Genomic DNA, 576,716 nt, shown 5'->3' with positions numbered 1-576,716 from the left:
GCGACACTCCACCCCTTCCTCCTAGGCACAGTCCCCAGAACGGAGAAGGGGAGCTCGCCCAAAAGAGGGGGATCAGGCTCCCAGGGTGGAACTAGCGTCGCCGCCCGTCCCTGAGCGGAGGCGGGTGGGACCTGTCAGAGCAGCTGAACCACCAGTGGGGGGACGCAGCCCGTCGGGCGGAGGATTGAGGGACTTCTCTGTCAAGTTCGACGGAGACCCTACAAAACTCTCGTTCTTCCTGACGAATGCCAAGGCATACATGGAAGAGTGGGGGTCGCTTTTTCGATCGGAAAAAGCGAAAATCATCACCATTGCCACCAAGCTGAAGGGGCGGGCAGTGGACTGGTATGTACAGATGTGCCAGTCGGAAGCCCCTGAACTGGAGAAATTCGACAAATTCCTCTGGGCTCTACAGCATCATTTTGAGGATCCCCTAGCGAAGGAGCGGGCGAAGCGTGCCTTGAAAGAACTCAAGCAGGGATCAAGAACTGTGGCTGACTACGCGCTGAAATTTAAAGCGCTAGCAGGGAAGGTGGAGGATTGGTCGCAGGCAACTGTCATAGAGCTGTTCAAAGATGGTTTAAACACCGAAGTGCTGCGCTGGTCTCGCTGGGGCGAGATGACCCTGACAGTTTGTATGGGTGGATCTAGCTCGCTGGAAAGGCTGAGCATGCCCACGAGGTGTTTGTGCAGAGATGAGCAACGAAGTCGGGGTGAGATGGCAAGCCCACCCGCCCCTCGGGCTCCTTTGGTCGATCCGGACAACGTTCCTGGGAAGAGGAGAAGGAGCGGCATTACGCGAAGGGGCAGTGCCTGCACTGTGGCAAGAAGGGGCACCATGCGGCGGCGTGCCCAAGGGCAAAGGGTGAAGATCGGCAGGGGAAATCGACTGCGAAGTTCCCTTCTCTACCAAGGAAAATGAAAGCAGCTGTGGCCGACAGTGAGCTGGAAAGCGTGCCATTCTACGGGGACGAGGGTGAACCAGAATTGCTACAGCCGGCGGGAAACGCCAGCCACCTGCTCTAAAGGGCACCGCAGGGCAGGTGGTTGAAGAGGGGCACGAGCCGGTGTCGGTGAGTGGCAGCTATCGCATTCTCACTGTGAAAGTAAAATTGGATTCCCGTTCGAAGACGATAGAAGTGTGGGCGATGATTGATTCTGGGTGCTCACGGTGCTTAATGCATCCCGACGTGGTAGCTGCCTTGGAGTTACCCACCTTTCCATTGCAATGACCTATTGCTTTCACCCAATTGGACGGGTCCATGGCCGGGGGCAAACCGGTCACGCATTTTACCGGTTTGGTAGCCTTGCAGATGGGTAGCCACCGGGAAGGGTTGTCATTTGTAGTGGCTCTGGTGGGGGGTCCTTTGGTGGTTTTGGGTGTCCCATGGTTGGTCCAGCAGAATCCGCAGATAAATTGGGTCTATCGAACTGTAACCTTTAGGGACGGATTTTACCAAGCACCAGAGGGAACTGAAGCCCCAGAGGAGGTGGTGGGGGTAGCGGCAGCTGTGACTCTGCAGTACCCAACCCCTCCTCTTGAAGGTCTACCGGAGGAGTACCAGGTCTTTGCTGATGTATTTGGGGAGAAAGACGCGGATCAACTGCCTCCACATCGGAAAACTGATTGTGCCATTGAGCTGGTGCCTAACACCCAATTGCCTAAGCCCAAAATTTACTCAATGACTCAGAAGGAACTAGCTTTGTTAAGGGAGTTTGTGGACAAAAACTTGGCAAGAGGGTTCATTGAACCAGCTAGCTCGCCAGTGGGGGCACCGGTCCTTTTCCGCCCGAAGAAAGATGGGACATTAAGACTCTGTACTGATTTCCGTGGGCTCAATGCAGTCTCAATATCAAATAAATATCCCCTGCCTTTGATAAAAGATATGTTATCACATCTGGCAAAGGGGAAAATCTTCTCAAAACTGGATTTAAGGGAAGCCTATTACCGTGTGAGGATCCGGGAGGGGGATGAATGGAAAACGGCATTCAATTGCCCGTTGGGAGCTTTTCAATATAAGGTTTTACCTTTTGGTTTGGCTGGGGCCCCTGGGGTGTTTATGCAATTGATCAATGAAGTACTACATGAACATCTGTTTAAAGGGGTATTGGTCTACTTAGATGATGTATTGATTTATACTGAAATTCTGGAAGAACATGTACATTTGGTTAAGCAGGTGCTTCGCAAACTAAGGAAAGCTGAGTTGTATGCCAAACTGTCAAAATGTGCCTTCCATCAAACACAAATTGATTATCTGGGGTACCGGATCTCAGATAAAGGCATCGAAATGGATCCTGCTAAAATCCAAACTATCTTAGAATGGGAAAGACCCCGCACCCGGAGGCAACTTCAAAGTTTCCTCGGGTTCAGCAACTACTACAGGTTATTCATAAAGGGGTTCGCTGAAATAACCTTGCCCCTGACTGATTTACTTCGGACAAAGGGGGTGGGAGAAACCCACCGGGTAAAAAACCCAGGCGCGCTGCTTAGATGGACTCCGGCTTGTCAGGCAGCGTTCGACAAGCTGAAGGAGTCTTTTACACAGGAACCTATTTTACAACATCCTGACCCCTCCAAGCCTTTTGTTGTTCAGGTGGATGCCTCTGATTATTCTATTGGAGCCCTGTTGTTGCAAGCCGATGGGGCAGGGTGCTTAAAACCATGTGCCTACCTGTCCTGCAAATTCTCTGAGACAGAGAGACGTTGGCATGTGTGGGAAAAGGAGGCTTTTGCAGTTAAAGCGGCTTTGGACTCTTGGCGGCATTTGTTGGAAGGGGCTAATCACCCATTTGAGGTGTGGACTGACCATAAGAACTTGGAAGCCCTTAGTACCCCTCGCAAGCTGAGCCCTAAACAAGTCCGCTGGGCTCAGTTCTTTAACCACTTCAACTTCAAACTGAAGTTTATCCCAGGGAAAAAGAACTTTTTAGCAGACGCGCTGTCCCGGCAACCCCAGGACTCCAGCGCAGCGCCAGAGGTGGTCAGCACGCTGTGGACACAGCCACAACTAGGCATGCCTGCTGTGACCCGCAGCCAAGCCAGTGCGCAGCAGCCAGCTGGCTGTGATTCCGCGCCGCAAGGCACCTTGTCCATTTCCTCTCAATTGCAACAAAAGTTTCTAAAGGAGCAGAAAACTGATACTTGGTTGCTAGCCAATAGAGACAATGTTACTTTTGATCGGGGATTCGCTTGGAAATCCAACCGTCTCTACGTCCCTGACAGCTTGCGAAAGGAGATTTTACTCGCACGACGATAAGCTTGCTGGGCATTTTGGTTTTGTAAAAACATTGCACCTCGTCTGCAGGCAGTTTTGGTGGCCCACATTGCGCAAAGATGTGAAGGATTATGTGGCGTCTTGTTCTGTGTGTGCTATGTCTAAACGTAAGGTGGGAAAGCCTCAAGGCTTGTTGCAACCAGTGGCCAGTCCGGCTTGCCCCTGGGAGGAGGTGTCTATGGATTTTATAGTGGAGTTGCCTCCTAGCCAACGAAAAACTGTGATTTGGGTCGTAAAGGACTATTTCTCCAAGCAAGCGCATTTTATCCCATGTGTCTCCATTCCTTCAGCACGACAATTGGCCCGCCTATTCCTTGTACACGTGTACAGGTTGCACGGATGTCCATCCAGCTTGATTTCGGACAGGGGCACACAGTTCACCTCTCAATTTTGGCGGGCATTCTTAAAGCTTTTGGGTACTAAACAGGCGTTGTCCACGGCGTGGCATCCTGAGACTGATGGGGCCACAGAGGCGTTAAATTCAACACTGGAGCAATATCTGCATGCTTTCGTGAATTATCAACAGGACGACTGGGTTGACCTCCTTCCCTTTGCTGAGGTTGCCTACAACAACGCTGTTCATCAAAGCACCGGGCAAACCCCTTTTCGCACCGTACATGGCAGGGATTTTGTCCCTATCCCTGACTTGCCACAGCCATCCATCCTGCCTGCCTCGCCGTCTGAATGGGCAACACAGCTGGCGGACTCTTGGCTGGTCATCCAGCAAGCACTAGCGGATGCCCAGTCTGCTTACAAACAGCACGCTGATAGAAAGCGTGCCCCTCACCCTGCGTTTCAAGTGGGTGACATGGTATATCTATCTACTAAGTTCATCAAGTCCTCTCAACCTTCAAAAAAATTAGCTCCTAAGTTTGTGGGTCCATTTCCTATTGTCACACAAATCAACCCTGTGACTTTTAAACTTGATTTGCCGCATAACTTGAAACGCTTACACCCTGTCTTTCATTGCAGTTTGCTCAAACCCCTTACTCGCTCTGAACGCTGGCATGACCAAACTCCGCCGCCTCCTCCCATCATGATTGACGGGCAACAACACTTTGAAGTAAAAGAAATTCTTGACTCTCGCCGGCTTCGCAACACGCTGCAGTACCTAGTTCGCTGGAAACACTTCCCCCACCCTGAGTGGGTGGCCACTCACGATGTAGCTTCCCCTGTACTTGTTGCTCGATTCCATAATGCTTACCCCTCCAAACCGGGTCCTTAGGTTTTTGGGGGGGCGGTATGTCATGTTCACCGTTTCAATGTGCTTGGTACATTGTAACGTTTCGCATGTCATTAGCCTGATTCGTGTTTGATCTTAGAAGGGAGGAAGATTCCTCTTCAGGGAGTTCTTATCTGTTGGCTGCTGGGTTGGAATGTATTTGGGTTATCTCATGTATTCAAGGTTGCTTTCCCAGGATGTGTAGAAAATGGTTACCAGCACCTGGGAGGGGGGTGGTTGCTATGGCTGGTAGGGGGGAGGGATTACGTTTGGAGCTGAGGGTTTTTAGTTTGTATTTGGCGCACTTTTAGTCATTCTCAGCTTTCTCTGTAACTGTCATAATTTCCCTAATAAATCAGATTTCATTTAAGTAACCTCTTGTGAGTCTGAGTGTTTGGGATAGGCAACCATTACACTTTTGCTATTTATCCCCCCCACTTTTTTTAAGTCCTTAAACTTGTATTTAAAACTTCTTTCTCCAAGGATTGAAGAAAACTCACCTGATGTTTTCAGACTTGTTGATCCAAAGGTTCCTAATAGCTAAAAAGTGGTTAACAAGCAAATTTGATCAGAAAAGGAAGTATGTGAACCCAGTGTCCTTTTGAAGGCACCAACCATGGTTTGAACAAGATGGCTATTCCCTCATCTCCCAGAGCTCTAAACCTGCTGGAGACCACTGTCTTGCAGTCTCCTTGTGAGGAGCAACTGTCTGGAACACTTGTGGGCAATCTCAGGTCCTCTCCTTGTCCAGAGAGGAATTACAAAGAGGCAATCTACTCACCATGAAGACCTTTAAGGATAAAAATGGATCTAGATGCACCTTCAGGCAATGAACATGAACTTTTAGGGGGGTTACAACCCCTTCCAGAACATATTGACCATCAGTTACTTGTGAAGATAAATTATTCACTAACCAACCCCCACCACTACTACCAAAGTGTTGACATATTAACCCAAGTTTTTCTATCTTAGGAACACACTTAATATCATGTTAAGTAGCCAACTTGGAGATATTTCTTTATCACGTGAAGGATAAAGCCATGGAAATTCAGTAAGTGACTCTGGACCAATCCCTTGCTCTCAGCCCAACCTACCTCACAGGGATGTTGCTGTGAGGAAAAATAGGAGGAAGAAGTGCAATGGAAGCCACCTTGAGCTCCTGAAGGAAAGGTAGGATATAACTGGAACAAACAAACAAATTGTAACCCCGAATCTCTTTAAAGTCAGGAGACTATGTCAGAATCAGGTACATTTACCACATTTTGTAGAGAGGATGATCCTGATTGCAAGATCACACTCAAGATGACTTTCCTGTGAAGGCAGCCATGCAAAGCAAGGACCAGCTGATCCCTGTGATGATAAGAGGCCGAGGTTACATCTCAATTTTCCATAAAACCAACTTACAATCTTTTTTTAGAAAAAGATTGCATTATTTAACATTTTCATTAAGATGATAAACATCTGAGTGCTCACATGATCAAGACAAGAAACAGCAGTGGAAGGAACAAGGTATGTTTTAAACACTGCTTTATGCTTTGGCATTTGCATTGGTAAGCCAGGGAAAGGCCACATTTACTCCATACATTGGTATGTTCAACCATGTATACACCGCTTTGTCTATCCATGCTGAGAACACTGAATGCAGTTTATCTCACATCATTTGAAAAGAGCTTTGGCCAGAGTGAAACAAGATCCAGAGAAACGATCAGTCATTATTAACGTTCCAGGCAAAGAAGGGCTGGTAAGGTGCAGATCTGATGACCACTTATTCAGAGATAAAATGGCCTCATGTAACATTTAACTAATAAGAGGTAGCTCTGTTTTTAGTTTCTTTCCCATTCCAGTTTTGCTTAAGAGTGTGGCTCAGTAAAATAAAGTAACAATTTGCTTGCAAAGGACATTGCATGTATGTCCTTTTATCCCATCTTGCACATTACATGGACAAAGTTTCTAGTATTTACTACAAGATCTTCAAAGGCTTGGCTACAGATTTTATCATCTGCTTCCCATTAACATCAGAAGGGGGAAATCACATGTTAAGCCCTTCAACCATTTTCAATAATGTCATTCCCTTTCTATTATTCTGAACAGGAAAAAAACTAAATAACTTTTGTAACTATGTTTCAAGCATTATTTGTAATTCCATTTCAAGCATAATAGCTTTCTCATAACATGTATTAAATATTTGTTTACAACGTTTCATTTTGTTTTTTAAATGCAGACATTCAGGAGATTAACGTTATGTTTGTGTGTGTGTGTGTACATATATATATACATATACACATACATATTCAGAAACAAAAACCACCTAAAAAGCCCTCTTAGGCTGAGCTAAATAATAAATCAGCTAAAGTACTATATCTCTTTACAGGTAGTCCTTGTTTAGCAACCACAATTGGGACCAGCAACTCGGTCATTAAGCAAAGTGCTCACTAAGTGAAATCGTGACTGTGCTTGACTGTGACATCTTACTTCAGCTTTCCTTTGCTTTACAGACCTGTGAAGGTCATAAATGCAAGGATTGGTCATAAATTTACTTTTTCATCACCTCTGTAACTGTGAACGGTTGCTAAACGAGGCAGCCGCTAAACGAGGACTACCTGTATAGGGCCTTGATACTTTAGCATTAAAGAATTTCCTCCCTCTTTCCATAAAGCAGATATAAAGAACCATGTGACACATGGTAGAGAAGGCAGCCTTACATGGATCCTTAAAGCAAGGATCTGTAAGCTGACTTTGGTACATTTGTGTAAAAGGTGTCTTCTGCAATTAGGAATGTATATGAATACTATTCTCTAATGACACTCACGGACAACTTACATTGATAGTTTACCCAAAACAGGAAGGGAAATGAATTTGTCCCAAATGTATCACTTCCCACTGCAAGGGAAAGCTCACTGAACTTCATGATCCTTCATATTCCCGCACAAGCAATTAATTCCTACATGTGGAATACTTTGTATCAGTAACAATGGCTCTGCTCTAGATATGACCTGGGTGGAAGGCACTTTTGTAGGAAGAAGCTTGCAGTCTTGCATGTCTTTGTGTGCCTCCACATACAGCTTTTGCACCGTTCTGTATTTGTGGGATCCCACGCTGTTGTCTCCACTGGGCAGCTGAGCCAACTGATTTCCAAGAGCCTGACAAGAGAAAACAATGCCAGTGTGAAAGGACCTACAATTTGGTAAGTGCAGTTACACAATCCATAAACGGTTTACTACCCTTATGGAAAGGTGACCAACATTTACAGCATTGATCTCTGCCAGGAGGGGCATGAAGGGGTAACAATTTGCATCATTTGCATGAGGATATTGTGATGTACATGGAGTCTTCATAGCTCCTAACAGATGTACGTGGTTTTATATTTGAGATGCTGGAGTGGTTGTTCATACATTGCTGTCCAAATGCACAATTTATTCTCCACCTATAACTGGCCACAACTATCTGAATAACCTAGGATCATTTAATTATGATTTCATTATCTAATAGGCAGTTGCAATCATTAGAACAATGTCAAAATGGTTCAGAGATTCTGAAAAAGATATTCCTCATTTGCCCAAATAGGCAAAAGGATGCCAGTAGAGTTAATCAAGGCCATTTAACACTGCAGTGTATTTATTTAACTGATAAAAAGGGAATCTGGGGCAGTCTGCCTTATGGGGCCTTTCCCCCCAAAATGGTAACATTTGGCTCACTCCTGTGGCATACAGCATACTACTCAACCTGTTCTCCTGAAACTATTTCTCCTTTAATATACTGCTTTTCCTGAGACCTCTTTTATAACTTTTGGTGGTGGTGGTTGAGGCTATGTTCCCTAGTGATTTATAGACATCACTGTGGCAGTCTGTCATAATTGCAGACAGACTTTATATTGGCACTGTGGTAGCTGGATTATGCTATAAATTGTCATTGTGGATAGCACTGCTGAATGTGGTTTCTGTGTGCAGTTGCATGTTATGTATTCCAGTCTAGCAGGAGTATAACTCATAGAATTCACTTTGCAACATTTTTCCTGCCTTCACCTTTGATCTGGGATAAGAAGGCATTTGCAGACCAAAGTTTCCAGATGCCCTCCATTTCTTCTCCGTTGACAATGCGAGTTCTTTGTCAACCATTTTCCTCCTGTCTAAGGTGCAGTGTACCCCTATATTGCTGTAAGTGCTGAATAACTGCAACATCCTTTTTTTAAAACCAGTACTCTGAAATTAAAGTGAGGGAGGACATGTCCTCTTACTGTGGCATCCTATCTTGAAATACAACTTTAAACAAGTAAGAAATCAGCTTGGTTCAAATCAAGAGCAGGAATGTAGAAAAGCAAAGCTCTGTTTCCATGAACCAGAGATTAAAGGACCCAGAGGAAAAAGTATTTCTGTGGTCGGTTTACAGGCTGATGGAGAAATTATGTCTGCTTATCTTGCAAGAGAAAAACTTGGCTGATTTGCCAAATGGACATTAGCATTCATGGAAATAAAAATATATACCCACCGTTAGGTAATAAAAGAGGTAGAACTGGAGCCTACCTTGTTTCAGGATGAAACATTTTATTCATGGAATAATTCCCAAATGCTACAATGTCTCTTAGAAGATATTAGAATAATGGTCCATATTTTTTTGTTGGGAAATATCACAAGAGGTCTCCTGCCAATGCCTTTTCCATTCATTTGTTCTATGAGAAATGCATGATGTAATTAATGGACTTGATTGCAGTCAGTAGGATGTGGTCTTTGAGCTTGATTTTGCAACCATGAAGTTAAAACATTCAAGTCCATTGTTTGGTGGCGGTGGTTGTTTTAAACTGCCACTTCAGAAGGCCCATACTGGTCTGTAATTACTGCTGATTCATTTTGGTCTGGTCTAGCTGCCACGACTCATCCTTGAGATTTGCCAGTGAATGCAACCAGACCTTTGATCCTTGTAATGGAGAAAATTGGAGAGCTTGCAATTAACTTTGCATCTTAAAAGGCTGGATATGTCTGCAATCGATTCTGATTTGTCTGTGACCAGATTCATCAGTATAACAAGGAAAGAAAGGGGTCACCATTTAGAAGAGGAGTCAGTTCAAATTTAGTTGGAAGTATAATTTAGTTATACTCCCTAGTTTGTCATTCTTTCTCTTAGATAGGAGCATTATTACAAATTATGAAGGGGGGTGATTTAAAACTTCTTTGGAAGACTTCTTCTTCCAACGGTTCTCCACTAAAAGATATTTATGATAAGCTAACCCCAGGCAGGATGGAGTTCTTGGCACTTTCTCTCCAGCTCTAGGGAATAGTCTATAGTTCTAGCCAAGATTTTTTCCTTCAGTCTGGTTTAGGAAAATAGGAACAAACTTTGGGTCTTCCTGCCCAAAAGCCAGCAATACGGAACTTAATGAACCTTGTCCAAGTCCTGAAGCAGAAGGGGGAGATGTGCAACCAGACAATATTGCATGTCGGAAAAGTTTCAATGACTTCTTTTTTATTGCATTAGCTTTGAAAGATTATTTGAACAGAAATCACATCACAATAAAGATACACAAAGCAAAGTAGAAGATAAATAACTATTAATTAAAAAATATGTCTAAACATTATGGAAGACTTTCGGTAACACATTTTTCCCATTCCTTCTATTTGTTTCCCAAATCACTAACCACTTCCTAAATATTTGTGCTGTACTTTCAAAGTTAAACATTGGCAGTTATTGCTAATAGCTATTTAACTCATTTCATCTATTGCTTTTAATTGGGCTCTTAACTCTTTTCCTAAAAACCATATTGCAAATGCCTGAATTTGCCTCACTGTGTAATGTGGGAGCTGTGTAATAAGGGAGTCATTCCTGCTTGAATTTTGCTGGGCTTCCGTTATGAATATACGCTCTCAGTTTTGCCATTGCTGCATATTCTGCAGTTTTGGTCTCCCAAACTCAATCATCAACAAAGGTTCACTTTTCCAATGTTATGCCAGATTTGTTTTTGCATACAGTATATCTTAGTAAATTTGAAATCCCCTTCTTAAACCAATGAAGCCAAATCTGTTGACGTAAAAAAAGGAGTGTATTAGGAAAAGGGAAATAAAGGAAAACATGGGAAGACAATAAACACGCAACAAGAATCTGAAATAAGACAAATGCAGTCACCTAGCTAAACTGGTTACTTACTACCTCCTTGAATCAGTTCTTGAGTTTCATTGCAGAGAGGTTGGAAGGAGATAATGTGAACCTTGTATTTGGAGATACAGCCATTGCGATGCTGTTTCTTCTCCATTTCTTCTGAGCCTTATCCTCAGGATAAATTTTATAAAATCTGGATTATAACTGGAAATCAGCATTTTGGGGAAAACTGTCTTGGTTTTGCCAGTCAAGCAAAATGCTCCATATCTGATGTCCTGCATCTGTCCAGCAAATCAGAAAATTTTCTAGGTATTATCTAAGTATTATCTGGGTTCAAGCAAGAGCCAGATGACCATTTGTTGTGAATGCTTAAATCTGGAATTAACCTAAATGTGCTCATTTGGCCAAGTAATATTTGAAATACCGACAGATTTTAAATTAAAGTGTTGTTAGGTCCAAAGAACATTGCAGTCCCATAAAGGGTCATCATAATATGGGGATTACAATTACACTTTTGTAATTTTGTAATTTGGGTAGTTTAATGAATTTGGATGACCTCTTTTGTGTGAAGTGGGTTGACTGACTTGCAGAAAAGTGGAGTGACCTTACTTCACTTACTGTGCATTCAAGATATTCAGGCTGGATAAAAGTGCCTTATGAGGCTGCTTTGAGAGAGAGTCTGGAAAGCTCAGCTAGTACAAAGTGCAACAATCCAAGCACTGATTCATAAAATATCTGTATTATGTCAGCTTGCAGTGGTTGCCAGTGCATTTCCAAACCTAATTTAAATTACTTGCAAGCAGATTTGAAAGTCCGTCCTCAAGATGAGCAGGAGAGCCTTCTTCATCTGTTCATGTTTTGAGAGCAGTTAGTTTGACAAGCACAATGCGGAGAACTTTTTTTCAGCACTGAGTTTGTCTCTGACACCTGTGGTCTGCATTTCATTACAGAATTTCTGGAAGCCCTAAAGAACACCCATTTATTCTGCTGGATTGTGGATGGCTTGGCTACAGCTGTTAATGGGATTTTGGCATTTCTTGGTTTGATTTGCTTTTATATCTGACTTTTAATCATTATTTTTATTTATTATCCTACATTTTACCTAGTGCATTAGCTTGATTTAGCGTACTAGATAAAATAAAGGCAACCTAAACATGTTCTAAACACATAAAGACAGAATAATTCTATGGTACACAATTTAGAAACTATGAACTGTTTCTGTTAAAATATCTCAAGTTAACTGTATAATTTTATTTAGTAAGGTAAGAATTTCCTTTGATAAAGACTACATCTATGAAATTAAGCCCATGTTTTACAAATCTGAAATTCAAAACTTCTATTTTATCTGCCTATCACTGGTCAGAGAAGAGTCAAACACAAAAAACAAAGTTCTTTAAAATACAGGCCAATCGCTGGTTATGAAGTGACAGTAAAGTAAGCATAAAAGAGTCTTTATGAACTAGTAACAGGTAAGTCAGATCAGGAGGAAAGAAAAAAAAAGAAGCCTTAATGGTCAGGTGGTATTTGGTATTTCAATAACACTGTTGAGCTGATGTATAAGTGAAAGCAATTCAGAAAGCCAGAAGGCCTATGCATTTGCATTGCCATTGAAATTCACTGTATGCCTTGTCATTTGCTTTGACATTCTTCTTTAAGTGATAGTCTGTCAGCAAGCTGCCAGAGAATCCCTTCAAGTGGAATTTCTATTCTCCCCCAGCTGGCTGTAGTGCAGCCAAGCTGCTGAAATCCAAAAGAAATGGACAGTTATAGTCAATTTTAAGTATGGAGTTCCTATTCTGAGCCAGATGTACCATGTAATCCCATGAAGATGTATCTGCAAATAATGTAACGTTGGCAAGGGAGTGGGTTAATGAATGGTATCAAAAATGAAACCACACAACTTCCTTATAAATATCCAAAGAGAAGGGAACTGAATGAAGCACTTTGCTTTGGGTGTATAGTTAGGCACAATCATCTGCTTCCTCTTGGAATATCAGAAACTAATTAAACATTGCAATGAATTCAAGGAGCTGAAAAGCCAGATTCAATCTATGTGCACCAATGAATGAAAAGAAATCTACTGCACAGATTACCTGCAGTGATAATCACATTCCTCAGGAACTTGACTCAGCAGCTCTTAATAAACCTAAATATAATCTATACAAATTAAGATCTCACTCCCATGACTCATACATGGGAAGCAATTCTTTGTTCCCAAGAGAAGTTTCTATAAAATCTAATGGTTATTTGTTAATTTATATGCCACAATTCTATCCAGCTAGGATCCCCAAGGCATCTCATATAAAAATACTGTCAGCCAGTAAATGTACTGTTGACACATTTCTTGACATGAGAAGGGCAGCTAATCAAGCTGTGACAGCAAAGCAGAAAGCCACTGTTGTGCTAGCCATGAATCATCATGCAAGGGCTACTAAGAAAAATTAATAACACAGAATCTTCTAAGTTATCTACAGATGTTTTTATTCCATGTTTCCTTTGAGCTACATAAAAATTCATGAGATTATTCCATTTTATCTTTAAAGCAATCATCTGTTGCCAGTTATAAAGAGACTGTGATTTGTTCAGAGCTGATAGTCACACCCATGGGACTTCAACACAGGACCCAGAGCCAACATCTGTGGCCTGCCCTATATTATGTTTCAATGCTACCATTATAGATGGTCGAAGGATAGCGTTGCTCAACAACAATAAAGTAATGTAAAAGGCCAATAGAAAAAGCTTTTTAGCACTGATCATTCTTGATTGGTCGCCTGCTTCCCTTTAGAGTACTAGGAATAAAACAGCAGTCAGAATTTAAGAGGGCAGTGAAACCTAGATCTTTCTGGTGACAGCCTAAAACTTTGACTTTTATCCCACACGCTCTTAGGAATTCTGGAAGATTGCTCCTCTGGTGTTCCCTCTTCAAATAGTGTTTTATTTTATTATTCCTCTTAGTTATAGGATAATAGTTATCTCCTGGCAGTGTTTTATCCAGGGATGTCCACAGGGTATGGGAAAAAAAACCACCCCAAGATGGCAGCCATAACAGTATGAAGCTCCACTTGTTTTTAATGTGTGTTGAATGTCAATCACATCATAATGGCCACCATCTTGATTTTTTTTACCATACCCTTGTGAAAACTCCTGGTTTTATCTAAGTTCCAGCTCATTTTTTAAAACAACTGACTGATTGAAAGGAAGATTCTTTACCTGTTGCCTGTTTTGCTTTATGGGATTTTCTATTTTTAGTCCTTTTTAATCTGTTTTTGGTTTGGTTTTGTATTTATTTTTAGTTGGGTTTTGTATCTTGTAGGGTTTTTTCTTTTTACTTTTCTGTATATTAATACAATAAATACATATTTGAAAAGAAAAGGACTTCTTTTTACCTGTTAAAAAATCTGGAGTTTTATTTTCCAGTGGTTATCAAATGAAAAATTATATTAAGTGAGTATGGATATTTGAAATAGTTGAGGGACCACCAGAAAATCCAGCTTTATAGACTAAGCTGAAAGCTAAAAAAAACATCTCAGAGGCAGTCAATAGCAAAGTAATTCTGCATTGTTGCTACACATTGAGCCCATCCCAAGGGGTAGTCTCTATCTATCTATCTATCTAATCTATCTATCTATCTATCTATCTGGATTCCCTCCATCTCCCCCTCCAGTTTAAAATGGGTTATTCCTAACTTACTTATGTTTGATGAAAACATTATCATTTGTCTTGCACCTTCCTGCATATTTCAGGGTTACAATCCGTTTATTCTTAAGATACTGAAAATATGTTTTTTCTTATAATGCTGTAGAATAGACACCTCTGGTGCTTTCTTTTTAAGATCAGAATCACATGGGACAAGTAGAGATGTTTAGTAACACACTTGTTTCAGCCAGTCAGTACTGTGCATCCTTGCTTGGATCCCTCAGATCCAAGTGTGAACCTGAAGAGAATACATTATGCCTGTTCACTACATTAACCTATTTTCTCGGTTTGGATAATGCATTGAACCAATTGGGTTGGGTTCACACAACACACAAAGCCACAAAAACCAAATGAAGTTTAACACTAACCAAGCTTAGCACATTGTGCAAAAGCTGCCACTACATCTCTAACCTGGTTAAGCATGTTTTGTGAGCACAGCCACTGAATGAATTTCCACAGCAAGCTCATCATTCAAATTTTGCATGACCTTCAAAGATTTTACTCCTTTTGGGGGCAAGAATTTTACCCATTTTAAGCCACTAGAAATAATTGATCCAGTCAATAGTAAGTCTTCATACTATGATATCAGAACTGTATCATGAAAAACTGTATAATCATCTTATTAGCATAAAAATAATAATAAATCTGACATCCAGTTATTTAGGCATAACAGTTATATGAGAACATAAAATACAAAACAGCTGTAACTAAAGCATGATGTATGTTTTTGAGTAAGGAAAAAGCTTGCCAATAAGAATATATTTTTACCAAATGAAAGATGACCTGAGATTCACTCTGCAGTTACAACCCAATTACTTATAAAATAGGAGGAGGGAAGAGTTATAAAGAGGGAAGCAGTGATCAAATGGCATTTAAATGCCTTAACGCTGGAAAGTTGATCTTTGGATAATTATTGAAACCTGAGCCAGAAGTACTTTTCCTCCAAATGAGAAGATTCTCTTGGGATTTTGCATCTACCATTTCTCTGTCCACTAATTTGCTTGCATTAGCAAAGCACGTTTTTAAGCCCACAAAAGTATAGCAAAAATAGAAAGTTTCAGCAAAGGAGGGAGGAATTATAATGCTGAAAAGTAACTCCAGATGTAGCAGATATTTTGCGTATAAGTTCTGAACATTCATGAAAAAGAATGCCAGAAAGGTCTTCTTTATAGTGGAAGAAATTAGGATCACAACTCTTAACGTTCCTCCTAATTTTTAAAAAATAATGGTTCTGCCAAAAATGCACTACTGACTTTCTAAGGAAAAGTGGTAACAGCAGACTTGTGATGGTTGCCTCATTCCCAAAGAAACACAGACTCACTAGTTAGGGCTAAGGATTTCTGGTTTATTGGGAATAGAATACATACACGAAAAAAGACAGGAATGAGCACATGGCATGCGAGGTATCCAGTAAATACCCGCAGTGCGGACCTGATCCTTCCCCACCCCCTATTGTCCCAAAGTCCTGATCCGGAGTCTTGATGGGCAATCAGGGTGCGATTCCGGAGTCTCGATGGGCGATCGGGGGGATTAGCGCTGATTGCCTCTGTCCTCTTCCTGTGTCCGGAGCAGGTGTGTCCCCTGTGGTAATGCAGAGTTGTCAGGGAGATAGGGTGATGGCTTTTCAGGTCAGGACAAAGGTATGGCTCCTTTGTCCTTTATTTGTATTTGTCTTTAAATGTTTGTGAGATTATCACTGATTCCTTCCTCCTTCCTCCCCTTCCCTGGGAAGGCATGTTCCCCGTTGTGATGTATGTATACATCGCAATGGGGGACATGACATACTGCCTCCCCAAAAAAACTTCAAGGCACCGGTTTGGAAGGATACACTGCATGGAAGTGTTTGACAAGCCGTTGCGCTGAGACATCCTGGGCATGCACCCACTCAGGGTGGGGGAAATGTCTCCAGCGGACCAGGTACTGAAGGGTGCCCTGTAGCCTTCGGGAATCTAGAACCTCCTTTATTTCAAAGTGCTGTTGCCCATCGATCATGATGGGAGGAGGCGGGGGGGTTTCGTTGTGCCACTTTGAGGAGGTAACTGGTTTCAGTAAGGCACAATGGAACACCGGGTGTATGCGTTTCAAGTTGTGTGGCAATTCCAACTTAAAAGTTACCGGGTTGATTATTTCCACTATTGGAAAAGGGCCAATGAACTTGGGGGCTAACTTCTTTGAGGGCTGTGGCGACTTAATGAACTTAGTGGAGAGGTAGACCTTATCTCCCACTTTGAAGTCTGGCTGCGCAGCCCTGTGGTTGTCTGCATAACGCTTGTAGGTTGCTTGGGCTTCAGAGAGAGCCAGCTGAATGATTGGTCAAACGTTGGCTAGCTGAGCCGCCCAGTCATCTGGGGAACAAGGCGGGGCAGTTGGCTGTGGCAACTCCGGGATCGGAACGAAGTCTCGACCATAGACTACCTGGAAGGGGGTGTAGCCCATGCTCTGGTGCACTGCATTGTTATATGCCACCTCAGCAAAGGGGAGTAAGTCTACCCAATCATCTTGCTGGTAGCTTATGAAGGAGTGCAAAAATTGCTCCAGGGTGGAGTTAAGGATCTCCGTAGAGCCGTCCGTGTGGGGGTGCCAAGCAGTGGACAATGCCTGCTTGGTGCCAATCAACTTCAAAAATGCTTTCCAGAATTGTGAGGTAAATTGTGTACCCCTATCTGTGACCAAGCGGGAGGGGGTACCATGTAATTTGTAGATGTGATTTAAAAAGAGGTGTGCCAGCTGTTGAGCGGAGGGAATGGAGGCGCATGGGATAAAATGTGCCTGTTTCGAAAAGTAGTCTTTAACCACCCAGATGACCGTTTTCCACTGGCTGGGTGGCAAGTCAATTATGAAATCCATCGAGATTTCCTCCCAAGTACGGGAGGGACTTGCCACCGGCTGCAATAGTCCCTGGGGCTTCCCCACTTTTCACTTGGCCATGGCACATGTAGGGCAAGCAGCAACATAATCTTTTACATCCCTCCTAAGTGTAGGCCACCAGAATTGTCGCCTTACTAGATGTAACGTTTTCACAAAGCCAAAGTGCCCTGCCATTTTGTCATCATGAGAACATCTCAGAACCTCTGCTTGCAATTGCTCCGGCATGTACAGGCTATTTTGTTTCCAGGCCAAATCGTTATCAAAAGAAACATTGTTTTTATTGTTTTGCAACCATGTATCCGTTTTTAAGGCTTGTACAAACTGCTGTTGCAATTGCGATGAAATTGACCTGCGTCTCCCTCCCCTTGCAGGCGGTTGTGCCGGAGTCCGCTGCGTTCCATTTTGGCTGCGCGTGACAGCTTGGCAACCCAGCTGTGTGTCAGTCCACACAGTACCTATAATGTCAGATGCCTGACTGGCATCCTGGGGCCGCCTAGAGAGAGCGTCAGCTAAGAAGTTCTTTCTTCCTGGTATGAACTTCAGCTTAAAATTAAAGCAGCTGAAAAACTGAGCCCAGCAAACCTGCTTGGGGCTGAGGTGTTTCGGGGTACTGAGCGCTTCCAGGTTTTTGTGGTCCGTCCAGACCTCAAAGGGGCAAGTGGCCCCTTCCAGGAGGTGTCACCATGCCTCTAAGGCAGCTTTGACGGCAAAAGCCTCTTTCTCCCATACATGCCATCTCCGTTCTGTTTTGGAGAACTTGCGGGAGAGGTACACGCAAGGCTTCAGCTGATCATTTAAATCCCTCTGAAGCAAGAGCGCCCCAATTGAGAAATCGGAAGCATCCACTTGTACTACAAAGGGCTTGGTGGGGTCGGGGTGTTGTAGCACCGGTTCGGCTGTAAACAGGCTTTTGAGGTGATCAAAAGCCCTTTGGCATTCAGGTGTCCAGTTAAGTAGCGCTCCTGGGTTTCGTGCTTTGCGCGTGTCTCCCAAACCCTTGGTGCGGAGTAAATTAGTTAGGGGCAAAACGATTTCCACTAGTCCCTTGATGAACCCCCTGTAAAAATTAGTAAATCCCAAAAAACTTTGTAGTTGCCTCCTGGTGTGCGGGCGCTCCCATGCTAGGATGGCCTGGACTTTCCCAGGGTCCATTTCAATGCCCCTCTCAGAGATTCTATAGCCCAGATAATCTATCTGAGATTTATGAAACTCGCACTTAGAAAGCTTGGCGAATAGCTCGGCTTTGTGGAGTTTCTTGAGCACCTGTTTAACCAAGCGTTCGTGCTCCTCTTCAGTCTCAGAATATATCAATACATCATCTAAATACACAAGGACCCCCTTGAACAAGTGTTCATGCAAGACCTCGTTAATCAATTGCATAAATACCCCCGGTGCCCCTGCCAAACCGAATGGTAACACTTTGTATTGGAATGATCCCAGTGGGCAATTGAAGGCCGTCTTCCACTCATCCCCCTCCCGTATGCATATGCGAAAATAGGCTTCTCACAAGTCCAGTTTAGAGAATATTTTCCCCTTTGCCAGATGTGCTAATATGTCTTTGATTAGGGGCAAAGGATATTTGTTGGATATGGAAGCCGCATTCAATCCGCGGTAGTCCGTACAGAGTCTTAATGTCCCATCCTTTTTTTCTCTGAACAACACTGGGGCTCCAACTGGTGAGTTTGCGGGCTCAATGAAGCCTCGTGCTAAATTCTTGTCCACAAACTCCCGCAATGCTGCCAGATCTTTCTGGGTCATTGCGTAAATTTTGGGCTTTGGCAAGGGTGTGTTGGGGACCAGTTCTATCGCACAGTCAGTCTTTCTGTGGGGTGGGAGTTTGTCTGCTTCTTTCTCCCTGAACACATCTGCAAACTCCGCGTACCTGTCTGGCAAGCCTTCCAGGGCCGCTGCAGCCAGGTGTGTGGTTGTAGACGCCGCCCTCCCCACCGCAGCACGGGGAATTCGGTCCCCTGTGGGTGCTTGGTAGAAGCCGTCTGTAAACGTGATCGTCCTGGTTTCCCAATTTATGTAGGGGTTCCTTCGTACCAGCCACGGAATGCCCAAGATGATTAACGGTTGGCTCACCGGTGCTACAACAAATTTCAGTCCCTCCCGGTGACTGCCTAACTGCAGCACCACTTCTTTGGTGAATTGGGTGACTGGGCCCCCTCCCGCTGCCGAACCGTCCAATTGTGTGAACACTATGTGGTGCTGAAGTGGACAGCAGCAGAGATTTAAAGCGGCAACCACGTCCGGGTGCATTAGGCACCTAGAACAGCCCGAGTCTATTAGGGCCCAGACTTCAATCGACTTCTCAATGGACTTTAGCTTAACTTTTACATACAGGGTGGGACAGTTGGCACTCACCCAGATGTCGCTGCGCCCATTCTCCTCCTCCACCTGCCCTCTGGCACTTCTTAGGGCAGGTGGCTGGCGTTTCCCGCCGGTTCTACTTGGTCGTTCTCCTCCTCGTCACTGGAGTAAGGTAGTTCTTTTGCTCCGATCTCTCCCCTGGCCGCTGGCATCTTTTTGGGCACTGCGGGTGGTTTGCCCAACGTTTTTCCTGGTCTGTCAGCTACCTTTGTTTTCGGGCACGCCGCTGCTTTGTGGTCCTCTTTCCCGCATCAAAGGCATTGTCCCCTGGCGAACCGTCTCTCCCTCTCCTCTCTCCAGGGTTGGGTTGTTGTCCTCACCAGTTCTGCAGCGGTTCGGGGTCCCTTTACCGTTGCCTCTTGTTGCGCCGCCCTCTTGGCTTGTAGGAAGGTGTCCTGGGCATTTTCTGCCTTACCAGCCAGCAGTATCCACTCATGTAGAGTGTTTGGGTCATCCCTGGATAATGCCCATCTCAGAACGTTCAAGTTCAGGCCCTCTTTGAAATGTTCAATTAGGGTAGACTGCGACCGGTCCACCACCTTTCCAGCCAGTGCTTTAAAGTCCATGGCATAATCTGCAACGGATTGTTGCCCTTGGCTGATTCCCCTTAGGGATCTCTTTGCTCTCTCCTTTTCCAAGGGGTCTCTGAAGTGCAGATCTAGTGCCCAGAGGAACTCATCGAAGTTATCGAGCTCTGGGGCATCTGCCTGGCATAGCTGCACATACCAGTCAGCCGCCCTTCTTTTAAGTTTGTTTGCAATGGCATTAATTTTGCCCTTTTCTGAGCGGAAATATGGCCCAAATTCTTCCATGTAGTTCCTTGTGTTTGTCAGGAAGAAGGATGATGTTGCTGGGTCCCCGTCGAATTTGACCCCGAAGTCTTTCACCCCTGCTCCCGGTGGGCTCCAAACCACATCTGGTCATCTGGGCATACCTCGGGCTGCTGGGGTTCTCCAGTCTCGGTGTGGGGATTCCTCAAGCCAGACCCCAGGCGGCATTGCCTCCGTTTTGTGCCGACTCCAGCCTCTTCCCAGCGGTCGCGTCCCCAGGGTGGGAGGGGGGGAAGATGACCTCCTGGCGGATTCCGCGAGGTGAATTCTGCCCGGCGCTGCCTCAGCCTCCTGCCATCTCCTTCCTCGCCCCGGCTGTCGCGTCTCAGGGATGGGAGGGGGGGTGATGAACTTCTGGTGCCTGGTTCCAGCTCACCCCTTCCTCGGGATTCCTACGCCACTGACCATCTCAGGAACAGCTGTTCAATCAACTCCAGCCTCGCCTCCATTATCCTCAGCCTCTCAGCTGTCTGGGGGCTTTCCTCAGATTGTCCGATCTGGTGCCTTCCCTCAGCTCCTGCGATCAACGATGACAGCAAGTCCCGCAGCTTCCTAGACGCCCCGAGCGTCCCTGGCAGGGATCTCGGTGTTTTGTCCATGGTGACCCACTCACCCTGCAACTCTCTGGTGGCTTCAAGTGTCCTGCTTCTTCCGGCCTCCTCCTCCTCCGAGCTTGATCCCGAACCCTCCTGGACTTCGTACCGTCTGGGAATAGGGTTCTCGCCGATCGCCCGTGCCATGGAGTTGGGAGTCCCGTCACCGGTCCTCTGGTAGCCACCTCTTCGTGGGTTGAGTCTTTCCATCGCCAGCTTTGATCCCTCACAGATGAAATCTGGAATGGTGCTAGCGGAATTTTTTTTTTTTTCGATTCCCGTCTTTATGTGATGGTTGCCTCATTCCCAAAGAAACACAGGCTCACTAGTTAGGGCTAAGGATTTCTGGTTTATTGGGAATAGAATGCATACACGAAAAAAGATGGGAATGAGCACATGGCGTGTGAGGTATCCAGTAAATACCCGCAGTGCGGACCTGATCCTTCCCCACCCCCTATTGTCCCAAAGTCCTGATCTGGAGTCTTGATGGGTGATCAGGGTGCGATTCCGGAGTCTCGATGGGCGATCGGGGGGATTAGCGCTGATTGCCTCTGTCCTCTTCCTGTGTCCGGAGCAGGTGTGTCCCCCGTGGTAATGCAGAGATGTCAGGGAGATAGGGTGATGGCTTTTCAGGTCAGGACAAAGGTATGGCTCCTTTGTCCTTTATTTGTATTTGTCTTTAAGTATTTGTGAGATTATCACTGATTCCTTCCTCCTTCCTCCCCTTCCCTGGGAAGGCATGTTCCCCATTGTGATGTATGTATACATCGCAACGGGGGACATGACAAGACTTCTCTAACCTATCCTGGAATCCTTCAGATGGTTTAGAAATTCTGGCTGGGACCTCTGGGAGATGTGATCCTGTCCTATCTAGAGAGTGTTAGGTAGATGAAAGCCTATATTATCCTTTCTACTTTTAGAAATAATTCAGCATTTGTAGTATTGCCCTTCTAGCTACATTAAAGCCACTTGGAGACTAAGCATCAACATGATGGCTACATGATGTAAGTAGCTGGGCATGAAGATTAGCCTTCATATTTTTACCACTCATAACAGCTTGCTAGATGGATAATTTGGCAGCAAACTATGCTTCTTCACTGCATGCATGCCATACATCATTTTAAGCTCCAGTATCTTTTATAATTATACTCTGCTTTCCACAGGTTGTTTCATACATCAGTTGAACCTGGAAGACTTTTTTTCAATTATGATTTATTTTATTTTCTCAGTAACTAGTTTTCCCCCAGGATCTTTTTGTTAAATAAGTCTATGGGTTTACTGCTTTTCTAGTCACCTGAGATATAAGTGTTTCCAGCTCCCAGATAACCCATGGGCAACTTCCCCTATGCTAAGCAAAGATCTTAACTATTTTGCTATTTCAGCAGTACTGGTAAAGATTGGTATAGAATTACTCAGAGTTAAATAGGGTGCAGAGAAGATTTTTTAAAAATCTTGTTGTGCATGCATTTATGTGTATTTTAATGATTTGTATATATGATTTCAATTTAATAGTATATATGTCCAGGAAGACCAAAGAAGAGAAAGGTGGGGATGCAAAGGAGCTGGTGAATTGTTCAATGGGAAGATGTGGTAGTCTGCAATTCAGACTGAATATCTTGTACACAATTGTCAAAGTGCCTCAGTATGGAAAGGGTTTTCTTAAACCAGCTCAGAGTCAAGCCAGCATGAGCACAGGACAGGATCAGCTTAAATGGAAAGTGCGGATATGCTTTAAGAATAGGAAGTAATATTAAAATGCCTGTCAAAATTCTTTTAGTCTTTTACTGTTAACCCACAGTTATATAGAAGGAAATTACTTTTTAGAATTATGAAGACAGTAAGGATCTTGGTCTCTTACAGTTAAGTTATATAGTCAGCTTGTGAACTTGAAGGAAGGATCCCTTAAATATGAGTGAAATATTCAACGTCATGAATTTGATCAGCATTGTACATCTTGAGAAACAGTGACTATATTTTCAGCTGCATTTTCTGACTTAATAGTTCAAAAATACGTCATTTTTGTTTGCAACAACACCCTCTTAGCTCATTCCCAGTTGTTTATCTTCACATTCACAACAGGAATCAAGGTTCAGTTGACTTAAAATTATACTTTGCCATGTTCTTTCTTTGACTAAATCAATACAATCCTGGAAGGAGGAGTTTACCAAAGTGATATGTAAAATTAAGCAAAATTAAAAAGTATAATGGGAAACATTAAAGATTCTTTGAAGGACATGACATTGCTTGAGGCAGGAAAGGGATTTTTTAAAAACTGAAGATGTAATAGCTGCTGTTGGGTAGCAAATTTTAGCCAGGTACATATTAAATTAAGAGTTTGATGGCAGTTTTAAGTGCAAGCATTGCACCCACAGAAAATGTATATGAGAGGAGTGTACCACTGATGTGTCTTCATCACAGTATCATCAACTGATGCATTTTGACAGCTAATCATAGCTCCATCTGATCATTCCTCTGAATCTTCTTTTGGTTTGGAGTCTGAACCATATCCAGGACACTACAAACCACTTCCCATCAATTTTAGGGAAAATTACCAGACCATCTCTGGAACAGCTGGATTGGTGCATTCCAGAAGACAAATGAAACATTTTGTCTCTAGAACAGTGAATTGTTCACATAACTACTATTTTGCATACAAGCCCTTCAAGAATAAAAGCTGGAGATCAAGGGCTCATCCACACAGCAGCAACAATATGTTTTCCTCCTCTTCTTGGGACGGGAGGAGCGTCTGGCAATATAAAAGCTGCTGTCCTCACAGCCTACCTTATACCATGCCTCAGTAACTAAGCTGGTACTGGTCTTGCTGTCCTCACACAATTCAACACACAATAGGGTCTGTGAGGGTAGTAGCCACATATTGGGAGTCTTGGAGAGGAAGCCATCCCCATTCACTCATTTCACTGCACCTCCATTCCATCCCCAACCTAGCTGATGTATGCTGCAGATAGGATGTCTCTTCCCTTCCCTTCCTCTTCTTTTGCCCATTATCGGAGAATGGAGGAACATGTCTGAGGAATTCTTCCTCCTCCTACAAACCTAATTTTTACTGTATTTTCACCTTTTTAAATGCACCTCCAATCAAGGCAAGGGTCTTGCACATTCTGAACCTGAGTTGCAAGCAATTCAGTTCCAAGATAGAAGATCAAGTCTGAGATATGAGCATGTTTTCCTTCAAATCCAGCCACATTCTAACGGAAGAGGCTCTGCAAGACCACTGTGCCAAGGCTAAGGATGGAATTGCTTTTCCAGTTTAAGTAAATCTGAAGAAGTGATGCCTATAAGTGCATGCATACACACAACTTTTTAAGTCCACTGTTCTTCTCCTTCCCATTTACATTTTTATTTAATACATTATAGGGCAAATAATACTTCAGCAAAGGATTGTTACCTTGTTGTGGTGCTGGAGCTTGAGCACCTCAATGATGCCATGAGCTAAACCGTGAAGGGCCACCCAAGACAGGAAGGTCATGACAGAGAGGTCAGACTAAATGCGATCCCTGGGGAAGGTAATGGCAACCCACCCCAGTATTCTTGCCGTGAAAACTAAATGGATCAGTACAACCAGAGATATGTTGGTATACCATCGGAAGATGAGGCCCCCAGGTCGGAAGATGGTCAAAATGCTACTGGGGAGGAACAGAGGATGAGCTCAACTAGCCCCAGACATGATGACACAGCTAGCTCAAAGCCGAAAGGACGGCTAGCGGCCGATGGTGCTGGTGGTGAAAGGCAAATCCCATGTTCTAAGGATCAACGCACCGTTGGAACCTGGAATGTAAGATCTATGAGCCAGGGCAAATTGGATGTGGTTATTGGGGAGATGTCAAGATTAAAGATAGACATTTTGGGCATCAGTGAACTGAAATGGACTGGAATGGGCCACTTCACATCAAATGACCACCAGATCTACTACTGTGGACAAGAGGACCACAGAAGAAATGGAGTAGCCTTCATAATTAATAGTAAAGTGGCTAAAGCAGTGCTTGGATACAATCCAAAAAACGGTAGAATGATCTCAATTCGAATTCAGGGCAAGCCATCTAACATCACAGTGACTCAAATATACACCCCAACCACAGATGCTGAAGAAGCTGAAGTAGAGCAGTTCTATGAGGATCTGCAGCACCTACTGGACAACACGCCTAAAAGAGATGTTATTTTCATCACAGGAGACTGGAATGCTAAGGTGGGCAGTCAAATGACACCTGGAATTACAGGTAAGCATGGCTTGGGAGAACAAAACAAAGCAGGACACAAGCTGATAGAATTTTGCCAAGACAAATCACTCTGCATAACAAACACTCTCTTCCAAAAACCTAAGAGACGGCTTTATACATGGACTTCGCCAGATGGACAACACCGAAATCAGATTGACTACATCCTTTGCAGCCAAAGGTGGCGGACATCTATACAGTCGGTAAAAACAAGACCTGGAGCTGACTGTAGTTCAGATCACGAACTTCTTATTGCACAATTTAGGATCAGACTCAAGAGATTAGGGAAGACCCACAGATCAGCTAGATATGAGCTCACTAATATTCCTAAGGAATCTGCAGTGGAGGTGAAGAATCGATTTAAGGGACTGGACTTAGTAGATAGGGTCCCGGAAGAACTATGGACAGAAGTTCACAACATTGTTCAGGAGGCGGCAACAAAACACATCCCAAAGAAAGAGAAAACCAAGAAGGCAAAATGGCTGTCTGCTGAGACACTAGAAGTAGCCCAAGAAAGAAGGAAAGCAAAAGGCAACAGTGATAGGGGAAGATATGCCCAATTAAATGCAAAATTCCAGAGGTTAGCCAGAAGAGATAAGGAATTATTTTTAAACAAGCAATGTGTGGAAGTGGAAGAAGACAATAGAATAGGAAGGACAAGAGACCTCTTCCAGAAAATTAGAAACATTGGAGGTAAATTCCAGGCAAAAATGGGTATGATCAAAAACAAAGATGGCAAGAACCTAACAGAAGAAGAAGAGATCAAGAAAAGGTGGCAAGAATATACAGAAGACCTGTATAGGAAGGATAACAATATCGGGGATGGCTTTGACGGTGTGGTCAGTGAGCTAGAGCCAGACATCCTGAAGAGTGAGGTTGAATGGGCCTTAAGAAGCATTGCTAATAACAAGGCAGCAGGAGACGACGGCACCCCAGCTGAACTGTTCAAAATCTTGCCAGATGATGTTGTCAAGGTAATGCATGCTATATGCCAGCAAATCTGGAAAACACAAGAATGGCCATCAGATTGGAAAAAATCAACTTATATCCCCATACCAAAAAAAGGGAAACACTAAGGAATGTTCAAACTATCGAACAGTGGCACTCATTTCACGTGCCAGTAAGGTAATGCTTAAGATCCTGCAAGGTAGACTTCAGCAATTCATGGAGAGAGAATTGCCAGATGTACAAGCTGGGTTTAGAAAAGGCAGAGGAACTCGGGACCAAATTGCCAATATCTGCTGGATAATGGAAAAAGCCAGGGAGTTTCAGAAAAACATCTATTTCTGTTTTATTGACTATTCTAAAGCCTTTGACTGTGTGGACCATAACAAATTGTGGCAAGTTCTTAGTGGTATGAGGATACCAAGTCATCTTGTCTGCCTCCTGAGGAATCTGTATAATGACCAAGTAGCAACAGTAAGAACAGACCACGGAACAACGGACTGGTTTAAGATTGGGAAAGGAGTACCGCAGGGCTGTATACTCTCACCCTACCTATTCAACTTGTATGCAGAACACATCATGCGACATGCTGGGCTTGAGGAATCCAAGGCTGGAGTTAAAATCACTGGAAGAAACATTAACAATCTCAGATATGCAGATGATACCACTTTGATGGCTGAAAGCGAAGAGGAACTGAGGAGCCTTATGATGAAGGTGAAAGAAGAAAGTGCAAAAGCTGGCTTGCAGCTAAACCTCAAAAAAACCAAGATTATGGCAACCAGCTTGATTGATAACTGGCAAATAGAGGGAGAAAATGTAGAAGCAGTGAAAGACTTTGTATTTCTAGGTGCGAAGATTACTGCAGATGCTGACTGCAGGCAGGAAATCAGAAGACGCTTAATCCTTGGGAGAAGAGCAATGACAAATCTCGATAAAATAGTTAAGAGCAGAGACATCACACTGACAACAAAGGTCCGCATAGTTAAAGCAATGGTGTTCCCCGTAGTAACATATGGCTGCGAGAGCTGGACCATAAGGAAGGCTGAGAGAAGGAAGATCGATGCTTTTGAACTGTGGTTTTGGAGGAAAATTCTGAGAGTGCCTTGGACTGCAAGAAGATCAAACCAGTCCATACTCCAGGAAATCAAGCCAGACTGCTCACTTGAGGGAATGATATTAAAGGCAAAACTGAAATACTCTGGCCACATAATGAGAAGACGGGACAGCCTGGAGAAGATGATGATGCCAGGGAAAGTGGAAGGCAAAAGGAAGAGGGGCCGACCAAGGGCAAGGTGGATGGATGATATTCTAGAGGTGACGGACTCGTCCCTGGGGGTGTTGATGACCGACAGGAAGCTCTGGTGTGGGCTGGTCCATGAAGTCATGAAGAGTCGGAAGCGACTAAATGAATAAACAACAACAACAGGGCAAATAATAATATGGTGCAGATCCAGCAGCTAATATTGGTTGTCCGCTGTAGCACATAGAGAGATGCGCACTGCAGCTGCTTCTCCCCACTTTCCACTGGGAAAGTCCTTTCCTCTTCCATTCTGCACTCCTGGGGCATTAACGCGTGGCTCCTCCTCTAGTCTCCTCTCAAAGTGGACCTTTACTTTTGCAGTGGAGAAGGAAGGAGATGATGAACCAATGTCTAAAAAGGGATGGGCAGTGCAGCAGGAGGCATGGTGGCTTTGGCCCAGGCCACTGACGCATCCCTTTCTCTCTTTGCTTTTGTCCAGTTGTGTCAGTCTCCGAGGTAGGCAGGGTCAAGAAATAGAAGCAGCAGGGATTTCAGGAACATTATTTATAGTTCTAGGCAGAATAACAGAACCTTGAAAGCCTGCCAGAATTTCTCACCCCATCTTATACCAAACAAAATCAAGGTGAGGTTCTTTTGAGTTTCTTCTTCACACTTTCCATTTTCTCAGTACTGAATTACCTTCTCTCCTCTCTTAATGGTTCATCGCTCTCTTCCCTTCTTTTACAGGTTGACAAAAAGCAGCAGGGTATCCCCTCCTTTTCCTCTCAGCAGCTTTTTGAAAAGGGGAGATGGCTTGCCTGAGACACCTGACTCTGAGGAGCAATGATAATGAACTTTTGCTATGCCCTCCCTGCTAACTAGTAAATCAGGGAAGCAAAAGGCTTAATGAATAACTTAAAATACACACTTGCATGCTCAACATTTCCATTGCCTTAAGGAACAAAAGGAAGAGTTTGGAGAAATGTCACAGCAAATCTTTTTCAGTATCACCCTGCAACTGCTGAATGCAGCCAGCCAACCTTAGCAACTCTTCTACTTTGCTTCTACTCTCATTATGCAACTCTCTAGGTGAACTGGTTAATCTAGCAAAGGAAAGACGGAAGATGCTAAGGATTCCTGCCTTCCCCATGGCCGTGTCGCCCTCAGTCAGAACAAGAATGAAGGACAAATGTGGGACTCAGCCAGCACATAGGAAGGTGGTCTCATCACACATCTGCCCAGACAATTCAAGCATGGTAGATCTCCAACATCTGCAAGCTCCTCCTCTGTACATCTTCAGTTGTCTGCATGGACTTCAGCCCTCCTCCTTGGTGGGCCTGCAATGAGATGGAGGCTTCAGTATGAGGACATATCTTTGGCAAACAGTAAATGGAGTGTCTTTGTGCTGCAACAAGAAGGCTGTGTGGAACAGTCTGAAATGAGGCTAAAAAAGTAAGCCTCCCTCTTGCAAAACTCAACCACAGAAGCTTGTCATTGTAAAACATATATCCCATTGACAGACTGCAATAACCAGTCCACACCTACTGCTTCCTCTCTGGCTAATGGGAAAGACTTAAAGTACTCTCTGATGCAAGGCCTCATGAAACACTCAGGAATTTTTGGAGAAAGTTGGTGGGGCCTCTGTGTTCCACAAACTGTCCTTTTTTCATTTTAACCAGATTAGTCTGGTTGTTTTGCCAGAACTACCAACCAGAAAATTTAACTAAGTTAATGGATCAAGGTATTATGGAAAGATGGCCAATATATCCTACTCCTGGGACAGCCTTAAGTGATACCACAGTTGACCCAGCCTGAGATGAGAAGGAACTTAACAAGAGAAGGAAGGGGTGGACAGAGACATACCAGTAACTAAAAATGATTTTTTTCAAATACAGTGTAGATTTTCTATGGGCTTTTCTGCACTGCTTCCTACCATGCAAAACCAGGTTTGAAATGAAGCTGGCTTTAAAATGTCCTTTCTGGATTTCAACCCTTTCCTCCACTTTAATCACAGTGATAGCCTGATGTTCTCCCCAGACCACCTTTAGATTGGTGGATTCCCCTGCTCTTTTTCCCTCCTGGACCAGGAAAAGAAAAGACCACAGTTCTTATGAGGACATAAGATATTCATTTTTCCTGTCATTTGGACTAGAAGGGGGAAATTGCAGAAGTCTTGTCAAATTCCTCTAGTTAAAAAGAAAAAAAAATCCATGGTTTCACTGTTCCACTAATGAACCTGTGGAAAAAAAATGATTGTGGAGGGCAGTGACCAGGGAAAAGGGAGCTTTCCTACCATGCTGCAAACTAGCCAACTGGAAGGGAAGCATTTGTCCACCATGAAATGAAGTGCAGTGTGTGAACCAGACAGCACCATTTAAGCTGACACAAGGCAGAAAACTACTTTTGATCCAAAAAAGGGCGTAGTTTGCCTTCCTGATGGGCTGCATGAGGGCAGAGGATGAAGATGTATGTTCCTGCCCTCAAAAAATGAGTCAGTGGGCTGCACTTGTGCTTAGCCAAGCTAATCATTTGGATCAGAAAATGTCAAGATGTTTCCTGAGTATACCAATAAACTAATTATCGCCCTTGCTCTCAGTTCAGCAAAACCTGTGTACCCCTGTTATATATCATCCTCTAATAATATTTTTTTACATCAGGTAAATCCCCCAAAGTATGCATTATCTAAATGCCACAAATAGTTACAAAACAATCATTCCAATCAATTTTCTCAAGTATTTGCCTATCAGAGATGAAGCTACCATGTTTCCTAATGTGGCTCTGGTTTTGGATGGCTTTCAACAGTACAATTAGATTTGGATCTTACACAAAAATGTTCCATTACAATCAATGGGGCCAATATGTACATAATGCATTGATATGAGGACATAAGATATTCATTTTGCAGATATGGAGAGCTGATGGGTGATTTTTCAGTACTTCACTATGACTTGACCTGAATAGCAAGAATTCACATTAGATTATTTTGTGCTGCTAACAGTGAAAGAAATGTGATTGAAGCCACCTAACCTATCATTTGTTACAGGAATAACCATCCAACCAGCACCCATTTACCTGCTTCAATTTGCCTCTTGTTTACCAAACTTCCATCTTACCAAACTGGGCCATGCAGCGTCTATACTTAAACAGCCTAAGCCAGATTTGTCATAGGTGAAGTATGTTCTCATTTATTAATTTATGGAATGTATATGGCCACTCAGCTCAACACACATGTGACTCCAGGTGATGTACATCAACATAAAACAAACATTCAAGTATAATTATACTGCCACCACAATAATTAACAGATGATCAGGAACTCTTGATCTGTATTACATCTTTCAAGGGAGTAGCAAAGACTGTAATTATTTGTTCTGGGTATGAGGATTTCAGTGAAGGAAATATCCTCCAAAACGGACACTATCAAATCACAGGCCATACCTACTTAGGACACTTAGTCACATTTTGTTTTAATACTGATTTATTTTCAGCAGAAATTAAATTTCCTCATAATGCATTCCAGAAAGCCATCTGCAGCTTTCCTGGAAGAAAGGGAGAGCATGGAACACAGTTAATCCTTTTTCAAGATGGAGTATTTGTGCTTTCTTAATATCATGTAAGGCTTCAATAGAACAAAACTATTTGGAAACAAAAACCCATCTTTCATTGTCCAAGCCTAAGGTGTTTCAGCTGTCCTCACATAAGAAAATCTGGTTTTAGAGAAACAACACAAGAAGTTTCAGTTCTTTGATCCAACAGCAAAGCCATACTACATTTAAAAAAACAAGGGGTTGTCCCTGGTTGCTAAAGAGAAGCACATTTGAGACACAGATTCTCAAACAGAACCCCTTGAGGAATGGGTCTGTCTGCATCACTCTGAATGTGAATAGTTCATACTCATCAGGCCACTACCAAAGCACTAAACTTCAGCCATACATTTTGTCCACCAAATACTTAGGAAATCCGTAACTGTGCTCGCATTCCTGTTCAGTTTTAAGTATTATACTGGCCTCAGGGATGAGTTAGAATGTTGTGTGTTCCTTTGAAAACAAAATTGTAAGGCATGAATTCTACTTTACATTTGTGTGTGCATGTATGTGCACACCCACACACATACAAGACCTGGGCAGTCATGGTGTTCTCAGACTAGACTACCTGGCATAGGTTCAAGGTCCCACAACCCAAAGAGCCCACCAATTCATAGCAAGGATTTGTTTTCCTCTCTCCCCCCAAGACCTCTGAAGAAACCATCAGCTGTTTTAGGAGGCAAAGAAAAAGCTCTTGCCACTGATTGGCAAGAAAAGTAGAGAAGAATTGGGTGCGGTGGGAAAGAATGCCCAAGAGGGAGAATGGGGAGGGAGGAGACTTCAGCTGTCTTGCACCAGCCTTCCACAATTAAGGCAGCCCTGCTGAGTGTCAGTGAAGATGAATCAGGTGGCCTTCACTAGGGAACAACCCAGTTTTGCTACAAAACACAGAGACAGAGGTGCATTTCTCAAAGGTATCACTAGGAAGGAGACCCAGAAGCTGCTCCTACTCCTGGCAACACCACACACAGAGAGTCCAAGTTGTAGTGATCTGTGAAAATGTCCTTGAGAGACAGGAGGAGGAGGAGGAGGGTTAGGGACAGCAGACTGGGCAACAGCCAGATACAAGGCAGCTTAGCCCACAGAAGCAATGGGAGTGTGGCAAACATCTCAGAAGGAACCCTCCCTAGTTTCTTGTGCCATAAAGGTGACTGGGGAGAGATGTACTTTCAGACTTGCAAGATTCTGTTACACAACTGTACAATAAAGGTAGTGTTAGTACTCATAGTTGGTGCTTCTTGTCTGGACTTCTCAAAGGGCTGGCAAAGATTACCTCCTTTCTGTTATCCTTCCCTGGGCAGACAAATTTGTTTTTATTCAGGCAGGAGTTTTAGGTAAATGCAGGTTGATAGCTGGGCTGGGCGTTGTCTGTTTTATGAATGTGTTTTTCATCATGCCTTAATTATGTTTTTAATTGTATCTTTAATCTGCTTGGTTTTTCATTTTCCCTTTATTACCTCTAGCATCCTTAAGCCCCATTCCTTGGTCAAAAGCTAGAATATCAATAAAATAAATCCCATCCAGGCTACAGTACAGCAAGCAGCTGTCTGAGCAGTTGGTTGAATCTGAAGAAACAACCAGGAGCATCAACCAGGAAGCAAAAGAAACCAATATAGTGGTCACAAACTTGTGACTGAGGCCCCATGCCTTTTGAAAAGCGGGGAGTGGTTTCTATTAAAAACATAAGAAGGCAGCTATGATCAAAGTCTCACCTGTTTTTAAAGCAGTGGAGCTTCAATTTAAAAAAAGTCAAGATGGCAGCTGCACCTACACAGTTGAAGCCCCACAGTTAGTGATAAGACATTTATTGCACAGTTGCAGTCACCATCTTGACTTTTTTGACCCCCTGCTGACTACCCTGGGAACTATCTATCTTCACCTAGCCCTATAAAAGCAAGGTTTTCATTATTCTAGCCCTATAAAAGCATACTTTGCACCATTTGTCTTGCTCTAAGAATATCCTCCCGAAACATCTCCATTGGCTGGGCTCATATATCTTGCTAAACCCTTGTTTAATTATGATTTGTTGAATCAACCACATATAGCTGGGTTCATATATCATGCTAAACCAGTGTTTCTCAAACTTGGCAACTTTAAGATGTGTGGGCTTCAACTCCCAGAATTCCCCAGTGAGCTGCGCTAAATCATAAGCCTTTTAAAAGCAGCCTATCATGGTTTTCAAAGCCACAGCAGCTAGGCTCATATAACATGCTAAACCAAAATCCAACAATCATATTATGACTTAGTATAGTATGTCAACCTAATCATTACCTGTTTTTCATCCAAAATTGTTGGTTTTTTATTTCTCTTGTTGTGAATCTTCTCTTTATAAAAGTTCCACAAAGAGAATTGTGGGTAGGCTGCCAGGAAGGGTGAATCTTTGCTGAATCTCCTCCTTGGGGATCTCCCTTCAGTTCCACTTCTAAGAAAAAAAAATTAAAAGCATTTTAGATTTCCTTATTTAATGTTCAGATACACCAAACTTCAAAAACAATTTTGTGGAAGACAGGCCTGAGAACAATTGCAGGGAGTTTGGCAACTCTACAGTTGTACCCCTGAGGAAGGCTTTGGTGCGAAATTCCTAGAAGCATTCTTGAAAATAAATATGGTGCTGGAACCTAGCATTTTGCTTGGCAGCATAACAGCTTTCCAAATACTGTTTTTAATTAAATATATTTTACAAAAACCAGGAGAGAAGAGAGCCTGTTGAGAGCTCAGGCGTCTGCAGGCAAGGTGATTCACATCAGGAACCCAAGGCTTACTGGGTTTGATCCAGTTGTGTCTGTCCAGAAACAGGATGGACATTGTTGGCAGATCAAATTCTTCCCATGGGTATAAACAGGAGAGAAACTCCATACTATGCAGAAAAAAAAAAGACTACTTGCATGATATTGGCTTTAGTTCAGAGTCATGTCAGGAAATGAGGCCACACAAGCTACATTACTGTACCATTGGGGGAAGCCACTGAACACTTTGATATGATAATTGATTATTGTCCATTGATTAAAGCTGGCAAAAGAGCAGACACTACCCAGATGACTTTTGAATTACAAAGCACAGACTTCAAAGCATGCTTAAGGATTTGGGTTCACACAACAAACTTAAGTTTTACTATTTACAATGTGAAACAGACCACTGTAATGAATTAGGCAGGGAGAATGAGTAACAAGAACAACAGCAATTGGCACAACTCAGAAATCAGGAACTCATCAGTCACATAAAGCTGGCTTTAGTCTAATCCAAGGGCTCTGATCATGTTCAAATGAAACACGGGACTGATTGACTGTGTCTGGCAGCAGTTCTTATCAAGACCTGATTGTAGCAAATATATCAGCAATTGCCCAAGACAAGAGGGACCAGATACGCATTTTTCAGACAGAGAGTGCTTTGAGTATGATAGTTTTGTGTTTGGGGGGACAGTCAAACTAAATTGGAGTTTCCCCCTACTTTGTAAAACTGCCTTTCATCACCTCATGTCCTCCAAAGAGCTAAGAATTCTGGGACTTACTGATTAATATCATCGGAGGTTCACTATCTTTAGTGATATGCCTGGTAGAGAAATGATGCATTCCTACTTGAATCTGTGCTTCATCCAGTCCTGCTGTGCTCTTTGGAGCACTTCAGAAAGCTTTAACCTTATTTGCTCCTGAATTGCATGGTAATTGTGACCACATCAGAAATCAGCACAGAATAAGGGAAGGGATGAAGCAAGTCACCCTGATTGTGTGGCAGAATGCACAAAGAACTTAGTTAGAAATTATCTCCAAATACATTTCCATGCACTAGATGGACATTTGAAATCATCTGGTTTTTTATTCTTCCAAAATCTTTAGTACCAAGTTCTTTGCTCCTTCCCCCATTATTTTTATATTTTTATTACACAAGCATTGGTTCAGCTCAGTGGTACATTTGTGCTCTTTGCACAAATAGTCCCAGCTTCAATCCCTGGCCCCACCAAGTTGGGATGAAAAAGGTTCCTGTCCAAAAATAAGGAGAGCTGCTGCTAGCCCATGAAAATATTGGTGAGTTAAATGGAACAATGGGGTCTTGGTTTTCTAGATCCCTGACCATCATTATCATTTATAGACCACTGGGTTTCACTTGTTTCCATTTGACTGGTAGTGGGAGATTCAAAATATATAAATTGGGGGGTGGGGGTGGGAAGAGTGTGTGTGTGCATGTGTGTGGAAAAACATCAGGAAGAAAAAAATGGGGAGGAAGAGTGTGTACATGTGTGTGTGTCGGGGGGGAAGAGTTGCCCTCACAATGTTATTTTCAGTTGCAACTCCATGGTAAATGGAGTCTGAACCAAAGAGATTGATGGATAAGATACAGAAATGAATAGTTAGATAGGTGCTGCTAGGGCTCTCAGGCAGGCAACATCAAGGAACACCCATCTGGAATGAAGTGTCCCTGGTTCTCCTGGGGCTGCCAGCTTTACTCCTGAGATGGATCATCTCCATATTCAAAAATCCAAGGCCATGTGCTCAGGCTGCAATTAGTCATAAGAAAATATAGCACAGGAAGGAGTGCCAAGATGAACATATGGCTTGGAACATGTAGGCTGAAAGACAGAGACACTAAAGATGCTGCCCAGCAGGCATGTGTGTGAATGTGTGTTGGTGGAATCTGCAGTGACTTGGAAAAGAGGCAAATAGGATTCATCACCATAAGTGGTTTTTTATAGTCCCACAATCAACAATAGTCAAACATGAAAATGGACTCCCAGGCTATGGCTTAGAGGACAATTTCATCTCATTCAATTTAGTTTCATGTTGGTTTTCACATTCATCTTATCTGGGGAGCCCTTAACTTAGAGACTGGCTATCTTTTCTTCTTCTGAGGGCCACATTTCTGTAGGGGTAATCTGTTGGGGTCCACATAGTGAGGAGTGCTGAAGCAAATGATAGGTAGGACCTAAACCAAAAGTGGGTGGGGACACATATTATCTTGGTGGCAACCACCCTTCTTTTTCTCACTCCATTTCTTTGACAATCTTCGCTCTCTCTCCTAACAGCTGGCTGTGTAAGGAAGGGTGAGGGAGCTTTTACCAGAGATCTGAATCAATCTTTTGCAGAGGCTTTCTGAAATTAGTCTGAAGTCCAAAGATTGCTCACCTCTGTCCTAAGTGATAAGCATTTCAGCTGGTGATGCATCACTCTTAAAGTAGTTGCTGACCTCAGCTGAGGTTCAAGGTGCTGTCCCATCACCAATGATAAAGAATGATTCAACCCTGTAGATGCCAGATTCTCTAGGTGGAAATGCTGAGTAGAAAGGTGTCACCTAACAGTTTATCAGGCAACAAATGGTGTTGGACCAGCTCTGAGCCAGAAAAAAATCATCTTGTAAAAGGGTGCCTATCTGACGGCATTTTGTTCTTCAAACCTAAAGCCATCCCTCTTCCCCCGGGTTACCATAAAAAGTGAAGGAATGAAGGGCATTCCACGACCAGCCAGGCAACAGCTACAAAGAGCCACAAGAAAGATGTTAAGGATTATACTTGATATTTGGTCTGAATAGTGAAAAACTCATGGAGAATGCAGAATCACGATTGGAAACAAGATTGTGTTTGAATTAAAATAAAATCTATAAGGGCAATAAAGATAATTTAATTTGTAGGCATCAAACAAGGCAACTAAGAACCTAAGTAATGAGTGTTATCATTTGCAGGTGATGGATCCCAAAACAATTTTTAACACTCAAAGTAATTCAATGCCCATCAAATTAAAATAGCTTTGCCTCCATTATCAGTTAGAGAACAAAAACAATCAGGAGTTACATCAGGACATAAATAAAAACACAATGGACAATTATGTGCTAACTGTACATACTAGTTGTACATACGAAGGATTTTTTGCAAGTTTGCACAAATAGTATTCTTTTAAAAAGTGCTAATGTCATAAGGAACCTCTGTATAGGTACATGTAAAAACAGCTGCATGTTTTTTCTCCTGGTGCTTCAGTCTCAAAGATAGCAAAAATATTCCAATCATGAATGTAACTAACTACATTTAGGATGAAGCCCAAAGAGGGAGTTAATTAATGTAACAGGATCTGAAAGGACAAAAGAAATTGATGTCCTGCTATAATTTATATTAATTGATCTTCTCTAATTAGTACTTATAAAACGATCTCTTACGGCACTCTATAGTACATATTTTCTGGCTTCAGTATCATTTGATTTCAGTATGTGTATTGCCTGACACATTATATGTTTTGCAAGAAAATGATGTTAAATGCCTTCTTTTTTTTCTTCTTTTCAAAAGTAACATTTGCCATGAGTTAAATTAGCAAGAATATCTCAGCTTTGGGGAAAGATTTAATTCTTTATCCCACAATTAAACATTTTTAGGAGAGTAAAGCTTTATACAGATATTACATATGTTGCCTGAAATGCGTGGGTAGTCTACCTCGTATCTTTTTTAATAGCTGTTTTGGCATGGATGTGTGCAGAGATGTTTTGCCTCTAGTTTCCTTACAGAAAAAAAAGAAAAAGAAAGAAAAAAACAGGATCAGCTGATAGGCAGTGATCAAAGGGCAAGCCGATTGGCTCCTGCCTTGAAACGGCGGGAAGAAAAGAACATAAAAGCACAGCCAGAGGAGGAATGGCTTGTTGGGGACAACCATTCACTAGAGTCTCCAGCCCAGCCTTGCCTCTCGCAAATGAAGGAATTCAAAGATTCCCAGCCCGAGAAAACCAGAGAAGTTCCTGCCTGCCGATCCAGGCCGTCACCCAGCCCTGCCCTATTTTGCCATCCCAATGTCCCATTTTTGACCCCATCCCGTTTTGCCATCCCAATGTCCTGTTTTTGTCTCAAGGAAATATGGTCAGCCTACCTTTGAACCTAACCGTGGCACAAACATACCCTAGTAATATCAGTTAAGGTGTTGCCTTTCTCTCATCTCCAGAACATAATGAAACAAACTTAAGTCATCTTAACTGCACTAGTGTTACAATAGATTTTATTTTCTTTTATTTTGACACCATCCAAGGACAGGGTCTAGTTGGTAAAATCAGTTAGACTGTCATCATTATGTTGCAAAGAAGTCAAGCGATTGCAGTGACTTGAAAGAGCGGTAACATAAGGACCAACAATGGGGACTGCAAATTCCATGCTGGTTTAGTTTTCTGCCAGCTCAAGGATGGGTTGAGAGCACTTCATCTCAGCAGTGGGAAAGGCCCTTAGACAAGGAACAAAAAGCAGATTCCTGTGCAGATGGATTTCTATTGTTTATAAACAATAAATGCCTACCTCCAGAACTGGCTTTCTCAGGTGACAAATACTTTATGCATACAGAAGAATGGTTTTATTTGTTCAAATCCACAGCAGGTACACAGGATCAGAGGTGACTGAAACAAGTGTATGCCTCTTCAGCAAATACTTTATCATGATATCCTAATAGATAAAGGAGATAAGCCCAATAACGTGCATGAATGCAGAGGTGAATACACCAATGGCACAGAAAATATATACTGATGCACAGGTTAATCAGTGCAATGTGTTTTCAGTATTGCTATGGAATATATATATATATATGCGTATCTACTTGCATCTAAACAGAAAGAATGCACAGAGCAGCTACACTCTTTTGTGTGTTTTCCAATAAACAGCAAACTGTACTAGACTGATCTTTCTCTCCCTATCCTCCAACCACAAGTAGATCAGATGGGAGGCAGGGAAAATGGGTAGGGGTACCCATCTACTTAAAACAAAATAAAGAGTAAATTACAGTTTCTTGTTTATATTTATGAAACATTCCAACAAATCCTATTCTGAGTACACGTGGAGCAACTGAACACACCAACCTTCCTCAACCAGGATGTCCTCACAATGTGCCGGCATTAAAGTCCCCAGAATTTCTTGCCAGCACAGGTGGGGATGATGGGAACTGGGGTCAGTACATCTGGAGGGCTTCCAGGACGGGAAAGGGTGCTTTAACCAGTTAACCCTCCACACTCGAAAACACCAAAAATGGTAGCACGGAAAGATCTGCCCGCAATCAAGAAGAACAACCCAAAGCAAAATCTTTATTCACAAAGCTTTCAGTTTATAAAAATGCTCAGAATCCTGCCCGTGATGTTGCTTTAATAATAGGCAAAAAATTCTGCTCAGGCACAAGTGTTTCTTTCATGTGGGCAGGTACTCCCAAGGCTTCTGAATATGTGAATATTCATATTTTATTTTAGCTTTTTTCATGCTTTGAATGAGGACAAGAATGATAAAAGACCTTTAGTAGTTTGGGATTCTCTGAACTGATGAAATGAAGTTTGGGTAGTCACAGGACCAGAGTCCAGAGCCATATAAATGGAACACCTATGCAATTTCATGTGGAGAGCAGAAAATGAAAAAAGATTACAGTTTGAGAGCAGGATGTAGAACAGCAAGAGGTAAATCTCTTAATATCCTGACTATATAATTAAACCTGGTAATATCATGTATTTTATTAGGATTATATTAGTAAGCACCAAACTGCTGCATGGATTTGCAAGCAGACACAGAGAGATTTCTGGCTCTGTATTGCTGAAATGAGATAAGAACAGGCAACTCAGCTCTGAATGCCTTTGGGATATTTTGTAGATACTCAGCAAAATCTGGAACGCTCCTCCATCATTTAGGAGGAGCAGGCAAACAGAACCACCTTTCCCATTCCGCCATCTCTCCCACTCCCAGACACCATCTATTTAGCAGAGGGATGAGCAAGAAGCTTTTGGTGGCCAGAAAGTGAACATAAAAATTTAGGTGAAATAAGGATACAAAGTGCAAAGACCATGGCTCACACATGGACATCATCAGCATTTTCTGCTGTTGTTGTTTTCCTGGGTTTTGTGTGAGAATTGGTGGGTGTGTGGGTGTGCTTATAAATGGTATTAACCCTATTTCAGGTCTTACATTACCATGTGCATTTATTTTCATCTCAAAATGGTGCAAAACAGTGTTGTGAATTTTTAGAAATTATGAACCCTGGAAACCACAAACAAGGGAAGAAGGTCACATACTGAACTGGGCAGGGGAGGGAAGGTTAAAAAGTCAAGATAGGAACAGTGACGACCCCCTTTCTATATATATTGCATGTGACACACACAGAAAGGGCCTAGGCTTTGATCTTGCAGTTATCATCCTGACTTTTCTTATACAATCCCCCTGCAGACACCCAATCTATGTTTCTTTACTTACATGACCAGATGTCTTGGGCTTTGCTAAGACAGGTCTGGTGTTCTGGGAGACATTTAAGGAGCTGGGCACCCATCCCCAAAACCCTGAAAAAGGTCCTGGTTTCTAGAAGCCCAGCCCAGCCCAGCCCAGCCCAGCCCAGCCCAGCCCAGCCCAGCCAGCCTCAACAGGACGCCTGAGTGTTACAAAAACAGCAGCAGGAAACAACTTCTGTGTTCAGTGTTCTCTACTGCACCCAGGCAAGTACCTGGAAGCAGAGCAGACAGCATCCAGGAACAGTAGTCATCAAAATGGCACCAGCTTATCAGGACCTAGTAGTCCTTACATTCTTCAAGTCTGAGGATATCTTCGGGTGCAATGGGAGATGGGGGTGGAAGAGAAGATCTACTCTTATCTCCATTCCCACTCTCTTTTTGTGTCTTCACTTGCTGCTCACTGCACCCGGAGATAGGATACAAACATAAGCAGCCGAGAAGAATGAAGGCAAGCTGCAGAGACTGTTCTGGGCACAAACAATTCTAAAATATCCATCTTTACCACATGCTCTATTTTTTATTGCTTCTTTTACTGATTATCTTTGAAACTTATAATTAATAACTTAAAAATTAAATAAAATCTAAATGCTTCAGTCAAAAAAATACATGGAACCGGGTATATTGATACAATTTACTTAGTTGTTTTTTTAATGACTGTTTTATTTGCACTCTGTGACAAGTGTCTACAGTGCTGTTCATCGAAGAGAGAAGCACAGATGCCTCCTAAATGCAAATGGCTGAAGATGGAAGCAGCAATGGAGTAAGAATATTTGTGAAGGTGAACTCCTGACGAGAGTGAATTAAGAAGGGCAGTAGCTGTAGGTCTGTTTATCTGTAGAAATACATAACCGCAGCTTTTTGTCAATGGATGGGACTTCTCCTTTGGTTAGAACCCCTCTAAGATGAAAAGTTCTATTGTATTCATAGGAGGAATAGAGTTCTGACTACTATTGTACTGGCACCTTTTGCATGGGTCATCTGAGAAGTGGCATGGGCAACACTGACTACATATCTGTGCCAGCTGATCTACCTGTAGTCGTATGTTACTTTATATACTGTTGGTGAAGGTAAAGAGTTTGGGTGAAATGTCTACCATATTGCACGGAGAAATATGTACGGCCATTGGTAAGTACAAGAAAATGTGGTTGGATTTTATACTGGCAGCACAAATATTAACTTCGGTGGTAAATTAAAAAATGGGGGGAAGTCCTTTTTAAAGACTGAAAGAAGCAATCTCTGAAAACTCTTTAAGTGGAGTGGGACGTGCAGACCACATTGCCCATAGTGCAGTGCAAACTGCTGCTGACAGGTTTTCCTTTGACATTAAGTCATTTGTTATCATTTTTCTACCATCAGAATCACACATTTGAAAGAAGTTTGTTTCGTTGTTGTTGTTGAGTTGGAATATCAGCAGCTTCTAATTCAAGCAAAACCTGTTGGCTTTCTCTAAAGCCTGCCATGGATAGGGTGCTGAAGCTGTTTCAGGCTCTTCAAACTTATTTTTCACAATAATTGGCCCCAACAGCAACTCCTGTGTTCTTTCATGACTCTTTTGGTAAAATCTGGCTCTGGTTTCTAGACAATTGGTTCTCTCTTTTCAATAGCTTGATAAAGCTGTGGGGGGGAAAAACTCCAGGGTGATAGACGTTGTTCTGAAAAAATGGCTGAAACAAGAGAAGGAAGAAGAGGTGTAGGTCAAGGGTTTTGTTAAAGGGGAAGGAATACCACAAGAAACTCAGTTCCAGAAATGTGCCTTTTCTTTCTGGGACAGAAAGGCATTACTTACCTAGAAGAACAGGGGACGCATTCAGTGATTTGCATACATTCTCTGCTGCACAAGATTCATATTTGGAAAGAGGTGGTAAACTCTCTACTGGTTGTAAATGCAAAATCAATGATACAGACTTATTTGAGGAACTCACGTATGTACAGAAATATTGTGGAAAAAAACCAAAAGGAAAAATGCTAGAAGATAAAAACCTTCACCCCTTTGGGGACTACGGACATTACTTTAAAAACATTTTAGTTACAATTTGCTAGGTCTCTGTCTGGCACGATTGCCTCTTTTACAGATTTTCAAAACAATACCTGGATATGGAACTGACAATTCTGAAATTATTGCTCATCTTGAAGGTCAACTTGTGTTCACAGCCGTGCTGGGCTCTACAATATGTTCCTGAAAATGAAACTATTCTTCCCCCAAAAATTCACTATACAGATTCTACTGAAAGGCAATTGTCAGGGTTTTCGTGATATTGTAGAGAGTTACTACAGTCCTATGGAAATCTAAAATTTGATCATGTCAGGGATTTGTTTTGTTTTGTACATTTTGCCCAGGTCTCTTGGGAAACTGTGTTACAGACATACATTAATAGTGATGTAAATGTATACAAATCAAGGTGTCCTGGTTTTTATTCTTGTAAATCTGGTAACCTATCCTTTACATCATGAATCCTATTATGGGGTAGTAAAACATCACAAGCACACGTATCACTAAAGGCATTTGGGTTTCCTTTGTCAAAAGGCTTTATATTCTGATCTTGGCAGAATATGACAAATATGACAAATTGTGTTTGCTTGGATTTCTGTTTGAACATAGTAGAAGAATTAGGTTTTACAAATAAAATCCTGTTTTGGATAAGCACACAATTTCTGACTTGAGCATCTAAGCAGTTTGGAAAATAACATATTGTTTTAGATAAGAAAAGAGCTTACCTTCTGTTCTGAAGCAAGCCTTAGGAATAAAAGACTGTTCTGGATAAGCAGTGTCCTTCACTTCTCTAAGCAGTTTCTGAAAATAAAAATATAGGATTTCATTGGGTTCAGTAACGGTCAAGCCCTCCCAAAGGTTCTTCTGCTCATGAACCACCCAACTCCAGACCATAATGCACCTTTTGTGGCTTGGTGATCAGCAGTTCTTGGAATGTTTTATGGCAACTCTTCATCTGTTTTCCTCTTTATGGCTTTGCAGTAAGAGTATTTGTACAGGAGTTCTCACGTGCATGCAGGATTTCCTGAATCAGGCTTTTCCCATAGGATTACTCTCCCAAGTTGTGACAGTCCTAGGTAATCTCAGACACTTGGCAGAGATGCTTGTGTGTTGTGCAAACCCAGATAAAGAAAATATAGATAGGACAGCTCTGTACGCCACTGTTTTCGCCCATCTTTCCCAGGCAGTTGCTCTTCAGATGTGTTGAGTTCAGTTCCCTTGACTGCAGGAGCAGCAGGTCATCCTACTTTAGAAATACAGGAATTAAAGTCCAATACATCTGGAGGGTATCAGATGAGAGAAAGCTGCTGATGCTGTATGAGAAAAATTGCAGATAGTCTTACAAGTAAATCAGGAAAAAAATCAAACACAACAATAGGACCTTTTGCACCAATTAAACTTCATGCATTCACTGAAAATTTTCATAATCATTCCATGACATAGATTCAGCTGTTACTTGGGGATTTATACTATGCCAAATGAGAGCAGAGTGTATATATCTACCCAAAACAAGGAACTTGTACCCATGTCTTACATCTGCCTAACAGTAGCAATTATTGTTCAACATGAACATAGCACTTCATTCGCACAGGAGTTAACAGTCAACTTGTTTACTTTTAGAATAAACTTGTTGTTATAAATATCTATTCTGGAGATTAACTGAGGACGTCAGATAATGAGAACTGACGATAGCTCTCCCACACATTCAAGACACACATCACTGTATCACATGGGTCATCTAATGTATCCAGCTATTCATAAAAATTAAATGAATATTTCTTTCACTACCATAGCTAACAGGAGCATTTCCACAAGCAATGAGCAGAACATTCATCACCATGCCATGCTTAACCTTTAGGATTTTTCCCCTGAAGTATTTATTCTGAATTGAGGGGGTTGTCTTACATTTGCTGATAAAAATAGAAGAAACTGTTGTAGCCAAAGGAACAGGCAAAAGGTACAGATGACTACAGACATCATTGCTGATGCTTTAAAGGCTACCCTGATGATTAGTTCTTGCTTAGGGAGGCCTGGTTGCCTAATGGATTTCAACTGTAAAGCCTGAACAAAGTTTCTCTGTCTTTTCTTTCCATCTCTATTCAGTTACTTCTTCTCATCCCATCTCCATCCTGGCTTTTCCCCCTTTTCTTGCTTGCTGTTTCTGCTGGAAGGAGGGAGGGAAATGTGGGTGAGTGGAGGTAGGTGTACTTGGTTGTGTTTTACTGTATGCAAGTGTGTGTGTGTGTGTGTGTGTGTGAGAAAGAGAGAGAGAATAGTTGATATACACAGATGGAGGATTAATTAATTTTATAAATAGGATACCTTATTTGACAGGTAATTAATTTCAACTGATGGAAATTCATTCAATTATTATTATTTATTCTAGCCCTGCCTCTTTCTGGACTGTGGCTTCCAGCATGTATAGTATGTATATATCTATATCTATATCTATATCTATATCTATATCTATATCTATATCTATATCTATATCTATATCTATATCTATATCTATATCTATATCTTATTGATTATATGCCATCAGGTTGTTTAAGACTCCCAGCGACCACAAACATAAAGTAGATTTTTTCTGAGATGATCTATTCCTAACCTGTTCTTTCAAGTCTCTCAACGGTGCCCTCATTGCCACTGTAACTGAGTCCATCCACCTTGCTGCTGGTCGTCCTCTTTTCTTCTCTTTTCTTCCACCTGTCCCAGTATTAGAGCCTTTTCCAACGAGCTGGGTCTTCGCATAATGTGTCTGAAGTAGGACAATTTGAGCTGGTAACTTGTGACTCAGGTGAGAACTCTGGGATGATTTGTTCAATGATCCATCAGTTTGTTTTCTTAGCTGTCCACAAAATTGTCAGGAGTCTCCTCAACACCAAAGTTCAAAAGCATCAATACTCTTCCTATCCTGCTTCTTTAAAGTCCAACTTTCACTTCTGTAGAGTGTCACAGAGAATACCGTAGCTTGCACGATTCTGCTCTTTTTAAGTATAGACACATCACAGCATCTGAATATCTTTTCCAAGGTCTTCATGGCTGCTCTACCAAGGCTGCTCTACTGCAGTGTATTTCTTGACTGCTTGTTTCTTTACTGTTGATGGTTTATCAACTTGTTTTTCTTTCCTTGTTTTTTTCCATGCCTGTTTCCATCTTCAGTGCTTTTACAGAAGTTGTTGTAATGTAACATCCTTATCTCTTCTAACAGCTCTCTAAAAGCTTTTGTTAAGTTCCTTTTTGAGATTTTTGTCTTTCTTGGTTTTGGCTTGTCTTCTCCTCTCTTCTTGGCAGTTTCTACAGTTTCTGACATCCAGTTCGCTTTCTTCATTTTTGGCAATCTCTTTTCACATTCATCCTTAACAACTTCTTTAAGTTCATTCCATAATTCCTCTGCTTCTCTATCAATAAGGTTCAGGACTTCAAAGCAATTCCTGATTAATTCATTTTTAAAAATAAATTAAAACTGTGGGGGAGACCTGTTAGTTCCAAAGAACAAATGATCTACTACATTAAGCTCAAACTTGATTTTCTTTTACTATATGGGCCTTATGGTGAACAAATTTTCAATCTTGAAGATCTGCCTTCTTATGAGGAACAGATTAGGAAGGGATGACTTGAGAAGAAGCTTCAGGTTCTCCACCACTTAGGCCAGAGTAACTCAGGTAACATCTCCCCCTATATGTACCTGCTTAAGCTCTTCACTAATCCTCAGAGGCCCATTGCTATTTCTCCCCACCAAGTAAAGTTAAAAGATAACTACAATAGAGAAGAAGGTTTTCTCACTTCAGTCGTTCCACTTGTAGAATGCTTTCCTTAATGATGCACCCAGAATGATGTCTTGTTTGTGCAGCGTCAAAACTTTCCTTTCCTCCTAGGCATTTTTACAGTTGGTTGGAGGTATATGATTTTAACGTTAGGGATTCACACTTTATTCAGATAGATTCTTTTATATGTTGTTTTTTTCATGCAGAAGCCTTCTGTGTGCCAGTGTTAAATCACTTCCTAGAACTTTTTCACCATGAGGAGGCACCAACCCATTCAGGTTTCTCCATTAACCCTTCTTGGCTGGATGGGAAAGGGCAGATTCCATCTTTCTGTGCCTTATTTTGTCTCTCTATAGAGAGAGGGCAGAACATTTGTAAGGGCTATGCCTGCACTTGCCTCTGTTTTCAGCTGTAACAGCATCTTGCAAAAATGGCTCACTGCAGCTAAGCATGCAAATAAATTCAAATATGGAAAGCCAGGGTCTGTTTACAACCATTACTTTTCCTTAAGAGGCAGTAGGTCCCTTTCCTGAGCACTTACAAATACTTACTGGAACAAGTAAGTACTTATAAGAAGTATAAATAGGTTGGCCAGGCCTCATCTATTTGAAGAGCTATCCAGAGGACAATCTTCTCTTTGACTGCATGCTATGTTTGAAAGTCCAATTTTTAAAAGTCATAAGAAGAAAAGGCAGCGTCTTGAAGCTGCCCAGCAAAAGTGAGCCCCAGCAGGAATTTTATTTCTGTTTAGATTATGGTGGTTATTTTCATATTTGCATGTATACATATAAATTAGGGTATGCAACCTTCAGATTATGATGTTTATATTTTTATCCCACCTTTTATATATATATAACTCAAGGCAGTGAACATACCTAATATTTCTGCCTCCTATTTTTCCCCACAACAATAACCCTGTGAGGTGGGTTTGCCTAAAGTGGAACTAGAACTCACAGTCTCCTGGTTTCTAGCCTGGTGCCTTAACCAATACACCAAACTGGCTCTTTTTGTTTTGTTTTGTTTGATACGCATTTGTTTTGTTTTTAGTGATGCCTAACTGGCTACTCTAATGTCAGGCTTCTCCAGCCAGGACTCAGCAGTAAATCAAGGCTCTCCTGACACTTCCTATAGCTTAGTTCACCTTCTGGGTTAGACTTGCCAGAAGTCCCACAGGCATGATTCAGCTACCTATGAATCTTTATTGCAGACAAGAATGGAGCCATAGATAACAGTGGACTGGCCACACCCAGTAATGATAGATGTATCTTATACCCACATGGACTTAAACTTGTTTCTATTTGCTCCTCTTCCCATGAATTAATGAACTTGTGTCATGTGTTTGGTGACCTTGAAGCCAAGCATGTGTTATATAACTGACATCTCTGGCCAGAAAACTGCTGGCTCCAACTTCAACCCCCTATCTAAGATACAGAGAGAAAATAGAGCTGCTGAAAAGGAGAGAGAAAGAGTCATGAGCATATGTAAATATAAATGTCACAGGGGGGAGAAGTCTTCATTTCCTTAGAGAGAATATGAAATTGTCTAAATGTTAGAGCTGTGCTAATCATTCACAGCACTCACACAAACCAACTAAAGCCCTCCAAAACATCTTAAGTAAACCAAAAGACCCAGTAGCCCAAGAAGAAAAAACAGGAGTCATATCCAACATACAGTGTAAGGACCGCAACAGCCACTGTGTAGGACAGACAGGCAGAAGACTAGCAGAGCGCATCCATGAACACCAACTAGCAGTCAGAAGACACGATGAAAACTCCTTAATCTCACAACACATGGCCAGACTCAACCATAGTTTCAACTGGGAAACTGTGAGCATCCTAGACCTAGCTAAAGCCAAAAAATGCTAGGGATTCCTGGAAGCTTGGCATTCAGACAAATCAGCCATCAATAGACACATAGAGGTAAACCACATTTACACACCATTTGAAAGGGACGATAAAAAAGTTAAGAAGGAAACAAAAAGACCAGAATACATCCTCTCTAGCAATCAACACCCAGATAAGCAGGGGTTAACACCAGACAAACAAAGCAGAAAACAATACCCTAATCAAGGAACTACCAAGGAGAAAACCTCACCCCCACCAACATTGGCAGAGCAAGCTACTGTATATTAACAGGGAGCAAAACCCACACTCACTGGCACTGATGATGTTACCTAGTCTGGTAATGAAATATCTGCAAGCAAACAACCAAGCTCAGAGAGCACCAAGGACTCCACAGTTCAACCCTAAGCTACATATATTCTTTCTATTGGAATGAGCCTTTATGTTTAACTTATGTGAAAGCTGCAGTAAGTCCTCCAATATCAAATATAGTTTTTCAATATAATAATTATATAATATCACTGAATGCTCAGTTCATTCCCCTGGCCATCCAGAAGTCCATTTCAGGAGATCCATCTTGTCTCTGCCAGAAATGTGGAGGTACTTTCTTTCCCTGCAACTGATTATCATTAAGGAGAGATAATGTGAGGAAAAATAAATGAGAATTTCTTCTGGCAAGTTATCTGTAATAAACAGGAAGATTGCAACTTAAGATAGTTGCCAACAGCATTGGATTAGCAAGGTATCTGCCTTCCACTGTTCAATACTGCAAGAATGCCATCACCACCTCATGCCAAACTTTTAATGCCAAGTGTTTGAGTTGACAATTATTGATAGTCTTGACAAGAGTTTTGATGCTTTAGTATCACAGCAAGTTATCTTCCCTTTTGGATCTGTAAGTTTTCAGCACACATTTCCAGATAGATAGTGAGCTGTTTAACAATTACACTCCAATGCCAGAAAGTAGTTCTCTCTGGTAATGCTTTCCTCTGGCTCACAAAGGACTCATGCCAAGCTGTATCTGACAGGCCTGGAACCCACAACCAGCAGCGCTGGGGTGATAATCCATGATGAATCTCATGTCCCACTGCTCCCATGGCTTTTAGGAATAAGAGGAATAGGAATTACAGAAATTAGCAGATGAAAAACTTTTACTGAGAGAAAGTGAGGAATTCTGGATTAAGGCCTTGCAAAACCCTAGAGCAACCTTTGCAACCTGACACAAGAATATAAAGCAGGAAAAAGTTAGGAAAAATAAGCATATGGCCCCAGAGTGTACAGTATTTTTTTTTCTGTGAACAATGGTCATCCCAGTTCAGGGAGTCCACATTCCAGCTGACATGGAGTGTTTAAAATCTCCTGTTTCCTGTGCTTTTGTTGTTAGCAAAAAAACATTTGCTGTCTCTGTCTTATTCTTAGCATTTCTTACAATATATTGAAGGTGTCATATTGTTGATAATAATATTAGGAATATGTTCTCAGCAAAGTAGGAAAAGCCTTAATATGCTGCACTTATATGTTTAGTATCATTTCAACTGTAGTCCATAAGAGGTCTTTTTCCAGTTTAGTGAACATGGGATAGTACCCGTTTCAGTTGAAGAAGACAGTGGTTCAATCCTTCCTATTCAAGTTTTCTGAGGATATGAAGCCTAGCCTTGCCTGAGTCTCCAGTAAAAATCAACATGACGTTGTCGTATTCATACACTACTTTAAAACACTAGTCTTCCTTAAGATCAGAGCCTTAAGACTATATGTAGGGAATGTCTATCGCCTGTGCAACATATGGTTGTAAAAGCTGGTAAGAGCCACTCATTTGTGGGAAAAACTAATATATTTTTAAAAAGCATGTTAACACACCGTAACAACATTGCCATGAACCTTGCTTAACTAAAGAATTTCCCCAATCTATATTCATGCAGTGCCGGGTAGAGTGATTGCTGAAATAAGTTAGTTACCATACTGGAGCTCAGCACCTTGACTGCCTGTGACAGGAAGTTAATTAGACAAACCTGAGCAGCCTCTTCCAGTACTCAGTTCAAATTATATGAAAGACAGAAAATGATCTGTAATGGTTATTGCTCTTGGAATTGGTCAAATGCAGAATAAATGAAGAAAGGAGCAAAGTTTGTTTTCACAAAAGAGACCTCAATTTAATTCAAGGCAAGGAACAAGTATAGCTGAACTTATTCTAATTCAACTAGCAAGTGGCACAAGAGCAAAAATTCATGCAATTCACATTCAATCTATACTATACCACAGAATGTTGAGAGTTTCAATTCTCAGAGGGCAGTGAAATAATATATCCTGGCTCTGCTCTCATAACGAGTGCCCTAACTGAGATGCTGCGGTGCAGGGTAGCTGTCATGAGTAAGGATGGCGAGCAGGGGGCTCCCACCCAGATTGTCAAGCGCATGCGTAGCACTGAGGAACTGTTCAGCCATTCAAAGAGACACAGATCGGGACCGCCTTAACCTTTGGGGTTTATATGGCTGGGTTTTCCCACGCCTTCTCAGTTTGTTAGGATTCTTGTTAAGTACTACTAATAAATATTAGAGACCAAGTCCTCGTCTCAGTGTGTTTCCTGGTGATCAGGACAGTAGCTAGAGCCTGGGCATCTACAAAGTGTAAGTGCCAAACGATCAATGGACAAGAACTGGGAACCTGCAGCTTTCTAAACAGCGGTATCTAAAAGGGGTGTCTGGGTGTGCGTGCGCCTTCAAGTCAGTTTTTGATTCCTGGTGACTGCCTGGACTAGTCCCTGCATTTTTCTTGGCAAGGTTTTTTAGATGTAGTTTGCCATTGCCTCCTTACTAGGGCTGAAAGAGTGTGACTGGCCCAAGATCACCCAGTTGGCTTTGTGCCAAAGGTGGGACTAGAACTCACAGTCTCCCGGTTTCTAGCCTAGAGCCTTAACCACTACACCAAACTGGTTCTCATCTACAAGGGGTGGAGTGCCAAAAATGTCAAACTGGCAGTCATGAATGCACAATCCAAGCCCTACTCCTTTTTTTGCATTTGTCACATAGAACGCATGTGAAAAGTGGGCAGGACTTGGACTGTGTGGTTACAGTGTTTTTGACACCCCTCCCCCTTGCAGATGTCCCTGCGTCAGATGCTGTTGAACAACTTTTAGTGGTTTGCATTTGCAGTCATACTTACTGGTACTGAAGGGGGTTGATGTTCAGCTACAGCTAGGGAGCCAGAGGTTCTTCCTGCTCCCCACAATCTAAGCTAAAGCATTTAAAGTTCTTTCAGGTGATCAGGCAATTTATATGAGCAATAGAGGCAATGGAGCTCTATGAACATACATGTCTATTTGTATAGGTACCTTTTACCATCCATTGATTGACTGATTGATTTTTACTTATTTATCCAATTTCTCTGCCATTGATGGTGAATGAGTGATATGGTCACATATGACTTACCTCTACAATCCCACTGGTCCACGTGCAATATAATTCTGAGGGAAGATCTGAAGATTTCTTTGGTGTGATCTACCCTAGATTTTTTTTTTCCCAGACAAGACCTCATTCAAAAGAACAGATCTATTGTGCAGTCCTCAATATAATAATGAGATGGATAACCAGTGGTCACCACACCCTGACACTATGTTGCCAAAAATTGACAGCAAAGTGACCTAATTTTGATAGCACTTTTTTCCCATGTTTCTTAAATTAAATGTTAACAAAAGTAATGTTTAACTGAAGTGAACCTGAAGTTGCTGTTTTTCTGCGCATTTTTTTTACTTCTGGCATTTTGGGGGGAAGGATTTCATCATGGAAACAGAAAGTGGGAGGACTCAGGGAGGTAAATTGCTCTGATTAAAATTAAAATTCTTTAATTAAAATTAATCCTTAAAATTCTTGCCCCCAAGCTTCTGCCCCCCCCAGTTGAAATCAGCCCTCAATTAGCAAGCATTTGATTGGTCAAAGTAAGAAGTAGGATGGAAGTTACAGTCCTATACAGTATATACTGCCTTGTTTAAGCCATTGGGGATTATTTCTGAATAACAATGTATAGGATAACACCGTTAAGAATCATTTTGTGAATTCCTATGCCATGCATCAAATTTCAATTATTATTTGAAGCACGATTAGCAAAAGATTAACATGTCATTCAACATACCTTACAGTCATCTGCCAAATATGAAACTTGTCTTATGCATGCAGCTTAAAGCACCAGTTCAAGAGGTCTCATGGAGGACAAGGCAATGAAAAAGAAAAGCCTGCCATGAGGCTCTCTTCAACTTTCAGTTGTTCCTTGTAGCCAGGGCAAGTAACTATGAGAACTTCCTTGTAGCCAGGGCAAGTAACTATGAGAAAATATTTGAAGTGCATTATAATACGCCCTTCCAATCGTACATTGCCCCAACATGATAGACAGAGAGGCTGTGCCTGACTTAAAATAGCCAGGCCAGCTAGACATAAGAAGCAAAAAAAAAACTATTAGTGTTTTTGCAGCAGAGAATGCATATCAGTCCCTATGAACAGAAGCACTGCTCCTGACTAAACCTAAAAATGATTGATAATTATGCTGTATGTCTGAAAATCTGGATTTACCAGGCATGAGAAAAAACATCTGAGGATCTCCTCTGCACTCCTCTGACCTAAAAATTAATGTAAGCTGAACATACGTGTAGGAAGTATAAACCAACCTCCACACATATATGCATCAAAGTTCTTTGAAAAAGGAAGGCAACGTGTTAGCAGGGTATTATCAGAAGGAGAGAAAATCAGTATGAATTGAACATACATGGAAATTATTTATTTCAATTTCTTTTCTTGATTATATCTGGCTGGCTTCCAGTTTCAAATATTATCACTAGGATTCAAAGGGTGATAACACTGCTTGGTTCAGCCACATTTTGAGAAGGGAGAGGGCATATGTAAGGATGCAAACAGAAGCTCAGAGAAGAGGCAGTGGACAAAATACTGCTGCCTTTTTCTGCTTCTGAAAATAGTGGGGTGGAAAGGAAACTTTTTCTTAGTTCAGTAGCCAAGAAAAGAAGCTGTTGAGATGCAAGAAGAAATTCATGGAAAGTGGCTTATGTTGCTGAATGACAGTAACCTGTGCTTTACAAGAACAGTCTGCTCATTAAAATGACATCCAAATGCTTAATTTTGTTATGCACAATGTTTTTAAAAAACAAACCTGACAGTGTTCTGTTCAAATTCCCCAGAACTAAGGATGTTGGAAGCTAAACCTAAAATTTTAAAAGGTATGACCCATGATCAAAAATAATATATAGTATTATCCAAAAGGTCCAAATGTTTCATTTGATTGATTGATTGATTGATTGATTGTTTGTTAAATTTATATCCCACCTTTCACACAGGAATTCAAGGTGGCACATTGTCTTTCCTCCTGTTTTTTTCCCCAGAGGAGCCCTGCTCATAAGGCAGTGTGGTTGATCTGGGGCAAGGCAGGATGTCTTTGCTTTTCCTAAGCCCTCCCTCCTCCTCATCTGGATCTGAGTTTAAAAAAGATATGGGTGCATGGAAAAGGATGAGAGGATATAATCTGTGACATGTCACCTATATTGCTGTTGACTATGGGGGATGACTGTTATGGAACCAGCCTGAACTTTTCTAGTTTTGTTGAGTTTAAGCCAGAATGGGATGGCTGTAAACCATCAAAGTTGTTTTTTCTTAGTGAACTTACATGTTCATTTTAAGAGAATGTATCATTTTTGTGCTATTAACAATCCCACCTTTGCTTATTTAAAACCTCTTTCTTGGAAGCCAGTCTATATGAATTACCTGATAAATAGGATTAAGTTGTAGTAGTCATACTTTCCTGCCAAGAAGCACATCTCAAACACATAAAAAATTCAGATTAGAGGAGGCCCTTTCTATTTTTTGTCACAAAAATTAACTTCTTAGTCTTCTACAAAAAAAGAGAGGTTCTTTCTTTGGTAGTTTGGAGTACCATTCTAGATATAAAAGATGTGCTAGGCACCAATTTTTGTATACATCCTCCTCAGGATTATTTTATTTTTATTTTTATTTATTTTTTATCCCACCTTTATTATTTTTACAAATAATTCAAGGCGGGGAACATACCTAATACTCCTTCCTCCTCTAATTTTCCCCACAACAACAACCCTGTGAGGTGAGTTGGGCTGAGAGAGAGTGACTGGCCCAAGGTCACCCAGCTGGCTTTCATGCCTAAGGCGGGACTAGAACTCACAGTCTCCTGGTTTCTAGCCTGGAGCCTTAACCACTAGACCAAAGTGGCTATTTCTAAAAGAAATAAATATATTTATCAACAAGAAATGCAGGCTGTCAGATCCCCCCCGATCAAAGGATTCACAGAACCCCTTATCGGAGCATCTGCCACCATTTCCTTCTCAATGGGTGTAGACTCTGTGTTGCCAGATGGGAGGGGGTGTGAGGTTGGAGTGTGAAGTGGATTGTTATGGCTATGGGAGACATCAAGGACAATGGCTTGAGATACACCAGAAACACCACCTGGATTGGAGGGGGGGTGAAATACTTTCGTGGGAAAGGGAACCAGTTAAGGGAATGTAGTTTTAAATCTAGGTTTAAGTGGGAACTCTCCATTCGCAGCTTGACCTCTGTACCATTCATTTCGCTTCATTAAAACAGTTAAAGGAACACAGCCTTCCGACTGTTATTGTGTGAATGCTCGAATGAACAGGTGCTGACATTAAGCTGCGAATCTCTGTGTTCGAAAACTTCCTGAGAAACTAACTCAGCTGAGAGTTAACGAAGCATGCCAAAACACGGGAAATCCCAAGTGAAGCAGCCATTGCCTCTGCCGTAATTGGAGAGGACAGTGCTGTACGCAAAGGTGGAAGAGGAAAAAATTGTGTCGGAAGAGAGCTCAGGGAGTGGGGAGAGTGAGTGTGAGACGGAACCCCCACTCAATACTACGGAGTTGGAGAGCGCGCTCCTCTCACTCAATTTCATGCAAGAGGCTCAGACTCCAAGTGTGATAATAGAAGAACCAGTGATGGGACCTTCGCAGTCAGATGCCAAGGAAGAGGAAGGAAGAGCCCCTCCACCTCTAGAGGCACAAGTAAGGGTGCTGAGCCCGGGATCCCACGGAATGCAGTCAGACCACAATGGGACACCACAGGAAATGCGGGGATTAGAGGCGAGGATGTCTGCTGTGGAAGTGGTGCTGCAACAGGTGTCAAAAACCCTTGAGACCATGGTGTATCCTCCAGCAGAGATTTTGACCCAGGTCTCCAGTGGGGCATCGCCCGACTCGCAAGGAAGTGCTGCACTCTAACCCCGACCCAAGACTTCGAATCCCCTGTGAGGTGCCGACAGAGCGGAGACCACCAGGAGAGCCAAGGCAAGTGGAGGAGAGCGGCAACCAGCGAGACGCCTGCGGTGACCCCCAAAGAGATACAAGTTAAGTTCAATGGCGATCCCCGACAGCTGGTGTTCTTTTTAACCAACGTGTCCATCTACATGAAGGAATATGGGTCCTGATTCCCCACCGAATACAAAAAGGTGAGCCAGGTGGGGGCAAGGCTCCATGGAACCGCGGCGGAATGGTATGTGCAGCTGCACGATGCCATGGCCCCGGAGCTGAACAACCTGCAAGATTTCATGAGGGCACTGAGGGAGTGGTTCAAAGACCCACTTGATAAAATGAAGGCGAAGGCGGCCATCCAGCAACTTAGGCAAGGGGGGGAAAGCGTGGCAGAGTATGCCATGGAATTCAAAGCCCTGGCCGGAAAAGTTATGGACTGGTCAGAGACCACCAAGATTGACTACTTCAAAGGGGGCTTGCAACCGGAGGTCTTAAGATGGGCACTCTGCCGCAGAGATCCCCCTACTTTGAAGGAGTGGATCTGTCTGGCGGGGGAGGTCGAGAATACCCAATACCAATTCCGCAGACAGCTACGAGCACAAACGATGAGGAGAAATACCGGAGCACCTGGGCAGTTCCCCTTTGCCCAGCGAAAGCTATTCCGCGACAAACAGGATCCAAAAGACAGCACCTGAAAGAAAGGTGGCTGTTTCCAGTGTGTCAAAGACACACACCGAGCAGCGGAGTGACCCCGCAGAGAGCCCGACGCACCCAAGGGAGGAACCAAGCCGGCCAAAACCCCACCGACTAAACGCAAGGGAACCGCTGCGACAGCTGGCGCACCGAGACCCAGATGTGAAATTGCTGATGGAGTCAAGCGAGGACTCCGAACAGGAGGAGCAGAAGCCAGCGGGAAATGAATTTCACCTGTTCTAAATCGTGCCTGCAAGCAGGTGGAAATCTCTGGACGCAACATGCCTACTTCTGAAAAGAAGACCCTCTGGTGAGTGATGATTGCCCTACCTTGTTGGTCAGAGTAGAACTAAAAAACTTAAGGACCTGACACAAAGCCAATTTGACAGCGATGTTAGACTCGGGGTGTACAAAATGCTTAATACACCCCGCTTTAATCAACGCACTAAGCCTCAAAACTAAGAGACTTAAGCAACCAATTGTTTTTACCCAAATGGACAGTTCCATTGCCCACGGGGGTCCCATTGAGTTCTGAACTGAGACTGTAGCCGTGAGGTTGGGAGGGCATAAAGAAACCTTGCAGTTCATTGTTGCCCCTATCGCCAACTACTCTATTATCCTGGGACTACCCTGCTAAAAAGTCGAAAGCCACAAATAGACTGGGAGTCTGGCACCTTATTGTTTAAAGATGGTGCCAGCAACCTGTCGGCTGTACCACAAGACGAACGCAATGTGGCTGGGATACTCCTCAAATTCCAATGGGAAAACTTAATGCACAATTAGACATTCCAACTGATTATTCCTGCTGACACAGGCAACCATGTTCGCCAATTTAAAAAAATCAAAATAGCAAGAAGTCACAATCCAGAGAGCCAGCTTGTGAAAAAACTTGGAAGCTTCTGTGGTAAATTATATAGGAGAGATTAGAAAATAAAAACTGTTTATAATGAATGTTTTTGATTGTAAACAAAGGATGCAACTTAATTCAGAATTAATAGACAATGACAACCATCACATTAACAGCCATTGATTCTGCAATACTCTGTAAAATTTACTGCTTTCCCCCATTTTGACCTTAAAAACATTTTCAGAATGCAAAGCTACCTCACACACAAAGTCCACTTGTTCACATACTGTATATTGTGTCATTTGCAAAATATTCTTCTCAAGCATGGCTGTAGAAGAAGGCTGATTTTTGAAACTATTAGCAAATGCACTGAGAAGCCTAATCAGCCTTCTTTTATCCATGGCACCAGATCAGCACTGCAGATAGTGGCCATTTAAGTTTGTAGAGCAGCAAAATCAGTAACAATAGTTTGACAGAAATATATGATGTACCTGTTGAAAGAGTAGAAAAGACTTCAGCACTTTTTAACTTGCTTTATTTAGGAAAATTTTTTGTCAGGTAGGTTTAAAACTTGGCACAAGACCCAGGAGATCATGGATGCCAAGCTTCAAATTATTAGCTAAGTTTATATTGTCTTATTAGAAAGCACCCTTGTTAGAAAAGTACAGAAATTTGTTTGTTTTTGGCTTGTGTTGAAAAGTACTTTGCTGTGTTAATCTGTGTGGTTAAAGGAACGATTTAAATAAAGCTGGGAAGACAGTTAAATAGCTTTGTAGTTGATAAAGCAAACAGTGATATGGCATATGGCCATTACTGCCCCCTCTTGCTCTGCTGCCAAATATTCACGTGTTAAAGATTCCCAGGAATGCAAAGAGAGAGCAATGCAACATTAAGACTCTACACGCTGAATTTCTGGAGATTTTTCTATTTTGCAAGAATCATTTCCATATGGGGCAGTTCCAGTTTTGAATAAGTGTTGATTTTTAGCTGAACTATCTCATATTATTTCATGTACATGTGAATGTCTGGATTCAGATGTCAGTTCATCTCTTCTGGCCTGGGGGAACAGTGAGTGGGATGGATGGTTGCCATAGCCTTTCAGAAGACAGAATATTATCCAAAGCCATTCTATGGTTTCTGAATGTGGCATAGTGTTCACAGTGCATCTTAAAGCAGCAAACCAAAGGTGTGCAAGTGGAGATATAGGCTTTCTTAAACACTTCTGAAATACCAACTGAGCCTAGCCCCAACCTGGTGCCTTTCAGATGTTTTGGACACTATGCCCATCAACCCTGCCAGCATGGCCAATGGCTAAAACACCTGGAGAGCATCAAGCTGTGGAAAGCTGCTCTACACCCTATACAGCACACTGAAAAGATATAATTGCTAATCATCGTTTGCTACAACATCTGTACATGAATACCAACCAAAAGCTCTAACATCACCTAGATAAGAAATGTAATCAAGAATACAGATAGAATTTTTAAAAAACAGCAACAGAAACCCTTTCATATAGATTTCCATATGAATTAGGATATGATTTATGATACATACTGTTCATTCTCTGACCCAGACATAAGGTTCATACTTCATACTAAGCAAGCTTCCTTAGCCATGCTATGTTCAATAAGCCACAATTGGCTGCTCATGCACACAGCTTAGCACAAGGTATGAACTCAGTTAGAGGCTGCACAATCGACTTATAAAAACAATAGAAAGATACTGATCAAGTTTCAAAGAGACTTCAGGGAAGACATTCAATTACAAGACTTCTTAGTCTTCTCCTTTCTCTCCATCTATTTTATCTATTCTGCCTGGTATTCATAAGCCAGAACTAAGTATGAATGGTTTCTTGGAGGCAGAGATGATCTCATTCATAAACTATACAAGCAATACAGAATGACCTACTAGAAGAAATACAGATCTGATTCTCATTGACTACAGATCAAAGTTTCTACTATCACAGTCTTAAAATGAAAAATGTAACTTTATCAGGATTATTACCTATTCATAGAAAACCAATTTATCCATATGCACTGATGCCAAGTTTCCAACTTATCTCATGGGTCAACTCTAAATGACTGCCATTTTGGATCCTTTCAGCTGGGTGCAGTAGGCTAGGTAAAGTATGCTAATTAAAGCAAGTTAAGTTAGTTGCATTTAAGTTTAAACAAACCAGAAACTTTGGATAAAAGGCTGCAATTAATGTGTGCATCTTAAAAACGACAGTATGCACACCTCTAAGGTTTCTTGCTCATCCTGTTCTCTGAACATGGCTTGTATGTGACAGGGTTTGAGAAAGGGATGGAGTGGAAAAGTGAAGAGATTTGACAGAAAAAATTAGTAAGCCTGCCTTTGTGGAAACCCTCTCCCAATTGAATTCACATGGTGTGTATGACGTCACATATATCACTCCTGCTTTATCAATATGAAAGATATAGCAATATTTCCCAGCCTAGCAGCCACCAGTGTTTACAATTTTAATTTCCCTCATCTACAACCAATAATACATCTTGAATAGGATTATATTGGAGAATTGGAGATGGAAGAAGGAAACAGAGAAACATTTTGCCTCTTTATTTAATCAATAAATACATACTGAATTGTCACTTCCTGAATAACATAATGCGGTATTGGGCACTAAGCACGTTTATCTCTGTTAATGTACTTTCCATTATTGCCTATGTATGCAAAAATCTGAATGTACATGTGAGGAAACACTTAAACAATTATTCTATCATATGACCCAGAGGAGGGGAAAAAGCCAATTAAATGAATGCAATCTACTCTCAATAGATCTAACAATGGTTCCTTGGAGACCATGTTTAGAACATTGGTCACAGGCAATATGAACACAGATCTGTTCAGGACAGCAAGGTCAGTTGTCTTTATCAGGAACCTTTTCCAAGAAATCAATGAGAAAACAAGGCAAATTATGAAAACTTCTATATTTTACATTCCAGTTAAGTCTGCCTGCTTCCCCTACTCCCTTTTTAGGTACCGTGTTTCTTTCTGACACTTGTCTCACTATACTTGTAGCTGGAACCTATTGACCTATTGTTGTTTGACTTTTGTGCCTTTTGAACCCAGAGCATAGGTCAGATTGTGGTTAACAAGGGGGTCTTAACCACAGTCTGTAATTACAGCTTATGGTAGGTTAGCTTATCTTAACCATAGACCAGCATGTTCAAATAAAAACTACCATATGGATAAGCAATCATTGTTCTGCACAATGTCATCTGCTACTATTGCCTTGTTTTTCACTCCCAGCTGGGGGTTTAGAATTATACTTTAAAAATAACATACCAAGGAAAAGGTTAGCTTCCTGCATCCCACATATGTTCATTGTGAGGCTGACCTTGATTGCTGCTGTTGAACACACACACGAATTACCAGAAAGAAGGCGGAGGGGTCAGTGTTACCTGGGTTATGTTACTGAGAGACTGGTTTAAGAGTGGTGAATACAAAACTGTCATTCAAATGGTATCACATTCTACTTTTGGGCAAGCAACTCACAGATGTGCCCTGTTTCATATTTGGGGTCATGACCTCTGACTCACATATGAAAAAGTTTAAAACTATCAGTTCTCTGTACTAGCAGAGCAACCAACAAATATTCTCAGAAATGGTTGAACACCCACTTCAAACATAGACTGAGGGAGATACTTATTGCAAAACCATTCATGTAGCAGAATGACTTAGAGCTTAACGTTCTCCTTAAACGTCTAAGAAATCTTTTCTTCTGTAGAAGCTCCAGAAGAAAAATTAATGCCACGTTCTGAATTGATAGTTCAAACAGATAGTGCTACCTGTTCCTTTAGATAGCAAAATAGAGCTAAGAGTGCTTGGGTTACAAAAAATGTGATGGGATCTCTATTTCTATTGCTATCTGTATTTCTGTTTCTTTTTATCATGCCAAATCCTCCTCATTCCTCAGTTAGAAGCCATGCGTTTTTGACATCTAGTTCTATTCCACAAGTTAAAAGATGATAAAATCAAATTGGTCATATGATACCAGATCCCTTTCAATGCGCTATTCAAAGCTACTACAGAAGTACAGCTGAAACCCATAAAATTCTATTGGGCCCAAATAGTCATATGGAAGCTTGTTTTCTTCTGGGATCATCAGCTACAGAGCCTTTGCTGAGCTTCCAAGTTTTTTTTTTAACCATTTTTTAAAATTGTTCTAAGAAAAGCAATGAAAACTAAGACACAAGAAGAGCATTCACACACACACACAGAGAGAGAGAGAGAGAGAGAGAGAGAGAAAGAGAGAGAGAGAAGGGAATACCAACATGTAACAAGGCTACAGGATCTGAAGAACTTACTGTTCCCTTTGAAAATGTCAGCTTTTAATAATGTGGAGAAATATTTTTCTTAAGTCCATCCTAGAATTACAGAGATGTTCTGTGCTAAAACTGAAGTGAATTGCCATCACTGAGCCAAACCAAAAGTAAAAAAAAAAAGTCTTACAATTTATATCTCTTTGTATATAAAGACATCTAATTTGGTTTGAATTAGTATATTTCAAGAGGATACCCTGAAATGTGAGCAAGTGGTTTCAATATTGGGGGATCATTACTTACTAGAATTGTTAGAATCAAATCAAGTATAACCATTTTTTTTAACAACTATGGAGAATCTGGGTGACCCTCAAGATGGGTCTGATTCACAGCATACCTTATCACCTACCATATTGGCTAATGTCGCTGAAACTTACCTACAGCACCATTTGGAAAGCCATAGATCTTCCCTCCTCTGTCCCATAAACTAAAAAAATTAGCTTACAAAGAAGGCCAACATGTCATATAACTGGGATATGTTTCCTTTATGGATCAGATCAAGGAGTTATCCAATATTCTTTTTCTAACAATACCCAGATAGCCTTCAAAATTTAGGGCCTGGAACCAGACGTGTTCCCATGTTATTACCCCTAGAGTTAATTAGTTGGTTATTCCTGCAATTTATTCTTGTCACATGTCATGAAAAGAAGTGGTATTGGCTAGTGGCATTATAACATCCTGCGCAAGGAAGTCCATATCAGGTGGGAGAGAATAAAAAGAGTCATTATGGCACCTTCAATCATGCAGTTGCAGATACCATTTGGATCTTTTTGACACCCCTCCTGCAAATGCCCCTGATTCTGTGGCAGTAAATGCATTCATAAACAGAAAGTCCTAAGCACACAGGATAAATATTTCATTAAGTACAGGCTTCCCTCACTTTATGTAAGTTCACTCTTTGCTAATTTGCTATTATGCAATCAATCATTTTTGTTGAAGAATTTACTTTATGTGAAAAAAAAATATTCTTATGGGATTTGTACCATCATTGTCAATTTTTGCCACTGTGCCAAGACTTCTTCCTGCAGTAGTTTCCCACACAAACCCCTTTCTGCCCTTACTCACACATTTACTATTATGCCATATGTTTGTCCAAGTTGTACATCCTGTCTCTTACTTATTTCCATACCTGCAATCGCTATCAGTGTTACTGTGGGCTCAAGACAGCCATCAACAGTCCAAAATGAAAAGAAAAAGGATCTCTCTAACACTAGAAACAAATTGGACATGTTATGTTGGATCAATCTTAAGGCCCAATCAACCTCACCTTCAGGATGTGTCACTCTAACTCACTGACCACACCGTCAAAGCTATCCCCATTATTGTTATCCTTCCTATACAGATTTTCTGTATATTCTTGCTACCTTTTCTTGATCTCTTCTTCTTCTGTTAGGTCCTTGCCATCTTTGTTTTTGATCATACCCATTTCTGCCTGGAATTTACCGCTGATGTTTCTAATTTTCTGGAAGAGGTCTCTTGTCCTTCCTATTCTATTGTCTTCTTCCACTTCCACATATTGCTTGTTTAAAAATAATTCCTTATCTCTTCTGGCTAACCTCTGGAATTTTGCATTTAATTGGACATATCTCACCCATCACTGTTGCCTTTTGCTTTCCTTCTTTCTTGGGCTACTTCTAGTGTCTCAGCAGACAGCCATTTTGCCTTCTTGGTTTTCCTTTTTCTTTGGGATTATTGTGTTCCCACCTCCTGAACAATGTTGTGAACTTCTGTCCATAGTTCTTCCGGGACCCTATCTACTAAGTCCAGTCCCTGAAAGTGAAGAGTAACTGAGGAGCCTTATGATGAAGGTGAAAGAAGAAAGTGCAAAAGCTGGGTTGCAGCTAAATCTCAAAAAAACCAAGATTATGGCAACCAGCTTGGATGATAACTGGTAAATAGAGGGAGAAAACGAAGAGGCAGTGACAGACTTTGTATTTCTAGGTGCAAAGATTACTGCAGACGCTGACTGCAGCCAGGAAATCTGAAGATGTTTAATTCTTGGGAGGAGAGCAATGACAGGTCTCAGTAAAATAGTTAAGAGCAGAGACATCACACTGACAACAAAGGTCCGCATAGTTAAAGCAATGGTGTTCCCTGTAGTAACATACGGCTGCGAGAGCTGGACCATAAGGAAGGATGAGTGAAGGAAGATAGATGCTTTTGAACTGTGGTGTTGGAGGAAAATTCTGAGAGTGCCTTGGACTGAAAGAAGATCCAACCAGTCCATACTCCAGGAAATAAAGCCAGACTGCTCACTTGAGGGAATGATATTAAAGGCAGAACTGAAGTATTTTGGCCACATAATGAGAACACAGGACACCCTGGAGAAGATGCTGATGCTAGGGAGAGTGGAAGGCAAAAGGAAGAGGGGCCGACCAAGGGCAAGATGGATGGATGATATTCTAGGGGTGACGGACTCGACCTTGGGGGAGCTGTGGTTGGTGACAGGAATATCTTTAGCACTACTTGAATGAAGGAGATTGATTTATTATATGCAGCATAGGGTAGGTATCACACATCTGGAATGCAAGCTTCTGGACCACCACTGGGTGGCAGCAAAGAGATAGAGAAAACACTCTTTACTGGCATCTAATGGTCACCTGAATTTCAGCAGCCTAGATATGGCATCTGTAGATAAGGACATATCTACATATATCAATGAGCTCAGTGATATTTAATATGTAAACTGCCTTCACTAAAATGTATTATGTTTGACCTTTTGTGACAAGCTCTGCCTACAGATTTTGATTAGTGAGAATAGTTTCTCATATGCATGTCACCAAAGGATGAACAAAAATCTCTCAGCCAGCACCCTTATTTTTTCCTGCAAGGGCTGCAAAACCATCCCCAGACATACATACACCCACACACATACTCACACAGAGACCTTTGCTCTTTGCTCCGCAGTGATCTATTGCTTAATGCTAAGACAGCCAGTAGTAATAAAGCTCTGTTTGTAACCACTATAGATTACCTTTGTCACACCAGATACAGGGTATTTTAGAAGGTATTGGACATCATAAGAACAATCACATTTGCACATTATAAGCTACTTACGGTAATTTACAATGTTATAGAAGCAAAGTGAATAATTTCTCAGAGTTAGAATGTTGCAAATGTGAATGGATTGCCTGAGATTTAAATACAGAAGCTCTAGGTCTAGGCATATTATTGCCAGAAGATTGATAACTCTTTCTTCTAAGATAACTTTAGTATAGAGCTCAGAGCTCAGAGCCCAAAGCCATGTGTGTGTGCACGCGTGCACATGTATATATACAGCAGGTTCTAGTCCTTCCTTAGGCATAGAAGCTGGCTGGTGTTCTTGGGCCAGTCACTCTCCCAGCCATAGATTGGGAAGTTGAAAAACACCTGTCTGCTAATCTGCACTGGACTTGCATGGTAGTGCGCACACACATACACACAAGCCACCATTATGCATCTATAATGGTGGCGTGTGTGTGTGTGTGCACACACATGCTACCATGCAAGTCCAGTGCAGATTAGCAGACAGATATCAGCTTTCCCAACTCAAAACTTACAGAATTCTGAGCTACAATGCAAGCCTCACACACAGAACAGTACCAATCGAACCAAATATTTTTAGCTCAGGGTTGAACTGTGGAGTCCTTGGTGCTCTCTGAGCCTTGTTGTTTTCTTGCAGATGTTTCACTGCCAGACTAGGCAACATCTTCAGTGCAAAAAGGGAGTGGGCCTTGCCCTCAGTTTATATACCATGGTTTGCCCTGCTTGTGCTGGTGGAGGTGTTGTTCTCTCCTTGGGAGTTCCTTGATTGGGCTGTTGTTTGCTGCTTGGTTGATTGACTGAGTTAATAGTTCCTTGATTAAGGCATAATGTACTGTTTGATTGTTTCTGAGATGTTTCTGATGTATGGCAGTGTTATCCTTTTCATAGCTTCTGTTGGTTGTGTTGTAGTGGGTTGAGTGTTGAGGCACTTTCTGATAAAGTTGCGTGGGTATCTGTTTTGCTGGAAAATGCTGTATAGATGATCTGTTTCCTTTTTCTGGTGTTCTGGATTGCTGCAGTGCATTTGTGCTCATCTGAATAATGTTCTTACACAGCTCCTCTTGTGGGAGTTTGGGTTGTTGTTTGGTAATGGAGCACTTGGTTAGTGTGGGTAGCTTTCCGGTAGACTTGTTTCTAGCTTGCCATCATTTCCTCTACTGATGATGATGTCCAAGAAGGGTAGTGTGTTGTAGTTTTTTTCTTCCCTTGTGAATTTTATTCCACTGAAGTTGTTGATGGTTTCATGTGTTTCCTCCAGTTGTTCCTTTTTTATTATGATGAAGGTGTCATCTACATACCAGATCCATACTTTGGTTGTATACGTGGGAGTGCTATCCTTTCTATATGCTGCATTACAATCTGTGCTATGAGTCCTGAGATTGGTGATCCCATGGGTGTTCCTTTGATCTGTTGGTATATTTCTCCATCAAACTGAAAGTAGGTCATGAGGCAGAGGTCGATGAGATCCATGATTCTGGGTATTGCTATCTTGGTGTATTTGACTAGGTCGGGTGTGTTGCGTAGAACTGCTGCCATGGATTCTTTCGCTAGTGCTGGGTCTATGGATGTAAAGATTGCTGTGACATCAAATGACACCATAATTTCATCTTCTTCTATTTTTAGGTCTTTGATTTTCTGGAGTCAATCAACCAAGCAGCAAACAACAGCCCAATCAGGGAACTCCCAAGGAGAAAAGAACACCTCCACAGTATATGAACGGTATATAAACATGGTATGTAACATGGTATATAAACAGAGAGCAAGGCCTACCCCCTTTCTCACTGAAGATGTTGCCTAGTCTGGTAATGAAACATCTGCAAGAAAACAACAAGGCTCAGAGCACCAAGGACTCCACACAGTACAGTATTTATCTTATTGATACGTAACATTGTCTCTGTCCATAAATCTAATCATTTTATTCATTCATTCATTCATTCATTCAATTTCTATAGCTGCCCATCTCAACAAGTGACTCTGGGCAGCTTACAACAATAAAAAAACTATAAAACAATGCCAAGTAAGCAATGTAAGATGTTAATATAGCCAAGAAATGGAACTATTACTGTGCTCGGGGCCCCAGTCCCAGGCACATAACCAGGTCTTCATGGCCTTACGAAAGGCCAACAGGGTCAGGGACATCCTGATTGCTGAAGGGAGAATATTCCAGAGGGCAGGCACTACGGCTGAAAAGGCACGCCTTCTCGTCCTGCCAACAAATGTTCTTTGGCTGACGGGATCCATAGCATGCCCAATCTACCAGATCAAATTGGATGGGTAGAAACAACTGGGAGAAGACAGTCCTTTAGGTAACCCAGTCCCAAGCCATGAAAGGCTTTAAAGGTGACAACCAGCACCTTGAATTGCACCCGGAAGCACACTGGCAACCAATGCAGCTCCCGTAGCAGCGGTGTTACATGTGTCAAATATCCGACTCCATTTGCTACCCGTGCAGCTGCATTCTGCACCAGCTGAAGCTTCTGAATGCTCTTCAAAGGCAGCCCCATGTAGAGCGCATTGCAGTAATCCAGACAGGAGGTCATGAGGGCATGAATGACAGTGAGTAGTGCCTCCTGGTCCAGGAATGGGCGCAGCTGGCACACAATCCGAAGGTTTGCAAGATCTATCTATAAAAGGTGGCCAGGGGTGGAGATATAAAGCTGGGTATATCAGCATATTGATGATACCTCACCCCAAACTATCAGATCACCTCCCCCAATGGCCTCACATAGATGTTAAATAGGAGAGGGGAGAGAATTGAGCCCTGAGGCACCCCACAAAGTAGGGGATGTGGGGCGGACCTTTCCTCCCATCAACACCAACTGGAACTGACCCTGGAGGAAGGAGGAGAACCAGCACAACACTGCACCACCCACCCCCATCTCCTGAAGCCGGTCCAGAAGGATACCATGATCAATGGTATCGAAGGCCGCTGAGAGGTCAAGAAGAGCAAGGATAGTCACACTGCCCGCATCCCACTCCTGCCGGAAGTCATCTAAGACTGCAATCAATGCCATCTCAGTCCCGTAACCTGGCCTGAAACCTGACTGAAAGGGGTCCAGATAATCCGCTTCATCCAGGGTCCTCTGCAGCTGCCATGCGACCACTCTCTCTACAACCTTCCCTAAAAGGGGGAGGTTGGAGACTGGATGAAAACTATCCAGGCTGGTTGGGTCAAGCGATGGCCTCTTGAGGAGAGGGCACACCACCACCTCCTTAAAAGCCAGTGGGACCACCCCCTCCCTCAAAGAGGAATTAACCACCACCCAGATCCAATCACATGCCTCCTCCCAAGCAGCCTTGACCAACCAGGAGGGGCACGGATCTAATACAGAAGTAACCAAACTAGCAGTTGCAAGGGCCCTGTCCACTTCCTCAGGTGCAACCGGATCAAACTTCCCCCAGATAACCATGCCAGACTTGGCCCCTGTAGCCTCCACTGGCCCTGCCTTAAGGCTGGAGTCCAACAAGGAGCGAATGCGAGTGACTTTATCTGCCAGATGCACAGCATATTCCTCACAGTGACCCTGTAAGTGAGACTCGGTATTACTCCCTCCAAGGAGGGACCGAGTCACCCAAAACAGGGCCACCAAGCAGCAATCCGCGGATGCAATAATAGCAGAGAAATAACCACGTCTCGCCACCCTTACCACCACGAGGTAGGCTCTAATAGCGGCTCTAGCTCATGTTCAATCATCTTCACTCCCCATCTTCCGCCAGCGGCACTTCAGGCGTCTCCTAGCCCTCCTAAGCTTCCTCAGCTCCTCCGTGAACCACGGAGAGCCACGGGAGCCATGGGCACAGAGAGGCCGCTCAGGCACGATCTGATCCAAGGCCATGGCTGCCCTTTCATTCCATGCAGCCACCAAGGCCTCAGTTGGACCGTGCTACACACTTCCTGGAACAGCCCCAAGCTCCCTCTGAAACCCTACTGAGTCCATCAGTCGCCTGGGGCGGGGTGATCTAATAGGCCCAGCCTCCCTGCAGACATTGTCTCTGTCCGTAAATCTAATCATATTAGCTTTGCAACTCATAGGAAAGCAATTGTCCTAGATGGCAAATTCTTGAAGTCACATTACTCATGAAATCTGATTAAAGTCACTCCAGAGAGAACTCCATATGGTACAAACATTTGAAAAATTTCATCCATAAAGCAGCACAGTTAACAGAGGTCTGTATTTCCATTTTGTTGAATCTTTTCCTAGAGTTCTCATTTCAGCTGTTTCTTAGATATTTTTACAGGCCTAACTAAAGAATGAGTTGCTGGTACAATTGCTTTAAACAATTACTCCCTTTATTCAGTTTACTATACTCCGTGATCTTCAAACTATTTCCATAGTTGACTTCTTAGTGATCAGGTAACCACTTAGTTGTGTCATATGAAAACAGAAATTTAGGACTGCCAAGTGGCAGCCAGGGTAACTCAGCTCTTTATCTTTAAAACTGCCACAAAACTGGAAGTCAGCTGTGGCCTTTCTTAACCATTCTGTTGTCTTTGGATTAGTACAGTGATTGTGTGAGAAAGACAGTGGTGCAGATCAGCCCTTCTTATTGATGTTTGTAATATGGACTATTTTCATGTAAGAAAATGCCTAGATATTGAATTTATTTCATAGGAACCCCCATGTTAAAGCATAAAACCTCTTAAAAATAGATGGTTCTAACTTCATTAAAGGAAGCTGTAATAAGAGAAGTCCTGAGAAAAACCATCACAGGACCCAGAAGATATGAATAATTTTTTTATCAGTGACCAATATCCATTGGTCATGATATGTAAGTGAGTCATGACATGGTGCTCAAATTAGTCAATCTTAGATCCCCTTGGATGAAATGGATTTTCCAGGTGAATTGCCATTGAGATTTAGGTCTACTTTTGGCACTAAAACTGCCTTGATCACCCTGTTTGATGACCTTTGCCAAGAAAGAGACAGTGGGAATGTGATTCTGTTGATTTGATGAACTGTTTTAGCCTGTTGAGAGACAATGTGGTATGATATTTAGGTACTGAATTTGAATTGAGGAGATCCAGGTTCAAGTCCACCTTCAGCTATAGAAACTCACTGGGGTATTCTAGGCCAGTCAAAGGATTGTCATGATCCTTAAAAGCTTTTGTATGTCAATTTTCTGATGAGAAGCTGACCTTTCTAGTGCTAAGATGCTTGCCCAGTGGCTTTAAGAGGGCAAAACATTTTAAAGAATTATGTTTGATAGTCAGCTACCAGAATATACCTTCCAGTCATGTTTCTCAGAACATTTCAGGAGACACAACCTCATGAGCAAGAAAAATCAGGAGGCAAGAACTATAATAGATGTGTGGAAGTAACGTTGCCACCAATTTCTCCTGAGAGCAAGTGTGGCTCTCAAGCAATGGATATCTTCCTCTGTGCTTTGTTTAGCATGTCACCTGAACCAGGTACTCTGACTTGTCTTTTTGGAATATGTCAGGGAAGAAAGGCCAAGCCAGATGATATGCTAAACAAACTACGGAGGAAACTCTCCTTAGGCTGTTAGCTGTACCCACTTACCAGAGGAGCCAGTGGGAAGAAGACAAACAACACTACTTCTATGTTAGAAAGCTAAAATTCCAGTGAATGCTGGTTTCCTATAAAGTGCCAAACATAATGAATTATGTGCATATACAAGATGCTGGAACACAGTCTTACCTATTTAAAAATTTGTTTTAAATAGGCAAGACTTTTTTTTTTAAAAAACTCAATTTTTTATGAAACCTTAACCTATTCAACTTGTTGGGTAGGGGAAGATAACATGCACCAGGGACATTTGTACCAGCATCTTGGTGCCCATGGGCATTACATTGCTTACCTCTGGCTTACAACTTTAACTTTGTTGTAAGTTTGTTGAAGGATTTAATATTTTTATCACTATCAGAAATGATAGGATTATATAGACTCTTTATTTCACCTACCTTAGATAGTATTCTATGTTAATAAATTAAGTTTCATGAAGCAAAAGTAATGTTGATTAATTATGCCTCACAAAGTTGAGTTTTCACTCTGTTGCAGCTAAAACAATAAATACAAGTCTATCCAAAATACCCAAATTGTTTCTATTCATTCCTCAACAGAAGATCGTAATATTTTCCATGCATCTTGGCTTCTTCAAATGATTCTGAAAACCTGTTTTATAACAACAAAAAATGCACTATACTTAAATTAAAGCACAAAGTTAGAGCCCTGATGGATTCCACGTGCTAAAACCCCTTTCATCTACTTATACACTGGATCACATTTAGTTCAAGGTGCTGATTCTGATCTATAAACCCTTTCAGAGCATGGGTCCAGCATATCAAAGAGATTGCTACCTCCTTCTCTAATTCCCACAGTGATTTCTCAGACAAACTGAGGAGGCTCTTTTATAAATACCATCTGTGTGTCAACTGAAACAATCAAACATGTGTAGAGAGACATTCTTGATGACGGCTTTGCGTTTATAGAGAGAAATTCCACAAATAATCTCTCAAAATCTGTTGGGAGTATCTTCCAGAAATATATATTTTCTCCATTTTTTAAAGTAAAACAAATGAACTGGCAATTATCTAGAAAAAAGTAATAGAGGTCTTACTAATTTCATCTTTCCAACAAAGCTTTAGGACAACCCACTACTATGTATCTAATAAGACCAATTTGCATATCTGGAGGCTTTCTATCACTCCTTTTAAGGCTATACCTTTTAAAGAAATCAACCACATTTTCTCCTTCACCTTCCTACAGCTTTCCTTGTATGCAACTCTTTTGCTCAGTGAACTGTTCTTGAATAAAACCTGAAAATTTGCAACTATTTTGTAAACATCAGCTTATATAATATATGCATTGCCTCTATACATTTTGATTTTGCCTGGACAGGTTAATTAACATGTATTATATTTTATCATTAAAAAACAAGTGACTTTTGCTACTATTTTATAGATCACTAATCCATCTGGAGTTTTTGCAGATGCACAAAAAATTAGAGTAAAAACAGTACACGCCTCCATGTCAATTTATTTTAACCCCAAGAACTTGGAAATGGAAAATCAGGTGCTATTTTACCTTATTAAACTCACTTCTACACTATTACTTTTTCCTGAAATTTTCTTTTTCTATTTTCTTATGGGTTCCTTCCTTCCTTCCTTCCTTCCCTCCTTCCTTCCTTCCCTCCTCTTTCTTTCTTTCTTTCTTTCTTTCTTTCTTTCTTTTTCTTTCTTCTTTTTCTTTTGATTACTTGGTTACAAAGCCCCTTTTACATCTTTGTAAAATCTCCCAAGTGCTTGGGAAGAGGAGGTCAAGACCTTCTGTTTTACTTTTTTTCTATCATTAAAATAAAATAAAATGGCAGCATCAGCTTCTCCAGATTGGGCCAAAACTATTGAGACTACAGAAGGACAGTGCCTTTAATTAAAACATTCCTCTTTTCAGGCTCGGTTTATTGCTTCCCATTTATTTTACTTGAGAGATTATAATATAACTGATCTAAATGTCCCAATATTTTACCATCTCTTCTAGGAAGGCTTTAATTCCAGTTTTTCTTTTCATGATTTTAACTAGCAAAATAGCCAGTGTTCACCAGGAGAACAATAAGATAGATTGAGACTACCAGCAGAAAGCTAGAAGTTAACTTTCATAGAAAACTGTGCTTGATAAATTTGATGAGTAAACATTAAAGGGGAACTTGGTTATGGGAAAGAACACTGCAGATAACACAGCACAATGTTCTATGAAATCCCTTTCTTAATAATGATTCCAACTAATTGTAGAAAAGCAATAATGTTCCCAAGTGTGGAAACAACCTAATTAAAGCTATATTCTATTTTTATTTTTTTTTAAAAGTAAACTAGTTTACAATGGAAAAAATATGAATATGTTTATCTGACCTCCACCACTGCTCCACATGATCAGTTTCGCCCACTCTGTTCTATACACACAATATACCTTTGGCCCAGTTTCTCTATTGTCTGTCCTAAAATTGACATATCTTTAGGAATAGCATGTGTATTTTCAAAGACATTAAGCCCTATGATCACCAGAGTTCTTACCTTAATCCTCTTTCCTCTTGACCTCTCTCTGTATTGACTGCAGGCAGGCAGGCAGGCAGGCAGGAAGGAAGGAAGGAAGGAAGGAAGACTAAGACTGATGCAAGAACATATGAGATCTTTTTAAATGTTTAGCTGCCAAATTAGAGATACTTGCGAATTCAAACAAAAAAGTCAGCATTAAAAAGAACTCTAATCTGTTACTAATGACAGATCTTTGGTGATATCCTTGATATAAAAAGAGAAAGAGAGATTAAAAGATTCTGAAATTCTGCTAAGAGCTCTGCTTAGTTTTCTATGCTGCATATTTGTATGCACACTTACAAGCATGTAACTCCCATTAAATTCAGAGAGACTAAAATTATTGTACTTACCTCATTCCTTTTCCATGAACCGGTAATGAAACATGGATTCTTCCCTAAAGAAAACCTCATTTTAAAGATATTCATTTTGTGTAAAAGAAATTTCCTTTCTGATTCCTCTCAAAGAACTCTTGTCAATGCTGAAGGTCAATTTGGTTTTAAAAAAAAGTTGAGAAAAATCAAGCATGTACTTCAGAAAGAGCATTTAAAAAATCCCCCTCTGATTAAAGATTTTTTAGTTCATATTCAACAGCAAATGGATCCTTCCCCTCAAGCCATTCCCATCAGAAATAAAGGCCAGTTGTGCTTAGTGGATGGCACCACCAAATCTTTGAAATGATGGCTGTCACCCTTCACTTCATATATTTGGGACTAAAGGTACATTTCTTTCTTTTTTTTTTCCATGATGATTCTCAGAAATTACATTGTTAGATACCACATTGGTTATTTTGTAAAATATCTCAGAATGACAGTAATGAGAGCTAGGAGACAGCAAGGAAATTGCTTCTCCTCCGGTCTGCAAGGAGAAGATTACTCGTCTCAGTAAATTTTCCAAGATTTGTCCTGTCTCACTATCAGGGATTCTGATCCAGAGGCCCCGCCTCTTCCCTTATGATGATTATTCTACAGTTTAATAGTTCTGGCTGGCAGGACATTGTCTCTTTTTTTCCTCCTGAGATTCAGTTTTCCAATGCTTGTGTTTTCTATTGTGTTGGCTGCCGAAGTAAATGTTGCCTTGCACATATGGTGCCCAAATTAACACATCTAGGCAATAAAAATAAAATTGCTATGTCTAGAGAATGAAGAGAAGCTGGGTAAAATAGCTGTCATCATTTGCATGCTTAGATTTGTGACTCTGGCATGTTTTACAGCCATCCTGTGACAAGCTGATTTTTCTGGCCTGCCTTATCTGTGTTTTGCCATGATACCCTTTCCGAGTCATGTTGTTTTATACTTCTTGTCTACCAAGACAACAGTGAGAAAGACACAGAATCCAATGTATTCAGCCAAAGGCATTGCATATAGCTAGGCTGACAGAAAGAGAGCTGTCCTCTGACATTTGGGCATCCGAGGAAGGACATCCAAATGGGACTTCCTTCCTTTTGTCTTTCCACACCCCTAGTTCACATGAGGCACATTTTACCAGAAAGCATCATGTGTAAATCCTGTCACTCCCATGAACAGTGCTTCAGCTTTTTCAATACACTTATTAATTTGAATTACTTGCCAGTCATTTTGGGTGCACTTCCTTCCAAGACAGTGTAAAATACACATTTTGACACACTATAAGGAAACCACCAGATGGGGATCCAAGTCAGCAGCCGGATAGAACATATAAAAACCATCAACAAAAATCAGACCATTGAGATGTATCTATAGTACTTAAAGTCTTAATGAGTAGAATTCCCCCTTCTCACAGTAGCCATTGTAGAAGAAGAGCTGTTAGTCTATGGTAGCCAAACATCAGGAGTCTGATTGCACTTTGTCAGACTAAGACATTTTATTTAAAAGCATAAAATTTCATGAGCCTGAAAAGTGCTACAGACTCTCTCTGAATTTTGCCTCTTACAGTGCTGCCCTTTCTGCAGAATTAATCAAAGCAAGATTATTTAAATGTAATGAGTGATTATTACAATGCCTTGCATGGGGAAAAGGCAGTACAGAGAAACGTGAAAATAAACTGCATTTTTAGCCTACCCAATAAAGAACAAGTGGCAACATTCCCCCCCCCCCATTGTAGATCTCCTATCTTCTACACAATGTTCAATGGAGGCTGCTCAGAATTCAGTGCCATGAGTTGGCATGAGATTTCCACTTGTTTTGTCATGTTCAATGAATACACATGCTTTTACTATTAAGAGAAATACTAGAATAGACTATATCCCAAATAGGCAGTCCCATTTATTCGTTTTTCTCATAATAATTGTATTTCTGTTTAAATTATAGCCATTATTTCTAAACTTGCATCTAAATAACATACGTACATATGATGTCCTCTTTTTCGGTGATGCTACATAGCTTGCAAAATATGTTTCTTTCTCTCTTCTTTTTCTATAAATTATTCTTCCTTGGATTAGGTCTGTTGGCTTGCATTCTGGAGTTTGGGCCCTTGCACCTAAGTCCTTCCCATGTGGTTCCTTAACACAAGGTAACAGGATCCCCTCTCCCTAAACAAGCAGTTTGAAAGTTTCTCTGGATCTGTCAAGTTTCCCTCCCTCTCCCCTATGACTGCCGTCTTGTTGGTTGGGCTCAATTAGATCTGTCAAAGGATGGTGTCTAAATATTTTAAGTGTGTGTGTCTGTGTTCAAATAATATGTAAAAAAAAAAGTTTTATCACATACAAGTCAGCAGTGAAATCCTCACCCTGGGCTGAAAGGATGAAAAGTGTCCTGCAGGGTTTTATACATGAAAACCAGTGTGGCTCCTTGCCCAAAAGACAGCTGAGAGATAATATTAGAAATATTCTTAATATATTAGAATACTCAGAACAACACAATGAAAAATAAGCCATGTTGATTTTTCTTGACATGGAGAAAACGTTTGACAATTTGAACTGGACTTTTCTCTTTAAAATTTTGGAAAATATGGAATTTGGAGAACATTTTATTAAATGAGTAAAATCAATATATACTATACAAATGGCACAAATTATAGCTAATGGTGATTTGACTAACCCCTGTGAAATACAAAAAGGGACAAGACAAGAGTGTCCACTTTCACCACTGCTGTTCATTTTAGTTTTCAATGTTCTTAACAAAGACATAAGACAAGATGAAAGAATAGCTAGGGTGAAGGTGAAAAAATGTGTATAAATGAAAGGCATTTATGGATGACTTGATCTTACCTGTGGAAAATCCTTTGGAAGGAATAGATATATTAATGGAAAAGCTAAAAGAATATGGTGCATTAGCTAGATTTAAAGTTGACAAGAAGAAAACAGAGAAAAAAAATATAAAGATGGAAGATCAAAAAGAGCTAATGGTAAAATCTGGTTTTCAGATACAGAAAAAAGTAAAATATCTGGGCATTACCATGACTAATATGAATTGTATGTTATTTCAAAATAATTATGTCAAGATATGGAATGAAATTAAGAGAGACTTGTTAATATGGGAAAAGTTACAATTATCATTGTTTGGAAGAATTTACGTGGTGAAAATAAATTTATGATCTTTTTATTTTAAACAATACCTGTTTTGAAATATGATGCACTTTTTAAGCAATGGCAAAAGATATATCCAGATTTATATGGCAGGGTAAGAAACCAAGGGTTAAATATAAAATTCTTCAAGATGCAAAAGAAAGAGGAAGATTAAGATTGCCTGATTTTAAATTATATTTTGCAGCCTGCTGCTTGGTTTGAATGAAAGAGTAGGTGTTGCTAAGAAATAAAGGAATGTTAGAAGAACATAACCTGAGGTTTGGTTGGCATGGGTTTTTATGGTACAACAAAGTTAAAATTAATGTAGACTTAAAATCATTATGTGAGAAGTGCCATATTAAGCATATGGAATAAATACCAACCTACACTGTGCCTGAAAATACCTTTGTGGGTCTCAGCACAGGAAGCATTTTATAGAAAAGAAACAGAAGGCAAAGGGAAATGGTTAACATATCAAGATTTGTTAGTACAGGAAGATGGACAACTTAAGATGAAGTCAAGAGAACAATTGACTGCAGAGGATTTAGCTTACAGTGGTTTCATATCCACAATGAAGAGAAAGATTTAACATAGACAAAAGGTAACTGGAACTGAACAAGGTAAGATGGAATTTGAAACTGAATGATGTACAAATGCTGAACATGTAATTGCAAAAATGTATAAACTTTTGCCAAAATTTGAAACGGAAAAACAACAGGTTAAGGATTGTATGATAAAATGGGCCATGAATTTTGGCTATAATATACAGATGGACAAATGGGAGAGAATATAGCTAAATGGGATGAAATTCACATTGTGTTATAATTTAAGAGAGAAATTTTTATAAAATGATGTACTGTTGTATATGACTCCAGAGAAATTATCAAAGATGTATAAAGGTATTTCAAATCAATGTTGAAAATGTGAAAAACAAGAAAGGACATTTTACCATGCATGGTAGACTTGTGAAAAAGCTAAAAAAATTCTGGATACAAATACATTCAATGGTACAAAGAATTTTAAAGATTAATATTGAGAAAAAGCCAGAAATTTTTTTATTGGGACTTATAGATAGCCAATTGGAAAAGACTCATGGAAGCCTGATTTTATAAATTAAATAAGGAGCTGAAGGGATTTTTGTAGTGTTAAAGGGAGAGGACGGATAATGAGTTTGTTTATAATTGTTGAAAAGAAGGTGGAAAATTGCTTCCATTTTCTGATTGTTTCTTTAATTAGATTTTCTTTCTTTCTTTGCTTTGTTCTTCACACTATTTTTCTTTTTTCTCTTTTTCTTGTTTCTTAGTTTCTTATTTCTCTTTTCTTTATATTCTTTCTTTACATTTATCTTTCATGTATGTAAACACTTTTGAATAAAAAAATATAAATATAAACATATATATGTGTATGTGTGTGTGTGTGTGTGTATATATATATATATATATATATATCTTCACACTGGGAAAGCAAACAGTTCGTTACATTATGCTTATTTATTATTATTAGAGTTGTTGTTATTATTATTAGATTTTTATCCTCTGTGTGTGTTTGTGTGTATGTGTGTGTGTGTGTGAACTCAAGGTGGTAAACATACCTATTACTTCTGCTTTCTATTTTCCCCACAAACAACAACCCTGTGAGGTGGGTTGGGCTGAGAGAGAGTGACTGGCCCAGAATCGCCCAGCTTTCATGCCTAAGGGAGGCGTAGAACTCACTGTAATCAATTGAGTGAATGGGTAATCACTTACCAACCGTTTTTTACTACCAGACTTATTGGAAGATCTGGATGAGGGATTCACCTAAACACCTTATTCAGATCGGCAGTGGTAATTCTGGAATTCTCATGCACAGGTTGCTTTTATTTTCAAATCTTTTATGGCACAACTCCACTCATTGGGAGGGTAAACGAAAACTTGGGAACACTTAATAGGGGAAGGGCAGGGAAAGACGCCAGGTAAGTTCATCTTGTCATTCTCTCCCCAGGTAAGTGGAGTAAAAAATAAACATGAAGAGTGAATCTAAATGGGATTTTAGTCCTCTTTGGAACACAGGACAAAGCTCATTTTCATGGCATTGTAAACATAGTAAGCTGCATGCCATATGCTTTTCATTTAGTCCCTCTTTCACTCACAGGCCAAGTTTACCACATTTATAGCACAAACATTTTTAAAAATTGAAATTAAACATTGGGGTGAGCTTAGTTAAAGTATATGACTTAATCATACGTGGGATTTTTCAGTTGTCAAGCATAACAATGAAGATCATGATTGTCCAGTTGCCAACATATACAAGAAAAACTTGAAGCTGAAGCAGGATTTGTTAACACAATCATTCCTTGCCTTAATCCTAAGCATATCAGACCTACATTAATGATTGCTGCAAGCTGAAACTCATGTTTGATGTCATACAACAACAGCAAATCAGATTCTGGAACCTATAATTACCTCAATTAATAATGATGTGAAGCAGAGATGTTTTCTCTTTCGGAATACCTGTGTCAGAACATGAAAGCTTTTGTAACCAGATTTTTTAAGACCTTGAAGACTGTTCCGCTAAGCAAAAGAATGTATAATATAAAGCTGGGGGCGTGGGAAGTGGGGAATAAACTATGGCACCAGGTTTGCATGCACTCTCAAGCCCTGTTTTACCAGCCCCTAACCCTTCTTGACCTCCATTGCTACAATGGATGGCACAGCTTTGTACTTTTTTTAATGCAGGAAATAAACAAACATTGAACTATATGCCCTAATGCAGATTTAATATAATTTTGAAAACAAAAAACTTCCTCCACAAAATCCTAGCAAACAGAAACAAAAATCCCATAGGGGATGTGGCTACCTTTTTGCTTAATTATGTTATCCACTGTCACCCATGATTTACCAAAATGTATTAAGGGTGGCCTCTGGCAAAAATTTGTCACCTTCATGCTAAGCTGCAATGATGGAAATGCTTAGCACATTGAATCAAAAGCTTTTCTATCAGGTGAAATACACAGCCTTGATCTCTTATCAGTAATACAGCAGTACAAGGGTGAAGTGCAATGGAAAAGCTCAAATTACATCGAGGCTCTTGCATCAGTGTTTGTGCAAGTATGCCAATTGGAAGGACTACCTGGTCATTGACTAGCAGAACAATAGGCCTTGCAAAATCTAGAGATAGCAAACAGATGAGAAAATGAGGAGCTTCTCTTTTTGCCTGCCTAGGTACGTATGGTGGAGTAACTACTGTGGAGTTACTTCACAGTAACTAGCAAGGTGATCACAGTAGCAGGACTGCAACTAGGGTCGATGTCACCCGGGGCAAACATGGATTCCATGCTCATTTTGGCGCCCCCCCCAGCACAGTGCCCGGGGCACATGCCCCTGCTTGTCCCCCCAGTTGCAGCCCTGCACAGTAGTCCATACACTGGAAATTACCCACAGAGGTTGTGGGCTCTCCATCAGATATATTGAAGCAGAAGCTAGGCAGCTTTAATTTAAATTCCTGCACTAAACAAGAGGTTGAACTTGGTGGCCTGCATGACCACTTCCAGCTTTATGATTCTATGAATAATACACAAATTAAGTATAACTTGGGTCAACTCCAGTATCCGCAGTATTATTCCTTAATAACAGCGTTCCCTCCAAATGTACTTTGTAGAATAATTTAGAAACAGATTATTTCCAGGATCAACTGACAGCAAATTTCCAGGACTTTGTTGTCAGAAGACAATGCTGGCTAGACAAGACATTTATACTTAGACTACTCCCCATGAAGATTGTTATTGTTCAGAAAATGTAACTATCAGAACTACATGCAGGTCATGGAATGGCCCATTAGAAAAGAACTCAGAAGCCTCAAATCCAAGCCTAGGATGATTAATTTTTTCTCTTCTCTTTGAAGAAAGGCCTCATGCAACCTTCATTACAGATCATGAAAAACACAAATAGTAAAGAACCTTCTTCCAACAGATAAATTATATAGTTTTTATCATATTATATTATAGTCCATAGCTATACTATATGGCCTTTGATTCCTTCTCCCAAGGCATTAAAGCTATTTAGTTACTATATTTATACAAAGTTCTCCACTATTATTACTTCAACTATATAAATAATAGGAATTCAGTAGCCTGAGCTTGTGCTGCCTAAGCTCTCCTGCTGAAAATACTATAGACAGGCTACAAAACCAGGCTGACAATTTGCTGAGAAATCACGCTAAGAAACCAAATTATCTTAAAGTTATGTTATTGCTATCTGGAGTTGGGCTGGGCAAATCCATCAAAAGAAATGTTTCAGAACATCCAGGAGTGCCTAAAACCCACCTTTCTTGAATAGTTAAAGCAGCCGTGTCTTTTCCCAGGTTCATACAGCTATTTTGGAAGGTGCTCCCAGCTGTGCCTGCATACAGTTCCATGCACAACTCTTTTACTCCACTTCCATACCTTATTTATAGTGTGGAACTGTGTCGGGAATATAGAGCGAAGAACCATGCTGAGATCAAAGGTTTAGCTCTAGTGTTTATTGTTCTACTCTACAATACAAAATCCTGCTAAACTGAAAAGGCATTAGCAAACCCTACCAGAAAAGCCCAGAAAGCTAAGGCAGTTCTTTTCTGGACCTCTTGATTGGGAGGCAAAGAGATTCAGTACTGTGTGTGCGCTTTTCCCCTGGAGAGGGCCCCCCTCTTCTTCACCAGCAATCTCCATAACGAACTGATTGTGAAAATTGTCAAATTATTTTGAAACCCAGCCAAATTCCAGCCCACATTAGAGCTCACACAACCTATTCCAGATGGGAACCGAGCAGATACCTAATTACCTTAGCCTCCCCTGCCCAGCAAAGAGCCTTTCTCAGAGCCAGGCTTGATGTTTTATCCTTGTCAGTTCTTAATGGGAGAACCCATTGAGAAAGACCTCGAGTGGATGAGAACTTGTCCACATAGCACAAATGCTATTAAGGCCAACTCACATGTGCATTTACACTGCCCTTATTACCAGTGTAATTGAAAAACTTTCATTCTTCCTTCCTGACATGCGTTAGAGGTCATAATAAAAGTTTTCTTCTTGATTTTCCCCTCTCAGATAACGAACTGTTTATTACATGCAGTGTTGCTAGATTTTGCCTGATAGCAATTAAAATTTGCAAACAGATAATTAAGGGTATTGGGCATGGATAAACTTACTGAGAATCCCTCTTTTGTTTTTACTTTTTTTTAAACTGTTTTACATCTTTTTTGTGGCCTTCAGAGGCACCCCCCCGCTTTAGCCCATTGCCTTAGTATTAATACTGAATTTTTATAGACAGATCTTGTTTTAATATTATAGCAATGTGTTAGCAATCCTAGCTTTTAGTTATCTTTTATACCTTCTACATTTTTGTGATAATAATGAAATGGGTCTAATTTTTTCCTGATGTACTTTATGTTGGTCTATGACCAAAATAAAGATTGCATTGGTTGGTTGGTTTTGAAATCATACAGTTTTATGTTCATAGCAAATTCTGATCCATAGTTGGGGAAGATGCAGTTTTTCAGGGTTGGCTTAAGCTAGATCCTTAATATCCTTTTAATGCAGTTTTTAGTGAATTATTTATTAAGCTAATACTTTCACTGGTGATCACAGGCAACTTCCAAAGAAATCTGTGGGGCTTTTGAGTGCAAATCAATAGCAGCATTTAAAGGTACTGTCATTCTTTGATGCATTACATGTAAACCAATTAAAAACTAATTCAGACATAACTTAGATGCTACCTTTAAAGTTTACATGAAATGGATTAAAAAAAAAAGAACCTTGCACTATACTCAGATTTTAGATGCAATGGTATTGCATACTGGCTCTAGAATTTGGCTAGGCAAATATTAGGCAAATATTATTTTACCAAATTTTACTAATTCTGCTAAATTCTAGTAACATAACAACAATAGTTTTCAGTACTTTCCATGTTCTGCAAGGAAAATATTTTATTTAATTTGATAACAAAACTATAAAAATGAACCGTGGATTATACCCAGAGCAAATTTAATATCTAAGGAACTGTGCATTAACAAATAACATAACACAAAGCCAGAACTATTCAGCAACTTTGGAAGTCATGTAATTGATCCATAAATTGAACATTTTGCTAAGAAACAAAATACAGCTGAAAACTAGGAATTGCAACAAATCAGCAAAATCCAAAGTGAGCACAAATGTATGTTCTCTGTCACTCAGCCACCCATGCCACTTTCAGGTCCTGACTGGACTTACAACTTTTTTTTTTTAAATCTCCCAACTCACCTAGGGCAAGCCAGCAGCCTCGGGGGCAGGATTGATCTCTGCTTTTGCACCGCTCCATCCTTCAAGAGAGGTAAGTTTTGGTGTCTCTATCCTTGTGCTCCTCTCTCCCCTCATCCTATCCCAGTGTTCCCAGACTTAATGTGGAGCAAGCTCTGACTATATTCTCAAAGATGAAGTCAAGCTTAAAAAAAATTGTTTGTCACAAACAAATGTGTGGTATTTGGAAAGCCATTGTATAGCAAGTCACACAGATCTTCAATGTTCTCATTTTACACCAAAGCAAAAAATGTGACCAGTTTGCTTTTGATGAAATATTAAAACAAATGTTAAGAATTCAGTACCACTGTGCTAGAAATGTTGCTATGATAAATGATAGTAAAAAAATAAACAAAGATATATTACTGCATATGGGACTTGCAGATAGTCCCTACTGAATTGTTGCTTTTCCTGACAGGGCAATAGATATATATGTGAAGAATCAGTGCTGTTCTTCTATGCATGCTGTTATCAGAGAAGTGGAAGTGCCAAATCATTTTACTGCACAGGTTGATTCAAAGAGAACGAGCTCTTTAAAACAAATTACAAAGGAAATTGCAGTCATCTTCAACAGTTTTTTTAAAAGATGTTATACAGAATGGCAAATATTTCTGGAATGACAATCCATGTATTTAGAAAAGGAGAAGGATGTAAGATAGTTTCAAGAATTTGATTACTTCTTATTTGTTCTTAATTATTATCAGAAGAGAAGAAGCAGGACATAAATCAAATGAATGAGAATAGGTTCTCTGAAAAGTGCACAGATAATAATAAATCAAAGCACTCCATTTTGGTCAATGAGCAGATCAGAATAAGAACATTTTTTGTAAAATGAATTTTCTCATCTTTTACTGATCTTTTACATCTAACAAAGGAGCCATCGGCATCTGAGTGCTATCACATGATTGATGAACTATTATTGAAATTTTGTTCCTACTCTGTAATATTCCCTGTGCTTCCTACCATTGATTTAGTGTTGTGAATGCACTTTCCTTGCCAGCTGATGGGCTCAGACATTCACAGATGATCAGACATCTCCAGTAGACATCCACAAGGAAGATATGTTCTCTGTCAATAAGGCACAGGGAAAATCCACACAGTTTCCTTGCCTTGGCACAAGGATGGACCACTAACCGTTTACTGAGCACATACCCCTGTAACTCCACCTGTATCTCAGTTTCCTCCCACCGATAAGACTTGTGTGAAGCCTTGAAATTGAGCTGGCTTGGCAGGGTATAGCTTTCTCAGTGGCTGCTGCTTCCAGGAAACCCCTGGCTCTTTCCATCCTCTCCTCACATGATGTTCTTAGGGTAGTTTACAATTCCCACCCTGATCCCTGCCACTAAATCCTTTATCTAACTCCAGCTCTTCTGCAGCACTTATGATCTGGCTGTATCTCAGTGGCACAAATCCAGACAACTGCAAGACAGCAGCCAAGAGATGCAAAACCTCTTAACTCTTGGTTTTCAGCTAGTGGTTGTTAGGTGAAACAATTGATCAATCAAGCCATAGTTTAAAGTGTTTTTAAAAGGTTCATTGGGTCATTGGTACAATGGGAAAGAAAAAAGTTGAAGTACATGGAATGACCAGTGTTGTATATGCCAATTGGAGGTTTTTCATGTGCTGGATAATGTTGGGCAGCGCTGAGACTTCTGCCAAAGGGAGCCAATTGCAGACCTTAGAATGCTGAGCATTGCCACTGTATAGATAGTCGGGCACCATAGCCCTGTCCTGGATGTATGGTAAAGGACTGCTGCAGGGGCAGGAAGATTTAGGGCAGCATGGTTTCCTGCTATCTCCAGGATGGGGGGATGGGGGGAACACAGGATGAGGGGAACACGGCAAAAGAGCTGTGTGGATGTGACCATGTTTTGCTCCTTTTAAATAGCGTCTGAGAAAAGGACTGGAGACCATCTCTTCAGCAGCTTCACAATTAATTTATTGGAAGACCCATGGAGTAGTCCAGACAGGAAGTATGCCCAGATGAACTAATTCTACTTTATTGTAAGGTCACATTAACAGAATCTGTTAAGTCTGAAAGTACATTTCTCCCCACTTGCCTTTACAGCCCAAGAAACTAGGGAGGGTCCCTTCTGAGACGTTTGCCACACCCACATTCCTTTTGTGGGGTAAGCTGCCTCTTATCCGACCGTGCCCTGGCTGTGGCTCTTCCCCCTGTCTCCCAAGGGCATTCCCACAATCTATTACAGGGAAGTCCAGAAGTAATTGGGATAAAGGAAATACCAGTTTTAACTGATTTGGAAGTAGCTGCTTTATCAAAGTAGCCCTGCATTTTTCCCATTACATATTTGCACTCTAATATCTAAATTAAACAAGAGTTGTTACATTTTATCTTTTTTTTAAAAAATAATTTTTATTTGACTTGTCTCTGTTGAGATTGGTCTATCTCTCAATAGAGGGAGAAGGATTGAAACCTCTAGTCACATGCCTCTGTGCTAAGCAATATGCTAAGCAATGTAGCCAGGAGGTTGCACTACAGAAATTGCTTCATTTCATTTATTTTACTTTTTAATCATCAAAAAGTCAGCACAATTCATGAGAGCCCTGTCTCTCACACATACTGAGGTAAGGGGGAACATACTGGGGTAAGGAGATCCCATGAAGACAGATGGTGTCAGCTGGAACTACCAAGCTGCTGCTCCAAAGCAGGAGGTGGTGCCAGAGTGCCAGAGTGTGTAGACTCAGAGGGCTTCTGGAAGAGGAGGTTTAAAACTTCCAACCTTTCATCCTCTGGGCTCAGCAATTCTGCTACAGTTAGATATCAAAAATCAATTAGAAATGCATAAAAGGCTAACTACAATGTCACACAGGTGTCTTTATGCCTAACACAAGCAAAAATAAACATTTCAACCTAATTCAACACTATTTAAAAAGGCACAATAGAATACCAAAAAAGAAAGGATTCTTAGCACTTATCAGTCCTAGGAATGGTGATTATGAATTGTTTTGTATAGTATCTGTTTTTGGAATCTATCCAGTGTCCAATAATTCTCATTAAGTTGATAACATAATGTTACATTGGAGTATCAAAAATAAAGGAAAGGGACAATAAAATTAAAAAACAACAAGTCAATTAGCTCCTTCATATTTGCAATCTGTAACATCCAACATATAATATAATATAATACAATCTCTCCACTCCACATCCCCCACTCAGCCTTCCATTGCCCTAGGCACAAATGGTTAGTTTACAAGAATGATATCAATTTTAATAGGACATTGTCTTGCTTCCTTGTAAATTAGAGTCACAGAGAAAGTCAACACAGCAAAGTGGGAATAAAACAGAGAAGGAGGAATTTGTATCATTTGTTATTTGAGGTCATTGATCTTAAAAGCTTGCCTTGTGAAAGAAAAAAAAATAATACCAGTCTTCCTGCAAAAATCTAAGTGCTGTACTAGAACATGGATGTTCAATTCATGTATCTCCCTGGTTCAAGGGCTTTGTTTTGTTTTGCTATACAAAAACTCTTAACTGAGAACAGATGGGAACTCCATTTTCTCTGTGAAATAATAATAATAATAGTAGAACACCATCAGCATTGACAAATCACCATCAGTCAATTGAAAAAGGCAGCTTTACTTGGAACAGCTTACATCCTGCGATGATATCTTTAATATTATTAAACAACAACATCTGCCTATTCCAGATCCTTAGGAAGGACTCAATAGGTGGACAAAAATGCCAAATCCAATCTAAACATCTGGCTGACTGTGTGACCAACCATAATAGAAGCTATTGCTAGGATTTCACAGCTCCTTCCAAAGACATTTACATTTCAGACATACATACATATACATTCTGTTGGGAGGAAAACCTAATTCATGCAGTGTTTGGTCTAGTTACATTGGATGAGGAAGACCTTCTTGAAGAAACAGTGTGAGCTGGTACTGGGTTGGTGCTCAACAGGCACTTCTGATACATTATTTGATTTATTGCTTGAACTGCATTACTGATTGAATTATTTGCTTTACTGAGATGGAGCTGTCTTTGGTATTCTATGGATAGAAATATTATTTATATGTTACTTTGCAATGCTTTGATTGCAAACTTGTTTTGGTCTCACATTTATTTTTGGAAATGAGGCATACAACTATTAGATCACATCAAAGGAGATTATAAAGCTGGTGCCATGGGAAGAGAATCAAAGGAAAGCAAAATACATAATGAAACCAGTTCTGTGGCCCATCCCACTTGCCAAGTGCATTTCTTTAGTTTTCCTAGATGGCTTCATTAAAAATAGCCTGTTATCATGTGTGGGATTTTTGTTGTCCTCTATGAGTGTCTTTGCAGTTTCATCCATCTCCCTACACTCAGAAGGCATGGAATAGGGGTTGAAAATCTTGGTTAAACCTAGATTTTAAAGAACTGTTAAAACAGCAATTATATAGTTTAAATAATATTTACAGCAATAAAAACAGACTTTAAAAGAGAGCAGTTAACTAAGAGCAACTAGGATATGCAAACAACATGGAAAAACCCATCCATCAGGCCCAGTTGAGACAATTTTCCTGCTTAAACCCTGATTCAGCAATAAAACAATTGCAGCTCATCCGGGCCAATTGGTAGCATAACTTCTAGCTCTCATACTTGCAACTCAGCTTTTTTTGTCGCTGGTTCCTTTCCTATCCTGGCTTCAACTGATTTCCCATTCTTTTTTTTAAGTCTCACCTGCTTTGCTTACATCCACTATAATATCTCCTGTTCAGTCCCAGCTTCTTAGAAAATCAGAATACTGTGGATTGTTAAGTTTACGGCTCAAACAACTAGTTCACTGATTCTCCCAGCAAGAGGACTATCAAAAAAAAAAAAAGGACACCCTTTACTACTATAGACAAAAAAGAATGACATTCATTCTTTTATTCACAGAAATAGTGGCTGAGTTTATACACTGCCCTAAGCTGCAATGTGATTTGTTGGAATAGTACAATGTCAGTGAATAACAATGCTTTGTTTTAGGACAGTAAACCAGTCAATGATCATAGTTTGTTTATGGTGTTGCATATGAGCTGGAACATGCAGTTGTGATCTCTTATTTATTTATTCTTGATCCAGTTTTGTATCTTACCCAAGCCACTAACTAGTCCAAAAAATATAAAGTAACTTGCCACGAACTGGCCAAACAAGCATGATTATTTTGCTCTTGGATTTTATGGATTATCCAGTAAAATACATTTACTGTAATGGATGAAGCCAACAGCAACATATATAACATCAGTCAGTGAAATGTATAGCTGGAACAGCATCTTGTGCTGGCAAGTGGAAGAAAACTCTTATTAGTACTTTTGCATCCTGAAATTTCTCTTGCCTAAGAAAAATATGAAAAGACCTAATTATATCAATTGGCTAACTTCAAATGACATTTTCCATGAGTTTTTATGTTGCAATATTTCTTACCATTTTTTTAGGGCTGATGTGGTTAATAAAAGTAGATAACTCCTCAGCATACAGCAGTCATTGTTCCTAGTGCAGTTCCCACCAGATAAATTCTGGCTTAGCTTTTGGGTAGGTAAAATGAAGATACAACATCACTGAATCATACAAGCAGCCTTAATAACCAGGAGAGCAAAGGTGGTTTATGAGATCAACCATGCCTAACAATGCCCAAATATAAGATTCTTACTGTTCCTGCAGTAGAAGAGCAACTTCTGGGCTTATCAAGCATTATGAGAAAAGGGAGGGGAGGCAGCAACAACTGACAGTCTTCTTTTTTAACTATAATTGTTTCATTATAACTGTTAAACATCTTCCCTATGACAAATTAAATTGCTGCATGAAACTGTGCCAATCAGCATAAGTAAATTACATTTTCAATTATTAAGTGTTGAGAGTCATGCCACACAAAGACTGCTTCTCAGGAGATTATACTTCCCCTTTGCTCCTTGTGACAGCAAAGGGGCTATTTTGTCCAGTTCTACTGGAAAACCACTGATCTCAGTGGCCACAAGGAGTTTTCCATTCATACCTATCGCAATCAAGTCTAATCCAAAAGTTCCAAAAAGTGGTGTGATTTTACATTCATCTGCTGGATTACCAAGGATTTAGATGCTTAATGAAAGACATTTTATGCACAGCATAACACTGCCACCAGTACATTACACGCAGAAGGTCTTGGAAGTTTGGCAAGATAATGCAAGAAGAAGTGCTCCTTCAGATATTTGAGCACCTAGTCATTCAGGTTTTAAAGGAACCAGCATTATGAACTAACTCAGAAGTGAACTGCCATCAAACCTGGCTAGTTAAAATTCTGGCAGCCATAATTTGTATCAGTTAAAATTTCTGTTATGTTATGTTCCTATGCATTATGCATTATTATAATCCAGAGTATCCCAGAACAGCTCTACAGATAACATATTATAGTAATCCACAGTATTCCCCAGGGTTCAGGAGAGGATGGAAAATGAGTGTGAAAGGATTCCATGTCACACAGCCTTTGTCCAGTAAGCATGGAAAATATCAGCTTCAGGTTGGGACTATGGTGGGTGGCCTTGCTCAAATACAATCCTGGAAAGTGCATTCCCAGTCCAGGGTCTTGAGGACAGTGGCTTACCCTGTAATCTAGACTGTAGCAAGCCAAGAGTTGTGATCTATTCATAAAGCCAAGGCAGAAAGCCAAGACTTCTAGTATTTGTACAAGGCCTATCCAATTCCATTTCCTACTGCCTGCCAGTTAGAAGAGCTGGTGTCTCTAAAGCAGTTTTTCACAATTTAGCAATTTTAAGATGTCTCGTTTTCAACTCCAGAATTCTGGGAGTTGAAGTCTACACATCTTAAAATTGCCAAGGTTGATAAACACTGCTCTAAAGTAACTTCTTAATAGTTGCTTGATGCAAACACTTAGGTTCTCCATTCTGTAAAACCTACAGTGTTTGATATCAAATTTGTACAAGATACTGATGACTACTCACCTACTCTTAGCTAGCTGGAAATTGGAACTAAATTGATTATTAATAAGGATGCTACATAATAACGTAACACTTTGCAAAAAATGACAAAATAATAAAGGAACAATATCAGTAGAGAGGGGGAGGCAGACACAAGTATATATGGTTCCTTTCATTATCTTCATAGGAAGTATCTTAATACGGGTTTACTCAGTAGTTAGACCATTTTTAATAAAGTCCCATTTCTACTAGTCTTTTAATTAGTACTTCCTCCTTGCACCCTCTTTTTGGCTTTCTTTTTTACCTGTGATCCTTTAATTGGTTTGCTTCACTCCTGCTTCACTTTTACTGACTCACTCCTTTAATTAGATTGTTTTTCTGTTCCTTATTCAAGTCATTATTTGTCTTTATTTACCTGCTTTCTTTTTACAACCATAGGTTGTGGACACACACACTCTCTCTTTCACATACACATGGACTGTTTAGCTACTAGTAAGAAATGCATTATTAAAATGTCTCTAATTAATTAAAGCTCAGTTCAAAAATGCCATGGCCAGGAATGAAAGGAAACAGCTAACTAAAAAGAAAAATAAACCCCCAAACTCAGTAGCTTCAACTATTTTTATTGTGCTTTCTGATTGCATTTTAAATTGTTTATCTATTTTATTTTCTTATTTCTAAAATTTGTCATCATTATGATCCTAAAATGGGATAAAAACCATACAACTATAAATTTGCAGCCAGAAAATTAGGACATTAGCCACCTTGAGATAGCATAGGAAAAAAGTGATACATTTCATTATAAGCAAACACTGAAAACAGCGAAAGGATAGGAGTTTGGCATCGTCTGTATGTGGTTTGTCAAACAAAAAATACCCATTCCTGATAAAAGTGTTAGCATCAGGAATGGATATTATTTATTTGAACTTTACTTGATGCCCACAGACTGCCCTCCTATCCCCGGCCCATCTCCCTTTATGCGTTGTTCATATAATCCCTTAAATATTATATGGAAGCCTGGCACTAGACTTCTGGGTGGTATTAATAAGTTGCCAAATGTGAATGCTAAAGGATGATGGAAATTCCATCTGCAGATCCTTTCCTCGTCATCCCACTAATGCAGTGACAGCAACTACTGTCCATGCTAAATGTTGCTTTGCTTCAGAGAGCAATTGAAGATGTGTCCCTTTGAAATACCTTCAGTGCATGCCATGATGGATTTTTAAACCCTTGTCAAGCAGTTTAATGAAACCTTGCAATCCCACAAGTTCTTCAAATGGCTGGTTCCATTGTGGAAGTGATGTTATGATTAAGATAGGAAAATCCCTCTTGGTTTTCCTTCCTGTAATTTAGGCCTTCTTTCCCTGTCATCAGATCAAAAACCGAATGATCTCTCACTCCCTGTCTCCCTCTCTCTCTCTTTTTCTTCTTTTACATATAAGAATGGCCAATATTTTCTGTTTGTAATTCTTTTTTCTAAAGCTTAGTAATTCTGATTCTTCAAATTATTTCCTGGACTTCTTTCTATAACTCTTACATTCTCCAAGGCTTGCTTCTTTGCATCCTTTCCAATACACATTAATTGCTTTTGAAATGTGGTGTCCTAGTAATGTAATCTTATTGACAGAGTAATTATTACTTTCCAACAACTTTCTGGGTTGTTTTTTTTAGCTATACTGGTTTTATTCCACTAATAAAGCTTAAAATACTCTTTTGCCTACAGAATGTTGTGCCATCCTATGGATCTGGTTCTATGGCAACCAGATCTGAGCTGCCAAAATCTAGATGACCACACGATGTCTCTTCCTGAGCAGTCAGGTGATGGCAGCAAAGAGCCACAGAGCTTTTTACTGCCATCCAGTGGTTGTCTAGATTGCTGTAGGCCACATCTGGTAGCCCTATCTAGTTCACACATCAACATATAGCCTTTGTTTCCCAGTCACTTGATTGTTCAGGCAGCAAGTTCATATCATGATGAAATTGTCAGGTCATCAAGAAATTAAGGACATGGGTCAAACTCCAGCAGAGAAAAAGCAAGCACAATGGGGTACTGAATCCTGATTTTGCCTGCTCCTTCTCACTCTATCCAAACAACTTTTAGCTGATTTCGTACAATTCTGTATGAATCTGAAGAGCAGCTAGAAAGTAGGAGGCTCTAGGCAAGGGGGAAATGATGTTCAATAATCCACCCCATTGCTTTACCAGTAGAAATCCCACTATCATCCACTATTTAGCACATTTAAAACATGGATTTACTGCCAGCACTTGTAGCTCTGCCCTTGGCAGAGTGGTTAGAAAAACAATGTTTCTAAGGTGAGGTTCTGTCTCTGGTGTTGACCCATTCAGAATTTCAGGCTATCACTAAATGAAAAATACTTGCAGGAGGGAATCAGTAGTAAGGAACCTGGACTTTCCAACCAAGGACTCTGGGAACAAGATCTTGCCACACAACCATCTACTGTATGCCACAGCAGGACAACTCTCAGGCTCAGGGAATTTACAGCCCACTCTCTGCTGTGCCATGGTAGGATCACCATTATAATAGAGGAATTACATGGGTTTGTCAGTCTTGTCAACCCAAATGATCTGAAGAATCAGTAGGATTCTTACTGGCTGGTCCTGTACTAGCTTATCAATTCTGGAACTGACTCCAGCCCATCTTAGCTTAAATCATCTGCCTCTCAACTTTTGGACAGTCTGCAAAATATAATTAACTATTTATTGCTGACTTTGTTGGTTCTTGATGATTATGGTAATCCCCGAATTCCCAGCAATACTACTGTTTATTCCTCATTCAAATGAGTTTTGCATGTTCCTTTCACAAAAGTATGAAATGATTTGCCATGTATAGCTTCCAAGGTCAAATCATCATGGGTGAGATCCGTGAAAAGAAATCTGACTCTGGCAGAAGCTACATTACAGCTTGTTTTTCAGACCTACCTCACTATTTCCTCTGATGCTCGTAACTGATTAGTAGTAGGATTTTTCAACAAGTTTGGAATGTGTGGGATTTTTTTTGAGACGTTATTGTGATTCATTTAAAAATAGTCATGGACTAGTCATACCCTCCCTAAAGACGAGTTCCCATATTTTCTGCGATGATAAAGCATTTCATCAGTTTACGAGGGAAAGAAGAAGAGAAAATCCACCCACAGAATTGCAACATCACAGCATCACTGCTGTGTGGAACAGCAAACAGCCCACATTGTCCCTGTCCGTGATGTGTTGCACACAGCAGCACTAAAAGCCACTGAAGTGTCAATTGATGATTTCATCCTGTTTCAAGCCTCCTACTAATAAGTGATTCATCTTTCTAGTGCTGACATCTCAAAGGGCTTGAAGGAAGGGAGGAAAAAAAGTCAGAAACTCTGAATCTTAAATTCAAAACTTTAAATTCAAAATAACCTTTTACAATCTGGTGCTGTGGAAATGGACTAGGCCCCCAGGAGTTCTTGTCCCAAAACATCTGGAGGGCATCAGGTTGGGGAAAGCTACCCTATTATCTTATTTATAAAACAAAGTACATACAGAATCAGATTTTTTTAAAGGGAAATAATATTCAAATGCACATTTCTGAAGTGCTATCTGTTTTTGAAAAGCAGATCTCTAAAGGAAATATATAATGTAGATGTATATTTGTATACACAGAACATGCAGGCCAAATGTTTATAATCTAATATTACTAGCTGAAAACATTGCAATCTAAAATAAAAGCCACAGGGCCTACTTATATATCCAATTGTGTTTGCTGCAACCACATCTATTTCCATCCATACATTCAGAGAAGCCCACACAGAGAGAGGCAAACCTGGAAAGGCGATCAAGCTATGTACATTCTTGGAGCACACTGTTTATATTGGCTCCTTTTAAGTTGGGTTTAGGCCTGAGCCTTAGACAGAATCAGGCATAGTCACCTTGACAACTGACCTGAGACGAAGGGAGTGTAGCTCAGCAGCTTTCAATACCATCAGCACATTGACCTGGACCATCTCTGTTTAGGTGAGGGGCTGGGCATTGTAGTACAGTGGATCTACTTCTACTTGCAGGGAAGGTCTCCAAAGCAGTAGCACTGAGTGACAATGCCAGTATGCCTTGACAACTATGCTGTTGATTGCCTCAAGGCACCAATTTGTCCCCAGGGCTATTTAACATCTATGTGAAACTGTTGTGGGCAGCCATCAGGGATTTTGGAGGGTTGTCAACAATATCAATTGCCAACATTTGTTGTTTTTTGGTTTTTTTAATCCCATCTTTATTATTTTTATAAATAACCCAAGGTGGCGAACATACCTAGCACTCCTTCCTCCTCCTATTTTCCCCACCTTGTGAGGTGAGTTGGGCTGAGAGACAGTGACTGGCCCAAGGTCACCCAGCCGGCTTTCACACCCAAGGCCGGACCAAAACTCACAATCTCTTGGTTTCTAGCCTGGTGCCTTAACCATTAGACCAAAAAAAAAAGAAAAAAAGAAGTGACACTCAGCTCTACTTCTCCATAACATCTGAATCAGGAGAACTGTGCGTGTTCTGAACTAGTATTGGAACCAGTGAAACTCTGGATGAGTGCCAGTAAACTGAGACCTTATTTATTATTTATTTGTTAGATGTATATCCCATATTGCATACAGGAACTTAAGACAATATACTTAGTTCTCCCTTTGGTTCTGCCCTACAACTAGTATTTCAGGTAAGTTGAGTAGAGAGAATAGCTGGCCTAAAGTCAGCCAGAGAGCTTCTGTGGGTATGGGTGGACTAGAACTTGAATCTCTCCACTGCTAGTCCAACCTTGTGGGTGATTATTCTCAGTCTGGGGAGTTGGGGACCTACTTCTTCTAAATAGAGTTGTACTCCTTCAGAAAGAACAGCTATATAGTTTAGGATGCTCCTAGATGGTTATCATCACTGAGGACCAGATGGCTTCCAGCTTTGGCTTGGACTGTTATACAAACCACACATTTGATATACAAATGAAATACATCATTTCATTGTATTGGGTGTGTTTTTAATATATATATTGCCCAGAGTCATTATAAATTGGGTGGCTTTATAAATTTGATTCCTCAATCAATCATTAGGTTTGCTCTGCTATGTGCACTGAGAGCTGCTGAAGGCCATTTACAGCCACACAAGAAGATCTCTATAGCAGTGCCTACGCTCTGAAATGTTCTCCACAACAAATTTTGGGAGGCACCTAGTTACCTGTTGAAAACATACCTCTTCACACATGTCTTCAGGATATGAATGCCAGGGGAGGGGGGGTGGAATTGTTTTATGTTACTGCTAATGCCATTTTATGATGTATTATATTTCTGTTTTTATTACTAACTATATCAAGATGCCTTGGTAGATGAAGTTGCATGTAAATCTGTCTAATGATGATGATGATTGCATTGCAATATATTTAAAAATCATGTTATGTGCTTTGGGTCAAGAAACAAGCTACATTTACTAATGGAGGAAATCCATTTAAATTCAGAGGCTTAAGTAGTCTATGGACCAAAACCTGTCTCAGAAGATAATCATTTGCAGTATTTTCCCCAATCTGATTCTTCTAGATGAATTAGGTTGCAGTTCCAGAATATTCTGGAATCTACCAGGGGAGGAGAATGATTTGTATATCCTGTCTTGTTGGATTCTCTATGCATGTACCTTAAGACTACTGCATTGTCCATTATATTTTTCTTCACCTTGGCTGGGTTCACGGATTGTACTAAGCCACGATTTTCTTATTGAATAAACCCCAATTGGTTGGATTCACACCATATGCTCAGTCATAAATCATGGTTTGCAATTACCAATGATTGAATTAATAACATATGTGAAGTAAAACCAATCAAATCACATTATGATCTAATGCAACATGTAAACTTGGATAGAGGTTTTAAATGTTTCTGTCATGAAGCTAACATTATAGCATTCTGGCTTCTAAGTTTCATTCTGAGAAGTAGGATTTCAATTGAACTAAAAGCAAGAGAAAATGCAGAATTATAGTTGTCAGCTAACTTGTACATTAATTGGATTGTTACACTTTAGTATAGAATTTCCCAATTCACTGACCTTCAGGGGATTATGCTTGCTGTGGATGATGAGAACTGTAGCCCAAAACATCTGGAGGGCATCTAGTTGGAAAATGCTGTTTTAGAGTTTATAAAAATCAATCAGCTATAAAATTCAACCCTTGATATCTAGGAAAATATAACACAAGTAAGATAAATAACTGGACAATGAAGTCATGCTCTTTGTCTCCTTTTTTAGAGAGAGAGAGAGATTAGGTTAAAGTGATAAATGTATTTGAGATTTGGTCTTATCTGCTGAAGCAATTGCTTGACCTTACAATTACTGAAATAAAACTACGGTTGCCATGTTCTTTTGGATGTATTTTGGCTAAGCCAAAAAACAAGTCAATGAAATGATGAGTGAAACTGATTATACTGTACATATATTATTGTGTTATTCAGAGTAGCATTAAAATATTAGATGTTTTAAAATTAGACTAAAGATTTGCTGTACAAAAATTTAATATTCTTGACTAGAATACTGCACTGCCACAGGGATCAAAACAGCATAGATGCACCCAGACCCTAAACTTGTTTTTCAGAAACTTGTTTCAAAGATTTACCTAGAGTTTTCTCCACTGTAAATGCCATTACAGGTCTTTAGGCTGCAAACCTATGAAACTGTTCCTGGAAATATTGTCAAGCAAAGTATCTTATCATACTCAAGGAAGGGCTACACTATCAAACTGCAAATACGTTTTTGAGCATTGTGAGTTGAAAATTTCTACCTGTGGATATAAAATACAATGAATGTTTAATGTTTTATTGTTAATGCTGAAATACAAAAAAATCCCTACATTAACAAGAGATAAAAGATAAATAGTGATTATACAGTGAAGAAAGAAAACCTAGATATATTACAGTGATTAAAATAAACTAAATCCTGAAACGTATCATGAAATCTAGACCACCTAGCAACATATTGAATCACCTTCTCATTTTCGGATTACATAGACTTTTCAAAAATAGATAGCAAATTCTTCTCCTTTTGGTATGTCCCAGACTTGATAGAACCACAGCTCTTCAATAGACAACAAATTCCTTGCTTTAGGAATACAGTTCAACATTACACTGAGATTCTTAACTGTAATATTTCTTCTCAAAATTGTACTGACATATGTAATAAATTAAAACCAAAACAAGATCAAATCATATATGTAAAAGAACCTTGCAATTTCTTAAAATACCAACATAAAAAAAATCTAATGTCTATGTCTTTTTGAAAAAAATTTTCAGGGATCCAATAAACACAAAACAACATTTTCTGATGAATTAATTTCATTTTTAAATCATAGGAAGCATATTTCACATTCTTAAACACCTGGACTCATTGATTCTCCAAAATTGGATATTCCAATTCTTCCTTTCACAATTCAAATATATAATTAATGCTAACATTCATTTTACTTTTCAATTCCTTAATTATTGGTTTCGGATCAAGTGTTGCATCTCTTAAGGAACCTAAAATTGTAGGTATTGTGGATGCTGCTAGAGTATCCAGACCATTTTATTTAATTAGTATGTTTCAATTGTATATATTGCCAAGCTAATATTGTAGGTAAATAATACTCAACATACAATTTCTCAAAATCTTTAAAACAACTATTAGAAATCAACTGATTTAAAGTGTTGATCTCTTGTTTAGTCCAAGTAGTCTAGTAAACTGTCCTCTCTAATATTTTCAAATGTGGGTTATTCCACAATGTCAATTTCTCAAATGATTCAGGATCAAAATATAACTGCTTCTCTATTAATAATCAAATGTTTCTGGCAGCTTTCAAGGCTGGAAACAGAGATCCCAGTTTAGTATACTGTATCTGGATCCTAAACTTGTTAAAATGTCAAAGGTGTTACATATTTCCTGTCCAAATGGCTTTGACCTATCAGAAACATTTTCACAATTAACTTATCTAACTCTTTAAAATATTTAATAGAACATTCAACATTCCAATAACATCAACCCTAACATTCCAAGAGAAGAGAATGTATGCAGCTGAGGGTTGAGGTAATGGGTTCTTGGTGCTCTCTGAGCTTGGTTGTTTTCTTGCAGATGTTTCATTATCAGGCTAGATAACATCATCAGTATGAAGGAGAGTGGGGTTTGCTGGCTGTTTACATATAGTAGCTTCTCCTGCCAGTCTTGGTGGGAATATGGCTTCCTTCGTGATGGATACTGTTTACTCCCTGATTGTTTATCTGGTTTCTTTCCTGCTTATCTGGGTGTTGGCTGCTGAGCTGGATGTGTTATAGGTTGTTTCCTTCCTAGGCTTTTAACTGTGTCTTTTTAACAGTATGTAAGTGGGGTTTACCTCTATGTGTCTATGGATGGCTGATTTGTCTAAATGCCAAGCTTCTAAGAATTCCCTAGCATTTTTGGATTTGGCTTAATCTGAAAATGTTACATTTCCCAGTTGAAACTGTGGTTGAGTCTGTCCACGTTGCAAGATTAAGGAGTTCTATTCTGACATCTTTTAAAACTCGAAAATCTTGTCAGGGTAGATTGCAATGTGCCAGGAAGTCAGTGGATTCAGCCCTGTGGAATGACATACTAGCCGGCTTGTTCAGCACCTTTTGCTATTTTGAATGAAAAAAAAAATCAGACTAGATGGTTTGCCAAATTTCAAGACTGCATAGATTGCCTTTCCAGCAGCAAGTTCACATCCTGTCCCTCCTCTTAACTTTCCTCATTAGAATAAATTTGCTAACTCACTTTTTGAGGCCTACTACAATTAGTCTCTTTAATTGGCTTAAGAGAATGCTTCATGAGTGTATCAGGCTTTTTACTTAAATTGTTTGTTTTATTGAAATCTTTATATGGATGGCTAATCACAAGAGAGATGTGTTTTTCTAAGTCTGCTTATTAGGACAAGAGGCGTTTAGAATACTGATCAGATCATTCTTGAAACAGAGTGCTAGCACCAGTTTATTTCAGCCTATAAAGTTAGGATCAAGGTGTATTTTGCACAACACTGAGAACTTTAACCCTGCCATAGTATTGTAGCAATCTGGTAGCTAAGTCAGAAAGATTGCAATTAAGTCACCAGTAAAAACAAAGAAAACCCAAGAGGAATATGGCAAGGTCTCCTCTTTATATGGGACAATCAGATATTTAAAATGCAGTGAAAGAATTTCATATCTTTAAAAATCCTGGAAAAAATAAAGAAAGGCACTGGCTTGGTGCTTGTAAGGACCATAGCAGGTAAGCCTCTCACAGAAGAGACCAGGATGCCACAAATGAGAAGGCCCTGTTCATGTCATTTGTGAGAGAGCCTCTGAGATACTTTAGTCTAGAGCATTGTTTCTTCAAATGTGGTCAGAGGACCCCTGGGGGTCCCCCAAGACCCCCTCAGGGGTCCATAAAATCAAAATTATTTGCCTGATGTTGAATATATTTGCAAAATTTTAAAACAATGTCACTCTCCTCATTATTTTTTCATTTGCTAAAATATATAGGGTTTTTTCATGAAAAATATTTTATGTTAATATCTAATGGGTTTAATATTCTTATTTTTACATGGTTCAATAAATAAATATTCTACAAATGTCATTTTAATTTTTGATACAATAAATATTGATAAATATAACCCATACAAACAAAACCTCTTTTAGGGTCCTCCATGTGCTAACCAGGCCAGATGTAATGCACTTCTGAGTCCAGACAGGATTGGTCCAAGGCTTCAATCTGGCTGAACTGCATTTGGGACTAATTGTTGCTGCATGTATAACTTGCCGGTATACTAGTGGATGACCATGCCCCTTTCAACCATGATATCCACATCATCACCCTGTAAAAAGTGAAATGGATAACATAATAGACTAGATGGTTGCTATGAGTCTGTATCAATTGGGTTGTGAACCCATCTGAAAGTGCTGCATTAATTCTTGACCTAGCTAAGTGGCAGCACCAAGCTGACCTTGGCTCATCTCAAAGAGGTAAGCACGGTCAGAACTGGCTAGTAGTTGGCGAGAAGACCAACAAGAAATACCAGGACTAAAAGCTAAACCTGGAAGTAAAAAAAGAAAAACTGAACTTCTGGAAGAAGGTAAACCATCACACTGTTGAAAAGAAGGCTGTAAGGATGTGTCCATTCAGTCAGTAGGAATTGAGCTCACATCGGGGGGGGCCTTTCCTTAGACAACATGGACAACTCTTAAAATCCTTAAGTAATCCAACCTCAACCATTAACTAGTCAAGGCCTTTAATGCCTTAAGGAATGCCTGTTTTTCTATGACTTAACCATGTGATAAGATCTTCCTTTGAAATTCTACTTGGTGCCTGCCCTCTGTCTGAAGTCTAGTGATACAGGGCAAGACCATCTTTGTTGTACAACTAAAGTTGAGGAATTCCTTCCCTACAAAAAGTTCACTTGGCATTTTCTTTGCTGGTTTTTAGACTCCAAACCAAGCAGATCTTCTCCCAAAGGCTTTTCAGTTACCTTGATTAGCTTCCTATTTCTGCCACTGTGATAGACTTTGCAGCTAATTAATATACAAAAGGATACTTTTAAAAAATTGGATATATGTTGTTATATATATTTAATGTATGTCTTTTAAATTATGAGTTGTAAAAATCAATATAGTTTCTTTTCTGTCCCTCAAGCATAAGTTATCTTTCATGGCAAATATATGGAAAGAACATGTATAATCCTTGAAGCTCAGTTCTCTGAAGAACTGAACATACCCAAATATCTTTGATTTTCATGACATGAGATACATAAAGGAGGGCTGTTACTTCTCTTGGCTACATTCATTTACTTCAAAGCTTTAATACTTTGCTTTTCAACATTTTATTTTTTTCAGGGATAGAGATATGAATTACTGTTCTAAGCAGCTGTCACCACTGGCTATGATGGCTGGAGCTGCTGGATTACAGTTCAACATCTGTAGGGCCAACAGTTTCCCCACTCTTGATTTATTTCTTTAAAATAAATTACTTGCATATTTAACAGGCTATATCTATTTTAATAGTATGACATAACTCTTCCAAAATGTTCTTGTATTAAGTTCCACTGATTTCAGCCAGAGAGATTTAAGCAATTCTTTTACTTTATAGATGGGAGGGAAAGAAGTGGGACATGAGATTTAACTGAACATGCCCTATAAAGATTAACTGGTGCACAAAGACAGAATTCACCACTGTTGAAAAAAGGAAGAGACTGTAACTATTTCCTCACTAAATTCTGTTACATGTATTAAAATCCCTTTGCTTTCAAGAACCCTGCTATTGGTTTATTTTTAATCAGAGACTATTATGCAACATGTTAAATCTGGCAGTATAACAGAGAAAAATGCTTAGAAAACTTCTATGTAAGTAATGTCACTATAATTTGCCCTTTCCCACCAGTCTCGCTAGTGCTATATACAAGCTAAAAGTAATCTGGTGCAGCGGGTTTCCTACAGTATTAGAGAAAGGACAGGGGGAGGGGAATGACCTTAAAATACCTTGGAGACACGTTAAGCAAGTTTTCTACAAACCAGGCTCACTGTCCTGAGGTGACACTAGCTGGAAAGCAGAGCAGGACTCCTTAGTATTTTCTGTCCAGCAAGAAGTATTTTCTGTCCAGCTTATAATTTACCTGAATTATTTTTCTATAGATGCGATTATTATTATTTTAAAAAACTATTTATCCATGCTTTTCAAAGGAAAAAGCTGAATCTAAAAGGCGCTCCTTTGCTCCCTTCTCTTAGAAACAGCTTTCTCGAAGCATTTTCCTTCAGCTGCATCTGTTCTGCCCGAGTTATAGCGTGATCCCAGGAGCCCTTACTTGAGAGTAAATGCCCTTGAAGGTGGGGGCAGGGCTTATTTCCGGTCAATAATAGATATGTTCAGATTGCAAATCCCGCCCCCCCCCATCGCTCCGTCTCAACTGGAAACGCATCCACCACTGATGGAATCTCCTCTCGCATAGGCACCCGTACCATTTTTGCCCTTGGTTTCTTTCCAATCAACGATAATAGAAAGGTGTCCCTAACCCACCATCCATACCAATGCTGGCTCCCCCCGCCCCTTCCACAGCCACAGGTATTTCCAACCCCCTCTCCTGCAAATGTCTGTTTTAAAGAGAAGCTCCGCTCTGCTTCCGATCCCCTCGCCCCTTTTACGCCAGAGGACTCTATTTTCTTGAATCGCACATAAATGGCATTAGGAAACGGAGAGAGGGAAAACCCGCCACGACCTCTCTTCTCCTCCTCCCCCCGCACGCCTCCCCACTGAAGCTATGAGCCAACGCACGAAAGATCACCGCGGAACGAACGCGCTGACGAGGCTGGCGCAAAAAGCCGCCTCCGCTTAAGCCCAGGATGGCACCCCAAGGGGCGGGGCAGGTGGAAGAAAGGTGCCTCGAGGACAATCCCGGCGTCCAATCGGAGCGTCGCTAATGCAGCTGCGCGCCTTGTGCAGCCTGGGATCTGTAGTTTCATTGTAAGCCATTTTGTCTAAGGCTGGCTGCAACTTTCCCAGAGAGCAAGGACGATTCTAAGCACCGCACGAAGCTGCTTCTTTTTCTTCTTCCTGCTGCATGCGAGGTTGAGTCGTAGGGAGTTCGCTCGCTCGCTCGCTCGCTCGCCTTTGCGCTCAGAGATAGCGGGAGATGTAGCCGGACGAAGCTGCGTTTGCTTGCCAGGCAAGGGGGGAGGGCAAGGGAGGACAATTAAAGAGCTTTGCAGACACAGAAAGGAGAAGAGCTGGCGACAGAGCGTGTCGTGGACGCAGGGATTGTCCTCAAATTCTTTCGCCAGGATTCCTCGCTGGGCAGCGGGAGCTGCACTTGGTGCCTCCGGCTGGAGCACCCACCAGGAGTGCGTGTACCGGGGCGAAAGGAGACTAAGGCTGCCCTGGGTTCCTTAGGCTGCAGTGCACCGGGATCCTTTGGGTTGCAGCTGCGGAGATGCACCGAGAGTGATCTTTTTTGCGGCTGGTACCACGTTAAGAATTGAGGCTAAGCCCTAAGTCCTTCTTTACCCCCTTTCCTCCCCCCTCCGGTCTGTCTGCCTGCCTGCCTGTCTATCTTCATAACATAATATTTTTTAAAGAATTGGGCCACTTAAAGTTGCTGCTGGAAAGCCGCCCTCATTACTTGTCTGTGTGTCTGTCTCTGTATATGTGTGTGTGGGAACTGAAGAAGAGGCGACTCATACAATCAATGTGTGCAGCCTTCGCCGCTGCTCGAGTTGTCTGCTGCAGCACTTGAAACGTGACTTCCAACATTACAAAAAAAAAATCCCCTTTTAATCCTTTCCCCCACCTTTTTCAAGATGTAAACTACATCTCGGACACTACAGGCCTACAGATCGCTTTGGTGGCTTGAGAAAGAGAAAAGGGGGACAACAAGGGTGTCTTTTTGTGTATAGGGTGTAAAATTTCCATTATGAATGTTTCTCTAAAGTGATTTTTTTGGTGGTTTGCTTTGGATTTGGCTTTTTTCTTCTGTTTGACCTCGCAACCCAACATATTTTGGATTTATTGCACGGAGAATTGCATTGTGTGCGAAGAAAATCGGATTACAAGAAACCACTATAAACAAGAAACAAACAAACAAAAAAAGGATTCCCCCCTCGAAATTGGTTGCGGCTTTTAATTCATGAAGCATTTGCCCCCATTTGCAATCAGAATCCGGATATCAGAATGAGCAAAGAAAGACCCAAGAGGAATATAATTCAAAAGAAATATGTAAGTGGTTGTACCGTACTATTTGTCTCTTTGGTTTCTGGAAATGTCCGTGAATGTCAAGTTAACGATGGCTTTAAAGAATGCCTGGAAATGTTGGCTATTCCGTTCGTTGGGAATGAGGTGAATTTCAAAAGCCCTCTTATTTGAAAAAGCTGGTTTAGAAACCAGATTCGTGTTGTGATACCTCAAGTGAATAAATGTATTGATCTCAAATTACACAGTCATAATCGAGTTTTAAGAGATGAAAGACGCGAGGCTGGGGGTTGCAATTCGTAATGCAACTAAACTGTTTTTTCAAGCAGATTAATATTTCTCTTTGCATGCAAAGAATCACGTAATATGTTTAGGGGTTTGAGAAGGCACCATGCTTATTCAACGATAGTGTAAACTTGAAATTTAATGTCTAGCTACGGCGAGTTTAATGTTAATCTATCAACTCTAGCCTGTATGATCGTTTGCTTTACTGGGTTTGCAGCAGAAGCCAAACCAGTTGGGCATGTTACGAGAAATGTACTTGCAAGGCCTGGTAGCATTGGAGGTACTGGTAGCAAAAAATGGCTCTGCATTTGACTGATTTTTATGCCCATAGAGAAGTACCTTTAATAGTAAGAACGGTGCATTAAAAATTTGAAAATGTATATTCTTACAACTGTATAGAAATTATTATGTTGAGTTTTTCTTTGGCTCCAACTACGCTTTGATCGGGATGGCGAATTAACGTCAAGTTTGTAGCAACAGAGTAGATTAGCCTAATATACTGTAGACCTGACGATTTTTTTAAAAAAAGACTCGAAATATTGAATAAAAATAGGTTGTTAAGAAAAAACTGTTGTAACTGACACAAAGTTGTATTCTCTTGTGAGGCCTCTGTGTTTTAGGAATGGGGATGGATCATTTTCCAAACCCTTCCTCTTTGTTTTCAATAAATATTTCATAAAGTCATAATGGGCTATTTTAGCAGTCTTGAAACGTATTTGGGAGAAAGAGGCCAGCTAATAAAAGGCAACTTCAAGCATTTCTCCAACAAATTTCTGAATTAAAAATACAACCGCATTGCAGAGGAATTGAGACTCCAAAGTACGCTACTTGAAAGTATTTTGTCAAGAGAAGTGTTTATGTAGCAAATCGACTGAACATGCTGGCTGCGCATGTTTCCCGTGTACTGAAACAAAGCAGAAAGGGAGTGGGGAATCTGGAGCGTTAAAATATATACACACACAGACGCCAAAAACCTGTCTTAAGCTATTCTACGTCTGCACGAATGAACAATGCAACTCTGCTCACGCAGTTTACTGAAAAAATGAGGAGGGGTGTCACTCCTCTTGCGTGACTCCGAATGGAGAAGCTCTACTGGAGGAGAAAAACGACATCTTCGGTGTTCATACAAGTTCGTCAAGTTGAAAAAAAATGCGAGGGGGGGCAGGTTGCGAGGAGGGATAAGAATAGGTGGACTGTTCTGCCATTGCAGTGACTGGCGATCGCAAGTATGGCTGCTACTTTGGACCCTCCTGCCGGTTGCAACTACGTGTGGTGGTTTAGTGCATCCTTTACACAGCGCCAGCAACAGGTTAAAGCGGAATGTCAATGCGAGTTCCTTGGTTCCAGGCCATTTAGTCGGGGCCAAGTTTTTGTTGATCTTCTGACGTCACAAAGGGAAGGGCCTGGCTGGACGCTGTGGAATCTTAGTCTCCTCAAGTTCCAGATCCCCCTCCCACTCTTCTGTGACGTCAAAATTCTAGGCGGGTCGTATAGACTGGGTACGTGTATGAGAAAAAGGGCTTGTGAAGGGGCTAGCTGTTTGAAAGAGGAAGCGGCTCTACAGCATGGTACTAGCTAGGCGAACAGGTGTAGCAAGTATTTGCATAGCTCTGGTGCTTCCTTCCACCTTTTGGCGCCCTCACCTTCCCACGAGGTAATACTGGAGCCCTTCTGGCTGTCTGACCTGCTTAGGTTAAACTGCTTCCTCTCTGCAGACACCTTCATTATGAAAGTAACTTTTTCCTGAAGGGAAGAAAGATGATTGCTTTTCTGTATGCCCCAGTTGTTTTGCAAAAACATAGTAGACACATTTCTCGTGTCCATGCATATAAAGTGTGTTCTGGTTCTTAAAAATTAGCTTAACTCTTTTTCCCTGGTGACCTATAGTTGTGTCTGTGTGATACACTTGCTCATAGTTAATTTAACTGGTTTTTTTCCCCCAACCCAGTCATTTTAGCTTGTGTAGCACATTGGAACATTTGGGATGGGTTTGCATAGTTCACTAAGCTAAAATATGCTTGGGGACAGATCATCCTGCTTCTATAAGGACCATGTGGTTGCTAAGAGTTGGCACAGATCTGATGCCACATGATAAATATATGGGATCGTTATGTCACATAAATGAAGCCACAAAGAACAGAATTTTGTAACAAATTTTAATTGTAGTTAAATGCATCCTCTGAAATTTAATGACGGTATATTAGGAGCCCAGGTATGGCCACACCTGTTAATTATGTTCTCTTTTCTTGCATGACATTGGCCTCAATTTAAGCCATCCTGCTCAGTAATCTGTTTTGTTCTGATTCCATCTTTTCACAAATACTTAATATTTTGTTCAAAATTACAAAGCCGCAGTTGCCCTGAAGATTGCTGTTGTAAGTCAAAAGAGAAAATGTGTTTGTTAGAGTAGTTGGAGGAAGCTTTTGTTCATCAAAAAGGGGTGGCTGAGGGATTGGATGTCAGAACATTATGATGTACTCAGAGAATATTTTGTCCACATATGATTGAACTTACATGTAAACTAGCTTGCATCCCTGCCTATGAAATGTCATAATATTCTTGTGTAACCAGTTTGCAAATTGGGCATATGCAGTCATCTGGTTACTCTCTCAGTGGAAGAATTTAGTGATGGGGAAAAATAATGTATGTAGGCATTGTATGCATTGTTTTTGTTGCTGGCTGGCTTGGAGTCTGTATGGTGAAGTTTATATCAAGTGTAGGTTTGAAATTGGAAATATGATATATTGGGGACTAATAATGTTGTGAGATGATGCTCGAATATACCTAAGTTGTTTTATCAAATGAAAACCCATGTTTCCTGCTGATGCAGAAATTGGAAAGCACAGCTATATAGAGAGTGCCACAACTCATCCAGAGCCTTTGAAAAAGTGTTGTGTAATTCCTGTTTTTAATGTTAGCATGCATTTTAAATGAAATTGTAGTTATTACTACAAGCACAAATAGTGGTCAAGTCCTAAATAGCTGGGAATTATATTGATCTATGGAGGTTGCATGGAGTTTTTTATGATGTTTTATATATCTTAATAAGCAGTGCAGTAACCTGCACTTAGGTTTTGTAATAGGGCAGGACAACAGTGAAATAATAGTACTTGGAAAAAGATCTCTTCATTCAAATGCGATCTTTGGATATCATACAATAGTAAATATTCTCCCCGACTGAAACTTCCTATAGAGGAATAGCTATATGATTAAAGTATAAAATTCAAGTACCAGAAGGCCTGCACTGGGCATTAACATTTATATAAGCATTACCTTTTTCCCCTCCTAATTAAGAAGAGTATCCTGTGGCACCAGAGTTGTTTCGGAATATATTTTGATGGATCTAGGCTATGTTCTTCAGTCATTTAATCTGTGGCTGAATAGAATGGCTTGGCATCTGAGCTATTTGCTTAAGTGTGGTCAAGCTTGTTTTATATATTGTGGGATAGAATCTGGGGAGGTTGGGAGACTGTATGAATTCTGTAAGCATGTTCAGTTTATCACAATTCACATTTATATAGTTGTAATATTTTTTTTCCCCTTAAGAGTTCTTGGAATCTGTATCTGGGGCTAAAATTCAGCAGCTCATACTCTGAAAGAACTGAACCTCTGGAATGTAACTGTTTAATTGATCCACAGGTTTCAGGGAATTCCAGTAGCATTCCTGATACAAATCAAAGGCTGGATGCACACATTTCATAAGGATCATATGATATATCTGCTTTGGCATGAGAGTGATGTGGACCTGGTTATAAACCATGATTTACAACCTATTATATGCAAACGTAAACCACTATGGCTTTTTCTGTAAATCATAGTTAAAACAAACCATGACTTAGTTCAAGGTATGAACACAGTGATGGTTATGATTGCAGAGCCCTAAATAGCTTGGGTTTTGCATATGTTCTTATACTATTGTATATCCAACTGTAATTTTAAAGATTTCTGGAGCATGTTTTCTTCTCTACAATGTACTTGCATAATGTGTGAATATTAAAAACAACTTGACCGCTACTTCAGTTCGTTAGGAAATATCTTCTCCCAGACTTAGTTGATTTAACTAGGGGAGCCTGAATTCAAATTCTAAATTGTTTAAGTGGTCTTGCAACAATCACACACTCTCCACTTAACTTAATTCTCTTTCATAATATGGGTATGAGGATAAAATGGGATTAAACTCTGAATTTCTCAAAGGATATAAGCCTAACAAACATCAATAATTTCAGGTACATGACATAAACACATATCTCTATGGTGGATTGAATGACAAGCTTAAATATTAGCCACATTTGATATGTTGAACAATTATATGAGAAACAGTTAATCAATATTTAACTGAAGCCTAAGGGGAAGTCTCTAATAAAGGGAAGATTAGTAACAGTCACTAATTTTTTTCCTAATGAAATTGTCCAGGGCTCGTGAGCCTGCAGTGGTAAAACATGGACCGCATGTGATCAAAACCTTTGCTTTGCATCACTCCATGATAATTTCCAGCTAAGTTTTCAGTGCACAGTGAATATACTGTATATTCAATGAAATATCCAAAATTTGGTGAGTTTTTATATTCTCCGAAAAGTTTTGAAAATCTTCAAAAAGAATTTCTGCATCACTAATGCCACAGTTCTGCATATCATCTACTTAGAAGTATAACCTACCATGCTCAGTGGGTCATAGCTTTAGATGAATTTGAAATATGGATCTCTTTTTTACAACTCACTAGGGTTATATAGAATTCAGAGATTTAAGAATACAGTGCTCTTAAGAACTCCAAAACATGTTTCTGCCTCTGGACCATGCTGAACCTTCTTTTGATGATGCTGTTCCAGGGGCAGTTGGGCAGTTTCTGGAAGTACATTTCATGAAGCAGAACTGGGAGGATTCCCAGATCACTGAGTTTTTGACATCTTTACATTTAACTTCTCTGGAAATGTGAAGGACAATGTTACATAAACATTGACCATTCAATTTAACATTGGTATCAGCTTCCTATTCTACTGAAGTGAACCATTAGTGTGGAAGATGGGTAAATTGCCATCAGAGAACAATAAATTCAGGGGTGTGAAAATTCTAGCATCCTGACCATTTATAATCTAACCCAGTCCCCAGATACTATCACAATTATGTGGATGGCCATTGAATTATGGATTGCAAGGATCAGAAAAGGTTCACAAGTTCATTCAGTCCTCTAAATAATCACATGCTTTTTACATCTGTATTAGGCATAAGAAATGGCTTGTGGCATTGGTTGTTGGGGGAAAAAAACCTGGTGAGGAATGGGTAGGGATTTATGTCAGGGTCTGCCAGTTAGTCCTGGCAGTGGCTGCAGGTCACTCTGTCTGTTGGGAAGCTTGAAGGGCCAATTGCATTGAGGCTGGTGCTGCATGCCTGTTTGGGATTTCTCATCTTCCCAAGGGAGCATGGCCCTCCATTTATATCACATCATGGTGAAGTTGTGACCTTGCTCGGGAAAGTAATTGCAGCTTCTGAAATTGTGGCTCTTTCTTATGCACCTCTGAGGTAAGCTTAGTTGCATGGATGCTGTGTTGGGCATAAGAAATACTTTTCATGTAAGACGACTTAATTCTCAAGTGCCCCTTTTCTCTGCCCAGGGATAAGAAACAAGTTACTTACCTTTGCAGTTCTGGTAGAGAATGTGAGAAGGAAGTGAGAAATGCTGGGGTGTCTTTTTCCCTAACCAGCTCTATAATACAGTGTTGTTCCTGCAGAGAAACTAGTGTACAGTCCCACAGAAGAGATTTTAGAAATGGGAAATCTTAATTTGATTTCATGTTTTCCTTGTGAAACTCTGGGAACACTCACAGTTCCTGGCCTTCAGTTATCCGAAGATATCTATAATGCAAGGGCAGGAAGCCTTTCAGAATTGCCACATACAGTCAGGTCCATAAATTGTGACAGTAACACCAGGAGTGGGACAAACAAAGAAAGCTATTAGATTTACCAAGAACCTGAGTAAATTATGTTTAGACTTGTTCAGAATTTTATATACCTAAAACTGAATTTTTTGTATATTTTATCTCACCAGTTTAGCTATTTCCTTTATTTTTTAGATTCATAGACTGCTTTCTGTAGAGGAGATCCAGGTGGCACATTTAGCATTTCTTGCTGCTTTTCTCACAATATTAACCTGTGGTAGGCTAGGGTGACTGAAATCACATCGGAAGTTTAATTCCTGTAGATAACTTCATCATTGCTTCCTTGTTCATTGGGTTGCATAATGGAGAAGGAAAGCATGCTTGTCTTCAAGCAAAAGCAAGCAAAATGCCCCTATACCTCCTGGCATGGTGTAGAGAGTAAGAAAGATGACCTTGATGGAGATATGCAGAAGTTGTTGTCTAGGCAAAAGGGGCTGAAGTCCAGATCAGTCAGATAACATCTGGAAGTGGCTCATGCAGACACCTCCCTAATTTGCTGAGCTATAAGAGGGAGGAGGAGGTACAGCACAATCAGTCTTGCAAAATTCTGTTGTTATAGCCAATTTGGGTTTTCTGGGTCTGGTCTACCTAGAGAGGTTAACTAATGGAAATGAGGGGTGGAGCTTCAATCTTCATTGACTTTCATGTCCTTTCATGTTCAGGCAAATGCCTAAAGGGAATTTCTAAGGGTGCTAGATGGGAAAAAGCTATTAACAAATATTAGTGTAGGCCACACTATATACTCCTGTGGCATGGCAATTTGATAAGGTGCTTTTCTTTGCAGATGCTAACAATCACAAAATCATTAATTTTGCATGGAGAGTTGAAACTGCAAGCATGCCAAACTAATGGATTTATGAAATGGCTCGCTACCTTGGAATTCTCAAAGTTCAAGAAATGTCTCCAGGTTGACAGGTGAAGATGCTAAGTTCCAATGTACTGGTTTTCAGTTGTGTTTCACAAGTTTACTGGGTTAAGCGACAAAAAGTAATGGCAGAACTGCTGTCTTTGAAAAATAGCTTGTTTGTCAGAACCAATTTTCCTTTTTTTATTCAAAGTTCCAGGCAATGTGTGTTCAGATGTTTAATTCTTAATGGTGGTGAACTTTAGTAGGCTTCAGTTGTGAGTCTTCTCAGCTCTGACATCCAGTTTATGATGTGCCTTCTCCAAGAAGATCCATGTGGTGGCCACCTTATACAGTGTCTTCTGGGTATTAGAGGAAGATATTCCTTCCAAGAAAGATATTCCTTTCTTCCATTTTAGATCCTATAGTTTAGATTTCTGAGATTTAAATGTCCCTGGAGTTGATGTTTTTATACATTTCTATTATCATTTTCCTCTGCTTATTATTGTTACTTGATATTTTGTGTGTCTTGTATGTAACCATCCTAGATATTTCTATGAAAGACAGATTGCAGGACTGGATAGGCCATGGTCTGACCCTGAAGGTTGACTATAAATATAACAATGAGAATTTCAATAAAGGTTGCAGGCAATCTAACACAATGTAGGCTTTAAAAATATTTAAGGATGTGCAGCTCATACTTAAGCATGTTTATTTGGAAGTAAATCCTACTGTTTCCAGTGAAATTTACCTCTAAACTTCTGATTATAAATCAACTTAGCTTACAAGCTTCTAATTTACAAAGAGGGAGTGCTTCCCCATTCTGTTTTTTAAAGTAATCAGAAGTTCAAACAGGAACTTAATTTTCTGTCTGTAGCTTGAGAATGGTAGGAGTTTGCAGGCAGTTCCTGCTCATGTTATATTGAATAGAAATCTACTGCATTCTATTTAACTGTAGATTTTGTGAGTACTTTAAATGCAATTAAGTGCATGTATCTTGCCTAGGAACTGTTGTTTTGTAGGGCTATACATTTGTGGAAGAGTTGGACAATTTGGAACCTAAATCTATTGAGACATCAGTCAAAATAAAGATGTTTGTATATTTGGTTCTGTGTTACATCATGTATTAAGTTTGCTGTGGAAGTATGGGCTTTGTGCTAAGAAGAATAGCAAACATAACTCTTCAACCTCAGGGCATGTGCCAAGACAATTAACTTTGTTGAACTATGGTTGATGAAAAAAAAATAGGACTGCTCATATTTGTATCAGGAAATTTGAGCCAAGTTTTGCTAGAAAGATGAAGATGATCCATTCTGATTGCTTTGAAGATGGCTTTACAGATCCATAACTTGTTAAGTGCATTTTTGTTTATCTAATACTAACAACAAATGATACGAATTCTTAGAAGGGAGCATAAATTTTGTGTTAGTGACTAGAGTTGTCTGAAGATTATTTTTCTCTTTGGAAGCCTAATGATTTGTTATAAATAGGGTTTGTTGAATGAACTACAGTTTGGGTTCACACATTGTACTAAACTATAAGCCATGCTTTACAAACCATAGTGGTATGACGCTAAGCCAAAATCAGACAAGCACATTATAGTTTACTGTGACTTATGGATCCAACTTCCCTTGACATTAAGTCCAGTCGTGTCCGACTCTAGGGGGCGGTGCTCATCTCCGTTTCAAAGCCGAAGAGCCGGCGTTTGTCCGTAGACACTTCTGTGGTCATGTGGCCGGCATGACTGAACGGAACGCCGTTATCTGCCCGCCAAAGCGGTACCTATTAATCTACTCACATTTGCATGTTTTCGAACTGCTAGGTTGGCAGGAGATGAATCCAACTACTAAGTCAAAAATGTTCATGGATCTAACTATCTTTTGTGACCCAAAGGTTGTGTTCTCACAACACATAAGGCTAAAAAACTCAACTTAATTAGCACACATGTAGCAACATTTTATCTTTTGTCATGCATGGCTCCTTAATGTTTGTAGCTTACTGTGCCATCCAATTCCACAATGGATATATTGGATATCAGGAAGGCAGAATTGGTCCCCAAGATTTATCATAGCTTACAGTTCTTGATTTGTGGAAAACTAGAATGATGATTTAACCATGGAGCTTGGTTAAAGAGTCATATATAATGTAATGCAATACAGTAGTCACTTACCTGAGCTTGTTTTTCCAAATATTTTAGTCCTGGGAATCATGCAAACACAGCCAAAATGTGAGCCATGTTCTTATCTAATGATTTACAGGGTAGCCGTAAGATTACAACTGTAAGTCACTGTGTGTTGTGCATGGGGCTTCCAGATTGGTGCTGCAGAAATTCATATGATCATTAGATGGGATCAAAGCGGTTGAGAAGACTCAACTCATTCCTGCCATCTAGTGGCCATCTGTAGTTTTACAGTCCAGACCTGGTAGCCCTAGTCTTGAAATAAGCCTCATTGAAATTAGTAGAATTTACTTACAGATGACATTAGAAGGGATTATTGTTTCAGCTGATCATACTAAATTTTGGGCTTGTTCCTTTTATGCCTGCTAGTGAGTTTCAGCGTGTATGAATTTATCTGCTGTTAGACACAACCTTTTTGGCCATGACGTTTTATCATTAGTGGTGGGCAAAAAAGAAACAAGAGCCAAATTTTGCTGCAGGTTTTGGTATGCTCTCATATCAAATGAGAGGCCAAAATGCTGATTAAATTCTAGCACAAATGAGTGATTGCGTGAACATCTCGATAGCTTGCTTTTCCTTTTGTATGAGTAGGGAGCTAACTAGGCAGGGCTATCTTAATAGGATATCTGCATGGGTGGTTATGCTAGCTAAACATTCTAGGATGGTAAACCAAGCTTAAACCAGGATTTATTTTGGTCTTAATGGAACCTGTTTTATTTAATCATAATAACCCATAGCCTTTAGTTCATCATGTTACTCAGAGAGGAATGAACGGCAGAAATAGGCTAAATGCACCTGAGTTTAGTGCAATGTATGATCCCAGCCAACATTAGTAGACTCAGTAATTCAGGATCTGAGTTATAAATGAACTGAAGTCTTTGCTTGTGAATGTACGCTTAAGTCCGGTAAACAGTTGAGAGACTGTAGAAAAATGCTGCAAAACAAATGGATTTTTTGAAAGACAAAGTGACTGTGTAAACCTTACTTTTATCGTTGTAGCATTTCTCTAGAAGGCTGATATATGCATGTTCCGGGACTTTTAAGGCCTTTGATGACACTAAGTGCTATTCTGGAAATTCAAGGAATCCTCCAGTGTGGCTTTTGATAAAAAAGGAAAAGTGGAACCCATATTGTAGATACAGAAGCACTTAGATTCATACCTAGATTCTTTAAAAGTATACATTGAAATAAATAACTATATAAAATGAAATAAATTTTAAAAATTACTTTTTATTTACATTTATTTCATAAATCAAAACAAACTTCTCCAATTATATTTCTCTACTAAAAAGGAATGCAAATGTATTTTTTAGTGTTGTCAAATGCTGATATTTAATTAAACTCTTCAACTGAAAACTCTTTCTGTAATTTTCATTTTAATGTAATAAGTTGCTAAGATTGGAGTGTTTGTATTACTCTAAGGAAGATAAAAGTGTTATGGCAAGGCACAGCAGGTTGGTCATTTATTATCAATGAACTGAACAGAGAAGAGGCAGAAACATTTTATTTTCAGCTGCTTCAGAATTTTTTTTAAAAAAGGATCTTTGTCTCATTTGTCACTATTTCAGCTTAAACATTTTCTATGTGCATAATATAGCAAGTGACTCACTCATGTACATGCCTGCCTGGGTGTTTACTTACCTATTATGTAATTAGCTGTACTTCTTATATTTTAATATTTTATACTTCCCTTCCCCATTTTTACATTTACAGAGGTGCAATGGAGATATTCATATCTTCCCCCTTCCACTTATACATGCAATAGTGGGTTATTAATAATCACATTAAGCCATATTGTAGTTTATTTTTAGCTTTTGATGTAATTTGTGAACACATCTTCTGGCTGCTTTTGTGCGTTGTAATAAACCTGAAATCTCCAGTATGGCATCTAGATGTGCTAATTTGCTTGCAGATTCCCTCCTGGAAGTCTGCTATATACCACTGGACTTTCTACATTCTTTTTAAAATCTTTTAATTAAAAAAAATTGGGAAGGTAGCACAGTACAAAGCAAAGTGTAGTCTCCAGCATAATTTTTATTTCCAAGGCTATCTGTAGATCCCCAATGGTCCTAAATGTTCCTAGAAAATAAAAATGGAGGACAGCTGCTTTGTTTGGAAGTCTGTCCATTTGACAAAGAAAAAGACAGGGGAATGGGAAGGGCTAGAGAAGGTCATAGATAACCAGTTACAAAGCACAAGTTTTCCAAAATGTTTCTGTTGCCATGACAGCAACTTTGTGAGAGCACCCACAACGTGTGCTCACAGCTCAAACAGGTTGAATGCCCCTTCAATAAGCTGTAGTTTAACCATGAGTTATTGAATAAACCACCATTGGTTGTGTTCGTGCATAACACTAAACCATAAACTATGGCTTTAAACCATAGTAGTTTCTTTCATGTATCATACTAAGGCCTAAACAGATATGCCATTTTATGATTCAAAATCTTGTATCAACCAGGCTGGGAGATCAGAGATATACATAGTTTTGGGTGTCCAATTGGATGAGAAGGAAGGAGCTAACTACGGTATCAATATGCCTGAGAGCTTCCAAAAATACTAAGAAGGTTATTGTTCACACTGGTCTGCATCACTCCTGACTATGTCAGTATGGATTCCTCCAGATGTTTTCACTTACAGACCATTAGCTATGCCAGCTGGAGGTATTTGGATTTATATGTCAAAACTTATAGATGGATATAGGAAAGACTAAATGAAAATGTTAGTGTGCTCTTCTAAAGCATCTTTATATCCTTGTGTGGGAGGATGGCCAGCTGTCTGGATAGAACATTCTACTTCATCCAACATCAGACCCCTTCTGTAAAGGTCTACTTTTCTTGAATTAATTTCTGTTCTGTTGGAATTCATGTGGATTAAGGATGACAGGGATGAACAAGAAAATATTTCATACAAGTATAGGTTTCTTTTAAGTCTTTACAAAAATCCATGGAAAACTAGAGGTAGTCTGGTGTAAAGCAGTAATGGAAATATACATTGTTTGGAATACTCAACTTGGTTGATACTGTTATGAGTGATTCATATCCCATTATCCTATGAGAGAGCCTTGTCCAGCCTGCTGCCTTTCAGTTGTGCTGAAATACATTTTCCATCAGCTCCAGCCAACCATAGACAATATTGGCTGTTTTGCAGTCTAGCACATCTGGAGGGCATTGAATTGGAGAAGCCTGCTTTCGGAATACCATTGTTTATTTCTGAGATAAAACACTAGTTGAACACCTAAGACAGCTAGATATTCCTAGATCAAAAATTAATAGGACAGAACTATTTATATTTTTCTTTTAAAAGTATGTTCTGTTGTGTATCCTGACCACAATCACTAGTTTATTTGGTTACTTTAAAGTAGATCCAAATTACAAAGCTTTCTTAGATGTGGGGTTAAACTTCCTTCCATCTGCCATAGGCTTCCCCTGGCTGCATCTTTTTCTTTTTCTCCTTGCCCCTCACTCCACCCCAGTCTCAAAAAAGAAAAACCTTGTTGAGCAATGACTTGCCTTTGGGGACCTATCTGCCAGCCGTATTAATAAAACAAAGCTTTTATGTGTATGCACATGCTTACCCAAACTTCTCCTTCAGGTTAGGAGGCCTTGCAGGATGCTTGTGGGCACCAGTAACCTATAGTATTTGCCCTGTGCATGCCCAGCTCCCTCCCTCACCTGCTTTTATTTCTATTATTCAATTTTTTAAATAAAAAAAAATAAACAGGAAGTTGCATGCTGCACAGCAAATACTGCCCTAAAGCATAATCTGCATTTCTAGGAGTGCCTCTTGGTGCCACAGAGATCCCCGAGGCATTTTGGGGAAATAAAAATAGTAGGTGGCTGCTGTCCAAAACTTTGTTTTGAATTGTGATTGCCTGCCCAGAGTAAAAGACAATAGAAGCTGAGACAATAAAGAGCATCCTGAGAAGTTAGAGGAGGTGGTGGATCAACCAGTTTCCTTTCTAATGGTTGCAATTGCCTGCTCTCAACATAACAGTGGCATCCATTTGTGAGAATACCAATACCATGCTTTTAGAATTCCAAATATGCCCATCAGCCTGAACATAAACACACATATTTGCAGATCCAGTGGCTGGTTTCCACATTTAACATGTTTCTCCCCACATGCATGGAAGACAGAGTCATAATGGGTTTTTGTTGCATTGGTAGGGCTACAAAGCTAGCCCCCATCTTAGGAAATAATTTAGTGCATTCTTCAGCAACGTTTGTTAGAAAATAGGACCCATTGAACAAAGTGAGAGTTACTTTTAGATATGTATGGACAGGATTGCACTCTCAGGGCATTTTCCTTGCTTGAGAAAAATTCCTAGTTAGAGACCATATTGATTTATATCGAGTGTGAATTTAGTGTACATAGTAACTGTGAAAAATACTAAGACCATCTGAACTTATGAAGCAATTAGAAACTATTACATGTTGAATCCCTATTTTCTTACCAGTTCTAGCAAATATCTTTAATATGAGCCAAGTGGAGAGAAAATAAGAGGCAAACATTTCTCTTATCATATGGAACTGATATGACCAAATAAATAAACTGCTATACAGCCAATGTCTACCTGTAAGTATTGCTTCTAGTTTAATACCCCAACAAGTGCTATATATTAGGGGTATGTGAAGGTATTTATCAATGTTCCTTCTGGTTCTTGGCCCCCAATGTTGTCATCTAGATTATTAGTTTGGAAGAAAGAATGGGATCAGAAGGCATAGACTCAGTGCCAGACTAACAATAGAAGTATCAGCCTAAAACAGAAGGTCTGCTTTGCTACATATATAGGGCTCAATTGAACTCTGACCTGAGATTTTATAGGAACCAGTCTATTCAGATTTTATAAGTCTGATCTGGAACACTTAGTTTCATGATGGAGCAACTTATTTTGGCTGATTCTTTAGATGCTTTCAAACTTACAGTGTATTACTCATGATATACATTTTGCTAGTGTACAAATGCTTTCTTAATGGCCATTCAGTACTAAAATTGATTATAGTGATGCTTAATCTTCTAGCAGTACTTCCAGACAGTCCAAGTAAGATTTATTAACGTGAACATTGAAGCACCAGTTCAGTCCTGGAAGACTTAAAGGCCCTCTATGTATTAAATACACATGTGCGTAACAAAAAACGGACAGCTGCTTCCTCTGAGGAAAAGCAGTTACGACAGGGGATGTTTGGCAGTTGAGATGTGGCCTGTGGGAGGAAGGATGAGGTGTTTATCCCTTTCCTTCCAGATGTGTTGGGGTTTTCTTACAGGTGTTGGTATGTACTATGGGGTTCTACCTTTAAACAGTTAATTGCAGCTCCTTTCCAATGAAGTTTGTTAATGCCCTTAGAAATCCATGACAATCAACATATTTTCCTCTATCTCTGCATAATAGTGTGTGGATTTCTTGAGGATCTCTGTACAAGAGCACAGAGAAGATAATGCTTCTAATATTGATGGCTTGGATGGAAACTCTGATTATTGTGACCCTTAAAAAAATATAAACTAATATACTTTGTCAAGATTGCTTTTAAAGTAACTGTCAGCTCTTTCCATGTGTGCCAAGAGCAAAAATCCTCTTCCTGTGTAGAGAGTGTCCATCCTGCTAAACTCTTCAGCTTGGTTTTTATTTTTGTCAGAAACAGAAATCAGTCTAGTATATGAGTGACCTGTTAGAAGGAGTTGTTCTTTGGGTTAGATCCCCCCCCTCAATAATATTAAACATATATTATTTTCAAGTATTTCCTCATGAAATGTGAGTTCAAAAACATTGGATAAAAAAACCTTACTGTAGAGTGTGTGTATATTATAAATATTGTTTATCAGTTGATGAATTTACTGAGATAACTTGATTTGCCTTTCATTCCATTTCCAAATCTCCACATGTGAAATTTGCAACCAGCCCAGGCATGTGTGTGTGTGTATTCACATGCTTATAGGAGCTAATTTTCTAGGGTGGTGTGTGCTCTCTCTCTCTCTCTCTCTCTGTGTCATGTGGAATATTTTGCAATAATGCCTAGGTTAACAATGATAGTCTTGCTATATTGTGAAGAAAAAAGACGGCTTCTGTTCCAACCCAGCTGGGTTTCAGGCTTAATTCATTGCTTTATGGTGGGATCACCGCAGCTGCTATAGGGCCTTTACAAATGGAAAAAAGCTGTCAGTGTTTGTTTTATCCAACGTACAAGCAGTGAGGCCAAGCTGAGGAATCCATTCCAACATGCAGTGTACATGCTGCAGGCATCGTTGTTTTATAGTGTTATTGTTATAGTATGAATTTGGAGTAGGAATAAGAGCACTTGAGTAGCTTCCAACCTGTGAGGAGTTTAGGATTCCCACTTGCCATGAACTATTTTTTTTAATGGCTGTCAGCAGGTATACAATTACCTCAGAAGCTACTTAAAATAGTGGTTACATGGCATTTGCAGTGAGATAACTTCCTTTAGTCTTTAGCTGTTTATTGCTTGATTTTTATCAGCTTTTTTTCTCCTGAAACTCACTAAAAATATCTGTCAGTGCTACAGGTCTAAGAGGATTAAATTTTTGTGGTTTCTTCTTTTGTCCCCAAATAATCTCAGAAATTGTTGTTTCTGAGTATCGTAAATCTGTAAATTGTAATAGAATTATTCCTTCAGGAACATTATGGTTATCTAAAAAACCTGTGATAATGAACTTGGGTTTGAAACCAGTTTGAATTGTTAGTATAGCTCGGCCGTTCCCAGTTAGATATTCTCCACATGTTTTATGATTGTAATGCTAGAATTTCCAGCCAACATAGACAAGGGCTACTGTGGATCCTAAATGACTACTATAATTGATAAAGTAGAAGAAAAAGTGGAAAGAATGTGCCCCTAGAACATTTGATAAATCAACCCTGTGCCTAATTAGATGGAATTCAGCTTTTGTTTCCCAAACGAACAGCCCCCATGTAATCCCATTTACACAAAGATGTTGGGTGAAAACCAGACTGGCTCTTTATAATTCTATCCAGGTTTGTTAGGATGGTTGGTTTAGCTCATAGATTTGCTGGCTAGACCCAGGATATCATAGATGTATTGTCCTTGATAGACAAAGCAAAGGCCTTCCCAAAGAGGCTACTTTCACTTACCGCAAGTGCTTGGAGAAAAGGTTTTCTTTGAAACATCTAAGCAGGAGGTGCACATGATTTTTCTCCAGCTGTCCTCTGCGAGATGACTGCAGCTCAGACCCAGATGTGAGCTGTTCCTTGGTGTGTTTACATCCATGATTTATCCATTTTTATTTCATTGCCTGAAATTCCTTCCTTTATAATTGAAAAGTGTTAAAGATATAGTATGCCAATGCATGTCTATAAAATGTGACATAGTATGTAGTTGTAAAGTGGAAAATAAGCCTCCAGATGCTGTAAATTATTACCCCAGGGTGCAATTCAAAGATGGTAAAATAATCTAAATATAACCTAACCTATAGTTAGGTTGCTTAAATCAGTGGTTTACCCAACTTTCCATGATGTTGCCTTCCTTAAACTTGTCACTTAAAAATCTACTGAAATATGTGAGCTTAAATGATGATAGTTGTGCCTTCCATCTCAGCTTTTATGTCTGTTCAGGTCTCAATAAATTTAGTAGTACTTGTATGCCAAGGTAATTAAAATTTTAATCTGGGGTGGAAGTTACCTCATTTGGGTTGGAATTAGGAATGCATTTGTATCTTCAGTGTTACATCAGAGTAGCATAATTCTCTATGAATCTGCTAGGGTGACAAGAACAGAGTGGGGCATATTATTGTGATTTCAGACTAATAAGAAATTGTGCTTTTTTTCTCAGATTGCCTTTGGGAGAATTAAAAAGGCTGGGATTAGATACAAGGCTCTCTTTTGTGTTAGTGTTGAAGGGCAGTATAAATCAAAATGGAGGATTCTGTGTTCCTAACTTTTAAAAAATAGGAAACAGCATGTAGAGCCTTTGGCTGCTCTAATCATAATAATGGGTTTTTAAAGTAAGAGAGGCAAATGCATATGGAACCACTGGACAGGCTTGTTCTATACTATAATGCAGATTGAGGGAGTTAATAAATAGTAAGTCATAATGATGAATAGATCATTCCCCAAGTATCTGCTGCCTGAGATGGCAGTTTGCTTACTTCTATGGTTGTGGTCCTTTGACTGTTTTTCCATGTTTCTGTGCACAAATGTGTATTTTGTTTGCTGTTTGTAATATTAATACTCTGAAAGCAGATGTAATGTACACTGCTCAGTCAGATTTTAGAGGGAATTTTTAATCAGGAAACTGGGTTCAACCCAAAAAAGTCATGCTTTTCACCTAGCTGTGACCTAGATGCCAACTTAGATAGGATTTCTGCCCCGCCTGTGGGAATTGAGCAATTCATTTTGGAGTTAGCTTCGGGGCACCTTCTTTTGGATAAGTGGGTGGGGACACATGCAGTTGATTGTGGTTTCCTCTCAGGAGTAATATGTTGTTCCTTAGCCTAGGGCAAGAGTGGCCTCCAGAGGTATGGCTATAGTAGATTGATCCAAGGGCAACCTCAGGCCATTTAGAGGTATAGTAGGACTATTATCAAAGCAATGTTGGCCTTAAATATATAGTTTAATATATTTCAAGATATATTAACTATATGCTTACCCATATCCCTCTCCTTTCCCTCATTATTTTGTTCCCGATTTAAGAACTAAAAATAGCTGTTTGGATAAACACTTCCCAAATATTCAGTGTTTTCAAATGTAACATTTTTTAAAAATCCAAATATGTTTTCGCTTGTCTGCAAAGACGGCACACAGAAATAAGGTTAAATGTTGCAAATACGTGAAACGAACAATCTTTTCTTTTTTGTTTGGTTAGCGTATTGCTGCTAACTTAATCGAAAGGCAGGATTTCATATTTGAAGTATAACAGGCAGATGGGAACTATTTGAAAGTTCCATTTAAATCAGTGGCCTTTGGGGCAGGTCCTCAGAACAGTAGTATAATTAAGGCATAGATTTTATATGTCTGCACAGCCAGGCAGGACATCTGGTAACATTTGTGTATTAAAATTAGTAGACTAGAAGAATATTTGTTCTAGAGCAGCTGGTAGTTGTAATTAAAAATGCTGACCAGTTTGGGGAAGGGGGGCAAGTTTAGCATCTGTTTTCTGAAATCCTTAATAGCAGGAATATTAAGGTGCTGCTGAAACCACACATGGAATGGATTAAGGGCAAGAACTGTGTTCTGTCTCACAGTCAAATGAGCTGAAGATTGGCTTGGTTCGCACATTGCAGGAAGTCATAACACAAATCTGGTCTTGGCTTAGTGCACAGTATGAACCCAACCAGTACTTATTCAACAGCAAATTCAGCCTGGCCAGCCCCATCCTTTGGCCTATGAAGGTAGTCCTTATTTAGTGACAACAATTGGTACCAGCAGCTCTAAGTGAAGTGGTCGCTAAGTGGGAAATCACATGACTATGCTTTCCTTTTCCTCACTCTCCTGCCCTTTGGAATGCTTACCCCAGCCCGGTATATTCCCCATTGTGTGCCTCTCTTGTAATCCCTTCCTCACCAGTCTCTCTGCTGTTGGGGGGCAGAGAAAAAATGAGTCAGGCACAGGAGGGATTGCTTTTTTTTTCCTTTTATCCCCCCTTGCCTGTTCAAGCAATCTCTTTGCTCTGTGAGAGGGGAAAAAGAAAAAAAACCAAGTGATTTCTGTAGGCAATTTCTCCTATGCCAGACCTCTTTTATTCCTCCCCCCCAGAGTAGAGAGATTAGAGATTACAAAAGATTAAAAAGGCACATAGTGGGAAATACACTGAGCTGTTTGCGTAGTGCACCTGGGGTTGCTGGCACCACCACATTACTTTTGATGTGTATTCCCCATTGTGTGCCTGCTTATTCTCTTGTAATCCCTTTCTCTCTAATCTCTCCACTCTGCAAGGAGGGAAAAAAGAAAAACAACAGCTCAGGCACAGAACAACACATACTACTGCAATGGTGAACACATGACTGAGGGACACTGCAAAGGTTGCAATTATGGGCATTGGTTTTTTTTCCCCCCAGCACCATTGTAACTTCAAATGGTTACTGAACGACGTAGTTGGTAAGCAAGGTCTACCTGTACTATTTCAGGCTTGGCTTGGGCTCTCATTTCTTTTTCCCTTTTGCATAATTTCTGTAGATGGGCAGGGAGTATCTTTTAATTGGTCTTTAATTTTATAGAATTGTAAAAAAGTCTAGGCATGTTAAATAATGATAAATCAGGGTTAGCCCAAACTTTTCTGTGGTCTCAGGTAAGAAAATTCCACTGGCAATCCCTCTTTCCAGTTAATTCACACTTAGCACAATCCACTTTTTTGTGCAGCCAGATGAAATGAATGAGTCTTGTCAGGAGAGCCTCCTGATGGGCTTGTTTGTTTATTGCCAGTGATGTCTTTAGGAGCATCCTGGGTTGACTGCTTGAGAAATTGCCTCCTGGGCCTTTTTTGTTTTTTTGTTTTTTTTTAATTTGTTGTTTTGCACAAGATGAGGCTTTAGTCACACAAGGAGGAGAAAGAAACCACTTAACACCTGGGTTAAACACACCCTGTTTTATGCATACATACATCAAGGTGTGTCAGCAGATACTAGGTGTGTGTTGTTTTGTGGGTAGATGAGGTGAAAGGTAAGCAGGAGGGTGGCAGGCAAAGCTGCTTTTATTCAAAACCCAGATACTAAAGCTGTGTAACCGTGGAGTTAAAAGAGCAGAACACTGGGAATAAGGGTAATTGTGGCACTTATATCTTGGGGAGGATACTGATGTACTGATACTGATATACCACTGAGATTTCCAGTGGTATATGGTTCGTGTCCTATACTGTGCCAAAAAAGAAGCCTTTTCACGCCTGCTTCCAAAAAACCAAAATGAGAAAAACTAATTTACTCAGCTTGTTAATGCTGGTATCCATCTGGTGATAGTATTTGAGTTGAGTTTCTCTCCGCTTATGGACTGAATCTTACGCTTTTAAGCACTGGAGGAAGAACTGGTTTTTGTTTTGTGTGGCATTAAAGATTTCCAACAAAGTTAGTTCCAATTTGGGATGAACCACACAAAACTTTCCATCAGGGAAAAAAATCTACCTTTTCTTCTTTTAAAGGAACAATTGAAGGATTTACTGGAAAACTAATTTTAGATTTTTACGATTTCTGTTCAATTTTTAATGGGACATCTTTCCATCCTTATTTCTGATTTATTTTTGCTACTCTGTATTAATAAGGTGATTCCTTTGGTTTTCCCAGATAGGTTAGGCTTTTCTTTGCACCCTTATTTAAATGTTTAATTGAAAAAAAGATTTCTTAAGTAGATTTGTCACAATTGCTCCAAATATCTTGAAGGACATGAAGAGCAAGGCAGCACATGTTCAGGCTCTGAGATGCAAGCTTCTGTTCATTAATGGAGTGCAGGACATTGCTAAAAATTGTCTTATGTCCATTCAGACCTTTGGTCCATCCACCTTGACATTGTTGACCAATTGATTTCAGACTGGGTCTTTCCAGGCCTTACCATAAAAATGCCAGGGATTTAATCCTAGACCTTTTGCACTCAAGCATATGCTGTACTATTAAGTCTGTAGACTTTTTTTTTTAAGATGTCTTCTTTTCTCCACTATCTTTTGATTCTTTCATCGTGATAGCAAAAGACCTGGATCAGGCTCTGCTGTTTTGATTTGTAACAAAAAGGAAGCATGATGTGGGAAAACTGAGTATTTAAGTCAAAGAGCATGCTGGAGGGCAATGAATATCAGAGAGAGCCCCTAAATCTGGAACCATAGACTGCTCTCAATGGAAAGCTATTGTCAGCTATGATATTTGATCATATTTATGAAGTCCTGCAGCTGGAAGATGTTTCTAATTTAATTCAGTTACACAATAGTAAACCAGTCTCAGCAATCAGGTAGAACTACTGTAAAAATAAGACTGGCCTATGGAACAACAGAGCATACTATAGCAGACAAAAGAGTGGACTAGATATCATAATTATATGTGGATAAAGAGAAAGGTTTGCTACAGACAATGAGCTCACCTTGAGAATAACTTTCACTTTTTATCTCAATTTGCTGCATGTTTTGTTCTCTGTGCTTTCCTGAAGTTGTCTTCAATTGTTTCTTTAACAATTGTTAGACAAAGGCAACTGAGTTTTTTTAGTTGCAGACACCTACTTTTTTGTGAAGCATGATTTCCCCTTTCATAGTGTTTTCTTAATGCTGAAACATTTTTAATAGAACCACAGAACTGAGATGGGAAGAGAGATCTTTAGAACTTCAGAGCAAAATATAATTGAGAGCCAAGGAGTTCCATTAAGGCTGCTACTTCTCTTTGTATGCTTGGAACATCCTTTCCAAATACATAGTTTCGCTAGGTGCTGAAGTTGAAAATGTAAGCAATTGTGTGCCTGCATTAAATCTTTTATTTGGGTATTTCACTTGCATTAATTTCAGTGAAAAAGGCCACTAACACACTTAATGAACTAAGTATGCTAATCTCTTCTGTTGGTAACTAGCAAGATAGCATGCTGTGATGAAAGGATTCCTGTCTTGGGTTTTGCCATTGTTTACTTGTGGCAAATGATAGAAAATGAACTGATGGTTGTAAAGCTTGCAAGAGTTGAATGTAGCACAAACAACCTTAGTTAAATTGTGGGTTTTTGTATTTCAGAAAATTCTTGGAAAAAACACACTGAAACCAAATAAAGTAGAATTCAGTCATATACATGTGTTAGAGCAGGGAATTTCTACTTTGAAGTAATACAAACCCTTTCCCCATTCTATTTTTGCTGTTGAAATTGAATTTCTGTTTATAGAATTAAGTTCTACTTTTATCTTAATATTATACTTAGGTAAAAGTGAGGTGAGATTGGTGGTCAGTGTGTTTAAGATTAAAAGTTCTCCAAATAACTATAAACTCTCTAAATTGTACTGATTAGCTTTGTGAAGGGGGAAAAAAACATACACAGCTCTACAAATACTCCACACACTCCCTTCCCCCAAAATAGTAGTTTGGAGCATATTGAGTGACCAAGCTGTGCAGTTCAAGGAAGTAAGATTTTTGTTTTGTTTTGTAGAGTTCTCCTTCATAAATGAATTAAATGCATTGGAGAATAAATATAGGTATCTAATACAACAGCTGTTTTTTTAAAATTGGTTTCTTGCATTGATAAGCTTAAACCCCAGTGTTGTCCCTATACTTATTAGAGCAGGCATGTGGCATGGGTATTGAGGAAGCCTTTACACATGCAAGGAAATGTGTGATGTCTTTTCCAAGAGCCTGAAACTTGAGTGCATTGAGTTCAGGTTCAAATAGAGACCAATATCCATATCGTTGTATACACAGAGCCTTTCTGAGTAGAATTGTGTGTGCTCAGTAGAGATTTGTAGCCTGACCCAAAGTGACATCCCAAGGGAGTGCTTGGGGTGGGAAATGGGTCCTTGAGTTCAACTAGATTTATGATGCATGAGGCTCATGTTGGCCCTCAAAATCCCATACAGTACATGAACTGTGACTTACAAAACGTATAGGGTTAAAGGAGAATAGTATAGTCCTGTGCTGTATCCTTGTTTTCTCTTGTTTGCGCCTCAATGATCATATTTTTGGAGATTTGCTAAACAGTGTGTAAATTCAGACACTGCTTGAGTGAATGGTAAAATGAGGTTCTGCTTGTGTTCATAAATAACACTATAACTGCAAGATGTTTGTCTTACTCTGTGCCTCCTTCCTCCATAGGGGTGGCTGGGAGAAGAATTTGAAATGTTCACTTCCTTTATTGATGTTTCCAAAGGGGAAAGATTTGCTGCAGCTCTCACAAGAGACTTATGTAGCATCTTAAGGACAACCAAACTGGACTCAGATGTTTTTGTAGATTGTCATGCATCTAAAGAAGATGACTATGACCCATAAAAGCTTATATGGTAATAAATTTGGTAGTTTTCACAGTGCTAGAAGACATTTGATGCAGATTTCTTAGACTAACCATGGCGTGTTGTGGATAAAGGGAAATTAGTCTCAGATATGGTAAATAGAAACTTCAAATTACATTTTTTGAAATCAGCTTGTTTTCACAAACCACATTTAAGATGATTCCAGTTTAGAGCATAGGTGTAGTTTATATAGCTTTAATCTAAACAGAAGCTTTCAATTTCCATGTGGCTGCACTAGAATACTGGGGCTGTGTGGGGAGGCTGCTAAAGCTGGAGAGTTGCTGCAATTAGTCTTTGTTCTGTGGTTTAGTGGTAAATGCTTAGTGAGATATTTTTTAAAAGTTGTCCATCATTTAAGATGTCAAGAAAATTGTTTTTATTGATTCTGAGAAATTACAAAATCATGTATAATAATTTTGACAAATGAACAGCTTTTCTTTGTTAGAAACTCTAAAGTGTAAGGAAATACCCTTTAGGGTAAGTTCTGTGGCCTTATGCGTATCAAGAATATTTTCCCTGTTAGAAGAAAGTTATCTAAGTAGAAAATCTAAAGAGTCTGAATGTTCTGTTAGGAACAAAAAGGCCTTTGAGCATGCCTGTGAGTTGCTAGGATCAAGAAGAATATACCTTAGCCATCTTTCCTATGTTCTTCATTTTGCTAAAGTTCCCCAAAGTGTTACATGCTGAAATAGAGTATTTTTATTTGGAGTAATCTTACAGATGCTTGTGCTTAATCCTGGCAAGATTGCCTATTATACTAATGCTAATTCTCCTCAGTGTTTCATCAGCTGCAAGTGAACAAGTCTTCTCTTGCTTACCATACAAGTAGTTCCGTTTGTAGTTAGTTTAGCTAGCTCTAGATTAAGAAAATGGAAGGGCCAAATTTAATGGTATAAGTGTAACATGTGTTGTTTATGTTCCACTTTAAGCACCAAAGCAATTCCACATGTCACTGTTTCCACTCTATCCTTCTAAAACAGTTTTGAAGCCAACTGCCATTCTCTCCATCCATACTACTATCCTTTGAATGCAGGGAGCACCAGAATCCAGTCAGTGCTCTCCCTTCAGCTGAGTAATAGGAGAATGCAGAACACATTCAATCCATACTCAGTCCAACGTTACTGCCAGCCTTAGGGGGAAGGGGGAATCTCACCCACCATTCCATGCAAAAAAGAACTATTTCCTCTAGGTTCCAAAATGTGTTATGTGCATTTGTTTGGCTGTTTGCAAACAAACACATAAATAACCTGAGTAGTTTCTGTAAAGTAGTAAATTGAAGTCACCTAGTCTAGGCCTCTTTTTCATTTAAAGCTTCTTGGTAGCACGTTGGCAAATTTGCAACCAGGCAGTTTTCCCAGTAGCTGTAACCATGATGGCACATTGCTCTGATGGCTGAACTGAAATAGACACTTGAAACAGCCCCTAAGGACAGGCATCACGAACAGGACCTCAGAGGTTGCCCGCAGGTTGGGGAGAAATGTACTGGAGCAACAGAAATCCCTTCCTTCCCCCTCTTCTGTGCCAATGAGAAATAACAATTTTATCTTCCCCTGCCATCTAAAGGCAGTAGCTTTAAAGGGGGGAAAAGGCAACAGATTGGTGCCTGGCAGCTGGCTGTTCCCCTGCCAAAGGAAGAGGGAAACATGCAGTTTTGTCTCTCTCATCCCAGCTCCCTTTGCCTGGGCTGCTATGCAGGTAGGAAGAATTGTAAGGATCTCTAAATAGTCAAGATTGGTTCTGGCTGTGTTGTAAAGTGGAATCAGCCTGGTGGTGGGTGTTGGTCTAGTCCATGCAAAAAAAAATCTGAATAATTGCTTGTAAAGGAGTACCCTGAAGCTGTCAAGCCACCTTTCCTTTTTAAGGACCTTCAGCAGAATGCTGTGTTACTGAAACCTTAGAATTGAAAGCTGAACTGCCACAAGCATTCCTGACAGGTGAGAAACAGACTGCCCACAAGCTCTGCAGAGCTTTATTGTTATGAAAGCAAAGGCTGTTGTTTTAAATTTTGGGTACCCTGCAGCTGAGCTAGGAATTAATTGGCTCAGCTGATGAATATTAAGCAATAGAAACACACAGCTCAGTATCTGTTTTGGGAGCGATACAAAGGCTCTAGGTGCAAGCACCTTCAGTGAAGATTACACACTTCATGTTTAAGGAGCTACCTTCTTGTTAGAAGCCTTTAAAAAGAGTGAAAGTCAGAAAAATCTGTTCATGTGGATGTTCTTAAAATGCAGCTCAGGACTAATTGAAATAAAGATGAAGTACAATCTCATTTGCTCCAACTGGGGTTAAGAGTATATGTGAATTAGGAAACAGATACTGACCGGATCCTGTTTTAAAGCAAGTGCCCTATTTTGCTTAGATTATATGTGCTATTTTAACTTTTATTCACATGATGTCAGCTGCAGTATTTTTCTTGCTTGTTTTGGGGGGTTGCAATCTGTGATAAATGAGCTTCCCCTGTTCATATCTTCTTCTCTTGGCTTTTTAGAAAGAGGTTCCCCAGCTCTTTTTCTCCTCAGTTTGTAATTCAAAGGCTTACTAAATCCTCCACACCAGGTAGCTTTCTAGGCCAGGTGTGCCATCAGAGCAAGTAAGCCAGAGTCAGGCAAGTGTGCCATGAGTTTCCTGCCTAACATGCTATACTTTGACATTTAGAGAAATCAGCTAACAGCCCTAAAATTGGTAGGGTAGGCAGAGAAGATACAGGCTGAAAGAGTTGTTGCAATAATGAATAGGTCACAGAAGATTGTATCTGATGTTATTAAATGTCAGCTGCTCTAATGAGTCATGTTGTTTGAGTTGGGCAGCCATATCAATGTTCTAAATAAATGATTCACCTTTAGAAGGTATCCCTATATTTTGTCTACCTTTCTTATTGGCTATAACCATAGGTTAACTATGTAATTCTTCTTGATAAAAGATAGAGACTATACTTATTAGTAGCTTTATCCTGCTCAGTAAGATGCAAAGTGTGCTCACAGACACTGCTAACATTGTCTAAGCGTGTAATTTCCTCTGTCTCCTTCTAGTTTCTAGATGGTTGTATAACTTGTAGTTTCCTTCTGATATGATAACATACTAAATGTAGCAATAATTCTTTTCTATTTGTTTTTTCCCATTACCTCATATGATCACTTTATGTGGTTTTGTGTGGAACTAAATTTTTGTTTGATAGTGTTGAAGTGCAGTCATTTTCAGATACTTATAGTTCCAGTTGAACATTATGCCAAAAGGTAAAATACAGGTATCATTCCCAATCGTGGATTGTTCTTTTAATGTCTTGAAGTCGTTTCCTAAGAAGCTAGTTGTTTGCTACTATTAATTGTATGCCATCTGCAAACATAGAGAGGAGAGCTGTGTTAGTCTATGGTAGCAAAACATCAGGAGGACTGGTTGGAAAAGGTGCTACCAGACTCTTGATTCTTTTGCTTAGCAGTGCAGCTTGTGGATATGTTACTCTCTGAAGTATGGGGAATGGCTGTGCGAGTCCCATCATAGAAGCATTAAAGATCCATCCCTGGAAAAATAAGTGAAAGGGCAAAGATAGAGTAGATGGCACAATGTTCATTTTGGTTTACTAGATCAAATTTCTAGAGAAGTAGCCATGTTTGTTTTTGCAAACAAACAGAAGTCTGGTGCCATCTTAAATACTAACCCATTTTATTTTAACAAATCACAAAAGCTTGTCTGGTAGAATAAAATAGATTAGACCATAGTCCTTAAGGTGCTACAATACTCCTTAATTTCCAGATAAAGGTTGTGATACCTGAACCAAGTAAGAAATTTCTCTTATTTTGTTTATCTAGAGTTAAGACTTCACCAGTCTTTCCTTCTGCTATATTAACTGTCATTTGGTGTTTAACCGATACATAGCAGGAAATATTGAATTACTACTTTTAATGTGCTTTGGTTCTAGAAATAAATGACATAATGCAGTCAAGCTCTATATTTCAATCTCTGAGAGGGGAAAGTCTATTGTGCTACATATTTAAATTTAATTTTGTATTTAATTTCATATCACTCCTGCAATTATGAATTAGCATGAGGCAATGGCACATCATCTTTCTGATATCAATTTAATATTGTTAAGGGGAGAAAACAGAATAAGGTCATTTTTGTTAATGTATAAAACATGGCATTGAACCATTCTGGGTCCAAATAATGTGGAATGTTGATGGCTCCAAAGGGAAGGGGGGATCTGATTTTAAGAATACTATAGTCTGATTTAGGATAAAGCATATTTGATTTATTTTGTGATCCCATGGGTATATCCATACTTTTTTTGGCAGTAGTACAAAAGTGGCTTGTGATTGCCCTCTTTTGGTACATTTTTCAACTTCCCAATCTAGCATACAGCCATGGCATTTCCTGAGAGTGTCCCATCCAAATACTAACCAGCACTGATCCCGCTTAGCTTCTGAGCCTAGAAAAGTTCAGCTAGGTGCTGCCACCTGCTGAGGCAGAAGAGTATTATGCAGTTATTAAATAAATTCGTTTGACATAGTTCTCCTGTATATCCAACATTTTATATGAAATGAAATACGTTGAAGGTAACGTTGCTATATTGTTGCTGTTGAGGTTCATTTGTTTCCTAACATTAGGGCTTCTCAAGTAAATGAGTGTTGATTCAGTAAATTTTAAAAGCCATTGTGACTTAAGCCAATGCAAAATTGTCTGTTTTAATATCCATTTTATTGAAAACATTAAATTGTAACATGCTTGTACATGATTTTCAAGTTATTGATGTTAATGCAGGCCTCTGATTTATGTTTAATCTGGGCACCTAGGGAAGCACATATGAAACTTTTTGTACGTGAACTTATTGAGAGTAGTTAATTATTCATAGCCTGCTGAATCTTGATTTTGAATTGATGAAATACAGAACTCAGTGCATCTGTGTGTGTTCATGTATATTCAAATAAGCTTGTTGCTGCATAATCACTAGATGATTTTTTATACATTATAAGTGTGTGTTGCGGAAATAAATGACAGTTCACTTAACAGAGTGAGAATGATTTATCTTGGCAGCAAATTTTTTGAAAGCCAGCTTTTTGCACTTCTATGGTGTGTAACCTCCCTTTGTAAAAACATACTTTCCAGTTCTCAGGATTGGTTAAAGTTCTTTGTTCTGCCATCAGGAGTAAGGCCAGCTCAGAAGTTTTGGAGAGTTTTAAGTGAGAAGATTGATTTATACCCCTTGCAAGTGTGACTAATTCTCACTTCATTTTTTAATTCACCTTACCTTGCTTAGCACCTTTTGGCCTTATGCATTTTCTTTATCATGTACATGGCATAACAGAGGCTGACAGCTTGTTCGGTGCTGTAGAAATTGTAGGAATGGTGCCAAGAGGCAGTAGTCAACATAGCTGAAATCAGGAGCTATTGGTGTACAGAAACTTTAATATTATGGATGTGTATAATGAACATAATTGCTCACTGCATTCATTGACTTGCAGAGGAGCAAACTGGTTGCTGAATAAGGTAGTTATTATAAATATTCCTAGTCTGGTTCTTTAACTTTAGATACACAGAATTTAATTAATATGGATATGTAGGTTTTTGGAAATTAGAGGGGAGAACCAAAAAAAGGCTTTTGGATTCTGTTTATTTTCCAAAAAGCGCTGATAATTAGCATGGGATATCTTTCCATTGGCACATGAGAGTGAACAAAATGGAAATTCCATCTGACGAGTATGTGTGAACATAAGCTATAATGCTTATTATGAAATTAGCGTTAATAACATATCTCAAAGATTTGTAGTAAGAGTAAAATAGGAGCAAGAGGAAGAAAACCATATATTCTGCCTTGAACTCCTTAGAGAAAAGGCTGCTGGACCATAAACCTGATAGCCAGCTAGCTAGATTATCCTATAACTGATTCTGCCTGGGGCAAAAAATCGTGGTCTCTTTGTGACCTCTTAAATATTCCGCCCAATGCGTGGCCATTTCATTTTGTGCTAAGGAGTAATAGAACAATGTGCTGCTGTTCCTGCTAGTATTTTAGCTGTAACAAAAAGAAGATAAAAATCAATGACTTTGGTATAAACTGCCAGAATTAGTTTTATTATTATTGTATCAGTTTTGCTAATGGAAGATGTTCTCTAAATTTGTTTGCATGTAAATTTAAGTGGGCCAAGCAGGGGAAATTTTTTTTCAAACTTCTCTTTTATTTTAATAATTCTCAATTCAAAGAGTCCAGGAGTACCTAGTTTGCTGAAAATCTCAAGGTGCCTCTGGGGATTGTTAGTGAGGTTAGCATCCATTTAGCAGAAGATGGTTGGGATGGACTGAGGAATATGAGGCTTGAACTAATGTACGTGTATGTAGATTTAAACAGTAAGACATCACTACCCCAAGTTACATTATTTACCCCAAAGGAAGATGACCCTGAAGTTGATGATTCCTGCACCTCCCCCAAATAAAGAAAGCTTAGATAGAAAAAAGATTGCATAAAAATCCCGTGCTGTGCCCAGCTTTCCCACCTTACCAAGCCAAGAAAAATCTTGGAGATTTCTTCTTCTCGATGCGCATGCATCAGACTTGTTGCGTGCGTTTCTGTATGAGTGTATTCCAGCCAGAAACCATGCTCCCAAAAAGGCCAGGGCCATGACAAAAAAAGTAATCTCATTGGATTTAGAACCAATTAACATTATTTGCCTGTAAAATAAGATGTCCCAGTTATAGAGTTAATTTATTCACCCTTTGCAAATACCAGCCCTATCACTCCCACACAGAAATACACATGCAGACACAAGTTTATACAAGTGCACAGACATAAGCACAAACATTTCCTCTGTCCTTCTAGGAGAAATAGCAAAAAAGGGAAAAGGAATGGGTTAGAGCAGCATTCAGGGGATAAACCAAGTCGGCAGGAAAGGAAAAAGGAAAGGAAAATGTTAAAATTCAGGAGACCAACAATGGATTGTCTTAGATTTGCTAAAGTTTCAGTAATGGAAGCAGATGCATTTTTCCTGTCCTAATATTCCTATTGTACTGGGGCCATCTTAAATTCAGAGTGATCTTCCTTTAGAATAAATATGTATTACTCCAACCTTTGTCTTAAGAATCAGCAAGCACCGTTGGTGCAGTTATAAAACTGTCAGTATTTCTCCAGACACACAAAATACGTTTGAACTGTAAGACTTTATAAATACCGAGTCAGTCAGCCTTTCCCTCTTGCGGTTTGCAAGCCATCATCAAGAATTGCTCAATCTCTTTAGAGCCTAGAAATGTTTGTACAGCCTTGTGGCTTAGGTATACCCATCTCACAGAAGCTTTTAAATTAGAGTTGTGCCACTATTATTTTTTTGGCTATCATCTCTATTAACTGTTCAGTAGCTTACATGGAAACCTGATTAGGTGACCCTTTATTCCTATATGTCATGCATGTGATAAAGCAGATATCCAAGGGACAAGGAAGATGTGGTGGCAAACTGTGTTAGATACAAACTTCAGTGAATTCCATTTAAGTAGCAAGTACTTTTCCCCATCTAATGATGTCTTATTTTTGTTTTTTGTTGAGAACCACACCCTTCTTCCTTGCATATCCTTTTTTCTTTTTTAGAAGCATTAGGCAAGCATTAACAAGATATTTATATATACTATGTTCTTCAAAAGCCTATCACCAAGAGCAGACATCCCTCCCTTCCCCAGCCATGCCACAGGATGTTTGGGAAGAATGCGTCTTTCTTGATCAGACAGTGGCTTGGACTCTGGAATTCTACAAATGCATGTCTGTTTAGGTCTTTTTATAAACAGCTTTAGGAGATGATGGTTTGATTGCACCAGGGGCCAATATTTGCTGGGTTTGGTTTGTAATTACCTGCCAGTCTTCCTTTTCTGTCTGGGTTGCTTGCCCCCCTCCCCCTTTTTTGGAATTCTAAATGTGTGAGCAGACAAATAAGGGATAGTTTTGTCTACTCAGACTTGTAACCTCCTGAAGATGGATTTTCTATTAAAAATAAGGCCTTTGTATTTCATAATTTCAAATCATGACAAACGCAGGACTTCCCTGTTAAATCTAAAGTTTTACTGGTACAGAGAAATAACTTAAATTATTACATCTTTCCGTTGAACAAATTTGGTTTCCTTCTGTTCCTTCTGTTTGTTAGTTCCATTAAATTGAATGTTGTGGGTTTTTTTAATCTGTAGATAATTTTTTTCCATACTTGACCAGTGGAAGACCGAGATTCAAATTATTTCATCCTCACTAACTTGTATTGTGTGTGTGTGTGCGCGCTTTTGAGTCAGTTTTGATTCCTGGCGACTGCCTGACTGGTCCCTTCAGTTTTCTTGGCAAGGTTTTTCTGAAGTGGTTTGCCATTGCCTCCTTCCTAGGGCTGAGAGAGTGTGACTGGCCCAAGGTCACCAGGTGGCCTTGTGCCTCAGGCGGGACTAGAATTCAGTCTCCCGGTTTCTAGCCTGGTGCCTTAACCACTACTAGCTCTACTAACTTGTATTGGCGGGGTAGTTTTAGTCATTCTCTCTATTCATTTAGTAATGTTTTTAGGATTGTCGATATATGTGGATATAGAACTGAGAAAGTTGTGCTGAGTTTATTGTGTATGAGATATCTCCAAAGTAAATTCATAATGTATGAGTGAGTATAATTTTGTTAGGCAGAATGGCTATTTAAATCCTGTATTACATGCTTTGTAACCTTTTGTCAGTGACATACAAACAACTGTATTTATACAAATATACAGGAGCAAAGGGACGCGGTGGCGCTGCGGGTTAAACCGCTGAGCTGTCGATCGGAAGGTCGGCGGTTCGAAACCGCGCGGCGGGGTGAGCTCCCGTTGCTCGTCCCAGCTTCTGCACACCAAGCAGTTCGAAAACATGCAAATGTGAGTAGATTAATTGGTACCGCTTCGGCGGGAAGGTAACGGCGTTCCGTGAGTCATGCTGGCCACATGACCCGGAAGTGTCCTATGGACAACGCTGGCTCCAAGGCTTTGAAACGGAGATGAGCACCGCCCCCTAGAGTCGGACACGACTGGACTTTACGTCAAGGGAAACCTTTACCTTTTTACAGGAGCATTTTTTCTGCTTGGTGTTTGACCCTTGTGGTTAAACTTTGCTAATGAAAAGCTTGTCCTTAAAAATGCTTTGAAATTTTATGGTGTAAAGTAATTTAGCTTGTTACACATGGAACCTTCTTTCTCTCCCTCCTCCTGCTGCCCCTCTTCCTCAGAAGCAAAGGTTTACTATTTCTTTCAAACTTGGTAGTTAAATGAAGGTGGTGCTTTCAAAAGGAAATAGCTACATAAAGGTTGTGTATGGTGGTGGGTTAGAATCTGCCAAAGGTGGCCCAGCTGTACTGCTATTTTTGGCTAATGCAGTGCATTCATTTGCAGCCTGCATTTTATTTAAAGGGTAAAGGTATGTTTAATGATCATTAAAGGTCCCTTTTAAAAGTCTGTTTTAGGCTTAAGTAATAGGAATGGTGGTGGGGAAAAAATGACAGGTAGCCAACTAATCATTACTTTTGTCTTTTTATCTGAAATGCATGTGGCACCCTTGGCTTTGTTCTTTTGAGGCTTTAATGCAGGCCTTGAAAAAGTTGGGTGTGTTATTACTGTCCACCTACTTCATTAGTTTTGGCTTCTGTGCCCTATGATAGATAGTTCTGGCAGAGGTATTCAGCTGAACTATGGGTGAGCAAAAATACCTTCTGAAGAATTTATACATGTAAAGATTTGCTAGAGGCCCATTCAGAATAGCTAGGTACTATTCTTAAGAGTATCTTGTATTTATGTGAGTTTAGTGTATGCTATATCAAGTCTTAATTCGAGTGAGTCACAATTGTCTCCTTTTAGCTTTGGGCCATTCCAAAGTCTTTGTAAGCAGTGGGTGCAAAGACTTCCACTAATCACTTGTGGAGGTCATGTCCTTCCAGCATTGTCTCCATGTCATGACTAGCCTACTGCTGAGGCATCCTGAAGTTGGCTTTAAGTATTCAGATTTTTCCCTACACCCCAATACAGAACTTCACAAGCAGACAATCCGGGGTGCACGGAAGAGGACCCTTGGGCTAACATGGTCAGCATCTCTGATTTACTTGGTTCCAGTTGGCCTGGCCTTCCTCTCTAATCAATGGTAGATATGCCTTCATGGTCATTTTGTCTGTGGCTGTAGGAGAGTGGACTCTGCTTGTGCAACTTATTTTTTTCTTTATGTTCAACATAGACATATTGATCTCATGGAAGACTAAATGTAGATCTTTCAGGAGCTCATTGTTCCCATGGCTAAATAAAAATAAACCTTAAAAAGTTTGGCCCCTTAAGAAGCTCTAGAGGACTTGTATGGCAGCCCCCGCCTCCCATTGAGCATGTGTGTTTCATTTCATTTCATTGGGGCATTTCTCAAAGAGAAGCCCAGTGCAGTGGCTTGGACGTGTGAGGTGAATATTGATCTCTTCTAGAGTTCCAAGAGATGACATTCCCATTCTTTTGGGGGAAAAAAAATAAAATATTTTCAGCTCCTGGAAGAAGAAAAGAGGCAGCTGTTCCAGCAGGAGCCATTCCAGAGCCCTGGTCAGTGATGAGGGAATCTGCATTTTTTCAGTCCTGCTGCAAAAGAAGAGATGTGTGAAGATGCAGGCCACCTGCTCCCCAAGTGCACTCTTGGTCCATTCCCTGAGTGTCAGCTTTCTTGCCCTGTTAAGTAGGCAGTACAGGTAGTCCTTGACTTAAGACCACAATTGGGACTGGAATTTCTGTTGCTAAGCAATGTGATTGCAAAGCGTGACATCACATGACTGTATCACTTAGTGACAGCAGTCCTGGTTGCCGTTGTAACCCCAGGAATGCACAGGCATTAGGTGGGAAGAGGTGGCAGTCCCAGTCAAGGAGCACAGGGGTGCACGGGTGCTGCGGGGATGGGGGTGGGGGATGCCACAGCGTGGGCGGGCACCATGGAGTATGAGATCCCTGGGCTCCTTGGGAGCTACTTGCAACCTTCCCTGCTGGCTGCACTGTTGATTTTGTTTGTGGGAAGCTGGCAGGCAAGGTCGCTTACGTGACTGTGGGATGCTGCGACTGTCGTTAAGTGTGATCTGGTTGCCAAGTGCCTGAATTGCGATCATATGTCTGCGGGGGTGCTGTGATGGCTGGAACTTGAGGACCAGTCATAAGTACTGCTCATACCACTGCCATTGTAACTTTGAATGGTCGCTGAATGAGTGATCATAACTCAAGGACTACCTGAAAATAAAAACTTCGCTGCATTACATAAGGATGGCAAGACTGCCCAGCCTGGTTGCTGAGGTGCAGTTAAGGGGTAGTGCTTTTTATACTGATATCTTTTCCTCCAACTCAAGGATGCAAGGAAAGCAGATTAAGATGGCAATAAGGAGGAACCCTTTATATTGGACTCACAGGCTGCACGTTTTGTGCGTTGGTAGAGTATTTTGGCTATTGGAGATGTTGAGCAAAAAACAAGACTGGAGATTTTCACCTATGTATCCCTGGTGATTCTTTGAGAAGTTTGTAATGCTGGAAAAGTGGAAAAAGGAGAAGAAAAGGACGTCCAGCAATAAGGTGGATGGACTTGATTATAGTGGCAGTGAGTATACCACTGGAAGACCTGAAGGGCTAGGTTGGGGGCAGATTGTCATGAGCATGCTAGCTGGGGAATTGTGGGACTTGCCATCCACACATCTTAAAGTTGCCAAGTTTGAAAAATACTGACCTAGACAGTGCTAGAGTGAGAACAAACAATACTACCCTCACTGAGCTTTGGCTTTAAACATTGTTTAATGTTCTGATATTTTGAAGCCATCTCTGAGGGCTGGCATTGCTTCTGACATTATGCTAGTATTTTGTGGGATAAGAAGAAAAGGAAAATCATCTAGAAGCATGACTGTTGCTAGGGTCATGAGTAGATGATGGCAGTCAACAAAATATGTGTACAGCAGCCAAAAACATTCCCTGGGTATTCTGAGTACTCTCAAAGAAAATAGAACTAAACATTTTCTAAAGTTTAAAATGCTTTATTAGGTCTCAAATCTACAACTAACAAAGAAAATTGGGAAGGTTCCTATGGATTCCTTGGGACTCTTCATATATTCAGTTAAGGTGATGTGCTTCATTTTTGGCTTAGTTTGATGCATAAATGGGGGCCACTGAAGCAACATTGGCTTGTTTTACAGCAATGAACAGTTTGTTTATTTATTACAACAAAGGTGAATGTGATGTGTGAGCATGCACTCACGGTTTGTTCATGGTGTCTTGGCTTATTTCTGGTTTGATTTTATGCCTTTTTGAAGCTTCTAGCCAATCCAGAAAGAAGTTAATTGCAGCTAAAATTAAGGGAGAACATAACCAGAATTGAATAAAGAAGCTACAATTATTTTGTTTTCTAAAACATGGCTTTGGCTTCTTCAACAAGTTATCGCTTAGTGAAATAGTACAGCCACCGACATATACAGCACCATTCAATTAAATTCACACTGAAAGAAGGTCATGTTCTGGTAGGTGGAAGGAACATTTTACCATTTGTCCTGCATACCCAGATTTTTCATATGGTCCATCAACAGATCACAGTGGCTTAGCCTGCTATATAAAGACAGCTACTTATAAAGATCAATAATGGCAGAATTAATCTCTAAAAGGTGGTTTGACAGCTGTTTGCTATTACCCCATATTACAATTGTAATCGAAATTATTCAACCCCCCATTGCAAATCAGGTTGTCAAAATGTATAAACTTTCAGCTGTTTGCAATGAACAAATCAAACAGAAGCAATTGAAATAGCTCAACACAATGAATGCTTCAAGTGGGGTCCCCAAAGTCAACTGAAAATGCAATTTATAATGACTTCTCCAGTCTCAAAATTATTCAATCCCCTGAATAGAATCCATCACAACAGCACACATACAGTATGCAAAACAGGTGTTGTCTCAGGCACACCTGATGCAACTAATCAAGGGCTTCATTAGTTGTACCAGGTGTGCTTGAGCTGGAACACATGAAGTACCGGAACTGGCTAGGGGTTTGTTGAGTGTCACGTTTGACTGCATGTTAGAAATACAGTATGGCTAAGTCAAAACGATGGTCCAAAACGGTAAGAGAAGGGATCATTGCCCTTCACAAACAAGGAACAGGATACAAAAAGATAGCGAAGGCACTGAATGTTCGTAGAGACATCATTGGAAACATAGTTCGCAAGTTCAAAGTTAAAGGAACAGCGGTTACATTACCTGGACAGGGCAGAAAAAGCTCTCAATGGCTGCAACCAGATTTCTGAGAAGGCAGGTTGAGAGAAACCCTTGAGTGACTGCAAAAGATCTGCAGCAACACTTGGTGGCAACAGGCACTGAGGTTTCAGTGAGCACAGTAAGGTGCGTACTAAACACAGAAGGTTCCCATGCCAAGATGTACACCACTACTGACCCAAAAGCACAAGAAAAGTTGGCTCCAATATGCTCAAAATCATATAAATAAGCCACAGAAGTTTTAGGATTCTGTTCTGTGAAGCGATGAAACAAAACTGGAACTTTTTGGCCCGATGGATCAGCGGGATGTCTGGAGGAAGAAGAATGATGCATACGCTGAAAAGAACACTCTGCCTACAGTTAAGCATGGTGGTGGCTCAGTGATGCTCTGGGGCTGCTTTGCATCCTCTGGCACTGGAAACCAGCGTGTGGATGGCAAGATGGATTCATTGAAGTATCAGGAAATCCTAGGAGAAAATGTCATGCCGACTGTAAGGAAGCTGAAGCTTGGGCGTCATTGGACCTTCCAACAGGACAACGATCCCAAACATACCTCAAATTCCACTAAGGCTTGGATGCAGAAGAAGTGCTGGAAGATTCTACAGTGGCGATCATAGTCACCTGACTTGAACCCCATAGAAAATCTCTGGTGGGATTTGAACAAGGCGGTTGCAGCACGCAAACCCAAGAATATTACTGAACTGGAGGCCATTGCTCGTGAGGAATGGGCTAAGATTCCTCAGGAATGCTGCCAGAAGCTGGTGTCTGGCTATGCATCTCATTTACAGCAGGTCATAACAGCAAAAGGGTGCTCTACTACGTACTGAAGATGCTTGCCATGAAGGGGTTGAATAATTTTGAGACTGGAGAAGTCATTATAAGTTGCATTTTCAGTTGACTTTGGGGACCCCACTTGAAGCATTCATTGTGTTGAGCTATTTCAATTGCTTTTGTTTGATTTGTTCATTGCAAACAGCTGAAAGTCTGTACATTTTGAGAATCAACCTGATTTGCAATGGGGGTTGAATAATTTCAATTACGTCTGTGTGTGTTTAGTGGAAGTTCATTCATTTTAGAAATCTCTCCACATTGCACAACATTCCTCCTTCCGGTGTCCTCCAGATTAGACTGCAAGATCGCTTCTCCTGTATCGCTAATATAACACAGTACAACTTTATGTGGGGTTGGCAAATATCTATATGAAATAAGCAACGACATGCCTCAGCACTTTTTTTTCATTGTGGAGGGATTCCTCAGCAGATGAGTCAGCGTGGAAAGGGTTCCCTGGAGACAGCATATTTTGAAACCACAGGATTAGAACATTAGTGTAGGCTGCTAAATGAGTTGGGGAAATGTCAGCATTTTAAAACTGGTAGCAGATACAGTTGACCATTTTACTCTTACTGTATTTTGTGACCTCAGTAGTCAGATTACAGATTTGAGGACTTTTGCATCAGATGCTTAGTAAACATTCTTTTGCTGTATAATATGAGGATACACAGCTGAAACCATAAAAAGTAATGCTGCTAAAAGTGGCTTCTTTAGGAAAACAAGGGTTTTTTAAATAAAAAAATAAAAGTCATTAACAGTCTGAGCAAAGCTGTTCTGTCTAACAAACAAGGCTATTCATAGAACCCTAATCCTCTTTAATTAAGTAATATACTTTCAATAATGCCCTCATAAGGGCTCCTTGTCTCTGTGGAACCAAATGCCTCTGGTCTCTGCGGGAACAATATGAAAAGCAAGAATAATTCAGTTTTGGAACAGGACTAATGGGTGTAAAGCTTGATCACCTTACTAGAATATGGAACACAAATTGGCTTACAGTGTTTAGTTTAATATATTACGGCTAAAGGATTAAAATTATATTTAGGAAAACAGTTGTTTTTATGTAGTATGTTTGAACAGCAGTCACACAATACGACATCTGGTTATCAGTTTGGTAGCATTCTGCACATCATAATTCTGGGATTTTATTTGGGGAGGCTTTAAAAAGTGAACAGTGTATTCGGAAGAACTATTTGCATGATCCATCTGCAATTTATACTGTTGACCTCTGCCATATGGTATCTGAAACAAGGCCTAATGGATTCCCTGGAAAAGTTTCTAAGCTTGCCATTATTTTAAAGACTGTTTTCAGATGCTAGCGAGAGTTAACCAGTTACTTATCCCTGACACAGTAGTAGCTTTAAAATACCTGAAATACATAGGTATTATCAGCAAAGAGAAACAAGATGATTTTCCTCAGGGCTGGAATTGGCAGTGTTTTGCTTCAGCCAGTGAATTCCTATACAGTTTATTATTCTAGGATTTATGTTATCAACTCAGAGAGCTTGGCTATTAAGACATTGGATGCTTTTGCTCCGTTTTCAACTGGCTATTTGAATCAAGGCAAATTGCGGTTGATCTTTAAATATGCTGTTTTCAATTTTTTTCCTAAAATAAAGTTGTTAAATTGTCCCATTTCAGGGAGAACAGGGAATTATAGTTAGTTGAAAACAGAGACTTTATTGCTGAATATACTTTGTTGTTTTATATACATATAGTCCTTGTTTAGCCACTGCCTTGTTTAGCGTCCGTTTGCAGTTACGACGGTGACGAAAAAGTAACTTATGACCAAGCCTTTCATTTATGACCTCCTCAGGTCTGTAAAGCAGAAGGAAAGCTGAAATAAGATCATAAGCACAGTTTCAGTTTCACTTAGTGACCATTTCACTTTTGGGACTGAGTTGTCGGTCCCAGTTGTGGTCACTAAATGAGGACTACTTATTGTCAGTGAGCTTTCTCAACCTGCATTCCAGTTTGCTGCCCCAAACAAAATCATTCTTTAGTATTTTGATTAAAATGGCTATATATGCTGGATCACTAATCAAGGATATATTTCATGTATCTTATAATGAGTATACAGCAATTCTTAAAAACATATGTAATAAATTTCTTTAAGGTATCATAAAATGTGTTCCAAACAGCTGCTACTCTCTAGAATTAACTATTGATGTTATGTTAACATAGTATTTTATTTGAACGATCACCATTAGAATTCCATAATCAACTTCATTATGGTTAGCTGCAGTCAGTTGTAGGTTAGCAGTGATGAAATACAGTAAAGATGTCTCCCTCAAGTCATGCTCAAGTTATGGTAACTTTGTGAACACGTCCATACAGTTTTCTTGGCAACAGTACAGCAGAGCTTGTTCTTGTCTCCTTCTGAAATCTCATTTTAAATTCTCTGCCTGGTCAGCAGCCCTGGAATTGCCTTGTGGCCTCCCATCCAAATAGTAATCAGCCCAGCCTTGCTTAATCTTCATGCTCAAACAAGGTCAGCAAGTGGTGCCTCCAGCTGAAACAAAACACACACATTCAAATCCAGTACCTCTTGGGAAATTAGGTTAGTTAACCCTTTGAAAACAGTGTCTGGGATCTCTCCCAAGGCTCAGATGTGTCTGTGCCTTGAAGTTAGGATTTTAATCTGTGCTTGCAATTTTGCATAGGGAAACCCTATCTTAGTGTAGTAAATGATATCTTTGCTTTATTTATTTTTATTTATTCATTCGATTTCTATAGCCACCCATCTCAGCATGTCTGTTATGTCTGGACTTCTTAGTAACTGCTAATCTATACAATTTTGAAATAAGGCTTCAGAAGAGCTTTCCAGACTTCATTGCTGGCATTGTTAGATGAACTAAGGGTTATATTAAAATGCAGATAAAAATAATAACAAAAAAATGGCTGCAAAAAAATCAGTGATAGTTTCACTGAGTGTCAAAGCACAGAGGGTTCCCCTCTAATATGCATAGCTAGGAATGTGATTTTTTTTTTCAGTTATAAAATATAGTAGGATAAGGTGTTGCTGGAACTTATGTTGAGCCAGGATTCCTCCCTGAAATCTCTTTTCATGTTGAATAATAAGTGTTGCTGTGCATAGTGCTATTGTCCTTTGATTATCACCACTCTGGATTATGGACTACATCAGGCATGTCTAATTTATAGCATTCTCAGCCCCTGGTATGGCTCTTATTTACAGTGAATTGTTATATTTTATCAGCTTTCTATACCCAAAAGGGATTATTTGGAGTGGTTGTAAAATATCTCTCTCCACATCACCCCAGTAAAATATTGCACATTTATCTTTCTTTGGTCTTTGTTTTCCACATTTTTCATCTACTTTTCATAACTATTTATTTGTTAGTAATAAGTGCCATCTTTCTTTCTCTCTCTCTCTCTCTCTCTCTGCTCTTTCCCCCTTCTTGTTTTATTTGTCCTACTCTCACCTGATTTTTTAATTTCATCGCTTTTTTCTATTTCTTTATTGTTACTAGTTGTGAGAGAATCAGTTTAGTTCAGTGGTTAAGGCATCAGGCTAGAAACCAGGAGACCGTGAGTTCTAGTCCCGCCTTGGGTACAAAGCCAGCTGGGTGACCTTGGGCCAGTCACTCTCTCAGCCCTAGGAAGGAGGCAATGGCAAACCACTTCTGAAAAACTTTGCCAAGAAAACTGAAGGGACTTGTCCAGGCAGACTCCAAGAATCAGACACGATAGAACGGATTTAAAAAAATCAGTTGTGAACTTTGTTTTGAGCGGCCCAGTCTTAAAATTTACTCTCCATCCCCGCCCTCCCAAATTCTGCCCTCAATGTCCTCTCTGGCCCTCAGAACTCAAAGGTTTTTTATATCTGAAAAAAAAATCACATTCCTAGCTATGCATATTAGAGGGGAACCCTCTGTGCTTTGACACTCAGTGAAACTATCATTGATTTTTTTGCAGCCATTTTTTGTTCTCATTATTTTTATCTGCATTTTAATATAACCCTTAGTTCATCTGACAATGCCAGCAATGAAGTCTGGAAATAAGGCTCTTTTGAAGCCTTATTTCAAAATTGCATAGATTAGCAGTTACTAAGAAGTCCAGACATAATAGACTTGCTGAGATGAGTCTATTGCTGTAAATGGCTCAAGATTTTCTCTTGCTCTGAAATTAAACAGAAAGGACAAAAAGACTTTTGGAATCGTCCTGTTGGTAAGCATGGTTAAACTCTTAGTGCCTTAACATTTAATTCTCTAGTGTCTAACAAATACAGGTTTACAAATTAGGAAGGTGGCTACTACAAGGTAAGGAAATGCACAGCAAAGAACAGGTCTCAATTTTCCTTGCTTTTCTAACTTTCCTTCCTAAAACCTTGAATTACCAGATAAGAGCTGATAGTGCTAGCATGAGGCTGAAAGACCTGGGAATTTTGATGGGTGCTTTTAGAGGCTTTTTCTAGATTCTCGCACCTGATTACTGAGCTATCTCAGTAATCGCGATCTCAGTTTCTCAGTGGGACTGCCTTCTCTCGCCTCTCATGCAGACCGTAGTTAACTACAACTTCCCGTCCCCGGAGTCTGCTTTTTGGGTTGGCCATGGATATTAACCTTATTTTTCTAGCTTGTTGTCTTCTAGCTCTGTTGCAGCTAAACTCCCTGAATTCCCATCTAGCATGCCTCACTACCTGTGTTATTCCCTGGGAGTTCTCACCCAACACTTTTAGAGACATCAGGTTGAAGAAGGCTGGCCTGCTTTCTTGTGGTCTGCAGTGTAAATTTACATTTAGCCTTTGTAGTCAAAGTTGTTACAACTTTCCTGCAGCAGGAGTTTTGTGTTTAAAATACAATGGCAATTGATATGCCGCTCAACTTAATGTGAAACAAGAACTTTCCTTGAAGAGCTGTGATGACTAAGATATAAAACACGTGTTTTGTTAGAGTTGCAATTACAGTGCAGCTGAGGAGCTTCTAATGGTATCAGATTTGTGTAGTTTTTTCCTTATCTGTGATGATTGGATTCTTGCATGATTTTTGGGCTGTTTCCAATTAATACTTAAATTGGTAGACCTAGACTATGCAAACAGTTTTTCCATTTCTTTTTGCATTTTTGTCTAAAATCTCAGTGCTCTTGATGTTAATATAAATCACCCAGTTTGTCTTACAAATTGCTAGCATTTCCATTTATAAATGGTGATTGAGAATGTGATCTTTTTTTTAAAAAAAAAAAAGCCTGAGCTTTCGTAACATTTTAAATGATCTTCGTAGCAGTTATATGTATGAAGACCTTACATTTCAATTACCATATTTTTCTTCCGTTTTGATTCTAAAATAATTTGATAAATCCATAAACCAATGTTATTGGGTATTAAAGCAAAAGAACAAAGAAAATTAATGAATATAATTATAGCTTTTTAAAAAAGATTTGTGTATTTGAAAGTTTTTCATAAAAACCCATAGTTATTTCATGTGTTTTTCCATTATTGTTGAATGTGGCAAATTCATTTTCTTGTTCTTATTTCCTCTCTTCCTTTGCCTTCTACCTATTTGGTAGTAATAATGCCAGACTTTCAAGTTTTGCAGAAATATATAAATAAACTGAAGGAAAGTGAGGTCTGGAATTCCTTTTAACAATAATACTGTGTTCATAAGATAGTTTTGGTCTCTGCTCATAGAACAAGACATTGGGGAAGGAGAGAAAAGGATAGTGTGGTTTATCACAGTGACTTGAACTCCCTGGATTGCCTAAATAATCATCTCACTTTTGATTAGTTGACTTGTTGATTGCAGAGATCTGGATTCAGTGTGTCTTTGTTTTTATTTTTGAGAGAGATCCTGGTTGTACTTGGAGTTGAGAGCAATAAAATAAATATAAAGATGATGCAGGCATTCTCTCTGAAAGGTTAGAAAAGTATTTGCCAACAGGAGAATAATGACATATTTTAAAACATAGATAGTTCATATTGACCTCATTTCATTTCTCATTTAAGTGAAATTTATGAACCAATTATGGGATGGTACTTGAAAGGCCTTGAGCCTCCTGTGGCGCAGAGTGGTAGGTGGCAGCATTGCAACCGAAACTCTCCCCACGACCTGGGTTCAATCCCAGTGGAAGCTGGATTCTCGGGTAGCCAGCTCAGGTTGACTCAGCCTTCCATCCTTCCGAGGTCGGTAAAATGAGTACCCAGCTTGCTGGGAACGTGATGACTGCGGAAGGCAATGGCAAACCACCCTGCTATAGTCTGCCAAGAAAAGGTTGTGAAAGCGGCATCCCCCCCAAAGAGTCAGACATGACTTGGTGCTTGCACAGGGGACCTTTTACCTTTCACCTTCACTTGAAAGGCTAATCAACTGCATGTTCCTCTCAGCAACATCCCCCCTCTGCTTTTAACCGTGGAGGGTTTTCCATATAGTTCCCTTATTCAAAGGTCACATCAGATCATATAACCACATGGGAGTCTACAGTGCCTCCTGTAATTAACAACACAAGGTCCACATTCTCAGCCTGAAGACTTTTTAAAGTAAAAGTTAATATTGCCAAAACCTATTGAGAATGTTTTACAAGTACATAGGCTTAACAAGCAAAATAGTGGTAATGTATAAAGCTAGTATTCATATAATGTAGAGATACCCAAATTTTCAAGATCCATGAACTCAGTTTAGGGGCTTTAGCTAGTGCTTGATTGCAGTTAGAATGGAATTTTCAAGGTGGGGAAAAGAGGAGAAATGATAAAACTGGATTAAAGCTTACAAACATAGATAACATTTGAAGACTGCCTTTCTTTCCCCCCACCAAATTTCCCCTCCATGAACTGGGAAACACAGAGTTTTAATTGCAAAGAGCAAGAGAGAGAGAGAGAGAGGTGTTTTGCACTGCTGGCATGGCAGGTATGTCTATTGGTACCCAAATAAGATAATTGTAATCATCTCCAGTCACTACATCGAGGCTATTACTTTCAAAATGAGCTTTCATATGGAGAGGAAAACATCACCTCTTAAATGAATGTAACCCTAGACTGCTGATACGCAATTGTTCAGGAACAGAAAGATTTGCTAAAGGTAGGTGTTTGAGTGTGAGAGAGATACTAGTATACTTTTGAATACATGCCAGGTTATAGAGACTTTAATCATTGCATGAAAAAAATCTTCAGTACCATGCATTATGGACTCATAAGGATAGAATTAAGGCTGCTATAGAAGAGTTTAATGTACTTTGCAGCTTCTTCAAAACAAAGGCATCGATATCAAAGATAGATGTCATTATTTTTAATGAAATTATTTTTTCCCAACAATGCTGTATTCAACAATACAGTGAAATTTGAAAATAAAACTTCTGGTTGAGGTGTATCAAGAACAAACAGAGGCTAATTTGATGTAGTTAAAATCTTTTAAAACGGTGAAGTGGCTTTTCAAAATGTTCAGTGCACTCCCTCCACAAAGCCCCTTCCAGAATGTTGCTACTGAATTTGTAAATGTCCCTGGTATGTCCTGGCTGTCTTGGTGAATCTCACTAACATGGGTGGGTGTTGACATTTTGTGGCAGTGTTTGACTCTAGCCTTTTCCTTTGTCTGCGGTTGACTCCACTTCTTGGTAATGGAATGGAAAGAACACACACAACTGTTTTTTCCCCTCAAGGATTCAGTGCATTTGAAAGCCTGAATGGCTTCTCTGCTGTTCACTTCCCACATTATTGGGGAATACACTAGCAGGAGGATCTAATCCTGGGGATGCTGTTGCCTCCCCTCTTGTCACTGTTAAAGAGGAATATGAATGAATGAACACACACCCCTCCATCTACCTCTTTTCATGCTCTTCTCATCAGTGGTTGTGTGTTTTCCTTCCCTCCTTGAGTGGGGAGGAAAGAATGTTGGTATGAAAAGCACTGCCCTCATAGCCTGCCTTGGCAATAGGTCAGTTGGCATTGCTGTTTGCAACTATTAATGTAGGGTGGTTTCAGGGCAGCAGTTGTTAGAATGCCTCTTGTCCCTTGCCCTCCCACCCAGTGTCATGTACTAGCAGGAAAAAGGAACTGCTAATCACTCCCCTGATGTTTTCTGGTTTTTATTCCTTTGATTTTGACAGCTTAAAGTCAGTATGCTTCTGGACATAGTATGTGGAGCACTCTACCTGGTGACCATTGGCAGTTGGTGATAAGCCAGCCCTAAGGAAAAGGAAAGATGGGGGTTGTGAAGAAGGCAGTCATTGAGGAATTGGCTTGCCTGAGTTTACAGAAGGTGTGGTAAGCAATTGCAGCCTCTGTGAAGACCAGATCAGGGTATCCATAAAGCCAAGGGAAAGAGTGATCCTGGCTAGTTAGGACAAATGAAGAAAGGTGGCCAGCAAGCTAGTCAATTTCCACCCCAAATAACTTTCTATTAAGCGGGAGCCACCTAGTCAGTCTCAACCCCCAGAACTCTTGGCTCATCTGTTGCTTTGGGTCTTTTCAGATCTTTACAAAGAGGAGGAAAAAAGAAGGAACATCCAAGAGAATGTGGGATATCCACCATAATCAGAGAGCCCAAGTCATTTTAATTGTTTGGGCAGACTTCAAGGGAACAATATTTGCCATAAATGTTCTGTGAAATCTTTTTCTCCCTCAATGAGAATTTCAATCTTGTAATTGAAATTTGAGTCTTCCATGAGATTGATACTCTCATGACACTCACAAAAAGGAGAAATGGGCTGTACCACTGAGGTGTCAAGTCCCTGTAAAATCCACAGCAAAATTGGCCATGGAGGTTCAGCTCCCAATGACCTCCAAAGATGGCTCTTCTGTATAACAACAATACATAGGAGGTATTATCTGATGAAGGTGAAAGGCCCCCTGTGCAAGCACCAAGTCATGTTTGACCCTTTGGGGGGACCCCGCTTTCACAAGGTTTTCTTGGTAGACTATAGTGGGGTGGTTTGCCATTGCCTTCCCCAGTCGTCACCTTCCCCAGCAAGCTGGATCCTCATTTTACCAACCTCGGAAGGATGGAAGGATGAGTCGACCTGAGCTGGCTACCCAAGAATCCAGCTTCTGCTGGGGTTGAACTGGAAAACACTGGTTTCATGCTAGACCACCTTAGCTTGCCTGTAGGCTGCCTCAGCAGCAGGCTGACACTAAAATGGAAGCTTTATTTTGAGGGCAGGTCCTTTACAGATGGTTGGGGGGCTTCATTACAATTCAGTTGAATATGAGTGGCAAGGGCATGAAAGCATTAGGCCTGAACCAGCATTTTCTGAATATTAATAATAGTTTTAGGGAGAATAATTTGTGTACGTGCGTGAATGCACGCATGCATCTTCACTCCACTTGTTTAGTCTGCCATAGCAAAATCAGTGTGGCCTTAAGATAGCATAGCCCTGTTTTAAGTTTAAGACTAGTTAAGCCAGACTATAAAGAGTTCAAACTAGTAAAGGAAACAGGTAAGTGGAGTAGTGACTGTCAGATTATATTTTCTTTGAAGTGAAAACAATGTAGACGAGCATTTTCATGACCTGTAACAGGAATCAAAGAGCTCCTGTTAGCTACTGTATGAGATGACAGGTAGGTCATCTAATGGCACTTACTTTTAGTTTTGGAAGAGAATTATCTGAAAGCCAAGGCTGTGATTGTCAGCACCTTGCGGCCTGAATTTATGTGGGAATTTGGAGCAATTAATATTGCACTGTTATTCTAAAGCAGCATTATAGCGTTGCCAGCTGAATAGAATCAAGCTATGTGGAGCAAGGGCCTGGAGGAGCTCAGCCCTAGTTGCAGTTCTTAGTAACAGCCACGGCCCAGAGACATTTCTCACAGATGGGGGTAAGGACCTATTCTCCTTCCTTGTCAGTTTTTTCTTTGTTATTGTGGGCCTTCACATCTTTAGGAGTATGGTTAGTAATAGAATTGGTTTGTCATCTGCAGTATTTCCTAGAGAATAACAGCCATGCTCCTGTGTTAGGTGCTGTGGTAGCCTGTCATTTGAATAATTATAAAGCAGTCTGTCTGATACTGCTGTTAGATATTGTTTGAAAATTTCAATTGGTTCAAAAAGCAGTCTGCTTCTTAGTGGTAGTGAGCCAATATAAATTCTGGGCTTAGATTTGTACAGGCTATTTGTTTCTGTGCAAAGTTCAATACACTGGTTTCAGTTTGAAACCCCCAAACAACCTTTGTTTAACTTACCTTGGCTTCTATGCAAAAAATATCCTTTGGATCCAGTCCCAAGCTCCCTCTGCAGCAGAATATAGGACAGTGACAAAATGATATTTTTGTATAGAGCTTTTCGTATAAAGTCCCCTTGGCAAAAAGATTTGCCACATCAGCTCAGTTTAACTTTCAAAAGCTCAGTACAAGCATTCTTGGTTGGGTAGCAATCTTAGCAGGGGTTAAGACCTGTTACAGCTGTTTTATGTTCTTCAGCACAGGATCAATCAAGATAAGATGGTCTCTGTCTGCAGGTTTATTATTTATAATGGGGATAACACAGAGATTGGATGCCCTGTTGCAGTTTGGTGGTAATGGCACTGGAATTGTTAGCATATTACATAATTTTAAGTCTTAACAGGTTAAGTTAAATTTAATTTTTTAAATATATAATTAAATTATATTTTTCCACTTATACTCATCTGTTCTTTTACTATTGCCATGCCATTTTCTGGAATACGGTTAACTGCGTTTTTGTTGTTGTTTATTCATTTAGTAGCTTCCGACTCTTGGTGACTTCATGGGCCAGCCCACGCCAGAGCTTCCTGTCGGTCGTCAATACCCCCAGCTCCCCCAGGGACGAGTCTGTCACCTCTAGAATATCATCCATCCATCTTGCCCTTGGTCGGCCCCTCTTCCTTTTGCCTTCCACTTTCCCTGGCATCATCATCTTCTCCAGGCTGTCCCGTCTTCTCATTATGTGGCCAGAGTATTTCAGTTTTGCCTTTAATATCATTCCCTCAAGTGAGCAGTCTGGCTTGATTTCCTGGAGTATGGACTGGTTTGATCTTCTTGCAGTCCAAGGCACTCTCAGAATTTTCCTCCAACACCACAGTTCCAAAGCATCTATCTTCCTTCTCTCAGCCTTCCTTATGGTCCAGCTCTCACAGCCACATGTTACTACGGGGAACACCATTGCTTTAACTATGCAGACCTTTGTTGTCAGTGTGATGTCTCTGCTCTTAACTATTTTATCGAGATTTGTCATTGCTCTTCTCCCAAGGATTAAGCGTCTTCTGATTTCCTGACTGCAGTCAGCATCCTCAGTAATCTTTGCACCTAGGAATACAAAGTCTTTCACTGCTTCTACATTTTCTCCCTCTATTTGCCAGTTATCAATCAAGCTGGTTGCCATAATCTTGGTTTTTTTGAGGTTTAGCTGCAAGCCAGCTTTTACACTTTCTTCTTTCACCTTCATCACAAGGCTTCTCAGTTCCTCTTCGCTTTCAGCCATCAAAGTGGTATCATCTGCATATCTGAGATTGTTAATGTTTGTTCCAGCGATTTTAACTCCAGCCTTGGATTCCTCAAGCCCAGCATGTTGCATGATGTGTTCTGCGTACAAGTTTGAATAGGTAGGGTGAGAGTATACAGCCCTGCCGTACTCTTTTCCCAATCTTAAACCAGTCCGTTGTTCCGTGGTCTGTTCTTACTGTTGCTACTTGGTCGTTATACAGATTCTTCAGGAGGCAGACAAGATGACTTGGTATCCCCATACCACTAAGAACTTGCCACAATTTGTTATGGTCCACACAGTCAAAGGCTTTAGAATAGTCAATAAAACAGAAATAGATGTTTTTCTGAAACTCCCTGGCTTTTTCCATTATCCAGAGGATATTGGCAATTTGGTCCCGAGTTCCTCTGCCTTTTCTAAACCCAGCTTGTACATCTGACAATTCTCGCTCCATGAATTGCTGAAGTCTACCTTGCAGGATCTTGAGCATTACCTTACTGGCATGTGAAATGAGTGCCACTGTTCGATAGTTTGAACATTCTTTAGTGTTCCCCTTTTTTGGTGTGGAGATATAAGTTGATTTTTTCTAATCTGATGGCCATTCTTGTGTTTTCCAAATTTGCTGGCATATAGCATGCATTACCTTGACAGCATCATCTTGCAAGATTTTGAACAGTTCAGCTGGGGTGCCGTCATCTCCTGCTGCCTTGTTATTAGCAATGCTTCTTAAGGCCCATTCAACCTCACTCTTCAGGATGTCTGGCTCTAGCTCACTGACCACACCATCAAAGCTATCCCCGATATTGTTATCCTTCCTATACAGGTCTTCTGTATATTCTTGCCACCTTTTCTTGATCTCTTCTTCTTCTGTTAGGTCCTTGCCATCTTTGTTTTTGATCATACCCATTTTTGCCTGGAATTTACCCCTGATGTTTCTAATTTTCTGGAAGAGGTCTCTTGTCCTTCCTATTCTATTGTCTTCTTCCACTTCCGCACATTGCTTGTTTAAAAATAATTCCTTATCTCTTCTGGCTAACCTCTGGAATTTTGCATTTAATTGGGCATATCTCCCCCTATTGCTGTTGCCTTTTGCTTTCCTTCTTTCTTGGGCTACTTCTAGTGTCTCAGCAGACAGCCATTTTGCCTTCTTGGTTTTCTCTTTCTTTGGGATGTGTTTTGTTGCCGCCTCCTGAACAGTGTTGCGAACTTCTGTCCATAGTTCTTCCGGGACCCTATCTACTAAGTCCAGTCCCTTAAATCTATTCTTCAGTTCCACTGCATATTCCTTAGGAATATTAGTGAGCTCATATCTAGCTGATCTGTGGGTCTTCCCTAATCTCTCTAGTCTGATCCTAAATTGTGCAAGAAGAAGTTCGTGATCTGAACTACAGTCAGCTCCAGGTCTTGTTTTTACCGACTGTATAGATGTCCGCCACCTTTGGCTGCAAAGGATGTAGTCAGTCTGATTTCGGTGTTGTCCATCTGGTGAAGTCCATGTATAAAGCCGTCTCTTAGGTTGTTGGGAGAGAGTGTTTGTTATACAGAGTGTGTTGTCTTGGCAAAATTCTATCAGCCTATGTCCTGCTTCGTTTTGTTCTCCCAGGCCATGCTTACCTGTAATTCCAGGTGTCATTTGACTGCCCACCTTAGCATTCCAGTCTCCTGTGATGAAAATAACATCTCTTTTAGGCGTGTTGTCCAGTAGGTGCTGCAGATCCTCATAGAACTGCTCTACTTCAGCTTCTTCAGCATCTGTGGTTGGGGCGTATATTTGGATCACTGTGATGTTAGATGGTTTCCCCTGAATTCGAATTGAGATCATTCTATCATTTTTTGGATTGTATCCAAGCACTGCTTTAGCCACTTTGCTCTTAATTATGAAGGCTACTCCATTTCTTCTGTGGTCCTCTTGTCCACAGTAGTAGATCTGGTGGTCATTTGATGTGAAGTGGCCCATTCCAGTCCATTTCAGTTCACTGATGCCCAAAATGTCTGGCTTTAACCCTGACATCTCACCAATAACCACATCCAATTTGCCCTGGCTCATAGATCTTACATTCCAGGTTCCAATGGTGTGTTGATCCTTCGGATTTGCCGTTCACCACCAGCACCGTCGGCCGCTAGCCATCCTTTCGGCTTTGAACTAGCTGCGTCATCACGTCTGGGGCTAGTTGAACTCATCCTCTGTTCCTCCCCAGTAGCATTTTGACCATCTTCCGACCTGGGGGCCTCATCTTCCGATGGTATACCGACATATCTCTGGTTGTACTGATCCACTGAGTTTTCACGGCAAGAATACTGGGGTGGATTGCCATTACCTTCCCCAGGGATCGCATTTAGTCTGAGCTCTCTGTCATGAGCTTCCCGTCTTGGGTGGCCCTTCATGGTTTAGCTCATGGCATCATTGAGGTGCTCAAGCTCCAGCACCACGACAAGGTAACGATCCTTTGCTGAAGGGTTAAGTGTGTACCTCTTTTTTAAAAAGTTGGCTAATCCTGATCCAAAAGAATAAACAATATATCAAGCGGGAACAGGAAAACAAAATCAGTTGAAGAAGCTGGTTCTGCAGCACAATCATAATGTGAACCCATTCCTCCACTTTCTCTATATTAACATGCATGTTTTCTAAGAACTGGCATGATTACCTTATGTTTCAAACCTTCCAAGTGTTTTTATTGTCTCTGCCAGGGTATGTTTTTGGTAAAATGCTTGGTTTATATGTGTAATTTTCAAGAATCTGGTGTATTACTATGTTGTATGTTAGTTAACCTGAGAAGTCATGTTTGACAAAACACATAAGGAGTAATGCTGTCTATCCCATTCTGCAAAAACTGGTTCTAGGTTATTGCCTTTTCCTTTGACGTAGGTCTTGTCGTAAATGTCAAAAGCCACTGTTGACTAAGAATAAATCGATTTCATGTGGACTCTGATTTTCTTGTTTGTTTGTAGCAACAGTTATTCAGGGAGGCCTGAAGGAAATCAGATTTTAGGTTTGCATACGTTGTTATATAAGATAAAAATCAAGGAGTCTGCTTGGAAGTAGAATGTAGTTAAGAGACAGGCATATAGCTTTTCAATCAGTGTTTCCAAGGTTTTGTCAAAAGTGAGGGTATGTTGAACAGTTGCTGTAAGCAATGGTAGATGGAATGTGATTTTTTCAATAAGTTTTGGATTAATAAGCCTGTAGATAGAGTAATCACAAAGTACCATTATCAGATAAAGTTAATTTAATTAGTGTGGATGAATATAGAATTGGATAGTGGTTATTCATATTGTTGATTCAAAGTGTGTAAATTTAATGTAGAATTCCCTTAGAGTTCTATTTGAGATGTATGTGTTTCTGTTGTTTGCAGGATCGCTAGACAAAATCCACTGACCTCTGAAATACACTTGCAATTTTATATATGTATGTATGTATGTATGTATGTATGTATGTTTATATACAGTATGTATATATGCATGTAAAAATAGCCAAAATTTCATGAGATAGCCTTATCCAATAAAATTTCTGTGATCTCATGAGATGTTGGTGATTACATTAAAAATAAGATTTGTTACTGGAATTTAATTTTTAATTTTTGTTATGTATGGCATCACAGGAAATTGCATAGTGGTGCCCATTGCTTGAAAAGATTGCTAAGTAGAGGGGGGGGGGAGTAAGTTCTGGATAATTAAATATTTGTATATAAAGAGCAGCTCTTTCTAAATTCTTCCTCATAAATTAGATACTGTATTTTAGAGCTTTATAGAGGGAATTGGTTCCAGTAGGAACACTTTTAAGATCAAGCAGGGATTGATTAAGGGCATCAGAGACAGATAGCAGTGAAGAAAACTTATTAAAATTCGTTTGAATTGATAGGCTGCATTAGGACATCTTTTGGGGTGAACTTGGAAATTTAAATAGGCCATTTCTGTCAGCACTAGATAAACATGATGCCTCCCTTTAAAATATGATTAAATATTACATTTTTTTTTTCTTGGAATGTTTTTTCCTAACCATCTGAGTATAAGATTTGTTTTGAAATAAAGTTTACAGTGTTCCTGCACTCCAGATGAAAACCACTTGAACTAAGTACTGCTTAAAGATTCAGATTGTAGGCAACTATGTCTAAACGACCATTTTTCCATTGTCCTCACACCCCCCCCCCCCAATATGTTCTCTTCCTTTGAATCAGTGTTCAGCCTGTATTAACTGCAGTCTTTTTCAAGGAACCTGGTGCTCAGAAAGCAATGTTTGGGGAAAATGTGTGTAATTGTGATTGGGTGTGTTGCCAGTAAAACACAGAAAACATCCTTTCTAGTTTCTCATTCTGTATCTTCCTTTTTGTCAAAAAATAACCCAGCACGTAGCAGATGTGAAATTTTCCTTGATCTTTTGTCTTTCTGTAATAGATAAGACTCTGAACTCCAAACTGACATTTTGCTGATAATGTGTGTCTAATGTTGAACAAGTTTCAAATACAGAAAAGGAGAATTTCTTTAGAATGTTCATAGTATATTTCATAATCTAGCAAATGTTTTGTAATATTAATTTAAATATTTTGATCCAAGTAGGACTACAAAATAGAATACAAAAAAGAATTAAAAAACCATTCTAGGATAGTGGAGTCCTTGGTGCTCTCTGAGCCTTGTTGTTTTCTTGCAGACGTTTCATTGCCAGACTGGGCAACATCTTCAGTGCAAAGGGGGAGTGGGCCTTGCTCTCAGTTTATATACTGTGGCTTGCCCTGCTTGTGTTGGTGGGGGTGTAGTTCTCTCCTTGGGAGTTCCTTGATTGGGCTGTTGTTTGCTGCTTGGTCGATTGCCTGAGTTAATAGTTCCTTGATTAACACCAGATGAACCATCAAACAGCACAATACACCCTAATCAAGGAACTATTAACTCAGGCAATCGACCAAGCAGCAAACAACAGCCCAATCAAGGAACTCCCAAGGAGAGAACTACACCCCCACCAACACAAGCAGGGCAAGCCACAGTATATAAACTGAGAGCAAGGCCCACTCCCCCTTTGCACTGAAGATGTTGCCCAGTCTGGCAATGAAACGTCTGCAAGAAAACAACAAGGCTCAGAGAGCACCAAGGACTCCACAGTTCAACCCTGAGCTACAAATATTTGCTTCGCTTGGCATTCTAGGATAGTCAAGAACACTGAATTCTCCTTGTCCTTTTTCTTTGCTTCAGTTGAGGTGAACTACAGAGTTCAGAGGTGAGCAGGAATTTTGATATTTTCAGTTGAATGTAATACTCTACAATATGGAATTCCTGTAACATTAACAAGTATCCTTCCCAATTAGTTCTTTTTCTTCTCAATTTTTAATATTTAGATATCCAATACATTTGAATTATTTGTTAGGTAGACTGAGATAACAAAACTATGGCTGCAGTTCAGAATACTCATTTAGCTGGGAGTACATCTCATTGTACTGGTTGTGTTTAGTTATGGGTGGACTTTTATAGGAATAGGATATGTGTGACTGAACCTGCACACATACTTTCCAGATAGGTATGTTCCAGTTAATTAGATTTTTCATTTATATTGTTTATGTTTTTTCCTGTATATATTTTGAAGAGGGCTAAAAATGAAGACAATTATTGCATTTCCACTATGCACCTGTTTGCCTGTTATTTGTAAAACAAGTTCTTTTGCATTGTTCATACAATTACTATTTTCCTGTAAGTTCTTTTTTTAAAAGCCAGTTAATTTGCTTAGCAAACAGTTGTACCCTGTTAACCTAGCCACTGAGAAATACATGTTGTATTAACCATGAAATTAATAGATCACTGGGGGATGGGGTTGAAATGTACAGTTTTGGCAAACATTCTAGCCAGTTTGGGGTCTTTTGTTACTCGCATAGCCTGTGTTTCCTGTCATTTATCTTCCCTGTGTTCTTTGCTAAGGATTAACATCTAAATTAGTTTTTTTCAAACAGCAACTTTAAGGTGTGAACTTCAATTCCAGCATGCTGGCTGAGGAATTCTGAACATTGAACTCCACATATCTTAAAATTGCCAAATTTGAAAAACACTGATTTAAATAAAAGGCTGGTTTTCCTGGGTGGGTGAAAACCAGACTATTTTGATGGTGTTTGTTTTGTTCGTCAAAATACCGTTCTTATTATTGTCCTTTTGAGTGCCTATCATAAAAGAAATTTTTTTGCCTTCCACATGTTTTCAAATATAATTTCCTATAATCTCCAGCCAGCATGGCCAGTTTTATCTAAGAATCAAAGCAACCTTGGCTTCTTTTAGGATATACTTTGGTTAGCGTAGATCTGTGTCTGTATTTGAATTAACAGTTTTTAAAAACAAGTCCATTTTGTCTAATGCATAGGAGTTAAAGCTAACCTAAAAGCATCCTCATATTTGTGACACCTAATCAGTTTCTTAACATCCTCTGCCTTCTGTGCCTGTTTATGAAATTTGTTTAGCAACCAATTTTTGTCTCTTAGATTTTTGTCTTTATATATCAGTGATATATAGAAGTGTGTAAACTATTTTAAATTCCAAACTCTATTTTAAGTTTGAAACAGCTGTTAGGACTTTACTGGAAATGAGAGTTGTGCATTATTTGGACCTGAAGTGGGCAAAGCTGCTTTGGACCTAGCTTAGGCACCCGTGCTGTGTGTTTTGGCAGCTCTGCAAAAGAGTTGTGCTTTTTCCATGATCTGTGCAGTAATTGGGCTATCTCAGGAAAACAGGTGTTTCAGTTAGAGACAGCCACTAGTTCCTATCTCAGCTTGTTGCAATAAGAACTATACATTTGAGAACCGATGCTTGAAATTGTGTTTTTCCTTTTCCTCCCAACCCCTTTTTCTTTGTGTGTTATATCTTTTTAACTGTAAGTCTGAGGATAAAACTTACTCTTAAAATAAGACCTCTTTCACTTCCTCCTCACCAAAAAGCAGAGTAGAAATTATTTTAGTAAAATAAAAAGGAAGCTTCCAGGATTTACAATTTCCAGAAAAAGAATATGATAGACACTCACATGTTTTTGTACCCAGAAAAACTTTGATACTTTAAAAGTTTAAATTATGGTGATCTACCCTACCTCACATACCTGAAACTTGAGCAACTCTTATGGTTTGTAGAACAAAAAGTACGTCTCATTTTGTATCAATGGATTCCTTCTCTCTAACAACAAAAGTAGTAACAATAATAAAGTCCTAATAATAGGAGACTGTTTTTCTTCTAAGAGGGAACTCATTCAGTCCCAGGGCTAAGGAAGCAAATTTGGTGTATTCTTGTTTTGCAAACATTAATAGCCATTTGATAAGGTCAGTGCAAAGTAAAGTCGTTATTTGTTCTGTTTGTGTTTTAAAGCTTCAGTATGAGTCAAATGTCAAAAGGTCAAATGTAACAAACAGAAGTATTCCCTGATGAGATGAGAGAATGGTGTAACGGTTCTTATGCCCTTTTGGAAATGTCGTCTTCAGGTTTTCCTAATCCCTTACTTGTCCAAAGTACTCCCTTTCCATAGTTTCTTATGGATCTTAAGGGATGTGGTAGCATTTCCATATGCTTCCTATCCAACTCTGCTAAAGTTTTAAGGCCAGTTTCCCCAGTCTATTGCCCTCTAGTAAAGTGATACTGAAGTCCCATCACTCTATGAAGCATGGACCATGTTGGCAGGAGATAATGGGGGCAAATTTGGAGAGTTGCAGCTTGGTGAAGACCCCCATGGGGTGGCTTTTTCTCTAAAGGAGGGCCTTAATGTTTCATATATACTTTTTTTACCAATTATATTGTGGTATCTGAACAGAGATAATGGCTAAGTAAGCTTGCTTTCAGCATAGGTTGTGATTTGGTAGTAACATTTGGTTTCTTGAAACAAAGTTCTTGATACTTTATCTGCTCTTTTTTAATTTCTAAATTTTTAATTTCTAAAATCTTGCAAGTCTGTATTTCTAATTGGATTTTCTTGTAATAGGCACGAGTTCCTTGCACTACACATCCGTTATATTGGCCAATCTTTTTTCTGTTTTTTCACAAAGAAAATTGCATGGGTTTATTCTTCGACATTTTTTTTTTCTATTGCTTTTTGTGTAAGTGATTGCATACTCTGTAAAGAATAACATCCTTCTCTTAAAAAGAAAACTGTCAAAATTAAATTGAAGAATGTCATTTTTAGACCACAGCTTTACTGCAAAACCATTTAGCATCAATGACCAGTATCAGCTGGCCTCAGTGTGTGGTCTGGGAAGATATGGTAGCTTTTGTTTAACTTAAGCTGCATGCAGTATGCAGAATACCCTTTTAAAAATGCCCCGTTGAAAGAGGATTGGAAGCAAACTTGACAGACTGTTTATTATACAGTTTGTACTGCACCCAAATGGCTTCATTTTTCTTTCTCTCTGGTTGTGACTTGTCATTTCTATTTGGCAAATCCTAATAATGACAAGAGGGAAAGCAGCTATTTTTTGTTCTGTATCTCATCAATGGTAGCATAAATTAGGTGTCAGATCTTTATATTGGCACAACAAATCAATTTTTTGGATAATTGGGTGTTGCTGTATTTTTGTCTATCTTCAAACACATAGGAAACATACATTATACCCAGTTTCAGTGTGAAATATTAGACATATCAGTAGAATTTTCTTTTTAGATGGAGAGGAAAGAAAGAAGCTTCTTAATAAAAACCGTAATGGCATTATTTATTTAAAATATTTTTATTACACTTTTTTGGTCCAGAAGATAGTAAAATCAGGTGCGTAAGTTTGGGTGTGTGATTATCTCATGGATAAACATCTGCATTAGTTTTGTTGTATTTATCACTATGTGAACATGTACTCCAGGCCTGCACAACTCTGGAGGGGAAAGGGCCAGATTAATACCTTCAAAATAATTGAGGCAGCAGGCTGGAAACCAGGAGACCGTGGGTTCTAGTCCTGCCTTAGGCGCAAAGCCAGCTGGGTGACCTTGGGCCAGTCACTCTCTCTCAGCCCTAGGAAGGAGGCAGTGGCAAACCACTTCCGAAAAACCATGCCAAGAAAACTGCAGGGACTTGTCCGGGCAGTCACCAGGAGTCAGTGCTGACTTGAAGGTACAACCACAACAACAACGGAACAGCTGGTGCACCAATCAGCTGTTTGGCAGCTAATGGTGCTGCAATGGAGCTGGCAGCGTCCCTGAGGCCTGGAGGTGTTGGAGGTTCTCAGCAGCGTCTTTCAGGGTGGAGGTGGTTGTGGTGGATCCTTCCTAGTGGCAGCAACAACATTTAGTGGCAGTGGATTGGTTATTTTTGAAAAAACCTTGGTGGACCACACAAGGCTGCTTGGTGGGCTTTTTATTGTGCAGGCCTGATGTACTCTTTTTTGAACAATGCAGAGCAAAAGGCAATTCCCCTTTCTCTACCTGACACTCACAAGTTTTGTAATAGCTCAGATATTGGCAACCCTTTCAAGTGAAGGGATCCACAAGAAATAAATGGTTGAAATTTTGTGAGAAGGTCGTATCTCTTGAGGCAGTGGCCATTTGACCCTCCAAGAATGGTGAAATTGCATAGGAGATCATTAGCATCTCACAAGATCTTGTGATATTGTAGGGTTTGGGCTTCTTTGTGACATGTTTCATTTTAAAAGAAGGATTTAATCTGAAAATGTCATCTAATTATACCACGGATACCTTAGTACCTCTAAATCCACTTTCCCAAACCATGTAGTAGGCAGGCATTAACAGCACATTCATTAAAAAAAGTCCTAATTATTATAATCTGGAATTTTCTTACCAGCTTGCAAAGGAATCTTACCTTTACAGATTGATGAAGAAGGTTATAGTAGGTGTGAAAAGTAGTAGTAATGAGATCTTGCTTCCGTGTCTAGTGACACAGTGGGTAGATAAAAAATAAAGTAAGAACATCTGCCCAATTCAGGTTCACAAGGAGGACCTGAAAAGGGACCTATGAATAAGTATTATTGAATGTGATCACAGTCCTTGACAAGATTGAAAACACAGTCCTTGACAAGATTGGTGCAATCATACCTTCCCTGTTGACATAGGAAAGGATGAGGTGGAACATACAGTCTTGCTACCCTCCACAGTTCCAACTTTACATGCCTAAATGAAGTCTAACACATGTCTATTCATTTGCTGTATCTTATTTTTAGCTGTGTCAATTGTACCAATAGCCCCCCTCCACCCTTTTTTTTTTTTGCTTTTTTTTACAGCATTTTAGCTGCATTAGCCTTAAAGAAATCTTGGTCAATTTAATGAGAGGAGTTTGATAATTAGTTGATTCTTAAGTAGAGGGAGGGAGCATTTTCTTTATTGTTCAAATGACGCCTGCCTGCCTGCAACTCAAGAAATGCTTAGAATGACATTCCCTGCTTTATAATGGGGAATGCAAAATGCATCTTTAAAAATGATTTAAAAATTTATAATAAAATGTTTATTCCATTTGCCCTGAACAGCATACCCAATTATTTTTCTTCACAGAAATTAGAATGAAAGGATTGGACAAGAACTTGGAGATCATATAGTCCAATCCTCTCCCCAGCATAGGAATCATCTACTCATCATGGACAGATGGATTTCCAGTCTTATTTAAAGACCTGTGAAGAAGAATCTACAATCTCTTGAGACAGCTTCTTCCATTGTTGAACAACTTTCCCCCCCCTGATCTCCAACCACATCTACTTCCTGTAGTGTATTGTCCTGTCTTTTGAAACAACTCCAAATAATTCTGCCCCATCTTTTACATAACAATGCTTTAGACCATTATCATGTCTCCTTGCAGTCTTATCTTTTCTAGACTAAACATACTCAGTACCTCCATCCCTCCCTTGTAAGTTTTTTCTTTCCAGCCTCTTATCATCTTGACTGTCCCTTCCAGACATACTTCAGTTGTCAGGGTCCTTCCTAAAATGCTGTGCCTATTACACAATACACTGTTCTAGGTGTGGTCTGACCAATGTGTAATAGGGAAGAGTAATGACTTTTCTTGATCATGACACTGTACTTCTGTTGATGCAGTCTGAGTTTGCATTTGCTTTTTTTTTTTGCAGCTGCATCATACTGTTGGCTCAACTGGTGATCCACTAAGATCTCTATATTTTTTCCCCATGTATGACTGTCTCCACCATCCAACATTAATGCTTTTGTTTTGTTTTTTCTTACCCAAGTATAGGATGTGCATTGTTCTTGCTGAAATTTATCTTGCTGGTTTCAGTCCAATGATCCAGGTAGTCAAGATCTCTTGAATCTTGATCTTATGCTCTAAGCTGTTTGCAACCCCCCACCATTTTTATGTCATTTGGAAATCTGAAATAATAATTTCTAACCTCTCGTTCAAGTAACTTAGAAGAATCAGTAATGGGATATAATTTACATTTCAGAGGCCAGATGTGTAAAGATTAAATAGAGAAAATATTTATGCATTTTAACAGCTTTCTGATGAAGTTACTTTTTATATTTTGTAACTATAATATAACATGGGCAGTGTCACTTGGTGGCAACCAAGATAGATAATTTCATAGTTTATTCCGCAAATAAACATCATAGAATGGCATCAGATGATGAAGAACTTTAAAGATAGTTAGAACTAATGAGGAATGAATGTGATGTAAAAGATTTATCAGAGTACCTAGAAATGAAAACAGGTCTCTTCTGAATACTACAGAGCTGCAAATAAATAAATAAGAATTGTGCCAGACACCTGTGGAACAATGGAGGGGTCAAAATTAAGGCAGATGCAAGGTGAAACAAAAATAATTATGCAAGAAAGGATTGGGTCCTTCCTCTCTTGCCTTTGAGGGAATCCAAAATATATACTGTAAATGAAGTCATTGCTTTTCTTTAGCTTATGATAGGACCCACTTTACTATTCAGATTTTGCAACACATCTGTACAGATATTGTATATCTGAGAAGGTACAAATTTGTTGATTTGCTTGGCCTGAATTTGCAGTAATCCAGAGATTAGTTTTCTTTGTAAGTACTTAAAGTACAGTACAAATATAAAGTATCCAGTGACCAGCAAAAACCAAGTCCTTTTGATTTCATTGAGAAAGAATTAAGTATACTTTACTATCTCATTGATATCCTGAGATTTATGAGTATTTAATTTGTGTCTAAATCAAGTTCATGATGTAATTTGTTTTGAATGTTACCTGATCCTTCTGTTGCTCATTTGAAATGGTCAGAAATGCAGCTTATGTAAAGAAACTACAATTAAGGTCCTGATTGGGGAAGGTTGAAAAAAACTAGTGGTATTTCCTGGGCAGCAATATGTCTAGATTTTATTTACATCCCAATAGCTGCTAACCAACCTAGTGATTGCAAATTTAGCTGTGTTCAATGTGAACATTCAAGGAAAGCATTTCTGATTAGTGTCTTTGTAGTGCAGAATATAAATATTTTATTCATTAGAATTATATCCCATCTTTTGTAAAGGAACTCAAGGTGATGTACATAACGTTTCTTCCTTCTATTTTTCTCCACAACAATAATCCATATACTTTCAGTTATTAACATGACAGATCTTTTGTACAGAGAAACTGATGAAAAATATGAGCATAGGAAATAGGCAACTATAGCAATTTGGCTCTTCCAATGGTCAGAGGTATAATTTACAATGACTAAGTAAAACAATAATTGTGTTGTGAAGGAGAATCCACTAAAATAAATATACATAGTTAACACCCTAAAATAATAGAGCTGTGCAATATTTTGAGTTTGATTTGGAAGAGACACTACAGAATGTGCAGAGTCATGAATGGAGCCCTGACTGTCACTTATTAAGGCAGCTTGGTCTGTTTCCAGAATTGTCTGACTGCAGCAGAAGCCTTCCAATAACCGCTGTGTATGATCCTAGGAGAAAATTAAGGCTGCTTTAAAAAGTGAAATGCCATTTTAAACCTGAACCATTAATAGGACAGTTTCCCTGTGCACAGTTCTTGATCAATATATGTCTTTTAAATACAATGGATTCTCTCCTTTCACAAAATTAGAAGAAACTTGCATGTATATATGTAATACTTTATAAAGAAGATAACAGATTCTCTTTCTGCTTACGCTCTCCAATAGATGACAAAATGCTACACATTTCCTGAATGCATATTGTTATCAGCCAATGTTAACTAAATGAAGCTTTTAAAATCTGTTATGTGGTAATAGAGAAAAGCCATTTAGCATGCATAAATAGATTTAAGATAGGCAGGAAATGGAATTTGTAATAGATTTGTGATTCAAGCTGCACATGCACATTAAAATATTTTTCTGTTGTATTAAAGCATTAGAGAAAATAAAATACGAAGTCTTGGTTTATAACATAAGCACAAATGAATTAGAACTGAAATTTGACCAAGTTTTTCTGAATTGAGTTTTGTTTTTGTTTTTTTGCTCTGGATTATCTTATATTATTGACAGCATATTGTGGCTAATATAAAGCATATGTTTGGAATAACTTGTGTGTGTGATTTATTGTTGTTGTTGCTACAATATTCTCAGCGTTAGCGCAAGAACATAGAGAAATCCGTTTGGAACCCCTGTCTTTCCTCCAAGTTATTGTATGTACTGAACCACTATTAATATCTCAAAATAGTGGCGTAATGTCATGCTCTGTGATGCTGTGCTAGCACAGCAGTTGGTATGCCTTGTCCTATTCACTTATTTACTGGCACAGCAGGTGTGAAGATCAAGCTTTTAGTATATTGTATTTGAATTGGCTTTTCCTATATGCAGTCCTGCTGCTTGGATAACATCTCGAAGTGTTAAATGTCAGAAGAGGAAATGAAATCATTGGTATTCATGTAAATGTATATATATGTTTATGCATGAGTGATGGAAATCGTAACATCAGAGAGATCTGTGTACACTTGAAAGTTTGCATATCAAACAGAGTGTACACTTAGGTCAATAAAAGTAAGATTGCTTAAATGTTAAAACCTTTATTCTGTAAGATTCATAGGATAGGTAAGATTTTGAGTCTATTTCTATATGTTTCTGCTTAGGATATTGACAAAATCATTTAAAAGTAAATGTGGAGTTTACCACATTTGTTTGTCATAAACTTCCTGACTTAGAGTACACATACTTGATTATTTTAACAATGTCAAAATGTTTTGTATTATTACAAATACTGCTTTGTAAATGGTTCCTAGAACAATGTTAAGATTTATACAAATGGCACAGTGTGCTGTCTATTTTGTACTTTTCATTTCCTTCCAGCTTCCCTCCATAGCTTCCAATCTCTTCCCTCCATCTCTTTTTTTCCATCTCTCTCTTGGTGTTCATGTGTATAGCTATCATTTAAAGATTAATGCAACTGATGGGATGGACTCTAGTCCACAACATTTAAAACCAGATTAAAGTTGCTTTACTGCAGATCTCTTTTGAAAATGCAACAAAACCAGAATGTTTCATTCTTGAAGATGAAATTTGCTGTGAGTGCACTTTCTTCCACTAAATGCAATATAATAACAATTGCATTTGTGATATAATGAAAGTAACTAAAATCCTTTCAGTACAGAAGTGCTTTGGTAGGTGCTTCTGACACACACACAAAAAAACCCTAAAATGTCAGTCATACTTGTATATAAAACAGATGTGTGGAACATCTTCTATGCTGTATCAGACACTTGTGTTCTGAATCTTCTCTTTAAGTGACTGAAAGTGAGAATATCTGAACTGAGACATATCCTGCTGTACTGCTGGGAAATGGGGATTGGTAATAGAAACCACAGCTTCATGAATTTGTAGTAGTAGTAATTTTAAAACAAAGCTTCTTTTCAACTGTATGCTTTTTGGAGAAAGGCTTATAGCAAAGAAGGCGGAAACCCTTAATCTTTAGCTTGCTTTTAAATCCCCTTTAGCAGCAAATCTGACTCATGGTGATTATAAACCCATAAACTTGTAGTAGCTTCATTAGAGCAATACCTTTTAAAAGGAGAGAGGAGGAGGAAGCTGGGTCTGCTGGGATTCCTAAATTGCTCAGGATGTTGTAAACACAACTGCCTTTGTTTGATCTTGTGCTCGGTTATGGAGTGAGATATGCAGCAGTTTGACCAGAGGATGTTAGAAGACAAGTCTCCTCCTCCTTTGCCTAGTCCCCTTGTTTCCATCTGCCAGCAGCCTCCTGTTGCCATATTCTGGCTTGCAGCTGGCCTCATTAAGAGGGTGTAAGGAAGCATCCTAGACAGGGCTTTCTTTTTAACTTTTATTGACTAAATGGAAAATTTGCACAAGAGGTTGTCTTACAAAAATCTTTCTTGATACATGTCAATATTTGACAACCAACCTTTAATCTTAAAGGTACTGGAAGCATTTGCATAATGAAACAGAAGTATCTAAATAAAAAGCAGGAGTTTTAATTCTACCTAGCAGTTGGTATCTATTTATATACTACTAAAACTCTCGTGTCTGTCTGATTGTTTGTAACCTTCAGTTGGGTGAAATGGTGCATCATAGGGCAACAATTTTTGAACCAAGGTATCTCAAATGGGCTAACTTAAAGAATGTGTCCAAAATCTGGGACCGATTACTCCTGCGGAATTGAAATTTGGCAAAGTTGTGTCTGCTTCAACGCTGTCATGCTGTGCCACCGCTGCGGTCAGCTGCAGTCATGTGATCATCATTTTCAACGCTGACTGCCAGCTTCCCACAAGGAAACTCAATGGAGAAGCCAGCAGGGAAGGTTGTGCTTCGTTCCGTGGCCTTCCTGTGCTTGCACACATGCACATACCCCACAGCACTCTCCATTCTGGGCCTCTTTGTGCTCGCACGCACCCTGCATCCTCTTTCTCTGGCTTTCCTGCACTTGCATACACGCATATACCCTGTGCCCCCTTTCCTTGGCCTTCCTGCACTCCCCCCCCCATGCAGACGCAAGCACCGGTGCCCTTCTTCCTGGGCCCACCTGTGCTCCCACACACCCACCAGCACCCTTCGTTTTTGGGCCTCTCTGTGCTTGCATGCACACTGTGCTCTTTCCCCAGCCTTCCTGTGTTCCCATACAAGCATGCACCCACCAGTGTTCTCCTTCCTGGGCCTCCCTGCACTTGCACGCATGCAACACCCACCAGCACCCTCTTTGCTAGCCTTCCTGTGCTTGCAAGCACCCTGCACACTCTTTATCCAGATGCACCATAGCACCTGTCTCTGCCAATTTGTGTGCAGCCTCCCCCACCCCCCTGTGGCACCCCTGTGCTCCTTACCTTGGACTTCCTCCGCTCCCCCCCCCGTAGCACCCCCACAGCGGAGGTATCCGCACATAACACCAAGCCGAAGTGAAGGGCAAAATACAAGTACGATTTACAACACAAGTGTGTGTATCAGAGAGAAAGCATTTAAGGGCATATACTACATATTTATAACGATTAAGAAAACAGAAATATTGAAACTGGAAAATTAATGTTTTAGCCTTCATGTTTTTCAGTTGCTCTACTGTAAACAACTGTTTTTTCAGTCAGCTGAAAAAGGCAGAAATCAAAGCATTTTTATTTAAAAAGGGGTGTGTGGGTTAAGCCTTTCCAGGAATTCTGTAAAAATTAGCATGAATGGTAAAAATGTTTTAAATAAGATAAATATTCAACAGTGGATTTCACTGAATTTGATGGAATTTATGGAAAAGTGGTTACAGGTTTATTAGATCATACAGACAGTGTTTGTAGGAACAGTTTGTATGAATCTCTAGCAGTTTATTTCTGCTATTCAGGATTTAAACTTAAAGTATAATGAACATAGTTAGAATAAAGCAGGATTTTTTTTTAAGTTTCAGTTCTACAGTAGCATTTAATTAGAAACATTAGACAAATTACTACCTTTAGCTTTCTGGGGTTTTTTAACGTACACATTTAATTTTAATGCCAGTGAATAAAACAAGTAACATTTTAATCAGATTGACATCTGTCAGTCTGTGTGTGGGTCCACACTTGCGATGTCAGTCTGTTCCTCTCACTTCAGTATTATATTTAAAGTTTTGCTGGATCAAATATTCCGGACTGTGAGGCCTTGATGAATTCAGATCATATACCTATACCACTTTGTACCTCTGTATGTACAGTAGAAGAGAAAATCAGATGTGTAGAAAAGGCAAGATGTGAAAGATTTTGTCTGTAATCCAAGAAAGCAGGAGAAGGGATAGTTATAATCAAAGCTGCAATACTATATCAAGTTTAAAATTGAATTGTCATTTAGTTTACAAAGGTCAAATCCATTTTTCCATTAAAAAAAATCTGAAGTACAAAAAAATTCTTATAATTTAAGAATACTCTTTATGCTTTTTAGATGAAGGATTTTACTTTTTAGATGAAGGATTTTCTTCAGTCAGAAATTAGTTGTGGCTAATAATATGACTTTCTATATTATTTTAAATACATGAGTAATTAAAAGCATTAGGGAGTCTAATTTTCATGATAACTCTCTTTAGGTTAGGAATATCTCTGAAATGTGATGTCATTTACAAGGCTCCCTGCCAGTTTCCCACAAGGAAAGTCAGTGGGGAAGCTGGCAGGAAGTCAGAAGTCGCTCCCACTGCTTTTTTGCCTGCGCGTGGTCATTCTGTTTCTCTGTTTAGGTAAGGAAATATCTCTGAAACAATGACCCAATGGCTTATGGGTTGTCTAGTTCTCCTTGTAAGTATATGAATGCTGACAATTTTTTTTAGATGAAGGATTTTCTTCAGTCAGAAATGAGTTGTGGCTAATAATATGACTTTCTATATGATTTTAAATACTTATATGTGACACTAGTAGTGTTCTTATGCATCAAGTCTTATGCATCAGCTGAAAGTTACCAATAAACATGTGATTGGAGAGTTAAACATGCTCTCAAGAACTCAGGAACACTTTCCAATTCTGCAAAACTTCCAATGCAACTTGTTCCTTCCTGTCTACTAGCCTTCCTCACTCATACAAAATGGGCCACAACCAATTTCTACCTAGGTATTAATATACTGATACAGATTTTCTTCCTTTACTGTAGTTCAGGAATGCTCAAACACAGAATTCCACTGCTTTTCATTCATTTCCCTTAGCCATGGTTTGATAATGTATTTGAACTAACATTAATTTAGGCTAATGTTAATTGGAGTATATAGTTAATCTAGAGTTTGATACTGGTTTTAAATCATAGGTAAGATAATACATTCTGATTGGTGTACCTTGCTATGCCTGTGATTGCTTGATTATATACCTTCAATACAGCATTGACTGTTAGTCACCACATAGGCAGACCTTCTGCAGGATAATCTGTCTGTGTTCTGGCTCTTGAGATCTTCCAACAATGCACTCATCATTGCTGTCTATCCACCTTGCTGCTGGTCATCCTCTTCTTCTCTTTCCTTCCACCTTTTTCAGCATTATAGGCTTCTCAAGAGATCTAGGTCTTTGCATAATGTGTCCAAACTAAATGAGCCTGGTCATTTGTACCTCCAGCAAGAACCCTGGATTGATTTGTTTTATGATGCATTTTTTTTTTCTTGACTATCTGTGGTATTCTCAGGAGACTTCTCCAACACCAGTGCTCTTTCTGTCCTCCTTTAAAGACCAACTTTCACTTTCATAGAGCATCACGGGAAAAACAGTTGCCCGCAGAATTCTAATCTTTCAAAATATGGACCCATCACAGCATCTGAATAACTTTTCCAAGACCTTCATTGCTACCCTATCAAATGCTAGGCTGCAATGTATTCCTTGTTTTTTTCTGAAAGGTGGAAGCTACTTTCAAAGCAATTCCTGATGATCTCCCTGAAAATGGTGGGTAGATGCACAAGATCGTATTAAGGGAATTGGTTTGGCTTTATTCTTCCACTTTAGCTTGGAATTTGCACTCAAGCTGTTTGTTTTCTGTTCCACAATCAGCCTCTGCCCATGTCTTTGCTATTATAATTCTTATATCTCTTTGTACCAATAATATAATCAATTTAATATCTGTACTCTAGCTGGTGATATCCATGTGTATAGTCTTGATTGTGGTTGCTTGAAGATTGTGTTAGCAATAAATCATTGGATTAGCAGAAACTGATAAATTGTTCTCCTGCTTCATTTCAGTTTTCTAGGCCATACAGTCTAGCTTCATTTTCGTTCTTGATATTTCAAACTTTGGCATTCCAGTCTCCAACCACAAGCAGCCTGTCTTGCTTACATGTTCTGTTAGTTTAAAATTGAACTTGTTCATAAACCTCATCAACCACCTCTTCTGCATCAGTGGTACCAAATTCTACCTTTGCTATGTCCTTCCTGTCTATGAAATCAGCACCCCTCCTTCTTTGTTTTTTGTGTTCTGAGTAGTAAACAGTATGATCATCTGAAAGTGTCCAATTCCAGTCCATTTCAATTCACTGATGCCTAAGATCAGTTCATTTCATCTTTCACTTTGTTGAGCTTTCCCATGTTCATGTTTTTATACTTCATGTTCCCCCTGTAATTCTATCTTTGCAGATTCAGATTTTCTTTTCCTGCAGGGCAACATTAGCACTTAGATGTTTTGAAGGCTTAAATCTAGCTGTGCCATAAACTCTGTTAATACTCTGAAATATCCTCAGCACTCAGTAGCATGTTGACTGCCATCTGACCTGAGAGGTCCATTCTCTGACACTGTATTGTTGATCACTTTATATTATTTATCCATATTGTTTTCTTGGTAAAATACAGGAGTGGTTTACCATTGCCTTCTCCTGTACAGTATGCAATTATGCCGTTTCCATTGTCATTGTCATTAAAATAATAAGTCAACTTCAGAATCTTTGTATGCAGTATCACTGCTGCCTGATATAGTTGCCTGGTTTTTTTGGTGGGCAGCTGTGATGACCTTTTCATCTTGGATGACCTGGCTGAAAGTATATACTCTTGGCATATGCTCCCGGTGTTCTTTGCTCGTCTTTCTGAAGAACACCCCCAATCCCTGCCATGTTGAAGCAGCATAGCAGGAGCTTTAGGGATACTATGCATGTATAGACTTTAATTATGAATAAGGCAGGAATACTATTAGTGTGTGCACAAAATCAAAAATACTGTTTTGAACTTGGAATAACATATCTCTGCAGGGAATATTTGTTGGAAGATTTTCAAAAGGACTGCCTTCCAAGGCCAAAAAAATCAGCATTTTACCATAGTGAACAGTGGGAACACAAAATTATCTACTTTTCTTTCACTGGAAGATAAAATTTTAAAATAAAAATATAGCAACAGTAGGTAGAGTGATAGTCCTTGCTGAGAGATACCTACCAGCCAGTAAGCAGAAAAATTGGCTAATGGAAAGGTTTCTTTTAAAAACAAGACTTAAAAACTGTGTTTTGGTTATTCCATTGGGTTACTTTTTAAATCCTGAACAAAGGGTGGCAGAATATTCAGAATAATGTGGAAGAAAACTTCATTGTGTTGCAAATAAGGGACAAAATTCTGGATCGTGGGGTGTTCAGCACTCAAAATATTCAAATATTCCAAATGGCCACATTTTGCACACCTCTAGAGGAATATTCCAAAAGGGATGGGGGAAACAATTGATTCCCCTTAATCACATACTTCAGTAAAGGAATAATAATTGGTTCTTTTAATCATGAGACCTGTCATATTTGATTTAAACCAATTTTCAGTAAAATGTCTCCAGACTTATACCTGATTTATGCGTTCTCTAGTGTACATGGAGAGTGAACCTGGTCCTGGCTTCTATGTCTCCAACGTGCATCGGATCTTCTCAGAATAATCTCGCTACTTAGATGGGTACAAGAGATCCCAACTTAAATTCTCAGAACATAATGAATTGATTTTGCAATGGCAGCCAAATTAACCCATTTGTCAAAATAACGTTTTATTATACACTTATAAATAATAAAAAGCATATGTTAAAATGCATTTTGGGCTCTTGTTACATTAAACATTTTCTACAGGAGGACATTTGATGTTAACTGAAATAGAATATATGAAGAGGATTAAGTAAAATGAGATAAAATGCTTCTTAATCATTAATTAAAATGCATAATGGATTTTTAAAATGGTAGCTTAAAGCTCCTAATTTTTTCTTTTGTGACTTTGATCAGAGTTCAGTTGTGAGCTTTTGGATTAAGTTAATTTTTAGAAGGATGTGTTGATGATTGTTACTGGTAGTGTAGATCCTTTTGGCAATTTGCTCTGTAAGTGCGGTCATTTCCATTTTTTCTGTTAGAAATCCTAAAAGCTAATGTCTTGGCTGTAAATTTCAGGAATTAAAATAAAATGTCTTCTAGAAAAAGTATGTATGTGTAGCTATAAATTCTTTAGTCAGTGGAATTAATACTGTAGTTTTAAACAGTAGCATGATGCTCAAAGCTTGGGATATTAGGATAAAAGATAATCGTATCTATATGAAAAAGTAAAATATTGAAAATTTATCTCTTCACATTTAGTCTTTTGGTCAATTGTATTAGAAAGCAGTTAGATATTATTGATTCAGATGTTACATGTTTTGCATATGAAAGGGAACAATAAATTATACTAATTTAAAATATTAAATGGATGTTTATTGCTCCAGGACTGCTTAGTAAAGAAGGAACACATTTTCTTGTCTTATTGGAAGGAAAATTACCCAGGCCATGTGAACATTTGTAGGAATGCTCCAAAGCACTAGTTAGACAGGATAGGCCTGGAGTGGAATGGTATCAGAGCAGTAAAGCTTGTCCTGTCCAAGCACATTTATTTGTACATCTGGAGTGCACCTCCATGTAGTTCAAGCTGTACTTTCTGCAGCATCATAGATATGCTTACAAACCTATGGAAACCATAACATGCTTAAGTATTACTGACATGCAAAGAAATGTTCATACGACAGGGATTGTGATTGCAGCTAACTATCCAGCACCTCCCAGTTTTGCATATTTTATATGTAGGTCATTATCTATACAGAGGTTATTTTAATACTGCATGTACACACAGCTACTGTACATCCTCAAAAGAAATTTAGTATAAACAACTTGACTGCTGCGATAAATGAAGATGTAACAGGCAGAATCTGTAATTGCACAGCCAGCTTGAGCATTAATGAAGAAGCTTTACATTATTTGAAGATACTGTCATAAAGTGTGATTTCCTGGTGACCTGAATCTTGCCTAAGTAACTTCATGTAGAACTAGCATTTCTAAAAAAAGAACATAGACGTGAGGTGAAAGCTTCATGAAGAAACTTATTTGTGCTGGATTGTGTAAGCTGCGTTGTGCTGGAACCTTGGCAAAGGAGGGATGAGACTCAGCCAACCCTCTACTAAGTGGCAGTCTATCCAAATACTCACTTTGGTTAACTGAGCATCTGTATTATTTTGCCTGATAGGGTAGGGTATTTTATCACACTTTGGTATCTGATCAAAAATCTTGCAGAATGTTCAAAGAAAATGTCTTTTTTTTTTAAATTTCCACCTCCTCCTCGTATCTGTTCCAGTTTCTGATTTACAGTATGTGCCCGTTGCTTGCAGGGCAGTTACTGCTGGGAGAAAGGAAAGTCTGCTCAGGGTGTCTCAGCTGGCAGTTACCACTGCTGTGGCTCACTTCAGAGTGAAGGAGTGTTTTGAGGCCTGGTATGTTATACATAGGGTCGCCATGAGTTGTAAATGACTCGATGGCAACTAACAACAACAACAAACCTCAGTAGCTATGGCTTTTCACTTAAGCTGTGCTTGACAGCATATTGTATCAAAATGGAATGTGCAGTTTTGTTTTTGAAATAAATCTATTCTTGGTGGATTTGAAAGCATACCACTCTTATGCTTGTGCTTATATGAAGTTCCCCCCTTACACACATGAACATGCGCACACACTCTTTGTAAGCAGATTAGTTAATGGCAGTCTTTCTCTAGTTACCCTCTTACTGCTTGAGCTAAACTAAATGTAATCAGTCTATATGGCTCGAAGGCAAGGGCGTATAAATTTTAACTTTCTGTTGGTTTCTGAAAGTCTCCCTGAACTTGAAGTGGGTTGGAGATCCCCTTTGGAGAACTGTTAGACGGTAATTATTCCCCACCCAGAGACTGATCATGCAGTGTGAGCACTGCAGTTTCACCTTGCCTCTCTGTTCCTTGCCCAGCCTCCCACCTTCCATTTGAGATATTAATGCTTTTATGCACTTCATTACATATTCAGGTTTGAAAGCAGCAGTATAGAAGGGAAGCAAGATATATGCTCTTTTTGTTCCCAGTTAAGATACTGTGGAACTTAACTTAAATGGTCAATAAAGCCCTTTTCTTGCTGGATCCTGGGGAAATGGGATGCAATGAAATTTAATCCCTCTTGTTCCAGGGCCCATACTGTAAAGGAGAATTTGAGCAAGAATATCTCCCCCCCCCCCGCTGTCTCAAGTCTTAAACTGATTGTATTACATGTGCAGAATCTTTTTTGCTCCTTTTTCTTTATCTCTTAACCTCTTCCTCATCAAAACGTACAAGATACGTTTGTTTCCAGTTGTGACTCACTAAGGGGAACCTTTGCCTGCCTTTTAAAAAATTGCTATTTAAAGTTCACCATCTGGTTTTGAACCCAATTTAGATTGGAGTGTTTTTTCAATTATTTTCCACTTGTGTGGTCAAAAGGTAATTTGGTGTAACAAGTGGTACATTTTGAAAGGGTTTTTTTCTTTAATGCCAGTTTGTGCAAAATAGTGAAGAGGACTAGAATGGTTCATTGATCCACTTGTGCGGTCATCTGTTGATGGCCATAATTCAGCCTATATACAGTAGATGCATAAGGTTTATTCTGAATTTTGATCTTATTGTTGTTTTATGTGTACCTTTCATCTAAACATGTAATGTTCTAAATGTTTCTTGAAGCTAGCCCCTTGTAACTGCATTAGGGTGTTTTAAAAGGGTTCAAATCATTTTACTTGATTAATATATTAATTTTAAGCAATCATGTGCGTGCGGTTGGTTAATTCCTGTCGCAACCAACCGATCAACATTTGGTTGATCCGAAAAAGCAGACCCTGCACCTGTGGGAAAAATGATAGGAAAAAAAATGTGTACAAACTATTTCTAGCCAAGCAGTGTATCTTCCTTGGTTTTAGACTAGGATTCATATTGTAGCAGGCAGGTATCTTAAAATACGCTTTCCTGTTTGGTGTGATTTGTGAGACAATGAAGAATATTGCTTTTATCTTTTTGATTGTTATAAAAGCTTAGAAGCAACACATTAGAATTGAATAATCTTGAAAACAAAATTATCAAACACTGCAGCCCTAATCTTGTTGTTATTTTTGTTCCCAGATACGCAGGTTGGCAATCTTTTTTTTTTTTTTTAAATCTTGCCTGCAAATTATTATTTCTATTATATTGGCCAGAGAATGCCATGGGGGTGTTCGTGTTCAGTGATGTCGCTGCTGGGGGTGGGGGTTGGATTATTTCTAAAGCGTCAGATAGGCTTGTTACTTTGCAAAAACTTAATATACCTATTTTGCACTTTGGGGGGAAAAAGACCCCACAAGTACCCCCCAATTGCCAATTTCAGCACTGTAATCTTGAAGTGTTTTTAGGGCTGTAAAGTGGGACTGGTAGGCTTTAGATGATAGATGGATTTTTTTTTCTGAAAAAAGGGGCAAGCGTGTTGCCTTTTCAGCAGAACCTGATGTTCCATTAGGCAGAAAAATGCAGTCACTATAAGTAAGTTTGTGAAACTGGGGAATGATTGGAAGTGTATTGGCAAGGAGACATGACACTTCATTGCTTCTCATCTTAACTATGTAGGGATGTGGTTGGAATCTTCGGGTCAGGTCAGCAAGACTTAACTATTGTTGTTTGAAAGTAGTATTAAATGTTTTTGAAAAATTAAAAAATGAGTTTTCTGTTTAGTGAAGCTGAATGTTTTGTTAATAAACAACCTTGGAAGAGTTTAGAAATGGTGGTCTGGGAAATGGTTTTAGCCTTTTCTTCCCATACATTTGCCCTTAATAAATTGTCACTGGTGTTAAATCTGGGACAGGAATGAAAGAGGTAAGAAAAATATTTAATGTTCGGGTCTCCCTGAAGTTGAATTAAAATCTATGGTGTCTATATTTTAGACCTTAGCTGGAAAGAAGCTGAGTGACTCCAATTTTATATCTTTTATAACATTGTGTATATTAATGATTTGCATATTTTGACTATATTGTACTATTTTCTGTGCCTAGAATCCTGGCCCCCTAACTGTGATGAAAACAAATTTTGGTCTAGTGGTTAAGGCAACAGGCTAGAATCCAGGAGACTTGAGAGTTCTACTCCCGCCTTAGGCATGAAAGCCAGCTCGGTGACCTTGGGCCAGCCAGTCTCTCTCAGCCCAACCGATGTTACAGGGTTGTTGTTGTGGGGAAAATAGGAGAAGGAAGGAGTATTAGGTATGTTTGCCACCTTGAGTCATTTATAAAAATAATAAAGGCGGGATAGAAAATAAATAAATAAATAAAATTCCAGCATTTGCTCACTGGAAATCTTACTTAGCAATTTCTCTTTTTTAGAGTTTACTGGGCTTTGTGTGAATGTTTATGCACAAAGGTATTGGAACAGGAATGAGGACCTCTGGTCTATATACCTGTTCTGATTCTCAGTCCAGCCCATTTGGCTTATGGGACCTCAGATACAACCTCCTGCTCACCTTCTCCTTTGTCAACTCCAGTCATTGAAGTCAATAAGAACAATACTTGTGGGTGCTCTTGGCTAGCATATCCACAGCTCTGGATATTCCCTGTCTTCCCAAATGGAAAGATGCAGAGTGTCCAAAGCCAATTCTTAAGAAACTGAGATTTACAGGAAGTCTGTATGTGTGTACGTGCAAGTACTTTTTTCTAGACAATGAAATGCTGTTTTGGAATCTTTGACTGGTAGATGGGAAGAGATGGCACAGTTTTTCAAGAACATTCCTAGTATCATCTGAACCAGAAAAAGAAATGAATCCAATCTTTGGTTAAAAACCATTGATATCCATTATGATGGAAGACAGATTAACTGTAGGTGGAACAAGTAGATTCATGGGTCAGAATAACTTCAAAAAGCAGTTTAAGAGTTAGGAGTACAGAACAGAAGGTTTAAGGAAGTTGGCATGATTCATTCAACAGTACCAAATATATTTGGAATCAGTGTTTTTTTGTTAAGCAGCAATCTATTTCACAGTTAACACAGAGAAACTTTAAAATGGGGAAGGAGAGAGAAATGGGGGAAATTCCAGTTTCCTTCTGTCCTTCCCCCTTCTTGACATAAATAAAAAAAGAAAAACAAAACTAGCAGCCATTCCTGCCATAGTGATGGCTACTGCTTTCCTTCAGTTTCTAGTGCTTCATTCACTGCTGCCAGATTGCATTACAGGATTTTTTTAAAATACCCTTTGGTTCAGTTAATTGGGTTTTTTTTAAAATGTGCTTCAAAATCAAGTTTCTCTGGAGCAGCTTACAACAAATTTATAAGAAGACTTTCCAGATGTGTTTGGGTGCAGTTCACAAGGCAGCATAGAGCACCAGGTTGGGGAAAGCTGTTGGAGGGATGGCAACTTAATTCTGTGCTTTGCTTTTATTGTTAAGTCACAAAGCAGCTTCTTTTATGATGCAATTGAAACATAATTGCCTAGCAGCAAGAGAGAAATGTAAAGGGTGTGTGAATGGGTTGTGTGTTTAAAACAGACTCCAACAAGATGCAACAAAAGAAACAGAACTTAAGCAGTTTTGCCCTCCCTGGCAGTGCTCTACTTAAATGCATCAGAGCTGGGTGCAAAAAAACCTGGCTTTCCACAATAGTACAATAATGTAAGTGTATTCTCTTTTTCTTATGCTGTCTTTGAAAGATTCCTTCCTTTTCATGTTGCATGGCAAGCAGGAAATTTGGCCTGTCCATTGTCAATTTCCTTCTCCTGCTTTTGTTGATTGGGACTGAGGAAGACTCGCCAATGGCTATGTTGCGCTCTTTGCCCCTTGCATTCATCATTGTCAGGGCTTTTAAATACGTACTGATTTACTGTTCTTTCAGGCAGAGTTTATGCAAAGATGTCATCTAATGTGGAGAGAATGTTAAAAATGGTTTTGCCTTTTTAAAACTAATATTCTCTGTAGCCAAGTATGCAGAAACTGCTGTGTTTATCAGTGGTATTCTTTAACTGCCGTACTGACTGTCAGTGTTAAAGAAAATTAAATTAGTACCAATCAACAAGTATTTCTTTCCCTCTGTCCTAGTTACCATTTCCCATTTTTCCCTTTTGATTCTTTCCTACTTGACTGCAAATGTTGTTTCGAAATCTACAGATGATTTTTACCTTGAAAGTGTAAAAGATCTGAAGATGAAAATACTGTACCTGAAGATAATTGATTAAAAATGTCCTGTGATTTTACACACACATCAAAGAACCTGAAAGATGAAAAAACATGCACAAAGCATGGGTAGGAATTTCTGTCTGGAGAGCGGTACATGGGGCACACAAAGGCTTAAAATCTTTTACCAAAGCCACAGTCCAGACTAAAGTGAATCTGTTCTACTCATAACATTTTGTATATTACTGAATGTGGAACATTCGTTCATTGGTCTCATTTTTGTATTTGGCTCTGAAAATACTTTTTATATTTACTTCCTCCAATAACTTTTTCAAAACATAGATTCTCTTCAATCAGTTCTTGCCATCTCCTCCTGTTCCTATCTTATAAATGGGAAGAAAAGCAGTTTGTGCAGTCCTTATGCATCAGTTAAATTTGGTTCTCTCATTCACAATGTATCAACATTTTAAGAAAGCGGCTTTACCAGATTTCTTAAGCTAAAACAACAGTGATATACAAACCTGTTTTAGGTTAAAATTCATTTTGTTCTTCATCTGCAATGTGGATAGATAAAGATACTTTAGCTGTTAACAAACCCACAGCTAAAATATCTACCAGTAGTAATATAATTATTGTTGTTAAGTAAAGTTATATGTTACTGTAGAAGAATTTATTATCAGAAACAATTCCTTAGCCAGATTATAAACCTTAAATACCAGGTTGTCAAATGTGTCCCTATCATTTCATTATGCTGCATGTAGTAATTTATCTGTTAACTAAAATGTCTTAATCTTTTAGAAATATAATATGCAAACTCTGTGGTTGTTTAAAATTCATCATTTTCCAGGATTCTTGTAAGTGGAACAATTAGGCTGGAGAAATTGCATATGGCAGAGGTTTGGTTATTTGAAATATTGGACATTAATACCTGTGAATTTGAAATAAATGTTCACCTCTTGGTCAGCTGCATTGAAGAATATGAACTTGATTTTAAAAATTGTGATGCTGCAATGTCCCCCTCAGTCTATAGAACAGAATATAGATGTAAGGACTTCCATTTGAAGAGCTCAGATTTCTGTATTCTAAGTGTACTTACTGTTTTATTCCATTACATAGCGGTGGATGTTTCTAAAGCATTATTGAATATCATTAAATATATCTTACAATATGCTGCTGGGTGTGGAATACAAAGAAGCTGAGAGGGGGGATAAAGGTGTTCATTTGCCAATTAAATTAAAAACTGAATTTGGGAACACACAGTTCGAAAATGATAAAAGAACAAACCTTGGTTCTACTTTTTTTTCCCCAATATAGCTTTTTATGCTTATATTGAAACTTAGTGAGACTTGACTACAGTATTTTATTTTCATAATGTAGGTTTCATGTTGTGCAATGGTCTAGATGTTATAGAGAGAAAGTGATTAATTTAAGATGGTGTAATTTAAAAGTTGGTTAAATAAATAGCATTTGGTTGTGATGGCATATCTATCTATCTAAATAATTTTAGGAGGCTAGGTAATGTTACTATATTGGTCAGGTTAACAAAATGTGGTATTTTAGGAGAATTACAAATTATTTTTTGCATGTTATTTATATTCCACCCCTGTTGGGGGGGGGTGCGGCATGGATGAAAGTGTTGTTCTTGGTTTTCACTATCTCTGACAGGAATAGAATTTGTTTAACATCAGAGGCTTAAATTAATGTACATTGATCTTGGCAGGAACAATGTAAATTCCTTGTGTTTACTAATGCAATAACATAACTGCAAATTGTTTTATTTAACAAAGCAGTTAATTAATAAGTCAGAACTCAGTGTAACCCCTGAGGCAGTTTTTAGTAATGCTGTATTCTCACATGCATAAAGCAGTGACTGCTTTCATATGTGATACAAAGATAATTGTCTCTGAATGTTTAGAAAAATGTCCATTTTTCATTTTCAGGCACATGATCCAACATGGCAGGTGACAACAGTGGAGGCACAGAAGTTCCCCTTTATATTTTATTTCTGTGGTGATTCTTTTTTCCATTATGAGGGCCTGATTTTCATAAGAGAGTAAAAGGTTTCTTTACACCTTAAGGCTAGTGCCAAGGTGAAACACTTTGCTGTATCTGTCCTGAGTGCCCTGTTACATATTCTCTGTTGAGAATATATTGGCATAGGAACCTTGTATAACTTTTGAAGGATTAGCTTTTCTGCTGTATGGGTAGGAAATAGTTTACAGCTAAACAGTTCCAGAATGGCTCCTGGAAATCATCCAGATTACTGGATGAGGCTACTTTCTCCCTCTCTTTGTGGACAGAATGCCTTTGCCATGCAGAGAAAGGCATGGTGTGGCCACTTTCTGCATTTTTTGACACAAAACGTGAATGGAGTAGAAGTCCAGTGTTAATTCTAAAACTGTGACATAATACGTGGGCCTAAGTCAGTACAATTTAGTTCCTGTCAATTTTTCTACCTCATATCTCTGTTCCCTTCAGCATATAATGGATAATCCATGTGCCCAGATTAATCCATTTTTACTCAATTACTTTTTTTTAAAAAGTACTAATCCATGCAGTTTCAAAAAAACAATCGTTTGTGGTATTTAGAAGTATGTATTCAAATAACTTTCAAGAGAACAATGGCACAAAATGAGGCAGGAAGATATTTAACAGATAAAAGCCAGTCTGCATGTTTGTAGTTGCTGGACGCTGTCTGGCCTAACACAGACATTGCACAAATTAAGTGGGTAATCAATGGCCCTTTGATATTGTGCCACTGAAAATTAGTAAAAGGTGCACAATTTTTCTGTAGCTTGGGGAAAGTATGTAATGAGAATTAACAGATGCATTAATCATAAACTTAACACAAAAAATTCAATTAAAGAAAAAACAAACTTCATAATTTTTTTACAAGGGGAGAGTAATCTGTAATTGCCCATCCCCCTACAAACTTTGAGTTAATTGGTCACCAGAAAAAAATAGTTAAAGGGCACAAACTTTAGCTGCAAAGTGTTGCTCACCCTTACCATAAATAAGAAAAACGAATGAGATATGTATTACAAACACTAGTTTGCAAATAGTGTGATGTTTTTCCAGAATTAAATATGATAATTTGATGTGCAAATAGCTTTCATTAGAGGGAGGGGAAAAAGTCTTTTTCATGAATAGTCATTAAACTGTTAAGAGTTTTAGCTAACTTTTTTTTTTTTTAAAAAAGAGCAATGTAAATACTATTCTTTGAAACTCACTGTGGATTTAAAAAAAAGATAGGCAAAGCATTTAGTTGGGAAAACATGGTAGGCTGTAAAGTGAAGAACACCTTTTCTCTCCCTCTGGCTTTTTTTCTTAAAATGAAGGTCATTTTGCCATTATTTAGAAGGTACCATAATTTGACCTTATTTATTTCATCAAGAATTATGGAGGTTCAGAATAATAATCCTTATCTGATAGTTTCCCAGCACCTTCTTCCTTCTTCTCTTCTTCCAGTTTCACTGTTATTGTCCTAACAGCCAGGAACCACGCTGAGACAAGGAATAGGTCTCTAGTACTTTATTACTGCTACATTAGACAGAAAATCCTAACAAACTGAAGAAGCATGGGAAAAACCCAGACAGATAAACCCCAAAAGTTAAGGTGGGTCTGATCTGTGTCTCTTTGAATGGCTGCTTAACTCCTCAGTACTACGCATGCATTTTCCCCCCTGGATCGAGGCCCCCTCCTGCTCACCATCAGTACTCATGACATCACCCTCCCCTCCAGATTCACATTCCATTTCAGCCCCCTCCCTTCCAGAGTTCCTCCCTCCCTCCAGGGTCTCATGAGAGTCCATCTCCCCCTCCAAGCTCCCACGGGAACTGGGCAACGATGGATTTTTCGAAGAAAAACTCCTCCAAGGACGAATCAGTGCTGCTCTCCAGGTCTGATAACGCTTCTGGCCAAGGTGGCTACTGCTGGAAAATAGCTAAATAATTAGAAGATTCTTCCCCCCTCCCCCTTGGGAAATGCAAGCCGGAGGTGGAGGGCTGCGGCTCCCCCTCCTCCTCTCGTTCTGGCCTCAGAGCCTCTGGCGGGGGTGGAGGTTGCCAACTTACGAACTCCTCTGCTTGGGATTCCTCTGCTTGCTCAGTCAAGTGAGGAATCTCTGGTAGAGTGCGAGGCTTGGGTTTGTGAGGGAAAAGCTGATGGAATCGATGAACCAGCATTGGTGCATGCACATCTCTGGCATTCTCCCACGTGCACTCTTCCTCAGGGTACCCTTTCCAGTGTATGAAATATTGGATGCCCCTTCCCCTCCTCCTAGAGTCCAGAATTTCCTTGACTTCGTATTCCTCCTCCCCCTCCAGAATTACTGGGGGTGGGGGGGCAGTTGTGATCGTAAGGCACTTGGGGGAGGGTCCTTGGCTAGCAAGGTTCTGTGAAAGACTGGATGGATTTTCATGGATGCTGGCAGCTTTAAGCGATAAGCCACTGGATTTATCTGCTGTACCACAGTGAAAGGGCCCACAAACTTAGAGTCCAACTTCTTGGAGGGTCTGGCAGAGGTCAAAAACTTGGTAGAGAGCCACACTTCATCTCCTACCGCAATCGCTGGCCCCTCTTGTCTGTGAGCATCTGCAGCTCTCTTGTAAGCATTCTTTGCCCTGTTCAGCTGTTCCTTTAACAACTCCTGTGCGGCTTGTTGCTCTTTAAGAAAATCAGCCGCGGCTGGAACAGTTCCTTGCTGGGAGGAGGTGGGCAACACCTGAGGGTTAACCCCATAGAGTGCTTGGAAAGGAGACATCTTGGTAGAGGATTGCACAGAGTTGTTATAAGTAAATTCTGCCATGGGGAGCAGGGCTGGCCAATTGTCTTGCTGATAAGTGGTGTAACACCTGAGATACTGCTGTAACCATTGGTTAATTTTCTCAGCTTGCCCGTTACTAGCCGGATGATGCGATGATGACAGGTGGATCTGGACCCCTAATGACTGGAAAAGGACCCTCCAGAACCTGGAAGTGAACCGAGGGCCTCTGTCACTCACCAAGTGATTTATCATGCCTCTATACCTAAAAACATGGTCCATAAACAACTGCGCTGTGGCTTGCGCAGATGGGAGGCCCTTGCACGGAATAAAATGCGCCATTTTAGTGAAAAGGTCCACCACCACTAGTATGGAAGTCAGCCCCTGGACCGGGGGTAAATCAGTGATGAAATCCATGGAGATTGTATCCCAAGGCCTACTGGGGGTGGGTAGGGGTTGCAAGAGTCCTGTGGGCTTCCCTGGGAGAGGCTTGGCTCATCTACAGGTATGACAAGAAGCAACGTAACCCTTTATGTCTGCAGTCATCTTAGGTCACCAGTAGTCTCTCAGAGCTCTATGGAGAGTTTTGAAAACACCTCTGTGGCCTGTCGTGTGATGGTCATGGCAAAGTCTCAGTACTTCTTCCCTCGATGAGGGGGGGATGTATAATCGCCCGCTATGCCAGAGGATTCCTGCCTCCACATTGAGTGCTGAGGCAGTGTCTTGCGGGGCCCTCTGGAGGTCATCCATCCTGGCCCTGGCATACGGGTCTTGTTGCTACTGAGCTCTGACTCTTGTAAATAGGTCCTCTGCTTGTCTGCCTGCTGCTAAAATCTCTGTTTGGTTCCCCCTCATAGACTGATCAAAGTTGTGGGGTTGTAATATAGTAGCCTGTACTTCCTGGTGAGTGGCAGGGGTTGCCTGAATGGATCGAGACAGGGCATCTGCCAAACAGTTCTGCGCCCTGGGAACATAAGAAATAACAAAATTGAAACGGGAGAAAAACTGACTCCATCTGATTTGGCGTGGGGTGAGGGATCTGGTGTTTTGTAGAAGCTGTAAATTCTTGTGATCGGTGCAAACTTTCACAGGAAAGGTTGCACCTTCTAGCCAGCGCCTCCACTCTTGAAATGCTGCTTTAATTGCTAGCAACTCCTTGTTAAAAACATCATAGTTTTTCTCAGCTGGTGAGAGCGTGCCGGAGAAAAATGCACAAGGTAGCAATGTATTCTCTGTTTTGTTAGTATATTGCAATAAAACAGCCGCAGTAGCAAAATCTGAAGCATCTGAATGCATTATGAATTGCTTTGTGGGATCAGGATGCTTCAAAAGCGGCTGGGATGCAAAGAGCTGCTTAAATTCTTGGAAGGCTGCTTGCTCCCTCTCCCCCCAAATGAATTTTGATCCTGTCATGAGTAATGACGGTGAGCAGGAGGGGGCCTCTATCCAGGGGGGAAAACGCATGCGTAGTACTGAGGAATTAAGCAGCCATTCAAAGAGACACAGATCAGGCCCTCCTTAGCTTTTGGGGTTTATATGTCTGGGTTTTTCCCACGCTTATTCAGTTTGTTAGGATTCTGTTTATGTAGCAGTAATAAACCCTAGAGAACTACTCCTCGTCTCAGTGTGTGTCTCACTGTTAGGACAGTTCCTTTCTTCAAAAGCTGTGTGAGGGGTTTAGCCCTGTCACTAAATTTATTTATGAATCTCCTGTAAAAATTGCAGAACCCTAGAAATCTTTGTACATCTTTCACATTTCGGGGGGGTTGCCAAGAGAGAATTGCCTGGACCTTAGAAGGATCCATGGATATGCCTTCTGTTGATATTCTATAGCCCAGGAAATGTAATTCAGTTAAATCGAGGCCACACTTCTCTAGCTTGGCGAACAGCTTGTTCTCTCTCAGTCTTTGTAAGACATTATGTACATGGGTTACATGAGTTGTAGCATCCTCAGAGAATATTAATATGTCATCTAGATAAATGACCAGATACTTATCTAGTAAATCAGAGAAAATTTGATTCATAAATCGGGAAAATATGGCTCCTGCATTAGACAAGCCAAAGGGCAAAACAAGGTACTCAAATTTACCAAACCTGGTATCGAAGGCAGTCAGATATTCATGCTCCTCTTTCATGTGGATCAGATTGTACGCATTCCTGAGGTCCAACCTAGTAAAAATGCATGCTTTCTGTAAGCGATTCAGCAGATCAGATATTAGGGGGAGTGGGTAATTTTCCTTGACCATGACTTTATTGAAGGAGCTGAAATCATGCACCACTCTCATGGGTGCCTCCTGGTTTGCCCGTGCCAACGGGTCAGGCTTCTTTGGTACGAAGAAGGTAGGAGCAGACGCTGGGGAAGTAGATGGTCGGATGAAACCCTTTTGGAGATTAGAATCCAAGTAATCTTTAAGGTGGCTAGTTCCTTGGGGGACATGGGATATTATTTCCTTGCTGGAATCTTGGTTCCTGGTATCAACTCAATGGTGCAATCACAGTCCCTATGGGGGGGTAGTGCTGTGACCTCTTGTTCGCTGCAAACATCTGCAAAATCTGCATACTTGGCTGGCAACTGGACCCCCCCTGCTTCCGTGACTGCATTGGTTGCTGGAGAGAGAAGAGCGGCTTGAATCTTGTGGTGCTGGCATTCCTTAGCTGGGAAGGAGACTGCTCCCATAGTCCAGTTCAACAATGGGTTGTGGATCTTCAGCCAAGGTGTGCCCAGGACTATAGGCACATTAAGTGATGCAGTAACATAAAGTTGGATCCACTCAGTGTGGTCTCCCATTGTTAATTGCAAAGGTTCTGTGAAACTTCGAATCAGCCCTGCCTTGAGGGGCTGGCCGTCAATGGTCTCCACTTCTGTGGGACGTGGCAATTCTATGGTTGGGATGTTGAGGTCTTGTACAGTCTGTACATCAATAAAATTGGTGGAAGCTCCGGAATCCACGAGGGCCTCTAGCTTGACCTGGTACTCTCGGTTTACGTGCATTATGACTGGTAAGTAGTAAAAGGCTTGCCTGGAATCCTCGGAATGAGCCCTCCTTAATTGATTGATGGTCTCCCTGCTGAGCTCTGTGGAGGGAGACCAATGGAGTTTCCCTGGTTGGAAGTCGAAGTGGAGGTGGCTCTTGGTTCTGCTGCTTGCCCTTGGGCTCTTACAGAATTGGCTTGGCTTCTCGCTGGGCAAGCTCTCACCATGTGCCCCTGGACTCCGCAGTAGAAACAGAGGGCTCTCTCTCTCCTTCTCTGTCTCTCAGCCTCGGAAGTAAGCCTCCTGCTCGCCCCGATCTGCATCGGCTCCTCTGGTCCTGAGTAAAGAGATGCTGCGGAGAGAGCTGGAAATCCTGGAAGTGCTCTGAGGCCCCTGCCTCTCCCTGGGTGCATCTGTCTGAGCTCTTCTAGCTTGGCGTCTACGACCACAGACAGTTGATATAAACCTTCTAGGGTAGCTGGTGTTCCCTGGTGCACTAATTCATTTTTAATTTCTTCATCCAGCCCGTTTGAATTGGTCTTTCAAGGCACTCTCATTCCAGTCCAGATCTCCTGCTAACAGCTTGAAATCAGCAATGTAAATTCCCACCCTCTTGTTGCCTTGCTTGAGCTTCCGAATTTCCCGGCTGGCAGAGACCTCTCTGATTGCATCATCAAAGTGTGCTCGGAACCCTGCCAGAAAATTCTGGTAGTTGTTGAGAATTGGGCCATCGTTCTCCACCATGGGAATAGCCCATTTGGCTGCTGGGCCCTTTAGCAGACTTAAAATGAAGGTGACTCTGGTTCTGTCTGTGGGAAACTCTGCCGGTCTGCTGTCGAAAAACATTGTGCACTGTGTGAGAAAGGTTCTCAACTGTCCTGCTTCTCCTCCAAACTTCTCTGGTAGACTGCCCTGGGATCTCAAGACTACTGGCGGAGCTGCTGCTGCAGCTGGCGCCGGTTGTGGGTTAATTGGAGCTGGTTGTGGTAACTGCTGTAGCATGGCTGCTTTTAATGTGTTGATCTGGAGATCTACTTGTTGTTGACGTTGTTGCAATGCTGCTGCCAGTTGTTGGATGGCTTGCCGAATTTCCTGGTTTTCCGAAGACATTTTTCCAAATGTCTCTTCCTTTTTGTGTGTGTGTGTGTGTGTTCCTCCCTCTTTCAATGGGAGTAGTAGAGTTTGTTAGGATTGATGTCCTAACAGTCAGGAACCATGCTGAAACAAGGAATAGGTCTCTAGTGTTTTATTACTACTACATTAGACAGAAAATCCTAACAAACTGAAGAACCGTGGGAAAACCCAGACAGATAAACCCCAAAAGTCAAGGCGGGTCTGATCTGTTTCTCTTTGAATGGCTGCTTAACTCTTCAGTACTACGCATGCGTTTTCCCCCCTGGATCGGGGCCCCCTCCTGCTCACCATCAGTGCTCATGACAGTTATAAATTATTTTATTGCAGTCCTTTGTAGTAGGTTGGAGAATGGAGCACAAAGATTTTAATTGGATTTACATTTGTTTTAATTATAATAGTAGGGATAGAAGATTGATGGTTTGTTCCTCACAATTTATCTGTTCCATCGATTTAAAGACAAAATATGTATGCCACGGTAGATATTGCCCACCAAATTGTTTAGGTACATTAGTCATTTTGCCAAGTTGAGGAAATTTTTGTTATCTCATTTGCCTGCTTTAACCCCGCCCCCAAAATATCAAAAATGAATTAATATAATAAGATGATGTTAATGCCTGATAGATGTATTTAAGTTCTTAAAATATCAGTCTACATTTGAATATGATCCTATATGGTTTATTTGTCAGCTGAGGTCAAATTAAATTATAAAGCTTGTATCTCTAACTTGGTCCCCACTTTGTATGCTATGCAACAGCTTCCATCTTTTTGAGGCAGTATGGCCCAGGTTTCCATTTATTACTTGTATGGAGAATTTAATCTTTCCTTTTTGAACACTAGGGTGTAATCCATTTATCTGATAATTAATATTCATATTGATACACCATATCAAAAAATGTGCCCATGTACTATCTGTGACAGGGTTTCTCAATCAGGGTTCCATGGAACCCTAGAGTTCTACAAGAGGTCACTAGGGGTTCCCTGGGAGATCACTATTTATTTATATACTGGCCTACAAATGAAACGAATATAATAATTTTGTAACTTCTGGCCTATATTTGATCCTGAATGTGCAGGGGCCTGAAAAATATTTCAAGAGTTCCTCCAGAGTCAAAAAGTTGAGAAAGGCTGGTCTATGATATATGTGTCCTGTGTGTTCAATCCCACCTGTCAGGATGTTCTTGTTTTGGCAGTGGAGCATTGGTTTTCCATAGTCTTTGAAAAAAATAATAAGAGAAGCATATCAAGAGGGAGAAAAATTAGAATGGGGAGCAGTGGGGGAGTTTTGCCCCCTTTTTTCCTCCTTCAAATTACCATGGCTCCTCTCCAGATTATACAGGGTCTGAATTTATGCTACTGTTACTTCAAAATGGCGATGAACTCTGCTGCTCTCCTCCAAGCAAATGGTCCCTTCTTTAAATCTTCCTAATCATTTGTGATTTTACAATAGATGTTGGTCTTGGGAGCCTGTCTGTCTTTATCTTCTCAGTTACATCTGACTTTCAGAGACTTTATAGATTAGTTTTCTCTATTCTTTTCCGATGTTTAATGACTTAAAGTTTAAACCAGCATCTTGCCTGATAGTATCTATCAAGATAGTATTCTTTGCTGGCCTCATTTTCTAGTATGTTCAGCCATTCCTAGCATAATTGATTTTCCTAAAGAATTTGATCTCATGACATGACCAAAATAAGACAGCCTTATCTTGGCAATCTTAGTTTCCAGTGATATTTCTGGCTTGATGTAGTCTAAAATCTCATTTGCTATATTTGCTGTCCAAGGTGTGCGAACAGCAGTTTCCAAACCTATAGGAGTCTAGTTTTCTTTTATCTGCTTTTTTATTTGTCCAACCTTCACGTTTATAGGCAGTTATAGAAAAAGCAGTAGAATTTTTTTTTCCTGTACTTGGTATTAAAACTGATGTCCTTAGTTTACCAGATCTTCTCCATTGCTAATCATTGCTGTATACCCAATGCTATTCTACATTCAATTTTGGATCCAGTGTCTCTGGTTCAGCTGATTTTGGAACCAAGGGGGGAAAAATCTAGAACTGATCAAATTTCTTCATTGTCAATTTTTACCTTGATGTCACCATCTCCAGCTGTTGTGATTACTTTTGTCTTCCTGATGTTTAGCTTTGATCTAGCTTTTTAACTTTCTGTCTTGACTTTCAGGATAAGCTGTTTCATATCCTCTTCATTTTCTGCTAATAAAGTAGTGTTGTCTCTGTTTCTTAGATTGTTAAGGTTTTTGCCACCAATTTTTATTCCAATTTCTGATTTGTCTAAATTAAAGCTCCTCAAAATTGCCTCTGATTTTCAATTGAATAGAAATGGGCAAAAACCATGATCCTGCTGCACACCCAGGTCTAGGTAGTAGATGATGTCAATTTGTGTTTATCTGAAATGATTTGCTTCCTCTCAGTATATACCTGTTCAGCCATTTAGGCTTTGGGGCAGAGGCACTCCTTGTGTAACTGCCAAAAGACAGTGCTTGTGAAATAGTGACCTGCATTTTTTCAGTTATGATGCTCTTGGGGGAAGAGTCCCTGTTTTTGAGTGTTGTCAGACATCTTCGGTGGTTCAATTTCACTGACTATTAATCTTGTTGATTGTTTAAATGGAACCTTTTTGGATCTTCTTGCTGTGGTTTTCTGCTAATTTATTTAAATTTGTATAGCTTTCACATAATTAGCTTTAGCACTGAGCTTCATATTTTCAGTTTATTTGGAAATTAACCAATCATCCAGAGAGGGCATGTTTCGGACCCCGTCTGTAAGAGAATTTCATCTGGCGGGGTCCAGGAAACAGGCCTTCTCTGCAGTTGCCCCCACCCTTTGGAACATCTTGCCCCCGGAGGTGAGGCAGGCCCCTTCACTTCTGACCTTCCGGAAGGCGGTGAAGACTTGATTTTGCTGTCTCGCCTGGGGCGGGAAAGTGGGTAACCGTTCTTGGGGGTGGCTCTCACCCTAGAGTCCCTCCCACCAGCTTGGAATTTTATAGCCTCTTGGATTTTATATTTATTTATTGCATTTTATAATAATTGTAATGTATCTGGTTTTTAATGAGATTTTAACGTTTATGACCGTAGTTCGATTTTATTGTAAACCACCCAGAGTCCCTCTTTTGGGGGAGATGGGCGGTAATTAAATTTGAATAATAAATAAATAAATAGCTTTTTTTTTTAAAGGAAGAGCAGTATGTTAAATAAGTAACTACATAGGTAAGACAGAACTGATTTTATGTTATATTGAGTTCCAAGCAACACCTTGGGGATATGATTCAGACATTCCTTTCAGCAGTGGGAGGTAGAGCCAACCATTTCTGTTTAGTGGCATTAGAGATATGAAGGTATATTAGAAACAAAACAGAAAAATGAGAAGAAATTCCCATTTTGCCCTAATCCTTTTTGCCTGGTTGCACACTTTATTCACCTTCATAACTATGAGAGGGGCTTCAAATTCAAGTCGAGGCAGCCTAGCACCTAGGCAGCTCTCCTTCTCACCAGACAACCAGTCTAAAGCACACTTGTTCTGATAATGGAGGCACAGACAGTGTCCTGTAAACTTTTTGTAACTTTCTTATTTCACCAACATACTATATCTCTCAGGGAAACCTTAAAAGCAGGAGGAGTAAAGGCATCGCACCTAGGCAGCTTCCCTCACATCATCAAATGTACTTCTGTTCTGAAAATGGGGAGGAGGAGCTGTTTTTTAAGGGTTCCTTTGTTGTGGAGTTTTGGTGTGAAGGGTATGTTATGGCAAGAGCTATTGTAGTTTGGGAGATGGACTTGAATGACATTTTTGCACTCCACTGTTCAGCTGGAGGGGAGCACTGATTGGTTCAGTAATATCCATTCACTGCATTACAAGGCTAGCATTAGTAAGAGCGACTGCGTGGCAGGCTTCAAAATGGTTAGAGGAGCTGGCGCTGTGTGGAAGTGACCCACACTCTATTCTATTTGTTCAACTTGCTATGACTTAATGGAATGTATCCTAGCATTTTCTGTGAGTTCAAGATGCGTAATGTCATTTGGTAATCTGAGGTAGACGATTCCAACAAAACCTAGCAGAAATGTGTTCTGAGAAAGGATTTTCAAGCCTTCAATGCAAATGCACAGTTTGAATACAGTAGTTTTGTTGCTTCTTTCAGAGTCTTCAATCCTGTCACGAAGGAGTCTTAAAAGGTTTTCATGCCTTTTCAACGCTTTAATGTGACAAAAAATTGGATTGAGAAGAAAGCTTGTAATATTATTTTGCAGTTATTAAGCTATAATTCAATGGTAACTCCTTCTTGTTATTGAGCATTTTACTATTTGCTACCTATTATGTGTATTTTGAACTACAACAGAAATAGAAATACAGGTTTATGGATGTTACAAAGTAACTGCATAATGAATTGTCAGATCTAAATTAAATTACCAAGTTAACACAACAATATGTTTTTGATTTTGTTTTTGTGTGTTCTGTATGTTTTTATATATATATCCCATCCTCCTATCTAGGAATTAAAGAAAGTGTATATTGTTTTTCCATTCTTTTGTAATCAATTTGATCTTCATCACAACCTTGAATAGATTGTTAAGTAATAGTGATTGGTCAAAGGTAAACACAAACAAGTTCATAGTTAAGTAGGGATTTGAACATGCGCCTTCCCAGGCCTCATGCAACACTGTCTAACCCAGCATTTCCCAACCCAGGCAACTTTAAGATGTGTGAACTTTAACTCCCAGAATTCTTAGCAATGTCTATATTGGCTGAGAAATTCTGGGAATTGAAATCCATACATCACAAAATTGCCCAGGTCTAACATTTACTTTGCATTTAGTGTTGCAGGGGCAATACTAGAAACCAACACATTATTCAGAGTCCACTCTCGCTTCCATCCTACATACAAATACAAATCTATAAATAAATGCCAATATTAATGTAGATGTTTAAATAGCAATTAAATACAGCACTGTAACTGTAGAAGCTGAATCACCAGGAAGGCAGTTAAGTATTGTAATCTTCGATTTCTTTTTGTTGTTGTTTATTCGTTTAGTCGCTTCCGACCCTTCGTGACATCATGGACCAGTCCACGCCAGAGCTTCCTGTCGGTCGTCAACACCCCCAGCTCCCCCAGGGACGAGTCCGTCACCTCTAGAATATCATCCATCCATCTTGCCCTTGGTCGGCCCTTCTTCCTTTTGCCTTCCACTCTCCCTAGCATCAGCATCTTCTCCAGGGTGTCCTGTCTTCTCATTATGTGGCCAAAGTATTTCAGTTTTGCCTTTAATATCATTCCCGCAAGTGAGCAGTCTGGCTTTATTTCCTGGAGGATGGACTGGTTTGATCTTCTTGCAGTCCAAGGCACTCTCAGAATTTTCCTCCAACACCACAGTTCCAAAGCATCGATCTTCCTTCTCTCAGCCTTCCTTATGGTCCAGCTCTCACAGCCATATGTTACTACGGGGAACACCATTGCTTTAACTATGCAGACCTTTGTTGTCAGTGTGATGCCTCTGCTCTTAACTATTTTATCGAGATTTGTCATTGCTCTCCTCCCAAGGATTAAGCGTCTTCTGATTTCCTGACTGCAGTCAGCATCTGCAGTAATCTTCGCACCTAGAAATACAAAGTCTTCCACTGCTTCTACATTTTCTCCCTCTATTTGCTAGTTATCAATCAAGCTGGTTGCCATAATCTTGTTTTTTTTGAGGTTTAGCTGCAAGCCAGCTTTTGTACTTTCTTCTTTCACCTTCATCATAAGGCTCCTCAGTTCCTCTTCAGTTTCAGCCATCAAAGTGGTATCATCTGCATATCTGAGATTGTTAATGTTTCTTCCAGCGATTTTAACTCCAGCCTTGGAATCCTCAAGCCCAGCACGTTGCATGATGTGTTCTGCGTACGTGTTGAATAGGTAGGGTAAGAGTATACAGCCCTGCCATACTCCTTTCCCAATCTTAAACCAGTCGGTTGTTCCGTGGTCTGTTCTTACTGTTGCTACTTGGTCGTTATACAGATTCCTCAGGAGGCAGAAAAGATGACTTGGTATCCTCATACCACTAAGAACTTGCCACAATTTGTTATGGTCCACACAGTCAAAGGCTTTAGAATAGTCAATAAAACAGAAATAGATGTTTTTCTGAAACTCCCTGGCTTTTTCCATTATCCAGCGGATATTGGCAATTTGGTCCTGAGTTCCTCTGCCTTTTCTAAACCCAGCTTGTACGTCTGACAATTCTCGCTCCATGAATTGCTGAAGTCTACCTTGCATGATCTTGAGCATTACCTTACTGGCATGTGAAATGAGTGCCACTGTTCGATAGTTTGAACATCCTTTAGTGTTTCCCTTTTTTGGTATGGGGATATAAGTTGATTCTTTCCAATCTGATGGCCATTCTTGTGTTTTCCAAATTTGCTGGCATATAGCATGCATTACCTTGACAGCATCATCTTGCAGGATTTTGAACAGTTCAGCTGGGATGCCGTCGTCTCCTGCTGCCTTGTTATTAGCAATGCTTCTTAAGGCCCACTCAACCTCACTCTTCAGGATGTCTGGCTCTAGCTCACTGACCACACCATCAAAGCTATCCCCGATATTGTTATCCTTCCTATACAGGTCTTCTGTATATTCTTGCCACCTTTTCTTGATCTCTTCTTCTTCTGTTAGGTCCTTGCCATCTTTGTTTTTGATCATACCCATTTTTGCCTGGAATTTACCCCTGATGTTTCTAATTTTCTGGAAGAGGTCTCTTGTCCTTCCTATTCTATTGTCTTCTTCCACTTCCGCACATTGCTTGTTTAAAAATAATTCCTTATCTCTTCTGGCTAACCTCTGGAATTTTGCATTTAATTGGGCATATCTCCCCCTATCACTGTTGCCTTTTGCTTCCTTCTTTCTTGGGTTATTTCTAGTGTCTCAGCAGACAGCCATTTTGCCTTCTTGGTTTTCTCTTTTTTTGGGATGTATTTTGTTGCCGTCTCCTGAACAATGTTGCGAACTTCTGTCCATAGTTCTTCCGGGACCCTATCTACTAAATCTAGTCCCTTAAATCTATTCTTCACCTCCACTGCATATTCCTTAGGATTATTAGTGAGCTCATATCTAGCTGATCTGTGGGTCTTCCCTAATCTCTTTAGTCTGATCCTAAATTGTGCAATAAGTTCGTGATCTGAACTACAGTCAGCTCCAGGTCTTGTTTTTACTGACTGTACAGATGTTCACCACCTTTGGCTGCAAAGGATGTAGTCAATTTGATTTTGGTGTTGTCCATCTGGTGAAGTCCATGTATAAAGCCGTCTCTTAGGTTGTTGGAAGAGAGTGTTTGTTATGCAGAGTGAGTTGTCTTGGCAAAATTCTATCAGCCTATGTCCTGCTTCATTTTGTTCTCCCAGGCCATGCTTACCTGTAATTCCAGGTGTCATTTGACTGCCCACCTTAGCATTCCAGTCTCCCGTGATGAAAATAACGTCTCTTTTAGGCGTGTTGTCCAGTAGGTGCTGCAGATCCTCATAGAACTGCTCTACTTCAGCTTCTTCAGCATCTGTGGTTGGGGCGTATATTTGGATCACTGTGATGTTAGATGGCTTGCCCTGAATTCGAATTGAGATTATTCTGTCGTTTTTTGGATTGTATCCAAGCACTGCTTTAGCCACTTTACTATTAATTATGAAGGCTACTCCATTTCTTCTGTGGTCCTCTTGTCCACAGTAGTAGATCTGGTGGTCATTTGATGTGAAGTGGCCCATTCCAGTCCATTTCAGTTCACTGATGCCCAAAATGTCTAGCTTTAACCTTGACATCTCACCAATAACCACATCCAATTTGCCCTGGCTCATAGATCTTACATTCCAGGTTCCAATGGTGTGTTGATCCTTAGAACATCGGATTTGCCGTTCACCACCAGCACCGTCGGCCGCTAGCCATCCTTTCGGCTTTGAACTAGCTGCGTCATCACGTCTGGGGCTAGTTGAACTCATCCTCTGTTCCTCCCCAGTAGCATTTTGACCATCTTCCGACCTGGGGGCCTCATCTTCCGATGGTATACCGACATATCTCTGGTTGTACTGATCCACTGAGTTTTCACAGCAAGAATACTGGGGTGGGTTGACATTACCTTCCCCAGGGATCGCATTTAGTCTGACCTCTCTGTCATGAGCTTCCTGTCTTGGGTGGCCTTTCACGGTTTAGCTCATGGCATCATTGAGGTGCTCAAACTCCAGCACCACGAGAAGGTAACGATCCTTTGCTGAAGAATCTTTGATTTACCAGGATAAAATGTTAGTACATTAAATAACTTTTTTCTAATTTCTGGTCCATTATTTTTCTGATGCGTAGTAGGTCATTAAATCACTTTTTGTATAGCTTTGTGTAAGTACTTGCATCTCTTTGCTCTTTCGAAGCTTTCAAATTTTCATTTCAATTAAGAGCAGTGATGTGATTCATGATGTGGCAAGCAGATTAACATGCTTTTGATTGTACAGTACTATTTTCTTTGCCCTGCTTTTTCTCACTGTCATTTTTTCCATTGCAACACTTGTAAAAACATGGTTTAAAAGCTTTAAATCCTGCTATGTAATCTTAAGTTGAATTTTTAAAAACTTCAGGTGCAGCATAAGAAAATAAACAGCCTCTCTTGGAAGTGTACTCACTTCCAGAAAGATAAAATGTCATAATTTCAGTTCTTCAGTATTCATTTTATTCATATATAGGATTCTGTTCTAGTTTTTTGTTTTTTACATTAGACTCCAAAGATATTCTAGGTAGGTGTTCTATCATGATTATCAGCATTTTTTCACAAGAAGGAGCAGCCACAGAGAAGTCATGTTAGGAAAACCTTAGAGGTATTTTCTATTAACACTATTACAAACTGGGAAAGACATTGTGCTTAACCATCTTTTGACAACTGTTAGGGAAGGATGTGACTATAGTAATTATTTGTGATCATATGAACCAATAGTAGCTTTAGAATTTAATGAATCCAACAGATGTGCATTACAGTAAACTGTTTTCTGAGAGATGGCATACATCTTCGAGCCTTTTTTTCTAATGTGATTATAGCATGGTAAAGGCTACCACAGCATTAATTATTCAATTGATTCACTTTTCTAGGAGTTTATTAAAGACTGAAGGAAAAATTGAACTACTGATTTTATTATTCCAGAATTTTTTATCAAGTATGTGAATCCTTAAAAAAGAAGAACATAAATAGACATGTATGTCTGCATGTAACTATCATGGCATAAATAAAGTATATGTCTGGAGTTTTTGTGTCTGTGTGTGCACATGCCTTCGAGTGAGCCTTGACTCCTGGCGACTGCAAGAACTTCTCTTGGCAAGATTTTCAGAAGTAATTTGCCCTTGCCTTCTTCCTAGGGCTGAGAGAGAGTGACTGGACCAAGGTCACCCAGCTGGCTTTGTGTCTTAAGGCGGGACTAAAACTCACGGTTTCCTGGTTTCTAGCCCAGTGCCTTTAATCACTACACCAAACTGACTTAGTAGCAAACAAGAATATAATTATGTACTTAATCTACTGAATTATGATCATCTTTTAATGAGAGTGGTTTGGAAACTAAATTTATTTGGGAGCTTACTGAATGGAGTAAGTAGCGCAGTGCCTATAAGAAAAAGTCCCTGCATCATGCATGGCGTGGCGTGGCCTGGCATGGCACGGCATGGCACGGCATGAATTTACTTCGTAACTTTAAGAAATTGCTTGTATTACAGGTAGTCCTCAAGTTACAATGGGAATTGGGACTGGAATTTTCATCACTAAGCGATGCAGCCATAAAGCTTGATGTCATGTGACCACATCACTTAGTGATGGTACTCCCTGTTGCTATCATTAATTGAAACCCACCTGTTGTTAGCTGACAACAGCTAACCCACTGATCCAAGCCATTCGTGGCTTGGTTCCTCCCAGACCTGAGTCTTGGTTCTTCCAAGGTAAGGGACTGCCTTGCTTTCAACTCCCCCCAACCGCTTGTCCCTCCCATCTGACAACCCTGCGTCCTTCCTTGCAGAGCAGAAAGTAACCTCAGAATTGTATGGCTTTGGGGCTGCTTGCTGTGTTGTGGTTCAGGGCCTTCTTGGTGCTCTGTGGCTCTGTGGCTGCCAGAAGCCCCTGAGCCGCAGTGCAATGCGAAGCCCCAGCCCAGCCCAGCCCGACCTGGCCCAGCAGCACAGTGCGAAGCCGCAGCTACCCTCATCACCTGTTGCACTCCAACGCCCCTACCACCCTGCGCTTCGCCGCCCCAGCTGACCTTTGCTGTCTTCTTGCTCCCGCTGCTGCTGAGGCATGCCCACCCTGGCCCTTCACGAGGCAGCTGCTGGCCATGTGAGGACTTCTTTCCCAGGTCTCACGAGGAAACTGCTGTGCATGACCTCGGGAAGAAAGGCTCATGTGGTCAGCAGCTGTTTCACGAAGGGCCAGGCCAGGCGTGGAGCAAGAAGACAACAAAGGTCAGCTGGGGGTGGCAGAGCACGGGGTGGCAGAGCACAGGGTGGCAGGGGCCGTGGAATGCAGGGAGCCAAAAGGGCAGAGATGGGGGAAGATAGGCAAGTGGGAGAGTTGTGCCCCTGCAGTCACAAGTGTGGGCGGGCTGCCAAATGCCCAAATTTTGATCACATGACTGCAAGGGCACTGCAACAGCCATAATTTAGGGGACTGGGTGTAAGTACCATTCGCTCAGCGTCGCTGTAACTTTGAACGGCCACTGAATGAATGGTTATAACTCAAGTACTACCTGTTCAGTATATTTTTAAAAACTTCTTTGATGCTGTATGGATCCAGTGAGGCATGAGCATTTCTTTGAAGGCTGTTCTGCTTCTTCATTCATGTGGAAGCTCATTATGCTCTCTAAAGTTATTCCAAAAGATTTGGGTAACACATGCAGGAATGGATCCAGTGTGGAGTGAGGTGTGAAGTGGCAGGCTTACATTTGTTAAGAAATTGTTGGAAAGTTGGGAGGCCTGTGGTGTTAGTGGAAAGGGCTTCTGCTCACTAAGTAGGTTGGTCCCTTCCATGTTGTCCAAATACATCAGAAGCATACTGAATTGCGAAAAATCCTCCTGAAAATTAAGCAACCCTATTTGATACCAGAGGAGCTGGAATACATAGACACGATAAAGTAAAAAAGATTTGCAAAAGTTGTCTTGAATAAATAAGCCCAAAGAAAACTGACATTTGTCTCAGTTTTGTTTTTTGTTTTTTAAGTTACATAGAGAAAAAAATGTTCAAAGACTCTCAAAATCATTACTGTCTGCATATAAAGCAGAAGCTATGAAAAATATTTTGGGCAGTGTATTTTCTAACAGCAACATAAAGAGATTTTTTGCTGTATTTTGGAATGGAATTTTAGGAATCATTATCATAATTGTTATCCTGATAAGAATGACACACAACACAACTACAAAGGACATCAAATTTAGATGAGTACAGATCAATTATCTTTTCTTGCTCTAGAGATAATTTCCAATGTAATAGTCATGTCTTAATTATGCAATTTTTACATATTTGGGTTTTTTTTAACTTGGTAGAGGCCATTTATTTTAAATGAAGTACTGTTTATTATTCTGCAAAGACAGACCAAGAGCCTCATGTTCACTCTTGCAGAACCACCAAGTTTAACCATCAGTTTACTGGAGGCATAGGAGAGAAGCCTGTACCCTCCCTTTGAAAAACCTTTGCTGATATGAATAATATCACTTCATTTGTCAAAAATTATGTATTTGTTTTCTAGTTTAAATTTCAACATGCTAATTTTTATGGCAGTGCTGCATACATAACTTTTCCTACGCTAACAGACTAGATTGGCAGTTTGCCAGGAGCCTCTGGCTTTCACTGCATTTGCATATAAATTTACACATGATTTTAATTGGAGATAAATGCACGCCTTTTATTTATAGAGCACATGAGTATATGTGGTTCCTTGCGTTCGGAGTTGGAGAGGAGAGGCAAACCCTGATTTTAAGTATTGGATTAATAGTAGATAAACCCTTAACTAATACAATCTGATGCTTACAAAGAATCATAACAAAACAAAGATTGTGCGTGTTTGTGCACATGTGCATAAAAAAGATTGTTTTGATACTGTAATTTCCAGTTTGGATAGGACAGGTAATATGAAATAAGGAATTAGAAATCTCTTTCTAGCCAATGGATGGGATTTTTTAAAAAAGCTTGGGACTTCCTTTTATGGATAATGTGTGCATTATCCTATAAAGTGTGCATATCCTATAATGCATTGGTGTTTGTCCTATAATAACCTGGATACAGGCTAGGATTATTTGTACTAATGACTCTGTATTTCTTGCAAACAATTTTGGACTCATAAGTAAACCCTGCCTCATTTATTAATATCCTAATTCAGTATTCAAGGTTTTCTCCTTGACAACATAGGCTGCCCTTAAAGACAGTTAAAGAAATTTTAGTTGATGCAAATAAGCCACGGATGGTTTACCTCCATCAACTACACCCAGCTATCCATTTCTAGACCTAAAGGTGGTGTTGGCCATTGAAGACCTTTGCAATCTGGGATTGAGATTATTGTTAACATTGGTCTTGACAAAGACCTTTTTGATGAGGTCATTTCTTGGTTTCTTTGGTTTGGTTTGGTCTGGTGTGTGAAGGATTAGCTGGCAGGACAAATTCGCCATTGCCTAGAATACTCCCGATTGTGAGATAATATGCCCAAATGGGGATTGTTGATGGATAATAACATGCTGTGTGAATGTGGAGAGGTACAGAATTCGGCCCATCTGCTGACCTGCTGATTATTACCAATAGTATGCGCTGAAAATGACTTGTTTTTGGCCAATGACAAAGCCAAGAAGGTGGCATCATATTGGCAGCTTAAGGTTTGATCTGGATACGAAAGAAGAAGATTATCTGGGATTGGCATCCATAAAGGATTATTTTGATCATGTGAACTAATCTAAATTTTAAGTTGTCCATCTGGTTCCTGTACTCCATCAAATCTGACTGGAATGCTCCAGAGACAGGACAATCTCTTGGGTAATACCAAAACTCTGAAATCTCTCCCTGCGTTTAAGGGAAAGTGAAACTACCTTGCAAGCCAAAGTACTGTTGCCCCCATAAGACCAATTTAGAGAGACATAGAGAGACAGTGCAGCATACTGGCACACACTCAGGATGCAAGTATAAATATGTAAAAAATAGAAAACAGAAACAGCATTGCAAATAATGTAATTTTATTCGCTTTCTTGGCATAACGTTGTTAGATTCAGATTCAGTTCCTGGTGACTTCAAGGAGAAATGCTTGCCATTGTAGTTCTCCCAAGGATATTCAAGTAATTTCCTTGATTCCATCAATCCACTTTATCTGTAGTCTTTCCTTTTTCTACTTTCCTCAACCTTTCTAACCATCATCACTTTACGAGTACATAATCTGCTTGCATCTCATGCTCAGGGTATGAGTTCTTGCTTGCTGATCATCCTCTCAACAGAGCAATTAATCTTTATATGGGACAGGACTGATTGATTGCTTCTTCTTTCATGGTAGTAATTGTCTCCAAATCCATAACTCAGATACATCTGTCGTCTTTCTCTTGTTTTTTCTCAGTCTCCAGCTTTCACAGTTGTACTTTATGATTGGAAATACCATTGCTTTAACCGTTTTTTTCAAAGGCTTTGCTATAGTCAGTGAAATAATGATAAACTTCCTTTGTATAGTCTCTTGTCCTGTCCTTTATATGTCTTATGTCACTATCAGATCTCATGCCCCTCAACAGTTACTGTAACATGCCTAATAATTTGGCATTTCACTTTCTATTTATTGTGGTTTCCTTATTTGTAAGCAAAAGAGTCCCCCGTTGGGGAAGATGGGCAGTGATATAAATTTAAACAAACAAACAAAACATTGCTTCAGTGAGTAGTAATTGCAATGGTTCAGTAATTGAGCATTCTTTTACAACTTCCTCTTTGGTGCAGGTGTGTACACCAAGCTTTATTAATCTCTAGGCCAGGGTTTCTCAGCCAGGTTCCGTGGAACCCTGGGGTTCCACAAGAGGTCACTAGGGGTTCCCTGGAGATCACAATTTATTTAAAAACTTATTTCAAATTTGGGCGACTTCACATTGAAGAGGTAAGTTTCATTCTTTAGTTTTAGTTTAAGAACACTGTGAATGCATATATACAGGCCTCCACATGAAACGAATATAATAATTTTGTAACTCTGGCCTATATTTGAGCCTGAATGTGCAGGGCTTTCCTGAGGCCTGAAAAATATTTCAAGGTTTCCTCCAGCATCAAAAAGTTGAAAAAGGCTGCTCTAGGCCATAATATTGTTGCATATTTACTGACAGATCTTTGGGCACTATTAACTGCCAATTTTCCTGCAATTTTAAATCATTTTTGGGGAATTTCTTCACACCTGATACTTTCCAATTTAAGAGCTGGTATTTTGCGTTCATATCTCACTTTCTTGGAGGGTTATTTTCTGAATATAATTTTTAAAAATAAATTTTATTCTGTCCTTCTGTAATCCTGATTGTAAATGGTTTTAATACAGTGTTCCATCTTCCTTTAACTTCATTGGCTTCTATCAGGTCTCTTCTGTGATTACTCTTGAATATTTGTGTCACAGATGTAAATTTTCCTGCCAAGTTCTCTGAATATCTTAAAAATAACTCATTTTATTTTTTCCTGTTACATACTTGCATTTGTTGAAATTCTGGATTGTGGTTATCTCTCTGGGAGAGATTGTGGATGAAATTCTGGATTGTGGTATATCTCTCCTTGTCCTTTCTTCCTTGACATCAGAAATATGCATCCAGTTATATTATGTTCTTGTTGCCAAGGCTTTCATCCTCTGTTTTATCTTGCTATTGTGATACGTTGTTCTAAAAGCTGCTCATATTTTTTCCTCTTTTAAATGCTGGGATATTTTCTGCTTTAGAGTTCACAGTGTCTCTCAGTTCTTCTCACAGCTCTTCATGTTCAGTTTCACATAATGGAGCATTTTAAATCTGTTCCTTACATTGATTTTATATTCTGAGTAAATATAAATACAGGTATGCACACACATTCCCTTTAATTTTTTTAGAAAATTCACATATTTAACACCAATAACTCATGATCCACGATCTGTACCTGGAAGTGACCTAGTTGACTTGATTGCACTGTGTTAGCCTTCTCATTCTCATTATATAGTTGATTTGATTCTGATCTGTATCCAGTGCCATCATCTGTAGAATCTGTGTTTATATTGCTTGAAGCATATGTTGGCCTCAAAATAAAATTCCTCAGTGTCTTCCTTCATTACATTTGTAGTAGGGGCATAAACTTGTATAACATTAATATTTAATTACCTTCCCCTAATTCTGATGAATACAACCCTATCATTTATCAGATTGTAGTCAAGCACATACTTAGTGATGTTCTTTTTGAATATCATTGCCACTCCGTTCCTTTATGTAGACTCATTCATGTAATTATCTTAAAATGCCTCATTTTAGCCCACCTAAATTCAATTATTCCCAAGATATCCAAATGTCATTTTCACTTCAACATTTTCAAGTCTGTCTTGATTCATGTGTCTCACATTCCATGTTTTTATGATGTATTTCTTTGAAAGGTGATACTGTATTAGCTCCTATATTCCAGATACCTCTGGTCTAGTCATATTGTCACCTCCTGAACAACTCTTGGAAAATCAGCCTTTTTCCTGAGGTAATTAGAAAAATAACTTCCGAAATGAACATCTCATAATTTGTCACTGAAACTCATCTAAATGTGATTTATCGTTTTCTTATTCTGGGTTTGATTTTAGAATTTCTTCTATATGGATTAAATTTCTCATGTTTGCAGAGCTCATCTTTCCTCACCCTCCTTGTTAATTATACTTAGCTTCTTCTTCCCTTTCAACCTCAGTGGCAAAGGTTTTTCTCTTAAAAGTCCCACTTTGTTCTTCAGCTTTCTGGAATTAATTGGAGCTACTGAGCCTTCCCACTACATCAAGGTGATAATTCCCAGGTGAGAGAATGCAATAGCCATAATTTAAAACAGCAAATGGCCTTCCATAGGTCTGTTATGTTCATTGCCCCCTTAAACAGTCTCCAGTCTATGGAATTAGCTCCTTTCTCCATGTACTTTCCATCTCTCCCTCCTTTCAACAGCAAATTATATTCTTAACTCTCTATTCTCAGGTGTATTATATTATATTATATTTGACATTTTTTAAATTAAACTATATAACTTACTATATTTTATATATAATGTTGTCACACTTTGGGGCTTATCATGGGATATTTATCCTAGTTTCTGGCTAGACTTTGGGACTTCAAAATTCAGCTTTTCTTTGAGCAGAACTGGAAAGTTGTTATTTGACCCCACTGAAATCCTGGTAAGTATTACTTTAAGAAGAATATGGAAAATACTGAGTTCCAGATATAATTTTGAGTCTTTTACCCATGAAAACTCAGCAAAGGATCGTTACCTTGTCGTGGTGCTGGAGCTTGAGCACCTCAATGATGCCATGAGCTAAACCGTGAAGGGCCACCCAAGACGGGAAGGTCATGACAGAGAGGTCAGACTAAATGCGATCCCTGGGGAAGGTAATGGCAACCCACCTCAGTATTCTTGCCGTGAAAACTAAATGGATCAGTACAACCAGAGATATGTCGGTATACCATCGGAAGATGAGACCCCCAGGTCGGAAGATGGTCAAAATGCTACTGGGGAGGAACAGAGGATGAGCTCAACTAGCCCCAGACGTGATGACGCAGCTAGCTCAAAGCCGAAAGGACGGCTAGTGGCCGACGGTGCTGGTGGTGAACGGCGAATCCGATGTTCTAAGGATCAACACACCATTGGAACCTGGAATGTAAGATCTATGAGCCAGGGCAAATTGGATGTGGTTATTGGTGAGATGTCAAGATTAAAGATAGACATTCTGGGCGTCAGTGAACTGAAATGGACTGGAATGGGCCACTTCACATCAAATGACCACCAGATCTACTACTGCGGACAAGAGGACCACAGAAGAAATGGAGTAGCCTTCATAATTAATAGTAAAGTGGCTAAAGCAGTGCTTGGATACAACCCAAAAAACGACAGAATGATCTCAATTCGAATTCAGGGCAAGCCATCTAACATCACAGTGATCCAAATATACGCCCCAACCACAAATGCTGAAGAAGCTGAAGTAGAGCAATTCTATGAGGATCTGCAGCACCTACTGGACAACACGCCTAAAAGAGATGTTATTTTCATCACAGGAGACTGGAATGCTAAGGTGGGCAGTCAAATGACACCTGGAATTACAGGTAAGTATGGCCTGGGAGAACAAAACGAAGCAGGACACAGGCTGATAGAATTTTGCCAAGACAATTCACTCTGCATAACAAACACTCTCTTCCAACAACCTAAGAGACGGCTTTATACATGGACTTCACCAGATGGACAACACCGAAATCAGATTGACTACATCCTTTGCAGCCAAAGGTGGCGGACATCTGTACAGTCGGTAAAAACAAGGCCTGGAGCTGACTGTAGTTCAGATCACGAACTTCTTCTTGCACAATTTAGGATCAGACTAAAGAGATTAGGGAAGACCCACAGATCAGCTAGATATGAGCTCACTAATATTCCTAAGGAATATGCAGTGGAGGTGAAGAATAGATTTAAGGGACTGGACTTAGTAGATAGGGTCCCGGAAGAACTCTGGACAGAAGTTGGCATCATTGTTCAGGAGGCGGCAACAAAATACATCCCAAAGAAAGAGAAAACCAAGAAGGCAAAATGGCTGTCTGCTGAGACACTAGAAGTAGCCCAAGAAAGAAGGAAAGCAAAAGGCAACAGTGATAGGGGGAGATATGCCCAATTAAATGCAAAATTCCAGAGGTTAGCCAGAAGAGATAAGGAATTATTTTTAAACAAGCAATGCGCGGAAGTGGAAGAAGACAATAGAGTAGGAAGGACAAGAGACCTCTTCCAGAAAATTAGAAACATTGGAGGTAAATTCCAGGCAAAAATGAGTATGATCAAAAACAAAGATGGCAAGGACCTAACAGAAGAAGAAGAGATCAAGAAAAGGTGGCAAGAATATACGGAAGATCTGTATAGGAAGGATAACAATATCGGGGATAGCTTTGACGGTGTGGTCGGTGAGCTAGAGCCAGACATCCTGAAGAGTGAGGTTGAGTGGGCCTTAAGAAGCATTGCTAATAACAAGGCAACAGGAGACGACGGCATCCCAGCTGAACTGTTCAAAATCTTGCAAGATGATGCTGTCAAGGTAATGCATGCTATATGCCAGCAAATTTGGAAAACACAAGAATGGCCATCAGACTGGAAAAAATCAACTTATATCCCCATACCAAAAAAGGGAAACACTAAAGAATGTTCAAACTATCGAACAGTGGCACTCATTTCACATGCCAGTAAGGTAATGCTCAAAATCCTGCAAGGTAGACTTCAGCACTTCATGGAGCGAGAATTGCCAGATGTACAAGCTGGGTTTAGAAAAGGCAGAGGAACTAGAGACCAAATTGCCAATATCCGCTGGATAATGGAAAAAGCCAGGGAGTTTCAGAAAAACATCTATTTCTGTTTTATTGACTATTCTAAAGCCTTTGACTGTGTGGACCATAACAAATTGTGGCAAGTTCTTAGTGGTATGGGGATACCAAGTCATCTTGTCTGCCTCCTGAAGAATCTGTATAACGACCAAGTAGCAACAGTAAGAACAGACCACGGAACAACAGACTGGTTTAAGATTGGGAAAGGAGTACGGCAGGGCTGTATACTCTCACCCTACCTATTCAACTTGTACTCAGAACACATCATGCGACAAGCTGGCCTTGAGGAATCCAAGGCTGGAGTTAAAATCGCTGGAAGAAACATTAACAATCTCAGATATGCAGATGATACCACTTTGATGGCTGAAACTGAAGAGGAACTGAGGAGCCTTATGATGAAGGTGAAAGAAGAAAGTGCAAAAGCTGGTTTGCAGCTAAACCTCAAAAAAACCAAGATTATGGCAACCAGCTTGATTGATAACTGGCAAATAGAGGGAGAAAATGTAGAAGCAGTGAAAGACTTTGTATTCCTAGGTGCAAAGATTACTGCAGATGCTGACTGCAGTCAGGAAATCAGAAGACGCTTAATCCTTGGAAGAAGAGCAATGACAAATCTCGATAAAATAGTTAGGAGCAGAGACATCACACTGACAACAAAGGCCCGCATAGTTAAAGCAATGGTGTTCCCTATAGTAACATATGGCTGCGAGAGCTGGACCATAAGGAAGGCTGAGCAAAGGAAGATCGATGCTTTTGAACTGTGGTGTTGGAGGAAAATTCTGAGAGTGCCTTGGACTGCAAGAAGATCCAACCAGTCCATCCTCCAGGAAATAAAGCCAGACTGCTCACTTGAGGGAATGATATTAAAGGCAAAACTGAAATACTTTGGCCACATAATGAGAAGACAGGACACCCTGGAGAAGATGCTGATGCTGGGGAGAGTGGAAGGCAAAAGGAAGAGGGGCCGACCAAGGGCAAGATGGATGGATGATATTCTAGAGGTGACGGACTCGTCCCTGGGGGAGCTGGGGGTGTTGACGACCGACAGGAAGCTCTGGCGTGGGCTGGTCCATGAAGTCACGAAGAGTCGGAAGCGACTAAACGAATAAACAACAACAACACCCATGAAAAACTAAAATTATGGGATAGCATGAATTTAAAAAATAGCATGTAATTTTTTATTTTTATTGTTTTTATTTCATTTCATTTCGTTTTGTTTTGTAAACTGAGCCTCTCACAATATTATTACTTTGCATCAACTGAATAGTTAGTTTCTCAAACTCTGGAATAATAAGCTTTACATGTCCAATCTTAGCCTGATAAACTTGTGGAGGTTGATTTAAATAATATAAGATTATTTTCCTGGGATCATAAAATGATGTTAATACAATAACAACATTTTTATGTATGTAGGATACCTCAGGAAATGTTTACTAACAGTTGGTTGCTGCTCATGAGTTGGAACATTAACTCATATGGCTTGCTCTTGCCCTATTATTACCCCAATTTTTCATATATTCATTTGTTTGTAGATTTATATCCTGCCTGCATAAGTGTCTGTAAGCAAGGCCTTGAAGCATATATTATTTATAGTATAATTTCCCAGGCTTTCCCCCTTTTATTGCTGTAATTATAAGTTTGATATCTAAGAAAAAACTTCAATTATTTTCACTGAGTCCAAAATGTTGGCTAATATAGTATAATCTTAACATCAGACTTTCTGAGGCAAGCAAAGTTGTTAAAAAAGCTTCTATGGGACATTGCTCATCAGACTGATAGAGGACTTACTGTAAAAGGTCATTAAGTGTTGGGAATTTAGAAAATCCCTATAAGTTGGCTAATTATTGTTATGGACTTACTCAAGCCAAACTGAGGAGGTCATTCACACTAGTGTGTTTTAATGTGATGCCTTCAGCAGTTTTAGAGAGCCAATACGTGGGCATTCCTTTCTCTGAATGACTTTGCCCGTGTGGCTCTGGAGGGGTGGAATCAGTTGGCTGTGTCAATATATTGCCAATATTAAAGGGATGCACATTTACACTTGTTACGCTGATTCTTGTACAGTATGTTATCCAGGCAGATCTGCTTCCTTTTATGTTTCTGTTGCAGACCACAAAATAACACTTTAGGCTGCAAATTTTTGCTATCTTGCTTACTGACTATGCAGTAAGATGCTATATCCCAAGCATATAAATGTTAAATGTTAATAGCAAGGGAAATGGGAGTGAGAAATTTTCTGCTCTCATGGTGGAAAAGAAATGTTAACTTTCTTGGGAAAAAAATGCTAAATATGTAGAATGTAACTGAAGATGGCATTTTCCCTGGTATACTTCATCTTTCTCCTGCATTCATTCAAGCCCTTTCCTGTCAATCCATTGTAAAAGAAAACAAGCAAGCAAGCAAATCAAAACAAGTAATTAAGATGTCTGCAAGTTCTGTTGGATGTGGTAACTGTAGACGAAGTCTATAGATACCTAACTTGTACTGTATATTTCAGTGACAGAAGCAAGCAAAATATGATTCATTTTAGAGTATAGTAGGACTGTACTGTCAGTGTCCCACTTTATTTTGCCTTACTTGCAAGACACAAGGTGGATTATATTTTCCTTGTTATTTTTTGTCACAAACAACATACAAGAGAAATTGCTTTCATCTTGTTGGAAACTCCAGTCTCTGTGTGTGTGTGCATGTGCATTTGTTTTTGAGGGATAGACCCTATATGGCTGATTTTTATCTGGCTTGCTTGGAAGGAAAAAAGTGTACAGCTGAGGCGTGCAGAAGTGTGTGTTTGTGGGGGTGTATGGTGTGTGTGTGCGCGCATGCGTGTGTGTATACATACATATACATACACAAATACACGTGTGTGTGTGTGTGTGTGTGTGTGTATTTCCAGTGGTGCTGAGATGCTTCTGTATTGGCAGATCTTGGTTTATTTTTGGCAAAATATTAGCCATGTCTGATGTTCATCATTTAATGTGTATGGTTTCCAATGTTTCATCTCTGGAAAAAAGTATCTGCTTCAAGAAGGCCTATTTTTTCTTTTCCCCATGATTTCGCTTGAGAAAGAGAGAGAGAGAGACACACACACACACACACATATACATGTACGTACATTCTATAATGTTGCCATTTACTGAACAATTTTATGTATAGTTTAAATAAATATATTGCTGTGTTTATTTAAAAAAAGTGTAAGTCATTTCAGAAATGGAAAGAAACAGCTAGGCATATATTACAGGTAAAGTATTCTTTCCCATGGGGCTTTAATAGCTGTTGATGTAATTATTTCTCTATTTCCCCTCTGTACTATATGTATCTTCTTGTCACAAGGCAGATTGCTTGTATTATATACCAGGATTCTGAAATGTTTTTGTCTTTTGCTCTATAGTAAATGATCTAATATTTCTGTAACCTTACACACTGTTATTTTCAAGAGGCTATTTTTAGCTGTTCATTATTGGACCTCATGAGTTTATCCTAGATATGTTTTGCGATAGTATAAAAGTATATTCTGAATTCTCCAGTCGAAAGGTTAGTAGGTGGCAATGGAGGGGAGGGGGAAGCAAAATAGTTCATGATATGTATTAAGAATGGTTATAGAAAATTATATATACGTATTGGAATTCCATAGTTAGCATTTTAAACATTGTGAATTTAGAAAATGTTTTTTTTATTTGGAATATTGTTTATGGAAATCTATTTTGTCTTTTAAAATCCTTTTGAGACTCTGAAACAATTGCAACTGCATAAAGATTTTAAAAAGCAGTTCTTGGAAAGAAAGGAGTCTTGAAAGTATAAAATAGTTGATCAAATTGTTTTTAATATTCTGAGATCCAACTTTCAGGAAATTACTCTTTAATACACTAGACTCATCTTTCTTTTTGGCTTGACTGTATAGTAATATAAATACAATACAAATCAACATCAGCTCTATTTCTGGAAATAACTGAAAGTATAGATCTCACTAAGCAGAACATAACTCGTTAAAAAAGAGAAAAAGAAACCCGCAGTGCAGTTACTACGGTTGATGATTTTCTTACGAAAGAGCTCATAAACCAAACTTGAGTTCTTTAAACGTAACAGAATTCCTCAGTTTTCACGCTACTTCCACAGGAAGCCCTGGCTCTTTATAACGTTGCCTGGTTCCACTCTCAAACATTTTCAAATGCTTCCATTTAGCATCTAATTTATAACATTTTAATCCAAGCATAGTTAGCACAGGAACACAACGAATCAGATCCAAAAGGTTCTTTGCAGCATCACGAAGAATAAGAAAAGCTTATGCGGAGCTCTGTCCTTGTTACGTTACGTGTAACTCTTCTTCAGTATATAATCAAAGGGCTCTTAGAAGCCTTTTATGATCAGAGGGCCAAACTGGAAGCAGAATTACTTTCCCAGTAAACAGTTTCTGTTTCTACAGTAAGCCAGGGAGGGAATCAGGAAGGACTGAACAGAACAAAGAACTTTGATTTCCATTAAACTTGTATATATTGTTGATGGAGAACTTGGTTCTCCAGCTTTGCCAGCAGCCCCTTTATTTTTTCCGCATCTTCCTCTTTATAGTATGATTTATTGGTGTTCTATAGTGCATATAGTTTCTGCCAGTCTTCGATTAGGATCTGGGAGGCATGAATTTCACTGATCCAGGAGAATCAGTGGATGACCTTGGGTTAGTTACTGGCAGTGATCTTGCTAAGCTACAGTATTGTTTGCTTGTTTTGGCTTAGCCTGTTGTGTGTGCTGAGCCATGTGATCTGTAAAGTATGCCTCTTCACCAGGCCATGTCTAACAAAATTGTGGCTTAGCATGATATGTAAATCCCGCCACTAGCACTCATTGTAACCTTTCTCCCAAGGTTGAAATAAAAGTGGGGTGGAAGAATTACATATGTTGCCCTGAGCTCCTGAAAGAAAAAGTGGGAAATATAAATGCAATAAGTACTGTTTACATCTTGCCAAACAAATTACCGATTGTTTATTTTAAAAAAAAGTACTGCCGGTTTGCTTCACTGAATGTTTGTTAAAAAGGAGCGTGTGCCTCACATTTCTCTTTCTGCTGTTCTTCCTTTACATGCACAGAAACAAAGGATGGTGCAGTATGTCTCTCTTGTCTGTTTTCCCCATTTCTTATTTTTATTTCTCCCTCTTCTCCTCTTTGTAGAGGAGAGATTAAACCCACAACACTTTTTTAAAAATACTAAATGTGCACATGGGCCCCCCAAAGTGAATCCTGAATCTGACTTAATGTTTTGTTTAAACCGTTTCAAGCATAAAACCTCATGAAACATCCTACTTCTAGTCTGAAAGTGCTGTTTTGAATGTGAAATGGGCAATTTTGAGCATTTTTAGCACTCTGGAAGTTTCTGGCTTTGCATAAGAAACAGCTGTTTCGCATTCAGAATGAGACTTTTGCAAAGTTTCAGGAAGTTGCATGCTCGAAACAATTCGAAACTTAACTGTTTTGCACACTCTTATTTAAAAGGATGCTACTGCATTTGTTAATGTAACATGTATGAACTGTTGCATACTATTTATGTAGCCATGTAACTTGTCAAAATTGAGGGATATTTATTAATAGTTTTAATTTATAGAGTAAACAAGTGTATGAATGTTATCTCCATTTACTTATTTCCAAAGTAAAAATGAATTCAGTCTCCTACATTTAAGAAGGCTGTTCATATTTCAGATACTTCTGAAGCTTAATATTTGTTGGTTTGATTGATTTATATCTTGCCTTACATTCAGGAGTTCAAGGCAGCATGCATAACACTCCCTCTTCCTATTTTTCGCTACAGACCAATTCTGTGAGGTCAGTTGTGCTGGGAAAGACTTTATGAACTTTATTTCATACAATGGTCACTAACTCTTTGATCTTCTAATAGTAGCAATTCTAATGCTGACTTTATAACATACTTTAGCAATCCAGTGAATGGGCTCTAGTTTTCTTTCAGTGTTCTGGTTTGTATTTCAGGCTAACCATCTCTTAGTGTTAATTGCTGCTTTGGGGTAAGGCAAATTTTACTCAGTTGGAACTTTCCTACATTCTCAGTGGGATGGTCTGTGTACTACTGCATGTTATGGAGTGGAAGAATTACTGCACTGAACTTTGAGAAGGGAGGCTCAGGCCTGGGATAACAGAAGGTTGGGCAATGTACAAAAAAACCCAGATTGTTTGCAGTGCATTAGGTACAAATGCACTGATGGCTACTGTTAATGCATTTTAATACGTATTGTAGACACAGTGAATTTATGTTAGTACACATCTCTGAAGTGTTAGAAACTGGTAAGCCTTCTAGGAGCTGAGCCTTGTAAGATAGAGAGGACAAAGGAGGAGGAGAAAAACAACTAATGCAAATAGAAGGAAGTGTAAGCTGGAATTACTGAGGCCAGAAAAGCAGTATGTGTCTTAAGGAGCCTCTTTGAAGTGGTAGCTTAAGGAAGAGGCCTGTCAGGAAGCACAAAAGTCAGAATGACGATGGCAAGAAAGGGAAGAAGATATAGAGCCTGTACAGATGAAAAATGGGCGTAAAGGGAAATAAGCTCTGCTCTGCAACAATTCATCTCCTCCCTTGTTCAGTTGCCTATCTTGTTTTTTGCAGAAACCCCCTATTATGTCAATCAAATAGTTGCCTCTGTCCCTTGGGATCTCCTTAAATTCTTTAAATAATTTTGGCAAAAGAAATGAAAGAAAGAGAAAGAGACTTGAAGGAGCACATTTGTGTTATCTTTGTGAGTTGTCACATGAAAAGAGAATGGGGGACAGCAGGCCCTAACCAGAGTTCTTCGACCTAAAACTCTTTCAATGTGTTGGACTTAAGCAAAAATCCAGTATATATGGAGAGTGACAGGATATAAAAGGCCACTGCACAAAGGATTCATTGAGATAAAAATGAACAATGTTTTAGTGAGTTAATTTGAAAATTTACATAGCATACAAGCTGCATAATCCCTCTTCCTAGCTATTATATGCATTTTCTAGAGATAATTGCAGAAGCCGTATCATTTCAAAAACATTGAACTTGTTTTATGAAGAGGTGATCTCGATTGAAGAAACTCAAAATCTTGCCTACCTCTAAATGGTGTCCTTAGAAAATGATCTCTTTTAGGTAGCTGAAGACAGTTGCTTCTATGAGTAGTCTTCTCAGTATCACTTTAAACCAGCCATAGATTCCATAGTGGAGTGTTGAATCTTTAACTACAACTGCTTTGTTCCGCATCTTGGAACTAGATACCCTTGAGATATCACATGGCCTTTTTTTCCCTTTTGTTATGAAGGCCTTGTAAAGTTCAAACAACTAGAAAAAAGATTAAATAACAGTATAATTGGAAACATGGGAATAGTTTAGGAATGAAGCAAATAATGGTTAAATTTGTAGATAGATTTATAGAGCAGGGAACATTAATAGCTTTTCTATCCAAAAGAAGTATGATCCAAATGTAAGATGATTCCCACTCGCCCCAACAAAATAAAGCAAAAGGAGATTACACACACACACACACACACACAAACAGTACATACAGACAGACAAATAGAAATCCCACTTTCCCTGCCTTGTAAACCTTGCATTGCAAACTCCAAATAAAACCAGTCCTGGATGTTCTTGGTCCTCCTTACTATAAATATATGTGTAAATGTACTTGTACGTGCATTTGTATATATGCATATGTGTATATACACAGTGATCTGAAGCCACACCAAAAAAGGGCAGGACTAAGACAAATAGATCCAATATTAATCAAATTATTGAAGGTTCCTCCATTTATAAAGTTATTTAATTCTCATATTCTTGATCTCAAACACAAATGACTCATCCATATGCATGCACACCTGTTTTTTCCCTCTTCCTAGCAAAAACAGAGAAAAAAGAGGAAGGTGGGAAGGAAGGAAAAGTAGGGTAGAAAACTGGATGGAGAGAGTGGGTGGGGGAAAGGCAGCTGCATAAGGAAAGAAAGAAGATAACCATTTTAGTGAAATATGACTAGTTAAGAATTACCTACAAATACAAATATCCCTTTTCTCCAAATATCCAGCTTTCAACCAGTGGAAAATATTAGACTGAACTGGTAGAACTTGGGAAAGTTAGGACTCATCCATGGTCCCCTTATCTTTTTTATACCACCCGAACAGAACTTGGCTGTATTTCATGAGCGAAGGGTGAACATTGGCAGTGAGGCAGGAGAGGGCTTCCTTTTGCTGTTCCAACCCTGGAATTTATACCCATTTTTCTAGAATCCTTACTTGCAGGGTGGCATCTCTTTTCCTCCCTTTAAATAGCATCTTCCTGTGTTCTGCCAGTAAAAGTCCCTCTCCCCAATTTCAAATATAATTATTTGGAAGACTTCTTTTGTGTAAATTAGTAAGTATGCCCAGCTACCACCCTGAGTCAGTTAATAATTATCATAAGAAACTTGAAAATTGTCTTGATCATTTTCTGAGGTTCTTGCAATCTTCTTTACTGACTCTGTACATTTATTATATTCAATATTACATTTATAATCTACCATATCTCCTTCTCATTGTATTTGTGGGAACGAAAAGTAGATTGGTTATATATATAAAAAATTAGATTTAAAGCAATGATAAAAAGTACAAAAAAGTACAAAAGTACAAAAAGGAAAAGGAAAAAAAAACTAAAAAGGTGTGAAAAGACAAGAATTTTTTTTAAAGATTACATAAAGAGGTGACTTCTGACTTTTAACAGCAAGAATATACAGCGATTTCCATAATCAAACCCTTACTGTATATCAAACCAAACATTTCTATAAATCATTCCATTAGCACATATAAAAATCACTAAATGCTCCCTCCCCTTATATTAAAAGAAAAGAAAATATGTAAACCACCTAATCGCCCCCCCGCCCACATTTATTTAATTATTTCCTTCCCACCACTATTCTATACATTTCTGTCCACTGTAATAAAGATCAAGCTAAAAAGCGTATGAATTGTCTGCTGTTATAATCAATAGTACTACAGTTATAACAAACGTAAACATATCAAACCTAAAACCAAGCATTTATTATTATACTTTATTAATCTTAATCCAAATCCTAAAAAAGAAATGAAGTCAAACAAGTCTTAAAAACAATCCAGATAAACATTCTTAAATCCTTACCCCACTTCAAAGTAAACCAAAGCATTTACATATCTCCACAGTACACACAAGGCATTTTTCATAAAAAAAATTCAGACAGCCCAACTGCCCCCCCCTTCAAGTTCTCAGCAGAAAACCTCCTGTAGATAACAACCTCTTCTTTCCCATAACAATCCATCAAAATAGTTTGCAATTCGATCTGTCCCTTTAATTCCTTCAGCTCCACAATCTGATCATCTGGCAGTTCGACAGAAGCCTCAACCTCTCTGTCAGTAGAAACATTTCTATCATTGGGCTCTTCAACTTCTTCCACAACATCCCCAGCCAGATGACACATTTTAGAGCTGATGTTTTCTACAGTGTCCCGAATATCTTGCATAATAACTTGACAGGAATCGGAGAAAATATGTTTAAGCTCACAACAGAACTCTGGGAAAGTCTGCTTGAAATCTTCCATGTCTCAGGCAGTAGATTATAGCGCCCCCTAGGTACTTAACTAGTGAAAATAGGAGTTAATGGAAATTTTCTGAAAGATGATTACACAAGTGAAAGTATGCTAACAAGGAGCCCCCAGAAAAAGTGGCAGCAGAAAGCTGAAGATTCAAAATAGCAGATTCAATGTATAGTAAAATATTAAATTCTTCAAATTCAGTACAAAAATAATAGCAGGGAGGCAATTATTTATTCTCAATCCTCCTTAGTATTTGGATGAGAAACAAGCCAAAACTTAAAAAGATTTTCTTAAAAAAATAATTAAGCTCCAAGAAAACCTACTTCTTCTTGCTGTAGAAAGCCTCTCTTAGGGTACGCATACTAAAAAGAAATATAAGTTGGTGATTTAGAAATGGGGTGGCTGGTCTTAGTGTCCCTTTAAGGCCACAGTGCGGCTTGGAAATGGTGACGTCCCTGCTTCCCGGCATCTCTTGCCGTATTAGTGCGAACACTGTTTGCGATCCTCTGGCTGCAAGGCGCCATTGTGGAGGACAGATGAGATGTTTCTGAGCGATTTCTGTCCATGAAAACGCTCCAAGGCTTCAGGAAAAACCTGTCTGATCCAAAAAAACCTGTGTTGTCAGTTCTGCCCACGGATCCTGCAGGCACAGTCCGCCATATCCCCACCGGAAGTTTGATTGGCAAATGTATTAACTTATGCAAGAAATGGAACAGGCTCACATAGTGCACTTTTTTAGAACCAAAAGGCAAATGCTGCGTATTCCACTGAAGTACGGTAGCTACATATTCCTGTGCCATTGAAATATGAAAAGATACTAGGTAATTTGTCTCTGGAGGAGAAAAAAGACCTCTGCATTTCTGGAAACTTGAGATGGATGTACTCTTTCAGGATTCTTCAGACTGAATAAATCTTGTGTTCTATCCTTAGCTAGGCTTCTTTGCCCTTCAATCTATTCAGGCAGTATTTTCTCTCCCCGCTCTTCCTTTAGGGGTCTCCTGTTGTGTAATTCTTCCACCCCAGTTTAAAAGCCTGGCCTTCTGTCCCAAATAGAATTGGAATATAGCCAGAAAGACCTTATGTACTGTGGTCTAGCTGGATTACCAGAGCATTCAGATTTGGCATTGCTTTGACAAAAAGAATAGTATTTTAATGCTGCTGTATGCTATTTCTCTTTCACAAAAGGGTAAATGGAGCCACAAATGTGGATACGTGTATGGTACACTCTTAAAACTATCAAGCTTTTATTACCTGTGTTTCTTCAAAGGGTCATCTAGATGAGATATTAAATACTTCATGGTTTCTTTTATATTTTTGTTAATGCCCCAGGGCCTCCAAGTTGGATTGGGATAGCATCTGTTTAGGTACTGAAACAGCACCAACATGCAAGATGTACTTAAATGTTTCACAGTCTAGGCTGGCTTGGATAGAAGATGGCTTGCCATGTATTGAATTACTTCTTAGCTTTCTGCAGCATCTTTCTCATCAGCATTCAAAGGTGGGGTGCTGGGCTAGCTGGACTTTGGCCTAATTTTATGTCAGTTCTTCTCTTCTTGTGGGATGTCTAATAAAATTTAAATACATTGAATATTGATCTGGGTTTAGAGCCCAAGGGTAACTGCTCTGAATGAAATTGTTTTTATCTAATGGACATCTGGTCAACACTGTGTACCACATGACCACATTATTACCTAGCAGGCATTCAAAGCATCTAGTGGCAAATCAGTGTGATTGAGCAAATCATTTGAATCTTGACCAATGTTTTAAACTTTGGATTAGTTATGAAATGGAGATACAACTTTGGATAACTTCTGTCACTCAGTTTTATTTCTCAGAACAAATAAAATGGCAGTAAAACAAGTACCTCTCATGGCTATCTTGGTGTTAAACCAAATCAAGAGATTAATGGAGGACATTCAGTGTTATATATGGAATGTGGAATGGATTGTTTCTAGCTTGCTTTATAATAGCACTGGCCTTCCTATTCTTGAAAAGTAAAAAAAGACAAAGAATAGTTTTTGTGTTCTCACATGACACTTGCAAAAAATTGAAGTCTCCTGTATATAAGGTTTGTTGCTTATAAATATATAGATAGAATATGATTTGCACATATTGTACAGTGAAACCTTGATTTAGCAGATCTTGATGCAATAGACTTCAGATGCAACAGGTGAAATTACTGTTGTATTTATGCCATTTCACATTACATGCATAGTAATGTCATCATGCAGATGACATAAAATGACACATATAATTTGCATAATGTACATAATGATGTCACTGCAGATGACTTTTTCCTGATTTAATTGACATTTGGAAATAATGAACATCTCTTCCCCCAATTGGTCAATTAAATCAAGTTTTCACTGTAATACATGATTCTCATAATTTATAAATGTACATTGAAAGAGTATAGTTTTTCAAGAATCTCTTAAACTTTTCTTCAGAGAGATTAATAATAATAGGCAGTAAGCTAGTTAATGCAAACTGTTTGATGCTTTCTACTTCTTTCTAGATTGAATGCCTATTAGACTGAATGAAAAGACCATTCTGTCAGTTCTTCCGAAGTACTAAAAAAGGGAACGTTAGACTAATTAATCTGCTTTTGTGGAGTTAAATTGTTTATATTTTAGTTCCTCATCCCCACATAACAACAGGCTTAACACAATATCACATTGCCACTTAAAAACATAACAGACCCACTGTAAACATGAGGTTCAGTGAACTCCCATGCATTGGCTTACATTTGCTCTGTCTTCAAAAAGAGAATAGACAATCGATGGCATGCTTCCAATTGGGTGGACTCTTGAAGAGTATTATACACCTTCCACTCCATTCTTTTAAAATATGACTGTACAAATTGAACTGAATTCAGGGGAGAGTAAATGTTTTTCATTATCTAGAATGCAGAGCAACTTGGCAAGAGGAATTTTGTAAATAGTATGTATACTGAAACTTTAGAAGAGAAGATGCCTCAAAGCTGAAATGATCAGTTATTTTATTTGTGCTTTACACTACAGTAAATTACTCTTGAGTCCTTCAGCTACTAAAAAGTTTCCACATAATTTTTCTTAACCCATACAGATACTTTTTTCTAATAGCCACTTTTATAAATACCCTTTATGCTTTATAGCTGCAGCTGAGAGTTGTAGAACAGTAACATGTCTTGAGATAAGGTAGCTAAAGGTCGTGGTTCATCTAGGGTAGCCAGCCAGCCAGTCATTGTTCATGATCACCACTGGCCTATGATGAAACACAGTCTTACTAGGGGTAAAGCCTCGAATGTGACTGTGTGCACTTAACTCTGAGTGAATCTGACCATTTTACTGAATTCAAGACAGGCTGCCATCTAAGGATTGAATTTAGTTCTGAGACGACAAATAAAAGGTCCAGCATAGTATTTTCAGTGCATTCTGGGTTTGTGGAGTCTATGGCCAGCAAAAACATCATAGCAAAAGTAACATAGATTCAGTGCCAGATTTATATTTGCATACTACCTGTACTACAGTGTGGGGTTGAATTAGATTTCCTGGTGTCCTCCATCAGTGTTCCAAAGATGTCTCCTGATCTAGAGTGGAATGTTAGCACATCTGCTATTTGTTTTTGGAAAATATATTCCTGATTCTATCAACAAAAGGTTTTCCTCCAGTGCAAATACTGTAGCAAACAACCCTTTTGATTAGGACCCCTGGAATCTGTAGTTTAACTTTAAAAAGCCAAGTGTACATTTGCTAATTGAGTGAATATATGATAAAGGTATTATTCTGAACTGGTGGGGTTGTCCTACCAGCAATCTAGTTGCTGTATTTGGTACTGTTGCAGCTTCTGAATCATCTTCAAAGGCAGCCCTATGTAGAGTACCTTAAGGGAGTCCAGCTGAGGGGTGATTAGGGTGTGAGTTGTCAGGGGTTCCCAGGCCAGGTAGAGACCTAACTGGCTCATCAGCTGAAGCTTGGGGAAGGCCTTCATTTCTTTGGCTACCACTTGTTTCTTGAGCAGGCATTGAGTGTCCAGGAGGATCCCTATATCACAAACTATCTCCTCTGGGAGAAGTGCAACCCTCTCCAGAGTCACCATGGGGACTGATGTTATTGGGATGCTCAGATGAAGAGCAACTCCATCTTGTGGATTTAATGTGAGCTTCTTTCCAGGTGTCTTTGACTAAGATAATCGATTCCATTGATGGATCTCAGGGCAGCTTCATCAAAGCTAGGAGGAATGTTTAAATGATACAAAATTTATCTGTTCCCATGGGGAAGTTAATGGTGTCTCAGAAGGAGGAAACATTTGGTCTCTTTTCCTCAGTGTGCTATTGCAAGGAATATTTTGTGGCTGGATATTCTGGAAGATGCAGTCCCAATATCTCTAGGTACCTCTGGCCAGTAGGTATACTCATAGACTCAGCTAGGTAACCACCTATTGTGGCACCATTAAGGAGATACAAATTTAATACCACAAATGTTTAGGCCAAACACAAACCAGCATAATTTCCTATTTTGTCCTTAAATTGTCAGATAAAAAATGGTGTTACTTCATTATCACAGGAAGGAAACAGTGAAACGCAATATACAGCAATTATCATGCCCACCTCCCCCAGTTTAGTGTTAAAGTCTCCAACAACCACCAAGTGCACTTGTGGGTAAGAACACTGCAGGCCTTTTATATAGATTTCAAGTTTTTTCTACACAGATCTAATCTGTGGGTGTTGATGAAGGGGTGGTATATAAACATTTATCAACAACATATAAATTTTATTAATATATTAACGCCATAGTATAGTGCCTGCATGATAAAAGGGTGGTGATTATAGCCTGGATTGATAAGAGATAAGCAAATCCAGACCTTCAGAGAGTCTGCCTTCTTCAGCGCCTGGGAGTGCCCTTAAGATAATGCTGCAAAACCAACCAGAAAAGGATCCTCAGACAGCCAGATCTCTTGTGAAAACAACAGATCATAATTAATGACATACCTGACAGATGAAATATATTTAAGTCTGGCTTTCCAACCAGAAATGTTTCATCAAATCAAAGTTTGAGGGCAGTGCTGAGGTGGAAGTCAGTCTGTTTTCTGATACATATAGTCCACAAATATTGTCCGGTTGCCATCGTTAACTGAATCCCACTGGTCGTTAGGTGAGGACCCACCCCACTCCAAGCCACTCCTGTCTTCATCCCTCCTGGCCCTGAGCCTTGGCAAGATTCTTCAACTCCCCCTGCCACCTATCTCCTCCCCCACCATCTCTGCCCTTTTGGCCACCTTGCACTCCACCGCCTCTGCCGGCCTTGCCACCCTGCACTCGCTGGCCCTGCTGCCCCTGCCAGCCTTACTGTCCCGAGCTGACCTTCCCTGTCATCTTCCTGCCACTGCTGCTGAGGTGTGCCCTGCCTGGCCTTTTGTGAGGCAGCTGCTGGCCGCACCAGGCCTTCTTCCCAAGGCTGCGCTTGATCCTTGTCCAAACCACGTGAGGCCTCGCGAGGTTTTAGAAGCCTCAGAAGCCTTCCAAAACCTTACGAGAAGGCCTCACATGATTTGGACAAGGCCACATGTGATTTGGACAAGGGACAGGCGCAGCCCTTGGAATTCTTCAGGCAGGTGTCATCGGCCGCCACAGAAGTTTGTTGCATGTTATATCCCAAGGTGATTGGTATAGAGCAGGTTGAACCAGTGTGGCATCCTTCATTCACAGAGTTCCACTCCTTGGAAGAAAGTCTACCGATTTGGTAGTGATGGAAAGGCACTTTCTTTAATTTGCTTTTGTAAAATTATTGGCTGACTTTAAATTGTGTTTTTAATATTGCCTTCATGTGTCATATGTTTTATTGTATTTTCTCCCTCTTAAATTTGTGTGTTGTCCCACTCCCAATGTTTGTCAAAATGTGGTAGATAAATTCTGGGGCTGTGTTTATATTTAATTTGGAGGTTCAATTCAAAGGAATGTGCAAATCAGTTTTTTCCATATTGTATCAACCCATGCTCTGGTTTTATTTGAAACATCAGATCAAATTTGATCAGCTTTTCAAATAGTTGTTCAAATTTTGCCTGATTTGTATAGACCTAGTACATACCACAAAGAAATAATAAAGACATATTTTTATACGTTCAATACCGTAGTTGTTTAAGTAGACATGATTGTTTATAAATATACTATTTTTAAACAGGAAATTAATTGATTTTAAAATTAATATTTACTTAAAGCTTTTTTAAAAAACAAAAGGGCAGCAGTCCTTTGTTTTACTGTCCTCTGTTCTTTATTGTATCTGAGAGCTAATTTGATTTTATGGCTATGTTCAGTCATTTTGGGAGTGGTTGTTCATGTTTAAAAATCATTCTAACAACCCCTAACGTACAAAGGATGTATCTTTTAAATGAAATTTATTCCTTATATCTTCTAACTATGTATTTTTTTTACTAAAAAATAACAAAAATTCCAAATATTTAATGCTGCCTTTGGGGGTGAAATGAAGAAAACATGGTCTGTTTTTGCTTTAAATCCAAAGAATAAGTTTATATTGAGTTTTCTGTGTATGTTCTATCCATTGTTTATACCTAGAAGACTGGAAACATAATTTCCTATAGTGTTCCCAGATTGATGTACAGGAAGACCTTTTAAATGCCTGTTTGTTGGGTATGTTCCTTGAACAGTATTTTCAGAGAGGTGATAGGAATGTTGATTTTCTGTTGAATTTTGTTTGATGGTGGCTTTGATACTCAAGAACCTGATATTAAAAAAACAGTTCAGGAGGTGCTTGACTGGGAAGTATCCAGGATTAGATCTGAAATTTGCCAGACACTCTAAGTTATAACAAACATGTTCAAAGCTATTCCCATATCTTATGAGCTCCCTCTTCTGATAAATTAAACACGTTATTCTGCATATGATTAAACAAATAGCATGGCTTGTTCTCTAGAGCTTCTTTGATATATCAGAGTCTTACTTTTTTTTTTTTTTTTTTTTTGGTAAAATACTATTTTAGGAAGTGTCAACACCATAATTTGTCTGAGCTAAAAAGTTTGAACATGGTCCAGCTTGGTTTGTACTAGAAAACAAGACCTCCAAGGCCAGTATTGGAGACTCAGCTGGGAAGTTGAAAAACGATCCTAGAAATGGGAATGCAAATTATTTCCGTACTGTAGTCAACCTAATGGTTATATCCATAAAGTTACCAAGAACTGAGCTTGATTCAAAGGAGACTGAAGGATTCCTTTGAATCCTTAGGAATCTAAAATCTGATAATATGTTAACAGGAAGACACTGGTAGCAAAAGCTATGGTGCTTTCAAATGAAATTATCTCAGTACAGTATCATGGTGAAAGGATTACACTTCTCTTGTAAGTGAAGTAACTAAAGATTTGTTTGTATACTGTGTGAATTATGTTACAGGCTCCTTGTTAGAATAGTTTATGAACATACAGGAATGAACTGATCTCAACATCTTTTATATATTATTAAACTGACCATGTAAGCATACTGTATTGAATATTGCTGGTTGGTCACCAAACATTTATATTGTTTTGCAACCGGAAGAGCTTCAGTCTGATTTATTAGGTGGACAGGATCAAAGCAAAGAACAGCAGCAAAGAATTTTGTTTCAGTTAAAATAGGAAATAATAGATGAACTGGTATATGTTGATATTGTATCGATTAGTTTTTAAAACTTAAGAATTCCATTCACACAAAAACTACTGCACATTCTTCTTGCATCTACAGAAAAGAAGACCTTTCATTTTAATTCAATATTTAAATCACACATTTTATTCAACTGAGGCACCAATATTTCAGAAATATGTTTTGTTTCAGTCTTCTTTTTAGTGTCTCTGTGTTAGATTGAGATAGTACTGCCCTAGAAGATGGATTGTGTCTTTCACAGATCACTAAATCTTCTGATCAGTGTTTTTCCAATAATAATTTTTAAATTATTTAAATCTAGTTTTTATTCTGGCAGTAAAACAGTGCCAGTACTTGTGTCCTTTCCACATCTTAATTAGTTTTTAGGCTCATTAATTACATTCTGGAATCTTTGTTTTTTAGGGTAATTCTATGTTCATCACATCTTGGATAAATGTTCTTTCTCCCCCCCTCCCCAGTATTAATAAGAAATTGTAGTTTTAATTGATTCAGAATTATGAGTTTAAATGTTAAAAGTGTTAGATCTATAACAGTTCTTATATTAAAGTTCCTATTATCCTGTTGCTTGGTTATATTGCTAACATCTGAGCACAAGTTTTTTATTTGTACAATTTGAGCATAGTTCCATTTTAATAAAAGGGACGTGGTGGTGCTGCGGGTTAAACCGCTGAGCTGTCGATCGGAAGGTCGGCGGTTCGAAACCACGCGGCGGGGTGAGCTCCCGTTGCTCGTCCCAGCTCCTGCACACCAAGCAGTTCGAAAACATGCAAATGTGAGTAGATTAATTGGTACCGCTTCGGCGGGAAGGTAACGGCGTTCCGTGAGTCATGCTGGCCACATGACCCGGAAGTGTCTATGACAACGCCGGCTCTAAGGCTTAGAAACGGAGATGAGCACCGGCCCCTAGAATCGGACACGACTGGACTTTACGTCAAGGGAAACCTTTACCTTTTTTACCATTTTAATAAAGGCAGAAATTATACAGTGATAACATATATTTATTTATTTAATTTTTATCCCACCTTCATTATTTTTATAAATAGCTCAAGGCAGTGAACATACCTAATACTTCTTCCTCCTCCTCTTTTCCCCACAACAGCAACCCTGTGAGGTGGGTTGGGCTGAGAGAGAGTGACTGGCCCAAGGTCACCCAGCCAGCTTTTGTGCCCAAGGCGGGACTAGAACTCTCAGTCTTCTGGTTTCTAGCCCAGCACCTTAACCACTAGACCAAACTGGCTAGGAGTTTATTATTAATTATTATTATTATTATTAATTAACTATTAGGAGTGGTTGCATAGCCACGATTACTTCCAAAAGTAGGAATGGATAGACTAATAATAAACTTAGATGTGCTATTGGCTTTCAATCTAACTTGTTTAGATACGGAAAACTTACCCATTTTTTAATTAATTTGATCTGCTCGTGCACAACATGAATTTGGAACAAAGGAGCAGTGTGCACAGCATATTCATTCCCAATCCAGATGAAATAAGAAATCTCATCTCTTATATGAATGCAATTCTGAAGTTCTTTTATATTGACTATAATAATGTTGCAATTTTTTCTAGAGTAGTAAAAAAAACAACCCTACCCCTTCACATTTTAATTTATTTTTGTTTTCATGTGTATAAAAATAACCCACAACTATAACTTTTTGATCCTACGTACATCTTACACTTTGAATTCCTTAACCCTAGTTGAAAGTTCAGGAGTACAGCCTCTACCTCAATCTGGCTGATATTTCTGTAGCATTATTGTAACAAATACGTTATCTTATTTATGTTTTATGTTACGTTGCTTAATGTTTCTTTAACAAAATTGTATTGAGCTAATTTAACCTATGGTTATTAGGTGTGACTATTGTTAACTTGGGTTTACTTAAAATCCCAATTTTGAATCCAAACTGCAAACTCTGTCATTAACAGGTTATTATTGGTAGTGGTATAATCTTTAATTAAAGATAGATTAAAGGTGTATGTGGCAAGGATAAGGAGAGAGAAGAAAAACTGGGTTCAGAGAATACATAATCTAATGTTCTACTTTTTAATTCTTTGCCCATGGTACAGAATCACATACATTACTTGTGAATCAATTCTTAGTTTGACATGAGTATTTATGTGATACTATTACTTATAATAGATCCAATAGAAGAGAATATATATAGCTCAGAGTTGAACTGTAGAGCCCTTGGTGCTCTCTGAGCTTGGTTGTTTGCTTGCAGATGTTTCATTACCCAACCAAGTTATATCATGGACCTCATCAACTTCTGCCTCACTACCTACTTTCAGTTTGATGGACAAATATGCAAATATTCAAGGTGCTAGTTGGCACCTTTAAAGCCCTTCGTGGCTTCGGACTGGGTTACTTGAGGGACCGTCTCTCCCTAGTCATTTCTACCCATCCAATCCCGTCAGGCTGAATGGGCATGCTTCGAGTCCCGTTGGCTAAGGAATGCTGGTTGGTGGAGCCTAGAAGATGTACCTTTTCTGCCGTAGCACCCATCTTATGGAACATTCTCCCTCTGGAGATCAGGATGGCCCTGACTTTGCTGGCTTTTCATAAGTCCTGAGAGACCTGGCTCTGTACCCAGGCCTGGGGCCCCAAGTGTGTACAGGGACCTGTTTCGTGGTTAATTTAGTCATTGTGATGGCTGCTTTATTCTCAGCTCTATGTATTTAAATGTTTGCATTATTTTAATTGTTTTTATTTTTTAAATTTTGTTCGCCACCCAGAGTCACTTGGTGAGATGGGCAGCCATACAAAATAAATAAATCAATCAACAAATAAACCAACAAATCAGAGGAACACCCATGGGATCACCACTCTCAGGACTCATAGCAGAGAGTGTAATGCAGTGTCTAGAAACTATAGCACTTGCACACATACAAAAGTATGGATCTGGTATGTAGATGACACCATCATAATGAAAAAGGAACAACTAGAGAAGACACATGAAACAATCAATAACATCTTCAGAGGAATAAAATTCACAAGGGAAAAAGAAAACAACATGGTACCCTTCCTGGACATCCTCATCAGCAGAGCAAATGACGGCAAATTAGAAACTCAAGTCTGTTGCAAAACAACTCACAGTAACCAAAGTTGCAATCCAACCTCCCACAAGAGGAGCTGTGTAAGGACTTCTGGTGGGGACATGGTGGACTGAACAGCTGTGCCTGCAGGCTTAGCAGGCAGAACGGACAACGCAGCAGTTTTTTGAGCTCAGGCACATTTTTCCTGAAGCCCAGGAGTGTTTTTCCAGAAAAAGGAAAACACCTGGAATCACCCCATCTGTCCTCTGGACAGCTGCTTGCAGCCAGAAGATCGCAAACAGCATTCACTGGTAAGAATAGTCAGGAGGCTGGGATGTCACCGTCTTCCAACCTGCACTGTAACCTTAAAGGGACACTAAGACTGGCCACCCCATTTCTAAATCACCCAATTTATATTTTTTCTAAGCACACATACCCTAAGAGAGGCTTTCTATAGCAAGGAGAAGCGGGTTCTCTTGGTGCTTATCGTTATTTTTGGGATCAATTTTTTAAAAAAAAAAATCTTTTAAAGTTTTGGACTTTGTTTTCCCTCCAAATATTAAGGAGGATTGAGAGTAAATAATTGTCTTCCTGTTGTTATTTTTGTACTAAATTTGAAGATTAGCATTTTCCTACATGTTGAATCGGCTGTTTTGAACTTTCAGTTTTCTGCTTCTCCTTTCCCTGGGGAACCATTTATTTCACTTTCACTTGTGTAAACACATTTGGAAATTCTTTCATATCTTCGACTTTTGCTGGTTAAGCTCCTAGGGGGCACCATAATCTACTGCATGAGACATGGAGGATTTCAAACAGACTTTCTCTGACTTCCATCAAGATTTTAAACATATTCTTTCTGATTCCTACCAAGTTTTTATGCAAGGCATTCAGGACATTGTGGAAAATATGAGGTCTAAAATGTGTCATCTGGTTGGGGATGTTATGGATGAAACTGAAGAATTTAACACTGACAGAAAGGTCTCTTCTAAGAGTGAGATTGGGGCTTCTGTTGAAATGCTGGATGAAGATCAAATAGTTGAAGAAATTAAAGGGAGAGATCGAGTTGCAAGCCATAAGTAAAATTGATCTTCTGATGGAACGCCATGGAAAAGAAGGGGTTATTATGTATGGGAGGTCTCCTGAAGAGAGGTCAGAGTTTTGGAAGGGGGCAGTAGGGCTGTTTGATTTTTTAAAGAAAAAGCTCTGTGCGCATTGTGGGGATACGTAAATGCTCTGGTTTATTTTGAAGTGGTGTAAGGGTTTAAGAATATTTATCTGGATTGCTTTTAGGGTTTGTCTGATTTCATTTATCTTTAATGATTTGGATTAAGATTATTAAAGTACAATAAAAAATAAGTGTCTATTTGGATAGTTTTAGGTTTAATATGATTAAGATTATTAAAAATTGTTGTAGTATCAAGTACAGTGGCAGATAATTTATATGTTTTTTAGTCTGATCTTTATTATAGTAGATAGGAATGTATAGAATAGTAGTGGGAAAGAAATAATTAAATAAATGTCATCTTTGGGGGGGGAATTGATTAGGAGGTTTATATATATTTTCTTCTTATAAGGGGAGGGAGCAACTGTACTTAGTGATATTTATAATGTGCCAATGGAATGATTTATAGAAATAATGTGATTTTGGTTTAATATAGAGTAAGGAATTGATTATGGAAAATTTTTGTATATCCTTGCTGTTAAAAGTCACCTCTTTTTGTAATTTTGAAAAAATTTCTTGTGTTTCTACACTTTTTAGTTTTTTTTCTTTGTAGTTTTTTGTTTTTCTGTAGCTTTTATCTTTGCTTGAAACTTAATAAAATTCTTATATAAAACAAGAGGAGCTGTGTAAGAACATTATTTAGACAAGCACAAATGCACTGCAGCAATCCACAATACCAGAAAAAGAAAACAGATCACCTATACAGCATCTTCCAGCAAAATGGTTACCCACGCAACTTTATCAAAAAGTGCCTCACCACTCAACCCACTACAGCACAACCAACACAAGCTGTGAAAAGGATAACGCTGCCATACATCAGAAACATCTCAGAAACAACCAAGAGACTGTTACAACGGCATCACTGTAGCACACAAACCAATTAAAGTTCTCCAAAACACCTTAAGTAAACCAAAAGACCCAGTAGCCCAAGAAGAAAAAACAGGGGTCACCCACAGCATATAGTGTAAGGACCGTAACAGCTACTGTGTAGGACAGACAGGCAGAAGACTAGCAGAGCACATCCAGGAACACCAACTAGCAGTCAGAGGACAAGGTGAACCATAGTTTCAACTGGAAAACTGTAAGCATTCTAGATGAAGCTAAATCCAAAAATGCTAGGGATTCCTTGAAGCTTGGCATTCAGGCAAATCAGCCATCAACAGACACTTAGAGATAAACCACATTTATACACCATTCAAAAGAGACAATAACAAAAGCTAAGAAGGAAACAAGACCAGAACACATCCTCTACAGCAGCCAACACCCAGATAAACAGGGATTAACACCAGACAAGCAATCAAGCAGTAAACAATGCCCTAATCAAGGAACTAGGTAAAGGTAAAGGTTTCCCTTGACGTAAAGTCCAGTCGAATCCGACTCTAGGGGGCGGTGCTCATCTCCGTTTCTAACCCTTGGAGCCGGCGTTGTCATAGACACTTCCGGGTCATGTGGCCAGCATGACGACTCGGAATGCCATTACCTTCCCGCCGAAGCGGTACCTATTGATCTACTCACATTTGCATGTTTTCAAACTGCTAGGTGAGCAGGAGCTGGGACGAGCAACGGGAGCTCACCCCGCCGCGCGGTTTCGAACCGCCGACCTTCCGATCGGCAGCTCAGCGGTTTAACCCGCAGCGCCACCGCGTCCCTCAATCAAGGAACTACCAAGGAGAAAACCATACCCCCACCAAAACTGGCAGGGCAAGCTACTGTACATAAACAGGGAGCAAACCCCACACTCACTAGCACTGATGATGTTACCTAGTCAGGTAATAAACCATCGGCAAGCAAACAACCAAGCTCAGAGAGTACCAAGGACTCCACACTTGGACTCCATACTTGGACTCCATACTTAGAGTATTACAGATGGCAAGTATTAAGCATTTCTCATAGAACTAAGAGATTTCGGCCATTCCATATTTGTACATTTTACAGAAGCTGCTCATACTGTTCATTACAGGATGCACTCTTAGTCTACTTTCCATCTTTTAACAAGTTGTGATTGTGATAGTTATTACATTCTGAAAACCTTAGCTTAATATTCCCTTTTAGCAACATGAGAGCCATAACAGTTGTATCCCTTCTCATTCCCTGGCTCCTCACTGGCCAACATTAATCTAGTTTCTTATAGACTGATGATTTGAGGTAATGCTATGGGGATTCCTCCAATGTGGTCTGTGGCTTCTTCCGTGCCACGAGAGTAGCTCGAATACTTTTCATATAGTGGTCAATTTTTTTTAGCCCTATTATATAACAAATACTATTTGTATTTGTTAACTGAAGCTGTTTGTTATTCTTAGCTTGTGAGGGCTTGGGCTTGTAGCTACTACCATCTTTATCAACACTACTTTTCCCATTGACTTTTTAAAAATGAAGTGATTGGTTCTGAGTAGCATAACAGAAAGTTTTGATAGGACATGCATGCCTTGGAAAGTTTTCTGCAAATGCTATAATTTTGGCTGGGATCTGCATATGTTTTATGTTCAAAGCAATCTAGGCATAATGTTCTGTCATTGCAGCACAGTAGTGTTTCCCTAGTGTGCAATGTAATCTTCTGCCAAATTGCTAACTTGCTTTGCTATTACTATCTTGCTCCCTGTTTTGCTTTTCCCACAATCAAATTATCTGTCATAGAAGTGAAGATAAACATTTGTTCTTTGTCTTCAGTAACTTGTTCTGAGCTTTAAATAGCAGAGATGCCACTAACTTGGCTAATTTCTTTAAAAAAAGGATGTTATACTGTAAACTGATCGACTGTGTTTGTCATGCAGCATGCATAAGTTCTTGCCTTCTATAATGGATCACTGATACTGGTGTTTTGATTTCTCACTGAACTGGGGCACTGAGTTGGGATATTCTTTCTGAAATGAAGGTCATCCAAAAACCTAATCTTCTCATTTGGCCGTTGTGCAGCCCTTGAAAAACACTAGGGCAAAGAACTCTTTTCCAATAAGTCAACAAGCAGAGAAATGACAAAATAACAAAATGCTGGGGGTGGGGTGGGGATTAAAGGCTACTTCATACATGAATACAGGTAGGAAGTATGGGTCACTGTTTATGCTGTAAGAATCATGTAGCTATTTTGCTACAGTCCATAAACTGGGGAGCAGTTGCCAATCAAATTAGGGATATTGATACTACAGTATGTATATCTGATCTATAAATAAAATCTGTTCATAAAAGACTAGTAGAATTAGTATGCTTCAAGAGTATAAGTAGATAATGGTATCACTGAAGAAAGAAGAGTCTCTTTCTTGTATAATGACCTTGATGGATGATATGAATAGGAGAATGGGAAAAAATGGTGTAAAGAAGTGAAAGAGTGAATAAATGAGAATTAGCAGATTAAAATACAGAATGTAAGAAATAAGTCCTTGAAGCCAATAAAACAGCCCAAGGACTCAACGTTTCTTTCAAAAATTAAATATAGGATGATGATGATGATGATGATGATAGCATCATTATATGTATTTATTTTTGCATTTTAAAAAATCCTCCTTTCTGCTAGAAACTTTAGTATTTTAGCCTTCTAATGATACTAAGGTTCTTTTTGTTTTGCTAAAGCCTCCATTTGGCAGGAAAGTAATGTTCATTTTTAGATCCTTCAAGTGAATTTCTTCTCTTGCTTCTTTTGTCCCAATAGGACGATAGTGATGGAATTCCTTGGTCAGAGGAGAGGGTGGTACGAAAAGTCCTTTATTTATCCCTAAAGGAATTCAAGAATGCACAGAAGAGGCAGCATGATGGCATTAATGGGAGTCTCAAAGGGGTAAATGGTAAGTCTATTCTTGGGAAATGGGTTTTGCTCCAAGTTGAAGTGCATTGTTTTGGAGTCACAGTAGGGAACTGTGTTAGTGCCTGGTTTTTATCTTCTTCTACTGTTGTGGATAGACTCACTGTATTCTGCAATGCTATGTTTTGAGGAAGAAGAAATATTTTGAATATTTCTCCTCCTCTTTCTCTTCTTCTTTCCTCTAATTCAGTGTTTCTCAGCCTCAACCTTAAAAGATGTGTGGACTTCAACTCTTGGAATTCCCTAGTCAGCATGTTGAAGCCCACACATCTTAAAATTGTCAAGGTTGAGAAACACTGCTCTAATAGATAAATCGTTTTTTTCCTAAACAAGGTACTGTGCCACAATTAATAATTAAATGAAGAAATTTTATGTCAATTCCAGGAAGCACACTGTGAGGGGAATTTTAGCACACGTTTGCCCACTTAGAAATCTAGGAAGGCAGTGGAGTGGCTGTGATAAAATGTTTTTCATTGCACAGGGAATGATAGATAACTGGTGTCTTAGGTGGCATTATGACCATCATGGTAACTTAAAATGTCTTAAATTGCTGGCTGCATTTGAACACACTGAATATTACATAGGGACCATTTTTGCCCATTATGTAAATGTTCCAAACTGCTTCTTTCCTATAGGAGTTGGGCTTCAGTTCAGTAGTTAAGTGGAAAATGCATTGCTCATTGAAGATTATATAGTTTCAGTTTTGAGTGTTTTGGGATGAATTGTACTAGATCATCTGCAGGATCTGACATCAGATAAAAAAACTCCCTCTGATTTCTCTGTCAGATAATGTGAAATATCAGTCTGAAAGGTATTCATGTTTTAGTAGTTAACCACGCTAATCTGCCAAGAGAATTAAACGAAACAACTTTACCTTTCTATTTTATGTAATATATATGCTCAATTGATCTTTTGTCAAACAGTATCTTTAAGTTTCTGGTTCCATTGTGGCTATTTTCTATCATCTAGAGGGAAGGGCAAATGTTTGAAGGTGCAGTGCACAGCAACTGTGTATTAGGAAGCTTTGAGAGAATGCCAAGTCACAGAGCATGACTGAGACAGCATCTGGTATCTCCCAGAGTAGATTTGACCCAGTTTTCTCTCTCAGAAATTCTCACACAGAAAATATATCAAGAACAGCATTCCTCCCCAAAATGAAATAAAATTTGCTGACTTCCAAATGTCACAGTATGCAGCTTTGGTGGGGTTTTGTGTATGTCGGTGTGTGCTTTTCCTTTTATTTGCAGAACATGTTGATGTTGGTGATGCTAGTTAACTTTTGAGCCAGTTTTCTATAGTGGTTAAAGGCATTGGACTAGAAACCAAGAGACTGTGAGTTCTAGTCCTGTCTTGGGCACAAAGACAGTTGGGTGACTTTGGGCCAGTCACTCTCAACCCTAGGAAGAAGGCAATGGCAAACCACTTTCAAAAAGAAGAAAACTGCATGGACTTGTCCAGGCAGTCATCAGGAGTCTGAAATGACTCATTGGCACACGCAAAAGTTTTTTTTAGGTCCCCATACATAGTATTGCACTTTCAGCCTGAACTGGTTTGTGAGATTGTGGTTGTGATGATCAATAACTGATGTGTTGGACTTCAGCTCCTATAATTCCTGACTATCATGATCACAAAGAGTTATGGGAGCCAAAATCTAAATACATCTGGAGGATACTGCCTAAGTGAATGTTACTTCATCACACATTTGCTTTACTGTGAATTTGCTTTGTTCCCTTGAGAGATTCAAAGCATACAAAAGGGGTTGGCAACTTCTGAGAAGTCAGCCTTTCAAACTTCTGGACGGCACAGGTAGCCAAGTTGTGACATGATGCCATCACCAGAAGAAGTGTGGCTAAATTTTGGGGATAGGTTTTAAGATAGGGAATGTGAGTAGGAGGTAAACTATTAGCATTCTCATTCTTAAATCTCATCAGATTTGAAACATGCCTTCAAGTCATACCACCCAAATTGAGCTGGTTTGTTATCAATTTTTTGCAGCACAGTTTTAGTGTAATGTGGGGCCACAAATAGGGTGCTGGGGCATTGCAAGTTGCCTACACCAGTATATAGTCATTATTTCATAGTTGTTACATTTGCTGCAATATTCATATTTTATTAAATAAAATAAGAGGATATTTGTGTATAATGTCAAGGAAACATCTGTGGCATTTTACAGGTTTCCTAATTTTGAGGAGCAGGATAACACATCAGTAAATCCTGGAGAATCTGTGTTCTATTTTTAAATGTCGCTATTTCTGCTATGATATTAATACACACAGAATTTGGGACTGTGATGATCAGTTTTTTAGAGGCCCCTTTGTAAGAGTGAATCTCATTCCCATGAGACTTACTTGCTTTCTACTGTTGCTTTAGACATGAAATAGATGGCTGTAAAAATGAAATATAGTCTGTAAGTATCCTTGGCTTTTATTCATAAGGTCATATTTTGTATCTTCTCAGCAAAGTAGTTCATAAAAGAAATCTGTTTTCTTCAAAAACAAAAACTGGTCTTGTGTATTAACACACCACCACTTTGGTCAAACAATAGGCATATCCAAATGTCACATGTAAAGCACACATAACATTATTTTTATGTTCTTGTTTTAGGAGGGCTTTAAGTTCATTATATACACCAAACCAAGCTATGGGTTGAACTAACCACAGTTAAAAAGTCAGATATACCATATTTTAGAAATACTTGCCTGATTTTTTTATTGTGTTGAACAGTTACTGTGGTAAAGTCAGTGGCATCTGGAAGTGGAGTTGTTGCACTAACTATATAATGTTAATTAAAAAATCATACCAACATAATGGCTTGCAATCATTTCAAGGCATGGTCTGGAGTCTGCATATGGTTGAACTACTTTGGCGTCTGCCTGGCTGCTTCTGTATAGTATGCTGAGCATCTGAAATTATAGACCTGACAGGAGTGACCCATCCAGTTCTATATAATTAGAAAACAACAATTATGTATCGCTTGTGAATTCTTAGTGGCCAAAGGTTTACTGCTATGCTCTATCACTTAGATGGCATGATCTGCAGCTTGACATCATGGGTTTGCTAAAAGCTTTGCTCTTCAAGGTGTTATCCTCCTGCTTGACAAGTAGAGAAGGAAGAACAAGCCATTTCAAAATGGAAAGTAGTCTAGCTTACATTTATGTGTGTTAGCAGGCTATTTTGATACGGAGAATATTGATGGTGGGTCAGGTTCTTACCGCTTCCAGAAACTTTACTGTCATTTGACACTATTGTCCTTATTCTTTCCCAGAAAGGTCTGAGACTGGAGTCTCAGTAGCAAAAATGCCAACATGTGAGGTGCATACCATTTTAAATCAACCTATTGAATGTTTCCACATAGAAGATAAAGGAAGTGAATAAGATGCAGCAAGAATTATTGATTGGAATATTATATCTGCATGGTTACTGTTAAAGTTATTCTAAGTCTTTGGGAGACACCTGCTGGGTTATTTATGCATTTATATATTTATTATTTTAAAATTTTATAAGGCTGCCTATCTTACAAATGAACTCTTGACATCTAAAAACAATGAGCAAAAACAATGTAATACATAAATCAAGCAAAAATCAGAATTAAAAGACTCATAATAAAAGCCAAGATGCCATTTAACAGACTCAACCATACAAACCACATCTATATTGGCCTCATCTATCATCCTGACCTAGCACCTGAGGAAAAAAGCCAGATCTTCGCAGCTTTCCAGAAACCAGGAAGGTCAGGCTCCTCCTGATCTCAGCGGGGAGGCTGTTCCTCAGAGAAGGCATGACTCCTTGGCCCCACAAGATGACATTTTTTAATAGAGGGGACCTAAAACATACCCACCCTTTAGGACTTGGTGAGAGAGACAGAGACCCGTGGAGATAGGCAGTCCGCAAATAACGTGGCCCTGTGCCATGCTGAGCTTTAAAGATAATAACCAGCACCTGGAATTGCACCCCAAAGCGTAACGGAAGCCAGTGCAGCTCACGCAACAGCAGTGTAACCTATGTAAATCTCAGTGCACCTAAAAGTGCATGCACTGCTGCATTGTGGACCCGTTGAAGCTTCCAGGTGTTTTTCAAGGGCAGCCCCCACCCCATAGACTGCATTGCAGTAATCCAATCAGGAAGTAATTAAGGCAGGAGAGCAATGAGCAGGGCCTCCCGGTCCAGGAATGGTTGCAATTGGCACACAAGGCAAATTTGTGTGAAAGTCTCCCTATCTACAGCTGCCACCTGCTCTTTGAGCAGGATCTGTGAGTCCAGGAGGACTCCCAAATTGCACATCAACTCTGAGGGAGTGCTAGCTTGTCTAGAGTTAAATATCAAAAATCTCCAGATCCAGGGGGCCCCCACACCCAAAGCCACTCCAGCTTGCTATGGTTGAGTCTCAACCTGTTACTCAAGTCAGAGGAAAAAGACAAGGCTTGTAGGGGATTGTTTCTGCCGAACTCCACCTGATCCAGAGCAGTTTGGCAGAACTACTGGGAAATCATGTGCTTGTTTTGGGTTTGTAAAATAGTACAATTTCCTTTGAGTACACATCCCTAATTTATAGTAACAGAGAAATAATGTGAGGTTGCCTGAGAGACATTTGTTGAAACATAGAGAAACCGAACAACATGAAGGCATGGGAAAGAAGTGGGAGGAGAGGATGAAATGAATTGCTACATGGGCCAGCCTGGACCTCAGGAACTAAATACCAGTACAATGGAATATAATGTGTTTTTACATTTTCCTAATGTTTAAAAAATTTATTGCCATTCTAATATACCCTCCTTCAAAGCATAGCATCAGTTGTACTATTTCATGAGAAAAATGTGATGTACTCTTTTTTATACCAAAAATCTGCCCTTCAGGAGTATCACTTTTGAATGCTATGAGGGGGAAGGGGGTGCTGCTAAGACAGGAATAAAGAGAAACAAAGAAATCAATTCATCTGCATGATCAGGGTTTCTAGAGGTTCATTTCTAAAAGAGCACTCCTGGAAGGAAAATTTGAAGCAAAAAATTATTAATTTTTGCTGATGCACTTTTATAAATTGTGAAATTGTGAGCAATGGCACAGTTAATTCCAAAATTCTAAACTTCATTCCTTTGCACCTCAACATATTTGTAGACAATGAACAGAATTAAAAAAGCAAACTTAAAATTAATGTCTGTGCTATAAGTTGTAAATAAATGTAAAGACCTTTCTAACACTTCCTATTCTTCCTTTACTTAACAATGCTATAGCCTGATGCATAGCTTGAACTCACATTTTAAATAAAGTGGATAAGCACTGTATTAAGTGCATCTAGCTACAAAATAGTAAATGTGTTTCATAGAAATGTATTTCTCTTTAGATTTTAGGATTTTAAATGTTAAGACTTCCCAATTGCTAAGAAACTTTGTTTTGCCTAAAGAAAGTGTTAGAATTAACCTTCAGATTTTTAAAATGGGATGAGGGTAAACCTTTGTTTATTGGTCTTAGAAAGCTGTGTAATCTGATATTTCCAACACCTACTTGTCACTAATTCATTTAGTCTGCAGTCTGCTTCTTGAAACAGCCTAAATGGCAAACTTCCTACTCAGAACATCTGGAAGAAGAGGAATAATTACTACTACTAGTAGTAATAGTACTACTACTACTAGTAGTATTTTGGTTTCTTCCTTCATCCTCTCCTTTTGGTATACTGAGCATGGTGAAGAGTTTTGGAGAACTTTAAAAAATCTATACTTTTTTGTGATATTTTGTGGGGTCCTAATTAAGTTATAAAGAGCCAGTTTGGAGTAGTGGTTAAGGCATCAGGCTAGAAACTGGGAGACGGTGAGTTCTAGTCCCGCCTTAGGCACAAAGCCAGCTGGGTGACCTTGGGCCAGTCACTCTCTCTTAGCCCTAGGAAGGAGGCAATGGCAAACCACTTCTGAAAAACCTTGCCAAGAAAACTGTAGGGACTTGTCCAGGCAGTCTCTGAGAATCAGACATGATTGAATGGATTTTTAAAAAAATCAAGTTATAGAATAGCCCAGCTGTAGTATTCTTCCATCTTTCTCCCCATTGACCATGTTTTGCTTTGATTTGTTTTGTACTAGAAAGGTCTTTGTCTCTTAAATAAGCCACAAATTTGGGGTTTTCTCCTTCTCCCTTTCAGTAGCTGTTCCTTGGTTCTCATAATTTTCTCCCATATTGTAACACTGAACTCTACTGCAATCATATGCTATTTCAGGACTCACAATACCAGACTAAAGGGTGTGATTGATCAATCTCTGTTCTTTATCTAGTGTTTTTGCAAATCTGTTTCAAACTCCAGGTGTAAGATCAGTGTGAGTAATAGCCATAATTAATGACAGTACATTATCAAACTTATCATTATGGCTGCATTTTCAACTGTAGAAATTTCATTACAATAAGATATAGTTTGTTTTAACTGTAGTTTGTTGAATGAGTCAGCCTTGAGTACTATGCCATGAAATACATGAAAGCTTATGCAATCTATTGTTTTATTACCATTATTATCCCTTGTAACTGGAACTTTGATTTTGTCAGTGAATCCATGTCTAGTGGAAGTAATGGACTTGGAGGGAGGTAATAAATTAAATACTATGGTGCCCTTGGTCATGAGGTAGACAGATTCTGAAATAGGAATTGAAGATATGCATATATACTTGCATTTATCCATCATGCTATTACATTTTGGGGGAAACAGTATTATGGAAAACACAGAAAAGGAGTGAGAATAGTAAGCAAAAGAAATTAAAGGCACAAGTTAAGAAAAAGAAAAGGAAATAAAGCTAAATCTAGTTTACCAATTCTTTTCACTGGGCTTCTTTATATATATATATTTTTAACCTTGCAAACTGTATTGCTTTCACCATGGCCATACATTGTCTTTGTTCTTTAAACTTTTCACTTTTTTCCTTTGCAGGAGGTCTCAACTCCATCCAGCCATGCCTTTCTTGGTCTTCCCTCTCCTCTCAACCTGTTCATTCTTCCTTTATATATTTATTGTGTGATATGATTCTCATTCATTGTCTCTGTATAATCAAATCACCTGAATATATTTGTTTCTATCAGTTGCTCACTTTTGTATTCAATCTGTATTCAGCACCTCTTCATTTAATGCTTCACCATATACACTTAAGTGCAATTAATTTGTTTCTGAGTTTCTCTTGACATACCCATTCCTTACTTCCATATAACTGAAGCATATTCTTATATACAGCTTTTTTGCTTCTTCTTTTGATAAACATTCATTCTTTGCAACAGACCACATACTAACACTAGTTTTCTATCAGCATTTGTACATCTTAAAATTTCTCCATCCATTTTTCCATCATTGGTAAATATTCTGCCAAGGTACACAGATTCATATACTTTGGGGGGGGGTTTCCCAAAAAAATATGTTCAACTTTAAATTGTTTGTGTTTTCCCTGCCAAAAACAGCTGTTTTGTTCTTTGATACATAATTTTCAGATCCATGCCATCTATCTAGCGTTTGCTGGAGATCATTCGGATTCCAACACATTCATGTACCCAACCAATGTATCGCTGACATTGCCACAACTATTTTTATACGCATATTTGGAAATGTATTAAAAAATCAAGGGGACATGAAAAATCCTTACCTTAGTCCCTGTTCAAATCCTGAACCACTTACTAAGTTTATCTTTCTCTGACTGTTTAATGCCGTCTTATTTAGGAAGACACAGTATGCTGTAGGCAATATAAAGTTTACCTAATGTGATAAGTTATACGTTGCCTGCTATTATTGTCTGATTTGGGGTTTTTTTTGGTAACCACTGTGCGATTATTATGGATTTAGTGGTTCCTTGTTACTCTGAATGTTGTGTATGCATGAGGTCAGGATATAGACAAACAAACAAATAAATGTATGTATGTATGTTAGCATTAAGAAATGGCATGAAGGTCCAAGCTCACAGGCAATTAGAGCTGAAGGAAAGTGAGTGGACCACGGCATCATTGCCTTCAGTCTAGGTGCAAACAGAATGAGGGGTTGACTGCTGTTGTTTAATTCCTTGTCATGCTTTGAATCCTAAAGTCGTCAGATGCACAAAACCGTTAAGGCTTAAATAATGGGATGCAGGATGAGAATTGTATAAGATGAACTTGCCACATTTCAGTGAACATGTTCCTCCCAGCTCCAGTGGAGCTGTGGGCAAGAGGACTCTAGGCTGGGGGTGGCTGTATCTCTTGACATCAAGGTATGGATGCTGCTTTGGTCTCCTTGTATTTGGAGGTGCTTGGCAAACAGCGAGCTTGCCACCTGGCAAAGAAAAGGCTTGCCAGCTGTGGCTAAAGGTTTATAGGAAAGGGCACAGTTGTCTACAGAGAATTTTGGATTCTGGAGAACCAAGGGCAATGTTCAATCTAATATTAAAATAGGATGCATTACAGTGTTGATGGTCTATTCTGTATGCTTCCAGTGGAAGGTGTACTTAACTGTACATCAAAATGCTTGTTCCAGTGAAACAGAGTGACCATTTACACCACCCATATTTAGATGTATGCTTTAAAGTGCAATTGCAAAAAAGGGGTGTTTAAATAATCATGTGTTGATATAATACATTCTAAATGTTACAAATTGTATTTATACTATGTAAGGGGAAAAAAGACAACGGTCTCTCCTGATCTTGCTTAATGATAACTCCAGCGTCAATCACCACTTGCCATACTGGATTGAGGTTGTTGGGAATCATAGTTCAACAATTGGTGGGCTGTTGGTTCCTTATCATAGTTGTAGATTCTATGAATATTCTGTTCTCTATTAGTCCATTTGCTGTTTGGATCCAAGTGAAATCACTTGGAATTCTTTATAGTGCAATCACCTATATATCTACTCAGAAATACATATTTTAAGTTCAATGGCATTTACTTTCAATTAAGACTGCAACTGCAGCATTAAAGTTTATAAAAGCAGTTTATGTAATTGGTGGGACAGAAATTCTTACGGATATTTTCTGTAAAAATATTGTAGATTTTTTTAAAGCCATCTGGCTTTTAAAGGTAAAATGTAATAGTTATCTTTACATTGATGTAATGTTTCTTGATTTCTTCTACCAAATAGTTCTGTGCAACTTCTAAGCAGATTCCTTTTACAAATGCAATTTCTGTCCTGGTGTGTTTTTTGAATAGCAGTGCTTAGTGGCTAAACAACTGCTGGGCATTGAAAATATTTTTAAGAATCTGCTTACAGAAATATTAGAGTATTGCACACAATGAGCAAGAGCTCTTGAAATAATATTCAGTGATAAATAGAAATGTATTGGAATACTTGGTATCATACTGTCTGAACAGTAAGATTTGTAAGATCAGGATGGGCAGTGTGTGGTTAAGTGAAACAAAAACTTATCTTCTTGTATCAGAAAAGGGTAAGGAAGAAGGCTTCATGGATAGAATTGAACCTCATTATTTCATTATTCTAAATTACAGGCATAGCATTTATTTTTGGCCTCTTAAAGGTAAAAACCTTTCCAAAGTGACTTGCAATATGTAACAACTATGTGATTTTTTTTCTTTTAAAGAACATTAATAAAACCCATAAATCTAATATGGCATTGGATTAGAATTGAAGAGACCTTTAGTTCAAATCTAGCTTCAACTCTGAAAGCTCACTTGGAAACTTTGAACCAGTCATTGGCTCTTAGTCCAGATCATCTCACAGAACTGAGAAGAAATGGAGGAGAAAGATGGATTCAAATGATTCATATATATGAATCATTTGAATCCATCTTTAAAATATATATGCATACACACAGACACAGACACACACATTGAACATATATACATGCATATATGTGTGTATGTGTTTTCATTCTGCCTGGTAAAAACAAGAGGCTTTGGCATATTTCCATTTGTGCAGTCTTATTTAATATTGTAATACATGTTGTTCAGAACAGCTGTTCATGATTTCTGGCTGAAGCATGGAGCACCGCTCCAGAGTGATTCAAGATTTTTTTTTCCCACAATGTAACACATGCTATGAAGAGGCCTCTTACAGAAGTAATGCATTAACTAGTAATGGGATGCTGACCCTCAGGAGCAAGAATTATCTGGCAAGTAGATTTAATCCTTTGCTTCAGAATTAAAATCAAACACCCCTTTATCCACTAAGCCTTATCCAGATAAATTCTGTTTCTATAGATTCATTGCTTGGCTTTCATAGAACATTATAGCAATTGATCATAGAACTAAAATCTGATTTATTTTGTCATTCTTTAAATTTTATTGTTATATTGTACTTCCAAAAGAGCCCAAGGCAGTGTACAAAATTGGTGCAAAATAAAAAAAATGCTTGACAAAAATAGCTCTATAATAATGGAATAATTGTTTGACAGTGTTACAAAGTATTTTTTTTTTCAAATAATTCAATAGAAGGTTAAATGGACTAAACTGAAAGTCTAATGAGTACCTAACTTACAACCCAAAATGAAATGCTATGGCATTTAAGAATTAAACCCTATAAATTTCCTTGATACTCACTTTTTCTAAATGCCTCAAAACTATAAATCTGTGGTGCATAGATATAACTGTGGAAGTTAGAGTATAATTTCATTCAATAAAGTACAAATTGAACCAAGAATAAAAAGTAAACTTCCAAATTTTAAAAATAAGAAAGGCCGTTTATTTTAATTACTTTAACATGTTATTGTTTTAGATTCTATTTCATGCTTTTGGTTAGCTGCTCAAAGAATCTTTTTAAAATGTGAGATACAAATTAAACTCAAGTAAACTCAAAACAGAATGTATACTTTAAAAGCTTTCATGATATGTCAATTGTCAACTTTATTTAAATTTTAAATTAAAAGGCAAAGTACAGCCTCGAATCTAAGTATGATACTTTCTACAAGAATAGAGGATTTTTTCTTTTGGTGGATATGTCATTAACAAAAGATTGATCATCCATCATGTTGGTTCTATATATTAAATTAATTGTGAGCTGGAAAGAACAATCAGAGAAAGAGAAATTGAACATACCTCAAATGTTAGTCATCTTGTTTAAAAGAAAGGTCTCTTGAAGAATGTGAAGTGACTGAGAAGAAAATAGTTTTAAGCATAATAAACGGTAACTGTAAAAGAAAGCTGAGCCTACTTTTGGAAAGGAAGAGCTAATTCAGATATTATTACTGTCATTTATATTTTAAAACATTAGCATGTGTTCCATAAACTATTTTTATGAATATGTGCTGTCTCTATAAAACGAATAACTCTGATCATTCCCATATCCATACTTTGAAATACCATTTCAATAAATGTTTTTAAAGACGGCCCAGTATACTTGGGTATTTTTTCTAACCAGGGAGCATCATAGCTAACAGGTACTTTAAATACAACATTCTGTCCAGTACAGTAATCTGCCCCACCCAATACGTGTATGGTAAAACACTAGAACTCTGAAACATAGGTTGGATCTTGGTGAGATATTCTTGGAGGCAAAGCTGAAATTAAACAATTGCTCGCCCCTATCACTGAATAAAGGCCAAAGGACTTCATTGGCCGAATAAACTATTCAAACTCAAGTAAATCTAGTTGAGCTGAAAACAGCAGCTATCTGTGCTGTTACAGCTGCCAGTGAAGAGAAGACCAGAACTTCACTTTAAGTAGGTTAAAATGTTGTTTTAACAAGGATGAGTTTTAAGGGGTAAAACAGGTACCTTAAGACTCTGTAACTTTCTTTCATCCCCTATTTTTTTTTCATGGCCCTACCCTGGAGACTTCATGGTTGGAATTATAAGCTATGCTTGTTGCACAAAGTAAGTGTAGCCCCCAAGTCATAGATGCATTGCATTAGCGTGTACAAAGACAGCACAGAAAATAAAGAGATAAAAAAGTGACCTGGATTAGTACCAAATATATCAGCATACATGTTAGGAACATATATAGGTGTATTTCTGCATTTTTCACTGGCCTTCCCACTCAAGGGTTATTTAGCTGATTAATTCAAAAGAGATGACTTTGTACAGTATGTCATGCATCTACATCTCTGGCATAGCTTGTTCTCTCAGGACAATGAAGCCCATCATTGCAAATCTTAAAAAAGCTCTGTAGTATATGTATTCTCCTTGGTTAGGGCTTTACTGATTTGCTTAGAAATATCTGATTTTGGATTGCGGGGAGGGGGAGTTTTATGCTACAGCTTCTTGCTTCTCCTAGTCAAATTTTCAGGCTCACTGTGATTCTGTTCACACATGTGCTATCATGCTGGCAGGCCATTAAATAAAGAGCAGCGATGTTGTTCACTATTGTCATTCATTTAAAATACCACTCAGTTATATGTTTGCTGTAACTTTTTATTTTAGATTTGCTATAAAGACACACCACTCTCCCTTTCTCATTTTAAGATTGGCTCCTTTACATCAGTGAGGTTCTTTGTTGTGAAATCTTCCATCTGTAAAATGGAACTTACGTTCTCATCCAGGTAGATAGATGATGCTTACTATCTGCTTCTGCTTGGCACAAATGTTTAACCAATTCACACTCTTATATGTTTGCTTGCACTAAGACTGCATTCTTAGCTTGCTGTGCTAAATCTGCCCTTCTTAATATTCTGCATAGCCCCAATAGAGAACTGTATACAACCTTATATATTTAACCTCTGCTGGGACCTACCTCAGTGGATCTCTATCTTTATGCCAGAGGACTTGGAGCTGATAATTCGGACTGCTTTAGAGAAGGAGTGAGGATATGATAAGGCTGAAATAACAGTTTCATTGAAGATACTAACTTTATTTGTAGATATGTGCAACACTTCTATTGGCACTAATGCCTGAAAAACTTCTAGGGTGTTCATGCTGCTTTAAAATGGAGTATGAAATTATTGTAAGAAATTATTACTGTGGAGTCCTTGGTGCTCTCTGAGCCTTGTTGTTTTCTTGCAGGCGTTTCACTGCCAGACTAGGCAACATCTTCAGTGCGAAAAGGGAGTGAGACTTGCTCTCTGTTTATATACCGTGGTTTGTCCTGCTTGTGTTGGTGGAGAAATTATTATTTCCAAGCATGGTGTTTCCTGAGTGTGCAGCTCCCTAAGCATCATATCTAGTAAAGAAAAATGCAGCCCAACCTAGCTTAGCATGACAATAGTTATTTATTTTTGCTTTACTTACTTGTATTTTTTCCTGCTATTTTAGAATCAATATTCCCTAACCTCATTTCTATTTTGTGTGTGTATATCTGGGGGGAGAAGATAAATTAATGCAATATGGTTGCATGGTAACTGTTTCCTATGGCCTCTTCCCATATTATTACAGTAACATGTGTGAAGAGACCATGTAGATGGAGTATGATATTTGCCTATTTGGCAATTGTTGGAGAGGTGTAGGAAGAAGCATAGAGAAACAGAAATTTCCACAAGGAAAAAGAAATCTCAAAAGGGTTAGATGACTCCTCAGAATAGTGGAAGATAGCAGTAACAGACATGAAATGTAATTTACTACTGACTACCCCAGTTAAAAGTACTCATATTGATCTTGAATTAGAAAATAAAATCAGAGGAACAGCCAAAGAAAAATGTATTCCAATAATTGGGGAATTCATGACTGAATACATACACAATTTCAGAGAGTGTTTAAACAGCCATGGCGAGTTTTGAGGGGCTGTGGGTACTTTGCAGCTTTGACAAGCAAATCCAGAGGGATTTTTGCCTCATGAATAAAATGTCCTGTCAAATGACCTTTGCATCTCAAGATGACCAAATGCATGCTCAAGTCATAATGAAGAGTTGCAATTACTTGATACCATAAATGTCTGTGCCACAGATCAGTTGTTCATGGCATCATCATAAGGGAGGTAACCCTGGATTTAATCCTAATTGGCATCTATCACTTCATTGAACTGTACTGTTGATATAGCTGAAAATAATAACCACAGTATTATCAAACTCAACTTATATGCAAGTTGAAAAATTCCAAGGAAATCGAATACAAAATTTGACTTTATTAAATAAAATGTTTAAATACGTGTGGACTGATAAAAGAAAGTTGAAAGTCAAGAGAATCAAACATATCCCAAAAGCATCTTAATGTTACTTACACAGAATTTGCTATTGCAAATGCAGTAATGGCTGCCAGTTTAAACAGGTTTTCATGGAGGTTAAGACTCTCAGTTGCTACTGATCATAATTAATACATGCTGCCTCAAACATCTGAGACAACATATCTCTTCAGGCTAATTATTGAGAAATAATAATGGGAAAAGGCTTCCTAATCATTCTTAAAAAGATCTGATTGATCAGTGAGAAACAGAATGTAAAGTAGATGGGTCCTTTGTCTGATTGAACAGAGCTCCACTTTTATTCTTAACTTCATGGAAGACTCATTGAAAAGAGATTGATTGTATACACCTATCTTTCAGTGTAACTTAATCAGAATAGGGAATCTATGTACTTAACAATTTTTGAAGTACTACTCTACTGTATTGACTCTGCTAGGATCACTAGAGTATGTTTTAGTAGGTTTTCTTAAGAGTAAGCTGTAAGAGTAAGGTAGTATAGTGCTTTGAATCAATTCCAAAAAGAATGCTTCTGAGTTCAGAAATGTTTGGATTACTGTATTGGATTGGATTACCATTTAGATTACTGTAAATCTAAACCCCTGTGCATGGGGCTGTCCTTGAAGACAATGCAGCAGCACGGGCAAGTTTTGGTGTTTCTCATTATGCTCATATAACATTTGAGTCACTTTTATAGTGAGATAGGCAGTGTATAAATTTAAAAATAAATAAATAAAAATAAATAAATTGCTGTTCTGCAAGCTGCACAAGTTCCCAGTAGTCTTTGGGGTGCAATTGAAGGAGCTGGTTATCACTTACAAAGCCTTACATGGCATAGGACCAGGCTATTTGTGGGTCCGCCTCACTCCCATTGTCTCTGCTCAGCCCACCAGATCTAGTAGAGAAGGCACACTCCAGGTCCCTTCTATCAATCAGTGTCATCTTGTAGGACTCCAAAGTTGTACCTTCTCTGCAGCAACATCCCCCTGGAGATCTAGATGGCCCTTTTTGCAAGGCACTAAAGACCTGGCTGTCTTTGGGCCAGAAGATTAGGTGAGCTCTGCTGCTGCTGTTGTGCTTTTTTGGGATTAGGATTATTGTTTACACCTTGGGTGCCATGGATTGCATTGTGTAGTTTGTGTTTTAGTTCTTGTATGCCACCCAATGTTGTGAGACAGGCAACCATATAAATCATTTAAATAATTTTTTAAAATATGAATGTAGCACCCTTTGGTGACACATTAAAACAGCTGCACAATCCCATAAAAAGGTGTGGCTTCTTTAAAGGTTGCCAGCAGATGCTGAGTGCTCACTTCAGAACATCTTTTTGGAATCAAAATTGGGAACTGCACAGATTCTACAGTCTTAATTTCTTTCTTAGGTCTGTGCACGGCTTCAGACTGAAAGGCTGAAAGCTGCTTCAGAACATATGGGGTATTAACATAGCCACCACCTGCCTCTCCTTAAACCAGTGTGTCTTTGGGAGAGCAACTGCATGATCCTGGGGAAAAACCTAGCTGCTTTAAGGAGTTACAGTCAGGTGTGTTACACTTGCTTCCTTCTGCTCCAGAATATGTTTGTGCCTTTGAATCCAAAGGTCTGCACAGCTCTAATCTTGTTGTTTTTCAATATTGCTTCCCACAAAATGGCTGCTTGTAATCATATCTATATGGCAGCTGCTCCATGTGGTGAAATGCTCATATACAGCAGCTTGTCTTGTAATTGGCTGCTGCTGTGTGGTTTGTTATCACAGCACATTGCTGAAAATTCCTGTTAGCCTTTTATAGCAGCATAGAAAAAAATGAAACCGATTTGTAGAACCATCCAATATACATAAAGGAAGCAAAGCATGAAGTGGCCAAACTGTGGTGGCCATTTCAAATGAAACATGCCCCAGTGACCTAGATAAATAACATGTGGCTTTTAACTAAAATAAGCAAGTCCCTTTCTGTGTCAAATTGTTGCTTGTGGCCCAGAATAATACAAAACAAAATGAGTCTGTGATGGTTTGATTTTGTGACAGTTTCGGACCAAAACACAGAAGAGAAAAGTCATCTTTCTCAAGATGCGTGATTAACCCAATTCTGTTTTGGTGATCACCTCCTTCTGACAGCCTAACAAAACTAGGCTGTGTTATAATGTCATGCATGCTCAACTTATTTAGTAACTATGTGTATCTACATGTATCCGCTTATTCTTCTGACCATTTATAGACTGCAGAAACGATCAGCTAATACCTTTTGACATGACATTAGGAGAAGAGCATATCAATTCAATGTCAAGTGGCTTATCACATGAAAAGCACATTTATTATTTATGTGATGTGACCACAAGGACTGTCACACTTTCATATTTTACAGATTTTCTTTAAAAAACTACTCATACTTTTTGTTATCATAGATTCAATTCCTACAGCCAAATTTCCTTTATCTTAAACTACTCTTCCTGTGCAAAAGATAAATGTATAAGAAGAAACAGAAAAAGGCTATGCAGTGCATATACCAGATCATACTGAAATGCAATGGATTTCCTAAGACATCAGGAAAGTTTCTTAGCTAACACAAGTTCATCCAGAAAGTATAACTGAAATACCTGTGAATTTTTGAAGCCTTCAGGCAATAACAGAAAACAATCTTAATTAAAATAAAAATTTTAAAATTGGGTTATTGTTGTTAAAAAACGATATATTTTTATTTTTTACAAAACAAAACTAATTATTGTCAACCTGAATGCAAGCCTGCTAGCTTTTCATTGAAAACTGAGTATTTTTTCCCTGATAAATTGAATTAATTGAGACTTTTCAGTGTAGATAAAGAACCAATTCACTTGTTTCTCAAACATGAATATTTAGACATGACTGACGGAGATATGTTGGGAACTAGAACTTCCAAGGTATTGATGATGATGAAATTGGGACATTAAGAAAACATGGCCTTGGTGGAAAAATGGAAGAAAAATCATCACTCTTTATAGTTTATTTGCAGGTTCAGTCTTTCCAGCTGATTTCAATATAAATTCTAAAAATAGGATTATATGGTTTGTGCAACTGTCCACATAAGCTTTTACCAAGTGTACATGGAGTTTTGTAATTAGCACTATATTTCTAGGGTTATGCTGCTCAAACCATGGTTGTCCCTTTTACAAGCTGTTTTCCTTTTTTTGCCACTAGAGTGGGAAGAGAATACTGTAATAATTTCATTGTTATTGGTTGGTAATTTTTTAAGGATATGGAATTTTTATTTAGGACAAAGTAGCTGGAAATACGGTATTGTTTGTCCCCAACCCAGAATCATGAATTGCTGGGCGGCCTATAAATTTAATCAATCAATCAGTCAGTCAAATAAATAAATGTTAAATTGCTGTACATGATAACTTTTATTATTATTTGGAAAAAATATTGACATTGAAACTGCCCTCTTGAACTTCATAAAAAGATATATTTATGTAGGCCAGAAGCTTAATACAGAAGTGTCTGGAATAAGCCAGGATGTCATGTGCATCATGACATCATTTTCAAATGACACAATATTATATTTTTTGTGCAGTTGTCTCCATGCACATGCCCTCCCCAGTGGATGTCCATGGTGTAATGGGTGTTCTGGCAATATGATTTTGGTGGAGAAGGGTTGAGTGAACTTGTTTACTAAGATTAAACTAACTTATTCAATTATTGTACTTATTTCTTTCTACAAATACCAAATGGCTTGCCACTGAAACACTGCTATGTTTCATATTTGTCAGTCTGATAATATCTTCAAAAATAGATCCTCAAATTCTAAAACTTACTAATGTTGAGCTTTGATCTAGAAAAACAATAGAACACTTCATACACTATATGATTCAGCAGAAGATCATTCTGTGCCCAACCAATGTGAAGTAGTACAAGTTAACTTCCACCATTTTTAAGGGTATGAAAATAATGGGCAAAATTTCTGTGATATACAGTTATTTAAGTAATTCGAGTAATTTGTTATATTAACTCTTGGAAGTCAGCAATTGAAAACTTAACATAATTTTTGCTATCTGATGTTTAAGCAATATTTATATAGTTATGAATTAGAAAAAGATTGAAGCATGATCTTAGCTCATCCTGCACACAGGCAAAGCGATGGGAATAGGAGTGGTCTTGCTTTACTCAATATTCATTTAGCTTTACTTGGCAAATTAGAAAAGAGTCTTTATTCTGCTGTGCTATAGGGCTTTGAGAGAGCGAGTGTGCTGTAGTGGTTAAGGCACCAGGCCAGAAACCAGGAGACCGTGAGTTCTAGTCCCGCCTTGGGCACAAAGCCAGCTGGGTGACCTTGGGCCAGTGAGTCCCTTTCTCTTAGCCCTAGGAAGAAGGCAATGGCAAACCACTTCTGAAAAGCCTTGCCAAGAAAACTGCGGGGATTTGTCCAGGCGGTCTCCGAGAATCGGACACAATTGAAAGGATTAAAAAAATAGTGCAATCAGTGCTGCTGGAGGAAAAGTAATGTAACATTCTCAAATATTAGGCTGTATGGGTCAGATGAACTAGAGTAGATGATTGTAGTTTTATAGGGAATCCCACTCTATATAATGTCTTTATTAAAACAACGGCAGGCAGTATAGAGGAATCTTACAATACTTACCCACTGTTGGATTAACACAGTGCAATTTCTGATACCATTGCTAAACTCTGCATGATTTGCCTTGTCAATACAACAGCAGCTGTTTAAAGAATATTAATTGCTATGTAGATGAGACACTAGAAGTAGCCCAAGAAAGAAGGAAAGCAAAAGGCAACAGTGATAGAGGGAAATATGCCCAATTAAATGCAAAATTCCAGAGATTAGCCAGAAGAGATAAGGAATTATTTTTAAACAAGCAATGCACAGAAGTGGAAGAAGACAATAGAATAGGAAGGACAAGAGACCCCTTCCAGAAAATTAGAAACATAGGAGGTAAATTCCAGGCAAAAATGGGAATGATCAAAAACAAAGATGGCAAGGACTTAACAGAAGAAGAAGAGATCAAGAAAAGATGGCAAGAATATTCAGAAGATCTGTATAGGAAGGATAATAATATCGGGGATAGCTTTGATGGTGTGGTCACTGAGTTACAGCCAGGCATCCTGAAGAGTGAGGTTGAATGGACCTTAAGAAGCATTGCTAATAACAAGGCAGCACGAGACGCTGGTATCCCAGCTGAACTGTTCAAAATCTTGCAAGATGATGCTGTCAAGGTGATGCATGCCATATGCCAGCAAATTTGGAAAACACAAGAATGGCCATCAGATTGGAAAAAATCAACTTATATCCCCATACCAAAAAAGGGAAACACTAAAGAATGTTCAAACTATCGAACAGTGGCACTCATTTCACATGCCAGTAAGGTAATGCTCAAGATCCTGCAAGGTAGACTTCAGCAATTCATGGAGCGAGAATTGCCAGATGTACAAGCTGGGTTCAGAAAAGGCAGAGGAACTCGGGACCAAATTGCCAATATCCGCTGGATAATGGGAAAAGCCCGGGAGTTTCAGAAAAACATCTATTTCTGTTCTATTGACTATTCTAAAGCCTTTGACTGTGTGGACCATAACAAATTGTGGCAAGTTCTTAGTGATATGGGGATACCAAGTCATCTTTTCTGCCTCCTGAGGAATCTGTATAACGACCAAGTAGCAACAGTAAGAACAGACCACGGAACAACCGACTGGTTTAAGATTGGGAAAGGAGTACGGCAGGGCTGTATACTCTCACCCTACCTATTCAACTTCTATGCAGAACACATCATGCGACATGCTGGGCTGGATGAATCCAAGGCTGGGGTTAAGATCGCTGGAAGAAACATTAAAAATCTCAGATATGCAGATGATAACACTTTGATGGCCGAAAGCGAGGAGGAACTGAAGAGCCTCATGATGAAGGTGAAAGGAGAAAGTGCAAAAGCTAGATTTCAGTTAAACCTCAAAAAAACCAAGATTATGGCAACCAGCTTGATTGATAACTGGCAAATAGAGGGAGAAAATGTAGAGGCAGTGAAAGACTTTGTATTTCTAGGTGCAAAGATTACTGCAGACACTGACTGCAGCCAGGAAATCTGAAGACGTTTAATTCTTGGGAGGAGAGCAATGACAGAACTCAGTAAAATAGTTAAGACAGAGACATCACACTGACAACAAAGGTCTGCATAGTTAAAGCAATGGTGTTCCCTGTAGTAACATATGGCTGTGAGAGCTGGACCATAAGGAAGGCTGAGAGAAGGAAGATAGATGCTTTTGAACTGTGGTGTTGGAGGAAAATTCTGAGAGTGCCTTGGACTGCAAGAAGATCAAACCAGTCCATCCTCCAGGAAATCAAGCCAGACTGCTCACTTGAGGGAATGATATTAAAGGCAGAACTGAAATACTTTGGCTACATAATGAGAAGACAGGATACCCTGGAGAAGATGCTGATGCTAGGGAGAGTGGAAGGCAAAAGGAAGAGGGGCCGACCAAGGGCAAGATGGATGGATAATATTCTAGAGGTGATTGACTCAACCTTGGGGGAGCTGGGGGTGGCAACAACCGACAGGAAGCTCTGGCGTGGGCTGATCCATGAAGTCATGAAGAGTTGGAAGCAACTGAATGAATAAACAACAACCAAAAGTACTACTTAACTATATTTTTTGTATACGTTCCTGCCGTTTAAACTTTCTTTACTGTTGATTGCAGCTATGATGAAAGTTATGGCTATTATAAAATACTGTATTATATTTGACTTGCTATTTCTGCTGCTTATATTAACCCTCCCCAGCCGGAGAAGTTGCTTGCTTCTTGTCAATGCACAAACATTAGTGCATCAGTTTTGCTCCTCCCATTTCCTTTATTCTGATGAATCAAAGTTTGTAGAAATAATTGCCAGTCTTATACACATACATATATATATTCTACCACTACTACCACCATTCTCTAAGATTGAATAGAACACTCTATTCCCTGAACCATAGATGCTATATAATAATTTTCTATGAGCCTTTTTTGTCCCCATAAAGTCATCCTCAAAGGAACATCTTTTGGTTATTATTTTCAGTGCCCTTTGTCAGATCATTCCACTGATAGGGTCCCTCAGGTTAGCTCTTAGCTCTTACAAGAGTGTATTATTTTTCTTTCATTTTAAGTCCCCATATCCCAAGCCATATAATTACTTTTATGATTCCAGATATCTGCAGAAACCTTGACCTTTTGTATGTTGCTACAGTAATTATCAAACTGAATAGCTCTTTACATATACTTGTACAATACATATTTTGCAATGGGTTTACTTGGATTTGTACTGAGTTCAGTCTTGGTACAAAAGTGAGCAGTAATTAGTACATAATTTATAAAGAGACCATTTTAAACAACTCTTTAACATCATGTATTTACAATGTCCTTAGGAAGAGTATTTTGCTTTAATTGTTGGTAGCATTTCCACTTTTCTACTGAGTTCAATGTTATTTGCTATGCCTTTGGATGTGAGGAAAAAACTGATTCAAACTTGCTTTTAAAAAAAAATACAAAAACTTTTTCCTAGCTTTTTATAAGTACAGTTTACAAATAAACAATATAAATAGCAAGGATAAAAGCTATAATTTTATCCTTGCTATTTATATTGTTTATTTGTAAACTGTACTTATAAAAAGCTAGGAAAAAGTTTTTGTATTTTTTTTTAAAAAGCTATAATTGAGAGCCAGTTTGGTCTAGTGGTTAAGGTGCTGGGCTGGAAACCAGGAGTCTGTGAGTTCTAGTCCCACCTTAGGCATGAAAGCTGGCTGGGTGACCTTGGGCCAGTCACTTTCTCCCAGCCCAACTCGGTGCAATGTAGACTAGCCTCCTCGTGGTGCACCCTGAGCAACGTGACTTGACATGGCCAAATAGTCTACACATCTGGCTGCTGGACCTCACAAGGATTTCCCAGCAAGAAAAAGCAGCATGAACACCAAGCTGTTATGCCATACAATAATAATAAAAAAAGCTATAATTCATGTGAAGCAGTATATTTTATATGGCCAAATAATCGTCTAAGTATATTAAAAGCAGACTTTTTGATTCACAGTCACAGTGATGGAGCCAAAAAGAAAGAGTTAACTTTGCCTCTTTTAGCTAGGAGGCAGGGCTTAAGACTTATTCTTGTCCCATGGAGGAAACTCATTCCCTTCAAACTAATATTCTGCCTTTTAAAGAAAGTAATGGCTTTCTATCCAGGAGGCTGAGTCTAATTATGAGTTGTGCCAGAATAGGGTGGCAGGAGAAGGGAAGAAGACTGATAGCCCCTTAAACTTCTTCCCCATCATGGAATGAGGAGTTAGGTGACACCTAGCAGTGACAATCCTGACAGCCAGCTCCAGGAGTAGCAAGGCAGCACCCAATATCTACAATGGGAGCAAATCCACCAGATCTCCCTTTATTCCACCAGCAGGACTTTCCCCCCGTAAAATGCTCTCTGTGGATCTCAAAGCCCAATTCCTGGATTCCCTTGTCAAAATAGCCAAGAGGGAATGGGCAGAACCTGTCAGGCCCAAGGCACCTCCAGTAATAGCAGACAAGTTGTATCTCCTATCTAAGGGGACTATAAAATGTCTAGCTATACATAGCATCACTGGCTGTTCCCCCAGACATTAGGGCTGGTTGAGTGGGAGCCCTCCTGTGGTTGTTTTGTTGTATGCTTGGTCACCATTTTACATTTTGTTTTTATATATTGTCTGTTGTACTGTCTGAGTTGGGCAGCCTTATAAATGTATCAATCAATCAATGGATGGTGTCCTTTTGTGCTTCCTGGATTTTCCCTGGATGCAACCCGTCCCAGAGAGTATACCTGACTCAAGCTAGATGTGCAAGAAAGAGAGAGAGAGAGAGAGGAAGAGAATGTCTCAAATGGCCACACTGAGTCACAAAGAATATTCAAAAAACTTATACTGACCCACCCTGGGAATATTTCCCTTTCTTGTCAACTCCAATGACCAAGAACAGTAGTTGGACAAAGTGCAACATTTTTCAAAGGATGGACCTTATACTATTTAGGAGGGGAGGTAGATTAAAAGAATGATCCAAGTATTTCAGATGCAAGTTACTTTACTGCAGTATGCTGTATTCTACTTCGGTTTCCATATCTTTCTATTTGCAAGTTGGTTATTACAATGGGATGCATAATGAAAGACTAAACCACACTTAGCTGAAAATTCATGCAACTAAAGGGATGGAGTTTCTTCTACAGGACAGGAAGAAGCCATAACCCTTGTCTTCTAACTAGAAGTATGAAGTTAACCCTTTCCTATCAGGTCCATATTCTGGTATTTCATGGTAAGTACAATTACTGGTTACACAACACTCCAGCTCAGATTTGGATGATCAGAAGTAATGTAAACAGATTCTTGAGATAGATCCCAATTCTGCAGACACTGTGTTAATGAAATTATGGTCAAGGCAATGCTGAAAGGTTCAAGTTACAAAGTTCCCCTGGAGACAAAATAGTAAACAAGAACTCTGTATTACTCATGGCATTGCAGCAGAAAAAGTAAAGCATTCTCTTAATGTCTGATAGTATTTGGATCTCCTGAAACATAGGAAGGTTTGGAACAAGACATAATTCTTTTTGGGGGGAGGTGGGGAGAAGGAAATGCACTTTCAGCTCTTTTTAAGAGAGTGTAGTGAAAGTATGAATTTGAAGTAAGGAAATAATTGTTTTCCAAGTGCAAGCAAGCCAACAGCCAACAGTACTCTTTTCTTGACAACGTAAGTTTCATGTGGCTTGGGTTTTAGCATGGCATTTCTCCAGAACAAATATTAGTCTTGGAAAAAATAATAATAAAAGCAATTCTGTCATAAAGGTTACATAAATAACTAGAGGGCCTCAAATTATATACATGATTTAGACTTCCCTGGAGTTCGTTAACTGTAAATTTAACCAACAATATTTTTTATATCTGCAAAGAAAAAGGAAGCAATAAATTAAAATCCATTTTTATGCTGGTTGTCATCAACAAGACAGAAATAACTTTTCATGATCACCAAAGATGATGATTCTATTTTATGAAAAGAGTTTGGTGAAAGGGACTCTAGTGAAAAGCTTCTTGTTTGTAATGCAATTTTTTAAGAAAATGAATTGGCAACAGAAGGTATTATGAAAGTGAGAAAGACTTTAAATTGGATAACTTGATTTATTTCTCTTTTGAGAACCCTTCATAATCTGATCAATGGGGACAAATTTATGATAACTTCCCTTTTTCTTTCTTTACAGCTTCTTGCTTAAGAAGAGACTTTTGTCTTGGAGTATCAGTCTTTTACTTCCTCAAGAGGGAAATGTATTCTGTTTTCAGAATAAATTTTAAACTGGTTTTAAAAAATCTAACCAACACAAGACATTGAAGTCATTATAAATGGGCTTTGACTCAAAAAGGTGTTTACTGCAGTGAATTACTTAGAAGTTTAGGCGGCATCTCTATTCAAAACATTTTTGCCTCATGTGTTTTGAATTTTGTCTACAACTTTTTCACCATTCCAGTATTTGCATTGATGGACAAATCTCTATTTTGAATTGCTGCATTCTCATAGATCCTGTGTACAAAGTCTGTGGAGAGCCATCACAAGTGCAAAAGGATTTCTGTTCCAGATATTTGCTTTCCAGTAGATGGCAACCTGGGACTGGCAAAGGGGATGCAATAGAGACAGAGCAAAGTGAGACCAAGTGTCCCTGGTCTCCCTTTGTGGCATTCTGAATTCATGAGAACATCACCTTTATAGGGATTTTTATTTTATTTTAATCCTGCCTTTATTATTTTTATAAATAACTCAAGGCTGCGAACATACCCAATACTCCTTCCTCCTCTTATTTTCCCCACAATAACCACACTGAGAGGTGGGTTGGGCTGAGAGAGAGTGACTGACCCAAGGTCACCCAGCCGGCTTTCGTGCCTAAGGCGGGACTAGAACTCTCAGTCTCCTGGTTTCTAGCCCAGCACCTCAACCACTAGACCACACTGGCTTTTTGCATGAGGAAAAAAAGAAAAGCTTGAACTGCATTTTTTAAATTCAATTTGTTTCCTATGGAGAAAATATTTCAATTAAATAAAAAAAGGTTTCAGTGTATAACTAGAATTTATAACTGCCACTGAAATAATTGAAAGCTATTGTTGATTTCCCAGCCCATTCTTATTTTCATGGGAGTGTTTTGGCTTTGCTTAAGCATAGGGATTGTTCACAGTTTGTACTCCAGATTGTAATTAAATATTGTTTAGCTAAAGCCTGAAATAAACTTAAGTCGGTTACAGCTTACAGGCTGAAAACTGAGGGGTGCTTATAAAAGGAAGTGCTGGAGAGAGAGTTTCAGCTGGCTTTATTCCAAGGCTATAAATGTGTGTTGTTTGTTATGATTTAAGTGACACATGCTATGCTTGTCTAACATATCCTGAGTCCCCACCTTTGTACCAGGTGTTGATTTGCAAAATAGTATTTAGCAGTGGCATCATTCATGGACAGGGGTCCAGTTGCAGAGTAGTCCTTGTTTAGCAACCACAATTGGGACTGGCAACTTGGTTGTTAAGCAAAGCAGTCGCTCAGTGAATCACGACTGTGCTTATGATCTTACTTCAGCTGTCCTTTGCTTTACAGACCTGCAAAGATCATAAATGCGAAGATTGGTCATAAAGTTACTTTTTCATCACTGTCATAATTTGAATGGTTGCTAAACGAGGCAGTGGCTAAATGAGGACTACCTGTACCATTTTCTCTAGCTGGTAGGCTTCCCATATGCATTTAATATGTGGGAAATAGGAATCTGAACCATATAGTTCTTTAATCTCTTACATTCTGGTGAAGTGGATGGTGCTCTGCACAGTTCTTGTAGTAAAAACCCGATTATATTTTAAGGGGTCAAATGACCCTTTGCTGTTTCTATTCTGATTGTGATGCTGTCTCTTCCCTGAACTGTCTCATGCCAGCTGGAAGATACTAGGTGACAAAGTGTATTTTTACTTAATTTACCAACTTGTACTAAATCAGCTGATCCTCGATTATTTACAGAGGTTCTGTTTCAACGTAAAACTGAATAATGAAACAGTAAATAAGGAGACCTTGAGACTAGGGAAATTCGGGGTTAGGTTCCACAGCCTATGGTTTTACTCTTCATTCCACAAGCGCTTCCTCTCTCTTCCTGCCATAGTAGTTCTGTGAACTCTATTTTTTTCTCCTCCTTGCTCAGTCATTCACATTTCACTGGTTTAACCTGATCATGTGGCTTTCTTGCAGCAGCTGGCCACCATCTCTTTAAAGCAACTCACTCAGCTGGTGGTTAAGGGTTTGCCTCACTTGCACCATGTGGTTTACATTGGTTTCTCCTTCTGTCTGAATCTTTCACAATCTTGGCAGAGGGGCCTCTCAGTCATGTTGCTGTATATTAATGCTACCCATAAACTGTAAAAGCTTTTCCACAATATATTGAAGTCTTAATTCTAATTATCAATAATGAGGACCATCTATATACCAAGTGTGAATAATCTATGGGCCCCAAATTCAGTGATACATGAATAGTAGATACATTTTTGGAGGCTAGAAATAAATTTTATTTTTAGAAACCTAATGTTCCTCAGAGCAAAGTGTTTTTGTTGTTGTTATTGCTGTTATTTCAGGCATGTTCTCTGTGGTCCTAGGAAACAGTTTTGTAGGAAAAAAGTGCATCTCTCTCCCCATTTTCACCACTGGTATCAGCTAACTAACCAACATATTAGTCTACTACAAAAATGTAACTTTGAAAAAATTATAACAAAAGGATCTGCTATCTTAAATATAAGAACTGAACTGAACTATTAATATTTGAGGAAGCATAATGCACCATTGAATATGTTATTTTTAATAGATGTTTGATAGGTAGACATTATGCCACTGTATCAGAAAAAAATGGATGTACCTAAATGATAAAAGGCAGCCTCCCATTTCATGAGGGTTGCATCATGTACATTATTTAAAAATGTAACTGAGTTGTGAGGCCACAACCTGTTTACTGGTCTCAGAATCTGCTAGTCGTGCATTTGGTAGCTAACAAATGTACATTGACTGATTGATTGTTTGATTATGTGCCATCAAGTCGTTTTTGACTCCTAGCAACTATATAGATCAGTTTATACATACAGTTCACTTATATCATTGGTAAGTATGAAGGCAGCAACAGGCATGGCTGTTGTGTGTGTAGGTACATTGGTAAGGCAGGCCAGTGCAGAGTGATCCCTCTCAAGGATTCTTCCAGGGTCTGACAAGGTTCGGCTGAAGCTGCTTCAGTTATCTTTTGTATTAACTAGAGATAAAAGTGATGGTGAAAAGGGGGAGAAAGAAAGTCAGTTAACAGAGAAAAGAGATGAGGGAGCATCTCTGTTTTTTATTCATACATAACATCACATTGAAATGTGTTTTAGAATTATGGAGATCAAGATGGAGAAAACCTGTTAAAGAGATTAGAACTTGAAAAAAATAATAATCTAATTTTAAATATGTAATAAATTACTCTTTATTTTAAAAAATCATCAAAGTGTGTCACAGGTTTAATATCTCTATAAAATCTGTAATGACTTTACTGTAGCTTAGTGAATCGAGTCATGCCTTGCTCCTGTCCATGGAAAAGAGCTAATCTTTGTTTATGGCAAGATAACAATTGATATTCTAATGGCGTATTTTGCATCCAAATTCTGTTTTTATTAGTTTATTGTTATTTAAAGGGTAGTTAAAGCCTGCATACGGATACCTTAAATAGATTAAACCCAGCACCATCCTACAAATTCAGCATTGAGTTTTACAACTATTCTTAGTTAAATTATGAAAGTTTATTTGGAAATGCAGTTAAGAAATGCCATCTATTCTACTTATGAAGAATGATTCTAGATCAATATAGGCTTGAGTGTATCCCATGTTTGAAGTTCCCTTTCACCTCAGAACAGGAGCCAACAACGTTTTGATGGCTGGGACCACACTTTTTTGTGATTGTCCTCAGCACTGAGTACAGCAGGCAGGTGGGATATTCATGTAATTTAATGTTATTTCTCCTGATTTTTAAAGAGCTTTGTGTTAAGCCTGTTCCAAAAGTCAGTATATTAAAATTATCCTTAAAATAGAGTAAATATACTGGCACATATCAGCATTCTGTGACCTGGTTTTGATTATATGGTTGGATGGGGCATCAAAGGCTAGTAAAAGACAAAATAAAAGATATTTGGGAGCCTCATGTATATTGTGGGTTGTCCATCTAACTTAGAAATGGAATCTTCCATTTATTGTCAGAAACTGTAATTGGGGTAGAACAACCTCCAGTACTTCCAGTTTGGTGTAGTAGTTAAGGCACTGGGCTAGAAACCAGGAGACGGTGAGTTCTAGTCCCGCCTGGGTGACCTTGGGCCAGTCACATGCTCTCAGCCAGAGGAAGCAGTCAATGGCAAACCACTTCTGAAAATCTTGCCAAGAAAACTGCAGGGACTTGTCCAGGCAGTCTCCAAGAATTGGACAGGATTGAACAGATTAAAAAAAAACTTCCAGTAGAAATGGAATGGGGAAAAGATAATGCAAAATGTACTTTATTGAATGAAAATTGTAGAGTATGAAATGGCACAAGTTGGAGAGTAGGGTTAGGTTTAGTTTCTGTACCTCTTTAAGCTGTTCTCTTAAACAGAGAATTAAAACACACTAACATGAACCTTATACAGTATAAGTTAGTAATGGCAACATGTAACCTTATTTCTCAGCCCAGAGCCAGAGATAAGGGCCTGAAAATTTTCCAGGTTCAAAATTTTCAGCAGAAAAAAATTCTACTTCAGGCAAGTTTCAAAATTGTATGAAGTCTGATTTTCAGTAGATTATTCTAAAAACTGAGAAGCAGAGATTTCATGCTTGTACCTCCTTCACAGCAAATGTCAAACTATTGATAATGAATATGCCAATTGGAATAACAGTCACTTGCAAATTTTCTGGAAGATTTTCTGATTTAAAATTTTCTGGAAAACCCGCATCTGTTTCCTAACTGTCAAAGAATAGTTAATGGTGAAATCTTAGGGCCTGTTTTGGAGGGTTTGTATGGGTTTCGTGGTTAAAATGGGTGCATTTAGCTTCACAGATCTTAAGGTACCCATTGCAACTCTAAAAACTTTGACTACCTCCCCAGATTGGGCTGAATTTTCCCAACTAGGGAGCTTTTAAGATCTTAACCACCAAAAAACAATGAACTGCCTGAAAATGGCAACTTTGCTGATTCCAGAGCTGGATATGCCATGGAAATCCTGAACTGGTATCTCCTCAAGCAGCAGGAAGAAACCATGGTGTCTTCACCCAGCTCTAGTCAGTGCACCAGATACAATCCTATCTGATCCAGGATGCCATAATGACCGTAATTCTGACCTTGGTCACCACAGGGTCACACTACTGTAATGGGTTCTGCCTTTGGAGATGACTTGGAAACTGCAGCTGGTATAAAACATGGCCAAATGGCTGAGGGGACCACCCAGTCACTGTAGAAAAACTCCAATTTGAAGGTTGCTGCATTGGTTACCAAACCCAATTCAAAGTGCTGATCATTACCTTTAAAGCCCTAAATATGATAAGGCGCCAGCATATATTAGGCAACTCCATGTCAAAATCTTCTCATCTGATCCAAAGCGCTACAGAGGTCCTAGTTCTAATTTCTTCCCCTGAGTGGTGCAGGGCATGGAGTAGACAACAGACCTTTTTTATGGTACCCCCATACTCTGGAATAATTTTCTCTTAGAGTTACATTTGGCCTCATTCCTGCTTGCATTTTGCACACAGATAAAAACTATATTATTCCAACTTGTCTTTGGCTATAGTTGAGCAGGGGTATCAATTATGGTTTCTACTGTCCTGATATATCAAGAGGAGAGGCATGCTCTGGGTCCTGTCTGTAAGAGAGTGTCATCTGTCAGGACCTAGAGGGAGAGCCTTTTCTGCCATGGCACCTGCCCTCTGGAACATCATCCCCCCAGAAATTAGGCTTGCCCCAACCCTGCTGGACTTTTGCAAGGCACAAAAACCTGGTTTTGCCTTCAAGCCTGGAGCTGCGATAGTGTGGGTGAGCCTGTGTCATGGCTTATTTGAGTGGTTGTGAGTCTTCTTGGCTATTTTTATGTTATTTTTGTTGTTTTTAACTCTGGTTGTTTTGTTTTTTATTCTGTTTTAATTGTGAGCCATCCAGAGTCACATGTATGAGATGGGTGGGCCATAAATTTACTGAATAAATAAATTATAAGAATTTTTATGATTTTTCCAGTTTTTATTCTTGCCCTTGTTTTTCTGGTTTGTGGTTTACTGTCCAAGTGTCCATTAGGAGTGGGGTGGTCTACAAATATTGTTAAATAAATTATTTAATAAATCCAGTGATGTCACAGTGTTAGCAGCCACATTTTCTGTGGATCCAAGGAATGTGCAGTGTCAAAGTATACCCCCAACCCCCCAAAAAATGTTGCCCACCTTGGTATAGTGCAAAGATTGAACACACTGGAAAAAATTAGCACAATACAAGCAGTCATGGTGGTTTGTTCACTGCCCCATTTGCAGATAAAAACAAGTCATATTTGATTATTTCAGGTATTTGGTCTTCTGTTTAGTTTACTTTTGATGTTGGAATTTGCCTCTGGAAAAAAAAAGTCTGAAATATTGGAGATTTTTAAAATCTGATTGTGACTTTTATCATTGAATTGGATCTTATTGTATACGCTGCCTTGGGAGGGCTCTATGTTACGTCCTCAGTTTAATAGACTAATATGAAAAAATACGTGTCCATTTTTTGGGATGAAGTAGAAATTTAGATTTTGGCTGTTACATCCAAAGTCTGGTGAATTGACATCTGACAATTTACTGTACTGTACTTTAGCTGTGGCCTAAAGTATTTAAATAAAGTGAGATGGGCCATGAGCCAGGATGTATCTGGCTAATCTCACCTTGGCCATGACGTTACAATTGCCCTTCAAGAAGGCACAATCCACATTCACAGGATTTAGAACACTGGGAGAAAAGGAAGAGATTGGAAGAGATAAATGAGATAAGATGCATGATGTACTTTAGCAGTTCATTAAATGTATTATTTAACAATTTTATTAGGATACATGTTATACAGTTGATATTTTTAGAAAAAGATTCCTGGTACTATAGCTATTCTTTGGGTGTAAGTGTGTGGGTATCTTTAGTATATTATGGTGTGAATTAATGGCTAATTCTCTTACCTCTTTTGTTTTTTTTTTAATTACAGGACTCCTTAGTAATGGCCCGTCTAAAGGATTAAGACCAGGGTCTGAACAGCTAGAGAATGAGAAGGATGATGCATCGCAAGTGTCCTCAACTTCCAATGATATTAGTTCTTCAGATTTTGAAGAAGGGCCCTCAAGGAAAAGGTCAGATTCCTTTAAGTTCATACAATTTAGTAGAATGTAGTCTTATAAATAAATCTAACAGTAGAGCTGTGCTGAAGCATCTCATCAATCCGGTGGAAAGTCTCATACAGGTAGTCCTCGACTTATGACAGCAATTGAGATTGGAATTTCTGTCACTAAGCAGTGTGGTTGTAAAGTGCGACCACATCACTTAGTGATGGCAATCCCTGCAGTCCCAGTTGCTGTTGTTAACTGAATCCCATGGTTGTTAGGCAAGGCAACTTCCTGATGGCTTCCCACAACCAAAGTCAGTGGGGAAGCCGGCAGATAGTTGCAAGTCCAAGACTGGCAGGCAGGTAAGTGGCTGCTGCTGGGTGAGGGAGGGAGCAAGGGGGTACAGGGGAAGGTTGGGGAGGGTGTGCAAGAGAGGGTCAAGGATGGTGCTAGGGGGTGCACAAGAGGTGCAGCGCTGGTTGGGGAGGTTGGGCAAGGGGATGTATGAGAGGTGTGGTGTGGGTTGGGGAAGGTGCATGAGGGTGCACTGCAGGTCAGGAAGAGTGCACAAGGGTGCGCAAGTGGCCGGTGTGGCACGAGCGCAGATGGGCTGGGAGAGGGTACATGGGTAGGGAGACTTACCCCAGTGACATGCGACCTTCCCTGCCAGCTTCCCCACTGACTTTCTGAGGAAGCCAACAGGGAAGGTTGCAAATGTCAGAGACATGATTGTGGGGCACTGCAACCAGTCGTAAATTCCAACCGGTTGCCAAGTGCCCAGATCATGATCACGTGACTGCAGGGGTGCTGGGATGGCCAGAACTCCGAGGGCTGGTTGTAACCACCGTTCATTCAGTGCCATTGTAACTTCGAATGGTCGCTGAACGAATGGTTGTAGGTCAAGGACTATTGTACTACAGCCCTTATGTTCTCTGTAAAGATTACTTGAAATGCAAAGCACTTTCCCTAAAGGATTTTCTTTTATTGTTCCATATAGTCTAAGAAATGGAGGGAAAGGATTGTTACTTCTGTTTGTCAAGAACCAGATCCATTTATAATCATGCCTTTTTGTGTGTGAGAGAGTTGCAAGAAATTACTTAAAATTGTGTACATAAAACCTTTAAAAAGTCAGCAACTTTGTCCCTCAGAAATGCCTAATGAGCCTTAAAAATGTCTCCCTATCTTCTCTAACCAAAATACATTTTTGAACTATTTTATCTTTAGTGACTGAGGAATGTGCTTTCACAGAACATCATTCAATCCCCCCCGCTTTCTTTTTGTGCGTTCCACTCTTTTTGTGCATTCCATCTACGTTTTCCCTCCACAGGGCTTATTGACACAATCAGTTGTTGAGTTTCCTACTCCTATTCAATATTTCCTTGTGGGTTTAAGCAAAACCTAAGGAAAATTGCAAGGTAGGAAAATACTCCAGTTTAATTAGGGAGTACTGATTTGCTTATGTTTCCTATACAAGTAATTAATTATGTAAATAACAGTATGTATTATATTTAAATCAAGGAATTAATGGCAACCACAGGGTAGATATGCCTCACAAAACTATTTTGCCTCAGTCTGGCAACTTAGCTTAGTGGAAAGAAGGTGAAGTTTGGTGGTGGGTGATGGGTAAAGAATTAGGGGACAAGATATACCATGAGCAACTTTTCAAAAATTGAGAAATAGAGATGCCAGATGTATTGCCAACATATTTTAATTGTCAATTAGTGCAACTATTTTAAATGATATTTTTGCAGTTAAAATAGATGCTTTAACTGATTATTGTAATGCTGTTTACGCTTTGCGTGTGATGGCACGATTGCCAAGCTCTGTGTGTTTAATTACTACAAAGCCCCCCCCCCTTTTTTTTAAATCTGTTTAGTTGTGTCCAATTCTCGAAGATTGCCTGGAAAAAATCCCTGCAGTTTTCAGAAATGGTTTGCCATTGCCTCCTTCCTAGGGCTGAGGGAAAGTGACTGGCCCAAGGTCACCCAAGCTGGCTTTGTGCCTAAGGCAGGACTAGAACTCATGTTTTCCCAGTTTCTAGCTTGGTGCCTTAACCACTACACTAAACCGGCTCTCACAAAGCCCTTACTTTTAGACAATGCTACTTTAATGGGAATACTTAAATATCCGTGGAGGGATTTATGTTTGCAGCAAAATGCACTGTCTGAAAAATAGAAAAATATACAGTAACAAAATAGCTGAACATTGTGCAGGATTTCGAACTATACTGCAATAACTAGGAGAATGTACCTAAAATAGTTGGAAACACTGCTGTTACAAACCAGTTCTTACAACCAGTGGTATCGTATCAGATATGTCCAATCTTTCCTTTGAATGCACTTCCTTCCTTTTAGCTGTTATTGTTTTATTAGTGTTTTTCCTTGAATCTATGTGCCAAATGTATACATGATATATAAACTGCGTAACATGAAATATAACAATTGTGTTTTTTTCTGGATCTGATTTTTTTCTACAATTTGGTAAATTTTGCCCTCTAGTGGTTAAAATGTTCCTGTATCCCTTTATAGCAAGAATGACGGTATTCTGCCACTTGAAATATGCAATTAATTAAAGAGCGTGCAATCTAGGCTATCAATAATTCTCACACTCCCATAACTAACATATACAATGGTTTTAGTTTTCTAGTAATGCCACGTGTTTTGTATATATTTTGCTATGTGAACTGGAACAAACTGTATGTTTTACAAAGCAAAGGTCTATGCGTCCCTTATTGAGTAGTAAATCAGGTTCTGGTGACGATAAAATCTTGTTTCTAATTAAATTGCCTCCTAGCTTTTTCAGTGAAGAGCATTTCTGATATTATTGTGTTAGCCAGTATCTTGATGAAAACAAGCTAGAAAACGTTGAATCCATGTCTGCTGAGGAATCTGACATTGATATTCTATGTCGTATATATATTGTGTATTGGTAACCGGGGGTGAAAATTATTTCAGCAGCATTACTTAGCATTACTCGGCCCAGAGTCCCTCTTTTGGGGGAGATGGGTGGTAACAAAATTTGAATAATAAATAAATAAATAAAATACAATTGCTTGCAGAACTGTTGAACGTATCCAGAATCAGGCATTACCTTTATTAGGACCAACCAAAATGGATCAAATGAAACCACGTTTATGTCTGTTTCAGGACACATGTTTTTGTAATCATACGAAAGAAATTGATAGCTGCGTCTTTCCAGTTACTTAGAGGTCCTCATTCCATTTCCTAACACAGAATAAATACCCTGAAAGGGTTTTCTCTCTACCATGCAGCTCTATCTGGATTAGATTAATGTATAACAAGGACAACTCTCCCAAGTTGCACTGGAAATTAGTGCCCATTGAAGGGTGAAAAAATTCTGACATATATTGATGTTGGGTTGGCTGACTTAAGAATTCCATGCTGGACCCATTTGACTTCCGGTGGGGACATGGTGGACTGAACAGCTGTGCCAATGGGCTCAGCAGGCAGAGCTGACAATGCGGCATTTTTTTCCAGCTCAGGCAGGTTTTCCTGAAGTCCAGGAGTGTTTTCCGGAAAAAGGAAAACACCAGGAATCACCCCTTCTGCCCTCCAGACGGCTGCTGGTGGCCAGAAGATTGCAAACAGTGTTTCGTGTTTGACTGATAAGAGCTTAGCCGGGAGGCTGGGACATCACCGTGTTCTAAGCTGCACTGTAGCCTTAAAGGAACACTAAGACTGGCCACCCCATTTCTAAATCACATAATTTATATTTCTTTTAAATATGCGTACCCTGAGAGAGGCTTTCTACAGCAAGGAGAAGTGGGTTCTCTTGGTGCTTATTGTTATTTTTGGGATTACTTTTTAAAAATTCTTTCTAAGTTTTGGACTTTGTTTTCCCTCTAAATATTAAGGAGAATTGAGAGTAAGTAATTTTCTCCTTGTTATTATTTTTGTACTAAATTTGAAAATACTGGTATTTCCCTACACGTTGAATTGGCTGATTTGAACCTTCAGCTCTCTGCTTCTACTTTCCCTTGACTGCGTATCTCACTTTCACTTGTGTAAGCACATTCTGGAACTCTTCCACATCTTCAACTTTCACTGGTTAAGCTCCTAGGGGGCGCCATAATCTACTGCGTGAGACATGGAGGATTTGAACAGATTTTCTCTGACTTCCACCAAGATTTTATACAGATTCTTTCTGACTCATATTATGCAAGACATTCAGGACATTGTGGAAAATATGAGGACTAAAATGTGTCATCTGGTTGGGGATATCATGGATGGAACTGAGGATTTTAATAGTGACAGAAATGTCTCCTCTAAGAGTGATATCAGGATGTCTTTTGAAAGGCTGGATGAAGATCAGATAGTCAGGTTGGAGAATTTTAAGGGAAAGAGCAAGTAGCAAGCCACAAGCGAAATTGATCTTCTGGTGGAGTGCCATGGAAAAGAAGGGGTTATTATGTATGGAAGGTCTCCTGAAGAGAAGTCAGAGTTTTGGAGGGGGGCATTAAAGAAAAAGCTCTGTGTGCATTGTGGGGATATGTAAATGCTCTGGTTTATTTTGAAGTGGTGTAAGGGTTTAAGAATATTTATCTGGATTGCTTTTAGGGTTTGTCTGATTTCATTTATCTTTAACAATTTGGATTAAGATTATTAAAGTATAATAAAAATGTCTATTTGGACGGTTTTAGGTTTAACATGATTAAGATTATTAAAAATTGTTGTATTATCAAGTACAATGGCAGATAATTTATATGTTTTTCAGTTTGATTTTTATTATAGCAGACAGAAATGTATAGAATAGTAGAAAGGAACTAATTAAATAAATGTTATCTTTGGGGGGAAGTTGTTTACAAAGTGTATATAAATTTATCTTTTTTCTTTTAATATAAGGGGAAGGAGCAACTGTATTTAGTGATGTTAAAAGTTGGAAGTCACCTCCTCTTGTAACTTTGAAAATTTTTCTCTTGTGTTTTCACTTTTTTAGTTTTTTTTCTTTGTAGTTTTTTGTTTTTCTGTAGCTTTTATCTTTGCTTGAAACTTAATAAAATTCTTATTAAGAAAAAAAATCCATGCTACTGAGCAGAATTATAAAGAGATACAGTCACTAGTCAGTCTTATATTTGCAATATGCATATACATTTCCTTATATGTTTCTATTTATCCTACGGTAGTCTACTAATCATGGCTACTTGTAGTTTAACAGTTTATCCAGGTCACTCTTGAAGAGCAAGTTACTATTGGAGAGTTCAGTTTCCTTCATTTTTTTGTGGCTTAAAGTTGTCCACTATTGAAGCATTTTTCTCTTCCAAAAAGCTCATTAAGTTCTTTGTTATTTAACCACACCAATAACCCTATAGGGATTAGTTACATAATAGAGGGATTGTCCTATCGAATCTTCAGATGTCATAGGTTGTAACACTGTATGGATGATACTTTAAAAAATACCCAGAGTCAAAGATTATCTATAATTAAATAATGATTATGAGTCTTCTTTGGAGACAAACTGTCTTTACAGTTTAACAAAGGACACTCCAGTAGCACTTTGAGAACTATCACATAAATTATAATGGTTTAATCCTGATCAAGTGTGTATCTGGAATTGTTGACTTGGAATGCAGTGAATCATTAACAATGAGTGTTTAAATAATGAAATTCATTTGTTTAGCATATAATGGGGAAAAGCTGTATTACATGCTCATGTTACATTTGAGATTTACAATTTTTCCTTTTCCCTTTTTTCTCATTTTCTGCACAATTGACAACTTTTTTCACAGAACATTTATATTTAAAAGTTACATTTAGATTAATTATTTTTTTAAATGAATGCATGGGATACTTTTGCCAATTTAGCAGGCATTAATTCATAATATGCTTATCAAAAGATAAAAAAAATGTTTCAGTGAAGAAATCAAGCCCACTGACGCATTTTGCATTTTATTTTAACTGTAGAACTTGGGAAAAAAATGTCCTTATAGAAACAAAACCTACACACTTAGAAGTTGAAGTAAATAGGAAACTCTATTAACATCTTTGTATAATTATGTAACATTAATTATTTAAAGGATGGAGTGATCTGGAATGAATGAATGAGTGTGTGTGTGTGTACACACATACACACACACACCAGTGCTGCTTATCTGCAATGCTGTAAATACTGATAGCTATGATAGAAGCAAGTCCATATTGGAAGTTGTTTGTGTGGGCTTAGCTGAAAAAAATTGTACTTACAGACAGTTCAAAGAGTGAAATTATATTTGTTTGCCACACTGAGCCACATTATACCTTAACCTCATTGGCTCCTGCTTCAGGTGGGCATGGTTAAAATGATACTGTCATATAAATCCAGGATTCTTGCTTATTCAAATAGAACAAATTAGAAAATGAAATGATGGTTTGTTTTCTTTCTCTGGTTTATTGCTTCCAGAACAAACTAGAGTTTCTGATTTATATAGCATACCAAGCAAACCATTGACAGAATAATTTGTATTTAGCCATGCCCACTTATGGGAGGAATTAGTAAGCACAATTATTCTTGTTCAGGGCTAAATCATGACACGTGAACAAAACAATGCAAGGAAAAGCTTCACCAAAAATATTAACTTGGTGGATCTATATTTGTACTTTCAAATATCACTGTGCTTGAGGTCAGGGATAGGCATAAATTAAGTCTATGAAAGTTTATGGTATATGCATTAGGTTATGATTGCCAGAGATCTTATACATGTCAAAAGAACATTACAAATAGAGAAGGAAACTTGTTTGCCTTTGAGTAGAATCCAGTATGTATCACCCTTCACCAACCTGACCTTTCCTGATGTGCTGTGACTGCAAATCCCAGAATTCCCAGCCAGGCTGGGGAAGGTTGAATTTAATATTTCAGTGACTTTCTCAGCATGCACCATAAATCCTTAAGTGAATAACTCTTTCACTTAACATCAGTCCTTAATCCAGACCTGCACAGCTTCTGTCTCACCAGGCTGAACACAGCCCATCAGTTATGTATGGCAACTCCCCAAGCACTTGATAAATCTCTTGTCTTGGCTGCCTGCCCAGGATTGCAAAACTTGGGGTGGGATGTGTCCAGCACCTGGTAAGCTGCAGTGTGTGCATCACAACTCAATTGTGCATCTCTCACTTGATCTCACTGAATCACAGATTTGAAAGGTATCCAGTGTGTGCTGTTTCTGTTCTGAAATTCAGTTCCTTGTGCCCCCTCCCCAGCATGCAAGCTGTTGTGTGTTGATTTTTTTCTAAACGGGAAATGAAGTAGGAGGAAAGTAATGAGATGGCAGCACTTAACAAACTTGACTGAACTTGGGAAAGCTAGACCCGGTTGGTTTTGGATGGATGGTCACCAGGTAAACCCTGAGTTGTTGGCTAGGCCAGAACATTTTAAAAAGTCCCAGAAAAAGGCAGTAGCAAACCACCTCTGCATTGTTGCCAAAGAAATTGCATAAATGTGCCCATACAGCCACTGGCAGATAAACTCAATACAAGAGTGGAATTACTAGGGGGATGAAGTTGGCTGTAGCAACAATACTTGTATTGACTGGAGAATTTTTGCTGTACAGACTGAGAAAATACTTTGGCATGTGGCTGTTCAAATTCTAATGCCTTCTCATACCTTGTAAAGAATTCTGTTGGGAATATATCTGATTATTTGTGTGCTTCCTAGACCACTGATTGTGGGAGTGACCTGCAAGGTAGATCAATTAGCATTATACAGTTGAAGAAAGCCAAGAAAGGTGTTCATTTATTTATTAGATATATATTCTTCCCATTTAAGGCAGTGTTCTGGACACTTAGCAAGCTCTTGATCTGCCTTTTGACTGACAGATAACAATTGATGCTGAAGACAGAAATGTTGTCTAATTCGGATACTGATATCAAATACTGTTTATGGTTTAGAAGACATTCTTGGGTTTCAAGTCTTGAGCATTTGAGACACATTGAAAAAAATACTGTCTTAATCCCAGATGTATTCACTGAAAAAGAAGGCATAGACCTAGAGTACTTATTTGTTAAAACCAGGCCTATTTTGATAGAAATTCTGTCCAGGCTTCTAGGTAATTACAAGTACTAGAAATGGAAGCCCTGTTCTCTCATCTGATCAATCATCATCATCATCATCATTGCAATTAGTCGCAAAATATGATGTTCCCCAAAACAAACATACAGCTCCAAGAGCATATGTGAAGTATAACATTCAAGCAATGCAGTGTAGTTAGGCAAATTCTAATTTGGAAAGGGTTCTTTTTGTGACAGATTATGTGAATATGTCAAATTATAGACAAGGTGAAACTGCAGAATAAATAAAAAATAGACAAATAAATAAATGCAGCAGCCATACAGGAAAAATGAGCAAGTGTGTTATAGCATGCCAATTACAGTCATATTCTATCCTGAAGTTCATCCCCCCTCAAGAAAAATTATACTTTGAAATAATACCTATGCCTATTTCAAAGCATAGATAAAAGAATTCAAGATTACCATGGTTTACATCAGTTGTAGCCTATGAAAGTATGCATGTGATTATCTCTATGAAGTACACCAGAGGTCAGAAACGACACAGTAGATTTATTGGATTGTGACTGCATTGTATTATAATTCGGCCATAACTATTCTAACTTAAGTTTCTCTGGAGACTTTATTGTTTCTCTCTCTCTTAGAAAGTAATAATTATTAAAGGTACTTTTTATTGTAGAAGTAAAATGGAAGAAGCATAAATATAATTTTATAGTGGAGTTGAGCATCCTGCCCCATTCCTTGATATTTTGAACTGCAGTTTTCTCCATTCCTCACCATTAGGTATGCTGGCTAAAACTCATAACAGCTAGAATGCATCAACATCTGGGGAATCAAATATTGCACATCCCTGGTTTAGAGTACTTACGTTTATAGATTTTGCTAAGTTGGTTTAGTATTGTAAATGTATTGTAAACCCAATCATTATGGTTTGCAGACTAGTTTATAGCTTGGTATAAATATGTGAACACAGTCCTGATACGTTAATTAAATAAAAAAACTTTTAACCAAAGATAAAGAGTTAATAAAGAAAATGGTATTCAAGTAGTCTTACTTTATTTAAAGCAAATGCTATTACGGTAGCTACAGTAATTTTCAACGTAACTTCCTAAAATAGAAAGTCTTTTATGTCAGATTCCTAAAGTAGCAGATCTTTTATATCAGATTGCTACTATTAAAATAGCTATTAAAATCAGTCCAACATAGAACGTATGATGGAAAGATTGTTGAATTTGTTTTTCTGCGGTGGGTTTAGCAGTTGCTTGAACATGCAATTTTATGGCTAGCCATTATTTTATATTGAAAGGAAAGGACCCATACTGAAGCTGAGTCAGGAAAGGAGTATTAAACTCAGTAATATTTTGAATGTATTATATTCCAAGAGCTTTTGAGCTTTTATTAGAACTGTGCAAGTTCTAATGGAAGGATTTTTTTTCACCCCACAGCTACATTTATGCAAATTGTGGCATATTATTTTGTTATCTTGATTGGAGACCTAGGATTAATCTATAAACTGTGTTTCAATAGCTTTTGGTTGAGTCCTGCATTGAAATTAGTGCAACAGTACAATGGAAACACCATGTTTTTAATTTCCAAATTTCTCCCATTAAATAAGTGTCATTTGAACATTTAAAATACATTGTTAGGTGTCAGTATATATAACAATTAAGTCTACTGTTTTTTTCAAAAGTATTAATCTAACTGATAGTTTAAAAATGGGAAATACCATCACTTGAGAATTGGAGCTGAAATATGCTAAGTCTGCTGCTTCTCCCCCCAACCCCTTGTCAATTCTCCTATTTTCACTATTAATTGCTTTGCCAATATTTTGTGGGGTACTTACCTTCAGTGATTAATAGCATGTATGGCTTTGGATCTGGATCTATTTACTCCATTAACTCCAACCTTTCCCAATTTTTCTTTTAACTGATTAAAAAAACGGAGAATTTGTGATGTTAATGCTCCTGTTTACAACTGGCTGTAACACCATAGATCCATATAAACAACATCCTTACTTCAGGCATCTACCCTCAGGGCTAGAGTGCAGGAAACTTCTTATTGGGTTTGCTCATTATCTACCTTTAGTACAGGCTTCACTATTTTGTCTTGTTTTAATTTTTTTACTTTGGTTACTGACACTTTCCCATATCAAAATAGAGAAGATGACTAACAAATCCATAGTAAATGAATTGTAAAAATGATGCATAAAAGAGCTATGAAAACATGAACCCTTTAAGCTGGGTATATAAATCAAATTTAGTAAGTAAATTGCCTTCATATTTTCAGAAATAAAGAGTTAAAATTTGGGTACATGAAAAACCAGAAGATGACTAATTCATTCCTGCAGTAAACTCCAGACTAAGCCTAAATTGCAGATATCATAGCCACAACATTTTGACCTATTTTTTGAACATGAGATTTCTTCCCTCATTTCCCTATCCATCCTGCATTTTATGGCAATGTTAATCAGTGTAGTACTTGCAACAGTGATGGTTTAGCTGTGACTTTATATGATGCTTGTTGAAATGCTGCTGCTAATCTCATTCTGCTTTCTACCTGAGTATAGACTGGGCATTTCTATTACATACATATGTATTGCTCTGTAATACAGACTTGCCATGGGAGGTGTATTTTTATTTATTTATAGGGTTGCCTCCCTAAGAAATTGGGGGCTTATGTACCAACAAGATTGGATGTAGATTAGCCTGAAGGAAAATGACTGGTTTGAACTTCATGGCTGAGCAAAGGTTAGAATCCTCATCCTGCATATGGTTGTGTTGAGAGTGTCATCTTCTCCTGGGCATCCTCCTTTTACAATTAAGTGGATAAAAAACCCCCATTAACTTATACTATAAAACCTTTGTCAAGTTTGGCTGCAGTATGAAAACAACTAACCAAACTTTAAGCACATAAGAATTGCCATATCTGGGCTGCAAAAATCTGGTAGCAATTAGATAGCAGTGAAGAATTAGAGATTTCTGCATCTGTTGCCACCATTTAACATGAAATTTAAAACTAACCATAGTGTACTACGGTGTGTAAATGTTAGCTCTGTAAAACTACCCTAATGAATTACGGTAAGTATTGATGATAGGACTATTGTCATCTTTGGACTTGGGAGACGTTGAAAGACTACTAAAAACTGAGCAATTTTTAAAAATCCGCACTAATACTATATGATGGAAGAAAATGTAATGGGGAAAGCAGACAAAATAATTCCTAATTACCAAATTAATTTTGAATCAAACCTAGGCTCTCCTCTGCCTAAAATAGATGCCATAATTTCTGCTCAGAATTTTCTTGAAACATTCAGGAAGGAGACTCCAGGAGTTTAGGCATGTTTCTCTATTTCAGAATAACTATTTTTAAAAAAATTTCTATTGATAGTTAAGGTGTTACTTGTCTTTGTGTTTCTAGGTTTCTTATGCCAGATCCTCAACTGTAAAACTAGAGTACTTGGTTTAGATTAGAACATGGTTCGTTTTGTTTGAGCTTTGGTTAAACATTACTTTCTTAAACTCAAGCTTCCTCTTTTATTGCTTCCTTAAAGTACATAACAAGAATTAACGGCTGCAGTGCATAAAAGCAAAAAGGGACACTCCTATTTTAAGTTTCTTTACAAATCAATACATGGCAGAATTATGATATATAAGTAAGGTTGCAATTTATGCACTTGAACTATTTATGCTCTTGAATTATAAGGCAACAGGCTCTAAACAGGCTGTATCAGAATACATACGGGCTGGGCTGGATCATTCTCTGTCTTATGAAATGTAGAGCAATTCTTCTGCTTAACCACACATACATCTTCTTAATAAAATGATCTTATTGGTGGTGTTTATCTTGGTATGCGTAGTTCCAAAGTTTTTTAATTTCACAGACCAATTTTCTCCAAACTTGGATACCATCCAGTTTTCAAACTTCTTTCGGAATTCTCAGCAGTGGCCACGTGGGCTGAAGGATTTTGGAAGTTGAAATCCACACATGTAGAGAGGATGCCCAGGATGGGGAAAACTGCCATAGTCATATGTCTCCAGTCCTTTCTGTGTGTGTGTATAAAACAAACTGGAAAAGTGTGTTACATTTAGTGTTAAAGTTCGAACCCTATGAAAGACTCTAGGAGAAAAAGGCCCAGGGAGTATAAGGAAGGCTGCAACAGATCATGTGGCCATTATGGGGTGTTCTGCCCCCTCCTGTAGTTATATCATCCATAGGATATTTATTGTTATCTTGCAAGAGACCCTCAGAACATACAAGCAATTGCTATCTGCTGAGTGAGCTGATGAATTGGCCAGTCAGTTTTGGGAGTTAAAAGTGCACCTCCACCTCCCCTCTCTATTAGGATAAATTCTATTTGGAGAGCAGTTTTGGAACTAACTTCAGCTTCCCCCCACTTCCCCGTACAGATTTGGGTAGAAAGATGAATCAAGAGCCATAATGGTGTACATATTGAAGCTTAATCAGAAATTCTTGTCTCTCTCTTTCTCCCCATTTTGTGACTGTAGAAAGAAATACTGTAATGAGATTCAGCTTATTTATATTGGTCCCATAGAATAAGAAATGTAAATTTAGTGAGCCAATATATCTGTATTAACCAGCACTACTGAAAGAAGAGAATTGTAGAACAATCTAAATCAGTGTTGCTGATTTTTCACATATTATTCAGTTACATCATTTTTTTAACCAAGCTGGATGTTGAGGAACAAACACCCCTTACAGAAATTTCTTAATTAAAATATTAAAATATAATCATTTTTTCTTGTCATGTTATTTACAGATCATTAGTTTCAAGATAAAATGAGTGAGTGGGTTAGGTGCTTAATTAGATTATAAAATGGGTTTTATTACTTCAAGTGCCCATGAAATAATTTTATTTGCAATCATGAGTATGTGTCTATAATAACTAAGAATGGGCTAGATGGTCTGTTCCAGAAAGGTAATTTTTATGTTTCTTACAGTAAGTGGAGTTTGCAGAGTACCTTGTGAATTGTCTATACCAGTTAATAAAAGTATATGGGTGAAACATTTAAGACTTATTTATATAGCCTGGGATTTTTACCTTCGCATAGTCCTCCAAGTCTTGATCTCAACAAGTCTCAGTGCAGCTCAAGCATCATACTGTGATGCTCCCTTTCCTCCCACCCACTTCAGGATTACTGTATATTGGTTGGGATGTGTAACATTCTACGGGAACATAAATGCACATATGATATTTGGACGTCTCAGTTACAAAGTGGAATTTTTTAATAGTTTTGGGAACAAGTTAATGCAAAACAAAAATAGATAGCTGTTATTAACTTAATTTAGTCTTGATAGTTTAAGTTTTTATGTGAACAATTACATAACAGGATTTCTCAGTACAGCAAATGGATTTGACATCAGAGGGATTGCTGAGAAGGGAGGAGAACATCACAAATTACTAACTCTTGAGAGTTTACCTATCTTCATGTAAACCTGGTTACTGTATAGACAATTGACAGGATACACACTAAACAAGAATTAAAAATAATTATGTGGAGTGGGAAGCATTGTAGAAATCATACCAGATTGTATTGGAGGTGGCAAATACATCAAGTGCTGCAGGGATTGTAAAATTCAGTGAGAAATTCTTAACTAAATGTGTAGGTCAGTGAAGTGCAAAAGGGGGGAAATTCATCAGGGTCTTGAGAATATATATTTGTATGTTAAAGATAATATGTATTTATATAACATTTTAAGAGAGTGTCAAATCTCTGTGATAAGCGTTTTCTACGCACACATTACAGGCATTTCAAGTTCCAGAGTGCAAGGAATCACAGGGCTTCTTTCTACAAGAACTTTAAAACAAAAGCAAGAATATATAGATAAGAATTCCTTCAAAAGCTGGTTTCATACGTCATGCTAAACCCTAACTTAGGCTTTTTTATCATGTTGTGAGAACCCAGCCATACAAAGACATGCTATTTGTTCTTCCTCCCTGAGAAGGTGATCATTAGCAAAAATAAAAAAAAAGTTGTTGCCAGTGGAAAGCATAGTTTTTCCAGTTCTGATGTTAAGACACATAAATATGGATATTACATGGTATAATGGCTTATCACACTACCAAATGCTATGGAAGGAGAGTGTGGGGACTGAAAGAATGCAGAGCATGGATTTGCCTGTGTTGACTAAATCCGGGTTCTGCTACATGCCATTATAGTATATTTCACCCAGTGGAAATAATCAAGGTCAGCTGGAAATAAGCAGTGTGCATTTTAGAAGTATTCACAATGATAACTTTAATGCCTAATAATAACTGCAGCAATTAACAAAGGTTAAACAGCTAGTCCTTTTAAAAAAAAATAGATTGTATCTTTTGATGCCATTCATGGTATGCAGACCTATTTAATGTCAACCAGTGTATAAAACTGAAGATTAGGGTGTTTAAAAATATAGTTACTTCTGGGGAATAATATAGCAACTTGCTGTGAATGCTTGTAGGAAGGGGTTGTTTTGAAATAGACTTCCTTGAAAAAGCATTCCTTTCTGAAGCTGTTTCATTGAAGTAAAGCTAAAGGTGGTTTTATGTATTTCTACGCCACAAAAGAGCCAATCTGTGTTTACCATTAATCGGTAACATTATATTAATGTGCTAGCTGTTTGTTCTGCTTTGAATGTGTGCACTGGAAAGGCCCCACATGAATAAACCTTCTCTGTTAACCTCCATATTGGGAAAAACATAACTCGAGTAACAGTTTCACTACACTGAGCACCGTAGACATGGCTTTATGTTGTTTTAATTTTCTGGTGGAACGTGGAGAAATTACTAGGGCTCAGATGGCAAGAACCAACTAAAAGTCCCAGGAAGTTGCTGCAGATACCTGGCTTCTAGGATGCTGAGGTTTCCGGAAGTAACCTTGACGAGAGGTTAAGCTGTCCTACAGCAAGCTGATTTCATGACTTCTATCACTTCCTGTTGTCAGATGTGTAAAAATTACTCAGATATGCATTAATAAGACCCTGACTGAACAAGAAATCTTTCAGTCCAGGAGAGGGTATATGAAATAACCCATGTAGTATTGCTGTTTAGCTCAGGCAGGCCTGGTATGTGTAAGCATCTATTAATTGGTGGGCAGGAGCTGATAAGTTCTTGTGTGATTATTTAAATCAAGCCCAAATGGAGGATGTGTGGAAATGTGGAGATTGTCCCTTCCCTTTATATTAGATTGTGCTTTTAGAATCCTATTTTACTATTGGGTTGTAATCTATTTAAAGGTGGGGGACTGTGTAGATACTTAATATTACTTAAAATAATTTCAGCCTAAGTATTTTCTGCAGTTAGCCATAAGGGGTCTTTGATTATACGTCATATAGTTTAACTGGTTTTTGAAAGAAAAATAGCTGATTAAAACAATGACTGTATTTAAACCACATGCTTATCTAATCTGAACTACAGTCTAACAGATGTATTCATACAACAAACTAAGCTTGACTGACTTTAACCTTGGTCTGTTTATTTGTTTTACTTAGTGTATTGTTCCAAACCAGTCTGTTTTGTTAGTTATGGTTTAGTATCCCATATGAACTGAAAAAAATGGTTGAATTGAGTAAACATGTTGTGTGAATACAGCCAATGAAGTTTAGTATTTTAAAATATTTTTTTTAAAAAAAATCAGTTTACAATACCTGAACTTACTTCTGTGGCATGGGATGCCTTAGTTCTTTATTATGGTCACTGATGAGAAGACAACGGTCAACAGCAGATGGAACGGAATAAAACAATATAGTTTATTACTAAATCATTGGTGCAATCATATATCTAGTTTTACAAAGCATATAACAAAATTGAACAAAACACATTCATAGAAACTGAATCATACTGGTCTGATAGTAATAGTTGTACATAGGAATAAATCAGAATTGTCTGGCTACTTTGTTAACACTCCATATTTAGATGGACACTTGCATCTTTATTAAAAAAAATACATTATAGCAGGACATGGACTATGGTTTCAATAGGCTGTTCTCCACAAGGGTGGAATTTTAGCTCATATGGGATTTTTTTTTGTATCTGTCTTCCAGAATGACCATAGGGAGGACATTAAAGTGTGGTACAGGTAGCCCTCGAGTTACAACCATTTGTTCAATGACCATTTGAAGTTACAACAGTGCTGAAGGAAGGGACTTAACTAATGGTCCTCAAAGTTCCAGCCGTTGCAGCACCCCTGTGGTCACTTGAACAAAATTCGATGCTTGGCAACTGGCTTGCACTTACAACCAGTTGCAGTGTCCTGCAGTCACGTGATTCCCATTTGTGACCTTCCCTGTCGACTTCCCACAAGCAAAGTCAATGGGGAAGCCGACAGGGAAGGCCGCAAGTCTCCCCCACCCCCAGCCTTTCTTTGCTCACATGAACCACACTGTCCTTCCCCCCTTCACTCACATGCACCCCATGCCCACTATCCTCAGCCTCCCTGCACTCGCACACATGCATGCACCTCTTGCCTTCTTTCCCCAACCTCCCTGCACTCACATGCACCCCACACCCTTTTCCTGGGCTCCCTGCATTTGCACACACCGCACCGTCTTTCCTCAGTCTTCCTGCACTCGCACACACCCCATGCCCTTTCCCCGGCCTCCCTGTGCTTCCGGCTTAATGACCCACACATCTTGGGTTATGACAACAACCGGGACGGCCTGGATTGCCTTCACTAACCCATCACTAAGTGATGCGGTCATGTGACATGGTGCTTTATAACTGCATTGCTTGGCAACAGCAATTCTGGTCCCAATTGCAGCCGTAACTCGAGGACTACCTGCACTTAGTGCCTTCTCAAGTTAGGGATAGGAGAGCATGGTATAGATACCTGACTGGCCTAAAGAAAGGGATTGGGGATTGGGGTGGGAAAGTGAAAACAGCCTTTTGACCTGGAAGCTTACCAGACTATTTTTCAGCATTTTGTAGCATGATTTACTCCTATTTTCATGGTGTTGAATCAGCTATTTTTTTACAAATTTCCCTACTTGATTTTCATGACCTTCCTGTCTGAAAGGCTGTATTCCAAACTATTGAGCAGGCAGAGTGACAGCAGAGAAGCAATTTGGTCTTGCTTCTCTGTGATTGGCTACACCAATCATAGCAACCATTTTGTGAAAGTGCTTATTATGTCTTTGGAACATTCTAAATGTGTCCACCAGCTGCTGAAAGTTGGCGAACTGTATGATATGTTGTCTTTGGCAAGCCACTCATAACTCCCTTCCCACTGCACTGTGGTGAAAAACACAGTCCTCATTTAGGAACCACAGTTGGGACGGGCAACTTGGTTGTTGGGTGAAGTGGTCACTAAGTGAAACCGCAACTGTGCTTATGATCTTACTTCAGCTTTCCCTTGCTTTACAGACCTGTGAAGGTCATAAATGTGAGGACTGGTCGTAAAGTTACTTTTTCATCACTGTCGTAACTACGAACAGTCACTAAATGAGGCAGTCACTAAAAGAGGATTACTTGTACTAGTCAATCTCATATGGCTCCTATTATACATCTGTGTTAATGATCCATTCTTATAAGGTAAACTGATTTATCTATTACTTTGTGGAGTATGAAAATCTGTGCCATAAGTTCTCTTACATGCATAAAGGTCTTCTTCCTGAAAAAAAAAGAAAGCTAATTTGTTAGTCTGTAATATGCCATAAAACACTAGCTCTTCAGTGAAATAATGTGTGTAAAGCATTGAGCACTTTAAAACATGATATAAACATTAAATATTTTGTTAGTTTTATATTTTGATATATGTGGTATATTTTCAGTTGTATATGTTATTGTAAAGTGAGAGTGGTTTTTTTCTGGCTGATAAATTCAGAACTGTAATTCATAAATCAAACAAGTTATTCTAACTATTTGAATGATGGGCAGAAAGTGTGCCCTTCCACTTTTATAGCCACCTTCTTTGAACTTAGTGGAATTTACTTCTGTGTAGATATACACAGGACGGTATGTGTTAGTTTGAGGTCTTGAACCAGTTTCTCCTTTGTAAGTTGGGAGTGCCCTTATTTTTGGTCTAGAAGGCTGTTATCCAGACTTTACGAATGAATGAGAAGAGAGAGAGCAGCTTTGTCTTTAATGGCAGGCTGCCCTTTCTTATCTCATTATAGTTTTTTTTAATCGTCTTTATTAAATTATTTACACAAATAATACAAACATAGAATGACAAATCAACAATAAACATAAAATGCAAAAACAAGCGAAAGAAAAAAGGAAAGGAGAAAGAAGAAAGAGAAGAAGAGGTTTAAAAGAAAGGAAATGGATTTCCAACTCCCTAAGTAATACAATTTTATACCTTAACTAAATAATTTCTTTTCACAATTCACTAATTTGGTTACAATAATTCTTCAGTTCTATTGAGATTATATAAGTCAAATACACAATATTTACATATTGTGTTATATTCATATGTTTTACACATTTACGTTAATTTTGGGGTTGATTCTACATAGTTGAAGAAGGGGGTCCAGTCATTTTGAAAATCTTCCACATTTTTATCATTTAGCTGGTCCGTAAGTTTTGCCATCTGCGCCAGATCCAGGGATTTAAATGTCCATTCTTCCATTGAGGGGGTCAGTTCTTCCTTCCACTTTGATGCATACGCAATTCTAGCTGCGGTGATCAAATATCGTAAAAGTTTTCCATGTTCATGTTCCAAATCCTTGTCCATGATGCCTAATAAATCGAGTTCTGGTGTTCTATTAATTTCTTTAGTCAACGTTTTACAAATTATATTGTGTATAGATGTCCAACATTTTTTCGCCTTCTTACAAGTCCACCACATATGATAAAATGTTCCCGTTTCTTTTTTACACTTCCAGCAGACATTTGAAGTATTGTGAAACATTTTGGATATTTTGTTTGGAGTAATGTACCACATGTCCATCATTTTGTAAAAATTTTCTTTTAAATTATAATTTAAAGTAAATTTCAGCCCTTTGGTCCACATTCTTTCCCAAACATCATAGTCAATGTGATGTCCAAGATTTCTCTCCCATTTAATCATACATTGTTTAATTTGTACATTTGCCATTCTTATTTGTAATAACATTTTATATATTTTGGAAATCATGTGGTCATTGTTGGCATAAACTAAATTATCCCACCAGGTTAAATCTTTTGTGAATTTGTAACTTTGGGCATCAATTTTAAATTGTTCCTTTAATTGAAAATACAAAAACCATTGGCATGGATGTCCTTCATTTTCCAATTCATCTCTTCTTTTCATTTCATATATATAGCCCCTTCAAATTTTATTAGGTCCAAATATCTTAGCCATTTGCAAATTCCTGTTTTTTCTCTCCTACTATACGCTTCTTGTGGGGAAATCCATAATGGTAGAGTGGGTGTTAGAGTAGATTTATATTTTTCCCAAATTCTAAGAAGGGACTTTCTAATACAATGATTATTAAATACTTTATTTACTTTCAATTTGTTATACCATAGGAATCCATGCCAACCAAATTTCAGGTCGTGGCCTTCTAGATTTAATAATCTATAATTTTGTAAAGTATTCCACTCTTTTACCCATAATAATCCACATGCTTCATAATATAATTTAAAATCTGGAAGGCCCCAGCCTCCTCGTTCTTTAGCATCCTGCATTAATTTAAGTCTAATCCTTGGTCTTTTCCTTTGCCAAATGAACTTTGATAGGTCTTTTTGCCATAATTTAAAAGTTTTGTCAGTTAATCATATTGGAATATTTTGAAATAAAAACAACATCCTTGGCAAGATACTCATTTTGATTACAGAGATTTGCCCCATAAGTGATAAATTTAGTTTTTCCCACTTCCCTAAGTCTTGTTGAATTTCCTTCCATATTTTTGCATAGTTGTTTTGGTATAGATTGTTAGTTTTAGCTGTAATCTCTATCCCTAAATATCTGACTTTTTTAACACTAGAGAATCCTGATTTATTTTCTAATATATTCTGAATGTTTTGTGACGTATTTAAGTTATCACTTTTGTTTTTTGTTTATTTATTTTGAAACCAGCTAATTCTCCATATTCTTGTAGCATTTTTAATAAGTAGTCAAGACATGTTAGTGGATTTTGTAGGGTAATAACTAAATCATCTCCGAACGCTCTTAATTTATATATTTCTTGTTTTACCTTTATTCCCTCAATCTGATTTTCCTTTCTAATGTTCTCTGTTAAGACTTCCAAAACCGATATGAATAGTAATGGGGAGAGTGGACAACCCTGCCTGGTACCTTTTTCTATTACACATTCTTGTGTTGTATCTTTGTTTATCACAGTTTTGGCTTTTTGGAATGTATAGATTGCTTTGACTGCCCTTATAAATGTGTTGCCAAAATCCATAAATTCCAAGGTTTTAAGCATAAAATTCCAGTTTAAATTGTCAAAGGCTTTTTCTGCATCTGAAAAGAGTAGCATAATCTGTTTTTCATTATGAATTTGGGCATGCTCTATTATATTTTTGATAGTCCTTATGTTATCTTTTATGTGTCTTCGGGGTAGGAATCCACTTTGGTCATGATCAATTATTTCTTGTAATATAATTTTTAATCTTTCAGTTAGAATTAATGTAAATATTTTGTAGTCATTATTCAGTAGCGAAATAGGCCTATAATTTCTATATAGTGTCGGATCCTGTTTCTCTTTCAGAATTAATATAATATTCGCCTCAGACCAAGATTGAGGTATTGGATTTCCTGATACAATCATATTCAATAAATCCTTAAATGGTAGTAGTATTTGATCTTGGAAATATTTATAGTATCCTGCAGAAAAACCATCTGGTCCTGGGGCTTTGCCTGTTTTCAGTTTTCTAATAGCATCTATAATTTCCTGTGTTGTAATGGGGTTGTTAATTGTTGCTTTTTGATCTTTAGTTAGTTTCTTTAAATAGTGTTTTAGCAAATAGTTTTCAATTTTGTCAATTGATATTTCTTGTTTCGTATATAAATTTGTTTTTTGTTGTTTATTCGTTCAGTCGCTTCCGACTCTTCGTGACTTCATGGACCAGCCCACGCCAGAGCTTCCTGTCGGTTGTCAACACCCCCAGCTCCCCCAGGGACGAGTCCGTCACCTCTAGAATATCATCCATTCATCTTGCCCTTGGTCGGCCCCTCTTCCTTTTGCCTTCCACTCTCCCTAGCATCAACATCTTCTCCAGGCTGTCCTGTCTTCTCATTATGTGGCCAAAGTATTTCAGTTTTGCCTTTAATATCATTCCCTCAAGTGAGCAGTCTGGCTTTATTTCCTGGAGTATGGACTGATTTGATCTTCTTGCAGTCCAAGGCACTCTCAGAATTTTCCTCCAACACCACAGTTCCAAAGCATCTATCTTCCTTCACTCAGCCTTCCTTATGGTCCAGCTCTCGCAGCCATACGTTACTACTGGGAATACCATTGCTTTAACTATGCAGACCTTTGTTGTCAGTGTGATGTCTCTGCTCTTAACTATTTTATCGAGATTGGTCATTGCTCTTCTCCCAAGGATTAAACGTCTTCTGATTTCCTGACTGCAGTCAGCATCTGCAGTAATCTTTGCACCTAGAAATACAAAGTCTTTCACTGCCTCTACATTTTCTCCCTCTATTTGCCAGTTATCAATCAAGCTGGTTGCCATAATCTTGATTTTTTTGAGGTTTAGCTGCAAGCCAGCTTTTGCACTTTCTTCTTTCACCTTCATCATAAGGCTCCTCAGTTCCTCTTCGCTTTCAGCCATCAAAGTGGTATCATCTGCATATCTGAGATTGTTAATGTTTCTTCCAGCAATTTTAACTCCAGCCTTGGATTCCTCAAGCCCAGCATGTCGCATGATGTGTTCTGCGTACAAGTTGAATAGGTAGGGTGAGAGTATACAGCCCTGCCGTACTCCTTTCCCAATCTTAAACCAGTCCGTTGTTCCGTGGTCTGTTCTTACTGTTGCTACTTGGTCGTTATACAGATTCTTCAGGAGGCATACAAGATGACTTGGTATCCCCATACCACTAAGAACTTGCCACAATTTGTTATGGTCCACGCAGTCAAAGGCTTTAGAATAGTCAATAGAACAGAAATAGATGTTTTTCTGAAACTCCCTGGCTTTTCCCATTATCCAGCGGATATTGGCAATTTGGTCCCGAGTTCCTCTGCCTTTTCTAAACCCAGCTTGTATATCTGGCAATTCTCGCTCCATGAATTGCTGAAGTCTACCTTGCAGGATCTTAAGCATTACCTTACTGGCACGTGAAATGAGTGCCACTGTTCAATAGTTTGAACATTCTTTAGTGTTTCCCTTTTTTGGTATGGGGATATAAGTTGATTTTTTCCAATCTGATGGCCATTCTTGGGTTTTCCAGATTTGCTGGCATATAGCATGCATTACCTTGACAGCATCATCTTGCAAGATTTTGAACAGTTCAGCTGGGATGCCATTGTCTCCTGCTGCCTTGTTATTAGCAGTGCTTCTTAAGGCCCATTCAACCTCACTCTTCAGGATGTCTGGCTCTAGCTCACTGACCACACCGTCAAAGCTATCCCCGATATTGTTATCCTTCCTATACAGGTCTTCCGTATATTCTTGCCACCTTTTCTTGATCTCTTCTTCTTCTGTTAGGTCCTTACCATCTTTGTTTTTGAACATGCCCATTTTTGCCTGAAATTTACCTCCGATGTCTCTAATTTTCTGGAAGAGGTCTCTTGTCCTTCCTATTCTATTGTCTTCTTCCACTTCTGCACATTGCTTGTTTAAAAATAATTCCTTGTCTCTTCTGGCTAACCTCTGGAATTTTGCATTTAATTGGGCATATCTTCCCCTATCACTGTTGCCTTTTGCTTTCCTTCTTTCTTGGGCTACTTCTAGTGTCTCAGCAGACAGCCATTTTGCCTTCTTGGTTTTCTCTTTCTTTGGGATGTATTTTGTTGCCGCCTCCTGAACAGTGTTGCGAACTTCTGTCCATAGTTCTTCCGGGACCCTATCTACTAAGTCCAGTCCCTTAAATCTATTCTTCACCTCCACTGCAGATTCCTTAGGATTATTAGTGAGCTCATATCTAGCTGATCTGTGGGTCTTCCCTAATCTCTTTAGTCTGATCCTAAATTGTGCAAGAAGAAGTTCATGATCTGAATTACAGTCAGCTTCAGGTCTTGTTTTTACCGACTGTATAGATGTCCACCACCTTTGGCTGCAAAGGACATAGTCAATCTAATTTTGGTGTTGTCCATCTGGTGAAGTCCATATATAAAGCCGTCTCTTAGGTTGTTGGAAGAGAGTGTTTGTTATGCAGAGAGAGTTGTCTTGGCAAAGTTCTATCAGCCTATGTCCTGCTTCGTTTTGTTCTCCCAGGCCATGCTTACCTGTAATTCCAGGTGTCATTTGACTGCCCACCTTAGCATTCCAGTCTCCCGTGATGAAAATAACATCTCTTTTAGGTGTGTTGTCTGGTAGGTGCTGCAGACCCTCATAGAACTGCTCTACTTCTGTCCTGATTACCAGGAAACACACTGAGGCGAGGACTTGGTCTCTAATATTTATTAGTAGTACTTAACAAGAATCCTAACAAACTGAGAAAGCGTGGGAAAACCCAGCCATATAAACCCCAAAGGTTAAGGCGGTCCCGATCTGTGTCTCTTTGAATGGCTGAACAGTTCCTCAGTGCTACGCATGCGCTTGACAGTCTGGGTGAGAGCCCCCTGCTCGCCATCCTTACTCATGACATCACCCTCCCCTCCAGATTGATATTCCATTTCAGCCCCCTCCCCTCCAGAGTCTTGATAAGATATGTTGTCTGCTTGTAAAGTCCCATGAGAACTTGGCAAAGAAGGTAATTCTTCAAAGGACAACTCCTCCACGGATGAAGCGGTGCTGCCCTCCCAATCCGATAACGCCTCCGAGCCAGGTGGCTGCTGCTGAAAAACATCTAGAGAGTTAGCATGGTCAGCCCCCCTCCCCCCTGGGAAATGCAAGCCCGAGGTTGAGGGCTGTGGTTCCCCCACCTCCTCTGTAACTGGAGTCGAGGCTTCAGGCCGGGGCGGGGGGAAATACACACTCACGAACTCCTCAGCTTGGGCTTCTTCGGCCTGCTCAGGCGAAAGAGGAATCTCGGGTAAAATGCGAGGCTTGGGTTTGTGAGGGAAAAGCTGATGGAATCGATGAACCAGTGCTGGAGCATGTACATCTCTGGCATTCTCCCACGTGCGCTCCTCCTCAGGGTACCCTTTCCAGTGTATGAAATATTGGATGCCCCTTCCCCTCCTCCTAGAGTCCAGAATCTCTTCCACTTCGTACTCCTCCTCTCCCTCCACAATTACTGGAGGTGGGGGGGGGTAGTTGCGATCGCAAGTTACTTGGGGGAGGGTCTTTGGCTAGCAAGGCTCTGTGAAACACTGGATGGATCTTCATGGATGGTGGGAGCTGTAAACGATAAGCTACTGGATTTATCTGCTGCACCACAGTGAAAGGGCCGACGAACTTAGAGTCCAATTTCTTGGAGGGTCTGGTAGAGATCAAGAACTTGGTAGAGAGCCACACTTTGTCTCCTACTGCGATCGCTGGCCCCTCCTGCCTGTGAGCGTCTGCCGCCCTTTTGTAAGCACTCTTTGCCCTGTTCAGCTGCTCCTTTAACAACTCCTGTGCGGCTTGTTGCTCTTTAAGAAAATCAGCTGCTGCTGGAACAGTTCCCTGCTGGGAGGAGGTGGGCAACACCTGAGGGTTAACCCCATAGAGCGCTTGGAACGGAGACATCTGGGTAGATGACTGCACAGAGTTGTTATAAGTGAATTCTGCCATGGGCAACAGGGCTGGCCAATTGTCTTGCCGATACGTGGTGTAACACCTGAGATACTGCTGTAACCACTGGTTAATTTTTTCGGCCTGCCCATTACTGGCAGGGTGATGCGCTGATGACAGGTGGATCTGGACCCCTAATGACTGGAAAAGGGCCCTCCAGAACCTGGAAGTGAACTGTGGGCCTCTGTCACTCACCAAGTGATTCACCATGCCTCTATACCTAAAAACGTGGTCTATGAACAACTGCGCGGTGGCTGGTGCAGATGGGAGGCCCTTGCAAGGAATAAAATGTGCCATCTTTGTGAAAAGGTCCACCACCACCAGTATGGAAGTCAGGCCCTGGACCGGGGGTAAATCAGTGATGAAATCCATGGAGATCGTATCCCAAGGCCTACTGGGGGTGGGTAGGGGCTGCAAGAGTCCTGTGGGCTTCCCTGGGAGAGGCTTGGCTCGTCTGCAGGTGTGACAAGAAGCAACGTAGCCCTTAATGTCTGCAACCATCTTAGGCCACCAGTAGTCTCTCAGAGCTCTATGGAGAGTTTTGAAAACGCCTCCGTGGCCTGCTGTTTGGTGGTCATGACACAGTCTCAGTACTTCTTCCCTCAATGAAGGGGGAATGTACAATCGCCCACTATGCCAGAGGATTCCTGCCTCCACATTGAATGGGGAGGCAGTGTCTTGCGGGGCCCTCTGGAGGTCATCCATCCTGGCCCTGGCATACGGGTCCTGTTGCTGCTGAGCTCTGGCTCTTGCAAATAGGTCCTCTGCTTGGCTGCCTGCTGCTAAACTCTCCGTTTGGCTCCCCCTCATCGGCTGATCAAAGTTGTGAGGTTGTAATATAGCAGCCTGTACTTCCTGGTGAGTGGGGGGGTCTGCCTGAAAGGATCGAGACAGGGCGTCTGCCAAGCAGTTTTGCGCCCCGGGCACATAAGAAATGACAAAATTGAAACGGGAGAAAAACTGGCTCCATCTGATCTGGCGTGGGGTGAGGGATCTGGTGTTTTGTAGAAGCTGTAAATTCTTGTGATCGGTGCAAACTTTCACCGGAAAGGTTGCCCCTTCTAGCCAGTGCCTCCACTCTTGGAATGCTGCTTTAATTGCCAGCAACTCTCTGTTAAACACATCATAGTTTCTCTCTGCTGGTGAGAGTAGGCGTGAGAAAAAGGCACAAGGAAGCAATGTATTCTCTGCCCTGTTTGTATATTGCAATAACACTGCCCCAATGGCAACGTCTGAAGCATCTGAGTACATTATGAATGGCTTCGTGGGGTCAGGGTGCCTTAAGAGCGGTTGGGAAGCAAAAAGCTGCTTCAACTCCTGGAACGCTGCTTGCTCCCTCTCCCCCCATACGAATTTTGAGCCTTTCTTCAAGAGCTGTGTGAATGGTCTGGTCCGATGACTATAGGCCGGGGCAAAACGGCGATAGAAATTACAGAATCCTAGCCATTTTTGTATCTCTTTAACATTTCGGGGGGGTGGCCAAGAGAGAATTGCCTGGACCTTAGCAGGATCCATGGATATGCCTTCTGTGGATACTATATAGCCCAGGAAATGTACTTCAGTTAAATCAAAGGCACACTTCTCTAGCTTGGCGAACAGCCTGTTCTCTCTCAGTCTTTGCAAAACATTACGTACATGGGTTACGTGAGTTGTGGCATCCTCAGAGAAAATTAATATGTCATCTAGATAAATGACCATGTACTTGTCTAGTAAATCAGCAAAAACGTGGTTCATAAATCTGGAAAATATGGCTCCTGCATTAGACAAGCCAAAGGGCATAACAAGGTACTCAAATTTGCCAAACCTGGTGTCGAAGGCAGTCAGGTATTCGTGCCCCTCTTTCACCCGGATCAGATTGTACGCACTCCTGAGATCCAACCTGGTAAACATGCGTGCCTTCTGCAAGCGATCTAGCAGCTCCAAGATTAAGGGCAGAGGATAGGATTCTCTCTTTGTTTGTTTATTTAAGAAACTGAAGTCGTGGACCACTCTCATGGGTGTCTCCTGAGTTGCAGGTGCCAACGGGTCGGGCTTCTTTGGTACGAAGAAGGTAGGAGCAGACGCTGGGGACGTAGATGGTCGGATGAAGCCCTTCTGGAGATTGGAGTCCAAGTAATCCTTTAAGGTGGCTAACTCCTTGGGGGACATGGGATATTGTTTCCTTGCTGGGATCTTGGCTCCTGGTAACAACTCAATGGTGCAGTCACAGTCCCTATGGGGGGGTAGTGCTGTGGCCTCTTGCTCGCTGAAAACGTCTGCAAAATCTGCATACTTGGCTGGCAAGTGGACCCCCCCTGCTACTGTGACTGCGTTGGTTGCTGGAGAGTGTGGAGCGGCTTGACTCTTGTGGTGCTGGCATTCCTTAGCTGGGAAGGAGATTGCTCCTGTAGTCCAGTTCATCAACGGGTTGTGGATCCTCAGCCAAGGCGTGCCTAGGATTACCGGCACATTTAGCGCTGCAGTAACATAAAGCTGGATCCACTCAGTGTGGTCTCCCACTGTCAGCTGCACCGGTTCTGTGAGCCTTCTAATCGGCCCTGCCTTGAGGGGCTGGCCGTCAATGGTCTCTACTTCTATGGGGCATGGCAATTCCCTGGTCGGTATGTTGCAGTCTTGTACGGTCTGTGCATCAATAAAATTAGTTGAAGCTCCAGAATCCCCGAGGGCCTCTAGCTTGACCTGGTGCTCTGGGTTGACTTGGACTTTTACGGGTAAGTAGTAAAAGTCTTGCCTGGAATCTTCGGAATGAGCCCTCCTTAATTGATTTACGGTCTCCCTGCTGAGCTCTTGGGAGGGAGACCAACGGAGTTTCCCTGATTGGAAACAGAGGCGGGGATGGGTCCTGTTTCAGCTGCTTGCCCTGGGGGTCTTACTTGGGTTGTTTGGCCTCTCGCTGGGCAAGTTCTCACCATGTGCCCCTGGGCTCCGCAGTAGAAACACAGGGCTCTCTCTCTCCTTCTCTGCCTCTCAGTCTCAGAAATCAGTCTCCTGCTTGTCCCAATCTGCATTGGCTCCTCTCGTGCTGAGTGAGAGGCTGCTACAAGGGGAGTTGGGAATCCTGAAAACGCTCGGAGGGTCTGCTTCTCCCCGGCTGCATCTGCCTAAGCTCCTCTAGCCTGGCATCTATGACCACCGATAGCTGATATAGGGCTTCTAATGTGGCTGGTGTTCCCTGGCGCACCAATTCATTTTTAATCTCATCCAGCCCCTGTTTGAATTGGTCTTTTAATGCACTCTCATTCCAGTCCAGATCTCCTGCTAACAACTTGAAATCAGCAATGTAGAGTCCCACCCTCTTGTTACCTTGCTTGAGCCTCCGAATCTCCCGGCTGGCCGTGGCCTCTCTGATGGGGTCGTCAAAGTGTGCTCGGAAGCCTGCCAAAAAGTTCTGGTAGTCGTTGAGAATCGGATCGTTGTTCTCCACCATGGGAATAGCCCATTTGGCCGCTGGTCCCTTCAGCAGGCCTAGGATGAAGGTGACTCTGGTTCTGTCTGTGGGAAACTCTGCGGGTCTGCTGTCGAAGAACATAGTACACTGTGTGAGAAAGATTCTCAGCTGTCCTGCTTCTCCTCCAAATTTCTCTGGTAGACTGCCCTGTGATCTCAACATTACCGGTGGGGCTGCTGCTGCTGCTGCTGCTGGTGCCGGTTGTGGGTTAATCGGAGCTGGTTGTTGCAACTGCTGTAGCATGGCAGCTTGTAATGTGTTGATCTGGAGATCTACTTGTTGCTGGTGTTGCTGTAGGGCTGCTGCTAATTGCTGGATGGCGAGCCGCATTTCTTGGTTTTCTGAAGACATTTCTAAACGTATCTGTTTAATTGCTTGTTCCTCCCTCTTTCGATGGGAGTAGGAGTTTGTTAGGATTGATGTCCTGATTACCAGGAAACACACTGAGGCGAGGACTTGGTCTCTAATATTTATTAGTAGTACTTAACAAGAATCCTAACAAACTGAGAAAGCGTGGGAAAACCCAGCCATATAAACCCCAAAGGTTAAGGCGGTCCCGATCTGTGTCTCTTTGAATGGCTGAACAGTTCCTCAGTGCTACGCATGCGCTTGACAGTCTGGGTGAGAGCCCCCTGCTCGCCATCCTTACTCATGACAACTTCAGCTTCTTTAGCATCTGTGGTTGGGGCGTATATTTGGATCACTGTGATGTTAGATGGCTTGCCCTGAATTCGTATTGAGATCATTCTATCGTTTTTTGGAATGTATCCAAGCACTGCTTTAGCCACTTGACTATTAATTATGAAGGCTACTCCATTTCGTCTGTGGTCCTCCTGTCCACAGTAGTAGGTCTGGTGGTCATTTGATGTGAAGTGGCCCATTCCAGTCCATTTCAGTTCACTGACGCCCAAAATGTCTATCTTTAACCTTGACATCTCACCAATAACCACATCCAATTTGCCCTGGCTCATAGATCTTACATTCAGGTTCCAATGGTGTGTTGATCCTTAGAACATCGGATTTGCCGTTCACCACCAGCACCGTCGGCCGCTAGCCGTCCTTTCGGCTTTGAGCTAGCTGCGTCATCATGTCTGGGGCTAGTTGAACTCATCCTCTGTTCCTCCCCAGTAGCATTTTGACCATCTTCCGACCTGGGAGTCTCATCTTCCGATGGTATACCGACATATCTCTGGTTGTACTGATCCATTTAGTTTTCATGGCAAGAATACTGGGGTGGGTTGCCATTACCTTCCCCAGGGATCGCTTTTAGTCTGACCTCTCTGTCATGACCTTCCCATCTTGGGTGGCCCTTCACGGTTTAGCTCATGGCATCATTGAGGTGCTCAAGCTCCAGCACCACGACAAGGTAACGATCCTTTGCTGAAGATAAATTTGTAAAAAAGTTTTAAAATGCCTTCTTAATTTTTTCATTGTCAACTAATTCTTGCCCATTTTCTCGAATTTTGGTAATGGTTTTTTTCCCCTTATCTTTTCTTAATTTATATGCCAACCATTTACCCGCTTTATTAGCATATTCAAAGTTTCCTTGTTTGATATATCTCAGTTTCCTTTCAATTTCATCTGTTGTAAGTATTTTTAATTGTTGTTGCAAAATTTTTATTTGGCGATTTGTTTCCTCATCAGATGGCTTTAATTGGAGCTCTTTTTCTTTTAACTTAATTTGATCTAAAATTATTTGAGTTTTTTGTTGTGGTTTCCTTTTCAAACACCTATTTTGATACATAAAGAACCCTCTCATATAGGCCTTACTAGTATCCCACACAGTACCAATACTTACTTCTTTATTTAGATTCCATTCAAATAATTCCTTTAGTTTCTTTTTGTAATCTTCTACAAATTCTTTATTTCTCAGCAAAGTTTCATTTAATCTCCACCTATAATTTTTTGGGTGGCATTTTATGCTCAATTGAATCGGGTTATGGTCTGAGAAGGATCTGGGGAGGGTTGTTACATCAGAGATTTTATTTGCCAAATTTTTAGATAGCCATATCATATCAATCCTGGAGAACAATTTGAATCTATCTGAGTAGAAGGTATAATCTCTGGCCAAGCCATTTTTATATCTCCAGGCATTTACAATAGCCAAATTTTCAGTCATATCAAAAAAAGACTGAGGTAATTTTCCTTGATTTTTTTAAATTTGTTGTTCAGACTTTCTATCAAAGATAGGTAAAGTAACCCCATTCCAATCTCCCATCATAATCCAATTATTATAGGGTAGTTCAGAAAGTACATTAAGTAAATTTTGATAAAAAAAATTTCTGATTATCATTCGGGGCATATACTCCAACCACTAATACTTTAAGGCTTGGCAGTTCCACTTCTATTATTAGATATCTTCCATTTTTGTCAGCACTTATCAATTTAGAGTTTAAATGAGGCTTTGCATATATTACAATTCCATTTGGGTTTTTTTTTCACTTGCTGCTATAAATTCATTTCCTAATTTCTTGTTTATCAAATATTTATCATCTTTTTTAGCAATGTGCATTTCCTGAAGACATATAATATCTTGTTTCAATTTATATAAATAATGAAAAACTTTTTTCCTTTTAACTGGGGAGTTGACTCCATTTATGTTCCAGGAGAGGCATTTTTGTTCATTCATTTGAGAGAAGTATTGTAAACTCTTTAGAGCTAGAAGCTAATTCTTCTACACTGGGGTCTTCAGAATCTAGACACTTTCCTTTACTTTCTTTACTTTTAAATCTGTCACTCCCCTCTGCATCTGTTTCCAGATCTTTCTTATGTTTTTTAAGAAATTCCTGCCCTTTTGAGATAGTATTCAATTTGTATCTTCGTTGTTTAAACATAACATTAACTCCCTCCAGAATTTCCCATCTGAAGGGAATTTTATTTCTTTTTAAGACATCAGTAAGAAAAAAGTATTCTCTTTTTAAGTCTTTTCAGTGGTATGTCCTTCAGTATCATGATTTCCTCTCCTTCAATGTTAATTTTTTTACCATAAGAGGCCTGTATTATCAATTCTTTTGTCCTCTTTCTTGCAAATTCAATTATTATGTCTCTTGGTTTCCTATGAACCTTTGCATATTTCAAGTTTATATATTTTTTCTATATTTTCTTCTAATTTTTCTTCATCCCAGTCAATTAAATTGGCAAGCATTTGAATCACTATTTCTCTAATTTCTGGCTTTTTTTTCTGATACTCCTCTAAGCCTAATACAGTATTCTTTTTCTTTTAACTCTAACACAGTTAAACGGTCTAATTCAGTGTCCTTTTCCCATTCTAATTTCTCCACTCTTTCTCTTCTTGGATATCTGCTTTTATTATTTTGTCCATTGTCTCTAACTTATGGTCTAATCTTTTCTCAAAGCCATCAATTTTCTCTTTCAATAAATGAGTTAAATTTTGAGTGATGTTTTGAATTGTTTTCTGTGTAAAGTCTTCAAACATGGCTTTCAGCCATTCACCTTCCCCCGCTTCTGAGCCTCTCCTAAACTGTCTTCTTGTATTCATTTTGTTTTGTAAATATCCTTAATTTTTTAGCTTATCTTAACTATTAATCCTAATACACTATTTGTTTATATGTTACAATATACAATATCTATTTCTACTTACACAGTACAAAATATGCTTAAGTATTTATATAAAGCTATAGTATATTACAATATGGCGTGATGAATTAATTAAATAAATCAGTTTTCCCCTTATCGCAGCAAGGACTTATAATAAAGATTTTTCCCCCCAATCGTAAAGTTTTTTTTCCCCCTTCTTAGGAAGTTTCTTCTTTTTTCTTTATTTAGTCAGTAATTATTGTTCCTTTCATCGAAGTGAAGGGGGCAGCAGAATTGCCTAGAAAGCTAGGCTACTCACGCAGGCTCTACAGTTCTTGCTTCCTGGCTTCCTGGCTGCTCTTTTACGGCGAAAGTGAAAATGACAAGAAAGTTAAAGCTTTCGCCTGCCGCTCCAAAGCCGCTGAAGCTCTTCGTCGGCAGAGCTCTTCTTCCAGTGCTGCCTCCGTGGTTTGCCTGTCTCTCCGACTCCGCAAAGCCACATTCGTCCTGCGTTGTAGATGAGAATATTCTCGAGCTCTCACATTGCTCATCCTGCCTCCATACTCCTTCCCCAGCCTGCCCTTTCTTACATCCCTTATTTGCAGGCTGTATTTTGCATTACTTACTGTTCTTTCGAATTAGGATGTTCAAAACACTTGTGCAAAGGTTAATATGAGGTATCTTGGGAACACATTCAAACTGGAACATATTATATGTTTACATGCTAATTTAGAATGTTGGGACATTCAATGAAAGAGTCTTCAAAACATAATAAAATTACAGTAATCCTGATTGATTTCAAGAATGATTAGCTCCCCAGGTCAAGATGAAGCTGTTGTAGGCAGGCTTTTCAACATTTGAGGAAAGTTCAGTTAATACTGCTGCTGGGCCCAAACTGATACGAGTATAATTAAGTGAACCAAAATTCAGTGAAGTCATTTTTGGCAACAATTTTGGAGTTTTAGTGCCTCTGCAATCACACATATCTTTCACAATGTTTCCCTTAATTTCTTCAATTTTTGTTATTGTTGCTGTTGCTGCCTGATTTTTACATTTATTTCAGAATTACATAAAATTCCATGAAAGAGATAAAACCTGTTAGGTCAGTCCTAGAGCAGAGGCATAACAGGTAGTTGTCAGGTTACAATGGCAGTTTGGGGACCAGAATTTCCATCACTAAGCAATACGGTCGTAAAGCGCAACATCACATGACCTCATTGCTTAGCAATGTCAATGCCAGCAGTCCCTGTTGCCATTGTTAAGCAAGGACTGCATAGGTTGTTAAGTGAGAACCTCAAATGACCGCAATGTGGGAAGAGGCGCTGAAACCGCATCCCAGGCCAGCAAGCAAGAGCTACGGGCAGGTGGGTGCCATAGGCAGGTGCTACGGAGTACAGGTAGACAGGTAGGTGCTGCAGATGGGCACTGTAGAGTACAGGCGGGTGCCATGGGTGGACGTTATGGAGTGTGGATGAGTGTCATGGGCAGATGCTATGGAGTATGGTTAAGCAGGTGCCCCAGGCAGGCACTGTGGAGTGTGTGCAGGCACCCAGGGTTGGTGCTATGGAGTATAAGATCCCCATGCTGCCTCAGGAGAAAAAGTGGCAGGAGCAACTTGCAACCTCCTGCTGGCTTCCCCATTACTTTGCTTGTGGGAAACTGGCAGGGAAGGTCGCAAATGGTGATCACATGACCACGGGATGCTGCAACCAATGTAATTGTGAGCTGGTTGCCAAGTGCCCACATTGTAATTATGTAACTGCAGAGACACTGTGATAGCTGTAACTTTGAGGACTGGTCATAGGTCCCCCTTGTTCAGCACTGTTGTAACTTTGAACAGTCGTTGAATGAGTAGGTCATAACCCAAGAACTACCTGTAGTAGCCATTTATATCACTTCTGGTAATAGAAAGCCGATCACCTGCTCCTCCCAGAGATACAGAACCTACGGAGTGTATATTACAATTTTTGCCCAGACCTAATAATGCCCCTGCAATGCAGAGGAGACAAACAGTCAAATTTGTCTTTTTTGACACTGCGAAGTTTTATGCTGATTCCCAATTAAGGCTAATTCAGCTTTTATTAACCAATTTTCTTATACAGATTATTTATCTGTTGACCAGGGACCAGAGAATAACTTAATTGCAGAGTTTTGCTTTTTTGTAACTAGAACCTGGCTTTCTACTAAATCATTCATGGGAGTGGATTGCTAATTATATTGCCTAGGATACAGGAGTTGACACTTAATAATTTATTAATATTATTATACTCTTACTGTTTGTTCTATTTTTGTTCTGGTCTAGCAGAGCAATAAAATTTTATTGCATTGCACAAAGTTACCTTATATTTCCCAGAGCTCCTTGCTGTACACAATCATCCTCAGCATAAAAAGAGGCATTGTTGCTAGTTTTGAATCAAATGTAAAACAGATGTAATCCAGGGCAGTTTTGCTTTTTTAAAAAAATCAGCTAAATTATTATGTTGTCACCTTTTAAGGCTTTGTGTGTGCGTGTGTGTGTGTGTGCGCGCACCCTTTCCTTTGAGTCAGTTTTGACTCCTAGCAATTGGCTAGACAAGTCTAGGCAGTCTTCTTAGCAAGATTTTCAGAAGTGGTTTGGCCTTGCCTTTTTCCTGGGGCTGAGAGAGAGTGACTGGCCCAAAGTCACCCATCTGGCTTCTTGATTAAGGTGGGACTGGAACCCAGCCTCTTGGTTTCTAGCCCAGCGCCTTTAACCACTACATCAAACTGGCTCTCCTTTAAGGCTACAGCTCTAAAATATACAATTTTTCTTAGACCTTGAACTTCATTGATGTTTTCTTAAACTAGACAGGGGAAATGCTTACCCTTGAATTATCTTTCATTATTTATCACATGGTTGTAATAATTTGGCTAAAATACAGGATCTTCCTATAAGTATGTCTTGCAGGAAGCTGTGATAATGAAAGGATACAAGAAGATGGGAGGTTCAAAAGAACTTGTAGCAGCATGCTGATACTGTTTCATGAGTTCCTGTTTGTTTTCTTTTTTATTACACAGATAGGAGTGAAATATTACTGACAGACTGTGTTTTTATTACAGATTATTTTTGAGCAGTAGAATGCTAAAAAATAAGCCAGTGGTCTATGTGTAACATGCTTCTGCTTCTTTTTCTTGAATAGCGTTTGATTAGTAGTAGGTAACCCTCCAATAGTTTGCCATCTATTCTTTATTCAAACTATTCTGTGGTATATTACTGGGGGGGGGGGGGGGAATAGAAAAATTATCCAGAGATGCTTGTTGCTGTTTTAGAAAGTTATTATCTAACTCCAATTATCCAACCCAGAAAATATAATTTATGGTAGCTTTCTAAGAAGATTTAATATGGTCCCTATTTAGAGGTGCTTAGTGTAATCCCTTGTGCCCCATTGTTTGTTTGTTAGATTTATATCCTGTCTTTCCTCCAAGAGCTCAAGTATCATTACTAAAGTACCCTTCCTAACTGCTGTTCTTCTTGACATGCCTGACCCACCACATTGCTGGCTTAGCATCATTTTTCTCCATTGAGAAGTGTGTAGGGCTACCATCTTGGGCTGCAAAACTCCAGATGACCACAGGATGTCAGCAAACATTTATATAAATATGTAATTCCTTGCCACCACCCAGTGGTCATCTGAATTTTTGCAGCCCAGGTGTGGTAGCCCTGTTGGTAGGTGATTGCATTGAAATCAGCAAAAGCTGCATGCTAATCCAGTTGATGGGTGCCCATTAATGACTAAACTTTTTTATGTTGTTGGATACTATAAATGTCTCATGGCATGAAAATAAAGCTGATTATTTAGCCTATTACAATTTCATAATCCAAAGGGCCATTTTAGTAATCTAAAATAATATCTTAGAAGACTATATTTTGAGTGACTTAGATCAGCTCTTGACTCCAGACTGTTGCATAGACTATGAATTTCTTCATTGCAATTTACCTTTGACCTAGAATTGAATTTGTCTTTTTAATCATGCATACATTTTAATAAGTTTCTAAGCCTTTTATTATAGACTAGGCCATGTCTGACAACCATTGAAAGAGCTTTGAAAAGAGCTTTCTCTTTTCAAAATTTCATAGTACCATATTTTTTCTTTTGAAAGTGCTATATATTTTCTTTTGGTATTCACCCATAAGAATATGCATAGCATTGCTTCATTTGTTACAACATTTCTGTGTAAATAAAACACTTAAATATGTTAGATGTGATTGTATACATTTAAGACTGCAACTTCTGTTAAGGAGTGTTCTAAGCACTGCAAAATTTTAAATATGTATTGTTCATTACAGTTAGCATATAAAATATGTGCTATGGTTTGCTTGTTTGTTATGATGGCTGTTCTTTCATAGGGGAATAGGGCTAGATCGCCCCCTACTATCCACCAATACTGCCTGGAACTGAACCCAGAGAAAGGAGAAGCGTGGCTATTATACTATGCCTGCCACTCCCAACTCTTCTGAGTAGGTCCAGAAGGGTACTATGGTCAATCATGTTGAAAACTGCTGAGAGGATATACTTGCCCCTTCTCAATTCTACCAAAGGTCATCAAGCACAACCAATGCTATATCAATACTGTGTTCTGCTCTGAAACCATTGGATGGGGGGGCAGATAATCCACTTCCTTTAGGACCCTTTAGAAAGCAACCCAACCACCTTCTCAACAACTTTCCCTAAAAATTATCCTATTATGTTGGATCCAGCTATGGCTTCTTGATTGGAGTGGACCACAGCCTCCTCTAGAGTTGGCAGAACCACCACCCTCTCAAGGGTGCATTTACCACCGACACGATTGCTCTTTGGAGGCCTTAACCAGGAAGGGCATGGATCCATTTCTCTGCTCTTACTGCCACAAAATAAACCTTTAAAAAAGTTCTTACATTCAGTCAGAATTGTACTTTGTCATCCTCTGGGGTATTCTAGGTTTCTGCCACTTCATCCTCAGGAGGTCCTCTGTAAACAAGGGGGCCCACCAGAGGGAGCCCAGATGAGTATGATCTGATCCAAGGCCATTGTTTTCCTCCAATTCCAAGTGGCAACTAAAACCTCAATTGGACCATACATCAAAGCATCAGGGACAACGCCAAGTTCCTTCTGAAACCCTGTTGTGTTCATTAGGAATCTGGAGTTGACCAATCAAATAGTCCAGTGTCTTTGTGTTGGACAGCGGCTGTGGTAAACTTTGCAGTTAACAGAATGATCTGTCCATGCAGAGAACTGATAACAGTGCCCCACCAATCCCAGATCACATTGCCACAGTCATGAGACAAAAAAAAACAGGGCTAAACATGTGCCCCCTATGAGTTGGGCCCTCAATAAGTGGATCTGCACCCAGAGAAACATGCCCCCCACCCCAGCACTATAAGCCTGGAAAGCTCCATTGTTAACCTGAATACAACATCAAGCAGCATGGGCAAGGAAACTGCTATGAGGCAGAGAGGCTGGTACAGCAGCAGCCCCCACTGATCCCTAGGGCCCAATCTCGTAAGGTCTGACACCCAGCTATCTACAAGGCAGCACCCTGACAACCTCCAGAGTCTCCTGAATAACCATAGCTACTTCCCCACCCCATTGCCCTGGGGTGTGGCTAATGCTACAATTGAAACCTGGATGGGTACATTTTGGAGAGGGGACATGCCCAGCCAGGTCTTGGTAATGCATGCCAGGTAAGCCTTCTTATCCAACATTAGATCACAGATGAGGTGAGCCTTATTAGAGACCAACCTGGTATTGAGCAACAACAGCTGAAACCCTGGGCCTCCTAAAGTTTGATGACTGGGTATTTGGGGCAAGTTCAGGGGATGGTACTAGTGCAAGACAGCAGGATCACATTCCATATAAGCAGCCTGCCCCATGACTCCCAGCATATTTCCCCTGCCCATCACCATTGCAAAGTTCCTGCCTGCCTCCACTCCCCACTGCACTAGTGGTCCCCCACCCTTGCCATCTCTCCCCCAGGACCCAGGGCCCCATCCACATACTCAACCCTCACTCTCCTAGCAGGCTGATTAAGTGCCAGAATCTGACCAGCACTCAGCATCCTAAACCCAAAGCCGCCTGCCTCCTCCCCTCTGTTAGTTTCATCCGTACCACTCCCTGGCTCCCTTCCTTCACCAGAAAAGGCAGAGGCAGACAGCAAGCTAACAGAGAGCTAGGATGTGCTCTTTCTCCCTTGTGAGAGAGGAATAAGCAGCCATAACTCCAGCTACTAAAAATCCCCGCAAAAGTCCACCCCAAGCCACTTTGCACAGTTTATTTATTTATTTATATTTATATTTCGAATTTCATCACCACCCATCTCACTCACTGGGTGACTTTGGACCAGTATCTCTTAGTCCTAGAAAAAAGGCAAGGGAAAACCACTGCTGAAAATAAAAAAAAAGAAAAGGAGTTAAAATTGATTTAAAGGTACACTTTCCCCGCAAAAGACAGTGTTGACTACATCCATGTACCTTGTGTTACAGTAATAGTTGTGTAGCCAGATGTGCTTTTCCATGAACAAGCATCAGCCAAAGTTCAACAAAAAGCTCTTCTAGCCACAGCAGCATTTTGCATCTTTAATGCTGAGTCTGGTTCACCCCAAAACTGCAGAACTGGTCCTATGGTGTGGCTGCAGCTTATGCTGCTTGTTTGCTCTTTTCAAATCATTGTGAGCAATGAGAATTCTCAGATGGACTGGAGGAGAAACATTGGAAAGGAGTGGAAGCTTCAACCCCACCAGGCATTGGGGATTCCTGCCAACTCCTGCTGTGTCTCTCAGGAAATTGCCTAGGAGACATAAGTCATTGACTGAGGAAGGGGTCAGGGCAAAGCACTTCAGCTTTTTCAAGTTCATCATCCCCATTTCCTTCAGATTAAGAATAAAATCCTGACAAAATGTGTTTAGCACAGCTAAACAGGAGCTAGATGTCTAAGAAATTCTCTTAGATTATTTTCCACCTTCTCTCACCTTCAACTTGGGGGGGGGGGCACATCTGTTTTCTGCATTTGTTTTTTGTTTTTTATTGCTTGAGTTGTGGAGGGCTTTTTTTGTTTGGGTTTTTTCCCCCCTTCTGCATCATGAGAATCTTTAGAACATTTGCAAGAAATACATTATATTCAAGGAAGCCAAGTAGTTGATGCTTTGAATAATACTGCATTTTGTGGTGCGGAAAAGCAAAACATGCATAAACAGGTGATAATTCTCATTAATCGTTCATTAAGAGATCATCTTGGAATATTTTATATATATGACAACGTCTTGGAGGGAAATCAGGAGCGCATTCATTATCAGCTGGTGAAATGACAGGAACTTGGCTTCAGTTCTTTCAAAACCACTGACATTAGCTACTTTGGGATTGTAAAATGTTCTATCAGTGGACAGCCAAATAGAGTTTCTTGTACATGACATATAATTGGATTGAGTTAGGAAGACTGTGGAAAAAATCTAATTTGAAGGAAGGTCTGTTACAGGCCAGAGGTGGCACAGAGGACATCACCAGGTTATTTAAGTTTGTGCTATGGTCTTATTTATATTCTGGATCTATCAAATAGATGGGCATATATCTCTTCCTGAGAATTGCATAAATTCACACCATTGCAGGAGTTCTGTGTTTGTGATTAAAAAAAAGACCAGTTCTTCTGTTACTTGTGTGACATAGTTGATGCTGTAAAGTAATTGTATCTACTACTACTTTAGCAATGTTTAAAGAGTCAGGCCTCTTGGCAGCAGTGGATAATATGGTGTCTTTAATGTTACAGCTCCAAGAAGGTCAGTATTTAGTACAAATTATGCGACACATCTCTTGAATTCAGGGTTTCAAATGAAAGTACCAGCATGGGATATGGTCACATAGAATGTAGCCACCCATTTCTAGCAGCTTACCTAATTAGTAGAGTGTGATCTTTTTTTTTTTTACTATTTATGTACATTTGAAAGGGACAAGAACCTAGGGGTGCACTTTTTCAAAAATGATGTGCCACACATATATTTTGTATTTGCCTATGGTATCGATGTAGAAAAGAAATAATTGTGTGAGCTCTAGAAGATCTTTGAAATACAATTTGCCAGCAATACAATACAACACAAATACAAAATGCCAGTAAGCATTATGCTGTAGCAAAATGAAAAATCCATGTATCATCACCACCACCACCACCAACCACCTATTACCACCACCTCAACCCTCATAATCTAAAATTTACCTCTGAGTGTAGTTAGCCACTGAAGATACTCCCTCCTTCTGCTTAATAGCTGTCATTCTTCCCATTGGCTTCCAAATCTTCCAAAATGCGTATTTGCTGTACATATTTGTTTCCTGGAAGCTCTTTGTTGGATATGAGCTTTTTAAAGCAAGTTTCTGGATTTTTTTAGCTAGTTACATTAGTTATTTCTTTATTAAATGTATATTCCGCCATACACTTAATGACTCTCAGTGGTTTACAGAGTATACATTATAACAACAGATCAAACATCCACAGTACATTTAAAACAAATATTGACATCGTAAGAGCCCCAGCGAAGACAGAAAATTATATTATCGCTGGTTTTAAGATAATGTCTGAGAACTAGAATTCTCTATCTTTTGCTTTGGTCCCTGCCTTCTAACTGCATTTGTGTTTCCTCTATTTTTCCATAGGCCAAGGCTGCAAGCACAAAGAAAGTTTGCTCAGTCTCAGCCAAACAGTCCCAGCACAACTCCAGTAAAGATAGTGGAGCCATTATTGCCCCCTCCAGCTACACAGATCTCTGACCTCTCCAAAAGGAAGCCCAAGACAGAAGATTTCCTTACATTTCTCTGCCTTCGAGGTAAGAGGTTTTTCACCACCTTGCCACTTAAATCAGGAGACAGATACAGACTTTGAGGAGTCGCTTTCCAAATGTCATGGTCCTCATTAACATACATTCTGTTTGACGATTTAAGGGTTTATTTATTTAATTATTAGGTTTATACCCCATCTCTCCTTTGGGAGATCAAAGCCCTATACACAGCACTTCCTCCTCCATTTTTCTCCTACTGCCACAACCATGTCAGGTGGTACCCTGATAAGGATACAACTCTATACAAGCCAGGACCAAAATAAAACAGAGTAGAGTTGTAGGTTACTAGATGGAAGCAAATGCACCTTTCAGACCTCCTGACTGAACGCATAAGGTTGAAGAGAAGCAGTCGGTCTTTCTGCATGCTCATGTTCTCCCCATGTTCAGGCAAATGTCGGAATTGGGGCTCTTGGACACGCTGTAAATTATGGTTACAGGTAGTCCTCGCTTAACAACCACAATTGAGACAGGAATTTCGGTTACTAAGCAAAGTGGTCATTAAGCAAATCTGACCCAATTTTACAACCTTTCCTGTGGTGATGGTTAAGTGAATCACCACAGTCGTTAAGTGAAGCATGTGGTTGTTAAGTGAATCACACGGTTCTCCATTGATTTTGCTTGCCAGAAGCCAGCTGGGAAGGTCAGAAATGGCAATCATGTGACCACGGGATGCTGTAATGGTAATAAATGTGAACCAGTTGCCAAGCACCCAAATCGTGATCACATGGCCATGGGGATGCTGCAACGGTTGTGTGTGAGCACCGGTTATAAGTCAGTTTTTTCAGCACTGTCATAAGTCTGAACTGTCACTAAATGAATGGTCATTAAGTGAGGACTACCTGTAGTTTGAAACCTGTCAGACCAGCAGCCACTGTCTCATTCATAAATAAATCTCATATGCATGTTTTTGTATTAGCTTATTTCTGCCAACAGTTCTGTAAAGGCCTTGTCAGCCTTAAATAGAGCAATATTCTGAGTTCTTACTCTCCAACCAATATGCCAGGATTTTTTCTGTATAGAAGACATAGCCATTAAACAACTTATCCAGATCCTTCTTCCCAAATAGTTACACCTATCATTATTTCACTACTTAAGGAGAAATATGCCCAGTATTGCTTATTAAATGGAAATATGCTCTATACTGAAACAAGGAATACTTTATGGATTAAAGAAATTGGTGCAGTTACATATACTTTGTTAGATCTTTGCTCTTTAATTTATCTTTATATGGACTATGTATTTTTAATTATTATTTATTACATTTCAGTGTAATGGTAGAAAATAAGTTTTCATTTGGGGAATAAATTCCTTTAGAACACTTCTTTTCCACTAAATTACTGAATTCAAGAAGTGTTGACATTTGCAATTAGTTCAGAACATAATCCTTTTTCAGCCACAAGCAAATTGCATTCACAAAAGAAGAAGGGGGCGGGAGGAGATATTCCATGGAAGGAAATGAGAAGGAAGGTGTTTGAAGGACATAGAGAATTGTAAGAAAATCTCATCCTCTAGCCTCCACCCACAACTTGGTCAGTAACATTTATGATTCCACATAATGAGTTTTCTGGAAATAACTCCAGGAAACTCCCCCAACTTTCCGTCCAACCTTTCCAATTATCTTTCACTTATAGTACAACTACTTTATATGTCACACATATATCCGTGCCACGTAATCCCAGCAGCTCTTTTTCTTAGAGGAAAAAACACTTGTGAGAGATTTAGAGGATAGGAATACCCTGTTAGTTTGCCCATTTTAAATCATTCCTCTCCTCCCCTGCATTTTTTTTTTTTTTTTTACTATTGTGTTCCAAATGCATGTGTTTAAAGGTAATCATGTGTTTGGAATCCTTTGGGGGAAAACAGTGGGTGGTGAAAAGGATGATACAAGGGTTTTTTTTAGTCTGCGTCTTTTTTTTTTCTTTATTCAATTTTCTAAAGTCTGGTGCCTTCCAGAAGTGCTAGGGTTATGAGTTAGTTTCAGCCTTATCAGCCAGCAGTTGGGCTTCCCAGGAACATTTACAGAGGGCAGGGGGTCCAAAAAGTCAAGATGTCAGCTGCCACCATGTAATAAAGCCCCGATTGTTTTTCCATGCATTGTGGCTTTGATGTCATAGTCATGGCCACCATCTTTCTTTTCTGCCCCACAGATGGCCCTCTGCATAGGCATCTGCAAGGGAAGGGCAAGAGTCAAATGACAAAAACAAGTGTGTCCTATCATGATAGAAGCTCTGCTCCTTTGTACACTTGCCATGACACCATACTCATCTACAAAAGAGACAAATCTTATGTCATGACTGCACAACACTTGTTTCATCATTTTTATGAAATTGTTGGATTCTGCAGATACCTTTGCATAACTTACTGGGAATTCTAACAGTAGTAGTTCCCAAGCATCTGGAGGTCAGCAGAATGAGGAAGGTTAGACTGTTTCTCTAAAGAAGATCATATACCTGACTTATTTCAATCATGACCCAATCTTAGAGCTGCGCTCCCTACAATAATGTAAGTAGTTGCTGCTAGGCATGGTATTATTACTGATTATTTATAATGCTAGCTGAAATCTTTGTGCACTATGCTAAAATGCAACTTAAAATTCAGTTTTCAAATATTCACCCAAAGGGAAAGGGCTTCCCACCACCACTAAGTGATACATCAGTGATGACAGAAGGCATTTCTGAAATGAAAGCTATCCTCCATAAACTAAATACAGAATTGCAAGTTATTTTCCATGCTTCAGGGAAACTGTTCAAGTGTGTATGCATTACCCTTGTTCTATTACATTAATTATCATTATAGAAGATTCTAGAAGTTTTGGAGGATTTGACAGTGGTGAGAAATATGACCAGTGAAGGCTGCACTCTGTGTTTATTTTGTCCTGTGCCAACATGTTTTTTTCCTTTGCATCCAATTAAAAAAATAGCATCCTGTCTCTTCCCAACAGAAGGGAACACACTGCTCCTGTATAGGTTTCTATTAAATAATGATAGTTATTAAACTCTCTTTCATGTTCAGCAATCAGCAGATGTAAGCTTAAGTGCTCCTGACATACTCACTAAATGTAATTAAACAAATCAGTGTTTTTAAAGAAACATAGGCATGGAACATATTTTAATACTAACCTCTAACTAATCATAACATAAACAGCAATAATCACATGTGGCATGCTCGTCTTTTTTACTACAGAATAAAACTTTCAAAATGCCTTAGAACAAATGTATTTATTTTATAATGATGTGGATAAATCCCTAAATTAGCATTGTTGGTCCTGTCATGAAAGTTTTTGAGCACTTGAGTTCTACAGTGAAAAGGAAGCATACTTGGTATGATGTTTTTACTTCAGCTATGATTAGTAGAGGTGCTGAATTTGTAACTTTAATACATTTTCTGAAAAATAAGCTTTTTAACATGAATTTAGTTATAATTAGTTTAAAATATGAATATGTTAGTGAAAAGTATTGGATGTTTTACCACTTCATTCGTTTTCATATTTTTGCTACTATCATGGGACTTGACTTCGTTTTTTCTTGGCGATTCAAACTGAGACTGAGCTTAAGTTAGTTACTTCATACCAGATTTAGTCTCATAGCAGAACTGAGCCTAAATTAAGATAACGTCTGCATGTTCAGGTGTTCTTGCATATGTAGGATGCTAATAGGAAATGTAGTTCAGATCATGAACTTCTTCTTGCACAATTTAGGATCAGACTAAAGAGATTAGGGAAGACCCACAGATCAGCTAGATATGAGCTCACTAATATTCCTAAGGAATATGCAGTGGAGGTGAAGAATAGATTTAAGGGACTGGACTTAGTAGATAGGGTCCCGGAAGAACTATGGACAGAAGTTCGCAACATTGTTCAGGAGGCGGCAACAAAATACATCCCAAAGAAAGAGAAAACCAAGAAGGCAAAATGGCTGTCTGCTGAGACACTAGAAGTAGCCCAAGAAAGAAGGAAAGCAAAAGGCAACAGTGATAGGGGGAGATATGCCCAATTAAATGCAAAATTCCAGAGGTTAGCCAGAAGAGACAAGGAATTATTTTTAAACAAGCAATGTGCGGAAGTGGAAGAAGACAATAGAATAGGAAGGACAAGAGACCTCTTCCAGAAAATTAGAGACATCGGAGGTAAATTCCAGGCAAGAATGGGCATGTTCAAAAACAAAGATGGCAAGGACCTAACAGAAGAAGAAGAGATCAAGAAAAGGTGGCAAGAATATACGGAAGACCTGTATAGGAAGGATAACAATATCGGGGATAGCTTTGACGGTGTGGTCAGTGAGCTAGAGCCAGACATCCTGAAGAGTGAGGTTGAATGGGCCTTAAGAAGCATTGCTAACAACAAGGCAGTAGGAGACGATGGCATCCCAGCTGAACTGTTCAAAATCTTGCAAGATGATGCTGTCAAGGTAATGCATGCTATATGCCAGCAAATCTGGAAAACCCAAGAATGGCCATCAGATTGGAAAAAATCAACTTATATCCCCATACCAAAAAAGGGAAACACTAAAGAATGTTCAAACTATCAAACAGTGGCACTCATTTCACATGCCAGTAAGGTAATGCTTAAGATCCTGCAAGGTAGACTTCAGCAATTCATGGAGCGAGAATTGCCAGATGTACAAGCTGGGTTTAGAAAAGGCAGAGGAACTAGGGACCAAATTGCCAATATCCGCTGGATAATGGGAAAAGCCAGGGAGTTTCAGAAAAACATCTATTTCTGTTCTATTGACTATTCTAAAGCCTTTGACTGTGTGGACCATAACAAATCGTAGCAAGTTCTTAGTGGTATGGGGATACCAAGTCATCTTGTATGCCTCCTGAAGAATCTGTATAACGACCAAATAGCAACAGTAAGAACAGACCACGGAACAACGGACTGGTTTAAGATTGGGAAAGGGGTACGGCTGGGCTGTATACTCCCACCCTATCTATTCAACTTTACGCAGAACACATCATGTGACCTGCTGGGCTCGAGGAATCCAAGGCTGGGGTTAAAATTGCTGGAAGAAACTTTAACAATCTCAGATATGCAGATGATACCACTTTGATGGCTGAAAGTGAAGAGGAACTGAGAAGCCTTGTGATGAAGGTGAAAGAAGAAAGTGCAAAAGCTGGCTTGCAGCTAAACCTCAAAAAAACCAAGATTATGGCAACCAGCTTGATTGATAACTGGCAAATAGAGGGAGAAAATGTAGAAGCAGTGAAAGACTTTGTATTTCTAGGTGCAAAGATTACTGCGGATGCTGACTGCAGTCAGGGAATCAGAAGATGTTTAATCCTTGGGAGAAGAGCAATGACCAATCTCGATAAAATAGTTAAGAGCAGAGACATCACACTGACAACAAAGGTCTGCATAGTTAAAGCAATGGTATTCCCAGTAGTAACATATGGCTGTGAGAGCTGGACCATAAGGAAGGCTGAGAGAAGGAAGATAGATGCTTTGGAACTGTGGTGTTGGAGGAAAATTCTGAGAGTGCCTTGGACTGCAAGAAGATCAAACCAGTCCATACTCCAGGAAATCAAGCCAGACTGCTCACTTGAGGGAATGATATTAAAGGCAAAACTGAAATACTTTGGCCACATAATGAGAAGACAGGACAGCCTGGAGAAGATGCTGATGCTAGGGAGAGTGGAAGGCAAAAGGAAGAGGGGCTGACCAAGGGCAAGATGGATGGATGATATTCTAGGGGTGACAGACTCGTCCCTGGGGGAGCTGGGGGTGTTGACGACCGACAGGAAGCTCTGGTGTGGGCTGGTCCATGAAGTCACGAAGAGTCTGAAGCGACTGAACGAATAAACAACAATAGGAAATGAGAAAATATAAATGTATTTATGGACAGTTTTCACTATATTGCAAGGATAGCAAGGATTATAGATGAATAAGAATGAATCAGATAGTAAATGAGGAGGAAGAGGAGGAGGAGGAATAATAATAATAATAATAATAATTCTGTATAGTTGTTGCTTTCCTCTATTGGCTCAACCTGGCCTGCATCTGACAGCTAGAGGGGAAAACTCTGACATCTCTCCTGATTTCATTCCTGAGCTCTGTCTCTTCATTGCTGCTTGGCATAGTGTTTGGATTTTCAATTCTTTGACCCTGATCTCCTTCTTTGATTTTGTGTTTGATTTTTTTCATTAATGATTTTATTTGAGATTTCCTGTTTTCATTCTGGGCTGACTCTAGATGATGATGAATTGACTTTGGGTTCTCTTGAAAGACATTGAGACCTAAGCAGAAAATAAATTGGCCAAAACACATATAACAACTTAGTATGTGTGTGTTTGTGTGTGTGTGTGTGTGTATTCCAAAGTTCTGGTAAAAAGCCATGAAGCTTGGTATTGCTTCCTAACTTAATCTCTGAAAGGTTTTGCATTTTAAAGTATTGTAATCCCATCTCTCCAAAACCATACACAAAGAGTTCCTCAAATTCCCACCCCACCCACATTTCCTGTCTCCAAAAATCCACAAGGGCCTCCTTAAGTAACAATAGGGTTTGCTGCAGTTGGTTAAACAAAGTTAAATCAGCATAGTCCAGAAGCAAACTGCAAATGTATCGGAGCAGAAAACAAAACATGTGTATAGGCAAGGGAATTTTTGTATTATTTTTTTCATGCTTTCAGTTTTTCTTTGTGATTCTCCAGTGCAATAACAACAACAACAAAACCTATACACAACTTCTCTTCTTCATTGTACAAACATTATCTCAACTATATTAGGAAGAAAGGTTGAGACTAGAGATTTCAGAGATTTGTAGTTTTTGTTGTTTAGAAATGATGTGGTTTCTCACCTGTAATTTGAAGTGATGTAGTCCAGAAAGAGACTACCCACCTCTAATAGAACAAGGCCATGGAGAAAATTACCGGCAACAACTGCAACGTATGTGCTAAGGTTAACAAACAGGACAAAGTACTTTAATTCAATTTGCAGTGAAAATGAGGATATCGCCAGCCAAAATGGGAAAAGGAAAACATAGAGAGGGACTTCTTGAAATGAGAAACTGCAACAGAAGATTCCTAAAGCAGATTTTCCCATCTGTGTAATCCCAATAATCTTTGACCCTTTGCTTTACTAGCTAGAGACTACGGAAATTGTACTTCATCAGTTTAAAGCTTATTTTAAAAACTAGGATCCAGGTTGCCAGAGTGCCAAAAGGTGTGATATTTCCAAGTCTCTCATCTCTTTTCTTGCCCTTCTGCTGTATGATTACCATCTGATCAGTCAATCAATGGATGGGAAAGGATGAAGGCTGAGTAGAGGATGGTAAAAAGTTGCACTTCTAGTTCCATAATGGTTGCAGAAGGTGGTGATTCAGGAACAGAGTAGGAGCAGGAAGGAGATCTGACTGCTTAGCCATGAGGGTTTCCTGCTAGGAGCTTTCCCTGACTCTAAATCAAGCACAGTGTAATGCACTACAGTAATTTATTTCTTGGAAGACTTTTCCAGAGGCATTTGGAGAGTATCATGATATAACTTTAGATAGAGAGGTTACAATATAATTGTACTTCTAACTGCTGTGAAGAATATTGGAAGCCATTGCTTTGTATCTTTTTTCTTTCCTTTCTATTTTTCTTTATTTTTTTCTTTTCTTATACTTTTTGCTTTCCAATTTCTTTATTTTTCGTCTTTATATTAGTTTGTATTAGTTTTTAATCTTTTTTAAACGTTTTAATAAAAATTACATTAAAAAACCAAATCTTATATGATTTGATAAGCTTTTGGCCATTATAAAAAAACAAAACAAAACAGGATGCCCTCACCAGGGGTTGTCTTGGGTGCTTGGCATCACATTGCTTACCCCTGCTGTGAAATGGCTTTATTTTTATGTTTTATTTTGTTTTGTTTTAGTATGTTTGATATCTTACACTACATGCGCAGACATGGGTGTTATGAGTAGAGTCGCTGGGAGTTGGGTGGCATATATATTTAATAAATTATAATTAAGATGACCATCATCACCATCACCACCATCACCATCTCATGCTTGGTTCATCTGCTTTCAGCTACTGATCTTCCTCCTCATCTCTTGGGTCTCACCTTCTAGGATGATCTGATACTGCCTCTTTTTTACCATTGAAATGTTTGGAAGTAGTTTATTAATTATGGGATTTAGCTCATGTTTGATTTTTCTGTGGCCATGTAATCTCATGTTTTCAAGCAAAATAGGATCCTACTTTGCCCAGCCTTCATGTTAAGCATCATTCATAGTAAGCATTGATTGTCAGTGTCCTCTCCCCTCCCATACCTCATTTTTACTTTAGAATTCTCCTTGTCTTTTAGCATTCAAAAGAAATATATATGTTCTCAATATTTTCAAATGCTCTTTTACAGTTTGATCCAATTGCTTGGAGGCCATCAAAGGAGAATCTGTTACTAAACACAGCCTTAGTAATAAAAAAACAAAAATACATTTTGCTGAAAAACATAATCCTTCTCTTTTCTTTCTTTATAATATTCATTATTATTCTCTCATTTATCTTTTTCTCTTCTCTGAGAGTGAGAAGAAAGATAGGTTGTTACCTTTAGACAATTTCAGTGTCTACAGTCAGCCTATCCCTTACCTATTCCTTTCTTACAAAAAAAAATAGCAACCTCTAAATCCCATCCACATGCCACTACCATAAAAAATAAACAATTATGTTATGTTTTCTCCACTCCCACTACCTGCTTTAGAGGGGATGGTGGCAGTGGTGATAAAATTGGGCCATATGTTACAGGCATAATACTAGGCTGTCTGAGGTCCACTAGTGATGGAGGACGGATGCTTTAACGGGCGGGCAGAGTCTTTCTGTGGACTTTAAATTGACCCTCCCAAGAACTGCTCCTGTTTATTGAGGCATAAGCAAGCTCTGCCTACATGCTTACTGCAGAGAGAAAGCCTATATATTGTTACTCTATTTCCTCTTGGAAACGACAGACCTGAGTCTCATATACCATATGGATTCTTTACCTCATACTAGCAAATACAAAAGCAGCCTTTAAATAGATCAAATTACCTTTGCATTGACATGCCTGTGTGTACATAGAATCTGGTCTTATCTCAGTACTGAGGGGAAGACAAGGCAGTATATCTAGGATTTTCCACCTATATGTATCATTAAATGAAGCTTCTTGTCAAACAGGGGAGAACCCTTAATCCTTAAGAAATGTAGCTTTTGGCATGGCACATGTTTACTGGCCAAACTAAAGGCCCCCGTATCATGATGTAGCTTTATGCACTGTGAAGTCTTCAATTGTTTTAGTGTTTCTCAAGAGTATAGCTGAGTTGTATTTAAGGGTGAGAAGAAAGAAAGGATTAGAAAAGGGAAAGGGGGAGCTCAGGCATATATTGCACAGAAAAGAATCCAATTTTTCAAACCATAGCCCAAATTACACAGAAGGCTCTTGGACTGAAATAGCTTCTATTGAGTTTATAATGTACCAATTTGATTTGTGCCCAGATTTGATTTTTTTTTTTTTAAACATTTAATTTGCACTTCAATAAATATGGTGACCGTTTTGCCAGGTATTCTTAGGAGTAAACAGATGCTATCCTATACTCTTGGTTTCAAACATAATTCTCTTTAAAAAAAAAAAAGTACATCAAGCCAAGAGAAAAATACGCTCAATGCAATGACCAGTATTTATATATTCTGTATATATAAAGTTGCTACTTTCAGCCTGGTTTAATGAAGAATTCTGTGTTTTGCTTCTAAATGCTGTCTAGTGGGATTTGCACCAGGCTAGTTTATTTTTTGTCTTTGTCATGCAGAATTCAATATTTACACTGTTTACTTTTTATAATCTTGCCAAGAGGATGTTAATTCTGCATCTAACTGTTCAGCTGTATGTTTTTATGGGTTTTTATGGTTGTTACTTTCCATAACCGTTGTCAAAAGCAACGTTGCATTCGATCTGATAAAATAAATGCCATTCAGTAATTTTTAACATTATGAAATTTTTAAAGTTTTTGAAGTTAAGATGAATATTAATAATTTTAGCCTTTACCTTGATAAAAGGTGATAATTAATCACACCAACTCACATATTAGATTTTGTGCCATTATCTGTTTTTCCACTCCCTTCTTTGAATTAAAGTCCCAACCTCAAAATGTGTCATTCTCTCTCATTTAATTTACAGACCCAAGTTACAAAAGGCTTTGGATCAAACTGTAAATTATCTAGGTACTCTCAAGGCAGTCCATAGAATCCAGGAATTCTTAATGGCATAGATTCTGTATGGATATATGTCTGTTTGTAAAATTTAAAGGGGAGGGGACCTCATCTGAAAAATTTAATCTGTCAACTGGCAGCCTCATAGAGGTTATAGCATTGGAATACCTGAGCAGGCTTCATGTCCCAGGGCTGGTTAGTCAAAATGTGGCTGGTTGTGTTACCCAACAGTAAGCATTTTAGAAGTATGGTGAAACATGATCATTTTGTTGACATATGGTTTGCATTTCTGACATATGTGCATAAAAACAAAAATCATAAACATTTGTCATCTTAAACTGTTTTCCAGTAGACGAATGAAGGTAAATGGCAAATGAAAAGGTCCTGAGGTACTTTTGTGTAAGAAGCAATGCTAAGTTCTCTGGCTTTCTTACCTTAAAGCTATATTGTAAATAATTTATGCATTATTGCATTCTACCTTTTGGTACTTTATTGCATTTATTTGTTAGATTTATATCCTGCCTTTCCTCCAGGAACTCAAGGTGGCATGCATATCACTGTCTTGTGAATTCTTTTCTACCAGACAGCTACCCTGCTGGGTAGGTTGGACTGAGAGATAATTACCCAGTGAACTTCAATGGCTGAGACTAGACTTGAACCATTGTCTCCCTGATTCTAGTCTAATACTGAACTCATTGCACTACACTGACCTCCATATTGTTCATGTTCTGCTCATGAGAGGCACAGCATTTTTATATTACAAGGATGAGTAGGGGAAATCTTGCATTTATGAAAACCAAGAGGACCATGTACTAGAGACATATTAGTCCATCCTTTGTTCAAAAATGGTCGTAGGGCTGATCTAAAAATATAAAATATTGGGTATGGATATATGTGAGTTCCTTTAAAAATAAAAGGGATCTTAAATGCTTTCATCCCTACAGTGAGATGTTTTATCCACTGTTCTGTCTCTTGGACTCCAGTTCAAGTGAGTTGAAAGGCAAGAGTATCTGAACTGAAGGAGTGCTGAAGGCCAGTCCCCATGTGCTGTTTTCACTATTTAGGAAAGATACGCATTTGGGCCATGTCAAAAGCATGCTCCCAAACTGCTCTTTAGCTGACGTGCAGAGCAGTTTTCCAATTTAGAAATAGGAAGGATTAAGTTTCAGCATCAGTGTCTGAGTAGAGGAGAAAGATCAAAAGGTCATGACAGCACAAAGCCCTACCCTTTTGTGCACACACATATATACCGCTGTCTTGCCTTTCTGACTCCCCCCATCAACAGCCCCGTGCAGCCATGCCCATCACATGAAAATTTCTTTAATAAACGCATGTAGGTGATTCAGGTAAGAAGCTGTGGCTCAGGCCACTTGAAAAAGACCTTCCCAATTCAAATACTCCCCACCATTTCTGTCTCTGTTCCTATATCTTTCCTTGACACACACAAATTAAGGTGGCACTGCTTGACCCACTCAAAGAGGTGAAGTAGTTCAGTTTCATATGCAAACTTTTAGGGAGCTATGTTCCATAAAGAGGCAGGAAAAAAAGAGGCAATCCTGAACCACAAATGTACTCATCCATCTTCTTGAGCCCTTACTGTGTATTCCTCAAAGGCTTTGCTTTTAATTAGTTTTAATAGCTGTTTTCAGTCAATTATAATATTTATGTTCCTGACTTGCTTTCAGGTTCTCCTGCCCTGCCCAGTAGTATGGTATACTTTGGAAGTTCTCAGGATGAGGAAGAAGAGGAGGAAGATGATGAAGAAACTGAGGACGCAAAAGTGACCACAAATAATGCTTCATCTTCATGCCAGTCTACTCCTAGGAAAGGGAAAACACAGAAGCAAGTTCCTAATGGACATGGTATATCCTTGAATATTGAGTTGGGGTGGAGGATATTGGTGATGAGACAGACAACCAAGACAAAATTGGAGTTCTCACTTCTGCACAGCACCTCATATTTGTGAGACATGTAACAAATGTTAGGCCAACTGGAAATTATAGGAGTTGATATCCAGCATACATGAAGGGAAACCAGTTGGGGAGTCTGTCCTAAAAGGGTGACCATTTTGACTCAGAACAAACATTAATCCTTTTTAAAACCTGATTTAAGTAATGTAATTTCATGATGTGTTGATCTGTTCTATCTGCTTCAGAACCACATTTTAAGGCTTCATTCATTCATTCATTCATTCATTCATTCATTCATTCATTCATTTTCTATTGCTGCCCATCTCAGACAAGTGATTCTGGGCAGCAGACAATCATACAAGCTGTTAAAACCAAGTACAAACACGATAATTTATATATGCATATGTATATCTATCCATCTCAGCTGAAAAAAAAACCATAGAAGTCAATATAACCAGGAAATGGGGCCCTTAACAAACCTGGGGCCCCAGGGCCAGGTACATAACCAGGTCTTCAAGACCTTATGAAAGGCCAACAGGGTCAGGCCCATCCTAATCTCTGGAGGGAGAATGTTCCAGAGGACAGGGGCTATGGCAGAGAAAGCATGCCTCCTAGTCCCCGCCAGCCAACATTCTTTGGCTGACAGGACCTGTAGCATGCCCAACCTGCTGCACCAAATTGGATGAGTAGAAACAACTGGAAGAAGATGGTCCCTCAGGTAACCCAGTCCCAAGCCATGAAGGGCTTTAAAGATGACAACCAGCATCTTGAATTGCACCCAGAAACATACTGGCAACCAATGTAGCTCACCCCGTAGTGGTGTTACATGTGTTGAATATCTGACACCATTTACTACCCGTGCAGCTGCATTCTGCACCAGTTGAAGCTTCTGAATTCTCTTCAAGGACAGCCCCATGTACTACTATCAGCAAAGCCTCACAGTCCAGGAATGGGCGCAACTGGCACACCACCCAAAGGTGTGCAAAGGCCCTTCTAGCCACTGCTATCACCTGCTTTTCTAGAAGGAGCTGTGAGTCCAAGAGAACCCCCAGATTGTGCACCAGGTCTGTCTGGGGCAGTGCTATCCCATCCAGAACCAAAAGTAGAAAAACCTTGCCACCAGAAGGCCCAAATACCCAAAGCCACTCAGGCTTGCTTGGGTTAAGTCAAAGCCCATGGCACCCCATCTAGGCCCCTACAGCCTCCAAGCTCTGGGACAAGACATCCACAGCATCACTAAGTCGGCCCATGGTAGAGATATAAAGCTGGGTATCATCAGCCTATTGATGATACCTCACCCCAAACCATCAGATTACCTCACCCAGTGGCCTCATGTAGATGTTTCTTATGGGATCTCTCTTTTCTGTTGAAAATAAAATCAAAGCAAAAAATCAGTATTGACATGCATTCTGCAAACAGCATTATATTCGCTGCGGGTTAAACCGCTGAGCTGCTGAGCTTGCTGATCAGAAGGTCGGCAGTTCGAATCCGCGTGATGGGGTGAGCTCCCGTTGCTAGTCCCAGCTCCTGCCAACCTAGCAGTTCGAAAACATGCAAATGTGAGTAGATTAATAGGTACCGCTTCGGCGGGAGGTAACGGCATTCCATGTAGTCATGCCGGCCACATGACCACGGAACTGTCTATGGACAAACGCTGGCTCTTCGGCTTTGAAAAGGAGATGAGCACCGCCCCCTAGAGTCGGACACGACTGGACTTAATGTCAAGGGAAACCTTTACCTTTACCTACCTAATTGCCAAGTTAATATATCAACACTGACACTAACACAGTTTGCTCATTTTTTTAGGATCACATCCATTATTTCTTTGCAAATCAGCAGAGCTGCCTTAGTCACAGTGCATTTTCTTCACGTGACCTTCATGTCATATCCAGATAAAATGATCAATGCCTTGTCGGTAGAGCTTGAAAAATGTATTTGGCATTGAGTAGCTGGAAGTCCTAAACTGTAACAGCCAGAATGAAATAATACCTGGGCCACTATCCCCCACAGAAGTCATACATATTCTATTGACATTGGCAGCACCTTTGCAGTAAATCAGTTCTGTGTTCTTTCTCTAGGACTCAATGATGAATTCTCCTGCCTTCGCACCCTGCCTTACTTTTCAGTGTCCTGACTAGGGGATGCCTAGTCAGCTTCCCTCAGCAGAAGGAAATGTTTCTTTTCACAACTCATTTCTGTGAGGAGAAAGAGACAATCCATATGGAGCTGTTTCCTGGCTTGCTTAGTTTCTTAAGCCAAGTTTCCCTGATTCACGTAGTTAAAGTAGGAAATGCTAGTTTCATTTCTCCCAGTTCTGTTCTGCAAGAGATTTTCTTTCCAGAGAATTACTAAGAACCACCACATTTTTCATACATCCAAATGCTTCCCTCCTCTAGTTATTGGAAGCTTATCAGGAGATAAGTATCCCGTTAAATTTTTCTATTGCATTTTTGTTAATTTGAAGGAAGAAAACAGTTACCTTCTGTAGCCTATTGTTTTGTTCTGTTCTTTTTTTCCTCTGATGGAAGAGTGGATTGCAGTGGAGATTGTGACTCTGAGTTTAGGCTAAGAAATTACATAAAATCCATTGTAGTGGTCGGCTAGTTAAAATAAAAAAGATGGAAATATGTGACCACTTAATTATTAGAATAAGGTATAGAACAATGGAAAGTGTTTGCAAGAAAGAAGGCAAAGTTGATTCAGATTGCAAAAAGGATAGGGGCCAAATGCAGACTGTAATAAATTCTGTGGTTTAACTGCTGTCTGAAATAATGCTATGGTTACCATATAAATGATGAGACTGATTTATTTTTTAAATAATATTAATGGCTCACAGCAATTAACTAGCTTTATTAGATAATGAGCTTAAATAATGACTTCACGGGCAGTTACTTCATTTGTTTTAAATTTTGGGAGTTCGGAAGTAAAGGACAAAGTGACTCTGAGCTGGTCAGTAATTTTTTTGCCTCATTTTTGAATATTCAGAAAACATGATAATATCTTTTGCATTTAATTATTTAAACCGCTTCAACTTCCTGCCCAATTGTGGTTTCGATCTGTCATTTTTCAGAAGCTGCTGCTGCTATTCCTAATTTTGTTGCTTGTCACTGCATCATGTTGAGGGAGCATTAATTGGCAGGCATTTCTAGCTTGGCATCATCATGAGTATACTTTGTAGCCACTGGAATTGGAATGTCAATCATAGCTCTGTTCTGATAAGGATGACTGGAATGTTTGTGTTTAGCTTAATATTTTGGCACATCTTCCCTTTGTTGTTGGTAAAGTTTTACATTTTCTCACAAATGAGTGCCCGTATCCAAAGGGTCTGGGATGGAACCACTGAAACCAATTCCATACCATTGGGTTTTTTTCCCACTGTTTTGTTACTCTGATGTCCTTTTTTCTAGGCTGATTTTATGCTAATACTTACCCTTGTTTGACACAGGTTGAAAGTGCTTATAATCATAGGTATGATTATTGCCTTGCCTAAAGATCTTCCCTGGGACATAGATTGAACTGATGGAAATGATTATCTGTTTCTAACACTGCATGGGCTATTTTGATGAACTAATGTGATTTATTTATATCAAGGTAGACATTAATTGCAGCTAATAGTGATGTCATTTGCTACTTGAACGAGAATTAATTTCTGTCACTGTTATTTATTTATCTATTTATCTATTAAATTTATCTCCTCCCATCGGGGGACTCTGTTACCTTTTTTCTCCTTATGTTTCTTGTTTTTTCCTGTTTCCCTGTCCAGTCTTCAATGGATCCAGCAAATCAGTGAAAGAGAGGGAACCTGTTCAGAAACACAAAGTCAAAGAGACAGTGCCAGCAAAGGAACGAAATAGTGAACACAGGTCTGAGAGTCGAAAAGACCAGGCTGCTGCTAATCACCATTCTTCAACAAACACGGGCTTCTCCACAAAAGGGCTCACTGCTAACAACCACCACACCCTTCATCAATCGGCTCAGGATTTAAGGAAACAGGTATTGTGTGATACACCAGTGGGGGCCAAGTGGTATCAGTTTATCTTAAGAACTGTTTGTTTTACTCCTAGGAAAGATTGACTGGGTTTGAGAAGTGCACTATGAAATAGTTAAGGTGACTTTCTTTGAGCAGATGAGGGAGAGAAACCTTGTGTTTGATAGCTGACTCTAAGGCATTATGACCTTCTGTTGCATAAGGGTTCTACTTAATATAAACATGTGCAGTCCACTTATTTTCATTACAATTATATCATATTATTCACATATGGTTTGCGTTTTTGACATGGGTGAATACAAATCAAAGCTTTAAACCAAAGCAATGTTTCTTACTCCCCCTTCTGATAGGACTTACTAAAATAAATGGCCATTGAAAAGGTCTTGAGGAGGTGCTTTTGTGCAAGAAGTCCTACCTGAAAGCTGTATTCTGCATAAATTATGCATTGTTGCATTCTAACTTTTGATGTATTATTTAATTTATTTGTTAGTATTCTACCCTGCCTTTCTGCCAGGAACTCACAATGGTATTCCTAGCATTCTCTCCTTCAGTTATTCCCCACAATAACAAACCTGGGGGGTACAGTAAGTTGAGAGATAATGATTGGTCAAAGCCAACTCAGGGTGTTTCAGCAGCCAAAAGTGGACTCAAACTTCCATCTCCTCAAAGCTAAGCTAGTTAGTATGTTAATCACTAATATTGGTAAGGTTTAAAAGAATCTGAATTTGGGGAAGACAGGTCAGCCATGACAAACATATCATCCCCAGCTGATAGAAAAAAAGGATTGAAGTGCTACAGTGAATAAATGCATAACAGCAACTGATAATTAATACAGGCTTTGTCCTTTTATTTCAAATATATTGAGATGGATCAGGAGAAAACTGCCATCTCTGTGCTGGTTTCATGTCAGCTGTTAACACAGAGAGTTAGATAGAGGGGCCCATCTCTCTAGATATCCTTCCCTGCCTTTTGTTTCTTCTGTAATGACTGCTTTTTCTCTCTCTGTCATAAGGGTTCTTAGGTATAGAGTCAGCAATCTCTGATACCTCCATGAACTAACAGCCTAAAGCAAGGCTTTGTTCGGCTGATGTTTGTTCAGCTGGAAAAGGCTTGGAAATATCTGCGTGCTTTTGACTCTTTGCCAGTTGGCACCCCTTGAGGTAACTTCCCCATCTGTATTTAGCAATTAGGCCAGGATTCCCAAGCCGTCTTTTGCCAGTTAGTATCTTTTCTGCTTAGCTCTTTGTAAACGTAAATCAAAACTGACAGTCACAAGGCTCAAACCCAGGAGCAAGAAAGCCTGATTTTAGGCTGGTTCAGATGATCTCTCCTAACTATATTATGGTGCTAGGAATGAGTGCCAGGGCCAAATGTTTCTGTCTCACCTTTTCTAACTGTCCCTCATGCCTTTGGCTGATGCTTGATTCTTAGCTTGGATTGAACATCTGGAGTTCCCTCTTATGTCAAAACCAAGGAATTGTAGCTTTGTGTCAGTCAAACCTGGATTAGATTTGTTTGATAAGCAATTATTTTGTTAACTGCTTTAAAGAGCCATTAAGCGGGAATTGTTTAGTTTGAGTGTCATGGGAAACCTGAATACTAGGCAGGAATGAAGCCATGAGGACAGAGGGAGGGCAAAGAGGAGTCCTTGGCCTTCATGTCCATTCCTGGTTTATGAAACCCAGCATAATCATTCCAACTTAGCCCTAATGTTCACAGCCTTGCACTTTTGTTGCTGTGCTTGTCTAAGTCAGTGGAGCAAATGTAACAATGAAAGTTTTCTGCAGATCCATGGTGAAATAGGGTCTTTAAGCATTAACTATAGGAATGGCTGAGATTTCTTATATACCCTGTTGTGAACATATTTCCTTGATGAACTAGGACAAGAGATGTGATAACACGGAGAGGGGTTTTCGCACCATTTAAACAACTGCAGTAGGGCCAGAAGAAAGTTCAGACAGACTACTGGAGAGAGAAAAAATGTGACCCCCCCCCCAATATTTATATTTTTTCCTGCTGTAGATAACTTGTCAAAGCCATTTTGTAAGACTGATAATGGTTTTTATCCTCATCATATAATTTGAAATGTATGAAAGATCCATTTTTGGATAATACTTAAAAGTATCTGCAGATTTTATAAGATCTTTTTTCCCAAGACAGAATGTGTAGGAAGGGAATAAACAGATAAACCAGAGGATGAAGTTGTGTGCAATACAGTGGTGAGGCTTTTGAGAACTGAGTGTGAAAAACTTTTCATGGCTGATATGGAGTCATTCTTAACTATTGAGGGATCTTTAACATTTTTTAATGAATTTTGAATGAATGAAGATCATTTTGCATTCATTCATTTCTTTCCCATATAGGGACACCAACAACTGTTAAGCATATACTGTAAAATTAGAATATATTATAGTATTACTACCTTAAAAGGATGAATTCTTCCTTAGCTGTCATATTAATTCTAGATGTAACCTCTGTATTTATATGAGTCCCTGGATAAGTTCACATTAGAACTCCTATAATGAAAAGGCTATTTTTCTCAGTACAAGTGGGTATGTGTATAAAGATATATAATGTTAGCATTAGTTCTTAGCATTGTATTTAGGACTGTGTGATAAATGTCAACATACAAGTTTTGTCCCCAAAGAGAATTTTCTCTCTCTCAGCTCTGGGCTCCCAAACCTTTTTTGATCTTCTGTTACATCTTTTATGTTTGGTGGATGTACATGTTTCTTTCTCCTCTTCTGGTGTAAGTTTCCTCTGCTGCTTACATGCTTTCTCTTCCTTGATCCCTGATGGGTCGAGAGGTTGGGAAGTCTAAGGCATTGATGCCCTCTATTGGTTATACTAACAGTGGTCAAAATGTTGCTCCAAGACTGTGTTGACATCGTGCACTTACTTTTTTTCAAACCAGTTAATAATGTCAGTTTCATTTTTAAAAAAAATCTAGTTAGGAGAACACATTTGTGTCTATTTTTTTTTAAATGATTGAGTAAGAGCTGTGTGAAGATAAAATATGTCTCTGAATCTGAGTGTGATTGGGGGAAAATAGAAAAGACAGTTACATATTTGTGAATGTGTGGTGATTCTTAACCAAGTAGCTTGTGCAGTGTAACAAGTGATGAAATCTAATGATTGATCACGGTTACTTTTTACAATTCAATTAACTTCTTTCTTATGTGCTCAGTGTAAGCACTGCCTCGGAATGGAACTCTGACTCTAGACCCTCTGTGGTGATCCTGCGCAGCGGGCAGTGCAGCCATTTTATTAGACTGGCTCACAAAAGTTGTGTGTTTTTGATTAATGGGGGGAGACATGTCAACAGTAGAAAGGTAAGAAACTGCCTATCACAATTACTTCTGCTTCCTTTGTTATTGGTTCCTCAGCAGGCTCTTTTAAGGTAATTATAAGCAAAAGACAGAATTTGTGAACAGAATAACATCTGGAACATACTTACCATAATTGGATAGTCTTTTTTTTCTTTCTTTCTGGATTGAATATCTTTGTTCAGCCTAATATAGTGAAGCGGTCTACTATGGATTTGTGTATTGTATTTGAAAGAGACCCTGTTGCTCTTTCTGTTGATGTAATGTACAAAAGCATCTTTTTGGAGAGAGAGTTTCAGGCCGGTCATTTTGGACCTGAAAAAGTAAACGTTTAATTCGATATTTAGCTATCTAGTGTCATCTTTGAGTTGAGGAACATTCTGCTTAGAAACAAATTAGGGAATTAGATATGTATGTATGGTATGTACAGCCTTAGAAGATAGTAAATAGTGTATTTAGAAAGTACTGTATATGCACTCATGCAGTTTCCTAGCTGGCTCAGAAGGATCTAGCTGGAGGTATTATTTAGGTACTTTTTATGTACCAAATTAGTTATGGTACGTTGCAGTTTCTAAAATTTCCCCTACATTACTGTGCATTTTTATCTTGGCAGTTTTATTATAGATTACATTTTCCCAACAATTTAAGGAGCTTGCATGGAGAGGAGCTATCATAAGGAAGGGCTTTTTTTTCTCCCAGGGGTTGGAAACCACAGCCATTTTTAAACATGGTTATGGCTTGAGTTCATAAAATACTTCTAAAGAAAGGTTTTTGTTTGTTTGTTCATAGGAACCAATTCTGTCTCTCAGATTTCTGCTAAAATAATCAGTTTCCTGGGCAATCTGCACTCAACTGTTCCCTGCATTTGGCTTAGGCTTTTAGTTTTATGCTTCGTTTTATTTCTTCACAGTTGTCTTCTCTCTTCCCCCCAGTCATATGTGCTCCTCTTTTCATTTTGCTTCTCAGAAGCTTATCTCCAATTTGCTACTTGGTCTTTCTACTTCCATCTCTGACTAATGTTGCTCTAGTGCACTTAGATGTAGCCATTTATTCTCCATGTTTCTTTTCAGACTCTCCCTTCACAAGCCAAATGTACTTCACCTTGGCTGCTATTTAATTCCCTATTGTCCCTTTTTCCCAGAATTGTTTTTTTTTATGTCTTCCCACTCTATTTACTGTTGTGTAATGATTGCCTATTCTAAAACAGTATCAGACTCACAGGCAAGATTCAAGGATATCTGATTTATTAAAGAACAGTAAGCAGGATCACAAAGAAAGCTGAGAATGATGAAAGCGCGCCAAATTCAAACTAAAAACCCTCGGTGCAAATGAAATCCCTCCCCCCGTAGAATCTTCTCAAGTTCACAATCCCAGGTGCTCCTAACGGTTTCTGATGGTCTGCGGGAAAAGGCCTTGAACAGATAACATAACCCAAACACATTCCATTGTAAGGAATTCAGATACAGAGCTTGGTACAAAGTTTCACAGCAGCTCCCTCCCAAACAGAAACGCGCATCAGCGCCATGGCATGTGAAACATTACGATGTATAAACTACATTGAAACAGTGAACATGACATGTTGTAACTCTGTTGTACATAAATGTTCTTCACAAAAGCTTAGCCATCTGAACCTGTTAAATGTTTTGTCAGTATTTATTAAAGGTTTTGTGTGTGAGAGTAAGCTTCTTCAAAAGATTTTTATGGAACAATCAGCCTGTCCCATTCACAGAATTTTATAGAGGCTCAATATGGCATTGTGATCCATTTGTAATGTTTTTACTCTCTTATTAAAGAGAATGGAAGGCAATACTGAAATACAGTTCATTAGTGTCAACCACTGGTACTCTTACCCATTTAAAAAGAAAATTTCTTAAGAAACAATAGATCAAAGGAACCCCTTCAAATGTCTGAAAAGGCGATGTAGGGAAATTCTGGGTTTTTCCAGCTGGGTTTCCAGAGTAGGAAAAAATAGGGACTTATTTTATCATAATTTTATTAGAAAATTAGAAATGAGGCTGCAACTTTCCCTTTCCCAATGATGCTCTTTAAAAAGAATTTTAAACATATATCTCAGAAAAATAAGATGCTAAATTGGTGATAAGGAGCACTTACTTCAAAATATGAGGAAAATTATGTATGGCATCCATTAAATAGGAGAACAGGAGAGGCAGTAGTGTTCACTCAACTATGTTGCATCATTGTGTAAGCAGAAGCTGCAGTGGCAGAAAAATAGCATTATTCCTCTTGAATAGTCACAGGGAATTTTGTTTTCAGAAGTAGAGGTCCTCTGCCTGGCTGCATCCTGAATTATCTCCCTTCCCCACTCCTACAGCCTATTTGGGAGACAGAAGAGAACAATAGGAAATCTTGTTGCATGAGCAAAAATGTATTTCTGGAGAGATCTGGGAAAAGTCTACAACAATTATATTTCACTAGGATTTTTAAATTTGTGCTTTTTACTTACTAAATTCTGAGGAATGCAAACACTAGCTTTATAAGGCTATTACTCGGGAGTCAGATGGAGGTGTTCAGTGAGAAAAAAAATTGGCATTGGATATGTTTGTACATTCAAGAAAGTATATTTTTGAAGGAGTTCAGTAAATTATGAACATCTTTCATTCTGCCTTCACTTTTAATCCTAATTAATATATCTAATCTACTTAAGTCTTCTGTGTCTTATTGTACAGGTAGTCCTCAACTTACGCCAACAATTGGGACTGGAATTTCCATTGCTAATTGTTGTGGTTGTAAAGCACAACTGCATCACTTAGCAATGGCAATCCCTGCAGTCCTGGTTGCCTTTGTTAACTGAATCCCATAGTCATTAGGCGAGGCAAATTCCTGATGGCTTCCCACAACCAAAGTCCAATGGGGAAGCTGGCAGGAAGTTGCAAGTCCCAGACTGGCAGGCAGGTAAGTGGCTGCTTCCAGGTGGGGGAAGGAGTGAGGGGGTGTGTGGGAGGGTATGCAGGGGTGCACGAGAGGTACGGTGCAGGTCGGGGAGGGCACACGGGTGCGGCACAGGTCAGGAAGGGTATGCAAGAGATGCCATGCAGGTTGGGGAGATGCACAGGGGTGCGACGCAAGTTGGGAATGGTGCACGGGTGCGAAGTGGCCGGCACAGCATAAGCTCAGAGGGGCTGGAGAGGATGCGTGGGTGGGGGAGACTTACCCCAGTGACTTGCAGCCTTCCCTGCTGGCTTCCCCATTAACTTTCTGAGGAAGCCTGCAGGGAAGATTGCAAATGGCGATCACGTGATTGTGGGGTGCTTGGCAACTGGTCATGTGAATGGGTGCCAAGCCGCCAGGTCACAATCACGTGACAGCAGGGACACTGCAACGGCTGTAACTTCGGGGATCAGTCATAAGTCCCTTCGTTCAGCACCGTCATAACTTTGAACAGTCACTGAATGAATGGTCATAAGTCAAGGACTACCTGTATGTGTTTAATATAGCCACTTACTTGTACCAGACAGAATCTGAGGTGGTTCTTTTCTGAAAGTGTGTTATGGAAAGTTACGGTTCAAACCATAAGGAGACTGTGGCCCCAGCACATGTGGTATAAGGGGTCTGTTTGTTCCATATCAGAATACAATAAAGCTTAGAGAGTAGAAAATGCAGATGGGATTATACACTGGCCACCAAATCAAGGGATTGAGAATGGCAGAGCAGCATTTCATATGTCTATACCAACTTTCTGGTGAAAGGAGTCAGTTTTAATTTTAAAATCTTTTCTGGCTTTCCTCTCTCTTTTATATACTTTCACTTATGTATCTGATATATGCATATGATTTAACAAGCATTTGAAACAAGAACACTTTATTCCTTATTGCTGATACTATCTAGGAATATCCTGGGATTGTCTTATGTGCAGGTTCTCATCATCTGAAAGCAAAATTGTTTGCACTTGAGTGTTCGTTGTATTTGTGTTGTATCAAATTTATATAGAGTTGGAAGAGATGAAAGAAATCATCTAGTCCAGTGCCCTGCTTAGTGCAGGATCTGCTAATCTTCTCATTTATATCATACTATGTAAAACAGCATACTCTTTTTTTCCTTTTTGTAACTTCATATATGTACAAAATTGTAGTTTTCTACACTAACTTTGCTTTGCAATATTTAATGCTGAGGGAGCTCTAGGATGCAGGTAGAGCTCAGACGCTTCTGTCATACAGGGGAAAATAATTTCATAGAACTTTAAATACCTTTGTCCAAGAGTTTTGTTTTTTTGAGCAGCCAAAATAAAAAACATTTTCTTTGTGATTGAAGCAAAGATGCCTCTTATTGCCAAGTACTTTGCTTGCTTGCATTGTTCCAGCGAAAAATAAGCAAGATGTAGGATTAGACTTGTAATTCAGCCTTTGGTTACCATGCAGGAGGGGGAAATTTGACAGACTGCACAACAGCTGCCTCCACATCTATGCAATGTTATGAATAGGAAGGACAGTTTTTGGAGGAGATTGGTTCAGTTTTATAGTCTCTTGCGCCTTCATTTTTAATACTTTCACACTTAGCCTAATATGCTGTTGATCAAACTGTCACTTTTAGGAAGGTACTACCACCCAAAGCTTATTGCACCATCCTGCTTTCCCCCCCACCCCCCTAATAGCTTCAACAGCCTCTTAACGTTTGCAAGGCTTCAATAGTATAATTTTGCAATATTAAACCACCTCAAATCCTGCTTCTTCCCATCCTCAATTCTATTAATTTTTAGCATTAAACATTAATCAGCTATATGTGGGTTTTTTTTTTAAAGTAACAACCATAATTAACAACGTTATTAAGAAGTAGAAAGAGATGGAAATTCTTTGCCTTCTCCCACAGCTGCAAATCACTTAGGGACAAATAATGCAAATGGCAATATTTGTTTGTTTCTTTTTTCTCTTGGAATAATTATTCTAGAATTATTCTAGGACCTTAGCAAAGCTAGATACTGACCAAATACTGGACAGAGACAGGTAAATACTGTGAAAAAATTAACAAAAATTAATTACAACTGATTCCCTGTGACCTCACTGGAATTTGTGGCTAAGTATTTTAAGACCAGTTTCACGGGGAATTAATTGCTATGCTAAATTATACCTCATTAATAAAAGTAAAACTGCTTTGATATCAGACTTGTTGAGCAACATAAAATAACAACAATTGCACATATAACTATTGATCAAGTGTTCATTATATAATTTAAACATGTACCTCCTGAGATCATTATAGAAGCTGGATCATTCAGAGCCAGACTAATCTCTTGGGTGCATATTACATATTATTTCCTTGTAATACTGTGTCCTTGTAATGAATGCTTACTATTATATGATTGGTTTTAAATTGTGATGGAGGATGGATGTGAGATATTTTCTTTTAAAGTTGGCATTAGCTTGCTGGTTCTTAATTTCTAGTCAGACAATCAGACCTATTCATCTCATAGGTGACAGATGGTAGATACTGTACATTAATATTAGAAAACAAGTATTGACTGGGAGGAGATAAGATGCATCCTGTGATGGTTGCATTTATGTATGTGATCTTGGGCAAATCCAGAATACTGTAAACCTAGATTACTGTAGATCATTTCCAGGCTTGAAAATTTTATTTATTTATTTATTTTATTTTAAACAAATTTATAAGGCTGCCCAACTCACACATGGTGACTCCAGGTAGCTTACAGAATTAAAAACCATAAAAACACAGTAGACACCCCCCGGTGGCAGCAAACACATTCATATCAGCCACTTGATTGGCTCTGAAGCAGCCTGGGGTCCCCAGGCCCGTTGACAGATCCATGTCTTCAGGGCCTTCCAGAAAAGGAGCAAGGAGGGAGCCAATTTTATATCTGTTCCAAAGGGAGGGAGCCACTATGGAGAAGGCCCTTTTCCTTGGTCCTGCTAGATGTACCTCCGTAACTGAAGGGACCTGCAACACACCCTGCCCCCCTGCCCTGGTGGACCAGGTGGATGTAACTGGGGAAAGGTGGTCCTGCAAATAACCTGGCCCCAAGCCACATAGAGCTTTAAAGGTGATAACCAGCACTTTGAATTGGACCCAGAGGCAAATCAGCAACCAATGCAGCTCCTGCAAAAGAGGTGACACGTGCAAGTCTAGGCTTGTGCAAAACTATGCGGGCTGCTGCATTTTAAACCAGTTGAAGCTTCTGGATACTTTTCAAGGGCAGCCCCATGTAGAATGCATTACAGTAGTCCAAACGGGAGGTGACTAGAGCATGGGTGACTGTGAGAAGAGCCTGTTGGTCCAGGAATGGGCGTAGCTGGTGCACAACACGCAGTTGTGCAAAGGCTCTCCTGGCCATGACTGCCACCTGCTCTTTGAGCAGGAGTTGTGAGTCCAGGAGAACCCCCAGGTTACACACAGTGCAACCCCATCCAAGACTAAAGATGGTAGTTCTCTGGATACCAAAGAGCCCCGAACCACAGCCATTCCGTCTTGCCAGGGTTCAACTTCAACCTGTTGCTCCCCATTCAGACCTCAACAGCCTCTAGGCACCGGGAGAGGGCGGTGCGGCATCGCTTAACTCACCATGGGCAGAGATGTTCAACTGAGGATCATCAGCATACTGATGATATCTCACCCCATGGTGACAGATAATCTCACCCAGCGGCTTCATGTAGATGTTAAACAGGAGCAGAGAGAGCACCAACCCCTGAGGCACCCCAAAAAGCAGGGGCCGAGGGTGGGACCTCTCACCTCCGATCATCACCGACTGGAAACGGCCCCGGAGGAAGGAGGTAAACCAGAACAACACAGTGCCCCCCACCCCCAACCCCGAAGCCACTCCGGAAGGATACCATGGTCGATGGTATTGAAAGTCATCAAGAGGTCAAGTAGAACCAGAATGGTCGCACACCCTCCATCCCGCTCCCACCAGAGATCATCGAAAAGCGCAACCAATGCTGTTTCCATCCCATATCCAGGCCTGAATCCTGACTGAAAAGGGTCCAGATAATCCATTTCATCCAGGATCATCTGGAGCTGCAGCGCGACCACCTTCTCAACAACCTAACTCAAAAAGGGGAGGTTGGAGACAGGACGAAAACTATCCATCAGGGTGGGATCCAGTGATGGCTTCTTAAGGAGGGGACGAACCACAGCCTCTTTAAAAGGCTAGGGCACAACCCACTCCTCCAGAGATCCATTAGTTCCAGGCTTTTTCACATGGCCATTCAGCAAAGGCCTCTCCACAGATGGTGCTTTTTTGCTTGGGGTTTCAGCCATGTTGCCTCCTGTGAACATTAAGACTTTGGTTCATCCTAGCTGCTATTGTTTCTGCTGCCCTGACACTCTTAATGTTGGTATCATCACTAATTTAGACTTCCTTTAAGCACTACATTGTTTTGGAAGCTTAGGTACTTTTAGATGCCTCTACATAGACATAAATTACTCTTATAACAATAGGATTCAGAAAAGGTAAAAGGAAACATGGCAGCAAGTACTATATATTCACAGGCCCAAAATAACATTGGACCACTTCTAGAACCAAACCATAATACAGGCTCTCTTGCATAGCCCCATTATAAAGCAGAGCTAGGAAACTGTCTCATTCAGTGGGTAGTGTCAGAGGTCTAAAGATATGCACACAGTTCATGCTGTTTTCTTCTATATTTTCACTTTTTAATTTATAAAAGAAGTGTCTAATTCTGCTTTCTACTAAGTGAAGTCTGTGGCATAACAATGGCATGTAGACCCATTTATTGTGACTAGGTGTGTTTTTTTTCCAAAGGGCTTTTAAGGGGAGTGAAGCCTTCAAGGTTTATTGTGATCTAGTATTCATTGATTTTTCTTTTCTTCTCTCTCTTCTTTCTCCTGCTCTGGATATTCCTGGCTTCTCCAGGTTTCAAAGGTCAATGGTATCACTCGAATGTCAACTCTGAGTGCAAATACAGCCAGTGCCAAAAAGATGAGAGAAGTCAGACCTTCACCGTCCAAAACTGTGAAGTACACTGCAACAGTGACTAAGGGAACTGTCACATACACCAAAGCCAAGAAAGAACTGGTCAAGGAAACCAAACTAAATCACCACAAACTCAGTACACCTGTCAACCATACAATCTCAGGGAAAATGGAAAGTAGCAATGCAAAAACCCGTAAACAGGTGCTATCCCTTGGAGTGGCCAAGCCCAACAATACAGCTATTAACGGTGTCAAGGTCAATGGCAAGTTGAACCAAAAGACATGCACTAAGGAGGTAGGGAGGCAGTTGAGGGAAGGGCTGCGCAATTCAAAAAGGAGGCTGGAAGAAGCAAACCACATAGACAAAATACAGTCACCAGTCAAGAAGATAAAGGGGGCTGCCAACGTGGCTGAAACCCCAAGCAAAAAAGCGCCATCTGTGGAGAGGCCCTTGCTGAACGGCCATGTGAAAAAGCCTGGAAGTCAGGAAGTACCACAGAAAAGTCTAGAAAGGAATAGGCCGAAAAGAGCTGCTGCTGGGAAGAACACGCCGGGGAAACAAGCACATAGCAAAACGGAAAATGCCTCCTGTGAACATTATTCTACCTCTCAAACGGAGTCCTTGCACAAGCCACATGACTCAACAGGGAAGCACGAGAAAGGTAGCATCAAGTCTGGGTGGGCCATGATGGAAGAGATTCCTATTCTCAGGCCTTCCCCCAAGGAGTTCCATGACCCGTTGATATACATCGAGTCAGTCCGTGCTCAGGTTGAGAAGTATGGGATGTGCAGGGTGATCCCTCCTCCTGACTGGAGACCCGAGTGCAAGCTGAATGAAGAGATGCGGTTTGTGACCCAGATCCAGCACATTCACAAACTCAGCAGGCGCTGGGGGCCCAATGTGCAGCGTCTGGCCTGTATCAAGAAGCACCTCAAATCTCAGGGCATTACTATGGATGAGCTTCCACTCATAGGTGAGTTCCTTGGTCCCACAGGATTTTTGTTGCTCTTTGTGGTAAGCAACCATTTTGAGTACTGATTTATTTTCAGATTAATCCCCTGTGAACACAAAGCAGTGGTAGGGGGTAAGCAGTAGATTTCCATGCCAGTTCATAGGCCAAGTGCAATGCAGGGCTGTTTCTCTTGTGACTTACTTAAGGGATGTTTCTCTGTTGTGACTTATCCCATCCTCATCACTTACAGAGCAATTCTCTCCAAAGCAAACATACTCAGATTTCAAATGTATCTTTTCTTATGCCTGGAGAAGAAGTAGTGATCAGGCAACAGATGAGATAGCCCTCATCTATTCCACATTTGGATTTTAGGGGGTTTCCAGGGAAGCTCTATGGGTCAAGAGCATACAACTCCCCCCGCCCTCCAAATGTAACTGTTTTCAGTTAACTGTTTCTCATGCAAAAATACGTTCACTTTAAAAAAGAAATTTCTTCTAATTTATCCTGGTCATTTCTTAAAGAGATTTCTAGTTGGAAATCTGAGTGACTGAAATGACCATTTTCAATGCTTCCCGGGCATTAAACAACTTTTGATAATAAGTAGTTATCTACTTCAGTGTTGCAGAATGTGGATATCATTGTTTTTTGCAATAGGTGTTTAAAAGGAATAGAATCTGCACTATGTTTATTTAAGGAAATTGGTGGTGATATACCATCCTGAGGCATATGACAACATGATTTAAAAAGTAGTAGTTGTGGAAACAATAATTCCATTGAAAACACCCTGTATTATTTAGAAGGTATTTTACCTTTTATTCCTAAACAGTTTAAGAATAAATGTTCTTGAGCTCCTAAAAAGATTAAGCTTTAATCAGATAGGTTAATATAAGTGTAATTGGTGAGATCAAGTTTTAGGGTTTCATCTGAGATGATACTTTATTTGCAAGAATCTGTTGCTTCTGGGAATAAAAAGGAAAATATTAAACATAGCCTTTCTTTCCAGGGAATAAGAAGTAGATTTTTAAATTAATGGAAGGTTTTACTGGTAATAAATTATAATTAGGAGCTTTTGAATTCAGTATGATTTAAGTACATTTTTTTTTTATTATCTCACAGTATATTTTTTAAAAGACTAACTTTTTTGTGAAGTGCACTCTTTGTGGATATAATTAATGTGTTTTGTTAAGTGGCATCCACTAGTTACCATTTTAAGTGTTTAATTAATAGAATTTATTGTGCTTCTGTCAAACCTGCTCATGTGTGTACTTAGCATTACTGACTTAGTTCGGATGAACTGTATCAGGAGTAGGCCACAGTTTTGAGCTGATGGACATATTGAGAATTTTGAGAATGTGCTGTGGCTACCACAGGAAGGCTTGTACAGTTGCCAACTGGCTACTGTAATGGATGTGGCCAGTCCTGAAATCAAAAGGTCTGGGTAGAGGCCACTGGCATTCTTGTTAATTAAAAAGGAAGTGCTGGAGACAGTCACTTTGCTTTGCAGCATGCCAGCTTCCCAGGTTTTGTTTAAATATACAAAATCTAAAAAGGAATAAAATGAGAGTGGATCAGGCACTAAGGCGGAACACATGGGTCATACAGGCATCTCATTCCCTTCTCCAGCTTTTTTAGTTTGGAATGATGAGAATGAGCTACCATGAACCTTGGATTCTTGTACATCCCCACTCTCTTAGGATATGGTTATGGAAAGGAAGATAGAAACGGTTGATTCCGTCCTAAATTCAGTGCATGTTACCACAGTTTGTGAATTCTTAGTGCTTGTTAAAACAAGTCAAAATAGTCCATTGGCTTGTTTCTGCTTATACCAGAGCCACAGCATAAGGTTTGGATGATGTTCCTTATATCATGATGTAGTGTTGTTCACTACAGTCAATTTACTGGAAACTCAGCTGAAGCAGAAGCTTTTGTTTTCCTCCCTTGCAGCCTTGCTAGAGGAGGGAGGTAGATGTGTAGACTGCCCCACAGGTCCTCTAAGTCAGTGGTTCTTAAACTGGGGGTAATTTGTGCATAACCTAGGGGTAATGGAGCAATTTGTAATTGCTTGTTTGTGAGTTGAGGATCCAGTTTGGCCACTGCCAAAATGTATACGTCAAAGAGCAGAGCTAGGTTTTTTTGAGGGAGTAATGACATTATTTGAGACTGAGAAAAGGGGTAATTGTTCAGACAGTTTAAGAACTACTGCTCTAAGGCAAAGCAGACCAGCAGCGCTTAAGAGAATATCAGAGGCTAGAGGAGGAACTGCTGGCCATTTCTGGTATTGTACTCAGTGTTGTAGCGTGCTTGGGAACATGTCTTCCTGAGAATCAGACTGGTAAACTGCTGTTTGGCATTAACTCTGAACCCAGTTATTTCTGAATTCTTGAGTTTGTCTCATTTCTTCCACAGGCTTTGATTTGTAAAGAAAAGCTGTACTTGGAACAAAATTTAATTCTTTGTTATTTGTATATAACATGTATATTATAAAAGAACTCCAAGTGGGTTTGCTTTATCCAAATGCTTGCCTATCTTTTCTGGCCTGAGGACAAAAAGGTATATCTGTCTGATTAAGGCTAATGATTAGACTGCAATACAGATTTTCCCTGTGGTGTTCATCGTTTTTTTTGTAAAAGTCCTATTTTTCATTAAAACCATTAGCTCAAGTGTTAGTTCTATTAAAAGAAGCTTGAATTTTAAATACTTGCCAAAGAAAAGAAGTGTCAAGACAATATGTTTTGAGAAAGCAAATAGGCTGCTATGAAAACAAACACTGTAATATCTAGCTAGTTGCAGTATATTTTTGAGTTCTAGTTGAAATGGCTAAAGAACAGGTTTTTATGTTAATAGCCTTGCTTCTTTGAGTTCAAATGGCTTTTTATGTAATTGCTTTTCACATATTTAAACATTCAGACACTATTGAAATTGGTGTCTTGTTAGTATCAGCACAATAATAATTTTTTAAAAATCTTGAATATTTCCAGAACTCATCTTGTAAATTTCCTTTGCTATATTTGTTAGCATCTGTTGTTAATTTTAACAGGAACTGATAATAATATTCTGACAAAAAGCACATCTGGCTGTCCAGTTTGTTGTATTTTGTGCCTCCTTACCAATGAGTAAGGAAGTGAGAAATATCCCCCTGAAATAGATTTTGAATCATTCCAAATTCTTCAAAGTATTATGTGCCCCAAACAGACATTGGAATGGACATATTACTCTTACTTTGTTAAAGGACAGATTCATGTATACGACTTGTGGGTAGCCTTATTGGCCTGAGGACAGTATGCTTTGGTAGTTTCTTATGCCATATGTGTGTTGGGTACAATTCTGTACCATCTCAAAGGTCTGTCTTCCTGGTAGAACAAGTTAACAAGTGTGCTCCCTTAATTACATGTATACATACATACATATGTTATTATTGGTATGGAATGTCATGCTTGTTATTACGTGCTTAAAAGTCTTGGTCTGGCTGTAATCCATTTTTATATACATTATCTGTCACTGACATGTGTGTGTCATGCTGGATAGTGTCTTTATTAAGATGCCATGTGAGATAGAATTACTAGAATGAATAGTCTTGGAGTACATCTTGTTCAGTCCCTCCTGCTTAGCTCTTTTCAGCAAATGTGGTTAAACAAATCAGATTGACAGCTGTCCTTTTTAGTACAGGTAGTCCTCGCTTAATGACCACAATTGGGACCTGAATTTTGGTTGCTAAGTGAAGCAGTCATTAAGCGAATCTGACCCAATTTTACGACCTTTTTTGTATAAGTCATTAAGCAAATCACCACATGGTTGTTAAGGAAATCATGTGGTTCCTCATTGATTTTGCTTGTCAGAAGCCAGCCGGGAAGGTTGAAAACGGTGAGCACGGGACGCTGCAACGGTCACAAATGTGAACCAGTTGTCAAGCACCCGAATCGTGATCATGTGACTGTGGGGATGCTGTGACAGTCATAAGTGTGAGAATCAGTTGTAAGTCGTCTTTTTTTTTCAACACGATTGTAAGTCCAATCCATCACTGAAGGAATGGTTAAGTGAGGACTACCTGTATTATGCATGAACCAAGAAGTTTGGCTTGCTCTTCTCTTAATAAACAATTATCAGAAATTACTGTTTGCTCGTGACTTTGGCTTATTCAATCTTTCTGGTTCACACATATGCCAGATAAACCACATATTGATCTCTCAAGGCTTGTTTAACCATGCCTGGTAGGAGTGATCCAGCAGCTTGTTTTTCTTAATTAACATTTGCTACTTGTGATGTGTGAACTCAGCCGGTATTTTGCACCATCAGCAGACATTTTCTGCTTTATTTGCACATAATCCCTGTTCTTAGACCTTAGAAACTGGCCTCACCACGTTTTTTAAAACCCCAAAGATGATCAAACAGTATGCTTATGTTTATATTGAAAATATGAGGTATGGCATACATTTCATTTGGTCTGTGAAATAGTAGTTAAGAGTGACAACAAAATTAAATTGGACCAAGTCTGTGTCACGCAGTAGGAACAGTAATTCAACTACTCACATTTACAGCAGAATTTTCTGTAATAGCAACTCTACCTTCTAGCTTTGGTGGCAACGGAAAGAAAAGGGCTATTTCAGTGCAAGCTGATGGGCATGGAATAAAGGGGGCACAGGCTTTGTTACCCACTGCACTAAGCTAGAGCTTGTTTAACTGTAGTTTTTGGAATAAACTACAATTGGCTATATTCAAAGGTGCTGATTAAAAATTAAATAAATCACATTTTGGTATGGTGATGTGTGCAAATACAAGCAGAGAGAAAGGCATATCCTATTTGAAGCAGATTCCATTCTCAGTTTGGTAGATTTCTATAGCAGCGGGCAGGGAAGTTAAAAATGGAAAGACTATAATAGGTCCATGAAGTAATCAAAGTAATATGGGGGGGGGTATTTATTTCTGTTTGTTTTCTTTAGAAAACTAAGAAATAATACCTAATTAACAAAATGTCCATATAATTATATCTGGGCTGCAACATTTTTAATTGCCCATAAAAATCAGGCAAAAGAAAGGCTAGACTATAATCCTTCTCCCTGACCTCTTGTTTTCCACGGAGAGGTTTTGAGTTTACATGAAAATTTACTTTCATCTTCAACCTGAATTGATACCATCCAGACATATTCATGAAAATGAGGCCTGAATGAATGTGGTCTATATTCAATTTCCTTAACAATTTCCTGTGTTTTCCTTGTTTTTTCTTTCCTGCTTTTCTACTGCGTTGACCTCCAGGAGGCTGTGAGCTAGATTTGGCCTGCTTTTTCCAGCTGATCAATGAAATGGGGGGCATGCAGCAGGTGACTGACCTCAAGAAATGGAATAAGCTGGCAGATATGCTGCGTATCCCCAAAACTGCACAGGACAGGTTAGCAAAGCTGCAGGAAGCCTATTGCCAGTATCTACTCTCCTATGATTCCCTCTCTGCTGAGGAGCACAAGAGACTGGAAAAAGAAGTCCTCCTTGAAAAGGAGATTCTAGAAAAGCGGAGGGGTCCTTTGGAAGTACATTCAGATAACAACTATGAATTCCAGTCTCTGCCCCGCTACGAGCCCAAAAACGGACTCATCAATGGCATTGTTCATAAAAATGGCTTCCGGAACAAAGCAAAAGAAATTGAGGTCCCTCAAAAAACAGGTAGGCGGCGACTCTTCTCTCAGGAAAAGGAGACCACAAAAGAAGAAGAAGAAGAAGAAGAAGAGATTGGTGTTCTTTGTGACCTCCACAAGTGTATATACAAGGTAAGTAGTAATCTTGCTGCGGTCTTGGCTAGAAAGTGCATCTTAAAGTGCAAACGGTATTTTCACTCACTGTGCCAGCTCTGATTTAGTGCAAGCAGTGGTTTGGAATGCTTATTTCGCCTGTCATTGAGCACATCATCCATTTGCAAAGGAATGTTGACTCCTCCACTCAATTTGATTTGGCAGCCTTCCCACTGTATTAAGCATCTGGCACCACCACATGCTGTGTAATTGTTAGCAAGGTTAGATTGAGTGAGTGTGTTGAAATGCTAAGGGAGGAAGAAATACATTGTTTTTTTATGCTGGTGCTTGTGTCCAGCACTCACTGCTTTTCCATCACGATTTTTATCCCATCAGTATGAACTGATAATTAGATGCTGCTTGGAAGATTGCACAGGCACAAGTCAGTGATTTTATTCAGAGCAATAGCCATTTTCCAGAACTGTATAGATACTCCCGCACTAAATATCATCTATGTCTGTATTAGTCAGATTCATATCCCATTCTTTTCCCACAGGAATCCAGGCAGCATATATGGAATTAATAACCTTTTATCTTTGCCATCTTTGTCACTATGAAAGAGATGTGAGAACTTGTCTTGTTTTGTCTTGTCTTAGGTTTTAGTTATGGAATAAGCTTGGCTTCCTACATTCAATTAACATACTCTAGTGCAGGTTGATGCCAAAGAGCATACTGGCTGGGCATTCTGGGAGTTCTGTTCCAAACACATCTTGCAGATGCTTGGTTGGGGAGATGCTCTAGAGAGTCAGTTATCCATCTTGGCTAATATATTTTCATGCCTATTTTTATCTCAGATGAGGGTTTCCTTGTTTGAGTTATGGTGGCTGAGTATTGTCCTTAAAAGTGCCCAGGTTCTTAGGAGAATCTGTCTCCCTGTTTTCAGATAATTCATGATTTAGTTTTAACCCTAAATAGCAGATTAAAATACATATTTTATAACCACTTCAAACTCATCCATGTTCAGGCATTCATTTGGTTGGTATAGTTGCAATATGTGGCCTACAAAGCATATAATCCTGGGTTGTCTCATCAACACCTTCCTTCAGACGCAGTACAGAACTTCAGCACAGAAGTAGGTGGTGGTGTTGGGGCTGTCCTGCCATCTGCAACTCTCTCTGTGACTAGTAATCCTATTTCCATAACAGTAGGTTGGTGTGGTTTGAGGCTGATTACATTTTAAGAGCCCCATCATCAAACCATAGCTAAAACTACCTATTACAGGGTCATCATCTTTTCATATTTATATAGCACAATAAACACATAGTAGAATGTTGTAAGATTAAATTTGAGTTTGAGATGCTTGTTTCTAGGGCAACCAGGGTAAAAACTTTGAGCAGCTATTCCATCTTTTCCTCCTTGTCAAAAAAGACAGGACTGGGCTACAAATGAAGACAACATCATCTAGATCCTCTGAAAATTGACTGTACCAGGGTGATGACAACATAAAAACCTCACCTGGAAGCACCCTAGTGAACAAATAGGAAAATGATCCACTGACTGCACACAATGAGCAGCATTCTTTGCTTCATGGGTCCAAATCTTGCTCACAGAACACTCATTTACTGAAAAGCAAGCTGGTAGAATTACTTTCTCCCATTTTTTCAAACCTTTCAGATACTCTCTGTTAGCTCCCACATTATGTTTGTCTTGTTTTGATACTGTGCACATTTACAAACCAAGCATTCGGCTGTAGCCAAGTTACCCTTTTATGTTTTAGGAATGTCTGTTTGATCTCTGTGGAATCCAGGAGTATTCTGGGTAATAATTACACTAAAAGCTGATGTCTTCCTTTGCATCATGCCAGTTTTCTTTTTATTTTGTTTTAGGTTTTTAAAGGTTATTTTAAATTTAAAAGTTCTTTCAGAAGGGGGCTAGCATGTGCCATGTTTAAGTCCCCAGTTTTATGTTATTTACACATGTTTATTAAACTTGGCCTCTTTAATTGGTGATGTCTCCTTCTGCCTGCCAAACAGTGTTTGTTTCCTGTAAGATATTTTATCTTTATGGATTCCTTTTCCATAGTATTACATTTTAGTCACATCCAACTTGTCAGCATAGCTTATATTCCACCTCCTTAGAGGCTCTGATTGCCTCTTAGAAAAAACGTTGTTTGCTGCTCCAACTGAAAAAGTTGTCACTGTCAGCCAAAATACATAGGTGCTAACTAATGTAATAACTTGAGTCAGTCTCATACACCTGCTATATTAGCTCTGTTTACAGTTTCCTTTTTTTATTATTCTGCTAAACTTGGTTACCAAAACAAAGTGAACTAAGTATAAACTAAATAAAAATGGCTGGGTCTTTTGCAAATTAACCTTCAAGTCAGCCTCATTTAATACATAAATAATTAACTTTTTAGTGTTGCTGCATGAGATCATGATCTAGCTACATGCCTATGAAAAGAGAATGCCGGACAAGGGAATTCATTCTAATACGTATGGCTATTTTGCTATTTTCTTAAAGGCATTTTTTTTCTGCAATTATGTAAGTAAAGGTGCACTTAATCCACCCTGAATGGAAAAAGAAATTGATATTTGGAAGAACCGTAATCATAGACACCTGTTTAAGACCAAAGAGTCGGTCACTGCAAGCTGGTCAGAGATTTAAATTCTGTTTTAATGCTATATGCAGTAACCTCAAGAACTTCAACCATTCCTTACTGTCCATCAAAATGTAGTTTGTCTGAAGTGACATAGTGTGGTTTCTGCTTGCCTTGCAAAGCGGGATTTAGAAACACAGATAAAATCATGGTTAATTCTGGTTTGCAGGGGAAGCACAAGTCACAATTTTTTAGTTCAGACAAATGACAGACTTATAAACCACAAACCAGGGAAGTTAGCTTATGAGCTCTAAGATCCTTAAAGCCAAGTTCACATAGCATTTAGAATGTATCTGAATCTAGGAACTGTGAACAGAAAATGATCAAATGTGAGTTTTTGTTTTTTGTCTAAGAAATCCTTTAAATATCTATACAGATGTTTTGAGATAGAACCAAGAAACAAAAGTACTATTTTCACAATATACAGCATTCTTTCTATTTAAAATCAAAATGACACTGTGGGTATTAGTTTTAGGCAAAAATTAGAATGTGAGAAAGGTAAGAGAAAACTTTCATGGAGATTCCTTTATGTTGAGTGAAAAATTAAGTATTTCTGTTGTAAGGTTACCTGTTGTTAAAAATAGATGCTGCTTTCAGTTGCTTGGCAGAAATTGACAGGCAAGTACTTGAAATCTATTGATATTAGTTTTACAACCTTGGTAAGCCCCAGATTACAGACACAGATTGGATAGCTGAGAAATAGCATTTTCAAGGCTGTTTTAGTTAAACTGGCCCAATAAATAACACACGATAAAACAATAAAAATATTGTATAATATATTACATTTAAAAAAACATGATACCAAATCTAATCATTGACCAAAAAAAAAAGGCTTCAAATTCATGTGGAAGAGTTCTGTCTTTCCAGTCTTCCTAGACCTTGCCAGGGTCAGTACTACCTCAAGCTCTTGGATGAGGGCTTGTTTCACAAAGTGAGGATCGCCATGGAAAAAACACTGCTTTTGGAGCCCATATCTCTCATTTTATATATATTGGGAACCCTAAGCCTCCCTATATGGGATGAGCATTTTGGATAGAGCAGTTACATCTGGAGAAGGTGATCCTGGACATACTAGAAGCTACGCCATGTAGGTCTTAACCTTTAAAGATCAACACTTTTCATTGGACCCAGAAATCTATTGCAAATTAATAGTGGACCAATAATACCTGCATTATATGACAGTAGCTGTTCTCACTCACTAGCATGTGGGGTGCTACATTCTGCACCATGAGCATTTCTAGAGTGGTTTTCAAAACAGCCTCTCATAAAGTGTTTTGCAGTAGACAATTCTGGTTTTATAAGGACTTGAGGTACTGCCACCAGAGGCTCCTACTCCAGATAGGACTACAAGTGGTGTACTACAGAAGCAGGGCAATGGCTACCCTGAGCTTGACATTAATTTGCATATCCAGCAGTAGCCATGTGTTCAGGAGAACTCACAAGTTGCAGGCCTACTCCTTCTAGGGAAGTGCTGTCTCATGCAGAGCCCACAGTAAACCAGATGGTTTCTAGACAAAAAGCAACTTGGCCTTTTTAGGGCTCCACCTCAGTCTTTTTAATCCTGTCTGACCACAACAGCCTCCAGACTGTCAAGACTTCCACAGCTCCTTCAGGCCAGCTCAGGGTAGAAATAAATAGCTGAGTTTCATTGGCGTACTTTTGGCTTGGAGTGGGGGAGGGGTAATAACATTTGTCCCTTGTCAGGACCAGATCACTCTTTGATTGCTTTGGAGTTCTCTATGCCCCTGCTCACCACTGTAGGAAGGTGAAACCTATTTGATCCATTTTCCCCAAATGCCTGATGGCCTAATGGGTTTCAAAAGGAGCTCGAGTTTGTTCCTGAGGCTCTGGTATACAGTTTGGCTGAAGCCTTAGTCACCACTTGGAAAGAGGAGGTGACAACTGCCTTGGATCAAATTATGCCTATGCATTCTTTCCTTTCTTGGAAAGTCCCCATGTTTTTGGAGGGCCTCTGGGAGATGAAACAGCAGAAGAGACACCTAGAGCACTGTTAAAAGAGAATGAAGAGCAAATGTGACTGAACATGAGTAAAAGCCTTTATTAAGGATTACCATGTGGCAATAAGAACTTTTTCTTTATTATATTCCATAGACTGCCAGCTGGCAGCCCTGTTGAAGGTAACTCAGTCTCTTTTGAGGAAAGTGGAGGAGAAAAAACATCTGCAGGGTCTCGGTGAGGAGTATTCTAGGCATCTATTTGATAAAGTCACTCAGATGCTAGAGAATACCAACCACTCCATTAGAGTCCACAGGCCAAAATGAATCTCAGATGACATTACAAGACTTTTCCCCGGTCACCACTTCAGACCTCACTCATGAGGAGTTTAGACTATCAAATCTTACTGACTTTATCAGCAGTAAGTTGTGCAAACACATTACAGCAGTCCAATGGCAATTCTTTCTATCTCTCTAAAAGGGAGTGGGTCACTGCACAAGTCAACACAATAAAGGTGGAGAAATACTGAGGCTTTGATCCCCTTATTGGCATAGTGTAGGTTCAAACATAAGCTCTTACTATGCTCAGTCAGATTCACTTTTTGTTTTTGTCCACTGGTGTTCTAAATGACCCTTCAGTCATTCATCTGCCAAAAATCCTCAGTAAACCAAGGAGCACACCAAGATAGACAAATGGGGCAACTTGGGAGTAATCACATCAAGCACTCTGGCCCTCTCAGACTCCAAAGTTGAATCAGGCACTGAGCAGAACTGCCTCCTAGCTGACAGGGAAAATCCCCAAGCAGTTGTGAGAATTCATTTATTTAATCAGTCAATCATCTTATAAGCCATCACTATTACAACTCTCAGCATCTTACAGAGTGTAAATAATTAAGGCTAAAATAATAATAGGAAATGGTTTAGGATTAAACTGAACTGAGGGAATGTGAAGGACTGTTTCAGAGATTTTTATGGGAATGTTACTTGCCAAAGAGTAGAATGGAAAGAAGTGCCATAAATATTAGTATCCAAGAAAAAATGATGAAAAGGAGGTCTCAAATGCTGTGAGAATATTGAAAAATAGAAAGATTGTAGATGAGGATGGTCTGAGTAGAGAAAAGTTAAAATATAGATGAGGTGTCCTTATGGAGTGGCTGTTCAACATGTTTGAAAAGAATGAAACTCTGATGATTGGAAGAATGGACTCCCTTTACAAAGGGAACGGTAGGAAGAGCAAATATAAAACTAGAGGAGGGGGTAATTTGTCAAGTGTGCCTGAGAAGATGTTTGGCAGAATTATGATTAAAAGGGTGCAAGAGGAAATAATGAGCAAGATTTGCAGCATGGCTTTGTGCCAGGAAGATATGTAGATCAGGATTTTGCTCTTCAGCAGTTCTTGAGTAATATACAGTATGAGTATGAGAAAGAAAGCTTACTTTACATTTGCTGATTTAGGTAGTGCATATGATCTACAGAAGAGGTGTGAGTTTTGGTTGGTGTTGAAGATTGGCTGCTGAATGCTATAAGAATGGTATATAACGGAAGTAAAGCATGTGTGAAAATCAGTGGAATGCCTAGCGAATGGTTCACCATTGAGCAGGGAGTATGACAGGAGTATGGGAGGCCGCCTTAGTAGTTCAATGTATTTATGGATAAATATATGTGGAATGCTTGTATTGGTAGAATGGTATTGGTTTAGGACATGAATGTGCATGTATTTTTATATGCATATGATACGTTTTTGACTGAGAACCCAAATGATTTGCACCAGATTTTAAACTGTATTTTCATACAATTAATGTATCAGAGACACTCTACATAATGTTGCTTTTGCTTACCCTGAAATGAAGTGGTATTAATGGGTTTTATGTATGGTTGTTTTTTGTGTCAACACTTTCAATAAAATAAGTAGAAAAATATCAGTAGATTGAATTGATTGATTTAAGCGGTTGGTAGAAAACATAGAATTTTGTTAAGCCACTCACTTAATTTTGTTAAGCCATCCATGGTATATACTAGCTGAGACAACTTTGAGTTCCACAATCCAGCCAGGTGCTAAAAACTAGGAAAATATGGTTGCAGAGTGGTATTAGAGTTGAAAGCGTTTTTAATCCACACACTCCCACTAGAATTTTGAAACTTTGTGTCATTAAAATAAACAAAAAACTGTTGTGGGAGAATAATTCACATTTTAAAATGTTATCAGTAGAGTTGTACCTAGTGATCCTCTGTCTTTATAAAGACATAATGCATTATACAATAAGTAGGGTGCCCTTTCAATACATTGCACTACAACTCCCATCATTCCTTACCACTGACGAGGGGTATCGAATCTAAAGCACCTAGATAACACTAGATTGAGAAACCTTGGCATATTGACATATTCCCACTACTGAGCTGAAAGCCTTGCATCAGCCTCTCCAATCAGATGCCCTCCACAGTCATGCTGGCTGAGAATTATGGGAAATTGACATCGTTGTATTCCAGTTGAGAGCAAACTTTGCAACAATAGCTAAATGAGGGAGAAAAGTCACACCTGTGTAATCATGATGCATTCTTGGTTCATAATGTGGAAGTTTTTGTAATATTCCTTTATTGTTTATTATTTATAATGGAAATAATTTTAGTTCAGTTTTGCAATACATTAGGTAGTGAGATATGGCTAAATACTGAATCTGTTCTTATTTTTAATTTGGTTTTGAATCTCTAGCTTTGTATGTCTGGCATGATTTCAGAATTTATCTGGTGGAAGGAAATTTATCTAGCTTTCTACCTTGCCTGAAATAATTCCCTGAAACCAACTCCTGCCAGTATATTTCTGAAGAAGTATCTTCATTGTGCTTTTTAGAACCAATATAAATTGGCCGTTACAAATCATCCTGATTTGGGGGGTGAGGGGAGTTGCTATTATTTTTCTTTCTTTGCTGAGCAACTGCCTGTATCTGGAAAGCATCATCTTCTTGAAACAACACATAGCATAAAATATAGCTGAGTAAGCCGTTTGGGAACACAAAGTGTTCTGGACAAGACTTTTACTGTGCCATCACCCTGGTTCATTCGCAGAATCGGGAGTGGGGGGCAGTATCCAGAAAATGTTGTCTTCCCTATTTTTCCATCACTTTTGCCATATTTTTCTGATGATGATGATGATGGAGGAGGAGAATCATCTGTTAAGGAGGGAAAGTTGAGATGCATGCCAGCATTTTTTGATAGGCTGGAATCTGTGGTACCACTGCCTATTGAAAAACAATCTACAGCCCAACCAATTTGCCAACTGCCTATGAAACAGAGGAGGGCACTCAACAACATCCTTGGTGCCAAAATAAACTTTTCTTTCCAAATCATTTATTTTTTCTGTTTCTGGTATTTAATTGCATTATATTTAGAAAAAAAAAAAGTAGGATCACAATTCTTCCCTTTTTTGCTCCTGTTTCATAGGGAAGGTCTGTTTCTTTAACAACTTTTTACCGAACAGCAAGAAACGTCATGAGCATGTGCTTCAGCAAAGACCCCACAGCAGCAGAAATAGAGGTGAGAGATGCCCTAATATTAAATCCTATTTTTATTCTGAACTCAAATGCTTTTCTACCCTTCTTATGAAAAGTCCTAAGTATCTAACAAATGTCAACCATGCTTTTACATGGAAAGTTATATCAACTGGATGTAGACAGGCAGGAAATGATACGATCTTGGTCATTGTGAATGCAGCCTATTATGTAATTTTAACAGCAGGGTTGCTTTAAAGAGAAGTAAAAATATTGCTAGGTTTAAGAAAAAAGGAGAAGCAGTAAATAGGACAGAAGGAGGCAGATCTTGAGGACCTATCATCCTACAGATGATACTGAATTAGAAATTGTAGCATTCTCAGCATTGGCTTATCTGACTGAGGCTGCTTGGAGCTGCAAACTCAAGGGTTCCTTATTCCTGCATTAAAAGGTATTCTAAAGGGGAAAAGGGAGTGTTCCAGCCTCTGTTTAAGGAAAAGAACATTTAGGACAAAAGAATATTTGTCCTAAACATTCAACACTCTGTCTTAGTATCAGCCAGAGGGTGTTGTGGTAAGACAGTCTTTCCCAACATGGACCCCTCCAAATTCCTTGAAACTCCTTACAATCCCCATAATTTCAGATAGCATGCATGTAAAAGTCACCACATCCTAAGGTTAGATTCTGAGCAGTTTCTCTTTGCTGGTGGCTGTACCTGGGAGAATCTGGTTCATCCATTAACATATGGCCAAGGATGGTTGACCTTACATAAAAAAGAGTAAGTAAGATTCAGAAAAGGTGTCAATTGATTCATTGTCTGTCAGTTCTAGGTAGTCATGGTAGTTCTCCCTCCTTTTATATTAGCTTTCCACAGTCTTGCTAGAACTACAACTTCCAGAATTTTCATTTTTTCCATTTAGCGGAAAGACCCCAGGCTGTGGCAGGGTGTTCTCTATCCTTCTGCTTTAATATTACAAGAATGCATGCTTTCTAAGGCCTTTTTTATTATTATTATACTGCCAACAAAGAACATTTTGTCTGTTACGTTAGAAGACTGAGATCAGAAAGATAAGGACTTTTTAAAACAAATCTTCATTTGCTAAAGAAAGGGCTGTTTCTAAGAAAATGGTAGGGAACATGTTTGAGATACTGTGTTTGGCCATAATTTTAAACATCTATTAAAACTGGGTAGTTTTTTTTCCCCTTATAGCAAGAATACTGGAGATTAGTAGAACAGAAGGACTGCCATGTAGCAGTACACTGTGGGAAAGTGGACACCAATACCCATGGCAGTGGCTTCCCTGTGGGAAAATCAGAACCCTTTTCAAGGTAATACCTGGCAGCATTATCTAGAATTCTGCTTGATTTTTGTGTCTGCTTTGGCTAGTACAATAGTGGGTCTTAATTGTTTCATTGAGATACTACTCAATTTGATCCATGTGATCTGCTATGCATTGATAGCTGTAAAGTCCCAAGTGAGAAGCATATAATGTCAGCTCAAAATCTTTTGTGAGAGCCATAGAATTACACATGCTTTTACTACAGTTAAATATTTTGACTTCTTAAGATCAAAAGATTTAAAAGGCAACATACATTTCAAGGCAATCTACTACCTGAATGGATTCTTTCAGTCCTTTTTGGGGTTGGGGGTGGAGGGTGGGTTGGTTGATCATATAGAAAAGCTGAACATGTATGCCTCTCTAATGTTGTGTACTGAGTTCATTTAATCCCTCTGCTAGGTTTACTTTATTTGTTTCCCAAACATAGTATGTCAGTGTGTGCTTAAATTTGAATTGTAACCTATTTTGGATGAAAATATAGTTAGCCATTAATTTCTGGCATCCTTCTTTCAAGGTAGCCATGAAAGCATTATGGTAGCCTCCCTTTACATGGTGCCATCTAATTGAATTAAAACTACAACTCTCAGAATTCCCAACCGGTATATGGTCTGTCATCAGAGAGTAATTCTAGTCACCAATGAATTATTGCGTATTTAATTCATTTGTTTTTCTGCACTGGGAACAGGACATCACACAGGCTATTAAAATGAAGAAGTGGTAGACTTGGTGTTTTTAATTTAATTATTGGGGTCTATAAAAATGCTTTCAGAAAGTTAACCAAGAAATCTTAATTTCTTGTTGGTCATTTTAGTTCTTCAAAAAAAATTAGCCAGACCACTGAAAAATGGATGCAAGATTTTTGATCAATCATACAGAAAACTGCTTGTACTTAGACTTTTCTGTGCAAGGAAGATGACTGTTTTTTTCTTTACAAAGAAAAGGCTCATCACCAGAAGCTGAACATTTGGGCATGGGCTTTCACATATTCTTCAAAGGGCTATGTCAGCTCTTTTTGAGTTGGCATTTAATATTTGCTTACGGTTGTCTATATTACTTAATTTGCACAGGCATGGGTGGAACCTAACAGTCCTTCCTAATAACACAGGATCCATCCTGCGACATCTTGGTGCTGTGCCTGGTAAGAGGATGTATTTTCTCCATACTTATAATTGTGGCAGCAGAATGATATTGAATAAATCACATTTTTGCCACTTCCCTGGAACCAGGCATCTATAAAAGCTGTTTAAAAGTGAATTAATATTCAGTAAACTTTCTATCATGGCAGTATTTAAGCTGCTTGTAATTCTGCTATCCATTGACCCTTCAGTCTGTTCAGCACAGATGGGCATACTTCTTTCCAAGTAAGGCTGCTAAGATTTGCCTTGTCTGTTACAATAATCATGCCACAGTTCAGTTCAGTTTCTTGTATTATAAAAAGGAGAATAAGACTGAGGTGGAGGCTAAACATATAGTTCAGATCATGTACCCATTGACTTCTTCAAATCTGTTGTAGCCTGTTCATTAGTATTCAGTACATTTGTGGTAATGTCTAATGTCAGTATGGTGAATGACAGGCCCAAGTAGCTTCATTATTTGCTGTCCCAAGAGAGTTATGCGGTGCCAATTAATGTGCAGATTTTTGTTATTGTTATTCTTTATGAAAACCTTTGGTGATTTCTACTTTACAAAGGCTGGTTGAGACAGTTGTCAAAGTTGATACTGTATGATATTGCAATTATCATTTATTTTAATTATCATCTCTAGTCAAAAAAACTTTGCCATTTTTCCAATGCACTTTCTGTAGTGTGACTGCATCTACCAATGGAGATAATATGAGATGAGTATGTATACCTATCGCCCATCTTCAGCTTCCTCAGAGAAAGGAAATATTATTTTCTTCCCAACTTAGTGAGCAGTACTTGTATTTGGTAGAGCAGGGTTTAGTTCTTAATATACAGTACTTGCAAAAGCAAAATTCATATTACATATGAAGCTATGTGAGTTGATTTGTTAAGATACTGTCATGCGTTAACATCAGAACCAGGGATCAAAAAATTATTTGACCAATCAGATTAAGGACATGTTCCTTTTTGTAAAATCTCTCATTCTTTTTTTCATTTCTGGTAAGATCTAAAATTTTCAGGTGGCAATCAATATATCACACATGGCTTTTAATATACCTTTAACAATTCTCATTTTTTTAAAAAAAAGACTATTAAGTTATGAAGTTTGGCATTAACCGTGTTTTCTTCTGATCTAATTTTGCTGATTTAGGAGTGACAATTCCTTGGCTAAACATTGGCATGGTCTTTTCTACCTCATGCTGGTCTCGAGACCAAAATCACCTTCCATATATTGACTACTTACACACTGGTGCTGATTGCATTTGGTAAGTAACTCTTAAGTGTGCCTCTTTGCTCCACTGCCCTTGCTTCTGTTGGGGATCTGCAGACCTTGTCTGAAGGAGTCAAGTAAGCTCTAATTTATTCTAAAAATACACATTAGGGGCAGTCTCTTTATTAGACCAGCTCAAGGAAGGTCACAAAGTGGTATACAGGCTTTTGGATACCCAAGAAGTCTTCATCAGGCAAGATAATAAAGCAAGACGACATTATGAGACCAGGGGGGGGATAAGGGAGGTACCAAGATTAAATGTGTGGTGTGACTCCAGGATTCTAGCATTTATGTGATAGAGTTGCCACAAGTTTGTGTTTGTTTTAGCATCATCCTGACTGCCTGTATACACCACTGCAAGAGGGAAGGGGAAGAGAAATGTTGCTGATGCTCAAGCCATGGGTCTGCATTTAGCTATTGTCTTGGTGGAACCTAGGAAGAGACTGCAGCTGTACCTGACCTGGCCTCAGGCTGCAGTAGAAAAATACAGTGATTGAAAGGATTAAATACAAGTGTTAAATCCAATTGTCAACAAGGGTGATCAGTTTCTTATTTTCATTACTTAACATTTATGGCTCTCCCAACCTGCCCAGCTATAATATCTTACCATTAATATATTATCTCCCTGCGAGTTCTAATCAAGTATTTTGTCATTTTTTTATTCCCAAACCTAAAGTTTATGCCATGAATTGTTCTGTTTAGAATTTCAAGGCGGGACCCAATAATGTTAAAAATGAGCACTGTTAAATGTCTTAGTAAAGTAAGTAGAATCCTAGGATGAACAAAACGTTTTAACCTGGCACTCCAAATTATTGTTATTAATTTCCTGGGTGAAAAAGGCATTTCATAGAGTTGCATTAGGATTGAGATTTTAGGTTTTCTCCATCTTAACTGCTATGATGTATTTTAAAATATCCAAGCAAAAGCCAGAGTGACATTTGTTGCAGCACAATTAAAATTTTACCTCCTAATGCAACAAGAAGTGAGCTTAGTACAGTCTTACTATAGAAGTTTAGTCAATTCCAAATGGTTCAAATGCTTTGAAATTAAGCTCCAAAAGTGTTAAGAAATTGTGAATCTTTTCAGTCTGTGTTTTCTGGCATAATAAGTCTAATAATCCCACGGTATCAGGAAAGGCTTCTTGTTCAAGTAATAACCCATTCTCATTTCCATTAGTGGTCTTCTTGACCCCTTTAAAATGTGCTTCACAAGCAGTTTTTAAATGGTTGGCAGGGAGAGTTACTGATAGGATGGAAGTTGGTGAAACATAACCCCCATTCATGGATTTTTATGATCCTCCTGGAAAATCAGGTTTTATTCTAGCTATTTGAAGCCAAATGGAAAATTTAAAAACAGCTATTTTAAAAAAAACTTTCCTGCCTGTTTATATAGGAAGAAAAGTCTTCCTCAAATTCAGGAAGACAGGTAATTTTTTATAGAATCTGCTGTGTTTCACACATTCAGCTTTTCAGTGCTGCTTACTAGCCTAATGTACAAAGTATGGTATTATTACTGCAATATAATAACAGGGGAAGTGAAAGAGGGTAGCTTGCTCAAGTAATTAATAACCAGTATGAAAATTAGGGGGTTCCACAGCTGGACTTGGCCACAAAGAAACTGTCACACTTCATTTTTTTTAAACTTTTGGAAATGTAACAATTAGCTTGGATCATTTTCCTATATTTGGTGGCAATATTGCAAAATTTGACAGTTTTGGAAAATGTTTTATAATAGAATGAAACAAATTCTAAAGGCTGAATTTCTTTTCCAACCTGCTAATTTTTAAATTAAGTATTATTAAACCTTATATCCCCACAAAGTACATCAAAATACCTTTGTACATGGTAACTGCTGCAAGAATACCTTGCACTACTTTTTGGAAAGTATGTACAGTTACTTCTGCAGCAGAATGGCTGATTAGTTGTAGGAGTATTCCTGGTTGTCCAAAATAACATTTCAGAAGTAAATCTGACACTATTTAATTCAACTTGGAAACCATTTTTTAAAATTATTATTATAATTCTATGTATGAACTTGTACCACATCTGAAATTTGGATTTCTCTTAACATAAAATCTTAATACTCTTAACTTCAGTTATTTAATCAGTTAAATAAGGATAGGTTTTTCACTGTTCAGGGAGAAATTACTGTAATACTTTATCTTACTTTATGATTCATACTGTGCTGATTATTGCTGCTGATACTTGTATATTACTTGGATTTTAACAATGAGCTGGAGATTTTAAAAAGATATGAGATATTCAGTTATGTAAAATTAATTAAATATTGAAAATTCTTACCTAAAAAAATCTGTCTTTGCATACAGAGGCATGCTGACTGCAGATTCATAAGGGGTAGGTTCAAGCAAAGTTTTTTTTCCCCCCTTTCTATGTGCTGTTCAGCTGATAAAACCTTTTTACGTTCTATCTTGGGCAACAGATTACTTGGTACTAGTGTCACGATGTAGTTTACTAAATAATTGCGAAACTTAACCTTATTTTAAAGCATTCAGGCTCTCTGCCTAAGTATAAACTTACTGTTTTTTTCCCAGCCTAAGGGGTCTTTCCCAACAAGTGCAGCATACAACTTAGTTTTTAACCTCTTAGGTTGGCATTCAGTTTTGGAGATACAGTTTGGGCAACTGCCTTGTGGTACACATTATCTTCTTTAGCCCAGAATTTATATTCCTTCTGTTTTTTCCTCTCTGTGACAAATGTGAACAGGTATTGCATTCCTGCTGCAGAGGAGAAAAAACTTGACAAAGTGGTACATACCCTGTTGCAAGCCAATGGCACTCCAGGACTGGAAATGCTTGAAAGTAACGTCATGGTGAGTTACTTTCTGATTTCTGTAAGGGACTAAATACTGACAAACCATACTACCATGGGTATATGTAGAACTGAACTGTTTAATTAAATCTCAACATGACAGTGTGGCAGCTACCTTTTTATTAATAGCATACATACATGCTGCAGTGAACACATTTCAAATTAACAAATACTGTCTTTTTCATAGCAAGAATAAAAGTGATTCAAGGCCCTCAAAAAATTATCTATTTCACTATTACTGAAGTTACAGCAGACAAAGAAGAGTTAGCTAGAAGGCAGGGTTTGAGATTTCTTCCCATCCAGTCTGTAGCTGTCCCCATTAGGAAAAGCAAGAGCTGTTCTCTGGTCTCCATTTTGAGGGCCAAGAACCAAAAGAAGGAGGAGGGGGAAAAAGGAGGAAATCAACAGCTAGGGCTTTCAAGCACCAGCACTGGTCTCGAAGTCTCCAGATGACAAAAGACTCCGGCAACACAAGCACAGTGGATCAGAAGACCACTCACATGGAGGTCACAGCAACAGAACAAAAGCAATCACCCAATTTCACGGACTGGGTCAATCTGGGACCTGTTGCACATCAGACAGAAAAGCAGAGTAGAGGACAAGCTGCTAGGCACCAAAGGTGCCAACTGCACTGACCCTCTGATGGTCAGAATCCTCGCAAAGGCCAAGAAGGATGACACAGCAGTGGCAAGAACATATAAATCAGCTCTCTCTTCTTACCATTGCTAGTATGGCTATGGAAGAATTGAGCAGCACTGTATTGAGTAGTGGGGGTGTGGGGACACTAGAGCAGCCAAAACGTCAGTTGGCCTAGTTAGGCTTAACAATTAGCATGGTGACCTCAGAACCTGAAGGGAAAATATTTTGGGGTGTCATCTGCTTACAGAGAACAGGAGACCCTAACCCTGTCACCCCCACCCCAAGTAAAGCAGTCTCCAGAGCTGAGTTATACTGTATACAGTATTAAACCAATTAAGTGAGAGCCGAGGCTATCCCAGAACAAGCTAGAAGAGGGAGCAGCCATTCACCTTTCTCTCACAAGTTCATCTAGCAATCCTATCCTTCCACTTCTTCCACCTACCCGTAGTCCTCTTCACACTCATGCGAAAAGGAAAAACAAGTTCCCTTAAGAGATATAGACAGAATAACATTCACCCCAGAAGCTTTAGAGACAGTGAGAGGAACCAAAAGAGGATGACCAGTTTTCAGTATGTTAAGTGATGAAGAATGATCACTACAAGGGAAAAAAGGAGAGTATCACACAAGACATCTGAAGCCTATTCCTTACGACGTTCAGACCAAGAAGGAAGTCAGCTTTAAGAGTCTGCACAATCCACAGCTTCACATCAAAAATCATTTAATGCTGCCTTGTTTCCAGTGGTACTTAATAAATCAGGTAAGATGCTGAGGCTAGAGCTAGGCTCCAACAACTCTACAAGCAAGGATTCCAGTGGAGTTCAGGATGTTGCTGTGGTGTTTACTTCAGGTTCCTACACAGACCTGATAATGCGATGTATGGACTTTGTCTTAGATAATCAAGAAGAGATGGGAAGAACTAGCGAGATTCAGGGCATCCTCCAGACTAGTGTATAAGGTGTATCTTCCTACTCAGGAAATCATGGAATAGCTAGCTATAGCTAGTACTGATGAGCATGTAGCAACACTGATTTCTATAGCTAGTACTGGTGAGCATGTAGCAACACTGATTTCTAAATTGGTCATCACACAAGATGTAGGAGAACTGCTCAGTGATCCAGTGGAATGTAGAACAGTCAGACCACTAAAAAGAATCCATGAGAAGAAGTAAGGCTGCAGCTATTTCTTCCATTATTGCCCAAGCTTTGGTGATTTGAATGCATATCCTCCTCCCCAAAATTCCAACAGAAGCCAAACAGCTAAGCCATAGATCCCACCATGTCAGCACTCTGAGCCTTGAGCAGCAGAACTCATAACAGACACACCCACCCGCTTACACATACATACATACATACATAAGGATCTATGGCTCAGACATTGTGAGGTGGGCTACTAATTAAGAGTCTACCTTGCAGCTTAGCCTTTCTCAGACAAAAAAAAAGTGCTGCTTAGAAAGTCAGTTGGCAGCTATAACAGCAAGGGTCCTGCTAGTAAACATTAGTGAGGTAGAAACCTAGGCAGAACCATCTACATTCATTAAATATTCTAAGCTAGACAAGTTTGCTTCTGCAGAAGTGGTCTTTCATGCTACAGAAGATGCTTTAACATACACTGACCCTCTCTGGGAATATTGCTGTAGTACAGTATATCCCTTTCCTGTCGGCCCCATCTTCAGTGACAGGGAATGAGAGCCCACTGTGAAATACCCTTCTTATCACTGAAGAAATGGACCTGACAATCCTATCCTGCAGAGGAAAAGGATCAACCTGTTAACTTGCTTAAAGTCTTTGTTGTTATACATTGTTACTCTATTTTTCCTGTGTTAATTATTTTATTGATTAGCCATAAGTCCATATCAGAATACAAAATACATGTCATAAGACCATATCTAACCAAATAGAGTAAAAGACAGAACTAAAAAAAATGCAAGTCATATTTCTGTATCACCCCTACAATTTACCTCAATCAGATCCACAAATGCAGTTCTCAATTTTACTGTTTTATTCAGATAAAAGGTCATATTATATGTAATGTTTGGCTTCTGACCACACATAAAATGTTCTAATGTATAGATCCCAGTAGGCTGTTTGTCTAAGATGTGGTCCAAGATATTGATCTCTATTTTTTCCTGTGTTTTTGTTTTGTTTTGTTTCTGGCAAGCCTTTTTGTTATTAATAAAGAATTAATAGTGAATGAATAATTAATTTAATAATGAAGTAATAAAAAAGAATGTAAACTGCACTCTGTTCAAGTCAGTGCATGCAATTGAAAAGGGAGGTTCTCCAGCCCGGCAGGAAAAAGTCTTATGCCCTACCTTTTAGGTAGAAAAGACAGAGTTAACCCTTCGCTGTCAGGCGCATCTTTTGGTTGCCAGAAGGGTATTTTGTGATAAGTCAGTTGCAGTTTTAATTTCTTGATTTGCTACAAACCTGTTTAGAGCTTTCAGCAGTGTAGAACTTGGAAATTAACTAGATTTCAAACCAAGTGTAAAATAGCTACAAGCATTAATTGGAGCAGGTATTTTCCATGCAGAAGGTCCTATCTCCAGAAAGACTTTTGCTGAAATCCTAAAGAAGTACTATCAGTCATTGTCAGCTGGGCGAAGCTAGATGGGTCAGTGATCTTAGTTTTTTATACATGTTCAAATATTCCTAAGGCTAAGAAGGAAAAATCATTTCAACTCTATGTTATTAAAAGCGTTTTTCAATGGGAAATATTGGACACTTTAGAGAACATAGAAAAAAAACCCTATAAAATATTTCTGTTGCAGTGAGTGAAATATTTTAGGAGAAGGTTTTACTCAAAACACATGGCACATTTGTTCAACTTCATCTCTAACATTTAGTTGAAAAGTGGAGTGTTGTTTAATATGCAAATATCCTGCTGTTCTTTAATATTATGACTGTGTAATACTATTCCTAACTAAATGAAAAACTGCTTTTTCTTTACTGTAATATTTGTCATTTCTGTTTTCAACTTCGACTTTCAGCTATTTCCCAGGAGTATAAAAACATGCTTAGGCAGTATAAGATGTATCATTTTTGCAGTACAGTGTAAAGGCTGCAGATCCATTGGGTACAATTGCAGTTTTGCTTGTGCAAGCCTAAGGCATTTATACTTTTGAACCTATAATCCAGCATATACTTGCCTAGCAGTAAACACCAATAAATGGTGGGTCTTATCTCTGAAGAGCCTGTATTGGTGTGTTTATATAAGCTACTTTGGGAGTATTTCCCTTTAAAAATGTTTTTTTAAGTATTTAAATAAATAATGAAAGTATTCTATTTCATTGAAAAGCAAATAGTGTAATTTTATATGCTTTCCAAATGGTAAAGTATCCATTTTTCTGTTGTGTGTTAAAGCAAGTAAATATAAGTTTGATAAGAAAATTGTTTATTGATTTATTACATTGATACACCACCAAATCTGCCAGAGACTCCCAGTAGTTTATAAGACCAGAACAATTAAAACATTCACAGTAATGCCATAACACTTATAAGAGCCACTGTAATACTGTAAGTAATTTAAAATAGTAAAACATAACAATCAATAACAATGCCATCATCATCGTCATCGTCATCACCATTACAACAACTCTATTATTTCACCTGGGGTTAGTGCAAGTAAAAAGAAAGCCAGGAGCCTCTGCTCTTGACCTTTATATCTTACATCCATCTGCGACACCAACACCTACTACCACCACTGCTTTGGGTCTCCTCTACTGGCTCAGGCAGTCCAAGTCCATATCAAGCAATGGTAAATCCAGATCGCAGGCCAATCTCAGTGCACACCATAAGACTCCCAGTCTTCTCCACTGGCATTCTTCTCAGATGAAGTATTCCCCTGAAGAATGCCATCTCAGTCTCCTTCCTCGTGTCAGCTCCAGCTCTCACTTCAACAAGGTTGTCCTCCTGTGTTGATGGCCACCACGTTGCATCCCACCACTACTGCCACTCTGACTTCAAATGGAGCTCCCAGCTGCAAGGACCCCATCTCACTCTCTTCTGCTACTATGAAGCACAATAGCCAGTCTCTACAACACCCTGAAGATGAGATGACTTCCAGACTGGTAACCTATTCACATCTCACCTTCAGATCCTACAGCCTCTCTCATCATCTCGATCATCAGCACCCATCCATTTCAACAACCACTCCACAGCCACTTTACCAGATCATATTCCTAGTACTCTATTCCTGCCATCTCTCCGACTCGTATCAAGCAAACCATACAACCGATGCCACATCCCCAAACAACCCATACCTCCAAACTAAAAAAAGGTTACACCTCCTCCCACCTGATATCTTGGTAAGTAAATAGGTAAAGAAGGATGACACGTATTTTTATTTCCATTAAAAATACCCTCCATCCGACACTAGAAAGATGGGAAGCATTTTTTTCATGTTAACATTTCTTGAAATTTGAAACTCCTACCCAAAGTAGTTTTCATGATCATCCAAATATGGTATCTCACATAGACTAATCTAAGGTTTCTGTACTGTGATGGAGTACAGGTAGTCCTTGTTTAGCAACTGTCTCATTTAACGACCATTCACAGTTATGACAGTGATGAAAAAGTGGCTTTACAACCAATCCTCATATTTACAACCTTCACAGGTCTGGAAAGCACAGGAAAGCTGAAGTAAGATCATATGCACAGTCACAGTTTCACTTAGTGACCACTTAACAACTGAGGTGCTGGTCCCAATGTGGTTGCTAAATGAGGACTACCTGTATTTGTTTTCAAGAATTTAGCATCTGTACAAATAGTAAGGATTGTCCTCTGGCAGTTCCAGTTTGTTTGGGTTGCAACATTTAAAGTTTATGCGATTATTGTTTCATGGGACAGTTCTGTGTGGGATTATGGGAGTTGAAGTACACTATAATCTGAAGACTTCCAAGGTAGATCAAGCTGCTCTGCACAATACAGCAGGTACTGAATGGCAGGAGAATAAGATTCTAAAAGGGTGATTTCCTTTCTTCTCTCTTAGATCTCCCCAGAGGTATTGTGCAAAGAGGGGATCAAGGTGCACCGTACTGTACAACAGAGCGGGCAGTTCGTTGTCTGCTTTCCAGGATCTTTTGTGTCAAAAGTATGCTGCGGTTACAATGTCTCTGAAACTGTGCACTTTGCTACCACCCAGTGGACAAGCATGGGTTTTAAAACTGCCAAGGTAGAAGTGTGTGTATGTGTTAGACTTTTTAAAAAGTAGAATGCCTTTTGTAAAAGCAGACAAAACACTTCACAGACAAATTGTGTGCCATACTATTAAATGAACTCAGTCAATATTACAAATACCTGTTTGGATATAAATTGCCTGGACAATGTCTAACTTTCAAAATGGAATCCCAGATTTGGTTTGCTATTAAATAATTAAGTCTGATTTGGAGATGTCATAGGAACGATTGCATGTGGTATGGCCTATGCTGTGATCTTACTATTGGAATGACTTTCATTGTATCTTAAGAGAGGGCTAACACTGGAATTTTTGTGTGTAGGAAATGAAGAGGCGACATATACCCAAGCCATTTTCAATGGAAAAGCTGCTGTATCAAATCGCAACAGCCGAAGCCAAGAAAGAAAATGGGTCTGCTCTGAGTACAATATCGGCCCTTCTGAGAGAGCTCAGGTAACTTGTTACTTATCCTGCTTTTCTCTGAGAGAAACTCTAATGACAATTACAGTGAGCGCTGTGAGATATCCAGGGCCAATGAGCCCAGCCACATATGGGAGAAGACCTTTCATGATTGGTGTGCTGGTAAACCTTTGAAGGCCAGAACAAAGAATTCTGTCTCCTGTCAAGTGTTTACTTTTCTCATGAATGTGCTCAGTATTAGGACCCATAGCTTAAAACTTTCTGCTCAGAACATCCCATGATTTGGGTAGGTTGTTTGCTGTTTGTTTCATAATTATAGGTAAGTGAGGAAAGCATTTCTTTCAGTCTGACGATAGCGTGAATAGAATTCCACAGCTTCCCCATTTACGACACTGAAAGAATATTGAATATTCTCCCCCCCCTCTCCAGGACACATGTGAAAGGAGGGAAAAGGTGTTGTCTTTCTAATATAATGCTGTGTTCTCTTTGTTCTCTTACTATGTAGCTTCGCTACCCACAGTTCAAGTGTGAGACCACTGGGTAGTGCTGATCGATAGCACATCGCATAGATCAAGGATCCATAGAAAATCTGATGACTGGAATCTACAAATTGTATTTAATAAGCTAATTTGTTAATTTGCATAGATTGAATCAAGTCTTCTTCACTGTGCATTTGCACTCAGAGCAGAAGACGTGAGAGGTTCAGTGAGGATCTCCACATGGAGTTTCTCCCTCTGTGGAGAATGTTACATCCATATGTACATTTTCTTAAGAGGCCATTTTGTAAATGTGAAAAGGGCTGGCATTTTTTTTCCCTTTATCCATCTAAATGGTCCTCAGGCTTGTTCAAATTGGATTTCCTTTTCTATGAGGACAGCAGCAGCCTTCCCCATAACATTTTGATTCCTGTATTGCTAATCATTCAGGTTAGCTGGAGCTGTTATAAATTGTAGTTCAAATCATCTTCAGTGCATCAGGTCAAGGATAGTCTTCTTTTGAAGTCTGATTTTTGCTGCTTCATGTAACTGTGTGTGAATTTGCTGTTTTTGCTTATGTATTGCCACCTTTCTATTTCTGAATTCTGTTTCCATTCACTCATTAATTTTGTACGTGATGTTCCATTTGTTCCTCCTCTATGCTCAGTGCATTCATAAATCAAACTTATAAAACCACTATGACTGGACAACATACTCAGCCTTTTTTTTTTTTTTTTTACTAAATGTCGAAGTAGTTGAGCCTTGCTCATTCTTGGATTCCTAGGAAGTGTCTTGAAGGACATTTCTGTTGGCAATTCAGATTGGCTGAGCAGTCTAGTTGAAGCAGGGGCATCAAAGACTTCCAGCAAGAACCAAGTTCTCAGCCCATAGAACTCCTGCTTGGCCTGCAGTGGTCACTGACACAATCTTAGATGGGATTAAGGGGCAGCAGGGATTAGGCGCTGCTCCCTGGGAGTGTATGCAGGGCTGTTATCCACGGACAATTACTAACAGCTCAGTTGCATCTAGAAATGAGGCCTTCCAGATGCAACTTTGAATGTCCCTGTGACACTTTGCTGTTTTCTAATTATTTTTAATCTTCACAGGGATACAGAATTGAGGCAGCGGCAGCAGCTATATGAGGCCGGTCTCCATTCTTCAGCTCGCTATGGGAGCCATGACAACAGCAGTTTGGGAGTGGATGGGAAGAAAAAGCCTCGAAAGTGGCAGTTAGAGACGTCTGAAAGAAGGTGTCAGATATGCCAGCATCTCTGTTACTTATCCATGGTAAGAGAAATTTCTCAAACTCTGGATTCCTGATACTAGCTAACTATCTATATCTATTTTATTAAATTTGATATGGCTGCCCACTCCAATAGACTCTAGGCAGCTTGCAAAGTCTAATAGATAGTTAAAACAATTAAAAACATAGACAAAACAAGACAGCCCAGACTAAAAGCAACCATAATAAAACACAATGTGGCAGTCCACCCACCCCCACCCCATCATTAATCCCAGGCCTGGGAACAAACCCAGGGTTTAAGGGATTTTCCGAACCCCAGGAGAGTGGGTGCCATCTGTGTCTCTTGGGTGATGCTGTTCCAGAGGCCAGGGGCTGCAACAGGAATGTAATAGGATAATTGGTTTTTTTGCTATATCACTGTTGTTTCATAACTGCAGAATAACATCTATAATAATGCATGTACTCAACAAAGCGCAAGACATATATTTCAACAAAATCTCCTGGAAAGCACTGATGAATGGGATGCTCAAAATTGATCTGCCACCATCCAAGGTCACAGACTAGATGGGTAGAAGAAGAAATTTTGCTATGGTGAATTTGCTCTGAAATAGGAAAGCTAAATACTTCATAACACATTTATTTCAATTTTACTGAAGTTATAAATTGTTTTCAAATTTTTAATACTATTTCACTAATCAAGACAGCCACACCTACATTGCATCACATAAATTGAATGTGATTCTTGCACAGCCCTGCTATAAAGTCCAGAAGTTAGGGTTAGGGTTATGCACAAAATACAGCCAGTTCCACTTTTGAACAGTCCACAGGTGAAAGTGCCTTTCATATGAATGGGATGATATTCTCCATATTTTGCAGTGCCAGAGGGAGAATATTATATTATGGGATCCAGCCCATGCTCACACATAGGCTTTGTCTTCTGCATAAACAATTTAAAACACCTTAAGGTTTCAGCAGTGTTTGCACCATTCACTAATTTCTTTTGAACAAACTTTATCATTTGTTCAACTTTGCTTGAGGGACAAGCTTAAACATGATAATGTTAATTCTCTACTTCTCTTGCTCTTTGGATTTTGATTAAAGCAACTTGACTGATGGTATATCAGTCATACAGCAAACAAAAAGCATAGGTAGGCTAAGACTGCTACTTTAAGACTTCAGTTGAATCATAGAAATTCAACATGCTCTATAGTTTTAACAGTATTCTCAAGCTGTATTTTTAAAAATCACAGGTTGTACAGGAAAATGAAAATGTTGTCTTCTGCCTCGAATGCGCCTTGCGGCATGTAGAAAAACAGAAGTCTTGTCGTGGACTGAAACTAATGTATCGTTATGATGAGGTCTGTACAATGCAGTTTTTGTTTTTGCAGGGTTTTTTTAATGCTGTATAATTTGTAGGTTTGATACGTTGCATCTATGATCTGTAGAGTTGCTGCTCTTATGGAATCATTGCAGCAAGGTTTCTTGATAAAATGGTATTGTTCCTTTTACCCCCTCACTTGCTTTACTAAGAGTTACAAAATGAAAAAAAAAAGTTTGGTGCAGAGCTCAGAACAGCCCTACTCTGTTGAAACATGGACTGACTTAAAAATAGTTTCATAAACTATTTTCAGTAGCAAAAGTACAATTCCTTAGCTATTGGCTTGAGACTTCTTCCTACTGCACATACACAGTGCATACATGCTGCCTTTTCACGGCTCAACAAGAGAAGCTGTGGTCTTTGCAGTTGGCATACATAGCTTCAATAAATAGTATGCACAGTACACACAACATCGGAATCTGTACTTTTAACTTCTCTATAACAAATTATTTTCAAATAGCAGCAAACCTATCTGAGTATTGTCTTTTTTATGACTAAAAGGCATTTAATTGACTTTCTCTCATCCTTCCTCCTCCACTCTTTAATTAGCTCCAGACAGAGGCAGCAGATGGTATTTTGCCTGCTGTTTGACTGGGTCATGCTCTCTCCATGTGTCTATGGTTTGGAGGAATAAAAAAAAAAGCCAGTTTTGGGACAACAGACTACTTGAAACAATGTGGAATGAAAAGTCACTATAGTTATTTGGGATAAATGTCAATATGTTGTGAATTTCTCTACCCAGACTGAATTGTTCATTGAGGACTAATCCATTTTGCACCTTAACAACTGAAGAGTTCTTGCCCAAATCTAAAGCAACAGGCAGAAAACAATCCCCCCAAATAAAATAGATGTCCGTTATAGACTGGAACCCCAAACTGTTAACACCAGAAGGACACTTCTCACGATTCTTGGGTGGCAAAAATCTAGATTGCCAGGAAGCCCAGAGGAGTTGTTCAATATGAAGCAGAAAGAGCTCTCTATACTCACAGGCTACATATTTTTGTGGAACTCTAACATTAACTCTGGTCCCTAAGTTTCAGTTGGTATATAGTGGTAGGCTATCAGCAGCTACTAGTCAAATATGCCAGTTGTTCTAGCTTGTAATAACTTCTTAGTACGATTTTAGTATTATACAATAGCATCTAACTTTATGTGCTCTCCTCACCTCCATTTAAAAATATTATCTGTAATATATTTTCTAAATCCTAGACTGGGTGATCAGAATTGTGATTTACTGAAACAATCCAGTATTAACTACAATTTAGGTCTTGGCTTATTGGCAGAAACAGTCATAAAAACTTAGTATCTCTTTTCACCAATAATGAAGGAATGGGAAGGAGCACATCAGTCCAAGGCTCATTCATATAATGCTGAATAGTAGTTGATTTCACCTGGGTTAATTTAAGTGACCATCTCTTCATTCATGCTGATGGTCAAGTCTTCCAGAACATCCTGCAGCTGAGCTGAATTAGTGGAAGCTAATTATCCTGAGCCATTCTCAGTTCTTTCTCATCACATTGTTTCCATAAGAATTAGTAAATGAATTACCCATAGTTGGGAAGGTAGAAGAACCACATGAATGCGCAGATCATCACTCAGATAACCAGTTAAAGATAAGCAGTCTTTGTGGAGATAGGACAGATGAGTCAGGATAGAGCACCACTTTGCCAAATAAGGCATAAACTCTAGACTTCACATCTGGCCAGTAACATTCAATGTAAGTGGATAGAGAGGGTGACACTGCTGCTGTGCAAATGTCCTAGAAAGGTGCATGTGGTGGGGGTACTTCACACTTTAATGGAGAGTGTCCTGACTTCCTGAAGAGTTAGCAAGCCTACAAGATCATAAGAAAAGCAGATGGTTTATAACCCTCTAGACAAATACTGGGGAGAGATTAGAAAACTAATCCTTGCTCTTTGGAATAGAAGAATAGTCAATAGGACTTACAAAAAAGCTTGGTGTTATCTATGTAGAACACTAGGCTTTGGTAAATCCTGAAACAAACCTTGCCAAAATCTAAGCAACCAATCAAGCTGGCAGGGGGAGGGGGGGGAGAGAACAGGCTGAATAATACCGTGCCAAGACACAAGAGTCTGAGGTAACCTTCAAAACTGAAAGAGAAGTCTGGGAAAAATCCAAACCTTCTCTGTCAAATGAAGTGAGAAGACTCATTCCATAAGGCACAGAATGCTGAAGCCACTGCTCTGACAAACATTAGTTTCAGAAGCTTTAAAGGACCTTATGGCCATATGTTTGAAGGACTTTGAGAAAAGTTATGCTAAAATCACAAGAGGCTCAGGACCCTGTCTCAGGGGCCATTAGAAATATGGTAAACAGACCTAGCATAAGCATTTGAGTCATTTGGTGCAAGAAAACTGAATAGCCAATAGTATGAAAACAAAAAGCCAATATAGCAGCTAAATATATATTTTAAGGAGATGCTTGATATGCAGCCTGTAAAGCAAGACCCATCTACATGGTTGTACTCCTCAGTTTCTGTGCTTCCCCAGAGTATCAACTGTCTTATTACTGAACAAGCCTTGCCCTCAAAGGGCAAATCAGGACTGTTAGTTTGGTTAGGTCCAAAGAACTAAGATAGGGATACCTTCAGAGGGTGATAACCCCAACTAAGTACCATCAACAATGTGGCAAGAGATATTCATCACTTACAAGTGAGATACCTTTAGATGGAAAATCTGGGATAGGATCTACAGTATTTCCCCTTAGGCTACTTTCTCCCGTAGAGATATTGGAAACTGGCCATACAGGCCTAATAGTACAAGATGCAGAACTCCAGGATGCATGCGGAATACCAGGAACTTTTGAGGTGTTTGAACTAGACACTACAGCTATCATCTCACACACAAAAGAGAGACTCTGTTCAATGAGAGGAATGATGATGGTTGCCAAAGTATCAGGTCACTGACAGGAGGAGGTTGTTTAATCATGAGGCATTTGGGGAGATTGCTCTGTGCAAGTCCTTACAACCTCAGGGGGAGAACTATGTAATTCTGACTTCACATCATGGCACTAGCATTCTCATTCCCAGACACAGTTACTGGATGATAGTCAGGACTGGTGGCTGGGCTCCAGAGTAGAAAATGCAACTTTAGAATATGAAGCTGCTTCTTTGGGAGCTTATTATCCGCCTAGCTGGGCCTTTATTTGCATTTCTTGGACGCTGATATTGACAGTTAAAGCTGAAATTGCAGCTTTGAGTGGCTGCGTTAAACCTCTGTAGTTGGAAAGCTTAAGAGCTGAGACTGGTACCAACTTCAGTCTTGGCTGCCTTGACATTGATCAGTGCTTTAGGCCTAACTGCTGTTAAGGGCATACAAGCATCACCCAAACCAGAGAGGAACCTTCTGGACTTTGTGATCACTGCTGCAAGAGCCTGTTCCCAAACGGAAGCATGAAGGCAAAGGGATCTGTTCTGGCATCCCTGCAGAGTGAGATTTTAGCAACGGATATACAAATCCAGTGGACGTCTCTTGCCACAGCAAAATAAGCCCTTAGAGTGTTCATTAGTGGAGAAGCTCTTGTACTCATAATCGAGCATTTTATAAAAATAAGGCCATAGACCTCACTAAAACTAAAAATAATAGTTCACAAAGGAGGATTAAAAGGATTTTAATGATAAGAAAGCAATTTGTAGAGAGGGTTTTGTGTTGTCTTATGTTTTTAGAATATGAAGACTTAAAATGGAAGACATAAATGCACTCAGCAGTGCTCAAGTGAACTCAGAGAATGCTGCTTGGCCATAATTGTCAGGCTCAGCCCAAGAACAACGAAGAGTCAGTCCATTCAAACTCCAGTTGTTTATTTGCTCACACCGTACAGACAGAATCTTGCCAGACTAAAGCTATTCTACCTGACCTAAGGGGAAATAACCTGGGAGAGACTAGGGTGGGGCTGTCCTGAACCTCTTCATTTTCCCACCATCGCCCCCCAGACTGTACCTCTGCTTATCTCCTCCACCTCCTTGAAATGTGCTCCCTTCTTCCTGAGAACCAGCAGCACTGCCAAAATCCACCACAATAATAGAGGAATTTTAAATGGGATAGGACAGGGGCTCCCATAGACTCAACTCAGGTAGAGGACATTCAGGTGCCAAACCTTCTGTGTGATATGCAGGGACTAGCATTAGTACGTACCATTTTGCATTACAGCTAGCCAAAGTTAATTAAGGAAAGCCTTATTCACTGTATCTTGGCCTCAGTTTGCCGTATTATTGCCATGTTATTTGGAATAGGAAGTTGATTGTTAAAAAAACAAAACACTTTCTTTTCTCCTCTTTCAACTAGGAACAAATCATCAGCTTAGTCAATCAAATCTGTGGAAAAGTATCTGGCAAGAACGGCACCATTGAGATCTGTATCAGCAAGCCTACACCAAAAAGAGGGCCTCGCAAGAGAGCAACCCTTGACGTGCCATCATCAAGACTTTCATCCTCCAGTTCATCCAAAAGTGCTTCAAGCTAATCATGAAGATGCCAACACTCTCTCTCGTTTTGGTCAATTTTATATATATTTTTTGTAATTATATCATAGTTTGGAGTATTGCTGTAGATTACAAGCTGTCTTTGCACTAGCTCTACAGAAGATTTTCTTCTGGTTTTAGAGAACTAATTTTGATTTAGCATTAAACTGTTGAATTTTATTTTTATTTTATTTTATACTTAGGATAGTTCGATACAGCAGGATTTTTTTTTAACTGCTGTACACTCACTTTTTTGATAGCAGCAAGGGACTGATAAAATTTGTTTTTTGTCCCGCTGTCTGAAAACAAAAAGGCCTTTTCCTCCCTAGTAATTGTGAAAAGGCTTTTAAATCCCCCTTTTTCTTTTATTTTTCTGGGTAGGTTGAAGTTTGGTGTGTTTTATAATTTGTTCTCCAATCATGTCAGCAGATTTTTTTTCTATAGTGGAAAAAAAAGGGATAGGAGGCAAAACTTGAAAGAAATTGCTATACTTTTGGCTTGTATTCTGTAACAGGCAGGATAAGTTTTGTACCTTTTTAAATTGGAGAATACACACTTTTCTTTGAGAGGTTATGGCAGCTGAAGATGGACTTAGTTTTCTAATCATAGGCAAATGGGAGATTTGGAGAAAATGTTCTCTGTTACCAGCACTTCACTATGCATCTGTTCGAGGAGGAAATGAAAGAAAAAGACTGCCTGCCTTGAGGAGGCATGTGAGCGAAAACTGTGCCTGATTTCATTAGGAAATCCATTCTGGGTTGTTGTGGTTTTTTTGGTGCTGTTGTCTACTTTATCAAAAACCCTTCAATAGCATCCTTTAAAAATGATTGAAGCCATGCTTCTTGTCATAGACGTGCAATCTTTAACATTCCATTTTCATTCCACTGCTGTTTTTACCTTGTCACGGTCAGCATTAATTTTGTTTTGTTGTATGATCCCATTTAGAGCCACTAGCACGTTTGCCTATTTCTTTTGAATGTGAAAATGCATTTGCTCCCATCTTGTCTATTTTTTTCCTTTCATGTTGTAACAGAAAAAGTATCATAACTTTTGTACATAAGCCTGTAAATTGTTTTAAATACTTGAGCCTTTTCTTGGGAGGGTGGGGAAGGGTGGCAAAGAGACAAGATGAAGAAAAGCCTTACGTTTCCCTTTCTTCATCGGTTGGATTGGATGCTTACAGGGTTTTTCTTGTAACATTTATAAGTGCTGCTTACATCACTGAACAACAACAAAAATAATAATGGAGTAGTTGTTGCCCTTTCCTGGTTGTGTGTACAGTATGTGTGGAATAAAAAAGGGAAAATGTTTTCACAAACTCTTGTTTCATAATTGAATTCAACAAAACCGTAGAGCTACCCATATTGCACTGAGCTTGCCAGTGGTGAGTGACTGTCAGGAAAGTCTTATAAAATACATATTGTTGGTTGTTGCAGAAGACTGAATTGTTTTGGAATATTTAACAATAACACAGAGTCGAGTGTTTCCAATGTGGTTGTCCGGTTTTTATGGCCTTGCTGTGTACTTTTTCCTTCTTGACAGTAAACTTCTGACTATGGCTTACAGTTTGACATTTAATTTATTAGCGCTGCTCTGCTCTCTCCTTGTAAGGAAAGACTTCATGTTTATTGCCAGATTTTGTTTACTTTTCAGGTTTGTAATACAAGGTTTAATAAAAACACACTTTTTGGACACTTTGTCTGTCTTCTGAAAGCAGTAGATATCATATGATTTAAAGCTAGCTGTCTTATTTAGAACTGTTATCATGGGCTTAGAAAAGATGTAGTTTATGGAATAGAACTTCAGGTCATTTGTCGAGCCATATTACTGCAACAAAAGTGAAATAAATTCTTAAACTAATTTGCAGCCTAAAAGGATGGGTTTTGAAGAGTTTTGAAGAACTAAGCCAGTTTAGCTGAATTGTCTTTCCCTCAATTCCTTTCACCTTCCTTTGAGAAAGTATAATTCCTCAACAGTATATACAGTAGGTATTCGTCAGCAGCTGAATCAGTATTTTCTAAAATGAGTAGAAAAGGTAGAAAATAAAGCTACCAATGGTTTGGGAATGTTTCTGCCCAATCGTACAACAAGACCTTAGACATAATCTCAAATTAGAACATCTATCCTCCAAATGTTTACAGAAGGGGCAATGTAGAACCCGGGGTCCTCACAATATCACTACAACTACCGGTAATAGTGAATAATACTGAGGTCCAGCAAAACCTGGAGAACCAGTCTCATTCCTGTGCTAAAAGGTTGAAAGACGACAAATCTCTAATACAGAGGGGGCCATCTTCCAGCCAGTAAGGGCCATTGGGTATGGAGTGGTTGTGTGGTTTTCTTAAAACTTCGTATTTTTAATCATATGCTTAGCATGTATCTTCTTTTCACATCCTGCTGTGAATCCCTGGGAAATGGAGCTGCCACATAATTTCACTTACAGTGATATAATCTTAGTTGCGGGCCACATGAAATCCAACGGCCACCCACCCTTTCTCTAATAAAATCCAGACAGAACCATTTTTTGTCCATTGCTAATCCCGTCAACTGAGGCAGTTGCATTAAAAACAAAGAGAGAGGCTGTTCCAATTTTTTTCAACTACATACATAGAATAGCCAGTACTCTATACACATCCACTTTGACCATTTTTATAGAGAGAGCATACATGGGATTTTACCTTTCTAATGCTTTAATGTAAATATCCAATCAATCTCTCTTCTTCCGAATACTAGTCTATTCTCCATTGCTTGATAAACTGCCATGTTTTGATATTCAGTTCAGTCTTTTAGAAACAAAAATATACCGACTTGTCACAAAGGTTTAAAATGGTTTCTGAATTACATTTCTACTGAGGATTTTAAAATAAATCCATTCATAATTTGTCCTTTTGGGTAAGCATCAACACAGAAGGTATATTGTTCCAAAGGCAAGAGTTTATTGCTTAATGGATGTGCTTTCAGAATGTTTTTAATATAAAAAGTATTTTACATGACTGCATACGGTTCTCTCTCTGAAGATAAAACATAACAGACAAGCTCTGCCAATCATTTCTTTCCTCATTCACTCCAGTCTTAATTCCTACAGGGCACTGTGATAAGACTCAATCTGTTGGTTAATCACCTTCATCACTAGCATCAGAAGGGCTCTTCATTTCTGTATTCACAAGGGCAGTGTCCACTTGCACATCTTCCTCATCTGATTGGATCACAGGTGATTCTCCTTCACCAGCATCTTGGCTAGTAGAATCTGTCCAGAGTGCTTCTGAAGAGAACTTCTGACCCAGCTCTGACTGCATGGGAACCTGAAAACTGTTTTCACTTTGATGGGCGCTGGAGTCTGACCCTTCAAAAAAATTAAAGGGAAAGTCTTAAAATGATTCAAACTGAATTGCTGGTTATTATATCATGAATTTTTATCATAAGATCCAAACCATCTCTTCTTTTTATAAGGACAATTTAGAAAGTAAGATACACTGTATGATTTCATATAAACGATTGTAGAACAGCTGTATGGTTTCTTGGGGTGCAGTGAACAGGCATGCCTTACAATCTCTTCCTTTGTAAAATAGCCCAGAACAATCAATCTTAGATAAAGAGTTCCAGAGCAAATCTTTAAGGATGCAACTCTGTATCACTTTGCCTTAACTCTGCATTAAAATTAAAATCAATGCAGATTAAAATTAACTTATTTTAAATTTGGGCTCAGCAGGCGGAACTGACAATGTGACAGTTATTTGGGGCTCAGGCAGGTTTTTCCTGAAGCCCAGGAGCATTTTTCCGGAAAAAGGAACACACTTGGAATCACCCCATCTGTTCTCCAGATGGCTGCTTGCAGCCAGAAGATCGCAAACAGCATTCACACTCGACTGGTAAGAGCTAGCCGGGAGGCTGGGACACCACCATTTCCAAGCCACGCTGTAGCCTTAAAGGGACATTAAGACCAGCCACCCCATTTCTAAATCACCCAATTTATATATATTTTTAAAGTATGCGTACCCTAAGAGAGGCTTTCTACTGCAAGGAGAAGCGGGTTTTCTTGGTGCTTATTGTTATTTTTGGGAAGTTTTGGACTTTGTTTTTCCTCCAAATATTAAGGAGAATTGAGAGTAAATAACTGTCTCCCTGTTATTATTTCTGTACTAAATTTTGAAGATATTAGCTGTTTTGAACTTTCAGTTTTCTGCTTCTACTTTCCCTGGGGAACTGTTTATCTCACTTTTACTTGTGTAAACACATTCCGGAATTCTTTCATATCTTCAACTTTCGCTGGTTAGGCTCCTAGGGGGCGCCATAATCTACTGCATGAGACATGGAGGATTTCAAACAGACTTTCTCTGACTTCCACTGAGATTTTAAACAGATTCTTTCTGATTCCTACCAAGTTTTTATGCAAAGCATTCAAGATACTGTGGAAAATATGAGGTCTAAAATGTGTCATCCGGTTGGGGATGTCATGGATGAAACTGAAGAATTTAACAGTGACAGAAATGTCTCTTCTAAGAGTGAGATTGGGTCTTCTGTTGAAATGCTGGATGAAGATCAAATAGTTGAAGATATGAAAGGGAGAGATCAAGTTGCAAGCCATAAGTACAATTGATCTTCTGATGGAACGCCATGGAAAAGAAGGGGTTATTATGTATGGGAGGTCTCCTGAGTTTTGGAGGGGGGCAGATGGGCTGTTCCATTTTTTAAAGAAAAAAGCTCTGTGCGCATTGTGGGAATATGTAAATGTTCTGGTTTATTTTGAAGTGGTGTAAGGGTTTAAGAATATTTATCTGGATTGCTTTTAGGGTTTGTCTGATTTCATTTATCTTTAGCGATTTGTATTAAGATTATTAAAGTATAATAAAAATGTCTATTTGGATGGTTTTAGGTTTAATATGATTAAGATTATTAAAATTGTTGTATTATCAAGTACAATGGCAGACAATTTATATGTTTTTAGTTTGATCTTTATTGTAGTAGACAGGAATGTATAGAATAGTGGTAGGAAGGAAATAAATAAATGTCATCTTTGAGGGGGGAATTGATTAGGTGGTTTATATTTTTTTTCTTCTTTTAATATAAGGGGAGGGAGCAACTGTATTTAGTGATATTTATAATGTGCCAATGGAATGATTTATAGAAATAATGTGATTTTGGTTTAATATAGAGTAAGGGATTGATTATGGAAAATTTTTATATATCCTTGCTGTTAAAAGTCAGACGTCACCTCTTTTTGTAATTTTGAAAAAAAATTCTCATTTTTCTACACTCTTTTATTTTTTTTTTCTTTGTAGTTTTTTGTTTTACTGTAGCTTTTATCTTTGCTTGAAACTTAATAAAATTCTTTAAAAAAAAAAGATTTACAAATTTCCACCACTTTCAAATACTGTTCTGTCTTCTTTTTCTGACCTTACTGATTGTCTTGGGTAAGTAGACTGCAAATAAATGCAAGAAAATAAGGCATTGTAAGAACAGCTGGGGCTATCTTTCCTATCCTTTTTCACCTCTGATTTCCCTTTATTTAGCAAAGCTGCTTATCCATGGATTTTAAGATGAGACTCTTAGGAAAAAAAATGTATTTGCCTGCCCTTCCTGCGTGCTTTTTAAAATAAACATTCCAAGAAGTTTAGAGTCATATACTATATTGTGATATTTTATTTGGCATATATATCCTGGTATCCAGAGGAAAAGAAATCCCAAAGCCAAGAGGTATTTCTCTACAGCTGCAGTTTCTCCTTTGGTCTCTGAGTCAAGACAGGTTTTGAATCTTGCAGAGAGTACTGTCTGGGGCATCTTCAACCTTATAATAACTCTTTTGGTGGGAATCCTGCCCTCCGTATCAGACATAACTGGCATGTTCTCACTAAACGCTCACAGTTTCTGATGCAGCACATCCCTGAAAAGGAACCTTGACACCAAACAGGGCATGCAGATGGGCTGGCTGAATTCTTGGTGATTACTATTTGAGGAACTTGAGTTACAGGTACCTGAATTATGGCTATTCATTTTATGTGCTTTACAAGAGTACATGTTATAAATACGTAACTAGCACAATATCCTTTTAGAAATATTCAGGAAAAGCTAACAAGGCAAAAGAATGGGAGTAAAGATTGTAATGTTTTCCATTAACTAACTATTATCTTGTCCCAAATTGGTATTTCCTATTTTAAAAAAAGAATTGGTCATATATTATGGGATGTTATTTTTGCTAGTGAACCAGCTAAAGAATCTTCAAATATTTTAAAAATGATGAAAAGATAAGGAAGAAAGGACAGGCATAAATTCAGAGTTTTCACAAAGGAGGCCTCTGCCCAGGTCTTTGATGTCATTCTTCTATAGACCAACACCTCTATTGGTGTCCATTAGGCCCATATTCTAACTCCATCTTTCTAAAATTAGTGTAATCTAATTTCTTGAGGGAAATGTTCTAGTTCTCTACATGTATGCCAAAAGCAGCCTTGTCTGAGGAGTCCGAGCTCCATAGGATGGAGTTTGATTAGTGATATTCGCTTCTTGGTTAAAGCTAATTTTTTGCCTTGTGTGTTTGGCTCCCTTAACAATCCTTGATAAATATTAATGTTTACACAGACTTTGGATTTGCTGGGAAAGAAAAAGTGTTTCAGAGCTCAGCATACATTAGCACCCTTCAGCAACTCCTTAAACCAAATTGCAGTTTTTCCAGAATTGTGTTGCAACTATAAAGAGAATAAGAAAAGATGCAGCTGCTTCAGAAAGTGGCTAACAAGTACTATAGGAGAGCCCTGTCCACTCTAAAGCACATCCAGAGCTTTGCAGTCCTAATATGGTCTTTCCTCAGAGCTTTTTTTTATCAATGCAATATGAACAAGGAGGAGAGATTCTACAGCATTCTGATATAGAAATGCAAAATGATTTAAATCTATTTTTCAGTAGTCAGCTTGTTATCTTAGAATTGCCTGGATATCACAGAGCCTTCTTCTGAGTCTACTTTGATGACTATTATCCATCTTACTGGAAAACCAGTTTCATAAGATTCCTTACTAACTGACATATTCATGTGGATTGGATGCAGTTGTGTATCTTATAATATTATGACATGCAAACTTATTTAAACCTTTGAAACCAAACTTCCAGCTCTCCCAAAGAACTTTTATGTCTGCCTTCTACTATCAGACAGGTACTCAGTTATTACACACAATATAACCAAATTCTGTAGGAAATAGGAGGTAAAGCCAACATCATAAGACAGCAGGCTCTTTGTCTCACATAAAATTAGTTTATTTCTTTATAAAAGTGCAATTGGATGTGTGCGATTCTGATCTAGTTATGTTATTGTTACCGTTAATACTGTCTTCCTTTTTATCTGCCTTATTTTAATATTGCTAGTCTTTACTAGTGTCCAATTCATTCAGGTCCATGGTTTCCTATAATTTGTCCTAACATGCTGCCAGCAGAAAACGTACAACCATGGTGCTTTCTAGGCATAATGGGAGTGTCCTCTGACAGCATAAACGAAGCCCCATAAGTGAGCCTCCTCTAAGCAAGACTCTGAGTTCTAGTCCCTCCTTAGGCATGAAAGCTGGCTGGGTGACTTTGGGCCAGTCACTCTCTCTCAGCCTAACTCAACTCACAGGGTTGTTGTGGGGAAAACAGGAGGAAGGAGTAATAGGTATGTTCCCCGCCTTGAGTTATTTATAAAAATAATAAAGGCAGGATAAAAATTAATTAAATAAATAAATTTGATTCAAACAAGAAAAGAAATCCCTTGATTTAAAATTAATCTATCCCACCAGAAAGATTCAATTAGCCCTCCTGTGTTTGTTCATCTAATACAATGAAAAACAACTACCTCTCATAGCAGATAGCAAAGTATTGTCCTCTACTCCTGAATTAAGGAAGACATCTAAGGCTTCTTGATCAGACATATCCACAAGATCCATTTGTTCCAATGTGTCCACATTCACTTCCATAGAAGACATGCTCCCTATTGGCTCTGAAATAAAAAAATAAATCAGCAAATTTACCCATATTTGCTAATTTTTGGAATCCATGGTTGTAAAACTGAATTTTACCCCAATTTTTTCTGTTTTTTGAATTAGCAGTCTTTGATTTTTTAGGAAAGGTTGATAATTTCATTATTTATATCAGCACCTAAAATGATCAATCAGGACTTACATGAATTTCAGAAAAATAGTTTGCAGTAACAGTTTGATTTGAAACCTATTACGAAGAGATGAGATAGTTTCTTAACGTTTTCTATCGCAGAGACAAATCATTATTGTATCATTACAAGGAGATTATAGTTATCTGTCAAACTCCATGATCCAGTAATGGAAAGTTTCTGTGTCTCCCAGAATGTTCCCTGTCTTCTCCAAACACATTGATGGGGAGGCATTTCTGATGTTCTGTAAGTGAGCCAGACGTACAGAAAACCAACAACTCTCAGAAGAGTTGGATTAGACGTTGCAGGAAACAACAGAATATTCCAATGAGGTTTGCACGTTCCTGGTATCATTTCCCAATAAATAATAGAAGCACTGAGAAGCTTTTATATCAACTTGTTTTATGTTCCAGAAGTTTCAAGTCTACTATGACAATAAAGTTGCTGGAACTTCATCCAAAATTATGAAGGGGCTGAAACAGTTACCCTAGGAGAAAAAACAGTTTGGACTGGTATAGAAAGAAAAGGAGAAAAGGCAGTATGGACTGGTATAAAGGTTAAGTCTTGGATCAGGACTGGGTGACTTTAGGCCAGAAATAGAGATCCTCCAAGGCAGGACATAAATCTAAAATAAGGGGCACCTTAGGGAGTATGATGGCAAGACAAAGAATTATACATGCTGTTGAAAAGACCGGAAGTCTTTCTCGTGATCCAATGAAGCAGAACAAAGCAAAGTTCAGAGCAGATAAAGGAATATTTTTATACAGTATATCATTAAACTATGCAATTAATCAAGACAGGAAACAACAATGTCCATACAGTTCAACAGCTTCCATAAAAAAAGGCAACATAGTGCAAGTATCCAGTGTCTTGTTACAGCAGTTATTTGGAGGCATCAGAGACAATAACCATCTCCGTAACCGTTACAAAGGAACTTGAGTTAGAGCCCTGTGTGCTCACCTCCTGCTAATGGGCCTCTCCGTTAGGGACAAGCAGAATAGTTTCTACTCTTCTCTGTTTATTTGGTTCCTTTGGGGCATGGGAGATTTCTGATTAACCTCTTGATAAGAAACAAGATACAATCTACTATTCAGCAAGTCTCAGCTGTGCTTTCTGCCATCTAGCTCACTGATTTGCAAGAAAAAAGTTAAAGAGATATAAGCTGTCACTTCTCTGTTTACAGGTTGAAGCAACACAAAATGTATTAGCTCTTGCATCTATTCCCAGATGAACAACTTTCATAATTGCCATTCTATTCTTACAACTAGGACAAAGGTATAACACAGAACACCCTGTTATATTCCAATTACACTTAATACCAACTAGTCTCATTTTTTGAAAAGGAGAACCCTTGAGCATATCACTATCCATTTTGTGTAAGTATGGAAAATGTAAAAAGACTATAAAATCCAAAAGAGTGTAATGGCAGCTCTGTAAGTTTCCTCTGTGATTTCGATGGAGAGATATTTACCTGGAGGTTTAAACTGAAAGATTTCAATACTTGCCCCGTCTTTCAGCTATCTGCAGATAGCCTGTTGTTAGGTACTGTTCCATGTCCTGCTGGAATGCTTCTTCAAAGAATTTCTGCCGCTCCTTTAGCTTCATTTCCTGGGTATGCTCCATGTCCAGCACCTTCTGAACATGCTCTGCATCAAGTTCAGCTAGAATAGGGAAATAAAAAAACTTGATACATTGTCATTTCAGCACTTACAGAAGCATTTTATACACAACTGCATCTCAGTAAACTCATGAAATTAAAAATCAAAACTACTGTAAAGCAAAGAATTAGATCTCAAGTTTTGAAACAGCAATTTCTTAGGCATCCGAGACTAAATTCGGCTCTATTTAGCAGAATGATTCAATATCAAATGGGTTGGTGTCAGTCTTTTTAATACAGAATTGCACATTGCAGCATGCTATTCTCATACTGCATGCTTTGCAATGATTTATTTCCCCCAAAGAGTGAAATGAGTGTATTCAACTGATTTTGCCCCTTAAACTCTCCTTCTCAAAATACAAAGGTATCAAAAAAATCCACAAGTGCCAGTAGTATCCACTCTAGTGATATCATAATGTCACCAGCAATATCTCTTATAACCCTTAGACAAAGTGGGAAGTCATAAAGTAGCCCTTAGACTAAAAAAGTTGCCTGCTCCATTGTGAATGGGAGCCCTTATCAGCCAGGGACATCAACAGTCAGGATACAGCTTTGGTGTTTTCCTATTGTTCTATTTTCCTATTGTTCCATTTGCCTTTGTATTCTTCTACTTAGACCAAAATCCCAAAGCAAATGCTGACCTCTTCTTACAGAGAGTGGCAATTCTGTTTTAAAACAAAACAAAACAAAAGACCCACAGATGTCTAGATGTATCCCTAACACTATGTGGCAGTTTTTAACATTAATGATAATATCTGTTTCCCTTTCTTCCATAAACAGTAAAGCAACATATGGAGTTTATGTAACCTTTCTGAAACTTTTTTTTAATAAGAATTTTATTAGATTTCAGACAAAGATAAAAACTACAGAAAAACAAAAAGCCACAAAGAAAAAAAAAACTAAAGTGTGGAAACACAAGAGAAAAATTTTTTTAGAAGTTACAAAAAGGGGTGACGTCTGATTTTTCACGGAAACGATATACAACCATCTTCCACAATCAATCCCTTACTCTACATTAAACCAAAATCACATTATTTCTATAAATCATTCCACTGGCACAATATAAAAATCACTAAATACAATTGCTCCCTCCCCTTATGTTAAAAAAAGTATGTATGTATGTATGTATGTATGTATGTATGTTATATACACACACCCCGCTCCTAATCAACTTGCCCCAAGAATAACATTTATTTATTCCCTTCCTATTAATCTATCATTCCTGTCTACTATAATAAAGATCAGACTAAAAAAACATATAAATTGTCTGCCATTGTAATTAATATAACAATTATAATAATCATATTAAACACAAAATCAAACATTATTTCTTTTTTTATACCCTAATAATCTTAATCCAAATCCTTAAAGATAAATGAAATCAGCCAAACCCTAAAAGCAATCCAGATAAACATTCTTAAACCCTTACCCCACTTCAAAATAAACCAGAGCATTTACACATCTCCACAATGCACGCAGCTTTTTCAAAAAGAAATTGAACACTCCAACTGCCCCCCTCAAAAACTCTGAGTTCTCTTCAAAAAAACCTCCCATAAATAACCCCTTCTTTTCCACAGCACTCCATCAAAAAGTCAGTTTCACTTGTGGCTTGCAACTCGATCTCTCAAGTTTCTTCAACTCGACTGTCCAATCTTCATCCAGCATTTCAACAGAAGCCCCGATCTTACTGTTAGAAGAAACATTTCTATCGCTGTTAAATTCTTCAATTTCATCCATGACATCCCCAAACAGATGACACATTTTAAATTTCATGTTTTCCACAATATCCTGAATACCCTGCATAAGGGCTTGGCAGGAATCAGAAAGCATCTGTTTCAAGTTTCGATGGAAGTCAGAAAAAGTCTGATCAAAATCCTCAATGTCTCACACAGTAATTATGCAAATCCTAGGTACTTAACCAGCAAAAGTGGAAGATAATAGAAAAATTCTGGAATGTGTCTACACAAGTGAGAGTATGATAAGCAGACAATTCCCCAGGGAAAGTAAAAGCAGAAAGCTGAAAGTTCAAAACAGCAGATTCAACATGCAGGGAAATGCTAATATCTTTTAATTTAGTACAAAAATAGTAACAGGGAGACAGTTATTTACTCTCAACCCTCCTTAGTATTTGGATGGAAAGCAAAATCCAAAACTTTAATTTTTTTTAAATTAATCACAAAAATAATGATAAACACCAAGAAAACCGGTTTCTCCTTGCTGTAGAAAGCCTCTCTTAGTGTACACATACTGAAAAGAAAAATAAATTGAGTGATTTAGAAATGGGGTGGCCGCTCTTAGTGTCCCTTTAAGGCTACAGCACTGCTTGGGAAATGGTGACATCCCAGCCACCAAGCTAGCTCTTACCAGTCAAACGTGAATGCCGTTTGCAATCTTCTGGCTGCAAGCAGCTGTCCGGAGAATAGATGGGGTGATTCCAAGTGTTTTCCTTTTTCTGGAAAAACACTCCTGGGCTTCAGAAAAAACTTGCCTGAGCCCAAAAAAATTGCCGTGTTGTCAGTTCTGCCCACAGAGCCCACGGGCACAGCTGTTCAGACCGCCATGTCCCCACCGGAAGTCCTAACCTTTCTGAAACTCTTGACCCTCCCAGTTAGCCTTGTGCATTAAACCTTTAAATTGGTTAGAACTGAGAATCTTTATAAAGTGGCCAGGAAAGAAGGCTATGGTTCACTGTCAATCCTTCCTCATTCAGACCTATTGCCCTTCCTTAATTGAACTTGCATGTAATTTTAATGGTCCCAGAAAATGAGGTTCAATAGTTACAGAACAATAACTCTACTCTCAACTCAAATACAAAAACATTTAATCTCACAGAAAAAAAGCAAAAAGAATGTAAAATTGATACTGTACTCAAATTGTTTTTCACCAAAACTTTCTCATAAATATGGGTTAATGGCTGTGGGTTAAGGGTTCTTCCGTATCCGGGATATTGTCATCTTTGGTTCTAGATGGGGTTGCACTGCACCAAACAGACCAGGGAATAATCTGGGTGTCCTCCTGGACTCATGACTCCTGCTCAAAGAGCAGGTGGCAGCTGTGGCCAGGAGGGCCTTCGCACAGCTTCGTGTTCTGCACCAGTTATGCCCTTTCCTGGATCAGGAGGCCCTTCGAACGGTCACTCATGCCCTGGTTATCTCCCGTATTGACTACTGAAATGCGCTTTACATGGGGCTACCCTTGAAGAGTATCTGGAAGCTACGGCTGGTCCAGAATGTAGCCGTGCAGGCTATATTTGGCATTCCTAGAAGGGCGCACATAACACCTCTACTAAGCAAGCTGCATTGGGTGCCAGTTTGCTTCCAGGTCCAATTCAAGCTGTTGGTTATCACCTTTAAAGCCCTACAAGGCATAGGGCCAGTCTACCTGAGGGACCGCCTCTTCCCCGTTACATCAACCCGTCCCACCCGATCATGCAGAGAGGGCATGTTACGGACCCCGTCAGTAAGAGAATTCTGTCTGGCAGGGTGCAGGAGGCGGGCCTTCTCTGCAGTAGCTCCCTCCCTCTGGAACATCCTACCCCCAGAGGTGAGGTTAGCCCCTTCGCTCCTGGCCTTCTGGAGGAATTTGAAGACCTGGCTCTACCACCTGGCTTGGGGTGGGGAGGGGAACGGTCATGCCTGGGAATGGCTAGTGCCCTAGAGTGCTCATCCCAAGCATGGACTGAATTAGATCACTGCCATCTGGACTTCATTTTTATCTATATTTATTAGTTACTTGTAATTGTATTCTATATAGTGTATTTTTATATATTGTAATTATATTATATATCTATTGTTTTATTATTTTGTTGTAAACCTCCTGGTGGGAGGAGACAGGTGGTGACAAATTTGATAAATAAATAAAGTTTGTAACAAAAAGCACTACAGCACTAAGTTCCAGTATTACATCTCATTTATGACACAGCAGCAATTACTACAAAAGTATCTATCAACAACTGCAATATAACTTCTTAATTAATGTTGTATGCACCTATTTTACTTACCGATATAGTTACTGTCAAAATATTTTTTTCAGAGATCATTAGAATAACACTGAAATAAGCATTTAAGGATGTCAACATCCCAAATAGAAAATCTGTAAGAACAGCTGAAGGAAACTTAGTGTTCGAAATAAATTACAGGAAAGATTACAATGGAGCCAAGCAGAAATCTTATTACTTATTTTTTCATTTGACTGCCAGGAACAAAAAGTTACTAAAAATATGCTTGTAATTATGAACATAAAAAGCATCTAGTACATTATATGTATTTTTGCTTAGCCTGACAGTATCTAAAAAGGCCCTTATACTACTAGATAAATTGCAGTTAAGAGCAGGATTACTAGAGACATTTCCATGATTTCTGACTTCCGGTGGAGGAATGGCATCTTGAGCGGCATCTTGGCAACCTCCATGGTAGACCGGTCACCACAGGCTGATTTTTGGGCAGGCTGTTAAATTTGAGACTTGTAAGGAGAAAGCCCTGTTTGTAATACTGAGATATGTAAATGCCTTAGTTTATTTTGAAGTGGGATAATTGTTTGTGTTATTAGGATGGTCTTCTAAAGGTTTAGACAGATATTTTTGTTTTGGGGATAATGAATATATTTTGAGTAAAAGGATATTCACAAAGTTATTCCTTAAATATATAATGATAGTAAGATATAATGTTCATATAAATGCTTTGGTTAATTGCATAAATATGTTTATTAGGATGGCTTTTTAAGGGTCTTGATGGATGCTTTTGTTCTTTTTTGAATAATATTAATCAAATGTAGACAGGTAGAAAGGAGTAAAATTGTAGTAAAGAAGGATAATATTTGATTAGTTTATTATGTGAAAAATTATGCTGTAAAAGGTTTTTAATAGTTTAAGAGGAAAAGATTGTTTTAGAGGAGAATGTTATATTAAGAATGGAAATGCTTTATAGAAATAATGTTTATTTTAGTTTAAATTAGAGTAAGAGATTGATACTGAGTTATGTATATCTTTGTTGTAGAAAGTTGAAAGTCACTATGTAGAAGTTCCCTTTGTATTTTCATACTTTTTAGTTTTTTTTTTCTTGTAGTATTCTGTGTTTCATTCTTTGCAGTTTTTATGTATATGTTGAAAAAAATTCATAAAGCTTTAAAACCAGAGAGACATTTCCATGATTTCTGTTGTGGTTCCAACAGAAGAGAATATCTGTAGCTCAGGGCTGAACTGTGGAGTCCTTGGTGCTCTCTGAATTGGGTTGTTTGCTTGCAGATGCTTCATTACCAGACTAGGTAACATCAGAGCGAGTGAGTGTGGGGTTTGCTCCTTGTTTATATACAGTAGCTTGCCCTGCCAGTGTTGGTTGGAGTGAGGTTTTTTCCTTGGTAGTTCCTTGATTAGGCTGTTGTTTACTGCTTGACTGTTTCTCTGGTGTTAATTCCTGCTTATCTGGGTATTGGCTACTGGAGAATGTATTTATTAACATTCAGACAAGTACTGAATAAATATCAACATTCTGAATAAATAAACGGAGTGTGTTTGTACTCATCTGAATAAATATTAACATTCAGACAAGTACAAACACACTGCAGCAAGCCAGAACACCAGAAATATATATTTTTCCTATACAACATCTTCCAACAAAATGGTTGCACACGCAACTTTATCAAAAAGTGCCTGACCACTCAACCCACTACAGCACAACCAACACAAGCTATGAAAAGGATAACACTGCCATACATCAGAAACATCTCAGAAACAACCAAGAGACTGTTACCACTACATGGCACACCATAGCACACAAACCAACTGAAGCCGTCCAAAACATCTTAAGTAAACCAAAAGACCCAGTAGCCCAAGAAGAAAAAACAGGAGTCATATCCAACATACAGTGTAAGGACCGCAACAGCCACTGTGTAGGACAGACAGGCAGAAGACTAGCAGAGCGCATCTATGAACACCAACTAGCAGTCAGAAGAAATGATGAAAACTCCTTAATCTCACAACACACGGATGCACCCAATCACAGTTTCAACTGGGAAACTGTGAGCGTCCTAGCTAAAGCCAAAAACGGTAGGGAATTCCTGGAAGCTTGGCATTCAGACAAATCAGCCATCAGTAGACACACAGAAGTAAACCATATTTACATACCATTCAAAAGAGACTATTAAAAAGCTAAGAAGGAAACAAAAAGACCAGAACACATCCTCTCCAGCAGCCAACACTCAGATAAACAGGGATTAACACCAGGAAAACAATCAAGCAGAAAACAATACCCTAATCAAGGAACTACCAAGGCGAAAACCACCACCCCCACCAACACTGTCAGGGCAAGCTACTGTATATAAACAGGGAGCAAACCCCACACTCACTTGCTCTGATGTTACCTACTCTGGTAATGAAATGTCTGCAAGCAAACAACCAAGCTCAGAGAGCACCAAGGACTCCACAATTATGTTGCTGTGCTAGCAGGATGGAGACAAAAAGATCATTTCACCTTAGTACCTTTTTAAAGGATGCAGCTGGTCTACAAATTTATGTTGCAGCAGCTGCTACTACCCTCTATAACCTCAAGATTTAATTTTTGATAGAAATCAAAAGATGTTCTAATACTTACAAACCTAAATCCCACACGTAAGATATTTTCTTGCATTATTCAACTGAAATTGTGGGTAACAAATCTTAGCTTTTCAAAGATGGAAAATATTTTGTGTGAAAAAAGTACATAAAGGTGATTTCTTTGTTTATGGAAAGGTCCTAGTTATCCACTCTGCTATCTCACAGGTATTTCTTGCCTACTTTCGTAGATGTCATAATGAGGTCAGTGAGAGCAGGATGTCAGACACTTGAGAACAACTTCAGCTGGAGAATTTATGGCACTTAAAAGGCTCCAACACAGGCTGTATATTCTACCTACTCTATTTTTTCCAACAGATTGAAAACTATAGGCTAATGCATGTTTATTTACATGGATGGGATCTTGTATTGAAGAGGTTTTATATGACATTCAATGGCTATATCTTACATTGCTTAGATCCCGTTTCAGAAGTCAAAATATATTAGTAGCAAGCCTGTCAATCTACAGAATAAGAAAATTTGGTGGTTGGATCAAGAACAGACTGTTTCTGATTAGAAGGAAGGGCAGGGATTTTTCTTAGCCTGGACTTCTCCATTCCAAAATAATGGGAAGGCAAATAGTTGCCAGGTGGACCATATCTCTCCCAAGCTAGGAAATAACGGGCCAGAAGGCTGAACAATAGACTTACATGCTGAGGTATGTGTCTTGCTGGATCACCTAATTATAGGGTCTTAAAAGAAAGTCATTACTGGGAGAAAAGTGTAATGAACTCTTCCCCACACTGTCGCCCATCCCTCCCGAACAGAACACATCACAGAGCAGGACATGTTTTTTGGCACACGGTAATGAAAGAGAAGGTTCGCTTCTTCACTAGGCTCTTTAACTTTCTTTTCTATATGCATGTGGCAACAGTTTTTCCTGACACCTCTTGTGCTGTAATTCATCTCAACAGCACACAGAATGGGGAATTTTGCATTATTTTGGATAGATTTTCTATGCTGTCTTCTACAAATTCAGAAGAGTTCTAGTTAAACTTCATTTTTTTCCAGATTGTATTTACCTTTTAATTAGCTTAAAAGCCATCTAGGATCTTTATCTTTTGTTCTTAACATCAAGCAATCAACAGCTTTACTTTAGACAGTACTAGTTCTTTACTAGAACTACCCATTTATTTATACAAGTTTTTTGGTTTTAGATTCCTGGATAAGCAGAATTTGGAACTTATTTAGTTCCCTAAATGTCTTATTCCTTTTTCTTTGTATTTTATGCTTTCCTTTTTGATGTTCAGACTTCACTATGTCTATAAGCATTCTACATTTCTATCTGGATTAATTCTGTCTGGATCTTCATTTTGAATACCAGGCTGATTTCTATTTCCTTTATGTGAACTCACACAAGGTAGCAAATCAATCTTTTTTTACCTAGCCTTTAGACAAAATTATTATATAGTTTAGAAAAGATTAATTTTTTGTGAGAACACTGGCACATTAAGACAGGTTTAAGAATTTTATTAACATACAATTATAATGAATCTTGCACGCTGTAAATCCTGTACTGATATTTTAGTTTAATATATAATTCAAGTTGTTCCATATTTTACTTCTCCATTTACTGTAACTGTATATGGTGCCTTCATATTTTCTCTAGTTACATACTTTGTGTGTGTGTGCGCGTGCACACACACGTGCCTGTTTGAATCAGTGTTGACTTCTGGCAACTGCACTTTTCTTAGCAAGATTTTCGGAAATGGTTTGCCCTTGCCTCCTTCCTAGGGATGAGAGAGAGTGACTGCCCAAGGTCACCCAGTGGGCTTTGTGCCTAAGGCGGGACTAGAACTCACGGTCTCCTGGTTTCTAGCCTGGTGCCTTAACCACTACATCAAATTGACTCTCAAATCTTGGTATTAAAATATATACATATACAATATTTATTTTATTAATCTAATTTATATAGCTACCCATCTCATGAAAAGTGACTCTGGGTGGCATACAATATGCAAGAATGAAAGAAATCAGAATATTATATAGAACTCTCATTTTCTGCAATTTTCTGCATTTTGTCTTCACTCATAAACCTGATTCGCCATTTATCTTCTGGTTTTTATTACTCTTTTCTGCATTTTGTCTTCACTCATAAACCTGATTCACCATTTATCTTCTGGTTTTTATTACTCTTTTAGTAATTTTGCATTACTAAATCTTTCTCATTTATTCCATGGTAATTGCAGATTATTTATATACGAATTAAAAGGCACCACCACATGCACCTCAACAATGTAAGAATTACTATTTTATTTCTACATATTTTCCTGCTTTTTCTTCTTTTCAGCAGCTCCCAAATGATGGCAGGACCTGTCCTCTTATCCCATGGAGCCTTAGGTGAACCCCTCTCAAAAAAGTCTAAAAATGTTTAAAAGCCATATTAGTTAATTTTCAGCAGGTTCATTCTACTACATGTTTCTTGTTTTCTCTTTAATAATACTTTCAAACATTTTCCCTAGAACAGATATTAAGCTAGTTAGCCTTGAGTTTCCTTTACTGCACCTCAATCTCCTTTCAAAAACCGAGCACTAATTTCCAGTCTTCAGAGACAGATGCAGTGTAATATTTAAGTTCTTCAGAACTAGAAGTTCAATTTTTGAATTTACTTTTAGACGGTCAAGTTGGCTTACAACTTCATTTCTCATTACCTCTATTTTCTCAGTTCATCCAACTTTTCTCCTGAAAAAGCCAGCTCAAGCACATGCACTTATCTGGTATTTTCAGCAGAAACAACAAATTCATTAAGTTATATAGCTCTGCTATTTCTATATCTCCCTTTAGTATATGTTTAATGCCCATCATGCAATTGACTCCCTGGTTGGTTTCCTATTCTGGAGATTTTCTTTGCTGCCTTAATGTGCTCCTCCAACTCTTTTTTGGCATCTAGCTTTTGAACTAGATGTGCCTACTAAAATTAGAAATACAGACATCAATGCCCACCTATCCTGTCTTACATTTCATTGTGTACATTAAATACACAATGACAGCTGCTTCTCGGCAGTAGTAAACTCTGTACACATTTATTACTGAGCTATGTCTACAGCTCTTCCATCAGTCTCCCAGGTCTATGCAATCATCCTATCTCTACTTAACTAGAACACTGTGAGCAATGACAACTTCTATCCATTGTACCATATTTATCATCACAAGTGCCTGTATATGATGGCATTCATATTTTATAGCAGTAAACTAAACATAACTCAAAATTTGTAATATCTGCTGAATCAAAACCTAAATGTCAAATTATTAATTTTCCAAAAAATTGCACAATTTTTCACTATTAAGAGTTCCAAACAGAAATTAACTCCTGCATAGCTAAACACATGGGCATATGGATGCATGAATATACACAAGCATTTAGTAAAAAAAAAAAGGTTTTGCCAAGTATTAAGTAGTTTCTTGTAACGGTGACTTTTTTATCTTTGTGAAGGAAGATTCTTACGTTCCTTTATTGGCCTTTGTATAATGTATAATATGGCATAATGTCTAATATAATTACTTTGTATAATTCTAATATATTTATGGTTTTGGATTGCAATTTTACTGACTTTTATTATTTGTGTTTCAATATTGTGGCTTAAGCCTCCTTGACAGGATCTGCTCTCTGAAAAGTGGCATATAAGCCTCTGATATAGCATTAAATGCAAGAAACAGTCTAATACATAATCAAGAAAATATACTGATCTAACAGAAAATGTTCAGAAGGAATATAAGGGCCAAAACTAAAGCCATAATCCTGCAATTCTAAACTCATTAGTAGGGACTAAAGTCCACAGCAAATACTAGGACTTAATGCACATTAAGCATGTTTAGAAATTCATTTTAAATTAATAATTAGAAGGGATTCCAGTTATAATATAAAATACAAGTTGTACAAAATATAAACATGGATATACAGCAGACAGAGTCCTAAAAGCCTTGCTACAGTCCGAGGGCTTTCCTTGAGTTAAAGCAATGCACCCCTGAGCTACTTAACAGTATAAATGCCTGGCAATGAAATACAAGAGTCTGAGTTTAACTTTCTTTATGAAACATTTGGAGTAAGTGGCAGACAATTCCTAGACTGTCTCTCATAAAGGCAGCAGCTTGCAAAAAAATGAACCAACCCTGCATTTTTGAAGATTTACTAGTAACTTAACAACATATTTTACTAGCAGCTAAACAGCAGCAGTCAGTTCTATCAAAGAAGTGCAAATGTTTTTCTAATCAATACAAACAAGCCTTGCAATCTTGTTGAAATGAGATTTTCTCCACAGTCTATCTAAAAAGACAATCTGCCTGTCTAGAGTAGTAATTAATGTCAACTCAAGATGTCAGCCTGCACTTTACATGTCCACATTGATAAGGCATTTTTCCCCTTCAGTAACATTCTCAGCTGCACATTTTGGAGAGAAGAATGAAGGAAGGTGAAAAAAAATTACTGGCAAAAAGCAGATTAAACTTTTATAAATGGGGGTCAGGAAATTTTGGAGACAAGACTGAAGATCTGTACTGTTTTCCCCAATTCTCTTTTACCCTATACCGATTAATGCATTTCAATTCGTAATATGAATTCTTGGTTCTATGCAGCCATCTGTACAAAAATCAGCTGGAATACTCAACATAATGGCAACAGAGCTTACAATTATACTGTTGGTTTTTCTCCTATACCCTCCTATAATCACAGCAATCAAGGAATACAAATAATGCCATTTACAGAGTACTTCTGCTGCTGTAGTTCAGTTTAAGTGAAACATGTAAAATGATTAGAATTTATTTCTGAGAATCTTTGCTTCTATTAAAAATTATTTGCAATTATAGACTCTTAAAATCGTATCACAGAGTTGAAGATACAGGATCCACTAGAGAATTTCTGGCAGAAAGACCATCCAGGTTCTGTTTGAAGATCTCCAAAGGTTTTGAACGACAACTCACCACTTCGTGTGGCAGCCTGTTCCACTGGCTGATAAGTTTGTATAATTAGGAAGTTCCTGCTAATGTCTCACCTGAACCTACTTCGTAATTTTAACCCAATGGTTCTAATAATGCCCTCCAGAGTAAAAAAAAAGTAAGTCCACTCCCTCTTTTACAAGCTATTTGAAGGCTGATATATCTTCTCTCCGTTGTCTACTCTGAAGTCTAAACATTCCTAGAACCATTCCTCATAGTGCTTGGTTTCCAGATCCCTCACCATCTTGGTAGCCCTCCTCTATATTCACTTCACTTTGAACTGCAGTATTCAGAAATGTATTCCAAGTGGGCCCAACCAGGGCAGAATAGAGTGGAACAATTAATTCCTCTGGCCTGGACTCTATATTCTTATTAATATTAATAATATCCCCAATATAGCATTTGTCTTTTTAACAGCTGCATCATGCTGCTGGCTCAAGTTTAGCTTATGGTTAAGAAGGACACACAAATCCTCTTTACCTGTGCTACTGCCAAGTACAATCTACCCTGTCCTATACTTGTGCCTTTCATTTTTTCTATAAGATGCAAATGTTACATTTCTCCTTATTAAAGTCTGCCCCATTTATTTATGACTACTGCTCAGGCCTCTCTAGATCTTTCTGAATCTTCTCTCTCTTCTCTAAAGTATTAGTGACATCTACCAGCTTTGTGCCACCTGTAAATTTATATGCATATTTCAACAGCCTCATCTGTCATGAGTGCCGTTGAGCTAAAGTCATCAGCGCAATGGCACACATGACAATGGCAAGGAAATAGGTGAAGGGGTACAAGATAAGTAGCCATCAACCCACAACGACTAACGGCCAACAAACAATAGCTAAACGGATCACGGAGCACACCCAAGCCATCAGCGGCAATACAACGGGGATCGCCCAGCTGAAAGCAATCAGCAGAGGAATGGGAAACCTGATGATGGGCGATCCCGGAAACCCTCACCCACCGGCAGGGCAACGTATTGGACAAAGGGGGGTGACGTGACCGTGAGCGAGGGGGCGCTGACCGGCGCGGGGTATTTAAACCCCACACCGGCGCGCTCCTGTCACTCTCAGCTTTTTTCTACCAACGCTGTACCTGCCCTGCAAATAAACCAGAGCCTGATCCGCGAACCAGTGTCTGAGTGTTATTCAGAGGTAGGCAGCGCATGACATAAAGCTGAGAGTCATAAACTCAGCCTCGCCGAGCCCCACCGGACGACAACGAGCCGCGGGAGGAGTAGACGGCGAGAAGACCAGCAAGATGAGGCCGGAGCGGCGCGGGCAAGGAGGGCGAGCCGCGCGGCAAGAGACAGAGGAGGACCGACCAAGGCCAGAGGCACCGCGGACTCCCGGAGCCATGGACGCCCGCCCCACCCGACCCGAGCCTCAGCTCCAACCCCAAGGGGAGATGGCGACGGAGGCAACCCGACCGCGGGAGGGAGCAGCACGACTTCCGAAACCAGCGGAGGACCCCGCGCCCCACATCGCACCCCAGCAACGGGCGTGGAGCGACAGCCCCACGGCGGTCAACACGGAGGAGGATGACGGAGACACCCATCAGACGGCGGAGGAAGCGGACCCGCGGCAGAGGGACGATGAACCCCGCCGGCAACCCACCCCCGAGGACGCGCCAACGGAACCGGCCCCAGCGGCGGCGCGGGCTGTGGACGAGGAGGCACGAGCTGAACTCGCGGCCATGCGGGCTCAACTGACGGAACTCCGGACCATGCTCCAGGCGCTTATGCCCCCCGCGCCACCCAACGACGTCCCCGCACAGGCCCACACCCCGAGCGAAGCACCGAACCCACACGGGCCAGCGGAGGGTCAGCAGACGGCACAGGCGGCCGACACCACACCCCGGGAAGCGAGAGGCGGGGCCGCACAAAACGCCCGGGCCCCAAAGGACTTCCCCATCTTCTTCGATGGGACCCCCACAAAACTCTCGTTTTTCGTGACCAACGCTAGGGAGTTCATGGGGAGGCACGGACACTCCTATGACTCCGAGGCCGACAAGATCGCCGCCGTGGCGATCAAACTCCAAGACAGGGCGGCGGACTGGTACGTCCAACTGTACGAGTCCAGCTCCCCCGCCCTCGCCACCTTCCCTGCTTTCATCAATGAGATGAAAAACTACTTCGAAGACCCCCTAGCCAAAGTAAGGGCGAAAAGCGCACTCCAAAGACTTAAACAGGGCACACGCACGGTCCCTGACTACGCCCTGGAGTTCAAAGCCCTCGCGGGGAAGGTCAGCGACTGGTCCGAGACCACCCTGCTGGAAATGTTCAAAAGGGGGCTCAACCGCGACGTTCTCCAATGGGCCCTCTACCGCGACGACCCAGAAACGTTACACGGGTGGATCCACCTCGCGGGGAAAGCCGAACATGCGCACCGCACCTTCCTCATGACAACCACGGAAGACACAAACTATGCCGGGAAAAAGGTACCCGCACCACACGGGGGGATGGCCGGCCCCATATACCCAAAAAAGAAGTTCAACCGGGAGCCCTGCGGGAGGTGTGGCAAATTAGGGCACAAGACGGTGGATTGCTTCGCCAACCGACCGCCGACCAGCGCGCCCAAACCCACTCCGAAAATTAGCCCCAAACCACCCAACCCGGGGCCGCCCCCTCACCGCCGAATGACCGTGGCCACAGCGACACCAGAAGAGGGCTGGGACGCTTACTGGGGGGAAGAGGACAATACAGACCCCGACCAGCCGGCGGGAAATGCTCCCCGCTTGCCCTGAGACGCGTGGCGAGGCAGGCGGTGGGACAGCAACGCGGACCACCTCAACGAAACGACGAAAGCCCTGTAATATTGGCAGCAATTCAACTCTCTGCCGGCAACGGAGCCACCACGGCCGCGGCACTAGTGGACTCGGGGTGCTCAAAAAACCTCATCCACCCCGACCTAGTCGCCAAACTCGACCTCCGCTGCTTCCCCCTCCCCACGCCGCTGGCATTCCACCAGCTGGACGGCTCTACAGCGGGAGGGAAACCAGCCACGCTACAAACCGAGCCGGTCACCCTGCAAATGGGCACTCACACCGAGCGCACATCGTTCGTAGTCACGCATATCGGACGGCCCATTGCAGTCCTGGGGATGCCATGGCTCGCGACAAACAACCCGCGGATCAACTGGGAGACCCGCACCTTCACATTCGGCGACGGCGAGTATCGAGCACCAGTTCCAGCGGGCAGAAGCAACCCCACGGTAGGACGAGCGGAGGCGACCACACAAGACAACGCCGCTACCACAGCAGACCTACCAGAACAATACGCCGACTTCTCCGAGGTCTTCGGAGAGGCAGAAGCTGACCAACTACCCCCCCACCGCAAGACGGATTGCCGGATCGACCTACTGCCCGACGTCCCCTTACCTAGACCAAAGATCTATTCGATGACCCCGAAGGAGATGGCAACCCTCCGGGAGTTCATCGATAAAAACCTAGACAGGGGATTCATAGAGCCAGCATGCTCACCGGTCGGAGCCCCCGTCTTATTCCGGGAGAAGAAAGACGGGACCCTACGGCTCTGCACCGACTACCGGGGCCTAAACGCGGCTTCCCTGTCCAACAAATACCCCTTACCCCTGGTGAAGGACATGCTCGCCCACCTGTCCACGGGCAAAGTCTTTTCCAAATTGGACCTTCGCGAGGCGTACTATCGCATCCGAATCAGGGAGGGGGACGAATGGAAGACGGCGTTTAACTGCCCCCTAGGCGCTTTCCAGTACAAGGTACTGCCCTTCGGACTCGTGGGGGCCCCTGGGGTGTTCATGCAGCTCATCAATGAGGTACTGCATGAACATCTGTTCAAAGGGGTCCTGGTCTACATCGACGACGTCCTTATTTACACAAAAACGCACGAGGAACATGTAACCCTAGTCAGGCAAGTCCTCGACAAGCTCAGAAGGGCGCAGCTCTATGCAAAGCCTACAAAGTGCGAGTTTCACAAAGAGCGCCTAGACTATCTGGGGTACCGAATCTCCGGGGACGGCATCGAAATGGACCCCGCAAAAGTCGAAGCGGTGCTAAACTGGGAGCGGCCCCGCAACAGACGGCAACTACAGAGCTTCCTCGGATTCGCGAATTTCTACAGGTCATTCGCCCGGGGGTTCGCTGAGATAGCCCTCCCCTTAACGGACCTCCTCAAAACCAAAGGGGTGGGGGACACCCGACGCGCCAAGAACCCAGGCACAGTGCTGAATTGGACTCCCACGTGCCAGACCGCATTCAACAAGCTGAAAGCGCTGTTCACTACGGAGCCAATCCTCGCGCACCCGGACCCAGAACGGCCGTTCGTGGTCCAAGCCGACGCCTCAGACTTCTCCCTGGGAGCCATCCTGCTACAGAAAGACCCCACGGGACTCCTGAAACCATGCGCCTACCTGTCAAGGAAGTTCTCCGAGACAGAGAGGCGATGGCACATCTGGGAGAAAGAAGCCTTCGCGGTGAAATCGGCACTAGAGACATGGCGACACCTACTCGAGGGAGCCACCCAACCATTCGAGGTCTGGACTGACCACCGGAACCTCGAGGCCCTACGAACGCCTAGACGCCTTAGCCCAAAACAGGTCCGATGGGCCCAATTCTTCAGCCGCTTTGATTTCCAGCTGAAGTTCATGCCGGGCAAGAAGAACTTCCTGGCCGACGCCCTCTCCCGACTGCCCCAAGACGAAGAGCCCGCCCCAGACACCATTGGGACGGTCCTATCCGCCTCGCAACTGGGGATGGCCGTGACCACCCGAAGCGGCGCACGGAGGCAGCTCGACTCTACGGCGCAGCCGACGGCGGGACAACCGGCGACTGAAAGAAGCCAACCGCAACTACCAGGGGGAATGCGCACAGACCTCGCCGCCGCCCTCAAAACCGACCCCTGGTTCCTGGCAAACCCCGACAAGGTAACGATGGCACAAGACCTGGCATGGGGGGAAGGCAGAATCTACGTCCCGGACTCGCAACGCCAGGCGATCTTGCATAGGTCACACGACGCCAAGCAAGCGGGACACTTTGGGTTCCTCAAGACCCTACACCTAACACGGCGTCAATTCTGGTGGCCCGCGCTCAGGCGAGACGTAAAAACCTACGTGGCGTCCTGCCCAACGTGCGCTAGGGCCAAACGGGCACCAGGCAAACCCGCGGGGCTATTGCAACGGGTGGCAGAACCCTCCCGCCCATGGGAGGAAATCTCTATGGATTTTATAGTGGACCTCCCACCCAGCCAGAAGAAAACGGCCATTTGGGTGGTGAAGGACTACTTCTCAAAGCAGGCCCACTTCATCCCCTGCACGTCGGTCCCATCCTCACAACAGCTAGCCAAACTCTTCCTCATCCACGTGTACAGGCTACACGGATGTCCCGCACGTGTGGTGACCGACAGGGGCACACAGTTCACCTCCAAATTCTGGCGGGCCTTCCTGAAGCTGACGGGGACCCAACAGGCCCTATCTACGGCTTGGCACCCTCAGACGGACGGAGCCACTGAGGTTCTTAATGCCACCTTAGAGCAATTCATACGATCATATACTAACTACCACCAAGACGACTGGGCTGAACTGCTCCCGTTCGCCGAAGTCGCATACAACAACGCCGTCCACACGAGCACGGGGAAAACTCCGTTCGAAGTAGTCTCGGGGCGCGACTTCGTCCCCATACCGGAGCTACCTCAACCCCCGGAACCCCAGGTGGACGCTAGCGACTGGGGACGGAAGATCGCGGAAGCATGGCCAGTAATCACGGCGGCGCTGAAGGATGCACAGGCAGCCTACAAAGAGCAGGCCGACAAGCACCGGCGCCAACAACCGACGTTCCAGGCGGGGGATATGGCCTATCTATCCACCAAGTTCCTAAAGTCAACCCAACCCTCGAAAAAACTGGGGCCTAAGTACATCGGGCCGTTCCGAGTCACGCAAATAGTGAACCCGGTAGCAATACGCTTGGACCTGCCACACAACCTCCGGAGACTCCACCCGGTGTTCCACACCAGCCTCCTGAAACCGGCAACCACCTCCCGATGGCACCCAAGCACGCCACAGCCCGCACCGGTGATGATCGACGGGCAACACCACTTCGAGATAAGGGACATTCTCGACTCCCGCAAGCAACGAGGAACTCTACACTATCTGGTCAGGTGGAAATATTTCCCCCACCCGGAATGGGTGGCGGCGCACAACGTTAACGCGCCTGACCTGACCAGAGCATTTCACCGGGCATACCCCGACAAACCGCAACCAAGGTCAGCAAAACCAAACCCCCCCCCCGCAGGCCCCCCCCGCCTCCCGTGCCCCAAGGGAAAGGGCCCCCCCAAGCCCGCGACTTGGGTGGACCTCCCCCCCCCGGGACTCACTCCCCCCGCCCCGGGCCCACGGGGTGGTGACAAACGTTCGCCAGCACCCTCCCCCCGCCCCCCGGCCGCGGGGGAGTGGCAAGCAAGTCAACAGGGCAACCTGGGGGCAACGCCCAGGAGACACAACAAAGGCGACGCACTTTAAATAAGAAAAAGAAGGGCCCTACCTGGAGCTGAGAAGCACCCGACCAGCCACGCCTCTCTCCTCGCCGAACTGAGCCAAACAAACAGGGTGTGGCTGGAGCATGCGCACGCCAGGTCAGGACCCGAGCATGCGCACCATGGACACACCCTGGGAAGGCACGTGGTAGAGGGAGGAGCAAAGGGAGGGGCGACAACTACTCCGGCGGGAACTTTGAAAAAAAAAAAAAAAAAATGTGGCGTTTTGACAGCTCCACGGGGAAAACCCAGAAAACCGGGGGAGAACACTATTCGAAAAGGGGGCAGTATGTCATGAGTGCCGTTGAGCTAAAGTCATCAGCGCAATGGCACACATGACAATGGCAAGGAAATAGGTGAAGGGGTACAAGATAAGTAGCCATCAACCCACAACGACTAACGGCCAACAAACAATAGCTAAACGGATCACGGAGCACACCCAAGCCATCAGCGGCAATACAACGGGGATCGCCCAGCTGAAAGCAATCAGCAGAGGAATGGGAAACCTGATGATGGGCGATCCCGGAAACCCTCACCCACCGGCAGGGCAACGTATTGGACAAAGGGGGGTGACGTGACCGTGAGCGAGGGGGCGCTGACCGGCGCGGGGTATTTAAACCCCACACCGGCGCGCTCCTGTCACTCTCAGCTTTTTTCTACCAACGCTGTACCTGCCCTGCAAATAAACCAGAGCCTGATCCGCGAACCAGTGTCTGAGTGTTATTCAGAGGTAGGCAGCGCATGACATCATCCAAGTTACAAATAAAAACCCTATGGTACACCATTTACTGCTCCTCTCCAAGCTGAAGTGGAGCCATTAATGAAAGCTCTTTGGATGTGATCATTTAGCCAACTGCAATTCTATTTAACAGTAGTACAGCAGTCCTCATTTAGTGACTGCCCTGTTTAGCAATCATTTGCAGTTATGACAGTGATGAAAAAGTAACTTTGTGACCAATCCTTGCATTTACAGTCTGTAAAGCAAAGAAAGCTGAAGTAAGATCATAAGTATAGTTTCAGTTTCATTCAGTGACTGCTTTGCTTAACGACCAAGTTGCCAGTCCCAAGTGTGATCGCTCAATGAGGACTACCTATATCATCTAGCCTTTAATTCTTTTCCTACCCAGATGTAGGACTCTGTACTTGTTCTGTTGAAATTCATCTTGCTGGGTTCTGCCCATTGTTTCAGCTTCTCAAAATCCTCCTGAATTTTGATCCTGTCCAAGTGTTTATGTCATCTGCAAATACGTTATTTTCTAATATTTTCCTTTCATACAGAAGGAATAGCCAAAATAATTATTACACAAGACTGGAAGAATAAATCTATAGGTGATTTGCATCTGCAGACTGTAGATTTATGTCAGTATTGGAATTTTTTTTTTTTTTTTAAATAAAGGGGCTAAAAAGGATTTTCAAACAATCTATAAAATGTTTGTTGAATGTTTTATATTTAACAATTTTCATAGTTGTTATCCTATTAACTTTAATAATTTTATTGCATAATATTTAAACAGTATAAAATTTGGCATTTTTATCTGTTTGCTATTCTCTGGTTGGTTTCTTCATTGAGTGTTATAAAACGAATAAAACAAAGCTTCGTGTTTCCAGATTGCATCAGGCAACCACCAAATCATCAGGCTGTTTTTTCAGTCACTAAATGATTGAGGACTATGATGAGGATCTAAATGATGTATTATTGGTGGTGCACACCAAAATTTTCATTTTACTTTTCAGCCAAATGGCTCTCTGGAGGGAGCTTAAACATCCAATGGAACTGGTCTTTCAGCAATTCCATTGGACATTACTTTCCATAGGTCTCTATATACTACGTATTTGCATGCAATAAAATATTAGCTATTGCCTTCTGGATTATTACATATTTTCAATACATCCTTATGCATTTAATAAACTATATATTCCTAATTCCTAACGCAAACCATTATGCAGATGAGAAAATCAAGGAAGAACACTAGGCTTCATTAGGTGTGTCATTTTTTAATTGATTCACTAATGAGAAAATTATAATTGATAGCAATACAACAGGACCCAATAAAAATACAGTGACAAAGGTTTTCCAGAAAAAGGAAATACTATTAGTTATTGAAGCAATCAAAATGAAATACTCGGTCCTCTGTCTTTCACTGTTTTAGGAAATAAATTAAAATGAAATATAAAAGCAACATTATGGAAGCAAACTGCACAACTAAATACGTTCCTCATTCTATGTTCTCATGTTGGAAAAAGAGAAGAGCACTGCCTACCAAGATCAATTACTGAAATAAAGTTTAATTAGTGAATAAAAAAAACATATTTATTAGACTGGATTTCACCAGTGAAAATTAAAGCTCTTAGTAATGTAGCCTCATTAACTTAGAGAATATAGGCATGCAAAATCACAGCTGTCTAAAGTTACAATAACATGTTTTTAGAAGACATAGGCCAGATTTTGATATGTGGAAACATACAAAAAGCAAACAGTGTTTTGAAAGAACCATGGAGGCCCTTTGTTAATAATGATATACTTTAAAATCATCAAGAAAATACCAAGGAAAGGAGGACAGGAACAATGGGGTGAAGAGGAGATGGGAAGCGCAGGTACAAGTCTGGTAATCAGTGTACTTTATCACAAAAGGAACTAATAGCTAATAGTTATGATGCAAGCACTATCAATTTCTCCTTTAGAAGCATGAAACATCTTGCGGTTCAAGATACAAGAGATAAACAGGGATGGGAATTTTGAAACCCAAGAATATCTAGCATCCAGTATGAAATTGAAAGAAAATATTAAATATTTACAGGTTATAATTCTTGATTCATCAGTTAAGGCAACTACAAAGCTTTTACAGAGTTTTACCTTGACACCAGAACTGGGCCATTTTTAAAGATGTTGACAGATCTCATCTTAAATCAAAAACAAATTAGATACTTGGATATACAATTTACTCTTTGTTAAGGATTTCTATCCTTTTCCTTCAAACATCCTTTATACTGGGATCAATCTATGACCTGAACTAGCATTAGACACTGAAAATTCTTTTGTTTATGAAGACACATTTCTTCCTAATCTATAACAATTGACTACTTTCTGCTGGGTAAAGTCTCAACGTTTCTGAAAAACAGGCAAAATAAATCTTTATAAAAGCTCTCCAGAATCAGACATGCACGAACAAAAATATAGCTTTATATAACATGTTGAAAAAAAACCTGCTTCCTCCACAATGTTAGTTATTCTAACATTTAAGAAGTATGCAAATTGATTCTGTGCCATCAAGTTGGTGTCAACTCTTAGTGACCACACAAATAGACCTTTTCCAAGATGATCTGTCCTTAGACTGGCAATTCAGGTCTCCAATGGTGCACCCACCACCACTGTAATGAGTCCATCCACCTTGCTGCTGGTTGTCCTTTTCCTTTCCACGTATCCTAGCATTATGGACTTTTCAAGAGAGCTGTGTTTTTGCATAATGTCCAAAATATGATATTTTGAGTCTGGTCTTTTGTGCCTTAAGTGAGAGCTCTGGACTTATTTGTTCTATGATCCATTTGTTGGCTATCCATGGTATTCTCAGGAGTCTTCTCCAACACCAAAGCTCAAAAACATCAACATTTTTTTCTAGCCTGCTTCTTCAAAGTTCAACTTCCACAGAGTATCACAGAAAAAACCATTGCCTGTATGATTCTGATCTTTATAGGTATAGATTTGTCACAGTATGTGAATATCATTTCCAAGATCTTCGTTGCTACACTAGTGTGTGGCATATTTCTCATTTGCTGGTTTCTTTAATAGTCTATCCTAAAGACAGAAACTATGCCAGCACTCTCAACTGAGCTCACAATCAAAGCTAGTGCTTCACTGAGAAGGGCTTTAACATCTCTTCATCTGCAGGCAATGCCCTCCACATATCTCAAAGGGAGATTTTGCAAGCATCCTATTAAAGAACATCCCTGTCCCTGTGGTATTGGTCAAGTGGAGGGCAGTATCCATTATGTCCTCCACTGACCCATTTACAATGAGATTAGGGCTATGTTATTGATGGTAGGTAAACTCAGGAGGTCAGACCTTGAAAAATTGAACTATCTTCCTGCAGACGTATTCCCAACCAGCAACCAAGCTGCTACATTTCCTCTGCTGTCATTTAAACCTAAAAAGAAATACTTAAGTTCTTAGTTGTAGCTTTGGTTTTATCTTGCTGTAACCTTTTTACATCTAATACTATTTTTATTATTTTATTTTACAATATTACTATTTTACTGTTATTTTATTTTATTGTATTTTATAGTACATTATGTGTTATGACCTGTGGTTACAACAATAAACTTACTGATTTACCTTTTGGGAGGAAAAGCTAGTTTACAATGTAGCAATTTTTTTTTTAATCCATTCAATCATGTCCGATTCTCGGAGACTGCCTGAACAATTCCCTGCAGTTTTCTTGGCATGGTTTTCCGAAGCGGTTTGCCATTGCCTCCTTCTTAGGGCTGAAAGAAAGTGACTGGTCCAAGGTCACCCAGTGGCTTTGTGCCTAAGATGGGACTAGAACTCACGGTCTTCCGGTTTCTAGCCTGATGCCTCAACTGCTTAACTGGCTCTCAAGCGAAAAATTAGTAAACATAGTAACAACCATGGAATAAAAATGTCTTTAAAATAACTGTATCCAGTTCTTAAATAAACCATAGATGTGGAATATGACAATGTACAATACTTTGGTTTTTCCCTCAATCTGGAATTATCAGTTTCTGTATTTATAAAGAGAATCACTGGCTATCCCCGATGCTACGTTAAATACTATAAAATGTTATTACTAGTTTTTTTCAGTTATTCTCAAATCCCAGAGGCATGCCAGAACAGTGTAGTGAAAAGCAAAGGTAGCAAGAGGGAGGAAGAGTGAATATTACATTTCTCCTGGTAGAAAATCTGTTCTATAGATACCACTGTTCTGATTTTCAGCCCAATGAGAGAAAGAACATTACATGAAATTAAAATCAACATAATCCAAACCTAATTATGTGCTTGTTTCTTTCACTGCATTCATAAACAAATGAGGTATTCATAAATGTTTCTTTTAATGTTTAACACTTATAACTAAATTCATTTCTTTCAACTTTCATAGCAATTAATTTAATCATTACAAAAATGATAAAAAATTATGAAGGCAGTAAATTATTAGAAACAAGATATGCATATAAACAATTACCCTATCTGAATAATTCACCAGAGGATCCAATCAAATATAGGATTTTTTAATATATATCTAAAAAGTAGTTTTAATTGAATATTTCAATTTTAAGGGAAGACCTAACTACATGACCTTCAAAATATTATCAGAGCAAAGTACATCGTAAATAACTCATTTTTCCTTCCCGAAAGGACTCAAATGAACTGTCCTATATTTTTCCCCACAAATATTAGAAGATACTCAATTTATTAAGTTGATGTTATTTTTATAAAATTTCTGCTTAGCAAAAATAGTAGCAGTAGTTTTATTTTGCATACACTTATAACTAGGCATAGTACAAAATAGTAAAATACTATGTCAAGAAATTAATACAGTAACTTACTACAGCCCAGTTTAAGATCACAACTAACACCTAGTAGTTCAGCTGCTAATTTAAGTTGCATAAAATGAGTACTTTCCAAAGAACACAGGACCTTTGAGAGCCCAGGAACAGTCCAAAGAATTCTTACAGCAGAGTGCTCTAGCAATTGTTCATAAACACACTGGCTTGATTACTCAATTTGTTAGTGCATCTTTTCCAACAGTCTTTCAGGGAGGAGGGATCCATGGTACAGAATGATACCAGGCCAAGTACAGAAAAAGCATTATAATTCTGGGCAAAAAAACTGATACTAATCATGGGGGCAAGATTTCTTCTTGATAATTCCATTCTTCAAATGCCAGATATAGATTCATAGACTGGTGGAAACTTAAATGCTACTGTTTATGTAGAAAGAACAGGGCTAGAAACAGGTTCAAACAAACCTGTATTAAATCTATGTGCATAATAAAATGCCAAGAATGGACTATGCAATTTCAATTAAGAAATTTTAATACTCTTATTTAAAAACATTTAAGTGAAAATCCACCTCTAACTACACAGCATTTTAGAGTTAGCCACAAGCTCCCTTCTATGCTAATTTTCTAATTATAGAGCCATTAAGGGCTCATATTCACTTCCGGCTAACCCCAGAATGAAGTTGATTCACTAGCCATTTTAAAAGGATATAGCCTCATGATGTCACCATCCTCACCCCATTGCAAAGACACCTTAAATTAATCCTTAGCAAGTAGGGTTGTTCCTCTTTTCCCAGCACAAGTTTTGCCATACCAGTGATCTATGATACCTCATTCAAGATATAGCCAATGATTCAGCTAGGGACTGGCACCTGTCTAGCTTCTCCCAATGGCTACTTTAGGCTGCTGTGGGCATGCCCACTTCCTGCTGGTAGCTGACCAATGCCCTCAATGGCAATTTTGGTTTGAGAAAGAGGAGAGACTGGACACCTGACTTCTGCGGAGGCACCTTCCTGCAAAATACCTGACCAACCATTTCTGAAGTTACGGTTGGGTGCTATGTGAGCATACTTATAAGCACAGGTATGCCATTGTTTTGAAGAAGTACCTATCTTAAAAACAACAACAGGACCTGCACTCTCTTGAGTGCCAGCCCAAGTGTATGTGTGAGTGTATGTATGTGTGCATGCAGGTGTAAGTGTTGTCAGCCTTTTCCTCCATTCCATTTGCAGATCAAATGGGAAAGGCTGCAGATATGTCACCTCTTTTCTTTCTCCCCCACCATTCATCCAGGAAGTGAAGAAAGAGCCCATTATGAAATTGACTACAGCAAAGGCAAAACTGCTCAGTTCCATGTCACCATAATAGTTTCTTCCTCTCTGCCTTGAATGCCAGTTCAATATGTAAATCAGTGTCAAAGCTATTTAAACCACAGGACACAGTAACTTTTCCTTTGAAACTTTATTGGAGAAAGCTCCTGAGAATACCATGGACAGCCAAGAAAACAAACAAATGGATCATCAAACAAATCAACCCAGAGTTCTCACTCGAGTCACAAATTACCAGGCTCAAATTTGGACGCATTATGTGAAGACCCAGCTCTCTGGAGAAGGCTCTAATGCTGAGAAAGGTGGAAGAAAAGAGAAGAGGAGGAAAAAAACCACCAGCAAGGTGGATGGACTCAGTTACAGAGGTGATGGGGGCACCAGTGGAAGACCTAAAGGAACAAGTGAAAGGTCACTATGGCAGAAATTCACTTCTGTGGTCGCTAAGAGTCGATGCCATCTTAATGGTACATAATCAATCCCTTGAAACTTAAACACACCCCACAATCTTCTCCCCCCCCCACCTCCAAGATATCACCTTAAAATCTTTTAGATCTATGATATAGACCTTAAATAGAACCACACTGCATTTAAGAAATTGGGGTGCCTCTTAATTTCCAATTTGGTATCAGGAAAGATTTTTATTGAGGCATGGAGAAGGCATACAGGAACATATCCATATATATATGTAAGGCAGCACTAACACTATAGCTGGCACTGCCCTTTCACCCTGTTCTATCCCACAATTTCCATCTGAATCCATCCCTGTCACTGAAGAGCTCCCCTTCTCAATATTTTTACAACTGATTTACCACCGTTAGTCATATTGCTATTAAGACATATTGCTTGATGCAATGGAAGAGCCTTCCCACTACACCTTACAACATCCCCTTCCTCCTTGCTGGTTGTTTTTCAGGTTCCTTTAAACATGGTTTGAGTCTAGAACAGAATTAAACTTGAGTCCAAAAGGAACCAAACTATAAGCTGAATGTATCAATGCAAAACGCTTCCTCCAAAACAGACTTTTGACAGTTATCAAAACTTGCCTCCTCCCAACTCCGGCTCACATTAGGGAGAGCAAGCTGTGAATGTTTGCTTTCCTTAACCTGTCTCACATTAAAACTGTAAGGACAGCAACAGTCTCTTACCTGAGATAGAATAGGGATTGGCCATTGGGGCAGTGCAATTTATACTGTTATGCTTTTCTGTCAATTCAAGGATTGGAATAATGTGTGTTGGCATGGCTGTGAGCCTTCCCTCACAGAAAGCAAAGCACTGAAATATATTATCCCTACTGCTGAGCTAATAGTACCCACTGTGTCATTATTCACAGGCATGCATCTACCAACCCTCACAAAAAAAGCATAGAAATTAATGTGTTATATACACACCGTCCTCCCTCCACCCACTTTCTTCAGTCATCATTCACGTAGTTTCTGGCACTTCAAGGCTGTCTGCGTCTATTTACCAGTGTAGAAGCACTGGGATCAAGCTCTAGTGCTAAATATTTAATCAAGTTTATTAAACTTTCAGCATGCTTTTATAATCGATACTTTATGAGCATGTCCAGATCGAATCTAAAATGAATGGTCTAATAAGAATGTATCCTCCAAGTTCGCTGTTTTAGCTTTTATTTCTCTAATGTAAGGCCACGTGTCTCTAACCATCTATATTTGTGCCCTCTGAAACATGTATGGGCTGAAATTAGAAAGGATTACCCTCTATTTTGATTTTTTTAAAAACCTACCCTAATAATCACTCAGAACAAGATTAAGTCCAGATTGTTAATAAGAGAGTTCAATTTGTTTTATTCATTACACAGCTTTTACAGCAATTACTAAGAACACTTAAAACAGGTTGTAATTATGGACACTGTAAAGGGCTGCATTAACAGTACTCTTGTGCCCATACCACAGTAGTTCCATGGTGTTCCATGGTTAGACCATATATGAAACATGGAATCTGACACTGCACTTTAAAAGCACTGCACTTTAAAAAAAAAAAGACACAGAATTTGGTGTGGGTTCAGAAGAGAACCACCAGGGTGGTAAGGAATCTGGAAGCCAAGCCCCACCAAAATTGTCATATGTAAGGCTGTTACATGCAAGAGTGGGTGGACCTGTTCTCTTGTGAAACCAAGAGCAGAACAAGGAGCTAAGGATTCAAATCAAAAATAAGGATGCTTTAACTGAATATTGGGAGGAACTTTATTCTGTAACAGCTGTTAAGCAGCAAATTTGCTAACGTCATATTTCCCCCCTTTGACTGGAGTTCAAAGTTCTATCTCCAGACCCCATGGAACAAACAAATGTTGACTGTTACAGGCAGTGTACAGTACGTAAGTCCTTTATATGTGTTTAGTCTTCCTCTTGGCTGCTTGACAAAATACTTCTTTCTCCTCATGTAGCTTTTGAATATTTATTCTAAGAAGGCATTTGTCATGGTTCCTGTTCCAATGTTCCTGAAACATCGCAACGAGTTCCCATGCCATGCTGGTGTTGACACGTGCTGTTGTACAGGAGGGGGCTGCTACTGCTCCTTGGTGCCAGGCAGCGAGCTGGATGATGCAAGTACGAAGGAATGCATGTTTGGGCTATCTCAACTGGTCAAGGGCATTACCCAAAGACTGACAGCAACCATTAGGAACACCTGCAAGAGGATGGAATTGTACTGACTCTGCGGGGAGGGGTTTGAGATTGCTTGGGAATTAATTGGGAGAAATCCCGCGCTTTTAGTATTCTCAGCTTTGCCTGTGTTTCTGCATACTATTCATTATTAAATTAGATATCCATAGAATACCTGTGTGAGTCTGTCATTTCGAATAGGCAGTCATTACAGCATTTTGCCCAGTGAAGTATTAAATTTGTATATATTTCAATTCTACATTTTAGACCATGTTCATTTTCATATTGGCTTACCCCACACAAACAAGTCTTTTTTGGAACTGAGTGGCGTATGCTGCATTAATAAATAACTAAATATACAAATATGAGTCTGTTTATCTTCTGCTACATAAAAAAATATTATGATGAAACTAAAAAAAAGAAATCATTCAAAATGTGACTTTTGTCATGACAAAGTTTACCAATAGTATATGTTTAAGTAACTAAATATTTTTGGTAAATTATTTTTGCGTTTTGAAATTACACCATCAAATGCCATTAAAAAACCCTGAGGAAGTCTATATATTTATTGTTCTTGATAGCTATTGCCTGAAAATGCTGTCCACTACAGTATTGATTGCATTAAAATATTTCCTACAGAACGATGACATAGCCAGCTTAGGTCAACCTTCAGTCTTGCTTATGCATTTATAAAAATGTTTTTTTTAATGATACTCCTCCAATACATCTTTTGAAAAGGCAGTTTTGACTGTGGTTCAGATCTGAGTATGGGAGGAAATATTCATTTTTTTTAAATTTAGTTATTTATTATTCACATTTCTATCCCCGCCCATCTCCCCCTAAAAGGGGGGAGATTTACAAAACAAGAACTTTTCTAGGACTATATTTAACACAGAACCCACGACAAGAGGCAAACATCTCATATATATACTATGTTGCCATGAAAAATGGTTATGAACTACCAGATCCAAGCTATTCGAAAGCTAGTAAATCCAAAAGAACCTCTAGGTTAAAACATGCTCCTACCAAAGCATACTAAGATGATGCCAATAAGTAGCCTTAAAAATACAATTTAACAGAAATAGATTATTGATTATTGGGTCCAGCACAGTTCTTTAATGAATCAGTCATATCTACTATTAGTAAGATTTTCTTTAAATATCTATTACACAAATCTTATTCAACACACAGCAATACAAACTTCTATTAATATATAACATAATCACAAGTCTGCATCATGATTAGCCTAGATTTATGGTTGTTCTACTAATGAAATTCACTTTGTCTTAAGGCAGAGGAACCCTCTTTTCCCTTTATTATACATTTTCACATTTTATTCAGCTTAGCTACATAAACCTATTATCTAATGTAAGAATGCAGGTTACAATTAAGGCAGTTTTTAAAAGCTTAAAATATATTAATTTAAATGGGATTCTAACTCTAGCTTAATAAATGACAAGCATAATAAACTTCACCTACAAGAATTATTCTGATTATTCGCCATGGTTCCTGGAGAAGACATAGCAGAAGGAACATGCAAATAAACAGAAGCACAATACTGGTCAAGTGAAACATCCAATTACCAAGCAGCTCTAGTGATGTACATCTTCCCCAATATAAAAAATAAGAATGGTTCTATATATCCATTCTGCCTTCTCAAGAATGATACACCATTTTTCAATTAATCATTCATATAAAATGAAGACTTACAATCACTTCCTTCTAGTGCTGCTCCCAAGCTGAAAGCAAGCTGCTAAGAGCTGTAGTATCAGAGAACATACCACATTCTGTTGAATAAAGGGGTGAAAATACAGTCCTAAACAATGTATGATCTTTCAATTATCTATAGCTTAACAAAATATAAACATTATTCAACTTAAACCACTGCTGAACAGATATTAGTTTCAAACAGTGTTTATTTTGCTTTTACCTTTAAAATTATGAATAATTATGGCTTTTTGAGAACCCTACAAGGAAGATTATGAACTAGTCTTAACAGGAAAGCATTTTTCCTCTTTTGCATGTATATAAGCAATAAAAAAAATGCACTGTGCTAAATAGCTAGATAGATTCAACAACAACATTAAAATCCAGGATTCATTGTTAGGAGCAACAGATATTAACATTCTTCTTTTTTGTTATCTATGCAATGTGAGCTTCCAGACTTTTTTTTTCCAAAAAGGAAAGTTACCAAAACATTCTATATATGTCTACTCAGAAAAAAGCCATCATACTTAAATAGACATTCCAGAAAATGGGAATCACTAACTGAAAAAGCCAGGTTCCTAGTAGCCACCTGATAAAGTTACAGTTACCCAAATACCGAGGAGGACCTAGTTGCTGAATAGAGCATATAAGAATATACTTGGAAAAGCATTTTATAAGTCCTTTTAATCAGGAAAAAAAATTCATATCCCTGCATTTTAAATTGCTTTTTAAATACATTCTCCAATTCTACAATTAAGTAGTCAGCACTATACATGCAAGTTTCTAAATATGAGTCACAATTTTAATACCATTTTTTACCACGATTATTTGCATTAAATAAATTAAAATATTAATTAATATTTTATTTGAAGGCTGTTTTCCTTTATTTAAGAACATCAACTCTTTTTTGCCAATATATCATACTGAAGTCATACATTTCATAATATAAACAGGATAGAAAGTAGTTGATATTGTTATGGAACTTTTCCAAGAGATTCTTGGCTCCTAACGTTTAAAAAAAAAGAATATGCATAGCCTTAAACAGTTTACATTGAATTGAAAGAGGCAAATTCCCTAAGCATTCTTATTGTTAATTAATATTACTAATAAAATCCAAGAAAACTAGATTTTATCAGGTGTATGAAAGATTATTTAACTGATAGTTTAATCTAGTTAACTAATTAAGCAGTAGAAGGCAATTTTAATCAGTAATGACGACTTAGAGACAGTGATTTCCTGAGGTTAATTTGGTTTTCATCTTATTAGCATGCTGAATGAAATACAAAATGTTGAAAAGTCTTATCTCAAACAAACGACTGACAGCTTCTGTTAAATTAAGTTGTTCCATTTACTTCAGAATCTCAAAAAAGCTACAGGAATCTTTTAGTAATATACATTTAATCAACTGTTGATTTCCAATCAGCATAGAGCAGCCTTTCTGAACCTTTTGACCCTAGAGGAACCCTTGAAATATTTTTCAGGCCTCAGGGAACCCCTGCACATTCAGGCTCAAATATAGGCCAGAAGTTACAAAATTATTATATTCGTTTCATGTGGAGGCCTGTATATATGCATTAACAGTTATTTTTAAACTAAAAATAAAGAATGAAACTTACCTCTTTAATGGGAAGCCTGAATTTGAAATAATGTTTAAATAAATTGTGATCTCCCAGGAACCCTAGTGACCTCTCGTGGAACCCTAGGGTTCCACGGAACCCTGGTTGAGAAACCCCGGCATAGAGTTTTGTGACACATAAGGACTAACAAATACATTATGGCATTAGCTTTCATGAACTACAGTCCACTTCATTGGGAGCATGAAATCTTATAGTGTATTACACGCAATATAATACTGATAAAACAGACATGATATACACAATGCAGATGAACACTTATGCACAAAATGGACACAGAGATGTGCAATTACTGATAAATAAGGCAAAAGGCTGCTGAGAACAGCAAATGAATGAAGTGCCTTTTAAAGCATTGGCAGTTTTCTCCACTATCTCAATTATTAAATTACTTTCAATAGGGCAATCATAGCAAAAACACAACTGAGAATTATACTGGCAAAAAATGACAACAAATGAAGGTAAAATATAGTTAATGAGTTTTGCTTTGTTTTACAGCTCAGAAAAATGAAGCATAAAAGACTACAGTATGCAGGAAGAAAAAATAAAGGTATTACCAGTTAAAATATTTGTAAGCAGCAACTAAGAGGAGCCTAAGAATTAAAGAAATACAAATGCCAGTTTGTTAAAGAAATATTAAATACATTAATTTTTTTCAAGTACTCAGAGAAACTTTCTGGTATGAAAAGTAAAAAAAATGCATCTGAATGTTATGAAGTGAGAACTATTATAAGCAGCTGTAAGTCCCTGCTGATATTGATTTTGATGTGTGTTATTTTCTGGAGTATAATGTGACGAACCTGACTCCATTACTGCACAGCTAGATTGCATGTCTCTCACGTAGCCTCAGAATGCTGTATATTCCCTTATAAGGGCATGACTTGTATTTCCCTATTCTCTTTGTACTCACTCCCCCGCCCTGATAGAACTGCTGAATAAAAGGAGGTGGGGGCGTGGCACCAGGAGGCAGTACCAGCAACCTCCTGAGATGTGGCGTCACTCACCACAAAAGAATCCTGTACCTACCGTTGTTTTTTCGACCTCACCCTTGCGAGGGAATCGTTGGCTCATTCCCCCCCAGGGAATCCCATAGACCGAAGGGCGAAGGACTGGTCGCGCGACGCGACAACTGGGGGCTCGTCCGGGATCCCTTCGGTCTCACAGTGTGATCTCTGTCTAGAGGTGCACTGCCTTCACTCTCGTTACTACGCACCTGGCAAAGGCTCTGCAATCGTAAGTAATGGGCTCCCCACTCTCCAAAGTTTCGTCAGTTCATAGGGACGAACTTTATGATTTAGTGAAGAAGGCTAACTCTTGTCAAAAGGCTAACGGTACGACCATCTTTCCCATTTCAAAAAATTCGGTGACTCAACTCCTACTGTACATGGAGAGACACTGCCCTGTCTATCCTTCAGAGGGGTCGCTCAAAGCATCCACTTGGGAAAGGATAGGAAAATATTTTCATGATACCCCACGAGCACCCGTGCCTATTCTGACTGCCTGGAAGGCTGTTATGGCGGCCATCAACACTCTTTACCCTCCCCCGTCTTCCCCGGAAACTTGCCCTTCTCCTCCCGGCCCAAAAACCCCACCCCCTCTTGCCGCCCATCTCGATGCTGCCTCACCACCACCCCCTCCATACCCAGCCGTTACTCCTCCCCTCACCAGCCTTCGGAAAACTAGATCGGGGGTTGTCAGCTAACCCCGCCCCAAAGGCTGAATTACCCATCACCAGCTTCCCTGTGGAGTTGGCAGAGGATCTTTTGTATGACGATCCGGGGGCTGTCCTTTCCCTTCCTCTTGTTGTCACGCTGCATAAACCCCTCCCTCCTCTTACCCCTGCTTTGCTTATTCCCAACTCCTCGCTCACGCTTGAGGGAATGGTTGCTGCTCCCTATTTGTATGACTCGTCAGATTTGACACAAATTGCTCTGGCAGGAGTGGGAGATAGGTGCTTTTCCTTAGATAAAGGAACAATTGTCGCCACGCTCATACTTCTCCCTTCTCCTGATATGCCATCATTGTTTGCCTTGCAGCAACCAGTCCAAACCTCTAAACCCACCCTCCTTGTCACACTAAATGGTCGCTCTTTCGAAGGCTTGATTGACACCGGCGCCGACGTCTCTGTCATTCGTTCCGCTGAATGGCCCTCCTCCTGGCCTATCGCCGAAGCCTCCTCGGTGCAAGGAGTAGGCGGAGCACAGGCCGCTAAGGTCAGCTCTCATTGGCTTTCTGCTGTGACTGCTCATTCTCATATTACAGCTTATCTAAAGCCTTATATCTTGCCTTTGCACTGTAACCTATGGGGCCGTGACTTGCTTTCACAGTTCCACGCTTTTATTCAACTTCCCTAATGGCTTTACAGGACCCTTTAGGGTCTCTCTCTCTCTCTCTCAAAACCTCTGTGCCGATATGGGTTGATCAATGGCCACTCACCAAAGAGAAACTGGACGCCTTACATATCTTGGTCCAACAGCAGTTAATTGAAGGCCATATCGAAACCTCCACCAGCCCATACAATACTCCGGTATTTGTCATCAAAAAGAAGTCTGGCAAATGGCGCCTCCTACAGGATCTTAGGGCTATCAACACCATCCTTCAGCCCATGGGACCTTTGCAGTGTGGACTTCCCAACCCCAACTTGATTCCGGAAGGACACGACCTTATTGTAATAGACCTCAAGGATTGTTTTTTTTCCATACCTTTGGCACAAAAGGACAGAATTATTTTCGCATTTACGGTACCGGAACTTAACAATTCAAAGCCTACTGCTCGGTACCAGTGGAAGGTCCTCCCACAAGGCATGTTGAACTCACCCACAATGTGCCAATTTTTTGTCGATAAAGCATTGCAACCCTATAGATCCCAATTTCCGCATTTTCTTGTGTATCATTATATGGATGACATTTTAGTCGCTGCTGAGGGCCCGAAAGGGACAGTTCAAAAAACTTTTCCTATTCTTTTAGCCACCCTAGCAACGGCAGGGTTGCACGTTGCACCAGAAAAGGTCCAGTCTCGTTATCCAATGCAATATCTAGGCCACAAAGTTTTAGCCTCCACGGCTGCCCCACTTCTACCTATGCTCACGCTTCCCCAGCCGACCACCTTGGTCCAATTACAACAATGTCTGGGGGTCATTAACTGGGCCCGCGCATACCTCGCTTTAACTACACCCATGTTATCACCTTTATTCCAAGCGTTAGTGGGTTTGACAAACCCAGCTGACAAGGTGTACCTTACAGAACAACAATTGCATGCCCTACAACAGGTCAATGCCGTCCTTACGACCCAATGGGTGGACCGTGCGCTCACTGACAAACCACCCTCTCTTGCCATTCTTTCAACACATCAATTATTAACTGCCATCATTGTCCAAACGTCTGATAACAAACATCTACATATTTTAGAATGGCTACACTTGCCACACACACCTAAGACATCCATCATCACCAGAGCAGCACAAATGGCCTCTCTTGTTGAGAAAGGCCGGAAGAGGATTAGAGCCCTAATGGGACTGGATGTTTCCACCCTGTACATTCCCCTTAAGGTTACTCAATGGGAACCCCTCCTACAAAACTCCACTGCATTGCAGGATGCCTTGGAGGACTGGTGTGGCCAGGTGTCATGCCATCTTCCCCCTGATCCTCAATTGCAACTGTTGCGAACAGTACCCTTCACACTAACCTCACCGTTCGTTCAGCAGCCACTCAAGGAAGCCCTCACTGTTTTTACAGACGGCTCCAAAACCATAGGGGCTTGTACATGGCAAAATAATTGCAAATGGCATAAACGCCTAACAGGCCCACAAGCATCTGCCCAACAGGCTGAGTTAGCCGCTTTTCTGTTAGCCTTGTCCCTTTTCCCAGAACAGCCTTTGAATGTTATATTAGATAGTATGTATGTCACTCAAATGGCTGTGGCCATGTTTGATGCATATATTTCCCCTGTTACCCCCCCCTCTCTCATGACGCTTTTTTTGCAGCTTCAAACTCTCCTGAAGGACAGAACATCCCCTTTGTTTGTAGCGCATATTAGAAGCCACCAACAGCTACCCGGTTTCCTGTCCGAAGGCAACCACATGGCAGATGAGGCTTGCAAAATTATGGCCTCTTCCCCTCTTCCTCCGCAGCTTTTAGCAGGGGACAGCCATGCTTATTTCCACCAAAATAAAAAAGCATTGGTGCGCCAATTTGGCATTACATATCAAGAAGCTACCGCCATTCTTCAACAATGTCCAACCTGCAGTTTGCAGGCAAAGTGCATCCCTGAGGGAGTTAATCCCAGGGGTATCCAAGCTTGTGACACATGGCAGATGGATGTCACTCATTATCCCTCTTTTGCACCTTGGAAGTATATCCATGTATCTGTGGATACTTATTCGGGATTCATCCTGGCAACTTTGCAAAGAGGAGAAGCCACGAAAAACGTAATCAATCATTGTATTCGCACTTTCGTCACATCGGGATGTCCCAAAACTTTGAAAACTGACAATGGCCCTGCTTACGTCAGCACTCCCTTTGCTGAGTTTTGCCGTAAGTGGTCCATTACCCACAGATTCGGTATACCATTCAACAGCCAAGGTCAGGCTATTGTGGAAAGGGCTAACCAGACCCTAAAGAATGCCCTTGATCGGCAACCGGGGAAAAAGGCCTTAGGCCCCCCAAGCCTCCCGATGTTACAAAATATCCTTAATCTCACCTTGTTTACCTTAAATTTCCTTAATCTTACCGGTACCCCCCCTGCTACGGCTGCATCTCGGCACTTTTCTAAGCCAGTAGTTCCCTCTTCCCGTCCCCTTGTTTATTTTAGGCAACTGCCCAGCCCTGAGTGGAAAGGCCCTGCGCAACTCGTCACCTGGGGAAAAGGCTACGCTGCTGTGCAACTTCCTGATCGAGTGCTCTGGGTTCCTGCTCGCTGTATTCGGCCATATCATGGGCAGCCTCCTGACAAGCACCTCCTTGACCCTCCTTCTCTGTTATCTCTCTTCCATCTTTGCTCCCCTCACAACGAACCCTAAAACAACCTCTCTCATTCGAACCCATCGTTTACGCTACCCTGCCACCATCGGCCGCAGCTCAGCATCCAACGCCATGGAATGTCTTCAACGCTCTCCCATCAAAAGAAAAGGCACCTTCTGGCGCTGGTTTCGCAACAACACTCTTCTCCAAGATGGCGATTCCTACTCCATCACTTATCACTTTCGCCAAACTACCCTTGCTATCACCAACGTACAGTTGACCGATCTAGGACAATATCACTGTGAAATAACAAAATTAATTAAGGGGTTCGCCACCTCATCTCGCCTTACGCTCACCTTGTTTCAACTCTCCCTTCCTGAGCCCGCCCGTTGGCAGGGACGACGCCTGCTGGCATCTGACGCCCAGGGATCGCATCGCCCTTACAGTATCACCTGGACAATCTGCGATGCCTTGGGTCAGATCCTGAATACCTCCTTTTGTTATAGCCCAATTGTATCTTGTTTCCCTAACCTGTATTTTGACTTTTCAGAAATGCTTTTAGGAGTGACAGCCTACAGGAGGCTGGACGGCACCCCGCCCAGCCACTCCATCGTTAAAAGGTATCCCCTGTATGTGTGCCCAGGACATGACACCCGCCCTGACCACGTGCACGACTGCGGAGGCTTAGCAGATTACTTTTGCAAGTCTTGGTCCTGCGTTTCCACCGGCCACATCTACTGGACCCCTCCGTATAAGACTGATTACATCACTCTCACTCGGTTGAGAGAGGACATTGAGTGCACCGCGACCAATCAGGGTTGGAATAAATGTAATCCGGTTATTGTACAATTCACTGCTGCAGGAAAAGCTCAGGGGAATGCCTGGGACTCAGGTGTAAAATGGGGAGGTCGTATATATGCCGGATGGCCCGGGTTTCATTATGGCAACATATTCTACATTCAACGACAGGTCACTCTCCCTCAGTCCCCACCTGTTGGGCCCAATGCCGACGACATTCACTCCACCTTTCTTAAACCCCTCACCAAACAAAAAAACCCCCTTGTCTCTCTTCTTAACTCCTCCTTTTCCCTTGTTCACACCGCTTCTAACACATCTCGATGTTGGCTTTGTTTGTCTTCCTCCCCACCATTCTATGAAGCAGTCGGTTCTCCTGACCCTATCCGAAACTCTACCTCAGCCTCCTCCTGCCGCTGGCAAAACACCACGTTGACTATCACCTCTATAATAGGGCAGGGCTGCTGCCTTGGCCGTGTTCCTGCTAACTATACTCAATATTGCCTTAATTCTTCTCATGATCACTGTGCCCTCTATCTTCCAAAAAATCGCTTGAACATCAACGGTTACACCGGCCATGGTGGCTACGGTGTACTCTACACTACCTCTGGTAATATCTCTGCCCGATTGACAGGGCAATATTTTATCCCTGGGAACAACTCTGTTTGGGCATGTTCTTCTGGCCTCACCGCATGTGTATATGGTGATACTTTGTTACGAACTAACGCCTTTTGTATTCAGGTGCTCCTACTCCCCAAAATCTCTATCTATTCCCCTGATGAACTTATCTCCATTTTAGAGCCCCCTCATTACCCCCTCAAGGCTAAGCGCGAAGTAGTGACTGCTGTAACTTTATCAGTCCTACTGGGCTTAGGTGCGGCCGGAGCCGCCACCGGTGTGTCAGCCCTTGTTGTCAATGATCAGAACCTGCGTCACCTTAGTGCTATCATTGACACTGACCTTCGCGCCATCGAACAATCTATTGTGGCGCTACAAGATTCCCTTACCTCTCTATCCGAAGTGGTTTTGCAAAATCGTAGGGGCCTCGACCTTCTGTTCCTCAAACAAGGGGGACTGTGTGTTGCTCTAAAGGAAGACTGCTGTTTTTATGCCGACAACTCAGGAGTAGTATTGGACTCTATGAAAGAGCTCAATTCCCGTTTAAAAACAAGGGAATTGGAGCGCCAACAATCCATGTCATGGTATCAAAATATGTTTAGCATTTCTCCATGGCTAACCACACTGTTGTCCACTCTGTTGGGGCCCCTCCTGTTATTGATTCTCGTATGCACCATAGGCCCCTGTGTGCTGGGTCGCGTTCTCCGCTTCTTAAAGCAGAGACTTCATACATTGGACTCAGAGGTATCCGAGACAAAGCTTGCTGTTCAACACCTGGTCACTGCTGTAGGTATGGAGAAAACACCACTCTTGGGATGGTCCTCTGATAGTGAATCGGAAATGGACAAGGACCCCCAGTCACACTACCCCCCGAGAGAGGACGCTGGGATGGGTCTCCTTGGACTGAAGAGTCCCTGGCTCCCCGACTCAGACCCTCTGGGGGGAGGACAAAATTAAATAAAAAAGGTGGAAATGTGACGAACCTGACTCCATTACTGCACAGCTAGATTGCATGTCTCTCACGTAGCCTCAGAATGCTGTATATTCCCTTATAAGGGCATGACTTGTATTTCCCTATTCTCTTTGTACTCACTCCCCCGCCCTGATAGAACTGCTGAATAAAAGGAGGTGGGGGCGTGGCACCAGGAGGCAGTACCAGCAACCTCCTGAGATGTGGCGTCACTCACCACAAAAGAATCCTGTACCTACCGTTGTTTTTTCGACCTCACCCTTGCGAGGGAATCGTTGGCTCATTCCCCCCCAGGGAATCCCATAGACCGAAGGGCGAAGGACTGGTCGCGCGACGCGACAGTATAAGGACTGGTGCTTGAAGTACAAGCCCCTTCTCCACCCCCCCAGTCACTGCATGATCAGGAATGCATTTGCCACTTGGATAGTCACTAAAATACACAATCATAATTCACAAATCTTAAATACACTAAAGTGTATTAATGAACATGATGGCAAATTACAATTAGGATTTAGCTAGTATGTCTGGCAACAGCAGGATAATTATCAGCTATTAGTATCATTATGAAAGGAATAATATAACAGCTAGAATCAGCAAGGTAACTTGCCAATTTTCATCAATGGTGCCAATGAAATTCAACAAGAGGTAACCAAAAGGTGTTCAAAGACCACATACAGACCACTAGGGCCACCCAAACATGAAATAGATGAGATTAGTATACAAAGCAGATCTTTGTCATGACCACCTCAGACTCTGGAGAGAAATGAATAGTCAAGAGCACAGAAGCTGAGCCCACAGAATCATGCTTAGCCAAAATTTGAATCCTGGCAGGTGTTATGAACCAGATCCTATCTCTTCCACTGTTCTGATCCTGAACTGACACATCTTCCCCTGACTCTTAAGAAGGAATGCTATTACTGTGTGTAGGTGAGTTGAGTACTGCTGGAGTGCTAGAGTATATAAACATACACTGCATGCCCAATTATTAGGCAAGTTGTATTTTTGAGGATGAATTTCATTATTGAACAACTACAGTGCTCTCGGTCAATCCAAAATGTTAATAAACCTCAAACCTGAATATTTAAGAAAGTAAAAGTGAGGTTTTGGCTTTCTTAGGAGCATATCTATGTGTGCACAATTATTGGGCAACTATTAGTGTGCAGAATTATTATGCAACTAAATGAAAAACAAAAATTCCCCCATCTCACTCGTTTATTTTCATCTGTTAAAGTGAGAATAATAAACAAACAACTCAAAATTTACAAATAAACATTTCTGACATTTCAAACAAAAAATCAGTGACCAATATAGCCACCCTTCTTTGCAATAACAGACATAAGCCTTCCATTCATGGAGCCTGTCAGTTTCTTGATCTGTTGATGATCAACTTTTTGTGCAGCAGCAACCACAGCCTCCCAGACACTGTTCAGAGAGGTGTACTGTTTTCCTTCACCGTAAATCTCCCGTTTGAGAAGGGCCCACAAGTTCTCAATAGGGTTTAGGTCAGGTGAGGAAGGGGGCCATGTCATTATTCTTTCATCTTTGAGGCCTTTACTGGCTAGCCACGCAGTGCAGTACTTCGATGCATGCAATGGAGCATTGTCCTGCAGAAACATCATGGTCTTCTTGAAAGATGCAGACTTTTTCCTGTACCACTGCTTGAAGAAAATGTCTTCTAACAACTGGCAGTAGGTTTGGGAGTTGATTTTGAGTCCATCTTCAACCCAAAAAGGTCCAACTAGCTCATCTTTAATAATACCAGCCATACCAGTACCCCACCTCCACCTTGCTGGAGTCTGAGTCGAAGTGGAGCTCTGTGCCCATTACTGATCCAGCCACAGGCCGATCGATCTGGTCCATCAAGAGTCACTCTCATCTCATCAGTCCATAAAACCTTTGAAAAATCTGTCTTCAGATATTTCTTGGCCCAGTCTTGCCGTTTCAACTTATGTGTCTTGTTCAGTGGTGGTCGAGTTTCAGCCTTCCTTACCTTGGCCATGTCTCTGAGCACTGAACACCTTGTATTCTGGGCACTCCAGGTAGGTTGCAGTTCTGGAATATGACAGCACTGGAGGATAATGAGTTCCTGGTAGGTTCACGTTTGATTCTTCTCAAATCTTTGGCAGTTAATTTGCATCTTTTTTTCTCAACACGTTTCTTGCGACCCTGTTGACTATTTGCAACAAAATGTTTGATGGTTCTGTGGTCACACCCCAATATTTTAGCAATTTCAAGAGTTCTGCATCCCTCTGAAAGACTTTTTACAATTTTTTGACTTTTCAGTTAAATCTCTTTTTGGCTCATTTTGCCTGAGGAAAAGAAGCTGCCTAATAATTATGCACACCTTGATATAGGGTGTTGATCTCCTTAGGCCACACCCTCCCTCATTACACAAATACACATCACCTGATATGCTTATATCCAATAAGCATTCAGGTTTATACAGCTTGGAGGTGGAAAATATGCATAAAAATGATGATATGGTCAACATACTCACTAGCCTAATAATTGTGCACACAGTGTAGTCCTTGAGAGTAGCAACTTCCTCATGAGTTGCCGCTATAGAAATAAGCTAGTAAATACCAGCTGAATCTGATAGACTTAGCTGCCTAGACCATAAAGGCACATAAAGTAAAATGGATCAGATCACTAGAAACAACGTTTGTGACCTCCCACCTGGTTGCCCCATATCCCAAACCTTCAACCTTACTCTGCTTACTTGGACTTCTAGACTTAGCCTGAAACACAACCATGCTTTTCACCTAATCTCTTTAAGTACAATACAGCACTTTTGCGGTTGCTTTACATAAAAGACTGGAATATTCTTTTGCCTTCAGTCTTTCCAGAAACTTATTTGCATGCTTAGTTTTGGTCAACTCAACTTCTCTCTCTCTCCTTTCAAGTCTGCACAGAATTCTGACTTATGAGAATCTTTTTTACATCCTCCATGTAATCTTCAAGAAGATAACACATGAACATATATGAACATATATATATATAGGTAAAGGTAAAGGTTTCCCTTGACGTAAAGTCCAGTCGTGTCCGACTCTAGGGGGCGGTGCTCATCTCCGTTTCTAAGCCTTAGAGCCGGCGTTGTCCGTAGACATTTTCCAGGTCATGTGGCCAGCATGACGACACGGAACGCCGTTACCTTCCCGCCGAAGCGGTACCTATTGATCTACTCACATTTGCATGTTTTCGAACTGCTAGGTGAGCAGGAGCTGGACTAGCAATGGGCGCTCACCCCGCCGCGCGGTTTCGAACCGCCGACCTTCCGATCAGCAGCTCAGCGGTTTAACCCGCAGTGCCACCACGTCCCTTTGATATATATATAACATATGCATAATATCCCACTTGATCCCACAATGCTGTTCCCTGCATAATAGGAGAAAATAGACAAGATTTTTTATTTTAAGGATACTATTCGTGCCAGCACTCTACTCCCAATGGAGGGCAATTTCTGATAGCAAACATGTCCCTGTACCACACTGAAAAAGCCTCTTCCTTTTTAAATGGGTACTGGATAAGAATTAAAATGTCTTGTCAAAATACAATAAATTTCATTTTAACAGATTCATTGGAGGGAGAGAGTGTTCAATATTCCCAAAAATTCAGTGAGGCAAATAGAAGGAATACATATGCACAAACTACAATGGAATTTGGGCTACTGAAGTCCATCGTGTCAAGGACTAAACAAAATCGAAGTTTTACTGTAAACAGTGAATTTGAATATATAACTATATAAGTACTTGAAACTCTATAGAAATACTTCTGACATATACTACCTTAGTTTTCAGGAATCATTTTATTCTTCAAAATGAATTATTTATAAAATTAAAATATACTGATATTCAGCAATACAGAATCAGGTTTACTTTCTCTTTGTCCATCAATTAATATGGCCTGTCTTCAATACTGTTACACTAATCAACATATTTTAACACTGAGCTAAAATCAAGTGATTTAATATATAACATATATCGAAGTTAGATAATATCGGTTGTTATACAGTAAGATTAACCACTTACTAGAAATATTTAGCTATTCCTAATAATTTTAAAAGTTATACTGTATATCAGGTTAACTTTTTGCAAAATGATACATTATACATTTCCTTAAATAATTTTTGCATCAGCATATACAACAGCAAAAACAAATATTTTGTATAACTCAATCCTGATATAGTAAACATTCCAAAGGACATAACAGTATCCGCCCAGAGTCCTTCTTTTGTGGGAGATGGGCAGGGATGAAATTTGATAAATAAATAAATTAGTTCCCCCTCCCTGTCGACATGTACACAACATGAATTTGGCATTCAAGACCAACCAGTGTGTTTACCTCTCATACTTGTATTTTGTTGATTCCCTCTAATTGCTATATAACACAAGCTATACACTCACCACTGATCTGCTTTAAAGTAGTCCTCATTGAACAACCACTCATTGAACAACCATTCAAAGTTACAACAGCAGCGAACAAGGTGGAGTTATGACAGATCCTCATAGTTGCAGCTGTCACAGCGTCCCTGCAGCCAAGGGGTTGCAATTTTGGTGCTTGGTAACCAGCTCGCAATTATGACAGTCACAGTGTCCCGTGGTCACATGATCACCATTTGCAACCTTCACCGCTGGCTTCTGACAAAGTCAATGGGGAAGCCAGCAGGAGATTGCAAAAGACTATCGCATGACCACGGGACCCTGTGACCACTTGGGATTCATCTAACGACAGCAACTGGGACTGCCGCAACTGCCGTCGTAAGTCAGCACAGTCAAGTGACATTGCGCTTTATGGCCATGTCACTTAGCAACAGAATTGCCAGTCCCAATCAGCATCATTAAGCAAGGACTATCTGTATCACCAAGATCATCACTGCAATTGTGCATAACACTCTACTGTTACCAGAACAACATATATCAAGGGAGACAGATCAAGATCTCTGTTTGTACCATGGTAGCTACAACTGAAGCAAGCAAACTTAATTTGTAACAAAAGCATACAGATGTTATTTATTACAGGCATCATATAACATTATACAACAGACTTTTATTTTTGCTTTCCTGGCCACCTTCTTAATCCTGGTACAAGCCTCAGATTTGCTTCAAAGAATCTTTCAATCCTTTGGAGCAGATCTGAGGGGGGAGGAAGAGTAAAGAATCCATACAATTGGCAAATGTTCTTCCATTGAGGACACAATATATTTGATGTTTAAAACTGATGACAACAAATACCTTTGATGATTTCAAGTTCTTTCCTGTAAAAGAAAAAGAAAAAACATAATGACACAGATGTAACTGCAAAACGTGTTCTTGTAGGCACTAGGAAAAAAATTATAAAGAAGTTAAAGAGGTACACTACTTAAGAATCCAGTGTAATGATTGCCTATTCTGACATACTCAGTCTCACAAGGGGATTCTTTATGAAAACTGATTTATTGAAAGAATAGTACGCAAATACGAAGAAAGCTGAGAATGAGCAAAAGCGCGCCAAATACAAACTAAAAACCCTCGCTTCAAAACCAGCCCCGCCCTTCCTCCCTCCTAGCAACCACCCCCTCCCAAGTGTTAGCAACCATTACCCACATCGGCCTGAGAAAGTAACCTTGAACAGAGTCACTAACCCAAACATACATTCCACAGTTGCAGTAAGAAGATTACAGCCTGGCACGGCTGGAAATTTCCACCCCGCAAACACGGGGTAGAAAAGTGACATGCGAAACGTTACGATGTATGCAGAACATTGAAACGATGAACATGACATCCAGGGTTTCATGTGGCCCCTGAAAGAGTTAAAGTGGCCCATATAGTTCCTTGAAACACTGGCAGCAAATCTTAATTTTTACCTAATATTAAATTAATATATTTTAAATTCAATGAAAATTTCCATTAAATAATTTTTTCTTCTGTTCCACGAATGTTTTTGTGGCCCCTAGATCATCATCCAAAGATCAAGTGAAACTCTCAGTCGAAAAAGGATGCACACACCCCTTTACAGAGTTAGGATTTTTAAAAGAATTTACTAGGCATGTGCAAAACTTACCATGCCTGGGAACTCCAGAAAATTCTTTTCTTCTGGAATGCAGCTCTGGAACAGCTGGATCCCCATGTTCCAGAAGAAAAGTCATTCAAGCGTTCCCTGGAACTTCCCATATCTGTAATGGTGGGTTTTGCAAATTCCTACCAGAGCACTCATTTGAAGCCTAAACATCTGTGTCTACAGACTGTAACTATTTTTGCAGAATAGCTAATTAATCTGCATATTTATTTAGATTAACACAACTTACAAATGTGAGCTCAAAAATATGTTATCTATTCTTGCAACCATTAATATAAGAGCCAGTTTGGTCTAGTGGTTAAGGTGCTGGGCTAGAAACCAGGAGTCTGAGAGTTCTAGTCCTGCCTTAGGCATGAAAGCCGGCTGGGTGACCTTGGGCCAGTCACTCTCTCTCAGCCCAACTCACCTCACAGGGTTGTTATTGTGGGGAAAATAGGAGGAGGAAGGAGTACTAGGTATGTTCGCCGCCTTGAGTTATTTATAAAAATAATAAAGGCGGGATAAAAATTTAATTAATTAATTAATGGTATACGTTTTAACTTTCCCTTGTTATACTGCTTTAGGATTTTGTAATTACTTTCTGTGGTTATATTTCTGAGAATAGGTGATTTATTCCGTTCCTGCTCCCTTAATAGTTTAGCTTTTAAAAAACTGTTGTTTCTCTTTAAAACAATCTCAAACGATTTCCACTGAGATGTATTCCTCTGAAAATAATGTTGGCCATGGATTTTAAAAATACCTCTTTATTTAAAAGCATGCTTATGCTACTCTTTTTATTCTAAAAAAGTTCTGAGAACAACAATAAAAAAATCCTGGACAGAAGTTTACAAAAATATTTTCTAATGTTCAAATATACATTGCTTTTCTTAATTCATGTATGGAAAAGAGGACAACCCCAATTAATTTGGAAAAATACATAAAATTTCAATATACATCTACAGATAGGCATTATCCATGCAATGACACAAAAACAAGCATGTTTGTTGGACTTAGCCTATTACAGTTTCATGGTAAATAAAACATTCTCAAACATGCTAAAAAATTCAAACTTCACAAAAATACATCCTGAAAAGTTCACTGCTGGCATTTTTAAAAACTGCTCTCTGTACTAGAAATGTACAGAGATATATTTTCTCTGTATATGGACAGAATTGTTTCCCACTCAAACAGCCATTGATCATGGAATTTACTAGTAGCCATAGAAAATAATCAATAATCAAGAGGTATATCTGGGAGTTCCGAGTCGTCATGCTGGCCACATGACCCGGAAGTGTCTATGACAACGCCGGCTCCAAGGCTTAGAAACGGAGATGAGCACCGCCCCCTAGAGTCGGATTCGACTGGACTTTACGTCAAGGGAAACCTTTACCTTTACCCTATATCTGGGAGTGGAAAGTGATTTAGTCTTTGGTATATTTAGCTAGGCTGTGGGAGGTCTCCAGAAGGCCAAATCAAACAGGTAGGCAGAGATATATTAATAAACATAAAAGGGGGGACGCTAGCTTAATTTCATCAGCATCTAGGTGACTCTGAAAGTTACAGGGTTCAATTACCCAAGAACAGAGAACAAAAATAAAATAGAAAGAATGAAGAATGCCAACAGGTTTGAAACACGGAAAAGAAAAAGAGAAAAGTTGTCATTAGTGGAGACGCTCATTTAAGAATCTGAGAAACTGGAGGGGAGTCAGAACAGCCATGAAAATCTACCAAAGGTGACTATTCAACAATCAAACTTACTGAAGGCAGAAGACATGTTGAGAAGGATCTGGATATTTGGGTGTTGACAACAAAAAAGCGGAGAGAGTATGTCAGTGGATTGCAAAAAAAAGTCCTTTGCAATTTATCTTCCAATATTCTGAAGGTAAGTAAATTCTTAGTGTTTATGTATTTTTTTCTATCTATTTTTCATTTAGGGAGAAGAATGATCTTCAATTCAGAATAAGCTTCCTTTCAGCTAAATATATTCTGGAATCTACCATATCAGAACAGATATGATTTTACACAATTAGAAACCAATATGAATGCTGATTTTTAACAATACTGGTCAAATAAATATTTAAGCCAAGTTCTGTATTAGCAATGTTTAAACTCACAGTTCCCAAACTGTGTGCTGCACTACCCTGTAGCACCACCACAAACTCACAGGGGCACTGTGGGATATTTTACTACTTAAGAAATGGAATTGTTGGTGAGTTCACTGCAGCACCCCAAGAAAGGTTGGAAACATCTGATTTAAATCAAAGAGAGCAGATTTTCATTTCTGTTTAAAGATAAATGGTATTGTGCTCTGGAAAAGTTTTTTTTTAATGAATTTTATTAAGTTTAAAGAGATAGATAAAAGCTACAAAAAACTACAAAACAAGAAAAAAACTAAACAGGTGTGAAAACACAAAAGAAAAAAAAATTACAACATTACAGAATGATGTGACTTCTGACTTTTAACAGCAAGGATATACAAAAATTTTCCATAATCAATCTCTTATTCTATATTAAAACAAAATCACATTATTTCTATAAATCGTTCCTCTTTAGAACATTATAAAAATCATTAAGTACAGTTACTCCCTCCCCTTATATTCAAATAAAATTCATATAAACCTCCTAAACAACTTATTTAATTATTCCCTTCCTACTACTATTCTATACATTTCTGTCTACTATAATAAAAGTCAAACTAAAAAGCACATAAATTGTCTGCCATTATACTAAAAAACACAACAGTTTTAATAATCTTAATCTTAATAAACCCAAAAAAGAAAAGCAATTCAAAACAATGACCTTAAATCAAATTCTTAAAACCACCCAAATAAACATTTTAATACCCTAATCTTAATCTATATCCTTAAAAACAAACATCAGTCAAACCCTAAAAGCAATCCAGATAAACATTCTTTAACCATTATTCCACTTCAAAATAAACCAAAGCATTTACATATCCCGACAATGTGCAGAGCTTTTCTCTTGAAAAAATTAAACAGCCCAACTGCCCCCCTCAAAAACTCCAACTTCTCTTCAGAAAACCTCCCATACATAATGACCCCTTCTTTTTCATAACGTTTCACCAAAAGGTCAATTTTACTTATTGCTTGCAGATCCCTCTCCCCAACCAGATGACACATTTTAAAACTCGTATTTTCCACAATGTCCTGAATGTCTTGTATAAAAACTTAACAGGAGTCAGAAAAGATCTGTTTAAAATCTTGATGGAAGTCAGAAAAAATATGTTTAAAATTCTCCATGTCTCAAGCAGTAGATTATGGCGCCCCCTAGGAGCTTAACCAGCGCAAGTAGAAGATATGAAAAAGTATGTTTACACAAAGTGAAAGTGAGATAAACAGACAGCTCCCAAGGGAAAATAGAAACAGGAAGCTGAAGGCTTAAATCAGCCAATTCAAAGTGTAGGAAAATGCTAATATCTTCAAATTTAATACCAAAATAACATGAAGACAATTATTTACTCTCAATCCTCCTTTATCTTTGGAAGGGAAATGAATTCCAAAACTTAAAAAAGATTTTTTTAAAAAAGTAATCCCAAAAAATAACAATAAGCACTAAGAGAACCAGCTTCTCCTTGCTGTAGAAAGCCTCTCTTAGGCTATGCATACCTAAAATAATATATAAATTTAGTGATTTAGAAATGAGGTGGCCACTCTTAGTGTCCCTTTAAGGCTACAGCGCGGCTTGGAAAATGGTGTTGTTCCAGCCTCCCAGCTAGCTCTTACCAGTCGAACGCAAAACACTGTTTGCGATCTTCTGGCTACAAGCAGCCATCTGGAGGACAGATGGGGTGATTCCTGGTTTTTTCCTTCATCTGGAAAACACTCCTGAGCTTCAGGAAAACCTGCCTGAGCCCCCCAAAAATTGCCGTGTTGTCAGTTCCACCCACGGAGCCTGTGGGCACAGCTGCTTAGTCTGTCATGTCCCCACCGGAAGTCGTGCTCTGGAAAAGTTTTAACTTGTATAATACCATTACACTTCAAGACAATTCTTTTTGACAGATAAGAATAAGGAGCTGCCTCTCTTTTAAGTGAAATTTGGAACACGCTACTGGTTCTTAGATTATTTAAATAGCATGTCATTCAACAATCTTAATTTCTTATCTTTAGAAAACATAATATTATGAATATGCAGTATGCCAAATAGTAAATGAAGAAAAAATTGGGAAGGAAAATTTGACACTGCATAATGTTTTCTTCAAATTTTATAAAGAAAAGGCACATATTCTAGGCAATAAAAAGCATTCAGAGCAGATAAGAAAATGAGTACATTATATGTATATATTGCTTGTACTTTTCAAATGAAGCCAGTTAACAGAACAATATGTGTGTGTGTATGTGTGTGTACACACAATGTGGAATTAGGAGACCCAAATTCAGATTCCTTCTGTTTCATACATTTCAGAAGTCAGGCAGCTTAGAAACTTCTGCCTAACCTGCATCAATAGATGCTGTGAAAATAACTAAAAAATACCATTTTAGGATTCAGAATTCTAAACAGGCATGCACTGGACTATGCTATTAAACTTTTTGGGAGAAAGGGTAGGATACAAATTAATTCATCAAACAGAACCACTAGAATTATACAACATAAATTACTACACAGCTGAAAGACATTTCATTTTACAGGTAGTCCTTGACCTACAATCATTCAGTCAGTGACCGTTTCAAGTTATGACAATGCTGAACAAATGGTGGTTACTACCAGTCCTCGGAGTTCCAGCCAGCCCAACACCCCTGAGGTCACGTGATCACGATTTGAGTGCTTGGGAACCCATTCACACTTATGACTGGATGCCAAATGCCCCGCGAACACATTATCACCATTTGCAAACTTCCTTGCCAGCTTCCCCTGAAAGTCGATGGGGAAGCCAACAGGTACGATTGAAAGTTGCTGGGGTAAGTCTCCCCCAGCCATGCACCCTCCCCCGGTCACTCACACACCCATACGCAATCTCAACCCATGCGGCACCTCTTGCACACCCCTCTTACACTCCCTGACGCCTCTAATGTATCCCCTCGCACCCCCTTGAGCACTCCCTCATCGACCCACGCTGTGCCTCGTGCACCCCCTTGACCCATATGGCACCTCTTGCATAACACCTTGCAGTCCCTCAACCTGTATGGCACCTCTCATGCACCTCCTCACACCCTCATGCACCCTCCCTCCCACACCCTCCTTGCTCCACGCCTCTCACATACCCTACCCAGCCTCTGCCTCTCATGCATCCCCTCACTCCACCTCCTCCCTGACCCATGCCACGCCTCACACACCCCCTCACACCCTCCCCAACCCACACACCTCTTGTGCACTCCCTCGCACCCTCACACACCCTCCCCAACCCTCCCTCACACCCTCATGCATCATTGCACATCCCATGCCAATTTCTGTAGGCAATCTCTCCTTTGCCTGATTCTTCCCCCCATGCAGAGGAGAGGATTGGAGAAAAAGGGATTTCAAGAGAGTACTGTAAGCTATTCGCATAGCGCACCTGCAGCTCCCAGCCCCAGACTACCAGTGTGATCTCATTATTTTGATGTGTAGAAGAGCAAACAGTTTACTCTCTTACAATCCCTTCCTCTCCAATCTCTACACACTTAGTGGCAGAGTTGGCAGTTCCAATTAGGGTAGTTAAGTGAGGACTACCTGTAACAAAGGCATCTGGGGAAATATTATAAAGGAACAGAATTGTAACATTAGTTTTCTTTCTTTTTTATAATATGTTCAATTTTGTCCAATTCTCAGAGATTGCCTGGACAAATCCCAGCAGTTTTCTTGGCAAGGTTTTTCAAAAGTGGTTTGTCATTGCCTCCTTCCTAGGGCTGAGAGAGAGGGACTGGCCCAAGGTCACCCAGCTGGCTTCGTGCCTAAGGCAGGAAAAGAATTCACAGTCTCCCAGTTTCTAGCCTGATGCCTTAACCACTACACCAAACTGATTCTTTCATTTAATTAGAAGCAATTACTAATATTTTGCTAGTACATTCTCATTTTATATATATTTTATATCAATCAACAAATATATATATATATATATATATATATATAGAGAGAGAGAGAGAGAGAGAACAGTATGAATAATGTGATGTAATGTCAAAATAATAATGGCAAATGTGGTAGAAACCTCATCCAATAAACACCAACTGGCAAGAATTCAAACAATCAATTTACATTCCAAAGCTTGCTACTATGAGTCATTGGTTCCAGACAAGCCAAGAGCAAGAGCCCCAAGGTTACATAGGTCTTATACAGAATGCTGATCAAAGACAACTGAGTATATATATTAACTGAGGAGTGCAATGGATAGAACTGCTTTACAACTGATAAGAAAACAAGGTAACAATAAACACAGACATGGTTATCCTTCATAGACTGAAAACATTACAAACACATTCCTTGGAAGGCAGTATTGCTTTGATATGTGAGAGGTGTCAAGCCCTTAATTAGTATTATAATACGATGACCACCTGTAAAAGCATATATGTGGTATTATAAGTAAGCTTATATAGTTACATAATTAATTCAGTTTGGGCTCTTATTCCAACTCCTCACAGAAATAAAGAAAAAAGAAAAAGCCTGGAAAATTATGTTGTAAACAGAACTTGAAAATTATGACCATATTGCTCATTAAGTTATATTCTTTTTCCTTTTTCAAATAGTTAATTCAAATATTGATAAGCAACATATCAAGAAAGGGAGAAAGAGAGGATCACTGGCTTGTACCCAAAGAGACAGCATACTATTAATAATTACATGACTTGAAGGTTGACTAAATCATATCAATCCAAAGTATAAAATTTGGAGGAATCACAAATCAAAACCTGTCTTAAACCTTCCAAGAAACCATTGCTGCTAGTTTCTATGATGAGTTAGAGCAAGAACATTTGTTAAAAATCTGGTACTATCAGAAATTTTATGCCCTTATTATTTATTTATTTATTAAAATTATATGACGCCAGAATCCCAGCAACTCTGGGCATTTTTATATCAATATAGCCTGAATTGGATGTTCAATAATCAGAGAAATAAACTGTAATCTACAGTCCAAAGTAGCTCTTAAAAATATTGATATTTTCAAAGAAACAGGTCTATAATTAAAATACTATTCTTGTTCATCTTGTGAATAATTATGTGATCTGTTTCACTAAAACTAAAGGATGGGATTTATTTGAAAAAACAACTTTCAATTTCCCATAAAATAGAAAAAATCCCTATATACTTTTTATATGAACCTACTGAAAACCATCAAGGCCAGAAATCGTCTATGATTTCAAAAGATTTAATTGTAATAACAATTTCTTGAAACAAAAGAAAAGTAAAATTAGTTGCCTAGCTCTGTGCTAACAGTGATGACCTTACTTTCTATAAAGCAAGCACGCATTTCATCTTCTACTAATGAAAAATTGGACTGTTGTGGTTAGTTTTACTTTACTACAGATATTTATTTCATTATCAAATTGTTCTCAAGGTGCAAAAGGAATGAGCAATTTTTAAAAAATCTCCTATACATAAGCTCTTTAACTGATTAGTGATACCAGAGGCAGGCTTCTAGTCTGCTCTTCAGTCACAGGGGAACTGGCAGTCAAAGCCAATTACTCTTTGCAGACAGGAGATAACAAACTCCTACAATTGTGCCTTCACTATCCAATGGATGAGGCTAGACAGCTTTTCTGGGAGGCATGATATGTCACCTACCAATGGTTCTTGACTATAATGGTCAGAGATTATAGTTCTTATCCAATACCATACGTCCAGGGAAAATGAGGTTATGTATTATTTTGTAATAAACTGAGCTGATAAAAATCCCTTGCGCTTTTTTAATACTTTCTCTTTAAACTGGGACTTCTGGTGGGGACATGGCGGACTGAACAGCTCTGCCCACGAGCTTAGTGGCCGGAACTGACAGCACGGCATTTTTTTCGGGCTCAGACAGGTTTTTCCCAAAGCCCAGGAGTGTTTTTCTGGGAAAGGAAAACACTTGGAATCACCCCATCTGTCCTTCGGACGGAGGCTTGCAACCAGAAGATTGCAACCAGAATTCGTGCTTGACTGGTAAGAGTAGCCAGGAGGCTGTGACATCACCATTTTCCAAGCACGCTGTAGCCTTAAAGGGACATTAAGACCAGCCCCCCCTTTTCTAAACCACCCAATTTATATACTTCTTAAGTATATGTACCCTAAGAAAGGCTTTCTACAGCAAGGAGAGTTCTCTTCGTGCTTATCGTTATTTTTGGGATTTTAAAAAAAATTTTTTTTTTTAAAGTTTTGGCTTGTCTTCCATCCTAATACTAAGGAGGATTGAGAGTAAATAATTCTCCCCATTATTATTTTTGTACTAAGTTTGAAGATATGAGCATTTTCCCACACGTTGAATCGGCTGTTTTGAACTTTCAGCTTTCTGCTGCTACTTTCCCTGGGGAATTGTCTGCTTATCATACTTTCACTTGTGTAAACACATTATTTCATAACTTTGAATTTTGCTGGTTAAACACCTAGGGGGCGCAATAATCTACTACTTGAGACATGGAAGATCTTAAACAGACTCTCTCACTTCCACCAAGGTTTCAAACAGATTCTTTCTGATTCCTGCCAAGTCTTTATGCAAGGCATTCAGGACATTGGGGAAGATATGACCTCTAAAATGTGTCATCTGATTGGGAATGTTGTGGATGAAGATGAGGAATTTAACAGCGACAGAAATGTCTCTTTGATTTCTGCTGAAATGCTGGATGAAGATTGGATAGTTGAGTTGAAGAAATTAAAAGGAGAGATGGAGTTGCAAGCCGTAACTGAAATTGATCTTCTGATGGAATGCCATGGAAAAGAAGGGGTCATTATGTACGAGAGGTTTCCTGAAAAGAAGCCGGAGTTTTTGAGGGGGGCAGTTGGGCTGTTTGATTTCTGTAAGAAAAAAGCTCTGTGCACATTGTGTGGATATGTAAATGCTTTGGTTTATTTTGAAGTGGGATAAGGGTTTAAGAATATTTATCTGGATTGGTTTTTGGGTTTGGCTGATTTCATTTATCTTTAACAATTTGGATTAAGATTAAGGTATAAAAAATATTGCTTGGTTTTGGGTTTAACATGATTAAGATAATTAAAATTGTTGTATTATCAAGTATAATGGTAGACAATTTATATGTTTTTAGTTTGATCTTTATAATAGACAGGAATAAATAAAATAGTAGGGAGGAAATAATTAAATGTTATCTTTGAGGGAGAAGTTGATTAGGAGGTTTACATATTTTTTTCTGTTTAATATAAGGGGAGGGGGCAACTGTATTTAGTGATTTTTATAATGTGCCAATGGAATGATTTATAGAAATAATGTGATTTTGGTTTAATGTAGAGTAAGGGATTGATTATGGAAAACTGTTGTATATCCTCGCTATTGAAAGTCGGAATCACCTCTTTTTGTAATTTAAAAAAAAAATGCTCTTGTGCTTCCACACTTTTTTAGGTTTTTTCTTTTTCTCTGTAGTTTTTTGTTTTTCTGTAACTTTTATCTTTCTTTGAAGCTTAATAAAATTCTTATTTAAACAAGGCCCTCTAATTCATCTCACCTAATTTATATTCAAATTTTCTTGAAGATCCCTTTAAAAAGTCAAAACTCTAGTTTCAATCGGCCTTCCAATTAAATAACCATGGATTCCCTTGTGATCAATTGATTCAAGTTTATTCCTAACAGCTATTCATCTTTCCCTCACTTGGCCACAGGAAATGAGATCCTGCGATTTTCTTGAGGGAAGAGTAACAATTTGAGGAACAAATTTAACATTCAGCTCATCCCAAAACAGCTGGTCCCTGCTATTGCTTACAGTAATTTTCTTCTGTGCTGTGGAACTAACAAATGTGACAGATTAGGACACCATGATGAGTAAAAGATGAAGTCCTAAATCCCAAAACAAACTTTTTCTAATGTGTACACAGTATAAGCCTAAACATGTTTACTCAGAAGAAAATCCCAGTAGCCAGCTACGCCTAAAGGAATACAACCTTAGGAATTCTTAACCAGCAGGTGTTTTAATAATTTCCCATGAAGAATTCTGCATACATGAAAGGTTTTGCAATCCTCAAACAAGAAAAAAAGTTAATTGCTTACATACACAATAGAAAGTACTCGGTGAGTAAATTAAATACATTCAAGCTTACCGTTTTGTCTTCTTGTAATTTTCAAGATGTAATACTTGAATATGCTTGTATCGTTGCAATTCACACTGTCCACAAAGATCCTCAAGATACAATAAATGATGCTCCATTTCTTTAAAATGTCTTTCCAACTGGACTTTGTGAACAAAATATTCAAACAGAGTATGTAAGTATCATTTCTCTAACATCATTATCACTACTGATGTAATTCCATGCTAAAAAATCTCACGCATTACAGTATCACTACCAAAACCCCCAAAACTCTACAGCAGGGACCTTTCAAGAAACAAACATGTGGAAAGATTCAAGGACTATTTTTCTTGCTGTCATGAAGTGTTTTCATGGGGAATCCTCCTTTCCACTTCACAGGCGTTGTGCTGGAACTGGTACAGTGAATGACATATCACACGGACAGAGGAAGTCTCTCAGGACACCTGCTTCCCTTTCAATTCTAACATCATCTTCCCATCAGGCAATTTGGAGAAGACTAGCTGAGATGGCCAGTTACATAATACACACAGTTTTCCAAGAGTTTGCTAGAATAATTACTTGAGAAATGGAGCTCAGAAGTGGCAGGTTTGCTCCTGAGCCCTCAACTAGTTAATTCTCCCCAAATCAAAAATAATTTCCCAAACTAATCTAAAACTCAGAAAATCAATTTGGCTCTTTCTGAGCTCTAAAAAGCACTGCAATGGCCATAATTCTCAGAGGAATTACATCTCCTATTGATTACTGTGCTTTCTGCACCCACAAGCACTGTATAAGGACATTAGAGAATGGAAACCCATCCTTTCATTCCCCCGCAACTTCATCACTGTATTCAATAGCCTGAAGTATGGTGAAAAGCAGAATGGCAAGCTCAGAATTCATTTTCTCTCTCAGAGAATCAAAACTGAAACGAATTCAGAATTTTGACTTATAAAGTTCAGCTCTTTTCTCTAGGGCAGGCTTTCACAAATCCCTATAGTTTATTTTCAAAACCGTAAGACAGAACTTTAGAATAGAGTACCTTTAAAATACAAATTAATATACGAAAATAGTAACCTACATCACCCCTGAAACAAATTACAATGAGACCCTATCTATAATATTGGTGAATACAGAGTCTTGATATGACAGAGCCAGAAACACTGATGTCTTACATAAGCAAAGTCATTTGCAGACGACAGAAGAGGGCATCATGCCATTTCTGTTCTCCTTCAGGGGAAGGAGGCGTTTCCTTGGTGACTTTCAATTGGGTGCAATATCATACTAGCAAGAAAATGGACTTTACATACAGTCCACTGCCGCCTCCTTCGTCTGTTTGAAACTATAAACATCATGGCTTTCAGCATCCAGCCACATTTTTCCGGATTTCATCTTTCTTTTCCACTTATTGTTTTTATAATATCACATTTCATGAGTTCTTCAGAACTTGCAGGTCTGCACTGCATTTTGCATTAATTTGAGCGGTCCTACTAATGATATTACCAAGCTGTTCTGTTTTCAATAAAGAGGATTTATTACCACCAAGAATAAAAGCTGAACTCCAATGATTTGAAAAACTAGTCCTTGAAGACCCCCTAGTGAGTACTTTTAAAAATACACCTAAGTTATACAACTCAGGCTTATTGGCTTATAACAGCATTTTTCAAACTCGGCAATACTGCAACCTCCTAAAATGATGCACCCGCTCCTATGAATAGAACAAATGATTTTATTAGGGTTTGGGTTGGGCAAAAAATAAACAAACCACTCATTTTTAATAATTAGCAGTGATATAATGATATCTTCACAGTTTTCTGAGGATCTGGATATAAATCTATAAAATAAAAACAAACTGAATGCAGACTTACTCAGGCTAGCTGTTGTAGATTCCAAGCCTGCCAGAAATATTGGGATTTGTTGGAGCTGGTCCTGAAGGTCCAAGAGACTACTTCTCTTTTTCTCCCAGTGGGCAGAAAGCATCACAACTTCACTATCCACCAGCTAAAATATTTAAAGTCAAGAATATAATTATAGTTACCAAATTTATAATTTAGTTTCAAGCTCTGAACGACAGACCAAAGCCTTAAGTGATTTCGTAGCTGCAGATTTCCACTCCCACTTAGCTGTAAGTAAAATTACTGATTCAGAGCAATTAATTCCATGGGCCTCATAGAGGGGTTTTTTTTTTTAATTAAATCGTATTTTTCAACATAACACAAAATTAGTATTTCAGAAGAAATGTCCACTTTTGTAACTATTTTTTAAACCCTTTTTCTGCTCACAGTTTTTCCAAAAGTGAAAAGAACAACCTTCACAGTTTATTTAAATCATGAAAAAATTCAGTTAAACATAAATTGTAAGGTTAAAATACGTGGTAATTTATTATCTTATTACATTCTATTTTATTCAAGTCTGTTACTATCTTCCTCAGTCTAATGTATTTACATTTTTTCATAATTCATTTGCAGACGACAGAAGAGGGCATCATGCCATTTCTGTTTAACCCAGATCTTTCCTGCTGCAAAGACAAACTTATATAACTCTCTTCAGCAAAATCAGAGAAATTAACAATGAAGAGCATGATATAAATATATGGCTAAACATTTGTCCTACTACTGATTTTGCAGTTTATACCATCTTTTGCTGAATCTTGTCTTATGTACTTGCATTCTTCAGACATCTAAGATGACAATAACACAAGGACAATGCTTAGGGGCTGGATCCAATGAATCTACTATAACTAAGAGCAGCTTCATACATCACAGTAAGCATCATGTGGTTTCCTGATTTTTAGTACTGCATATTATGTCTTATTCAACAAAGCACTGAGATGGTTAAAAGAAAACAGAGTAATAAACCTAATGTTAGTCTGGATTCAGCACAGTGAATAGAAATAAACAATACATATAACGGTCAATTCAATTCAGATTGTCAACTCATCCAGTGCTTCTGTATCAAGTCAGAAAACAAACTAATTCAAGGTCCAAACAAGTTTTGTAAAGGCATCTGATTTAACATCTTACTTTGGAAAAGTGAGTCAAATCATTTCAGAACTATTTGAATTTCTGAATCAATACTGTATTTTCTACAGCCCTAATAAACATAACATTTGCATTTCCCTGCTATACAAGTTTATGTAAACGTAGCTGGTGACTTTAGATGGTGACTTTAGTTTAGTATCTAATTCAAACAAAACAATGAAGTACCAAATATACTGCAATCTGAAATGCACTGAGAGGAAACAATAGACTGTTTTGTCTAACCACTACTGAGCTGGTGGTTCAAGAACTCAGATGTAATGTTAAAGTTACATTACTGAATAGAATGCACTAGTGAAGTTGATGGATAAGACTCTACCTTAGAAACTCAAATAATCTCCATAATCCAAAATATTCTCTACTATATATACCTGCTGTACCAATTGCTACAGGTCTTAACCACAAATAGCAGGCTTCAGCTTTTCACACACTTGGAACATTTTGTTAACACATTTACTACACATGATACATGTGATTACCTTTGAAGACTGTTTAGAAACTATGCCTTCATGATTACAGATTGAGACTGACTATATGGAGTATGTGACAACTAACACTTGTATTGCAAAAGTTTTAGTATAGTTACAATACAAAGATTCCAGTGAAGCTTTCCGGATGTGTGTCTGGAACTCCGAAGGCTCATAAATAACCATCTTCTTTATGTACAAGTGATAGCCTCACGTGGTGCAGAGTGGTAGGCGGCAGTATTGCAACTGAAAACTCTCCCAGCAACTTGAGTTCGATCCCAGCGGAAGCTGGATTCTCGGGTAGCCAGCTCAGGTCGACTCAGCCTTCCATCCTTCCGAGGTCGGTAGAATGAGGACCCAGCTTGCTGGGGAAGGTGACAATTGGGGAAGGAAATGGCAAACCACCCCGCTCTATAGTCTGCCAAGAAAATGTCGTGAAAGCCGCGTCCCTCCAAAGGGTCAGACATGACTCGGTGCTTGCACAGGAGACCTTCCACCTTTTTTTTTATGTACAGGTATGACTTTGGGATAGAAATACTGTGATTACTGAACTGTAATTGGCTGTCAACCTGCATGTCATCAACTTAAATTATACCTGGGACACTACTAAACTCCCAAAATATTTTAACACTACAGAGCCTCTAAAACCATCATGCAAGATTCTTACAAACGCAGTATACTGTAGAGAATATTCATTTAAATGACAGCCACGTCTTCTTCCTGAAACATTCAAATAGTAGTTGTCATTTTTAATTAAACTTTTCCATATTATCTATAAATTATTACCTCTCCAGCTTTTGCACACTCTTTTGCTCCTTTGTGAAGTGCTGCCCAAGAATCTTCATACCTTCACAAAACGAAATAGCATAAACACTTATTCTTAAATTGATGACCATAAACATAACAAATGCTGATCTGATGTGCTTATTTTTTTACTATACATAATCTATGGATATTTGTCACAGCTTAGCTTTATTTTTATAAAAACACCACAAAGTTACAGAACTTTTTTTTTTTTAGATCAGCATGTTTCAGAATTTTATAGTAAGATCAGCAGAACAATCTGACTTACTCCAAAATAAGTATGTACAGAATTTCATTTTAGGATCAAACGATTGGTATCTAAAAGGCTTGAAGAACTGATTCATTCTGATTCACTTTTCCATGGAATTTTCTCCAGAAAGGTATGGATTTGAAGTGTAGAAGGAAGAATGCAGAAGCGAGGATACGGAATCCTGCTCTGCCACTTAAAAGTCTACCCATGAAGCATGGGGTATAGCCCTCTTAAAATTCAGTGGCAAAAAATCCACATTTGAGTAAGCCAGTTTTACCAACGTTCACACTTCTCACCTTTTCTCATGTGCCAGTTCAGGTAGTCCTCACTTAATGTCCACTCGTTCGAAGTTACAACGGCGCTGAACGAGGGGGACTTAAAACCAGTCCTCATAGTGCGGCCATCAAAGCATTCCCACAGTCACGTGATAGTGATTCCGGCAGTTGGCAACTGGCTTGCAATTACAACATTGCAACATCACATGATCACCATTTGCAACCTTCACTGCTGGCTTCCAACATGCAAAGTCAGTGGGGAAGCCGGCAGGAGTTAACAAATGGTGATCACGTGACCGCGGGACACTGCAAGCACGTGGGATTCGCCTAATGATGGCAGCTAGGACTGCAAGGACTGCCGTCGTAGGTCAGCTCAGTCACATGTCATTGTACCTTATGATCACATTGCTTAGCAATGGAGTTCCAAGTCCCAATTCCTGTCAGTAAACAAGACTATTTGTAGAAGTCTTTTCATGCTTTTCTCTAAAATTATTAGGTAGCATACTGCATAGCATAACTTGAGCCAACATCATATATTGTAAATGAAAACTGACATTCTCCTGGGGTCACTTACCCAACATAAACAAAGAATAAACTTACAAATTTGAAAAACTCCAAATGTGGGTTATGTAGATAGATTTGAATAACCAATTTACACTTCCACAAATAAAATGAAAATAGGAAAAAAACAGAAAATAAGCTTTCCTTTAAAATGGGATAAGTTTTACTTAAAATCAAGAACAAGGTTTTCCAATCTGAACATTAGTTAATCTTATTTAAGCATTATTTTATGTATTACCAATATGGAATTTGTGCTTACATCATTCACAGAATTAAATTTAGACTATATTCATGCACTCATTTTGGATGTAAATTCAGTGGGATTTAACTCAAAACATATGAATCAGAATGAATATGGATTGTGATATTAGGCTGCAATTATATACCACTTCTTGGGAGCTGAGTCACATATTTTCAATTACACTTCTCTACAAACAAGCTAGTGCACAGTCAGTCTAACAATCAGTTGGTTCAAGCATTCAATGATCTTTTTATTAGAATACTAAACAACCCTGTGACCCTTGGGTCATCCTTTGAGAAAAAGGTACTTCAGTCTGATGTGACCAGAAGGAACATTACATTTTAGGCTGACCATACTTTTTTTACCCCTATGCTGGATGGTCCCGTGATCATCTAAGACGAGTATATATCATAAGTAGAAAAATAATTGTAGTGGCAAACAAACTTCAAGAATAAGTCAATATTTACTTACCTAAACAGATAAACAGAAGGAACACGGGCGGGCAAAAAAGCAGTGGGAACGGGAGCGACTTCTGACTTCCTGCTGGCTTCCCCATTTACTTTGCTTGTGGGAAGCTGGCAGGGAGCATCGGAAATCAGGGTCACGTGATCACAGTTATGCAATGGCCATAACTTTGCAAATAAAACTGGTCTGAACATTGGAAATTTCAATTCCACAGGAGTAATGCATCCCAGATTTTTTTATGCATTCTTTAAGTTAGCAGATTTTAGATACCTTGATTCAAAAATTGTTGCGGTATAATGCACTGTTTGGGTTAACTTGAGGTTACAAACAGATAAACACAATGAGAGGTTTAGTAGCATATAGATACTTTGAAACTCCCAGGAACTGCACCAAAGCTAAAATTCTGCATTTCATAAACACTCTTGAGTGTATTTAGTGTATATTTAGTCATTAATGAGAGTAAAGCCATTGTACCAGTGAGCTTACCGATTTTTATACTGTTATTTACTGCTTTCCAATTAAGAAAGCAATATAAAAATAAGGGAATTCCCTACAACATCTATTGTATTCATATCTCTTTCTCCAGAAAGATAAGCAGATTAACAAATTGTCAGAAAACAGTGAGAGTTTACAGAAGAAACTTACCTACTCAGCAAAACTAAACCAGCAGAAAATTCTGGTAAGCTCTGTGCAGTCCTATAATAAAAAATTGGAGGTACATCTTAGAGATACACACATTCAAAAAGACTTTAAATTGATCTTTAGGATCTGTAGAATCAACAAATCATTTTTTTAAAAAATCAAATGATAATTATAATATCACCAGAGTTCAGCTAATTGGAAATGCAATTTTTTTTGGTTTGCTTTGGCCTCTAGAAAATTCTAAGCTATCATATCAAATGACTTTTATGGTTTGTAACAGCACACTGTTATGTCTCTTCTTGCGAAGACAGACTTCTCCAGAGTACAGATACAGGTACTTCTTGCTTAATGACTACAATTGAGAGCCAGTTTGGTCTAGTGGTTAAGGTGCTGGGCTAGAAACCAGGAGTCTGTGAGTTCTAGTCCCCACTTAGGCATGAAAGCCAGCCGGGTGACCTTGGGCCAGTCACTCTCTCTCAGCCCAACTCACCTCAGAGGGTTGCTGCTGTGGAGAAAAGAGGAGGAGGAAGGAGTATTAGGTATGCTTGCCACCCTGAGTTATTTATAAAAATAATAAAGGCCAGGGGGAAAATAAATAAATAAATTGGGACCAGCAGCTCCGTCACTAAGCAATGCAGCCATTAAGCAAGACATCACATGACTGCGACTTGCAATTTTACTTCTAGCTTCTCCATTGACTGTGCTTGTCGGAATCTGCCTGTGAAGCGCGATCAAGTGACGGTGGGACGCTGCAATAGTCGTAAACACCCGCCGGTTGTGAAGCACCTGAATCTCGATCACATGACCACAGGAATGCTGCAGTGGTCGTAAGGGCAAGGACCGGTTGTCAAGTTATTTTTTCCGCCCCATCGTAACTTTGATTGGTCACTAAACAGGGCAGTCATTAAGCAAGGACTACCTGTCCCAATCTAGCTTATGATGCAGGGCAGCTCTCCAAAGTGGCACACATACATTTGGTATAATCACAATGACTGGAACATACCACCCAATATTATATTTTGCTATTATAAATCGACATGGATATTAAATTTTAAAGCCCTGCGTGCAATATCAAAACAGAAACTCTAATCCTGCTAGCATACATTTTGAATGTTTTAACAGCCTATACCATGAAATAATTATTACTAACATACAGTTTTCCTAATGAAAACATATTTTACAAGTATAAGGGTAAAATATTTAGCAGTACCTCTGTTTACTTATTTTAGCTTCTCTTGATTTGTCACTGAAGATCTTGAGCCTAGAAAACATATGTTGAGGGAGGAAAAGTCAGTTAAGAGTCACAATTAAAAGCTTTTCAACATTTATAATACCAACTTACTGAAAGTACTAGTCCCCCTGTATTCCTCCTACCACCTAAAAATAACATGGGAAACATGTGCCGAGCTACTGCATCCATGCTGATGCTTTCCAATTGCTATTCTTCTGGTATTCATCCATCTCCTTCCCAAACCACATATCCTGCTCTGCACATGAAGCAGAAATCATAATCCTGAAGTGATTTGAGTAGACTGTGCCACCTTAGGTGTCAGGTACCTTTTAGCTAACAAGTGTCTTGTTTAAATCTTCCTCACATCAGGAAAACACCCGCATTGCAATTGCACAGTTTCTGTTTTTAAAAAAGGTTACCTTTTGTGGAAGTTTTTTTACCTTTTCAGCTAATCTTCCAATTTTTCTATTAACAAGATCATACTCTCCACTTTCGTGCATTAACATTTTACATTAATTTCAAATGTAAATTCTTGTCTGAATTTCAATGTTTACATCTAAAAAGGGAGTTATGATTTTGAGATACAGCTTAGCTTGCAGTAGGTGATCTCCGGTAAGTAATTTAACGTGCATTATTCCCATCTTCTTTTGAAGTTAAATCGCCTGGGATATTAAAGCTTTCATCTTCTGCAGCCTAAAATAGCATCTATACCAAGAAAGTGTGCTGGTCTAGACACTGAAAAGACAGACACATTACACACTGTAGGACGCCTATCAGCTATCAAGTGCTGTTACCAAAACACACAAAAATCATATCAACACAGCCACAGACTGTTTAAAATTATGTATCAAAAAGTAACTGCACAGCTCGTCTATGAAAAAAAGGATGATCTAATACAAGATGAAAAATAAGGGAAAATCTTTGCCTAAGACATTCTGGAATAGGTCATTCTTTTAAATATGGATTTTTCTATGCAATTGTGTTCCTAGTTATACTCTTTCTTGGAGAGAATACTTATGCTAGCATTGTTATGGCAATCCAGTGCCACTTGCAATTCAACCCTGAACACATCAACATGCTAGATAGCTAACATCACCTGATTCCACCTTTGTTTTTAATCAAAAAGTGTCATGAAGCAGCCACGTAAACAAAACTGCAGCTGGGAAACAGACCTCACAAGAAGTGCAACTGAAAATCCTGTCCTACTGACTTGTCAGGAAAAAACTGCCACTTTTAAAAATCTGACCACAAAACCACTAGAGATACATCAGAAGAGAGCAGAACTGTACCACAGGCTTTAACTTCACATTTACTTAAAAAAAGGTGGGGGACCTATTGCATTTTAGTTGGAGCATATTCTTTAAAGAGCTGAAACTACTTTTTAAAAAGCATACTTTACTTTCAGATGCACTACACTTGAGCAGAAGTTCCAAGCTTCACTTTTTATATGCACGCTTTTCTCACGCTATCTCAAAACATGTTAGACTATTAACCGAAACATCCAAATTACAAATAGTGATTTAGAAGAACAGAAGCAAGAAGTGTTCATTATTACTCAGGGGTAAGTATATCAGAAAAATTAAAATGCACTTTTGAGAGAGTTCACCCCAAAATGCGTGACAGTTTATGACACCATACTAAGAGGCAAAAATGGTTAAATTAAGTACTGGTCAACAAAGGCTGCTACTACCCCCATACCCTACGTGTCTTACAACTCTGTCACCTTCTATTTACTCAGGGGTAAGCCGCAGGAAATCACAATTCATGGCGTGCCTACGCCTGCAGCAAAGCAGTACAATCCTTTAGGCGCTTCCCTTAAATTCGCCCCACTGCATGCAGAGGGGCTTACTCGCGCGTAAAAGCTTCTGGGATTACAACCACTGCTCCTTGCCGTTTGCTTGCCGAAGCGACTGACGCAGTTAGGGCTTCTTCGGGAATGGGGCCTTTTTCGGGACAGAAACAAAGTGCTCGGCGATTCAAGCCTGCCCAGCGCCTGGACTTCGACCCGCCACCTAACCCCACCGACCGAGCGTCGCCCCCCCCGTCTCGGAGTGTCGGAGACCCGCAACGACGTTCCCCCGCCGCCCCCTCACCCGGAGGTCAAATCCTGCTGCACGCTCAGCAGCCGCTCGCGCAAACTCTCCAACATCTCCCACTTGGAACCAGCGCGCGCCGGCAGCCCCGCCGCCCCGAGCTGGAAGCCTCAACTCCACTGCGGCACCCAGGAAGCACGGGACGCGGGCGGGCGGGACGAGGCGGGGCGTGGCGGGGCTTCGAACGGGCGACCAATGCGATGGCCGCTTCGCCGTCGACTGTTCCTTCACGCGCTCCGCCTGTCAACAGAAGTTCCACCCTCAGGTCACGCTAATCGCGTCTTTCTGTTGTTTTACACGGTTCGAAGAATGTACGGCTTGGCAAGGTTTTGTACCCCAATGCTCCACCCCCGTGGCTTATTTCACAATAATAACTACCGCTAGCTTGTCCATTATAAACATGAGACACAGCTTCTTCGTGACGAGGGTGGTTGGACGCAAAGAGTGCTCTGCATATAGACATTTATTTTTAAACTATAGCACTCCTTCATTAGGAGGGGCCTGAGTTTCCGTGAGTGAAGCAGTCTCTCCTGGAACTTCAGCTTCATCTGCCTAGAAAATGCAGTAACTAATTCAGTATTTCTCCATCCCGGAATGAAGCAACTATTTGCTTTCCCCTTCCAAAAAATCCCCCGTAACCCTAAAAATCCGAGAAATAGAGGAGCCACTGGACTTTCTAATAGAGGTCTAAGAGAGATTTCTCTTCAGATCTGTGGAAAAATCGTGATGGTGGCGTGCACGGGAAGTTTAGTTTTCATAATTGGGGCTATGTGTCCAGTCTACAAATTGTGTAAATCTGTGGCCAACATCAGTCACTAGCGTTCCCTCGTGACATGCGCAAAGACAACCTACGGTCTTCCTTTAAGTCAGTGTGTCTCAACCTCAGGAACTTTAAGATGCGTGGACTTCAACTCCCATAATTCCCCAGCCAGTCAACACATCTTACAGTTGCTGAGGTCGAGAAACACTGCTCTAACGGACGCCAGTTATAGGATAGCTACTGCTGCTAGCAATTCTTCTCCAGTGTAGAGTTATTTGCAATTTATACTGAAAGCTTTCCCAAGCTGTTCACCATCCAGTTGTGTTGTTTGATAGGCATTGCCAATTCCTGGCAGATAAAATCCGAAGGTTTTCAGGTTGAGAAAGGCTGCAATTTGGCCATTTACCTATTGCTTCTAAAAAGTTAGGTAGGAAGAAGTATGTTGCAGCAGTGTATTAATCCCAGAGAAAGTAATTAAAGGAAGTCAGATATCAAATTCATCCATTATTAATATTAGCCATTCTATAAATAATGTCAATGTAAGTACCTTAACCAAGATGTGTGGATTTGTTTTTATAGCACACTAAGATCTGCCTCAAGATCCTGCAAGGTAGACTCCAGCAATTCATGGAGCGAGAATAGTCACTCTCTCTCTCAGCCCTAGGAAGCCGCAGTCACCAGGAGTCAAGGCTGACTGGAAGGCACCAAATAAATAAATAAATAAAAGCAATTATATTGGCAAGCCATATTTATCAATTAAGTATTAACTTGCATGCTGATTATCTGTGATATCTGTTTATGTTCAGGCAAAATCTGGAATATTTTACCATCATATGGTTAATAACTGTAATTATGACATCCTTTGTTTCAGAGTAGAAATATTAAGTACTGCCTGAGAGTTGCTAATCTTTTCAGATTTATGTTCCTTCATAAAAACAAACAAAAGCAGTCCCTTGGTTTCCAAAGAGCTTAATTCTCACTAGGTCTTGTGACTGTAGAGTACCCATAATGCAATATATTAACGGCATTTCTTCTTATAAATATCAGGAATAGGAGAATATCCTGGAAGCAGAAATCGGTACAATCTGTTTCTGAAATGATAGAAGTGCAATTAGGGACTTGAGACTCAACAGGAAGGAAGAAGATACTCTCAGTTGTTAATCTTGAAGAACTACCTTCAAGCTGCAGCTGTAGTTATCAACTGGTTTTATCCTGGAGAGGGTAATAGAAGGCTTCAGGAAATTGTCAGGTATGCTGTGCTGTGGATGCCAGTTTTACAACTGTTTTCTTCTTTTATGGATTCAGCATTGCCTATTGCCATCTCTCTGTTGTTGATTTAATTTTTATGTTGTTAGGCTCCACACGGATTGTGGAACAAAAAGAATCTAATCTATAATCAAATTAAATTCCATATGCTAATAATAACTGGAAAATTTTAGAGGCCATGGTATTGCAATTATTATTTTTACTTTTTAATTTAGAAATATACACTGCATTTTAAAAAATAAATGCTGTCTCTTTCATTTCAGAAACATTCAGAATAATAAGGTATAGATAATTACTTTAGGGCAGGGATAGATACCCGAGCATCCCATTTGCCGCCCCCCATCACCATACTGTTGAAAAATTGACATAAAATTGTCAAACTTCAGCCGCCTGATTTTGGTCCATTTTGAGGGGGGGTTGGATTGCCCTTGAGAGGCTTTTCACTCTCATTTCTATTTTTAAATTCTCTTGAAAACACCAAAAGAAAAGGCCAAAAATGTTCCACATGCCTCTTCCACTGATACCCAGTATTACCAGATGGTCTACTGCTCTTCTGAAGGTCAAGTGACCAAGTTGGATCCCTGACCCCCAAACACTGCATTATCAGGACACAGCGTAGGATTTAGTAGGTGACCTAGGTTCATTGGACTTTGGGTTTGAAGACGTTGATAAGGAATTTCAGCCCAAAATTCTGTGCCTTTTTCTACTTTCCAAGACCAAAGCAGAAAGGCCTTTTGTAACTTTGGTCCATATGCACCTTAACAAAGCCCTGATATCAGGAGTCAAGTTCACCCCAATTAAAGCAGTTATCTTTTTATCATTACTGCCAATGATAGTGGAAAAGATTGGGTGCAGAGACAAATGATTTAGCTTTCTCTAATAAATTTTACTCCAGCTTTTCTATTTCAACTTCTTTAAACTGTTGCCCTTTCATTTTCTATACAGTTAGAGGGATGGGCACCCACACACCCAAACATAAACAACCAAAGGGAACACGAAAAGGGCAATTAATAGTGATAATATTTTTAATACCCTCTGGCTACTGAGGATGAGAAAACACTCATCTTCAGTTGAGAGATCCGCCCAAGGTTCTCCTTGAAAAACCTTCCTCACGCTACCCTAATTTCTGCCTATGCGCTTGAGCTCAAAATGTAAACCAAAGATTCTGGAGATTTTTTTAAAAAAACCCTTGGGAAGTGATTCCTGAACCTTCAATGGATAGCCAGCCATGCTCCTTCTGTTCCCTGCCCCTCCCCAAATGCTGGGTCATTCAGTCTTTTAGGTGGTTCAGTCTTTTATTCCCCTGGATATTTAATCTACTCTTCACCTTCCTGAACAAATTCAAAGACAGTGTGCCAAGAGTGCAAATAACATTTTACAGTAGTAGGCAAACCTAAGCCAGTCTTGGATGAAATAAGTCAAATATGCAGGCCAAGAAAGAAAACAAGGTACACTTCTTTTTTCTGCAATATTTTGGACTGTGTAAACATGGGTACAGGATTTTTTTAAAAAGTTTTGGTGAAATACAACAGCCAAAATATAATAAACAGAAGGGAATAATGTAACAGTGATGATACAATGCAAAAAGAAATTAATACAGAAATTGATAGTGATTAAATGAAGTAACAATAATTTAAGTGAACTAAAACTAAAGAAAAAAGGGGTGATCCATATAATATTAATATGGAACTAGCTCAATCCAAAAGCTCCTTGTATCAGAAGTTTGTCTTTGTAACTTTCAGTAAATTCTTTAGCCTTCAAACCACGATCTATTCAGCTAGGCAACTTGGCATACTTATTTGTCTCCTCTTAAATTCCCCAACTTTATTCCATTCATGCTCTAAAATGCTTCAAAAGTGCTGTTCACATGCAGTAATAGGGGTGTGAGCAAGACAAAAAAATGTGTCTTGTTTCAAGCATCGAACAAGCACACTGTGACTCAGAAGTTTGGCTAGAGCACTGCTTCCCAAACCTTTTCCTTCCTTACCCACAACTGCACATCAGAAAGTCCTTTTTACCCAATGTAGATAAAACACTTAAAGTCAATGTAATGGGTTTGTGTGTTGTTACTCGAAGAAAAACCACTTCTACCCAAGTGTGGGTAATTTACCCAGGTTTGGGAAGCACTGGCCTAGACCATTCCAGGTCAGGTTGTGGCCCACCCAGACCAACACCCTGAAATCTGGGATAAGACAAATTCTGAATGGTAATTCTGGTGAGTAAGACAAGACCGGTAAATCTTGCTTCTCCCTCCTCTCCTCCACACCACCTTATATCTGCCCTTCTCTGATCTTCCATGCTTCCCTTTCCCTTACCTCCCTTTAGCTATGTGGCACAGCTGCCACACATACTGTACCTACAAATACCCTGTTCCTCTTTTAGTCTCTGTGGATGCTTGAGAGTAGAAGATGTACTACTTAATTGCAAACACTGAAAATACAGTACGTTCTTGCTGTCATAGTCTCAGCAGGAGGGAACCAGATTGAGGAAGTTTTGGTGACTATAAAAGTTACCTGCATCAGGCAAATATGCATCAAGCAAATTTATACAGTACATTCGTGACAGAACACTGGATGGATGGATGGATGGATGGATGGATGGATGGTGGTAGGTAGGTAGGTAGGTAGGTAGGTAGATATTCTGGCTATGTGGTATGTTGGTGCCTCCATTAGTCATTCCTTTGTAAAAATTGTGAAGCAGATATTTCAGTGGCATTAACATGTTTCAGATAGCTCATTTTTCCTACTACAATTCTTCAGATAGACTTTATCACCTAATCCTGCTGCAAAGAATGTAGAGGCATTTAGTAGACTACAGAACCCTACAGTAATTGATTGTGTAGTAGAAGCAATTTCTTTATATATGCTTTCTGGTTTTTTATGTTTTCTTCTTTCTATCTTCTTTTCTCTCTTTTTTAATTATTTCTTTTCTTTTTCACATTTACTTTGCTAAATATTTCTTATATCTAAAATCTCTTAATAATTTCTTTAAAAAGAAAAAAACACGTATATGACATATATCACTATCCCGTTCGTTCTGTTGCTGTCTAGCTATCTAAATCTTAGAAATCTTGAACCTTAGATCATGCTACACTTGCAGTGACATGTATAAAGAGGTAATCTGAGCTTCACAAATTGGATGTATCTATTTCCCCCCACAACTGTTTGTGGGGAGTAAAATAATTACATGCAAATCTAGCCCAATAGGGTTGCACTGATGTAGCCACTACGGAGCTCATTGAAATGCTGTTAAGAAAGCATAAAAAGGAATCATAAGCAATCCCGCCAACTTCTCTCCCGACTCTGTATACATAACTTTTCCTATCACTGCTACCACCAGGACTCTTCCCTAGACAGAATTGTAGTATTTATAAAAGAATATATAAAAGAACAAAGAAAAAATATGGCTCATTTTCATTTTTTGAAAATTTATGTTTTATTAATTGTTCAAGATATAATTAAGGCACATAATGCAGAGTATAAGACCGATAGAATACAAGTCTAAAAAGAAACCGGAAAAGCTAAAACGGTACAGGAATAAGCAAAGAAGCATATCAGACCAATGGCTTCTGATCTTTTCCAGCACAGGTATAAAAGTACATAAAAGTTAATCTCTTACTACTACTTAAACATTTAGTAACACTGTATCTCTAAAATCAAACCGCTCAATCATCAAAACCTAAAATCAAGACTTCATTCTATTGCGTTACCAGTGAATAGTCCAAGGGCAGTTTCCAAATGGAAACGAATCTAGTTGCAGTGTTTTCTCTTATCGCTGCTGTCAGTTTAGCCATTTGTGCTAATTCTATCAATTGAATCATCCAGTCCTCCACTGAGCATATAAGAGTCTTGCTGCTGTTATCATATATCAGAACAGAGTTCCATGTTGCTTTTCAGGCTGTTGTTCCACCAAACCCAAGAGCAACAGCTCCAGTTTCAATTGTAAGTCCCCTTTAAGAATTTTTTGGATAGTACTACATATTTGGTTCCTGGATTTCTTAGTTCTTCCACAAGTCCACCATAAATGATAGAAAGTTCCTTCCCCCTGTGAGCATTTCCAACAGACTTTTGATATCCCATTATACATTTTAGACAGCTTGTCAGGAGTTAAATACCAACGGTACAGCATTTTATAAAAATTCTCTTTCAAATTATGGTCCCAAGTGAATTTCAGACCTTTGTTCCACATGTTTTCCCACCGTTTTATCATAATATTGTACCTAGAATTCTTAGCCCATTTAATCATACAATCTTTAACATATTCCTTGTCTTTGCCTCTATTATACCTTAAAAAAAAATCAAACCAACTTTGAATCATTATGGAAAAAGAGAGTCATACAGCCCTGAAATCCATCCACATACTTATTCTTAGTTTTTTATCCCACCTCCTAGTAAAGCAGAACATTTATTTGTCTCCATATTATACACAGGCCATTTTTTATAAATGAATCAAGGAGCCCGAGTGCCCCCCTTAGCAAGTCTGCAAAGAACTTCCCACATATCAGAGCTATCCCATTCCCGAAACAAGCCCTGAGACAAACAGACCAGTCCTGCAAGTCGAATTGCAGCTCTTTCCTGAGCAGCATGCCTGCTCATTCTGGATCCTTACGATTCTCCTTCTTGATATATCTCTTCCACTCCTTTCAGAAAGCCCTCAGCCAACTGATACCTTCTAAAAATCTTGCAAAATTGTTTGAGTAGTTCTCCCACGCTGCCAGGTCTGCCCGCTGAGCTTGCGGGCAGTCTGTTCAGTTGGCCATCTTCTCGGCGTCCCCCGCTCATTTTCATTTTAGGGCTGTCCAGCTTGTGTAATTTGTTCCTTTTTAAGTACAGTTTCCTATGATATATTAACTTTTGCAATTCTGTTTTTCAGAAAAAAGTGGTACCTACCAAAAAAAAAAAAAAGCAAAAATCATTATGAACATAGAAATCATGAATGGTAAATAAATAAATATGTAAGTTTCATGTTTTGAATGTTTTGAATAAACCATGGAAATGGCATGATCCAGCAAGGAAATGGGACAATTCAGGGTGGTTTTCAATTCACTGGTGGCTCTGTCTGCAGTTCAAAAAACTCTATGGAATGTATTATGACATTTAAATAACTCAGTATGCTGCGTAACGTCACATGGCAACATTTAAAAGATTTTCACAAGCTAGAAAAACTTCTTTGGTGGGGAGGAGGAGGAGGACATACAGTATTTTGATTTTTCTCCCTCACACAAAGAAGATTAGAGTTTATTTTGAGTTATACTGATGTTTAACTGGCTTGGTTTTTAACTTTCTTTGGAATGGGGGGGGGAGATAAGAGAAAACCCCCAACTGTTTTTGTTAACCACTAGCTTATCTGTACAGCTTCCCCGACTCCTGGAAACAGGTGCACCAGACCCTGGGAAGCATCCTAGTCAAGGTTGGGTCATGCAACCTCGGTACCATGGCAACAGGGCCATGAGGTTTTAGGGCCACACCTTGATAAAACTCTTAGGATTGCCTTTTGAGTTTGGGAGCTTCTGCACAGACGTGAGCACTGGGCGCTGTGGAAATTAAGCCATCCTGGGGTATCTCCGCTGTCTTGGTCAAGAAGCTCCTGACAGCTTAACAGGATAGGGTTTCAACTTGCTTAGGTATGTAATGATTTCATTTCTTTATGCTATGCTTTTTATTGTTGTTGTTTATTCGTTTAGTCGCTTCCGACTCTTCGTGACTTCATGGACCAGCCCACGCCAGAGCTTCCTGTCGGTCGTCAACACCCCCAGCTCCCCCAGGGACGAGTCCGTCACCTCTAGAATATCATCCATCCATCTTGCCCTTGGTCGGCCCCTCTTCCTTTTGCCTTCCACTCTCCCTAGCATCAGCATCTTCTCCAGGGTGTCCTGTCTTCTCATTATGTGGCCAAAGTATTTCAGTTTTGCCTTTAATATCATTCCCTCAAGTGAGCAGTCTGGCTTTATTTCCTGGAGGATGGACTGGTTTGATCTTCTTGCAGTCCAAGGCACTCTCAGAATTTTCCTCCAACACCACAGTTCAAAAGCATCGATCTTCCTTCGCTCAGCCTTCCTTATGGTCCAGCTCTCGCAGCCATATGTTACTACAGGGAACACCATTGCTTTAACTATGCGGGCCGTTGTTGTCAGTGTGATGTCTCTGCTCTTAACTATTTTATCGAGATTTGTCATTGCTCTTCTCCCCAGGATTAAGCGTCTTCTGATTTCCTGACTGCAGTCAGCATCTGCAGTAATCTTTGCACCTAGGAATACAAAGTCTTTCACTGCTTCTACATTTTCTCCCTCTATTTGCCAGTTATCAATCAAGCTGGTTGCCATAATCTTGGTCTTTTTGAGGTTTAGCTGCAAGCCAGCTTTTGCACTTTCTTCTTTCACCTTCATCATAAGGCTCCTCAGTTCCTCTTCACTTTCAGCCATCAAAGTGGTATCATCTGCATATCTGAGATTGTTAATGTTTCTTCCAGAGATTTTAACTCCAGCCTTGGATTCCTCAAGACCAGCTTGTCGCATGATGTGTTCTGCATACAAGTTGAATAGGTAGGGTGAGAGTATACAGCCCTGCCGTACTCCTTTCCCAATCTTAAACCAGTCCGTTGTTCCGTGGTCTGTTCTTACTGTTGCTACTTGGTCGTTATACAGATTCTTCAGGAGGCATACAAGATGACTTGGTATCCCCATACCACTAAGAACTTGCCACAATTTGTTATGGTCCACACAGTCAAAGGCTTTAGAATAGTCAATAAAACAGAAATAGATGTTTTTCTGAAACTCCCTGGCTTTTTCCATTATCCAGCGGATATTGGCAATTTGGTCTCTAGTTCCTCTGCCTTTTCTAAACCCAGCCTGTACATCTGGCAATTCTCGCTCCATGAACTGCTGAAGTCTACCTTGCAGGATCTTGAGCATTACCTTACTGGCATGTGAAATGAGTGCCACTGTTCGATAGTTTGAACATTCTTTCGTGTTTCCCTTTTTTGGTATGGGGATATAAGTTGATTTTTTCCAATCTGATGGCCATTCTTGTGTTTTCCAAATTTGCTGGCATATAGCATGCATTACCTTGACAGCATCATCTTGCAAGATTTTGAACAGTTCAGCTGGGATGCCGTCTTCTCCTGCTGCCTTGTTATTAGCAATGCTTCTTAAGGCCCACTCAACCTCACTCTTCAGGATGTCTGGCTCTAGCTCACTGACCACACCGTCAAAGCTATCCCCGATATTGTTATCCTTCCTATACAGGTCTTCTGTATATTCTTGCCACCTTTTCTTGATCTCTTCTTCTTCTGTTAGGTCCTTGCCATCTTTGTTTTTGATCATACCCATTTTTGCCTGGAATTTACCTCCAATGTTTCTAATTTTCTGGAAGAGGTCTCTTGTCCTTCCTATTCTATTGTCTTCTTCCACTTCCGCGCATTGCTTGTTTAAAAATAATTCCTTATCTCTTCTGGCTAACCTCTGGAATTTTGCATTTAATTGGGCATATCTCCCCCTATCGCTGTTGCCTTTTGCTTTCCTTCTTTCTTGGGCTACTTCTAGTGTCTCAGCAGACAGCCATTTTGCCTTCTTGGTTTTCTCTTTCTTTGGGATGTATTTTGTTGCCGCCTCCTGAACAATGCTGCCAACTTCTGTCCAGAGTTCTTCCGGGACCCTATCTACTAAGTCCAGTCCCTTAAATCTATTCTTCACCTCCACTGCATATTCCTGAGGAATATTCGTGAGCTCATATCTAGCTGATCTGTGGGTCTTCCCTAATCTCTTTAGTCTGATCCTAAATTGTGCAAGAAGAAGTTCATGGTCTGAACTACAGTCAGCTCCAGGCCTAGTTTTTACCGACTGTACAGATGTCCGCCACCTTTGGCTGCAAAGGATGTAATCAATCTGATTTCGGTGTTGTCCATCTGGTGAAGTCCATGTGTAAAGCCGTCTCTTAGGTTGTTGGAAGAGAGTGTTTGTTATGCAGAGTGAATTGTCTTGGCAAAATTCTATCAGCCTGTGTCCTGCTTCGTTTTGTTCTCCCAGGCCATACTTACCTGTAATTCGAGGTGTCATTTGACTGCCTACCTTAGCATTCCAGTCTCCTGTGATGAAAATAACATCTCTTTTAGGCGTGTTGTCCAGTAGGTGCTGCAGATCCTCATAGAACTGCTCTACTTCAGCTTCTTCAGCATTTGTGGTTGGGGCGTATATTTGGATCACTGTGATGTTAGATGGCTTGCCCTGAATTCGAATTGAGATCATTCTGTCGTTTTTGGGGTTGTATCCAAGCACTGCTTTAGCCACTTTACTATTAATTATGAAGGCTACTCCATTTCTTCTGTGGTCCTCTTGTCCACAGTAGTAGATCTGATGGTCATTTGATGTGAAGTGGCCCATTCCAGTCCATTTCAGTTCACTGACGCCCAGAATGTCTATCTTTAATCTTGACATCTCACCAATAACTACATCCAATTTGCCCTGGCTCATAGATCTTACATTCCAGGTTCCAATGGTGTGTTGATCCTTAGAACATCGGATTCGCCGTTCACCACCAGCACCGTCGGCCGCTAACCGTCCTTTCGGCTTTGAGCTAGCTGCGTCATCACGACTGGGGCTAGTTGAGCTCATCCTCTGTTCCTCCCCAGTAGCATTTTGACCATCTTCCGACCTGGGGGTCTCATCTTCCGATGGTATACCGACATATCTCTGGTTGTACTGATCCATTTAGTTTTCACGGCAAGAATACTGGGGTGGGTTGCCATTACCTTCCCCAGGGATCGCATTTAGTCTGACCTCTCTGTCATGACCTTCCCGTCTTGGGTGGCCCTTCACGGTTTAGCTCATGGCATCATTGAGGTGCTCAAGCTCCAGCACCACGACAAGGTAACGATCCTTTGCGGAGATGCTTTTTATACTTTTGTTTAATCTGCCTAAAGTGTATTTCTGAGCACCTGACCACTGCATGGATACTTGGCAGAACATAATTGTTGACAAAGGTGGGATCCAGTGACAATGCCCTTTTTATAAATAACTCAAGGCAGGGAACATACCTAATACTCCTTCCTCCTCCTATTTTCCCCACAACAACAACCTTGTGAGGTGAGTTGGGCTGAGAGGGAGTGACTGGCCCAAAGTCACCCAGCTGGCTTTCATGTCTAAGGTGGGACTAGAACTCAGGGTCTCCTGGTTTCCAGACCAAAGTGGCACTTTGGGTTGGAGTTTCTCTTTCCCACATCTCTGCTGTCCTCTGGGCTTAACTCTTTTCCTCGACACACTCACCCACATGTTTGTTTTCAGTTCCCGTTTTATTAAACAAACTCTCCAATTAAGGAGAGGGTGTGGCTGTTTTAACCCTTCTTCCCAGGGTAGCGCCAACACTCTGCATCCTAGGAAGAAAAAATGCCTGTTCGTCCCAGGTGGTGAGTTCATTCTTCCACATAAATACAAATTAAGATGGTGCTTTCCAAAATGTTCTTGCTCAATTGTTTTGCACAAATAACACTGATCAATGATTACTTCACTCCAGAGATCACTGAGGATCAACACTGGAGGACTTCTGCTTTGAATTGAGAGAGACAGATTTTAATTTCTGAGATTGGGAGGGTCTACTTGTTAAAGACCCCCTTTTTTTAAGGTCTTTCTTTTTTGTCTTTGTTTGTTTATTCTTTGAACTTTCACTGTCAGGTAAGGAACAAGCTGCGGTTGTGCTTGATGAGTCTACATTTGTAGAATTCAGTGTCACATCTGGGCAGATTTTGGATGAGCTTCCAGAGCATGAGAGAGATGGTCGTGCAGCTACGTTTGTGGAGCTTAAAACTGCTGGAGTTTTGTTGGACTTAACATTGCTGCAAGATGCTCGGGTCATCGTTGAGGATGAATGCATAGAGGGTGCAGGATTTTTGTGGTTATGGCTCTGTTGGCATTTTGGCACGTCTGTTTGTTGCCCACCACAGCTAGAATTGTGAGTATCTCCATCACGCTTTACTTGACAACAATCAAGTGGCCTTGGCTGTTTTGATTGGGGTACTTCTTTTGTCAAAATAGTACGATTGTTAGCAGCCACAGCAGGACAAGTAGCTTCGCTTGCCCTTTCTCTTAAGATAGTTGCGTGCTGTAACCTTTCCATCTGCACAAGACGTGAAACTAGTTTATTGAGCGAGGCATTAAGTGGTGGCTTTATAGATGATTTCCAATCATCTGACTTGGACAAGGACAATTTTTTTAAATTCAAATTATTGTAGGGTGAAGGAAGAAAATCAGGATATGGAAACGTGTCATTCTCAGCAGAAGAAGAGGGAACATCATCTTCCTGGTGCTCAAAAGGGTCCGGTTTTAAGTTAAGATTTACATTTTTTAACTTTTCCAGCAGAGCTTTATTTCTTCCCTTAGTCTCAGCTGCTGCCTTTTCTTCTGCTAAAAGCTTTCTTTCTACATTATCATTTCTTTTTTTCACTTTCCATTTGTTTGCCAAATGCACGTCATCCCCACTACTATTTCTAGCAGGAGAAGAATCAGTAGTAGTAGCTTCCTTTGTCCTTTTGGGAAAGTCCCCATCGCCATCTCTGCACTTTTTCTCTGATGCGGTCTTCTTAGTTCCTGGATAAGAAACAGGGTGATGTCTCTTCAAAAAAGATTGTACCAGTGGATTAGTATGGATTACGTTTCTAGGAACATCACTGGAGGTAGATGGCATTTCTGCACAAGGTTTACTGAAGTCTCTGAAGAGAAAATGAAAGAAGCTAAATTAATATTGATCGTCACATTGTACCTCTTAAGAAGAAGCATCACCAACTCTGTATAAAAAAACTACATTTGCAACTGAAGTGCCGTGCGAAATACTCTGAAATAAGACTTTGTATTTCCATCAAATTAATACTTGATGTAAATACTACAAGGATGAGGATGCATTACCCCCATCAAGATCATAGCAAAGGCCATTCAACAAGAATAACCAAGGCAGTCTCTGGCCCATGCCCTGATCTGAATCCTGGCCAAAGAAGGGCCAGGTGGTATACCAAGAAAGTTCCAGTAACCTTCCCTAAATAGGGGATGTTAGAGACAAGCTGTATAGCTGTTCAATGCAAATTCAGGAACAGCCTCTTTAGGCGTGGGTAAGCATAGCCTGTTTGAAAACTGCTGGCACTGTTCTTCCAAAGTGAGACATTGATCACCTAGATTCAATCAGGAACACTTTCCCCAGGTCCTCAGTCAAGAGGGGCAAGAATCACGTACACAAATGACTGAAAACGTATGACAGAGCACCTCATCTACGTTATCAGAGTTCACAGATCATCAGAACTCTCAGATGATCGGGCAAAATGTTGCTCCAGTCACTACAACAGACCCTACCCAGGAACAATCAGGACTTGGCAAATCTGAGTGACTTGATCATCAAAATGTTGTGCTGATCAGTCAGAACGTCCAGGTGGGAGAGGAACCTATTTTTCTTATAAGGCGATTGGCCTCCCTGAACAGCATTGCTGGATGACAGCCTCGGGATACCATAAAGGATGAATGAGAAACAAGAACGCTTCACCTCCCTCCTTGCCACAACGTACGTTTGAACGTGATCTCAAACCTGTGTTCAGTTAGACTCACTTTTTCTCTTCTTCCACCATGCTGTAGCCCCTTTTCTACAGCTTCATCTCCAGCAGGTCTTTGGTAAACCAATCAGCCAACTGGGATCAGCTAACAGGAAGAGCCCCCTTGGGAGTAATTGCATTAAGCACCCAGGTCACTTCCTGGTGACAGCATGTACCCAGGATGAAGGGTATGGCAGCAGGTTTGCCTAGAAAATCCTAAAGCCCACAGGAAGCCATCTCTAGATACAGAGAGCACCTGGGCTGGATCATCCTAATCAGGCTATTCGTACTGTGGAGATCTTGGGTGGCCAATTTCATCTGGATTAGGAAGTGATCTGATCTCAGCAAAGGGCATATAGAAATGCCCCCCGCCCCGTATTCAGCTCACTACACACCTGCTTTGCAACAAAAAAAGGGTCCAAAATGTGGGTTATGTCCATCGTCTCCAATAGAGACCCCGAATTCCCAAATTCTGCTTAAACTGGCCCTGAGAGCATAGAAATTTAAAGTATTCATCATGGGGACTTTTAAGATTGTGATTATTATTAACTATGATTATTAATAGGTAATTAACAATAAATAGCTTATAAGAAGCCATATGAAGTCATTCCCACAGATAGCTTTCTTGCAAGCAGACATATCTCAATGTCTATCATACTTGTTGCTCTTCCACAATTAGTTTTTTAAATATATATATATATTTTTATGTTGGCATACTCTTGCACATGCCAATCCACTCAGCAAGGTAATTTCCAAGAGAGTTTGAAAATGAGTTCAATGCTTTTAACGAAGCCAAGCAAGAACTGCATTTCTGTCATGCATAGACAAAGAGCAAAGAATGAAGCCAAGCAAGAACTGCAAAAATGCAGTGAGAGTACAGGATTACCCTAAGTTGGTACTTGGCACTTTGTTTTTATTAATGAAGACATTGAGAGGTGCCAGTGGCTTGCTTGTGCTCTTATTCTGTTTAATTTTGTTTTAAACTCAATTTTTTTTTTTACCTGCTGACAGAATTATTGCCTTGTTTAGGTACATTGTTCCGGGAATGGAATTGCCCTTGTTTGCTGCTGTTTGAATTGAGCTGAAAGATGCAAAACATTTTTAACAAAAATACTATTGGTATGTAGCTTGGAAAAATCACTGAAATTCAAGCATAAGTAAATTGTAAAACAAATGATTTTTGCAAATTTATACTACCTGTGCCTTCCTAGAATTTTTTGGCGTGTTAGGAGTTGCCAACTTTTCCGTTGCAGTTTTATAGCGGTCCTGTAAAAGAACGGAGCCACTGTAATGTTTATAAAGCAAAACATGCACTATAATGATCTACATGTTTGATCTCAAAGCTACACCCAGTTCTGCATGTCGGCCTAAGAAATTCCACAGATGTGCAACTCATACTGAAATATAGTACAATCACTTGAAAGAAAAATTGGGGCTTCCCACATGATTTACCTTTAAAAAGCAGAGGTCCTCTGAGAAGAAACTGACAGTGTTTTTCTGTCTCATTTCCCTTACGGTAATAGCTCAAATTCAAGGCAGTTTTCCTTTCAGAAAGTACAGTATATCCTTTTTCAAAGATTTTATGTGATTCTGGAATTCAGTAAAATAACTTTTCTGGAAGGACTTGAAGCAGATTATATCCAAAAGGAGACCAGAAGAATCAAAGAGGAAGTATGAATGTCTAGGGATCTCATCCCACTTCCTCTCCAATAATTTTTCAGAAGGTGGTAAAGACCTTGTGTTTTAGGAGGGCTTTTAAGAGATAATCTCATTGCTTTCATCAAATCATTCTTTTAACATTTCACTTATTTAATTGCTTTTTCTCTCCTGTTTTAGGTTATAATTCTGCGTTTTTATTTATGCTGTGAGATTCTAGAGTTGTATAAAGAAGAGTGGGCCGACTATGGCAAAGGCTGCCTTAATACGTGTTGAAGGGGTACGGGTCACACTTGGCCTCACAGGGACGTGTGTGGGTGGGGCCACGACACAAATACAGACGGGACAAGGATGTTCCATGTGTTTTCCCAGCTTTCGGAGAGATGTTTGGGGAAATTCTGTTTTTTAAAAAACTACGTTAAACCTATTTTAGGCCTTATACTAATTGTATTATGTATTCCGTGACTCAGAATGGTGGGAAACTGCCAGTAATTTCTAGCAGTGGTGGTCAGAGGAAGCTCCAGTGGCTACAAAACAGGCTCAGGGCTAGCATTAAGGTTTCGAGTTCCACACCTCTCCTATGGAAGTAGGTGGGACGTAAATCTTTAAAGTAAATATGAATAAATAAAATCGACCACATATATTTATTTGTTTGTTTGTTTGTTTGTTTGTTTATTTGATCAATTTGTACAGCAGCCCATCTCAACAAGTCACTCTGGGAGGTGAACATTAAAATAAGTTAAAAACAATTCCAACTAGAAATACAAAAATCGAAATGCACAGCAGCCAAGGAAGGTATCACAAACAACAGTTGCTAACAGACCAGGAGATGGGTCCCTTCACACACCAAGGGCCCAGGTCCAGGCACCGAACCAGGTTTTTAGGGACCTACGAAAGGCCAGCAGGGTCAGGGTCATCTAAATCTCTGGAGGAAGAATGTTTCATAAGGCAGGCGCTATTGCAGAAAAGGCACGCTTTCCGGGGCCTGCCAACCAGCATTCCTCAGATGATGGGACCTGGAGCAGGCCCCTCCTGCCAGACCAGATCAGACAGGCAGAAAACACCAGGAAGAGACTGTTCTTCAAGTAACCGGGTCCGGAGCCGAGAAGGGCTTTAAAGGAGAAAAATAGCACCTTGAACTGCACCTGGAAGCACACCAGCAACCAATGCCTCTCATAAAATAGTGGTGTTACATATGCCAAGTAATTAGTGCCATTTATTATCTGTGCAGCTGCATTCTGCACCAGCTGAAGCTTCCAAATGCACTTCAAGGGCAGCCCCATGTAGAGTACATTGCAGTAGTCCACATAGGAGGTCATGAGGACATGAGTGACAGTGAGCAGAGCCTCCCAGTCTAGGAACAGGTGCAACTGGTGCACAAACCAAAAGTGTGCAAAAGCCCTCTTACCCACAACTGCCACCTGCTCTTCCAGCAGGAGCCATGAGTCCAAAAGGACCCCCAGATTACGTACCAGGTCTGTCTGAGCAGTGCCACCCCATCCAGAACCAAAGGTGGAAGATCCCTGGAACCAGAAGATCCAAACACCCCATCCATGTCCCCACAGCCTCCAGGCACTGGGATGTCATCACTCAGGTGGCCTGGGTGGAGATGTAAAGCTGGGTATCATCAGCATCTTGGTGATACCTCACCCCAAACCATCAGATGATCTCACCCAGTGACCTCATGTAGATGTTAAATAAGGGGAGAAGACTGAGCCCTGTAGCACCTCACAAACTAAGGGCCACGGTCTGGACCTCTCCCTCCTATCAACAGCAACTGGAACTGGGTAGGAAGGAGGAGAACCAGCACAATGCAGTGCTGCCCACCCCAACTCCTGGAGCTGGTCCAGAAGAATACCATCATCAATGGTACTGAAAGCCACTGAGAGGTCAAGAAGAGCAAGGATAGATGCACTACCCCCATCCCACTCCTGCCTGTAATGGTACGTGGGAATGATCTGGGGAGACTGGGCCCAGAGACACCGCCTAGGGAATGGTCAGATAAGAGACATCATAGTCTGTAGCTGGATAGAGGGTGGGGCAAGAGGCTCGGAAGAGACCCTCCCTAATTCCTCAGGGCTAAAGGAGATAGGAGGAGAATTGTACTTTCAGACTTGCAAGATCTGGTTCATGTAATCTGACAATAAAGTAGAACTAGCCGATCTGATTGTGTTTCCTGTTAGGTCTACTTGGTAAGGCTGACATCAATCTTGCAAGTCTCCTACTCTCTTCCAAAGAGATGAATTTCAGGAGTGGCCTCCGATCCGTTATCCGCCGAGTATCTGGCTGCAGCGCATTCTTCACATAAAGGATATCTGCACTTGATCTCACCTCCTGTGGCAAGCTTATCTTCTGGTGGATGAAATTTCTTTTCAGCAGAAGAGCCAGTTTCCAAGCCATACACACATGACGCCTGTAGTTATACTCATGTTCAGTTTCACTAACTGCATATAAATAAAACTATACATTTTTACTTGTATCTTTTTAGTAATGATTTTATTACTGTATGCCACTCAGAGCTGTCATGGAGTTCAGGCCTCTTACAAAATAAATAAAACTTTGCCACCATAGCTATGGCGCATTTTGAAAAACATTGAAGAGTCAACTTGGGACTGCATTTTGGGAAAGGTTATTTGAGAATGTAGAGCTAGCCCTGCCTGATTGTATCACCTTAAGTTTTCCTCAAGTTGAGTTTGACTCCTGGTGAATATGCAGACATGTCCCTTTTTATTTTATTTTATTTTATTTTATTTTATTTTATTTTATTTTATTTTATTTTATTTTATTTTATTTTATTTTATTTTATTTTATTTTATTTTATTTTATTTTATTTTATTTTATTTTATACAAGAATATGGAAGTGATTTGCCATTGCCTTATTCTGCATTTATTTTATTTTATTCTTTCACCTCCAGTCTAGTCTATTCTGGTGGCCTCCAATAACAATTCTGCTTAGCTTTTCCCAGATCAATCACATCTGGCTAGATATTGCTACCTGCTGAGTCTTTCTTTTAGAGTCTCAAGAGTTAACTTTTTGCTATTGTTATCGCAATATATAAGTTATAATAAATACAGAGCTTATAGCAAATGTTGGACTTTAAAGAAGCAGGATAAGAAAAGTATTGACATTTTTGAACTCTACTGTTGGAGAAGTATCCTGGGAATACCGTGGACAGCCAAGAAAACAAACTGATGGATCATTGAACAAATCAACCAAGAGTTCATACCTGAGGCACAAATGACCAGGCTCAAATTATCCTACCTCGGACACATTATGCGAAGACCCAGCTCTCTGGGAAAAGGCTCTAATGCTGGGAAAGGTGGAAGGAAAGAAGAGAAGAGAAGAGAAGAACCGGCAGCAAGATGGACAGACTCAGTTACAGGGGCAATGAGTGCCCCATTGGGAGACTTGAAAGAATGGGTTAGGGATAGATCACCATGGAGAAAATCTATCTATGTAGTCGCTAGGAGTTGAAAAACACTTGATGGCACATAATCAATCAATCAATCAAAAACTTCTATTTGTTTAACAGAAAATGATCAACATATTTTGGGAAACTGAACTTTTACAAAGTTTAACTCCTTTGGACAAATCTCCAAAGGGGAGCCAGAGACACCAAGGGAAGCAGTCATCAGAGAAATCAGACATTTCCACCCTCTTGGTGTATGCACAAGGCTATCTGGATCCTTCCCAAGACAATGAGTTAGGTATGAAAAACATCCATAATCACACCTATGCAAAGAGCACAGAAGAGAGGTGTAGTGTAAAGCCAAAATTGATAGACACAAAACAGGTCTGAATCCCTACCTATTGTGATGGTTCTCTAGTTTCAGTTTTAGGAGGCAAAAAGCTTGTATATGGGGTCAAGTATGTTTTAAATCATTCCTCTCTCCACAAAGTAATTCAAATACTCTACTTGAAAACTGGCCAAAGCTCTATGTATCTCAGAGATACATGGTGGAAACAGTTTTGACTTCACCAACTGGGTAATTAATATTTTCAGAAACAGAATTAATAGACATTTGCTTGCTTCTCCTCACCAAGCTTGGGGAGAGCCCTCATATCAGATTAACACCTAAGAACTAATTCATACATATGAAGACTTTGCACTGCACTTAATCCCATGTCAGGAAAGCCCCTTTATGCACCTGATGCAGTGAGCTGTTGCTCATGAAAGCTTATGCCTTAAAATAAAAATCAGTCTTAAAAGGTGCTATTTCTGATTTTTCACTCTTCTGGGTAAACTGCTCCATTGTTTAACAACTCCTATCATCAGGAAATTCCTAATATTCAGTCTTATTTTTCATTTCCTGTAATTTCAAGAGTTCTTGGAAGCAAATCATGCTTTTTGGATGAAAAGGTGTTGAAATTTAGCAGCTTATAGTAATCTTCTACACCTTGTCAACCTAATAAAGATGCTGTATCCACTGATTGCTTTTCATGATAAACATGGCTATTATTGTTTGGTGTTAAACTGGGTACAACAGAATATAACCAAGAAAGAAATGCCTACACACGTTCAGAAAGAAAGTAAAACACACCAGCTGCATTGCTTCTGTGTTTTTTCCAGCCCTAGAACTGAATGACAGATATACAATGAAGTAGCCTAAACACTGAAATTATGAGGACTGGGGAATCTGTACTTAAAGTCCCAGGTATTGATTGATTGATTGATTGATTGATTATGTGCCACCAAGTTGTTTTCAAATACTAGTGATGATAAAAAATCAACTCAAAACTGCCAGCTGCAATGGACAGTGCTAAGGGATCCAAAATGGCAGGCATGAGCTGTGGATTGAAGCCTTGCCCCATTCTACATGTGTTGATGTACGCAGATACAAAAAGAGGCATAACTTTGAATTGCAGTCAAGCCCACCATTTTGGCTTTCTTAGTCCTCCATGGTGAGGATACCTCTGTCTCAAAACATACAATGATTCCTAAACTTAACCATATATAAAATATATTAAAGACAGTGTTATGATATTGTTTCCCCTCTATCTTTTATCACAGGCAGTCATATGGCATCAGAGCCAGGATATATTCTATCCAGGAGTGGGTGGATGTCAGTGATTGTATATCTAACTGGGAGAGTTCAATTATGTGATAATATAGGCACAGGTAAATAAAAGTCACATACAGTATGAAATAAAGTTCATAAATACATTTCCTATCAATGTGAAAACCAACAAATTTTATTCAATCTTAATTTGGACCTCATTTTATTTCTCTTTATTTCTCTTTCTTATTATAACTTCCTTAACTATAGAGTTTTCAGCATATCACTGTATCTCCGAAAGCAAGTTTTCTCTAAAAATAATGCCTCAAACTTCAAAATTTAACCAATACGCACAATACCTCAATTGTGAATACTTTTATTCAATTGATATTAGTACTTCTCAAAATGGCAGGCTTCACTGTTTATTCTATTCAACATTTGACAGGTCTTTCTTTGCATAATGTTCTGATCTGAGATTTGGGTCTATTTTGCTTCTTCAAAATGATAACGCAGTATAGTTATAGGGCTGCGCAGCACTTTGAATTCAGTTTTAGGAAAGATGCTCCAGCGGATTCAGGAGTATGGATTTAGTATCTGCCTACAGGTCTTTAAAGCAGCCACATGTTTTCCTCAGATCGTATGGCAGTTGTGGTAGGAAGCTGCATGATTCTCGAAAAAGGTTCAGTTGCTTTGAGGAGTTGCAGACAGGTGGTGTGTTCCTGCTCCCATGTGCTCTGAAACCCCTTTCTGGAACCAAGTCTGAAGCAAGATGGCTCTAATTCATATGACAAACTATCCAGCTTATCATTAAACAGCGGATATAGTACAGAATGAATGGGTACCGTGTAAAGGCCTGGATTCATTTGATGAAAGATTCATGTACCTGGTGAGAGAAGGTGCTTAGTGGCACTCTAGTCCCATAAATTGCAGGGATAGCTTCTTTTTTTTCCTTCAAATTGGCAGTCTTGTCTGTCTTGCTTTCACCACCAAGCCTGTTTGCGGAGGAGAATTAGGAAAGAGACAAAAAGGACGTATATCAGGATGAGCAAGAAATGACAATCAACTGTATGTGATAGGGATAGTTAATATAGGAACAACAGACAGAGCTCTGCCAAATCGTATTCCACTAGGCTGAATTTAAGATGATTTTAAAAATCACTATAGGGCTAGAATTAGATGTCCATGCTTGAAGTATTTCTTACCAGCTCTCTCTCAAGAAGACATTGCAATATTCATCTACGTTGGCTTCTGTTCTCAAAATAAACTAGGGCCAGGATGACAGGTTGCAAAGAAACAGTAACAGCAGATGTTAAAGTAAGACCATAGGGAAAAAAGACAAAATTGAAGGATTTGTTTTTTCTAAAAACAAGATATGCCTTATTTAGTCCTCTGAAAGGGACATAATCTCCAGAGGCATGGTCATCTTACTTCAAAAGGCACACAAAAAAACTCAGCAGCTTCTGTGCTCCAGCCAGCAAAGGAGAAAGTCATCTTCCAAGAGGTAAGAGGACATTTTTATAGGGTTATCAAACAGTTGAAGTTATTTGGGGGAGAGAAAGAAGCCTAGCCCTTAAGTGTTTGTCCTTAAAGGCAACTGCATATTTATGTGGTGTAATGGATAAGCACTTAGGCTGGAAGAATTATTTTATTTTATTTTTTTTATTATTAAATTAATAAAACAAAAACAAAATCTTAAAAATGATACCAAAGAGTGGGAGGACATATGTTTTGCCTAACAGTGTCACACACATGCTGCCCAAAAGGCAACCGTTGATCATTCCTTTCCATAGAATATACATAATCATATTGGACATTATGATAACAATTTTCATTGAAACTGTATTAAAGGATTGGAAAATTATATCCCCGCAACAGAATGACTTCTGGGAAAATACGTTGTTGCTTCCTCCTAAAATTGCTGCAGATACATTGTGGGAAAATATATTTGTTTAGGGACGCGTGTGGTGAGGGGTATGAAGTACAGTAGAACTAGTGGTAAGCAAGAACTAGATGGAGATATGAAATGTGCAATGGGAATAAAAAACAAGCTATGTATGGTAGGCAAATGAAGTAAAAGAGATGTGAAAGAAGTACAAATCCTACTTGACGTCCTACAGTGTATTGGATTACATCTCTCATGATCCTGAGATCATGGCCAAGAAGGATGTTTGCTGAGGACAGCAAGCATTGTAATCGAACGCATCTGGAAAGCAGACAGGGAAAGGCTGCTTGAAAGGGTGAAAAAAATGTGTTATTTAGAACCACACATTCATTCAGAAAATTAGATTGCAGTGGTTAAACTGACTGGAAGAAGCAGAGCCAGAAAATAAAGGGCGGTCCTTAGACACAGAACACTTGACAGGAGACATCAGTCCTCCGTGTCAAGACAGTGGCGGACCCCTCCCCCCTCTCAAGCCAGAGAGAAAGCGTTGCCGTCTCCCAAGGCGACCGACCGGGAAGCAAGGAAGAGAAGCGCAAGCGCAAGCGCAAGCGCAGGGCAGCCCAACCCGGCCAGGAGACAGTCAGGATCGCCTCCCATTGGGGAGAGCGGGCGGCTCGAAGGCCGCTTCCTTTGCGTCGGGGACTCGCATGCGGCCTTCTAGCCTGGGAAGTTTCTGAAACTTCCGAGCGTTTCTTCCTCATGAGGAGAAGCAGGGGCAGACGCCCCCCCCCCTCCCCACACACACACCGCTGGGTACATGCTAGGGCAGGACACGGCTGAGCGAAGCTCGAGCTCAGCGCCCTGCGCCTCCGCCTCGGCTTTCAGGGTGCGTTGCGGGCCGCCAGTCGCCATGGGAACGGCCATGGCGCCGCCGCAGCCCGCGGGGACCCCCAGGCCCCTCAAGGGAGAGGAGGCCGCTGGTTTCTTTCCCCTGGCGCTGCTCTTCCCCGCGCCCCCTCTAATCCCTTCTGGCCGGTCGCTCCTTTCCCATTCCTATTCCTGATGGGGCGCTTCCAGTTGGCCTCTCTCGGGAGGAACGAGCGATGGGGAGGGAAAGAGTCTCGGGCCGAGGCAGCCCCGCTCTGGCTCTGTGAAATGCTCCCCTCGGCCGGCTAGCTGGGTCATAGGCAAGGAAAGGGTAAGTTGCCTCCTTAAAGGATCGTGAGTGGTACCGACGCGAGGAAAGCCTGTGGGGATTGTTTGGTGAGAGATACTATTCATTAATATTTCTTTACGAGCAGCGTTTGTGGTGTTACTTAGCAATATTAACAGGTAGCGATTACAAGGTCCTATAGGCAAGGCCCTATAGCTTTGGGGAGCCTGTCTGCATTTCGCGGGGAAGACTAGTCTGTCAAAATCTGTGCCATAATCCTTGGGGGGAGGGGGCACAGCTGCCTTGCTTTTTGCTGCAACAGAGTTCGCTCATACTCCTTGGCTGTTACCGTTTTAACGTTCCCTCCTTTCCCAATACAAGTGACATTTCATTGATAATTTAAGTGATTAGTGATGCTTCATTGATAGTCTGCTCAGCCCCAGTTGGCCATTTTAGGAGACTACAGGTAACACCTATCCCCACTGCATTCCAGCTCCTTGGGCACTGTTTTTTATGGCCATTAGGCCTTTAGGAGTGGACTCTGGTTCCCCCCCCCCCCCCACAGCTGGACTTTACCAAAGAGCCATCTCTTCCCACTTTCTGGCCACTCCTGCTATTTCTGTAACAAATCTCCATGCTGCAAGTGCTAGGCAAGGTGGCAAGAGAAGCGATGGTGGAGCTGATCCTTCACCAAATCTCGGATCACAGAGAGCTGCTCCAGAGACCCGGCGGTTTATGCCAGCCCTAACCTCTCTGGCTACCTTGTCCAACATTCATAGTTGATCCCAAGACTGCCATAGCTGGACAAGGTGTGGCAAGAGAGGTGGCAGAGGGCGCAACGGAGCTGCTCCATGCACCGGTGCAAAACACTGAAAGCAGGCCAGTATATGCCGGCATACTTTTCTACCAATTTGAGTCCAGATTAAATGGACATTAACCATGGGGAAGAGCCCTAAAAAAAGTTAGATCTAAGCATATGCACAATGTATTTATTTTATTTATTTACTAACCTGCCTTTATTATTTTTATAAATAACTCAAGGTGGCAAACAGATCTAATAATCCTTCCTCCTCCTATTTTCCCCACAACCACCACCCTGTGAGGTGAGTTGGGCTGAGAGAGAGTGACTGGCCCATGGTCACCCAGCCAGCTTTCGCGCCTAAGGAGGGACTACAACTCTCAGACTCCTGGATTCGAGTCCGTTGCCTTAACCACTAGACCAAACTTTAAATATTGCCTAAATTAACTGCATGTTCAATGTCTGGTCAATGAAATATTGCCACAAAACTCGTATTACAGTTAGTTGTAATACATTGCTCTTAAAAGTTTTTTTCAGGATACTTAAAACTTACGTAATACTGTTTCCAGAAGATGGCTGACCCTCTTCAGCACGAAATTTGCTCAGTTTTCTCTGAGAAAAATAGGCTGGACTGAAGGCAGGTGCCATGGGTAGTGCACATTCTATGCTCTTCTGCTGACCACAGGTGAACATTTGTTCACCTGTGCTGTGGTTGATGCCTTTGCCCACAGGTTTTCCACTTTGTGGACCATATACAACATTTGCTTTTGATACATAAAGCAGTTTCTGGTTCTTTGGCATGATCACAAAGAAAATAAACTCTAAGAAACTAAATGACTAACTAACTAGATGACTAACTGACTAAAAACTATATTAACTATATGGAATACTATAATAAAAAAACCCCAGAACTCTAAGAAACTAAATGACTAGATGACTAACTGATGAACTGGCTAACTGACTGACTAACTGACTAACCAACTGACTTAACTGACTAACTGACTAAAAGCTATATTAACTCTATGGAATACTATAATAAAAAACAAAACATTAACTAACTTAAAAACTAATGTTTTATAGCCTACAATCTGAACAAAGCAAAAACAGAACAAACGAGAACAGAGAAATCGACCACTACTTCCTCACTCTAACTCAAAGAACCGAGTGTGGTGATAGCAGCCTACGCACTCTTCAAGAGCTTTACAGTTTAGAATGTTAACATGTCATAAATTATGACTCAAACTACAATATGTGAAGTTCCATCTTCTTTACTCCACATTTTCTCCAACCCAAAGCAAGTTGGACTAGAGAAAGAGAAGAAAGTAACTTTCTTCTATAGTCCTTTTCCAGATCAATATAATTTTGCCATATGTTAAAAAAAAGTTTCAAGGAAAGAAGGTTGATTCCACAAATTTATATGGCCACCCAACTTACATACAGTGACTCCGGGTGGCTTACAAAATTAAAATCCCCCATATAAAACCCCATCAAACCTCCCCCCAGCTTGCGATGGGTTAAAAGAGAATCACTGGTCTAAAGTCACGCAGCAAGCTCCATGGCTGAGTAGACTTGAGCCTAGGACTTCCCAGTCTGAGTCCCATCCCTTAACCACTACATTGCACTGACTCTCCGTGCGTGCTCCATGTTCTTCATATGAGCCGTTTTTCCATCTGTCTCCAGTTGATAGACTTCTAAATTCTACAGGTGTCAAGAGTACCTATTCCTATCATTAGTATAAACTAGCATTACCGTTTCAAGAGCCCATATGATAATGCAAAAGCATGTCCAATAAACCTGAATTTAACAGATAGAATGGAGGGTAGATTGTCTATTGTATTTATTTATTTATTTAGTCAGTCAGTCAGTCAGTCCCCGTCCCACTCTTCCCATTGGGGGACTCTGGGTGGTTTACAATAATTGATTAGAACAACAACCATAGAATAAAAATAGAATATACAAAGATAAAATTACTCTAATAAATAAATATAAATAAGAGTAAAAAAGTAAAAAAGTCCAAGTGGCAGGAGAATCTAAACAGTCCATATGTGGGAGGAGTGGTCTATATCAGCCATCCCCACGTAGATCTATTCCCCTCTCCGTCCCAAGTGAGGCGGCAGAGCCAGGTCTTCAGACTCTTCCAGAAGGCCAGGAGTAATGGGGCCCGTCTCACCTCTGGGGGCAGCAAGTTCCACAGGGCGGGAGCTACTGCAGAGAAGGCCCGCTTCCTGGACCCCGCCAAATGGAATTCTCTTATCTATTCCAAAGAAATGAGAAAGTTTGTAATTTGTACTGATATCATTATGCAAAAGACTGACATTTGATTAAGTCCAATTGTCATGCAACCTTGAATGTAAAATTGTTTTTATTCGTCATAATATTATCATATTCTTTATAAAGGAAAAAGTTTGTCCTTAAGCTGGGAACAAATTCTGTACAAAAACAGACTTGCCTCAAATAATAAAAGCAGATTTAAAATGTCATGTGACAATTGTGAATTACTAGTGAACTTCAGAGTTTCTACGTAGTTTTTATTAGTGATAAACTAATAATTTAAGTTATCAATTAAGTTCACTAATAATTTAATCTGAGAAAGAAAAGTTACACATACATCTTCATTATCCATCCATTGTCTCTAACTTAAAGCCATGTTCCATATTTTTTGTGTTTGTCCTTTAGGATTATAATCCATTGCGGAATATGATTTTTCCATTGAAGAAAATGAAACCAATGTTGTTCCATGTGTTTAAATTGTTTTCTTTACCTATACCAGTTTCTCTCCAGACCTAAGAAGAATTAAGAGCTAATACAAAATTAGTTTAAAATGAAATTTTACTAACTTCATTTTAGACTGAAGCTAAACTTTGGCATATTCTTCATAATCACAATCCCTGCCCGGCCCTCCTGGCCCCATTTTAAAGGGACCGGAACAGGACATCCACTACTTCAACTTCTAGGTGTACAAATTATTGTTAAATGTAAAGACATTTGTTGTTAAATATAAACAAATACCTGCCATGCAAAAAGGCATGCATTCCCAGTTCTGGGACTTTGAAAAACAGAAATGAAATGAAACTACATATGAAACAGAAGAAGATGCTTTAGATGAAAGAGCCTGGAGCAGAAATCACATTTGGTACATTAGAACAGTGGTGCTCAACAAGGCTCAATATGCCTTCTGAAAAATGGGGGCTGCTTTTGCCCCAAGTTGGCTTGCATTTAGCCCTGCCCTGTCAGGGTATAGAGGCATGCATTATTGTGATAATGTTAATCTTTGATGATTTATCTTTACTGCAGAAGTGTTCAACTGACCTACAAACATTTTTAGGAGTCCTATGGTCAGAAAGGACATGGATTTTGCCCCACACCATGGGTGGCAAGACACAACTTTTTCCCCTTCCCCGGATGGTGAAGGAGTTGCAGCCATTTTGAAGAGTGCTGGGATCCTCCCACACTTAGCATGAACACTTTGCTCCTTCTACAAACTCATAAATAAGGGGGTGGATAAGTGATTCCAATACAAGAAAAATGAAGCTGAGGTCAGCGCAAACCTCTACTTCGATAAAGAAACTTATTTACAACAAAACAAGGGTGCTATATTTATCACCATTAAGCATTGAACACATGGTAATTTGGAGATGGGTCACATTTTTGGAAAAGGTTGCTAATGAGCCCGCTCTTCCAACAGCCCCTCCAGAAAATGTTAAATGGTTTGGGGGAGGCAGTTGGTGAAGGAAGCAACTGCACTAGGGGATTTTTGCCCTCCTTTTTGCAAAGGATTTGAGTATCTTTTGAAGCCCTACTTTGCTTTTAATGTACTGATGTCTACTGGGGCACTCAAAAAGCAATTGGGCAGGATCTCTGTACCTGTAGCTCTGTGATCATAGCTGCACCAAAAATTGATAGCCGGATTGCCCCCAGGTCTAGCTTGGCTGTAAAGGGAATCCAGGTATGAAGCACAGTGTAATAGATGCAGTTTACAGAGGAGACCTTCAGGCTGCCCTATGTAAAGGAGGGACAGCAGTCTGTCTATTGAGAAAGAGAATCGAATTGCCCAGCTAATTTTGGAAAAACCTATGATATGCCCCCCCGCCAAAAACAGGTAAATGCCAAAAGATAATACCTTAAAGGGTCACGGTGGAATTACGTCCACAAGAAATAGTTTGATACAGCAAGCTGGCAAAGGTAGAAGAGCTAACAATAAATCTGTCATTGTTTCTAACTATTTTCTATCTCCTAGATGAACATCTTTTTGAGCCTGGAATGTATCTTGGGTTGTAGTTGCTTTTGCAGATCATTTTGCAGATCATGATTACCACAGAGGAATCCTTATTATGACCACCCGATATGAACACTGGGGCTTTCAAAGATGGCTTCGCCCAACCCGTGCTACTCCATTTGGACCATGTGCTTTTAATTTTAGCAGTGCTACCTGTGTATGGATTCAGTTAAATGATGATGCTCCTAGGATCATTGATAATGGTAGAGGGTGTGTCTGTATAGTATCGCTAGACCCGGTTTATTGGGAGGATGGAAGTTTATCTCGCCACCTGTTAGAGAATGTCGATGTAATGTATCCCACATTCGCACTACCACTGGATATTATGCAGCAATTGAGTCTGAAACAAAAACTCTAGGCTGGGAGACTGAAGAATGGAACTTTACACTTCCTATGGGATTTAATATCAGCTCAATAGCTCAATTAATATGGACAGAGCCCAAGTATGACCAGTGTTTTAAATTTGGCCTGGCACCCAGTAATTGTTTTTCTAATAGCTCTTTGCATTCTGTTAATACTGATCTGTATGGTGTATGTTAAAGTTAAGTGATTGTATACAAATGTTCAATTTATTACTTGGAGACTTGGAATTTATAAAATATGAAGGTGTGAGGAACAAAATATGCCAGGGGTGGAGTGGAGTGTCAATGCGGAAGACCATTGTTATTTCGAGGAGTTTCAGTGACATATTTTGATTCTCTCCTTCACACGAAGAAGCTTAGAGTTTATTTTGAGTTATACTAATGTTGAACTGGCTTGTTTTTTATTTGTGTTGGGAATGTGGCGGGGGGGGAGATAAGAGAATACCCCTAGACTGTTTTTGTTAAGCACTAGCTTATCTGTATAGCTTCCCCGACTCTTGGAAACAGGTGTTTCAAACCCCAGGAACTGTCCTCGTTAAGGCCAGTCCTGCAGCCTCAGTACCATGGAAACAGGGTCACGAGGTTTTGGGGCCAGACTTTGATAAAAACCTTAGGATTGTCTTTTGAGTTTGGGAGCTTCTGCACAGACGTGAGCACTGGGCGCTGTGGAAATTAAGCCATCCTGGGGTATCTCCGCTGTCTTGGTCAAGAGGCTCCTGACAGCTTAAGGGGATAGGGTTTCAACTTGCTTAGGTATGTAATGATTTCATTTCTTTATGCTATGCTTTTTATACTTTTGTTTAATCTGCCTAAACTGTGTTTCTATTTAACTGTTTGCTTAAGTTTATAATAAAGCTTAAAATCTCTTTATCCACTGGTGTGCTTATTGTCTCTGGATCGAAAAGAACCAATTGAGCATCTGATCACTACTTGGACACTTGGCAGAACAGGGGGCCCACTGAAGTATCTCTGAAGTCTAAGTCTTGCCAGCCCACCAGGTCTGCCACTTGGAACAACCTCTCCCCAGCCACACCATGCCAGCTGCCAGACCCATTATATCCAGCTGGCGGGAAAAAACCACAACAAACCAGCCTGGCACTATTCCCAGCAAACTGCTAGCCTCCACAACGACTCTACTGCCGGTCCAACTGGGTCCAGCTGTCTTGCTGGCTTGTGCCTGTCAACCCTTTGCGGTTGTCCAGATGAGGGAACAGACTCCAGAAGAAGACTAGAACTAAGCTTTATTGAGATAGGCTACATTAAGAGAAGCTTGCAAGTCTGCTTGTGTTTTTCCTTTCCTCCCTCCTATATTCCAGTGAGTCAGGAAGGAGCCAGCCTCTCTTCCTAATATTATTTCCTTTCCCAGAGCTTACGGAATGCTTCTTCCCTTTCTGTTTTTGTAGCAGCTTCTGAATTATTTCACTCATGGCCACCGCTGTGGCCCCCCTCTTGCCTCTTCTCTCTGCTGCTCTCACAGTCATCCAGGCTCTCTATGTTTCCAGGAGCTCCCAGGACTGTTTGAGAGTCAACAGAGATCATTCCAGTTACCTCTTGTGAGTATCTCTACTTGGGAAACTTTAGGTAGGTTTTTCATTGCCTTATGTGATAACTTGGACTATACCCCCTGCACTGAATAATTGTATTTCTTCTTTTAAGATATAAATTAAGAGTCATTCTGTTTTAATAATAACTCACAAAAAACTTAACACAAGTCAGCTTTCAATTTACACTTTTGGTAGTTATGAAACATAATGTATGACATACTTGAGGTCAGCAAGGACAGATTCCTCTCAGCTGACAGGTTGATTCTGCTTATATTCACATCATCTTTCATCTCTGACAGCTTACGTATGTCCTCTGTGCATTTAAACACATGAAGCATACGTATTTGACGTATGAAAAAAATGCCAAAGACTTAACATTTCTGCTTCTTATTGGTCAACATAATGTTCTCATTCTGTTCATAATGAAAATAGAGGCTAAGCCAAACCCATCCCAAGAAAGATACCAAGATTTGTTCTGGCAACAGCCTCATTTGAAAACATAGTTGTTTATCATTTTTGATTGGCTTCTTACTCTGTCCTAAACCCAAATCCTGATTTGCACTTGACTAACTCCTAGTTTATTTGTATGTAATGTTCATTTCTTTGAGATATTAATAATTGAAAAACAAACCAACGTTGGCTGAACAAATATAATTAGCTTGCTTTTCATAAGATCCCCTGAGCTTGTTCAATAAGTTATGGTTTATAACAAATTCTACCTTTGCAAACCCTTCCTTAAACTAAAATGTATATGCGCTGGTGCACCCCCTCCTCAAGAAACCATCGCTGGACCTTACTATACTGGACAATTTTCGCCCAATCCCCCACCTCCCCTTTTTGGGGAAGGTGGGTGAGAAAGTGGTGGCGTTACAGCTCCAGAGGATCCTGGAGGAAACGGATTATCTAGACCCCTTTCAGTCAGGTTTCAGGCCCGTTTAAGGGATGGAAACGGCATTGGTCACACTTATGGATGACCTCTGGTGGGAGCGGGATGGAGGCAGTACATCCATCCTTGCTCCTCTTGACCTCTCAGTGGCTTTCGATACCATCAACCATGGTATCCTTCTGGACCGATTTAGGGAGTTGGTGGGGGTGGCATGGTTCTGCACTAGTTCACCTCCTCCCTCCAGGGTCGGTCTTAGTCGGTGTGGATAGGGAGCGAGAGATCCAGCCCACGGCCCCTACTTTGTGGGGTGCCGCAGGGCTCGGTACTCTCTCCACTCCTTTTTAACATCTACATGAAACCACTGGGTGAGATCATCTGTCACTAAGGGGTGAGGTATCATCAATATGCTGATGATACTCAATGATACATCTCCATCCTGGGTAAAGTAAGTGATGCCGTGACCACCCTTTCCGAGTGCCTGGGGGCTGTGGGGGCCCGGATGGGGGACAAGAGGTTGTAGCTGAACCGAGGGAAGACTGAGTGGCTGTGCATTAATGGCTCTCGATTTCTGGGAAATTGTCATCTTTAGTTCTGGATGGGGTTGCGCTGCACCAGACTGAGCCGGTGCGTAACTTGGGGGTCTTCCTGGACTCACGACTCCTGCTCAAAGAGCAGGTGGCAGCCATGGCCAGTGCACAGCTTCGTGTTGTGCACCAGTTACGCCCTTTCCTGCATCGGGAGGCCCTTCAAACAGTCACTCATGCCCTGGTTATCTCCCATTTAGCCTATTGCAATGTGCTGCACATGGGGCTAACCTTGAAGAGTGTCTGGAAGCTTCAGCTGGTCCAGAATGCAGCCACGCGGGCTATTTTTGGTGCCCCTGGAAGGGCGCACGTAACACCTTTGCTGCACGAGCTGCATTAGATACCAGTTTGCTTCCGGGTCCAATTCAAGGTGTTGGTTATCACCTTTAAAGCCCTACATGGCATGGGACCAGGCTACCTGAGGGACCACTCTTCCCCGCTATATCAACCCATCCCACCCAATGATGCGGAGAGGGCATGCTGCGGACCCCGTCGGTAAGAGAATTCCATCCGGCAGGGTCCAGGAGGCGGGCCTTCTCTGTAGTAGCACCCACCCTTTGGAACATCTTACCCTCAGAGGTGAGATTAGCCCCATCGCTCCTAGCCTTCCAGAGGAATTTGAAGACCTGGTTCTGCCACCAGGCTTGGCGTGGAGAGGAGAATAGTCATACTTGGGGTTGGCTAGTGCCTTGAATTGCCCCTCCTAGACAAGGACTGAATGAGATAGCAGCCATCTGGACTTTACTTATATTTAGTAGCTATGTGAAATTGTTTTATAGTGCACTTTTATACTGGAATTTTATTATATATTTATTGTTTTTTGATTATTTTGTTGTAAACTGCCCAGAGTCCCTCCGGTGGGAGGAGATGGGTGGTGACAAATTTGATTGACAAATAAATAAATAAATAAATATTTGACTTAGACATTTATAAATCTGCCCAACTCTACAATGACTCTGGGCAGCATACTGAAAAAAAAAACAATCATGAAAACAACTGAAACAAAATCCCTAAACATCATAAGGAATGCAACCATTAAAATGCAATCGAACATGTACGACTCACCACCCACACTAACCCAAGGCCTGGGGAGAGATCCAGGTCTCCAGAACTCTTTTCAAAACAGCCAAAGTGGGGGCAAAACACATCTCGGGGTGGGGTGGGGAATGGTATTCCAGAAGGAAGGTGCCACAACAGGGAATATGGAAGGAGTTTGCCATGACTGCTTCTGGGATATTTTTTCAACTTTCCTGTGTAGCTGGTTGATTGATTATGTGCCATCAAGTTGGTGTTGATTCTTAGCGACCACACTGTGTAGCCCATAGCTATCAGTATTTCCTGATGGTCTGCCATTCAAATCCTAACCTTGTCCAGCCCTGTTTACCATTTCAGAATCAGCCAAGATCAGCTAGAAATTGCCACCAAGCTGGAGCATGAGGTAGTATATCTCTTCATTATACTAGTACCTAGGATATCCAATGAAACAAAATGGTGAGAGCTCCATAACAGGTAAAATTAAATATTTCCCCATACAGTGTAATTAAAATATGAAAATTAACTGACTCATTTGACTCAGTGAGCACCCAAGTCTTGTCAGATTCTCTGCAATCTCAGGGATGAGTCTTGAGTGCAGGATATTATTTTAAAATATGGGTGCTAGAATCATGCAATACAGCTCAAATAATTTTGCTGCTTGAAGAGTAATTGCACATAACTTGGGAGCCCCCCTACATGTGTGTGTGTGTGGGTGCGTCTGTGTGTCCATGCACGCACACACACACTGATACTACCATTCTATGTGTGATGTCCCATCCAGGAGTTTCTAATCCAGGATTGCAAAAATAGGTCAGCTTGCCAGAAAGCTTGGTAGCAAAATACGGACCAGTCAGCCATACATTTGCATGGAAGAGGCCCTGTTAGAGATGCCATCTTTGTGCCAGGTACAGAGAGTAATAGCCTGGGACTGGTCTTTTGCAGCAATTGCTGGAGAACTTCTTTCTCCAGATCTTTTTATTTTAAAAGGCCATTTTGTGGGTTTGTGCTATTCCTATTATCAGTATTAATTGGTTTAGAAATGGTATTCTGAATCTTTTGCAAAAACGTGCATACACATATTTCAATAAGAATTATAGAACACATTTCTCTCCCACCATTATGACCAGTGATAAACAAAGCAGTCTATTGCAAACATTTAACACAATTTTTGAGTCTTTTAAGATACAATTGCTCATTCCTCAAACTCCACACATTTAATCAGATGTTATTATAAAGCACATCGTAGATAAGAAAAAGCATAATTCAACCAGCAAATTAGTCAATCTAGATGTATCAATTGAATGTGAAAGTACAATTAAGTTGTTATATGTCTCAATCAATTAATTTTTGTCCCTAGGTCAGAAAAATCAGGATTTTTACATGAAAACCCTGTACCTTTACATTATTCTCCTGGACCCTGGTACTGGAAATAAAAAACTCTATTTTAAAATATACATATATATTTTTCTCATCAAGAATGAAAGTAATCTGTCTTCAGAACACCTGATAGAGATGAGACTGAGGTGCACTTCTTGCTAATATTACTCATGGGGTGCATGTTTATGCGTGTGTAATTGCAGCTGAAAATTTGCTTTGGTTGTAAGGACAGCGTGCATTTTCATCCCTCTTTTCCATGAACAGCTGTCTGACAGCTTTTGAATCAAATTCATATCTCATTTTGTAAAGGAAATGAAGAAACTCTAGCACTCTTCAGCTGGGTCTCCATTCATCCCCTGCTGCAGGACTAATGTCCTAGCAGTAAAATGAACTGAGTTTTTCAAAGTGTTTAAAGTGAGGCTGTAAATGTTCCTGCTTTTATTACCCTTATAGTACCAATGTACTTACCTGTTAAAAACTTCCATTTGTCGTTTAGGTTGTGCTGCTTCTCTTTTCAGGCTGGAACTGATACGTATTACATAGTGTTATCTGCTCATTGATGTTACCAGTTTTAGTGTTTGGGTTTTTTTTTTTCTCTTTTCTTTAAAGCAATCTGATTAATTTTCTGATTTGTTAAATTTGCTTAAGGTAACCTGTTGCCTTTTTATATTTTTGGTTGCTTCAGTTACCTTAATGTTTCAGACTTTACGTTTATGTGAATGTATTTACACAGTTTTCATATTCAATGGAGTTTATTTTTACTGTTTGATGGTTTTTATAATGTTTGGTTTATTCATGTTTTACAACTAACATTCTGTTGGATTGAACTGACCTTAATGGATTAGTTGCAAATTTTGTTACATGTTGTTTTTTGTACTGGTTTATGATTGAAATAAAAATATGTACCTATGTATCTGTCTATCTGTCTCTCAATCCCCAGAGTTGTTGAGAGTCAGGGGCATACATTGAAAGTCAGGCAGGGGTTGGCTGCTGCCGGTTGTGGGAAGGCATGCAGGTGGCTGCCATGGTACCACACGAGTGTGGCCAGGCAGGTGGGTGCTACAGAGTGCAGGTGGAAGGGTGCTGTGGTTGGGCGCATGCTACGGAGTCTGGCTCCTCAGGAGAAAAAGTGGTGGGAGCAGGAGTGACTTGCGACCTTCCCTGCCAGCTTCCCCACTGACTTTGCTTGTGGGAAGCCAACAGGGAAGGTTGCAAATGGCCATCACGTGACCACGGGATGCTGCAACCGTCGTTAAGTGTGAGCCAGTTGCCAAGCGCCCAGATTGTGATCACGTGACCAAAGGGGTTCTGGGACTTTGAGGACTGGTTGTAAGTACCACTCGTTTAGCACCGTCGTAACTTCGAATGGTCACTGAACAAGTGGTGGTTAACCGAGGACTACCTGTAATAGAATGGTCAGTGAATCATGGATTGGACCTATCTGAAAATTACTGTGTGTTGCAGCTTGCTTAAGGAGGAAAACATGATGCTAACACCAAAGGAACTAAGGACAACTTTAAGGCTACCGCGAGCCTGTTCTGGGCATGACATGAAGGCAAAGCCATGGGGACGTGGCAGAGAAAAAGATGCTGCTTCTGCAGGTTTGGCCCATAAGCAGATGTAAGTGCATAAATGTATAAATTATGCAAGATATGATTTGGCTTTTGGATGTTGATGTTGGATTTGAATGTTGCTTTTATATTGTTTCTTACATGTTTTTATTGTTGCCACTGCGAGCTGTCCAAAGTTATGGTATGTAAGTTGAGCAGCCATAGAAGTTTCTTTCAACAAACAAACAAACAAACAAACAAAGGTCTTGGTAGTACTGGAATCCAGGATCATCTAATCAAGCTGAATGAGGGAGACAGATAATATTCAGAATATGACTTCACACAGGGTATAATACTTAAATGTAGAAAAGATAATAATGACAACCCGTTTGGATGGTTTGAAAGGAGAACCAGAAAGTCCTATCCGTAGCTCCTAATCATAGACTGGGTTTACATGACATACTTACCTATGGTTAGAACTCCTTACACATGCAGAATACATAGGTAGTAGGGATGAAACCATTGAGTATGGCAAGAGCAGAGCTAGTCCATCTATGAAAACTCCCCCGAAGTGTTCCTTAAATATATCGTATGTGGAGAATCTCTGAACCCTACTGTCCCGTTCCTAATGCTCTATGAAATTCTATTGATTCCCACCTTTGAATTTCCCCAGGAAGTTTTTAATGAGATACCTTTACTTATCTGTAGCTAAATAGCAGAGAGATGCCTATGTTATATACTGCATTAGCCTAGGTATCAACTTTCAAAATGAAAGACCCAATCCTCCCAGGCTAGAGTGGTTTAATAAAACTGTAGTAGTAAGGGATTTTTAAAAAGTGAAATGTTATATTACATGAGCTTGCTCCCCTGCATTACTGAATTGGGCCTTTAATTACTCATTTCCTATTCCCTGTCACTGGATGCTTTAATTACCTTTTTCCCTTTTGCAATCACAGCAATTACTAAAGTTTAATTTTTTTTCACAAAACCACAACTGAAAGAATAACATAAATGAAGCAATTCCTTTGCTTGCAAAAAGAAAATTATTAATTACACAGCATGTCTGCAAGGAGTTGCCAACAGGAAACAATAAATTAAAAGGCTGGTAACCTCAAGAAGCAGAATTATTATAAACATGTCAAACAGAGAAATATTTTATGTCTGAAGACTGCAATCCTATCCTTAAATATACATTGATTTATCACTGAAATTTGGCTACAGGATGACAATAAGAAGTTTTAGTAGTTCTTCTGCAGAGGCAGACCAGTTATATCCCAAACAACCACCTCCTTCTTCTTCCTCCTCCTCCATTATCATCATTATCATTATTATTCCTTTTCTGGTGCATCAGAATATAATAATGGTATCGGAAGAGAGTCTGCAGCTGTCCTAACAGTCAGGAACCACGCTGAGGTGAGGAATAAGTCTCTAGTGTTTTATTACTGCTACAGTAGACAGAAAATCCTACCAAATTGAAGAAGCGTGAGAAAACCCGTACAGATAAACCCCAAAAGTCAAGGCGGGTCTGTTCTGTGTCTCTTTGAATGACAGCTCAAATTCTCGCTACTACGCATGCGTTTTCCCCCCTGGATAGGGGCCCCCTCCTGCTCACCATCCGTGCTCATGGCAGCAGCAGTGTTAAAATATAAAATGTTCATTGTGTGCATAGTTTTGGTGCACCAGAAATATCAGCTGACATGGGATTCCTAATAATAATAAAAGTCACTAGAGGGCAGAGCAGAATCAGAAAATACCTGTTCTGTAGGAAAATGTCTTTCATATTGGTGCAAATGGCAACAGAGCACATTTCAAATGGATTGCTTTTTAACTCCCTAAAGTAACAGATTTCCAGACCACCCCGAGGACTAAGGGATAATTTTAATTGCTTTCTGTTATGTTCATTTTCAACAATCAAGTGATTGCAGAATGCTATACTACAGAATTAATATCAAACTACACATTCAGAATACATTATGAAATATACGTACCTGTTTTGATTTATTGGTTTTTGTTCCAACATAAAATATGTAGACCAGTAGATATAGTCATTGAATCCAGATATTTCTGTTTAAGTCCCTTCTGAGTTATAGTTATGCGATGTTCTGAAACTCAGATTAAAACTACGTCTTGGCTTTATTCAGGAAAAAAGAAGGAAGGAAGGGAGGGAGGGAGGGAGGGAAGGAGGGAGGAATCTTCTACTCTTTATATATCATAGAATGATATTCTAGTTGTAGAACAGTCATTATTCATAGACCCGTAGGTGAGGTCACACAAAATAATCCCAAACCTAAATTAATTCAGTGCAATAATAAATACACCATTAGTCATAAAAGCAAAGCCTCCTTCAGTAAGGCTACTTATTTATGCTGTCATTTAGCGGTCATCCAAATTTTTGCAGCCCAGATAGCCCTGCCCCACCCAATCAAATCTGTTGAAGATCTGGAGCAAGGATTGGGCAGCAAGTTTTGTGGCCCAGATCCAATAGCATTAGACACTATTAATTTAGTTTCCTTGTGCTCTAATACTTACTGTAATATATTGTGAAATATATCACTTCCCGTACTTCTCAGATGGCTGCCAAAGTTGTGAGCGGTGGCAAGGAAAGTGGGAGGGAAGCTAATTCCCAGTTGCCATAATTGTGCCATCATACTCCTTGCCACAGCTTCCAGTGGCAAATCCAGTGACAGCTGATGATCAAGGAGGATTTCCAAACAGCAGATCTACCCCTTTTAGTGGACTGTAACTTCATCCAGAACAACCCTCACCTCAGTTCCAGAGTCCAGCTTTTTCCTTGCCCAAAACACCTCCATCTCGTCTGTTTTACTCCTCCTGCCATTATCAAGATTGAAGATTGTTCACATTACAGATTGCCTCCTTATTAGAATTGTGAGAAGAATTCAAGACCCCCCCTTCTCTGCCAAGTTTTGTCCCCAGACACTGTTCTGCCATGCTGTCTTGCCCAAATACTGCTTCCTTCCATATTGCTTCCCTTCCTTGAGCAAGGTAAAAGGCTAAAGATTACAAAATAGAATGGATTCATAGGGAGCACAAGATTCAAATGTGACAGGAAACCCCAACTGTTTAGACAAAAGATTCCCTTCAGACTTAACCAGAGACCTTGTAAGACAAAAGGTTGCCCCTTCCAGAGCCCATCCGGGTAGACGTTCTTTCCCGGCCAAACAGATTTCCATAATCAAATAACAAAGGATTCCTTCCAAGGTGAACATTCCAAGCCAGTAGACAAAGCCACAGCCCAGCAGGGAAGCTGGACTATCAGAACAGGAAGCACAAACAGCCTGAGCACAGAGCACCTCCTCTCCGAACGCCAGTAAACTGCACTTTCCTAGAATTCCTAGAGAGTGCCCCTGCCAAGAAACCGGCTAAGTGTGCCTCCTCAGAAGCTCCTAGAGGGCGGGACCGCTTTTACATAACAATAGCCAAGCTCCCCTATATAAAGAGCTTGTGGGGAGAATACAAACGTGGCCACCTCCAACCAGCAGACTCTGTACCATGCTCTTGGAAAATAAAATTATCTCTGTTCAAGCAATCGCTAAGAACTTTCATTCCCAGCTCGAAACGGACCTGGTAAGATTTCCTTCCAACAGAATATAAGGAGCAATAGAGTAAGGGATGATCAGACTACTGATGGCACCTCGCTCTATAACTCTGAATGACCTCCCTCAGTGGTTTCATGTAAATGTTGAATGGCACTGTAGACAAGATAAATTACTGTAACAGACAGAAACCTAGATATTAATTAGTAGTTCCCCAACACCATATTCCAGACATGTCCCAACAGGAAAGTCTGGAACCATTGCAAAACAGTGCTCTCAAGGGCCAACTCAGCCAGAAAGTCCAGAAGCGTATTGTGGCCAGATTCCCAGCGAGCATGTTCAAAACCAAAGAATACCATCGTTGTCATGATTGCTAGATGTTTTCCCACTGGTTGCTGACATTTGGGGAGGAGGGAGGAAACAGAGCTGGAGGAATTCACCCATAACTTTACTTAACGTGCTTTGCAAACAACCTCTCTGGGCACCACCATTCATCAGCAGGCCAGAGTAGAGGCAGGATAGAGATTCGCAATGGGGATAATGCCTTTTGTTGGTATTCTTTTCTGACAACTTAAGAGGAGGTGGAGAGCTCCTCGAGTTTGTAGTGGAGACGGATATTGCAGAGCAGTTCTGCTTACAAGATGCTTCCTAGCAAAAAATATTTGGCTCATGCTAAAATGTTACAAGGTACCTATTATTATGAACCATTACTTCAAGAAAAAGCTCTTGATGTTTGGCATGACTTGGCTGCCAATGAATGAGAAGTCAAGGTCAGCTTGGCAGCCAATCTCATTCTAGGTCTGCCAAGGTGGGGACTGAAACTGGTGTTGCAAGAACAGTTTTTGCTATTTAAATATGGAGATCACGGCAAGCAAAAAACTGCTTTTGGAGTCTACTTAGGGAATATTGCTCTGAGGTTTATAGCTAGACAACCAACTCCTGGATCTACCAAGGATCCAAAGTAGTACTCAAGCAATAGGGAGCTTGGGAGCTCAGGAACCTAGAAAACGGATTATATTGAATTAGGCCAGTTTTGTCTGTTCTCACTGACAGTGGCTGTCCAAGATTTTGACTATGGCAAAACCAAATGTATTTGATCAGAAGTGGCACAATTTCTTTTTAGTTTATGTTGGGGATAGGTATAACTTTAAATTTCGCTGACCCAATCACAACACAATAAACTTAAGATTTCTTGTACTGTGGATATCTCCTCTCTTATTAGCTCTTCTTCTGATACTATCTTAGCTTGGCATGGTAGGGCGATAATCATATTCCATTTCCCATTCCCTCAGAGGACCAACTGATTATGAAGAGAAGGCACTGAATATACAGGCTTGTTCTCTCTGAAGAGATACATCAACAAAACACCATGCTTATTTGGGATTGCCAGGTTAATTTTTCACAACGGCCATAAGTCTCTCTTCCAGAGACCTCCAGAGATCAATGTAGAATGTGGAGCAAAGCCAAATGGTGTAGACTTTTTGTTCCATAAGAAATAAGGATAGTGCATCACAATTATAGTCAAAATCCATATAGAGCTGTTGGAAATGTATTTGGAAGCACTGATAGACAAAGCAAAACGTTAGAAAAAATATATATTTGTTTAAATGTTTTATCTGCTTTTTCTTTTTCTTTTGCTGCTCTTGGATTTCCTTCATGTTAATCTTTGCCCAAAGCAATACAATAATAGTGCTGAATTCTGAGTTAATTACAAACAATTTGGGTATATATTTTTCAATACTACAATCTGATTCTGGCTCACACACTTTTAATGATGTGAAACTGTTTATGTGACTCAATTATTCTGACTTCAGGCTATATTTCCTGTGTGTCCTTATTTTACCTTTGGTTAACAGTTTTATAAATGGTGACTTGAGGGCCTCTGCTATGTTTAAGCAAAAGTCTTCTCTAAGTCAAGATTAACCTCTGGTGACTTCATGACCACCCATAAATCTCAAGGGACCGTTTCACTCTACAAGATGAAATGGGTGCTTAGGAGTTGCCTCCTCAACTGCCAGGTCACCTACATATTCCATAGATCAGGCAGAACACCCCAAATGTCAACAATAGACAATGTGTGCAGTTTCCCAGGTACATTCAGAAAACCGTTCAGATTCTTTGGGCAATTGGATCAGGACACTTTAACTAGACTTCCACTCCTACAAACAGTTGTACCAGCTGCTGGTCTAAAGCTAATAAGTGGAGCTACGTGGAGTTCCCCACAGAAATTCAGATCACTGGTTCCATAGAAACAGAACATGACGTCCAGCATGAGTCCCACATGTGTTGGGGACAAATCCCAGTCGAGCCATATCCATGATCATAGCGATTATGAAATCCTGATCCGTTTCTGACTAGGAGTTGCAGCATGAACATAGCTAGCTACTGCAACCCTATCTTAGTATTATCCCTCACTTACAATAGGTGGAAGAGGCTTCTGCTTATGTACAGCACCTGCACAGAAGCCTCTACCAGCTTTTACAAGTGACAGAGGAGGCCAAGGGGACAAGAAACAATGGCTAGACTTAACTTGATAATATATAACCCTACATTCTCCCGGCCAATTACAGAATGATCTAAAAAGATGATTATTTTAGTCCCAGCTTATATACAATTGATTATTACTGATGTAGAGTGAAACAAAATATTTTAAGACTAGTGTGTCACAAGACTCACAGCAGCATGAATACTTCGATAACAATATAAACATAAAGTGTAAGAAGAGCAATAAGCAAAAAAATCCCCTGTGTTGTCCTTGTTTCTGATCTGTGATTATACAGGGTTGCTGCAGCTAGCTTTAAATGTCCGTAGATTCAGTCCGGTTAGAGTAGGGTGGACCTGAACATCATTACATTGTCAGGCTTGTTGGGTTCAGAAAATTTCTCTGTCACATTCATTAATTTTACTGTAAAATTTGAGAAGTTGCTTATGCAATCTGTCATTGTTTCTTGATTGCTACTATTTTTACTTGTTTTCCGTTTTTTTCTCTATCAAAAGGATATTACCATCAATCATGCATCTGATATCATGCACAACCAGCCTTTCCTATCTCTACCCCCTTTCCCCCATATTCCTTACGTAAACCTATAATCCTGCTTAACCTTTCAGAGCAGATTTCTTGATGTACAGGAAGAAGAATCCAATTTCCATCAATATTCATTCCCCTTCTGATAAACCCATTTAAATACAATTATATATTCGGCATTTTGACTCTGCTCACATTTTCACATGGTATGTTGACTCAGCTTTATATAACATGTGGTACATTCCTATTACTTTCAGGATAACTTAATGCATAAATGGATTATGGTAAAAAGATGAAGGCAAGAAGAGTGCATGGTGGTTTGTCTTAAGTATGCTACACTGGGGACGACTGGGGAAGGCAATGGCAAACCACCCCGCTCTATAGTCTGCCAAGAAAATGTGGCGAAAGCGGTGTCCCCCCAAAGGGTCATGCATGACTCGGTGCTTGCACAGGGGACCTTTCACCTGTTCATGCCTGATGCATCAAGGCTGTACTTACGTTTTTAGAGGTGATGTCACTTCTGCTGTGAACTATAGTTCACTCCAGTGAGAATTATGATGAGATTTAGCATTCCCACCAACCGCAGCTTCTCTTGTCAAATGCCCAGTTTTCTGATGAGCCTCTGTTATCAGGAGAACTGTGGCTTAAGCCAGAGAGAACAACCTTTTTTGATGGGTGGGTGGGATGAGGCACACTTTTCCTTTGTGCCCTGCCCATGAGCCATAGGGGACATCACACTTTTTTGCACTATGGGGGTTGAGGGATACAATTAGTATTTTAAAACCTGCCGAAATGAGATAGGAAGAAGCCTTGTTTGGAGCAAGAGTCAAAAAATTTTTAAGGTGCATTAGAGGTGTGTAATATTCAGATCCAAGGGGGGAAAGGTGCTTTGGATCAGCATGGGCAAATCCATTATACCTGTCAGGAGCTGCTTAACAGAACTTCAGCTTTTCCTGGGCTTTCACAATAGTTGTGGGGGCTCAGGAAAATACTACATGTACTTAATAAAAACTCTCCAGGCATTTCATAATTGGGTCCTTCAGTCATATTAAAAATGCCCAGGAGCAATTTTTGGAGGGGATCAGGCCCTGCTATGGTTATAATGGTATATCTGGTTCTTTATATCAGACTAAGCATCTCAGATTTTGTCTCATGTGATTCTTTCTTCACGTGGAGATCTTTCTGACAGAGTTTGAACATTCAAAGTGATCCTGGCACCACATACAGTATTCTCCTTATTTCATTTTCATATAGTCACTAAGATTGGAAATATTGGAAGCTGCTTTATGTCAGGTAAAACTAGCTGTCCGTCTACCTCAATATTATCCACTGTGATTGGCAGCACTTCCGACTTCAAGCAAATATTTTTCTCATCGCTTGTTACTGGTTTCAGGAGCTATTATGGAGGTGGATCTCCAAACTGCACACCCCCAGGTGCATTAGACCCCTTGATTAAGCATTGCCCTTGAGCACTGGAAGTTCTTCTCAAAACAAAGTTCTGTAGGCATGACCCAAAAAATTAACTGGAAAAAAATCAGGTGGTTTTTTCGTAAGACAAAAAAGTGAGGGGGGGAGGGCAACAACTACCACACCGTTGTTTCTCAACTAGCTCATTTATGGGAGAAACTGTATTATATGGGAACTTGGCTTCTGACTGCAAATTGTCCTTTCACCAAGAAGGTTGCAACTCAGTCATCTGGAAGGATCTCAAAGGTATATAATATAAACCTTTCTCCCAACCAGCTCATCAGCTGGAGAGCTGGTTTTCCAGATTCTGAGAGAACTGGTTCCCCTGCTTTTTCACCCAGCTGCCCCAGCTACCAATCAGTGTTTGTCTTGAGTGCAGGATTAGCTGCCTCTCAAAACCCACATTGCCCAGTTTCAAGAGAGCTGCCTGTATAATCTATCACACGGCTGTCCTGCTTTGGCCAGCCATCTGTCATACCTCCCTATCTCCCCAAACCCCCATCCCTGTCCTGTGCCTGCAGCAATATCCTGATCTGAAGATTGTTTCCAGAATGTGGGAGGGCAAGCCAGATGTTTTCATCTACAGTATTGCTTTCTTTGGCATGCCCTGATCATCACAGAGGCAACAGCTGTAGGATGGGCCTTGACAAGGGGGAAAGGGAACTCGTCAACCAGCTCAGGGATGGGTGGATGGTCTTTTAACTTAGCAGTGGGAAGGACACTTATTCTAGAAAATCCCTTTAGGCAAATGTGTGTGCATAACAAGGCTTTCTATTCTCCTCTTCCCATACTATATATTCCCAGCTATGCATTATTGCAATTTGCTTTTAAATCTTTCCCCCAACATTCTTTATACTGTACACATCTCAGTTTTTTTTCTAAATCAGAGTTTTGCACTCAGACTGCAAGACATCTTCAATCGATATTATTTTTAAAATAATACTTCCTGTGTCATATTAGTATTACATAAAAAGGTAATACTTAAAAAGCTTGCTCATTTTTTCCTTGACTATACGGTATTTTTCTGTACTAAGCAGGCATATAGGTCACCTGCTTAACAACTTTATCAGCTGTAGTGAAATTGCATGGTTTTCTATTTGATTTATTTATTTATTTATTTATTTGTCAAATTATTTAACAACTTGGAGGAATCCATGCCAATGTTATATACATCTTTTTTTCATATACAGATACCACAACTGACGAAGAGTTTTCCAGGATTTCTGGAATACAACTATAAATAAAACATATTTACATTTATTCCATCTTTTCTCAACAGATTTGTTTCTATATGTAAAGTGGAGGACCAAAGAAGAAGAATTTTAAATAGAAAGCACTGTCCACACCCCTGTAAAAATCAGGATAGGTAGAGATGAATACGGGGAATGTATTAGAAGCAAGTGGAGATCCAGTTTGGCGTAGTGATTAAGTCATCAGTCTAGAAACCAGGGGACCGTGAGTTCTAGTCCTGCCTTGGGCACAAAGCCAGCTGGGTGACCTTAGGCCAGTCACTCTCTCTCAGCCCTAGGAAGCCGGCAATGGCAAACCACTTCTGAAATCCTGCCAGAAAAACAGCAGGGACTTGTCCAGGCAATCACCAGGAGTCAAGGCTGACTGGAAGGCACCAAATAAATAAATAAATAAAAGCAATTACATTGGCAAGCCATATTTATCAATTAAGTATTAACTTGCATGCTGATTATCTGTGATATCTGTTTATGTTCAGGCAAAATCTGGTATATTTTACCATCATATGGTTAATAACTGTAATTATGACATCCTTTGTTTCAGAGTAAGGGACGTGGTGGCGCTGCGGGTTAAACCGCTGAGCTGCCGATCGGAAGGTCGGCGGTTCGAAACCGCGCGGCGAGGTGAGCTCCCGTTGTTAATCCCAGCTCCTGCTCACCTAGCAGTTCGAAAACATGCAAATGTGAGTAGATCAATAGGTACCGCTTCAGCGGGAAGGTAACAGTGTTCCGAGTCGTCATGCTGGCCACATGACCCGGAAGTGTCTATGACAACGCCGGCTCCAAGGCTTAGAAACGGAGATGAGCACCGCCCCCTAGAGTCGGACACGACTGGACTTTACGTCAAGGGAAACCTTTACCTTTACCTTTACCTTGTTTCAGAGTAGAAATATTAAGTACTGCCTGAGAGTTGCTAATCTTTTCAGATTTATGTTCCTTCATAAAAACAAACAAAAGCAGTCCCTTGGTTTCCAAAGAGCTTAATTCTCACTAGGTCTTGTGACTGTAGAGTACCCATAATGCAATATATTAACGGCATTTCTTCTTATAAATATCAGGAATAGGAGAATGTCCTGGAAGCAGAAATCGGTACAATCTGTTTCTGAAATGATAGAAGTGCAATTAGGGACTTGAGACTCAACAGGAAGGAAGAAGATACTCTCAGTTGTTAATCTTGAAGAACTACCTTCAAGCTGCAGCTGTAGTTATCAACTGGTTTTATCCTGGAGAGGGTAATAGAAGGCTTCAGGAAATTGTCAGGTATGCTGTGCTGTGGATGCCAGTTTTACAACTGTTTTCTTCTTTTATGGATTCAGCATTGCCTATTGCCATCTCTCTGTTGTTGATTTAATTTTTATGTTGTTAGGCTCCACACGGATTGTGGAACAAAAAGAATCTAATCTATAATCAAATTAAATTCCATATGCTAATAATAACTGGAAAATTTTAGAGGCCATGGTATTGCAATTATTATTTTTACTTTTTAATTTAGAAATATACACTGCATTTTAAAAAATAAATGCTGTCTCTTTCATTTCAGAAACATTCAGAATAATAAGGTATAGATAATTACTTTAGGGCAGGGATAGATACCCGAGCATCCCATTTGCCGCCCCCCATCACCATACTGTTGAAAAATTGACATAAAATTGTCAAACTTCAGCCGCCTGATTTTGGTCCATTTTGAGGGGGGGTTGGATTGCCCTTGAGAGGCTTTTCACTCTCATTTCTATTTTTAAATTCTCTTGAAAACACCAAAAGAAAAGGCCAAAAATGTTCCACATGCCTCTTCCACTGATACCCAGTATTACCAGATGGTCTACTGCTCCTCTGAAGGTCAAGTGACCAAGTTGGATCCCTGACCCCCAAACACTGCATTATCAGGACACAGCGTAGGATTTAGTAGGTGACCTAGGTTCATTGGACTTTGGGTTTGAAGATGTTGATAAGGAATTTCAGCCCAAAATTCTGTGCCTTTTTCTACTTTCCAAGACCAAAGCAGAAAGGCCTTTTGTAACTTTGGTCCATATGCACCTTAACAAAGCCCTGATATCAGGAGTCAAGTTCACCCCAATTAAAGCAGTTATCTTTTTATTATTACTGCCAATGATAGTGGAAAAGATTGGGTGCAGAGACAAATGATTTAGCTTTCTCTAATAAATTTTACTCCAGCTTTTCTATTTCAACTTCTTTAAACTGTTGCCCTTTCATTTTCTATACAGTTAGAGGGATGGGCACCCACACACCCAAACATAAAACAACCAAAGGGAACACGAAAAGGGCAATTAATAGTGATAATATTTTTAATACCCTCTGGCTACTGAGGATGAGAAAACACTCATCTTCAGTTGAGAGATCCACCCAAGGTTCTCCTTGAAAAACCTTCCTCACGCTACCCTAATTTCTGCCTATGCGCTTGAGCTCAAAATGTAAACCAAAAATTCTGGAGATTTTTTAAAAAAAACCCTTGGGAAGTGATTCCTGAACCTTCAATGGATAGCCAGCCATGCTCCTTCTGTTCCCTGCCCCTCCCCAAATGCTGGGTCATTCAGTCTTTTAGGTGGTTCAGTCTTTTATTCCCCTGGATATTTAATCTACTCTTCACCTTCCTGAACAAATTCAAAGACAGTGTGCCAAGAGTGCAAATAACATTTTACAGTAGTAGGCAAACCTAAGCCAGTCTTGGATGAAATAAGTCAAATATGCAGGCCAAGAAAGAAAACAAGGTACACTTCTTTTTTCTGCAATATTTTGGACTGTGTAAACATGGGTACAGGATTTTTTTAAAAAGTTTTGGTGAAATACAACAGCCAAAATATAATAAACAGAAGGGAATAATGTAACAGTGATGATACAATGCAAAAAGAAATTAATACAGAAATTGATAGTGATTAAATGAAGTAACAATAATTTAAGTGAACTAAAACTAAAGAAAAAAGGGGTGATCCATATAATATTAATATGGAACTAGCTCAATCCAAAAGCTCCTTGTATCAGAAGTTTGTCTTTGTAACTTTCAGTAAATTCTTTAGCCTTCAAACAACGATCTATTCAGCTAGGCAACTTGGCATACTTATTTGTCTCCTCTTAAATTCCCCAACTTTATTCCATTCATGCTCTAAAATGCTTCAAAAGTGCTGTTCACATGCAGTAATAGGGGTGTGAGCAAGACAAAAAAATGTGTCTTGTTTCAAGCATCGAACAAGCACACTGTGACTCAGAAGTTTGGCTAGAGCACTGCTTCCCAAACCTTTTCCTTCCTTACCCACAACTGCACATCAGAAAGTCCTTTTTACCCAATGTAGATAAAACACTTAAAGTCAATGTAATGGGTTTGTGTGTTGTTACTCGAAGAAAAACCACTTCTACCCAAGTGTGGGTAATTTACCCAGGTTTGGGAAGCACTGGCCTAGACCATTCCAGGTCAGGTTGTGGCCCACCCAGACCAACACCCTGAAATCTGGGATAAGACAAATTCTGAATGGTAATTCTGGTGAGTAAGACAAGACCGGTAAATCTTGCTTCTCCCTCCTCTCCTCCACACCACCTTATATCTGCCCTTCTCTGATCTTCCATGCTTCCCTTTCCCTTACCTCCCTTTAGCTATGTGGCACAGCTGCCACACATACTGTACCTACAAATACCCTGTTCCTCTTTTAGTCTCTGTGGATGCTTGAGAGTAGAAGATGTACTACTTAATTGCAAACACTGAAAATACAGTACGTTCTTGCTGTCATAGTCTCAGCAGGAGGGAACCAGATTGAGGAAGTTTTGGTGACTATAAAAGTTACCTGCATCAGGCAAATATGCATCAAGCAAATTTATACAGTACATTCGTGACAGAACACTGGATGGATGGATGGATGGATGGATGGATGGATGGTGGTAGGTAGGTAGGTAGGTAGGTAGGTAGATATTCTGGCTATGTGGTATGTTGGTGCCTCCATTAGTCATTCCTTTGTAAAAATTGTGAAGCAGATATTTCAGTGGCATTAACATGTTTCAGATAGCTCATTTTTCCTACTACAATTCTTCAGATAGACTTTATCACCTAATCCTGCTGCAAAGAATGTAGAGGCATTTAGTAGACTACAGAACCCTACAGTAATTGATTGTGTAGTAGAAGCAATTTCTTTATATATGCTTTCTGGTTTTTTATGTTTTCTTCTTTCTATCTTCTTTTCTCTCTTTTTTAATTATTTCTTTTCTTTTTCACATTTACTTTGCTAAATATTTCTTATATCTAAAATCTCTTAATAATTTCTTTAAAAAGAAAAAAACACGTATATGACATATATCACTATCCCGTTCGTTCTGTTGCTGTCTAGCTATCTAAATCTTAGAAATCTTGAACCTTAGATCATGCTACACTTGCAGTGACATGTATAAAGAGGTAATCTGAGCTTCACAAATTGGATGTATCTATTTCCCCCCACAACTGTTTGTGGGGAGTAAAATAATTACATGCAAATCTAGCCCAATAGGGTTGCACTGATGTAGCCACTACGGAGCTCATTGAAATGCTGTTAAGAAAGCATAAAAAGGAATCATAAGCAATCCCGCCAACTTCTCTCCCGACTCTGTATACATAACTTTTCCTATCACTGCTACCACCAGGACTCTTCCCTAGACAGAATTGTAGTATTTATAAAAGAATATATAAAAGAACAAAGAAAAAATATGGCTCATTTTCATTTTTTGAAAATTTATGTTTTATTAATTGTTCAAGATATAATTAAGGCACATAATGCAGAGTATAAGACCGATAGAATACAAGTCTAAAAAGAAACCGGAAAAGCTAAAACGGTACAGGAATAAGCAAAGAAGCATATCAGACCAATGGCTTCTGATCTTTTCCAGCACAGGTATAAAAGTACATAAAAGTTAATCTCTTACTACTACTTAAACATTTAGTAACACTGTATCTCTAAAATCAAACCGCTCAATCATCAAAACCTAAAATCAAGACTTCATTCTATTGCGTTACCAGTGAATAGTCCAAGGGCAGTTTCCAAATGGAAACGAATCTAGTTGCAGTGTTTTCTCTTATCGCTGCTGTCAGTTTAGCCATTTGTGCTAATTCTATCAATTGAATCATCCAGTCCTCCACTGAGCATATAAGAGTCTTGCTGCTGTTATCATATATCAGAACAGAGTTCCATGTTGCTTTTCAGGCTGTTGTTCCACCAAACCCAAGAGCAACAGCTCCAGTTTCAATTGTAAGTCCCCTTTAAGAATTTTTTGGATAGTACTACATATTTGGTTCCTGGATTTCTTAGTTCTTCCACAAGTCCACCATAAATGATAGAAAGTTCCTTCCCCCTGTGAGCATTTCCAACAGACTTTTGATATCCCATTATACATTTTAGACAGCTTGTCAGGAGTTAAATACCAACGGTACAGCATTTTATAAAAATTCTCTTTCAAATTATGGTCCCAAGTGAATTTCAGACCTTTGTTCCACATGTTTTCCCACCGTTTTATCATAATATTGTACCTAGAATTCTTAGCCCATTTAATCATACAATCTTTAACATATTCCTTGTCTTTGCCTCTATTATACCTTAAAAAAAAATCAAACCAACTTTGAATCATTATGGAAAAAGAGAGTCATACAGCCCTGAAATCCATCCACATACTTATTCTTAGTTTTTTATCCCACCTCCTAGTAAAGCAGAACATTTATTTGTCTCCATATTATACACAGGCCATTTTTTATAAATGAATCAAGGAGCCCGAGTGCCCCCCTTAGCAAGTCTGCAAAGAACTTCCCACATATCAGAGCTATCCCATTCCCGAAACAAGCCCTGAGACAAACAGACCAGTCCTGCAAGTCGAATTGCAGCTCTTTCCTGAGCAGCATGCCTGCTCATTCTGGATCCTTACGATTCTCCTTCTTGATATATCTCTTCCACTCCTTTCAGAAAGCCCTCAGCCAACTGATACCTTCTAAAAATCTTGCAAAATTGTTTGAGTAGTTCTCCCACGCTGCCAGGTCTGCCCGCTGAGCTTGCGGGCAGTCTGTTCAGTTGGCCATCTTCTCGGCGTCCCCCGCTCATTTTCATTTTAGGGCTGTCCAGCTTGTGTAATTTGTTCCTTTTTAAGTACAGTTTCCTATGATATATTAACTTTTGCAATTCTGTTTTTCAGAAAAAAGTGGTACCTACCAAAAAAAAAAAAAAGCAAAAATCATTATGAACATAGAAATCATGAATGGTAAATAAATAAATATGTAAGTTTCATGTTTTGAATGTTTTGAATAAACCATGGAAATGGCATGATCCAGCAAGGAAATGGGACAATTCAGGGTGGTTTTCAATTCACTGGTGGCTCTGTCTGCAGTTCAAAAAACTCTATGGAATGTATTATGACATTTAAATAACTCAGTATGCTGCGTAACGTCACATGGCAACATTTAAAAGATTTTCACAAGCTAGAAAAACTTCTTTGGTGGGGAGGAGGAGGAGGACATACAGTATTTTGATTTTTCTCCCTCACACAAAGAAGATTAGAGTTTATTTTGAGTTATACTGATGTTTAACTGGCTTGGTTTTTAACTTTCTTTGGAATGGGGGGGGGAGATAAGAGAAAACCCCCAACTGTTTTTGTTAACCACTAGCTTATCTGTACAGCTTTCCCGACTCCTGGAAACAGGTGCACCAGACCCTGGGAAGCATCCTAGTCAAGGTTGGGTCATGCAACCTCGGTACCATGGCAACAGGGCCATGAGGTTTTAGGGCCACACCTTGATAAAACTCTTAGGATTGCCTTTTGAGTTTGGGAGCTTCTGCACAGACGTGAGCACTGGGCGCTGTGGAAATTAAGCCATCCTGGGGTATCTCCGCTGTCTTGGTCAAGAAGCTCCTGACAGCTTAACAGGATAGGGTTTCAACTTGCTTAGGTATGTAATGATTTCATTTCTTTATGCTATGCTTTTTATACTTTTGTTTAATCTGCCTAAAGTGTATTTCTGAGCACCTGACCACTGCATGGATACTTGGCAGAACATAATTGTTGACAAAGGTGGGATCCAGTGACAATGCCCTTTTTATAAATAACTCAAGGCAGGGAACATACCTAATACTCCTTCCTCCTCCTATTTTCCCCACAACAACAACCTTGTGAGGTGAGTTGGGCTGAGAGGGAGTGACTGGCCCAAAGTCACCCAGCTGGCTTTCATGTCTAAGGTGGGACTAGAACTCAGGGTCTCCTGGTTTCCAGACCAAAGTGGCACTTTGGGTTGGAGTTTCTCTTTCCCACATCTCTGCTGTCCTCTGGGCTTAACTCTTTTCCTCGACACACTCACCCACATGTTTGTTTTCAGTTCCCGTTTTATTAAACAAACTCTCCAATTAAGGAGAGGGTGTGGCTGTTTTAACCCTTCTTCCCAGGGTAGCGCCAACACTCTGCATCCTAGGAAGAAAAAATGCCTGTTCGTCCCAGGTGGTGAGTTCATTCTTCCACATAAATACAAATTAAGATGGCGCTTTCCAAAATGTTCTTGCTCAATTGTTTTGCACAAATAACACTGATCAATGATTACTTCACTCCAGAGATCACTGAGGATCAACACTGGAGGACTTCTGCTTTGAATTGAGAGAGACAGATTTTAATTTCTGAGATTGGGAGGGTCTACTTGTTAAAGACCCCCTTTTTTTAAGGTCTTTCTTTTTTGTCTTTGTTTGTTTATTCTTTGAACTTTCACTGTCAGGTAAGGAACAAGCTGCGGTTGTGCTTGATGAGTCTACATTTGTAGAATTCAGTGTCACATCTGGGCAGATTTTGGATGAGCTTCCAGAGCATGAGAGAGATGGTCGTGCAGCTACGTTTGTGGAGCTTAAAACTGCTGGAGTTTTGTTGGACTTAACATTGCTGCAAGATGCTCGGGTCATCGTTGAGGATGAATGCATAGAGGGTGCAGGATTTTTGTGGTTATGGCTCTGTTGGCATTTTGGCACGTCTGTTTGTTGCCCACCACAGCTAGTATCTCCATCACGCTTTACTTGACAACAATCAAGTGGCCTTGGCTGTTTTGATTGGGGTACTTCTTTTGTCAAAATAGTACGATTGTTAGCAGCCACAGCAGGACAAGTAGCTTCGTTTGCCCTTTCTCTTAAGATAGTTGCGTGCTGTAACCTTTCCATCTGCACAAGACGTGAAACTAGTTTATTGAGCGAGGCATTAAGTGGTGGCTTTATAGATGATTTCCAATCATCTGACTTGGACAAGGACAATTTTTTTAAATTCAAATTATTGTAGGGTGAAGGAAGAAAATCAGGATATGGAAACGTGTCATTCTCAGCAGAAGAAGAGGGAACATCATCTTCCTGGTGCTCAAAAGGGTCCGGTTTTAAGTTAAGATTTACATTTTTTAACTTTTCCAGCAGAGCTTTATTTCTTCTCTTAGTCTCAGCTGCTGCCTTTTCTTCTGCTAAAAGCTTTCTTTCTACATTATCATTTCTTTTTTTCACTTTCCATTTGTTTGCCAAATGCACGTCATCCCCACTACTATTTCTAGCAGGAGAAGAATCAGTAGTAGTAGCTTCCTTTGTCCTTTTGGGAAAGTCCCCATCGCCATCTCTGCACTTTTTCTCTGATGCGGTCTTCTTAGTTCCTGGATAAGAAACAGGGTGATGTCTCTTCAAAAAAGATTGTACCAGTGGATTAGTATGGATTACGTTTCTAGGAACATCACTGGAGGTAGATGGCATTTCTGCACAAGGTTTACTGAAGTCTCTGAAGAGAAAATGAAAGAAGCTAAATTAATATTGATCGTCACATTGTACCTCTTAAGAAGAAGCATCACCAACTCTGTATAAAAAAACTACATTTGCAACTGAAGTGCCGTGCGAAATACTCTGAAATAAGACTTTGTATTTCCATCAAATTAATACTTGATGTAAATACTACAAGGATGAGGATGCATTACCCCCATCAAGATCATAGCAAAGGCCATTCAACAAGAATAACCAAGGCAGTCTCTGGCCCATGCCCTGATCTGAATCCTGGCCAAAGAAGGGCCAGGTGGTATACCAAGAAAGTTCCAGTAACCTTCCCTAAATAGGGGATGTTAGAGACAAGCTGTATAGCTGTTCAATGCAAATTCAGGAACAGCCTCTTTAGGCGTGGGTAAGCATAGCCTGTTTGAAAACTGCTGGCACTGTTCTTCCAAAGTGAGACATTGATCACCTAGATTCAATCAGGAACACTTTCCCCAGGTCCTCAGTCAAGAGGGGCAAGAATCACGTACACAAATGACTGAAAACGTATGACAGAGCACCTCATCTACGTTATCAGAGTTCACAGATCATCAGAACTCTCAGATGATCGGGCAAAATGTTGCTCCAGTCACTACAACAGACCCTACCCAGGAACAATCAGGACTTGGCAAATCTGAGTGACTTGATCAGCAAAATGTTGTGCTGATCAGTCAGAACGTCCAGGTGGGAGAGGAACCTATTTTTCTTATAAGGCGATTGGCCTCCCTGAACAGCATTGCTGGATGACAGCCTCGGGATACCATAAAGGATGAATGAGAAACAAGAACGCTTCACCTCCCTCCTTGCCACAACGTACGTTTGAACGTGATCTCAAACCTGTGTTCAGTTAGATTCACTTTTTCTCTTCTTCCACCATGCTGTAGCCCCTTTTCTACAGCTTCATCTCCAGCAGGTCTTTGGTAAACCAATCAGCCAACTGGGATCAGCTAACAGGAAGAGCCCCCTTGGGAGTAATTGCATTAAGCACCCAGGTCACTTCCTGGTGACAGCATGTACCCAGGATGAAGGGTATGGCAGCAGGTTTGCCTAGAAAATCCTAAAGCCCACAGGAAGCCATCTCTAGATACAGAGAGCACCTGGGCTGGATCATCCTAATCAGGCTATTCGTACTGTGGAGATCTTGGGTGGCCAATTTCATCTGGATTAGGAAGTGATCTGATCTCAGCAAAGGGCATATAGAAATGCCCCCCGCCCCGTATTCAGCTCACTACACACCTGCTTTGCAACAAAAAAAGGGTCCAAAATGTGGGTTATGTCCATCGTCTCCAATAGAGACCCCGAATTCCCAAATTCTGCTTAAACTGGCCCTGAGAGCATAGAAATTTAAAGTATTCATCATGGGGACTTTTAAGATTGTGATTATTATTAACTATGATTATTAATAGGTAATTAACAATAAATAGCTTATAAGAAGCCATATGAAGTCATTCCCACAGATAGCTTTCTTGCAAGCAGACATATCTCAATGTCTATCATACTTGTTGCTCTTCCACAATTAGTTTTTTAAATATATATATATATTTTTATGTTGGCATACTCTTGCACATGCCAATCCACTCAGCAAGGTAATTTCCAAGAGAGTTTGAAAATGAGTTCAATGCTTTTAACGAAGCCAAGCAAGAACTGCATTTCTGTCATGCATAGACAAAGAGCAAAGAATGAAGCCAAGCAAGAACTGCAAAAATGCAGTGAGAGTACAGGATTACCCTAAGTTGGTACTTGGCACTTTGTTTTTATTAATGAAGACATTGAGAGGTGCCAGTGGCTTGCTTGTGCTCTTATTCTGTTTAATTTTGTTTTAAACTCAATTTTTTTTTTTACCTGCTGACAGAATTATTGCCTTGTTTAGGTACATTGTTCCGGGAATGGAATTGCCCTTGTTTGCTGCTGTTTGAATTGAGCTGAAAGATGCAAAACATTTTTAACAAAAATACTATTGGTATGTAGCTTGGAAAAATCACTGAAATTCAAGCATAAGTAAATTGTAAAACAAATGATTTTTGCAAATTTATACTACCTGTGCCTTCCTAGAATTTTTTGGCGTGTTAGGAGTTGCCAACTTTTCCGTTGCAGTTTTATAGCGGTCCTGTAAAAGAACGGAGCCACTGTAATGTTTATAAAGCAAAACATGCACTATAATGATCTACATGTTTGATCTCAAAGCTACACCCAGTTCTGCATGTCGGCCTAAGAAATTCCACAGATGTGCAACTCATACTGAAATATAGTACAATCACTTGAAAGAAAAATTGGGGCTTCCCACATGATTTACCTTTAAAAAGCAGAGGTCCTCTGAGAAGAAACTGACACTGTTTTTCTGTCTCATTTCCCTTACGGTAATAGCTCAAATTCAAGGCAGTTTTCCTTTCAGAAAGTACAGTATATCCTTTTTCAAAGATTTTATGTGATTCTGGAATTCAGTAAAATAACTTTTCTGGAAGGACTTGAAGCAGATTATATCCAAAAGGAGACCAGAAGAATCAAAGAGGAAGTATGAATGTCTAGGGATCTCATCCCACTTCCTCTCCAATAATTTTTCAGAAGGTGGTAAAGACCTTGTGTTTTAGGAGGGCTTTTAAGAGATAATCTCATTGCTTTCATCAAATCATTCTTTTAACATTTCACTTATTTAATTGCTTTTTCTCTCCTGTTTTAGGTTATAATTCTGCGTTTTTATTTATGCTGTGAGATTCTAGAGCTGTATAAAGAAGAGTGGGCCGACTATGGCAAAGGCTGCCTTAATACGTGTTGAAGGGGTACGGGTCACACTTGGCCTCACAGGGACGTGTGTGGGTGGGGCCACGACACAAATACAGACGGGACAAGGATGTTCCATGTGTTTTCCCAGCTTTCGGAGAGATGTTTGGGGAAATTCTGTTTTTTAAAAAACTACGTTAAACCTATTTTAGGCCTTATACTAATTGTATTATGTATTCCGTGACTCAGAATGGTGGGAAACTGCCAGTAATTTCTAGCAGTGGTGGTCAGAGGAAGCTCCAGTGGCTACAAAACAGGCTCAGGGCTAGCATTAAGGCTTCGAGTTCCACACCTCTCCTATGGAAGTAGGTGGGACGTAAATCTTTAAAGTAAATATGAATAAATAAAATCGACCACATATATTTATTTGTTTGTTTGTTTGTTTGTTTATTTGATCAATTTGTACAGCAGCCCATCTCAACAAGTCACTCTGGGAGGTGAACATTAAAATAAGTTAAAAACAATTCCAACTAGAAATACAAAAATCGAAATGCACAGCAGCCAAGGAAGGTATCACAAACAACAGTTGCTAACAGACCAGGAGATGGGTCCCTTCACACACCAAGGGCCCAGGTCCAGGCACCGAACCAGGTTTTTAGGGACCTACGAAAGGCCAGCAGGGTCAGGGTCATCTAAATCTCTGGAGGAAGAATGTTTCATAAGGCAGGCGCTATTGCAGAAAAGGCACGCTTTCCGGGGCCTGCCAACCAGCATTCCTCAGATGATGGGACCTGGAGCAGGCCCCTCCTGCCAGACCAGATCAGACAGGCAGAAAACACCAGGAAGAGACTGTTCTTCAAGTAACCAGGTCCGGAGCCGAGAAGGGCTTTAAAGGAGAAAAATAGCACCTTGAACTGCACCTGGAAGCACACCAGCAACCAATGCCTCTCATAAAATAGTGGTGTTACATATGCCAAGTAATTAGTGCCATTTATTATCTGTGCAGCTGCATTCTGCACCAGCTGAAGCTTCCAAATGCACTTCAAGGGCAGCCCCATGTAGAGTACATTGCAGTAGTCCACATAGGAGGTCATGAGGACATGAGTGACAGTGAGCAGAGCCTCCCAGTCTAGGAACAGGTGCAACTGGTGCACAAACCAAAAGTGTGCAAAAGCCCTCTTACCCACAACTGCCACCTGCTCTTCCAGCAGGAGCCATGAGTCCAAAAGGACCCCCAGATTACGTACCAGGTCTGTCTGAGCAGTGCCACCCCATCCAGAACCAAAGGTGGAAGATCCCTGGAACCAGAAGATCCAAACACCCCATCCATGTCCCCACAGCCTCCAGGCACTGGGATGTCATCACTCAGGTGGCCTGGGTGGAGATGTAAAGCTGGGTATCATCAGCATCTTGGTGATACCTCACCCCAAACCATCAGATGATCTCACCCAGTGACCTCATGTAGATGTTAAATAAGGGGAGAAGACTGAGCCCTGTAGCACCTCACAAACTAAGGGCCACGGTCTGGACCTCTCCCTCCTATCAACAGCAACTGGAACTGGGTAGGAAGGAGGAGAACCAGCACAATGCAGTGCTGCCCACCCCAACTCCTGGAGCTGGTCCAGAAGAATACCATCATCAATGGTACTGAAAGCCACTGAGAGGTCAAGAAGAGCAAGGATAGATGCACTACCCCCATCCCACTCCTGCCTGTAATGGTACGTGGGAATGATCTGGGGAGACTGGGCCCAGAGACACCGCCTAGGGAATGGTCAGATAAGAGACATCATAGTCTGTAGCTGGATAGAGGGTGGGGCAAGAGGCTCGGAAGAGACCCTCCCTAATTCCTCAGGGCTAAAGGAGATAGGAGGAGAATTGTACTTTCAGACTTGCAAGATCTGGTTCATGTAATCTGACAATAAAGTAGAACTAGCCGATCTGATTGTGTTTCCTGTTAGGTCTACTTGGTAAGGCTGACATCAATCTTGCAAGTCTCCTACTCTCTTCCAAAGAGATGAATTTCAGGAGTGGCCTCCGATCCGTTATCCGCCGAGTATCTGGCTGCAGCGCATTCTTCACATAAAGGATATCTGCACTTGATCTCACCTCCTGTGGCAAGCTTATCTTCTGGTGGATGAAATTTCTTTTCAGCAGAAGAGCCAGTTTCCAAGCCATACACACATGACGCCTGTAGTTATACTCATGTTCAGTTTCACTAACTGCATATAAATAAAACTATACATTTTTACTTGTATCTTTTTAGTAATGATTTTATTACTGTATGCCACTCAGAGCTGTCATGGAGTTCAGGCCTCTTACAAAATAAATAAAACTTTGCCACCATAGCTATGGCGCATTTTGAAAAACATTGAAGAGTCAACTTGGGACTGCATTTTGGGAAAGGTTATTTGAGAATGTAGAGCTAGCCCTGCCTGATTGTATCACCTTAAGTTTTCCTCAAGTTGAGTTTGACTCCTGGTGAATATGCAGACATGTCCCTTTTATTTTATTTTATTTTATTTTATTTTATTATTTTATTTTATACAAGAATATGGAAGTGATTTGCCATTGCCTTATTCTGCATTTATTTTATTTTATTCTTTCACCTCCAGTCTAGTCTATTCTGGTGGCCTCCAATAACAATTCTGCTTAGCTTTTCCCAGATCAATCACATCTGGCTAGATATTGCTACCTGCTGAGTCTTTCTTTTAGAGTCTCAAGAGTTAACTTTTTGCTATTGTTATCGCAATATATAAGTTATAATAAATACAGAGCTTATAGCAAATGTTGGACTTTAAAGAAGCAGGATAAGAAAAGTATTGACATTTTTGAACTCTACTGTTGGAGAAGTATCCTGGGAATACCGTGGACAGCCAAGAAAACAAACTGATGGATCATTGAACAAATCAACCAAGAGTTCATACCTGAGGCACAAATGACCAGGCTCAAATTATCCTACCTCGGACACATTATGCGAAGACCCAGCTCTCTGGGAAAAGGCTCTAATGCTGGGAAAGGTGGAAGGAAAGAAGAGAAGAGAAGAGAAGAGAAGAGAAGAGAAGAGAAGAGAAGAGAAGAACCGGCAGCAAGATGGACAGACTCAGTTACAGGGGCAATGAGTGCCCCATTGGGAGACTTGAAAGAATGGGTTAGGGATAGATCACCATGGAGAAAATCTATCTATGTAGTCGCTAGGAGTTGAAAAACACTTGATGGCACATAATCAATCAATCAATCAATCAATCAATCAAAAACTTCTATTTGTTTAACAGAAAATGATCAACATATTTTGGGAAACTGAACTTTTACAAAGTTTAACTCCTTTGGACAAATCTCCAAAGGGGAGCCAGAGACACCAAGGGAAGCAGTCATCAGAGAAATCAGACATTTCCACCCTCTTGGTGTATGCACAAGGCTATCTGGATCCTTCCCAAGACAATGAGTTAGGTATGAAAAACATCCATAATCACACCTATGCAAAGAGCACAGAAGAGAGGTGTAGTGTAAAGCCAAAATTGATACACACAAAACAAGTCTGAATCCCTACCTATTGTGATGGTTCTCTAGTTTCAGTTTTAGGAGGCAAAAAGCTTGTATATGGGGTCAAGTATGTTTTAAATCATTCCTCTCTCCACAAAGTAATTCAAATACTCTACTTGAAAACTGGCCAAAGCTCTATGTATCTCAGAGATACATGGTGGAAACAGTTTTGACTTCACCAACTGGGTAATTAATATTTTCAGAAACAGAATTAATAGACATTTGCTTGCTTCTCCTCACCAAGCTTGGGGAGAGCCCTCATATCAGATTAACACCTAAGAACTAATTCATACATATGAAGACTTTGCACTGCACTTAATCCCATGTCAGGAAAGCCCCTTTATGCACCTGATGCAGTGAGCTGTTGCTCATGAAAGCTTATGCCTTAAAATAAAAATCAGTCTTAAAAGGTGCTATTTCTGATTTTTCACTCTTCTGGGTAAACTGCTCCATTGTTTAACAACTCCTATCATCAGGAAATTCCTAATATTCAGTCTTATTTTTCATTTCCTGTAATTTCAAGAGTTCTTGGAAGCAAATCATGCTTTTTGGATGAAAAGGTGTTGAAATTTAGCAGCTTATAGTAATCTTCTACACCTTGTCAACCTAATAAAGATGCTGTATCCACTGATTGCTTTTCATGATAAACATGGCTATTATTGTTTGGTGTTAAACTGGGTACAACAGAATATAACCAAGAAAGAAATGCCTACACACGTTCAGAAAGAAAGTAAAACACACCAGCTGCATTGCTTCTGTGTTTTTTCCAGCCCTAGAACTGAATGACAGATATACAATGAAGTAGCCTAAACACTGAAATTATGAGGACTGGGGAATCTGTACTTAAAGTCCCAGGTATTGATTGATTGATTGATTGATTGATTATGTGCCACCAAGTTGTTTTCAAATACTAGTGATGATAAAAAATCAACTCAAAACTGCCAGCTGCAATGGACAGTGCTAAGGGATCCAAAATGGCAGGCATGAGCTGTGGATTGAAGCCTTGCCCCATTCTACATGTGTTGATGTACGCAGATACAAAAAGAGGCATAACTTTGAATTGCAGTCAAGCCCACCATTTTGGCTTTCTTAGTCCTCCATGGTGAGGATACCTCTGTCTCAAAACATACAATGATTCCTAAACTTAACCATATATAAAATATATTAAAGACAGTGTTATGATATTGTTTCCCCTCTATCTTTTATCACAGGCAGTCATATGGCATCAGAGCCAGGATATATTCTATCCAGGAGTGGGTGGATGTCAGTGATTGTATATCTAACTGGGAGAGTTCAATTATGTGATAATATAGGCACAGGTAAATAAAAGTCACATACAGTATGAAATAAAGTTCATAAATACATTTCCTATCAATGTGAAAACCAACAAATTTTATTCAATCTTAATTTGGACCTCATTTTATTTCTCTTTATTTCTCTTTCTTATTATAACTTCCTTAACTATAGAGTTTTCAGCATATCACTGTATCTCCGAAAGCAAGTTTTCTCTAAAAATAATGCCTCAAACTTCAAAATTTAACCAATACGCACAATACCTCAATTGTGAATACTTTTATTCAATTGATATTAGTACTTCTCAAAATGGCAGGCTTCACTGTTTATTCTATTCAACATTTGACAGGTCTTTCTTTGCATAATGTTCTGATCTGAGATTTGGGTCTATTTTGCTTCTTCAAAATGATAACGCAGTATAGTTATAGGGCTGCGCAGCACTTTGAATTCAGTTTTAGGAAAGATGCTCCAGCGGATTCAGGAGTATGGATTTAGTATCTGCCTACAGGTCTTTAAAGCAGCCACATGTTTTCCTCAGATCGTATGGCAGTTGTGGTAGGAAGCTGCATGATTCTCGAAAAAGGTTCAGTTGCTTTGAGGAGTTGCAGACAGGTGGTGTGTTCCTGCTCCCATGTGCTCTGAAACCCCTTTCTGGAACCAAGTCTGAAGCAAGATGGCTCTAATTCATATGACAAACTATCCAGCTTATCATTAAACAGCGGATATAGTACAGAATGAATGGGTACCGTGTAAAGGCCTGGATTCATTTGATGAAAGATTCATGTACCTGGTGAGAGAAGGTGCTTAGTGGCACTCTAGTCCCATAAATTGCAGGGATAGCTTCTTTTTTTTCCTTCAAATTGGCAGTCTTGTCTGTCTTGCTTTCACCACCAAGCCTGTTTGCGGAGGAGAATTAGGAAAGAGACAAAAAGGACGTATATCAGGATGAGCAAGAAATGACAATCAACTGTATGTGATAGGGATAGTTAATATAGGAACAACAGACAGAGCTCTGCCAAATCGTATTCCACTAGGCTGAATTTAAGATGATTTTAAAAATCACTATAGGGCTAGAATTAGATGTCCATGCTTGAAGTATTTCTTACCAGCTCTCTCTCAAGAAGACATTGCAATATTCATCTACGTTGGCTTCTGTTCTCAAAATAAACTAGGGCCAGGATGACAGGTTGCAAAGAAACAGTAACAGCAGATGTTAAAGTAAGACCATAGGGAAAAAAGACAAAATTGAAGGATTTGTTTTTTCTAAAAACAAGATATGCCTTATTTAGTCCTCTGAAAGGGACATAATCTCCAGAGGCATGGTCATCTTACTTCAAAAGGCACACAAAAAAACTCAGCAGCTTCTGTGCTCCAGCCAGCAAAGGAGAAAGTCATCTTCCAAGAGGTAAGAGGACATTTTTATAGGGTTATCAAACAGTTGAAGTTATTTGGGGGAGAGAAAGAAGCCTAGCCCTTAAGTGTTTGTCCTTAAAGGCAACTGCATATTTATGTGGTGTAATGGATAAGCACTTAGGCTGGAAGAATTATTTTATTTTATTTTTTTTATTATTAAATTAATAAAACAAAAACAAAATCTTAAAAATGATACCAAAGAGTGGGAGGACATATGTTTTGCCTAACAGTGTCACACACATGCTGCCCAAAAGGCAACCGTTGATCATTCCTTTCCATAGAATATACATAATCATATTGGACATTATGATAACAATTTTCATTGAAACTGTATTAAAGGATTGGAAAATTATATCCCCGCAACAGAATGACTTCTGGGAAAATACGTTGTTGCTTCCTCCTAAAATTGCTGCAGATACATTGTGGGAAAATATATTTGTTTAGGGACGCGTGTGGTGAGGGGTATGAAGTACAGTAGAACTAGTGGTAAGCAAGAACTAGATGGAGATATGAAATGTGCAATGGGAATAAAAAACAAGCTATGTATGGTAGGCAAATGAAGTAAAAGAGATGTGAAAGAAGTACAAATCCTACTTGACGTCCTACAGTGTATTGGATTACATCTCTCATGATCCTGAGATCATGGCCAAGAAGGATGTTTGCTGAGGACAGCAAGCATTGTAATCGAACGCATCTGGAAAGCAGACAGGGAAAGGCTGCTTGAAAGGGTGAAAAAAATGTGTTATTTAGAACCACACATTCATTCAGAAAATTAGATTGCAGTGGTTAAACTGACTGGAAGAAGCAGAGCCAGAAAATAAAGGGCGGTCCTTAGACACAGAACACTTGACAGGAGACATCAGTCCTCCGTGTCAAGACAGTGGCGGACCCCTCCCCCCTCTCAAGCCAGAGAGAAAGCGTTGCCGTCTCCCAAGGCGACCGACCGGGAAGCAAGGAAGAGAAGCGCAAGCGCAAGCGCAAGCGCAGGGCAGCCCAACCCGGCCAGGAGACAGTCAGGATCGCCTCCCATTGGGGAGAGCGGGCGGCTCGAAGGCCGCTTCCTTTGCGTCGGGGACTCGCATGCGGCCTTCTAGCCTGGGAAGTTTCTGAAACTTCCGAGCGTTTCTTCCTCATGAGGAGAAGCAGGGGCAGACGCCCCCCCCCCTCCCCACACACACACCGCTGGGTACATGCTAGGGCAGGACACGGCTGAGCGAAGCTCGAGCTCAGCGCCCTGCGCCTCCGCCTCGGCTTTCAGGGTGCGTTGCGGGCCGCCAGTCGCCATGGGAACGGCCATGGCGCCGCCGCAGCCCGCGGGGACCCCCAGGCCCCTCAAGGGAGAGGAGGCCGCTGGTTTCTTTCCCCTGGCGCTGCTCTTCCCCGCGCCCCCTCTAATCCCTTCTGGCCGGTCGCTCCTTTCCCATTCCTATTCCTGATGGGGCGCTTCCAGTTGGCCTCTCTCGGGAGGAACGAGCGATGGGGAGGGAAAGAGTCTCGGGCCGAGGCAGCCCCGCTCTGGCTCTGTGAAATGCTCCCCTCGGCCGGCTAGCTGGGTCATAGGCAAGGAAAGGGTAAGTTGCCTCCTTAAAGGATCGTGAGTGGTACCGACGCGAGGAAAGCCTGTGGGGATTGTTTGGTGAGAGATACTATTCATTAATATTTCTTTACGAGCAGCGTTTGTGGTGTTACTTAGCAATATTAACAGGTAGCGATTACAAGGTCCTATAGGCAAGGCCCTATAGCTTTGGGGAGCCTGTCTGCATTTCGCGGGGAAGACTAGTCTGTCAAAATCTGTGCCATAATCCTTGGGGGGAGGGGGCACAGCTGCCTTGCTTTTTGCTGCAACAGAGTTCGCTCATACTCCTTGGCTGTTACCGTTTTAACGTTCCCTCCTTTCCCAATACAAGTGACATTTCATTGATAATTTAAGTGATTAGTGATGCTTCATTGATAGTCTGCTCAGCCCCAGTTGGCCATTTTAGGAGACTACAGGTAACACCTATCCCCACTGCATTCCAGCTCCTTGGGCACTGTTTTTTATGGCCATTAGGCCTTTAGGAGTGGACTCTGGTTCCCCCCCCCCCCCCACAGCTGGACTTTACCAAAGAGCCATCTCTTCCCACTTTCTGGCCACTCCTGCTATTTCTGTAACAAATCTCCATGCTGCAAGTGCTAGGCAAGGTGGCAAGAGAAGCGATGGTGGAGCTGATCCTTCACCAAATCTCGGATCACAGAGAGCTGCTCCAGAGACCCGGCGGTTTATGCCAGCCCTAACCTCTCTGGCTACCTTGTCCAACATTCATAGTTGATCCCAAGACTGCCATAGCTGGACAAGGTGTGGCAAGAGAGGTGGCAGAGGGCGCAACGGAGCTGCTCCATGCACCGGTGCAAAACACTGAAAGCAGGCCAGTATATGCCGGCATACTTTTCTACCAATTTGAGTCCAGATTAAATGGACATTAACCATGGGGAAGAGCCCTAAAAAAAGTTAGATCTAAGCATATGCACAATGTATTTATTTTATTTATTTACTAACCTGCCTTTATTATTTTTATAAATAACTCAAGGTGGCAAACAGATCTAATAATCCTTCCTCCTCCTATTTTCCCCACAACCACCACCCTGTGAGGTGAGTTGGGCTGAGAGAGAGTGACTGGCCCATGGTCACCCAGCCAGCTTTCGCGCCTAAGGAGGGACTACAACTCTCAGACTCCTGGATTCGAGTCCGTTGCCTTAACCACTAGACCAAACTTTAAATATTGCCTAAATTAACTGCATGTTCAATGTCTGGTCAATGAAATATTGCCACAAAACTCGTATTACAGTTAGTTGTAATACATTGCTCTTAAAAGTTTTTTTCAGGATACTTAAAACTTACGTAATACTGTTTCCAGAAGATGGCTGACCCTCTTCAGCACGAAATTTGCTCAGTTTTCTCTGAGAAAAATAGGCTGGACTGAAGGCAGGTGCCATGGGTAGTGCACATTCTATGCTCTTCTGCTGACCACAGGTGAACATTTGTTCACCTGTGCTGTGGTTGATGCCTTTGCCCACAGGTTTTCCACTTTGTGGACCATATACAACATTTGCTTTTGATACATAAAGCAGTTTCTGGTTCTTTGGCATGATCACAAAGAAAATAAACTCTAAGAAACTAAATGACTAACTAACTAGATGACTAACTGACTAAAAACTATATTAACTATATGGAATACTATAATAAAAAAACCCCAGAACTCTAAGAAACTAAATGACTAGATGACTAACTGATGAACTGGCTAACTGACTGACTAACTGACTAACCAACTGACTTAACTGACTAACTGACTAAAAGCTATATTAACTCTATGGAATACTATAATAAAAAACAAAACATTAACTAACTTAAAAACTAATGTTTTATAGCCTACAATCTGAACAAAGCAAAAACAGAACAAACGAGAACAGAGAAATCGACCACTACTTCCTCACTCTAACTCAAAGAACCGAGTGTGGTGATAGCAGCCTACGCACTCTTCAAGAGCTTTACAGTTTAGAATGTTAACATGTCATAAATTATGACTCAAACTACAATATGTGAAGTTCCATCTTCTTTACTCCACATTTTCTCCAACCCAAAGCAAGTTGGACTAGAGAAAGAGAAGAAAGTAACTTTCTTCTATAGTCCTTTTCCAGATCAATATAATTTTGCCATATGTTAAAAAAAAGTTTCAAGGAAAGAAGGTTGATTCCACAAATTTATATGGCCACCCAACTTACATACAGTGACTCCGGGTGGCTTACAAAATTAAAATCCCCCATATAAAACCCCATCAAACCTCCCCCCAGCTTGCGATGGGTTAAAAGAGAATCACTGGTCTAAAGTCACGCAGCAAGCTCCATGGCTGAGTAGACTTGAGCCTAGGACTTCCCAGTCTGAGTCCCATCCCTTAACCACTACATTGCACTGACTCTCCGTGCGTGCTCCATGTTCTTCATATGAGCCGTTTTTCCATCTGTCTCCAGTTGATAGACTTCTAAATTCTACAGGTGTCAAGAGTACCTATTCCTATCATTAGTATAAACTAGCATTACCGTTTCAAGAGCCCATATGATAATGCAAAAGCATGTCCAATAAACCTGAATTTAACAGATAGAATGGAGGGTAGATTGTCTATTGTATTTATTTATTTATTTAGTCAGTCAGTCAGTCAGTCCCCGTCCCACTCTTCCCATTGGGGGACTCTGGGTGGTTTACAATAATTGATTAGAACAACAACCATAGAATAAAAATAGAATATACAAAGATAAAATTACTCTAATAAATAAATATAAATAAGAGTAAAAAAGTAAAAAAGTCCAAGTGGCAGGAGAATCTAAACAGTCCATATGTGGGAGGAGTGGTCTATATCAGCCATCCCCACGTAGATCTATTCCCCTCTCCGTCCCAAGTGAGGCGGCAGAGCCAGGTCTTCAGACTCTTCCAGAAGGCCAGGAGTAATGGGGCCCGTCTCACCTCTGGGGGCAGCAAGTTCCACAGGGCGGGAGCTACTGCAGAGAAGGCCCGCTTCCTGGACCCCGCCAAATGGAATTCTCTTATCTATTCCAAAGAAATGAGAAAGTTTGTAATTTGTACTGATATCATTATGCAAAAGACTGACATTTGATTAAGTCCAATTGTCATGCAACCTTGAATGTAAAATTGTTTTTATTCGTCATAATATTATCATATTCTTTATAAAGGAAAAAGTTTGTCCTTAAGCTGGGAACAAATTCTGTACAAAAACAGACTTGCCTCAAATAATAAAAGCAGATTTAAAATGTCATGTGACAATTGTGAATTACTAGTGAACTTCAGAGTTTCTACGTAGTTTTTATTAGTGATAAACTAATAATTTAAGTTATCAATTAAGTTCACTAATAATTTAATCTGAGAAAGAAAAGTTACACATACATCTTCATTATCCATCCATTGTCTCTAACTTAAAGCCATGTTCCATATTTTTTGTGTTTGTCCTTTAGGATTATAATCCATTGCGGAATATGATTTTTCCATTGAAGAAAATGAAACCAATGTTGTTCCATGTGTTTAAATTGTTTTCTTTACCTATACCAGTTTCTCTCCAGACCTAAGAAGAATTAAGAGCTAATACAAAATTAGTTTAAAATGAAATTTTACTAACTTCATTTTAGACTGAAGCTAAACTTTGGCATATTCTTCATAATCACAATCCCTGCCCGGCCCTCCTGGCCCCATTTTAAAGGGACCGGAACAGGACATCCACTACTTCAACTTCTAGGTGTACAAATTATTGTTAAATGTAAAGACATTTGTTGTTAAATATAAACAAATACCTGCCATGCAAAAAGGCATGCATTCCCAGTTCTGGGACTTTGAAAAACAGAAATGAAATGAAACTACATATGAAACAGAAGAAGATGCTTTAGATGAAAGAGCCTGGAGCAGAAATCACATTTGGTACATTAGAACAGTGGTGCTCAACAAGGCTCAATATGCCTTCTGAAAAATGGGGGCTGCTTTTGCCCCAAGTTGGCTTGCATTTAGCCCTGCCCTGTCAGGGTATAGAGGCATGCATTATTGTGATAATGTTAATCTTTGATGATTTATCTTTACTGCAGAAGTGTTCAACTGACCTACAAACATTTTTAGGAGTCCTATGGTCAGAAAGGACATGGATTTTGCCCCACACCATGGGTGGCAAGACACAACTTTTTCCCCTTCCCCGGATGGTGAAGGAGTTGCAGCCATTTTGAAGAGTGCTGGGATCCTCCCACACTTAGCATGAACACTTTGCTCCTTCTACAAACTCATAAATAAGGGGGTGGATAAGTGATTCCAATACAAGAAAAATGAAGCTGAGGTCAGCGCAAACCTCTACTTCGATAAAGAAACTTATTTACAACAAAACAAGGGTGCTATATTTATCACCATTAAGCATTGAACACATGGTAATTTGGAGATGGGTCACATTTTTGGAAAAGGTTGCTAATGAGCCCGCTCTTCCAACAGCCCCTCCAGAAAATGTTAAATGGTTTGGGGGAGGCAGTTGGTGAAGGAAGCAACTGCACTAGGGGATTTTTGCCCTCCTTTTTGCAAAGGATTTGAGTATCTTTTGAAGCCCTACTTTGCTTTTAATGTACTGATGTCTACTGGGGCACTCAAAAAGCAATTGGGCAGGATCTCTGTACCTGTAGCTCTGTGATCATAGCTGCACCAAAAATTGATAGCCGGATTGCCCCCAGGTCTAGCTTGGCTGTAAAGGGAATCCAGGTATGAAGCACAGTGTAATAGATGCAGTTTACAGAGGAGACCTTCAGGCTGCCCTATGTAAAGGAGGGACAGCAGTCTGTCTATTGAGAAAGAGAATCGAATTGCCCAGCTAATTTTGGAAAAACCTATGATATGCCCCCCCGCCAAAAACAGGTAAATGCCAAAAGATAATACCTTAAAGGGTCACGGTGGAATTACGTCCACAAGAAATAGTTTGATACAGCAAGCTGGCAAAGGTAGAAGAGCTAACAATAAATCTGTCATTGTTTCTAACTATTTTCTATCTCCTAGATGAACATCTTTTTGAGCCTGGAATGTATCTTGGGTTGTAGTTGCTTTTGCAGATCATTTTGCAGATCATGATTACCACAGAGGAATCCTTATTATGACCACCCGATATGAACACTGGGGCTTTCAAAGATGGCTTCGCCCAACCCGTGCTACTCCATTTGGACCATGTGCTTTTAATTTTAGCAGTGCTACCTGTGTATGGATTCAGTTAAATGATGATGCTCCTAGGATCATTGATAATGGTAGAGGGTGTGTCTGTATAGTATCGCTAGACCCGGTTTATTGGGAGGATGGAAGTTTATCTCGCCACCTGTTAGAGAATGTCGATGTAATGTATCCCACATTCGCACTACCACTGGATATTATGCAGCAATTGAGTCTGAAACAAAAACTCTAGGCTGGGAGACTGAAGAATGGAACTTTACACTTCCTATGGGATTTAATATCAGCTCAATAGCTCAATTAATATGGACAGAGCCCAAGTATGACCAGTGTTTTAAATTTGGCCTGGCACCCAGTAATTGTTTTTCTAATAGCTCTTTGCATTCTGTTAATACTGATCTGTATGGTGTATGTTAAAGTTAAGTGATTGTATACAAATGTTCAATTTATTACTTGGAGACTTGGAATTTATAAAATATGAAGGTGTGAGGAACAAAATATGCCAGGGGTGGAGTGGAGTGTCAATGCGGAAGACCATTGTTATTTCGAGGAGTTTCAGTGACATATTTTGATTCTCTCCTTCACACGAAGAAGCTTAGAGTTTATTTTGAGTTATACTAATGTTGAACTGGCTTGTTTTTTATTTGTGTTGGGAATGTGGCGGGGGGGGAGATAAGAGAATACCCCTAGACTGTTTTTGTTAAGCACTAGCTTATCTGTATAGCTTCCCCGACTCTTGGAAACAGGTGTTTCAAACCCCAGGAACTGTCCTCGTTAAGGCCAGTCCTGCAGCCTCAGTACCATGGAAACAGGGTCACGAGGTTTTGGGGCCAGACTTTGATAAAAACCTTAGGATTGTCTTTTGAGTTTGGGAGCTTCTGCACAGACGTGAGCACTGGGCGCTGTGGAAATTAAGCCATCCTGGGGTATCTCCGCTGTCTTGGTCAAGAGGCTCCTGACAGCTTAAGGGGATAGGGTTTCAACTTGCTTAGGTATGTAATGATTTCATTTCTTTATGCTATGCTTTTTATACTTTTGTTTAATCTGCCTAAACTGTGTTTCTATTTAACTGTTTGCTTAAGTTTATAATAAAGCTTAAAATCTCTTTATCCACTGGTGTGCTTATTGTCTCTGGATCGAAAAGAACCAATTGAGCATCTGATCACTACTTGGACACTTGGCAGAACAGGGGGCCCACTGAAGTATCTCTGAAGTCTAAGTCTTGCCAGCCCACCAGGTCTGCCACTTGGAACAACCTCTCCCCAGCCACACCATGCCAGCTGCCAGACCCATTATATCCAGCTGGCGGGAAAAAACCACAACAAACCAGCCTGGCACTATTCCCAGCAAACTGCTAGCCTCCACAACGACTCTACTGCCGGTCCAACTGGGTCCAGCTGTCTTGCTGGCTTGTGCCTGTCAACCCTTTGCGGTTGTCCAGATGAGGGAACAGACTCCAGAAGAAGACTAGAACTAAGCTTTATTGAGATAGGCTACATTAAGAGAAGCTTGCAAGTCTGCTTGTGTTTTTCCTTTCCTCCCTCCTATATTCCAGTGAGTCAGGAAGGAGCCAGCCTCTCTTCCTAATATTATTTCCTTTCCCAGAGCTTACGGAATGCTTCTTCCCTTTCTGTTTTTGTAGCAGCTTCTGAATTATTTCACTCATGGCCACCGCTGTGGCCCCCCTCTTGCCTCTTCTCTCTGCTGCTCTCACAGTCATCCAGGCTCTCTATGTTTCCAGGAGCTCCCAGGACTGTTTGAGAGTCAACAGAGATCATTCCAGTTACCTCTTGTGAGTATCTCTACTTGGGAAACTTTAGGTAGGTTTTTCATTGCCTTATGTGATAACTTGGACTATACCCCCTGCACTGAATAATTGTATTTCTTCTTTTAAGATATAAATTAAGAGTCATTCTGTTTTAATAATAACTCACAAAAAACTTAACACAAGTCAGCTTTCAATTTACACTTTTGGTAGTTATGAAACATAATGTATGACATACTTGAGGTCAGCAAGGACAGATTCCTCTCAGCTGACAGGTTGATTCTGCTTATATTCACATCATCTTTCATCTCTGACAGCTTACGTATGTCCTCTGTGCATTTAAACACATGAAGCATACGTATTTGACGTATGAAAAAAATGCCAAAGACTTAACATTTCTGCTTCTTATTGGTCAACATAATGTTCTCATTCTGTTCATAATGAAAATAGAGGCTAAGCCAAACCCATCCCAAGAAAGATACCAAGATTTGTTCTGGCAACAGCCTCATTTGAAAACATAGTTGTTTATCATTTTTGATTGGCTTCTTACTCTGTCCTAAACCCAAATCCTGATTTGCACTTGACTAACTCCTAGTTTATTTGTATGTAATGTTCATTTCTTTGAGATATTAATAATTGAAAAACAAACCAACGTTGGCTGAACAAATATAATTAGCTTGCTTTTCATAAGATCCCCTGAGCTTGTTCAATAAGTTATGGTTTATAACAAATTCTACCTTTGCAAACCCTTCCTTAAACTAAAATGTATATGCGCTGGTGCACCCCCTCCTCAAGAAACCATCGCTGGACCTTACTATACTGGACAATTTTCGCCCAATCCCCCACCTCCCCTTTTTGGGGAAGGTGGGTGAGAAAGTGGTGGCGTTACAGCTCCAGAGGATCCTGGAGGAAACGGATTATCTAGACCCCTTTCAGTCAGGTTTCAGGCCCGTTTAAGGGATGGAAACGGCATTGGTCACACTTATGGATGACCTCTGGTGGGAGCGGGATGGAGGCAGTACATCCATCCTTGCTCCTCTTGACCTCTCAGTGGCTTTCGATACCATCAACCATGGTATCCTTCTGGACCGATTTAGGGAGTTGGTGGGGGTGGCATGGTTCTGCACTAGTTCACCTCCTCCCTCCAGGGTCGGTCTTAGTCGGTGTGGATAGGGAGCGAGAGATCCAGCCCACGGCCCCTACTTTGTGGGGTGCCGCAGGGCTCGGTACTCTCTCCACTCCTTTTTAACATCTACATGAAACCACTGGGTGAGATCATCTGTCACTAAGGGGTGAGGTATCATCAATATGCTGATGATACTCAATGATACATCTCCATCCTGGGTAAAGTAAGTGATGCCGTGACCACCCTTTCCGAGTGCCTGGGGGCTGTGGGGGCCCGGATGGGGGACAAGAGGTTGTAGCTGAACCGAGGGAAGACTGAGTGGCTGTGCATTAATGGCTCTCGATTTCTGGGAAATTGTCATCTTTAGTTCTGGATGGGGTTGCGCTGCACCAGACTGAGCCGGTGCGTAACTTGGGGGTCTTCCTGGACTCACGACTCCTGCTCAAAGAGCAGGTGGCAGCCATGGCCAGTGCACAGCTTCGTGTTGTGCACCAGTTACGCCCTTTCCTGCATCGGGAGGCCCTTCAAACAGTCACTCATGCCCTGGTTATCTCCCATTTAGCCTATTGCAATGTGCTGCACATGGGGCTAACCTTGAAGAGTGTCTGGAAGCTTCAGCTGGTCCAGAATGCAGCCACGCGGGCTATTTTTGGTGCCCCTGGAAGGGCGCACGTAACACCTTTGCTGCACGAGCTGCATTAGATACCAGTTTGCTTCCGGGTCCAATTCAAGGTGTTGGTTATCACCTTTAAAGCCCTACATGGCATGGGACCAGGCTACCTGAGGGACCACTCTTCCCCGCTATATCAACCCATCCCACCCAATGATGCGGAGAGGGCATGCTGCGGACCCCGTCGGTAAGAGAATTCCATCCGGCAGGGTCCAGGAGGCGGGCCTTCTCTGTAGTAGCACCCACCCTTTGGAACATCTTACCCTCAGAGGTGAGATTAGCCCCATCGCTCCTAGCCTTCCAGAGGAATTTGAAGACCTGGTTCTGCCACCAGGCTTGGCGTGGAGAGGAGAATAGTCATACTTGGGGTTGGCTAGTGCCTTGAATTGCCCCTCCTAGACAAGGACTGAATGAGATAGCAGCCATCTGGACTTTACTTATATTTAGTAGCTATGTGAAATTGTTTTATAGTGCACTTTTATACTGGAATTTTATTATATATTTATTGTTTTTTGATTATTTTGTTGTAAACTGCCCAGAGTCCCTCCGGTGGGAGGAGATGGGTGGTGACAAATTTGATTGACAAATAAATAAATAAATAAATATTTGACTTAGACATTTATAAATCTGCCCAACTCTACAATGACTCTGGGCAGCATACTGAAAAAAAAAACAATCATGAAAACAACTGAAACAAAATCCCTAAACATCATAAGGAATGCAACCATTAAAATGCAATCGAACATGTACGACTCACCACCCACACTAACCCAAGGCCTGGGGAGAGATCCAGGTCTCCAGAACTCTTTTCAAAACAGCCAAAGTGGGGGCAAAACACATCTCGGGGTGGGGTGGGGAATGGTATTCCAGAAGGAAGGTGCCACAACAGGGAATATGGAAGGAGTTTGCCATGACTGCTTCTGGGATATTTTTTCAACTTTCCTGTGTAGCTGGTTGATTGATTATGTGCCATCAAGTTGGTGTTGATTCTTAGCGACCACACTGTGTAGCCCATAGCTATCAGTATTTCCTGATGGTCTGCCATTCAAATCCTAACCTTGTCCAGCCCTGTTTACCATTTCAGAATCAGCCAAGATCAGCTAGAAATTGCCACCAAGCTGGAGCATGAGGTAGTATATCTCTTCATTATACTAGTACCTAGGATATCCAATGAAACAAAATGGTGAGAGCTCCATAACAGGTAAAATTAAATATTTCCCCATACAGTGTAATTAAAATATGAAAATTAACTGACTCATTTGACTCAGTGAGCACCCAAGTCTTGTCAGATTCTCTGCAATCTCAGGGATGAGTCTTGAGTGCAGGATATTATTTTAAAATATGGGTGCTAGAATCATGCAATACAGCTCAAATAATTTTGCTGCTTGAAGAGTAATTGCACATAACTTGGGAGCCCCCCTACATGTGTGTGTGTGTGGGTGCGTCTGTGTGTCCATGCACGCACACACACACTGATACTACCATTCTATGTGTGATGTCCCATCCAGGAGTTTCTAATCCAGGATTGCAAAAATAGGTCAGCTTGCCAGAAAGCTTGGTAGCAAAATACGGACCAGTCAGCCATACATTTGCATGGAAGAGGCCCTGTTAGAGATGCCATCTTTGTGCCAGGTACAGAGAGTAATAGCCTGGGACTGGTCTTTTGCAGCAATTGCTGGAGAACTTCTTTCTCCAGATCTTTTTATTTTAAAAGGCCATTTTGTGGGTTTGTGCTATTCCTATTATCAGTATTAATTGGTTTAGAAATGGTATTCTGAATCTTTTGCAAAAACGTGCATACACATATTTCAATAAGAATTATAGAACACATTTCTCTCCCACCATTATGACCAGTGATAAACAAAGCAGTCTATTGCAAACATTTAACACAATTTTTGAGTCTTTTAAGATACAATTGCTCATTCCTCAAACTCCACACATTTAATCAGATGTTATTATAAAGCACATCGTAGATAAGAAAAAGCATAATTCAACCAGCAAATTAGTCAATCTAGATGTATCAATTGAATGTGAAAGTACAATTAAGTTGTTATATGTCTCAATCAATTAATTTTTGTCCCTAGGTCAGAAAAATCAGGATTTTTACATGAAAACCCTGTACCTTTACATTATTCTCCTGGACCCTGGTACTGGAAATAAAAAACTCTATTTTAAAATATACATATATATTTTTCTCATCAAGAATGAAAGTAATCTGTCTTCAGAACACCTGATAGAGATGAGACTGAGGTGCACTTCTTGCTAATATTACTCATGGGGTGCATGTTTATGCGTGTGTAATTGCAGCTGAAAATTTGCTTTGGTTGTAAGGACAGCGTGCATTTTCATCCCTCTTTTCCATGAACAGCTGTCTGACAGCTTTTGAATCAAATTCATATCTCATTTTGTAAAGGAAATGAAGAAACTCTAGCACTCTTCAGCTGGGTCTCCATTCATCCCCTGCTGCAGGACTAATGTCCTAGCAGTAAAATGAACTGAGTTTTTCAAAGTGTTTAAAGTGAGGCTGTAAATGTTCCTGCTTTTATTACCCTTATAGTACCAATGTACTTACCTGTTAAAAACTTCCATTTGTCGTTTAGGTTGTGCTGCTTCTCTTTTCAGGCTGGAACTGATACGTATTACATAGTGTTATCTGCTCATTGATGTTACCAGTTTTAGTGTTTGGGTTTTTTTTTTTCTCTTTTCTTTAAAGCAATCTGATTAATTTTCTGATTTGTTAAATTTGCTTAAGGTAACCTGTTGCCTTTTTATATTTTTGGTTGCTTCAGTTACCTTAATGTTTCAGACTTTACGTTTATGTGAATGTATTTACACAGTTTTCATATTCAATGGAGTTTATTTTTACTGTTTGATGGTTTTTATAATGTTTGGTTTATTCATGTTTTACAACTAACATTCTGTTGGATTGAACTGACCTTAATGGATTAGTTGCAAATTTTGTTACATGTTGTTTTTTGTACTGGTTTATGATTGAAATAAAAATATGTACCTATGTATCTGTCTATCTGTCTCTCAATCCCCAGAGTTGTTGAGAGTCAGGGGCATACATTGAAAGTCAGGCAGGGGTTGGCTGCTGCCGGTTGTGGGAAGGCATGCAGGTGGCTGCCATGGTACCACACGAGTGTGGCCAGGCAGGTGGGTGCTACAGAGTGCAGGTGGAAGGGTGCTGTGGTTGGGCGCATGCTACGGAGTCTGGCTCCTCAGGAGAAAAAGTGGTGGGAGCAGGAGTGACTTGCGACCTTCCCTGCCAGCTTCCCCACTGACTTTGCTTGTGGGAAGCCAACAGGGAAGGTTGCAAATGGCCATCACGTGACCACGGGATGCTGCAACCGTCGTTAAGTGTGAGCCAGTTGCCAAGCGCCCAGATTGTGATCACGTGACCAAAGGGGTTCTGGGACTTTGAGGACTGGTTGTAAGTACCACTCGTTTAGCACCGTCGTAACTTCGAATGGTCACTGAACAAGTGGTGGTTAACCGAGGACTACCTGTAATAGAATGGTCAGTGAATCATGGATTGGACCTATCTGAAAATTACTGTGTGTTGCAGCTTGCTTAAGGAGGAAAACATGATGCTAACACCAAAGGAACTAAGGACAACTTTAAGGCTACCGCGAGCCTGTTCTGGGCATGACATGAAGGCAAAGCCATGGGGACGTGGCAGAGAAAAAGATGCTGCTTCTGCAGGTTTGGCCCATAAGCAGATGTAAGTGCATAAATGTATAAATTATGCAAGATATGATTTGGCTTTTGGATGTTGATGTTGGATTTGAATGTTGCTTTTATATTGTTTCTTACATGTTTTTATTGTTGCCACTGCGAGCTGTCCAAAGTTATGGTATGTAAGTTGAGCAGCCATAGAAGTTTCTTTCAACAAACAAACAAACAAACAAACAAAGGTCTTGGTAGTACTGGAATCCAGGATCATCTAATCAAGCTGAATGAGGGAGACAGATAATATTCAGAATATGACTTCACACAGGGTATAATACTTAAATGTAGAAAAGATAATAATGACAACCCGTTTGGATGGTTTGAAAGGAGAACCAGAAAGTCCTATCCGTAGCTCCTAATCATAGACTGGGTTTACATGACATACTTACCTATGGTTAGAACTCCTTACACATGCAGAATACATAGGTAGTAGGGATGAAACCATTGAGTATGGCAAGAGCAGAGCTAGTCCATCTATGAAAACTCCCCCGAAGTGTTCCTTAAATATATCGTATGTGGAGAATCTCTGAACCCTACTGTCCCGTTCCTAATGCTCTATGAAATTCTATTGATTCCCACCTTTGAATTTCCCCAGGAAGTTTTTAATGAGATACCTTTACTTATCTGTAGCTAAATAGCAGAGAGATGCCTATGTTATATACTGCATTAGCCTAGGTATCAACTTTCAAAATGAAAGACCCAATCCTCCCAGGCTAGAGTGGTTTAATAAAACTGTAGTAGTAAGGGATTTTTAAAAAGTGAAATGTTATATTACATGAGCTTGCTCCCCTGCATTACTGAATTGGGCCTTTAATTACTCATTTCCTATTCCCTGTCACTGGATGCTTTAATTACCTTTTTCCCTTTTGCAATCACAGCAATTACTAAAGTTTAATTTTTTTTCACAAAACCACAACTGAAAGAATAACATAAATGAAGCAATTCCTTTGCTTGCAAAAAGAAAATTATTAATTACACAGCATGTCTGCAAGGAGTTGCCAACAGGAAACAATAAATTAAAAGGCTGGTAACCTCAAGAAGCAGAATTATTATAAACATGTCAAACAGAGAAATATTTTATGTCTGAAGACTGCAATCCTATCCTTAAATATACATTGATTTATCACTGAAATTTGGCTACAGGATGACAATAAGAAGTTTTAGTAGTTCTTCTGCAGAGGCAGACCAGTTATATCCCAAACAACCACCTCCTTCTTCTTCCTCCTCCTCCATTATCATCATTATCATTATTATTCCTTTTCTGGTGCATCAGAATATAATAATGGTATCGGAAGAGAGTCTGCAGCTGTCCTAACAGTCAGGAACCACGCTGAGGTGAGGAATAAGTCTCTAGTGTTTTATTACTGCTACAGTAGACAGAAAATCCTACCAAATTGAAGAAGCGTGAGAAAACCCGTACAGATAAACCCCAAAAGTCAAGGCGGGTCTGTTCTGTGTCTCTTTGAATGACAGCTCAAATTCTCGCTACTACGCATGCGTTTTCCCCCCTGGATAGGGGCCCCCTCCTGCTCACCATCCGTGCTCATGGCAGCAGCAGTGTTAAAATATAAAATGTTCATTGTGTGCATAGTTTTGGTGCACCAGAAATATCAGCTGACATGGGATTCCTAATAATAATAAAAGTCACTAGAGGGCAGAGCAGAATCAGAAAATACCTGTTCTGTAGGAAAATGTCTTTCATATTGGTGCAAATGGCAACAGAGCACATTTCAAATGGATTGCTTTTTAACTCCCTAAAGTAACAGATTTCCAGACCACCCCGAGGACTAAGGGATAATTTTAATTGCTTTCTGTTATGTTCATTTTCAACAATCAAGTGATTGCAGAATGCTATACTACAGAATTAATATCAAACTACACATTCAGAATACATTATGAAATATACGTACCTGTTTTGATTTATTGGTTTTTGTTCCAACATAAAATATGTAGACCAGTAGATATAGTCATTGAATCCAGATATTTCTGTTTAAGTCCCTTCTGAGTTATAGTTATGCGATGTTCTGAAACTCAGATTAAAACTACGTCTTGGCTTTATTCAGGAAAAAAGAAGGAAGGAAGGGAGGGAGGGAGGGAGGGAAGGAGGGAGGAATCTTCTACTCTTTATATATCATAGAATGATATTCTAGTTGTAGAACAGTCATTATTCATAGACCCGTAGGTGAGGTCACACAAAATAATCCCAAACCTAAATTAATTCAGTGCAATAATAAATACACCATTAGTCATAAAAGCAAAGCCTCCTTCAGTAAGGCTACTTATTTATGCTGTCATTTAGCGGTCATCCAAATTTTTGCAGCCCAGATAGCCCTGCCCCACCCAATCAAATCTGTTGAAGATCTGGAGCAAGGATTGGGCAGCAAGTTTTGTGGCCCAGATCCAATAGCATTAGACACTATTAATTTAGTTTCCTTGTGCTCTAATACTTACTGTAATATATTGTGAAATATATCACTTCCCGTACTTCTCAGATGGCTGCCAAAGTTGTGAGCGGTGGCAAGGAAAGTGGGAGGGAAGCTAATTCCCAGTTGCCATAATTGTGCCATCATACTCCTTGCCACAGCTTCCAGTGGCAAATCCAGTGACAGCTGATGATCAAGGAGGATTTCCAAACAGCAGATCTACCCCTTTTAGTGGACTGTAACTTCATCCAGAACAACCCTCACCTCAGTTCCAGAGTCCAGCTTTTTCCTTGCCCAAAACACCTCCATCTCGTCTGTTTTACTCCTCCTGCCATTATCAAGATTGAAGATTGTTCACATTACAGATTGCCTCCTTATTAGAATTGTGAGAAGAATTCAAGACCCCCCCTTCTCTGCCAAGTTTTGTCCCCAGACACTGTTCTGCCATGCTGTCTTGCCCAAATACTGCTTCCTTCCATATTGCTTCCCTTCCTTGAGCAAGGTAAAAGGCTAAAGATTACAAAATAGAATGGATTCATAGGGAGCACAAGATTCAAATGTGACAGGAAACCCCAACTGTTTAGACAAAAGATTCCCTTCAGACTTAACCAGAGACCTTGTAAGACAAAAGGTTGCCCCTTCCAGAGCCCATCCGGGTAGACGTTCTTTCCCGGCCAAACAGATTTCCATAATCAAATAACAAAGGATTCCTTCCAAGGTGAACATTCCAAGCCAGTAGACAAAGCCACAGCCCAGCAGGGAAGCTGGACTATCAGAACAGGAAGCACAAACAGCCTGAGCACAGAGCACCTCCTCTCCGAACGCCAGTAAACTGCACTTTCCTAGAATTCCTAGAGAGTGCCCCTGCCAAGAAACCGGCTAAGTGTGCCTCCTCAGAAGCTCCTAGAGGGCGGGACCGCTTTTACATAACAATAGCCAAGCTCCCCTATATAAAGAGCTTGTGGGGAGAATACAAACGTGGCCACCTCCAACCAGCAGACTCTGTACCATGCTCTTGGAAAATAAAATTATCTCTGTTCAAGCAATCGCTAAGAACTTTCATTCCCAGCTCGAAACGGACCTGGTAAGATTTCCTTCCAACAGAATATAAGGAGCAATAGAGTAAGGGATGATCAGACTACTGATGGCACCTCGCTCTATAACTCTGAATGACCTCCCTCAGTGGTTTCATGTAAATGTTGAATGGCACTGTAGACAAGATAAATTACTGTAACAGACAGAAACCTAGATATTAATTAGTAGTTCCCCAACACCATATTCCAGACATGTCCCAACAGGAAAGTCTGGAACCATTGCAAAACAGTGCTCTCAAGGGCCAACTCAGCCAGAAAGTCCAGAAGCGTATTGTGGCCAGATTCCCAGCGAGCATGTTCAAAACCAAAGAATACCATCGTTGTCATGATTGCTAGATGTTTTCCCACTGGTTGCTGACATTTGGGGAGGAGGGAGGAAACAGAGCTGGAGGAATTCACCCATAACTTTACTTAACGTGCTTTGCAAACAACCTCTCTGGGCACCACCATTCATCAGCAGGCCAGAGTAGAGGCAGGATAGAGATTCGCAATGGGGATAATGCCTTTTGTTGGTATTCTTTTCTGACAACTTAAGAGGAGGTGGAGAGCTCCTCGAGTTTGTAGTGGAGACGGATATTGCAGAGCAGTTCTGCTTACAAGATGCTTCCTAGCAAAAAATATTTGGCTCATGCTAAAATGTTACAAGGTACCTATTATTATGAACCATTACTTCAAGAAAAAGCTCTTGATGTTTGGCATGACTTGGCTGCCAATGAATGAGAAGTCAAGGTCAGCTTGGCAGCCAATCTCATTCTAGGTCTGCCAAGGTGGGGACTGAAACTGGTGTTGCAAGAACAGTTTTTGCTATTTAAATATGGAGATCACGGCAAGCAAAAAACTGCTTTTGGAGTCTACTTAGGGAATATTGCTCTGAGGTTTATAGCTAGACAACCAACTCCTGGATCTACCAAGGATCCAAAGTAGTACTCAAGCAATAGGGAGCTTGGGAGCTCAGGAACCTAGAAAACGGATTATATTGAATTAGGCCAGTTTTGTCTGTTCTCACTGACAGTGGCTGTCCAAGATTTTGACTATGGCAAAACCAAATGTATTTGATCAGAAGTGGCACAATTTCTTTTTAGTTTATGTTGGGGATAGGTATAACTTTAAATTTCGCTGACCCAATCACAACACAATAAACTTAAGATTTCTTGTACTGTGGATATCTCCTCTCTTATTAGCTCTTCTTCTGATACTATCTTAGCTTGGCATGGTAGGGCGATAATCATATTCCATTTCCCATTCCCTCAGAGGACCAACTGATTATGAAGAGAAGGCACTGAATATACAGGCTTGTTCTCTCTGAAGAGATACATCAACAAAACACCATGCTTATTTGGGATTGCCAGGTTAATTTTTCACAACGGCCATAAGTCTCTCTTCCAGAGACCTCCAGAGATCAATGTAGAATGTGGAGCAAAGCCAAATGGTGTAGACTTTTTGTTCCATAAGAAATAAGGATAGTGCATCACAATTATAGTCAAAATCCATATAGAGCTGTTGGAAATGTATTTGGAAGCACTGATAGACAAAGCAAAACGTTAGAAAAAATATATATTTGTTTAAATGTTTTATCTGCTTTTTCTTTTTCTTTTGCTGCTCTTGGATTTCCTTCATGTTAATCTTTGCCCAAAGCAATACAATAATAGTGCTGAATTCTGAGTTAATTACAAACAATTTGGGTATATATTTTTCAATACTACAATCTGATTCTGGCTCACACACTTTTAATGATGTGAAACTGTTTATGTGACTCAATTATTCTGACTTCAGGCTATATTTCCTGTGTGTCCTTATTTTACCTTTGGTTAACAGTTTTATAAATGGTGACTTGAGGGCCTCTGCTATGTTTAAGCAAAAGTCTTCTCTAAGTCAAGATTAACCTCTGGTGACTTCATGACCACCCATAAATCTCAAGGGACCGTTTCACTCTACAAGATGAAATGGGTGCTTAGGAGTTGCCTCCTCAACTGCCAGGTCACCTACATATTCCATAGATCAGGCAGAACACCCCAAATGTCAACAATAGACAATGTGTGCAGTTTCCCAGGTACATTCAGAAAACCGTTCAGATTCTTTGGGCAATTGGATCAGGACACTTTAACTAGACTTCCACTCCTACAAACAGTTGTACCAGCTGCTGGTCTAAAGCTAATAAGTGGAGCTACGTGGAGTTCCCCACAGAAATTCAGATCACTGGTTCCATAGAAACAGAACATGACGTCCAGCATGAGTCCCACATGTGTTGGGGACAAATCCCAGTCGAGCCATATCCATGATCATAGCGATTATGAAATCCTGATCCGTTTCTGACTAGGAGTTGCAGCATGAACATAGCTAGCTACTGCAACCCTATCTTAGTATTATCCCTCACTTACAATAGGTGGAAGAGGCTTCTGCTTATGTACAGCACCTGCACAGAAGCCTCTACCAGCTTTTACAAGTGACAGAGGAGGCCAAGGGGACAAGAAACAATGGCTAGACTTAACTTGATAATATATAACCCTACATTCTCCCGGCCAATTACAGAATGATCTAAAAAGATGATTATTTTAGTCCCAGCTTATATACAATTGATTATTACTGATGTAGAGTGAAACAAAATATTTTAAGACTAGTGTGTCACAAGACTCACAGCAGCATGAATACTTCGATAACAATATAAACATAAAGTGTAAGAAGAGCAATAAGCAAAAAAATCCCCTGTGTTGTCCTTGTTTCTGATCTGTGATTATACAGGGTTGCTGCAGCTAGCTTTAAATGTCCGTAGATTCAGTCCGGTTAGAGTAGGGTGGACCTGAACATCATTACATTGTCAGGCTTGTTGGGTTCAGAAAATTTCTCTGTCACATTCATTAATTTTACTGTAAAATTTGAGAAGTTGCTTATGCAATCTGTCATTGTTTCTTGATTGCTACTATTTTTACTTGTTTTCCGTTTTTTTCTCTATCAAAAGGATATTACCATCAATCATGCATCTGATATCATGCACAACCAGCCTTTCCTATCTCTACCCCCTTTCCCCCATATTCCTTACGTAAACCTATAATCCTGCTTAACCTTTCAGAGCAGATTTCTTGATGTACAGGAAGAAGAATCCAATTTCCATCAATATTCATTCCCCTTCTGATAAACCCATTTAAATACAATTATATATTCGGCATTTTGACTCTGCTCACATTTTCACATGGTATGTTGACTCAGCTTTATATAACATGTGGTACATTCCTATTACTTTCAGGATAACTTAATGCATAAATGGATTATGGTAAAAAGATGAAGGCAAGAAGAGTGCATGGTGGTTTGTCTTAAGTATGCTACACTGGGGACGACTGGGGAAGGCAATGGCAAACCACCCCGCTCTATAGTCTGCCAAGAAAATGTGGCGAAAGCGGTGTCCCCCCAAAGGGTCATGCATGACTCGGTGCTTGCACAGGGGACCTTTCACCTGTTCATGCCTGATGCATCAAGGCTGTACTTACGTTTTTAGAGGTGATGTCACTTCTGCTGTGAACTATAGTTCACTCCAGTGAGAATTATGATGAGATTTAGCATTCCCACCAACCGCAGCTTCTCTTGTCAAATGCCCAGTTTTCTGATGAGCCTCTGTTATCAGGAGAACTGTGGCTTAAGCCAGAGAGAACAACCTTTTTTGATGGGTGGGTGGGATGAGGCACACTTTTCCTTTGTGCCCTGCCCATGAGCCATAGGGGACATCACACTTTTTTGCACTATGGGGGTTGAGGGATACAATTAGTATTTTAAAACCTGCCGAAATGAGATAGGAAGAAGCCTTGTTTGGAGCAAGAGTCAAAAAATTTTTAAGGTGCATTAGAGGTGTGTAATATTCAGATCCAAGGGGGGAAAGGTGCTTTGGATCAGCATGGGCAAATCCATTATACCTGTCAGGAGCTGCTTAACAGAACTTCAGCTTTTCCTGGGCTTTCACAATAGTTGTGGGGGCTCAGGAAAATACTACATGTACTTAATAAAAACTCTCCAGGCATTTCATAATTGGGTCCTTCAGTCATATTAAAAATGCCCAGGAGCAATTTTTGGAGGGGATCAGGCCCTGCTATGGTTATAATGGTATATCTGGTTCTTTATATCAGACTAAGCATCTCAGATTTTGTCTCATGTGATTCTTTCTTCACGTGGAGATCTTTCTGACAGAGTTTGAACATTCAAAGTGATCCTGGCACCACATACAGTATTCTCCTTATTTCATTTTCATATAGTCACTAAGATTGGAAATATTGGAAGCTGCTTTATGTCAGGTAAAACTAGCTGTCCGTCTACCTCAATATTATCCACTGTGATTGGCAGCACTTCCGACTTCAAGCAAATATTTTTCTCATCGCTTGTTACTGGTTTCAGGAGCTATTATGGAGGTGGATCTCCAAACTGCACACCCCCAGGTGCATTAGACCCCTTGATTAAGCATTGCCCTTGAGCACTGGAAGTTCTTCTCAAAACAAAGTTCTGTAGGCATGACCCAAAAAATTAACTGGAAAAAAATCAGGTGGTTTTTTCGTAAGACAAAAAAGTGAGGGGGGGAGGGCAACAACTACCACACCGTTGTTTCTCAACTAGCTCATTTATGGGAGAAACTGTATTATATGGGAACTTGGCTTCTGACTGCAAATTGTCCTTTCACCAAGAAGGTTGCAACTCAGTCATCTGGAAGGATCTCAAAGGTATATAATATAAACCTTTCTCCCAACCAGCTCATCAGCTGGAGAGCTGGTTTTCCAGATTCTGAGAGAACTGGTTCCCCTGCTTTTTCACCCAGCTGCCCCAGCTACCAATCAGTGTTTGTCTTGAGTGCAGGATTAGCTGCCTCTCAAAACCCACATTGCCCAGTTTCAAGAGAGCTGCCTGTATAATCTATCACACGGCTGTCCTGCTTTGGCCAGCCATCTGTCATACCTCCCTATCTCCCCAAACCCCCATCCCTGTCCTGTGCCTGCAGCAATATCCTGATCTGAAGATTGTTTCCAGAATGTGGGAGGGCAAGCCAGATGTTTTCATCTACAGTATTGCTTTCTTTGGCATGCCCTGATCATCACAGAGGCAACAGCTGTAGGATGGGCCTTGACAAGGGGGAAAGGGAACTCGTCAACCAGCTCAGGGATGGGTGGATGGTCTTTTAACTTAGCAGTGGGAAGGACACTTATTCTAGAAAATCCCTTTAGGCAAATGTGTGTGCATAACAAGGCTTTCTATTCTCCTCTTCCCATACTATATATTCCCAGCTATGCATTATTGCAATTTGCTTTTAAATCTTTCCCCCAACATTCTTTATACTGTACACATCTCAGTTTTTTTTCTAAATCAGAGTTTTGCACTCAGACTGCAAGACATCTTCAATCGATATTATTTTTAAAATAATACTTCCTGTGTCATATTAGTATTACATAAAAAGGTAATACTTAAAAAGCTTGCTCATTTTTTCCTTGACTATACGGTATTTTTCTGTACTAAGCAGGCATATAGGTCACCTGCTTAACAACTTTATCAGCTGTAGTGAAATTGCATGGTTTTCTATTTGATTTATTTATTTATTTATTTATTTGTCAAATTATTTAACAACTTGGAGGAATCCATGCCAATGTTATATACATCTTTTTTTCATATACAGATACCACAACTGACGAAGAGTTTTCCAGGATTTCTGGAATACAACTATAAATAAAACATATTTACATTTATTCCATCTTTTCTCAACAGATTTGTTTCTATATGTAAAGTGGAGGACCAAAGAAGAAGAATTTTAAATAGAAAGCACTGTCCACACCCCTGTAAAAATCAGGATAGGTAGAGATGAATACGGGGAATGTATTAGAAGCAAGTGGAGATCCAGTTTGGCGTAGTGATTAAGTCATCAGTCTAGAAACCAGGGGACCGTGAGTTCTAGTCCTGCCTTGGGCACAAAGCCAGCTGGGTGACCTTAGGCCAGTCACTCTCTCTCAGCCCTAGGAAGCCGGCAATGGCAAACCACTTCTGAAATCCTGCCAGAAAAACAGCAGGGACTTGTCCAGGCAATCACCAGGAGTCAAGGCTGACTGGAAGGCACCAAATAAATAAATAAATAAAAGCAATTACATTGGCAAGCCATATTTATCAATTAAGTATTAACTTGCATGCTGATTATCTGTGATATCTGTTTATGTTCAGGCAAAATCTGGTATATTTTACCATCATATGGTTAATAACTGTAATTATGACATCCTTTGTTTCAGAGTAAGGGACGTGGTGGCGCTGCGGGTTAAACCGCTGAGCTGCCGATCGGAAGGTCGGCGGTTCGAAACCGCGCGGCGAGGTGAGCTCCCGTTGTTAATCCCAGCTCCTGCTCACCTAGCAGTTCGAAAACATGCAAATGTGAGTAGATCAATAGGTACCGCTTCAGCGGGAAGGTAACAGTGTTCCGAGTCGTCATGCTGGCCACATGACCCGGAAGTGTCTATGACAACGCCGGCTCCAAGGCTTAGAAACGGAGATGAGCACCGCCCCCTAGAGTCGGACACGACTGGACTTTACGTCAAGGGAAACCTTTACCTTTACCTTTACCTTGTTTCAGAGTAGAAATATTAAGTACTGCCTGAGAGTTGCTAATCTTTTCAGATTTATGTTCCTTCATAAAAACAAACAAAAGCAGTCCCTTGGTTTCCAAAGAGCTTAATTCTCACTAGGTCTTGTGACTGTAGAGTACCCATAATGCAATATATTAACGGCATTTCTTCTTATAAATATCAGGAATAGGAGAATGTCCTGGAAGCAGAAATCGGTACAATCTGTTTCTGAAATGATAGAAGTGCAATTAGGGACTTGAGACTCAACAGGAAGGAAGAAGATACTCTCAGTTGTTAATCTTGAAGAACTACCTTCAAGCTGCAGCTGTAGTTATCAACTGGTTTTATCCTGGAGAGGGTAATAGAAGGCTTCAGGAAATTGTCAGGTATGCTGTGCTGTGGATGCCAGTTTTACAACTGTTTTCTTCTTTTATGGATTCAGCATTGCCTATTGCCATCTCTCTGTTGTTGATTTAATTTTTATGTTGTTAGGCTCCACACGGATTGTGGAACAAAAAGAATCTAATCTATAATCAAATTAAATTCCATATGCTAATAATAACTGGAAAATTTTAGAGGCCATGGTATTGCAATTATTATTTTTACTTTTTAATTTAGAAATATACACTGCATTTTAAAAAATAAATGCTGTCTCTTTCATTTCAGAAACATTCAGAATAATAAGGTATAGATAATTACTTTAGGGCAGGGATAGATACCCGAGCATCCCATTTGCCGCCCCCCATCACCATACTGTTGAAAAATTGACATAAAATTGTCAAACTTCAGCCGCCTGATTTTGGTCCATTTTGAGGGGGGGTTGGATTGCCCTTGAGAGGCTTTTCACTCTCATTTCTATTTTTAAATTCTCTTGAAAACACCAAAAGAAAAGGCCAAAAATGTTCCACATGCCTCTTCCACTGATACCCAGTATTACCAGATGGTCTACTGCTCCTCTGAAGGTCAAGTGACCAAGTTGGATCCCTGACCCCCAAACACTGCATTATCAGGACACAGCGTAGGATTTAGTAGGTGACCTAGGTTCATTGGACTTTGGGTTTGAAGATGTTGATAAGGAATTTCAGCCCAAAATTCTGTGCCTTTTTCTACTTTCCAAGACCAAAGCAGAAAGGCCTTTTGTAACTTTGGTCCATATGCACCTTAACAAAGCCCTGATATCAGGAGTCAAGTTCACCCCAATTAAAGCAGTTATCTTTTTATTATTACTGCCAATGATAGTGGAAAAGATTGGGTGCAGAGACAAATGATTTAGCTTTCTCTAATAAATTTTACTCCAGCTTTTCTATTTCAACTTCTTTAAACTGTTGCCCTTTCATTTTCTATACAGTTAGAGGGATGGGCACCCACACACCCAAACATAAAACAACCAAAGGGAACACGAAAAGGGCAATTAATAGTGATAATATTTTTAATACCCTCTGGCTACTGAGGATGAGAAAACACTCATCTTCAGTTGAGAGATCCACCCAAGGTTCTCCTTGAAAAACCTTCCTCACGCTACCCTAATTTCTGCCTATGCGCTTGAGCTCAAAATGTAAACCAAAAATTCTGGAGATTTTTTAAAAAAAACCCTTGGGAAGTGATTCCTGAACCTTCAATGGATAGCCAGCCATGCTCCTTCTGTTCCCTGCCCCTCCCCAAATGCTGGGTCATTCAGTCTTTTAGGTGGTTCAGTCTTTTATTCCCCTGGATATTTAATCTACTCTTCACCTTCCTGAACAAATTCAAAGACAGTGTGCCAAGAGTGCAAATAACATTTTACAGTAGTAGGCAAACCTAAGCCAGTCTTGGATGAAATAAGTCAAATATGCAGGCCAAGAAAGAAAACAAGGTACACTTCTTTTTTCTGCAATATTTTGGACTGTGTAAACATGGGTACAGGATTTTTTTAAAAAGTTTTGGTGAAATACAACAGCCAAAATATAATAAACAGAAGGGAATAATGTAACAGTGATGATACAATGCAAAAAGAAATTAATACAGAAATTGATAGTGATTAAATGAAGTAACAATAATTTAAGTGAACTAAAACTAAAGAAAAAAGGGGTGATCCATATAATATTAATATGGAACTAGCTCAATCCAAAAGCTCCTTGTATCAGAAGTTTGTCTTTGTAACTTTCAGTAAATTCTTTAGCCTTCAAACAACGATCTATTCAGCTAGGCAACTTGGCATACTTATTTGTCTCCTCTTAAATTCCCCAACTTTATTCCATTCATGCTCTAAAATGCTTCAAAAGTGCTGTTCACATGCAGTAATAGGGGTGTGAGCAAGACAAAAAAATGTGTCTTGTTTCAAGCATCGAACAAGCACACTGTGACTCAGAAGTTTGGCTAGAGCACTGCTTCCCAAACCTTTTCCTTCCTTACCCACAACTGCACATCAGAAAGTCCTTTTTACCCAATGTAGATAAAACACTTAAAGTCAATGTAATGGGTTTGTGTGTTGTTACTCGAAGAAAAACCACTTCTACCCAAGTGTGGGTAATTTACCCAGGTTTGGGAAGCACTGGCCTAGACCATTCCAGGTCAGGTTGTGGCCCACCCAGACCAACACCCTGAAATCTGGGATAAGACAAATTCTGAATGGTAATTCTGGTGAGTAAGACAAGACCGGTAAATCTTGCTTCTCCCTCCTCTCCTCCACACCACCTTATATCTGCCCTTCTCTGATCTTCCATGCTTCCCTTTCCCTTACCTCCCTTTAGCTATGTGGCACAGCTGCCACACATACTGTACCTACAAATACCCTGTTCCTCTTTTAGTCTCTGTGGATGCTTGAGAGTAGAAGATGTACTACTTAATTGCAAACACTGAAAATACAGTACGTTCTTGCTGTCATAGTCTCAGCAGGAGGGAACCAGATTGAGGAAGTTTTGGTGACTATAAAAGTTACCTGCATCAGGCAAATATGCATCAAGCAAATTTATACAGTACATTCGTGACAGAACACTGGATGGATGGATGGATGGATGGATGGATGGATGGTGGTAGGTAGGTAGGTAGGTAGGTAGGTAGATATTCTGGCTATGTGGTATGTTGGTGCCTCCATTAGTCATTCCTTTGTAAAAATTGTGAAGCAGATATTTCAGTGGCATTAACATGTTTCAGATAGCTCATTTTTCCTACTACAATTCTTCAGATAGACTTTATCACCTAATCCTGCTGCAAAGAATGTAGAGGCATTTAGTAGACTACAGAACCCTACAGTAATTGATTGTGTAGTAGAAGCAATTTCTTTATATATGCTTTCTGGTTTTTTATGTTTTCTTCTTTCTATCTTCTTTTCTCTCTTTTTTAATTATTTCTTTTCTTTTTCACATTTACTTTGCTAAATATTTCTTATATCTAAAATCTCTTAATAATTTCTTTAAAAAGAAAAAAACACGTATATGACATATATCACTATCCCGTTCGTTCTGTTGCTGTCTAGCTATCTAAATCTTAGAAATCTTGAACCTTAGATCATGCTACACTTGCAGTGACATGTATAAAGAGGTAATCTGAGCTTCACAAATTGGATGTATCTATTTCCCCCCACAACTGTTTGTGGGGAGTAAAATAATTACATGCAAATCTAGCCCAATAGGGTTGCACTGATGTAGCCACTACGGAGCTCATTGAAATGCTGTTAAGAAAGCATAAAAAGGAATCATAAGCAATCCCGCCAACTTCTCTCCCGACTCTGTATACATAACTTTTCCTATCACTGCTACCACCAGGACTCTTCCCTAGACAGAATTGTAGTATTTATAAAAGAATATATAAAAGAACAAAGAAAAAATATGGCTCATTTTCATTTTTTGAAAATTTATGTTTTATTAATTGTTCAAGATATAATTAAGGCACATAATGCAGAGTATAAGACCGATAGAATACAAGTCTAAAAAGAAACCGGAAAAGCTAAAACGGTACAGGAATAAGCAAAGAAGCATATCAGACCAATGGCTTCTGATCTTTTCCAGCACAGGTATAAAAGTACATAAAAGTTAATCTCTTACTACTACTTAAACATTTAGTAACACTGTATCTCTAAAATCAAACCGCTCAATCATCAAAACCTAAAATCAAGACTTCATTCTATTGCGTTACCAGTGAATAGTCCAAGGGCAGTTTCCAAATGGAAACGAATCTAGTTGCAGTGTTTTCTCTTATCGCTGCTGTCAGTTTAGCCATTTGTGCTAATTCTATCAATTGAATCATCCAGTCCTCCACTGAGCATATAAGAGTCTTGCTGCTGTTATCATATATCAGAACAGAGTTCCATGTTGCTTTTCAGGCTGTTGTTCCACCAAACCCAAGAGCAACAGCTCCAGTTTCAATTGTAAGTCCCCTTTAAGAATTTTTTGGATAGTACTACATATTTGGTTCCTGGATTTCTTAGTTCTTCCACAAGTCCACCATAAATGATAGAAAGTTCCTTCCCCCTGTGAGCATTTCCAACAGACTTTTGATATCCCATTATACATTTTAGACAGCTTGTCAGGAGTTAAATACCAACGGTACAGCATTTTATAAAAATTCTCTTTCAAATTATGGTCCCAAGTGAATTTCAGACCTTTGTTCCACATGTTTTCCCACCGTTTTATCATAATATTGTACCTAGAATTCTTAGCCCATTTAATCATACAATCTTTAACATATTCCTTGTCTTTGCCTCTATTATACCTTAAAAAAAAATCAAACCAACTTTGAATCATTATGGAAAAAGAGAGTCATACAGCCCTGAAATCCATCCACATACTTATTCTTAGTTTTTTATCCCACCTCCTAGTAAAGCAGAACATTTATTTGTCTCCATATTATACACAGGCCATTTTTTATAAATGAATCAAGGAGCCCGAGTGCCCCCCTTAGCAAGTCTGCAAAGAACTTCCCACATATCAGAGCTATCCCATTCCCGAAACAAGCCCTGAGACAAACAGACCAGTCCTGCAAGTCGAATTGCAGCTCTTTCCTGAGCAGCATGCCTGCTCATTCTGGATCCTTACGATTCTCCTTCTTGATATATCTCTTCCACTCCTTTCAGAAAGCCCTCAGCCAACTGATACCTTCTAAAAATCTTGCAAAATTGTTTGAGTAGTTCTCCCACGCTGCCAGGTCTGCCCGCTGAGCTTGCGGGCAGTCTGTTCAGTTGGCCATCTTCTCGGCGTCCCCCGCTCATTTTCATTTTAGGGCTGTCCAGCTTGTGTAATTTGTTCCTTTTTAAGTACAGTTTCCTATGATATATTAACTTTTGCAATTCTGTTTTTCAGAAAAAAGTGGTACCTACCAAAAAAAAAAAAAAGCAAAAATCATTATGAACATAGAAATCATGAATGGTAAATAAATAAATATGTAAGTTTCATGTTTTGAATGTTTTGAATAAACCATGGAAATGGCATGATCCAGCAAGGAAATGGGACAATTCAGGGTGGTTTTCAATTCACTGGTGGCTCTGTCTGCAGTTCAAAAAACTCTATGGAATGTATTATGACATTTAAATAACTCAGTATGCTGCGTAACGTCACATGGCAACATTTAAAAGATTTTCACAAGCTAGAAAAACTTCTTTGGTGGGGAGGAGGAGGAGGACATACAGTATTTTGATTTTTCTCCCTCACACAAAGAAGATTAGAGTTTATTTTGAGTTATACTGATGTTTAACTGGCTTGGTTTTTAACTTTCTTTGGAATGGGGGGGGGAGATAAGAGAAAACCCCCAACTGTTTTTGTTAACCACTAGCTTATCTGTACAGCTTTCCCGACTCCTGGAAACAGGTGCACCAGACCCTGGGAAGCATCCTAGTCAAGGTTGGGTCATGCAACCTCGGTACCATGGCAACAGGGCCATGAGGTTTTAGGGCCACACCTTGATAAAACTCTTAGGATTGCCTTTTGAGTTTGGGAGCTTCTGCACAGACGTGAGCACTGGGCGCTGTGGAAATTAAGCCATCCTGGGGTATCTCCGCTGTCTTGGTCAAGAAGCTCCTGACAGCTTAACAGGATAGGGTTTCAACTTGCTTAGGTATGTAATGATTTCATTTCTTTATGCTATGCTTTTTATACTTTTGTTTAATCTGCCTAAAGTGTATTTCTGAGCACCTGACCACTGCATGGATACTTGGCAGAACATAATTGTTGACAAAGGTGGGATCCAGTGACAATGCCCTTTTTATAAATAACTCAAGGCAGGGAACATACCTAATACTCCTTCCTCCTCCTATTTTCCCCACAACAACAACCTTGTGAGGTGAGTTGGGCTGAGAGGGAGTGACTGGCCCAAAGTCACCCAGCTGGCTTTCATGTCTAAGGTGGGACTAGAACTCAGGGTCTCCTGGTTTCCAGACCAAAGTGGCACTTTGGGTTGGAGTTTCTCTTTCCCACATCTCTGCTGTCCTCTGGGCTTAACTCTTTTCCTCGACACACTCACCCACATGTTTGTTTTCAGTTCCCGTTTTATTAAACAAACTCTCCAATTAAGGAGAGGGTGTGGCTGTTTTAACCCTTCTTCCCAGGGTAGCGCCAACACTCTGCATCCTAGGAAGAAAAAATGCCTGTTCGTCCCAGGTGGTGAGTTCATTCTTCCACATAAATACAAATTAAGATGGCGCTTTCCAAAATGTTCTTGCTCAATTGTTTTGCACAAATAACACTGATCAATGATTACTTCACTCCAGAGATCACTGAGGATCAACACTGGAGGACTTCTGCTTTGAATTGAGAGAGACAGATTTTAATTTCTGAGATTGGGAGGGTCTACTTGTTAAAGACCCCCTTTTTTTAAGGTCTTTCTTTTTTGTCTTTGTTTGTTTATTCTTTGAACTTTCACTGTCAGGTAAGGAACAAGCTGCGGTTGTGCTTGATGAGTCTACATTTGTAGAATTCAGTGTCACATCTGGGCAGATTTTGGATGAGCTTCCAGAGCATGAGAGAGATGGTCGTGCAGCTACGTTTGTGGAGCTTAAAACTGCTGGAGTTTTGTTGGACTTAACATTGCTGCAAGATGCTCGGGTCATCGTTGAGGATGAATGCATAGAGGGTGCAGGATTTTTGTGGTTATGGCTCTGTTGGCATTTTGGCACGTCTGTTTGTTGCCCACCACAGCTAGTATCTCCATCACGCTTTACTTGACAACAATCAAGTGGCCTTGGCTGTTTTGATTGGGGTACTTCTTTTGTCAAAATAGTACGATTGTTAGCAGCCACAGCAGGACAAGTAGCTTCGTTTGCCCTTTCTCTTAAGATAGTTGCGTGCTGTAACCTTTCCATCTGCACAAGACGTGAAACTAGTTTATTGAGCGAGGCATTAAGTGGTGGCTTTATAGATGATTTCCAATCATCTGACTTGGACAAGGACAATTTTTTTAAATTCAAATTATTGTAGGGTGAAGGAAGAAAATCAGGATATGGAAACGTGTCATTCTCAGCAGAAGAAGAGGGAACATCATCTTCCTGGTGCTCAAAAGGGTCCGGTTTTAAGTTAAGATTTACATTTTTTAACTTTTCCAGCAGAGCTTTATTTCTTCTCTTAGTCTCAGCTGCTGCCTTTTCTTCTGCTAAAAGCTTTCTTTCTACATTATCATTTCTTTTTTTCACTTTCCATTTGTTTGCCAAATGCACGTCATCCCCACTACTATTTCTAGCAGGAGAAGAATCAGTAGTAGTAGCTTCCTTTGTCCTTTTGGGAAAGTCCCCATCGCCATCTCTGCACTTTTTCTCTGATGCGGTCTTCTTAGTTCCTGGATAAGAAACAGGGTGATGTCTCTTCAAAAAAGATTGTACCAGTGGATTAGTATGGATTACGTTTCTAGGAACATCACTGGAGGTAGATGGCATTTCTGCACAAGGTTTACTGAAGTCTCTGAAGAGAAAATGAAAGAAGCTAAATTAATATTGATCGTCACATTGTACCTCTTAAGAAGAAGCATCACCAACTCTGTATAAAAAAACTACATTTGCAACTGAAGTGCCGTGCGAAATACTCTGAAATAAGACTTTGTATTTCCATCAAATTAATACTTGATGTAAATACTACAAGGATGAGGATGCATTACCCCCATCAAGATCATAGCAAAGGCCATTCAACAAGAATAACCAAGGCAGTCTCTGGCCCATGCCCTGATCTGAATCCTGGCCAAAGAAGGGCCAGGTGGTATACCAAGAAAGTTCCAGTAACCTTCCCTAAATAGGGGATGTTAGAGACAAGCTGTATAGCTGTTCAATGCAAATTCAGGAACAGCCTCTTTAGGCGTGGGTAAGCATAGCCTGTTTGAAAACTGCTGGCACTGTTCTTCCAAAGTGAGACATTGATCACCTAGATTCAATCAGGAACACTTTCCCCAGGTCCTCAGTCAAGAGGGGCAAGAATCACGTACACAAATGACTGAAAACGTATGACAGAGCACCTCATCTACGTTATCAGAGTTCACAGATCATCAGAACTCTCAGATGATCGGGCAAAATGTTGCTCCAGTCACTACAACAGACCCTACCCAGGAACAATCAGGACTTGGCAAATCTGAGTGACTTGATCAGCAAAATGTTGTGCTGATCAGTCAGAACGTCCAGGTGGGAGAGGAACCTATTTTTCTTATAAGGCGATTGGCCTCCCTGAACAGCATTGCTGGATGACAGCCTCGGGATACCATAAAGGATGAATGAGAAACAAGAACGCTTCACCTCCCTCCTTGCCACAACGTACGTTTGAACGTGATCTCAAACCTGTGTTCAGTTAGATTCACTTTTTCTCTTCTTCCACCATGCTGTAGCCCCTTTTCTACAGCTTCATCTCCAGCAGGTCTTTGGTAAACCAATCAGCCAACTGGGATCAGCTAACAGGAAGAGCCCCCTTGGGAGTAATTGCATTAAGCACCCAGGTCACTTCCTGGTGACAGCATGTACCCAGGATGAAGGGTATGGCAGCAGGTTTGCCTAGAAAATCCTAAAGCCCACAGGAAGCCATCTCTAGATACAGAGAGCACCTGGGCTGGATCATCCTAATCAGGCTATTCGTACTGTGGAGATCTTGGGTGGCCAATTTCATCTGGATTAGGAAGTGATCTGATCTCAGCAAAGGGCATATAGAAATGCCCCCCGCCCCGTATTCAGCTCACTACACACCTGCTTTGCAACAAAAAAAGGGTCCAAAATGTGGGTTATGTCCATCGTCTCCAATAGAGACCCCGAATTCCCAAATTCTGCTTAAACTGGCCCTGAGAGCATAGAAATTTAAAGTATTCATCATGGGGACTTTTAAGATTGTGATTATTATTAACTATGATTATTAATAGGTAATTAACAATAAATAGCTTATAAGAAGCCATATGAAGTCATTCCCACAGATAGCTTTCTTGCAAGCAGACATATCTCAATGTCTATCATACTTGTTGCTCTTCCACAATTAGTTTTTTAAATATATATATATATTTTTATGTTGGCATACTCTTGCACATGCCAATCCACTCAGCAAGGTAATTTCCAAGAGAGTTTGAAAATGAGTTCAATGCTTTTAACGAAGCCAAGCAAGAACTGCATTTCTGTCATGCATAGACAAAGAGCAAAGAATGAAGCCAAGCAAGAACTGCAAAAATGCAGTGAGAGTACAGGATTACCCTAAGTTGGTACTTGGCACTTTGTTTTTATTAATGAAGACATTGAGAGGTGCCAGTGGCTTGCTTGTGCTCTTATTCTGTTTAATTTTGTTTTAAACTCAATTTTTTTTTTTACCTGCTGACAGAATTATTGCCTTGTTTAGGTACATTGTTCCGGGAATGGAATTGCCCTTGTTTGCTGCTGTTTGAATTGAGCTGAAAGATGCAAAACATTTTTAACAAAAATACTATTGGTATGTAGCTTGGAAAAATCACTGAAATTCAAGCATAAGTAAATTGTAAAACAAATGATTTTTGCAAATTTATACTACCTGTGCCTTCCTAGAATTTTTTGGCGTGTTAGGAGTTGCCAACTTTTCCGTTGCAGTTTTATAGCGGTCCTGTAAAAGAACGGAGCCACTGTAATGTTTATAAAGCAAAACATGCACTATAATGATCTACATGTTTGATCTCAAAGCTACACCCAGTTCTGCATGTCGGCCTAAGAAATTCCACAGATGTGCAACTCATACTGAAATATAGTACAATCACTTGAAAGAAAAATTGGGGCTTCCCACATGATTTACCTTTAAAAAGCAGAGGTCCTCTGAGAAGAAACTGACACTGTTTTTCTGTCTCATTTCCCTTACGGTAATAGCTCAAATTCAAGGCAGTTTTCCTTTCAGAAAGTACAGTATATCCTTTTTCAAAGATTTTATGTGATTCTGGAATTCAGTAAAATAACTTTTCTGGAAGGACTTGAAGCAGATTATATCCAAAAGGAGACCAGAAGAATCAAAGAGGAAGTATGAATGTCTAGGGATCTCATCCCACTTCCTCTCCAATAATTTTTCAGAAGGTGGTAAAGACCTTGTGTTTTAGGAGGGCTTTTAAGAGATAATCTCATTGCTTTCATCAAATCATTCTTTTAACATTTCACTTATTTAATTGCTTTTTCTCTCCTGTTTTAGGTTATAATTCTGCGTTTTTATTTATGCTGTGAGATTCTAGAGCTGTATAAAGAAGAGTGGGCCGACTATGGCAAAGGCTGCCTTAATACGTGTTGAAGGGGTACGGGTCACACTTGGCCTCACAGGGACGTGTGTGGGTGGGGCCACGACACAAATACAGACGGGACAAGGATGTTCCATGTGTTTTCCCAGCTTTCGGAGAGATGTTTGGGGAAATTCTGTTTTTTAAAAAACTACGTTAAACCTATTTTAGGCCTTATACTAATTGTATTATGTATTCCGTGACTCAGAATGGTGGGAAACTGCCAGTAATTTCTAGCAGTGGTGGTCAGAGGAAGCTCCAGTGGCTACAAAACAGGCTCAGGGCTAGCATTAAGGCTTCGAGTTCCACACCTCTCCTATGGAAGTAGGTGGGACGTAAATCTTTAAAGTAAATATGAATAAATAAAATCGACCACATATATTTATTTGTTTGTTTGTTTGTTTGTTTATTTGATCAATTTGTACAGCAGCCCATCTCAACAAGTCACTCTGGGAGGTGAACATTAAAATAAGTTAAAAACAATTCCAACTAGAAATACAAAAATCGAAATGCACAGCAGCCAAGGAAGGTATCACAAACAACAGTTGCTAACAGACCAGGAGATGGGTCCCTTCACACACCAAGGGCCCAGGTCCAGGCACCGAACCAGGTTTTTAGGGACCTACGAAAGGCCAGCAGGGTCAGGGTCATCTAAATCTCTGGAGGAAGAATGTTTCATAAGGCAGGCGCTATTGCAGAAAAGGCACGCTTTCCGGGGCCTGCCAACCAGCATTCCTCAGATGATGGGACCTGGAGCAGGCCCCTCCTGCCAGACCAGATCAGACAGGCAGAAAACACCAGGAAGAGACTGTTCTTCAAGTAACCAGGTCCGGAGCCGAGAAGGGCTTTAAAGGAGAAAAATAGCACCTTGAACTGCACCTGGAAGCACACCAGCAACCAATGCCTCTCATAAAATAGTGGTGTTACATATGCCAAGTAATTAGTGCCATTTATTATCTGTGCAGCTGCATTCTGCACCAGCTGAAGCTTCCAAATGCACTTCAAGGGCAGCCCCATGTAGAGTACATTGCAGTAGTCCACATAGGAGGTCATGAGGACATGAGTGACAGTGAGCAGAGCCTCCCAGTCTAGGAACAGGTGCAACTGGTGCACAAACCAAAAGTGTGCAAAAGCCCTCTTACCCACAACTGCCACCTGCTCTTCCAGCAGGAGCCATGAGTCCAAAAGGACCCCCAGATTACGTACCAGGTCTGTCTGAGCAGTGCCACCCCATCCAGAACCAAAGGTGGAAGATCCCTGGAACCAGAAGATCCAAACACCCCATCCATGTCCCCACAGCCTCCAGGCACTGGGATGTCATCACTCAGGTGGCCTGGGTGGAGATGTAAAGCTGGGTATCATCAGCATCTTGGTGATACCTCACCCCAAACCATCAGATGATCTCACCCAGTGACCTCATGTAGATGTTAAATAAGGGGAGAAGACTGAGCCCTGTAGCACCTCACAAACTAAGGGCCACGGTCTGGACCTCTCCCTCCTATCAACAGCAACTGGAACTGGGTAGGAAGGAGGAGAACCAGCACAATGCAGTGCTGCCCACCCCAACTCCTGGAGCTGGTCCAGAAGAATACCATCATCAATGGTACTGAAAGCCACTGAGAGGTCAAGAAGAGCAAGGATAGATGCACTACCCCCATCCCACTCCTGCCTGTAATGGTACGTGGGAATGATCTGGGGAGACTGGGCCCAGAGACACCGCCTAGGGAATGGTCAGATAAGAGACATCATAGTCTGTAGCTGGATAGAGGGTGGGGCAAGAGGCTCGGAAGAGACCCTCCCTAATTCCTCAGGGCTAAAGGAGATAGGAGGAGAATTGTACTTTCAGACTTGCAAGATCTGGTTCATGTAATCTGACAATAAAGTAGAACTAGCCGATCTGATTGTGTTTCCTGTTAGGTCTACTTGGTAAGGCTGACATCAATCTTGCAAGTCTCCTACTCTCTTCCAAAGAGATGAATTTCAGGAGTGGCCTCCGATCCGTTATCCGCCGAGTATCTGGCTGCAGCGCATTCTTCACATAAAGGATATCTGCACTTGATCTCACCTCCTGTGGCAAGCTTATCTTCTGGTGGATGAAATTTCTTTTCAGCAGAAGAGCCAGTTTCCAAGCCATACACACATGACGCCTGTAGTTATACTCATGTTCAGTTTCACTAACTGCATATAAATAAAACTATACATTTTTACTTGTATCTTTTTAGTAATGATTTTATTACTGTATGCCACTCAGAGCTGTCATGGAGTTCAGGCCTCTTACAAAATAAATAAAACTTTGCCACCATAGCTATGGCGCATTTTGAAAAACATTGAAGAGTCAACTTGGGACTGCATTTTGGGAAAGGTTATTTGAGAATGTAGAGCTAGCCCTGCCTGATTGTATCACCTTAAGTTTTCCTCAAGTTGAGTTTGACTCCTGGTGAATATGCAGACATGTCCCTTTTATTTTATTTTATTTTATTTTATTTTATTATTTTATTTTATACAAGAATATGGAAGTGATTTGCCATTGCCTTATTCTGCATTTATTTTATTTTATTCTTTCACCTCCAGTCTAGTCTATTCTGGTGGCCTCCAATAACAATTCTGCTTAGCTTTTCCCAGATCAATCACATCTGGCTAGATATTGCTACCTGCTGAGTCTTTCTTTTAGAGTCTCAAGAGTTAACTTTTTGCTATTGTTATCGCAATATATAAGTTATAATAAATACAGAGCTTATAGCAAATGTTGGACTTTAAAGAAGCAGGATAAGAAAAGTATTGACATTTTTGAACTCTACTGTTGGAGAAGTATCCTGGGAATACCGTGGACAGCCAAGAAAACAAACTGATGGATCATTGAACAAATCAACCAAGAGTTCATACCTGAGGCACAAATGACCAGGCTCAAATTATCCTACCTCGGACACATTATGCGAAGACCCAGCTCTCTGGGAAAAGGCTCTAATGCTGGGAAAGGTGGAAGGAAAGAAGAGAAGAGAAGAGAAGAGAAGAGAAGAGAAGAGAAGAGAAGAGAAGAACCGGCAGCAAGATGGACAGACTCAGTTACAGGGGCAATGAGTGCCCCATTGGGAGACTTGAAAGAATGGGTTAGGGATAGATCACCATGGAGAAAATCTATCTATGTAGTCGCTAGGAGTTGAAAAACACTTGATGGCACATAATCAATCAATCAATCAATCAATCAATCAAAAACTTCTATTTGTTTAACAGAAAATGATCAACATATTTTGGGAAACTGAACTTTTACAAAGTTTAACTCCTTTGGACAAATCTCCAAAGGGGAGCCAGAGACACCAAGGGAAGCAGTCATCAGAGAAATCAGACATTTCCACCCTCTTGGTGTATGCACAAGGCTATCTGGATCCTTCCCAAGACAATGAGTTAGGTATGAAAAACATCCATAATCACACCTATGCAAAGAGCACAGAAGAGAGGTGTAGTGTAAAGCCAAAATTGATACACACAAAACAAGTCTGAATCCCTACCTATTGTGATGGTTCTCTAGTTTCAGTTTTAGGAGGCAAAAAGCTTGTATATGGGGTCAAGTATGTTTTAAATCATTCCTCTCTCCACAAAGTAATTCAAATACTCTACTTGAAAACTGGCCAAAGCTCTATGTATCTCAGAGATACATGGTGGAAACAGTTTTGACTTCACCAACTGGGTAATTAATATTTTCAGAAACAGAATTAATAGACATTTGCTTGCTTCTCCTCACCAAGCTTGGGGAGAGCCCTCATATCAGATTAACACCTAAGAACTAATTCATACATATGAAGACTTTGCACTGCACTTAATCCCATGTCAGGAAAGCCCCTTTATGCACCTGATGCAGTGAGCTGTTGCTCATGAAAGCTTATGCCTTAAAATAAAAATCAGTCTTAAAAGGTGCTATTTCTGATTTTTCACTCTTCTGGGTAAACTGCTCCATTGTTTAACAACTCCTATCATCAGGAAATTCCTAATATTCAGTCTTATTTTTCATTTCCTGTAATTTCAAGAGTTCTTGGAAGCAAATCATGCTTTTTGGATGAAAAGGTGTTGAAATTTAGCAGCTTATAGTAATCTTCTACACCTTGTCAACCTAATAAAGATGCTGTATCCACTGATTGCTTTTCATGATAAACATGGCTATTATTGTTTGGTGTTAAACTGGGTACAACAGAATATAACCAAGAAAGAAATGCCTACACACGTTCAGAAAGAAAGTAAAACACACCAGCTGCATTGCTTCTGTGTTTTTTCCAGCCCTAGAACTGAATGACAGATATACAATGAAGTAGCCTAAACACTGAAATTATGAGGACTGGGGAATCTGTACTTAAAGTCCCAGGTATTGATTGATTGATTGATTGATTGATTGATTGATTGATTATGTGCCACCAAGTTGTTTTCAAATACTAGTGATGATAAAAAATCAACTCAAAACTGCCAGCTGCAATGGACAGTGCTGAGGGATCCAAAATGGCAGGCATGAGCTGTGGATTGAAGCCTTGCCCCATTCTACATGTGTTGATGTACGCAGATACAAAAAGAGGCATAACTTTGAATTGCAGTCAAGCCCACCATTTTGGCTTTCTTAGTCCCCCATGGTGAGGATACCTCTGTCTCAAAACATACAACGATTCCTAAACTTAACCATATATAAAATATATTAAAGACAGTGTTATGATATTGTTTCCCCTCTATCTTTTATCACAGGCAGTCATATGGCATCAGAGCCAGGATATATTCTATCCAGGAGTGGGTGGATGACAGTGATTGTATATCTAACTGGGAGAGTTCAATTATGTGATAATATAGGCGCAGGTAAATAAAAGTCACATACAGTATGAAATAAAGTTCATAAATACATTTCCTATCAATGTGAAAACCAACAAATTTTATTCAATCTTAATTTGGACCTCATTTTATTTCTCTTTATTTCTCTTTCTTATTATAACTTCCTTAACTATAGAGTTTTCAGCATATCACTGTATCTCCGAAAGCAAGTTTTCTCTAAAAATAATGCCTCAAACTTCAAAATTTAACCAATACGCACAATACCTCAATTGTGAATACTTTTATTCAATTGATATTAGTACTTCTCAAAATGGCAGGCTTCACTGTTTATTCTATTCAACATTTGACAGGTCTTTCTTTGCATAATGTTCTGATCTGAGATTTGGGTCTATTTTGCTTCTTCAAAATGATAACGCAGTATAGTTATAGGGCTGCGCAGCACTTTGAATTCAGTTTTAGGAAAGATGCTCCAGCGGATTCAGGAGTATGGATTTAGTATCTGCCTACAGGTCTTTAAAGCAGCCACATGTTTTCCTCAGATCGTATGGCAGTTGTGGTAGGAAGCTGCATGATTCTCGAAAAAGGTTCAGTTGCTTTGAGGAGTTGCAGACAGGTGGTGTGTTCCTGCTCCCATGTGCTCTGAAACCCCTTTCTGGAACCAAGTCTGAAGCAAGATGGCTCTAATTCATATGACAAACTATCCAGCTTATCATTAAACAGCGGATATAGTACAGAATGAATGGGTACCGTGTAAAGGCCTGGATTCATTTGATGAAAGATTCATGTACCTGGTGAGAGAAGGTGCTTAGTGGCACTCTAGTCCCATAAATTGCAGGGATAGCTTCTTTTTTCCCCTTCAAATTGGCAGTCTTGTCTGTCTTGCTTTCACCACCAAGCCTGTTTGCGGAGGAGAATTAGGAAAGAGACAAAAAGGACGTATATCAGGATGAGCAAGAAATGACAATCAACTGTATGTGATAGGGATAGTTAATATAGGAACAACAGACAGAGCTCTGCCAAATCGTATTCCACTAGGCTGAATTTAAGATGATTTTAAAAATCACTATAGGGCTAGAATTAGATGTCCATGCTTGAAGTATTTCTTACCAGCTCTCTCTCAAGAAGACATTGCAATATTCATCTACGTTGGCTTCTGTTCTCAAAATAAACTAGGGCCAGGATGACAGGTTGCAAAGGAACAGTAACAGCAGATGTTAAAGTAAGACCATAGGGGAAAAAGACAAAATTGAAGGATTTGTTTTTTCTAAAAACAAGATATGCCTTATTTAGTCCTCTGAAAGAGACATAATCTCCAGAGGCATGGTCATCTTACTTCAAAAGGCACACAAAAAAACTCAGCAGCTTCTGTGCTCCAGCCAGCAAAGGAGAAAGTCATCTTCCAAGAGGTAAGAGGACATTTTTATAGGGTTATCAAACAGTTGAAGTTATTTGGGGGAGAGAAAGAAGCCTAGCCCTTAAGTGTTTGTCCTTAAAGGCAACTGCATATTTATGTGGTGTAATGGATAAGCACTTAGGCTGGAAGAATTATTTTATTATTTTTTTATTATTATTAAATTAATAAAACAAAAACAAAATCTTAAAAATGATACCAAAGAGTGGGAGGACATATGTTTTGCCTAACAGTGTCACACACATGCTGCCCAAAAGGCAACCGTTGATCATTCCTTTCCATAGAATATACATAATCATATTGGACATTATGATAACAATTTTCATTGAAACTGTATTAAAGGATTGGAAAATTATATCCCCGCAACAGAATGACTTCTGGGAAAATACGTTGTTGCTTCCTCCTAAAATTGCTGCAGATACATTGTGGGAAAATATATTTGTTTAGGGACGCGTGTGGTGAGGGGTATGAAGTACAGTAGAACTAGTGGTAAGCAAGAACTAGATGGAGATATGAAATGTGCAATGGGAATAAAAAACAAGCTATGTATGGTAGGCAAATGAAGTAAAAGAGATGTGAAAGAAGTACAAATCCTACTTGACGTCCTACAGTGTATTGGATTACATCTCTCATGATCCTGAGATCATGGCCAAGAAGGATGTTTGCTGAGGACAGCAAGCATTGTAATCGAACGCATCTGGAAAGCAGACAGGGAAAGGCTGCTTGAAAGGGTGAAAAAAATGTGTTATTTAGAACCACACATTCATTCAGAAAATTAGATTGCAGTGGTTAAACTGACTGGAAGAAGCAGAGCCAGAAAATAAAGGGCGGTCCTTAGACACAGAACACTTGACAGGAGACATCAGTCCTCCGTGTCAAGACAGTGGCTGACCCCTCCCCCCTCTCAAGCCAGAGAGAAAGCGTTGCCGTCTCCCAAGGCGACCGACCGGGAAGCAAGGAAGAGAAGCGCAAGCGCAAGCGCAAGCGCAGGGCAGCCCAACCCGGCCAGGAGACAGTCAGGATCGCCTCCCATTGGGGAGAGCGGGCGGCTCGAAGGCCGCTTCCTTTGCGTCGGGGACTCGCATGCGGCCTTCTAGCCTGGGAAGTTTCTGAAACTTCCGAGCGTTTCTTCCTCATGAGGAGAAGCAGGGGCAGACGCCCCCCCCCCACACACACACACACCGCTGGGTACATGCTAGGGCAGGACACGGCTGAGCGAAGCTCGAGCTCAGCGCCCTGCGCCTCCGCCTCGGCTTTCAGGGTGCGTTGCGGGCCGCCAGTCGCCATGGGAACGGCCATGGCGCCGCCGCAGCCCGCGGGGACCCCCAGGCCCCTCAAGGGCGAGGAGGCCGCTGGTTTCTTTCCCCTGGCGCTGCTCTTCCCCGCGCCCCCTCTGATCCCTTCTGGCCGGTCGCTCCTTTCCCATTCCTATTCCTGATGGGGCGCTTCCAGTTGGCCTCTCTCGGGAGGAACGAGCGATGGGGAGGGAAAGAGTCTCGGGCCGAGGCAGCCCCGCTCTGGCTCTGTGAAATGCTCCCCTCGGCCGGCTAGCTGGGTCATAGGCAAGGAAAGGGTAAGTTGCCTCCTTAAAGGATCGTGAGTGGTACCGACGCGAGGAAAGCCTGTGGGGATTGTTTGGTGAGAGATACTATTCATTAATATTTCTTTACGAGCAGCGTTTGTGGTGTTACTTAGCAATATTAACAGGTAGCGATTACAAGGTCCTATAGGCAAGGCCCTATAGCTTTGGGGAGCCTGTCTGCATTTCGCGGGGAAGACTAGTCTGTCAAAATCTGTGCCATAATCCTTGGGGGGAGGGGGCACAGCTGCCTTGCTTTTTGCTGCAACAGAGTTCGCTCATACTCCTTGGCTGTTACCGTTTTAACGTTCCCTCCTTTCCCAATACAAGTGACATTTCATTGATAATTTAAGTGATTAGTGATGCTTCATTGATAGTCTGCTCAGCCCCAGTTGGCCATTTTAGGAGACTACAGGTAACACCTATCCCCACTGCATTCCAGCTCCTTGGGCACTGTTTTTTATGGCCATTAGGCCTTTAGGAGTGGACTCTGGTTCCCCCCCCCCCCCACAGCTGGACTTTACCAAAGAGCCATCTCTTCCCACTTTCTGGCCACTCCTGCTATTTCTGTAACAAATCTCCATGCTGCAAGTGCTAGGCAAGGTGGCAAGAGAAGCGATGGTGGAGCTGATCCTTCACCAAATCTCGGATCACAGAGAGCTGCTCCAGAGACCCGGCGGTTTATGCCAGCCCTAACCTCTCTGGCTACCTTGTCCAACATTCATAGTTGATCCCAAGACTGCCATAGCTGGACAAGGTGTGGCAAGAGAGGTGGCAGAGGGCGCAACGGAGCTGCTCCATGCACCGGTGCAAAACACTGAAAGCAGGCCAGTATATGCCGGCATACTTTTCTACCAATTTGAGTCCAGATTAAATGGACATTAACCATGGGGAAGAGCCCTAAAAAAAGTTAGATCTAAGCATATGCACAATGTATTTATTTTATTTATTTACTAACCTGCCTTTATTATTTTTATAAATAACTCAAGGTGGCAAACAGATCTAATAATCCTTCCTCCTCCTATTTTCCCCACAACCACCACCCTGTGAGGTGAGTTGGGCTGAGAGAGAGTGACTGGCCCGTGGTCACCCAGCCAGCTTTCGCGCCTAAGGAGGGACTACAACTCTCAGACTCCTGGATTCGAGTCCGTTGCCTTAACCACTAGACCAAACTTTAAATATTGCCTAAATTAACTGCATGTTCAATGTCTGGTCAATGAAATATTGCCACAAAACTCGTATTACAGTTAGTTGTAATACATTGCTCTTAAAAGTTTTTTTCAGGATACTTAAAACTTACGTAATACTGTTTCCAGAAGATGGCTGACCCTCTTCAGCACGAAATTTGCTCAGTTTTCTCTGAGAAAAATAGGCTGGACTGAAGGCAGGTGCCATGGGTAGTGCACATTCTATGCTCTTCTGCTGACCACAGGTGAACATTTGTTCACCTGTGCTGTGGTTGATGCCTTTGCCCACAGGTTTTCCACTTTGTGGACCATATACAACATTTGCTTTTGATACATAAAGCAGTTTCTGGTTCTTTGGCATGATCACAAAGAAAATAAACTCTAAGAAACTAAATGACTAACTAACTAGATGACTAACTGACTAAAAACTATATTAACTATATGGAATACTATAATAAAAAAACCCCAGAACTCTAAGAAACTAAATGACTAGATGACTAACTGATGAACTGGCTAACTGACTGACTAACTGACTAACCAACTGACTTAACTGACTAACTGACTAAAAGCTATATTAACTCTATGGAATACTATAATAAAAAACAAAACATTAACTAACTTAAAAACTAATGTTTTATAGCCTACAATCTGAACAAAGCAAAAACAGAACAAACGAGAACAGAGAAATCGACCACTACTTCCTCACTCTAACTCAAAGAACCGAGTGTGGTGATAGCAGCCTACGCACTCTTCAAGAGCTTTACAGTTTAGAATGTTAACATGTCATAAATTATGACTCAAACTACAATATGTGAAGTTCCATCTTCTTTACTCCACATTTTCTCCAACCCAAAGCAAGTTGGACTAGAGAAAGAGAAGAAAGTAACTTTCTTCTATAGTCCTTTTCCAGATCAATATAATTTTGCCATATGTTAAAAAAAAGTTTCAAGGAAAGAAGGTTGATTCCACAAATTTATATGGCCACCCAACTTACATACAGTGACTCTGGGTGGCTTACAAAATTAAAATCCCCCATATAAAACCCCATCAAACCTCCCCCCAGCTTGCGATGGGTTAAAAGAGAATCACTGGTCTAAAGTCACGCAGCAAGCTCCATGGCTGAGTAGACTTGAGCCTAGGACTTCCCAGTCTGAGTCCCATCCCTTAACCACTACATTGCACTGACTCTCCGTGCGTGCTCCATGTTCTTCATATGAGCCGTTTTTCCATCTGTCTCCAGTTGATAGACTTCTAAATTCTACAGGTGTCAAGAGTACCTATTCCTATCATTAGTATAAACTAGCATTACCGTTTCAAGAGCCCATATGATAATGCAAAAGCATGTCCAATAAACCTGAATTTAACAGATAGAATGGAGGGTAGATTGTCTATTGTATTTATTTATTTATTTATTTAGTCAGTCAGTCAGTCAGTCCCCGTCCCACTCTTCCCATTGGGGGACTCTGGGTGGTTTACAATAATTGATTAGAACAACAACCATAGAATAAAAATAGAATATACAAAGATAAAATTACTCTAATAAATAAATATAAATAAGAGTAAAAAAGTAAAAAAGTCCAAGTGGCAGGCGAATCTAAACAGTCCATATGTGGGAGGAGTGGTCTATATCAGCCATCCCCACGTAGATCTATTCCCCTCTCCGTCCCAAGTGAGGCGGCAGAGCCAGGTCTTCAGACTCTTCCAGAAGGCCAGGAGTAATGGGGCCCGTCTCACCTCTGGGGGCAGCAAGTTCCACAGGGCGGGAGCTACTGCAGAGAAGGCCCGCTTCCTGGACCCCGCCAAATGGAATTCTCTTATCTATTCCAAAGAAATGAGAAAGTTTGTAATTTGTACTGATATCATTATGCAAAAGACTGACATTTGATTAAGTCCAATTGTCATGCAACCTTGAATGTAAAATTGTTTTTATTCGTCATAATATTATCATATTCTTTATAAAGGAAAAAGTTTGTCCTTAAGCTGGGAACAAATTCTGTACAAAAACAGACTTGCCTCAAATAATAAAAGCAGATTTAAAATGTCATATGACAATTGTGAATTACTAGTGAACTTCAGAGTTTCTACGTAGTTTTTATTAGTGATAAACTAATAATTTAAGTTATCAATTAAGTTCACTAATAATTTAATCTGAGAAAGAAAAGTTACACATACATCTTCATTATCCATCCATTGTCTCTAACTTAAAGCCATGTTCCATATTTTTTGTGTTTGTCCTTTAGGATTATAATCCATTGCGGAATATGATTTTTCCATTGAAGAAAATGAAACCAATGTTGTTCCATGTGTTTAAATTGTTTTCTTTACCTATACCAGTTTCTCTCCAGACCTAAGAAGAATTAAGAGCTAATACAAAATTAGTTTAAAATGAAATTTTACTAACTTCATTTTAGACTGAAGCTAAACTTTGGCATATTCTTCATAATCACAATCCCTGCCCGGCCCTCCTGGCCCCATTTTAAAGGGACCGGAACAGGACATCCACTACTTCAACTTCTAGGTGTACAAATTATTGTTAAATGTAAAGACATTTGTTGTTAAATATAAACAAATACCTGCCATGCAAAAAGGCATGCATTCCCAGTTCTGGGACTTTGAAAAACAGAAATGAAATGAAACTACATATGAAACAGAAGAAGATGCTTTAGATGAAAGAGCCTGGAGCAGAAATCACATTTGGTACATTAGAACAGTGGTGCTCAACAAGGCTCAATATGCCTTCTGAAAAATGGGGGCTGCTTTTGCCCCAAGTTGGCTTGCATTTAGCCCTGCCCTGTCAGGGTATAGAGGCATGCATTATTGTGATAATGTTAATCTTTGATGATTTATCTTTACTGCAGAAGTGTTCAACTGACCTACAAACATTTTTAGGAGTCCTATGGTCAGAAAGGACATGGATTTTGCCCCACACCATGGGTGGCAAGACACAACTTTTTCCCCTTCCCCGGATGGTGAAGGAGTTGCAGCCATTTTGAAGAGTGCTGGGATCCTCCCACACTTAGCATGAACACTTTGCTCCTTCTACAAACTCATAAATAAGGGGGTGGATAAGTGATTCCAATACAAGAAAAATGAAGCTGAGGTCAGCGCAAACCTCTACTTCGATAAAGAAACTTATTTACAACAAAACAAGGGTGCTATATTTATCACCATTAAGCATTGAACACATGGTAATTTGGAGATGGGTCACATTTTTGGAAAAGGTTGCTAATGAGCCCGCTCTTCCAACAGCCCCTCCAGAAAATGTTAAATGGTTTGGGGGAGGCAGTTGGTGAAGGAAGCAACTGCACTAGGGGATTTTTGCCCTCCTTTTTGCAAAGGATTTGAGTATCTTTTGAAGCCCTACTTTGCTTTTAATGTACTGATGTCTACTGGGGCACTCAAAAAGCAATTGGGCAGGATCTCTGTACCTGTAGCTCTGTGATCATAGCTGCACCAAAAATTGATAGCCGGATTGCCCCCAGGTCTAGCTTGGCTGTAAAGGGAATCCAGGTATGAAGCACAGTGTAATAGATGCAGTTTACAGAGGAGACCTTCAGGCTGCCCTATGTAAAGGAGGGACAGCAGTCTGTCTATTGAGAAAGAGAATCGAATTGCCCAGCTAATTTTGGAAAAACCTATGATATGCCCCCCCGCCAAAAACAGGTAAATGCCAAAAGATAATACCTTAAAGGGTCACGGTGGAATTACGTCCACAAGAAATAGTTTGATACAGCAAGCTGGCAAAGGTAGAAGAGCTAACAATAAATCTGTCATTGTTTCTAACTATTTTCTATCTCCTAGATGAACATCTTTTTGAGCCTGGAATGTATCTTGGGTTGTAGTTGCTTTTGCAGATCATTTTGCAGATCATGATTACCACAGAGGAATCCTTATTATGACCACCCGATATGAACACTGGGGCTTTCAAAGATGGCTTCGCCCAACCCGTGCTACTCCATTTGGACCATGTGCTTTTAATTTTAGCAGTGCTACCTGTGTATGGATTCAGTTAAATGATGATGCTCCTAGGATCATTGATAATGGTAGAGGGTGTGTCTGTATAGTATCGCTAGACCCGGTTTATTGGGAGGATGGAAGTTTATCTCGCCACCTGTTAGAGAATGTCGATGTAATGTATCCCACATTCGCACTACCACTGGATATTATGCAGCAATTGAGTCTGAAACAAAAACTCTAGGCTGGGAGACTGAAGAATGGAACTTTACACTTCCTATGGGATTTAATATCAGCTCAATAGCTCAATTAATATGGACAGAGCCCAAGTATGACCAGTGTTTTAAATTTGGCCTGGCACCCAGTAATTGTTTTTCTAATAGCTCTTTGCATTCTGTTAATACTGATCTGTATGGTGTATGTTAAAGTTAAGTGATTGTATACAAATGTTCAATTTATTACTTGGAGACTTGGAATTTATAAAATATGAAGGTGTGAGGAACAAAATATGCCAGGGGTGGAGTGGAGTGTCAATGCGGAAGACCATTGTTATTTCGAGGAGTTTCAGTGACATATTTTGATTCTCTCCTTCACACGAAGAAGCTTAGAGTTTATTTTGAGTTATACTAATGTTGAACTGGCTTGTTTTTTATTTGTGTTGGGAATGTGGCGGGGGGGGAGATAAGAGAATACCCTTAGACTGTTTTTGTTAAGCACTAGCTTATCTGTATAGCTTCCCCGACTCTTGGAAACAGGTGTTTCAAACCCCAGGAACTGTCCTCGTTAAGGCCAGTCCTGCAGCCTCAGTACCATGGAAACAGGGTCACGAGGTTTTGGGGCCAGACTTTGATAAAAACCTTAGGATTGTCTTTTGAGTTTGGGAGCTTCTGCACAGACGTGAGCACTGGGCGCTGTGGAAATTAAGCCATCCTGGGGTATCTCCGCTGTCTTGGTCAAGAGGCTCCTGACAGCTTAAGGGGATAGGGTTTCAACTTGCTTAGGTATGTAATGATTTCATTTCTTTATGCTATGCTTTTTATACTTTTGTTTAATCTGCCTAAACTGTGTTTCTATTTAACTGTTTGCTTAAGTTTATAATAAAGCTTAAAATCTCTTTATCCACTGGTGTGCTTATTGTCTCTGGATCGAAAAGAACCAATTGAGCATCTGATCACTACTTGGACACTTGGCAGAACAGGGGGCCCACTGAAGTATCTCTGAAGTCTAAGTCTTGCCAGCCCACCAGGTCTGCCACTTGGAACAACCTCTCCCCAGCCACACCATGCCAGCTGCCAGACCCATTATATCCAGCTGGCGGGAAAAAACCACAACAAACCAGCCTGGCACTATTCCCAGCAAACTGCTAGCCTCCACAACGACTCTACTGCCGGTCCAACTGGGTCCAGCTGTCTTGCTGGCTTGTGCCTGTCAACCCTTTGCGGTTGTCCAGATGAGGGAACAGACTCCAGAAGAAGACTAGAACTAAGCTTTATTGAGATAGGCTACATTAAGAGAAGCTTGCAAGTCTGCTTGTGTTTTTCCTTTCCTCCCTCCTATATTCCAGTGAGTCAGGAAGGAGCCAGCCTCTCTTCCTAATATTATTTCCTTTCCCAGAGCTTACGGAATGCTTCTTCCCTTTCTGTTTTTGTAGCAGCTTCTGAATTATTTCACTCATGGCCACCGCTGTGGCCCCCCTCTTGCCTCTTCTCTCTGCTGCTCTCACAGTCATCCAGGCTCTCTATGTCTCCAGGAGCTCCCAGGACTGTTTGAGAGTCAACAGAGATCATTCCAGTTACCTCTTGTGAGTATCTCTACTTGGGAAACTTTAGGTAGGTTTTTCATTGCCTTATGTGATAACTTGGACTATACCCCCTGCACTGAATAATTGTATTTCTTCTTTTAAGATATAAATTAAGAGTCATTCTGTTTTAATAATAACTCACAAAAAACTTAACACAAGTCAGCTTTCAATTTACACTTTTGGTAGTTATGAAACATAATGTATGACATACTTGAGGTCAGCAAGGACAGATTCCTCTCAGCTGACAGGTTGATTCTGCTTATATTCACATCATCTTTCATCTCTGACAGCTTACGTATGTCCTCTGTGCATTTAAACACATGAAGCATACGTATTTGACGTATGAAAAAAATGCCAAAGACTTAACATTTCTGCTTCTTATTGGTCAACATAATGTTCTCATTCTGTTCATAATGAAAATAGAGGCTAAGCCAAACCCATCCCAAGAAAGATACCAAGATTTGTTCTGGCAACAGCCTCATTTGAAAACATAGTTGTTTATCATTTTTGATTGGCTTCTTACTCTGTCCTAAACCCAAATCCTGATTTGCACTTGACTAACTCCTAGTTTATTTGTATGTAATGTTCATTTCTTTGAGATATTAATAATTGAAAAACAAACCAACGTTGGCTGAACAAATATAATTAGCTTGCTTTTCATAAGATCCCCTGAGCTTGTTCAATAAGTTATGGTTTATAACAAATTCTACCTTTGCAAACCCTTCCTTAAACTAAAATGTATATGCGCTGGTGCACCCCCTCCTCAAGAAACCATCGCTGGACCTTACTATACTGGACAATTTTCGCCCAATCCCCCACCTCCCCTTTTTGGGGAAGGTGGGTGAGAAAGTGGTGGCGTTACAGCTCCAGAGGATCCTGGAGGAAACGGATTATCTAGACCCCTTTCAGTCAGGTTTCAGGCCCGTTTAAGGGATGGAAACGGCATTGGTCACACTTATGGATGACCTCTGGTGGGAGCGGGATGGAGGCAGTACATCCATCCTTGCTCCTCTTGACCTCTCAGTGGCTTTCGATACCATCAACCATGGTATCCTTCTGGACCGATTTAGGGAGTTGGTGGGGGTGGCATGGTTCTGCACTAGTTCACCTCCTCCCTCCAGGGTCGGTCTTAGTCGGTGTGGATAGGGAGCGAGAGATCCAGCCCACGGCCCCTACTTTGTGGGGTGCCGCAGGGCTCGGTACTCTCTCCACTCCTTTTTAACATCTACATGAAACCACTGGGTGAGATCATCTGTCACTAAGGGGTGAGGTATCATCAATATGCTGATGATACTCAATGATACATCTCCATCCTGGGTAAAGTAAGTGATGCCGTGACCACCCTTTCCGAGTGCCTGGGGGCTGTGGGGGCCCGGATGGGGGACAAGAGGTTGTAGCTGAACCGAGGGAAGACTGAGTGGCTGTGCATTAATGGCTCTCGATTTCTGGGAAATTGTCATCTTTAGTTCTGGATGGGGTTGCGCTGCACCAGACTGAGCCGGTGCGTAACTTGGGGGTCTTCCTGGACTCACGACTCCTGCTCAAAGAGCAGGTGGCAGCCATGGCCAGTGCACAGCTTCGTGTTGTGCACCAGTTACGCCCTTTCCTGCATCGGGAGGCCCTTCAAACAGTCACTCATGCCCTGGTTATCTCCCATTTAGCCTATTGCAATGTGCTGCACATGGGGCTAACCTTGAAGAGTGTCTGGAAGCTTCAGCTGGTCCAGAATGCAGCCACGCGGGCTATTTTTGGTGCCCCTGGAAGGGCGCACGTAACACCTTTGCTGCACGAGCTGCATTAGATACCAGTTTGCTTCCGGGTCCAATTCAAGGTGTTGGTTATCACCTTTAAAGCCCTACATGGCATGGGACCAGGCTACCTGAGGGACCACTCTTCCCCGCTATATCAACCCATCCCACCCAATGATGCGGAGAGGGCATGCTGCGGACCCCGTCGGTAAGAGAATTCCATCCGGCAGGGTCCAGGAGGCGGGCCTTCTCTGTAGTAGCACCCACCCTTTGGAACATCTTACCCTCAGAGGTGAGATTAGCCCCATCGCTCCTAGCCTTCCAGAGGAATTTGAAGACCTGGTTCTGCCACCAGGCTTGGCGTGGAGAGGAGAATAGTCATACTTGGGGTTGGCTAGTGCCTTGAATTGCCCCTCCTAGACAAGGACTGAATGAGATAGCAGCCATCTGGACTTTACTTATATTTAGTAGCTATGTGAAATTGTTTTATAGTGCACTTTTATACTGGAATTTTATTATATATTTATTGTTTTTTGATTATTTTGTTGTAAACTGCCCAGAGTCCCTCCGGTGGGAGGAGATGGGTGGTGACAAATTTGATTGACAAATAAATAAATAAATAAATAAATATTTGACTTAGACATTTATAAATCTGCCCAACTCTACAATGACTCTGGGCAGCATACTGAAAAAAAAAACAATCATGAAAACAACTGAAACAAAATCCCTAAACATCATAAGGAATGCAACCATTAAAATGCAATCGAACATGTACGACTCACCACCCACACTAACCCAAGGCCTGGGGAGAGATCCAGGTCTCCAGAACTCTTTTCAAAACAGCCAAAGTGGGGGCAAAACACATCTCAGGGGGTGGGGTGGGGAATGGTATTCCAGAAGGAAGGTGCCACAACAGGGAATATGGAAGGAGTTTGCCATGACTGCTTCTGGGATACTTTTTCAACTTTCCTGTGTAGCTGGTTGATTGATTATGTGCCATCAAGTTGGTGTTGATTCTTAGCGACCACACTGTGTAGCCCATAGCTATCAGTATTTCCTGATGGTCTGCCGTTCAAATCCTAACCTTGTCCAGCCCTGTTTACCATTTCAGAATCAGCCAAGATCAGCTAGAAATTGCCACCAAGCTGGAGCATGAGGTAGTATATCTCTTCATTATACTAGTACCTAGGATATCCAATGAAACAAAATGGTGAGAGCTCCATAACAGGTAAAATTAAATATTTCCCCATACAGTGTAATTAAAATATGAAAATTAACTGACTCATTTGACTCAGTGAGCACCCAAGTCTTGTCAGATTCTCTGCAATCTCAGGGATGAGTCTTGAGTGCAGGATATTATTTTAAAATATGGGTGCTAGAATCATGCAATACAGCTCAAATAATTTTGCTGCTTGAAGAGTAATTGCACATAACTTGGGAGCCCCCCTACATGTGTGTGTGTGTGGGTGCGTCTGTGTGTCCACGCACGCACACACACACTGATACTACCATTCTATGTGTGATGTCCCATCCAGGAGTTTCTAATCCAGGATTGCAAAAATAGGTCAGCTTGCCAGAAAGCTTGGTAGCAAAATACGGACCAGTCAGCCATACATTTGCATGGAAGAGGCCCTGTTAGAGATGCCATCTTTGTGCCAGGTACAGAGAGTAATAGCCTGGGACTGGTCTTTTGCAGCAATTGCTGGAGAACTTCTTTCTCCAGATCTTTTTATTTTAAAAGGCCATTTTGTGGGTTTGTGCTATTCCTATTATCAGTATTAATTGGTTTAGAAATGGTATTCTGAATCTTTTGCAAAAACGTGCATACACATATTTCAATAAGAATTATAGAACACATTTCTCTCCCACCATTATGACCAGTGATAAACAAAGCAGTCTATTGCAAACATTTAACACAATTTTTGAGTCTTTTAAGATACAATTGCTCATTCGTCAAACTCCACACATTTAATCAGATGTTATTATAAAGCACATCGTAGATAAGAAAAAGCATAATTCAACCAGCAAATTAGTCAATCTAGATGTATCAATTGAATGTGAAAGTACAATTAAGTTGTTATATGTCTCAATCAATTAATTTTTGTCCCTAGGTCAGAAAAATCAGGATTTTTACATGAAAACCCTGTACCTTTACATTATTCTCCTGGACCCTGGTACTGGAAATAAAAAACTCTATTTTAAAATATACATATATATTTTTCTCATCAAGAATGAAAGTAATCTGTCTTCAGAACACCTGATAGAGATGAGACTGAGGTGCACTTCTTGCTAATATTACTCATGGGGTGCATGTTTATGCGTGTGTAATTGCAGCTGAAAATTTGCTTTGGTTGTAAGGACAGCGTGCATTTTCATCCCTCTTTTCCATGAACAGCTGTCTGACAGCTTTTGAATCAAATTCATATCTCATTTTGTAAAGGAAATGAAGAAACTCTAGCACTCTTCAGCTGGGTCTCCATTCATCCCCTGCTGCAGGACTAATGTCCTAGCAGTAAAATGAACTGAGTTTTTCAAAGTGTTTAAAGTGAGGCTGTAAATGTTCCTGCTTTTATTACCCTTATAGTACCAATGTACTTACCTGTTAAAAACTTCCATTTGTCGTTTAGGTTGTGCTGCTTCTCTTTTCAGGCTGGAACTGATACGTATTACATAGTGTTATCTGCTCATTGATGTTACCAGTTTTAGTGTTTGGGTTTTTTTTTTTCTCTTTTCTTTAAAGCAATCTGATTAATTTTCTGATTTGTTAAATTTGCTTAAGGTAACCTGTTGCCTTTTTATATTTTTGGTTGCTTCAGTTACCTTAATGTTTCAGACTTTACGTTTATGTGAATGTATTTACACAGTTTTCATATTCAATGGAGTTTATTTTTACTGTTTGATGGTTTTTATAATGTTTGGTTTATTCATGTTTTACAACTAACATTCTGTTGGATTGAACTGACCTTAATGGATTAGTTGCAAATTTTGTTACATGTTGTTTTTTGTACTGGTTTATGATTGAAATAAAAATATGTACCTATGTATCTGTCTATCTGTCTCTCAATCCCCAGAGTTGTTGAGAGTCAGGGGCATACATTGAAAGTCAGGCAGGGGTTGGCTGCTGCCAGTTGTGGGAAGGCATGCAGGTGGCTGCCATGGTACCACACGAGTGTGGCCAGGCAGGTGGGTGCTACAGAGTGCAGGTGGAAGGGTGCTGTGGTTGGGCGCATGCTACGGAGTCTGGCTCCTCAGGAGAAAAAGTGGTGGGAGCAGGAGTGACTTGCGACCTTCCCTGCCAGCTTCCCCACTGACTTTGCTTGTGGGAAGCCAACAGGGAAGGTTGCAAATGGCCATCACGTGACCACGGGATGCTGCAACCGTCGTTAAGTGTGAGCCAGTTGCCAAGCGCCCAGATTGTGATCACGTGACCAAAGGGGTTCTGGGACTTTGAGGACTGGTTGTAAGTACCACTCGTTTAGCACCGTCGTAACTTCGAATGGTCACTGAACAAGTGGTGGTTAACCGAGGACTACCTGTAATAGAATGGTCAGTGAATCATGGATTGGACCTATCTGAAAATTACTGTGTGTTGCAGCTTGCTTAAGGAGGAAAACATGATGCTAACACCAAAGGAACTAAGGACAACTTTAAGGCTACCGCGAGCCTGTTCTGGGCATGACATGAAGGCAAAGCCATGGGGACGTGGCAGAGAAAAAGATGCTGCTTCTGCAGGTTTGGCCCATAAGCAGATGTAAGTGCATAAATGTATAAATTATGCAAGATATGATTTGGCTTTTGGATGTTGATGTTGGATTTGAATGTTGCTTTTATATTGTTTCTTACATGTTTTTATTGTTGCCACTGCGAGCTGTCCAAAGTTATGGTATGTAAGTTGAGCAGCCATAGAAGTTTCTTTCAACAAACAAACAAACAAACAAACAAAGGTCTTGGTAGTACTGGAATCCAGGATCATCTAATCAAGCTGAATGAGGGAGACAGATAATATTCAGAATATGACTTCACACAGGGTATAATACTTAAATGTAGAAAAGATAATAATGACAACCCGTTTGGATGGTTTGAAAGGAGAACCAGAAAGTCCTATCCGTAGCTCCTAATCATAGACTGGGTTTACATGACATACTTACCTATGGTTAGAACTCCTTACACATGCAGAATACATAGGTAGTAGGGATGAAACCATTGAGTATGGCAAGAGCAGAGCTAGTCCATCTATGAAAACTCCCCCGAAGTGTTCCTTAAATATATCGTATGTGGAGAATCTCTGAACCCTACTGTCCCGTTCCTAATGCTCTATGAAATTCTATTGATTCCCACCTTTGAATTTCCCCAGGAAGTTTTTAATGAGATACCTTTACTTATCTGTAGCTAAATAGCAGAGAGATGCCTATGTTATATACTGCATTAGCCTAGGTATCAACTTTCAAAATGAAAGACCCAATCCTCCCAGGCTAGAGTGGTTTAATAAAACTGTAGTAGTAAGGGATTTTTAAAAAGTGAAATGTTATATTACATGAGCTTGCTCCCCTGCATTACTGAATTGGGCCTTTAATTACTCATTTCCTATTCCCTGTCACTGGATGCTTTAATTACCTTTTTCCCTTTTGCAATCACAGCAATTACTAAAGTTTAATTTTTTTTCACAAAACCACAACTGAAAGAATAACATAAATGAAGCAATTCCTTTGCTTGCAAAAAGAAAATTATTAATTACACAGCATGTCTGCAAGGAGTTGCCAACAGGAAACAATAAATTAAAAGGCTGGTAACCTCAAGAAGCAGAATTATTATAAACATGTCAAACAGAGAAATATTTTATGTCTGAAGACTGCAATCCTATCCTTAAATATACATTGATTTATCACTGAAATTTGGCTACAGGATGACAATAAGAAGTTTTAGTAGTTCTTCTGCAGAGGCAGACCAGTTATATCCCAAACAACCACCTCCTTCTTCCTCCTCCTCCTCCATTATCATCATTATCATTATTATTCCTTTTCTGGTGCATCAGAATATAATAATGGTATCGGAAGAGAGTCTGCAGCTGTCCTAACAGTCAGGAACCACGCTGAGATGAGGAATAAGTCTCTAGTGTTTTATTACTGCTACAGTAGACAGAAAATCCTACCAAATTGAAGAAGCGTGAGAAAACCCGTACAGATAAACCCCAAAAGTCAAGGCGGGTCTGTTCTGTGTCTCTTTGAATGACAGCTCAAATTCTCGCTACTACGCATGCGTTTTCCCCCCTGGATAGGGGCCCCCTCCTGCTCACCATCCGTGCTCATGGCAGCAGCAGTGTTAAAATATAAAATGTTCATTGTGTGCATAGTTTTGGTGCACCAGAAATATCAGCTGACATGGGATTCCTAATAATAATAAAAGTCACTAGAGGGCAGAGCAGAATCAGAAAATACCTGTTCTGTAGGAAAATGTCTTTCATATTGGTGCAAATGGCAACAGAGCACATTTCAAATGGATTGCTTTTTAACTCCCTAAAGTAACAGATTTCCAGACCACCCCGAGGACTAAGGGATAATTTTAATTGCTTTCTGTTATGTTCATTTTCAACAATCAAGTGATTGCAGAATGCTATACTACAGAATTAATATCAAACTACACATTCAGAATACATTATGAAATATACGTACCTGTTTTGATTTATTGGTTTTTGTTCCAACATAAAATATGTAGACCAGTAGATATAGTCATTGAATCCAGATATTTCTGTTTAAGTCCCTTCTGAGTTATAGTTATGCGATGTTCTGAAACTCAGATTAAAACTACGTCTTGGCTTTATTCAGGAAAAAAGAAGGAAGGAAGGGAGGGAGGGAGGGAGGGAGGGAGGGAGGGAAGGAGGGAGGGAGGAATCTTCTACTCTTTATATATCATAGAATGATATTCTAGTTGTAGAACAGTCATTATTCATAGACCCGTAGGTGAGGTCACACAAAATAATCCCAAACCTAAATTAATTCAGTGCAATAATAAATACACCATTAGTCATAAAAGCAAAGCCTCCTTCAGTAAGGCTACTTATTTATGCTGTCATTTAGCGGTCATCCAAATTTTTGCAGCCCAGATAGCCCTGCCCCACCCAATCAAATCTGTTGAAGATCTGGAGCAAGGATTGGGCAGCAAGTTTTGTGGCCCAGATCCAATAGCATTAGACACTATTAATTTAGTTTCCTTGTGCTCTAATACTTACTGTAATATATTGTGAAATATATCACTTCCCGTACTTCTCAGATGGCTGCCAAAGTTGTGAGCGGTGGCAAGGAAAGTGGGAGGGAAGCTAATTCCCAGTTGCCATAATTGTGCCATCATACTCCTTGCCACAGCTTCCAGTGGCAAATCCAGTGACAGCTGATGATCAAGGAGGATTTCCAAACAGCAGATCTACCCCTTTTAGTGGACTGTAACTTCATCCAGAACAACCCTCACCTCAGTTCCAGAGTCCAGCTTTTTCCTTGCCCAAAACACCTCCATCTCGTCTGTTTTACTCCTCCTGCCATTATCAAGATTGAAGATTGTTCACATTACAGATTGCCTCCTTATTAGAATTGTGAGAAGAATTCAAGACCCCCCCTTCTCTGCCAAGTTTTGTCCCCAGACACTGTTCTGCCATGCTGTCTTGCCCAAACACTGCTTCCTTCCATATTGCTTCCCTTCCTTGAGCAAGGTAAAAGGCTAAAGATTACAAAATAGAATGGATTCATAGGGAGCACAAGATTCAAATGTGACAGGAAACCCCAACTGTTTAGACAAAAGATTCCCTTCAGACTTAACCAGAGACCTTGTAAGACAAAAGGTTGCCCCTTCCAGAGCCCATCCGGGTAGACGTTCTTTCCCGGCCAAACAGATTTCCATAATCAAATAACAAAGGATTCCTTCCAAGGTGAACATTCCAAGCCAGTAGACAAAGCCACAGCCCAGCAGGGAAGCTGGACTATCAGAACAGGAAGCACAAACAGCCTGAGCACAGAGCACCTCCTCTCCCAACGCCAGTAAACTGCACTTTCCTAGAATTCCTAGAGAGTGCCCCTGCCAAGAAACCGGCTAAGTGTGCCTCCTCAGAAGCTCCTAGAGGGCGGGACCGCTTTTACATAACAATAGCCAAGCTCCCCTATATAAAGAGCTTGTGGGGAGAATACAAACGTGGCCACCTCCAACCAGCAGACTCTGTACCATGCTCTTGGAAAATAAAATTATCTCTGTTCAAGCAATCGCTAAGAACTTTCATTCCCAGCTCGAAACGGACCTGGTAAGATTTCCTTCCAACAGAATATAAGGAGCAATAGAGTAAGGGATGATCAGACTACTGATGGCACCTCGCTCTATAACTCTGAATGACCTCCCTCAGTGGTTTCATGTAAATGTTGAATGGCACTGTAGACAAGATAAATTACTGTAACAGACAGAAACCTAGATATTAATTAGTAGTTCCCCAACACCATATTCCAGACATGTCCCAACAGGAAAGTCTGGAACCATTGCAAAACAGTGCTCTCAAGGGCCAACTCAGCCAGAAAGTCCAGAAGCGTATTGTGGCCAGATTCCCAGCGAGCATGTTCAAAACCAAAGAATACCATCGTTGTCATGATTGCTAGATGTTTTCCCACTGGTTGCTGACATTTGGGGAGGAGGGAGGAAACAGAGCTGGAGGAATTCACCCATAACTTTACTTAACGTGCTTTGCAAACAACCTCTCTGGGCACCACCATTCATCAGCAGGTCAGAGTAGAGGCAGGATAGAGATTCGCAATGGGGATAATGCCTTTTTGTTGGTATTCTTTTCTGACAACTTAAGAGGAGGTGGAGAGCTCCTCGAGTTTGTAGTGGAGACGGATATTGCAGAGCAGTTCTGCTTACAAGATGCTTCCTAGCAAAAAATATTTGGCTCATGCTAAAATGTTACAAGGTACCTATTATTATGAACCATTACTTCAAGAAAAAGCTCTTGATGTTTGGCATGACTTGGCTGCCAATGAATGAGAAGTCAAGGTCAGCTTGGCAGCCAATCTCATTCTAGGTCTGCCAAGGTGGGGACTGAAACTGGTGTTGCAAGAACAGTTTTTGCTATTTAAATATGGAGATCACGGCAAGCAAAAAACTGCTTTTGGAGTCTACTTAGGGAATATTGCTCTGAGGTTTATAGCTAGACAACCAACTCCCGGATCTACCAAGGATCCAAAGTAGTACTCAAGCAATAGGGAGCTTGGGAGCTCAGGAACCTAGAAAACGGATTATATTGAATTAGGCCAGTTTTGTCTGTTCTCACTGACAGTGGCTGTCCAAGATTTTGACTATGGCAAAACCAAATGTATTTGATCAGAAGTGGCACAATTTCTTTTTAGTTTATGTTGGGGATAGGTATAACTTTAAATTTCGCTGACCCAATCACAACACAATAAACTTAAGATTTCTTGTACTGTGGATATCTCCTCTCTTATTAGCTCTTCTTCTGATACTATCTTACCTTGGCATGGTAGGGCGATAATCATATTCCATTTCCCATTCCCTCAGAGGACCAACTGATTATGAAGAGAAGGCACTGAATATACAGGCTTGTTCTCTCTGAAGAGATACATCAACAAAACACCATGCTTATTTGGGATTGCCAGGTTAATTTTTCACGACGGCCATAAGTCTCTCTTCCAGAGACCTCCAGAGATCAATGTAGAATGTGGAGCAAAGCCAAATGGTGTAGACTTTTTGTTCCATAAGAAATAAGGATAGTGCATCACAATTATAGTCAAAATCCATATAGAGCTGTTGGAAATGTATTTGGAAGCACTGATAGACAAAGCAAAACGTTAGAAAAAATATATATTTGTTTAAATGTTTTATCTGCTTTTTCTTTTTCTTTTGCTGCTCTTGGATTTCCTTCATGTTAATCTTTGCCCAAAGCAATACAATAATAGTGCTGAATTCTGAGTTAATTACAAACAATTTGGGTATATATTTTTCAATACTACAATCTGATTCTGGCTCACACACTTTTAATGATGTGAAACTGTTTATGTGACTCAATTATTCTGACTTCAGGCTATATTTCCTGTGTGTCCTTATTTTACCTTTGGTTAACAGTTTTATAAATGGTGACTTGAGGGCCTCTGCTATGTTTAAGCAAAAGTCTTCTCTAAGTCAAGATTAACCTCTGGTGACTTCATGACCACCCATAAATCTCAAGGGACCGTTTCACTCTACAAGATGAAATGGGTGCTTAGGAGTTGCCTCCTCAACTGCCAGGTCACCTACATATTCCATAGATCAGGCAGAACACCCCAAATGTCAACAATAGACAATGTGTGCAGTTTCCCAGGTACATTCAGAAAACCGTTCAGATTCTTTGGGCAATTGGATCAGGACACTTTAACTAGACTTCCACTCCTACAAACAGTTGTACCAGCTGCTGGTCTAAAGCTAATAAGTGGAGCTACGTGGAGTTCCCCACAGAAATTCAGATCACTGGTTCCATAGAAACAGAACATGACGTCCAGCATGAGTCCCACATGTGTTGGGGACAAATCCCAGTCGAGCCATATCCATGATCATAGCGATTATGAAATCCTGATCCGTTTCTGACTAGGAGTTGCAGCATGAACATAGCTAGCTACTGCAACCCTATCTTAGTATTGTCCCTCACTTACAATAGGTGGAAGAGGCTTCTGCTTATGTACAGCACCTGCACAGAAGCCTCTACCAGCTTTTACAAGTGACAGAGGAGGCCAAGGGGACAAGAAACAATGGCTAGACTTAACTTGATAATATATAACCCTACATTCTCCCGGCCAATTACAGAATGATCTAAAAAGATGATTATTTTAGTCCCAGCTTATATACAATTGATTATTACTGATGTAGAGTGAAACAAAATATTTTAAGACTAGTGTGTCACAAGACTCACAGCAGCATGAATACTTCGATAACAATATAAACATAAAGTGTAAGAAGAGCAATAAGCAAAAAAATCCCCTGTGTTGTCCTTGTTTCTGATCTGTGATTATACAGGGTTGCTGCAGCTAGCTTTAAATGTCCGTAGATTCAGTCCGGTTAGAGTAGGGTGGACCTGAACATCATTACATTGTCAGGCTTGTTGGGTTCAGAAAATTTCTCTGTCACATTCATTAATTTTACTGTAAAATTTGAGAAGTTGCTTATGCAATCTGTCATTGTTTCTTGATTGCTACTATTTTTACTTGTTTTCCGTTTTTTTCTCTATCAAAAGGATATTACCATCAATCATGCATCTGATATCATGCACAACCAGCCTTTCCTATCTCTACCCCCTTTCCCCCATATTCCTTACGTAAACCTATAATCCTGCTTAACCTTTCAGAGCAGATTTCTTGATGTACAGGAAGAAGAATCCAATTTCCATCAATATTCATTCCCCTTCTGATAAACCCATTTAAATACAATTATATATTCGGCATTTTGACTCTGCTCACATTTTCACATGGTATGTTGACTCAGCTTTATATAACATGTGGTACATTCCTATTACTTTCAGGATAACTTAATGCATAAATGGATTATGGTAAAAAGATGAAGGCAAGAAGAGTGCATGGTGGTTTGTCTTAAGTATGCTACACTGGGGACGACTGGGGAAGGCAATGGCAAACCACCCCGCTCTATAGTCTGCCAAGAAAATGTGGCGAAAGCGGTGTCCCCCCAAAGGGTCATGCATGACTCGGTGCTTGCACAGGGGACCTTTCACCTGTTCATGCCTGATGCATCAAGGCTGTTCTTACGTTTTTAAAGGTGATGTCACTTCTGCTGTGAACTATAGTTCACTCCAGTGAGAATTATGATGAGATTTAGCATTCCCACCAACCGCAGCTTCTCTTGTCAAATGCCCAGTTTTCTGATGAGCCTCTGTTATCAGGAGAACTGTGGCTTAAGCCAGAGAGAACAACCTTTTTTGATGGGTGGGTGGGATGAGGCACACTTTTTCTTTGTGCCCTGCCGATGAGCCATAGGGGACATCACACTTTTTTGCACTATGGGGGTTGAGGGATACAATTAGTATTTTAAAACCTGCCGAAATGAGATAGGAAGAAGCCTTGTTTGGAGCAAGAGTCAAAAATTTTTAAAGGTGCATTAGAGGTGTGTAATATTCAGATCCAAGGGGGGCAAAGGTGCTTTGGATCAGCATGGGCAAATCCATTATACCTGTCAGGAGCTGCTTAACAGAACTTCAGCTTTTCCTGGACTTTCACAATAGTTGTGGGGGCTCAGGAAAATACTACATGTACTTAATAAAAACTCTCCAGGCATTTCATAATTGGGTCCTTCAGTCATATTAAAAATGCCCAGGAGCAATTTTTGGAGGGGATCAGGCCCTGCTATGGTTATAATGGTATATCTGGTTCTTTATATCAGACTAAGCATCTCAGATTTTGTCTCATGTGATTCTTTCTTCACGTGGAGATCTTTCTGACAGAGTTTGAACATTCAAAGTGATCCTGGCACCACATACAGTATTCTCCTTATTTCATTTTCATATAGTCACTAAGATTGGAAATATTGGAAGCTGCTTTATGTCAGGTAAAACTAGCTGTCCGTCTACCTCAATATTATCCACTGTGATTGGCAGCACTTCCGACTTCAAGCAAATATTTTTCTCATCGCTTGTTACTGGTTTCAGGAGCTATTATGGAGGTGGATCTCCAAACTGCACACCCCCAGGTGCATTAGACCCCTTGATTAAGCATTGCCCTTGAGCACTGGAAGTTCTTCTCAAAACAAAGTTCTGTAGGCATGACCCAAAAAATTAACTGGAAAAAAATCAGGTGGTTTTTTCGTAAGACAAAAAAGTGAGGGGGGGAGGGCAACAACTACCACACCGTTGTTTCTCAACTAGCTCATTTATGGGAGAAACTGTATTATATGGGAACTTGGCTTCTGACTGCAAATTGTCCTTTCACCAAGAAGGTTGCAACTCAGTCATCTGGAAGGATCTCAAAGGTATATAATATAAACCTTTCTCCCAACCAGCTCATCAGCTGGAGAGCTGGTTTTCCAGATTCTGAGAGAACTGGTTCCCCTGCTTTTTCACCCAGCTGCCCCAGCTACCAATCAGTGTTTGTCTTGAGTGCAGGATTAGCTGCCTCTCAAAACCCACATTGCCCAGTTTCAAGAGAGCTGCCTGTATAATCTATCACACGGCTGTCCTGCTTTGGCCAGCCATCTGTCATACCTCCCTATCTCCCCAAACCCCCATCCCTGTCCTGTGCCTGCAGCAATATCCTGATCTGAAGATTGTTTCCAGAACGTGGGAGGGCAAGCCAGATGTTTTCATCTACAGTATTGCTTTCTTTGGCATGCCCTGATCATCACAGAGGCAACAGCTGTAGGATGGGCCTTGACAAGGGGGAAAGGGAACTCGTCAACCAGCTCAGGGATGGGTGGATGGTCTTTTAACTTAGCAGTGGGAAGGACACTTATTCTAGAAAATCCCTTTAGGCAAATGTGTGTGCATAACAAGGCTTTCTATTCTCCTCTTCCCATACTATATATTCCCAGCTATGCATTATTGCAATTTGCTTTTAAATCTTTCCCCCAACATTCTTTATACTGTACACATCTCAGTTTTTTTTCTAAATCAGAGTTTTGCACTCAGACTGCAAGACATCTTCAATCGATATTATTTTTAAAATAATACTTCCTGTGTCATATTAGTATTACATAAAAAGGTAATACTTAAAAAGCTTGCTCATTTTTTCCTTGACTATACGGTATTTTTCTGTACTAAGCAGGCATATAGGTCACCTGCTTAACAACTTTATCAGCTGTAGTGAAATTGCATGGTTTTCTATTTTATTTATTTATTTATTTATTTATTTATTTGTCAAATTATTTAACAACTTGGAGGAATCCATGCCAATGTTATATACATCTTTTTTTCATATACAGATACCACAACTGACGAAGAGTTTTCCAGGATTTCTGGAATACAACTATAAATAAAACATATTTACATTTATTCCATCTTTTCTCAACAGATTTGTTTCTATATGTAAAGTGGAGGACCAAAGAAGAAGAATTTTAAATAGAAAGCACTGTCCACACCCCTGTAAAAATCAGGATAGGTAGAGATGAATACGGGGAATGTATTAGAAGCAAGTGGAGATCCAGTTTGGCGTAGTGATTAAGTCATCAGTCTAGAAACCAGGGGGTGAGTTCTAGTCCTGCCTTGGGCACAAAGCCAGCTGGGTAACCTTAGGCCAGTCACTCTCTCTCAGCCCTAGGAAGCCGGCAATGGCAAACCACTTCTGAAATCCTGCCAGAAAAACAGCAGGGACTTGTCCAGGCAATCACCAGGAGTCAAGGCTGACTGGAAGGCACCAAATAAATAAATAAAAGCAATTACATTGGCAAGCCATATTTATCAATTAAGTATTAACTTGCATGCTGATTATCTGTGATATCTGTTTATGTTCAGGCAAAATCTGGTATATTTTACCATCATATGGTTAATAACTGTAATTATGACATCCTTTGTTTCAGAGTAAGGGACGTGGTGGCGCTGCGGGTTAAACCGCTGAGCTGCCGATCGGAAGGTCGGCGGTTCGAAACCGCGCGGCGGGGTGAGCTCCCGTTGTTAATCCCAGCTCCTGCTCACCTAGCAGTTCGAAAACATGCAAATGTGAGTAGATCAATAGGTACCGCTTCGGCGGGAAGGTAACGGCGTTCCGAGTCGTCATGCTGGCCACATGACCCGGAAGTGTCTATGACAACGCCGGCTCCAAGGCTTAGAAACGGAGATGAGCACCGCCCCCTAGAGTCGGACATGACTGGACTTTACGTCAAGGGAAACCTTTACCTTTACCTTTACCTTGTTTCAGAGTAGAAATATTAAGTACTGCCTGAGAGTTGCTAATCTTTTCAGATTTATGTTCCTTCATAAAAACAAACAAAAGCAGTCCCTTGGTTTCCAAAGAGCTTAATTCTCACTAGGTCTTGTGACTGTAGAGTACCCATAATGCAATATATTAATGGCATTTCTTCTTATAAATATCAGGAATAGGAGAATGTCCTGGAAGCAGAAATCGGTACAATCTGTTTCTGAAATGATAGAAGTGCAATTAGGGACTTGAGACTCAACAGGAAGGAAGAAGATACTCTCAGTTGTTAATCTTGAAGAACTACCTTCAAGCTGCAGCTGTAGTTATCAACTGGTTTTATCCTGGAGAGGGTAATAGAAGGCTTCAGGAAATTGTCAGGTATGCTGTGCTGTGGATGCCAGTTTTACAACTGTTTTCTTCTTTTATGGATTCAGCATTGCCTATTGCCATCTCTCTGTTGTTGATTTAATTTTTATGTTGTTAGGCTCCACACGGATTGTGGAACAAAAAGAATCTAATCTATAATCAAATTAAATTCCATATGCTAATAATAACTGGAAAATTTTAGAGGCCATGGTATTGCAATTATTATTTTTACTTTTTAATTTAGAAATATACACTGCATTTTAAAAAATAAATGCTGTCTCTTTCATTTCAGAAACATTCAGAATAATAAGGTATAGATAATTACTTTAGGGCAGGGATAGATACCCGAGCATCCCATTTGCCGCCCCCCATCACCATACTGTTGAAAAATTGACATAAAATTGTCAAACTTCAGCCGCCTGATTTTGGTCCATTTTGAGGGGGGGTTGGATTGCCCTTGAGAGGCTTTTCACTCTCATTTCTATTTTTAAATTCTCTTGAAAACACCAAAAGAAAAGGCCAAAAATGTTCCACATGCCTCTTCCACTGATACCCAGTATTACCAGATGGTCTACTGCTCCTCTGAAGGTCAAGTGACCAAGTTGGATCCCTGACCCCCAAACACTGCATTATCAGGACACAGCGTAGGATTTAGTAGGTGACCTAGGTTCATTGGACTTTGGGTTTGAAGACGTTGATAAGGAATTTCAGCCCAAAATTCTGTGCCTTTTTCTACTTTCCAAGACCAAAGCAGAAAGGCCTTTTGTAACTTTGGTCCATATGCACCTTAACAAAGCCCTGATATCAGGAGTCAAGTTCACCCCAATTAAAGCAGTTATCTTTTTATTATTACTGCCAATGATAGTGGAAAAGATTGGGTGCAGAGACAAATGATTTAGCTTTCTCTAATAAATTTTACTCCAGCTTTTCTATTTCAACTTCTTTAAACTGTTGCCCTTTCATTTTCTATACAGTTAGAGGGATGGGCACCCACACACCCAAACATAAACAACCAAAGGGAACACGAAAAGGGCAATTAATAGTGATAATATTTTTAATACCCTCTGGCTACTGAGGATGAGAAAACACTCATCTTCAGTTGAGAGATCCGCCCAAGGTTCTCCTTGAAAAACCTTCCTCACGCTACCCTAATTTCTGCCTATGCGCTTGAGCTCAAAATGTAAACCAAAGATTCTGGAGATTTTTTAAAAAAAAACCCTTGGGAAGTGATTCCTGAACCTTCAATGGATAGCCAGCCATGCTCCTTCTGTTCCCTGCCCCTCCCCAAATGCTGGGTCATTCAGTCTTTTAGGTGGTTCAGTCTTTTATTCCCCTGGATATTTAATCTACTCTTCACCTTCCTGAACAAATTCAAAGACAGTGTGCCAAGAGTGCAAATAACATTTTACAGTAGTAGGCAAACCTAAGCCAGTCTTGGATGAAATAAGTCAAATATGCAGGCCAAGAAAGAAAACAAGGTACACTTCTTTTTTCCGCAATATTTTGGACTGTGTAAACATGGGTACAGGATTTTTAAAAAAAGTTTTGGTGAAATACAACAGCCAAAATATAATAAACAGAAGGGAATAATGTAACAGTGATGATACAATGCAAAAAGAAATTAATACAGAAATTGATAGTGATTAAATGAAGTAACAATAATTTAAGTGAACTAAAACTAAAGAAAAAAGGGGTGATCCATATAATATTAATATGGAACTAGCTCAATCCAAAAGCTCCTTGTATCAGAAGTTTGTCTTTGTAACTTTCAGTAAATTCTTTAGCCTTCAAACAACGATCTATTCAGCTAGGCAACTTGGCATACTTATTTGTCTCCTCTTAAATTCCCCAACTTTATTCCATTCATGCTCTAAAATGCTTCAAAAGTGCTGTTCACATGCAGTAATAGGGGTGTGAGCAAGACAAAAAAATGTGTCTTGTTTCAAGCATCGAACAAGCACACTGTGACTCAGAAGTTTGGCTAGAGCACTGCTTCCCAAACCTTTTCCTTCCTTACCCACAACTGCACATCAGAAAGTCCTTTTTACCCAATGTAGATAAAACACTTAAAGTCAATGTAATGGGTTTGTGTGTTGTTACTCGAAGAAAAACCACTTCTACCCAAGTGTGGGTAATTTACCCAGGTTTGGGAAGCACTGGCCTAGACCATTCCAGGTCAGGTTGTGGCCCACCCAGACCAACACCCTGAAATCTGGGATAAGACAAATTCTGAATGGTAATTCTGGTGAGTAAGACAAGACCGGTAAATCTTGCTTCTCCCTCCTCTCCTCCACACCACCTTATATCTGCCCTTCTCTGATCTTCCATGCTTCCCTTTCCCTTACCTCCCTTTAGCTATGTGGCACAGCTGCCACACATACTGTACCTACAAATACCCTGTTCCTCTTTTAGTCTCTGTGGATGCTTGAGAGTAGAAGATGTACTACTTAATTGCAAACACTGAAAATACAGTACGTTCTTGCTGTCATAGTCTCAGCAGGAGGGAACCAGATTGAGGAAGTTTTGGTGACTATAAAAGTTACCTGCATCAGGCAAATATGCATCAAGCAAATTTATACAGTACATTCGTGACAGAACACTGGATGGATGGATGGATGGATGGATGGATGGATGGATGGATGGATGGAGGTAGGTAGGTAGGTAGGTAGGTAGGTAGATATTCTGGCTATGTGGTATGTTGGTGCCTCCATTAGTCATTCCTTTGTAAAAATTGTGAAGCAGATATTTCAGTGGCATTAACATGTTTCAGATAGCTCATTTTTCCTACTACAATTCTTCAGATAGACTTTATCACCTAATCCTGCTGCAAAGAATGTAGAGGCATTTAGTAGACTACAGAACCCTACAGTAATTGATTGTGTAGTAGAAGCAATTTCTTTATATATGCTTTCTGGTTTTTTATGTTTTCTTCTTTCTATCTTCTTTTCTCTCTTTTTTAATTATTTCTTTTCTTTTTCACATTTACTTTGCTAAATATTTCTTATATCTAAAATCTCTTAATAATTTCTTTAAAAAGAAAAAAACACGTATATGACATATATCACTATCCCGTTCGTTCTGTTGCTGTCTAGCTATCTAAATCTTAGAAATCTTGAACCTTAGATCATGCTACACTTGCAGTGACATGTATAAAGAGGTAATCTGAGCTTCACAAATTGGATGTATCTATTTCCCCCCACAACTGTTTGTGGGGAGTAAAATAATTACATGCAAATCTAGCCCAATAGGGTTGCACTGATGTAGCCACTACGGAGCTCATTGAAATGCTGTTAAGAAAGCATAAAAAGGAATCATAAGCAATCCCGCCAACTTCTCTCCCGACTCTGTATACATAACTTTTCCTATCACTGCTACCACCAGGACTCTTCCCTAGACAGAATTGTAGTATTTATAAAAGAATATATAAAAGAACAAAGAAAAAATATGGCTCATTTTCATTTTTTGAAAATTTATGTTTTATTAATTGTTCAAGATATAATTAAGGCACATAATGCAGAGTATAAGACCGATAGAATACAAGTCTAAAAAGAAACCGGAAAAGCTAAAACGGTACAGGAATAAGCAAAGAAGCATATCAGACCAATGGCTTCTGATCTTTTCCAGCACAGGTATAAAAGTACATAAAAGTTAATCTTACTACTACTTAAACATTTAGTAACACTGTATCTCTAAAATCAAACCGCTCAATCATCAAAACCTAAAATCAAGACTTCATTCTATTGCGTTACCAGTGAATAGTCCAAGGGCAGTTTCCAAATGGAAACGAATCTAGTTGCAGTGTTTTCTCTTATCGCTGCTGTCAGTTTAGCCATTTGTGCTAATTCTATCAATTGAATCATCCAGTCCTCCACTGAGCATATAAGAGTCTTGCTGCTGTTATCATATATCAGAACAGAGTTCCATGTTGCTTTTCAGGCTGTTGTTCCACCAAACCCAAGAGCAACAGCTCCAGTTTCAATTGTAAGTCCCCTTTAAGAATTTTTTGGATAGTACTACATATTTGGTTCCTGGATTTCTTAGTTCTTCCACAAGTCCACCATAAATGATAGAAAGTTCCTTCCCCCTGTGAGCATTTCCAACAGACTTTTGATATCCCATTATACATTTTAGACAGCTTGTCAGGAGTTAAATACCAACGGTACAGCATTTTATAAAAATTCTCTTTCAAATTATGGTCCCAAGTGAATTTCAGACCTTTGTTCCACATGTTTTCCCACCGTTTTATCATAATATTGTACCTAGAATTCTTAGCCCACTTAATCATACAATCTTTAACATATTCCTTGTCTTTGCCTCTATTATACCTTAAAAAAAAATCAAACCAACTTTGAATCATTATGGAAAAAGAGAGTCATACAGCCCTGAAATCCATCCACATACTTATTCTTAGTTTTTTATCCCACCTCCTAGTAAAGCAGAACATTTATTTGTCTCCATATTATACACAGGCCATTTTTTATAAATGAATCAAGGAGCCCGAGTGCCCCCCTTAGCAAGTCTGCAAAGAACTTCCCACATATCAGAGCTATCCCATTCCCGAAACAAGCCCTGAGACAAACAGACCAGTCCTGCAAGTCGAATTGCAGCTCTTTCCTGAGCAGCATGCCTGCTCATTCTGGATCCTTACGATTCTCCTTCTTGATATATCTCTTCCACTCCTTTCAGAAAGCCCTCAGCCAACTGATACCTTCTAAAAATCTTGCAAAATTGTTTGAGTAGTTCTCCCACGCTGCCAGGTCTGCCCGCTGAGCTTGCAGGCAGTCTGTTCAGTTGGCCATCTTCTCGGCGTCCCCCGCTCATTTTCATTTTAGGGCTGTCCAGCTTGTGTAATTTGTTCCTTTTTAAGTACAGTTTCCTATGATATATTAACTTTTGCAATTCTGTTTTTCAGAAAAAAGTGGTACCTACCAAAAAAAAAAAAAGCAAAAATCATTATGAACATAGAAATCATGAATGGTAAATAAATAAATATGTAAGTTTCATGTTTTGAATGTTTTGAATAAACCATGGAAATGGCATGATCCAGCAAGGAAATGGGACAATTCAGGGTGGTTTTCAATTCACTGGTGGCTCTGTCTGCAGTTCAAAAAACTCTATGGAATGTATTATGACATTTAAATAACTCAGTATGCTGCGTAACGTCACATGGCAACATTTAAAAGATTTTCACAAGCTAGAAAAACTTCTTTGGTGGGGAGGAGGAGGAGGACATACAGTATTTTGATTTTTCTCCCTCACACAAAGAAGATTAGAGTTTATTTTGAGTTATACTGATGTTTAACTGGCTTGGTTTTTAACTTTCTTTGGAATGGGGGGGGGAGATAAGAGAAAACCCCCAATTGTTTTTGTTAACCACTAGCTTATCTGTACAGCTTCCCCGACTCCTGGAAACAGGTGCACCAGACCCTGGGAAGCATCCTAGTCAAGGTTGGGTCATGCAACCTCGGTACCATGGCAACAGGGCCATGAGGTTTTAGGGCCACACCTTGATAAAACTCTTAGGATTGCCTTTTGAGTTTGGGAGCTTCTGCACAGACGTGAGCACTGGGCGCTGTGGAAATTAAGCCATCCTGGGGTATCTCCGCTGTCTTGGTCAAGAGGCTCCTGACAGCTTAACAGGATAGGGTTTCAACTTGCTTAGGTATGTAATGATTTCATTTCTTTATGCTATGCTTTTTATACTTTTGTTTAATCTGCCTAAAGTGTATTTCTGAGCACCTGACCACTGCATGGATACTTGGCAGAACATAATTGTTGACAAAGGTGGGATCCAGTGACAATGCCCTTTTTATAAATAACTCAAGGCAGGGAACATACCTAATACTCCTTCCTCCTCCTATTTTCCCCACAACAACCACCTTGTGAGGTGAGTTGGGCTGAGAGGGAGTGACTGGCCCAAAGTCACCCAGCTGGCTTTCATGTCTAAGGTGGGACTAGAACTCAGGGTCTCCTGGTTTCCAGACCAAAGTGGCACTTTGGGTTGGAGTTTCTCTTTCCCACATCTCTGCTGTCCTCTGGGCTTAACTCTTTTCCTCGACACACTCACCCACATGTTTGTTTTCAGTTCCCGTTTTATTAAACAAACTCTCCAATTAAGGAGAGGGTGTGGCTGTTTTAACCCTTCTTCCCAGGGTAGCGCCAACACTCTGCATCCTAGGAAGAAAAAATGCCTGTTCGTCCCAGGTGGTGAGTTCATTCTTCCACATAAATACAAATTAAGATGGCGCTTTCCAAAATGTTCTTGCTCAATTGTTTTGCACAAATAACACTGATCAATGATTACTTCACTCCAGAGATCACTGAGGATCAACACTGGAGGACTTCTGCTTTGAATTGAGAGAGACAGATTTTAATTTCTGAGATTGGGAGGGTCTACTTGTTAAAGACCCCCTTTTTTAAAGGTCTTTCTTTTTTGTCTTTGTTTGTTTATTCTTTGAACTTTCACTGTCAGGTAAGGAACAAGCTGCGGTTGTGCTTGATGAGTCTACATTTGTAGAATTCAGTGTCACATCTGGGCAGATTTTGGATGAGCTTCCAGAGCATGAGAGAGATGGTCGTGCAGCTACGTTTGTGGAGCTTAAAACTGCTGGAGTTTTGTTGGACTTAACATTGCTGCAAGATGCTCGGGTCATCGTTGAGGATGAATGCATAGAGGGTGCAGGATTTTTGTGGTTATGGCTCTGTTGGCATTTTGGCACATCTGTTTGTTGCCCACCACAGCTAGAATTGTGAGTATCTCCATCACGCTTTACTTGACAACAATCAAGTGGCCTTGGCTGTTTTGATTGGGGTACTTCTTTTGTCAAAATAGTACGATTGTTAGCAGCCACAGCAGGACAAGTAGCTTCGCTTGCCCTTTCTCTTAAGATAGTTGCGTGCTGTAACCTTTCCATCTGCACAAGACGTGAAACTAGTTTATTGAGCGAGGCATTAAGTGGTGGCTTTATAGATGATTTCCAATCATCTGACTTGGACAAGGACAATTTTTTTAAATTCAAATTATTGTAGGGTGAAGGAAGAAAATCAGGATATGGAAACGTGTCATTCTCAGCAGAAGAAGAGGGAACATCATCTTCCTGGTGCTCAAAAGGGTCCGGTTTTAAGTTAAGATTTACATTTTTTAACTTTTCCAGCAGAGCTTTATTTCTTCTCTTAGTCTCAGCTGCTGCCTTTTCTTCTGCTAAAAGCTTTCTTTCTACATTATCATTTCTTTTTTTCACTTTCCATTTGTTTGCCAAATGCACGTCATCCCCACTACTATTTCTAGCAGGAGAAGAATCAGTAGTAGTAGCTTCCTTTGTCCTTTTGGGAAAGTCCCCATCGCCATCTCTGCACTTTTTCTCTGATGCGGTCTTCTTAGTTCCTGGATAAGAAACAGGGTGATGTCTCTTCAAAAAAGATTGTACCAGTGGATTAGTATGGATTACGTTTCTAGGAACATCACTGGAGGTAGATGGCATTTCTGCACAAGGTTTACTGAAGTCTCTGAAGAGAAAATGAAAGAAGCTAAATTAATATTGATCGTCACATTGTACCTCTTAAGAAGAAGCATCACCAACTCTGTATAAAAAAACTACATTTGCAACTGAAGTGCCGTGTGAAATACTCTGAAATAAGACTTTGTATTTCCATCAAATTAATACTTGATGTAAATACTACAAGGATGAGGATGCATTACCCCCATCAAGATCATAGCAAAGGCCATTCAACAAGAATAACCAAGGCAGTCTCTGGCCCATGCCCTGATCTGAATCCTGGCCAAAGAAGGGCCAGGTGGTATACCAAGAAAGTTCCAGTAACCTTCCCTAAATAGGGGATGTTAGAGACAAGCTGTATAGCTGTTCAATGCAAATTCAGGAACAGCCTCTTTAGGCGTGGGTAAGCATAGCCTGTTTGAAAACTGCTGGCACTGTTCTTCCAAAGTGAGACATTGATCACCTAGATTCAATCAGGAACACTTTCCCCAGGTCCTCAGTCAAGAGGGGCAAGAATCACGTACACAAATGACTGAAAACGTATGACAGAGCACCTCATCTACGTTATCAGAGTTCACAGATCATCAGAACTCTCAGATGATCGGGCAAAATGTTGCTCCAGTCACTACAACAGACCCTACCCAGGAACAATCAGGACTTGGCAAATCTGAGTGACTTGATCAGCAAAATGTTGTGCTGATCAGTCAGAACGTCCAGGTGGGAGAGGAACCTATTTTTCTTATAAGGCGATTGGCCTCCCTGAACAGCATTGCTGGATGACAGCCTCGGGATACCATAAAGGATGAATGAGAAACAAGAACGCTTCACCTCCCTCCTTGCCACAACGTACGTTTGAACGTGATCTCAAACCTGTGTTCAGTTAGATTCACTTTTTCTCTTCTTCCACCATGCTGTAGCCCCTTTTCTACAGCTTCATCTCCAGCAGGTCTTTGGTAAACCAATCAGCCAACTGGGATCAGCTAACAGGAAGAGCCCCCTTGGGAGTAATTGCATTAAGCACCCAGGTCACTTCCTGGTGACAGCATGTACCCAGGATGAAGGGTATGGCAGCAGGTTTGCCTAGAAAATCCTAAAGCCCACAGGAAGCCATCTCTAGATACAGAGAGCACCTGGGCTGGATCATCCTAATCAGGCTATTCGTACTGTGGAGATCTTGGGTGGCCAATTTCATCTGGATTAGGAAGTGATCTGATCTCAGCAAAGGGCATATAGAAATGCCCCCCGCCCCGTATTCAGCTCACTACACACCTGCTTTGCAACAAAAAAAGGGTCCAAAATGTGGGTTATGTCCATCGTCTCCAATAGAGACCCCGAATTCCCAAATTCTGCTTAAACTGGCCCTGAGAGCATAGAAATTTAAAGTATTCATCATGGGGACTTTTAAGATTGTGATTATTATTAACTATGATTATTAATAGGTAATTAACAATAAATAGCTTATAAGAAGCCATATGAAGTCATTCCCACAGATAGCTTTCTTGCAAGCAGACATATCTCAATGTCTATCATACTTGTTGCTCTTCCACAATTAGTTTTTTAAATATATATATATATTTTTATGTTGGCATACTCTTGCACATGCCAATCCACTCAGCAAGGTAATTTCCAAGAGAGTTTGAAAATGAGTTCAATGCTTTTAACGAAGCCAAGCAAGAACTGCATTTCTGTCATGCATAGACAAAGAGCAAAGAATGAAGCTAGCAAGCAAGAACTGCAAAAATGCAGTGAGAGTACAGGATTACCCTAAGTTGGTACTTGGCACTTTGTTTTTATTAATGAAGACATTGAGAGGTGCCAGTGGCTTGCTTGTGCTCTTATTCTGTTTAATTTTGTTTTAAACTCAATTTTTTTTTTTACCTGCTGACAGAATTATTGCCTTGTTT

The 576,716-nt window shown here is 39.9% G+C and overlaps 6 protein-coding genes across 6 annotated transcripts in view; 1 reads left to right on the top strand and 5 right to left on the bottom strand.

Annotated features, from left to right (window-relative positions):
• The first annotated feature begins 101,144 nt into the window (after positions 1-101,144).
• JARID2 (jumonji and AT-rich interaction domain containing 2) lies at positions 101,145-366,658 on the top strand. Its single transcript, XM_063298933.1, has 18 exons — positions 101,145-102,389; positions 230,556-230,688; positions 261,899-262,040; positions 302,369-302,538; positions 314,388-314,564; positions 318,376-318,605; positions 329,770-330,802; positions 336,032-336,537; positions 344,551-344,643; positions 345,808-345,926; positions 347,005-347,075; positions 348,212-348,326; positions 351,055-351,160; positions 356,785-356,967; positions 357,293-357,423; positions 358,973-359,153; positions 360,360-360,467; positions 364,792-366,658. Exons 1-18 carry the CDS (start codon positions 102,345-102,347, stop codon positions 364,966-364,968), a joined length of 3,720 nt encoding a protein of 1,239 aa, XP_063155003.1. The 5' UTR covers positions 101,145-102,344; the 3' UTR covers positions 364,969-366,658.
• Positions 366,659-367,638: 980 nt separating this feature from the next.
• On the bottom strand, positions 367,639-439,248 carry DTNBP1 (dystrobrevin binding protein 1). Its single transcript, XM_063298932.1, has 10 exons — positions 439,141-439,248; positions 437,027-437,077; positions 435,820-435,870; positions 433,365-433,425; positions 430,942-431,074; positions 429,110-429,242; positions 418,141-418,163; positions 374,597-374,752; positions 372,780-372,923; positions 367,639-368,309 (listed from the first exon to the last, which is right to left on the bottom strand). The coding sequence occupies exons 1-10, from the start codon at positions 439,194-439,196 to the stop codon at positions 368,080-368,082; spliced, it is 1,038 nt and encodes a 345-aa protein (XP_063155002.1). The 5' UTR covers positions 439,197-439,248; the 3' UTR covers positions 367,639-368,079.
• Positions 439,249-450,675: 11,427 nt separating this feature from the next.
• Positions 450,676-464,017, bottom strand: LOC134494703 (protein FAM217A-like). The gene is made up of 5 exons (XM_063299950.1): positions 463,770-464,017; positions 460,266-460,374; positions 456,610-456,736; positions 453,730-453,868; positions 450,676-451,864 (listed from the first exon to the last, which is right to left on the bottom strand). The coding sequence occupies exons 1-5, from the start codon at positions 464,015-464,017 to the stop codon at positions 450,676-450,678; spliced, it is 1,812 nt and encodes a 603-aa protein (XP_063156020.1).
• A 27,662-nt stretch (positions 464,018-491,679) lies between these two features.
• On the bottom strand, positions 491,680-502,980 carry LOC134494702 (protein FAM217A-like). Its single transcript, XM_063299949.1, has 4 exons — positions 502,791-502,980; positions 497,601-497,819; positions 494,725-494,863; positions 491,680-492,859 (listed from the first exon to the last, which is right to left on the bottom strand). The coding sequence occupies exons 1-4, from the start codon at positions 502,978-502,980 to the stop codon at positions 491,680-491,682; spliced, it is 1,728 nt and encodes a 575-aa protein (XP_063156019.1).
• A 7,248-nt stretch (positions 502,981-510,228) lies between these two features.
• LOC134494701 (protein FAM217A-like) lies at positions 510,229-535,777 on the bottom strand. Its single transcript, XM_063299948.1, has 3 exons — positions 535,680-535,777; positions 533,144-533,814; positions 510,229-510,323 (listed from the first exon to the last, which is right to left on the bottom strand). The coding sequence occupies exons 1-3, from the start codon at positions 535,775-535,777 to the stop codon at positions 510,229-510,231; spliced, it is 864 nt and encodes a 287-aa protein (XP_063156018.1).
• A 15,420-nt stretch (positions 535,778-551,197) lies between these two features.
• Positions 551,198-576,716, bottom strand: part of LOC134494700 (protein FAM217A-like) — a 25,591-nt gene continuing 72 nt past the window's right edge. The window contains exons 1-3 of the mRNA XM_063299947.1: positions 576,691-576,716; positions 574,152-574,822; positions 551,198-551,292 (exon numbers count right to left, since the gene is read on the bottom strand). The exon at positions 576,691-576,716 is cut by the window's right edge and continues 72 nt beyond it. Of these exons, the coding sequence (XP_063156017.1) occupies positions 551,198-551,292; positions 574,152-574,822; positions 576,691-576,716 (792 nt within the window). The remainder of the gene's footprint in view (positions 551,293-574,151; positions 574,823-576,690) is intronic.

The sequence above is a fragment of the Candoia aspera genome, chromosome 3 (assembly GCF_035149785.1).
Source record: "Candoia aspera isolate rCanAsp1 chromosome 3, rCanAsp1.hap2, whole genome shotgun sequence".
Taxonomy (NCBI): domain Eukaryota; kingdom Metazoa; phylum Chordata; class Lepidosauria; order Squamata; family Boidae; genus Candoia; species Candoia aspera.
This window is presented reverse-complemented; position numbering and strand designations above follow the sequence as displayed.

Bases quoted from the DNA above. Each gene is read 5' to 3' on its own strand.
- JARID2 (XM_063298933.1), top strand. From the start codon at position 102,345: ATGAGCAAAGAAAGACCCAAGAGGAATATAATTCAAAAGAAATAT. The intron at 102,390-230,555 runs GTAAGTGGTTGT...TTGTCCCAATAG, and splicing joins ATATAATTCAAAAGAAATAT to GACGATAGTGATGGAATTCC. The intron at 356,968-357,292 runs GTAGAAGTGTGT...TTTTGTGTGTAG, and splicing joins TGGGTTTTAAAACTGCCAAG to GAAATGAAGAGGCGACATAT.
- DTNBP1 (XM_063298932.1), bottom strand. From the start codon at position 439,196: ATGTTGGAGAGTTTGCGCGAGCGGCTGCTGAGCGTGCAGCAGGATTTG. The intron at 374,753-418,140 runs GTATTTGTTGTC...TCCCTATTCTAG, and splicing joins AGAACTTGAAATCATCAAAG to CTGAACTTGATGCAGAGCAT. The intron at 368,310-372,779 runs GTAGTTGTTTTT...ATTTTTTTGAAG, and splicing joins TTTGCTATCTGCTATGAGAG to GGTCAGACTCCAGCGCCCAT.
- LOC134494703 (XM_063299950.1), bottom strand. From the start codon at position 464,017: ATGCCAAAGAACCAGAAACTGCTTTATGTATCAAAAGCAAATGTTGTA. The intron at 456,737-460,265 runs GTACATGAATCT...TTCATCCACCAG, and splicing joins TAAGCACCTTCTCTCACCAG to AAGATAAGCTTGCCACAGGA. The intron at 451,865-453,729 runs GTAAAAAAAAAA...TTTTCTCTTCAG, and splicing joins GGCAATAATTCTGTCAGCAG to AGACTTCAGTAAACCTTGTG.
- LOC134494702 (XM_063299949.1), bottom strand. From the start codon at position 502,980: ATGAGGAAGAAACGCTCGGAAGTTTCAGAAACTTCCCAGGCTAGAAGG. The intron at 497,820-502,790 runs GTCGGTCGCCTT...ATTTATATGCAG, and splicing joins CTTCTCTTCCTTGCTTCCCG to TTAGTGAAACTGAACATGAG. The intron at 492,860-494,724 runs GTAAAAAAAAAA...TTTTCTCTTCAG, and splicing joins GGCAATAATTCTGTCAGCAG to AGACTTCAGTAAACCTTGTG.
- LOC134494701 (XM_063299948.1), bottom strand. From the start codon at position 535,777: ATGTTTTGCATCTTTCAGCTCAATTCAAACAGCAGCAAACAAGGGCAA. The intron at 533,815-535,679 runs GTAAAAAAAAAA...TTTTCTCTTCAG, and splicing joins GGCAATAATTCTGTCAGCAG to AGACTTCAGTAAACCTTGTG. The intron at 510,324-533,143 runs GTACTATTTTGA...ACTCTCAAACAG, and splicing joins TGCTGTGGCTGCTAACAATC to TCCTGGGAGCTCCTGGAAAC.